Genomic DNA, 549,423 nt, shown 5'->3' with positions numbered 1-549,423 from the left:
GAAACGTGGACCCCCCTAGTGGAGCATCTTCGCCGGTTGGAAACATTTAGGCTGGCCTGCCTACGATCCATCCTGGGTTTAACCAGGCTGGATTGTGTGAGGAGCTCACAAGTCCTTGAAAGATCTGGGCAAAGTCCCATCAGTGAGCTCCTCCGGCAGGCAAGGCTGCGTTGGCTGGGTCATGTAGCCCGCATGCCCAGCCACCGCATGCCTAAACAGCTTTTGTTCGGCCGGATCCAGGGGGCTAAACGGGCGCGGCACGGGCTGGAGAAGAGATGGAGTGATGTGGTATAGGAGGACATGGAGCTGAGTGGACTTGCCTATGACTGGTACCAGCGGTGTCAAGATCGGCCTCAGTGGAGGAGGCTCGTGAAGGACGCTACTGGGCAGTTGGAGGCAGTCGCCCTCCAACAACAACGGAGGGCGGAGGAGCGACGCTCACAACAACGAGCGGAGCGCCGGGTGGCTAAAGCACAGCAAGTCGGCACAGTAGGGGGCACAGGTGGTGCATCAGCCAGTCATCTCGGTCATCTCGGTCAGTCGACCCGTGGCACCTGGGTCTGCCCAGTGACCTCCTGCCAGCGGGCGTTCGACACTTCACGTGGCCTCAGGGTGCACATGGCCTGGCACAAGCGTCGTGGTGACGTCACCGCCACTTAGTGGCGAATGGCGGTTGTTGTTGTTGTTTGTGTCACGGTGTGTGTGTCACGGTGTGTGTCACGGCGTGTCACGGTGTGTGTGTGTCACGGTGTGTGTGTGTGTCACGGCGTGTGTGTCATGGTGTGTGTGTCACGGTGTATGTGTGTCACGGTGTGTGTGTCACGGTGTGTGTGTCACGGTGTGTGTGTGTCATGGTGTGTGTGTGTCACGGTGTGTATGTGTCACGGTGTGTGTGTGTCGCAGTGTGTGTGTCACGGTGTGTGTGTGTGTGTCACGGTGTGTGTGTCACAGTGTGTGTCACGGTGTGTGTGTCACGGTGTGTGTGTGTCACTGTGTGTGTGTGTGTCACAGTGTGTGTCACAGTGTGTGTCACAGTGGGTGTGTGTGTGTGTCACGGTGTGTGTGTGTGTCACGGTGTGTGTGTTACTGTGTGTATCACGGTGTGTGTGTGTCACGGTGTGTGTGTCACGGTGTGTGTGTTATTGTGTGTTACTGTGTGTGTGTCACGGTGTGTGTGTCACGGTGTGTGTGCGTATTAGGTCGACTCGGCCTCAAATGAGTACCTGGTGCGATGTGTAAACATCGCCACTAGGGAGACAAAGGCGGCCGAGCGTGGTGCTGGCCACCCACCCGCTCGTGTGCCGTGTCGGCCTTCATAGGTGCTCGCTAACAGCACTTGCCCAAACAGTATGTTAAGAGGCCATAATGGGGGGGGGAGGGGATCTTTTCGTAGGGCTTAATGAGTTCACACGTGTGGTTTTGTAGGCGTAAAGTATAATAGCTGGGATGATGAGTAATAATTAGTCAATGAATCGATTGATTTGTTGTAATCGATTAGTCGAGTCCCTTGAAAAACTGACTCGCGAAGCCGGGGAATCGACAACCAGCGCATGGCGTGATGTTGCTGATGATGTCACTAAGCCTCACCCCATCACCTCCCGTCCAGCGGCACACTTTGGAACAAGAAGTAGGGGGAGTGGATTTCTTCTCCCCCTCCCCCCCCTACTATTATTCTGTCATCTGACTCGTCAAGGAATGGAGCCAATAATTGGTGTGGAGTAATCGATTATTGATGATAGTCTGTAAAGAGAAAACAAATACGCCCTGGTCAGCTTTTGCAGTACAGTAGTTCCTAAATAACTGCATTGTGGCCCTTTTGTAGTGGGGAACTGTCACTGCTTGCCCTCTGTGGGTCACATTTACTCAAACGCCTTGTGCTAACGACACTTCCCGAAGAGCAGAAGACTGCAATGAACTTCTACAGGAACTGCTGATGGCTTTGTTGTGTGTGTGTGCGAAACACACAAAGGCATGGCGCATTCGACGCCTTTTGCAAATTGTCGAGGCTTCGTGTGAGTGAGCGCCTGTTTAGGCCGTCTCAGCGCACGATGAGGTAGGGTCTAGCGTGGCCAAACCCATGTTCTGACCGTCTTTGTCTCCCCCCAGTGCCGATGTTTAGAAATCGCACCAGGTATTGGTGACCTAAATTTCCACGTGATAAGCCACTTCGTTGGGGGCCGTCCATAAATGACGTCACGCGATATTGGACGATTTTTTACCCCCCCCCCCCCCCATCGTCACACGGCGTCACAAAAAATCAGACCCCCCCCCCCTCAAATATGACGTCACAAAGCTCTGCCCCCCCCCCAAAACCATATTTCCCTTTTGAAATAAAACATGCTTCAAATCGCTTAAAACTATTGTCATTGTAGTGCGTATTTAATGTGGCGCTGCACTCTGATGTTGTAGGAGTGTTGTTATAACAATTAGTGTCGTTATAACAATTCTATATTTATGTAGGGGTGTCAGGGGAAGGATTCCCACCAATAGGGGGGTTAGTGGGAGGGGTGATCGAGGAGATATAAGGAGAGAACGGGCGGGAAGAGGGGGCCTTTTGCGGGAACGATATTGGGACGGCTGGGGACAGGTGTGGATGGATGAAAAGGATTAAAGGACGAGACCCCTGCAATCTTGTGTCGGCTCACCTTTACATCTGGTGGCAGCGGTGGGATTACAATGGCTACAAAGAAGAATCCCCGCGGAAAAGAGCCAAGGGAAGAGGAAGCAGGGGCCGGGGATCCTTCCCATCCCGGGCAACAAGGGGGCCTGCTATCAGAAGCAGCAGCAGGGGGCCCGGATCGCCTGGAGGACCCCATGGAGGACCGCATGGCCCGCGTGGAGAGGGCACTCCAGGAGCTACTGCAGAGGCTCCCTATGGAGGGCCCGCCAGCACCGGGACCCCCACCCCCATGCGTACTACGGGAGGAGAGGCCACGGGACCCGGAGGCCGACCAGCCAGCCGGGCAGGAGCCGCAACCAACCTCGTCACGCCAGCCGCCGCCGCTCCCGCCATAACCCCCAGGACTAAACACCCAACACGGAGAGCAGGTGGCAGGACGGCCGCGTCAGCTGGGGCCCGTCGACAAGTTCGTGGCTGAGGAAGAAGATAGGGAGGGGTTTGTCTGCTGATTCGAGGCTGCCTTCCACGCTCTCGAGTGGACAGACGAAGAGGCACTACGAGCGCTGCCATCCGTTCTGGGCGAAGAAGCACTCTCCTCTTACACCTCCCTTCCCTCGCACAGCAAGTCCACGCTACAGACGGCCTATGAGGCTTTGGGGGAGATCTATTGCCCGGCGGAAGGAGCCTTTAAACGATTCCAGGATCGCCAGCGAGGGGCTAAGGAATCCCCTTTAGCCTACAGGGGTGCGCTGCTCGTGTTGGCGAGGAGAGCTTTCCCTCGCCTGGCTGAAGAAGCGCTCGAGGACCTCGTGGTCGAGCACCTCATCGCCTACGCTTGCCGCGCCGGCGTTGTAATGCCCGTGGTGACGCCGGAGGAACGCACCTCGCTGTGGGCTGCCCGGACCATCCAAGCCCACGAGCAGGTCATGGGCCGGGCGCCACCCGTGGGCCGGGTGGCTGGCGCGGCGGGGGGGAACAGCCGAGCCGTTGCCGCGGCGCTACTGGGTCCAGCGACACCAACCGCCGAACCTGCACCATCGCCACAGGCTGCCTGGGGGGCATCTGGGAACGGACCCCTGACGTCTGAGCCGGAGCCATCGCTGCGGGAGGTGTACGCGGCGATCCGGGGACTGGCGGAGCAGAGGGACCAGGGGCGCGACCAGCCGCCGCGTCGCTGGCAGCCGCCTCTACAACATCGCGCCGAGCCCCCCCGACGGAACGCCCCGTGGGTCTGCCACCGTTGTGGTCGAGAGGGACATGTGGCGAGGGGGTGCTGCACGGAGCCGGAGGCCGCCAACGTCACCTGGAACCCGCCGGGGCCGAACGCCGACAGGATCCAGGCGAGTGACGCCGTCCCGCCCGGCCTCTCGGTCGGGCCGAGCAATTACAATTCCGACGCCGCGAACTCACCTGGAGTCTCCTCGGGGTGGGCGCCGGCGGTGTCATTTCCCGGTCCCCACTGTCCTGGTCAGGGGAAGGGGATCGCGCCAGGGATAGCGCCGGGGCCGGTGATCGCGTCGCGACCAGAAGTGGCGTCGCGACCCGGAGTGGCGTCGCGAACGGACGTGACGTTGCATCCGGAAGTGACGTCGCAGCCGAAAGTGGTGTCGCGGATCGCGTCGGGAATTGCGCCGGGGCCGTGGACCGCGCCGGGAATCGCGCCGAGGCCGGGGACCGCGTCGGGGATCGCGCCGAGGCCGGGGACCGCGCCGGGAGTCGCGCCGAGGCCGGGAGGGACGTCGCGGGCGGAGGTGACGTCGCGGGCGGAGGTGACGTCGCGGGCGGACGTGACGTCGCGGGCGGACGTGACGTCGCGGGCGGAGGTGACGTCGCGGGCGGAAGTGACGTCGCGACCGGGGGGTGGCGTCGTGGCCGGCAGTGACGTCGATGCCGGGCGTGGCGTCGCGGGCGGGCGTGACGTCGCGGGCGGGCGTGGTTTCGCGGGCGGGCGTGGTTTCGCGGGCGGGCGTGACGTCGCGGGCGGGCGTGGTTTCGCGGGCGGGCGTGGTTTCGCGGGCGGGCGTGACGTCGCGGGCGGGCGTGACGTCACCAGTTACCTGCGACGCCGGCGAGTTGCCAGGGGCAACGGCCCGTGTGCTGAGGCGGCACACAAAATTGACATTGCGCCCTGGAGCAGTTCCACGGCCCGCCTCACCACCGCTTTGCGGCAGAGCGAGACGGAACCAGGGGGACCACGCCCCCGTGACAAAGGAAAGGGAGGGGAGAAGGGAGGGGCTCACGGGAAGGCCCACCCCCCAGTCCCCACCGCCCCCTACAAGGGGGGCCCATCCTACGTCACCAAGGGGGGGCAATTTGCACCACATAGAGAGCCCAGCCCGCAACCCAGGGGGAAGCCCACACTATGTAACAAGGGCGCGTTCACCCTGCTGCGACGCACTCCAAAGGGAGGAACCCCATCTTCGGTCCATTCACATCCATCCCCCAACCACAGGATAACGAGACGCCGCCTGGTCAGTGGCCGGACTCAGCCACACAATGGAGGAAGCTGGCAAGGCGGGTGGTAGCGGCCTCGTCAGGAACCTCGGTCCTGGTCGGTGAAATCGCGGGAGTGTCGGCACGTATCTTGGTGGATACGGGGGCATCAGCCACGATCATCTCGAGCACCATGCACGAGATGCTGCCGGATAAAATCCGACCTTTAGTCCCCGTCAAGACAACGTTCATTGCAGCAAATGGAGGCAGCATGGGCTTCCTGGGCCAGGTTGAAGCCCCGATACAGATTGGGCAGCTTTCGGTAGCAGGACCCATCCTTGTCTCCGCAACGTTGCCCGTACCCTGCCTGTTGGGGACGGACTTTCTGAGGCGGATGCCAATGAAAATCGATCTGGCCAATGGGCGGGTGGAAGTCCAGGGAACGCATCTCCATTTCCTAAAGGCGGAGGGAGCCAGCCGGGGTGTACCCTACGTGCAGGCTCTGGTCAGTAAGTCTGTCTCCATTCCCCCGGCAGCCCAGATGCTAATTCCGCTGCAATATCGGTCCCCCCTCGTGACAGCCCGTCCAGACTCACCCATCCTGGTGTCTCCGGCGTCAGCTGCCATGGATTGCCATGCGCTGGTGGGAGCCGAAACTATTGTACAGAGGAACCAGCATCTGTTCATTCAGGTGCTGAACACCTCCGATAGAACAGCGACGGTGCAGGAGGGAACAGTTCTGGCCCACGTTAGTCCCTTGTCACTAGGAGCCCCAGGGACAGAGCCCGAGCTTGTAGGCAGCATCAGCCAGTCCGAGGACAGAGGGGCCGAATCGTGGATGGACCAGCTGGCGGGGCCTGAGCCGGGAATGCCGCCCGACCAGAAACAGCAGCTGCACTCGTTATTGCAGGAGTTCTCGGACGTATTCAGCCGGGGACCGTTCGACCTAGGGCGCACAAATCTGTCGCAGCACCACATCAACACGGGAGATGCCGCACCCCTGCGCCAAAACACATATAGAATGAGCCCAATGGAAAAAGGGCACATTCAACAAGCGGTGCAGGAGATGCTGCGGGCCGACATAATTTCTCCATCCTCGAGTCCCTGGGGGGCACCGGTGGTCCTAGTCAAGAAGTCAGATGGGTCACTGAGATTCTTTGTGGACTTCCGACGCCTCAATGCCGTCATGCTGGCCAACGCATATCCCCTACTACGTATCGACGACTCATTGGATGCACTGGCGGGAGCAACATTTTTCAGTACGCTGGATTTATTGTCCGGGTTCTGGCAGGTCCCACAAGACGCAGACTCCCGGCCTAAAATAGCGTTCCGGACACCACAGGGCCTGTTCGAGTTCAACTGCCTGCCTATGGGCCTCCAGACTGCGCCGGCGACGTTCCAACGCATAATGGAGTTGGCCTTAGCAGGCCTCCAATGGGAAACGTGCCTCATCTACCTGGATGACGTCATTGTCTTCAGCCGATCATTCGAGGAACACATTGACCGATAACGTCAGGTATTCCTCTGGTTCCAGAACGCGAGCTTGAAGCTCAAGCCGTCGAAGTGCCACCTTATGCAGTCGTCGGTACGCTACTTGGGCCACGTCGTCAGTGAGTCTGGAGTGGCTACAGACCCGGAAAAGACGGCCTGCGTGAGGGCCTGGGCTGTTCCCACAACGGTTCCAGAGGTACGCCGGTTTGTGGGTTTCGTTTCTTACTACCGTCGGTTTGTACCCAACTTCGCAACCATTGCCAAGCCCTTGCACGTATTGACGGCGAAGAACCAGAGGTTTTATTGGGGCCCTCTGGAGGAAGAGGCATTCCAGCAGCTGCGCTCACATCTGACAGATGCACCACCATTGGCCTTTCCGGATTTTGGCCTCCCCTTTATCTTGGACACGGACGCCAGCGATGTGGGCATCGGCAGTGTTTTGTCGCAAGTCCAGCAGGGTCGGGAGGTGGTTATCGCCTACGGTAGTCGCGTGCTTTCATCAGCGGAGCAGCGCTACTGCGTCACACGTAGGGAACTCCTGGCAGTCGTTCACTTCGTGCAGCAATTCCGACCCTACCCGTATGGTCGCAAATTTACGGTCCGCACTGACCACGCGGCCTTGCAGTATTCGCTCCGCATCGACCAGCCTTCGGGCCAGCTGGCCAGATGGATAGAGCGCCTGCAGGAGTACAGGTACCAAGTAGTGCATCGCAAAGGGACCAGACATGCCAACGCAGACGCATTGTCCCGACTGGCAGCCCAGGGCCCTTGTGCATGCACCACAGGCGGGGCACGCTGCAAGGAGGCGAGGCCGGAGGGGACGGTCATCGCTCCCGTACGCATGGCGGAGGACGCACAGGGTGAGGTCCAGCTGACCGACCACGACCTGGGGCTGACCTTGGACGATTGGCGACGGCTACAGCTGGAGGAAGCCCCACTGCGAACGCTACGCACCTCAGCAGAGGCAGGGGGGGAGGAGTACATCGTATGGGAGGACCTCCTCATGCGATGGGACCCGACAGGGCGCCGACGATGCCTGGTAGTTCCGGAGTCGCTGCGTCAACAATTGGTTATGGACGTACATGGCCACCAGCTGCTGCAACTGGCGGGGCGGAAGACACTGTACACATTACAGGGTCGGTACTTTTGGCCAGGTATGACCGCTGACGTGCATCGATGGGTCGCTACCTGCGTCGAATGTGCGCGGCGAAAGCCGCCACCCCGGGTAAGCCGGGCGCCCCTACAGCCCATCACGGTGACCAGGGTCAACGAATTGGTTGCGTTGGACATCCTGGGACCACTGCCGGTCACGCCACGGGGAAATAAATACCTGTTGGTCGGAGTCGAGTACTGCACGAGGTGGCCGATGGCGTGGGCCCTCCCGGACCAAACGGCACAGACCATCGCCGATGCCTTCGTGGGAGGCTATGTCCTTGATAAGGGGGCACCGGAGCGGTTGCTCACGGATCAGGGCAGGAATTTCTCCTCACAGCTATTGAAGGATGTCTGCTCTATCCTGGGCACTAAAAAAGTCCGAACATCTCCGTATCATCCCCAGACCGATGGGATGGTAGAGCGGCTTAACCGCACCATAGCGGCCATGCTGTCCCAAGTGGTGGACGAAAACCATTCCGACTGGGACCTCCACATTCCATCGGTCTTAGCGGCGTACAGGGTGGCCCCGCACGCGGCGACGGGGTTCTCGCCGTTTTTCCTGATGTACGGACGGGATCCCGTTCCGCCTATTGAGGTGCAGCTGACGGACATTCCCGCAAGAGCTGACGCATGGCCGAAGGCACTAAAGACCTCCCTCATTTATTTGAGAGAGGCCCGCCAAGCAGCCGAGGCCGCATCGGCCACGAGCCAAGAGAGTAATGTACGGATACGGGAGAGGACAGTGACAGCCAAGCCCTTTAAAGTCGGGGACCAGGCATGGCTACACTGTCCTCAGGTGCCGGTTGGCCTCTCACCAAAGCTGCACTGACCCTGGAAAGGGCCGGTCGAGGTCATTAAAGCACTCCGACCGCAGTGCGTCCAGGTCCAACTGGGTAAGCGACGATGGTTTGTACACCCCACCCGCCTTAAGCCATACATCTCTTCACCGTCATCTTCACCAACATCACCACCAACATCACTGCCAACATCATCATCATCCCTACCCAGGCCAAGGTCGCCGACCACCACGCGCCGACCGGCAGGGGGTTCGGTGCCCTGTGTTCCCTTGTCACCTACAGCACCCCATGTGAGGCCTGACGGAGCGGCGGCACGAGCGGGGGCCGGAGAGACAGCGGCGCCAGGCAAGGCGACACCGGCACCACCGAACCAGGCACCGCGACGAGAGGGCCTTCGAAGGAGGGGGCCGCCACGGTCATCTGCTGCCTGTGGATGTCCGGGCTGTTATGGGACGCTGGCTGGAGACCCGGGCAGGCCGCGCAATTGATTTTGTTGTGTTATATTGCATTGTATGGTTGTGGGGGGGTTAAGGGCTGTCGTCACTGTCAGTGGTGGGAGGCATGGGGAGACTTAAATGGTCCATGGGGGAGGCAGAACCGAGGACGGTTATTTTTTCTCCGGGGGGGGGGGGGGGGGGTGATGTAGGGGTGTCAGGGGAAGGATTCCCAACAATAGGGGGGTTAGTGGGAGGGGTGATCGAGGAGATATAAGGAGAGAACGGGCGGGAAGAGGGGGCCTTTTGCGGGAACGATATTGGGACGGCTGAGGACAGGTGTGGATGGAAGAAAAGGATTAAAGGACGAGACCCCTGCAATCTTGTGTCGGCTCACCTTTACATTTATTTAAAGTTGCGCGTTTTTATGTGACGTCACATTTCTCACCCCCCCCCCCCCCCTCGTCACACATCGTCACAAATGTCTGAACCCCCCCCCCTCCCCCCTAGGTGCGTGACGTCATTAATGGACGGCCCCTTGAGGTGTTGTTATTTGCGGCCAGGTCGCTTCTGAAAGAGCTCTATAGCCTTACCAGGTAAAAACAAAAAGAGTATGTGGATAGTCTGATGCGCTCATTCACACCTAGTTTCCACGAGCCACATGACCCGAGTTTGAACTCGAGTTGCCTTCCGAGGGCCACAGCGTTTCTGTGATATTTTTTTTGTCATCTCGACGTGGATAGAAATTGGGCCCAGGTGCCCGAATTTTCACGGCGGCTGGCGATCAACATTCCCTTTCATCCGCATTCGGGAGGAGAGGAAACACGGCCCAATCATAAGACGTTGTACAGGTTGGTGGCAACATTTACTTTCACATTTGACTTTTTTTTTAAATCAGAATACAACCCGACCACTTGATTCTCGCATGTACACGACATTTCTGAGAAAGTCTCGCACGGAGAGATCTTCCCAATCGACGTGGGTAACTCAGATAACTCGGAAAATCACGGAAACGCCAATTTTTTATTTGCTGAGGTTGCCCTTCAACGAGAGTTTTGGGAAACAGCCCGCAGGGTCGGCGTGAGAGTTAGCCAGCCGTTCCGTGGACACGAGATGTGAGTTGACGAATAATTGATTATACTCTTTGGTTCTTTCGCTAAAGTCACGTAGGTATAAAATGTTAAATCACGACGTTTCGGGCGCAACACAAGCGTCCGTCATCAGGTGTGTTGTGCCTGAAACGTAATTTATTTTATTTTATACCAACCCAAGAGTATGGATTCCTGCAGTCACGAAAGCTTCAAATCAATGATTGATTGTGAGCGCACGCGATTTCAAAATAGTGACGTCGGCACACTCGGGCCGAACCACTACGACGAGCGACTGGTGGCGATAACGATGTTGATTCTCGTCTTCTCTCGCACCGCGGAAGAGGAAGACGTTTATTTCCCGAGTATTTCCCACTGAGCAAAAAAAAACTCTCTTTTAGCAATGTTATCTGTCGATGATGTATGTACAATGTTGAACTTCTTTCGCACCGTACGTAGCCAACTGCGCTAATCGGAGGTGCGGGGGATGGACAATAAACTAAACGCGGAAGGATTTTTTTTAAAGAAATGGGTGTTCAACTATGATGATGGGAAGGAGGTTGATGAGCCAGTTGAGACCAAGACGACCACTTTCACGTGACGCTTCTTGTTGAGTGCCTCCGTGCCTGTGTGCTCTTGTGTGCTGATCATCGCCACCACAACGAATGTTACTCAAGAGTCCACCGGCTGATCGCGTGGCTGCTGCTGCTGCCTTCCCGCTTGTCCGTGGTTCCACCTCGAGTCTCTCACTCGTTCTCTCTCTCTCGGCATCTTGCGACCCCCCACTACCACTTTGTAGCATATTATTACGTGCCAGGGTCTCTATGAGATGATAGGACAATAGTCTGAGTCAATAATTGGCAATAAGTAACGGCAAAGCGGTTATAAGTGACTCAGAATTGTGCGCATTTGCGTATACAGGACACGACTTCCCTGAAGGCATTCAGCTTCAGCGAGCGCGTTGCCGATCACACGACGCGGTTCGAATTCGACCTTCCATCGATGGCTGCGCCATCGCCGCACACGCGTCGAATAAAAAGCAAGGGACAAGTCCTTACTTACTAACAACCCATATCATGTTTCATTGCTGGAGGGGTTGCCCCCCCCTACCTGAAAATCCTGGCTCCGCCATTGTATGTATGTTGAAACTTCTTTCGCACCGTATGCAGCCAACCGTATTATTGCAGTAATGTCCCGGTTTATGTCAGGGATGCGTTCCGGAAAGGTGCGACGATGAATATCGAAACGACGTGGATCAAAGCGATGTACAGGGTATAGGTGATGGACGTGAAGGCTGAGAGGTGTCAGGTAACGAGAAAGCGAGGACGATGCTGCTGTCAGCGACATAAGTGTGGGGTTGAGGCGACGCAAAATCCGGCAGTGGTATTAATAATAAAGTGACGACGTATTTGCGAAATTACGTAAAAGGGGGAAACGTAAATCGTGATATTCCTGTATTGTCGGCTTTGATTCCGCAGCGTGATATACAACGTGCAATGTGCAACGACGCAATCATGTGTCACTCACGATGCAGTCAATCACCCGAGATAGAATCGCACCCCATTCATTGATTGCACACAAACACACGTAGCGCGTGTAGGCTTTCAGATGTGGTTTTAATAAGGTAGGTGGAGTCGTATTCATTTTTCATCAAGGAGCGTGAACTCCGATCATCCTCACAGTGGTTTTTGGCAAGCCATCGAACAAAGACAGTTACCGCATTGCGTGCTTTCAGATGCGCTTTTGTGGCCTTCTGGAACGCTCTTCTTTCTGATATTAGGAAGCCACTATTATATCTAGATTCAAAACTCGTTTCTTTAGAACACATTTTTTGTGTTTAGTTTGTTGTCCTTCCCCCACACCTCTGATTAGCACGGTTGGCTACTTACGGTGTGAAAGAAGTTCATACATTCGTAAGAGCATGCTCTTAAGGAATATATGCAAATGGTTGCAGAGATGTGAATTGATAAGTGTTTTTAAAGAGTTTGTGCGAATTAATTTGGGTGAACAGAACTGTCTCTCTGTGCCATATCCTTAAGAGACGTCAGCGATGATGCAATCATTCCTGCTATTTAACTCTGTCCATGATATTTAGCCATGACATTTGCATCAGATACTCCCACTTGCATTCAATTGTTCAGATTTCTCGTGCAAGTTCATTCGCTTTCATCCCCGGCTACTTCTTGCACGATACAGTACCTAGAATTTTCCCCAAGAAAACCAATTAACAGTATTTTGTTTTCTCATGACATATCCAAAAAAATAATCTAAATTGCCTTTCTCAGAACTGTGTGTATGCATTAACTTCACGTTGTGAATGCGGCTGTGGGTGGTTTTTGAGAGATTGGGCACGGTAGATTCGTATCGGGCTTTTTTACTTTTTTAAAGTTCGAGTGTTTTTTTTTTATTCTGGGCCCCTTATCCCTGACGGTGGTTTAATAGTGGCTTCATGCACCCTACCACAGGCCCAGCCACCGAGGTTTCATTTCTGGCTTAGTCTAAATCGCACACTCATATGTTCATCTGGTATTCTACTCAAGCTTTCTTCATGCCCTATTGACATACATTGTTGGTCTTCTTCTTCCGCATAGCGTTTGTAAAAAGCAGCAGGCTAAGATTGTATCTGTATGTGTGTGCGCCAGTGTGCCTATTTGTGTCTGTGGAAATATGGGCCAGTGCGGGCCTGTGTGTGTCAGGTGGGGAGTGGGAAGTGGGAGTGTAGCGGTTTGCGTGCTGCACTACTAACCCGGCGACTCTCGCTCACGGCCAACATCAGTGACAATTATCTGAACCACTCCTCCCTTAGGTCGACTCAGCCTCAAATTAGTACCTGGTGTCGTGTGTAAACACCGCCACTAGGGAGACAAAGGCGGCCAGACATGGTGCTGGCCACCCACCCCCTCGTGTGCCCTTCCGGCCTTTATAGTTGCTCGCAAACAAACTTGCCCCAACTGCCTATTAAGGCTATACGGGCGATCTTTGTCTTTTATTGCGAGCCATTCCACGGCAGCATTCGCGGCGGAGTCGGCCGCTTGTTCCACACAAACACCCACGCGGTTGTATGGGGGCGGTCATCGGTGATGGGCCGATGGTTCCCACTGAACCGCATTTGTAGCCGGGCGTAGACCTTGATCGTTTAGTTTGTGGAGGAAATATCCCCCACGCCTTCTTGCACGTGTGGTGGTTGGGAGAACGGTCCCCACTATCGTGGGGGCACAGAGAGAGATCAAGGTATACATTGGTCGGTGAATTAGCTCAAATATACAAATCTCGTGCACTGTAGGTTTCACATTAAAAGCAGAAGTTTCAAATAAAGATTAAGGGGCCACACCAATGTTCCATACATACCATCGCCACGTGGTAGCGTCTTCACCGCTTGCAGCAGAATTTGTCGGCTCGATTCTTGAAGGCCCCCTCGGTTATTACTGCGGTGTGGTAACAATTAAATACGGGCTGTCTGCTCCACAGTGGACGTTAAAGATCCCCTTATATAATTCTAATTGAGTATCCTATTGCATGCTGGTGGCGTCACGGTTCAAATTTGTCACGTTATAAAAAAAAGACATCCACAAATCACTCGATTTGCATGCAAAGTATTCTGTACATCGCAATCGTTTTTGAAATAAATTCAAGTTATTTCTTTAGAACGAAATGTTGCGTTTCGTGTATTGTCCTTCAGCACGCATCTCCGATTAGCACAGTTGGCTAGATACGATGCGAAAGGGGTTCAACATACAAACGTACAATCATCGTCCTCTACTGCTAAATCTTGGCATCACCCTCCTGAAAAAAAGTCACGAGACCCAGTGAGGTTTGTGTAATAAATCATTTACAAAAAAATCCTGTCTCACATCAACTAAGAGTTTTAAAAAAAATCTGCATCGTATCTGCACAGTGCACATCTTCACGTATGAAGAATGAAAGACAAGCCACGGTTGTGCGATTGTGACCTTGCAAACCAGAATATGGACCATATCGTTAACCCAGAAACTCATAAAGATAGAGACCCATAGAGATAAATAAAGGGGCCGTCCATAAATGAGGTCACGCACCTAGGAGGGGGGGGGGGTCAGACATTTATGACGATGTGTGACGAGGGGGGGGGGGTGAGAAATGTGACGTCACGTCAAAATGCGCAACTTTAAATAAATATAGACAACACGTTCTACTGAATTAAATAGACTTCTTGATAAATGTTTTCTCCGACAACATCAGAGTGCAGCGGCACATTAAATACGCACTACAATGACAATAGTTTAAAGCGATTTGAAGCATGTTTTATTTGGGGGGGGGCAGAGCTTTGTAACGTCATATAGGGGTCTGACTTTTTGTGACGTCGTGTGACGAGGGGGGGGGTCAAAAAACGTCCAAAATCGCGTGACGTCATGTATGTGCAATTTTGGCAATGCAACCCAAACTATGGACCATAAAAGTAAACAACTGTGGTGTCCGCTCCTTCGACGAAGGAGGAACAGCAAAACTACACATACTTATCGATTTAAAGCGTTCGTGACTGCAGGGATTCATCTTCTTGGTTCTTTCGGTAAAGTCACGTAGAAGGGAAATAATAAAAATTGTTTTATTAAAATAAAAATTCTCACGACTTCCTCCTGAAGCCGTCTCGTGGTGGCCAGCAGACCTGGCATCTAGCTCCCGAACACATTGCTCAAGAAAAGAATTGCAACTCTCGCCTGTGCAAAATTCCCATTTTGATTCCTCGGCTTTCCTACTGTGCCCCACCTCTTGCACGTTTCGTGTTGGGCACAGATGTAATATTTTGTGCCGTGCAAATACAAAACTCATGATATTAACATCTGAACGTATACCTCCTAAACATCCGATATCAACACACAGATGAGACAGGGGTATTACTTTATAAACTACAAATATGCAAATTAGCGAACATAATCTCTCCCCCCCCCATGGATTTGTCAGGCACCGCTGCAGCCCTGTGGTGGGGTGCATAATGCATAATCTATGTTTTGTTATTGTATTTTTCCCTCGAGCAGAATAGAATGCGAATTCAACCCCGATGAAGCTTGGAGCGCTGAATGGAGTTCAAAATAACTCGCAAACACCTTGTGAAAGACCCAACGCAGAATATCCCTGGGTTTGATCATCCACGAAGCTCACGATCCACCCTAAACTGCATCCGCCCAAACCATGGCAGATGCGAATTCCTGATGCACAAATGGAAAGTTAAAAACTCTCCAGTGTGCGACTGGACAGATCGTACAACACACGACGCAATGCTCGATCCACAAACACGGAGACATTGCAGCGATACAACTCCGCTGCTCCTGATGCGGTTATCTGGCTTGACCACCTGAATGTGAAATTGTAGTTGTTGCTCTGCACCTACATCGGCCATACAAAAGAAGAAGGCTTTACGTGTAAGTGCAATTCTTGATACAGCTGTCGTGGCTGTGACGGTTCCACCTGAAGACGGAAGCTTGTGTTGCCTCCGAAACGTCGTGATTTTTTATTTTTATTTTATTTTACTTTTATTAATTTTAATTTTTTACCTACGTGACTTTACCGAAAAAACCTAAGAATAAGTGCAATTCTGTACGTCCAGGAACTGCTAATGTGGAGGGGGTCTCTAGCCACGACGAGAGGTCTTCAGGAGAGTTTGTGTAGTTTTGCTATTCCTCTACTTGAAGGAGGGCAGACTATAGTGGTTTACGATCTGGTACATCGTTTGGGTTGCATTCACACAATCGAACTGCAGTGGTCTGTTTTTAATTTTACATTCACGAAATAGATTGGCCTGTTGGTGTTCTGATGCGGTTCAGAATCAGAATCGAGGAAGAATGTCAAAGCGAGGAGGTGAGGTGATTTTGGATCTCGAATGCGGTGTTTATTTTTGATACGGGTGAGATTCTAGGATAGTGACAGCATATCTATGTGCTTTGAAGGGTCGTTGCCCGAAACGTCACCTGATTAATTATTTTGAACGAATAATCGAATACAGCTTATCATCAATACCAAAAGTCTCCTGGTTTCTTCCAGCCAGAACGTTCCCTTCTTTACTGATTGTGAATAATGAACATTACTCAAGGCAGAATCAGATTTATTTATCCTGGAGAAATCCGACGAGCTATGAAGCTCTTTTTCACAGATGTCAAGTGCTGTGACCAACATTAAGTTCTGTACATAGCATAAATTTGAAAAACACCTCAGGGTAAAAAGCACCATCAGTTTGAAGCGTAAACTAAAAAAAACGGCTAAACTATTTTTTTTATTTAATCAGGTAAGGCCCACTGATTTATATAGCTCTTTAGCAGAAGCGACCTGGCCACAAATATATAGGAGCCAAATACTCTAAACGCGTGAAGTTGATTCTAAATGTGGTGGGAAAACCCGGAAAAAATCCACCCGTCCACGGGAAGAGAGACACGCAAACTCCAAATATACAGGCATCAGGGTCGGGATCGAACCCACGATCTCCTGTATACCAGGCGAGGGAGTTAACATCTTGTCACCACGGGCACTCACGTTTATGTGCTGTGAAGCGTCTTTGTCTGAAACGTCGCCGATTGTACGTTTTTAACCATAGCAGCAGACGATACATCGCCTTCCCATCTCTTTCCACATGAAAAAAGTGTTTTGTACACTTCCCAGGGACCAACCGCGAGGCCTTGTGAGAGTGCATAATGTCATCAGTATTTATTCAGTGAACTGATTTCGGTATTCATTGTCTCACCAGGAGATTTGGGCACGCTTGTATTGGGGTCAACACAAGCAAACTGGAGTGTGTTTTGCCAAACAGTGTATCATCAGTACTCGCCCTTGCTGGAACAATTGACTCAACATAAGCAAAACTCTGAACCGGGTTTCGATATTCCATGAATCAGCAGTGAGCCTTGATCGAACCAATGCTATCCATACAAAAAAAACGGTTAGATCGCGTAACTCTAAATGTGTCGTTAAACCTGCCACCACCCGACACAGCCAATTAGTAAGTTTGTCACGTAAACAAAACGTGCAAATTAGTTACTACTTCAGTATATTGGAGAGTAAACCCACAGACATTTACAATTCGAGCTCGACGTTTCGCTGGCGATTACAACAACAACCAGCTTCACCAAGTGATTAACAAGAATCGTGAAGAAGTCCTCCTGTTTCGGTCTTAAATAGAGCAAAGGTGATGCCACCACTGCGAAGAACAGATGGGGAGATGTCAATGTCCATTTATATTTTATGCGATCTAACCCATAAAGACCTCTATTATGGTTAAACCAATGCTGAACTGCTAGATATTTCATTTTGGGTTAGAAATATATAAAAACATATTTATGATGGATATTGGTCGCAAAAGGCAAGCGTGTTAAACTAAACCAATGCTGAACTGCTAGATATTTCATTTTGGGTTAGAAATATATCAAAACATATTTATGATGGATATTGGTCGCAAAAGGCAAGCGTGTTAAACTAAACCAATGCTTAACACGTAGGCTTTCATGGCCAATATTGTCTATAATAGGTTTTTTTGGGTTAGATCGTGATAAACCAGTTCAGTATTGGTTTATCCATAACAGAGGTGTTCATGGGTTAGATCGATCTTACCCATAAAAACCTCTTAACCCATAAAAACCTCTTATGGATACACCGATGCTGGATTAAATCGATCTAGCCCATAGAAACCTATATTTTGGATAAATCGATGTTGTTAGATCGATCTAACCCATAAAAACCTCTTATGGACAAACCGATGGTGGTTTAGATCGATCTAACCCATAAAAACCTATGGATAAACCAATGTGGGTTAGATCGATCTCAACCATTAAAACCTCTTATGGATAAACCGATGCTGGGTTAGATTGATCTACCGAGAATTAGTTTATCCACAAGAGGTTTTTATGGATTAGAATCTAAACCATGAAATCTAAACCATAAAAAAACCCTCTATTGTGGATTTAATCTAAACCACAACAACCTCTTGTGGATAAACGCATGCTGGGTTAGATCGATCTACACCATAAAAACCTCCATTATGGATAAACTCGATGCTGGGTTAGATCGATCAAAAACCTCTATTATGGATAAACCCGATGCTGGGGTTAGATCGATCTACACCATAAAAACCTCTATAATGGATAAACTCGATGCTGGGATTAGATCGATCTACACCATAAAAACCTCTTTTATGGATACACCGATGCTGGGGTTAGATCGATCTACACCATAAAAACCTCTATTATGGATAAACTCGATGCTGGGATTAGATCGATCTACACCATAAAAACCTCTTTTATGGATACACCGATGCTGGGGTTAGATCGATCTACACCGTAAAAACCTCTATAATGGATAAACCGATGCTGGGTTAGATCGATCTACACCATAAAAACCTCTATTATGGATAAACCGATGCTGGGTTAGATCGATCTACACCATAAAAACCTCTATTATGGATAAACCGATGCTGGGTTAGATCGATCTACACCGTAAAAACCTCTTTTATGGATACACCGATGCTGGGGTTAGATCGATCTACACCGTAAAAACCTCTATTATGGATAAACCGATGCTGGGTTAGATCGATCTACACCATAAAAACCTCTATTATGGATAAACCGATGCTGGGGTTAGATCGATCTACACCATAAAAACCTCTATTATGGATAAACCGATGCTGGGTTAGATCGATCTACACCGTAAAAACCTCTATTACGGATAAACCGATGCTGGGTTAGATCGATCTACACCGTAAAAACCTCTATTACGGATAAACCGATGCTGGGTTAGATCGATCTACACCATAAAAACCTCTATTACGGATAAACCGATGCTGGGTTAGATCGATCTCCACCATAAAAACCTCCATTATTATGGACATAACCCCGATGCTGAACTGCCAGATATTTGACAGTCCCCGTGACGAGGCCACGTGCTCCTCGCGCGGCCAATGAGCGCGCGCCGGCACCAGGCGGCACGGAGGTGAAGGGTGCGGCGGCGCGCGCTGTGGCCTCTGGACCCCCCCCACCGACCCCCTCCATCGGGGCGATGTCGGCAGCCGACCCGAGGCCGCGGCCTCGCGAGGTCATGAGCCGCGTGCGACGCGCGGGACACGCCGCGCCGCCGCTCTTCGCGCTCATCAACAGCATCGGGTTCTTGGTGAGACGCTCCCGCGGCTCGAGAGGGGGTTGGTGGGGTGGAAAATGTGGTGGTGACGTGGCGGTGACGTCACGCGTGCCGGATGCGAGGGTTGCCATGCGCGATGTCGTCACGGCAACGATGCGTTGTGACGTCATGCGCGGCAAGTGTGAAGTGTGACGTCACGGCGATCTCGATATATCACGCCAACGATATGAAATCCGCGATATTGTACGTTTTGTTAAATATTGCATCGTGAGTATAATTACCAATCAATGTCATTTCTTGCGATGAAATTACAAAAAAAAAATAAGCTGGACAGAATGAGACTGGTGCTAGTTTGAGTAGCGATACCCCGAATTGGTATCTTGTAACGGTGTTAAAATAATGACACATTCGTCAATAACCCTGTTCGTGGCTTTAAAATAAAAACAATGTTTGATAGGTGACGTATCGGCAAATAGCCCTACTTCATAGTACATTACAAACCCTATTCTGTTCATGCCGAAGAGATTGACCCATTCACCGAATTCCTCCGTTCTTGCAGGATCTGTTTGGCGTGAGTCTGGTGGTGCCGTTGCTGCATCACCACCTCACCACGCAGCTGGGGGCCAGCCACCTCGTGGCAGGGCTGTTGGGTACAGCGTCACGTGCCACGCCGCGTCATCACTGCGCCCGCACCTCGCCATCCATCACACTGCACTGCACTTAAACGCACTGCACCCCAGAGGTCGCAACCGGGTACCCGATACCCGTACCCTACCCGATACCCGGCTACCCGTACCCGGCCGGGTACAGGTAGCCGTTTGCGACCCTGGTGCGGCCGGGTACGGGTACGGGTAGGCCGTGAGTCACTGGTGAGTAACCGTTTGTCACTCATTTTGGGTAGGGTACGGGTACGGGCAGGGAACGGGTACCCGTTTGCGACCCTGGTGCGGCCGGGTACGGGTAAGGAATCAAAACCCGTTTGCGAACTCTGCTGCACCCCCAACTCACACTGCATCACGCTAGAGCAGTGTTCTTCACTAATTTTCAGGAGGGGCACTTTCGTCGAAGCCATCATCAGTGTGTGAGGGCCGCCACACGTTTGAAACCATTGGGGTATGACAACACGATGATGATATGTTGTGTATTGTCGGGGGCCGCACGTCAGCGGCCGCACTAAAGGCCTTGCAATGAAGAACACTGCACTAGTTACAGCACACATCTGCACAGTTCCCCACACTACACTCCATCACAGTGTAACACGCTGCACTACGCTGTACTACACTGCACTGGGGGCACTTGAGTCGACTCAGCCAATGATCCCTCTATGGACTGGCCTTGTCATGACAATGTGGAATTGACACCACTGGCTCAGGATGACTCTCAGCACTGCCGCATTGCTCGTTCGAACAGGGGGCACTTGGTTCTTTCCACGCTGAATTGTATGTTCTGCTCCGTTTCCCTTCAATGGTCTACACTGCACTCTGCAGCACTCTGCTATTCATAAATGGGTTACACTGCGGCTACATTGCACCTCCGATTAGCACGGTTGGCTACGTATGGTGTGAAAGAAGTTAAACATACATACGTACATATATAGAGATCGCAACTCCCCAGCCTGCAGCAGCCTACTTGCAGCGTAGCGCAGAGCCACGTTATCTCATTCTGAAGCCCTCTCGTCCTGGTTAGCAGACCTCGACATTGGCACTTAGAATTCAAATATGAGTACCGTACAAAATAATTGTGGGATGCTGCCACTAGTCTTGCGATCCAGAGGTCGCCAGTCCAAACAACGGTGCAAGCTTTTCTTACTCTCATCCCCAACACCTGTGTGCAGTTTAACACGTACTAGGCTTTCACGACCAATATTATCCATAATAAATGTGTTTTTGGGTTATATCGCGTAAATATAAATGTGTCGTTAAACCCGCAACCACCAAACACAGCCAATGAGTAAGGTTTGTCACGTAAACAAAACTTTTACTGTTGTGGGTTTACTCTCCAACACACGGTTGGGCCGTAGTAACTAATTGGCAGGTTTTGTTTTCATGACGAACTTTACTAACTGACTGTGTCGGGTGGTGACAGGTTTAACGACGTATTTTATATTCACTCAATCTAACCGGAGAAACCTCTGTTGCACCCTGCAGTGTAAACGGTTCACCACGGCGAGTCGACCGGCAGTTCTCGTGTGGCGGGGTAAAGTGTGGGTTCTCCCACCTCCTCCAAGGATGTCTGGCCAGCGTGGAAGAGTAGGCCAAATTACTAACTACGACGGGAGCTCCAGAGCACCCTTCTTTTAGTGGTGCTCCTTCCGCCAGCAAAGGTGCGAGCAAGTACATTGCATGGCTGCCCCTTTGCCGATGCAAAAAAACTGACAGCTCGTCGTGTGTACATGTCGCACGTGGTGCATTTTCAGGGTCCGTGTACGGATTCCTCCAGCTCTTCTCCAGCCCTATTGTGGTGAGCAATGTCTTTACTTTGCAGGCTCGTGTGTTTTGTATGTGTGTCTGTGACTGCAATCCCAATTGTGCTGGCACCCTACTAACAACTTTGGGATTGATTTCTGGCCCCGACGAACATCAGTTGGCATGAGTGGGTATGGTGCTAGCCACATCACCCTGTCATGTGCGGTGTTGGCCTGAATATGTGTTTACTAATATCACTTAACCCCGGGCCTCTGTATGACTCAGCGGGGAGGGTGTTCATTGAGTGATCTGTGTGCGTGTGTGTATATATGTATGTAATATTATATGTTGAACTCTTTTCGCACCGTACTTAGCCAACCGTGATAATCGGAGGTGCGGGGGAAGGACAACAATCTAAATACAAAGAGCAGTTCTCAAGAAATGCGTTTTCAGTCGATGTCTTTGTGTGGAGAGTGGTGGAGCAGCGGTTATCACTATGCACTTGGAACCCAGCAAGCCGAGTTAAATTCTCACTCACGGGAAAACTAGTGAAAATTATCTTAACCAGCCATGGGCCTCCTCTAGCTCAACTCAGCCTCAAAGGAATACCTGGCACAATGTGTAAACCTCGCCACTGGGGAGACAAAGGCGGCCGGGCATGGTCATTGCCGATCACCCGCGCGTGTGCCATTTTGTCCTCAATATGTGCTCGCTAACAGCACTTGACCTAGCGGTCTGTTTCAGGATACACGGGGGCGGGGGGGGGGTGAGGGATCTTTGTCTCTGTGCGTGGAACTGTGTGCAGGGCAGATGGAGCGACGTGTCCGGCTGCCGTCGCCGCTGCCTGGTGCTGTGCCTCTTGTCCTCCGCCGCGGGATACTTCATACAAGGCCTGGCAACCAGCCCGGTGGGGATGTCCGTCGCGAGGGCGGTGTTAGGTCAGTGATGCCCTTGCCATTATCCCCGCCCGCCACGGTTACAGCTTCCTGTGATGACCAACCGACAGGTGCGTGCAGTACCTCGCCTGACGAGGCTGGTTGTTGTGATTACCGCCGAAACGTCGTACTGCGTTGTAAATGTTGTGGGTTCATTCTACAACACACAGCCGGTGTGCTGAACTAGTCACTAATTGGCACGTTTTGTTTACGTGATAAATCTTACCAATTGGCTTGTTCGGGTGGTAGCAGGTTTAACGACACATTTATATTTACACGACCTAGCCCAAAGAAAACCCTCCATAATGGATATCGGTTGCGAAAGCCTACAACTGGTGAAAGTGCCTTGTTTATTTGCTCTGTTGGTTTTTACCTAGGAAAGCCTCACCTCTAACCGAAATTCTGAGTTCTGGTAGTGCATGTGCCAGTCAGGGAATGGAGAAACGGAACCCAAGGCTCAGGGGAGACGAGGCTATGTAGGAAGAAGCTGCTGCAGGGAGCAGCATCTGGGTTTCAAGGGGGGCGGCGGAGAGAGCGGAGGGATTCAGGGTGGGGGTGGCCCAGAGGTCGCAAACGGGTTTTGATTCCTTACCCGTACCCGTACCCGGCCGCACCAGGGTCGCAAACGGGTACCCGTACCCGTACCCGGCCGGGTACGGGTAGCCGGGTATCGGGTAGGGTACGGGTATCGGGTACCCGGTTGCGACCTCTGGGGTGGCCACAAAGAAGTCGCGTGCGATTTATGTGAGGCTTGAGCTGGTTTGGGTAGAGCTGTGCGGTGGGAGGAGAGAGGCCATCGAAGCGACGACTGCTGGAGCGGCTGTGGGTTGTAATGGGCACAACACGACCAGCAGTAGCTAGCGAGACCACGCTTAGGCATTGGATCTTTGTTAAAGATTAATTGAAAATCCTCGAAGCGTTGGTCGGTAAATGTATTTTGTGCTCAGGTCCATTGAGCTAAGAAGAGCGTTTTTAAAAGGTCAAAATCTGGTAAAATAAAGTACCTCAGTCATTTCGATTTAAAGCTTTCGTGACTGCAGGGATTCATCTTCTTGGTTCTTTCGGTAAAGTCACGTCGAAGGGAAATAATATAATAATAAAAATTAAACATAATAAAATACAATTCTCACGACGTTTCGGCCACAACGCAAGCAGCGTCTTTCCGACAGACCTGTTCTTCACCTGAGGACGGCTGCTTGCGTTGTGGCCGAAACGTCGTGAGAATTGTATTTTATGATTATTTCCCATCTACGTGACTTTACCGAAAGAACCAAGAAGATACCTAAGTCATATTTAGGATTCTTAAGGGTTTAGTGAAAAATACCCAACGACTCGAAAAAACAAGTTAAGGCAACCCCATTGATATTTGTTCATCGCAGCAGGATGAACGTGCCCAGCAAATCCGTGCATTCAAATTCCCATGCTGGACTTTCACCTCGCTATGTTGGGCTAAGACACATAGGCGTGTCTGAACCGTGCACCATTTCCTGTTGCCACTGTGTTGATCAAAAGACAAACATCCCCCGTATAGCCTTAGCAGATTGTTGGAGGAAGTTGCTGTTAGCGAGCGCCTATGAAGGTCAGCACGACACACAACGGGGTGGGTGGCCAGCACCACACGCCGTTGTCTCCTTAGTGGTGATGTTTACACACTGCACCAGACAGTCATTTAAGGCTGAGTTGACCGAGGGGAGGCCCAGGACCGGTTCAGATAATCATCACTGGTGTTGGCCGGGAGCGGGAATAGAACTCGGGTAGCTTGGTTTGTTGCGCAGCGTAGCGCTAACAGTTGCAATTCCGCTCCCCACACTGTGTTGATCTCACACGCACACACACACGCAGGTCTGTCTAAGCACACGCAGTCTCTGAGCCGGGGGCTACTGTCTGTGACGGCGCCGGGCGAGCGAAGACCTGTGCTGCTCGGGAGGTTCAACGCCGTGAGCGGCCTGGGCTTCGTCGTGGGCCCGGCGTGCGCGGGGCTCATCGCCGAGCGGCCAGGGGGGTTCGCCCTCCTCTCCTTCCTGTGTGCGGCGCTGTTTCTCATCAACGCAGGTAACGCATCGCGGCGTCTGCTGCGGGCGCGTCTCCACCACTGCCTTTGGGTAAAATAATATTGACCGTTGTTGGATTTGTGCCCATTGCACGTTCATATTCGATTGCGGCCGAGTAACTTTAATTTCCCACGTTTGTTCAGGCATCGTCTGCCTCTTCCTACCCGACCCCGACCCGGAGACTGGGAAAGGGGTGCAGACCTCGGCTCAAGCCGCCAAACACCTAGCGGAAACCGCGATGCCGCACGACGCTCCGGCTCGTCGGGACGACGATCAGGTGCATGGCACCGAGACGCCTTTCCCTGACGACGACGACGAGGAGGAGAACCCGTCGCAGCAGGCGTCCCGCGGGCGGTGCTTGCACGCCGTGCGCTTCCTCATGTCGTGCGCGTACCTGCTGCACCACGGTGCTTTCACGTCGTGGCTTCGCACGCACCACGACGCGCCTCCCCGTCTCGTGGGGGCGATCGTGTCGCTCTCGGCGGCCGCCGGCGCCGCTACCTCGTCGCTCGCCCGCGTCTACGACGCCGGCCCCTCCCCGGAGGCGACGCTGCGGGTCACGTGCGCGGCGGCGGCCACCGCCATGCTGGCGTTGGCCACCGGGGCGGCCGGGCTGCCGGGAGCCGCCGCCTGCGCCGTGGTCCTCTCTGCGTCGAGCGCCGTGGGCCGCGTCGTCCTCACGGAGGGCCAGCTGCGCGTCGCCGGCGTGGGCGGCGCAGGGGCCACCCTCGGGCTGGGCCAGGCCGTGACGTCGGCCGCCAGGGTGCTGGCGCCCGCGCTGGGGGGGGGCGGCGCAGCACTGCGGGGGGGCGGCCGCCCCCACGGCGCTGGGGGCCGCGTGCGCCCTGGTCGCGATGGCGGCCACGCCGAGCAGAGCGCCGGCACGCAAGGCGAAACGCAGCTAGCGGCGGGGGTGCTGCTGTGCTAGCAGGCGTAAAGAAACGGCGCTCTTCCAGGAGCCTGTGCGCAATTGTTCATCTGAGATAATACGTTTTTGCCAACGAGACATTTTATTGCACTAAAGAAGTCACGTTTGTTGTTATTAATTAACGTACTGATGATATAATCGAGATAATTGTTTTGCACAGACAGCGTCGGTTTAATGCCAAGTTGAATAGGTGTGGCGAGGAGCATGTTAGCCAGAAGCGTTGAAAGATGAATCTACCGAATATGAAACGTGCCCAGATCAGATCGTGCTGTCCAGGTCGCGACTATGTACGATACACAAACGACAAATGGTCATAAAGTCCAAGACCTGATCTAGAGTGAAAGTGCCTAGTTGAGATTGCGGCGCTGTTTATGAGTGTGGCAAAGGCAAGTCATGGAGGTTGGAAGTAATCAGCAACCAAACATAGCAAGGAGTAAAACTACTACTGAATTCCATACTCTTAGGTTTTTCCGGTAAAGTCACGTAGGGAAAAATAAATAATACAAATAAATAATAAAAACAATAGAAATAATTACTTTATTTCTATTATTATTTATAGTATTAGATTTTTAATTATTTTATTTCTATTATTATTTCTATTATTTTTATTATTTATTTTTACCTATGTGACTTTACCGAAAAAACCTAAGAGTATGAATCCTTGCAGTCACGAAAAAGCTTCAAATCTACTGAATTCCATTTTATTGGATCATGCATAATGAACAATGGTGGAAGCAGTAGATTCCAAGAAGGCTGTGGATAACAAGATCAGCTTTGGCACTGCTGATCGTCAATTAATTAATTATTATACGTGCCAATATCACCCTCAAAAAAGTAGGCATGAGGGCACATTACAACAGATCGAAAACGATACAGGGGGCATGGGGCAACAGGAATGAGAAAAGAAACCCGTCACGACCTCAGTGGCTAACACCGACTGAGCAAAATAAATTGCAACCGCGCACAAATAGTATATGAAAAGTAGTAAATATAAATAATAAGTAAAGAAAGCGTTTCCCTCCCCCACCCCCCCCCCCTTCAATTTTTGATTTTATTGGAAGGCAAGTCGGAACTGTTTTATCTCTTGTGCAAACATGGTTTAACAAGTATTCCCGATCGCACTTTACCGATGTGAGACCTGGTTCCTTGATAAAAACAGAAAAAAATATTAATACGTGTGAATTTTTGCGTTTTATCATTACGCTTGTTTATCCAGAAAGCCTCGCACCGAGTCTCATGACTCGTTTCCAGGAGGGTCCTGCCAGGTTTTCGCAGGAGATGGCGATGTATTGCTGGAGGGGCGTTTGCTGCAAAATTTGTTGAATGAAAGCAACCTTTTTGTGCCGGTGCAAACAGGACGCCCAGATAGTTTCTTAAACATAATAAATCATGAGGAAGTTAAGAATATGTATGGCTTGCAACTAGATGACATGGAGAAACAACACGGAAATATTGCCCATGCTATGTAAAATGTAAGGGTAATGAAGTCGAGGTCAGAGTAAAGAAGATTACTGAGGGGTTGATAACATAGAAAGGGGAATGCCTACACCTTGAGAACTGGAAAACAACTGCCAGACGAATCACTGAATGCCGATAACAACCTCCAGACAATGAACGAACTCGCAGGAACGAGGAATCTCCACCACTGGATCGTGGCCACCAGCTGAGAGGAGTGTTGCTTTTTTGCTCAGATCAGCAGAAAGACACTTGGACTTTTATCAAAACAGCATTGTACACGTGTTGCTGTTTCAACAGAACCACAAAAAAGAGTTGCTTATCTGGCCACAGAATCCAAGCTGGTAAACGGTGTGTTTGTGGCTCCTTTCGGAAACAGCCGAGCCCTGAAAATAAAGCGAAGGGTTTGTGGGCATGCGGTCAGGTCCTAGTTTGAGCCCTTCAGATGGCCTGTGTTGTAGGACTGGGCCATATCGTTTGTAAAAAAAGCAAGTTAAGTGCAATTTGTAATGCACGCGATATTCCATGGACATAAATGACCGTTGTTCTGAGGCAGGTGTCGCTCCATATCCAGGCGAGAGAGGTGGGGGCCTTTTAAGTGTCTCTTAAAAGTCGGAGTGGATTGAACGCTGCTGCTGCTGCTGCAAACGTGCAGTGAGGACGATGGCCACGTTCCAGACGGCAGGGAATCGCAACGGAGAAACGACGCCCAGCAGTGACCATGTTCCTGGTCCTTGGTGTAGAGGAGGGGGTTGTGAGTCACTCTGCTGCGGAAAGTTCTACCCCGAGCCGTAGTGCAAGTTGACCACAAGTAGAGTTAAACTATAAACTAAAACTTTTATTTTACCAGGTAAGGCCCACTGAGCTATATAGCTCTTTTTCAGATGCGACCTGGCCACAAATGTCAGCTCAACGAAGTGGCTTATGCGAAAATCAATAGCCAAATACTCGACTTTCCGATGGCATGTAAGTGTAGTGACATCGCGGATGTCACCGTGCAATGCCCGGCTACGAGAGGCACGGCGTGCGATGTATCGACATCGCGGGCACCACGTACACGTGGGGGCCTAGAGGGGCTCGGTGAGCACTGACTGGCAGTGCTGGATGGCACCACGCTCTGCGTGCAGTGCCGACCCCTACAGGATGGGGTGTCAAGGGAATTGGGTTACTATAGGCCATGGCACTCTGGTTGACCCTCGAGGACACGTGCCCGGTAAAGTCTACATAGGGGCCCCAGGTGGGGTCTAGGCGTGGTCACGTGTTAGGGCCGAGATCCTGCTCGACGGTTCGAGAAGGTGGTCGTGGATAAGCGCGGAGCCAGCCACGCCACAGAGGATATAAGGGGACGTTCATAAATGACGTCACGCACCTAGGGGGGAGGGGGGGGTCAGACATTTGTGACGATGTGTGACGAGGGGGGGGGGGGGGAGAAATGTGACGTCACATCAAAATGCGCAACTTTAAATAAATATAGACAACACGTTCTACTTAATTAAATGGACTATTGAATACATGTTTTCTCCTACAGAGTACAGCGCCACATTAAATACGCACTACAATGACAATAGTTTAAATTGATTTGAGGCATGTTTTATTTTGGGGGGGGGGGGGCAGAGCTTTGTGACGTCATATTTAAGGGGGTGGTCTGACTTTTTGTGACGCCGTGTGATGACGGGGGGGGGGGGGTAAAAAATCGTCCAAAATCGCGTGACGTCATTTACGGACGGTCCCATATACGATGTTCTCGTTTGCCACGTTCGTAGCCGTTCACCCTTCAAGGCCATCGAGTGCCAGTGTCTTTATTTTCAGCTGCCATGGCGGAGGCGCGTATCCAGGAAGGCTTCCTGGATATAATTCTTGGGCGTGGGGGTTCCGTTATGTCTTGATGGAGCGACAGAGCGAAATTTTCCATGATCTTGTATTTCCGAATCGTCACGTCCTCACGCCAGCACAGGAAGCCACGGGAGTGGAGTGGACTTCAGCCAAATACTCTAAGCGCATGTTTCTAAATGTGGAGTGAATAAAAAACCGGAGGACCCGGAGAAAAATCCACGAGATCACGGGGCGAACATGCATACACCAAATATACAGCAGCAGGCGTCAGGGTCGGGATTGAACCCACGACCTCCTGTATACCCGGTGAGTCAGTTAACATCTCCTAGCCAGCGAGTCACGGCGATGGTGAGAAACGCAGCGAACTTCGCCGAGGCAGCATTGAAGCTACCGCTCGACCTTGGGGGCCGTCCATAAATGACGCCACGCACCTGGGGGGCGGGGGGGGGTCAGACATTTGTGACGATGTGTGACGAGGGGGGGGGGGTTTGAGAAATGTGACGTCACATCAAAATGCGCAACTTTAAAACACATTCCTGCGGAGGGAGCTGGTAGGAACGTTGGGTTGCTCGGTCAATGGCCAGGGTCAACGGCGGCGTGGTGTATTCCGCAAATATGGCCGACTGTGAGGGCGGGCACAAGCCGGCGTGAGTAGGTTCAACGTTGAGTTCTATAAGGGCACCACGGGGTGACCAGCCCCTCCCACCCAGCCCCACCCATCCCACCCCCCACCTCCCCACCCAGCCCCTCCCCACCCTCCCCTCCCATTTTTGGATGCACGACGGACGGACGGACACAATAGTCCCCTGTGGGCTGGTGTAACCAGGAGGTTCCTACCAGTATAAATATAGACAACACGTTCTACTGAATTAAATCGACTTTTTAATAAATGTTTTCTCCTACAACATCAGAGTGCAGCGCCACATTAAATACGCACTACAATGGCAATAGTTTCAAGCGATTTGAAGCATGTTTTATTTTTGGGGAGGGGGGGGGGCAGAGTTTTGTGACGTCATATTTGAGGGGGGGGGGGGTCGGACTTTTTGTGACGCCGTGTGACGAGGGGGGGGGGGTAAAACATCGTCTAAAATCGCGTGACGTCATATATGGACGGCCCCCAAGACCCTGGCTGGCATCCGTGCCAGGCTCATCACTGGTGGCCGAGGTTTTGGACAAACTACGTGAACCCTATCCACCTCTGAAGTGAAACTCCCGACGTACTTTCTGCAACTACTTGAACGAGACAGACCACCTGTCAACCCATACGGTTTACCCGTATTCTTGTACAGGGAAATTGAGTTTTTAGGTCCATACGATTAACAGCCGTTTCAATACGGGCAACGTTTTTCGTCTATTTGTGTTTCTCCCTTGTGATCGGACTTTGTAGGATGAACGCTGAGATTTATAAGGGCACGGGGTGACCACTAAGATCTGAATTGGTCTGTAATCGGGTAGGGCACTGGGAGGGTTAATTTTAGTTGAGAAAACAACGTCAGGTGCCTGAATGTTGGGGCTCGTGAGATTGACGATGGAGAGCTACTGAACATTGCGATGTTTGCTGGAAGAAGAAGAGGGTGGAGCAGATTAACCCCTCTGCTCTTTTCTAGAAGAGGAAGGCGGTAGTGCAAATTATCCCCTGTGCCACCTTCTGGAAGGTGAAACCGGTAGTGCAAATTATCCCCTGTGCCAACTTCTGGAAGGTGAAACCGGTAGTGCAAATTATCCCCTGTGCCACCTTCTGGAAGGGGAAGCCGGTAGTGCAAATTATCCCCTGTGCCACCTTCTGGAAGGTGAAACCGGTAGTGCAAACTATCTCCTGTGACAACTTCTGGAAGGGGAAGCCGGTAGTGCAAATTAACCCGTGCCAACTTCTGGAAGGGGAAGCCGGTAGTGCAAATTAACCCCTGTGCCACCTTCTGGAAGGTGCAGCCGGTAGTGCAAATTAACCCCTGTGACAACTTCTGGAAGGGGAAGCCGGTAGTGCAAATTAACCCCTGTGACAACTTCTGGAAGGTGAAACCGGTAGTGCAAATTATCTCCTGTGCCACCTTCTGGAAGGTGAAACCGGTAGTGCAAATTATCTCCTGTGACAACTTCTGGAAGGTGCAGCCGGTAGTGCAAATTATCCCCTGTGCCACCTTCTGGAAGGTGAAACCGGTAGTGCAAACTATCTCCTGTGACAACTTCTGGAAGGGGAAGCCGGTAGTGCAAATTAACCCCTGTGCCACCTTCTGGAAGGGGAAGCCGGTAGTGCAAATTAACCCCTGTGCCACCTTCTGGAAGGGGAAGCCGGTAGTGCAAATTATCCCCTGTGACAACTTCTGGAAAATTTGAATATAACAGAGCACCTGAACACCGTGCTATCTACCGGAAGACAGGAAGGCGGGTTAGGGGCCGTCTATAAATGACGTCACGTGATTTGGACGTTTTTTGACCCGCCCCCTCGTCGCATGGCGTCACAAAAAGTCAGACCCCCCCTCAAATATGACGTCACAAAGCTCTGCCCCCCCCCCAAAACCACATTTCCATTTCGAAAATAAAACATGCTTCAAATCGCTTTAAACTCTTGTCATTGTAGTGCGTATTTAATGTGGCGCTGCACTCTGATGTTGTAGGAGTGTTGTTAAAACAATTAGTGTGGGTTCTTTCGGTAAAGTCACGTAGAAGGAAAATAATAAAATAAAATAAATATAAAAAAAATTATTTGTATTATTTCCCTTCTACGTGACTTTACCGAAAGAACCAAGAATATTTCGATTTAAAGCTTTCGTGACTGCAGGGATTCATCTTCTTGGTTCTTTCGGTAAAGTCACGTAGAAGGGAAGTAATAAAATAATAAAAATAAAACATAATAAAACAATTCTCACGACGTTTCGGCCACAACGCAAGCAGCCGTCCTCAGGCGAAGAATGAGAACATTATCAAGCTAGGAGCTTATATAGGTGTAGCGAGGAGGAGCGCCTTAACAAAAGAATGTGCATATGAAGAGGAATTTAGCATACCAATGGGCAATGCATAGGAGGTGGGCGGAGGGGTTTCAAAGTCCCATTATGCCCATGCATTATGCAGGATCAACAGCACCACGGGGGGGGCGCAAGGAACAGCGTTAATAAAGGAAAGGAATGTTAGTGATATGTAGCTGCATTTGCCAAACAACCACGTAGAAAACCAAAGTGAAAACTACATAAAAAACTAAAATATAAACTGATACTTACTATACTCTACAATAAGCTGAGTTACTAACAACAAATAATAAATTACAATTCTACGTCGTAAGAAGTATATAATATACTTCCATCTAAACTTTATTCTCTTAGCATATACAGTACTATATACTGCCATAGATAAACCCAACATTAAATTATATACTGTATTTCTGTAAACCACCCTATACTTTATACATTTTAATATAACACTATGTATTATTCAACTCACCCTAATGTGTATCGAAATGGTTTATTACGTCCTTCCAATGATTGCTAAGCCTGAATCCATCTTCTCGGTTAAAATTGTCTCTGTGTTTGTATATGTGGATCGCCTCATGAACGAATCTCTCATGATAGCCAGATGGCTTGCAGAGAACCTCCGTCTTGGAGAAGTCAATGTCATGTGAGCCCACTGAGTTGTAACAGTGTTACAACACTGTTACAACTCAGTGGGCTCAGTGTTACAACACTGTTACAACTCAGTGGGCTCACATGACATTGACTTCTCCAAGACGGAGGTTCTCTGCAAGCCATCTGGCTATCATGAGAGATTCGTTCATGAGGCGATCCACATATACAAACACAGAGACAATTTTAACCGAGAAGATGGATTCAGGCTTAGCAATCATTGGAAGGACGTAATAAACCATTTCGATACACATTAGGGTGAGTTGAATAATACATAGTGTTATATTAAAATGTATAAAGTATAGGGTGGTTTACAGCAATACAGTATATAATTTAATGTTGGGTTTATCTATGGCAGTATATAGTACTGTATATGCTAAGAGAATAAAGTTTAGATGGAAGTATATTATATACTTCTTACGACGTAGAATTGTAATTTATTATTTGTTGTTAGAAACTTAGCTTATTGTAGAGTATAGTAAGTATCAGTTTATATTTTTGTTTTTTATGTAGTTTTCACTTTGGTTTTCTACGTGGTTGTTTGGCAAATGCAGCTACATATCACTAACATTCCTTTCCTTTATTAACGCTGTTCCTTGCGCCCCCCCGTGGTGCTGTTGATCCTGCATAATGCATGGGCATAATGGGACTTTGAAACCCCTCCGCCCACCTCCTATGCATTGCCCATTGGTATGCTAAATTCCTCTTCATATGCACATTCTTTTGTTAAGGCGCTCCTCCTCGCTACACCTATATAAGCTCCTAGCTTGATAATGTTCTCATTCTTCGCCTGAGGACGGCTGCTTGCGTTGTGGCCGAAACGTCGTGAGAATTGTTTTATTATGTTTTATTTTTATTATTTTATTACTTCCCTTCTACGTGACTTTACCGAAAGAACCAAGAAGATGAACCAAGAATATGAATCCCTGCAGTCACGAAAGCTTTAAATAAAAATTCTATATTTATTTAAAGTTACGCTTTATGATGTGACGTCACATTCCTCAAACCCCACCCTCCCATCGTCACACATTGTCACAAATGTCTGACCCCCCCCCCCGCTAGGTGCGTGACGTCATTTTTCGACGGCCCCTGAAAGCGCCCGAACGCCACGCCGTCTTCTGGAAGAGGAAGAGGGACGGGTTCTCTTCTGGAAGAGGAAGAGAGGGCGGGGCTTCTTCTGGAAGAGGAAGATGGTTGGGTTCTCTTCTGGAAGAGGAAGAGGGGCGGGGCGTCTTCTAGAAGAAGAAGAGGGGTGGGTTTACTTCTGGAAGAGGAAGAGGGGCGTGGCCTCTTCTGGAAGAGGAGGAGGGGGCGGGGCCTTCTTTGTGCATCCGGGGTGAAGGAAGCGCGTGGTCGTCATGGCGGCGAGCGACGATATTCGCTTCGATGGCATCCTCCTGGCCATGGCGCAGCAGCACGATGGCGGCGTGCAGCAGGTGAGGAGGAGGTGGAGGAAGAGGAGGTGGTGGTGGGGAGACCACGAGGAGGATAGACGAGAGATGAGGAGGTTGTCGAGTGAGAGGAGGCGGCGGCCACGCGTCCTGGAGCCGCGTAGTGAATTTCCCAGTGTAGATGCGCTCCGTCGAGAATGCATTTTCACCGCCCTACACCTCGTCGGTTTCACCTTTTTTGTTCCACTTGTGTTGTTAAGCCGCCGTGTTTACGATCCAGGCGACGAGTCATGCGTCCGTGCTTCTGTATTACACGGCGCGACGCATCCTGGGACGTTCGACCACAAAAAATCGGCAACTACTTCTCGATTATTCCGTGGCTACGTTTGCGATCCGTAGTGGGGATTTCATATGCTTGCTCTCAAGTCTGTTATCGATATTAACGTATTGACTTTGTAACAGTAATGGTGATATATACAACATCGAATTATACCATACAGTATAACAATGACTTGACTAAATATTCAAATTATTGGTTCTTTCGGTAAAGTCACGTAGAAGGGAAATAATAAAAATATAAAACATTGTATTATTTCCCTTCTACGTGACTTTACTGAAAGAACCAAGAATATGAATCCCTGCAGTCACGAAAGCTTTAAATCAAAAATTAAATATTCACAGTTATATTGATGGGAGCATTGCCCCACTCTAGTGGCCTCAACAGGAGTTGCAGCTCGCCAAACAAACCCCCCCTGTATTATTATAGATTACATTATTAACTTAAAACACATTCCTGCGGAGGGAGCTGGTAGGAACGTTGGGTTGCTCGGTCAATGGTCAGGGTCAACGGCGGCGTGGTGTATTCCGCAAATATGCCCGACTGTGAGGGCGGGCACAAGCCGGCGTGAGTAGGTCAAACGTTGAGTTTTATAAGGGCACCAGGGGGTGACCAGCCCCTCCCAGCCCAACCCCTCCCAGCCCAACCCCTCCCAGCCCCACCCCTCCCAGCCCCACCCCTCCCAGCCCCACCCCTCCCAGCCCCACCCCTCCCACCCCCACCCAGCCCCACCCCCCACTCAGCCCCTCCCCACCCTCCCCACCCAGCCCCTCCCCACCCCGCCCCTCCCCACCCCGTCCCTCCCCACCCTCCCCTCTCAACCCAGCCCCACCCCTCCCATTTTTGGATGCACGACGGACGGACACAATAATCCTCTGTGGGCTGGTGTAATCAGGAGGTTCCTACCAGTAAAAACATTTACATCAGTAACAATAAAACTGTTCGCTGGTTGTGAGCTGTGGGGCGCAGATAATGCAAAGGATGATGACGGGGAGCGGGAGAGAGACGTTGGGAAAATCACATTAATTAAAGTGAATCGGTAAACGGGGTATCCTGTCTACCCCGAAGATAAGTGTTACCCATTGAAGGCTTTACTGACAATGGTTTGCACACGTCCAATTTCTGGGACCGCTGCGTTCATCTGTGATCACGTTTGGTGGCTAGGAGATGTTAACTCCCTCGCCTGGTATACTCCGTGGGTTCGACCCCGACTCCTGACGCCTGCTGCTGTATATTTGGAGTCTGCATGTCTCTCGCTCTCTCTCATCATCGCAGTGGCTAGGAGATGTTAACTCCCTCGCCTGGTATACAGGAGGTCGTGGGTTCGACCTCGACGCCTGCTGCTGTGTATTTGGAGTTTGCGTGTCTCTCTCTCCCCGTGGTCGCGTGGATTTTTTTCAGTGTTCTCCGGTTCTTTCCCTCCACGTTTAGAAACACGCGTTTAGAGTATTTGGCTGCGATAAATGTCCACGTGATAACGCCACTTCGTTGAGCTATCATTTGTGACAGCCCCGTAGGTCAATGGGCCTTACCTGGTAAGTTAAAAAAAGTTAAGTTGTAGTAGTAATCAGTATATAATGAGCGTGTGTTTTGTCAATGCCTTCTCTGTTCTACTGTTGTTGCAGATGTTGGACACCATTTTTAGTTTTTTGAGACGAAAAACTGACTTCTTTGTCGGCGGAGAGAAACCGGCTGCTGAGAAGGTGAGGCAAAGTAACAATTATCCAGTGTCGTCCACGCGTTTTTCTCCTTTGGGGGGCAGCATGACAAATGTACGAGCAGCCTGTGTGTTACATTCATAATATAGGTTTCATTTTGGGTTAGATCGTGTAAATATAAATGTGTCGTTAAAACCGCCACCACCCGACAGCCAATTAGTGAGGTTTTTCACGTAAACAGAACATAACAATTCGTTACTTGGTGGCATTGTTGAGCGCTGTGTGTGATCGCCGCTACTCGTAGTCTGTAGTCACAGCCCGGTGTCAACAGGGGGCGGAAGAGGCCGATTCAGCTGAGTTGGGCCAAGGTAACCCCCAGGGAGGATCGTGACCAGAGGTGCAGACCCCCAAGAGGGGGCTGGGGTAAGACGTTACACTCCAAGCTCCTCTAGAAGGTTCCAGAAGAGAGGAGTGGCTAGGGGCGGGGTGAGCCGGGACTGGGTATAAAAGCCGGACCCCTGAACGGGACCGGCAGTTGTCGTCCACTTGAAGATTGAAGAGCTACCCTGAAGACCTAGGAGCCGGAGCTGGACCTTGCCTGGGTCGGGTCAGTGTAGCCTCCCTAGGCCCCAATAGCCAGAGGACTCTATAGTGGCTAGCCCCCAGTGTATAGGGCATGCCAGTGAGGAGGACGTACCTCCCTGGGGTAGCAGGTGGAAGGGGCCGTAACCCCTTCCTGTTCTGTATTGTTTATTGTTAAATCAACGTGTTGCCTCCAGAGAGAAGTCTCCCTCCAATTTGTATCCACTACACTAGCACAGCACACCGTGTGTTGGAGAGCAAATCCACAACATGGTAAATGTACACTCGTAACGAATTGGCATGTTCCATTTACGCGACGCATCTTACGTATTGGCTGTGTCGGGTGGTGGCGGTTTTAATGACACATTTATATTTACACGGTCTATCCTAAAAAGCCTTTATTTTATATGATATTGGTCGCGAAAGCCAACGTGTTAATGTAGTAATGTTGATCGCTACAGGAGCGAGCTATATTCAGAAGAGCGACGAGAGAAATAATCTGATGAAATGTATTTCCTATTGTAATCTATTACACCCTAAGTAGTGCTGTTTGTTGCTGGTCGCTGAGTGTCACGGTGCTTTTGGCACCTGTGCTGAGCGACTGATAATAAAGGAACAGATGCACACGTCACGTGTGGCTTACAGCACTGACGCCACCACTGCAGTCCCTTACTCTCACAGGCTGCACATATCACTGAATAAATTATGTGGTGACTAAGACGGCTCGCTTAATTACTTCACTTTTCCTGCGATAATTATTTCACGATTTCACTTCAAAGCTGTGCCGGGCTGTTTTTAATGATGGGTTTGTGGTGACGTTGCGGGTGTGATTAAATGTTCCCACTCGGCCCTGGATTTATCGAATTGAGTTCACAAAAGATAAATTGGTGACTCAACACAATTACAAGAGATTAATTGTAAGAAAATGTGTGGTGGAGTTGAGTCAATTAAAGAGGTTGATTGAATCTTCTTCGTGTGACTGGTGTTGCAGAGAAACAACTGTCATTTTGCATTGTTGGGGTGTGTTGATCTAGATGATTGCGTCAGGAATAGCTGGGCATTGCTGTGATGCTGCGTCTTTCGTATTTTTGAATGGCTCATACAGCCATTTACCTCCTGTTCAATAGATTAATGGAGCATGTTCAACTCTAGTGGCCTCAACATTGGAGTTGCAGTGGAGCTCAACACGAGAGATTCATAACATTTTGAGGACAAGCTGAATTGGCTTTGTTCAGTGTAAAATCTGGCATTTATCTCCTGAACATGTTACCATACGCAATATTACATGATACGGTCGCACTTATTACACACAAAGTGCTCGCCACAAATGAACCACAATACTTTGCTGATCTCGTCAAGGAGCGTGAACAATCACGCAAACTCCGGTCATCCTCGCAGTGGCTTTTGGCTAGCCATCGAACAAAGATGGTCACCGCATCGCGTGCTTTCAGATGTGCTTCTGCGGCCCATTGGAACGCTCTTCCAATTTGAGGAATCCACTGGAGTTATGCATTCTTAAATCTAGATTGAAAAGTAATTTCTTAAGAGCTGCTTTTTGTGTTTAGTTTGTTGTCCTTCCCCACACCTCCGATTAGTATGGTTGGTTACGTACGGTGCGAAAGAAGTTCAACACACATGCAAATCTGGTGTCTGCCCTGTTTTTAATATCCACTGTCCTCCCCGTGATCGTGGTGGTGGATGGGGTGTCACAGCTCCTGCTCGAGTGTTTCCGGCGTCATGAGAAGGCGGCGCTGGCCGGGGAGCGTGAACGCGCGCGGGAACGCGAGGAACGGCAGCGCCGCGACACAGAGGAGCGCACGCGGCGGCGGCAGCAGCAGGAGCAGCAGGACGATGCCCAGGCTAAGGAGCCCCGCATACAGGAGGTGACGGACGAGGAGGCGCAGAGAATCCAGCGTGAGATTGACCAGGTGAGAGCCAGGTCGGATGCACGTGAACACAACCACCGTTCCCCACAAAGTGGATGGTGATGCTACAACAGCATTTGTGCCACGACAAGTGTACTTTGAGGCCCCGTGAAGTGTCGAAGGCTAACCGGCAGTAGCTTATGGCACAGACCCAGGTGTTGGAGGTCAATCGAAATGACTGGCAGATGTGCCACCAGTGCTCCTGACTGCCACCTTGCTGCGCTTTAGTCGCCCGATGCTCATTGTTGTGAGTGTTTATCCGCCATCCTATTGTTGCTGGAGGGCGAATGTCTCCAGCCTTGCAATAGCATCCTTCACGAGCCTCCTTCAGAGAGGCTGGTCTTGACACGGCATTACCAGTCATCGGCAAGTCCTCCAAGCTCAACATCCTCCTGTATCACATCAGCTCATCTCTTTCGCCCATGCCACTCCCGTTTAGCCCCCTCTATCCCGTCAACTAAAAGTGGATTTGGTATGGGACGACTGCATGACCCAGCCAACACAACTTCACCTGCCCAGAGGATCTCTAAGATGGGACTGGAGAAAGTCACATGAGCTGATCATGTGTTTCTTTTATCATTAAAAACAAACCATCTGATTTGTAAAAATGATAAATATATTTTCACAGGCTGTTTATGTCTTTGTTTTACTGTAATTACATGACCTTAAAAAAAAACCTTTCAAACTGTGGCTCTCAATTCTTCTCCACAGCAAGCTTATTGATTAAATTTTATTTCTTTATTGCTTTGAACCTCGACTCCTAATCTGTTATCAGCCGATTCCTGGTGGCATTTGTATGACGTGACAGCCCAACACTTAGCTAACCTTTCACCCAATTATATTATTGATTTTTAAAAAAAGGTGTTCTCCGTCTCGGAGAGCAGTGTTGAATGTGTTGCATTTGGCTGTCTTTCAACGCGCTCTATACTTATAGTTGAGAGCCTGTTTGTTGCGCTGCTGTTGACAAGGACAGATGGCAGTTGGGAAATCCTCCAGGAGGTCCTGGCATCGTGGTGTTTTTTTTAAATCCTTTATATTAAGTTCGCGTGCTTGCTTGCTTGCTTGTGTGCTTGCTTGCTTGCTTAGGACCGTGCACATCTTTCGGTCGTTTTTTAACCCACTTCCCGTGATCCAATCGAGCTGACATTTTCCACACAGACTCGTTGTGCCAGACAATTATTGTTCGTGAAAAAAAATTCCCAAAATTTTACACTTTTTAGGCAAAAACATTTTATTTTACATATATCAAATATAACGCATTCATGGCTTTGGCTGAACGTCAGAGTGTAAGAGCCCAGAGCGTAACCCCTCCACAGGCCGTGGCGGAGTAGCGCAGTTGGTAGCGCCCTCGCTTCCCATGCCAAAGGTCGCGGGATCGATCCCCGCGTCCTCCACAGGCGAATATATTTTTAAATCCTTTATATTAAGTTCGCTTGCTTGCTTGATTGCGTGCTTGCTTTCTTGCTTACGACCGTGCAAATCTTTCGGTCGTTTTTCAACCCACTTCCCGTGATCCAATCGAGCTGACATGTTCCACACAGACTCGTTGTGCGTGACAATTAATTTTAGTGAAATTTTTTTTCCAAAATTTTACACTGTTTAGGGAATTTTTTGTAAAATATTTAATTACCAATTGCTTAATGCTGGCAGACAATCATCTGACCCATAGGTGGCAGCCATCTCAAGCCAGAGGACGAGAGGACTCTAGCCGCCACGCATATAAAGGATTTAGAGTGAAAAACTTTGTTTTTACGGGTTAATTTTTTTACTTTCATTAACATTAGGTTAGGTCACAGTTGGTCATTGGCCTGCCTCGTGCCCAACGTTATGTGCTGAGTGCTGGGAAATCAGGAGCAGTCATTGTTCTTTTTCCAGAGTAGTGGAAACTCGGTGTTTCTGTGACGGGGGTCCAGTCTCTCCACGATTTAATAAATCGACCGTGAATGATGGTTGTTGTGCTGTTGGAAAGGGGCAGAGTGCCGAGTCCCATTTGAACTAATTTAAATTGCCATGGTAGAAATTAAAAGGAAGTTATTTTGAGATGACTGGATGCTATGTATTATATCCTGTTATCGTTTTTGCCCTTTCTCATCGGCATATATAAGATTTAAGCATCATACTAAAAGACAGCCATGTAGGCTGCTTGCTTGGGAACATGTATTTCTGTGCTCTATGCTCATAATCCCTGAAACGCTGCCATAGTTCTGGAATCTTTTCACCAGCAACACGTACCTTCATAGCCCTTTTTTCACTGGCACGCCCCAAACTAGTGCGGGGGCCTTACGGTATGGCTGGTTTTTCATTGGCTGTTTGCCATGCCATGATCAAACCATGACAATGTTTAAAAGTTAAAAAAGCATAAAAATTGGACAGCTAATTTTAGATGCATGAAAAAAGGACAAAATGCGTATTACAAAGGCAATCGGGAAAGGTGGCATGTTTCGCCAAAATAATTCACACCGACATTGGAGGATGTTTTCTGAAACTGGATTGACAGAAACAAAAGGCATGAATATAAATGGACAAAATATTTCAAGCTCTTGAGTTTCTTACTCGTATAAATATTCAATGGCAATAGAACACTGCAAATTCTAGTACCCATGGTAAATGAGCCAAAGCAATAGTCACGTACAATAAACCAGTTCTTTTGACAGGTGTAAATCTGTCGGAAGAACACAAATGAAAAGCGCAACACGATATGCATACCTCGGACCAGTTTGAATGTTAACACCGATCAAAATGATGACACTATGAGGCAGGTAATAGCAGCACCTCGGTTTGGCATAGTTGCCTACGTACAGTGCGAAAGAAGTTGAACATGCACAGGTGAGAGTGCTTTCGGGAAGCAGAACCCGATGATGAAAAGTCATTGTTTCGGAAGATGATTTGCTACAGCATATAGATCAAAATTAAAGTTAGCATTGACACTTCTTTTTTTTTTTACCAAAAACTGATAAATGCACAAAGAAGTATGGAAATGTGAATGCCTGGCATTACACGGAGAGATGGAAAACGGAACGCACATGGATTAGAGAAAATGCACAAGTTAGACGGATTGTGAAGACAAGTGGACTCGTCGTCTTAAGAAGGGATGATGGCTGGTGGTCAAAACTGGTGATGGAGTGGCACCCAAAGAAGGGAGCATGGGAATGGCATTTAATTAATAACCTTTGCAATGTGGAAACCCTGAGAAACCTTGGCATTAAGAGCCACAAATAGCACAACTCTGGAATAAATAACCGATTGCGATATGTAAACACATCTAGCAAATTGCCAGGGCCTTGAAGGGTTAATAGATACTTAACAATTCGATGACACTGGTGCTGAATGCTCAGAAAAGCTCTCATTATTACAGCATTGAGCCTAAGGTGCCCTCGAGTTAAGTAGCATTCAAGAAATCGTTTAGTTCATGAGAATTCCCCTTGCAGATATCGCTTTGAATCCCTTTTGAAATTATGTAACTATAGATGTTGTATTATTATATCAAATGAATTTCTTCAAGAATATAATTATTGGTATCAAGTCAATAAACGTGGTTTATTTCCTTTATACTCACACGTTTGTTGCATTTGTATCCATTGTGTTTCCTCCTGGAGATCTTTAAACAATTGGAATATTTCTCGCATGGGGCAGTTGCTTTAACCTGTTTTTTAATGAGTTTTGAAGCTTCCGCTTTGAAATAAACACTGCGATATTAAACCGTGTTTTAGTATCTTCAACTATTACAATTTGAGTTTGGTCTGTACATTGCTTTGATTCGCGTCGTGTCGATATTCATCATCGCACTTTCGGGAACGCATCGCTGACATAAAACAGAGCATTACTGCAATAATACCTCCGATTAACACGGTTGGTTATGTACAGTGCGAAAGAAGTCCAACATACGTGCGTAATGTGCACTGATGCCTACTTTGTTGAGGGTGATATTGGCACATAAAATAAAGATTTATTGATTTATCGGCTCTTGCATTGACGATGCCACAGCAGAAGGGTTCACAAGCTGCGCTGGAAAGGGAACTGAAGGCTTCACTCTGTATGAATGGACTTAAAAACACACATTCAGAAGCTGGATCCGCCGTGGTGCAAAAGGATTTGCCTACCTCGCCAATAAAGCGCACAGTCTTGATGCTTCATACATTGTATTGATACACTTCGCGAAAATGGCACTTCAGGTGTCTGTGGAGAATGATACCATCCAAAATGTCAGCTTATGACCGTTTCCCTCTCTCCGCATGTCTCAATCATGACCGAATTTATCTGCTGCCCTTAACGCTCTTCGGCCAGCGCCGCCTTCTCATGAGGCCGGAAACACTCGAGCAGGAGCTTTGTCATCCCAGCCACCACCACGATCACAGGGAGACTGTGGAAATTAAGAACAGGGGGGACACCAGTTCTGTATGCATGTTGAACTCCTTTCACGCAGTCCGTAGCCAACCGGGCTAATCGGAAGTGTGGGGAATGACAAATTAAACACAGAAAAAAGTTATAAATAAAAAATCAAAATCTTCTTCCCCCACCAATATATTTCAGATTATGGGTCAAAATGGCACTTGGTGTTGTAATGTATGGTTTTGAGGCAGCCATTTGCTATTCCTAATACTAAATTAATTTCAGCCTTTTCCTCAAATGTTTATATTTTGACCATAGCTGGTAAATTCCCCCCCCCCCCCCCCACCAATAGATTTATATTTCTCCACATTAGTTTTTTTGGAACCCCGGATTTAAAATCCAGGTTTTCCGGAGGAAAGGAGATTCACGCGCCCTGACATTTCCCCCCGTGTATGTGCGCGCGTCGCAGAAAAAGGAGCAGCAAAAGAATGGCGAGGAGAGTGCGGAAAAACCCAGCGACAAAGAAGAGGCTCCAGCAAAGGTGGCGATAACAAAGGGTGTTTGTTTACACGTTGCTCGGCGGTGCCGTGTTGAGGTCGCATGTCGCTTTTGACAAATAGGCTTTTTAGCGACATCGATCGACGTATGGATGACACGTGTAAATGTACCAATGGTTTACTCGTAAATATATACACACACACCGTGTGCAACGGATAACAAATATTAGTCTGTACACCTATGGCGGGGGGCGATTATATCCATAGGACAACCCTGGAAGGAAGATAATAGGCCGAGTTAAAAGTGATGAAAAATAAAACGTGTTTCTGGCATGTGTACGCAGGCGGGGGTGGAGAGCAGTGGCGTAGTTGTAAGGGCACTGCGCTTGCAACCCCGTCACCAGAGTTCGATTTCCGCTCACGACCAATAACAGCGGGGAATATTTCAACATTTTATGAGTCTAATGCTGGTGTGTAAACATCAGCATTGGGGAAGCAGGCTGCCGGGAACAATGTTAGCCACACACTCCGTCGTGTGTCCGTGTCGGCATTAATTAGATGCTCGCTAAAGTCCACTTGCCCCAACAGTTTGTTAAAGGCCATACGTGGGGACATCTTTGTCTTTTGCAGGTGGAGCCAGCTCCCGATAAGGAGGATGAGGAAGAGGATGAGAAGGACAAGGGCAAGCTGAAGCCCAACGTTGGCAACGGCGCCGACCTGCCCAACTACCGCTGGACTCAGACTTTGTCGGAAGTCGATGTACGTGCGGTGGCGGCGGCGGCACGTGAAACGGGAAAGCGGCTAATTGGCTATAAAACTAAATCTCCTGTTCAGGTACACGGGATGGCATTACATAACTAAAATCGGTTGCTCCGTTGCAGATTATTTTGCCACTGAAGGCGAACTTCCGGGCGAAAGGTCGTGACGTGGTGGTGGAGATCGCACGGCGCCATCTGCGCGTGGGGCTCAAGGGGCAGCCGCCCATCGTGGACGGCGAGCTGCAGGCCGACGTGAAAGTGGAGGAGAGTAGCTGGCTCCTGGAGGACGGCAGCACCGTCACCGTGCACCTGGAGAAGGTGCGTGTTGCCCCCCCCCACCCCACCCGGGCCGTGAGAATCGCGAGCTGCACGGCGATCGCTTCCACGGGGCGCTACGGAAGAGGTCGCAACCGGGTACCCGATACCCGTACCCTACCCGATACCCGGCTACCCGTACCCGGCCGGGTACAGGTAGCCGTTTGCGACCCTGGTGCGGCCGGGTACGGGTAGGCCGTGAGTCACTGGTGAGTAACTTTGTCACTCATTTCGGGTAGGGTATGGGTACGGGTACAGGTACCCATTTGCGACCCTGGTACGGCCGGGTACGGGTAAGGAATCAAAACACGTTTGCGATCTCTGCGCTACGGTGGCGAGATGTTAACTCCCTTGCCTGGTATGCAAGAGGTCGTGGGTTCCATCTCGACCCTGGCGCCTGATGTATATTTGGAGTTTGTGTGTTCTCTCCCCATGGTTGCGTGGATTTTTCTCCGGGTCCTCCGGTTTTTCCCTCCACGTTTAGAAACGTGCGTTTATGGAGTATTTTGCTGCTATAAATATACACGTGATAAGATACTTTTTTTTAACTCTTAGGTTATTTCGGTAAGTCACGTTGAAAGAAAAATAAATAATACTTGTCTTTACCGAAAGAACCAAAGAGTTATTCCTGCAGTCACGAAAGCTCCAAAACTACTTTGTTTAACTATCATTTATGGCGAGGTCGCTTCTGAAAAACAGCTTATATAGCTTAGTGGGCCTTGCCTGGTGGTAAAATAAAATATTTATTTTTCCCACCCAGGTTCAGTCCTTGACCTTGAATATCAGCAGCATCTGGTGGCGATTGGGTATGAAATTCAAATTAAAAATTTAGAATTTAAGGGCAGTTTAGGATGTTTGCATCGTTGGATCACTTACATGGATTCTTGAACGTGTCTTCATGATGACAAACGTCACGTCGCCCAATACCACCTGACGCCACTATTGACGGGGGAAAGCATGGAAGTGACAAAATAGGAGACGTAATTTCAGATGAATCCGTAACACAAATAACATCTGAAACTCTTTAGCGAGGCAAGGCGGGGTCGGCAACCAAAATAATAAGAGCAGCCATTTTTTTCAAACTTTGGTAAAACTGAATATTTCAATGCATGAGACGCAGATTGCCGATCCCCATTTTTCATGTTCATCTAAAAATGTGGAATATCCCTCGTACATGGCGTGTTTGCCGATGTACAACATGCAGCGTGAATATCACTGGCTGTGGGGCACGTGGTGTTGGCTACAGCCATCTCTCCTACCTTCCAATTCTTCCTGGGTACTCTGCAGCAGCACTTGCTCTGACATTTTATATGCAGCTCTGTTTGCACCTCCGTACTGTGCGGGGGGGGGGAGCTGTCTCTTTGCTTATGTCGCGCAATGTTTTCTTGTGTTAATCCTCTCTTCCCCCCCTGCGTTGTTGCAGATCAACAAAATGGAATGGTGGAGCCGCTTAGTTGTCTCGGACCCCGAAATCAACACGCGTAAAGTTAACCCTGAGAACTCAAAGGTGCGGTATTGATCATGTGCACGTGCACTGTTGTGTATCAAAACCGTGCGCATCATCTAGTGTTACAATCCTGGTGACACATTGATTTCTACTCGTGGCTGCGTTGCCCCTTTGCTACCTGGTGCCCGAATTAAAACAATGGCAGGAGCTCAACTGCGCTTTGTCAAGAAGAGATTGCTGTACAAACAGGACTTAGGAGGGATGACATTGAATATTTCTTTGGGGCTGGGGACATGGCCAAGCAGTAATCTCTGGCTACACCGCTTGTTGCAGAGGTTCCGTCGTTCTGGGTCGGCGCCGCCCTGGTAAATACTGCCGGTTAATTGAACATAACACGCCATCTGCTTCACGGTCGAATATCCCGTGACGTCGTTCGAAAAAGAGTGGGCCGCTGTGTGCTGGCGACACGATCCAAATTTGATTCATGACTTGCAAGTTGTTTCATTGGGAAAAGCCACGTGGTTACAGCGTCCCTTACTGGCGGACTAATGCAAGTATGGTGCCGTGTTGTTAGCATTGTGTCGCACAAGGACGGGTTTCCCCTGGGATGAAATATGGCGTAAGGCGCTGTAGTTGCTCAGACATTTGTACAAGCTCTCTATGCTTAGAAATCCGCATTGTTTGTGTGCAGCTCTCCGATTTGGATGGAGAAACGCGCAGCATGGTGGAGAAAATGATGTATGACCAGCGCCAAAAGGCCATGGGCCTCCCCACTTCTGAAGATCAGAAGAAACAAGACATCTTAAAGAAGTGAGTGACGGGGGCGCAGTTTCTCACTCGTGGGAGTCACATGTCCGTCAGCTCTGACCAGTACCTCTCAGAGCCTGGGTTTGATTCTGGGAAGTTATCTGTAGTTAAACCACAGAGTTTTTTTTTTATAATTTCACATTTTTGAAGCTTTCGTGACTGCAAGGATTCATACTCTTACGTTTTTTCGGTAAAGTCACGTAGGTAAAAAAATAAAAATAAATAATACAAATAATAGAAATAAAAATAAAAAATCACGACGTTTTGGATGCAACACAAGTCTCCGTCATCAGGTGGGACCATCACAGATAAATTTACTGTATCAAGTGAGGCAAAAATTCCAAGAGACAAGCTCTTACTTGATACAGTAAATTTAGCTGTGACGGTCCCACCTGATGACGAAGACTTGTGTTGACTCTGAAATGTTGTGATTTTTTATTTTATTTCTATTATTTACTTTTTTACCTACGTGACTTTACCGAAAAATCCTAAGAGTATTCATATTTTTGTCCAGGAAAGCATGACTGAATCTCGGGAGTTCCCTGCATTGGCCAATTCTTTGAGTCATTTGTGTATGGGACAAAGCCGCAATGCCCATAGAAGACCCACTCATGAGCCAATCTAATACAACAACATATTAGATTGGCAACCTCCTTGCTGGAATTCAATCTACTGGCCACCTTGCAAAGTTGATAGTTAAAGCCCAATCACCAACGACGTCACAAAACTACCAATCACATCGTTTAACTCATGTCCTCGTGAGATTTGAGGGTTAAAAATGAATATAATATCGCACATGCTTGGCATGCGGCAACCACGTACTTTGGTGTTGGGAGGAAGGAACTCAGAATTTGTTCTGTGGTATCATCTTCAACGATTGTCCACCAACATAAGGAGGCCACTTTTGAGAAGTTACATAAGAATGCTCCATTGTGGTATGACACTAGTCGAATGCCACAAATCATCAATGATTGGTGATGGCATAGAAAAACTTCACGCGAATGTGAATATATATCGAATAAAAACACATGACGACACAGTACGCGTACAAATGTTTGTCCCATATAAAATGTCTGTGCAATTGTGTCCGCACCTCCTATTAGTGCGGTCGGCTTAAGTACGGTGTGCGAAATAAAGTTAAACATGCGTACGTTTTTTGTTTTTTTATTGCAGATTCATGGATCAACACCCCGAGATGGATTTTTCAAAAGCAAAGTTCAGCTGAGCTTCGAAGCACTCGGGAGTCACAGGGAGGTCGTGAATGCAGCGAGATTCTGCTTCTAAACATTTCTTTGTGGAGCCCACACAACCACCCCCCCTCAATCTTCACCAAGTTTAGATTTCTGGTTTGGACTGCGTGTTGAGCCACTTAATTCTCTCAGGCTTGCGCCACCAAGCTCTGCTTGCGGGGCCATCTTCACATCCACCTGTTGAAGATGGCCCACAAGCAGTGCGTGGCAAACGCCCGTGAGAAAGAAATACTCGACACGCAACCCCAGCCTGGAAAAAAAAAAATAGCTCTTGCGTTAGAAGCGGCAGCGAATATTTGTGTGCTTGTTAAATTTCACCTGCCTGTTGTTAGCCTTCTCCTTCTGAGGCTGTGCTGAATCCGTGTGTGAAGGTTTCATGCTCAACATCTGCCCTAATAAACAAGGATAGTTTTCATAATCGTGTCAATCTATTGCTGGTGCCTCATCGCTCCAGTTTGGACAAATGTATAAAACCCCAGGTTTGGGTTTTTTCATCTTTGCCTAGATTCCATACAGCTCCCTGGGGGAACCGCTCTGGCCCCTATACCGCTTGTGTAAGAGGTTGCCTTGGCATGTTTCCATCGATGAGAACAAACCTTGTTTTTCTTGTTTGTCCTTCCCCACACCTCCCGGTTAGCACGGTTGGCTACGTACGGTGTGAAAGAAGTTCAGCATACATACAATTCCCCCTTCTCAAACTGAAGCCCATCAGAATTGACGAGTTTTAAGTTGTCTTTATTTGTTATTCGGATGCTCCCACCAGGCAGAACCCATGTACGGTCAGGATTTGATTCGGATCCATTGTTGAAACTCAACCGCCTTGTGAGGTTAAGCCAGAACATCTGGTTGATTTCGCGCTCGAATAATCCCAGACTGGCATGTCCGGAGGAGGTACTCTTGAGAAACAGCAGTGCGGGGATGTCACGGTGAAATTTCGATTCGCACGGTTGGCTACGTACGGTGCGAAAGAAGTTCAACGTAATATACATTGGTGACGAAATGAGACGGCTCGATGTGTCGTTGGCAACGCACATGGAAAGCCACCGCGATGCTTGGTGTCGGACACGAGCAGTGTCCAGGTCGGAGCAATGGAGGGTGCAAGCGTTTTAGATGCATAGCGTTGGTTCGAGGCCAAGTCTGAAGGCAGGGGGAGACTGCTTTCTATAGTTTGTGATTGATCTGCTTGGCAGTGCCTTCAAAATACTGCACTATTTTGAACAAAGCCGATAATCCCAAACTATAGTCACAATGTCCTGGCCTTCCCATCTGTTCAAAAGAAAAGGCCGTTTGCCCAAAGTGTTAGCTGTATTTTTTGAGAAGGCAGTAGGACAAAGGTGGCCAGGTTTTTTTTATATTTGTGTTAACTTGGAGGCAAGATGATGATAATAGCGCTACACCGAGTATGCACACCGGAACATTCTGACGTTATAACACTGTGCACATGACGCATGTTAAAGCTAACAATGTAATTGAATGCACAATGTCTCGGGCTCGAATAAAGCGTAAGCTTCACAACTCTCCAAAGTTAGCGCCTCGCTACGAATGAAGTGTTGGGTGGTGCTCATTTGAGCCGGTGAAGGAACTTCCACGTTCCTTTGGCGGGGGTCTGTATGTGCCGTGGCTGGTGTGTTCACTCTTGTCAGGTGGGAATGTTCGCAGCAGCGTCCCATTGGTGCGCCGAGTTGGCGTGCGGTATTGTGAATGGAGAAAACAGCTGGCAGTCAAACGCCAAGTGTTGGTCCCGTTCATGAACTCGGGTCTTGCTGATGCTATTGGGCACAATGGAATTCTGACTCCGTTTGTTCCCCTTCGACTGAATTGCAGCTGCCATGGTAACGAACGCAACTTCAGTTGCAAGCAGCGGTTTAAGCCAGAGTTTTCAGATGAAAAACCTTAATCGCCAATTTCATTTTCGGCCATTTGGCGTTCATGCTTAGCGATATTTAAATGTGCACCCATTTCGGATTTCCTTTTAAAAGGATGCAAAGAGGACATGGACTCGGATAGCGAGCGTTTGATAGCACTGGCACTTTAGGATAAGCGGCTTAATATTCCTCGCCAGTCACTGAAGCCAACGCTTGAACGTGAGTATCCCTTGTTGGCGTTAATGGTTCCAAAGATAAACTTAAACGTTAAATGCAGGACCACGCAACACAGCCTCAAGTCGCTATGATGTGTGTCACCAAGTTTAGTCTAATTTTGTTTGGTTAAATTGTACACTAAACTTAATAAATGGCACATTTTCAACTTCACAATCAAGTTAGTGAGCTGTAAATTTAACATTTGATTATAAATGGGGAATGCTGTGGTGTAATAACGGTCGACACACTGGACATTGTGATCCAGGGTCGCCGGTTCAATCTTTCCGACGCTGCGCTTGAAACAATGGTGACAAGTTTCTAAAATTCCCACGCCACCTGTCCACCCAGCGGTGCAATTGGGGAACGCTGCAGTCGTTCGGTAGGTGGCGCGTGTTGGTGGGCGAGCGGGCGGTGGTACATTGGTAGGTGAATCCCACTTCCAAGATATCTGGCCCGCGTGTAAGAGCAGCCGTTCCGAGGGTACGGCGAATTGGGGCGACCGCCCCGGGCCCTGCAGTTTAAGGGGCGCCGCGTTTCGACGTCACAGTGTGTGTCAGATGTAATACCGGTTTAGTTGGAAGGGATCGGGGCCGGGGGAGCACAGTGGGATTCGCCTCGCAACCCCCCCCCCCCCCATGGACGGCCCTGTGAAAGAGTAGACCAAATATCTTTCCTGTACAGCTCTCAAGAGCCTCCTCCCCCCCCGCCCCTTGCAGAGGCCGTTTCTGCCAGCAGCGGTACGTTACAAAATGACGTCCCAGCGAGGTGACGAACTCGTCCCCCCCCCCCGACTCGGATGCTGGTCGAAATCGGCGTTGCCACGGCGAGAAGCGAGCGTGGAAGAGACGACTATTGCAACCTTAGTTTTAGTCCGATCGGCCGCTAACGCAGCAAGGTGGCATCACGTTTTAAGGTCCGTGATTTTGGCCAGCAAGGCCACGGAGTATGATGAGAAAAAAATACCAGTAAAAGCCCACGGAGCTATTTGCTATATTTCAGAGGCAACCTGGCCTCACATGGTGGCTCATCAAAGTGAATTATATCATCATGTGGTCAGAATCAGAATCTTTACTTATCCTGGAAAAATCCGATGGTGCTATGAAGCACATTTTCACAGATATTTTGTGGTAATTAACAGAAGCCAAAATCGAAATCAAAGTTTCTCAAATGTCGGGGGGAAAACTGGAGGAACCCAGACCACCGCGGGGAGAGAGAACACGCGAACTCCAAACATGAAACGGGCATCGCCGGGCTCCGAGATCGAACCCACGGACCTCCTGCGTTCACTTGTGACGACACTCGTTAAGGGTGGTTCGTCTTTATTTTGTAGATAGGGTTTACAATGGGAAGCGTGGGGTTTATTTTATATATTTTTTTACACAGCGAGAGGAAAAGTATGACACCCAAGCACAAAAATGCGCAAGCCATTGCCGAAAACACGATGCGATTTGCAAGGTTAGCTCCGTAGGGCGCGAAAGAAGTTCAACATTTACACACGACCCAACTTGCGCGTTGAAACGATTTTGCCTCGGCCATCGCTAGCCACCGAGGCTGTTTGGAACACATTTGGCGATTTCACGCCACCCCTAAGGTGAGATGTTCTGGAGGTCAGTGTGGGAGCCCCTTCAAGCCCACGACTTTCCACACGAGCCACCACCGCCACAATCCACCAGATGGCTCCAAGCACGCCGCCTCGACCACTTCTCGCTCCGCCAGTCACCACCAGCAACTCGCCAGCAGCTCACAACGTCCACCTGGGAGAGCTTTGCACTTTTAAATCCAAAGTTGATAACTCGCTTCTTCAGAACTGCTTTGTGCGTTTCGTGCGTTGTCCTCCCCCACCTCCGACTAGCACGGTTGAGCTACGTACGGTGCGAGAGAAGTTCAACATCCAACAGTAATCCAGTGCATCGTAGCGATGATACGCTCCCGTTGCTCGGTTACCTGGCTTGACTCACCTGAAAAATGCGAAACTGTAGTTGTTGTTCTGCCATGTACACCAGGAGCCATACGAACGAAGAAATAGTTCACGCGCCACGCCAATCCACAGCGAAATGGAGGTTTGTGTGCGTTGCAAGTTGGGCAGCGCACTCCTGCACCGGCTTCCTCCTTGCCAGAGGGCAGCACTAGAGGGGGTTAGCCTTCTGCTCCTTTACCTTGCCCTGCCCCTCCGTTGTCCTTGACCGCAGGTAGACTGTGGCCCAGACGGCCACTGTAATTCACACTGTGGAAGTTCCTCTCACCTTTCAAACAGAGGTCGCAACCGGGTACCCGATACCCGTACCCTACCCGATGGTGCGGCCGGGTACGGGTACGGGTAAGGAATCAAAACCCGTTTGCGACCTCTGCTTTCAAGGACCCTGATGTTACGGAATATTGCACGTGTGACACGGTGGAGTGTGGGGAGTTTACAGCGTAAACCTGGGCAGTTCACAGTGTTAAGTTGACTGCTCACCTTAAGTAAAAACGGCTGTCACTGCTGCTGCTGTTGTGACTGCTGCTGGAACTAGTCTCCACCGTGGGTAGTTAACACATTCCTGCGGAGGGAGCTGGTGGGAACGTTGGGTTGCTCGGTCAATGGCCAGGGTCAACGGCGGCGTGGTGTATTCCGCAAATATGGCCGACTGTGAGGGCGGGCACAAGCCGGCGTGAGTAGGTTAAACGTTGAGTTTTATAAGGGCACCACGGGATGACCAGCCACTCCCCACCCAGCCCCACCCCTCCCACCCCCCACCCAGCCCCACCCTCCCCACCCAGCCCCTCCCCACCCTCCCCACCCAGCCCCACCCCTCCCACCCCCCCACCCAGCCCCACCCTCCCCACCCAGCCCCTCCCCACATTCCCCTACCCACCGACACCCCTCCCCATACTCCCCACCCAGCCCCTCCCCACCCTCCCCTCCCCACCCAGCCCCACCCCTCCCATTTTTAAATGCACGACGGACGGACACAATAATCCCCTGTGGGCTGGTGTAACCAGGAGGTTCCTAACAGTAAAAGTGTCTGAGCTCTCCTTTTTTGTAGATAAGAGCTGTTCGCCATCACGAGGCAATGGGAGAGCAGCTCCACACTCAGCCATGACACCCACCTGCTTGCCTCGACACCTAATTAGGGGCCGTCCATAAATGACGTCACGCACCTGGGGGGGGGGGGGTCAGATATTTGTGACGATGTGTGACGAGGGCGGGGGGGTGAGAAATGTGACGTCACATCAAAATGCGCAACTTTAAATTAATATAGACAACACGTTCTACTTAATGAAATATACTTTTTAATAAATGTTTTCTCCTACAACATCAGAGTGCAGCGCCACATTAAATACGCACTACAATGACAATGGTTTAAAGCGATTTGAAGCATGTTTTATTTTGGGGGGGGGCAGAGCTTTGTGAAGTCATATTTGAGGGGGGGGGTCTGACTTTTTGTGACGCCATGTGACGAGGGGGGGCGGGTCAAAAAATCGTCCAAAATCGCGTGACGTCATTTATGGACGGCCCCTTACTCCAATTCAGAACTCTGCGCATGGGTTCCAGACAATGGGCTTTTTAATCATAAAATGATGCAAAAAATAGCCAATAGTCCTTAAATGGCCTGCTGAAGGAACGGCGTCATTCGCTCCTCCGCACGTGCAAGTTAGGCCAATCACAGCTCAGTCACACCTAATTGGCTGCCACGCACTCGCCTCGAACCAATGGGTGGCCCGGCCGCGATGCAAGTGATCAGTGTCAGCATGGTTCAAGTAGTTACAGCACCAACCGCCTCACAGACACATGTTCATGACGTGCCTCAAACACGAATTTGTTCTGTGTGGATTGTAATTAAAACAAAAAATACCTGTAAATGTGCATTGCGTCTAAGATTATTGCTTAGTTCACTCTTAATTTCCTAAAGTCAAACTCAAGCTTCCTATTGTGAATGCAGAGGAAGAGATGAACTAAAACTTTTTTTAAAAATCCTTTATATTAAGTTCGCTTGCTTGCTTGCTTGCGTGCTTGCGTGCTTGCGTGCTTGCTTGCTTACGACCGTGCAAATCTTTCGGTCGTTTTTTAACCCACTTCCCGTGATCCAATCGAGCTGACATTTTCCACACAGACTCGTTGTGCGTGACAATTAATTTTCGTGAAAATTTATTTCCACAATTTTACACTGTTTAGGGAATTTTTTAAAAATATTTAATTACCAATTGCTTAATGCTGGCAGACAATCATCTGACCCATAGGTGGCAGCCATCTCAAGCCAGAGGACGAGAGGACTAGCCGTCACGCATATAAAGGATTTATAGTGAAAAACTTTTTGTACGGGTTAATTTTTATCAGGTAAGGCCCTCTGAGCTGCAGTTCTTTTTCAGAAGCGACCTGGTCACAAATTATAGCTCAACGAAGTGGCTTATCGTGTGTAGATTTAAAGCAGACAAATACTCTAAATGCACGTTTCTAAATGTGAAGGGGAAAAACCGGACAAAAATCCACGCGACCACGGGGAGAACATGCAAACTCCAAATACACAGGGGCAGGATCGAGATCGAACCCACGACCTCCATGCACACAATGGCGGAGCCAAGATTTTCAGGTAGGGGGAGGGAACCCCTCCAGCAATGAAAAATGATAGGAGTTGTTAGTAAGTAAGGACTTGTCCCTTGATTTTTATTCGACGCGTGTGCGGCGATGGCGCAGCCATCGATGGAGGGTCGAATTCGAACCGCGTTGTGTGATCGGCATCGCGCTCGCTGAAGGTGTTTGACTTCAGGGAAGTCGTGTCCTGTATATGCAACTGCGCAGTATTCTGAGTCACTTATAACTGATTTGCCGTTACTTATTGCCAATATGGACTCAGACTATTCTCCTATCATCTCATAGAGTCGCTGGCGCGTAATAATATGCTACACAGCGGCAGTGGGGGTCGCAAAATGGCGATTTATTACTAAATATATAAAAGGCAAAGTTGTGAATATGCGTGTCTGTTCAAATATTTAGCGTACTTCCCGACATGCAACAAACTTAAAATTTGCCATGTGGGTACTTTCCAGACTGTACACCATGCAAAAATCTTTAAAAAATACACTTTTGTTTTTTTGGGGGGGGGGGGAGCTTAATAATGCATTTTTTTTGCACGGCAAGTGAGCTGTGACGTCAAATCTGTCACGTGACCCGCATATGTGGAAGTGTAACGCATTGTAGTGCAGTGGTTAGCGCGCCGCGCTACGAACCCGGCCACCCGAGTTCGATTCCCGCTCACGGCCACCGCCGGTGACGATTATTTGAACCGGTCCTGGGCCTCCCCTAGGTCGACTCAGCCTCAAACGAGTAAGTGGTGTGTGTCAACATCGCCACTGGGGAGACAAATGTGGCCGGCCGTGGTGAATCCAAGTCCCGGGCGAAGCCGGGTAGTACAGCTAGTTACTAATAAACGTCAATGATCCGATCAAAATTAGGAATTTCGATCGGATCATTGGGGGGGGGGGGGGGCACGTGCCAGCCCCCCCCCCCCTCCGCCAGTGCTTGCACACCTTGCGAGGTCGTTCGCATTTCGCCATCGTGGCGCCTCCAGCCTCTGCACTGTTGACTGTGAGATTCTCTTTGTCGCTTGGTCTGCAACAGCTGTACACACACTCAGAACAGATAGGCCTCGGGAAATATGATCGTGGATGTGCAAAAACGTTATATTTATTGCACAGCTTGAAACCTCTGGTACAGCATTCTGTCTAAAGACTAATGGGAAAATATCACGAGTTAAAAAGTTACACGAAACGATCACAGTGGGACTTCTCCTCGTCGTTTAACATTTTGCAAGCAGTGAAGCAGGCCAGGAAGAGCACCACACTTGCTTCTGTGAGCCCCTGTGAGCAAACTCCATGTCCCTTGAGTTTTTAAGAAGAAGATAACGTCACCACGGCCAAAACCGTTGATGTCACCACGATTCGGCAACAAAGACAAAGATCACCGTACAGCCTTCATAGATTTTTGGGGCAAGTGCCGTTAGCGGGCAGCCCCTAGCCAGCGCCACGCCCGGCCGCCTTTATCTCCCCAGCGGCGATGATTACGCATCACACCAGGTACTTATTTGAGGCCGAGTCAGATACTCGTCACTTGAGGTACACGTACACACGTGCACGTTCTCAGGCAAACGGATGTAAGTTCTGACATCACGTTCTGTAACAATGGCTTTGAAAAGCCTCCACGTGGCTTCCACGTGGCCAGAATTCTCAAGGCCGACCTCGCTTCCAAGGTGCTGCCGTAAATCCCCTCCGTCAGAAGTGGGGCCGTACCGGCACCCCCCCCTCCCGTACGTACGCCAAAGAACGCGCTACGCTGAACAATTGTCGTCGGCGTCGTCGACACGTTCGCATTATACCGTAGCTTGTATTTCGTCTTGTAAAAACAATGTGGTTTGACCTTTAAGAAAAATCGCGAGCATTTCTGGGGAAGCTTTCTTGCTCGGAGGTGTTTCTGAGAAGTAAGCCACCCAGCCCGCTTGACGTGTGGCGTTACAACCGCAGTCCTAGTTGGGACGTCTCATGGCGTGGCGTCAACAAGCCATGGACGCGGTGCTGCACACTGGAGGAATCCACCAATTGGAAGTGGGGTCAAATTATTCCACCTAAAACAAATTGCAACGTGTCCACTCCTTCACCGTGTCACTGGCGCATTTCAAAAGACAATTAAGGATTTCAGATTTGATTTTATCTCTCCTGGTCTTGAAGCGGGCTGCGTATCTTCGAGGACCGGATTTTTTTTCTATTTTATTATCGTAATAATTTTATTAACATTCATGACTAAACGGCGTTTGGCCAAAATCATTGACTGGTAATTTTTTTCAGTGAACGTCGGCTGGACACTGGGGAACAAAAGTTCTTAATTGATGAGTTTGGTTTCTGTCACAGCTGACTATTCATGTGTCCGGGGAGTGGCTTTCCTGTCTATCCCGTTGTCATCTTCGAAACCGACGGTTGACGTCTAATGACACCCCCCCCCCCCCCCCGTCCTTTGCGATCTTCAACGTCTCCCGCAGAGAGTCTCGTTACAGATCCACTTCCTTCATCTTCCCCTCTTGTGCGCAATCATAGCCGTCGTCACACCAGTCACTCCTCCTGCCCTGCAGCCACTCTCATCCTCATTATCGTCACGGCGCTCGAGCCGTAACTCCTTCCAATCCTTCTGCAATAACGGCAGGGGCCTCTTGACAAAACGTTCGCGAATCGCCCGTATGGTTCCATGTGTCCCTCGACTCATATGAAAACATTCGATGACCTCCCCCTACCCTCCCCCCCACCCGCCAACCCTGACCCTCCGGACGATGCGTCGGCCGGCGCAGCCCGGCCGCCACCGGCGGGTGCCGTCACGGCACCGCCGTCGCAGCCGTACGAGATCCGGAGGTCGTGCGAGCCGAGCTCGCCGCTGAACGTGGAGAAGTGCCCGCCCGGGCCGCCGCTCCGGCACGGCGCTCCATCCCCGTCGCCGCGGGCGTCGCCGTTGGCGTTGATGGCGGCGGCGGCGTCGCGGTCCCACGAGGTGAACTGCTGCAGGTACTCGGTGGCGGAGCGGCAGCGCTGCAGCATGGCGAGCGTGGGCTGGTCATACAGCTCCAGCGTGGAAGCGGAGCCCGCGGGGCCCGCGGCCAGCGCGGGGAGGCTCGGCATCGAGACGCTGCGCTGCACGACAGACGCGCGGGCGGGCGAGCGGGAACGGCGGCGTGTTAGTAGGAAACCACTGGAGTTGTGCACTTTCACATCTAGATTGAAAACTCATTTCTTTCGAACTGCTTTTTTGTGTTCAGTTTGGTGTCTTTCCCCCGCAACTCCGATTAGCACCCTTGGCTACGTACGGTGCAAAAGAAGTTCAACATACATACATACAGCATACATACAACATACTGACTTACACCACTTAACGAAAACCGCGACCACGGTGTCTGTGCCAGGCCATATGCCCTTTGAGGCCATGTGAAGTGTTGAACGCCCGCTGGCAGGAGGTCACGGGACAGACCCAAGATGCCATGGGTTGACTGACTGAGATTACTGGCCGATGCACCACCCGGCGCTCCGCTCGTTTTGAACGTTGCTCCTCTGCCCTCCGTTGTTTCTGGAGTGTGACTACCTCCAACTGCCCAGTAGCGTCCTTCATGAGCCTCCTCCAGAGAGGGCGATATTGACACCGCTAGTACCAGTCATCAGCAAGTCCACTCAGCTCCACATCCCCTTCAATCACATCACTCCATCTCATCTCGAGCTCATGCCACACCCCTTTTAGCCCCCTCTATCTGGCCAAACAAAAGCTGTTAGGGCATGCGGTGGCTGGGAATGCGGGTTACATGATCCAAGCCAACGCAGCCTTGCCTGCTGGAGGAGCTCACCGATGGGACTTTGTCCAGATCTTTTAAGGATTTGTGAGCTCACACAATCCAACCTGGTTAAATCCAGGATGGATCGTAGGCAGGCCAGCCTAAATGTTTCTAACCGGCGAAGATGCTCCATTTGGGGGTCCACGTTTCGCAAGCATAGAGAAGGGAGGGCATGACCGTTTCCGAGAAGACTCGAAGCTTCGTTTGGAGCGACAGACCAGGTAGCTTCTACACAGCATCGCACAGCCGATGAAAAGATAATGCCGCTTGACTGATTCCGAGTGAGACCTCTGCTCGACTCACCATCGACCTAGGTGCTGGAGAGACAAACGTGGCCGGGCGTGGTGCTGTGCTGGCCTTTATAGGTGCTCGCTAACAGCACTTGCCCCAAAAGTATGTGAAGGCTATATGGGGGATCTTTGTCTTTGTGCGTATTTGTAATGGTGGGGCGCGGTAGTGCAATGGGCAAGCGAACAGCACTGACAAACGAGGCGACCTGAATTCGATTCCTGCTCATGGCAAACATCGATGATGAATACCTGAACCGGTCCTGGTCCTCCCATAGGTCGACTCAGCCTTAAAGGAGTAACCTGGTGCGGTGTGTAAACATCAGTATTGGGGAGATAAAGGCTGCCCGGGGCGTGGTATTGGCCGCCCATACCCTTGTGTGCCGTGCCGGTCTTCATAGGTGCTCTCTAACAACACTTGCCTTAAATGTCTCTTAAAGGCTATACGGGGGATCTTTGTTTTTACGTGTGTCTTGTGTGCGAGTGCTAGCAGGCAGTGCTGCTCCTACCTGCAGCATCTTGCTGATGCTGTCGGACTTGAGCCTCTGGCTTTCTGTGAGCGACAATGATAAGAGGAAATCTCCCATCGGGTCCTCCTCAATCCTGCAGTGAGAATCCATGCATCCACCTGTGTAGCCACACACGATCGCAGAGGGAATGGGGAAGAGTCACTCGGGCATTAGGAAAATCCACGCAGAACTGCTCTTTGTGTTTCATTTTGTTGTCCTTCCCCTGCACCTCCGATTAGCACGGTTGGCTACGACAGTGCGAAACAAGTTCAACGTGCATACATACTTTCCCTGCCAGACCTCGATGTCTCTGCTGCTGGTCGACTGCCCCCACCCCTCCCCGCCCGCCTTGGCTGAAGCTACGTGGGGCTGTCGGCGTCGTGGATTATTTTGTTTCGATGCGTCCAGGCCGTACGCGTAGAGCGACCGCGAAAGGCCGTCGTTGTCGAGGATTGTATCTTTTTGTTGTTGTTGTGGTAAACATGCAAAGCCCAGTACAACGCGCCGATCGTTGCGGGTGGGGGGGGGAGAAGGACTTCGGGCGCTTTAGAGCCATCCGTAGGTGAGGGATGTAAGGCTCAACACAACCCAACCTGTGCGATCCGTTGGGCAGTGGAGGGAAGGCTTAGGTATATTAGGGGGGTGGGGGAAGAGGGTCGGGGAAGAGGGGCGGGGAAGAGGTAACAACATTCTAAGACGGGGGGCAGAGGAAGGGGGGATGGGTATTTTTAGACGAGTCCCCCGCTGTATGCATAGAGCGGGCGCGAAGGCCATCGGTGCCCACGTCGCCCGGTTCGCCCGCGTGACCCGGCCCCCTTAACCCGCCGCCCCCGGCCACACCGCACTGCGCCGAGATCCCGGGCTTCCCTCTCGGGCCCCTCACCGGCACAGACGGACAACGCCGGCGGCAGCGGTGACGGCGCCGCTGATCGCAGGGCTCCCTCCCTGGCGCAGGGCGGCAGCGCGAACCGCGCGCCGTGGAGCCTCGCCACCCGGTCCTGCGAGTTCTCCTCCGAGATCTGCAGCACCGGGGTGCTCAGCACGCTCGAGGAGACCTCCTCGCCTATCCGCCCGTGGCTCTCCAACCCCGTCGCCTGCAAAACGAGCGCGCGCGTTAATTCACGTGTGAGCAACGCGCAGCGGGCGGGAAGGTGTGTGCGCGTGTGCACTCGGTAATCGCGGATCCCTCTCGAACCTCTACGGACTGACAACGCAGCGGCTACTCTCGAGCAGATACCAAGTAAAGTGGGACGCGCTTGGTCTCGAGGTAGTGGATAGGGTTCGGCAAACGCTGGGCGTCTGACTCAAACTAACCTTGGGGGCAGGACTCTGTGGCTCGGTAAGGCATCGACTATATCTCTGTGTAAGGAAATACTAGGTTAGGGCTAGGTGGTGCTGAGACTAGGCTCAGGCTAGGTGGTGCTCGGGCTGGGTTAGGGCTAGTTGGTGCTAGCACTATGCTCAGGCTAGGTGGTGCTAGGGCTGGGTTAGGGCTAGGTGAGGCTAGGGCTAGGCTCAGGCTAGGTGGTGCTAGGGTTGGGTTAGGGCTAGGTGGTGCTAGGGCTGGGCAAGGGTAGAGCTAGTCTGGCTGGTGCGTGCTCTGGAGCTAGGCTAGGTTTAGGCCAGGGTTAGCCTAGGGCTAGGCTCGGGCTAGGCCAGGGTTAGGCTAGAGCTAGGCTAGGGTTAGGCTAGAGCTAGGCTAGGGTTAGGCTGGAGCTAGGCCAGGGTTAGACTAGAGCTAGGCTAGGGTTAGACTCGGGTTAGGCTGGAGCTAGGCCAGGGTTAGACTAGGGTTAGGCTCGAGCTAGGCCAGGGTTAGACTAGGGCTAGGCTGGAGCTAGGCCAGGGTTAGACTAGGGTTAGGCTGGAGCTAGGCCAGGGTTAGAATAGGGTTAGGCTAGAACTAGGCTAGGGTTAGGCTAGAGCTAGGCTAGAGCTAGGCTTGAGGTAGGCCAGGGCTAGGCTAGAACAAGGCTAGGGATAGACTAGGGCTAGGCTGGAGCTAGGCTTGAGGTTGGCCAGGGCTAGGCTAGAACGAGGCTAGGGTTAAACTAGGGCTAGGCTGGAGCTAGGCTTGAGGTAGGCCAGGGTTAGGCTGGAGCTATGTCAGGGCCAGACAAGGGCTAGGCTAGAGCTAGGCCAGGGTTAGGCTAGAGCTAGGCTTGAGGTAGGCTAGAGGTTATCTGGCTCCCGCGTGCTCGGTCTCCGTACCACCAGGCTGGGCTGCTCGGTGTTGTACAGGGAGAGGTGCTGGAGTCGAGCCATGAGGCTCTGGGGAGAGCGGCCAGGGGAGAGCAGCATGGCGTGCTCAATCTCCTCCATCTACACACAGACAACACAAAACAAAACGACAAACATCCCCCTTTTAGACTTTACAAACTGGCGGGGAAAGTGTTGTTAGCGAATGGACCTATGAAGGCTGGCATGGAGCACGAGGCGGTGTGGCCAGGATCACTCCTGGCCGCCTTTGCCTTCCCAGTGCTGACGTTTACACGCTGCACCAGGTACTCATTCAAGACCGAGTTGACTCAAGAGAGGCCCAGGATCAGCTCTGATATGACTAAAACTGATGTTAGCCAGAGTCGAGAATCCAACTCAAGTTGCCGGGGTTCATGGCACGGTGCACTTACCACTTACACCAGTGCCCCACAACCACAACAACAACTGTCGCCATTCGGCTCGGTGCACTTTTGAGGCCACGTGAGGCCACGTGAAGTGTCAAAGGCTCGTTGCTGGCAGGAGGTCACAGGACAGAACCAGGTGCCACGGGTTGACCGACTGAGATGACTGGCAGATACAACACCTGTGCTGTCCATTGCGGTAACTTCCTGCGTTATAGCCACTCAGCGCTCCGCTCATTGTTGTGGGCGTCGCTCATCTGCCCTCTATTGTTGTTGGAGGGCGACTGCCTCCCAACTGCCCAGCAGCATGACACCGCTGGTACTGATAACACTGTAACAAATGTTTTTTTTGTTCCTGGGTAGTAAGTATTATTTCCTAATTGCTTATGCCTCAAAAGTACAGAAAATGGCTATTACTCCCCACAAACTTTGCTTTTGTGACCAGGACAATGATATTTTGAAATGTAACTATCTTTCAGAACATTCCAGATAGAATCAGTGCTGAGTAAACTTGGAGTAACTTCTAGAATATTCTAGAACTTTCCAGTAATATAAATAGTAATATAAACACAGAATGAGTGGCGCCTCTTCAATGACAACTCATCCAGGAGCCTCAAATCCGTGCTGCTCCATAATGGTAACAAAGTACCCATCTCTTCCCCTGGCTCACTAAGTGCACCTCAAAGATGATTACAACAGCATCAAGACCTTGCTGGATGCCTCGAAGTATGATGAGTACGGCTGGGAGGTCATCGAGGACTTCAAAATGGAGGCATTCCTGATGGGTCTCTAAGGCGGTTTTACCAAGTTTCCCTGCTATCTTTGCCTTTGGGACAGCAGGGACACCAAGGCGTACTACCACAGGCGGGACTGGCCACAGCAGACCGAGTTCTCTGTGGGGAGGAACAATGTTAAGTGGGAGCCACTGGTGGACCCCCGGAAGGTGCTGATGCCAGCACTGCACATCAAATTGGGCCTTATGAAACAATTTGTCAGAGCTGTAGATAAGGAGTCAGCAGCCTTCAAGTACCTTCAAGACTTCTTCCCTAAGCTGCCTGAGGCAAAGGTCAAAGCCGGTGTCTTCGTCGGACCACAGATAAAGAAGATCCTGGAGTGCAATGAATTCCCCAAGAATCTCACTAGTAAAGAGAAAGTGGCTTGGAACAGCTTTGTCGCAGTGGTTCGTGGCTTCACAAGGTCGAAAACTACATGGAGCTAGTTGAGACTCTGGTGAAGAACTATGGCACAATGGGCTGTAGGATGTCCCTCAAAGTCCATATCCTGGATGCTCATCTTGATAAATTCAAGAACATGGGAGCATACTCGGAGGAGCAAGGCGAGCACTTCCACTAGGATATACTGGACTTTGAATGCCGCTACCAAGGACAGTATAATGAGAACATGATGGGAGACTAGGGGGCTGATTCGTGAAAGTGATTTACAGTATAATCGTAAATCTCGAAAAACTACTCACTTCTAAATCTTTTTTTCTGACTTTATGTGAACGAAAAAACACAAATTCGCCCGTTTTAATTAAATGGAGGCCATGGACTACGCCACGGAGCTTTTAGCGGTAAACAAGGTACCGTATTTACCGGGTAATACTTAGCACTTCCTTTACCCTACCGGGTAATTCTTCCGAGCTACCTTTACCCTACCCTTTACCTTACCCCTTGGCATGTCGACACCTTTACCCTTTACCTTTACCTTTTACCCGTTAAAAAGGGTAAAATACCTTACCTTGCCGAGGCCTAGTTTGCGCATAGTCACTTTAAGATGTTTTCTTGTTCATGTTTTAGTTTTTTGTTTGTTGCGGTTGTACCCGATTCAAGAGCCGAATGGCTCACAGGGCTATACCAAATAAATGAAACTGAAACTGATGTACCACATCGGCGCATTTCTGAAGATCATGGCGTGCCCGTATAGCCCCCCTGCCCAAATAGGAGCTGTTTCAGCATGCAGTGGTTGGGCATGCGGGCTACATGACCCAGCCGGCGCAGCTTCGCCTGACGGAGCTCACGTATGGGACTGTGTCCAGATGTCTCTAAGATTTTCTGAGCTCACAGAATCCAGTCTGGTAAAACCCAGGATGAATCGTAGGCAGGCCAGCCTGAATGTTTTGAACCGGCGCAGATGTTCTATTAATAGAGGGGTCCATGTTTCACAAGGACAGAGATGGGAGGGCATGACTGTGGCCAAGAAGACCCAGAACTGGATATGGAGAGATAGATCAGGTAACTTCCACACAGCGTGATGTAGCTGATAAAAATACAATGCTGTTCGACTGATTTGGAGTGAGACCTCTGCTGCCAAACCAGAGCTGGTCATAAGCACACTGCACAGGTACAGAAACCTCGCCACTCACTTCACAACTACTCCATAACTTATGGGGAATCGAGGGGGTGGAGTGTTTTTATGACATTAAAACACACCTGCCATAGGGGCTTATTGACGGGCGTAATGCATGGGACAATGCATCTGCAGTATGTAAGCACACAGATAACACGCGCAGACGCATAGCCATAGGTATTCAGACGCACGAGTGGGTTGGGCAATGGGATCAGCAGGTCAACCCACACCTTTTTTCGGAGGTAGTTGTTGAGCAGCGACTCGGAATGAACGGCGCTGTTGGACCCAGGGTGGGTCATGAGCAACAGAGAATCTCCCGGCACATCCTGCGAGAGCAGCAATCATCATCATCATCATCACAATCACCGTCATGGATACATGATCAACATCATCACGATCACCAGCATGGATACATCATCATCGTCATGATCACCATCATGAATACATCATCGTCATCATTATCACCATCATGGATACATCATCATAATCAAGATCATCATCATGGATACATCATTATCACTATCACCATCATGGATACATCATTGTCCTCACGATCACATCATGGATACATCTTCATCATCACGATCACCACCATGGATACATCATCATCACGATCACCAACATGGATACATCATTGTCATCACAAGCACCATCATGGACATATCATCATCATCACGATCACCATCATGGATACATCATCATCACGAAAACAATCAGGGAAAAACACTCACCATCACGATCACGAGAACCCTCGTGGAAACACTCATTGTCACCATGAGAACCATCACGGTTCTCATGATGACGATGAACAAAGTGTGGGGGTGGCAAATGAGATGACGGGGGTGGGGTGCGCACAGCTCGGGGGGACATCGGGCCCGTGGGCCCGTGGGCCCGTGGGCCCGCACCCACCTTGCCGCCGTGGAACGACTTAGGCCGGGTGCCCGCGTCGTGCCGGGAGCCCGCCTTGTCGCGGGTGGCCTCCGCGGTCGTCGGTGGCGGCACAGTCGGCCTGGCCGGCTCCACGCTGCCCACGTGGATGTCGTCGTAGCGGAGGCTGAAGCTCGTGGGCGACACGCAACGAGCGGCCGCGCCGCCAACGTTAGCGGCGTCCAGCCTTTGGTGGGGAATGACGATGGAGGGGGAGCTCGACTTGCCAGGGCCCGCGTACTCCCGCGATCCGTGCTTGAGCGAGCGCCTCTTTAAAAGAAGAGGTAGGAGAGATTTTTTTGTTTAAATCAAAATGAAGCCGGTTTTCCTTTCACTCCACCTGGAAAAGCCTCAATGAGTCATTACAATCGTTTTCTTTTTTCTCCTTTTTCGCTTGAGTTCTGCCCGGGATGCCAATGCTTCCTTTTAAAAAGTTTCTTCTTCACGTGTCGGACGAAACCACAGTTTGTTTCCCGAGAAAACTCTGCAGCCTGCCGAGAAAAACGTCAACAAGTAATGCTGCCGTGTGGTGCAATAAAACCAAGCTTCCGTGAGCCACACGGCTCGGGTTTGAGCTCGAGATGCCGTCTCCCGGTGACGCTATTGCAGGTGGTTTTGTCAACTCGAGTCGCCTGCCAATATGGGCCACACCCCCGAATTCTGTGGACCGATTTCACTTCGACGGGCAGACGTGAGCTACAACATCTGCCCTCGGGCTGTCCCTCCGTCTGGCTCGGCTAACGAGCTCTGGGTGGGTGGCGCTCGATCACAGCCTCCCCTTTCTGATAGTCAGCACTCTAATAATAATAGTTCAATTTGTAACGCGCGCAAATTTGCAGACGTAGTGGCCGTAACTCAGAGGTGCGGAGCCAAGCTCAGAGTCGCTCGAAAGCGTGGTTATAGAGGTGAGTTTTTAAGTCTCTCTTGAAGGAGGCGATTGAGGTGATGCTGCGAATGTGCAGAGGGATATCGTTCCAGACTGTTGGGGCTGCCACCGAGAAGCGGTGCATAGACACGGTGACCATCCTGGATCTTGGTATCAAGAGGAGGTCGTGAGTCGCGCTGCGCAGACATCACTCTGCCGTCACGTCTCCCACGTGAACCTATATTCAGTGTAAAAAATTTGGCTTTTTTGGTATTCCCATTTGGTGGACTGGCACCCCCCCTGACTGCAACGGCAACACAAACGCTCCTCCGATTAGCACGGTTGCCTACGTACGGTGCGAAAGAAGTTCAACATACATACATATGTACATAGATTACTCTGGGCTCTATACTCTACCAAAGTGCCTTCAAGTAGTCTTTGGATTATGTGGACTCTCATGTTGGGAGGTTGAGTAACCTACAATTGTAAATTAGCGATCACACTCACGACTACCACATTCGTTGGATGATTTGCCCGTAGCCGAAAGAAAAAGTTGAGGGGCTGCGTCTTAGATTACGGTAGCTGTGTGCGAGCAGATTTGTAAAGCTTTATTGTCACCGGATACAAGTTAGGGGGGGTGACTTACTTTACGCATAGTGTCATAACCCGGTACAAAGTATAAAAAATAAGAATAGGTTTTACCCTTTCTGGCAATAAAACAGGTTTTAAGATGCAAAAGGTATCTGTTTGGTGTTTTTTTAACACCTTAACACCTGCTTTATTGCCAGAAAGGGTAACACCTATTCTTATTTTTCACACAGCTTGATCGACGACACGTTTTTGTTGCATGTTTTTGTTGTTGTCGTCGTTGTTTACCTTCGCCATTCCGGTCGTGGACTCGTCGCCCGCGGTCGGCTGTGGCGCGCGATGCCACGCGACGCCGGGCCTGCTCGCCGGTGTACTGCTGCGCGACCCCAGCGGCCGCCGCCAGGTGTTCGTGCCCGCGCCGCGTCCCGGTTCCCGCCGCCGCTGCTGCTGCGGCTGCGGCGGCGATGACGGCGACGGCGGAGGGAACAGCGGCGTCAGGTCCTCCCAGCTGAGGCTGCGATCTCGCCTCGTGACCCCTCCAAGCGCGGCCTTGTCGTCACCTCCTCCCCCTCTTCCTCGAGGCTTCTTCCCGAGCTTGAACTGCCGAGAGGGGGCCATTGCTGCTGCCTTGGCTCGGATGAACTCCTCGCACAGCATGGTGCCCTGGACAGCCGTGACACCCGGCGGGCGAAGTTGGGTTACGTCCATTTCGTCTGAACCCGTGTCAGAACTCACGAGACCAGGGTGAGTCTCACTTCCAAGAGTGAACTGCGACATGAACCTGCCAGTAGAGGGAACGGTGATTGCTGCTGCTGCTGTGTATAATCCCAATTGAGTAATTAGCCGAATAGGTTTGTGTCGCATTTGGCACGTTTGGACCCTGACGCTGGCACACGATGGCCTACTCTTGCGAATGGCATCATGGGATCTTTAACGTCCACCCCAAAGCGGTATCATTGTGGTTATTGCATACCGCAATAATAACCAGGGCGGTTCGCTGGATTCGATCCGCGAGCCTCTACAACAAACGGGCGAGCGTGTTGCATCTCTCCAGGGCTGCGCACAGCCCTTGACGGCGGTGAAGATGACGGCGACGAGGAGGTAGGGGGAAGATGGGAGGAAAAAACGATGATAAAGGAGAACAAATTGATGAACACAAAGTGAGCGCAGCTCATCTTCTTGGTTCTTTCGGTAAAGTCACGTGACTTTACCGAAAGAACCAAGAAGATGAATCCCTGCAGTCACAAAAGCTTTAAATCGAAATTTGAGCGCAGCTCATTTGAGTGTCCAGCTGTTGTGTTGTGTGTATGTATTTATGTATGTTTAACTTCTTTCGCACCAGTACGTAGCAAACCGTGATAATCGGAGGTGAGGGGGAAGAACAAACTTAACACAAAAAAGCAGTTCTAAAGAAGTGAGTTTTCAAAGACTTTGGTCTGGCTGCAGCCCCGGCGTCTTCAACACTCTCACACGGATCGATGGCATCACAGAGCATCTCGATATCCAGGGACTCGTGGAATGCGTCAAAATCCTACAGCCGTCTCCTGCGCTGCGACAGTGGCGACGTCAAGAGAGGCAGGCCTGGCGGTTTAACGATCAGCAACCATCGGCGGGAGTTACATTTACGGCGCACGAGAATTGGGCGAAACACACGAAGAAGGCGGTAAAAATGAGAACATAAGCAAGGCACGAGGATGGTGGCAGTGGTAACACTCGTGTCTCACAGCGACAAGGGGCCTGGGTTTCATTGCCGACTCTGGTGTCTTTCGGTTCTCTCTCTGCTCTGCATGGGTTCCCTCCGGGTTCTCTGCTTTACTCCTAATAGCTCGAAGAAACAAACAATGTAACTGGTAATGGCCAGACGTCCCACTGCTGAGAATTTTAACTTGAAATTGTATTCAATTTGGATTGCACACAGCAGCGACATTGCCCCCCTGCTCCGACAAATTTGGCGGGAAAAACTTGGCTAAAAGATTATTTAGGCTCGGTGACGCCTTTCTGGGTAATCAAGCGGCATAATACCTACAAACGAGACGGACAATACAAACAAGGTTGAAAATACGAGACTGAACATGCGATCGATAATACTAATGCGCCAGACCATAAACACGAGACAGACAGTACAAATGAGATGCAGAAACGAGACGTTGCTAATGACCCCCCGAAAAAATGCTTGATCCTTGAAAAACACGACGCCAAAATCATGACGGATGATCGAATCGTGGGACGTGGGGGGGTGGAAAGACGTCCTCTAAAATGCCAGCGTTGTGTGCAGCCCTGTGGCGGGTCAGGTTGTGGACTGAGTTGTAATCACGACTGTCCACCCCCCCTCCTCCTCCTCCTCTCCCCGTGCGACGGGTTCTGTGCCTACTTAAGCCACGGCCGTGGCTGGGTGCCCTCGGGGTGATGGTGAAGTGAGATCATTCCGTTGAAGTGGAACCGTCTCACTTGGGCAGCTACGCGTGAACGGGCTCGGCCGTTCGTTTCGGCGAGAAATCATCGGTAAAATCTCAGGAGTGGGTTTTCTTTTGTTCGGCCAAAGTACGTGACCCAATGTGCACCCCAATTAAGAATGGAAGGCATTTGTTCACTTCTCTTGGTGGACGAATCGTCTCTGAAACGCTCCTGCCACGGTATTGAACGAACTGACATTTTTTGACCCGGGGCTGGGATGGCGACGGATGTTCATTGCGGTGTTGTGTGTCTGTCAAAACGGCGACCTATTCCACAAATAAGCCATACTCTCTAAAGCAGCTGACACGGATGTGCAGGGCGACGGGGGTTCCGGCAGACGAGCACCAATGCCTCAATTCCCAATTGACCAGGACACCACTCTGCTCTTGGGCATTATGATGATGATGGCAGCAGTAAGACGACCAGGAAGTAAAGTGCCACACGGTATCGAGGTCTGCTGCTGCTGTTTGCCCACGACGAGAGTGCAGAACGAGAGAGACTGAGCGAGAGAGTGAACGAGAGGTGGGGGTTAACATGAAGCAAAGTTAAAAAATGTAATTTTTTTTTTTACGAAATCATGAACGAAGCAAAGTGCCGACTACACCGAGCATCTTCTTGTTTCCACTGATCGTAAAAAAGAGAGAGAGAGAGTTGGCGTAGCTGTGCCGCTCCTCCCGCGTTGAAGGAGCGGAGGCCACAGTGGTGGTGGTGGGTTCCCGTTGAGATTACGCGAGGGCCTCACCAAAGAGGTGTGGAGAAACAGCTTGGATCGCGACGGCCACCACCACAACCACCACCACCACCACCAACGCCACTGCCGTCACGGTCAACCGCCCGCCACCTGCAGGAAGTGAACGAGAGCCGAGGTGACGATCGTGGGGGCGGCCAGACCCCGCAGTCCGAATCGCGGATTTCCCAAGCGTCGTTTGGTCGGAAAAAAAAAGTTCTAAAAAATTCCCCCTTCTCCCTCCGCCCATTGCGAAAGAAATCTCTCGAAATATAAAGTGCACGTATACAACACGAGGTGCTGAGCACAGGCCTAAAAACGTCAAGCTGCCAGCAACAAGCAGCACTCTCGTGGTTGTAAGAGATAAGGGTGAAGAGGTTTCTTGAATCGAGCAGGGTTATTACGAGGATTATTATTATGAGAGAGCTTGAGTAAAAGGAGTCTGGATGTTTGGCACACGCAGCATACACATCGCGTTTGTGAATACCGCAACGTCATTGGATGGCGACGCGTGACTCAACCTGTCAGGAATTCGCTCAACCCAAACACAGTGACACCAGTACTCGAGTATGCATTCATTCGAGTGTTTGCGAATCACCTCCCTCCACGATACGTGCCTAGCCAATCTTGCTGAACGAGACTTAAAACGTGGCCTTCTCGAGTTCTCAGCTGGTTCCAGAAACGTACAACTCGTGGTGAACTCTCAGTTAAAATATCGACATAGACTGTGTGTGCGTGTGTGTGTGCGTGTGTGTGTCTACGCGAGTGTGTGCGTGTAAACCATTGTGGGGAGCGGTGGTGGAGCGGTCAGCGCTACGCTGCGCTCCGAATCTGGTGACCCAGGTGACGATTATCTGAACCGGTCCTGGGCCTCCCCTAGGTCGACTCAGCCTCAAATGAGTACCTGGTGCGGTGTGTAATCATCAGCGCTGGGGAGACAAAGGCAGCCAGGCGTGGTGTTGGCCACCCACCCCCTCGTATGCCGTGCCGGCCTTCATAAGTGCTCGCTAACAGCACTTGCCCCAACAGTCTGTTAATCTAATTTCTATTAACGGAGCGCCTTCCCTCATTGGGCTATATACGCCCTCCCCACACATGTCATTAGGACCATTCGCCCGCCGCGTTTGAGAACATATATTGCTTCAACATCGGCCAGAATCGTCCCCTGGCCTTCCAAAATACCCGTGCGTAAAGTTTACTGACAGGGCGTGCGTGTGTGCGTGTGCGTGCGTGTGCGTGAGTGTGTGTGCGTGTGTGTGCGTGCGTGTGTGTGCGTGCGCGTGTGTGTGCGTGAGTGTGTGTGTGTTGGTGGGTGACAGCGAGTTCCTCATTTATACGTAAATAGTCTGTCACGGTCGCAAGGAAAAGGGGAACTGAACGGGCCCGACATTCATTTGGAAAAAAAACTGGGCATGGCGTCCACAGAAAGTGACAAAAATTCCACAAAGATGACACACCCACGACAACGTGTAAGAAGACGAAGAAGCGCATTGTATGCATAGTGGACTTCTTTCGCGCCGTACGTAGCCAACCGCGTTAATCGGAGGTGCGGGGGAAGGGCAACAAACTAAACACAAAAAGCAGTTCTAAAGAAATTATTTTGAAATCTAGATTTGAAACTGCATAGCTGCAGTGGCTTCCCAATATCGGAAAGGAAGAGCGTTCCAGACGGCCGCATGTTCCTTAATTTTTGACGGTAACCTCAGGGAAGAGGACTGTGCAGATTAGACAGCTGTGGACAGGTTTCTTCTCTGATTGGAACTCATCAGCAAGGTTTCGTCAGCAAGGCTCGCCGCTGCAAAGTCTGCCTCTGGAAACCCCTCCCCCCATGTATGGGGTCCCCGGTTCTGCACTGCGGGGCCTGTTGCAGTGCCGGATTATCCCAGGAGCACAAGTAGCTGCATATCTTCTTGGTTCTTTCGGTAAAGTCACGTAGAAGGGAAATTATTAAATAATAAAAACAAAACATAATAAAATAATTTATTAGCTTATTTTATTATGCTTTATTTTTTATTACTATTTTATTATTTTCCTTCTACGTGACTTTACCGAAAGAACCAAGAAGATGAATCCCTGCAGTCACGAAAGCTTTAAATCGAAATTTAAACAATTGTTATTTTACCAGGTAAAGCTCTTTTTCTTGTGTCAACTGGCCACAAATGATAGCTCAACAAAGTATCTTACCGTGTGGACATTTATAGCAGCCAAATGCTCTAAACGCGAGCTAATTATAAATGTGGATGGAAACAACTTCAAGACCCGGATAAAAATCCACGCGACCACGGGCAGAACATGCAAACTCCAAATCCAGAGCAGGCGTCAGGGTTGGGATCGAACCCACAACCTCCTGAAATACCAGGCGTGGTGGTAGTTACCATCTCGCCACCGCGGTGCCCCGTGACGTTGAGCGACCTCAGAGTGACCATGCTACCATATAACAATGGGCAGGACACGTCGCTCCAAGGAGCACATTGCGGTCAAGGATAATAACGGAGCGGCACCCAATGAATCAAACGCGTCTGAGAGAACGGTCGCTGTGGGGAGATGGAGCAATGACATCGGTTCCGTGTACAGCGCAGGCTTTTTCCATGAATGCCACCCCTTACCATTCCATGCCACCGCCGTCCGTTGTAATTGATAACAAAACAAGCATTTCTGACATTTCATCTTTGCACTGAGACTTGTTCTTCCTCTACATCAGCAGCCACGCGAAGAGGAAGGACCGACGAGAAGGGGTCAAATCGCACCAGCGCATCGAAACGTCCTGGGTCGAAGTGAGCTGTGGCCTGCTTGGAAACTAGCGGTGATGGACAGCGCTCGGGCCTGTGCGTGACCAGAGGCAGAGGGCACTGGAGTGGTTTGAGATGAGAACGTTGGGTTCAAGGAGCGGGTGGTTGCTTGGTCACAAACTGTTCTGCGTGGTGCTCGGTTCGCTGTTCACGGCAAAACACGAAGTCGCATCGGCTGCATTGGAGGCCACGCCTGGAGAACCACGTGTGATGGAATAGCAGCATCTTGAGTCTCTTTCCTGCACAGCCGTCAATTCACCCGTGCTCAAGGCGTGCCCCTTGACATCAAAATAAGAACAACAGCCATCATTTTTAGGAAAACGTCGAGCCGTTTTCAATCCGGATGAATATCTTTGTTTGTCGCGTTCTCACGTCGGGCGCGTTGTTTACTTCCCCTGCGCTCGTCACTTTGTCCCCAAGTCCCCTGTCCTCTCGTGCTGCGTGTGCTCAAAATAATCACCCAAAACACCGGGCAAGGACCAGGGGTCACTGGGTCAGAGGACTTTGTGTGTATGTGTTCGTACAGTGATGTGGGGAGCGGTTGTGCACGCGGTTAGCGCGCTGCGCTACGAAACCGCCGACCAGAGTTCGATTCCCGTTCACGGCCAGCATCAGTGACGATTATCTGAGCCGGTCCTGGGCCTCCCCTAGGTCGACTCGGTCTCAAATGAGTACCTGGTGCGGTGTGTAAAACATTGGTAAACGGGAGACAAAGGTCGAGGTGCAGGCCACCCACCCCCTCGTGTGCCGTGCCGGCCTTCATAGGTGCTACTCGCTAACAGCACTTGCCCCAACAGTCTGTTAAGGCTACACGGGGGATCTTTGTCTTTGACAGTGATGAGCAAAATGCAGGGGGGCTGTGAGGAGGAGGTGAGTGTGGCAGCAGTAGCAGGGCGCGATTATGATGCCGACCTGCCCATACCGGACGTCTGTGAAAACATGCTTCTGAGCTCATCGCATTTCTCCTGGAGTCTAAATAAAGATTCTGCTTTCAACGCCGTGTTGACAGATTTCTGTTTGGAGCGTTGTCAACTGACACCAACGCAGCAGCTATACAATAACAATCTGGCCACCCACACGGCAGCAATTAGGCATGTAATAAGGGGAAGACGTAAATCCGGACAAAGGCGGCGGCGGTGGTGGTGAAACTTTTATAGCGGAGGTTGTGGGTTGGGTGTCGACTGTGCTGCAATTTATCCCAGTAAACATGAAACCACTGGTTCTAGATTTGAAGCTTTCGTAACTGCAAGGATTCATATTCTTAGGTTTTTTGGGTAAAGTCACGTAGGTAAAAAATTAAAATTAATAAAAGTAAAATAAAAATAAAAATCATGACGTTTCGGAGGCAACACAAGCTTCCGTCTTCAGGTGGAACCGTCACAGCCCGACAGCTGTATCAAGTAAATGAGAGATTACACGAGATATATATAATGGTTGAGGGGGGGGCCAGGGACGGCTGACTTTTAATTATTATGGTAATAATGTGACTTTACCGAAAAAACCTAAGAATATGAAACCACTGGGCCAACTTTGGGCGTGTTGACTGGGAAGGTATCCGGCATGAAGCTTGCAACAGTCGCACTGCCACTAGACGCGGTTTACAGTGCCAACGTTGGGCCAACGTTGGGCGTGTTTACTGGGAAGGTATCCGGCGAGAAGCAACGTCAACAATGTGCGCTCGCAACGGCTGCGGCACTGCCATGGTGACCTCTGCACGAGCAGGACACGCGGGTTACGGGGCATTCCTGCAATCGCTGCACAACACAGAGAGGCGGTGAACCCGGAGATTTGTCTCTCGTCGTCACAGTCGCGCGCGGCATCCAGTAGCCCGCACGGAGAGGAGTGACAGCCGCATTTTGTTTTGGCGAAGTGGATCGGTCGCAGGCCCCATGGTACAGAACCCAGCGTGATTGATCGTCGTCGTGATCGACCATTATCTATCCACTGCTCGATGAAAAGGTCTCGTTACTGAGACGTGCCCGCAACCAAGGGAACGACCTCAGGTCAGATAGTGGAATGTTGTCAGGGCAGATGTATGGGTCTCTGTGTGAGTCTATGGGTCTCTTTGTGAGTCTATGGATTCGTGTGTGAGGCTACAAGTCTCTGTGATAGTCGGTGACTCTCTGCATGAGTCTATGGGTCTCTGCGTGAGTTTATGGGTCTCTGTATGAGTCTATGGGTCTCTGCGTGAGTCTATGGGTCTCGGTGCTAGTCTACGGGTCTCGGTGCTAGTCTACGGGTCTCGGTGCTAGTCTACGGGTCTCTGCGTGAGTCTATGGATTTCTGTTCTAGTCTATGTGTCTCTGTGAGTCTGCGGTGCTCTGTGTGAGTCTGTGGGTCTCTGCGTGAGTCAACGGGTCTCTGCGTGAATCTACGGGTCTCTGCGTGAGTCTACGGGTCTCTGCGTGAGTCTATGGGTCTCTGTGTGAGTCTACGGGTCTCTCTGTGAGTCTGTGGGTCTCTGCGTGAGTCAACGGGTCTCTGCGTGAGTCTACGGGTCTCTCTGTGAGTCTGTGGGTCTCTGCGTGAGTCAACGGGTCTCTGCGTGAGTCTACGGGTCTCTGCGTGAGTCTACGGGTCTCTGCGTGAGTCTACGGGTCTCTGCGTGAGCCTACGGGTCTCTGCGTGAGCCGATGAGAGGGAATGGAGTCTTCGAAGCAGGCGAAGCGCCACAGCAGTAGAGAAGTGAAAACAAAAATAACCTCGACACATTTGTCAATGACAATGTGGCCCTAAATGGGAAAAAATACACTTTGCTGAATTTGGCTCTTCTTAACATCGCAACATCCACAGTAAAGCCATCAGCCGGCTGGCATGCGAGGGGGTCAAGTGAAAGCCGCTGTGTGTGACGATGCCGAACAACACGAAAGTTAATATGCAACGAGGGGACGCCACTTACCGCGTCTTTAATTTCAATGACATTGTGTGTTTATGTTACGTAAATAAAAGCCCTCTTAATGCATAGAGTACCGCAGAGCTTGGCCAATGTACGTGCTCTGAAGGATCCGGTGCCCGAAACGTCGCCTATTATATATCTCTATATTTTTCCACTTAAGGCCACACTCAGTGTTATTGACGATTGTGTTGTTGGGTGTTTCATTTAAAGTTCGGTCTGTCGCCGACCTCGTCAACTGTGCTACCACGTATGAACATGACCTTACCGTGGTGTCAACTTTCACAGCCGCCACGCAGACATCAGCTGCCCATTGGTTTCACCATTATCAGCGATCATCGGCAGAGCGCAGTGAAACTAAACACCCTGACTCACAACTGGGTTCAAACTGCGGTAGCTTTAACATTCAGACAACTATTTTTATTTTACCTGATAAGGCCCACTGAGCTATATAAGAGATATTTTTTAGAAGCGACCTGCCCACACATGACAGCTCAAAGAAAGTGGCTTATCACGTGGGTATGTATAGCAGCCAAATACTCTAAACGCGTGTTTCTAAATGTGGAGAGAAACACAGGAGGACCCGGAGAAAAATCCACGCGACCACGGGGAGAGAGGCACGCAAATATACAGCAGCAGGCGTCAGGAGTCGGGATTGAACATACGACCTCCTGCATACCAGGCGAGGTAGTTAGCATCAAATCCCGGTCAGAATTCAGCTGAACCCATTATCACATCAAAATGAGTAACACTTTCATCAGTACCGTAATTAACTACTGCGACTCTACACAACATCTAAAATCCTGTGCTGTTGTCATATCTGGAGTATTAGGAGCACATTGTTGCCTGCCTCATAAAAATCGCCTTTTCTCATTATTATTATTAAAAGCATCTCCCAATATCGACGCAGATGTTATGAGTGTGTTAAGATCAACTACGGTGGCAAGATGTTAACTACCTCGCCTGGTATGCAGGAGGTCTTGGGCTCGATCGCGAACCTAACCCCCACTATATTTTGAGTTTGCATGTTCTCCGTGTGGATTTTTCTCCGGGTCCTCCCGGTTTTCCCCTCCAGATGTATGAAGGCGCTTTTAAAGTGTTCGGCTGCTCTAAATTTCCACGTGATAATCCACTTCGTTGAGATATCATTTGTGGCCAAGTCGCTTCTGAAAAAGAGCTACAGTGCTCAGTGGGCCTTACCTGCTATAAAATAAAATAAGTTTTTTTAGTTTTAACTCAATTCACAAACAACCGTAATACAGGGTTAAAGTACCACTGCTGTAACAATCGCGCAAACGACAACAGCACACCACTGCGATGCACACTGCACACAGCCAGGTAAGCTCACCTGTGTGTGAGCTTGCCCTGTAAGACAGTCTCACCTGTGTGTGTGTGTAAGACAGTCTCTCACCTGTGTGTGAGCTTGCCCTGTAAGACAGTCTCACCTGTGTGTGTGTGAGCTCACCTGTGTGTGAGCTTGCCCTGTAAGACAGTCTCACCTGTGTGTGAGCTTGCCCTGTAAGACAGTCTCACCTGTGTGTGTGTAAGACAGTCTCACCTGTGTGTGAGCTTGCCCTGTAAGACAGTCTCACCTGTGTGTGTGTGAGCTCACCTGTGTGTGAGCTTGCCCTGTAAGACAGTCTCACCTGTGTGTGAGCTTGCCCTGTAAGACAGTCTCACCTGTGTGTGTGTAAGACAGTCTCACCTGTGTGTGAGCTTGCCCTGTAAGACAGTCTCACCTGTGTGTGTGTGAGCTCACCTGTGTGTGAGCTTGCCCTGTAAGACAGTCTCACCTGTGGTGTGTGTAAGACAGTCTCACCTGTGTGAGCTTGCCCTGTAAGACAGTCTCACCTGTGGTGTGTGTAAGACAGTCTTACCTGTGTGTGAGCTTGCCCTGTAAGACAGTCTCACCTGTGGTGTGTGTAAGACAGTCTCACCTGTGTGTGTGTGTGTGTGGACACACGCAGTCCAGGTGATCTCGCTGTACAGAGCGATGTTGTCCCTCCCTCCGTGTTGATGAGCTCGCTGTGTCGAGGAAGGCGAACGCAGGCAGCGAGGAGGAGGAGCGGGTTGAACCCGCGATTGTGGCTGCTTCTTGTAACTCGACGATGATACTGGCACCAACGCCACCACCACCAACCACGCAGTGATCACCCCCGCAAGGGCGCGCGCGTGTGTCGCCCAGGTGTTTGTGTGTCGCGTGTTCTTCTGTGTTGTATGGGGAGCGGTGGCGCGGTCCTTAGAGCGCTACGTTACACAATCCCCCACCCCCCCCCCCGAAAGCCGAGTTCGATTCCCAGCCACAGTTAACGCCAGCGGCGAGCGATACGCATTACATAAACTCGTCCTTAGCCTCACGTCCCTCCTCCTAGGTCGACTCAGCCCTGGATTGAGTGTACCTGCCGCTGGGTGCAAGTAAACATCAGAGCTGGGGAGACAAAGGCGGCCAGGCGTGGTGTTGACCCGGCCTTAATAGCTGCTCGCTAACAGCACTTGCCCAACAGCCTGTGCAGGCTATACGGGGGGGCGGGGGGGATTTCTTGTTAATCCCCGGCTCCTAAACCTTTAACCCATAGATACGTATAGCTAGCTACCTCTCCTAGGTCTACTCGCCCTTAAACGAGTGTCTCACTGAGACTGTGTCAAGCAGCAGCAGCAGCACTTGGGAGGGACGAGTGGTGCCGTGTCCCACTTGGAGGACAGTAATCCGCCGAGTGTTTTGGCTCGCTCGCTCGCAGCATTCGCGAGCGATGTCGACGTTGTCGCGGCTTGACCCCCAATTCTATTTCCGCGTTCGGTCCCGTCTCGTTGAGCTGTGCGCGTAGCGGCCCCGAGTGGAGCGTTGCCGGCGTTGCGGGAAGAAATTGCATTGTGCCTCGTGTGCAGTGCCGTACCGGAGAATGTATGTCGGGCCCGTCCTCGGGTTACGAACCTAATTCGTTCGTAAGTCGGACGGTTCGTAAGTCGAACCGTACGTAAGTCGAACAGTCCGTAAGTCGAACAGTCCGTAAGTCGAACAGTCCGTAAGTCGAACCGTTCGTAAGTCGAACCGTTCGTAAGTCGGAACTAATTAATGCACTGTGCTGTATGTTGAACTTCTTTCGCATCGTACGTGAGCCAAGCGTGCTAATTGGATCCACGTATGACCACACGAGTTCGATTCCCGCTCACGACCAATAACGGTGGCGAATATATGTTTAAACCGGTTCTGGGCATCCCCTTAGGTCGACTCAGGCCTTCTCAAATGTGTAAACATCACCACGAGGGAGACAAAGGCGGTCGGGCGTGGCGCTGCCCACCCCACCCCCTCGTGTGCCGTGCCGGCCTTCATACATGCTCGCTAACAGCACTTGCCCCAACAGTCTGTTAAGGCTATAAGGGGGACCTTTATCTTTGTGGCTATTATGGCGCGACTCGTTCGCTACACGCGCGCTAATAGGGGCCGTCCATAAATGACGTCACGCACCTGGGAGGGGGGAGGGTCAGACATTTGTGACGATGTGTGACGAGGGGGGGGGGGGGGTGAGCAATGTGACGTCACGTAAAAATGTACAACTTTAATTAAATATAGACTTAATTAAATAAATGTTTTCACCTACAACATCAGTGCAGCGCCACATTAAATACGCACGACAATGACAATTAGTTTAAAGCGGTTTGAAGCATGTTTTTTTTTGGGGGGGGGCAGAGCTTTGTGAAGTCATATTTGAGGGGAGGGGGGTCTGACTTGTGACGCCGTGTGACGAGGGGGGGGGGGTCAAAAATCGTCCAAAATCGCGTGACGTCATTTATGGACTGCCCCTTACAGTGTAGTCCCCAAATCAATTGACCCCACACTTTCTTGTTCCCGTTTCTTATTCATTTTCGTTTTCACACCCCCACTGGTATACAAAAAAGTTAAGTTTTAGATGATTAAATGGGCGGGGGGGGGGGGGTCACAGCAATTCTGGACCACGCTGTAAAGATTCGGGTGTGCCTGTGGTGGAAGACATTGACTGGAACTCCCCCTGCGATGAGAGAAATATTCTCACGGTTGGCTACGTACAGCGCGAACATTTTTCAAAATGACAAAAATCCCCCAAAGAGCCTCAACAGACGATGGGGGGAAAGTGTTTTTAGCGAGCGCTGATGAAGGCCCTGTGTACTAATTTAAGGCTGAGTCGACCGAGGGGAGAGACCGGTTCAGACATGCGCTAACCACTGCGCCACCGCTCCCCCCCCCCACACAGCACCAAGGTCTTCCTCGTCTCTCCTTTCCTTGACTCAACACTTTTGAAACCAACAGAGGGTGATAAAGCGACCATCAATCACTCCATGTGAGTAATACATTAATGATAACCCTCCATAACACGGTACCACATTGTTAACCACGCCCAGGTTTCAATACTTTAGAATCCATTCTACTCGTGTTTTCAACCCAAACAGGTTGAATCCCCTTTGTATTGTGGTCAGATATATCGCTGTTACTAGAAATCTGGTCAAACCAGTCAGCGAGGCTATTTTTGTGCTGTGCTCAATTTAAATACCGGTCAATAACGTTCTTGGATTTCGTTGATTTTCAATGGGTATGTAAATGTGTGCTGTTCATAGCAGCTTATACTGTGTAGTTCCTTTCACACCCATACACTTAGAAGGTCGCACACATTACACACAAAGTGCTTGCCGCAAATGAACCACAATACCTGACTGATCTCGTCAAGGAACATGACGCAGCAGAAGCGGCTTTTGGCTGCTGGCCATCGCACAAAGACGGCGGTCACCGCATCGCGCGCGCTCAGATGCACTTCTGCGGCCATCTGGAACGCTCTTCCTTGCGATACTAGAAAGCCACTGGAGCTATGCACTTTTAAATCTATATTTTAAACTAATTTATTTAGAGCTCATTTTTGTGTTTAGTGTGTTGTCCTCACCCTGCACCTCCGATTAGCGCGGTTGGCTACGTACAGTGCGAAAGAAGTTCAACACGCAATACATACATCGGGCATTGCCATTGATCGCTTTGCTTCTGAAAAACAGCCCTCCAAGTCTTTGCCCAAAAAAGACTCCCGTACACATTTTCCACTGGCACATCCGAGCCGTGTCCGGGGGGTCGTGCCAGTCGAGGTCAGGAGGCGCAGCTTGTTGTTTTCCCACTGCAGAAGCCGTGCCGTGCTGCGTTGCTGACGTCACACGCCGCGATGTGTAATGTTGAAACGCGCGCGCATCACGTTGCTGGCGCTGTGTCCTCAAATTGTACTGACCGCACTGTCAGACACATTGAACGCATCATTAGCCCCTAGCCCAGGGGTCGGCAACCAAAATAACAAGAAGAGCCATTTCTTTCCAATTCGGTACAAAATTCAGTATTTCAAGAGCCGCAATGCATCTGAGTGCATACTGTACATACGTACATATCGTCAAGAAGCAGTCCGTAAAGAGCCGCATGCGGCTCCGGAGCCGTACGTTGCCGACCCCTGCCCTAGCCTTTGCCCTCCTTGGCCTCGAGATAGATATGTGCTGGATGCAAACGCACCCTACTGAGACTTCTTCGTCCACGTGACCAATGAACCAAATCACGAGCGATTAATTCACCTGGACGCGATGTCACGTCTGATGTCGTCATAGCCTTGTGTTTTGCTTTCAAGAAGAAGGTCGGCAGCTATTTGCGAGGTGTCCTTTGAGGTGTGTTTGGTTTGTGGGTCCCTGTTTGAATTCCTGTAACGGTTGCCAATATTCTCGAGACGAAGCTCTGACATCATGGACGATGCCCCTTCTGGGTAAATTCCAGGTTGCATTCGACTAGCCCAGGGGTTGGCAACAAAAATAACACTTTTTATTCACTTTATTTTTTATTATTTTATTGTTATTTTTCTATCTACGTGACTTTACCGAAAGAACCATAGAAAAAAAGAATAACACGGAGAGTATGCATTTTCGAATTCGGTAAAAAAACAAAAACCTTTCGATATTTCAAGAGACACAATACACGTGAATATGAGATGGTCCTTAATAAATGACGTCCTTAAAAAGCCGCATGTGGCTTCGGAGCCTCAAGTTGCCGACCCCTGTTTCTGACCTGTCAGTAAGGCCGGGCTGCCTGGGCTGGCCCCAGCGTGGCTGTTCCAGTTATAGCCCGCGATGTTATTCGTTGCGTGCAGCCGAGATCCGGAACAGCCTCGCATCCAGCTCGACCTGTAAAAGTGTGTGTGTGGCACATGGTGTTCTGTCACGCAGACTTATCACCCTTTGTTCATGGCTCGATCGGCTCAGAAACCAACCGGTGGAAAACTACTGGGAACCGTGACAGCCCTAAGTGGTTTACACCATTGGAACCTCATTTGCCAGAAGAAAAAATTATGATAATTGGTTTTTTACCCTTTTATCTGGCAACAAAACTGACACCTTTTGGCGTCATTTGGTCCAACACCATGTGAGACTAGGCTCTAAGGAAAGCTGTCTCGGGTGTGGACCAATCAACTTCAAGGACAGTGCATACATTATCAGAGTTATATTTTTTGTTTGCATTATGACTACAGGTATTGTGGTCTATGCAAACATGACTCCTTGTAAAAAAAGGTGTCAGTTTTGTTGCCAGATAAAAGGGTAAAAAAACAATTATCATCCCTAAGTGGGTTCAGCTCGGATGTGCCAGTGGAAAACTGGGTCCCGTGCAGTCTCAGTGTTACGTTTGCTTGAACATATTATTAGGCTCACAGAGCTATATAGCTTGTTTTAGAAGCGACCTGGCTATCACAAGTGGCCGCTCAACAAAGTGGCTCATCATCGTGTGGAAATGTATAGCAGCCAAATACTCTAAAAGCACGTTGTTTCTAAACGTGGAGGGGAAAAACCGGAGGACCCGTAGGACAATCCACGTAACCACAGGGAAAACACGCAAACTACAAACCTGCAGGCGTCAGGGTCGGGATCGGGATCGCACCCACGACCTCCTGTACACCAGGCGAGGTAGTTAACATCTCCTAGCCACCGTGATGATGATGAGAGAGACACGCAAACTCCAAAATATACAGCAGCAGGCATCGTCAGGGTAGTGATCGAACCCACGACCTCCTGTAGACTAGGCGAGGTAGTTAACATCTCATAGCCACCGTGATGATGAGAGAGAGAGAGACACGCAAACTCCAAAATATACAGCAGCAGGCATCGTCAGGGTAGTGATCGAACCCACGACCTCCTGTAGACTAGGCGAGGTAGTTAACATCTCATAGCCACCGTGATGATGATGAGAGAGACACGCAAACTCAAAATATATAGCAGACGTTAGGGTAGGGATCGAACCCACGACCTCCTGTAGACCAGGCGAGGTAGTTAACGTCTCCTAGCCACCGCGGCGCCCGTACTTGAGGGTATTTAAAATAAGTAATATTTTTGAAACTTTTTTTAAAAACAACTCGCTTTAGTGAAATGTACCGTACTAGGAATGGAAGAACTCCACGACTCCAGAAAGTGGCCCCGAAGCTTGCCATAACGTAAGGGACCGTGGTCAATTACAGCCAACGTCAGTTGAGCGTGGACAATTAGACCCAAGCCGAAACATAACATAGAAAAAAGAATGTTTTAAAATATAGATTTTTATTTTTTATGATAGAATATAATATTGGCATCAGTATATGACATAACTATACCAAGTTTGCAGTCGATACCACATTGGGAAGTGGGTTAAAATTGAGTTACAAGATTTGAGGATACAACAACAGAGTGAGTTAAATGAAAGCGTGTAAAAATAGTTCCGTTCAGAGGGAGATTAAGCGCAGCTCACTCTCTGCTGGAAAGCGGCGAGGGTGTTTCAGGGCAAGGTTCCTCGGTGCACCATGGAACGTGACATCTGCCTTCTAACTCTAGATGCACCTTCTTGGTTCTTTCGGTAAAGTCACATAGAAGGGAAATAATAAAATAATAAAAATTAAACAATAAAATACAATTCTCACGATGTTTCGGCTACAACGCAAGCAGCCGTCCTCAGGTGAAGAACAGGGCTGTCGGACGCTGTCTTTCCAACAGCCCTGTTTTTCACAGACGCTGTCTTTCCGACAGACCTGTTCTTCACCTGAGGACGGCTGCTTGCGTTGTGGCCGAAACGTCGTGAGAATTGTATTTTATTATGTTTTATTATTATTATTTAATTATTTCCCTTCTACGTGACTTTACCGAAAGAACCAAGAAGATGAATCCCTGCAGTCACGAAAGCTTTAAATCTAGATGCACTTTGTGCCAAACTCATCGGTGCTGCTGCTGCTGCTGCTTGTGTGATTTGCCCCGCGGAATCACGCGACCTGCACGAGTTCACGGCAGTGGGGAGCGGGGTCCTGAAGGGGATCCTCCGAGGCAGTGTCCAAACATTTTGCACGGATGGCAAAGATTGACCAACCCGAGTCGCCTACATTCATGCAAATAATGTAAACTCAAGAAATAAACGGAGCTACAGAAAATGTTCCCAAGGGAGCGATAAAGGAATTTGTATTGAGATGACTTTTACAAGAGGGGGTGCTATTGATGAAACCGTGCTGTGGAATGTGCTAGACTAAGACATGCACTCTGCTAGTAGCAACGCTTGCGCTCTCTTGTTTAGTTGCTCAACAAATATATGTGCAAAAAATGTTATTTATTTATTAATGACAATAATAATTTCAGGTTTACTCTCCAACACACCGGTATGCTGTTTATTGCACAAACATTGCTAGTTGGCTGGTGGTGGGTTTGCTGACACATTTATATTTACGCGATCTAGTATGGATATTGGCTCTCCATCTAAGAGTATGCATCTCGATGTTAAGTCTATGAACCTCCATGCGAGTATATGTCTGCATGTATGTTGAACTTCTCTCGCACGGTATGTAGCCAACCGTGCTAATCGGATGTACGGAGGACATATTTCAAACCATTGACCACATGGTACACAAGTGCCAATTCGGGCTGGAGCAGTGGTGCAACGGTTAGCGTGCTGCACTATGAACCTGGCTATCCGAGTTCGATTCCCGACCACAGCTAACATCAGTGATGTCAGAACCATTCCTGTCCTCTAGTATCACTTTTCCAGCCTGCAATGACCCTGCATGGAGAAATATGTTAAAACTAAATTACGGCTCACATACCATGAAGAAAAAAGCCTACCACAGATGTTCAGTAGGGTCAGGTCAAGGAGTTGCTACAACAAGCAGTACAAAAAATGAGTTGCAAAGTAGAGGAAATCACCTTAACAATAAATATATGTATTCAAAAACAACTCCTAGGTTTTTGGCCAAGGAGCAGCCGGTTGCTGAAGTGGTAAATTATGTGATGTTTTTAGGTGCTTGTCCCATTACAAACCAAGACAAGGAAGTTTCAAGATGTCCACGTTTAGTTTGTTTTACCCGCTGGGAATTCAAGAAACCAGAAAAAGTCGCATTTGCAAGAGTCGCCCTGGTCAGCAACATAACCAAAACAAATAATGTAAAAACAACGTCGTACATTCAGCAATAATGGAAATTAGAGCAGAAGCAGCCAAATGGAAAGTATGAAAATAATTCAGAAGAAATAAAAAAACGGTGCACAAACACTAATCAATATTAAATTAAATGCATTTCCAGGAACGAAAGTTGGCTCGAACAAATAACTTTTTAAAAGCCATTCACAGCAACCAGTAGGGGCCGTTGGAGGCAATTCTCGGCAAGCATTGCACTCCACTGCCTCTCGTCTGTGCACGATATCGCGTTTCATACAAATCGATACTGTTAGGGGGAAGGATCGTGTACGGTGGGGAGCGACAGCTTTAACAAAGCGAAACCCCCTCTTTATGAACTAAATCCAATTTTACTTCCTCCCGCGAGGAGCTTTCTTTGTCATTATTCGCATTGCACGATGAGGTTATCTAGAAGCCGTCGCCTCTGAGTGCAGTGGATCGGAATGAAACGGGGGTGGGGGATTGTTTGATATACGCTTGCGTGGAAACTTCCTGCTCACTGTATGTGAACTCATCTGCGCGCCAGCCACTCAATTCCCGACTCACAAATACGACGGAGGGCGGAAACATCATCACCACCACGATCACCACGGCGATACACTCCCACTACTCCCGACTCAAATATCTGGCTCAACCACCCTCATGTAAAGCAAAAAAAATTAACCCGTAAAAACAAAGTTTTTCACTATAAATCCTTTATATGCGTGGCATCGGTTTTATTTTATTATTCATTTCTTTCTTGAGTAAGAGTTTCATTTTTATCACATTGGTATTTTAAATTAAATATGAAATTTATTTTTTCCTAAAAAGTGTAAAATTATTGGAAAAAATTTCACGAAAATAAATTGTCACGCACAACGAGTCTGTGTGCAAAATGTCAGCTCGATTGGATCACGGGAAGTGGGTTAAAAAACGACCGAAAGATTTGCACGGTCGTAAGCGCGCAAGCAAGCAAGCAAGTGAACTTAATATAAAGGATTTAAAAAGATAGTTGTTTCTTCACGTGTACATGGGCCACACAGACAAGACTCGCCGGGATATTTAAATCACGAAGACCGCCCGCTAATATTACCACAGTGGCCACATTCGGTCAACATTAGCTCGCCACCGTGTTCAGGCAGATCGGGGGCGTAGAGCGGTGTGCGGGGCTTCAGCCGATTTTGTCTGTCGTGTTTGGGTGGCGCGCCATGGGCAACCAAAACACAAACCACGCTGGCACAAAGAGAGCTGTGACGGCCGCCACCGCCGCCATCCATGCCACGCACCGCGAAGGCGAGGGCTGTTTGGGCCGCGCAAAGATTTGCGAAACTCACAGAGGGGGGCCCCCGTGCTGCGGAGGTGTCTCGGGGTGGCAGTAAAGCAAGCGGGCTTTGTGAACGCAGTGTTGTCACAGTGTGCGTGTGTGGGGTTTATCGTCTTGGTTCTTTCGGTAAAGTCACGTAGAAGGGAAATAATAAAAATAAAACATAATAAAATACAATTCTCACGACGTTTCTCTGGAAACTCTGGATTCTTCCTCCCCCCTCGTGTTCTCATTTATATAAAAACAAAAAGAGACAAATACAGAACATGCCAATGCCAGGACCCTCTTGATAAGCGTTTTTTTGGGCTTAGCCTCCGAAAGAAATGTATTATTTTATACATTACGATATTGAAGTTAAAAGTGTGATTTGGTTGGCTGGGTACCCTGGTGGTCAAGAGGTAATGGACCTCGGTGGGATCTGACCTGGTTGAAGGACACGATGATATTAAGCAATTTGTACTTACATCATGGGACCTCCTTTGCCAGTACCAAAATATACCAATAGGGTTTTTCCCCTTTTTTTTTTCTGGCAATATAATTGTTGTTGTTGGAACTTTCTGACCCCGTGTCAGTTTTGTTGCCAGAAAAAAAAGGGGAAAAACCCTATTTGTACTTACATGTTTTACTTGTATTTATAGTCAGTGACTCAATCTTGATTTGAAAATTTCGTGACTGCAGGAATCCATACTCTTTGGTTCTTTCGGTAAAGTCACGTAGTTAGAAATAAATTAAAACAAATCACGACGTTCTCGATCGCAACACAAGCAATTGCTGTAGTTTTCCCACCCGATGACGATTGCTTGTGTTGCGATCGAAACGTCGTGATTTGTTTGATTTTATTTCTAACTACGTGGCTTTACCGAAAGAACCAAAGAGTCAGTGACTCGCTTAACTTTCCTGTACTTTGCACTCCTATAATTGTTGTTGTTGGAACTTTCTGACCCCGTGCCACTTCTGGGCATCTGTGAGAAAGAGCTTCATAGCTCATCGGATTCTTCCAGTCTAAGTACAGACTCCGATTGCGATATGCAATTGAGAATTCGGGACGTCGTGTTATTTTATTTTCGTCGATTCATTTGGTGAATGCCAGCCACAACTGTACACAACTGTACACGAACAAGCTCTCCACACCATGGAGATGAGGATGCTCAGATGGAGCTTCGGACTCACTCGATGGGATCGTGTCATGAACGAAGACGTTCGGAAGCGACTTGGTGTGGCCCCCATTGTGGACAAGATGCTTGAGGCAAGGCTTCGGTGGTACGGCCACGTGATGCGAAGTGAAGAGTCATCCGTGGCCAAGACTGCCACGCGTATTGAGCCAGAGGGCCGCCGTCCACGCGGACGTCCGAAGAAGCGATGGATGATGGATCGAATAAAGGAAGACATAAAGACGGTCAACGCATCCCCTGAAGATGCCCTGGACCGAGCCAAATGGAGAAGACAATGCCGAAAAGCGGACCCTGCGCCACAGCGGGAACAACGCTAGGAAGACGAATTTGGTGAAGGCCTCATCTCTCAGGCGGGTCCTGAATCGGGAATACGGCCTCTCGCATGTGAATGAGTGCTTCATGTCACTACTGCACGTGGCGAGGTGGTGAAGTCATCCGAGTGCATTGCGCCATGAACCAACCACGTGACCACAGCTTTATTACGGGCCACGGCTAACGTATGCATGTGTGTGTTGAACTCCTTTCGCACCGATTCATCTCCTTGGTTCTTTCGGTAAAGTCACGTAAATATACGCTGCCAAACCTGGTGGTGTTCATTCACACGCTGTCTTTCCGACAGACCTGTTCTTCACCTGAGGACGGCTGCTTGCGTTGCAGCCGAAACGTCGTGAGAATTATTTAATTGGTTTATTTTTATTATTTTATTATTTCCCTTCTACGTGACTTTACCGAAAGAACCAAGAAGATCATTTCGCACCGTACGTAGCCAACCCGCACCTCCGATTAGCACGGTTGGCTACGTGCGGTGCGAAAGAAGTTCGACACGTACAACCGTGCTAATGGAATGTGCGGAGTAATGACAGCAAACTGAACACAAGAAGCAGTCAGCGGTGAGTGCCATCTGAGCCGGTCCTGTGTCACCAATCCACATTGACCAGCGTCGATGAAGCACGGAGCGGCGAACAGCATCACCGACACGGCGTGCGGTACAGGCCTTCGTTGAGCAGTGGGTTGAGACATCGGTGCACGTTGCGTGTGGTCGAGTGGTAATGGGTTTGTACCCTTTTATCTGGCACCAAAACTGACACCTTTATGCAAGGGATCATGTTTGCAATAACCACCACACTTGCAGCCAAAAGGCGTCATCTGGTCCAACACCATGTGAGACTAGGCTCTAAGAAAAGCTGTCTCGGGTGTGGACCAATTTCAAGGACAGTGCATATCATTATCAGAGTTGTCTCTTTTTGTTTGCATTTTGATTTTTGACTACAAGTGTTGTGGTTATTGCAAACATGACCCCTTGTATAAAGGTGGTGTCAGTTTTGGTGCCAGATAAAAGGGTAAAAACCTATTACTATATCTTGCTATTGGCAAAGGAGGTCTCATAATATGGCGGAGTGGTTCAGTACGCGGCCTTGTAACATCGCAACAATAATGCCACGATGGCTCTTGGGTGTTGTCAAAATTTGTATTTTATTCTCAAAGCATCACCTCACAAATCAAAAAATTTAATGACACAAGAAAATACACGCTGATTGAGTCCGATACATTCTTAACATCAGGGAATCAAAACATAAAATGAAGCCTGTTACATTGAGCGATCACTAAAGTGCTGTTGTCTGTGCCTTGATTTTCGGATGGCTTCTCTGTGCGCGAATATCCATCCCATTCCATCTGTTGTTTTGTATGCTGCTGCTGCTGTACTCACGCAGCACCGCCGATCTCCCGTGCAAACAAAACAAAAACACAGCCGGGCAACAACTGCCTGAAACGGGAGCATCATCGCAGGAACAGAGCAAATCAACCCAACACTCAAATCTGCATGGAATGCCCTCTCCCAAGTTTCCCACCCGACCAATCAACGACACCTGTGGTCACTGCCGAGGGACCTGCGCGCTCATTGGCCAATTGCATGGGATGGGTTTTGGTTGCCAGGTGTGTGAAAGTTCAACTCGTTCCATTGTTACAGTTATCGCCTCTCTTTGTTGTAATATTTAAGCAACGTATTTCGGTAAACGATCATGAAACAATGTGTTTTTTTTTTTACAATCATCGCGTGATTATGTTTACGTACTAATGTTGTGCGCGATTATAATTAATCTAATAAAGGCTGCATTAGGTAACCACTTTTAACAGAACGTTAAAATATATTATAATCAATAAATTAAGTAACATTTTGTAATGGAGGGAAAAAACCCATTTCATTTTTTAAATAAATGTAAGATTTTCATGTATAGTTACGTATTCAAAACACTTAAAAAAAAGAAAATTACATACTATATTCAGATTTCGGGACGTATGTTTATATTTTGTGATTTGTAATTGAGATGAGCAAGTCGTGTGTGACAGACATCAGCTGACTGACCATATTATGATGATGAGCATTTTTAAATGTGTTGGTGCAAAAGGGGTTCCAACAGCGCACACACTCAAGGGATGGGAACGAGTAACACAGTTCATGAAGCACAATTCATCACACGCACGCACGCACACACATCATGAATCTTATTGCTTTATCAGTAAAAATCAAGATTTGTTGTAAATGCAGACCGTTTCACCCAATTACGGATACACCCACGGTGTGTGTCCTTTACCACCCACTTCACGTTCAAAGAAAATCGAACCGATTCTCTTAACAATTGAAGTTCACCGAAGGTGGAACGTTTGTACGCTCTCGTAAATTTGTTGACTGAAGCTGCAGACGGAGGAAATAAACTTACTCGACTGCGACTGGACGCTCAGAAAACCAAAACTGAACAAAGGTCAACAAAACAGTCTCGTCGATGTCAACAACAAAAACACATGGGACAGCGAGATGCTTTAATTGCCATCTTCAACAACAACGACAAAGAGCCAGGTGGCGTGGCCAATTTCGACGCGTCGGCCCAGTCAGTGGCAAACGAACGCGTTCGAAACGAGCTTATCAAAACTCGGGGTTCCATTTCAATCGGCGAGAGAGAGAGAGAGAGCGCAACTCTTGAGAGGGTCTTATTTTGGCAGAATGGAGCATATGGGGCGGTCCTCCCCATCCCGCCTCGCCTGCCCCCCCCTCGCTCACTCAGCCGCAGTTTGAGAACACATTTAATCCGGAGCACGGGAGAGACATTTGTAGGACGTACAGATGTGACATCTGCTCAGCGTCGCTCTCTCTCTCTCTCTCTGCCTGTCTGTCTGTCCGCGTGTGATGTGGCCCTGCTTACTGCCCGGTTGGCGACATCGAAATGGATCAACGGTGCCCCTATCTCTGCCGCTCCAAGCGTGCGCAGACAAAACGTCGCGAGTGACTCCAGGCACGGCATGAGAACTGCGTTCGAATGGAACTGCGGATTCAAATGACCACTGCACCCACCACCTTCGGGCAGCTTGGATGAGGAAAAACAAATTAAGAGGATGTGAAACTATATACCGTGCATTTGCTTCGTAATGCTTAAACAAAACATATTGATTCTGTACTGCCATTCATCGCAGACCTTTTGTGTGGAATGCCATAGAATCCCATATTTGTAAATTGAACTGATGGGATCACCACAAGCGAAATAAAACAACAACACTAAAGCTAAGACTTCTCGTTGAGAAAGAGTGGTATAGTCCCTGGACCAGAGGCGGCAAGATGGCTTTCTGGAGAAAACTAACAGCTGGTGCCGCGATTGACATAACGATGCACGGTGAAGAAAAATAATGGCACAAATCATCCACTTCAAACGATTCCCTCGCTGTAACTAACGGCGAATTATGTTCTGTTGCTGCTGCTGCTGCTGCAGAGATGCGCAAGCACAAATAACAAACAAAAACAACGAAACGCACATCGATAACACTGCGTGGCCGTACAAGTGAAAAATAAAAATTGGGCGACGTTTCTGGCAATGGCCGTTTTGCTTCACAGCACGTGATCATTTATACACGATGATGAAGGACCATTTCTAGAAATGTCACTTCGTATATTGCTCGGCAATGTTTCCGGCTATAACTGTAATGCTCCCCCCTCCCTTTACTTGCAGGCGTTTGTTCGGTAACTGTTTTGCAAACGACAATCTCTCGCTTGAGTGTTGCTGGGCAATATTCAAAAGTCTACAACGCAGCATGGTGAGCTTTTGCGAACATTCTTGGGGTTACGAGCGCAATATTCTACATCCGATTCGCCTAAGCGAACTGCGCAACGCCAGCTCTTGCGCGCAACAGTAACTCCACGATGAAGCACCGGCTGTGTTGCTTTCGCATGAACTTAGTGAGAATTCTGTTCGCTACAAGGAAAAACCTGGACATCACCAAGGCATCAATGCACGCCTTACGAGACCGAGCCTTTTGATGCGACCACGATGCTTTCTACCCTCCTTTTAGTCAGTGGCTGCAACAGGAGGGAACGCGTCCACCAAGATCTGCCCTGGCAGGTATCCCACCGCCTGGTGTCAATTCCACAAACTGGTGTCGGCTGTCAAGTCGCTGGCACAAATAAAGACCCCACCCCGTATCGCCTGAACAGACTGTTGGGAGCAGGTTCTGTTAGCGAGCACCTATGAAGGCCGGCACGGCACACGAGGGGGTGGGTGGCCAGCACCACGCCCGGCCGCCTTTGTCTCCCGAGTGGCGATGTTTACACACCGCACGGGGTACTCATTTGAGGCTGAGTCGACCTAGGGAAGGCCCAGAACCGGTTCAGATAATCGTCACTGGTGCTGGCCGTGAGCGAGAATCGAACGCAGGTCGCAGGGTTCGTAGCGCGGCGCGCGAACTGCTGAACTACCCGCTTCCATTACCGCTCACACACGCACACACACGCACACACACGCACGAACATTGACTCTCTCGTGCAGACAAGACAATTGAAATGGGTCCTCTGATTCCCCACGTCACCCCAACGTCATACCGTGTCAAGGGAACACCCCCAGGGACCCCACGTGCTAATTTCCGGGCAAAGTGGCGGCTGAGCTGCGCCGCAAACGTCGCCTCTGATCGAGACGCCGGCAAAAGATAATGGGAGACATTCACAGGGAAGAATTCACGGGGGTTGGTGTACGGTGACCCTGGATTGTCGCGAGATGACTGTGAAAGTCAGTCAGGGGGTACAAGCATTTAGTTTCCCAGAATGCTTGTCTCTTTCCCACCCTGTTGGCTCACGGAATGACTTCACGCTGCCCTTTGAGGGCTTTCTTTTTGTTTTGCCGACCATTCACGTGATTCACAGCAGAGCGATTTCCGCCGTCGTCTTGCAGCACAGCATCGTGAGATGCAGATGTATGTGGATGCTACACGATATATACATTGTAATGTAAATTGTAGTATCACTGAGCAATTATAGTTCACAAAACCTCGGAGTCTCTCTGACATTATATCACCTGTCGTGTGTGTAAAGTGTATGAATGTTATCCTGAATAATTTTTCTCACATTTTTGTTTCTCCCGAGCCTCAGAATGTCCTCTTAAAGTGTCAATGTGTGCACGTTACAAAAATAAGAATTAATTAATCAATGAATGCGTGGGCTTTCATGAAAAATAAATCTCAACACGTGACGAGCTCACAAAGCAGCCAGACCACTCTAGAGGCATGCACATCGCCGATTTCGGCCTTGTCTTGTTCACGAAACAATTCTTTAAAACCATCGCACAGAGCGTGCGCCCCCGAAGATGACAGACAGCACAGCGAGAAAACTAGAACTTAAATGGCCACACACACGCACGCACACACGCGCCATGGTTATGACGGGGGCGCCGATGCAGCAGACGAGTTGAACCACAGAGATCGCCCCCGCACCGGACGTATCTACAAAGCGTCGCACGTATCTACAAACGTGCGTGACCGTGCGCACGAGCGCAGCGCACGAAGCACCGCGTGGCCATCGCACGCCGCGGGAATGGAGAGGCGTCAATGTATCCCCTAAAACAGGGCGAGCGGTCCGTGAGAACCTCCACCACCACCGCGGCTGTTGGCAATCGACGTTTTAACACAAACTCATCACCCCGTCGGCGGTTTGTCTCGCGTGCGTCGAAGGAATCGCGCAAGTCGTGGAAATTGCGCGGGCGCAATTCTGGGCATCAAAACGAATGTCGTTGAAGATAAATAGGGCGGATAAAGTAAACAATATCGTTGTGCCACGTGGGATGTGCCTTACTCTGCGCCGAAAGATTTCCTCGGAGGCTGCCTTAGTCTTGGTTCCAATTTCGTGGGACAGTGCGACTGCATTTAGAAGAGTCGTAAATAAACCGAAGATTTGTTTCGTCAGCGTGGCGGACCAGAGACTCAGAACTCCCTTGGCGTGGATGTATTATTTTCGTCGTTTTTACAGCAGAAATTCCAATAAATCCGCGTTGATGTGGCGGGACTAGATCGCGGATCGTGTAAATTCACGGCACACCACAGAGGTTGGACTTGTAATCCGCGAATGGCATGTTTTCGCCGGTGCGGTGTGCGGTGGATTATGGGAAGAATTCGCTGGACTGCAGGGGAATCGTAGCGTGTGAGCAATGTCTAAATCAATCCGTGATAAATGTACGGACCCAAACGGCGCAAATCTACCATACGGGTCCATGTTAAAGATTTTATTTGTTTAAGCTTTAGATATCAAGTAAAAAAAATTCTCCAAAAAAATTCACACCAGCTGGTCTGCCCTGATGCCGAACAATTCGTTTTTCATCGCAAAACAACAAGAACATGACCTCCACGTTTAACTGCAGCTCAGCACGGACAGCGCCCCTCTGCTACGAGGTCGAAATTTGAGGTCCAAAGCACCGTTTGCGATCCGCCGTGGATCGTGGGAGCACAGTCGCGAAACCGCCAATAATCCGCAATTTATCCAGGGATTTGGTAACATCGGAGGAGAGTGGCATCTGGATGAATCCCCCACCCCCCCTTCTCCGACTAGCACTGACCAGAGTGGGGTGAAGTATGGTCAAACAACCCTCACGACTCGCACGCCATTGGGAGAGGCCTTCCTCCAGTCGTGGAAGTCTGGCTTCTTGCTCGACTAAAAAACAACTACAAACCGACCAAACATTCCATAACAAGCAAGCTCCCCCGGCCCGTGATCATGAGACTTGCCTGGCTCACTCCGAACACAAATGCGCTTGTGCTTAACAGCGAGCGAGCGAGCACGCTGCCGCCACTGTCGTCATGGCTACGGATGCATCGTCCACACCTGCAACAATGTGGAAACCGCTCGTCGGAGCCCGTGGGCAAAATCATCAGGCGGCGTGGTGTCGATCGCGCGGGCGAGTCCACGAAGCCCCAGGAACAACTCCTCGCACTTGCAAGGGTGGCATCAAAGGGATGGTGCCAGCTGACCACATGCCAAAGGTCAGACAAAACAAAGTCTATTTAACAGATACAATAAAAAACAAATCAACCAAAATGCCCACGAATTGCGTATGATTATCGGAAACAATTGAATGAGACGTGAGTAAAATTGCCCAAAGATACCTGGTAGAAATCCCCCCAACCTAACCACCCAGCGCGCAATTCGCGTGAAGCAGGCAGTGGGTCAAGCGTGGGGCGGGCGGAGGAGGAGGAGGTGGGAGGGGGGTGAGACGGAGTTCACAGGAACGTAGAACAATGAAGGTTGTACGTCGAAACGCCAACGAACTGTGAAGGAGGAAAGAAACCCGGCAAGCTATTGGCCGGCGACTGAACCCACGTGTTACTCCGACCTTGCGCCACTTTGGCGACGAGTTATGGCATTTGAGCGTTTTTTACCCTGGCAGGCCAATGCTGCGGTGATGCCCCCCCGCCTCCCCCATCAGCAACCCCCCCACCACCTCCCACTGCTCAAAATAAGTGACGGAATGGGGTGGGGGGTGAGGTGGTAGAGCTCGCGAGACGAGGCTCAGAGGTAAGGGGCGTCAATCCGGGGTGGGGTCGGGGGGGAACGGTCACCGCCGCTCGCGGCTCCGCGGGGGTCGGGGGGGGGGGGCTGTGCCGTGGGACGCGGTCCCCGGAGCGCGACCGAACCTGCACGAGAAGCGGAGCGTCCGTTCAATCGTTGCCCCTAATTATTAAAGAAGTGGGACGGCAGCCGCAGCGCCGAACGAAGCCGTGCCCCCCCCCCCCGTCGCCCTCCCCTACCCCCCGCCCGCCGGGCTTCGTGCAGCCACAGTCTCCAACGGTAGCAAGGGAAGGGGGAGAGGGGGGGGCAACTACGAGGAACTACAGCGAACTACGGCGCGATCAAAGCTTGCGAGAGCGAGTTCCGCCCGGAGAGGATCCGCCTGCTACTATATTCACGTCGATTTTTCTGTACAAAAAAAACCACGCTGAGAGCTGCTCCGCCGCATTGCGGTCGTGGTTCCTATCAAAAGGTTTAGGGGAGGGGGGCAGTTGGGGGGGGGGGAGGGGGGGGTGAGTGGGGGAGGGATCGGGAGGGGGGGGGCAGCAGCGTCCCCGCTAGCGTGGTCGCCGCGCGCTACAACGCACGCGCGCCACCTGACCCCACCACCCCCTCCAAATACGCTCCGACAACGCTTTGAGATTCCCGCCGTGGCTACGGGGCCTGGCCTCCTCCCCCTCCCCCCACTCCCGGCGTGACAGCCCACAGAGAAAAAGAAAATAAATTTTTGTTTTAAACTAATCGCAACGGTGCCCAAAAATCGTAAACATTCCTGGACATCAGCCGTGCGGTAGCGTTTTTATTGCGTGTAGTAGTAGTAGTAATAATGATGATGATCTGGGGGGAGGGGGGGGTGCATTTTGTTACTCCACTTAACTCTTTCACCGTCTGCATCCCAATCACGCTGCGGGGGTCATTCATGGAGGGGTGGGGAGTGGGGGCAGCAGAGGGCGGAGTGGGCCGTGGATCTCAGAACCGGAGCGGCGAAACGTCACAACCCTTCGCCTGATATCCCCCCACCGCCACCACCACCAAAGGTCTCTCCCCTCTCTCTCTCTCTCAAGCCCTGCAAGCAGTGGACAAAGGAGCAGCATCTCTCGCTCTCTCTCCGTGCCCGTCTGCCAGATAAGAACCTCGGAAGAGATGGACACCAACGAGTTCGAAACCGAATTTGTTCAACGGCGTTTGTGTCCGGCCATTCGTGACCGTGGTGAGGCCATTGGGTGTGACTACCCACGACAGAGGTTGGATTGAGACAGGGCGTTTGATAGAATTTAGGAAAAGATCCGACTTAACTTTTGGGAAATTATACGTTGGATAGGGAAGAACTGAATGGTGGCTGCCACAATGGCTTGTTTGCTCGGCCGGTTAGCAAGAGGGATTTACAGCTCGTACTGTCAAGAGTGCTTTGAGAAAAACATGGATTTTCATAAAAATCAAGAAACTCCCTGTGCAAAATCTCAATCATTTTGTCCATTGGTACGAATCGTTCTCATCCCCCCCGGGGGCGTAACCACGGCGAGCTGAGCCGTCGCTTAACGTGAAGCGCAGGTTGCAGCTGCCGCTGCTGAGGTCTCCAGAAGTGAAGGGCAATCGGTCGATATTAAATGCTTCCCTCCCTGGTCAAGACGCCACGATCACAACTGGGACACAACCAGTACCGAAAACACAAAACAATAAAACAAAGGATCATCTAATTACTAGGTGAAAGGGTTGAGAGTTTGGGGGGGGGGGGGAGGTTGGGGGGGGGGGGGTGTGCTCCCTGTGCAGAACCAATCAAGAGGCCTCGAGGTTTGGGTCGACGAGGCAAACCCACGGGGGGGGGGGGGGGGGGGAGACGTCTCCCCACCCGCCCTCCGGGCCGGCGCGTGCGTGGGCGGCGACGGGCGCTACTGCGAGCCGGTGCCGTTGGCGCGCAGGACGGGCAGGGGGTGCGCCTCGGTGTTGAACACCCAGCGCTCGAGCGGCAGCAGCGAGTCGTCCGAGAAGAGCAGGTAGAGGTACCTGCGGAGTCACGGCGGGCGGGCGGGCGGCGCTCCGTTAGCGCGGGAACTTCGATCCAACGTGCGCACGGACGCGACGTTGAGAGCGCGCGGGCGCGACGGGCGAGTTCTTTCGCCCGTGGGCACGCACGCACTCGCTGTCCTTCCCCCCGCACCTCCGATTAGCACGGCTGGCTACGCGCGGTGCGACAGAACTTGAACGGACATACGTACAAACACGGCACAGACCCATGTGTTATGGGTTGACCGAAACGAGCGGCCGACGGATCACCCGTGCTCCCTCCCAGCAGTGCCACCCTTCCTGTGCTTGTCACGCATGCGCATAAACATCCCACCGAATGGTTTTTAACAGACCGTTGGGGCAAGCTATGAGCGAGTATCAACAGAGGCTGGCACAGCATGGGCTGGGTCGACCTAGGGGAGGTCCAGGACCAGTTCAATGTTAACCGTTGTTATTGGCCATGAGCCGGAATCGAACTCAGGCCAGTGGGTTCATACCCGCAGCTCACAAACAACTGTACCTCCGTTTCTCGCGTATGGCACCAACAAACACACGCGTACATGCACGCACATCCACACGCACATATCAAAAACAACAACTGCCATTCGCCACTAAGTGGTGGTGACGTCACCACAGCGCTTGTGCCAGGCTATATGTCCCATGACCTCCGCTGGCAGGAGGTCATGGGACAGACTCAGGTGCCATGGGTTGACCGACTGAGATGACCGACAGATGAACCGCTGGTGCCCCCTGCTGTGCCAACTTGCTACATTTTAGCCGCCCGGCACTACGCCCGTCGTTGCGAGCGTCGCTCCTCCACACACACACACGCACGCACACGTACTTGAGCGTCTCGGCAAGGAAGAAGCTCTGCTGCACGTCGTCGTGAGCTGGCGATGAAGAGTAGACGTCTCGGATGCCCGAGAAGCCGCCCTCCACGCGGCAGTACTTTTCCAGCGCCTGCGCCAATGAGGTCACAGAGGAGGGATGCCAGCACTGCGTGAGAATCATCATCATCGGGCCATGATCTATCCACTGCTGCGTCAAGGCCTAAGTTGACCTCTCTCTCAACTACGAGAGCGAGGAGGAGCAGACACCATGCGGCGGCGGTGCGGTGCTAAAATGACGCATGACGCCGAGAGTGCATGTGCACCAAGCTAGATGCGGCCGTGCGATCGCCCCCATCCCCCACCCCCATCCGCCTCTAACCTGCACGGCCTCCCAGCCCCACGCGCGGTACTTGGGGTCCCGGGTGAACCGCCAGAGGTAGAAGTACGTCTCCACCACCTCGGGCCGCAGGATGTAGTACTTCTCACTCTGCCGCGTGGCCACGGCGTCGGCGCCGCCCTCGAAGCGGAACGTCTCCGGGCCCAGCTTCAGCGCTGTGCACGCACACGGACACACGCACGGACACACAGACACACGGACATGCACGGACACACATGCACGGACACACATGCACGGACACACACGCACGGACACACACGCACGAGCACACAGACACACGAACGCACGAACACACAGACACACGAACACGCATGCACAAACACACAGACACACGCATGCACAAACACACAGACACACGCATGGACACACAGACGCACGGACACACGGATGGTCATTGCGATGGCACCCAGAGGTCAGATAACCAAGGTGAAGGGTAACAGACAGACAATATTATAGATTGACTGTGTGGGCAGTCCTAGAAGAAGGTGTCAAACTGATTGATAAGGCGAAGGCATAGACGCAGATGGTGGTGATGAAATTGAAAGAGAGGTCACTGAAGGATGCGTCGACTGCGTAGCGAGGGATGGACCTAAAGCCAGGTGGCGGTGATGAGACCGTCAAAACAGAGCACATGATGGAAACACGTTCAGGAGCTAGATGCCAATGTCGAGGACTGCTGGACGCGGCGAGGGGGCTTCAGGAGTGAGAGTTTGTTTCGCGTTTCTATTCCTCCTCCTCCGTTGAAGGAGCACAAACTGCCGTGACTTGACGATAAACTTGGGACGTCAGCCTGCCGAGATCGCCACGGTCGCGAGATCGCCCTGCGGGAAGCCGGAAGCGAGAACGTGCGGCGGCGGACGGCATGGGCCTCGGCGAACCGACCCCCCCCCGCCCCACCCCATTGACCCGGCTGCGGACTCACCGGCGCGGTTGTACGACTCGTGGCAGGTGTGCGCGATCTCGGCGGCGAGCGCCAGGTGGCCGCCCGTGGCCTCCGCCCCCTGGGCGCCGGCCTGGGGGGACGACGCGCCGTCGGCGCCGAGGGCGAACATGCCGCCCGTGAAGCACGCCAGGTGGCCCATCTTCCTCTCCAGGTAGCCGCTGCGCCACTCGCCGAAGAAGGTGAGGCCACCCTCTGACCTCCGCAGAAGGTGAGCCTCGATCGCCTGCGGACGGAGCGAGGGATGGAACGCGCGTCAGTGACGCGGGGCCGCCGCGAGGGTCGTGGACGAGTGCGGCTGTTGAGAGCTCGCGTGAGTTCACGCGGATTTGTTGTGCGCGCGGCCCGTTTGATGGAGGTTGTTCCTTCGTGCGGAGTCAAACGTCGGACATCGTGCCCGTACAACCAGAAATAAAATTGAGCCTGGACGTGATGTAAAATTTGTTTCCAATCGTGAACAATTATATATGGAAAAAAACAGAAACAAAAGGCAATTCCATTTAATGGCCCCTTCCATAGGAATGTAGAATTTCCATCGCTGGCTCGAGGCTGCCAAGGCACCCGTCCATTTACTCTTTTAGAGCACGGAGACATTTTCTCTTCTGCAACTTTTGACGGGACATTCCTACGATGGTTGAGTAGCATTTGCCAAAAATAACAATGTAAAAACTATCTCACCAAATTGTGATTTTAAACTGTTTAGGATTTCACACTGTTGGAATATTCTATTACAAAACTCGCGTTTTCGTCAAACGTTTGTTTTCTTTTTGTTAACAGATTAAATGGATGTGGTGATCATCTATGGGCTCTGCTCGTTGCCCAGCTACTGGAGATAAACATTCCCTGGCAATGCCAGTTCACTCAGTGGGCCTCCTGTGGTGACTGGCAAATAGCAGTGACTCTGGGGAAATTAAACTGCATCCGTAAGACTTGTACTCATGTGCGTGTGCTTCTCTGAACCTCAAGGATTATGAAGACAATTAGAAATATCATAACGGTGCCTATGACTTTCTGACCTATGGGCATTAGCAATGAGGCCGAAGACTCCTACGCGTGTCTGTCTTACTCTGGCTTTCTGAACCACAGGAATAAACGGTGAATCCTGAGAAATCCCAAGTTTGCTTCATTCTGTATTCTGAGCCATGCGCATGCATGCCATCAGTTTTTTTCCAGGATGATATACACGTACACCCGCGCTACCATAGAGTGCAGTCGCTTTCACAATTGTACTCGCGTACAGTGTCTTGAAGAACAACGGCGCGATGCCCTCTCTCGAAATCAAATTAACGCCGAGCCGCTTGGGAAAGGGTTTAAAACGGTGAATCCTACGAAATCCCTTCTGGATTCTGAGCCATGGGCATTAACGCTGAAGCCTAAGAAACCCCAAGCGAGCAATCACCCGGATTCTCCAGAACCCGAAGAGTAACAGCTCCCCCCCCGCCGCTGTGATCGAGGCCCGTCACAGTCGTGACACCGACGTCACAGTCGCGGCACGCGGTCGGTGTCACGTGCCGCTGTCTGTCGCGTCGATGGCCGAGTGGGCGGGGCGAGGAGGGGCGGGGCGAGAAGGGGCGGGGCGAGGAGGGGGGCGAGTAGGGGGGCGAGTAGGGGGGCGTTCCGTACCTGCATGGCGTCGTCGTAGAGGCGCCGCGCCTGCGTGTCCGTGCGGTCCGACATGAGCCACGCCTTGATGAGGTACTCGTAAAAGCTGTCTCCGAGCCCGCCCACCGACACGTGGTCTGCACGCGGGACGCACGCGCAAAGTCCACGAGGCGAACGCTCGCGAGCGGAAAGGGGGGGGGGCTAAGGCTGGGCGTGGTTGTTGCGGTGGGGGGGATTTCAGGTGGGTTAATAATTCACTTTGTAACACGATTTTTGTTCCTGGGTAGTAAGTGTTATTTCCTAATTGCTTATGCCTCAAACGTATAGAAAATGGATTATTATTCCCCACAAACTTTGCTTCAGTGACCAGGACTTTACGTGAAGGAACGACACAAATGCACGTTTTCTCATTGAAAATAGGTACATTTCAGAATATCAATGTCCTGGTCACTGAAGCAAAGTTTGTGGGGAATAATAGCCATTTTCTGCACTTTTGAGGCATAAGCAATTAGAAAATAACACTTACTACCCAGGAACAAAATAATAATAAATTTGTTACACAGTATTATTAATGGAGTGGATTATTAACTTTGCTTGTGTCTTGGTCACAAAAGCAACGTTTGTGGGGAATAATATATATTTTCTCTACTACCCAGGAACAAAAAATATAGTTTTGTTTGTTACACAGTGTTATAATCAGCGTATGGGGAAATCACTGCTGGCAGCGGCTATTGTGGCAAGCTGAGTTGTGGGTGAGGCTTCGAAGTGAGGCCAGCCACTGGGCGGCCCCGAACCACGGTGAGATCGCTTCCACGAAGATTCCCAAGCCGTGTCCCCCCCCCCGGTGTCTATCAAGTAACACACAACATCTGGTCTGACGTAGAACAAAGACCCCCCCCCCCCCCCCCGTACAGCCTTAACAGACTTGTCGGGTCAAGCGCTGTTAGCGAGCAGCACCTAATGAAGGTCAATAGCGGCACGCAAAGGGGTGGGGGGGGGGGGGCAACGCCACGCCCGGCCGCCTTTGTCTCCCCCACAGTTCTGATGTTACTCATTCCAAGGCCGAGTCGACCTAGGGGAGGGCCCAGGGGCAGTTCAAATATTTGTCACCAATGTGATGCAAAGACAAAGAAACACACACTCGTGCACCCGCCCCCCCTCCCTGCCAACTTTTTTAAAATTTAAAATACAATGGAAAATAAATCGCATCAAATCACCTGGAGAATACGGTATTCCGTCCACTCGTAAACAACAGTTATCCGTTTATTTAATTCCCGGTGCATCTCCTGTCAGCATGTTCAGCCTCTGCTGTCTTGCTGTGGGGGTTTGGCACCGGCTGGAGAAGACGCTCTGTGCTTGCATCAAGACACCCGCAAGTGCTATCCGGGAAGTAATTGGCAAAAATAGAAGATCAGCCTGCTCTGAAGTAAAAATTAAAGCCATCGATCAAGAGCTGGGCCCTCGCCTGCGCGCTGGCGAGAGGGGGGGGGGGGGGCTCGTTGGGTGTCGAAATTTAAGTTGCGCCACGACGGCTCAGCCCGCCTGCGCACTTTCGCTGGTAATGTGGCAAGGCCCTCAACGAACCGCCGGCGTGGAGAATACCCCCTCTAGATTTGAAGCTTTCGTGACTGCAAGGATTCATATTCTTAGGTTTTTTCGGTAAAGTCACGTAGGTAAAAAAAATATTAAAATTAATAAAATAAAAAATCACGACGTTTCAGAGGCAACACAAGCTTCCGTCTTAAAAAAAAAAACCTAAGAATAATACCCCCTCTGGCTACACCCCGTCGACTGAACGCTTCTGCCGTGCGGTCACATGAGCGTACAATCGGGGATGGAATTTGGTACCAACAACAACAAAAATACATGTGCAGTAAATCCTTGTTAATTCGACACATGGGCCCTCTGGCCTTGCCGAATCTTCCAATATTTCGAATTATGTACAACGGTACTCCCCGATGCCTCCTGCCCCAATTTAATTTTTTCCCCCCCAAACTCTTCATACACCATCAACAACAACCGCCATTCGCCACTAAGTGGCGGTGACGTCACCGCGACGCTTGTGCCAGGCCAAGTGCACCTTGAGGCCACGTGAAGTGTCGAACGCCCGCTGGCAGGAGGTCACAGGGCAGACCCCAGTTGCCACTGGTCGACTGACCGAGATGACCAAGATGACTGGCTGATGCACCACCTGTGCCCCCTACTGTACCAACCATACACATTGACACACCTGCATCAATTCTATCCAAAGCTTTGGATTTGTCTCGCAGACCAAGGGATTTGTACTTCAGTCCCTTTCTATTACTTCTTGATGTAGGTGTGGACGACATTTCTGAGAGGGCTGGCTTGCACACAGAGTGCATAAACAAGGTGAAGTCCAAAGCAACAGCAGCTGTGCACTAATACTCGCCATGCGTACCGCCACTACACTCGGTCATTGTTTAGGCCATGCGTCGCTCCACGCGCATGCTGACATTGGACCATTCGGTACGGCAATTCGGCTCGTGGCGAATTGCTAATACTGTATACATGCCGAAAGCGCAGCTGTGCCCAATTATTCCTAATTACGAATGACGAAATACCGAAATAACGAGGTTTTACTGTATATAAAAAAAACTATCTCCATAATTTCAATTTGCCTCCTTTCCATTGGTGGCCTTGAAGAACCGGTGCTGAGATTATATCCCTGGCTCATTGCCAGCTTCGAAATGCTGGTCAGGGGATGAGTCAATCCCTGATGAGGATTTTAATGAATGACCTCTCAAATGTGAGACCCAACCAGCCTTACAAGAGCAAAATATGATAAGTGTGGGTGGGGTGGGGGTGTGGTTGCAGCTAAGGCAAGCAATTGACTAACAAATGCAATACTGAGTTCAAAATTTGGTAAGGGTAGAACGAAGCCCAATCATCCCTTGAATGTCGACGAAACGAGCTTCGCTTTTTTCGGGAAGTCAACGGCGATTGTCTTGACGCAAGGATTTGGTTGCAGTCGTTGGAATGTAGAATGTATACCTACTGGCGAAAGGAGACGGAGTTACTGACTAACGGAGGAGACATTCTTCGACCCAACAAACGTGTGAACATCAGTGGGCGAGCTCTGCGCGCTGAACTCACGCTGGCCCCAGTTGCCCGAGTTTGGATGTAGGTAGTTGGGATAGAGTCCATTGGGTTTGGCCATCTTATCCAGGACGTTCCTGATTTTCACCACCTGCAGACACGGCGAGAGATGGCATCACTGGCAGTCCATCAGCCCCGGCTTGAGACTCAAGGTTCCAGGAGTACGATTGTGGTGACTTATATCTATATGTATATTAACGTGTTTACCCAGGAAAGCTTCGCTGAGTTTCAATACTTTACGAACAGGAGGGTCCGCGCGATCGATAATTGAGTGCGAGCAAACGATTCGAAACAAAATCGATCTCATGAAATATGTCCAAGAATAAAGAAGGCGGCAAAGTTGGGCTGAGAAACGCAAGCGTCACGTGACAACAACTTCCCTAAATAACCGGAGACAGCTGTCAGAGAGCCACGAGGCACACAAGGTCGCGTGTTCGCCGACTGCTGGACATCTGTGAACAATAACTTCAGAGCTCATCGGATTCCTCCTCCAGTATAAACAAATATTCGGATTATCGGTCAACCACTGGGGCCGTGATGGATTGGCCTCAGGGTAGAGCATTCGCCGCTTGTCGCAGAGGTTCACGGGGTTTGAATCCAACAGCCACCCTGGTTAACATCGATTCACGTTGTGGGTATATTAACCGTGTTCACAGTGGACGTTATAGGTCTCGTCCACAAATAACTATAAAACTATGTATAATTAATTTTTTACCAGGTTAGGGCTCATTGAGCTATGTGGCTCTTTTTGAGAAGCGACCTGGCCCAAACGTAGCTCAACGAAGTGGATTGCCATCATGTGGCAATTTACATCAGCCAAATACTCTGAACGCACGTCGATTCTACACGTGGAGTGAAAAACCGAAGAGCCCGGAGAAAAATCTACATGACCACGGGGAGAGAGATACGCGAACTCCAAATATACAGACTGACGTCAGGGATCGAAGAGCCACGACCTCCAGTATACCAGGCGAGGTAGTGAACATCTCCCCACCATGGCGCCCAAAAAATTACACGCAAATCATTCAACTGGCAAAAACAGATCGCAATCATCGCCCCCCCCCCCCCCTCTGAAAAGAAAACCTGGCAGGATCCTCCTGAAAAAGGGTCACGAGACTCAGCGAAGCTTTCCTGGGCAAACGAGCGGAGTCATAGCGATTAAAATATTCGGTTAGCCAAATTCCCTCCCCCTGAAATCTGTCTGGCTGCACCAAAGCCACGGCCGCTAACTCACCTTCTCGCGGAAGATGGGATTCCCACTCAGCTGGCTCAGGTGCTCAAACTCGAGGTGTAACGTTCCAAACTCCGACAGGATGCTGCAGCCTCCCGATGCCCAGCCCCAGTTTCTTCCCACACCACTGGGATGTGCGCATGGACACACAGCAACAACAACAAAGACAAAGAACCCCCCTATAGCCTTAACAGACTGTTGGGGCAAGTGTTATGAGCGAGCACCTATGAAGGCAAATGCGGCGGCGCACGAGATGGGTGGTGTGGCCAGTGCCACGCCCAACCCCCTTTGTTTCCCCAGTGGTGGTGTTGACACACTGCCCCAGGTACTGATTTAAGGCCGTGTCAACCTAGGGAAGGCCCAGGACTGGTTCGGATATTCGTCACTGATGTTGGCCGTGAGCAGGAAACGAATTCGGGTCACCGGGTTCGCAAATGCACACACACACGCGTACGCACACACAACATGGACACACATGCACAGTACAATACCATGCAATTTGGATTAATAATAGCATTTAAATGCAGGTTCATCTCGAGATACTACACAGAAACAATGGTCATAATTAATTTATGGAGATACACATCATGTTATAGGCACAAGGTCTTGGGCCTGGACTTCTAACCCTTTCCCGTTCCGAGACCACCGCAAATTGCAGGGTGGGGTATCCCATTCACTGCTGAATCTCAGAATGCGCAAGCGGTGAGCGTTAATTTTATTTAGAGAGGCATTGCACTGTTTTTAAAGAAAGTGCACTCACCGCACTAAACTTTAGCGACATGACCGCACCCTACGATAGCTGGCGCCAAACCGTGCCACACGCCTTCCCGCATGGCCTTGTGGGAGCCTCGGTACCGATAAAGTTAGTTTATTTTTTCTTCCGGTTCCATTACGATGACGTACACGTACGTCATTAGAATGGGAAAGGGTTAACAGGGGCAGGGAGTCTACAGCACAGACGGCTGGGGGAAGGGAGTTCCAGACAATCGGGGCAGCAAAGGAGAATGAGCAATCCCCCAATCAACTTGAGGCTTCCACAGAAAGCCTTGGTTGCTAGAGCTGAGAGTTTTGTGGAGGGTAGTGGAGTGAGATGCGAGGGGAGAGGCAGGAGAGTGCGTGGAGGGTAGTAGAGTGAGATGCGAGGGGAGAGGCAGGAGAGTGCGTGGAGGGAAGTGGAGTTAGATAAGAGGAGGATCTTGAAGATGCCGAGTGCGATGTTGACTTTGACCCAGGGCTGGATTGGGTGCCGGTGGAGCAATCGGAGTATTGGGGTGAAGTGGTCCTATTCATTATTGGATGCAGGTGTAGAATAGCCTGGTGGTGGCATTTTCATGGACCATCTGAAGTTCGGAAATGTGGAATTTTGGGAGGCCATGGAGCAGAGAGAGAACTGCGTTCGTTGCGTCGAGTTGTGATGAACATGTGGATGAGGATGCTTAGCGGCAGCTGGGGGTAAGGAAATGGGGGGCGTGGGGGATGTGCAGACGTAGGTAAGAGATCCTGCAGAACAAACGCATAAACTATTTAAAAAGTATCAACTATTTTACTTACGAAGTAAAGCCCACTGAACTGTCGGCTCTTTTTCAGACGCATCCTGGCCACATGTGATGATAGCTCACATCATTGGAATGGCTGATATCATCAGCACACGTGACAATTAATAGTTGCAGCCAAATAACATAAACGTGCGTTTATAAATGTAGAAGGCAAAACCGCAGGAAACCGGAGAAAAATCCACGCGACCACCACGGGGCGAGAGAGAGAGAGAGAACACGCGAACTCCAAATATACAACAACGGGCATCGCCAGGGTCCGGGATCGAGCCCACGACCTCCTTGCGTACCAGGCGAGGGAGATAGCATCTCATATTCTTTGGTTCTTTCGGTAAAGTCACGTATTTATAAAAATAATAAAGTTAATCAAAATAATTAAAAAATAAACAAAAAAAATAAAACCACGACGTTTCGACCGCAACACAAAAATATGAATTCCTGCAGTCACGAAAGTCGAGATAGCATCTCCTCGCCGCCGCAGCACCGGGACAGCACCCCGGAGCGGGGGGGGGGCGTGACGGGGGACTCACGTCTTCAGGTTGACCATGGCCCAGGGGATGCCTGTGGGAGTGTTGAAGGCGGGCAGCAGCCTCTCCCCCAGCTCCACCGCCTTGGTTCGGAAAAACTGCGCGGGTGGGGGGGGGGGAAACAAAAAAAACGAAACCAGACCACGCCGTGCTTAGCCCGGACAGGCTTGTCGGTCGGGAGCAAGCGCCGATTCAAAACGGCATGGCACACACAGCACGTGCCGTGCCGTTACACGTAACGTCTGTCGATGCGCCGCCGGACGAAGGCCTTGCCACACGCCGTGTCGATCACCGTACTTCATCAACGCTTGTCGGCGTGGATTGGTGAAACGGGACTGGTTCAGATACCACTCACCACTGCCTGCCTGTTGCGTTCAGTTTGCAGTCCTTCCTCTGCACCTCCGATTAGAACACGGTTGTATGTATGTTTTGTTAAACCAATGTCGCACTGTAGGTAGCCAGCCGTGCTAATCGGAGGTGCGAGGGAACGCCAACAGACGAAGCACAAAGAGCAGTTCTAAAGAGTTGCTCACCTATACCCGTGCCTGATGGGGTCAGGCCCTGTATTACTCATTCCGACAGAGGTACCTGTGATGACGCAGTACAGCAAGTAGGTTACTGCGGGCCAAAAAAACGAGCGTCGCCCACTCCACGTGTGCGTGCGTCTGTGTGTGTGTGAACTTCGCCGCTCCATTTTTTATTCCACCGAGGAAAAGAAACACGCGCCCTCAAATCATTTTCCGATCGCCACCGGCTTGGTGGAACCTTATTTTACAAATAATCAAGAACGCGGAGATGGCGACACAAGGATTTACCGTCGCGCGCGGACATTATGGTAACAACGCACAGGCCGTCTTTGTTTATTTCCAGAATGGCGGGGCGGAGGGGGGGGTCACCCTAGATGTTCAGGGTGAAAAATCCATTTGACCGGGTCAATGTAATTGCCGGCTTAGCCGTACAGCCCTGTGTGTTAATTGCCACCGGCGCTCGCGACAAGCCCCTGTAAATGAGAAGCGCCTCTGCTCTCTGTCTAGACGTAACCAGTGCTCACGCTCTCGATGGAAAGCACGCGGCGGGCATCATTTCACTCTGGGAGGCTGTGGTAGCCCTTCCTTGCCGCGCGATGGCGGTGCAGACAAACACTTAACCCCGCAGAACAATCCCCACCCCCGAGAAGGTTTTGTGTTGGGTCACCGCACAACAGGCAGGGGAAGGGGAACCCCGTCGCTCCGATCGACCGTCAGGAAAGAGTGCTGTTAGCGAGCACCTATTAAGGCCAGCGAGGCACGTGGGGTCGTGGTGGTGGGGGGCGGCTTCCTGCCACTTCCTGTCTGTCCTCACCCAGCGCACCAGGTGCTCATTTAACACGGAGTCAACCTGACGCTGTGGCCCTATCGCACCAGCGGGTGCCTGGGTATTTGGAATTCGCGCGTCTCTCTCCCCGTGGTGCCGTGGATTTTTCTCCGGGTCCTCCGGTTTTTCCCTCCACGTTAAGAATCGACATGACGCGTTCAGAGTAGTTGGCTGCGCTAAAAATTCCACGCGATGATGATGAGCCCACTTCGTTGAGCTGTCATTTGCGATAGCCCAGGTCGCTTCTGAAAGCGAGCTATCGAGCTCAGTGGGCCTTAACTGCTAAACTAACAAGAGAAGATGTTTAGAGTTGAGTTTCCGCTGGCGATGAGCATCGTGGCGAGGAGTAGGGGTCGGCCTGCGTGAGTGGGAGCGCGGCGCGCATCATAATCCCTGGATCACCGGCGCCCCGTCACTCCGCTACCCACATTCCCTCGGTACGGTCGCTCGCAGTGGGCTTTCCTGGGTGGATGGAGATGGTTTAGTTTTATTTTGTACGTGTTTTGGGTGATTTGTTTACCTTTTTGAACTTTGCACTCCTATCGTGTGTTTGTAACCGTTTGTTGTTGTGACGTTCTTTCCCCGTGCCCCTACTGGACATCTGTGAAAAAAAAAAGCTTCATAGCTCATCGGATACCTCCAGTTGTGAATACATATTCTGATTCTTGATGCTCGTTTAACCGCTCGACGCGGAGGTCTGTGGTTCAAGCCCCCCCCCCCCCCCCGGTCACGCTGGCCGCCCCGGTTAATAGCGCTGTAAAAATACACGCCGTCTGCTTCGCAGCGAGCGTTAAAAACAAACAAAAAAGATCACGTCATGCAAATGAGAGCGGCGGCCCACGTGTGCTGCTGTCACGGTCCAAATTTGTAAAAAAAGACTCGCAAATCCTTCAGTTTGGAAAAAAAAACCCCAAGAGCAACATCGCCACCCCCCACGCCCCCCGCCCCCCGCCCCCCCTAATGGCGAACTTACAGCAACTTGCACGCGTGCTGCCACGTGCACTTTGTGCCGCCAAGGGACAGCTGCCGACACAGGGGGTCCCGCCGAAGGCACGAGCAGCAGCTGAGCATCGGAACGGTTGAGACGAGGGGTGACGTTAAAGGCGCACTTGAGTTACGGAGGCATTTAAGCGCCATATAAATGCAAATCCTTATCGCGCACGCTTACTGGCGCATTCGCAGCGACTGGCTGAAAAATGAACACCCGGCCTTGAGATTCCCGCGACAGATACCAGCCTCCGGGTACGCATTGTGCACATTTGAATAATGCCGTCCATTCAATTCCAAATGCCCTTTTGTTTTTTTGCCGAAAAGAAAGCTACTTCTGCCTGGCAGGTCGCTGCGTGGTGCCAGGGAACGGTCCTGGAAACGACTGCACCCAACCCTGCCGCTGCTGCTGCCGCACGTCTCCTCGCTCCGTAAAGAGACAGTTTTTTGCTGCACGTCAATCAACCGGCATTGCCGTCGAGTTGAAAATGTTTGCAGTCGCGGCTGCGCTCGACTACGCAGACCGAAAAGGCTTGTGGCGTGGTGCCCGGCAGACCCAGGTCGAAAACTGTCATCTCACTGCACTTAAAGAAGGCGACTTGCCCGCGCTACAAGCGCGCGTTCTCAGCCGTGCCAGCTCGGTGACTCTCGGCGTTCCTCCGTCATTTTTCCTCCAACCTGGCCGGACGTCCACTGTGGTGGCCACAGCTCGCTCGACTCAGCCCCTCCATCCAATCGCCTCAAGGGGTCGATAAAATTGGTACCGATCCGTGGGAAGTCAAGAGTTGGTGGTGCTATGCAGCAGCCGTCCCCCCCCCCCACCACAGGAATGTGGACTTCAAATAAAACCGACAGTTGCGGTCGGTCACGTGTTGAAAAACTCCCTGCAGTTCGATGAAATGTCACAATTCAGGGCCTCGTGATTTGACTCCACGACGTCTTGCAATTTATGCCTCGTTCAACGCCTCGTCCCCAAGGTGACGCCTGCATTATAATTACCACCGTTTGCAAGAATCGTAAATTAATCTCGCTTCCCGCGTTCGACTCGACCCGCGCGCTGCGAGCGCAGTGAATTCCCTTCTAATCGATGAACGGCTACAACGCCGGAGTTAAGATTGAATTGAGCTGCGCGTACAACGGCACGTTAACGAGCGCGGGCAGGTAGGCGTACTACATTTGCAAATGCGGGCACGGACGGGGGATGGAGAGGGAGGACGGAGAAGGAGGGAGGGAGGGAAGGTTTGGCTACGCGTATAAACGCAAGTGCCGTGGCTGCCCCGAGTCTGACGTGAATGTTACAGCTGTCACTGCTGCTCAGGACAAAAGCGAGGACTCGGGGAGGCGGAAGGGGAAAAAAACAACCCCCCAAACCCCCAATTCCTCGCGCCGCGACAGACGGAGGTGTCCCGTCAACTCCACTCGCCTTCACGTCGCCAAAGGGCCACTCGCACCCGGCTGCTTCGACAATTCATCATCGCATTCCTTTTTAATGAGAGCGTGTAAACCACTCAACGTTTCAATGCCTCTCGTGTCATAATATTGCCCCTGTATTTGTACGTCGCGTTTATGTTGCGCGCGCGGGCTGGCGGGCGGGCGGGCGGGCGCGTGTGATGCATGGAGTAAATACGTTTGTTTTAATTGTCTTCGAAGCGGCCGGTCGTACACGCGCATGCATTGCGCATTATGCATGCGCGCGGCAGCGCGTCTATGATCTATACGGCGGAATAATGGGAGCAGTTGGTTGGCCCTACTACCGCAGTAGCCACCGCCACAGCGTCAATGGAAGGTGGTATCAATCCGTGGTGTGGGCCACCTCTAGGTTGACTTAGCCCGAGGCGAAAATAATCCCTTAATTTTATACGTAGGCTTTCCCGACCAACATGAAGATTCTTAATTCGTGTATTTTTGGGTGTAGATCGTTGGGTGCATAATGACCACTCGATGTGACTGGACTCTGTTGGGCGGTGGAGGGTTTATCGTTAAAAATTGACGTTGAGCTTCATGCTTCATTTTAAAAGAACAGCTCTCACTGAGATATTAGTTGCCGTTGAACTGCACTAAAGTCCACTCATAAATCGCCTGTGATGTTTGCGGCTGGCGCTGTGGTCAACCCGTCGTGGCAACTTGCGAGTTTAGATCCTGGTGTGGGGGGTCGATGCGGCCTGTCATCTCTCTGGGGATGACAGAATCAGTAAGTGCTCTGCTGGAAATCGACAATGATCATCCCATGCATAAATTACACCCTCCCCCACCCAGCCCCCCCCGTACCGATCGCGTAAACGTAGAATTTCCACCGCTGCCTCACGTACACCAACGTTTGAGCGGTGAGACAATTTTATCCATAACAGAAGTTTTGTTTGGGTCTGATCGCGTCAATATAAATGTTGTCGTTAAACCCGCCATCACCCGGCGTAGCCAACTAGTGAGCTTTGTCAAGTAAACGACTCTTGCCAATCTAGATTTGAAGTTTTCGTGACTGCAGGGATCCATACTCTTTGGTTCTTTCGGTAAAGTGACGTGGGTAGAAAATTAAATAAATTAAATCACGACGTTTCGGGCGCAACACAAGCGTCCGTCATCAGGTGGGACAACCACAATTCGTTACTAGTTCAGCAGTCCGGTGTGCTGGGAAAGTCAACCCAAAACCATTTTAAATTCGACTACAGACATTTGTACCCCGCACTCGGAAAACAAGAAGCACCTGGCGCGAGGGAAACGCAAGGCGGGTCACGCGTGGTGGATCCTGGCCCTCACACCTCGGGGTGCTGCAGTCACCCAAATAGGATGCCCGCCAAAAGGGTCTTCTTTTGTCACGAGTCAAAAACTCGCAAGAGGCGTGCGTGTGTGCGTGTGTGCGTGTGTGGGGAGCGGTAGTGTAGCGGTTAGCGCACTGCACTACGAGCCTGGCGACCTGAGATCGATTCCCGCACACGGCCAACGCCAGTGATGATTATCTAAACCGGTCCTGGGCCTCTCTTAGGTTGACTCAGCTTAAAATGAGTGCCTGGTGCGATGTGTAAACATCGCCACTGGGGAGACAAAGAGGGCCGGGCGTGGTGCTGGCCACCCACCCCCTCGTGTGCCGTGCCGGCCTTCGTAGGTGCTTGCTAACAGCACTTGCCCCAACAGTCTGTTAATTCTATACGGGGGATCTTTGTCTTTGTTATGAACGTGCAAATAAGCGCACACATTTGCCATAAAACCAGGTCACTTACGCTCGTGAGCCAAGGACGATGCATTTTTCCCCCCCCCGCGTCACGTATTCCCCACAGCGGAACAACGAAGGGGACCTGGGCAGTATGCATGTACTGCCGAGCTTCTTTCGCACCGTACGTAGCCAACCGCGCTAACCACTGCGGGGACTTCTGCCTCGTGTACCTGTGAGGGTCTTTCTCACACACGTAGTCTGCACGCTCTCCCCGTCTGTCTCGCTGCGGAGCCGCTCGCGTGGGTCGGGTGAATGGCCCACCGTGTGCTTCTGTTCGATGAACGGATTTCTCTCCGAGCTCGGGTTCACCAAATATTGAACGCGCAACGCAGAGCTTGCAGGACGAGGGCGCTCTGCGGTCGCGCGTGAGCCGTGCTGAGAGGAGCAAACTTGACGGAGGATTTAGAAAAGGGATTTAAACTTGGAATTTAAATTAAGCTATTTGAACAATTTTTTTTTTTATTTTACCAGCTATACAGCTCTTTTTTCACGAGTGACCTGGCCGCAAATGATAGCTCAATGAAGTGGCTTTCATCGCGTGGAAATTTATAGCAGCCAAATACTCCAAAACGCACGTTGATTCTAAATGTGGACGGAAAAACCGGAGGACTCAGAGAAAAATCCACGAGACCACGGGGAGAACATGCAGACACCAAATATACAGCAGGCGTCATGGGCGGGATTGAACCCACGACCTCCTCTATACCAGGCGAGGTACTTAACTTTTCGCCACCGTGATGCCCTCGAACTCAGGTTCTCACCCAGGTTCTGAGCAGGGCTGGTTGAGTGCTCTGACACAGATGTAGACTTACTCTGCTGTAAAAAAAAAAAAATCGAACTACTCTTTAAAGGCAAATGCTACCTTGCGCACACACACAAACACTGTGTTTTTTATGTCATCTCTGTGCATTTCTTGGGACAAAATAATTGCGAGGCACGAGCGTCAGGGCCGACGATAGAAACCTCCGTTCTCGTGGCCATAAAAGCTCTCTCCGTTTGTATTCGTTCTGACAAAATATACTCGCAAAATATACAAAGCGAACAATGTCGCGTCTCAGAAATATCAGCAATATTCCGCCGAATAATTGCGACTGCGCCCATTTGCATCGTACGACGGTTGGCAAGCCTCCTCCGCAATACGTGGCACAGTCAAAACACTTCCAAAATAAACGTCGCGGAAACACTTAGCCCGCGACTGGTGGCCAGAGCCTCGCGGCGTCACGGTGGCGGATGGTCCCACAGGACGGCACCGCAGGAACACTTCGATGGGGCCACAGGGTGGTAACACTCGCACCTTGCAGCAACATGGGGCCTGAGTTCAATTCCCGACCTGGGCGCCTTTCTACGTGTGGAGTTTTAACGTTCTCTCTCTACCCCCCCTGTTCAGCATGGGTTTTCTGCCGGGCCTCTCCGGTTTCCTCCCAGAGCTTAAAAAGCAAACAACGTACAACAATGTAACGGTCATTTGTGAAACATCAAAATTCTGCAAAATGACCTGCAATTCACTCAATGGGGGATTACGCATAGCGGCAGCAACATCGTCAGCCAACGATGAAAACTCGGTAGCAAGGACTATCCTCCTGACAAAGAGACTTGAGACTCAGCGAGGCATTCCTGGGTAAACAAGCGGGAAAAAATATACATAGGCGTCTCTTTACGAGGCCTCTCTAACCGAACTACAAGATGTGCTCCTGCACTCTCGGCATCGTGAACGAGTCATCACGTCGCACTACGTAACTGCCGAGCCGTTGGTCGAAATTCCACATTCCTTTGGTGGAGGCCAGCCTCACCGTAAGGACGGCGACCGCCGATTTCCCACGAAGTGGTGCACATTTTAAGGGCCCTTGAGGGGGTGATGGGCTGGGTGAAAGCCCCCGGCGAGTGACTTGAACTCGTGACCTTCTGGCTGGCTTAGACCATCATCATTTTGCAGTGACCTATCCACTACTTCAAGGAGGCCTTCCCCCAAGCCGTCGCGCTTTCCTCATGGACGAGACGGATTGTTGGCGGGCATATTTACATGCGTAAATATTTATGTATGTACCCTCTGAGGGCTGGGAGTAAGCAGAACAAAGTGAAAAACCAAACTTGATGAGGCCATCGCACTCACTGCACCTGAGCACCTGCTTTAATCTCTCGTGCGAGCCCAGGATTTTGAACGGAGAGGAGCTCAGCAGTGTTCTCTCGGTGCGTGGTCGCGGGTGCTTTGCTGCAGAACTGGGCGACCATTGCAACTGCTCGAATGAGCGACCACCACACTGCCCCGGCCACGTGAAAAACACGCATCGCAAGGATCCTGAGGGTTCGGTGTTAATGGCCAAGGCTCAAAGCCAGACTCGGTTACCCTCATGGTCTTCATGTGTTGATGCCCGAGGATAAGACAGCCAGACCAAGACACCGTTAGAACTGTTTATAGTTCATTGTTAGTGCTCGCAGGTTGGAGAGCGAGGTTATGGCACAATTAACGTAGTTCATGTTTCATTGGCAATGCCGGGAGCCATACTACGGGAGGTCTTAAATGATGCTTCCAGTTCAATCGAGTCCCAAGACTCACAGTTGTAGGCTCACACCAAAATAAGTTTAAGATTAGGTGTGAACGCTCAAGACTTCAGACTGAGCCAATCGATAGTAGGTTCGAGGGTTAAACGCTTACGTAAAATTTGAGAAGATTGTTCACACAACAATCGGGCCCAAAGTGGGAATCGAACCCGGCTGGCTTTTGGCTCTGCTTGGAGTGCCCTAGGGTCGTGTACACCTCGTTAACAAACGGGAGCTGCCAAAACCTCTTCGATATTCGGAGATGGTGGCAGAGTGCCGGGACGCAGCGTGTGGCACCATCGGCAACCTCTCGCCACCACACCACCACCACCACCGAGAGAGAGAGACGCATTTAGAAAGAAGACGCTCCACTCAACGGCTGGAGTACACGCACGCACACACGTGTGCACACGCACACACGTGCATGCACGCAAACACGTGCGTGCACACACGTGGACGCACACGTGGATGCACACACGCACGGAAAGTACATGCACACGCACACAGTTACACAAATATCGTCTTACATGAACAAATATCCCCCGCACAGCCTTAAGAGACTGTTGGGGCAAGTGCTGTTAGCGAGCAGCACCTACGAAGGCCGGCACGGCACACGAGGGGGTGGGTGGCCAACACCACGCTCGCCCGCCTTCGTCTCCCCAGTGGCGACGTTCGAAAACCCTACCAAGTATTCGTTTGAGGCTGAGTCGACCTAGGGGAGGGCCCGGGACCGGTTCAGATATTCTTCAGTGGCCGCGAGCGGGTATGGAACTCGGGTCACTGCTCCCCGCACGCGCGCGGAGCGCACCACTTTTCCTCCGAAAGCCCCCAGCCGAGTGCGTGACTGAACGCTCGGATGAACCCGAACGGCACGCACGCACTCGCACGAGCCCTGGCAAGGACACCCACCCTGGAGGGAATGGCTGCGACGCGTCCGACGCACTCAACCGTGCACTCGCCGATGCAAACATTACAACCCGCGCCCTCCCTCCCCACTCCCCCGTCTCTCTCTAAAACACTTAAATCCAAAATACATGGATATACGCAAAACACGCCCAGACTTAATCATTTATTAAAGTCCGTCCCAATTTTGTTTTGCTCTCGTTTCGTATGCGCAATCTCTTGAGCCCGTAAAAGGGGAAACCGCAGTCCCCAACATTGTTAGTCGAAAACAAAAAAGACGAGGTGTGACTGTATATGCGTTCCGTTTGTATAAAATGTATTTCCACGAACAAAGGGATGAGAGTTTGTTGGGTATACATTTTTTACGGTTGATACCCGTCTGAAATAATTTCCAATGCTGCACTCTCTGATAAAATGGTGGACAACTGCTGACGGTAGGGTGAGGGACGCCAAACGTCTTGCAAATTGTGGTGTGGCCACAGAAATAAACTATTGTACAGGTCTACTTCTAGGTTGGCTCCGTGTGCAAAGTGTGTCCACCAGCACCACTACAAGCCCTACCAGCACCACCACTATCCCACTCAGCGCCACCACTATCCCACCCAGCACTACCACTATCCCACCCAGCACCACCACTATCCCACCCAGCACCACCACTATCCCACCCAGCACCACCACTATCCCACTCAGCACCACCACTATCCCACTCAGCACCACCACTATCCCACCCAGCACCACCACTACCCCACCCAGCACCACCACTATCCCCACCCAGCACCACCACTATCCCACCCAGCACCACCACTATCCCACCCAGCACCACCACTATCCCACTCAGCACCACCACTATCTCACTCAGCACCACCACTACCCCACCCAGCACCACCACTATCTCATCCAGCACCACCACTATCCCACCCAGCGCCACCACTATCCCACCCAGCACCACCACTACCCCACCCAGCACCACCACTATCTCATCCAGCACCACCACTATCCCACCCAGCGCCACCACTATCCCACCCAGCACCACCACTATCCCACCCAGCACCACCACTATCCCACCCAGCACCACCACTATCCCACCCAGAACCACCACTATCCCACCCAGCACCACCACTATCCCACCCAGCACCACCACTATCCCACCCAGCACCACCACTATCCCACCCAGCACCACCACTATCCCACCCAGCACCACCACTATCCCACCCAGCACCACCACTATCCCACCCAGCACTACCACTATCCCACCCAGCACCACCACTATCCCACCCAGCACCACCACTATCCCACCCAGCACCACCACTATCCCACCCAGCGCTACCACTATCCCACCCAGCGCCACCACTATCCCACCCAGCACCACCACTATCCCACCCAGCACCACCACTATCCCACCCAGCGCCACCACTATCCCACCCAGCGCCACCACTATCCCACCCAGCACCACCACTATCCCACCCAGCACCACCACTATCCCACCCAGCACGCCACTATCCCACTCAGCACCGCCACTATCCCACCCAGCACCGCCACTATCCCACCCAGCGCCACCACTACCCCACCCAGCACTACCACTATCCCACCCAGCACCACCACTATCCCACCCAGCGCCACCACTACCCCACCCAGCACCACCACTATCCCACCCAGCGCCACCACTATCCCACCCAGCGCCACCACTACCCCACCCAGCACCACCACTATCCCACCCAGCACCACCACTATCCCACCCAGCGCCACCACTATCCCACCCAGCGCCACCACTACCCCACCCAGCACCGCCACTATCCCACCCAGCACCACCACTACCCCACCCAGCACTACCACTATCCCACCCAGCGCCACCACTATCCCACCCAGAACCACCACTATCCCACCCAGCACCACCACTATCCCACCCAGCACCACCACTATCCCACCCAGAACCCCCACTATCCCACCCAGCACCACCACTATCCCACCCAGCGCCACCACTATCCCACCCAGCGCCACCACTATCCCACCCAGCACCGCAAGTGGCTCACCCAGCGGCACCATTAGACTTCTCCAAATTATCGCAGCGTGGTTTTTGTTTTATAGCTGCCTTAACAGCAGCACACATGGATTCACTGGCGCGACCGCAAGTGTTTACAGCAGCTAATCACATCACAATATGTTCGCTGTGCATGCGTGCACCTGCCTGTGGCTCGCGCGCGTTCACGCGTGCCGTTCACTGGCTCGCTCGCTCGCACGCTCCACCGACGAAGGAATACACAAATCCAAACCCGGAGCGACGCTCACGAGTTGCGGTGGCCCATTTAGCTCAATTGGGCATCATTGAGCATACACGCATTTTGCATGGCTAATGATGCCATCAACCCCTCCATGAGCACCTGCGGCCAAAAACTACCCCCCCTCCCCCCAACCCCCCTCCCTCGCCCTCCAGTTGCTCAATCCATCGATTGCTCAATTGACCGAATTGTGGATTTATTGTGGCCTTCCGAACGGGCAACGTGGCGTTGCATCAACGGCCGTCACGGCCCATGTCGCGAGCGGGTGAGCAGTTCTGGCGCGATGCCGCCGAGCAGGAATCTCTGCGCGTGCCGAAGTAAAGGAGTCGCATTGCTTGCCGTGCAGCTGGCAAAAAAAAAAAACTGTTTGCAGATCCAGAGTGCCCGCTTCTTTAATATTTTACAAGCAGTCGCGTTCCAGCTGGGCGGTGCAGTTGTTCCGAGCGCTCCGCTCGCAGTCGTCAAGAGTGAAATGTAACGCGTCCAACGTGAGTAAGGGGCAGTGTGAGTTCTAGATTTGAAGCTTTCGTGACTGCAAGGATTCATATTCTTAGGTTTTTTCGGTAAAGTCACGTAGGTAAAAAAATTAAAATTAATAAAAGTAAAATAAAAAATAAAATAAAAATCACGACGTTTCGGAGGCAACGGAAGCTTGTGTTGCCTCCGAAACGTCGTGATTTTTATTTTATTTTTATTTTACTTTCATTAATTTTAATTTTTTTACCTACGTGACTTTACCGAAAAAACCTAAGAATAGGGCAGTGTGAGCCCAAGCACCTGCCCATTTCTCCTGCCCCGCGGGCACCTTGGCCTCGGGCTTTGTCGTTCGAGGAACGTCTGAACGGCAGCGTCGCTCGCGCTCCGTACTGGGCTCTGGTTTAACAAAAAAAAAAAACGGGTGCCACGGTGGCTAGGAGATGTTAACTAACTCGCCTGGTATACAGGAGGTCGTGGGTTTGAGCCCGCTCTGACGCCTGTTGTGTATTTTGGAGTTTGCACGTTCACCCCATGGTCACCGTGGATTTTTCTCCAGAATCCTCCGGGTTTTTCGCTCCAAATTTAGAATCAAAATGCTTTTAGAGTATTTGGCTGCTATGAAACGTCCGCATGACAAACCACTTCATTGAGCTATCATTTGTGGCCAGGTTTCTTCTGAAAAAGAGCCACAAGCATTTTCATCTCATCACCTGTCAATGGCAGTTATCGTATGGAGAAACGGGCGAATGCGGGAGATGTTGCGCAGATGGAGGCACAAGTTGCGACAGAGTGGAGACGTGTCTGGTTCCATTGCCGAAAATGAAGAGATTAAAATTGATCGATAATTTGCGTGTCATCATTGATTATTCTCAGTTTGTGTAAGTTGCGCGGAAAACTTAAAAGAAACACCATCTCACCACCCCAGCAACCACCACCACCAAGAGAGAGATGTGCTTGGAAACGAGACAGCTGCTCTCACGGCTCGAGTGCACGCATGCACACACGTCGAACGCGGCGAAAACTTTAAGAAATCAAGGCGAAAATTAGAAAACAATACAAAGGCAGTGGTGAAGACATCGTGAGAATTCGGTGAATCGTTACGGGCACCTTCACGGGCTGTCCAGAGAGTCGGTTGCCGCTTGGGAGTCATCACAAGGGGACATCTGTAGAAGTGTACAATACGTGCGGCGGTGCCACGGGCACCAGCCCCGCGTGCGGTGTTGCCACGGGAACCATCTCCACGTGCGGTGGTGCCACGGGCACCAGCCCCACGTGCGGTGTTGCCACGGGAACCAGCCGCACGTGCGGTGTTGTCACGGGAACCAGCTCCACGTGCGGTGTTGCCACGGGAACCAGTTCCACGTGCGGTGTTGCCACGGGAACCAGTTCCACGTGCGGTGTTGCCACGGGAACCAGTTCCACGTGCGGTGTTGCCACGGGAACCAGCCGCGCGTGCGGTGTTGTCACGGGAACCAGCTCCACGTGCGGTGTTGCCACGGGAACCAGTTCCACGTGCGGTGTTGCCACGGGAACCAGCACCACGTGCGGTGTTGCCACGGGAACCAGCCGCACGTGCGGTGTTGTCACGGGAACCAGCTCCACGTGCGGTGTTGCCACGGGAACCAGTTCCACGTGCGGTGTTGCCACGGGAACCAGCTCCACGTGCGGTGTTGCCACGGGAACCATCTCCAATGTGGCTGTGAAGCGATGGCGCAGCTACGAATCCAGTGACCCGAGTTCGTTTCCTGCTCATGGCCATCACCAGTGACGATTATATGAATGGATCCCGGGCCTTCCCTAGGTCGACTCAGCCTCAATTGAGTACCTAGTGCGATGTGTAAAAAAATTGCCACTGGGGAGAAAAACGCGGCTGGGCGTGGTGCTGGCCACCCACCCCTGTTCCGGTCTTCATAGGTGCTCACTAGCAGCACTTGCCCCAACAATGTCAAGCCCACAAAGGGGATCTTTGTCTGTGGTGGAGCCAAGCGATCCCTTGCCCCGGCCACCAGACGGCGCTCCATCTCTTCATTTTCAAGATCGGGTTGTTTTTAGTTTTGCCCATGGAACCGTCGTCAAGCGATTTAGCCAGCCAGCCGTCACTGGGTGAGGCCGGGTGATATAAATTAACCCTTTCCGAGACGACTGCAAGTTACACGGGCGTGGGTCCCGTTCATCGCTGGTACCTCGTAATGCCGCGTAAGTGTTTCAGCGTAAATTTTAATTCGAGAGCGCATCGCGCCATTGTTTTTAAAGACATTGTACTCACAGTAAAGACATTGTACTCACAGTAAAGAACCGTAGCGACACGACCGCACTCTATCATAGCTGGCGCCAAACTGTGCCACACGCCCTCCCGCACGGCCTTTGTAGGAGTCTCGGTACCAATAAAGTAATTTTTGTTAATAAAGTAATGTGAGAATTGTATTTTATTATGTTTGAATTTTTATTATTTTATTATTTCCCTTCTACGTGACTCTACCGAAATAACCAAGAAGATAAATCCCTGCAGTCACGAAAGCTTTAAATAGAAATTACATTTTTGTTTGTTTTTATTCCGGTACGTGTCCATCTTTGCAACAGAGTTGTGGAAAAAAACGTGATGACGTACACGTACGTACGTCATCGGAAAGAGAAAGGGTTAAGAGGTCATCGTGTTCAGTGTCATTGACACCGCTAAGCGTAAACGCTTCCTCCGTTTCGCCAGCTCCCAGAGCTGTTGGAACAGTTGATCCCTAACCTCCCAAGAAGTTCTCTTTTCAGAATCAGAATATTGATTTATACCCGGAGGAATCCGATGAGCTGTGAAGCTATTTTTCTACAGATGTCCAGAAGGGTCACGGGGTCAGAACGTTACAACAACAAACAGTTCCAAAAAACACGATCCGAGTGCAAAGTATAGGTAAGGTAAGCAAATCACAAACAATATATACAACTTAATTTGGAGCTTTCGTGACTGCAGAAATTACTCTTTGGATCTTTCGGTAAAGTCACGTATAAAGATAAAATAATAAATTAAATACTACCATACGACGTTTAGATTGCAACACAAGCAATCATTTATACCTGATGACGATTGCTTGTGTTGCAATCGAAACGTCGTATGCTAGAAATTCATTTATTATTTTATCTTTATACGTGACTTTACCGAAAGAACCAAAGAGTAATATATACAACTGAAACTAAACTATTTGTATTGCATCAGTAAAAGCCCACTGAGCTATTAGCTTCTCTTTCAGAAGGGATATGGCCACAAATGATCAACTCAACGAAAGTGGCTTGACGTGGCTTCAGGTCTGGCCTCGCTCTTTCGCGTAGTCGCCGGTAACCCGTTTGAGATCACAAAGCACACCTCTGTTCCCATTGTGGCGGATGGGGTGGTTCAAGGACTGCATGCTTTTTGACGTACGAAATGTGGCTGTGAATGGCGACGGGCCGACGCCACTCAAGATTGTGACGGTCACGGGCAAAAGAGTAGACCCCTCGCGTGAAGTCGAACGATTCGTGTGAGCATCCCTGTCGAGTCGAGTGTCTTCGTTGAGCCAGGGTGAGGTCTCATGGAGACCAGGGTAGTGCCGTTTGCAAGTGTGACCCGGGACACCAAAACGACAAAAACAAAAGTGCAGCAATGATGCAAATATATAAAATAGCAAATGGAGCAGCTGTTAGGAAGTTCCAACATTGGCAATGCAGTTGCTGCTGATATTGGTGTGGTAGTGATGATGATGATGATATTGGTGTGGTAGTGATGATGATGATGATAATGATATTGGTGTGGTAGTGATGATGATGATGATGATATTGGTGTGGTAGTCATAATAATGATAGTGGTGTGGTAGTGATGATCATGATATTGGTGTGGTAGTGATGATTAAGATAATGGTGTAGTAGCAATGATTATGATATTGGTGTGGTAGTGATGATGCTGCTGATATTGGTGTGGTAGTGATAATGATGATGATATTGGTGTGGTAGTGATGATGCTGCTGATATTGGTGTGGTAGTGATGTATTATTATACTGGTGTGGTAGTCATAATAATGTTAGTGGTGTGGTAGTGATGATCATGATATTGGTGTAGTAGTGGTGATTAAGATAATGGTGTAGTAGCAATGATTATGATATTGATGTGGTCGTTATGATGATGATTATATTGGTGGTAGTGATGTTAGTATTGCTGTGGTAGTGATGATATTGGTGTGGTAGTGATAATGATGCTATTTGGTGTGGTAGTGATGATATTGATGTGGTAGTGATGCTATTTGTGTGGTAGCGATGACGATATTCATGCCATTGGTCTAGCAGTGATGAAATTGGTGCGGTAGTGATGATTATATTTGCGCGGTAGCGATGACGACACTGCGGCTGAGAATAGTGGTGATGACGATGACGACAGCCGAACTCTAAAGGCTGCTTGAGTAATGGCGATCTCACCGAGCACAAGGCTCCATCTATCTGGAGCTACAGACATGCCACAATCTTGGACTGTCTCACCAAAGAGATTCCGTATCGTGGTGATTCTCCCCCCTGCCCTCCCCCAACACTCTCCATGCAAATCTTAGGCTGTGATTCATTGGCTGAACCCACTGAGTGACTGAAGGAGTAATTGAATGAGTGACTGAAGGAGTAATTGAATGAGTGACTGGCTGTTTGACTCCCGCGCCTTGATTTATGGACGGCGCGAAAGAGCTGGCGGGTGAGTGGCCGGCACATCGACTGCTCCGGCGGTGAGCGGGTGACTGATTGAAAAGCAGCTTCTAAACCAAAAGTCAAACAGTGTCAACAACACGAGCAATCTATGCAGCCAAGAATAAGATGCAACTCCTCCCCCCCCCCTACCACCACCCGTTTAGCCTTTAACAGACTGTTGGGGTAAGTGCTGTTAGCGGGCACCTACGAAGGGCAGCACACGAGGGAGTGGTTGGCCAGCAACACGCCTGGCCGCCTTGATGTTTACTCACTGCACCCGGTATTCACTTTACGGCCGCATCCACCTGGAGGAGGCCGAGCATCGGTTCAAGATATCCGTCACTGGTGTTGGCCGTGAGCGGGAATCGAACTCGGGTCGCGGAGTTGGTCACGCCGGCGAGCGCGCTAATCTCTGCAGCGGTGCCCTCCCTCGCAGTCAGAGACCGAACGCAGAAAAATGCCCACGTGGGTTGATGCGGGATGGATTAGCAAAAAAGAATCCAACTATTTTACTCAACTTCTCATTCATCGCATTTTTTTTGTTTGGCTTAAGCGTGTCTTGATAGCCGAGTGTCGTGTCTGCATCCGCTGAGGCAGGAGGCAGATGAACAGAGTTTTGATAGTCCACACAATGCCAGCACAGCTGATAGGCTATCATTGTTAGCGCACGCTCCCCGTTGCAAAGCGGGCTTTAAAGGCGACGTTTTGTGAAGGCGGACCATTGTGCTCCGGTTATCATGAGTCGGTCAAGAACATTTTGCACAAGTAAATCATGAATGTCAAACTGTATTAAATAAATCTATAAATATCCTATTTAGCGTTTTTCCTCTCCTGTCAGTGCATGTGCAGTTAGCGAGCACCTATTCGGGTCCATGTGGGACACAAGGAGCACATTTATCCGGGTGAGAACTCCAAGGGTAAGGTGACCTAGCAGACATTGGGACCAGGTTTGCATAAAAATATGGAGTTGGGCAAGAGTGATCTCATTCGGATCATATCACACCATTACGTAATGCTTTGTTGCATTATCAAAGGTCCTAAGGCCTATAACGCAACTTAAAAAAAAAATACACTGTACTTTTAACAGCACGTAAAAAATTATTCCCCATAAAACCTGTGAAAGACTATTGGGACAAGCGCTGTTAGCGAGCACCTATAAAGGCCGGCCCGCCACACGAGGGGGTGGGTGGCCAACACAACACGCCCGGCCGCCTTTGCCTCGCTAGTGGCGATGTTTACACACCGCACCTGGTACTCATTTGAGGCCGAGTCGACCTAGCGGATGACCAGGACTGGTTCAGATAATCATCGCTGGTGTTTACCGTGAGCGGGAATCGAATTGGGGTCTCCGGGTTCATAGCGCAGCGTAGCCAACCGCCAAGTCGCCACTCCCCACAGCACGCGTACACACACGTGTGTGCACAACGTGCGCGTGCCCGCCACATAAAAGCAGCCCCCGGAATTGCCTTTGATCAAATTATTCACAAAACCACAACGGGGACCGGGCTGAGACTAACAACACTGTTACACTTGAGACCCCCCGGTTCAGCCTCCGGTGGGCGTGTGACCGGGGGATGCAGTGCCTCGGCCGTCCTGGGCTCAGCGGTGACCTCCGTGTAGGGGTCACAGTCAGAGCGCCTCCGTGAGGGCCGCGTGTTGCGTGCGTTACGCACCCCTTGTTATTGCCCACGCAAATTATTACGACTCGGCTGAACCACTCCCCCCACCCCGCACACGCACCTTGCCCGCGGCTGATTTTGAGAAGCAACCTTCAGCTGTAAAACTATCCGGGCGTATTATTTGAAAGCAGTTCCGCATCACCGCATCGCGGCGGATGTCTGCTCTGCACTTAACACGACGCTCAGCGACGACCTGCTAACAGCATATTAAACATCGCACGGACAAATTGAAAAGATTTCTATTTAAATTTTGCATGAAGGAGTTACCAGCTTTCCTTTTTTTTTGATGCTCAACAGCTCACAATTAAATTCCATGGCTTTCTTGCTCCGCTGCATTTTAAATTAATTAAAGAGCGAGGCTGACAACGCGCAGTTAAGGATGTCGCGCGGAAGAGATGCGAGCGTGAAACGAACGGGTCCTTTCACATAAACCGTGCGCCTAGTGACTGGAGGGGCTCTGCGTCTAAGCCCGCGGGTGTGGTGCCGGTGAGCGCAGAAGGTTGCCACGAATCTCCAGCGCTCATGCCCGAACGAACCGTCTCTACGTCCAACCACCTCGCTCCTCAGGTGAAAATAATCCCTTGAAAGACGGCCGACTTGACGAGAACTCCCGGAGTAAGAACAGCAACAACAAAAAACTCGCACAAATTCGACAATAACATTGCGTGGCATTTCAAGGGAAAATATACAATGGGTGACGCTGTGGGCAATGGACTTTCTTCATAACGCAGGCCCCCTGGGTAACGCGACTCTCTTTCCAGATGGTGCTGCATTGGATTTTTGGGCCAATTCAATTTTTCATGGATTTTGTCACGTGGGAGGAAACCAGTGTGCCAGGAGAAAACCCAACGAATGTTTGTGATGGGGTTAAGATAGCAGCCTACTTGCTGCACTGTCTAAAGGTACCCCCACGCCCCTTATTATTTAACATGCAGAGGTTCCACAAGCATCATCACGACTTGTATGTATGTTGTTGAACTTATTTCACCCACCGTACGTAGCCAACCGTGCCGAGGCAGCAAATCAGCACTCTTATTGCTGCATGGTCCACTGACCGGACCCAACAATTGAGAGTGGATAACAGGAAAGCATTGTCCCTGCCAGCCGGGCGATGTTTAAGCGAGCTGAACCTGGCATGAATGGCAAAGAAATATCGTTCGATGGAATGAAACCAAAACAAATATGAGACTCGGACGAAATCGGTGGTGTGGATTTCAGAAGACAAGGGAATTTGATCTAAACTAAAATGGGGCTGGGTGGCCCAACGAGGCCGTTTTGCGTGACCCAAGATGCGTTTACGGCGTTGAATGTTTTTTCTCAATTGTTCGGGGGCCCTTGTGATCTCACGCCATATTGTGACGCTGCACAAATTGTCTTTGTGTCTTGTAAATTAACATTCGTACCGGTGTGCCGACAAAACGCTCGCTTCCCGCCCTCAAGAGGCAGAGTACCGAGGATTAGAGAAAGGCATTTGTTGGCCCGTTCAACGAAATGTTTAATAAATGCGCTCGTGAAAATTCCGCAGTCATTGGACATAACGGATTACATTATTGAACACAAAAAAGGTTCAATTATTAAACGCACCGCGCTCAATAACTAAGCACATTTTATTGACTGGACCACGCTCAATTATTGAACACATTTGTTAAAGCCTACCCACAATTCTTGGCGTCCCCCGTTGCTTCCTCTGCGGGCAACCATCGTTGATTTCGTTTTGGCCACTTATCGTTCCATGCCAGTCCGATCGCGAGCCCTCCACATCAATTGAACGTCTTCTCGCTCTCGCAATCATCTCCAGACGACGGAAAGCGATAGACGACAAAATTCGCTCGAGGCAAAATTCCACATTGATCTCTACACACAATCAGGAGAAAGAGATGTTTGCAAGCGCCATTTGTTCCACCGGAACGATTGTCCAAGTATTTTATTCTCGGCTGGGTCCACCTTGCAGATGGCCGAGGTCGCCACGGTGGCGAGATGTTAACTGCCTGGACCGGTATACAAGGGGTCGTGGGTTCGATCCCAACCCTGACGCCTATATATTTGGAGTTTGCATGTTGTCCGCACGGCCGTGTGGATTTTTCTCCGGGTCCTCCGCTTTTTCCCTCCACATTTAGAATCAACATGCGTGTAAGAGTATTTGGCTGCTGTAAATTGAAAAGTCACTTCGTTGAGCTAGAATTTGTGGCCACGTCGCTTCTGAAAAAAACGAGCTATACTGTATATAGCTCGGTGGGCTTTAATTGGTAAACTAAAAAAAACTGTTTCGTTTAGATTGGGTACAGATACCAATTTCCACTGATGTTGGTCACGGTGAGGAATGTAACTTGGGCCGTTGGTTGTCACATTGTACTTCATTTATTCACTTCTGACGAGAGCGCCACTCTGCTACAGCCACGCCTCCCCCCCCCCCAAGCGTTTTGCGGTTAACCGAAATAACCCGGGGGGGGGGGGGGGGGGGGGCCTCAGGAGGGGGGCAACTTTAGCCAATCACGGGCGAAGACTTTACAATCGCACGGCGGGAGATTTGCGTCTCCACACCTTGCTTGCTATCTGAACCAATAGAACATAACGCCGCTCACGAAATAGAAAGCGCAATAACCCTAATTAGCGGTGTCACCGTGCGATAGCTTGTTATGAGCACCTATCCATGACGACGAGGGGATCAACGCGTCTCGCCGCGTCTCCGTCATTACCTCATTGACCTCCCCGCGCCCCCCGCCAGTACGTGCTGTGCTGCATTGTGGACTCGTTAAGTCCACCGCACGTCCTCCTCTGCTCGGCGTGAAGGAGTCACGAGCGATGATGACCACCCACATCAACTCCCACCACCACCCCCCCCCCCAAACTAATGATAACAAAGCTCAAAATCGGTCCACGTTTAAAACAAATCGATGGATCAATCGTTTCTGTTGTCCTTTATTTAAAACGGGCAACCTACCGAGAAGCATTGGCTCAACCCTACATGGAGGATCAGAGAAGCGCAGTTACCGAGGGGAATGTATGAACATCGCATACATATGGCCAATGGATGCAGCCATGGCGTAATTATAGGGCTGAACGATTTGGGGTAACTATCTAATTGCGATGTTTCCGACAGATGTTGCGATTGCGATTTGATTTGCGATAAAACATTTTTTTAAGTCAAGCTTCAATTCAATATACGCTGTGTAATAGATTTAAAACATGTGATGGAGCATTACCACATGATACCATCAAAATACGAACTGCTCTATATGCTCTGAAGCAAGGATGAGAACTTAAAAGATAGAATTGCTTCCAACGTGTACTTATTAAAATGCTTTAATTGAAATAGAACAATCAAACAAAGAACAATTGTTAAGTTAAATAAATAAAGTTATAATAATAAATAAAACAATTCCAATAAGAGAGTAACAGGACTTTTCAAATCGCAAAAAATCGCAGCCTTTGCGATTTGCTAATCGCATTGTTTCAAATTGCGATTTCGATTTGAAATCGATTAATCGTCCAGCCCTAAATGGTTACTATTTTTTGTATTTTACCAGGTGAGGCCCACTGAGCAATGAAGCTCTTTTCAGAAGCGACCTGGCTATCACAACCGATAGCTCAACGATGTGGCTTATCGTGTGTAAATGTATAGCAGCCGGACACTCGAAACGTGCGTGGTTTCTAAATGTGAAGGGGAAAACAGGAGGTCGTGGAGAAAAATCCACACGACCACGGGGAGAACATGATATACAGGCATCAGGGTCGGATCCAACCCACGACCTCCTGTGTACCAGGCGAAGTAGTTAACATCTCACCGCCACGGGGGCCCTTTAGCAGACTGGACAATCCAGAGCTCGCTTGTTGGATTCGATCTTGAAAAAAATTGGGCAAGTTGATTAAATCTCCCGACTTTTGTCTACCCAGAGGAATAAATGGTTACACCGCAATTAGTGAATGGGCGGGACGCGAGTTAAAATCTGGCCACTCCCACCTCTCCCAAGATGTCCGGCCAACGTGGAAGAGTAGGCCAAATGCCCACGATAGAGGGGCTCTCTAGAGGAGACCCTTCCTGCCAGCAGTGGGGCGAGCGAGCAATCGATGGGCTACACCTCCGATGAGAAACCGTGGGCTACGTACGGTGCGAAAGAAGTTCAACATACGTCCGTGTTTGCGTGCGTGGGTCGTCGTCACATTTCAGATGTGGGGCCATGATGCCGGCACACAGTGGCTGAATGTTGGGAACGGCGATGTCACGGGGTCATTCACTTTCCACTTCGCAGCTGGACAGCGTGCTTCAGTAAAGATAACCTCAGCGCAACGTTTTATTTGTAACACGTTAAAATGTACAACAGCCTTGGGCGGCAGGGTTGGCAATGGCGTGAGACATTCCCCGGAACAGCATCCGAATCAGAATATTTATTTTCTACTGCAGGAGGAATCCGATGAGCTATAAAGCTCTTTCTCACAGATGTCCAGTATGGGCACGGGGTAAGAATAGTACAACAACAAACGGTACAAAAACACGATAGGAATACAAAGTACAAGAGGTAAACAAATCACCCAGACACATACAAATACAACGAAACCATCCCCATCTTAGCAGACAAAGCCCACTGATGTATTCGCTTATTTGTCAAAAGCGACCTGGCCACAAACGTTAGCTCAACAAAGTGGCTTATCGTTTGGACATTTATAGCAGCGAAATAATTTAAATAGTCGAAACGCATAGTTGGTTCTAAACGTGGAGGGAAAAACCGGAGGGCACGGAGAAGTCAGGGCTCTATGGGAGAAGCAGTTCTGCAAGTAGGGCTTCCACCAGACTCGTGTAGCCAATGTGTTCTCCTCGCATGTGCACGGGCGGTTTTGTTGTCTGTGTATGGCGGATTCTTCCAATGTGCAAATCGCCATGAAGGTGAAAGCGGCCAAACATTCAAAACAAACTACGAGGGCGACTTAGGGGAGGCGGCTTTCGCGGGTAAGAATGAATACTAAAAAACGACAGATTAGCGATGGCACGCTCATTGTCGACGGATTAACGATCATACTGTAGGTGGATTAAATTTACATTCGCCATTGCGGTTTAATTTCACGTGCAAAGATAACGGCGTCAAGCACGTTTACCATCGACAGTGTCACATTTCGTAAGAATAATGATGTTCCAATCATGACAATGATATTACTATGATAACGAACATTGTAAGCCTGACCGTAATCCACACAAATGACAGAGAGTAGGCTCGCGATGCAAGACACCGTTATCCAATTACGTTATAACATAGAACACAATTCCCACCCCCCCCCCCTTAATATATAGACTTACGTACGATTTTTCTCCCAATGCGCAACAACATTTAACAGTCCTAATAACAAAAACAACAACAACAACAACAATTTCAATGAGCCACAGAGATAAGTGAGTTTAATTTGAAAATGTTACATAACAAACTAAACTATTTACAAACATGTTTTTCTTTTTGAACAGCGAAGGCCACTGAGCTACACGGCAGCTCGATATCAGAAGTGAGCTGGTCACCCATGATAGCTCACGAAGTGGCTTATCATCTGGAAATGTATCGCAGCAAGATACTCTAAACACGTGATGCTGATTCTAAATGCGGAGGGAAAAACCGGAGGACCCGAAAAAAAAACCACGCGACCACGGGGAGAACATGCAAACTCCAAATATACAGCAGGCGTCAGGGTCGGGATTGAACCCGCAACCTCCTGCATACGAGGCGAGGGAGTTAACATCTCGCTATCGTGGCAGCCATGCCAGTCGGCTGGGAGATGCTGCCGGATATTGTAAGTGAACGCCACTTTTCACCTCCGTCTTGCTATGGTGGACGCTTCAAACGCAGGCAAACTAAGAAAAGCGTTTGATGGGGGGGGGGGGGGGTATGAAGGGAAAAGGTCGCACTCATTACACACAAAGTGCTCGCCACAAATGAAGCACACGGTACCTCGCTGATCTCGTCAAGGCGCAATAACCATCGCACGAACTCTGGTCAACCTCGCAGCAGCGGCTTTTGGCTCGCCGTCGAACAAAGTCGGTCACCGCATCGCATACTTTCAGATGGCGCTTCTCTTGGCCGTCTGGAACGCTCTTGGAGCTATGCATTTTTAAAATCTAGATTGAAAACTCATTTCCTTAGAGCTGTTAATTGTGTTTAGCTTCTTGTCCTTCCCCCGCACCTCCAATTAGCATGGCTGGCTACGTACGGTACAAACACACATACAAAGGGAGGAAGTAGTGGGAGAGAGAGGGGGGGGAACTGCCTCTCCAGACTGCAGAATGTGGGTGGGGGGGGGGTCAGAGGTCGCGCGTGACAAGTTAGCCAGCAGCACAATATTGAGCGGCGCGCGTGCAATGTCTCGTTCTGTTTAACATTAAACCACCGAGACCGCACGCCGATAAGTAGCCACGGATAAAAAGCAATCGACGGGGAATTTGAAAAAAAAAATCTGCAACAGATCGACCAAAACTCATTAATCGGACGCGAAGGGCTGCGACCTAAAAGGGGCTCGAGGAAAATCAGAGCGCCAGATTTAGTCGCTTAAAGCCGCCCCCAAACAAAGTCATCCGCAGGGCCCCCACGGCTACGGGACGTTTTAATGCGTCCAGCTTTCCCAATAATCATTTCAAAAGTTCCGCGCATGTGCTGTTTTAACATGATTAAAGCACGCACGTCAATACCGAGTATAAATAGAGTGCCGGGCACTTTTCGGCACGAAGAGGAGAGGCCGTGAAAGCCTTTAACGCGTAGGGAATGAAGGTCATTTCGCTGCAAAAACTGCCACAACTGGCTTTTATTGCCCATAATAAGGTCACGTATGTGCACCAGCGTGTGTGAGATGAGCCTGGCAGGGGCTACAGAAGAGATGGGCTGATGCGGTACAGGAAAATGTGGAGCTGAGTGGCCTTGCTGATGACTACTGGTACCAGCGATGTCAAGATTGGCCCCGGTGGAGGAGGGCTCCTGAAGGACGCTATTGGGCTTTTGGAGGCAGTCGCTCTCGAGAAACAACAGAGAGCAGAGGAGCGACGCTCCCAACAACGAGCCGGGGTAGCTACAAAAGCAGCGAGATGGCACAGTGGTGCATCTGCAAGTCATTTCAGGTAGTTAACCCATAACACCTGGGTCTGTCCCTTGACCTCCTGGCAGCGAACCTTCGACACTTCACATATGGCCTCAAGGTGCACCTAGCCTATGCACACACGCTGTGGTGATGTCAGTGGCCACTTAAGGGCAAAGAGATTCTCTGAGGTCAACTCAATGGCATCAACGCAATTTGGCGGACAAGCCCTCACGCTGACCCCACCAAAGACTAAGATTCCCCTCATAGCATGTAACAGACTGTTGGAGCAAGTGCTGTTAACGAGCACCTACGAAGGCCAGCACGGCACACTAGGGGGTGGGTGGCCAACACCACGTCCGGCCGCCTTTGTCTCCCCAGTCGCGATGTTAATGCACCGCACCAGGTACTCATTTGAGGCCGAGTCGATCTAGGGGAGGCCCAGCACCAGTTTAGAAAATCGTCACTGGTGTCGACCGTGAGCGGGAATAGAACTCGGGTCACCGGGTTCATAGCGCAGCGCGCTAAACCGCTACACTACCACCCCCCACCATCGCTTGTGTCACATGCAGGCCTAAACATGTGCTGTATTCGCTAACAATAACATAACAATGACCTCGTGTCATCCAGGAAAAAAAAAACCTCACGGAGGTCTCAAGACTTTTACAGGAGGGTCCTACATTGGGATGTTTGGGCCAGTTCCGTGAATGGCTGTGTTTGTAATGTAGGTGGAAACTTTGGATTACCTGGGAGAAATTTCCCGACACACGTAAAGGGGGGCTGAGGAGTCAAAGCTCCACACGGGTGGATTCAAGTATCCCTTTGCTGCAATGCCATGTCCTGTCCACTTCACAGCCCGGTCACGTTGTGAGTTCGACAAATCTGCGTGACCCACCAACCCTGGCCTGCACCAGTTGCTGCATTCCAGGTGTGCAGTACCCATGCCGGGCTAACAGCACTTGCCTTCCGAGGTTTTATGGGTAAATCGGGGTCGACCTAGGTTCGATGCTGTCAGACACGCACGGAGTCTGAGCCTGGTGTGTCTAAGTCTAATCATAGCACCTGGTGTTGTTTGCGAACATCAGTACTAGAGAATCTTGAAGCTTTCGTGACTGCAGGAATCCATACTCTTTGGTTCGTTCGGTAAAGTGACGTAAGTAGAAAAACCTATCGACCTTCGTGACTTTACCGAAAAAAGCAAAGAGTATAGTACTAGGGAAGGCCCAAGGCGGCCATTTGTCGACCCCACCACCACCCACCTCATGCAGTATGCCAGCCTTCATGGGTGCTCGCTCACAGTACTTGTCGCAGGTTACCTCCAGGGCAGTCCAGGGCAGGTTACCTCCAGGGCAGGTTACCTCCAGGGCTAAGTGGGGTAATGCCTGTCTTCACCATGGCCTGGGGGGGGGGGGGCTTTCTCTAGGTCCACTCAGCAGAAATTGGAGCAAGGTGCAGCAATGTTGTCAACATTGCTGCACGGTTTAGTAGCGCAGTGTGCTAACCGCTACACTGCTGTAGCACACACACATACCAACAATTACGTTAGAGGTACCGCATTTGCGTACGAATGTTTACATGTGATTTTTGCCACACTGAAGGAGGAACCTCTATGTTTCAGCTTGCTGTTGTTTTTTTCTCTTCCCCACTAGGAAACATCGTTCACGCCTTCGGACAGCAGGAAAGCAAGGGCGAGATGGATCTGTAGATAAGGCGAGAGATACAGATGGGGATGGATACCACATACAAGGGGGCATAGGAGGGAGGCAGAGAGTCATAGATTAAGGTGGGGAGCTGCAGAGATTGGGATGGAGCGAGATCGAGAGCCGGAATTTATATTCAAGGTTAAATGTTGCTCGTGCCAGCTCCAGTGACAAGTTGTTGGCATGGCGCGACATACGCTCCCTGAAATTACATCAAGTCGTCCGCCGGGCTCTCTACAGAGCCGTGCGTGCGCTCACTTTAAACATTCATGTCCTCGGCAAAACAGATACGAATCTCAAACCGTGCGATTCGCTCCGCTCTGAGGCTTACACCTGTGCCCCTATCAGTTCCACTTTGCAAAATAGAACACACACACACACAAACACACACTGACGTGCACGTACACCTTGCACAAACATAAGGCTCGTTTGCGATACACATGGATTATGCGATTCGTGGGGAGCGTGGTGGGCGATGCGGTGGGTTCGCGATGGCCTCTTTGAAGCAACGAACCTGTGCTGGCCGTGAGAGCCTGGGCTCAAACCCACGCTCTTCCGACCCGAGCGTAAACCTGGGTTCTTGAATACAGAGGGGGTTCGACTGCTTCGTCAAAGTGTCCCCTCGCTCAAAGCGGCGCGGGCAAGCGCCTGCCTCCGTTTACAGCTCTGGGCCAGTGCTGTAAAACTCCACACTCCTGCGGCGGGCGCCAATCGCCGCATAGGACGTGCGCCGTTGACTGCCTACGCGGCGGCACTCTGCTTGCAACAAAACTGGAGCGACGAAGGGCACCGGTTGACCTCCGCCGAGCGGGATTATGAGCGTGCGACCAGGCAAAGTGTGATACAGCTATCGTGCTGTGACGGTTCCACCTGAAGACGGAAGCTTGTGTTGCCTCCGAAACGTCGTGATTTTTATTTTATTCTACTTTTATTAATTTAAATTTTTTACCTACGTGACTTTACCGAAAAAACCTAAGAATATGAATCCTTGCAGTCACGAAAGCTTCAAATCTAGAAAAAAAAAGTGTGAGCCGCGTGCCGTGACCCCCCCCCCCCTCCCCCCCCCCCCTTCGTTGCCGCAAGCGCGGTCAGTCGTCAACGACAGCGTGTTTAGGCCATCCCGAGCCTCTCTCTGGATCGACGCTGTGACACCCGGCCACCTGTCAGTGAGTGTTATGCCGAACTTTGTCGGGTGACGCGTCGCTCGTTAGCTCACCGCGACGCTGCGTGCCCGTCGCGTTAACCGGGCGATGCTTCCGTGTGGCTGCGGTTTCGCAGGGGAGCTCTGCTGTTGGCACACGGGTTTCTTGCATTGTGTGTTAATGTTGTTGTGGTTGTAATGTTCTGACCCCGTGCCCCTACCGGAAAAAAAATTCCTTTGTAGATCATTGGATTCCTAAAGTACAAATACATTCTGATTCTGGCATGCGAGTGAGAAAGAGCCCCAGTTTAAAACCAAAACGCAATAATAATCATGATGATGATGAGACTGTGAATGATAGATATGAAAACATCACTGCTCACGTACCAAGACGGGATGCACTCCGCAACCTTTGGGGGCTGCGGTGTCAAAACCAAGCGTCGCATTTTCTTTCGTGACAAACTGCGACGTTGGCCGTGCTGCGATTTCGGTGCAGTCGGCGGCAGTCCATTCCCGCATTTCATCACAAACGTGACATCGATGTAGTCAAATGTAGTCATATAAAGTCACCCCGTTAGGCTGCCACATCCAATGTAGGCTCGGGTTGTTGCGCAACACGCGCAACAGCGCTTCAAACTATATATATATTTTTTTTTTTTACCAGGTAAGGCCCCACTGAGCTATGTAGCTCTTTGTCAGAAGCGACCCTGGCAATCACAAATGACAGCTCAACGAAGTGGCTCATCACATGGAATTGTACAGCAGCCAAATACTCTAAGCGTGTGTGATGTTGATTCTAAATGTGGAGGTAAAAACCGGAGGACTCAGAGAAAAATTGCACACCACCACGGGGAGAACACGCAAATTCCAAATATACAGCTGTCAGGGTTGGGATCGAACCCACGGCCTCCTGTATACCAGGCGAGGTAGTTAACATCTCCTAGCCACTGTGGCGCCCATTCACACCCCCCGCTCCCGCCAACCCACCAACCCACCAACCCACCAACCCCTCCCTCCTATCCGATGCCTTGGTCATAACCGGTAGCGTGCACATGCTGCAAAGGAGCAATGGGGCACTGAGCTCATTCCACGTTCCTATGGTGGGGCCCAGTATTGCGTTACTTAAACACAATGATGCACAACCGACTTCCCTGCACTAAGTGCTGGTTCTTCACCAGATGTCTTAATTTCACCAACCCTGCAGGGAATATGCGTGCTGCTGCTGCTGCTGATGATGGCAATGCTGATTTATTATTGAGGACGAAACTGCTGATTACTGACGAAGTGCTGTAGCTCCACCGGGCATTGCTCAATGAGCTGACCCCACAGGGACGATGACGAAGAGGATGATGATAGCGGTGATGACGAAGGCGATGACATCATGGCAACAATGGGGCCGAGTCGACACTGGCCAAGATGAGAACTCTCGCTCTTCTGATCAGAAACGCCTCCCCCCCCCCGCTAATAAGAGTGTCGCAACGCTCCACATAGATAAGCGTGCATCTGAACAAGGGGGCTTTTTTGGGGGCAGCGGTTGTCTTCGCTGATGGCCCTGAGACAACGGTGGGAAATTCGTCATTCGCTTTTGCACGGGGACCCTTCTCTGTCCGTCGGCTTCCGAACGGCGGGTGGTAGCTGGCGCTTTCATCCCGCATGCGAATCGAGAACTCCGCCGCTCAGCTCAGCTGGACGCGTGAATGTGTTTGCATCCTTTGATGCTCCCCGAACGACCCTACGGTTCATTGAGTGACGTGAGCACGTGCGTGTCCAACTATCGAGACTGTTGATGGCAAGCGAGATAATGGTAGCACGCAAGTTACCTATGGACGCCTATCAATTTGTGTGCAACATATTTAATACTACACGCGCATGTACATGCACGGCTGCGAAATAAGAAACTCGGGATCTGCAACATGCGATTTAATTGAACATCTCATTCACTTCCCTTTCCACTGGCCACCCACACGTGCAGCGGCATCAAGGACTGCAAGCGCGCTACTTAATAACGCGGCTTGCACTTAATTCTAAGACTGGTTCACTGTTCACATCACTTCACAGCCTACAACAAGTGGTACCCTTGCAGAACGGTCTCCCACGCTCGCGCGCGCGCACGCACAACGCAGCGTGTCGCTTCCTGTGACCTTTTGTCACTCGTCCTCAAAGGCCACTGCCTGCAATGTTATCTCATTATAAAAACGTTTCGCATTACAAAGCAGTGCAAATTTTTTTTTTGCTATACTTACCCCGCAGTTTTGACCATGCAAAAAAAAAAATAAGTTGCCGTTTCTCCTAACGGCGGAAGGTCTCCGCTACCGTCAGTTGCGTCCTTTTCTCGATGCGGCGTGTGCCTACGATACGTTTCTGTTGCGTGTGTGTGGGTGCGCGCACATGGGGAGTGGTAGTGCGGTTGATTGCGCACTGCTCTACAATCCCGGTGAACCAAGATTGATTCCTGCTGATGGAAAACATCGGTGACAATTATCTGAACTGGTCCTTGTTCCCCCCCAAAGGGTCGATTCAGCCTCGAATGAGTGCCCGATGCGGTGTGTATACATCGCCACTGGGGAGACAAAGGCGGCCGGGTATGGTGTTGATCAGCCACCCCCTCGTGTGCTGTGTGTGCCTTCATAGGTGCTCGCTAACCGCACTTGCCCCAACAGTCTGTTTAAGGCTATATAAGGGATCTTTGTCCTTGTACATGTGCAGTCCTTTTGTCAATCTGCTGCTGGATGACGGCCTCCCCACGCCATGCGGCTCGTGGGGGTTACTTGACCATACTTGACCACCTTAGGCTGCTCGGGCTGGTGAAAGCGGGGAGCACAGACGCTGGAGCGTACAAGAACCGTCGACGGATGGCATCGGATACGCTGGTCCCCTGCGCTGCCCACCACGTTAGCCACGCAGCTGCCCACAGCAACGCGCTGTGCCCGCTGGGTCCACCCATCCCGAGCACTACCCAGGCTCAACATTTCCCGCTTAGCTTCTGAGATCTGTGGATAGCTCCACCGATATTGGCCGCGTAGATGCGAAGGGCCGACCACGCCAGGTTCGCACACAGGACTGGACTCCGTTGGTTGACGGACAGCCGAGTGGTGCCAATGGCAATCGATGGCTGTTTAAAATTCTCATCGGGCGAGAGCTGGTGACGAACGTGGACGGGCTAAGAGCTTGGGACACTGTACTGCGTTCAGAGCGCGGGCGATGGACCCGGGCACAACGCGCTGCGGTGGCGAGATGTTGATTACCTCGCCTGGTATGCAGGAGGTTGTGGGTTCGATCACGACTCTGAGATGATTGTATGTTTGAAGTGTGAATGTTCTCCCTGTGGTCGCGTGGATTTTTCTCTGGGTCCTCCAGTTTTGCCCTCCACATTTACAATTAACTTGCATGAAGAGCATTTGGCTGCTATAAATGTCCGCATAAGCGACTTCGTTGAGCTATGATTTGTGGCCAGGTCGCTTTTGAAAAAGAGCTATATAGCTCAGTGGGCATTACCTGATGAGATAAAAATAGTTAAAATAGTTTTTTATAGTTTTATAATAAAAAACTGGTCTCTATCTCCATCATCACGATTGCTGTCATCACTGTCACATTTACCGTCACTTGTGGGATTTTGCTGAGCAATGTCAGTAGAGATGATGAGCACCACCCAATGGACATACAAGATTCACCGTGACATACACACACACACGTTGTCTATAACTGTGTCATTATCATGGAGTTGTGTGTTCAGAGCTGCCTCTGCAATTACAATGCCGATGCCGTGATAATAAAAGAAATCCGCATTGCACTGCACATTCAGAACGTGAGTTGTCCGTTATTTATTTATTTCACAAAGCGCCAGCAAGGTGCAGGTTCGCTGCGAGAAACATTATTATTCCCCATCCTGATTTATTTTCTTTCCCGAGCGCTGACCCCGTTCCTCTCCCTTCGTGCCGGAGAGAGCGAGATGGAAACGCCTGCCGCCCGGTCTGTCGCAATTTCCACTGCACGGTCGCTAAAAGCCGGGCCAATTCATTCTCGCAGTTTTGGGGGCACTGCGAGACGGAACATTTTTTTCCCCCCCCCCCCCCCCCCCCCCGAGCGTCGCAACAACAACAACAACAACGAAAGTCGCGAACCGTTCAAAATCACGCCTTCAATTTTTTGACCGGGCCCCCATTCGCAGCAGACTGCTCAGATTTGCAATACAATTCAGATACGCTTCAACACACACATGCGCGCGCGCGCGCGTGCGTGTGTATGTATGTTGAAATTATTTCGCACCGTACGTAGCCAACCATGCTAATCGGAGATGCGCCGCTTTCCTACCGCACCACTCCTCCTCCCACCGTGTATTGCCCTGTAGACTGTCAAGTACTGGTTAGCGAGCACCTATTAAGGCTTCCACTGCATGTGTTCAGTTGAAGAAAGTATCATGGGAGCTCAGGTGATCCTTGGCACCGTCTCACCAGGTACTAATTTTCGGCTTAATCATCCCAGGTGAGGCCCAGGTCAGGGCCAACTGCCTTACAGGTCGTGTTAAAGCTGCAATTAGCACCAAAACTGGGGTTAGGGCCAAGATGAATGTTAAAGCTGACGTCAAGGTTAAGCTTGTGATTATGATTTTGGAAAGGTTAGCAATAAAGTAGGTGTTAATTCGAGAAGTAGAATGGGAGTTTTAATTAATAAGACTAAAGTTAGCATTAGGATTACGCAAAAGATCAGTGTTAGGGTTTGTGTTGTGATTTGCGATAGTTAAAATGCTAAAAGGTTTGGGCTAGTGTTAGGAATCAAGCCATTGCGATAACGCAGATAAAGGAGAGGGTTCTGACGACACTCAGGGATAGGATGAGAGTCAGGATTTAAGCTTAGAGCTGTAGGCTAAAGTTAGAGGCAAGATCTGGGCTAATGCTACAGTTAGGAGTGGAATGCAACAGAGAATTAGGGTTGAGGTTAGGATTATGAATTAAGTTATGGATAGTGTTAGAGTTAGAACAAGGGGTGGAACTTAGCATATGAATCCGATTAGTCATATGGATAGTGTTTGTTGTTAGAGTTAGCGTCAGAGCTAGTGTTAAAGCTAGGGATATTATTGTCACATGTAACGGTGAGGATTATTCTTGGAATCAGGGTTAGTGTTGGGGCTAGGGGAATGTTACAATTATGGGGAGGCGGGGGGGGGGCTAATGTTAGAGTTTGGGTTAGTATCATGGCAAATGATAACGGTGCGGTTGGAGCTGATTCCAGGTCAAGGGCCCGTGCTGAAGTGACGGTGATGCTGGAAGCCTCCGGCAGCGTGCAGCGACGGTGGTCACCAAGAATAGAAACCGCGGAACGTAACTATTAACTATTTAACTATTTTTATCGTACCACGTAAGGCCCACTGAGCTGCGATACAGCTCTGTTGTGAGAAGCGACCCGGGCCACAAATGATAGCCCAGCGAGGTGGCTTGTCACGTGGAAATTGATAGCAGACAAATACTCTAAACGTACGCTTATTCTAAATGTGGAAGAAAAAAAACGGAGGACCGGGAGAAAAATCCATTTATACAGGCGTCGGGGTTGGGATCGAACCCACAACCTCCTGTATACCATTCTAGTTTTGAAGCTTTCGTGACTGCAAGGATTCATACTCTTAGGTTTTTTCGGTAAAGTCACGTAGGTAAAAAAATTTAATTTAAATTAATAAAAGTAATAATAGAAATAAAATAAAATAATAAATCACGACGTTTCGGAGGCAACACAAGTCTCCGTCATCAGGTGGGACCGTCACAGCTAAATTTACTGTATCAAGTGAGGCAAAAAATTTCAAGATACAAGTTCTTAAATACAAGTTAAGGGGGGAGGAGGGGGGAGGAGCTTATCTGAGTGTGGTAGCCAATGAATGGAACGTATTGGGGGGGGGGGGGGGGCTATACCAGGCGAGGTAGTTAACACCTCGGTGACCTAAAACGACTCGATGCCCGGTCCGCAAACACGAAGGAGGCACCATCGCAGCCACGAGCTCCGCTACTCCTGACGCAATCATCTGGCTCATCCACGCTCGCTTAAAATTACAGTTGTTGCTCTCAATCAACGCCAGCAGCCACACACGGTCCACCCTAAACCGCATCCACTGCACAAACCATGGCAAGCAGATGCAGATGCCTGATCCACAAATGGAAAAATAAAAAAAACTCTCCAGTAGTGGTGTGCGACCATGATCACCCAGAACAGACCGCACGACGTATAACGACGCAATGCCCCGATCCACAAATGCGCAGGAGACACCGCAGCGACGGTGCACTCCGCTGCTGCTGACGCACGTGAAATTGTAGCCGTCGCTCTGCGTCTACATCGGCAGCAGCCGTACGAAAGGAAGAGAAGCGGCCACAGACACAAAGGAGAGAGGGGCAGATCTTGGCCCTCTAACGCGGGGCGTTAATGCGGCGCGCGCGCGTGTCCCCTTTCTCACTCCGCGTCACTTTGTTCGCTTCACGCGGAGAGTGTCACACGCGGAGCGTCTCAAAGATTAAACGGCAACAGCGTTCGCCTAATGAAATCACCAAGCTCCCGCAAAAACACACACAAAGATTCCCTGTATAGCCTTTACAGACTGTTGAGGCAAATGCTGTTAGTGAGCGCCTATGAAGGCCGGCATGGCACATGAAGGGGTGGGTGACCAGCACCACGCCCGGCCGCCTTTGTCTCTCTAGCGGCGATGTTTACACACCGCACCAGGTACTAATTGTCGGCTGAGTCGACCTAGGGGAGGCGCAGGACCGGTTCAGATAATAATCGTCACTGGTTTTGGTCGTGAGTGGGAACCGAAACTCGGGTCGCCGCACACACAGCACACACACAGCACACACACAGCACACACACAGCACACACACAGCACACACACAGCACACACACAGCACACACACACCACACACAAACCACACACACACCACACACACACCACACACACAGCACACACACAGCACACACACAGCACACACACAGCACACACACAGCACACACACACCACACACAAACCACACACACACCACACACAAACCACACACACACCACACACACACCACACACAGCACACACAAACCACACACACACCACACACACAGCACACACACACCACACACAGCACACACAAACCACACACACACCACACACACAGCACACACACACCACACACAGCACACACAAACCACACACACACAGCACACACACACCACACACAGCACACACAAACCACACACACACCACACACAAACCACACACACAGACACCACACACACACCACACACACACCACACACACAGCACACACACCACACACACACCACACACACAGCACACACACACCACACACAGCACACACACACCACACACACAGCACACACACACCACACACAGCACACACACACCACACACACACCACACACACAGCACACACACACCACACACAGCACACACAAACCACACACACACAGCACACACACACCACACACAGCACACACAAACCACACACACACCACACACAAACCACACACACAGACACCACACACACACCACACACACACCACACACACAGCACACACACCACACACACAGCACACACAAACCACACACACACAGCACACACACACCACACACAGCACACACAAACCACACACACACCACACACAAACCACACACACAGACACCACATACACACCACACACAAACCACACACACAAACCACACACACAAACCACACACACAAACCACACACACAAACCACACACACAAACCACACACACAAACCACACACACAAACCACACACACAAACCACACACACACCACACACACACCACACACACCACACACAAACCACACACACACCACACACATAGCACACACACACCACACACACAGCACACACAAACCACACACACACCACACACACACCACACACCCACACCACACACAAACCACACACATACCCCACCACACACATACACAAACCACACACACCACACACAAACCTTACACACACACCATACACAAACCACACACAAACCACACACACACCACACACAAACCACACACAAACCACACACACACACACTGCACACACACACCGCACACACACACCACACACGCACACACACACCACACATGCATGGACGGCAAGAGCAACGCCCCAGCAGTGCCACGGGGTAATTCAGAGAAGAACGGGGGGTGGGGGGGCACCATTTGTTCTCGTACGAGATACCAAGCACGTAATTAAATGCCCACTTGGCAGTGTCCATTAACCAATCATTTCTTTGCTCCAGAATGCGATTAAAAGAAAAGTCCAGCTAATGCACTTCGGAAAAATTGTGGGGACGCACAAAAATAGGAGAGAGCAATGCGCGGGGTTTTGGCGATGTCGGCTTGTGTGTGTAAGCGCATGCGTGGGTGTCGTGTCTCCAATGAAATGGTCCTTTTATGCAAATGTAACACACTCGCGATTGCACACAGATAGTAACATACACTAACACAATGGTAGACACGGGGGGGGGGGGGGGGCTTGTGTCCTATCCGCTAGTTCCGAGGCTCCGGTTGGATTATACTCGGATGCCTGCGCGTGAACATGTGTTCATTTTAATGAAACCAAAACCAGTTTTTATTTTACCACCAGGAAAGGCCCACTGAGCTACGTAGCTCTATTCTCAGAAGTGACCTGGCGACGAAAGATAGCTCAACGAAGTGGCTTAGCACGTGGAAATTGGTAGCAGGCAAAAACTCAAAACGCGTGTTTCTAAATGTGGAGGGAACACAAATTCACGCCACCACGGTGAGAACATGCAAACTGCAAATATGCGGAGGTCGGGATCGGTATCGAACCCACGACCTCCTGTACACCAGACGAGGTAGTTAACATCTTGCCACCATGGCGCCCCAACCATAGCACACATACTACCGGATACAAAAAATATACATCTAAATAGCTCGCAAAGATACACCACTGCATACGCAACGAGAGCCTTTACCCGTTGGCGCAATTGCTGTTAGCGAGCATCTATTAAGGTTGGAATGGTGCATAAGAGGGTGGTGTGGTGAGCACCATGTCCAGCGGTTCATTGTCTTCCCATGGTAATGTTCATGGTACAGAGTGTACCATGAATTCCCGAAAGGCTAAGGTGACCTAGGGGAGGGCCCAAGACCGGCGGTGACATCAATACAGCGCTTGTGCCAAGCTAGGTGCATGTCGAGGCTACATGAATTGTTGAAAACTTGCAGGAACGAGGTCTTGGAACAGATCCAGGTGTTATGAGTTAACTCACAGAAACAACAGGGTAGATTCACCACCTGCGCTCCCCACTGTGCCACCTAGCCGTGTTTTATCCACCCGGTGCTCCGCTTGTTGTAGGTGAGCGTCGCTCCTCTGCCCTCCGCTGTTGTTGGAGGGCAACTGCCGCCAACTGCCCAGAAACATCCTTCAAGAGACAATTCCACAGAGGCCGATCTTGACCCCGCTTGTACCAGTCATCGCTAAATCCAATCAGCTTCACATCATCTCATACCACGTCAGCTCAGTCATTGCGGTGCCTTCTAGCCCTTTCTATCCTGCTTGGGCATGCAGTGGCTAGGCATGTGGGATACATGACCCAGTAAACGTAGCCTCGCCTGCCAGAGGAGCTCACTGATGAGATTGTGCCCAGATCTTTCAAGGAGTGGTGAGCTCCTCACACAATCTAGTCCAGATAAACCCAGGGCGGATCGTAGGCAGGCCAGCATGACTATTTCAAATCAGCGCAGTGTTCCACTAGTCCAACATTTCGCAACCATAGAGAAGGGAGGGCACGATCGTGGTCATGAAAATATGAAACTTAGTATGGAGCGACAGAAAAGGTAGCTTCTACACACAGCGTTATGCAGCTGATGAAAATAAAATGTCGTTTGACTGCTTTGGAGCGAGACCTCTGCTGGAAAAACCGGGGCTGGTCATAAGCACACTGTCCAGGTGTAGAAACCCCTCCGCTGCCACCACAACTGCCACATCACTCATAAGGAGTTGGTGGGGGGCAGTGCGGGGCGAGATGCTAACTTCCTGGCCTGGTGTACAGGTGAGTGTGGGTTCGATCCCAACCCTAACGCCTGCGTATTTGGAGTTTGCATGTTTCTCCCCCGGGGATGGCATCGATGTTTTTCTCCCGGTCCTCCAGTTTTTCCCTCCACGTGTAGAATCATGCATTTAGAGTATTTGGCTGCTAGAAATGTCCACGTGATAAGCCACTTAGTTGAGCTATCATTTGTGGCCAGGTCACTTCTGAAAAAGAGCTGTAAAGCTCAGTGGGCCTTACGTGGTAAAATAAAAAGATTAAATCGACAAACTACCCAGGCGCTTCGTTTTGGTAGGTTTGATATTAAGGCACCATCTGTTCGTGGCACACAAATACAAAGATCCCCGTGTAGCCTAAACAGACTGTTGCATCAAGCGCTGTGAGCGAGTAGCACCTTTGAAGGCTGTCTCCCCAAAAGCGATGTTTACACACCACACCAGGCACTTATTTAAGGCTGAGTGGACCTTGGTTAGGTCCAGGATCGGTTGAGATAATCGTCACTGGTGTTGGTCGTGAGCGGGAATCGAACTCGCGTCGCCGGGTTTGTAGTGCATTGCGTTGCTAACCGTTGCATTACCGCTCCCCCACATACACTCAAAAAGACACGCACACACAACTAAACTCACACAACACACTCGCACCAACACTCCCAGAGACACACACACTCATACTCTCTCGTGCACACACACACGCGCACTCTCATACACAAAGAAAAAGAACCCCCGAATAGCCTTTAACAGACTGTTGAGGCAAGTGCTGTTAGCGAGCACCTATGAAGGCCGGCACGGCACACGAGGTGGGGGGTGGTCAGCACCACGCCCGGCCACCTTTGAGTACTAGGTACTCATTTTAGGCTGAGTCGACCTAATACACACACACAACCACACGTTCACAGACACATGCAGCTACACTCACACAGTACACACGCACACAAAGATCAAAGATCCCCCGTATAGCCTTAACAGACTGTAGGGGCAAGTGCTGTTAGCGAGCACCTATGAAGGCCAGAACGGTACACGAGGGGGTGGGTGGCCAGCACCACGCCCGACCGCCTTTGTCTCCCCAGTGGCGATGTTTACACACCGCACCAGGTACTCATTTAAGGCTGAGTCGACCTAGGGGAGGCCCAGGACCGGTTCAGATAATCGTCACTGGTGTTAGCCGTGAGCGGGAATCGAACCTGGGTCGCCAGGTTCATAGCGCAGCGCGCTAACCGCTACACTACCACTCCCCACACACGCACACACGCACACACACACACAGATCTGGGCTTATGTGTGGACACGCAAGCTCTTGTAAAACTCAATCTGCCTCAATTATCTTTCCCATTTGTCACGCTGACAGCGCTAATGCACCTGCGAGTGCGGCACAAGCCTCGGCGCGGGGCATCCGCGCGTCTCCAGCGGGGCCTCCCACTCACGGGGGGGGGGGGGGGGGCGCTCCCCATGGACATGGTGGTGGTGGTGGTGGGGGGGGGATGCGGAGGCGAGTATCGAACCTGCGAGGCGGATCCCCTCTTGCTGGATGGCACGGATTCAAGCGCGCAGTTCGAGACGAGACGAACGTGCTGCCAATTCAGCCATGGGTTTCACTCGCCCAGGAAAGCAGTACCGGGCCTCCAGCCTGAGTTTCAGTCGAGTTCTTGTTTGGAACTTACAATTCTTAGTCCATGAAATGAGTACAACACGGGGGGGTTATATGGGCTGTCCTATGAAACGACGGTTAGAAGGGCTGGTCTCTGCCACATTGAATGTGCAATTTACAGCACTGGCTCAGAGCAGCCAAAAGAGATAAACCCTCACCAAACGCTCATTTGAGCAGTGAGATACCTTGACCTGACATGACACTTTGACCTGACGTGTCACTTTGACCTGACGTGACACTCTGACCTGACGTGACACTCTGACCTGACGTGACACTTTGACCTGACTTGACACTCTGACCTGATGTGACACTCTGACCTGAAGTGACACTTTGACCTGACGACACACTTTGACCTGACGTGACACTCTGACCTGATGTGACACTTTGACCTGATGTGACACTTTGACCTGACGTGACACTCTGACCTGACGTGACACTCTGACCTGATGTGACACTTTGACCTGACTTGACACTGTGACCTGACGTGACACTTTGACCTGAAGTGACACTTTGACCTGACGACACACTTTGACCTGACGTGACACTCTGACCTGATGTGACACTTTGACCTGACGTGTCACTCTGACCTGACGTGACACTCTGACCTGACGTGACAGTTTGACCTGACTTGACACTGTGACCTGACGTGACACTTTGACCTGAAGTGACACTTTGACCTGACGACACACTTTGACCTGACGTGACACTCTGACCTGATGTGACACTTTGACCTGTTGTGACACTTTGACCTGACGTGACACTCTGACCTGACGTGACACTCTGACCTGACGTGACACTTTGACCTGACTTGACACTGTGACCTGACGTGACACTTTGACCTGAAGTTACACTTTGACCTGACGACACACTTTGACCTGACGTGACACTCTGACCTGATGTGACACTTTGACCTGACGTGTCACTTTGACCTGACGTGACACTCTGACCTGACGTGACACTCTGACCTGACGTGACACTTTGACCTGACTTGACACTGTGACCTGACTTGACACTGTGACCTGACATGACACTTTGACCTGAAGTGACACTTTGACCTGACGACACACTTTGACCTGACGTGACACTCTGACCTGACGTGACACTTTGACCTGATGTGACACTTTGACCTGACGTGACACACTGACCTTTTTAAAAAAAAATTGTTGGGGGTGGGGGGGGGAGAAATCCCGTGTGCCTGGAACAAACACTTGCACTCAGCACAGTCAGTCAGATTGGCAGCCTCCTTTCTGTGCTGCCTCCGGCACATGGGTATCTCGCTCACTTAGTGGAATCGATCTGGTCGCTGCGTTGGAGGGCACGGTGCTGTTGAGGAGCTGAACAATGCCCGCAACACACCACTGCTGCTCAACTATCAATGCTTGCTAATTATCCCCAGCAACGAGTGGAAACCCATTCAACAGAGGCGGGTGCGCGAGTCACATTATCACCTCTAATGGCGAACATTGTCAGCTGTAATATATATAACCGTGATCACAGCTCCCCCTAAAGCTATGCAACTAGACGAGGCATTTGCTGACGTTTCATGTGATTGGATTAGGAAACCTCACGATCCCTTGCATGCGGTTGCAAATGTGAGATTGTATTCATGGCCTCACCGCCTCTAACATTTGCTCTTGGCAGTGTTATAATTTAGACAGCGTCGGTTCTTTGTAAATAACACACAAACAAAAATCCAAACCCTCGCCCCCCCCCCCCCGCCTGACAATTAATTTCTCTCCACATTTGCTTTGTATTCATTAGTTTATTCACGGCTGACTCGAGCAACTTTTTTGATGGAAAAAAAAAACTCTCTCGCTTACATTTGATTATTTATTTGCGTGTCTGTGGAGTTTTTTTTTAGCAACGCCGAACCGACCGACGTGCGGCGTGCAAATTGGCAATTATTTTATGCGTGTCGCTGCTTGAGGCTTTCGCCACGTCGCAGCCGAAGACGGAGCACTCCCGGGGACAAATTTCAGATTCCACGCGTGAGGGGGGGGGGGGGGGCCCGCAACCCACTCAAACCCCGGCGCAGTGAGCGGAGAAACGCGCGCTCGTTACGGCGCTTAAAGTAAAACAATGACTTAGGGACCGCCACGGTTCACGAGGCCCCCCCCCCCCCCCCCGGCGTGCGAGGGGCTCGCGACTCACGCGGGCAGCGGGGGCGCGGGCGGGGAAAGACCGGCGGTGCAAGGTCACGACGGGCAATGGCTTCGAGTCGCAGTCGCGGTCAACTACAGCGGTGGGGACATTAAGCCGAACGGAAAGCCCGATGGTCGTAAGTACGACGTGCAATCGGATCCAATCAAAGTCTCCGTTAAAAATAAAAACCCCCAAATAAAACCTTTCCCCACTTTGACAAAGCTAAGTGATTTGACAAAGTCGTGTTTCTGTTGGAGTCGAAGGCCTTTTTGAACTTTGACTCTCGTTGGCAACGCGGGTGCCGTCGATGCTCGGAGATTGTGGTCACCGAATCGCATGTGGCCGCGTGCCTACCGAAGAAAAGTAACACACACGCACGCACGCGCGCACACGCACAAGTTGCCCTCGACAGTTCCCCGGGAGTTTGATCGCCACTACCGCCGGTCCGCACCGCGTCGCACGCGAACGCCATGCGGCGTTTCAAATCTGATGCCCGCTTCCACGCAGACAGGCGGCATTCTGCGGCGCGGCTCGTTACACAGTGGCCTCCTCCGATGAGCACAAATGGAACACGCGTAGACCACTGCATGCTTTGTTCTCTTCTGCCAGTGCTTTAACGCTCGTAAGTTTGGGCACGGCACATGCGAGGCCTGCCAGTCAACCCACAAGGTCTACTGAACTTATTTAAATTCCCCTTGTGTGTTTTTTCTGTTGCTGCTGCTGCTGTTGTTGTTGTTGCAAAGTAAGTATGTAACGTTTACGCGCGAGCTGCATGTTTCACAAACAATTTCGCCCGCCCTAATGCGCTGTAACCTCCTGAAATGAAAAAAGAATATGAGAAAACACCCTTTTGCAATCCAACGCATTAAGTAAATTTTTACATAGAAAAAAAGAAAATTACTAAATCCGTTTCAGCAGCCGTTATGATGATGAAAATGAAACCTGACAAATATCAAATTGTGGGTACACGATGAGTTTGTTTGCAACGGGAAAATAACAATGACTTCTTGAAATGATAAGGTATTGCACTGCATTATTATGGGTTTTGTGTGTGTGCACGTGGGGCTGGCGGGGGGGGGAGCCAAAGAATTAATCCTGGGTAGATCCGCGGAGATGCATTCGCAGCGACATCAGAGCAATCACAGCGAAATTTATACCGCAAATTAGCCGGGATATGGGACCCTTTTAGCAGGGAGAGATATCTCATTATTGAATGGTGGTTGGGTTACAGATGGGAACGCTGGGAATAAAACCCACCGCTCTCTATCAAAGACGGACACGGGGTCTTTAATGTGCACAAGGCACGCACGCACGCACGCACACACACGCACGCACGCACGCACGCACGCGCGCGGGGCAATGGGGATAACGCTTCATCATCCGCAAGCCTGAACGTCGAGCAGCACAGGTGCCCTGCCAACACCCGCTCGTGAAGTGAGGCGAGGGGGAGAGAGACACACTGCACACCGGTGAGAGAAACAACCAGCTACACTCAGAGGCATACCGATCGGCTGAACTCAACTCGGAGAGGCATCCCAATTAAAAGGCTGAGTGAAACAGGACGTTCTGAGCTCAGAGAGCGAGAGATGCCCCCACTAAACCCACGGGGAGAGAGGAAGGCCCCGCTTGCTTGAACGCGGCAGGGCTCTTCGGGATGTATAAAGTTCGGTGAAAAACCCCGCCACTCCACTCCAATTTCCTTTCTCGCATCTATCATGCCCAATGTCCTCAAACCCCCCCCCCCCTCACTGGCAGACTATTACATTTTCTCCCTCTCTCGACATTGTAGACGGATGCTGTACCCATCAGACGTTCCCCCAAGTCCCGATGTGCGCTGTGACGTCGTGGTACGAGCGGCACGTCAGTCGCATGTCCCGGCGACCCCCTGTCGACCGCTTCGTACGTCCCACAACTTTGTACGTCTCCCAGCCGGTACGTCCGCCATTCTGTATACCTCCCGGTCGAGACACCTCCCACCTGTACATCTCTCACTCTGTACGACAGTGGCCATTAATTGCACAGTTTGCCATCACCATCGTTGTCACCGTCGCTTCCCCGTACCACACGCCGCCTCCTGCCCCCACCCCACCCCACGTTCCGATGTCATTCCTCTGCCTGCTCTCCCGCAGTCCCCTCTGGCCCGTTCCTGTCACCAGATTTTTCTTTTGTTGTCCATCGCTTGTCAGCGTGGCCACGGGCCCCCGCATTTAGCACGAATGTCACCTGCAATAAAGTCTTCCGCTGCGCTGACGGCCAAACCAGAGCCACCGCGTACCGATAACCCAGTAGTGGCTTAGCAGTGGCCTGCCAATCATTGTCAATGTTAGCACGTGGGGGAGAACGACCACAAGGAATATGGACCATGCTGGGCTCGTGCCTCCGGAGTGAAAAAAATTGATAATTGCGTTATAAATAACGAAGGCATTGCCGACGTTATATTCGAAAGCCATGCGCGTAGCTGGTGCTGTGGTTCCCCCTGGGTTTCCGTTGATGTAGCCTGCAAATTAAAAACTAAATATTCCCATAAAAGGCAGGCAAATAATGTACAGATAGCGAATTAGACGGGCACTGCTTGCCCAGTGTTGGTGGTGATTGGGAGACAATGGTGGTGGTGTTTAAACTGCAGCCTCCTTTTTTGGGATTTTTCTCGAGGTCATATTCTTTGGGTCTTTCGACCACAACACAAGAAAAAAGAGGGGGAAGCTTTCTGTGGTCGAAACGTTGTCATTTTTTTTCTTTCAACTTCTCTTCGTGACTTTACTTAAAGACCCAAAGAATATGAATTCCAGCAGGCACGAAAGCTTTAAGTCCAGATTTTCACGAGGTCCTCCGGTTTTTCCCTCCACATTTACAATCCATGCTTTGATATTATTCAGATTATTTTGGTGCTGTCAATTTCCACATGTTAAGGGCACTTTGTTGAGCTGTCATTTGCGGCCACGCCGCTTCTGAAAACCAAATTAATACCTCAGTGGGCTTTTACTGATAGAATAAAAATAGAGTTGTATTTCGATATTTTTTAGTGATTTGCTTACCTTCCCTATACTGTGCACTCCTATCACGTGTTTTTGTATTCTTTATTGTTGTAATATTCTGACCCGCCCCCTGCTGGACATCTGTTAAATAGAGCTTTGTAGCTGATCGGATTCCTCCAGTCTAAATTATTGAGTAATAATAAAATTGCAAAGCCTCTTAAGAAGCACTGGCTCAACTCATGGCCCCCACGCATCGGTGTCAAACAACATTTGTACCCGCCCCCCCCCCCCGTGCACCCAGTCCAGCAGTCCTGTAGGTAGACTCGGCCTGGAAGTTATATAAGTGAATATTAAAAAAACTTTTTTAAAAACACGCTTTAATGAAATGTACCGTACTAGTATTGGCAGAACTCCACGACTCCAGCAAGTGGCCCCGAAGCTTGCCATAACGTGAGGGACCCTGGTGATTTAGAGCCAACGTCAGTTGACCGTGGACAATTAGACCCAAGCCGAAACATAACATATAAAAAATAACGTTTTAAAATATGTTTTTTATTTTATATGATAGAATATAGTATTGTCATCAGTATGACATAAGTATACCAAGTTTGCAGTCGATACCACATTGGGAAGTGGGTTAAAATTGAGTTACAATATTTGAGGATACGACAACAACAACAGACAGAGTGAGTTAAATAAAAGCGTGTAAAAAACATAAACCACGCACGCGCTTTTTTTCTTCTTGGTTCTTTCGGTAAAGTCACGTAGAATGGAAATAATAAAATAATAAAAATAAAACATAATAAAATAATTCTCACTCACGCACGCGCTGCCGACTCTTGCTGCCTTCTTTCCCTGGTCGTGTGCCCGCGCTCGTCTTAATCGGCTCTCGTTAACGGCACTTGCCCCCCGGGGCGGTCGCACCCGCGCCCCGCGTGGGACATTCCGTCACCGTCTCCTAGAGCGCCAATCGCGTTGCGCGTAATGCGTGCGGCGCACGAAGACCCCGGGGCTCGGCGAGGAGTGGAATTTTTTCGTTGCTGTTGTTGCCGGCGGCTTGCGCGACGAACGCCGTCACGGTGGAGGAGGAGGAGGAGGAGGGGACCCCGCCCCCAATTCGCCAGCTGTCCGCCGGTGCCTCCGGCTTACAGCCGGCGGCTTCAGAACGGCGATCGCGGGCAACGGGCAAAGCGACGGGAGCCCAACGCGCGGGAGACGGGCGTGAGGGGGTGCTAATTCTGCGAGGCCCGTGGACATTTCACACATCGCGGGACCTTGAATACGCAGTTCAAAAGTGCAGCCCGTCACCTTCCATCAATCCTAACCCTTTCACGCAAAGACAAATATCCCCCCCCCCCCCACCCCCGGTATGTTGAACTTCTTTTGCACCGTACTTAGCCAACCGTGATAATCGGAGGTGCGAGGGAAGGACAACGAACACAGATATCAGTTCTAATTAAATGGGTTCCCAATCTAGTTTAAAAGTGCACGGCTCCAGTAGCTTCCCAATATCGGAAGGAAGTGTCGCAGAAGCACATCTGAGAAGCACGCGATGCCTTAACAGACTGTTGGGGCAAGTGCTGTTCGCGAGCACCTATGAAGGCCGGCACGGCACACAAGGGGGTGGGTGGCCAGCACCACGCCCAGTCACCTTTGCCTCCCTAATGGCGATGTTTACACACCGCACCAGGTACTCGCTTGAGGCTGAGTTGACCTTTGGAAGGCCCAGGACCGGTTCAAATATTCGCCACTGTTTTTCATCGTGGGTGGGAATCGAACTCGGGTCGCCGGGTTCGTAGCACAGGAGAGCAAATCGCTGCACCGCCACCCCCACCGCCCACCCCAATTTCACACGAAGACAAACGCACACACGTACGCACGTGTGTACAGATGTCTGAGTCTATCCCATTTAACTCCTGTCATTCAGTCTTCATGCAAAACACCTGGATCAATCTTCACCACTCCACACATCACAGCCGAGTCTGTCCGAAAATCTCGAATCACTTCGACTTCTCTCCCTGCCACAAACAAACACCTCGCGGAAGACCCGATGCGGACGATCCATGGCGTCGATCTTCCGCGAAACCACAAACCCTTGACCGCATCCAGTGCACAAACCACGGCAGATGCGGATGCTCAAGAACACTATGTAACACAACTTTTGTTCCCGGGGAGTAAGTGTTCTTTTTTTTATTGCTTATGCCTCAAAAGGACAGAAAATCACTACTATTCCCCACAAATTTTGCTTTTGTGACCGGGACTTTATGTGAACGAAAGACACAAATGCACACGTTTTCTCACTGAAAATAGGTACATTTTTAAATATCAATGTCCTGGTCACAAAAGCAAAGTTTGTGGGGAATAATAGCCATTTTCTGTCCTTTTGAGGCATAAGCAGGAACAACATTTTTTGTTTGTTACACAATGTAATGCACACACGAGCAATTACAAACTCAGGCGGTGTGCGCCAAGTGTGGTCATGCCTAGAACAGAACCGTGGAACCTGTAATGACCCAGTGGCCGATTGACATCATGCCGATTCACCACTCCCGACACTCCCGACGCAATCACCTGGCTCAGCCACCTCGGTGAATCATCGCGACGGCCGCCGCTCTTCGTCGACAGCAGCCGGGCGGAGACGGCAGCCTGGGAACGTCATCACCACGCGTGGGACCCTCTGTGTGCGCAGCCTCCCCCAGATCGCGACATTATCGCCTCGGTTAGCGCGGCGCCGGCGTGCGCTGGGCTTGTTTGTGGATTGCATAGACCGATAACACTGGTCAACAACAAAAAAACATTTTTTTCTGGCCTCGACTTTTGCAGCTGTTTTAGACTAATTTCAGGGTGCCGATTCCAAATCTGCTCTATCACATCTCATTTTCATGCTATCGGCATACCCCATTTTAATTGATTTTACCCGAAATTAACTCTGTCACTTATGATTGCAAGTTGTTGCGAATCAGTGACTGCTTTAGTGTTAAAATATGGTGCTGTATTTTTAGGATAGTGTGTTTATAATGTAATTTTATGTAGATATCCACATTTATTTAATATTTTTCTTCTGCAGTTTTTATTGAAAATGCAATATTTGATATCTCAAAAAGATAGACAAAAACTGATGCCAGATTTGGAATCCGCACCCCAAAATTACCTTAAAACCGTTGGAATAACGTGGCACAAAATCGCTTTGTTACGCGTTTGTGCGAAGCCAGCCAACGTTGACACGCTCGGCCCGCTCGGCGCATACAGCATGCGCGTAAGCGCAAAAAACCCTCCGCATTTCAACGGCCGCGGGCGACGATGCCTCGCGCTGCCGTGGCGAGGGGACCGAGGCTAACGAGCCGATCGTCGTTAGCGGCGTTGTCGTGGAGACTGCCCTCCCAGCACATTCGGGGCACTATCTGTTAGCAGTGACAGCGCAGCAGCTCTGGAGAACAAGGCATTTGAGTCATTTGTGGAACAGAGGAATTGTAAGCGAAAGCCTCGCTACGTATACAAATCATGTCAGGAAGCTCCTGCACTTTGGAACGTTTGGCCCATAGATGTAAGTATTTTATGCGCGTGGGAGAAAACAAACCCAGAGAGCACCAGAGAAAATGCTCGCATGCTACGAGAGAACGCTCCAAACTACGTGCACACAGATGTATCAGAAACCTACTCGCTCCACTGACTCCTAACCTAATGACAAGCAAGTAGGCTCACACTCACAGCTCTGGGTCATTCCACAAACCTGGCCATAACAATAGCAACAATTTGTCCTAACATCATCACACAATATTAAAAAAAACCATTAAAAACTATTTTTTTTATTTCACCAGGCAGGGGCCACTGAACTATTTTGCTCTTTTTCAACCAAACGGCTTATCGCATAGAAATGTAACTCAGCCAAATACTCTAAATACATGTTTAACATTTTTGGGGAAAAAAAACAGAGGACTTGGAGAAAAATCCACGTGACCACGGGGAGAGAGGGAGAGAGAGACACGCAAACTCCAAATATACAGCAGCAGGCATCAGAGTCGGGTTCAAACCCACGACCTCCTGTATACCAGGCGAGGCAGTTAACATCTCGCCACCACGGCACCACATATGGCCTATGCAGTCCACTATATCTCAGGCGTATTGCTCGTTTAACAAAAACACCAGCCGTGTATTATACATGAACTTAATAAAAATATTTTTAAATTTGGAGGTAATTGTGCTGATCACTACACTAATGCAGCGGTGCAAGGAAAATGTTCGAACAAAATAGATTTTAAAACCCAAAATCGGGGGTATTTAAATGCTGTGCCTTATTACTACAGATGCCCGTGTTTGCATCAATTGTTTAATCCAATAGAAATGCACGGGATGATTAATCACCGTTTTACCACTGCAATATTGTGCAATTTTCCCTTCTGCGCACTACGTCAAAACACGACCTCAAAATGCTAAATGCACATTTACGTAGTAAAAATAAAAATTCATTAACACGTTGAATGTCTCGGAGAGCCCAATTAAACGAGAGAATTTTTGAACAAGGCAATTAAATTAGGTAAAATGAAAATTATATAAATAAATAAAATATATATGTTTTAAAACCCGGTTCTGATGGCTAGATGCGTGAAGTAACCCAAGGATAGCGTTCACAGTTTTGTCTTGCGTCCTTATCCATGGCGACGCTGTGCTCCTGACCACTATGCAATTGCAGGAAAGGCACGCTACACATGGAGCTGGGCGTTAAGCCAGATACATTTTAGATAGACGTGTACTAAATTCAGCAGGGAGAGTTCAACAAGCTACGGAATACGCTGTTCCACGGGGGTCCTGCGACGCTACAGATGTTACGAGTTAACGTTATGCCAATTGGGAACGGCCCTCAAACAATGAGTTAATTACTGTTTTGTTCTTTCGGTAAAGTCACGTAGGTATAAAATGAAAAAAATCACGACGTTTCGGGCGCAACACAAGCGTCCGTCATCAGGTGGGAAAGCATATTTATTTTATTTTCTACCTACGTGACTTTACCGAAAGAACCAAAGAGTATGGATTCCTGCCGTCACGAATGCTATCAAATCAAGAATGAGTTAATTGTGCTACCCACACACCATATGCTCCATCAGGTCGGTCCGGTAACGTTAGATCTGTTCCTGACACCTGTAGAAATGTTGCATGTGCTTTTGACAGCTGAGAGAAAGACGATGATTGTTGTTGTTGCTGAAAGGCTGTGTTTGTTTGTTGCAACCCGAGGTTGTTAAATAAAGACGTTTGTTATGAGACCATCCTCAATGCAATCTCCTTAGTCTACAATTCTTAGCGAGGAAGAGAAAATAACTATATAGACGCCGCATCCAACCCAACTCCTTACACCGTCGATGTCACCGCACCCACGTGGCACATCGCACCAATGATATCTAATGTCCAATATATAAAATGTCTAATATATAACATGTCCCAGGTATAAATTGTCTAAGATATAGAATGGCAACGGCTAAGCGCGTAATTTGGCATTCCACAAGGCCCCGTTGCCGTTTTGTCTCTAACATTATTTATTCTCTTCATTAAGTAATTCTTAGTATTTTAATTATCTTCCACTCGCAATATGAGCCACTCCTTTGCAGATAACGGTACGAAAAAAAACCCATCGTGCTAATTTAATACGACTCTCAGTCACCGCTCACTTGAAAACAATTATTCAATTTGGGTTACAAATAGCTGGCCACTTTCAACAACAAAGAAATCCCAGTCAATGAAATCACACAAATTTGGCAATACTACACTTCCTCTTACCATATAACACTATGTCATTCTCATCCAAAGTAAAACAATTATTTTGCTTGATACAGCAATCTAATTTGACTTGTCACATAATGCCTATATTAGTGGTCTGGCTTAGTTAGGCATTGAAGAATCCTGCCTTTATTTTCTGTGCCAGAGCCTCTTTAACCCCGATCCATTATTACTGCAACTGCTGCTGCACAAAATACAAAATCGTCCTGAGTTATATTCCTGCTCTCATCTGGGGTGGAGCAACCCAGTTCCTGCCCCACTGCAATGGGTAGCCTTCAACGTAAAGCAGTAGTCAGGGTGATCGATGATCGAACACTCACTGATTCACTCCAGACACTCGCTCAACAGCAGGCAGTTGCCTCCTTATCACTCTTCTATCACTACTACTAATACTACCATGGTTATCACTTTTCTACCGTCATGTTTTTGTCTTGCTTGTGTTCTTACCCGCCTCAACTAGACATCTGTGAAAGAGGGCTTTATCGCTCATCGGATTCCTCCAGTATAAATATTCAGATCCTGATTCTATCTCTACTACTACTACCACAGCTAATGCCAGAGGTGTGGACTCAAATCATGAATTTGATGACTTGCGACTCGACTTGGACTTGCATAACAATGACTTTGTCCCACCTATGAGATGTGGACTCGAGTCATGTGACTTGGACTCGAGTCAGACTCGAGTCATGAATTTGATGACTTGCGACTCGACTTGGACTTGCATAACAATGACTTTGTCCCACCTATGAGATGTGGACTCGAGTCATGTGACTTGGACTCGAGTCAGACTCGAGTCATGAATTTGATGACTTGCGACTCGACTTGGACTTGCATAACAATGACTTTGTCCCACCTCTGGCTAATGCTCCCTTGAATCTTTACTCCTTGATTTATCCACTCATGTTAAGGAGCCGGTCTACAACGTATGCACGTGTAATGAGAGCCTATGTCCGGCTCACGTGGTGATTGGCTCTGCCGGTCCTGCTCTACAGCCAATGGGGGGAGAGCCTGGGAGCATGGCCCTGGCGTGATCGAGGGATGTCAGCTAGGATGATTGGTTCTGCTGCTCTTGACCTCAGCCTATGGGAAGACAAGTCAGGGGCGTGGTCCCGGGAGTTGATGAAGGAATCTGGAACATTCAGCGCAGGCTATTAAGGATTGGCTGGAGCGTACCACGTGACCCAGGCATTAAATAAGGGAAGAGCCGAGGGACAAGTGGTCAGACAAGGAACGAAGAGTGAGAGGGGCCACGCGCTAGCGGGGCTCCGAGTGCCACGTGGCGGTGCGTCTCTTGCAATCTGTCTGCCCACTTCCCGTTGCCTGCCAGCAACGGGGAGTGCTTGTGAACTGAGGAAAGTAAATAAAAGGACCGATTCCACAAGCCGTCTCCAGAGAGTTATTACACAGAACTTCTGTCGCACCGTACATAGCCAACCGTGCTAATTGGAGGTGTGTTCAACCACTACACGGCAGGTCACAACAACACGCTCACCCAGCCATACACTCACCCAGCCATACACTCACCCAGCCATACACTCACCCAGCCATACACTCACCCAGCCATACACTCACCCAGCCATACACTCACCCAGCCACACACTCACCCAGCCATACACTCACCCACTCTCTCACCCACAACAAGACAAAGATCCCCCGCACAGCCTTTAACAGACTGTTTGGGAAAATGCTGTTAGTGAGCACCTATGAAGGCTGGAACGACACACCACACGAGGAGATGGATGGCCAGCACCATGCCCGGCCGCTTTTGTCTTCCCAGTAGCGATGTTTACAAGCCGCACCACGTACTCATTTGAGGTTGAGTCGACCTAAGGGAGACGCCCAGGACTGGTTTAAATAATTGTCACTAGTGTTGGCCGTGAGCAGGAATCAAACTCGGGTTGCCGGGTTTGTTCATCCACCCACTAACTCACCCACTCATACACTCACTGACTCACACACCCACTCACTCACCTACTCACCCACTCACTGACTCACCAACTGACTAACCCACTTACTCACATACACACCCATTCACTCACCCATACATACACCCACCCACCAACTGATCCACCCACTCACTGACTCACCCACTCACCCACACACTGACTCACTCACTGGCTAACCCACTTACTCATACACACACTCACACACACACCCACTCACTCACCCATACACCCACCCACTCATCCACCCACTTACTGAATCACCCATTCACTCACACACTCACTCACCCATCCAACCACTCACTGACTCACCAACTCACCCACACACTCACTCACCCACACACTCACCCATCCACCCACTCACTGACTCACCCACTCACCCACACACTCACTCACCCACACACTCACCCATCCACCCACTCACTGACTCACCCACTCACCCACACACTCACTCACCCACACACTCACTCACTGACTCACCCACTCACCCACACACTCACTCACCCACACACTCACTCACTGACTCACCAACTCACCCACCCACTCACTCACCCACACACTCACCCATCCACCCACTCACTGACTCACCAACTCACCCACACACTCACTCACCCACACACTCACTCACCCATCCACCCACTCACTGACTCACCCACTCACCCACACACTCACTCACCCATCCACCCACTCACTGACTCACTCACTCACCCACACACTCACTCACCCATCCACCCACTCACTGACTCATCAACTCACCCACACACTCACTCACCCACACACTCATTCACCCACACACTCACTCACCCACACACTCACTCACCCATCTACCCACTCACTGACTCACCCACTCACCCACACACTCACTCACCCACACACTCACTCACCCATCCACCCACTCACTGACTCATCAACTCACCCACACACTCACTCACCCACACACTCACTCACCCACACACTCACCCATCCACCCACTCACTGACTCACCCACTCACCCACACACTCACTCACCCACACACTCACTCACCCATCCACCCACTCACTGACTCATCAACTCACCCACACACTCACTCACCCACACACTCACTCACCCACACACTCACCCATCCACCCACTCACTGACTCACCCACTCACCCACACACTCACTCACCCACACACTCACCCATCCACCCACTCACTGACTCACTCACTCACCCACACACTCACTCACCCATCCACCCACTCACTGACTCATCAACTCACCCACACACTCACTCACCCACACACTCACTCACCCATCCACCCACTCACTGACTCACCCACTCACTCACCCACACACTCACTCACCCATCCACCCACTCACTGACTCACTCACTCACCCACACACTCACTCACCCATCCACCCACTCACTGACTCATCAACTCACCCACACACTCACTCACCCACACACTCACTCACCCACACACTCACTCACCCATCCACCCACTCACTGACTCACCCACTCACCCACACACTCACTCACCCACACACTCACTCACCCACACACTCACTCACCCATCCACCCACTCACTGACTCATCAACTCACCCACACACTCACTCACCCACACACTCACCCATCCACCCACTCACTGACTCACCCACTCACCCACACACTCACTCACCCACACACTCACTCACCTACACACTCACTCACCCATCCACCCACTCACTGACTCACTCACCCATCCACCCACTCACTGACTCATCAACTCACCCACACACTCACCCACACACCCACTCACCCACACACCCACTCACCCACACACTCACCCACACACTCACTCACCCACACACTCACTCACCCACACACTCACTCACCCACACACTCACTCACCCACACACCCACACACCCACTCACCCACACACCCACTCACCCACACACTCACTCACCCACACACTCACTCACCCACACACTCACTCACCCACACACTCACTCACCCACACACTCACTGACTCACCAACTCACCCACACACTCACTCACCCACACACTCACTCACCCACACACTCACTCACCCACACACTCACTCACCCACACACTCACTCACTGACTCACCCACTCACCCACTCACTCACCCACACACTCACTCACCCACACACTCACTCACCCACACACTCACTCACCCACACACTCACTCACCCACACACCCACTCACCCACACACCCACTCACCCACACACCCACTCACCCACACACTCACTCACACACTCACTCACCCACACACTCACCCACACACTCACCCACACACTCACTCACACACTCACCAACTCACCCACACACTCACTCACCCACACACTCACTCACCCACACACTCACTCACCCACACACTCACTCACCCACACACTCACTCACCCACACACTCACTCACTGACTCACCCACTCACCCACACACTCACTCACCTACACACTCACTCACCCACACACTCACTGACTCACCCACTCACCCACACACTCACTCACCCACACACTCACTCACCCACACACTCACTCACTGACTCACCCACTCACTCACTCACTGACTCACCCACACACTCACCCACACACTCACTCACTGACTCACCCACTCACTCACCCACACACTCACTCACCCACACACTCACTCACTGGCCACACTGCAGGCCACAACACTTCTCCATCTACTTCGTTTCTTGCTCTCCTCGACTCTGGAATGTCCTCCGATCATCTCCTTTCTCAGATTTCTTATCGCCTCGATGATATTAAAAAAACCCAACTTTTTTTCAACATGCAATTGTGCTGTTTGTTGCTGGCTTGGCATTTTTCGCCTAGAAGCCGGGGCTCAAGAACCGTGATGAAAAACACAACATTGGAGCAGAAGCACTGCGATATGTGCACTGTGCTATCAACTCGGCAACTCACGGTTGAATCACCGTTGAATGGGCCATGACCAGAAGCGGGCTGACAAAAGTGTTGCACATTATTATTTAGCATTAGGCTCAGAACTCAAGTATACATGGCATAATAACGTACAATTTTCTTGCCCAAATATTACAGCACTTGGATTTTTGTCCCCAGCTTGTCCCGTTCCCACGCTCACCCTCTGATGAGATACTGGCCAAGGAGGCGGGGTAGACCGAACTAAGCGGGCCATTTTATGACCATTTGTGGATAAAAAAAGAGCTTCATAGCTCATCGGATTCCTTCAGTCCAAATAAAGATTCCGATTCTCGATTCAAGCAGTCAATGGCTCAGCCCCGGATTATCGATGGCAGACGCATCGGGCCGAGCTCTCGCGCACTAACAAAAAGTGCGCGGACGATCCGGTTTGCAGGTGGGCCAGCCGCTCACCCACACAGCCGCTCACCCACACAGCCGCTCACCCACACAGCCGCTCACCCACACAGCCGCTCACCCACACAGCCGCTCACCCACACAGCCGCTCACCCACACAGCCGCTCACCCACACAGCCGCTCACCCACACAGGTGGGCCAGCCGCTCACCCACACGACCACGGAGGAGCGCCGTCTCCTAAGCGGTTGAGAGAGAGGCCCATTGGCGTGGGCTCCTCCATCTACACCCCGGGAGACACGAGGCTCTGCTGATGGCACAAGGTGTGAAAGGGATTGTCTCTTTAGACGCCTTGACGATGCCGACTCCCGAAAAAAGAACAACGCGCAGATGTGAAGCAAACACACACTTCGGTTGTGAAACCCCAATGAAAATATATAGCATTTGAAAATGTAATCAATAATTCTAACCACACGAGTATCTTTTAAGGACCACGTGAAGTACATAGTGAATGATCACATCGTACATTTACACTCATTTATGTGCGCATATTTATATGTATTTGCGAAAAGCAAGTAAGTGATTCGAGTGAGGCACGTGCAAACTGGCAACGCACCATCAAATTTTCATTGAGCAAATTTGGCAGAGTGAGCCGTCGCGGGGACGCAGGGGCGGTTTAGGGGATCCGGGTTAAGTGGCAGGCACGGCCAACGCTAACCAAGTCGCGAGCGGCGTTCGTGATTAATCAGCGGGCCTGCGCTCCGTACAAAGGCTTACTTAATGAAGTCTCGAGCGGCTCACAATCGCTGCCCTACGTCTTGTTTTCATTGCCCGCGACCAATTTACGGCCGCCGCAAATACAAACACGCACGCAGATTGTTGTGGCCGGCGGCGGAAGGGGGCCGTGGGAAGTCAACTCTTATTATTTTTTTAAACCCCTGGAAAACTTAATAATACAAACGGCCGCCTACATGCCATGAGGTGTGGGCGGTTGGGGCGTTGCGGGGGGGGGGGGGTGCGGGAGGGGCTTGTGTCCTATCCGGTAATTCCGAGGCTCCGGTTGGGTTATACTCGGATGCACCCCACGCCTGCGTGTGCACGTGTGTTAATTTTAAACGAACTAAAACTATTTTTCATTTTACCACCAGGTAAGGCTCCCACTGAGCTACGTAGCTCTATTTCAGAAGCGACCTGGCCACAAATGATAGCTCAACGAAGCGGCTTATCACGTGGACATTTACAGCAGCCGAATACTCCAAACGCGTGATGTTTCTCAATGCGGAGGGTAAAACCGGAGGACCCGGGGAAAAATCCATGCGAACACGGGGAGAACATGCAAACTCCACATATACAGGCGACAGGGTCGGGATTGAACCCACGACCTCCTGCATACTAGGCGATGGAGTTAACATCTCGCCACCGCGGCGCCAATAGCACTCGCCCAAGTATCCTTAAAGTCTAATTCGCAGCTCGTAATTTATTTTGAATTAAAACATAATTCGGTACAATAACAAAATATGTATTTGCGTATACGGCTGGGTGGCTGGGTATATGAGGAGGATGACTCTCTTGCAAAAAGGCATGAGAGTCACTCAATTGAAATGTAAATTTCATACTGGGGGAGAGATCGTTGTGGGCATAAGGGATGTGCATCAGTGACACGAACATGAATCGCTCACGTTTAGGCCATCAGAGATTCAATCTGCGAAGTGAAACTTGACCGCGTCGGTAGCGGTGACGAAGGTGGCTAAGATATGACTTCTTGAGAATGACCAGGTATTGTAGGGGCATTCCCCGATATGCGGAAGAGATGCGTTCCTGAACAGTTGTCTGTAAAGTAAAAATCCGTACAATGAGTCTCCTTTCCCCATTGACTTCCACGACGTAATAATTGGAGATGTTCCTATGGTAGAAAAAAAATCTGAATCAAGACGTGACAATAAATCACACTTTTTTATGCAGCACATTTAAAGGAAAATCGATGATTTTATGTTAAAATATTCTTACCAATAATACTACTCAGAATAAGTCGTGACATTAAAATAATGGAAGGCATGATAATTGGTTCTTTACCCTTCTATCTGGCAACAAAACTGACACCTTTTTACAAGGAGTCATGTTTGCATAGACCGCAATACCTGCAGTCATAATACAAACAAAAGAACATAACTCTGATAATGTGCACTGTCCTTAAAGTTGATTGATCCACACCCGAGACAGCTTTCCTTAGAGCCTAGTCTCATATGGGTTGGACCAGATGACGCCAAAAGGCGCACAACTCAAAGACAATGCACCATCAGAGTATGAGAGCTCGGGGCAAGCATCTACACTATGGGAACCTCATTTGCCAGTAAAAATATGATAATTGGTTCTTTACCCTTCTATCTGGCAACAAAACTGACACCTTTTTACAAGGAGTCATGTTTGCATAGACCGCAATACCTGCAGTCATAATACAAACAAAAGAACATAACTCTGATAATGTGCACTGTCCTTAAAGTTGATTGATCCACACCCGAGACAGCTTTCCTTAGAGCCTAGTCTCATATGGGTTGGACCAGATGACGCCAAAAGGCGCACAACTCAAAGACAATGCACCATCAGAGTATGAGAGCTCGGGGCAAGCATCTACACTATGGGAACCTCATTTGCCAGTAAAAATATGATAATTGGTTCTTTACCCTTCTATCTGGCAACAAAACTGACACCTTTTTACAAGGAGTCATGTTTGCATAGACCGCAATACCTGCAGTCATAATACAAACAAAAGAACATAACTCTGATAATGTGCACTGTCCTTACCAACTTTAAGGACAGTGCACATTATCAGAGTTATGTTCTTTTGTTTGTATTATGACTGCAGGTATTGCGGTCTATGCAAACATGACTCCTTGTAAAAAGGTGTCAGTTTTGTTGCCAGATAGAAGGGTAAAGAACCAATTATCATATTTTTACTGGCAAATGAGGTTCCCATAGTGTAGATGCTTGCCCCGAGCTCTCATACTCTGATGGTGCATTGTCTTTGAGTTGTGCGCCTTTTGGCGTCATCTGGTCCAACCCATATGAGACTAGGCTCTAAGGAAAGCTGTCTCGGGTGTGGATCAATCAACTTTAAGGACAGTGCACATTATCAGAGTTATGTTCTTTTGTTTGTATTATGACTGCAGGTATTGCGGTCTATGCAAACATGACTCCTTGTAAAAAGGTGTCAGTTTTGTTGCCAGATAGAAGGGTAAAGAACCAATTATCATATTTTTACTGGCAAATGAGGTTCCCATAGTATAATGGAAGGCACTTACAGCCAAAGTAATTTATTTACCATCTCTTTTTTGCACTTCTGCTATCACTTGCACTTAATGGCCTCTTTCCAGACATCTTGACTTACTTTTACTGGAGTAAGAACCTTGAAAAATGGTGACACAGTGCAGTACGAGGCGTGATGAACATGACAGAAGGCGCGTGGGTTACGAGTACAGCGTGAACGGCGCACCGCACAAACCACCCGGAGTGGCGTGAATTGCACATGCATAGACAAACGACAGACCACCACCTCCGATTAGCACCGTTGGCCACGTACGGTGCGAAAGAAGTTCAAGATACAAACACGCATTGTTCGCATTGTTCGAGTTCGCTCCCAAAACATGTCCAATTTAGAGATGAAAAAAAATCCGTAAATACGAATTTAACTAATCGTGTAACCAATGCTTTCCCTAATTTCTCAGTTACATTTTCGCGGAATTCCGCGTATTGAGTGGCCGTCTAATGACGGACGACAGAATCGGATTATTTATTCATGCTGGAGGAATCCGATGGGCTGTAAAGCTCTTGAGCTACAACGACAGCGGCGTATGCCTGCTACACAGCGACGTGGAGGCGGGGGGTTAGCCAATCGTCTGAGACGGAGCCAGTATGAGCGAGACACGTACAGACATCGTCTGTAGAATGTAGGAAGTGGGTATCTGACCCAACTTTGTCGTGGGCCCTTACACGAGCGCATCGATTTATTTTCAGACTCGGGGCGGTTTTCTCCGACGCACAAAAAAGTCCGCAAACAAGGAAATAAATAACACCTCTAAACAGGAGCCTCTTCAAAGGAGTCCAGAGACTGTCGAGGCTTTCCTCATGAGTCGCAGTGTCTGACAAATTGAGCTTTGGAAACTCTATTTTTCAATGGCAGGGGCCAGTTACACTTATGATGATCACTCTTGGCGTACCACAAAGTAGCGACCATTCAATTGAGGTCAGAGGAATGATGCTCTGCATCGACCCCTGACCGGGAATCGAATCATCCGCGACTTCGCGATTGCAAATCACGCACTAGATAACCAAAGCGTTGCCCCAGCCAGGAGACGATTAAATGAATGGTTTATATCGTAATGGGCTTTTTACAGCTGTGTCCGTGTTGATGGATTCTAACACAGAGTGCCACGTTGGCAGCTGGTCTGCGGGAGAAAAAATAAATCCAAGCCCCCTGCCCCCACGTGAGAAAAGCTTGCCAAATTTTTTCCGCCTGTCGGCGCGTTCACAATCCTCGATCCGCAACACCTTTTCACCGGGGGGACGCGGGAAGGACACGGACCAGAAATTAGTGGCTAATTAAATAATGGGGCGGCACTAGAGGCGACGACGCAGCCTCGCTCGCAGGATAATTGAATAGAATATGCTAAAAAAACACCACCGCCGCCCCCCTCCACCACCACACACACCCCACTCCGTCATAGGTCAACGTCTGGTAAATGGGCTGCGCTGCGGTGGTTAAAGAAAAAAAAATGAAGGGAAAAAAAAACGAAAGTGTAATTGATGCGTGTCTGCCAAGCCAAGCTGTAATGACTGTGGTAAAATTAATTAGTCATTGAGGTGACCGGGAAGGAACTGGGAGGCTTGGAGAGGTGGGCGGTGGGGCGGGAGTGGGGGGGGGGACTGTCAAGAGACATGGAGGCGGTGGCTGGGACGTCTTTGACATGCTGGGTTCCAACCCAGGTTTCAAGCACCCAGAGTTAAACCAGGTTCCCCCTCCGTGGAGGCGTGAGTGTGACAGTCCCAACCCAGTTAACAATTCGGTGCATTCAAAAATTACACTTGTGAGTTTGGTACAGAGCACGTAATAAACGCTTGATCTGATGCCAAAACATGACAATTATGATGTCGGAGCACTCATGCCAAAACAACCGAGATCCTAGGTTTTTAATACGGCAACTCGCTTGAGAATAAACCAGACTTCATGTGCCGGGAATACTTTGACCCGTATTATTTTGTTTTATTAACTCGGCATCGCTCGGCTCTGCACACATCTGTTCAAGACAACTGGCAGACGTTGAAGAAGAAAATAAAGGCACTGGTTGCTGTTGAGTGCGAGCATAACGCCCTATTGAAGGAGCCTATTGAGGCGGGCCTGCGGCACTACACGGTGTGACATTCTGCGGACTGGGAGGTGTTTTGGATGGAGACAGTATCCTTGCCGTATGACGAGACCCCCTCCCCAATGTGATAAATGCTTATGAATCAAAAAAGAAAAGAAAAAACGTACAACTTGATTTGTAAAACAACAAAAAAACAGTTGTCCTGTGGGCTTGTTACTCGGAATGAGAAACCCGCATTTGTGCGCCCTGCATTTATATATCAGTGACCACGACTTCCCTCCCTGATTGCCCCCTCCTCCTCGTGCACTAGCCCTGCCTTCATTTTGTTTTATCTTTCATCATCAATCCAGCCACTTTATCTTGTAAGACAACAATTATTGTGATTCATGACTGCGAGACAGAGAGAGAGAGAGACGGGGGTCTGGAAATAAAAGTGCATGCGTGGGGGGGGGGGATGCGTGCAAGATTAAATCCGGGAAGAGCCGCTCGCCAAAAAAAGATATAATATAACAGCAGCAGCAGCAAGAACAAAACACGGGCACGCGCGGAATGCAGCGCATTCCTCCGCGAAGCGTCATTTCTCCGAGCCAAGGAGCTAATAGAGGCGTGTTGTCTGTGGTGGTGGTGGTGGCATAGCGGTTAGTTCGCTGCGCTAAGAACCCAGAGAATCAAGTTCGAATCCCACTCACTGCCAACACGTGACGATTATCTGAACGGGTCCTGGGCATCCCCCGAGGTCGACTCAGCCTCAAATGAGTAGCTGGCAAAAAGTGGGAAATCGATATTCGGGGGGCAAAGGTGGCCGGGTGTGGGGCTGGCCACTCATCCCAGCCTGCATAGGTGCTCGCTAACAGCACTTGCTGGGGGATCATTCTATTTGGTGGGAGACACGGGTGGGGCGGGGGCAGACATCGCCACTAAACGAGTTCAAATCCCGGCCACGGCTAGCAGCATCGGCGGCGAGCGATGTCTGAACCGGATTGGTCAACGCGGTGAAGTATGGTCAAACAACCGCCATGACAGTCACGACATGGGGAGATCTTCGTCCAGCATTGGAATGGGAAGGGCTGTATGGGGTATAATTTCAATAGGGGGAGAGCATGTGGACGCTCTTGAGATCTTGTCCAAGGGAGACCCCCGGGGCAACTGTAGTTTGGAGACCAAGTGAGCAGCTGCGACATCAAGTTATCACACCGCTGCCTCCACGCGGACTGCCAAAGAGATAACGGGCTCGTGCCTAAAGCAATACATCACAATCGTGAAACTCGTTTCACATAGTACCAAGCTTCATTCGTAAACACCGCTGCCCCTTCTTTAAAAAAAATAATCAATTATGTATTAATTAACCAGGGTGATAAATGCTTAAACAAATTTTTTTATATTTCAATATCAGTCTCCATTAAGAGAATGATTACTCGGCACCTTAACGACCACGCGGCCTTCAGTTAAGGCGGAATTATAGTGCCGTCGTGAAACCTGAGCTGCACGGTATATTCCTGCGCACAGCGCAAGTAACTAAATCAACGCAAAACATTTTTTTAGATTTTGAAATTGTACACAAAAAAAATCATACCGTGACTTTCAAAAAAAGGAAGGGAAACTTCTTTTGCCGAGACGACTCTCTCGCACAGCTTCTATTGTCGAGTTCGAAGGTGAAACGCGGGGGAGTTCCCCTCCGTTGGTGGCCCCGAGCCACTGCAAGGGAACTCCAAGAAATTCGAAGCACGGAACAGAACAACTACTGCCGACTTTCCACAACGCGGTACATATTTTATCACCCCCCCCTCCGCCGCCAAGGGGACCTGATGGGTTGCGTTAACCCCTGATGTGACTCACAATCTTGTCAGAATCAGAATCTTTGTATGGTATGTTGAACTTCTTTCGCACCGTACGTAGCCAACCGTGCTAATCCGATGAGCTACGAAGCTCTTCTTTTACAGACGCCCAGCGGGGTCGGGTCACGTGACCAAGAGCCGAATGCTCTGACGTCGTCGTCATCGTCACCCGGAGCCAGACTTCTAATCGCTCAAAGAGATTATTGAGAATTATGCATGGACACAACGTCCGTGGACGTGGGGTAAGCCTTGCAACGTCAAACCACATGCGTGTTCACCACCCCACACCCCACTCCACCCTCGTCACCGTGGGCGCCGTGGTGGCGAGATGTTAACTACCTCGCCTGGAATACAGGAGGTTCGTGGGTTCAATCCCGATGCCTGGTATTTATTTGGAGTTTGCGTGCCTCTCTCCCAGTGGTCGCATGGATTTTTCTCCAGACCCTCAGATTTTCCCCTCCAAATTGAGAATCAACATCATGCGTTTAGAGCATTTGGCGAATGTAAATTTCCACACGATGAGCCACTTTGTTGCACTATCATTTGTGACAGCCAGGTCGCTTCTGAAGATAATAGCTCAGTGGGCCTTGCCTGGTAAAATAAAAAAGAGTTAAGTTTTAAAATAAAAAATTGCTTATAGTTTTTATCTGTAGAAGTGGGTCAACCCTCAAAAAGGTCAAACCCCGCGCATGCCCCCCCTCCACCCAACGCCCTCCAGAGGTCGCCTGGCATCCTGCGAGGGTCGTTCCCGGCGTTAACGTCCGCGCCGCAATAGCCGGCGACCGTCTGCTCGCGCGAGCGCCGTTAACGAACCGTCCCGGGAGGGCGATCCCGCGCGGAGCCCCTCCGCAAGCGCCCGCCATCTCTCTCTCTCTCCCTTCCTCGCTAAATTAGCGCGTGCCCTCCCGTCAGTGCCGCCGCCCGGAGGAGGACGCGAACGCACGGGGGAAAGGAGGCATCGGCATCGGAGTCAATTATTTATCCTGGAGAAATTCGATGAGCTGTGAAGCTCTTTCACTTCTCTCAAAGGTGTCCAGTAGGGGCACAGGGGTCAAAACGTGACGTCAACAAACAACACGAACAAATATCGGAGTGCAAGGTGTAGGAAAGGTAGCTCACAAAAAATAAATCCATAAAAATTCGATAAAAGTGCGTACGTTCAAATTGCATAAGCACACAAAATCCCAAGCTGGGGCAAGGCAGTAAACCAGCGGCAAAAAAACAGTCCCAGAGCACGTCAAGGAAGCTTGCGGGGCTCTGTGTGCGATCGGCGCTGTGGGCAGCCATGCAGAGCTGCCTGCAGACAACCTCACGGCGACGGAATGGAACCAAGACCGCGACGGCTGAGAGTCCGTCTCAGCGGTGATGAGGCCTGGGCTCCAGGTCAGGAGCTGGAGGCATCTCGGGGGCGGCCCACATCCTTTGTCAAGAAACCGAGACAACACCTGAGAGTAACCGCTGTCGTTGTTGTGCAGAATATAAGGAACAAAACAAGATAAGCAGGCCATGTCTCCTTGATACATCTGTCACTCCACATGATCACAAGTATTTTTTCAACAACCCATTGGTGCCACGGCATTCTGGGACTCAACGATACCTGAAACGCTGACACACTTGACTCATACGCCCTATAAATATCGCAGAACCTCGAAAATGTATGAATCGATTATAACCCAGCAAGTTTAGGCGACTCTGATGAGCGTAGGCCTGAAGATGGTCGCGTGAAAAACGGAGAAAGTTGTAATCCATAATACAGGTTTTTTTTGGGGTTAGATCACATAAATATATAAATGTGTCGTTAAACCCTCCACCACCCGACACAGCCAACTAGTAAGGGTTGTCACGTAAAGAGGACACACCAATTCGTTACTAGTACAGCACACTGCTGTGTTGGAGAGCAAAGCCACAACATTTACAATCTGAGTACGACGTTTCGCCAGTAATTACAACTAGCTTCATCATGTGACAGCCAGATTTGTGGAGAAATCCTCCTGTTTTGTTCCTGAAATAGAGGGGTAGAAAGTTAAAAACAGGTATTTACACAAGGCAGGGCACGGGGAAGGCTCGAGGCTTTTGGAGGAGCCCCCGCTGTGTCTCATTGCGGGGATGTGCGTCTCTGCCAGGATTGTGTGTCTCTGCTGTCAGTAGGGGGTTCCGATAATGGGAAAAAAACTCCCCCTCTCCCCCCCCCCCCCGCTAAATGATGCTCACGGCACAATTTCTGAAATAATAATGATAAAAAAGCAAGAAAGTTATTACTTAAAAAAAAAATCACTCCAAAAAAAAAACCCAAGGCATATGCATTATCACGCTGTGCAACTTAATAGAGCTATTGGTGCGTGAAGACATACGTCGAATGAAAAATAAACCTGGGCCCCTTGATAAATAAGATGCATTCAGCCTAATGGGCCCACTGTGTGTGGAGGTGTTTGCTAACACAGTAACGAATTCACCATCACATCTCTAATGATGCTGATATACCGACCTGCAGTGACCTACAAGTGTTGCCAAAATCCAGGAGCTGGTTATTTGCATTAATTGTGTTGTTTATTATTTTCGATATGAAATATGTTCCCTCCTAAATAACGCCAATTTTAGTTAATGTCTCCCATCGGTGTCGTTTATATCCGTGATTTATATGCACAGGGCACATGTAGCTGGGCAGTCTTGTTGCAATGTTTATATATGCGCACGTATTAGATGGTTAATTCACCTGTCGGGTGAACGCATACATACCCACAACGCACAAAGACAAAGAGACCCATTTAGTCGTACAGACTGTCTGGGCAAGTGCTATTCGTGAAGATCCTATTAAGGCTGACATCGCATACCAGGAGGTGGCCTCCAGTGCGACACGCATCCCTGGCTGCCTCCTTTGTCTCCCTAGTGTGCGTGTCTACCACACACCATGCTCATTTGAAGTCGAGTCAATCACGGTGAGTCAAGGCCCTTCGATTAGCATGGTTGGACTAGTGGCCACTGGAGGTAATGACAGGGGAGTCAGCCTGCAGTGCGAGTGGACTAGTGGCCACGGGAGGTAATGACAGGGGAGTCAGCCTGCAGTGCGAATGCACTAGTGGCCACAGGAGGTAATGACAGGGGAGTCAGCTGTGAGTGCGAAGGGACTGGTGGCTACGGGAATGATCGAGAAGGGAACGTGGTCAGGTGATGGAAGAGGACAGTGGAGTCTGCCGGTGGAGCGAGCGTCCAGAGTCAGCGAGAAGGTTTGGGAAGGGGGGCGTGGCCTCGATCGGTGTATAAGGGAGATGCGCGGGAGACTCGGGGTTGTTGTTGCGGTGGGGGTCTCCACCTATGTCAAGTGAACGTGTCTTCAATTAAGTTACATCTCAAGAGAAGTGTGTCAAGTCGTCATTACACATACATACATACATACAAGATATGAACTAACTGTTCATTGGCCACTGGTGGTGCAGCTCAAACACTCCAGGGGTCATAGTGTCGACCACATGCACGTGGCTACCGTGCGCTCACCATCGAACCATTCACCCGCTTGCATTGTGCGCTGGAGTCGCCGTCCAAATTTGGCAGCAGCAACAACAAAAAATTACACGGGACATGAACCGAATTGGAATGTTCAAAGCAATCATTGCCTCCCACTGCGAACAATTGGCAGGAACCCTCCTGAAAGGTCATGACACTCGATGAGACTTTCATGGATAAACTTGAATAATTATTCCTACTAGAAGCACAAATTTGGCTGAAGTCGGAACACTGTTGTCATATTTGGGGTGGAGCACCCAGGTTTTTCTATCTCACTACACTTGACAGAATTCAATGTGAATCAGCTGGGCGACTGATGATGCAGCACTCACTGCTGATTCACTCCGGTTGCTCGCTCACCGGCAGCCGGTCGCCTCCTTATCGCTCTTCTAATGCTATTGCCATGGTTACTGATGGGCTGCGAGGGCAAATACCTATGGAGGCGCAAACATAAATATTTAACGAAAACTTTTCTCTCTCAAACCCCCCCCCCCCCCACGAAATAATGTAGCACCGAGTGAAAAATATTGATTTAAAAGCCCTGTCGGCAAAGAAATGTACTGCATTATGCATTCAACGTATTTATCTATCGATCAATTTACTTCACCGCAATCATTTTATTTGCTGGCACGGCGATTAATCGTCGTCAAATTCACCCTCAATGCTGCTCCTCAGGCTTTGTGTACAGAATATGCCCCCCATGGTGGCCGCCTTCTCTCGTTCCCCCCCCCCACCCCCCAGCGTCCACATCAACAACTCTGAAGTCCGGAGGGTATGGCACCAATACAAGTAAGTTGTGCTGCCCAAGTGGAAATGGAGACAACTTGACTGGGCATGCCAAACTATTTACTCTCCAGGACCACACGTGTGTTCAGCAATCAGTGATTATTTGTCTCGCTTAGACCATTTGTCTCATACGCTCCGTCCCCTTCGTGCCGTTAGCATTAGAAAGTTAACATTTGCGGTTCAATTTGTGTATTTGCAAACGACTGACGCGTGCGCACGTGATTCACTGTGTGCATCTAGAGCAAGATAATCAATTTGCGGCAATTAATTGCGACACGCCTAAGTGACCCTGGAAGTCCTTGCTTGGTTCCATTCGTTGCGTGATTTTTCCATTCTCACATTCCATCTTGCATTGCTTTGTTTCAACCGGGTACGTCCAAAGGATCCCTGCCACAGCACCGTGGATGCACAGTCACCAGTGGCGATGTGACCACCCCACGCTCAACTGATCGGACGGACAGTTCGACCCGACACTTCGGCTATTCATCCCACGGCCGCAAAACGTAACAACGTTGGCGTTTTCTATGCGCAATTTGTGGGTGGCCGCTCCTTCCCGTAACATTAAGGCACACCAGTGGCGGTGGCTTACTAGCTCACTCACGCCGCCTTGCTGATGAGAGCCAGTGCAGGTGAAGCCAATTCAGTGGCCCGCTGCAGATGGGGCACCTTGCGCGTATGATCTGTGAGAGACACAGCAACCCCGCTCCGAACCACTCCCCTAACAGAGAGCACGCTTGTTGGAAGCCGCGCGGATGAGCGAGCGGTTCAATCACGCGCGCATGGCGAGTCCTCATTTGAGGCTGACCAGATTAGGCGACAAAAAAAATGCATTATCTTCACCATAGTCACCGGTGACCGGGCTGACACCGTCAAAACCCGCTGCAGTTGGGGGACATCATTATATCTCAGAGCTGACTCCGGTGGTGAGAAACCCAGAAAATCAGCGGTGCCGACTGTCGCTCCAAGGCAGGCGGTCGTCAGGCCCCACCCCCACCGAGCCCACCTGGTGACCCGGCCACCGCTCGCGAATTTAGCGACGCTCGATTCTTAGATAAGGAGATTAAGAGGTGCGGGACTCAGAGCTTGGCCTTTGAGTTGCACACACCGAGGAAGCAGGGCCAACACCAGTGACTCCATCCCACACCCAAACTCGATACGTAATTTACTGCCCCGAAAGGCCACAACCTCAGAGCGTTAATGCCCAGGGGAAGACTGTGCTGTGCCATTCATCCGCGGGGAGTCGCGCGGGGTTGGCGTGTCATGCAGCGATGCGAGAAACTCCCAACCGCAAGACAGTTTCGGAAAAAACAATAATGTCATTTACCTGATAATTGGTTCTTTACCCTTCTATCTGGCAACAAAACTGACACCTTTTTACAAGGAGTCATGTTTGAATAGACCGCAATACCTGCAGTCATAAAACAAACAAAAGAACATAACTCTGATAATGTGCACTGTCCTTGAAGTTGATTGGTCCACACCCGAGACAGCTTTCCTTAGAGCCTAGTCTCACATGGGTTGGACCAGATGACGCCAAAAGGCGCACAACTCAACGACAATGCACCATCAGAGTATGAGAGCTCGGGGCAAGCATCTACACTATGGGAACCTCATTTGCCAGTAAAAATATGATAATTGGTTCTTTACCCTTCTATCTGGCAACAAAACTGACACCTTTTTACAAGGAGTCATGTTTGAATAGACCGCAATACCTGCAGTCATAAAACAAACAAAAGAACATAACTCTGATAATGTGCACTGTCCTTGAAGTTGATTGGTCCACACCCGAGACAGCTTTCCTTAGAGCCTAGTCTCACATGGGTTGGACCAGATGACGCCAAAAGGCGCACAACTCAACGACAATGCACCATCAGAGTATGAGAGCTCGGGGCAAGCATCTACACTATGGGAACCTCATTTGCCAGTAAAAATATGATAATTGGTTCTTTACCCTTCTATCTGGCAACAAAACTGACACCTTTTTACAAGGAGTCATGTTTGAATAGACCGCAATACCTGCAGTCATAAAACAAACAAAAGAACATAACTCTGATAATGTGCACTGTCCTTGAAGTTGATTGGTCCACACCCGAGACAGCTTTCCTTAGAGCCTAGTCTCACATGGGTTGGACCAGATGACGCCAAAAGGCGCACAACTCAACGACAATGCACCATCAGAATATGAGAGCTCGGGGCAAGCATCTACACTATGGGAACCTCAGTTTTGTTGCCAGATAGAAGGGTAAAGAACCAATTATCATATTTTTACTGGCAAATGAGGTTCCCATAGTGTAGATGCTTGCCCCGAGCTCTCATACTCTGATGGTGCATTGTCGTTGAGTTGTGCGCCTTTTGGCGTCATCTGGTCCAACCCATGTGAGACTAGGCTCTAAGGAAAGCTGTCTCGGGTGTGGACCAATCAACTTCAAGGACAGTGCACATTATCAGAGTTATGTTCTTTTGTTTGTTTTATGACTGCAGGTATTGCGGTCTATTCAAACATGACTCCTTGTAAAAAGGTGTCAGTTTTGTTGCCAGATAGAAGGGTAAAGAACCAATTATCATATTTTTACTGGCAAATGAGGTTCCCATAGTGTAGATGCTTGCCCCGAGCTCTCATAGACCGCAATACCTGCAGTTACCTATTTTGTAATACAGACCCTTATGTATGAATGTGTGTTGAACATCTTTCGCACCGTACGTAGCCAACCGTGCTAATCGGAGGTGCGGGAAAGGATGTGAAGCACAAGTGCGTGACGCAACTCGTCACTTCAATATTGTTTCAGGGTGATGTGCGTCTCTGCCCCCTGTTGGGGCCTGGACTGGCAGCGTGAATGCGGCACAATTAGCAAGGAGTGCGGCCGTTTGTGTTTGCGACCCAGTGTGACACAGGCACTGGTACGAGGCCGGGTGGCGTGCGTTCCGGAAGGCTCCGCGACGATTTGCGGATGTCAGCGATACGAGAACGGGAGGCTAGCGGCACCGGAGTGTGCGTCTTGCTGGAGCGCCGCGTTGGGAGTAAAAAAAAAAAAAACAGGTATGTGAATTTACAAATTAACCAAAAAATTATCCGAAAGAATGTGTAAACATAGCAAATTGCACAACATCTGGTCAGTGAATCCAGTCATTAAGTCATCATTATGCTTGCTTAAGAACCGCATTTCGAACACTTTGGCCGACTTGAATAAAAATTAGCGCCATGCATCACGGCATTTTGAAAAGGAATCCCTCATGGATTTTTAAATGACATTTTTTTTTTTGCCTATTGACATGCGAGCGCCGTATCAAGAATGAATTAGATTTTATTTAAATAATGCGAGGGTCAAATTTATTTATTTTCTTACGCAACAATGCATCGCATCTGGAGCATTATGGGTAAACAGAGCAGGCAAAAGGAACAGTAATTACGGGTGACAAAAAATGGCTTTTTGGGTAAAAATCGACTGACCTATCACGCGAGCTCATGCTGAGCCAATTGCCATACGCGAGCCCCTTGTAGGCTGGCTTCATCTCGTACGACGACCGCATGGGGAAAATTGGGTGGCTTTCACATCAAAGCGTTTCTCAAGGTGGTGGAAAGGTGAAAATCTCGACGTAAAAGTATTTTAAACATCGTTGTAGCAGGCGGCCTTAATGGGAGGACAGATGTCTGTATCGGAGACGCTGAGTCAGCACCTCTGCACGTCTGGGGGTTGATCCCTGGGGGGCCAGGTGTCTCGTGAGACAAGACTCTGATGTCAAGTGACAGAGTTAGCACTTTTTTAAGTGCGTGTGTGAGCGAGGCATATGGCTAATGCCCGTGTCTGTGGCATGAAGTATATATATATATAAATAAAATAAGCAGTTTATCATACCAACCAGCTTTTCAAATAAAGCAAATCTGTCAAACCGATGTTATCTTTACCCAGGAAACTCTCGTGGAGAATGCATTGGACAACCGTACTTGGCATGTTTGGCCAGTTCCTTATTGAGTTGTCTGATAGATGTTTTGTGTGTGGGAAGAAACCGGGATGCCGAGGGAAGGCTCACCGATTCTGTATGGGAAAACAAACGCAACAGTCGCGCGTCGCGAATTACTTTACGTACAAATTCCCCACCAGGAATATGTCACAGGTTAGTGTTTTCTTGCGCTTAGTTGACACAGATCTAAATCTCTGCATGATCCATCAACCCCCCCCCCCCCGCCTCCCAAGTCACTGCGTGACACCGTGAACACATGGCTGTATAACAGTTCGTTATAACAACCTAGAGGCTCGGTCCGGTCCTGTGAAAAGTGGTCCATGTCAAATAAGGTACAAATATTTATGAGTTAATCAACATGTCAGCAGACTTGTGCACAGGTCAGGACCGCAGAAATGATGAAACAACCCAAGTCGAATTTCATTCCCCATCCCCGCCTCCCCCCCCCCCCCCACATGTATTTTTGGCATAATTGGAATTCCTTTGCGGTGCGAGTTTTTTGTTGTTGTTGTTTTTTGTTTGGGCTAACGATTTGACGCGCGACAAAGTGATGACTCCACTGCCGCTGTAACGCACCTGACCCAGCTCACTCAGCCGAGGTCACCGCTAACGAACGCAGCTCGGTAAGACTCGGCGGCCCCTCTGCCCGCGCTTGCTCGAGTTTGCCCGTGGCCGTGCTCATGTATTTATTTATCACGAGGCGAGGGAGCAGCTGGATTGACGGCGCGCGCGACACCGGAACACACGCGTGCGCATGCACGCACGCGCTTGCACACACTCGCGGGAACATGGGCACGAGGATGTCGCGTGCCACAGGAGAATGGACAATGCAGGGTCTCCCCTGTGACGGTCTCTGGTCACGCTGCCCGGGCTGCCCTCACGCCCTTGAGCAGCGGCTTTCCCCGTTCACCGGATCAAGGGCCACAATAAAAAGCCCAACCTGTGGGATGGCACTCATCTCCAATGCCATCTCCGAGCCTCGCCGTCGAACGAAGACGGGTCGCCGCGTCGCGCGCACTTTCGGATGCGCTACTGCGGCCCTCTGGAATGCTCTTTGCTTCCGATATTAGGAAGCCATTAGGAACTATGCACTTTCAAATCTGGATAGAAAACCAATTTTTTTACAGAACTGCTCTTTGTGTTTAGTTTGTTGTCCTCCAACCGCACCTCCAATTAGCATGGTTGGCTACGTACAGTGCGGATGAAGTTCAACATACGTACATACAGTGGGGGAAATTCTACATGCCCGTAGCTGGGCCAGTGTGTCCTAATGACAGCCGCTGTTGAATTCCCACACGTCCAACCCCCTATGTGGCATTTCAATTCACAACATTTCCCTTGGCACATGCTCCAACCACAACAACCCACATCCCGGTGGCCTAGCAAAGGGCGCAGAATGTTTCACTGCTGCACAATGAAGTGGGTTTCTGTCGAATGGCAAAGGGGGGGCGGGGGGGGGGGTTAACTCAGTCGCCTTCACACTGGGAAAACACGACGACTAGAGAAGGGCCACGGTAGCAGAGTGAGATGGGGGGGGGGGGTTAAGAAGGCAAAACATCGTTGTGGGATTCGTGATCAACGTTTGCACCCAGTGGACGTGTGCAGCGTGGGTGTGGTAAAGGCGTCAAGAGCACCTCAGTGGCGAGATGTTAACTACTTCACCTGGTATACAGGAGGTCGTGGGTTCCATTCCGACCCTGGCAGTTGCTGTATAAATGGAGTATGCACATTCTCTGCGTGGTCGCGTGGATTTTTTCTCTGGGTCCTTCAGTTTTTTTCACTCCGCATTTATAAACATGCGTTTACAGCATTTGGTTGCTATGAATTTCCAAATAATAAGCCAATTGTGGCCAGGTTGCTTCTGAAAAAGAGTTACATAGCTCAGTGGGTCTTACCTGGTAAAATAAAGGTTTACAGTTTTAGTGATGCCATGTTCCATGCCACCACATTTGCCGGCCACCATGCCCTTGGAAATTCCCCTGCCACTCCCAGGTTAATCTGCCCACCTGGAATCTGCCTCTTCCAGAGGTACATGCTCCTTCCGGGTAAGGCTGAAGGGCGCTTGTGGGTTATGAAGGACAAGCGTGGCTGTGAATTAAATCCACCCCGCTGGGGCCTTAGGGTGGTAAAACCACGGCAAACCGCTACTGCGCCACGAAAACGATCGGACATGCGTGTGCGCATAAAGACACGCGAGCACGTGGGTGCGTGTCAGGGATTGAGGTGGGGGGGGGGTGCTGGCATCTTTACACTCCAGCTAAAACCCTTGGGCCCTGTTCCCGCTACACCCCCCCCCCCCCCTCGATGTTTGCTGCCACCAAACGGTGAAACGAGGATCCCAGCTCTCCTTTCTCCTCCACGCGACTCAACTTCGATGCCGACCACCGCCGCTTGCCGCTGAGCTCTCGCAGCGCGACATTCGTTATCGTCTTCCAGCCACCGGCGCGGCTCTCTGCCAGCACCGCGACATTTGGGGCGCAAAGCAGTTGTCCCCTCGTCGACTTTTTCTAAAATATCTTTCACAGCCTCCTCGTTGCACCTCTGATTTTATCCCCTTCCCTCCCTCTTCCCGCCGCTCCAAGCTAAGCACGGCCTATCCACTCAACCCCTTTGCAGGGTGGTGAACGGAGGTCTCTTACTCTCACCCTCCCCCTGTTCCCAGCTCCACAATTTCATCTCCTCTCATTCTGATCAGACCCTCCTCTGCTCTGCAACACAAGGCCACCGCCCCAATCCTTGAGGATCTAACTACTATGACTAAACTAAACACATTTTTATTTTATCATGTAAGGCCCACGGAGCTACGGAGCTTTTTTTCGCAAGCGACCTGGCTATCACAAATGATAGCTCAACGAAGTGGCTTATCACGTGGGAACGTATAGCAGGTAAATACTCGAAACGTACATTGATTCTGAACGTGGAGGGTAAAAACCGGAGGACCCGGATAAAAATCCACGCAACCACGGGGCTGGAACATTCAAACTCGCATTATAGAGGTGTCAGACGTAGTTGGGATTTTTTTTTTAGTCTATTTGCTTTTGTTACACAATGACGGTGCAGTTTAGGAAAGTTTGCTGGATATTCCACACGGGAGATCCGTGGCGCTGCCGTGAGTACAGCAGCAGCATGGGCGTTGTTTGCAGTGGGGAGGGAGGGGGGAGGCGCAACTCCCGCCCAAATTGGGCACCTTTACACATTTATTTTTAGGAGTTTACAATAAAGATCATAAATAAATACATGCATGACATCCACTCGCGATTCCTAATGTGAGACAAAGCGAACCGCTGCAACGGCTACCCGTACCCAGCCGGGTACGGCTACCCGTTTGCGACCCTGGTGCCGCCGGGTACGGGTACGGGTAGACCGTGAGTCACTGGTGAGTAACTGTTTGTCACTCATTTCCCAACGTCTTGTCTCTTCTCACAATTCAAGTTCCTAGACTCAACCCACCCGCACCTGCAACATGGCTTCATCCCAGAGGTCGCAATCGGGTACCCGATACCCGTACGGCCGGGTACGGGTACGGGTACCCGTTTGAGACCTTGGTGCGGCCGGGTACGGGTACCCGTTTGCGACCTTGGTGCGACCGGGTACGGGTACGGGTAAGGAATCAAAACCCGTTTGCGACCTCTGACGTGACCCACCCACCGCTCGGAGGCAGCACGGCGAGCAGGTAGCCGACAAGTTTCCTCGGTGGAGTAGCGAGCAATAATATCCTCGCTTGTGTGTGGCGTTTTCTTCAGGAAGATGAGTTTCTCCCAAAACAAAAACTCAACATATGCCCCCCCTCCCCTCCTGGAGAAGTCTTGATAACCGCTGAAGCTTTATTGGGATGAGGGATTTTCTTTGTATTCATTTCCGCCAATTATTGAGTGGTGGAACAGTGGTTTGGCCACCGCACTATAAACCCGGCGACTTGCTACTTGGGTTTGATTCTATCCGAGCGACCCCTCACCCCCCATCCATCCCCCCTTCACAATCCATCACCGGCTAGCGCGGTGAAGTATGGTCAAACAACCCCCGTGACAGATGTGGCATGGGGAGGGTATTGTCCAGCAGTGGCCAAATTATTGTGAAAGTATTTTTTGTAATTTTTTGCTTATTAACTCTCAATGTTGATTTATTATGATGCTTATTCTTTGGTTCTTTCGGTAAAGTCACGTAGATAGAAAAATAAGAATAAAAATAAAGTGAATAAAAGTAAAAAAAAATATTAAAAACTAAAAACACTAATGTTGACTGTAGCCTGGTTCTTAATCGGAGTGCATGTACTGGTAGTCTATAATGTAGACTGTAGCCTGGTTATTAAACTCGGTGAGTGTACTGGCAGTCTATAATGTAGACTTATTCTTGGTTCTTTCGGTAGAAAAAAAAAATGCAAGTAAAAAATGTTTATGCTTGTTTATCCAGGAAGAACTCGCCTAGTCTCAAGACTCTTTTTCAAGAGGGTCCTGTCAAGTTTTCGCAGTTGGGGGCGATGTTGCTGCTGCTGCTGTTGCTGTGTGTAATCTCCAAATGAGTCATTTGCAGGTAATCTTGCAGCAACGGGATATTTTGGCCAATAGCAGTTACATTGTTCGGATTTGTATCTTCGCTATGGGAGGAAAACCCGGAGTGAAACCCAAGTAGAAGAGGGGGAGAGCATGCGAACCACACAGAACGTTTCCTGCCATGGCATTCGAACCCCAGGCCTTTCGTGCTGTGAGGCACAGCAAGTGGTCACCACAGCGCCACCCAAAACGCACCACTAATATCCCAGTGATGCCATCAGCCAGGGCATGGAGTGAATACGCAAGGAGTGCCGCGGTGGCGAGATGTTAACTACCTCGCCTGGTATACAGGATTATAAATTATAAATAAATTACAGTAATACCTCTCGATATATTAAGTAGAAGTATTCCCGAAGCTTCGTTCGTATATTGAAACTTCGCATAGTGAATAACTTATAACATTCGTACGATGAGGATGCGTTCCCAGCCTTCATAACTTACGATTCCATACTATAAACACTTCATAACTTGCCATTCATATTGTAAACAAAGATTATTTATTTAGAAAATAATATTATATTTAAAACTGCACAGTATTAAAATAAAAAACTGACATAATTTAAAGAAACAGAGTGCACTGTAAACTTTTCGATTTAAAGCTTTCCTGACTGCATGGATTCATATTCTTGGTTCTTTCGGTAAAGTCACGTAGAAGGGAAATAATAAAATAATAAAAACAAAACATAATAAGATAAAATTCTCACGACGTTTCGGCCACAACGCAAGCAGCCGTCCTCAGGTGAAGAACAGGGCTGTCGGAAAGACAGCGTCTGCTTGCATTGTGGCCGAAACGTCATGAGAATTTTATCTTATTATGATTTTATTATTTCCCTTCTACGTGACTTTACCGAAAGAACCAAGAATATGCACTGTAAACTGTTCACACTCACCAGTGCCATCTTCGGTGCAGTCATGAGGTTTCATTGCCCACCAAACACCACAGCTCCGTACACGGCTTAATTTCCGTGCATTTATTTATTATCTTACTTTTAATATTAGCTTTCTGTGCAAAAAAATGGTGGTAAATCCAACGTTCGTGATACCGAAACTTCGTTCGGCGAATCGACGCGCATCACACGACTGTGATTTTTCCCTTAAAAGGCCCCACGGTGTTTTTGACGGACGTGTTGAGTTTTTGGCCAATTCACAGGTGGCTGGGAAGATTTTAATTCCAGACTCTCGGCGGTTCTAGCTCACCGCTCTGACACGGACGATAGTCCCCCGAGCCATGAGCACATGCGTGTTTACACACTCCGACATGCGGTGTGACCCGGCGCGAGAGGAGGACGGATCCTGTGGTGACATGACGAAGGCTCTTTATCGTTTTCATCGGGGTCAATGCTTAAGTAAATTCCACATCGGCGCTGTGTGTGAACGTAATTTTTTTCCCTTTTCCCCTCTCCCATCAAAAGTTCTGTCAACCGTCCTCCGCAAATCCACACAGGAAACGCAACTGCACGTGAAACACAACGTAGCCTTTCCTACAACAAAGAAGGCAACCTCAAGCGATGCCACCGCATGATGAAAAAAAAACAATCAACTGCAGCAAAAATGCAGGGCAACCTGTCCCTCAGATTCCTGACAGGCCTGGGCGGGTGGCGAGATGTTAACTACCTCGCCTGGTATACAGGAGGTCGTGGAAGTTCGATCCCGACCCTGATGCCTGTTGTAAATTTGGAATTTGCATGTCTCTCTCTCCCCGTGGTTGCGTGGACTTTCTCCGGGATCCTCCGGTTTTTCCTCCACATTTAGTTGCTTTAAGTTTCGTGGAGCTATCGTTTGTGATAGCCAGGTCGCTTCTGAAAAAGAGCTATATGCCGCTCAGTGAGCCTTACCTGGTAAAATAACTATAAAAATTCGTTTATTTTCATTGGCGACTGGGTTAACATTTATCAAACCGCTACACGAGAAGGCATCTTGCCGTCGTGGAATGGTCAGCACACTGCGCTTGCAATCCAGAGGTCATTGGTTCGATCTACCTGCGTGGAAGTTGAAACAATGGTGCCAGTTTGCTAAATCCCCTTCCGTTTGTCCAACCAGAAATAGAAATAGGCACAGTTGATCGATTAGCAGATCCCGCGCGGTGGGGTGTCAAGTCTGGGTACCGCAGCCTCTTCCGAAACGTCTACCCAGCGTGGAAGAGTCGGTGAAATACCCTTGAGAGCATCGGTAGCCAAACTGGCGTCTCCCGAGCCGCGTGCGGCTCTTTAATCCACCACGGGCGGCTCTATCGAAGGGGCAGACGTAGAACACGCGATCACAGTAGCAAACAATAACGGATGTATCTCTCGTGGTGTGCCTGAAGGTGTACACATAATTTGAATGCAAATCAATGTATAACATTTTTGACATGCCTTTTTCTGGATTTTTTGTTGTTATTCTGTCTCTCACCGTTCAAATACACCTACAATTAAATGATAGACTGATCATTTCTTTGTCAGTGGGCAAACGTACAAAATCAGCAGGGGATCAAATACTTTTTTCTCTCACTGTATATATAAGTTGTGTCAATATACACACTTACATATACACGTGGCTCTTTGCAGAACTCGCTTGCTGGCACTTGGTCTGTTAAAGATTGGCTACCCCTGCTCTAGAGGGTATATAAAAAAACCCATAAAAGTTGAGTTTTCGTTCCAACTCGAATAGGAGGGAGACCCGCAGGAGACCTGTTTGCGTGGGGGGTGGGCGACCCTTAAAGTTGATTCACACCACTATGAGACCTCCTTTACCAGTGGCAAAATATAGTAGTAGGTTTTTACCCTTTAAACTGGTACAAAACTGACACCTTTATACACGGCATCATGTTTGCAATAACCACAACACAAGTAGTCAAAATGCAAACAAAAAGAAACAACTCTGATAATGATAATAACAGTGCATATCATTATCAGAGTTGTTTATTTTTGTTTGCATTTTGACTGCTTGTGTTGTGGTTATTGCAAACATGATGCCTTGTATAAAGGTGTCAGTTTTGTACCAGTTTAAAGGGTAAAAACCTACTACCTGATTCACACCGCCAAGTAGCCGTGAGCTTGGGTGGTGCCAACGGGAGGTGAGGGGGGAGTGCAGGGCCCCCCACAGGCGCTGCCCCCCCCCCCCCCCATGTTTGCGTCTTGTAGGCCACTAGCGCAGAAAGCGCATTCCCAAGAGGAGCGACTTTGACATGCTCAGCCCCTGTCAACGATGACAGCGTAGGGCGAGGGAACAAAAAAGATACCCACTAATGTGAAGAGTTGTGTTTCGATTTAAAGCTTTCGTGACTGCAGGGATTCATCGTCTTGGCTCCTTCGGTAAAGCCACGTAGAAGGGAAATAATAAAATAATAAAAATAAAACATAATAAAATACAATTCTCACGAACGTTTCGGCCACAACGCAAGCAGCCGTCCTCAGGTGCAGAACAGGTCTGTCGGAAAGACAGCGTCTGAATGGCCATTCAGACGCTGTCTTGACATCATATATTTATTTCCCTTCTACGTGACTTTACCGAAAGAGCCAAGAGGATGAATCCCTGCAGTCACGAAAGCTTGTGTTGTGGCCGAAACGTCGTGAGAATTGTATTTGATTGTTTCATTTTATTATTTCCCTACTACGTGACTTTACCGAAGCAGCCAAGAGGATGAAGAGTTGTGTTTTTTTTTCAAAATGTCATTTTGGCTTAACCCATCTCTGAAGAATGAGGCTAGAAATATATGATGTCAGAAGAGCACTAAGCCGGCACACCCCTTGAATCCCACGATCAGATCTAGATAACTACGACTTAGCCGGTTTCCCAAATAAATCCCATTTCATTGCCTCCACCCATTGACCAATGATCGTACTCAAGAAAGTCACGTAGCTTGGTTTCACACCGATTCCAACTGGAATGGTTCGATATGATAATCACATCGGAGGACAGGCGTGGCAAATGGCTCTCGATGGGGAAGTGTTTATTGGAGGGGACGCGAAGTCAGCTTCGGTGCTGTTGCCCCAAACTTTACGCGATTCATGGATCATCGCGGCCACGCAAGAACGTTTTCTTCATCACGTGGCAACGTGCCCGCCGGACAGAGAATAATTGCGAATGCAATAAAAGACAAGGATAAGGGATGGCAGTGTAGTTGTGGAATGAAATAACCCTCGAAATGCTTGAAAAGTGAAAAAAAAATAGAAAAAAACGGCTTTGATGGACGACAACTAATACGGATAACCCACGAATCAGCACAGGGGCCCTCTGGAATGAATTACGGTTGGAGACAATTGAGAAGCAGAATGTTTTTTTAAACCACTCGGCTATCAGCATAAGGACCCTCCCTCCTCTCCAGAGTGTCTCACGGGCCAAGGTGGAGACCTGGGAGGGTCCCAGCGTCTGTGGCACTCGTGCGCGACACTGTTCAAGGGCGAACATCTCCCGACTGCCGCTCTCGGTATCCCACCGCACCACCTTGCGCCGAGATTCATTCCTGTCGACTGAAATATTCCTCCGGCTGTCACGGAATCAAAATCTATATTTATACTGGAGGAATCCGATGAGCTAAGAAGCTATTTTCTACACATATTCAATAGGGTGACGGATTCAGAACGTTACAATAGACAATGCAAAAACACGATAGGAGTGCAAAGTATAGGGATGCTAAATAAATAAACATCTGATGTCCAGGATGTACTCTTACAGGATCCCTAGCAAGGGCTTGCGATGCTTTAGCTCCATTGCTGCCCCCCCCCCCACCATACACCCCTTCTCCCACCCTGTACGAGCCCCCCCCCTCGCCCTTCCCTCTTCCCAATTACGTCTGTGACACGCTCTTGCCCGCATGCCAGTCCACGCACCCAAGTCGCTTCGTTCGATATTGGCGTGCGACTTCTAACGCGATCGGCATGTACCTCCGTTCAAAGGCGTGCGGGCTTATATCCTCGTCGCGTGCCTCTTTCAGACACGGCAAACACAAATTGCAATACGTGTGTGTTATATATATAAAGGGAGGACTCGGAGAAAGTCATCTGAAGGTCGACACATGCAGAGCCGCGAGCGTGCAGGGCTCACGCTCTCGCGACTGAATTATAAGCCGTGTTTGGCGGATATGCCAAGCTTTTATTGCCTGGGTGTATTGGGGCTGTTAAACCTCTTGGGATGTTGCTACTGTGTATGTCTATCCAGATATAGCTTCCACAACACTCTGCAAGCAAACACTGGTCAGGCGCCGAGCGGAAATCCGCAGGAGTCAATCAGCGACCTCTTGTTAAACCCAACGCGCATGGGTCGGACTGGAGAACACGCTCACCCGGGCTGCAACTTAATTCACTCTCTTGCACCCCTCCAAATATCAGCGAAAGAGAAAAGTCAACCGACAAAATGTGGGAATTGAACGGGCAGTGTTGGGTGCATGATACAAGACTCTTCTGCTAATTTATAAACAATCGAGCCACATTTTCTTACTCAAGGGTTGTGAATGTGTTACTTTTTATACAAAACCTATTTGCAGGACGGTATCTATATGTGTTTGTTTAACGTGTTATTTGTTTATCTCTCTCCCTTTTACACGCTAAATTATACACGTAAAATTGTTATGCAAATCAAAACTGCTGAAAGCAAAATGAAAGCCCATTTTTTTTTTCTCCCCAAGAATCAATTATGTACAAATGCAATTATACAGATCACATGTGTGTGGACACTATTCACATATTCATACAATTTTCAATGGTAATAAATGATACGGTAATGCGTAATAACCTATGACAAGACGCATCTGCATACACACCAACGTTTACGCACACACACACACACGAGCCCCCTATTCAGCCTCAAAGAAAGTGTTTTTCCACACATGAGATTTACTATTGGTGCAAATTCCACATTCTTGCAGCAGGGATTAGTCTATCCACCGTTGGCATTTCTATTAACCCCTGGAGTGTGATGGTGTCCGATGATGGGCTTTGTTGACCTTTGCTATTCATCTGCTTGTCTGGGTTTGCTCCCCCAACATTAACGCGATTGTGCAATCGACCACGCGATGCCACGAGACCGCATCTAGTGAATGTAAACGTGAACATCCTACAAGACAAAACAGCAGCTGCACAGCGCACACAATACTGCACTGGGAGCGGGCGCTTAAATGGTCAGGGCGGACACGTGGCGGTCGGATGTGCGGCGCTGCCCTGCAAGTGTGACCGGCACCTCGTGTGTCCGTCTGGCCACCTTTGTCTTCCCAGCATCGACGCCGACACCCGCAGAATTGCCATTGACGTTGGGCGTCACGGCTTTGGGGTTTGAAGCCAGATCGTCGGCATTGTGGCACGGCACGAAAAGCAATCCAACAACCACTCCTCCCCATGCGTAAAGAATAAGAACAATCCGCAAGCGAGTGCGTTCCTGCATGCACATAGAGACATCACACGAGCAACGATACCCTCATACATACAAAGAGATATCAATGTACATCCAGAGTATATAGGCAATGAATATGGTACCGCTGCATATGAAGGCATCTTTATACTCGTATACCATATATATGTAAAGTGTGATGTACGCACAGCCTCTATGATATTGTGGATTTTTTTCCCCTCTCTCCTGTAAACCGTGAAGCGATATCACTGCTTTCAATTCCTCGGGCCATTCATAACGGCGACCGGCTCTCGGTTACATCATTTATTACAGAACCGACGGCTGCGATTGATGAATGACAGGAAGGAAAGCGATGTCGTTAAAATAGAAACATTCTCTCCGAAAACATAAAAACACGTTTTATTCGTAATAAAATAAGAGGTCTCCGCAACTAAGCTCGCACTTTCGTAGCAATGGAGCCTGTCGGGTCAAATACACGGAGCTGTGCATGTAGCCATCTGGGAGACCCCCTGTGTCTTGTCCTGCAAGGCACAGGGGTACGTAAGCATGTACGCTGAACTTCATTCACACCAAATGTAGTAGCCAACCGTGCTAATCGGAGGTACGCGAGGGGAAGGACAGCAAACTAAACACAAAGAGTAGTTCAAAAGAAATGAGTTCTCCATCTAGATGATGATTTAAGAGTGCATGGCTTTCAGTGGCTTCCCAATATCGGAAGGAAGAGCGTTCCAGACGGCCGCAGAAGAGCACTTGAGAGCGAAGTGCCTTTGAGCAGTGAACCGTCTTTGTTCGATGGCCAAAGCAGCTTGCAAGAGGGAGCACGGGATACCCCCCCCCCCCTCGCGATGGCCCTGTTGTTTCCCTGCTGGGCGAGCAACACCGAGACCACGCTGCGTTCGCACAAAGCACCGGGTCCGGCCACCGCACGACCTACGCCGGACTGGCGACTGGGTCTCAAACGTGAAAATTACAATTTCCTGGTCTGCGACATGGACGTGAGCCGCGGGAAGAAAGACAAAGTCACAAATGAAGAGATACGGGAGACAAAACACGCGTGCTTTTTCTTGCGAAAGGAGAGGCCTATTGAAGTGACTTCTATTGAAGTGGTTCTGTGCTGTTATCTTCCGAGGGCTCCTTCCCCCCCCCGGGGACGGGGCTGTGACGTGCTGTGATGCCACTAACTGTCGAAGCTCAAGAGAGACCATTAGATTCAACTTGTCACAAAAAAAATAACTTGGGATACGGTTGATGGGAACAGCAAACTGCAGGATATATTGAGAGGCAATGTGCAAAATATCTGGAAATTCTTAGGCAATATTTAAGAATTTATTTATTTTAAAACAACATCTTTAAATACTTTTGATCGGGTCAGAATTAGAGTCAGGATTTATACCACGAAACTGACTTTATCTAAACGATTTGAGTTCCTCACAACTGTAAGCCCCAGCATTCATAGTTATGTTGGCTCTAACGGCCCTTACGAGCTCCCTAGAAAATATACCCTGCCACAGCCTGTGTCGTTAAGCCGAAGCGGCAATCGCAACAATTTGCTTGAGAATATCAGCGGTACGTTTTATACGCGCGTGAATTTTCAAAAACGACGGGAATTTCCCCACTTACTGCACCGCAGGTCATAATGCTGTCGAATACACAGGGTGAACGGTTCAGCCTGGGCCTCCTCGCGTAGGCCTCAGCAAGGTAAGGTAATTGTACCCTTTTTAACGGGTAAAAGGGTAAAGGTAAAGGGTAAAGGTGTCGACATGCCAAGGGGTAGGGTAAAGGGTAGGGTAAAGGTTGGCTCGTTGCTTTTTACCTTTTACCTTACCTGCTAAAGGGTAAAAGGTAGGGTAGAGTGATTGTATTGTGGTAAGGTAAAAGGTAGGGTAAAGGTAGGCTCGTTTTTTTTACACTTTTACCTTACCTTACCGAGGCCTATCTTCGCGTACGCAGCTTGCGGATGCTTTTCTGGACCCGTACCTGGCACGACTCGACTCACTGATGAGGCCCACAACGGCCGAGTCCTGTTAAGTGTCCCCATACCCACAATGCATTTCTCGGGAATCCATCAGCCACAGCGTTCAGCCGCATTCTGTCAGCGGGTTAACAGGATTTTTGGCATTTTAGTGAAGAGCTCTGTTATTTTTTAACAAACTAAGTTAGTTGTTCATGCTAAGAGGCTACCCCATGTCTGGATGGACTTCCCGCTCGCTCTTCAATTTCCAGGTGGTTGCAGGTTCGATCTCGACCCTAATGCCTCTGGTATATTTGGAGTTCGCATGTTCTCCCCGTGGTCACATGGATTTTTCTTTCGGTGCTCCGGGTTTTCCCTCCACATTTATAATCAACGTGCGTTCAGAGTATTTGGATGTTATAGATTTCCACGTGATGAGGCCACTTAGTTGAGCTATCATTTGCGGCCATGTCGCTTCTGAAAAAACGCTACGATATATCTCAGTGAGCCTTACCTGGTCAAATAAAAATTATAATTTTAGTTTAGTTCTGGGCACTCATCCTAAGCAGGACCCTCCTACGAATAGCTTGAAGAGTGTGAAAAAAAATGTGTAATCATTGATCATAGCCCAAGCCCAAGCCAAACGTGGCAGCACTCATCTCCACAGAACTGCTGCTCGTTTTATCAAAATTGTGATGGGGCTGCGTTAGACCCCCCCCCCCCCCCCCCAGCTGGGATTTGAACAAAAAAACGAAACTTTCCAAGCGGTCGAGCGGCGCGATCTCACGCAGCAGCAGCACCGCTCACTTAAAACGCGAGACCGCTGGTGAGCGGGCCGACTCCGTCGAGCTAAGCGTACCGGCGTGGCTTGGTCTCGGCCGGGCGAGGGTCTGGGATTCGAACCCAGGCTCTCCGCAGTGCCGACTCGGCGCGCCCACCCACCGGCATCGGCCGCTCGGCCAACGACGGCCGTAGCTCCCAATGTATTTTTTCCTCCACTCTCGGCTATATATACTTTATTTTTTTCCCATGAGCAAGTGTCTATGGGAGGCATAGTTTTGGGATTTGCTGCGATTACCGACTCCTTATGGTGGGGGGCGAGGTGAGGCGGGGGCAGCCCAGAGCTTGCCGTTGTGAACCCGGCCTGATACGGAGGCCGCAATGGAGCTCAGCCTGTGCAGCAGGGATTTATTAACCGACAGCCGGAGAGGGCAGCTGCCTCGGGGCAAAAGAAGCCGCTCGCGTTATTGGCTTCCGAGCTCTACGAGTTTACATTTTAATATCCGCTCGCGCCAGCATGCGCTTCCCCAAACGCACACGAACATGCACGGATTACGCACGCGCTTCGAGTTGATATTATTAAGCATTAATGGGACTACTGGGAGAGTTACAATTATTTTCTCTCTCGTTTTCGCTCACAGATTTAAAATTCATCAAAGCGGCATTAATTTGTGAAAATTAATTGTGGCCAGGCCTGGATTAACCATTTAGAAACACTCCGTTCTCTCCGCTCCATCACAGCGTCTCCCACCCGGCCCACCCACCCACCCCGCCAGCCTCCCCCCCCACCCCCCTTGAATGAAGAGCTAATTTCTAAATGAAGACATCAGCAGCAGCGTTCCAGCTTCCCGTGCGGGACCTCTCCCATTGTAGTGTGTCTGTGTCGGGCGCATCATCCTGGCGTGTGTTGCAGTGAGGGTGCCCCGTTCCTTCGCTCGTCAACCACGAGGGCCAGCTGCTGACCCGGTGCGAGGCCACTCACGAACGCGGACGAAGTGGCCATCAAATGCCCCCGTGCTGCGCAGACCCTGCACGCCTTCCTTGTCTAGCCGTTTGACACCGAAGAAGTCATCATGGACACATTTTTCACCGAGGCCACCACAACTCATCAACACTTCCTCGTGTCAGATGCTATAGCTTCCAAGGACCAACCCTTACCAGCTCATCACTGCCATCATGTGACCTTACGGTTTTTCCTCTGGTCACCGATCTCTCAGTGCCGCTCTATTGCCTGTCTCAGTAAGCTATCCTTCCATCCTGTGCACGTGGCCTTCCCACGGCATCTTCCTCATCCCGATGGCATCCACTGCAATGCTTTACCGAGACATTATATTCCTTCCTCTCCTCCCGGTGCTGATACCAACTACAACATACCACGCACTGATTTTAGGCCCGATCAGGAGGTCAAGGCCACGTCAACTTCGTCAAGACACACATTTTTAGAAGTGAATGACGTGACTTACGACCAGGAGGCAAACTTGGATATCAATGGATTCACAGTGGACACTATGAAATATTCCCATCCCAGTCTCCCACTTTGATGCCGAGTACACGGGGGGGGGGGGGGGGGGGAAATAATATCTGGAGTTTTCGTGTCTCTCTTCCGGTGGTCAAGTGCATTTTTTCTCTGGGTCCTCCAGTTTTTCTCTCCACATTTAGAAACACGTGTTTCGAGCAGTGGTTCTTCTTAACCTGGGATGCGTGCACCCCTTGGGGGTGCGAGATGCCCTTTTCTGGGGGTGTGAATAATGGCCAGATTTTTTTAGAAGGTAAATCATCGAAATGCAAATTAAGCGTCGGCACAGAAGTACAATTACTTCATTTCATGAAACCTACATATTTATTAACATTGTATTTTTTATGATTGAGAAGCGAAGAGTTGCAAGGCTCCAGCAAAGGTTAAGAACCAGTGGTTTAGAGGATTTTGCTGCTCTAAATTTCCACGCGATAAGCCACTTCACTCAGCTATCATTTGTGATAGCCAGGTCACTTCTAAAAAAAGAGCTGTACATCTCAGTGGGCCTTGCCTGGTGGTAAAATGAAAAACCATTGATAGTTTTTAGTTTTATACAAGCGGGTAGTCTGCTGATGGGTGGCTGCAATTACACCCGTCCCTGTTGTAACGCAGCATTAGCGTTGCAGAAGACTAAACAGCGGCGCTCAAATAACCTGAAGCCGGTTTTGCGAGCCGCCGCGCCCGCCTACAATCAGACGTCCTGGGAGGAGCGGTTGGTGGATGACACAAATAAAAAACCGGTGTAATGAAATCTACATACTTCGCTCTGATATGTTTAGTTACACTGGGAGTGCAACGCAAATGCAATTATTGTTTATTGATTGTTGTTATAGGTGGAGCCAACATGTGCTTTAGATGCCCCAACTTCAGGGCAATGAGAGATGGTACTCAGTGGGAGGAAGCAGGGCAAGTAGATTGGAGTGTTCTCCACTCGGATAAGTGAGTTTTCTCCAGCGCTCCTGATTTCTTCCCAAGCGATGATATAAACAAGGCTATAATTGACCAAAACACTCCGACAAAAGCATACGCAGTTGAGGCTTTCCTGGGAAAACGAATAATTAAAGATGCACATTGATTAACGTATATTGAATACAAAAAAGTGAGGCAAAACCAAATGGCAATTCTCCCTCCATATCCGTTCATTGCTGCCACCTCGCAGGAACAAGAACAACCACGGCAAGAAGGGGAATATCTCACAGTACCGGAGGAGGACAGAATTACACGCGAGTGCTTTGCCCTTGAGTGGTGCATCGTCATCACTATCATTATTATTATACAGCCGACAAAAAACCGCGGCTCTAAATCCGCCGGCAAGACGAACACACTTCAGAGGAGAATGATCCCTGGGAAAACCGGAACAAGTGGGCAACCCCCCCCCCCATGAGGCCTTGCCCGGGCGCTCATCACACCGTGCCTGACGAGGCTGCACAACCCCTGCTGCACTCTCCCCCCCGCTGACGATCGGGCGCTCCGAGCTGCGGGTAATTAAACGTTAAACGAGACGACGCCGCTTGCCGAGAGACAACTAGGCGCCAGCTACTCGGAACATATTTGTATTTGACTTTGAGCACTTATTTGCACCGGGGTTTTTTTCATGTTCATAATTTCTTTGACCCATTATTTTATTTTGAAAAGAAAAAAAAAACCCACCACCACAATCCGAGGTGAGAAGTGCACCGCTCTTTAGTATCCAGCGGAGACGATGCTCCTTCGTCCGTCAGGCCATGGAAGCGAAGCAATTGCGGTCAGCGCTCCTGAAGTCAAATTTGCCATCGCTGAAAACCTTCGCAGACCCTGCAAACGTTGCACACAGTCTGTCCGCCAGAGCTAAACTCCAGTCCGCACCAACTCATTTTCACGGTGAATGTGCGACTCGTTCGATCAGTGGTTCTCAACAAGGGGGTAAGCAAATGCCTGGGGGGGGTATGTGGCAACTTCCCAGGGGGTACACGCGAGGGGATTTCTAAATGTGTGAAATGATATTGTACATGAGAGTCATTGGTGAACAATGAGGTATGAATCCGCCAAAATAAAATAACTACGATAAAATTTGAATCCGCGTGGTAAACAAGAACGATATAAAATACCTTTATAAACTCGCTGATTGTAAACAATGTGGTTACCAAAAGTAACCAGCGAACACGAACAAATTACGTGATGCATGAAGAGCGTCCGTTGAACTTATTTGTATTTGCTTGCAGTTAACTAACCAAGCTAGGATACCTCACAAATTGGACAATTGATTAAAATATTGATGTTCATTATTCATAGATTTATTTCTCAGAACCATGCTGGGTCAGGCAAGGTGGGTTACAACTCGGTTGAAACTAAATTCAACAAGTGGGATACATATTCTTGGTTCTTTCGGTAAAGTCACGTAGAAGGGAAATAATAAAGAAGAATAATTAGTATTATTTTATTATTTCCCTTCTACGTGAAAAATAAGAATGTAGTAATATTTTATTCTTTCGCTTCTACGTGACTTTGCCGAAAGAACCAATAATATGTATCCCACTTGTTGAATTTAGTTTCAACCGAGTTGTAACCCACCTTGCCTGACCCAGCATGGTTCTGAAAGAAAAAAAATATGAATCCCTGCAGTCACGAAAACTTTAAATCGAAATTTAAGTGGGATACAGTAACCAAGACAGGTTGAGAACCACTGCATTAGATGCTAATGCACTAATTTCAAATGATTATCACTTCTTTCAAGGTCTTTTACCACATAAGGAATTTGGAACAACTGAAGTGATATCTGGTCTGGGCCCATCATGGACTAACGTTTGCCCACGCTTGGTCTCAGCATGACCAGCATCTCGCTTGAGGTCTTTCGCTCGGTCTACAACCTCCGTCGCTCCGATGCTTGGCTCGGTGACCTGGCCCTCCCCCATCCTGCACACGCACCCCATCCACCACAACCTCTTCCTAGATAACACCATCACTGCTCTCCTGCCATGGTCTCTTCTGAACTTTCACGTTGATTACCCTACCCACGCTGAAATTCCACGCATCCTCAGAAAACATCGATATTTCCAAAGCCCGCATCTTCTTTTACCAATCACGTGGTTAAGATTCAGTTCTTTGGCCCATGTTTTAAGGTATATATATATCTCACCCCTTGCCTCAAACATCCATCTCTTAAACACTACAGTTCATCCCTCTACTCTTCTAAAAACACAGAGGCACAAGGACGCAAGAGCCAATCCGCCTCTGTGATGAGAAGAAAACATTCACGCAGAAATGACCGTGACGGGAATCCAACTCCGTCGTCGCCGGCTCAGTGGTGTGGCAATAAATGAGAATCACCGAACGGAGCTCTGGCAGTGCTGAGCTGTGACAAGATCATTAAAGGTTCAAACGACGTGGCCACGGGGCAAACACTTTGTTAGCACGGCCGCAGACGGATGTAAGCGGTAGGCGCGCGCAGAACAGCACGGCGGCGTCTGTTTAACGCGCGGCCACAGACTTGTCACTGCGATCACTTCAGTCGCACCCGCTCGACTCAAACTCAAGCCGACAGGATTCGCGAGGCTTCGAGCCGTGTTTTTTTTCACGCGTGCAACTTTTCGTTGTACGACGGCGGGATGAATTCCAAAGCCGGAGAGAAACGCGGAGGTTAAGAAGAAGGAGGGGGAAAAAAACCCAACAAGATTAAACTGCAAAAATCAATTAAAATATAAACAAATAAGATACCATGCTGCGTGAAACGTTCATCAGCTCAACAGGATTAGCATCACTCGGTTTTTTCCAGCGACATTACATGCGAGAGCTTTGGGGAATGTAACCGGCGGTGTACGCGCTAACATCCATTCCTTACACATGTTCGAGCAGTGCCGTGTATATTAATAGACCGGTAACATTCGTTATGTATGCCAGACGACAGCGTATTTATTGGCAAGAGAAATCACAAGTGAAAGCCAGCGAGAGAAACCCCCCACTGAAGCAAGAGCTCTAAGTCGACAGAGACCCCCATGGAGTCTCAAGAGATCCCACGGAACCCACCGAGAGAGAAACCGCCTAGAGAGAGACATGACTGAGCCCGCAATAAAGAGCGAGGCCCTATTGAACTCAGAAAGATGGGGACACCTGACGACTTAACACAAAGAGAGACGAGCGAGACTGTACTGAACCCAGGGAGACGTGCCGCTTTCCCACCACGCACACGCGCGCAGCACAAGAGCGTGCTGCGCGCGTGTGCTGTCCCCCCCCCCCCCGCTCCTCCACACACCGCCCTGCCTGCTGCCGTGTGGCAGGCTCCAGACGCTCGGCCGAAAACCTCGGAGAAGAGCGGCAGCGGCGCCGTCGAGGGGCAGCCGGAGAGCGCGAGCGCTCATCGCCGAGCTCATTCGGCTGTCCGGCCCCAAGTCACAAACGTCACGGATTGACTTCGAAAACCGATACCGCAATATGACCTATCGTTACAGCACATCGCGCCCTCCCAGATGCACTTCTGCGGCCGTCTGGAACGCTCTTCCTTGCGATATTAGGAAGCCACTGGAGCCATGCACTTTTAAATTGTGTAGATTGAAAACGAATTTCTTTATAACTGCTATTTGTGTTGAGTTTGTTGTCCTCCCCCCCCCACCGCACGCACCTAGGATTAGCGCGGTTGGCTACGTATGGCGCGAAAGAATTTCAACATACATACGTACAGAACTAATGTAGTTCATCTCTGCAATCACGAGTCCTCCTCTCGTATGTGTGGAGATTTTCACAGCGGGGAAAAAAGAGGGAATATCCCTGGAGACGTGGGCTCATTTCCCCTCCAACTGGGATTGGAACTCGAAATCTTCCAATTTGCAAGACACGTGGGTTCCCTACAAACAGCACCACCCAACCAAATATTCTACAAAAAGCTGGTCAATCATACTTGTGTAATGACCGAAAATGACCTCAAGCCAATGTACAGCCTAACGGCAATTCAAAGATAAAGCCAGCTCTCCGATTGGCGGAAAGAGGCCTCCACAGGGATTGGTCGCGATGGATAGCTTTTGAAGCGATTGGAGGAAAAGGGTTTGAACGAGAATAGGCGGGAAACAGGAGCGGAACCCAGAGGCGACGGGTGGGATCCGTTAAGACGGGGAAGGACAGGGATTGGCTGAGGGAAATAGAGTGAGGGAACATTCGAGAAAGGGCACTGGAATGATATAAAAGGGCAGAGCACAAGGGGAGGGGAGGGGGGGACGTTCGAGGGAAAGTCGAGCTTCAAGTCCAAGCACGAAGCCCGGACTTGGTTAATAAAGTGGCTCCTAGTACTTCGTTGTCCAAGTCATTACACAGACTTCTTCATGCCTCAGCTCACTGCCATAGAAATGGTTCCATAACCGCGTGATCCACCAAACCCTAGTCTTCAGGAGGCTGGACTTGCAGTCGTGGATCATGGTCATCGCATGCCTGACCCAATGCCCCGAGCAGGATTTGTTTTCAACCACAGTTGCTGAGCAAAGCAGCCAACAACAAATGGCTAAAAAATGTCGTAGATAAGAGATAACGAATGTGTTGAATTAAGGAGTCAGCCTCATTAACCTCTTTCTTTTCCTACTCTTAAAGCTCCACCTCTTTTCTATTTCCCATTCTCTTCCTCTTCCCTCCCCTCGCCCCTCCACTCATTACCGTCCCTCCCCTACCCTTTGGTGATCCCCAAGAGCGCCTTGAGTGAAGGCAGTGTAGTGGATGAGAGACAAAACAGCGAGTGGTCTGGTACAGGACGGGTCCTCAACACGGGCGGAGGGATCAATGAGTGAAGTTCACGGAGACAGTAACCACGGTAGCATTGATAGGATGAGCGACGAGGGGAAACGATGGACCGCCGGCGAGCGAGTGACTGGAGTGAATTGGTGAGCGCGCTGGATTATGATGTTCAGCAACAAGAGACTCACAGACTCGGCCGCGGGTATTTCCTGCGCGGGTGTCTGGCGACATCTCTTCATCTGCCGGCTTGGGGGGTCGCGGGGTTTGACTGACAACGCTGCTCTACGTGAGCGGCGATTACACACCACGGGTCTCTGGGACTGGGGGCTAAGAGCTGAGCGACGGGCAAATATAAAGCATCATCAAAGCGAAAGATGGAAATAGAGCGGGCGAGTTAATTACTGTGTGTACTCATTTCAGCCCGTTTAATCCGGAGTGCGTGGCAGCTAATTTAATGCTCAAATTGAAAGTAAGATAGATGCGTGCATTCACTTTGCTGTTAATTGCTCAAGGGGAGAAAACGAGATGGAGGGAGAAGGGAGGGAGAGAGGAGGAGCGATGTACCGCAAGTGTGTTCGCCAATTAGTTGAACACTTTCAATTGCAGCCTCTTTTTTTGTCCACGTGCATTTTTTTTAGTTATATTGCATTAACTGCTTTATCCATTCTTAAATACTTGTTTGGACAATTAAAGACAGAAAGACATTTCCCGGCCAAATCAGTTGCCTCTAAGATTCAAGATGTGCACTCTGCTGCAACGCGGTGAGATTAGCGTTTTTATTCCACGGTTTTATATCTCTGCGAGACGCGAAAATCCGAGGGCCGTTTAGGATCATCACGCCGTACCGCTTCGTCACGACTCGTGGATTCAAGACCAAGCACGTCGCTTCTTTTCAGAGCGCTGACAGCTACCATCAATATATTCACACTCGTGAACCTATTCTGTCAGCGTGATGTTTCTTGCATCCGATTCTCAACACGGGCATCGACTGATGTCTTCACCGACATCTTTAACACCTCGCTGAGACAGGCTGTTGTACCTACGTGCCTCAAAGCTACCACCATCATCCCGGTCCCGAAGAAGTCATCACCCTCCTGGAACAATGACTACCGCCCGGTCGCACTCACTCCAATCCTTATGAAGTGCTTCGAGCGGCTAGTCCTACAACACATCAAGTCTGTCCTTCCCCCCGCCCTGGACCCTTTCCAGTTTGCGTATCGGTCTAACCGCTCGACCGATGACGCCATCTCCGCTACCCTCCACTCAGCTCTCACCCATCTGGAGACTAAAGACTCCTACGTCAGAATGCTGTTCATCGACTTTAGCTCAGCATTCAACACAATCATCCCCCAGCAGCTCATCCACAAACTAGACCACCTGGGGCTCAACACCTCCCTGTGCAACTGGCTGTTGGACTTCCTGACAGGGAGACCACAGGCAGTTCGAGTTGGCAGCAACACCTCCAGCACCATCACACTGAACACAGGGGTCCCCCAAGGATGTGTGCTGAGCCCCCTCCTCTTCACTTTGCTGACCCACGACTGCACACCATCATTCAGCTCCAACCTCTTCATTAAGTTTGTGGATGACACAACTGTGGTGGGTGCCATCAAAAACGGGGATGAGACAAACTACAGGAGTGAGGTGAGCAGGCTGGCCACGTGGTGCAAGGACAACAATCTCCACCTGAATGTTGAGAAGATGAAGGAGATTGTTGTGGACTTCAGGAGAGTGCACACCCAGCATACTCCGCTAACCATCAACGGTGCTGCAGTGGAGAGGGTGAGATGCACCAAGTTTCTGGGTGTGCACATCTCTGAAGACCTGTCGTGGAGTCACAACACTGCATCACTGGCCAAAAAAGCCCAACAGCGCCTGTACTTTCTCCGCAAACTGAGAAGAGCAGGAGCCCCGCCCCCCATCATGCACACCTTCTACAGAGGCACCGTTGAGAGCATCTTGACGAGCTGCATCACCGTGTGGTACGGCACCTGCACCGTGTCCTGCCGCAAGACTCTGCAGCGCATAGTGACAGCAGCTGAGAGGATCATTGGTGTCTCTCTCCCCCCTCTTCTGGACATTTATAACACCCGCATCACCAGCAAAGCAATCAAGATTGCAGGTGATCCCACCCACCCATCTCACAGCCTCTTCAGCCTGCTGCCGTCAGGGAGGAGATTGCGGAGTCTTCGGGCCAAGACCAGCAGGCTCAAAGACAGTTTCTTTCACCAGGCTGTCAGGAGACTCAACTCCCTCCCTGCTCTACCATCACTCCCCCCCTCTGCCCACACTCCCCCCTTTGCCCCCTGACCCCAAGCCCCACATTCACTCGTACATCCTGATCTCTGGACTGCACATTGCACTACATCGCACTACCACACCGGTTTAAATATTTATTTCTTTAAATACTTTATTTAAATAATATTTTACATTTTATAATTCTTGACTGTTGTTTATTTTAAGTCTATTACATTTTTGATTATTTATCTTGTGTTGATCGCCGATTGTTTATTGTTTATTTATGTCTGTTAATTGTGATTCATTTTTCAATTGCTTGGTTGCACCGTGGGACCAAGAGAGAGGACTGCAATTTCATCTGTGTTGTATGTTATGCATGTAACACACTTGACAATAAAGTGACTTTTGACTTTTTGACTTTTTTGACTGCACTCTCGAGAATTACGAGTAGACAAGATGCACAGACCTTTATTATACCACCACTGGATCGGACAGGGAATCTTTATTTGGACTGGAGGAATCCGATGAGCGACAAAGCTCCTTCTCACAGGTGTCCAGTATGAGCGGATAAAAGCGTGCCCACACCGGCTCGGTCAACGGGATTGTTTGACCATACTTTACCGCACCTCCGATTGCCACGGATGGCTATGTACGTTGCGAAAGAAGTTCAGACATACATACCACGCTCACACAGTGGGACTTGGTGAAGGGAATAGTCTCGGGACCAGTTGTCGATAATGCTCGGCACGGCTGAGAACCGAACTCCGGTCGGTGGGTTCACAGCGCGGCGTGCTAACCACTGCGCCACCGCTCAACCGCTGGGGCATTACAGACACGGTTGTCCCAACAGCGGCTTGATACCGATGGGTATTGAGGCGAGATTAGCATGGAATTGGTATCGCCTAAGATGCATTGTCCAGTTATTGCCAGGCAGGAAGGTATTCATTCCCCAGTGTGCTATAAATGTCCACGCAATAAGCCGCTTTGTTGAGCTGTCATTTGTGGTAGCCAGGTCACTTCTGAAAAGAACTACAGAGCTCAGTGAGCAACTCGGGATGTCCTCTCGCTCTTTTAAGCAATGCAGGTGATGCTCCTATTTACCGTCTGAAGAGCGGTTTAATTACTTGATGAATGGAACCCGGATTGGAATCTGGAATCTCACACTTATAAGGTAGCTAGAGTTTGGCTTGGTTGTACAGCCATAGTCGCTTTTTTAGCTTTTCACACACTGCTTGCCTGCAACCCACCGGCGTGCATAACAAAAGGCGGCGTAATCCTAGCTCGCTCATCTACTTACGCCATCTACATCACAAGGCCTCGGCTGCAGCTTCAGGTGTAGCCGCAGTGGTTGTTTTGGTACTCAACCCCCACGACCCATCCTGGCTCCTCCCCCCTCCCCTTAACCAGTATAAAGGGTCGTGTCTCTTGGAGGTCTCTTCACTTGATGCAGTGATTTTGTTGTGACGGTCCCACCTGAAGACGGAGGCTTGTGTTGCCTCCGAAACGTCGTGATTTAATTAACTTGTTTGCTTTTTTAACCTACGTGACTTTACCTAAAAAAACAAAGAGTATGTATCCTTGCAGTCACGAAAGCTTCAAATCTAGAATTGTTTAATCAAGTCAGCCGCACCTCCACAAACACGACCGTCGGATGAAAATTGCATTTTGCAGTAGGCAACGCGATAGTCGTGCGATCAGTCAGTGCGATCGCTCCCAAAGCCAGATCACGTGGAAGCCACGGTTGGATTCCTGGTCATGTGGGCACAGAACTCGACGTGATTGCATCGTCAACTGTGAAGCTGAAGTGAAGCGTGCATTGAAGACCCTCTTACATCGTTCACAAGAGCAAACAGTGTTGTGCTGCTGTTATACTCCTAGATTGTAAATAATAAAGGATTAAATTGCATAACAACATTTTGTTTTTTACCCCATACAAAACTTGTAATGAGTGATTCTCACTGGGTGCTCATCTCAACAATGGACCACAACTTAAAATTATAATTCATTTTGTAAGGCAAATTCTAACCCACAATTACCTTTGCAGAAACGTGGTACACATTTTAATAATGCCACAGCTGACTACGCGGCAAGCATAGAAACCCCCTTGATGTTGCCTTTGTTCAGATAACAGTGTCTCGATATATCCTGTCCGATGTACCATCACTGTCGGCAATAGCCAGGTATTTTATACACTGGGGAATGAATACCTTCCTGCCTGGCAATAACTGGACAATGCATCTTAGGCGATACCAGTTCCATGCTAATCTCGCCTCAATACCCATCGGTATTAAGCCGCTGTTGGGACAACCGTGTCTGTAATGCCCCAGCGGTTGAGCGGTGGCGCAGTGGTTAGCACGCCACGCTGTGAACCCAGCTAAACGCATGTTTAAACATATGGAGGGAAACACGGGAGCACCTGGAGAAAAATCCACGCGACCATGGCGAGAACGTGCTAACTCCGAATATACAGCAGGCGTCAGAGCCGGGATCGAACCCACGACCTCCTGTATACCAGGCAAGGTAGATAACATCTCTAGATTTGAAGCTTTCGTGACTGCAAGGATTCATACTCTTACTTTTTTCGGTAAAGTCACGTAGGTAAAAAATACGTAGGTATTTTTTATTAATTTTAATTTCATTTTTTACCTACGTGACTTTACCGAAAAAACTAAAAGTAAGATAACATCTCGCCATCGTGGCGCCCACAGACAACGATACACAGACATCGATGTCCAGTTTAGCCTCATGGCCTGCAGGAGCACGTGCTCTTAGCGAGCACCTTTAGAGGCCAGCGCCACATCAGACCGCCTTTGTCCTCCAAGCTCTGCCGTAAGACTATGTCCAAGTTGACCTAAGTGAGACCTAGGACTGGTTTAGTTACCACTGATGTTATCTGCGAGCAGGAATCAAAGCCAGTTTGATAGAGCAGTACGCGAACCACACCGCCACCACTCCCCCCTTACCACAAACACAACAAACGCGCACCGACGCGATCGCTAAACAAGCGAGCAATTCAAAAGCGGACGCATTGAGAAGCTCCGTGACAGATTCTTCAAACATATCCCCCTTGAAAAAGTGAGCTCTCAGGAACTCCCCGAAAGCTCGGCAAATATCCACGCATCCCTCCCACGCACAGGAACTCACGGGGCGCAGTGGCAACGGAAAGCCTGGGCCTTGACAGCCCACAACGCCTGAATAGTTTAACAGCAGCCGGTATCCCATGCAGCCGAGGAAGTGGAATTCTTTAGAGCACGTCTTCATTTCACCTGTCACCCAAACACTATAAATTATTAGGATGAATGTGATTAAGCGTCCATTCGAATCCAAGTGTCAAAGTTCTGAGGCGAACTGTGTGTGAAAAGGACCCACTAAAGGGCCCACATCTTATAGCGAGGGGATTCTTGCCTATAAATATCTGGCAGTTCATCAGCGTTGGTTCAAGCAGGGACTGACTCTTTCTTTTGAGACACACTGCGTGTGTCGAAATGGGTCAAGCGTTTGCTTGTGGTGAAACAATGCCGCTGAAATGATGCTCTTACAGAAAGTTTTGTAGTTGACGGTGTAAAAAAAAAAGTGTCTTTTTTGACGTGGAGAGACAGATGAATGGACGTATTCGTGGTTAAACCAGTGCAGTATAGCACACCGGCCCTCATAAAACAGTCTATCATCACAATTTGAACCGACTTTCATCTTCCGACTGCTTCGACATGACGAGAACTTATTTTGACGCACCACTACCCCGCAACATTTTCTGACCGGGGTTGTGTACGGTGGGAAAAGAAATAACTAATGCGAGAAATGTGCTATTTTGATACCGCTAACCACCGATGTACCGCCAATAAGTTGATATAAAGGAGCGATGTAGTACGTTTAATAACGGGTGAATAGTCAGGCTTGCCAGCTATCAATGACCACACACAGACTCCTCGAGAGTGTGTGACTTCACAAGGCACCCAGGAATTGAACCCAGGCATCCGTCTCTGCTGACTGGCCACCTGGCCAAAAAAATGGGAGAGCAATGGGAGAGACCCCATGACCTAGGGTGCATTTGTCGAAAGCCTAAGGGGGTTCGAGACAGCATGGATTTGAATCCGGATAGCCACCGATGATGTGACGGCGCGCTGGTGCCGTGCAGTCGAGCTCAATGGGGCCAACGCAGTCACAGTTCTCGCACAAAAGGATGCGCGAGCATGAATGAAGCATTGGAAATTGATTAAAGCCGGGCGCAGCGCTGAGGATTGCAATGTAAAATCACGAGCAGAGGGTCGAAGTGCACAGTACGGCTCGGCTGATAGCTAGTCTAGCTATAACTACAAACACAGATATACATGTACATTAATCTAAAATCATCTAAAAAAGAATCACGCTTCCCATCTCTAGGAAACGAAAATTCGTCGCGTCTCACTCGGAAAAGGGGAGTTACATTTGTCTTAACCTATTAACACATTTCACTCGGATAATCTATGGAGACGGATCGTAACACGGGAGTCCGGCGTGTCAGGGGTATCAGTTGATACGAGCACAAAAAACATTCTCTGTTTACCACGTGGGCTTTCACGACTAATATTATCCATAATTATTTTTTTGGGTTAAATCGCGTACGTGTAAATGTGTCGTTCAACCCGTCATCACCCGACACAGTCAATTAGTAAGGTCTGTCACACCTGATTGGCTAACAAGTGACAACATCACATTTCCCCCCTCTATTTAAGACCGAAACAGGAGGAGGATTTCTCCACAATACTGGCTGTCGCCTGATGATGCTGGTTGTAATTACTGGTAAAAGTCGTACTCGAAAATGTTGCAGTGCGTTTACTCTCCCACACACCAGTGTGCTGAACTAGTAACGAATTGGAATGTATTGTTTACGTGACAAACCTCACTAATTGGCTGTGTCGGATGGTGGCGGTGTTTAACGACACATTCATATTTACTCGATCTTACCCAAAAACATCTATTATGGATACGTACAGGGAGTTTCAACCGGTTTAATGGCTAAATAACGGGACTCGATGGTGGTGCCGTGTGGTCGAGCGGGGCTGAGAGTCGTACGCCCGAGACGACATCTCCATCGCGGGGCTTGTGGGTTGCAACGCGAGGGGATGTCGCATACATACTGGATGTGTATAGCCATTTACACTTATTTATTTCATGCTAAGGTTAAGTAACCCCTTTTAAAAAATGTAATACAACCGGGGCAAATAAAGCACCATAAATACTGCATAGATATGGAGCGCCTATTTATAAAATATGATGTTGCGCATAAGCAACTGAAAATTTATTCGTTTTAAAATGTATCTGTATGCTAAGTAAATACTATTTATAGACAAAGACAAAGATCCCCCATTTCCCGTGTAGCCTTAACATACTTTTTGGGAAAATGTTGTGAGCGAGCACCTATGAAGGCCGGGATGGGTGGCCAGCACCACACCCGACCACCTATGTCTCCCCGGTAGCAATGTTTTCACACCGCACCAGGTACTCATTTGAGGCTGAGTCGACCTAAGGGAGGCCCAGGACCGATTCAGATAATCGTCACTGCTGTTGGTGGGGAATCGAACTCAGGTTGCCGGGTTCCTAGCGCAGTGCGCGGTGCGCTACGAACACACAGGGACGTCACGAAGCCCAGGCTGTTTACCGTCCGCATTGGTGGTAAAGGTATGTTCATAAACACATGAATCGTTGGAGTATGAACATGTATCTACGGATGTAAGCGCAGCAGGGTGGTTGCAGTGGTAACACTTGCACCGCCCAGTGTTAGCACTGCGTCTTGTTTGTGTGGAGTCTGTACGTTTGATCCCCTGTTCTGCATCGGTATTCCTCCAGTTTCTCTGGTCACTCCCACAGTTAAAAAACACACGAAGTAAACTGGTGTTGGCCAAACATACCACTGCCGAAAGATTGCCTGCAGATTGCTCAGTTGAGATTAAGCACTGCAGCAACATCGCTGCCTAACTGTGAAAACTTGGCAGGACCCTCCTTTCCTGGACGAACAAACGTAATAACACAGTTGTTTGCCAGTGCAGGCTGGCATCGTAATGCATGTGAGCCTCACCCAACTTAGCGTCACTAACTTGTAACCTGATGTCGTTTGAGTTCGAGACAATAGTGCTGACTGGCCCCAGTGCCAGATTATCCGAGGAGCAAAAGTAGCAAATGCTACGGGACCCGCACTTTTAAGGGACCCGCACTAAATGCTTTCAAGCTATCAATTCCGGTTCAGTGATTCTGCACTTGCTCTCTTACTATAGTACTATACTACCTTCAACTTTTATGAACGCCTGGGTGTTTAAGGTTAGCGATTTGTCGTATTATCTGGCTGTATAGCAAATGAAAAAATACAATTACTTTCATATGAACACACAGAAATGTGTTAACGAAAAAAAACAACCACTCAGCCTTGTGCATTACGCAAAAACCATCAACAGTTCCTAAAGAAACTGCATCATCTTCATTGGGACTCATCAGCATTAGGATCCACCTGCAAGGCACCTAATGATTAGTGCGCCTCTCATGAGTACACGATTTGTCCCAATTCTATTCAAGAGTCAATTATTTATTGCTGTCCTGGTGAATTGAAAATCTCTAGTTGATGTCAGGTTGTAATCACATTATAACATATGAATGGAAAATAATTGATTCTCACATGTACGATACAGCCACGCCTACACCTATCGCTGTGCGACAATTGCTTTAATAGGTTCGCACTATCAGTAGTTGCCAAAAGCCAAAGGGGGATCATGTGCTTTGTTATTCTGTTCTGTATGTGGGTGTGCAATTATAGCCTACATTTACTGATGTACTACCCATGGCAGATGCAGATACCTGACGTACAAATGAAAATTGTAAACCTCTTCGGTGTGCGACTGTGGTCATCCAGATCAGACCGTACAACGTAAAACGACACAATGCCCGATCCACAAACACGAAGGAGACATCGCAGCGATGATGATACACTCCGCTGCTCCTGACGCGGTTATCTGGCTTGACCACCTGAATGTGAAATTGTAGCTGTTGCTATGCATCTACATCAGCAATACGAAAGTAAAGAGACTGATGTCCTTTGTTTAACCGTTATTAATGTTGTGTCTTTTGCTTAATCAACTCGCTTTCACGTCGATATGTAAGGGCAAGTTGCAATTTAATTGCGGGTCATTTTTCACATTCAAATTGCGGTCGGGAGTTTGACTCGGGGCTCCCCATCCTCCTGTGATCAACAAAAGCGAGGACTGTCCCACTTTGTGGGAAATCAACGGGGGAAATAACAAGGCCCCTCCCCCCCGCCCGCTCCCTCTGCCATGGGAATGGGACATTCCTATTACCATAGGCCCGAGGCCTCCCCACAGGTAGGAGCACCAAGACATTGACCGGGCCTCGTCAAATTTGGCTTCATGTCGGCGATGACAGCTTTTAAAAAATCGAGATCACACTCGCAATAAAGTTCGACTTGCAATGCGCGTGTGGCGTTCGCTCGCTCGCTCTCGAAGGGAGCGAACAACCCAGTGGAGCGAGGAGGAATCACTGATGAGCGTGGGAGGTGGCGGCCACTCGGTGACCGGACCAACCAAATGCCCCCTCGGAGCCCTTCCCAAGTTCTGCGGTCCTCCACAAATAAAGGTGTTATCGACCAATCAATGAGTGTTTGACCGCTTGCCGGTGTGTGTGTGCCTGCTTTGGCGGAGACTGCTGGGGGCAAGTGGTGTTAGCGAGCACCTATAAAGTCTGGCACGGCACACGAGTCAGTGGTGTGGCCAGCACTACGAGTGGTGATGTTAACACACTCATCTGAGGCTGAGTCGATCTAGGGGAGGCCCAAGACCCGTTCGGATAATCGGTGTCAACCGTCAGCGGGAATCGAACGCGGGTCGCCGGGTTTGTAGCGCAGCCAGGCTGAACCGCCGCACTAACCGCTCACCACTGAGGATCTTTCTCCTTGTGCGACAGAAAAATCAGCCGGCGGTCGTTGTGGTAATTCACTGTGTAACAATTATTTTTTGTTCCTGGGTAGTAAGTGTCATTTTCCAATTGCTTATGCCTCAAAAGTACAAAAGCTATTATTGTTCACAAGCTTTGCTTTTGTGACCAGAACAGTGATATTTTGAAATGTACCTATTTTCAGTGAGAAAACGTGGTGTGCATTTGTGTCATTCCTTCACGTAAAGTCCTGTTCACAAAAGCAAAGAATATGGGGAATAATAGCCATTTTCTATACTTTTGAGGAATAAGCAATTAGGAACGAACACTTACTACTCAGGAACAACAATCGTGTTGAAGAGTGAATTACACTGGTCAACAAAAAAAACCTTTTTTTCTGGCCTGGACTTTTGCAGCTGTTTTAGACTAATTTCAGGGTGCCGATTCCAAATCTGATCTTAGATTTGGTCTATCACATCATTTTTATGCTATTGGCATACCACATTTTCATGGATTTTACCCGAAATTAATTCTGTCACTTATGATTGCAAAGTTGTTGCGAGTCAGTGACTGCTTTAGTGTTAAAATATGGTGCTGTATTTTTAGGATAGTGTGTTTATAATATAATTTTATGTAGATATCCACATTTAATATTTTCTTCTGCAGTTTTTATTGAAAATGCAATATTTGATATCTCAAAAACCTGATGTGATAGACAAAAACTGATTCCAGATTTTGAATCAGCACCCCAAAATTGCTTTAAACCCGTTGGAATACCTTATGCCAAAAAAGTGTGTTGACCAGTGTTATCAGACGCCGAGGCTCCTGGCGGGGTGGCAAGTGTGCGCCGATCGCGAGGTCACCGGGGTCGACCAACTGAGGACGCCGCGGGGGACGAGCACGGGAGGGGAGTGGAGCGGAGGTGAGGATGGTGGTGCGCTCGTCATCACAGGGAGCCCCCACACATGCGACTTGGGCCACTGCGAAGCATTTGGTAACCCGGCTGGTGTACATATTTGATGAAAGACCTAAATAATGAATACTTGTATAGCAGAAATAAAGACACGTATATGTATAAATAAAACATATGTAAATGGATGGGGGGGGGGGAGAAAAATACATGAATAAACGGATGAGTAAATAGAGACTTCAACAGATAAGTGATAAATGTTTCAATGGGGAGATAAATAATTAACGCTTTGGGCGAGTCATCAAATACGCAGGTAAATAATGCAACACATCCTCGCAAACTTGAGATTACGAATGAAAATATATTCAAATTGTAAATGCTACCTCGATTATCGCGAAGAAGGACATTAACGCGTGTGAATAAACACCGTCATGGGAAAGTTGTCGCGCGATAGCCGAGCGGTGGATCGATATCACGGCATGGGGGACAATGGCCTGGCCGACCGCACGGTGGCTACTGAACCGTTATTGCAAAAGTTTGATTCCTGCTATAGCTGCCCCGCACAATCTGCACGAGATTTACTTACCCAATTGTGTTATCTATGGTTAACAATCTTGATTTGAAGCTTTCGTGACTGCGGGAATGAATACACTCTTGGTGCTTTCGGTAAAGTCACGTAGATAGAAAAATAGCTAATCGATCACGACGTTTCGATCGCAACACAAGCCATCGTCTTCTGGTGGAACAATACAGCAGGCGGACTGCTGAGGTGGGAGGAAATGTAGCGAGAGAGCTGTTGCAACCAGAGGTTATAGACGTTTGTGGTGGGTACAACCCAAGGGTAAGTGGGCCGGGCTAGGGATGGAATTTGCAAGTAAATGTAAGGCTAGCAAATGTAAGGTTAGTAAACGTCATCTAATGAAATTTACAGAGGGAACAAGGTGATAGAGAGAAAAAAAGATATCAAACTTGGCAAACTTTGAAATGTAATGCAACTCAGAGAGTCGGCCAACACAACAGTTAACACTACACCTGGTTGGTTGATCAACGCCCTTCCAAAGATTGCAAAATTTTGCGTCCATCTTCTCGGTTGAAGTCCTGTCTGAGTTATGTGGAAATCCTCCCCGTAGAGGTGGTTCAATCTCGATTTGAAGCTTTGGAAGGACGTTGATCAACCAGGTGTAGTGTTAACTGTTGTTTTGGCCGACTCTCTGAGTTGCATTACATTTCTAGTGAGAGATATCCCTTCATTCATTGCGATTAGCTTCACATTTTAGCCACGCCGTTTGAGACCCATTCAGGGTGGTGAAAAAGGCAGCCATGTCTGCAAGGACGATGTCACAACGCTAGGTTGCACTTTGGAAATCCAGCAGCTCATGGCTTTTGGCAGTGTCAAAGGGGTTGTGTGGTGTGGACTTGAGAGTCATGGGGACAGCATTTGAGTGCTTTGTTGTTTTGTTTCGTATTGTTTACAAATGCCTACCGTTGGTGGATATGACAGCTACGTAACTTTCACGGGAAAGCCAATAACATGACGAGGTTTTCCTTAATCAGAACGCCATATTTTCAGGTCACTCACAACAGCCCCACCTAGTGGCAATGTCACGAGCCGTCACTGCATAGATGGCAACCCAAGTTTTGGACCCGATGACCTCTCGAGTTGTGGATTGGCAAACGTGGCCGTCCGTACCTCACGTGTTTGTTCACGTGAAAATTGAGCTCCGTTGCGCGATTCGGATCACCGCGCTTAATTCACAAAGCACTCTATCGGCAATTGCCTCAATATCTGAAGGGTAAAACTGTGCAGCTTCAGGAACCCTCTCGCGCGCGAGGAGTTTGAGGCCCTCAAGCCGCGGCCATGCTTCTCTTTTGGCCACGATTTTGGCAAAACGTTTTCGGAGCGTGGGGATTTTTTCAGTCCTTGGCCCTCAAGATTTGGAACGCTCTGCCCCGAACGACTGCGCCCGACCGCTGAGATTCACCCTTTAAGAAATAAACTAAAAACGCACTTATTTCCTACGATACATTCGATGAAAAATTTCGGTTTAAAGCTTTCGTGACTGCAGGGATTCATCTTCTTGGTTCTTTCAGTAAAGTCACGTAGAATAAAAATAATAAAATAATAAAAATAAAACAATAAAATTCTCACGACGTTTTGGCCACAACGCAAGCAGCCGTCCTCAGGTGAAGAACAGACCTGTTCCTCAGGTGAAGAATAGACCTGTTCTTCACCTGAGGACGGCTGCTTGCATTGTGGCCGAAACGTCGTGAGAATTATTTAATTATGTTTTATTTGTATTATTTTATTATTTCCCTTCTACGTGACTTTAACATTCGATGAACTAGAGATGTTTTAAAATACGCAACGCTCTTACGGCGCTCTGAAGCCCGTTGTTGGGTTTTCCGTGCCGTATAAAAAACGGAAATGAATAAAATGTAAACCACAGCAAGAATTTTATTTTAAATGTTGCCCCCATAGCTGCCCGTTGTTTCTGTTCTCGAGTTAGCTGTTTATTTTGAACTTTATGTACTTTTTTTTAAACTCTCCGCTTGCATGTCTCCATGCGGTTTAGAGGCTTCCCTTGCAGAGGCAGGAGCACCGTCCCCCCCCGTTGGGCTCTTACCTGGCGGAACACGGCTCCGTCGTGATCCTCAAGCACAGACAGTCATGCGTTGCTGTCAGTTCCGTTCATCAAGCTTGCACTCATATGCACGTACGTACGAAAAGTACGTTGAACTCCTTTCGCACCGTTCGTGGCCAACCGCACTAATTGGAGGTGCGCTCGTCCTATGACGATAGCGAGTCACTCAGTAGGACAACCACAACCGTGAATTACTCCTCACTTCGCGATATTCTTTTGAGCCACCATGGAGTGGATGATTAGTTGAGTCCAATGATCCTTGGGGGAGTTGCGTGCTCTCACCACAGTGCCAATGGCCAGTCGGAAATGACCAAAAACTGATATATATATAAAAACACCATCCTAATTTATAAGGCTTTGAGATTCCCAGGTCTGTTTTTGCAAAAATGAAATAATTCAGCTCATCGGCCGCTTGCCTGATTAAATATAGACGGCTGAATTGAATTGAGATCTAAATAAATTTTTAAACAACTGAACAGAGTCTCGCAATAATGTACAGAATTCTCCACTGCTTAGGCAACAAAGTAAAAACGAGTTTAAAATGTAATGCATTTTTTGCATTATACATCCAGGGACAGTGTGAATTGAACTGTCAGTATTCAGGACAAACACACACACACAATTTGACGCTTGCGAACATTTCTTCGCAAATTCACCAACAAATACTGAAACATGATGCGCTTATTTCGCCTGTCATGCGTGTAAGTATAATTCCAGAATTGAACCATCTTCTTCTTTCGTACAAATTAATAACAACAGATTAAAGATGCGATTTTAGATTTGTTATCCACACAATTGTCTGTTCAGAAGCAGAGTGGATCTCGTCCATTCCCTGGCTTTAAGAGAGTGACGCCGGCATCAGTAGCAGAGTGTTTACGATGCGGTCGATGGTTTGGGATTGGTGTCCGCACTCGCAGGCCGCCGAACCTTTGATGCGCCATTCGTGCATCGAGTGGCTGCATCGGCTTGATTCGGTTGATGGTCGGCCATCGGCGGTGGTGGAAGGTTGAAACCGGGAGGTGTGACGGGAGGGTGAATTCTCATACTCTTAGTTCTTTCGGTAAAGTCACGTAGGTAAAAAAATGAAATTAATAAAAATAAAACAATAAAAATCACGACGTTTCGCAGGCAACACAAGTCTCCGTCATCAGGTGGGACCGTCACAGCCAGATTTGCTGCATCAAGTGAGGCAAGGATTCAAGATGTAATCCCTTAAATACAAGTTGAGGGGGGAGGAGAGGGGGGAGCTCATCAGAATGTGGTAGCCAATGAATGAAACGTATCGGGAGGGAGGGGGGCGGGGCTAAAAGAAGGCACGAAGTGAACCGTAACCCTCAACCACTTGGCGACAGAGCCACTCAAATGAAGTTGTACGCGTGTACGTTGAACTTATTTCGCACCGTATGTAGCCAACCGTGCTAATCAGACGTGCACGGGAAGGACAACAAACTAAACACAAAAGGCAGCTCTGAAAAAATGAGTTTCCAATCTAGATTTCAAAAATGCACAGCTCCAACAGCGTTCCAGACGGCCAGAGAAGCGGCACCTGAAAGCGCGTGATGCGGCGACCGCCTTTGTTTGATGGCGAGCCAAAAGCCGCTGATGCGAGGATGACCAGAGTTCGTGCGATGGTTCACGGGCAAATACGCCGATCGATTTGGTTTTACAGGAAAAAAAAACGGAGGAAGCGAACACGACGCTTTGGCCGGAGATCACATCCTGCGTCATCAGGTGTCAACAGAAACTCAGCTCCCGTGATTCGTGAACGTTGCTCGCGAAGCCCCCCCCCCCCGTATAACAAAATGTAAACGGCCAAGAAGACAAGTGCGGACGCGTCAACAAGACCACGCAATGCGTTAACGAGCACCTCTGCCCCTCGCCTCAACGTGCTTAATAAATGTACGAGCAGATTAACGCTCGACAGCGCAAACAGAGCACTGCACACATGCAGAAGTACTCTCATACACGATTAAAGCTCCTCCCCGTGTTAATTCTGATGGGATTTAGAGAGTGACAGTTTTTATAGTGTGCTAAATGAATGGCTTCAGATGACTAAATGTGCTTCTGTTTCTCACTCTCACACTACGTAGTAATAATAATAATGTAGGGCCCTTCTAAATTAATTGCTGGATGAAGGCCTCCACATGCCACGTCAGTCACGGGGGTTTGATTGACCATACTTCGCCAGCGCGAGTTCGTTTTTCCTCATCGGCCGAAGAGTAGAACGTGGTATCTGGTGCACTCGGCATCGCCCTATAACCACAACGGACGAAGTGAAACGCCGCTGCTCTGCCACATTGGACTGCGATCCCACCGGGCTGCGTAAGCGGACAGCATAACACATTGTCATTATAATAAATGGGCTAACAACACGTCGTTACAATTGTATGATAGTTATGTAATAATACTTACTTATCTATCCAGGAAAGCCATACTAAGTCGTATGCCTCTTTTTCAGGAAGGTTCCCGCTGCTATATGGTTTTTTATTTTTAGATGTTTTCAGCCAATTAATGATTTGGTCACGTGGGAGGAAAACAGAGCACCTGGAGAGAACTCGCACGTGCGAGGGGGCAACGCTCTATTCCTGTACAGATGGAAACAGATGGCGATCGATCCATTTGCTGGCGAGCTAGGGCATAGCACATCCTCGACGCCCACGAAAACGGAGTTTCACAATATTTTTACGGTGATCCACCAACCCTCGCTGCCTCCACAGTGCTGGATTACAGGCCACGTGCATAGCCACAACTGCCTGACATCAAAAGTACGGGGAATATTGTGCCCTGTGTGTGTATACATATACGCATAAACTAAATATAGCGTGGCGGTTATCGTGCTGCGCTACGAACCTGGCAACCCGAGTTCGATTTCCACTCATGACCAACACCCAGTGACGATTATCTGATCTGGTGCTGGGCCTCCCCTCGATTGACTCAGGCTCTCAATTGAGTACCTGGCATGATATGTAGAAACATTGCCACGAGGGAGACAAAGGTGGCCGGGCGCGGTGCTGACAACCCACCCCCTCGTGTACCGTGCCGGACTTTATAGGTGCTCGCTAACACCACTTGGATATAAGGTAAAACAATTTATTTGTTATATATAAAGATCCTCCGTATAGCCTTTTACAAACTGTTGGGGCAAGTGCTGTTAGCGAGTACAAATGAAGGCCAGCATGACACACGAGGGGGTGGGTGGCCAACACCACACCGACCGCCTTTGTCTCCCCAGTGTTGATGCTTAAACACCACACCAGACACTCATTTAAGGCCGAGTCAACCTAGAGGAAGGCCCAGGCCCGATTCAGATAATCGTCACTGGAGTTGGCCGTGAGCAGGAATCGACTTCTGGAAGTCGGGTTCATAGCGCAGTGCGCTAACCGCTACACCACCGCTCCCCACAATACACGCGCACACACACACACACACACCGTTGTACTACACATAGCAATACCATCCTTTGTGAGCATAATGTCCACGAGAGCATCGAGGCCACGTACTCGAGTAAATCACAACGAGAGTACGATTAGCATTCCACTTCAAAACACGCACAAGCAACCTGGCTTACTGCAGCCCGAGCAGGCGAGCGGCCAACCCCTGCCAGGGCGGTCGGCCGCCAACGACGGTGGAACGCGACGCGTTGGAGCCGCGTGGCCGCTCTCGATGCTCCCCGAGCAGAAACGCATGACAGAAAGTTAAAGGGGGGAGGGGGGGGAGGTTACGGTGGGGGTGCTCACATTCTGTCTCCCTCTCTTTGGCGGTGCGTTCTGTGTGCACGCACGCGAACACACACAACAGCTTCCAACACATGTCGGGGCAGGCGTGAGAGAGAGAGAGATAGATGCATTTGCATATAAATTATACAGGGGGAAACTCGTTATATTAATGAGGCAATGACAAGGCAATCAAGAAATACATTTGTTGTTAAACTGTGCTGTCTGAAGGTTTAATTTTTCCACACCACCCCCACCTCCCCATCAACTTTTAATGAAACGGTAATGTTGTTATAATGTAATGTAATAGTTAACACCATTTAATAAAACAATGAGGGCTCTTAACTCGCGCTCGCTCGCTGCCCATATACAACGGCGGTGCGCGGTTTTTGGCGCTGGCGTCTTCTCGCCGAGTGGCGACGCTTTGTCGAAGGGCGAAGCTCTCCGGCTTGACGAGCGTTTAGTGGCGTTTGCTGCTGAGCCTCGGTTGAACTCCTACTCGTGGTCCTCCAACAACCTTGTTCTCGTATGATAATTGTTTTTTTACCCTTCTATCTGGCAACAAAACTGACACCTTTTTTACAAGGAGTCATGTTTGCATAGACCACAATACCTGCAGTCATAATGCAAACAAAAAACATAACTCTGATAATGTATGCACTGTCCTTGAAGTTGATTGGTCCACACCCGAGACAGCTTTCCTTAGAGCCTAGTCTCACATGGGTTGGACCAGATGACGCCAAAAGGCGTCGGTTTTGTTGCCAGATAAAAGGGTAAAAAAACAATTATCATATTTTTTACTGGCAAATGAGGTTCCAGTGGTGTAAACCTTGTTCTCCTTCGTAAGGCTGCTGATGTTGATGAGCAACGTACCGTAAAAAAAAAAATTGACACTGAGGCGGTTGAGCCGGACGTAGCCGACCGCAATAATCGGCGGAAACTGAGCGAACGTAAATATGCAAGTGAGCTTAGAAAAAAAAACATCATCGCTGCGATGACGCCTCCTTCTTCGCTTTCGTGAATCGGGCATCGAGCCGTTACACGTTCCGCGGTTTTGTCACGTGAACCATCGCCCATCAAGGTCCTGTGAGAATGCATCGATTTGAATGTTCTCGTGGTCACGATACCGTGCGTCTTATCGGCGTGCTTGGGGAAGACCGTTGATTTAACGTGTCGGTAAAACTGCGGCTACGTTTGGGGCAACCGAGCAAAACGGGATTGTGAAAAAGTAAGATTCAGAAACAAAGATGGTAGTGCGAATGCGACGGTAAAGATGAGACAAATCACAACCCCAAATTTGTGACAATTCATCACATTCATAATTTTGTACGAAGGCTCTAATGACCCATGTTACGACTCATAATGAGTGTAAATAGTGCGGGGATAGTATTCAGTTAAACTTCATTATACATTTGTAAAAACAAGTCCGCTTGATTTTCAACAATTCATTCAGTTTGTTGAAAAAAGAAAGTTGATTCGCATATTTTCCGATGACGTGACAGCTTGATTTGATTGGCTCGGCCGGGTGGTCGGGAGTTAAAGTTAAGAAACTGACATCATACCTACGTGACGATCTAACCCAAAGTAAACTAATCATGAACCATTAAATTTCGATTTAAAGCTTTTGTGACTGCAGGGATTCATCTTCTTGGTTCTTTCGGTAAAGTCACGTAGAAGGGAAGTAATAAAATAATACAAATAAAACATAATAAAATAATCATGAACCAATTCATCGGATTGCCGTCGAGGAGAATTGTCGCAAGTCGAATGACCGGGCCCCCCCCCTAGATAAGGAAGCTAGCATGGAGCGGTCGTCAAACGTTGGCATTTCGACACAACGGTGGCGGCTAACAATCGCCGACAGCAGAGGTCAAAATCCCCATTAGACTCGTCGCGTTGTTCACGCGAGGAATTGACAAAGCATTCCCTCTGTTCTGAGGCAGATGTTGAAGATCCCGTGAAGTTACTTTGAACGGCAGGCTACTAATAGTCAAGGGTCATCAACCAGATCTGTTAATTTAAAGATGACACACATCCAGATTGTTTAACCACACTCATGCTCATTTCTACGTAACTGCAGGCACGACAAGTAGCAATATTACGAGTGATGCCCTCTACATACCCAGGAATGGCTAATTTTTGTAAATAACAACCACCACCACACGTCTAAGGAGACAAACACTGCAATATATAAAAAAATGAGTTTTGTGTTTAGTTTGTTGTCCTTTGAACGCACCTCCGAATAGCACGGTTGGCTACGTATGGTACAAAAGAAGTTCAACATGCGTGCACGCATCAGAGCAGACGTGTTCAGAAACCCACTTGCTGTTCTCTCCATTTTCAGGATTGGCACACCTCGACCAAGCGGTTTAGGAGTTTCAATGAAAAATGTTCATCTCCGTGCACGATCCACCAACCCTGCCTCCGAAACCAGGGGATGGACTCTAATTGTACACTATTTTATCATGCAGCGCCTTCAAACTCAGGGCGCTCGACATTGTTTGAAAAATGGTGACACACGCAATGGAATGATTTAGACGGCAGGGGCAAGTGCTAGAAAGGTATTGAGGAATGAGTGACGGCGAGAGAGGGGTAACTGAGGGGATCACGAAAGGGTTGGGGAGGGACGATAAGGAGTGGAGGGGTGAGGGGAAGGAGGGGAGGGAAGAGGTGAGGATTCACGGCTGCGAACCACCGCGCTGGGCAGGAATGAATCTCAACGGGCCTGTCGCCCCGCTCGCCTACAGGATGCCGCCGCTTTGAATGCGACACACACAGCGCAAGATATGCCTTAAAACACGACAGCATCAGTGAGCTGTGAACAGCGTCTGACTGTAACAAGATGGTGCTTATAGGGACGCCAGTACATATTACAGAAACACACATCCGTGAATAGATAACAAGGAACAATATTTTGCGTCGTTGTGGAGAATGTGAGTGGCAAAAACAAATATACACTGACAAATACATTCACACCCTGCTCATATTTGTTTCCCGACATGAAAAAGACAAAGTATTTTTTTTACACATCCAATCAGCCACAAGGCCTTCTGGGAGTTCACTTCTTCAGAAGCATTGCTTCAATTCGAGCAACCTCCAGAGCGGTTTCGACATTCAGCGTCTCACCGGCAATCCGGCTGCCAGCTAAGCTCTATTACAGAACACAGATCCCTTAATAGAGCCGGGATAAGATCGTTTGAAGAGTTTGCTCCGTTGAGCTGCGAGCGGCTCGTTCGGGAGGCATTGCGAGCTTTTCCGCGCGTCACCGAGGGAGACATCAGCGTTCATAACGCCCCCGCCGAGATAGCGCGCGCTTAACCCACAATGCCCGTCGTGGGGAAGTGCCATCAGGAGGAGCGGTGGCGGTGGGCGCACCCAGATTGATGGCGCTGGCGCCAGCCCCAAACCCCGTAATGGGAATTCCTTGTGTAATGGGCTTCAGCGGCGACTGTTGACTTTACAATGAGGTGGTTAGCATATTGCTGGGAGCTGCCAGGTCACCGCCCACCGCTGCCATCGGAATCGTATCAAGGAAGACCGCCTCCCTGCACCTAAAGACCGTGCCACGGTCATAATCTCTTTTTGTTGGTGGCCCGTCCTTGTACTGGACATCGGGTGAAAAATTAGCTCCATGTCTCATCAGATTCCTCCAGTCTAAATCAAGATTCTGATTCTGATTGCGGTGGACGGAATCAATTGGCGGAGGTTCGGTATTCCCATGGTGTGGGGCCGGCCTGTGTGTAAGATCACCACCGCTGCATTTCCACCAAAGTGGCTACTCGAGAGATGGATGGGGAGAGCAATGAGAGGGATTTCATCCAGCGGTCGAAAGATGATGGCTGCAGATAACGATGACTTGAGGCAAATGATACAAACGCGGACATCATCAAAGATGGAAGATCAGAATTTGTTTCTGTTTGCGGCGCCCAGTAACTCAAATGTTTACGCAGAAACGAAATACCTCGGCCATGGAATGACGCCCCCAATCATCCTCACGTTCAAAAAGTGCGATAAAACTGACTTGAGGAATTACAGCCCCGTACGGCGCGGACGTAAATTGTTCACGAAAATCATTGGGAAAAGAAATAGAGTGGCGGACAGAGCGGCCAACCAACACCGCGGCGAGTAAGGCCCAGCTTCAGGGAAAGTTTCCTCACCATCGACCATACACACAACACATGACGATCAATCAGATTCTGCAATGGAAGAATAAATATCAAATGCTATTAAGCCTGGCCTTTGTGGACTACGAAAATGCATTTGACTCTGTGGAAATTGATGCGAGTCTTCCCAAGCGCTCGCAAACAAAGGCCTAAATAATAAATAGAAATAATAAAACTCCCATTTACGAAAAAATGGAAACAGCTCCGGATAATTTGAAGTGTTTACCCACAAAAGCCTCGCCGAGCCCAAAGACATATGTACGCGTATATTTTTGGAAGCAGTCCACGTTTCTACGTTTCGAAAATTTCCTTGAGTAATTTTTTTCATTTTCGAAGGAAACCAGATTTCCACTGCTACCATTGCCATGACCGATTCGATCGTTGGGGGTGCCTTTCAGATTCCAAAGAAACGTTATTTACACATTTACACCATTCGGGCTGCCCCGTTAGCACCCCACTTGCTGTGCTGCCTCCCGAAGCGCCACCTAATTTCCCTGCAGGAGGCGCGTTCGACACGCGAGGACTTCGCCTCAAGCCAGCCTCCAAATGGCCGAATTACTTGGCGAGAATCATCAACAATTTCCCGTTGGTGCCAGACCACACAAAGACAACACTACACATTCCCTCAATAAAACCGCCGCTCGCTAACCAAGGCTATCCTGGCGGTTTTCACCAGTATACAAGGTGGTTGGTGTGCCTTTGCATGTCTCTCTACCTGTGGTCGTGTGGATTTTTCTCCGGGTCCTCCGGTTTTTTTCCCTCCACGTTTAGAAACATCCGTTTAGAGTATTTGGCTACTATACATTTCCCACGCGATAAGCCACTGCGTTGAGCTAAAAAAGAGCTACATAGCTCAGTGGGCCTTACCTGGTAAAATAAATCGTTTAAATAGTGAACAAAAAAGTTTAAATAGTAAAAAAAAATTGAAGCACACTCCACCCCCCCCCCCCGTCATAGGAATGTGGAATTTCCATTCCCTGTTAAGGGTCATCAATGGGGACGAGCGAAGAGGCAGTGCTTGACTCAGGCCCCCAACGAGGTTTTAGTCCGCGATGCCGCTAATGGCTCAACGCAGAAGGAACGCAGCACATATATTAATGCAGGGCTTGTGTGTGTGTGTGTACGTATATTGAACCTCTTTCGCACGGCACGTAGTCAACCGTGCTAATCGGAGGTGCGGGGGAAAAACAACAAAAGGCAGTTTTCAAGAAATGGGTTTTCAATCCAGATGGTGTAAAAGGATGCTTGGGTTACATGGAATGATATTGCCCCAACGCTCCATTTCAATAAATTCTATTTCACAGACTCGATCCCTAATTGGCAGTCAATGTGAACATCTGACAGCCTATTCCTACACACGACCGCAGTTATTCCAAGTTAATTTCATTACAATAGATTTTTTTTTTACACAATAAATAACCTTTTCTACATTGCATTACTGTTATTAATGTAAAGACATGTTACTCGGGTTTGGTAAACAAGCTACGCTAGGCTTTGGCATTGTTTGTCGTGTTTTAGGGGTGTAAGTTTTTGCAAATTGCTGCAACTGTTAAACTTGGGATAAAATTGCGTTCACTGTCCAATTGGCTCTCCCTTACAAAAGACAGCGTATTAGATATAGCGCGGCTGCTGATGATTCTGATGATAATATTACCACTGCTGCTGCTGCTGATTCTGATTACAATAATACCAATGCTGCTGCTGATTCTGATGATTATATCAATGCTGCTGATTCTGATAATTATATCAATGTTGCTGCCGATTCTGATGATGATTATACCAATGCTGCTGATTCGGATGATTATATCAATGCTGCTGCCGATTCTGATGATGATTATATCAATGCTGCTGATGATTCTGATTACAATACTACTGCTGCTGTTGATTCTGATGATAATAACATCAATACTACTGCTGATTCTGATGATGATAATACCAATGCTGTTGCTGCTGATTCTGATGATAATAATACCAATGCTGATTATGATGACGACCTCTGATGCTGCTGTTTGTTTGAGACGTCAATCACGACGAAGCTCTGAGCTTTTTCCCGACGAAGCTCTGAGCAGTTTGAGTGAATCATCGACATATGTTGATGCTGAATTCAGTCGTGAAAAGTCTCAAGTCACCAGTAAGAAAGAGCTTCGGCCGTTTAGAATTGAATCAATACACTTTGCCACGCACGGAAAATGTATTTGCAAACGTGAGAATCTTGGCGGGTGACGGACGGGTTAAGGACAAAAAGTTTGGCATGAAACTACCACTACGAAGCCGAACCCACGGGCAAATATGGATCAAATACATTATATTTCCCATGCACGCGCATGTATGTGTATGTGTGGGGAGTGGTAGTGTAGCGGCTAGTGTCGCGGTTAGCGCGCTGCACTACGAACCCAGCGTCACGAGTTTGATTCCCGCTCATGGCCAACACCAGTCACGAATATCTGAACCGGTCCTGGGCCTCCCCTAGGTCGACTCAGCTTTAAATGAGTACCTTGTGCGGTCTGTAAAAACATTGCCACTGGGGAGACAAAGGTGGTTAGGCGTATTGCTGTCCACCCAGCCCTTTGTGTACCGTGCCGGCCTTCACGGGTGCTCGCTAACAGCACTTGCCTCAACAATATGTCAAGGCTATACGGAGGATCTTTGTATTTGTCGTGATGCCACTGCCACTTAGTGACAAATGGCAGCTGTTGTTGTTGTTGTTGGGACCGCTCCGTGGCTGCACGTGCCACGGCCCCGTGGTTTTCGGGGGTAGTTGCGCGGCGAGTGGCCGCTCACACTCACGGCAAAAGTCGATAGGAATAGTGGGGGGTGGGGGGTGGAAGGGAGGGGGGTGGAGGGAGGGGGGTGAGAAACGCGAGAGGTAATGAGTGGGCGTCGCGGCACGGGTGGTGAAATATGGATGGCCCCGGTTTTCCTGGCTCCCGTCGGGAATTAATTCTCCATCTCAGATGCACTCATTAATCACTTCCCATCGTCCCCTCGCTGCAAGCAATACATTATTTTATTTTTTTAAGGTGCGCTTTTGCGCTTAGTCAGTTACGTAAAAAAGAGAAATGGCGGGAGGAAAAATAACGTTCACAATAATAATGATAGCAATATAGTCGCAGAGAAAAATAATAATATTGAACGAGACGCATAGTGGGAAGCTCACGGGGCATCAATGGCCACGTCAGAGCACCGACCCAAAAACCGCTTAGAACCTGTGTTCAAATCCTGGGGCCAGTCAATCCCACTCAATGGAAGTGAGAGTCGGTCCCTATCCTGCGTCAGAGGTCGCAAACAGGTTTTGATTCCTTACCTGTACCCGTACCCGGCCGCACCAGGGTCGCAAATGGGTACCGTACCCGTTCCCTACCCGTACCCTACCCAAAATGAGTGACAAACGGTTACTAACCAGTGACTCACGGCCTACCCGTACCCATACCCGGCCGCACCAGGGTCGCCGGGTACGGGTAGCCGGGTATCGGGTAGGGTACGGGTATCGGGTACCCGGTTGCGACCTCTGTCCTGCGTCAGGTTTGCATCTGCCGGCCACCAATGAATGACCGAGCACAGAAACACAGTACAATATCGTGCGTAATTTTGGGCGGAGGCAGCTCTTGAGGCTAGATTGACAGGTGGACGGGCAGTGAATCAATAAGTGGCTGCTTCGAGGTCTTCTTCGTGAACCCCCCCGAGTGTCTGGAGAAAAACCTGAGGCACCGCGGTGGAGAGATGTTCACTGCCTCGCCTGGTATACAGGTTCGATCCTCACCCTGACGCTTGCTGTATATTTGGAGTTTGCATGTTCTCCCCGTGGTCGAGTGGATTTTTCTCCGGGTCCTCCGGTTTTATCCCTCCACATTTAGAAACAAGTGTTTAACAGCATTTGGCTGCCATACATTTACACACGATAAGCCACTTCCGTTGAGCTATCATTTGTGGCCAAGGTCGCTTCTGAAAAGAAGAGCTGTATAGATCAGTGAGGTCTCACCATGGTAAAATAAAAGGAATTTAGTAGTCGCTTTCAACGCGGAGGGGAACACTCACACGCTGCACCGTCAAGCCAGAGACGAGACTGCTCCAGCGCAATTCGAGACATCTGGAACACCGCCGCCAGCCACCGGTCATCGGAAATGCGCCGAGCGTCTCTCAAACCCCCTGGTCTGCATAAGACCAACCCCCACTCAAGACTCGCCTTGCCATGCAATGTAACATTTTCAGCGAAATGCGGTCTCTTTAATTTAAATTTATTTCGTAAATTTTTACTTACTACTTAACTTTCTCATGCGATTCGTTGCGCACTGCCGCACTTTATTTTGCACGCGGTTGCAATTTACTCTGCTCAGTCGGTGTCAGCCGCTGAGGGCGTGATTGGGTTTCTTTTCTCATTCCTGTTGCTGTTATGTCCCTTGTACCATCACCGTTCTGCTGTAATGTGCACTGATGCCCACTTCATTGAGGGCGATATTACCTGCTTTCTGTACTATCTCAGAACTCCTCACTAAAGCAGACTCCCATCCTGCAGAATGTGGTAAGTGTGCACTCATTGGTGGTATAATTCATGACAATTGAATGACAATGAGTAACAAGAACAATTGAATGCGGTTCTCTTGGTCTTCCAACACTCATCACTGTTGGAAGTCCTGCGTCAAATAATGGAAATTCCATGTTCCCATGGAAGGGTTCAGTATCTCGAAAGGACAACTACTGTTGTCTTACCGTGACATAGCACTCAATTTCATTTAAACTCAAGGAGCGGGGGGGGGGGGAGGACGATGCACTGAGTCGATTCCCGACTGGGAATTAAACTTTAAATATTTTGATTCGAAAGCCTCAAGGAATACCAAGCCTCACGGCCAATTTAGTTAATGAGATATTTTTGAACGCGGGGTGAAACTGCAACACCCGGAGACGGTTTACTCTGCGCAGGAGATACCGCTCAAAACATCCACAGACAGCTGTGAGCAGCCTGCTTGCTGTCCTACCCTCGCTCGAAATCACCTCACAGCCGTGTAGACTGGAATTTTCACAGCAACCGATTATCTCTTTCTAGATTTGAAGCTTTCGTGACTGCAAGGATTCATATTCTTAGGTTTTTTCGGTAAAGTCACGTAGGTAAAAAATTTAAATTAATAAAAGTAAAATAAAAATAAAATAAAAATCACGACGTTTCGGAGGCAACACAAGCTTCCGTCTTCAGGTGGAACCGTCACAGCACGACTGCTGCATCTACGTGACTTTACCGAAAAAACCTAAGAATAAGATTATCTCTTTGTCAATGCACAAACTCGGCTTAACTCTGTCGCAGGCAAAACAATACATGGTCGAGGCAAGCATTGTCATATCTACCACTGCAGCAACAACAACAACAATAAAAAACCCCAACGCATTTGTTAACAGAATATAACCTTAAACACGCGAGAACCCAGCGAAATTCTCTTGCTCTTACGCAAAGGGGGAGAGCTGCGGCGTTTCGCTATCGCGTGAGAGCACTTTGCTTCGCCGTGTGCGGGCCCGCAAGATTGACCAACCGCCGCCGCCTACTCGTGAGAACGACGACGCTGCGGGGTTCCTGGGTGCCGTCCGCCACGACCGCCACAGTCCACCGCCACCGTGACAACGCACGGGAGAGGGCCGCAATCCGCTCAATCATTACGCGTGGGGCAAATTACCACGGCGGCCGTCTCGCCGATCGAAGCGAGCTGACGGGCTTTCTAGCACACGTGCTGACCACTCGCTGGCTGGCTGGCTGGCTGCCCCCCGGCCACCGGCGGTGAACGAGTGAATAATTTACGGGAGTAAAACAAATTGGAGGCTTGGTGGGGGGTGGGGTGGGGGGGTGGGAGGGCTTCTGGCTGTGTCCGGGCACCAAGCCAACACCACCGAAATCCTGGCTTGCCAAACCGACTTGGCGCAGTCTCTTGACAATGAAATGAAAGAAAAAAACACGTGGATAAAAAAACACCTGTCTTCAAAATAGAACCTCACGGATGATTGGTGGTGTCTATTACGTCTATAATTAATACCCGGTTCTTCACATACCCGAGAAAGCCTCGCTGTATGTGAAGCCTCTTCCGGCCAGCGAACTCTGGCCCAGCTGGTATTGTGCGGATGGAATGTAAATGCCATTTGTGTAAGCCGTCGACACGGACGCTGCCTGCGGAGAGGTCATAACCTACTCGCAGCACTGCTTCCTCGAAATACCGCCATGCTGCCCTGGCAGGTGACTGTCCTAAAAACCAATCCCCCATGTCTAGATGATCCACCTACTCCACCTCCAAGCCAGTGCATGAAGGGTGCTCACCAGTCACCACCACACTGAATATAATCGCACTGCTGCGTCTGCTGCTTTGCTGCCTTTCGCACCCTCATTCGTTCCCTTCTCCGAAGTCACAATGACGATGAAAAAAACGAAATATTTGCACCCAATCCGCGTGCCCCTTTCTATTGTAACGTTGTTCCCCCTCCAACAAAACAAGGTGGGACAAAGGACAGATGGGGGAAAAACACCACATCGTACGCGTAATCAATCTGTGCGATCGGTCCGGGCATCGCCCGAGAAGCCAAAGAAATTTAATGAAAAGCCACAAACGCCTGTCGAGAAAACACGACGCTGCCAACTGGTGCACCGCGCGATCCGCAGTCTCACGTTGAATGTGCGAGCAATCGCTCCGCACCGCGCATTCTGAAATCAACGGAGCAAGCGTCGTTATTCGTAAACATTATTATGAATAACTATTAATAGTAAATATAAATTAATTCATAGCATTATTAATCACAATCAATTAACCCTTTCCCATTCTAATGGCGTACACGTTATTATTGATTTATTATACATTGGTACGCATTAAATTATTCATTATTGATAATCATTGTGAGCAATTAATATTCATAATAAAATAATTTGATATGAATAGCAAATACCAATTAGATTTGAAGCTTTCGTGACTGCAGGAATTACTCTTTGGTTCTTTCGGTAAAGTCACGTAACTTTACCTAAATAACCGAACAGTACATACTAACTAATTAATAAGAATGTTAAAAAATATTCAAACTATATTAATAATTCATATTGCTATATTAATAATTATTTTTATTACTACACTTGTGTACCCGACACAAACCTCACTGAGTCTCAAGACCAGTTTCTGGGGAGGGTCTTGCCAGGCTTTGAGAGTCAGGCGCCACGCTGCTACACGTAATCCCCACCGAGCAACCCGTAGGGTCATTTTTCAGCATCGCTGTGAACATCGGCAAACATGCACCTTGCCAACTTGAAAAACACGCGCTTGTTCACAGCAAAATAACTCAACGCATTCGTCACGTTCATTGCCTCAAACGAAAGAACAAATATATAATCGGCGACGTTTCCGGCAGTGGATCTCGCTCATTGAAAACAGCACTTGCTGACGGTGTGTATGTTGGTGTGTATATATTGGGAGTGGTGGCGCAGGGGTTAGTGCTGCGCTACAAACTCGGCCCGCTCACGGCGAACATCGGCGATGAATATCTGAACCGGTTCAGGTGCGGTGTGTTTACATCGGGGAGACAAAGGTGGCCGGGCATGGTGCTGGCCAACCACCCCCTCGTGTTGGCCTTCATAGGTGCTCAATAACAGTACTCGCAAAAACATTCCGTGTTAAGGCTATACGGGTGATCTTTGTACGTGTATCCTGCCTCTGTGAACTCGGTTTAAGCCGAGGACCTAATGCACATTGTTACCAGTAGAAGAAATTCCGAATCTCAAACCTGTGCCTGACCCTTTCCCGACATTAACTCGGGTCGAAATTATAGCCTCGCACTTTGTGGTGATCATCTCATCATTGTTGAGACTGGAATGCTCAATGTGCCAACCTCAACAGCCACTTGCTCATTATGATGATGCTCACGGCACACCGGACACAGCAGGCATTGTGTGCGTGTGCGCGTGCGAGCGAATTCAAATGTTGAACAATGTTCCTCGGCTCAGAGTTTAGAGGATAAAAGGAACCGATGTGGTTACCGTACAATGGGAAAAGGGGAGGTTCACTCAATTTAAGGGGGGGGGGGGGCGGTGGAGGGGGTCCTAAAAAAAATCGCAATCTCTCCTAACCACTTTTCTCTCCCGTGTGTGAGAAAATTAAAATGTTGAACATAAAAAAATGGGCTCAGCGTTTGGATTATAAAGACACCAGTGGGCAAAAAGGGGGGGGGGGTCACTCAATTTTAAGAGATGGTAGGAGGAAAGGGGGGGGGGCAAAGAGCACCCCAACCCCCCCCCCCCCCATATCCCTAAACCACTTTTCTCAAAAGTCTCGCGTGCGTGTGTGCGCAACATTAAATTTGAATGCCAAATTTCCGGCCCGTTCAAAATGAAAAGATTAATAATTGAGAAGACGTGACATTCAATGGTGGGGCGGGGGGGGGGGGATAGGGACAGTTGTTTAATAACCTCGCTCACACACAGAGCCACCACACGGGGCCCTGCCGAGCCAATCGTCCCAGTTGAATTCCCGCTGCAGCTGCACCTCCCCACCTCCCCACCGCCGCCCGCATGTGACTCTTGCGATTTTATTATTTGCTTTTTTTCTTCCTGCCGCGACGGTGCTGCCGTGATTGGGAGCGCTCGACTCACGGGGGGGGGGGGGGGGGGGGCGTTCGGAGTTTATATCCCGGTCCTCGGGTTGGCGGTTCACTATCTATATTCTTAGGTTTTTTTCGGTAAAGTCACGTAGGTAAAAATTTTTAATTAATAAAAGTAAAATAAAAATAAAATAAAAATCACGACGTTTCGGAGGCAACACAAGCTTCCGTCGCCGTCGATAATAACGAGGACCACTTTGCGGCAAGTGAAGAGTTAATTGTATTTGATCCGTGTTTAGTTTTGGGTGAGGCCAAGCTGTAGTTAAACACCAAAGCTAGTGTCATTAAACTACTATGTGGGATCCAATCCTAAAAAAAAATGGTCACTGCATTGGCTATGGAAACCTACGTTTTAAGTAACTGTCCTATACATATGTCCCGATCATCCAAAAAATTTCTGGCCCAAGCCAATGCCTCCATGAGGCTAGATGACGAAAGACCCACCCCCCCACTTGATGATCAACGGTGCACAACAAAGGCACTTTGGCCATTAAACTTCATCTGTCACCATCTAATCTCAAGTCTCTTCCTTCCGCCTTCAGCTGGATTTTTTTTTTTACTTCTCGTTTGAGCACCGCTGACTGACGGGCATGCATCCCGCGCATCGCCCACGGGGTTACGGCGCAAGCCACGCCGGGGCAGCCGGGGGGGGGGGGATGGGTCCTCCCATCCGCGACGGGGAGCGAGCGGCGTGCCAGGGTGAGGGGCCAGGGGGTCGCCGGCTCACGCGGACAGCAGATGGCCGCTGCGCAAACACGGACACGAGGATTTTGTGGGGATAGCGGCGACGCGTGCCATCGCGGCGGCGTTCCTCCCCTGGGAGACGGCGGCGTCTCTGTGAATGTCACGGAGTCGGCTTCCCGCTACGGCGGCAGCGGCGCGCAGGGCGGACGCGCCCCATCTGCGAGCGAATGCGTGCCGGCGCATTCTGCTTATTTTCGCACGGCTCGTGCAGATGCAGAGCAGCGACTGCAATTTCACATTCAGGTGGTCAAGCCAGACGACCGCGTCAGCAGGAGCGGCGGAGTGTATCGCCCGTGACGTCTCCGTGGTATTTGTGGATAGGGCATTGCGTCGTTGTGCGTTGTACGGTCTGTTCTGGATGACCACAGTCGCACGCTGGAGAGTTTTTAATCTTCCATTTGTACATCAGGTATCCTCATCTGTCACGGTTTGTGCGGATGCCTTTTAAGGTGGACCATCAGTTTCGTGGAATATCAAACACATGGATCCGTGTCTGATCAATGCCAATGCATTGTTTCCCAGCCACAGATCTCATCAGTGGCGAGTGAGATCAGGGCTGGTCCAGAGACTCGTCTAGGTTTTACAAAGCCTGAAACGAGGAGCTGGTGTGGTGTGTGCAGGGTCGCCACTAGGGAGACAAAGACGGCTGAGCGTGGTTCTGACCACCCACCTCCTCGTGTGCCTTTTTATTCATCCAGGCAAAACACTGAAAAATAGGTAATGCATATATGGACATCGCAGCGATTTATGTAAATGAGCCGGAATTATTTGTCAACTCCACCACCGCCCCTCCTGTGAAGGTTTCCCGGCTTCGCTGGGATGTTGGGAATGTGGGCTGAGATGTTGGGAATGTGGGCTGAGATGTGGCATAGTAGAATTCGTGGACTCATTTCTCTCTTGTTGTGAAAACTTGTTTTCGTTGTTGTAGTGCTTTATTTGTTTTGGTGCCATTCACTTAATTTGTTTATTCAGATTAGATTTTGCTTGGTAGGTAGTAGAGTTGTTAATTTGCTTGGTAGCGGCCGCACATGGGTTTTTGGTCCTCATATATAATTAATGTACAGCCTTATGGGATGCTATGAGCATGAATGATGCGAAAAAAAATAAAAGTTTTTTTATAGGTTCTGTTGAAGGCTACATTGGAGATATTTGTCTTTGTAAACGAGGATTAGTAAGTGTGTGTAATGTTCATTGGCTTAGCAATCCGCATGCCGTGCTAACATCCGGGGGAAATCTGGGTTCGATTCCTTGCTATTCACATCAGTGGCGAAAGTTGTCTAAACCTGCTTCACAGTCGAAGTGAACTCTGCCACGTCACGAGGTGTCTATACATCGGCAACGGGAAGGGAAAGGCAAGCTGGACATGGTGCTGGTGACGCCAGCTCAATAAGCGTGATGTTAGCCCTTAGCAAGTGCCTGCTAATGGCAATCGCCTCGATGGTCTATGAGACTGCCCAGTCGAAGCGCAAGTGTTCGTATTTCTCCATCGCTAATGTGCAACATGCATTGCTCAGCAGAGAGATACGAGTTTGAATAGTTTCACGTCTTGGCTCTGCCGGGAGACACGGAGAGACAGCGATTGGAGAACAAATTAAGCCGCAGGGAGGGAAAGGAGTCACAAAGAGACCGACAGAGCTGCAGAGACACAAACGGAGAGATGCAGAGACAAATGGAAACATGGACAAAGAGAGAGACAGAGGGACAAACGGGGATACAAGTCAGTTTTTCTATAACGCCGTGTGTTTTCATGACGCAAATTGGATATAACGCGATGAACGTACGAGGGATTTTTTTGTTTATAACGTAGATGCGAATTGGATATAATGCGATCGCGTGAACAGAACTACGTCATGGGAGTAGTTTTAAGTGGTTTACACGGCTGTCTTGGCGTAGCATCACACAAGGCAGTGGGATACTGCTGGATGCTTCTTGATGCTACCCACATGCCTGAAGTCTTTGTTCAGCCTGCGTATGCATCTCTCGTGTTATCGCGGGCTCTGCTTTACCCTACAATTCTATATTATTCATTATAACGTGATTTTTCCATAACGCGGTGTTCTTCAGGAGCGCAGTGACAGAGTTATAGGGGAACAGACTGTACACAAAAAACAATGAAGCCTTTATCAGTTTTAAATTCTGGCCAATTTAGCCGATTAAACAAAAATACGTTTTTCTCCATATTCGCACGGTAAAATTTACTCCTAAGGGGATGAAACTCTTAGCGTGTTTCCTACAGCACAATCATTAAAGTAGGCATGACAGTGAATTTGACAAATGCTGTGCAATGTTTATTGCTTTGCTTCATCACTGATATGTTGTGCGCATTTTTAATGCAAGCGCAAAAGTTAATTACAATAATGCATGCAGATGTTCGAGTACCGCTTGCAGACACTACAGGTTCGACGGTTACTATCATGACTAAACATTTTTTTCTTCCATCGAATCACCGTCGTTGAATCGTAACAATTGATCAACTTGGAGGGCGGTGAGTTTTATTATTCCTCTCCTGCTCACAGCCATGGACTTGAGTCCACTGTGGCCACACATAGTCCACAATCCCAGACCAGATATTTCGCTTGTCAGTTCCACCAGAGTTGCCATCACTTTGGCAGTTTCGATATCTTCACGTGACAAACGGTGAATTCCGCGGTGCCCATTTGAAATGAGCAGATCGGCAAGCCCTTTTTTTCCATACAACTCAATCGGTAAGACTTAAAGTTACGCGACCTTAGGCGGTACACCAGCTTCTGCTCAGATCCACACACTTCAAGACTGACAGCTCGCCGCGAATGCATCCCCCAATCCTGCTGCAGATGCAGCAGGACAAACTTGCCTCAGGCCACAAACGCTGCCCGTTTTGCAGCCTGGTGTTTCGCAGACGGAAGGGCCCCTAAAACCCAAAACGCTTTGCATGTCCCGAAGCGTGTCAGCGGAGCAAAAAAGGCGCTCCGGCTGTCGTCTGTTTTTTGCCAAGACGCGACGGATATCCCACGTGACCCCGGTCGCCAAGTGTGGGCACAGCAAGCGCAGCCCCAAACCAGGGGGGGGGGGGGGTGGGGTGAGTGGGGGGAAGGGGGTGGAGAGCGCGGCGCACCAGTGCCTCGCTATGTACGTATGTTGAACTTAACGAAGTAACAGTGGCGAGAATCGTGACGCGAAACCACAGGTAGTGTGACGAGGTACTCGTTACCGACCCCGCACCAGAGCTGCCGGGGGTTCGACTCTGACCCAGGAAACGGTGGTCAGCCCTAAGTCACCGCAGAACAGGGCTCCCCCCAGCAGACAGATGCGGTCACCTTCATCAATGGAAAACGAAAAACAGTCCGCATTGTGACTGCTACAGTCACCAGAGCCAGACCTTTGGATCACATGGTCCAATATTTACGTCACCAACGATTCACAGACGATAGATCATATGTATATATGCTGAACTTCTTTCATACTGTACATAGCCAGCCGTGCTAATGGCAGGTGCGGGGGGAAGGACAAAACACCGTACACAAAGAGCAGTTATAAAGATATTACTTTTCAATCGAGATTTATATTTGCTTCACTGCAGTACTTTAATTTGGTTTTGTTCTCGCCATTTTTGTGCGAACGAGACCGCCATCCCGGTCTCCCGAGTTCTCACTTCTCGCCCGGTTCGACAAAACCAACTTCAAAGCTGAAAGAACTAAAACTCCGTTTCCAGACGGGGATAAAAAAAAGGTTCGAGCGAGTGACGGCTCGTTCGGCAGCACGGAGTCTGTTTGGCACTCATGTTCGTGTGCGGTATTTTGGCTTTATGGACAACGATCGCACTACAACTGGGTGGCTCAGTGGGTGCAATGCGTTGAGACATTTAGATTATTTTGCTGCTATAAATGTCCAAATGTTGAGCTATCATTTGTGGCCAGGTCGCTTTTTAAAAATAAGTGAATACCTCAGTGGGCTTTGTCTGATATGATGGGGATTGTTTAGTTTTATTTTGTATGTGTCTGGGTGATTTATTTACATTTCTTGAATTTTGCACTCCTATCGTGTTTTTGTATCGTTTGTTGTTGTAACGTTCTTATCCGCCATCTGTGAAAAAGAGCTTCATAGCTCATCGGATTCCTGCTGCCGTATCAAATTCAGAATCTCATTCTGATTCTGTGTAAAAGGCACGGAGCCCCAAACGTGGCTAAGGGTCCTGCGTTCGAATCCTGGCAGCCACCCGGAATGACACAAGGTGAAGATACACATCACGGATACCAGATCACAGATGGGTTCGAAGCGTCCCAGGGGGCGCTACCGATATGACACGGTCGTGGCATTGAGCCGGCACTGCTGACACCATGGGTTCGAATCCAAGTCCCGCTTACTTACTCTTTGGTTCTTTCGGTAAAGTCGCGTAGGTGATTTTTTTTTTTTAATCACGACGTTTCGATTGCAACACAAGCAATCGTCATCAGGTGTGACAACCACAGCAAGAACATTTTTACTGAAGTGGGAGAGATGCCGGAGTTAAGGAGATTATATTTAAATCGCTATTTGACAAGTGCTGCGAGAGTCTGATGGTCTCAGCCCGGTCCCCGAGGACGGACCAATGACACCTTCTTTGCATTGGGTGACTGCCGTGAGGTAAAGGCCCATGTGCGTAACACCTAAAGGAGCACACCGCGATGCAAGCTCCAGAGACCTAATAAAGACACGGAGGAGTTGAAGTGCATTCTGTGGTGACATCTTTCCGGGCCGATCCCCGTCCTTGACGTCAGGATCGGCGTGCCGGAAGGGATGTGCCATGACTGACAGTGCAAGCGGCGACGACAAGAACAGACAAACACAGACTGATCAACACGTAGACTTTCGTGACCAATATGATACAGGTTTCAGGTTGTAAATGTTGTGGCTTTGCTCTCCAACACACCGGTGTGCTGTACTATTAACAAATTGGCATGCTCTGTTTACGTAACAAACCTTACTAATTGGCTGCGTCGTGTGGTGGCGGGTTTAACGGCACATTTATATACTTACGCGATCTAACCCTAAACACCTGTATTATGAAACATAGACTGACAACACCAACGAATGAGACTGTCGACCAACACCACGACATTGTCCACCTCACGATCTTCAAGACCTCCCCCACTGCCTCGCTCCTTCATTCCTCAACCCGCCCTTGCTTCCTTCTTGCTCCCCCTTCAAGCGCGCGCCCGCAACCAACGGCTTCTGGCAAGGCCCCATCGTTAACCTTTGCTGCGAGTGAGGTCACTCCTCCTCCTCCTCTGCCACCACTGTGATCTGGGGAATTCCCCTCTCGCTGACCGTCCGTGCTGTCAATTCCCTGGCCCCTGCTTAAGAGTGCAGCCTCAACATCTTCTTCCTCTGTTCCTCTGCTAATGACTGTCTTTTCTTTAAGCAACAAACACAACATCTTGGCATTTACACAAACACGGCCTCCCTGCGTATGTATGTTGAGCTTCTTTTGCACCGTACGTAGCCAACTGTGCTAATCGGAGGTGCGCGGAAAGGACAACCCTCCCTCCAGACAGGCAGCCAGCCAGTAAAACTTGGCACTGCCCGCGCATGCGTGCAGGGGTGGAGGGTGTGCGCAGCGATGTCACCTTCGTGCACGCGCACTTGGCCACATGCCACCCAAGAATCCAGCCAGGAATCCAGGCAGGAATCCAGGCAGGAAACTTTATTTCCCAACACGGTACGACTTGTTGATATTGCCATGGATTTGAGACGCAGCCAGAGGCGGTGGCGGCGAGGTGTGGTGGGATCCGACGATGCAGCGCTGGCCACCGTGACCCCCCTTGTCCTCGATGATAATTGAAACGTAATTTATTTGCTAATGATTGAATTGGGGTCGAAATAGGGAGCATTTGCTGAGTCTCGAGTAGTTTGCAACCAAATTCGTACCTTTGTTTGCAATTACTGGAAAGCACACGTTGGCCCGATGCTCATTTCTGTCTTTTAACTTTTAAATTACTTAAAGTAATTACTTTAACGCTCCGAGACAAAACTGCTGCCTTTGTTTTCGCGATCGTTATCGATTTGTGTGCATTGCTATTTTCCCTTGCAGAAGAGACGGTTGGCTTGCGACCAGCACGAGCCGTTCGTCTACAAATATCCCCGTCGGGTGGCACAGCGGTGCAGTGGCACCCCGCTAGTGCCTCACTGCAAGAGGGATTCCCACCCCCCCTCCTCGCAGGGAGCCCTTCCTGCGCGGAGTTTGGCCGCTGGGATTACAAGCAGCCAGCCACGGCGCAGAGTAGCCACCGGCACGCTTGCTCTCGAGAAGGACCGTCACCCGAAACGTCAGCTTTGTACCGGCTGTTTGCTCATCGGCGGGCCGAGGGCGGTGAAGTGAGTTACGTCAGCGGTGGCCTGGCCGCAGGCTGCCTCCGCATACAAAGAGCCGCGTCCGCTTCCTGACGTGCCGGCCATGCTCGTTGTGATATTGTGTTTGATGGCGTAGATGTCGGTGCGAGATTCGCGCATAAACACATCCGGAAAGGTCACGTGCGATCGAGTAAGATGGATGGGTAAGGGCTGCGGGTAAGAAGATTACTAAACTTTTAGTTTTTTCAAAGCTGCTCATATCGCGGCGTTGAATTAAAACTCGACGCTGATTATAAATTCAGCTGCTGCATTCCAAAAAAGGCAAATCTACTTAACTATTTTTTTAAGTTTTCACAGATGCCCCAATTAAAAAGTTTTTTTTTCGCAAAAAAACCCCATATCCTTACATTTAACTCGTTGTTAAGTGCATCAGATGTCTATGTATTATACTGGTCCCCACCATACCAATGTGGAATTTCCAACATTGGGTTAGTGTTGTAGACAGGCACCATGTGATGCTCAATAAAGCAAAGGGGCACTTTGACTTGCTCGGCATGCGGTATGCTTGTATGACGTGATGGTGACGCAGTTCATAAAATAGCGCTACGAACCTGGGTTTAATTCACGACCGTGGATACAATCAGTGCCACGCGGCATCTGTCGGAATCTAAGGCCTCTTTCATGTCAACAACTCAGCCTGGAAATGAGTACCTGCTGCAGTGGGTAAACGCCAGGGTTGGAGAGACAAGGCATTGGGAGGGGGGACACACCACATCCTCTCTGCTGTGTCGTGCGAGCCTTAACCAGCGGTCACTACAGCACTTGCCCCTAACATCCCTTGCCCCTAATATCCCTTCAGGACAAATGGGGCATTCACCATATCCAGAGCCGGCCCAGCCACTAAGCGACCCTTGCAATTGCAAAGGGCCCCGTGGCCAGCAGAGGGCCCCCTAGAGTCAGTGCTAGCGAGTGGGTGAAAAAAATCATACATCAAAGGGGCCTCCAACCAAATTTTGCTTAGGGCCCCCAAAGGTCTAGGGCCGGTTCTGACCATATCGCTTTTGTGTGCCACCCTGCCTTAGACTGTCGACCTATATAAACACGTGGGTCTGTCACATGACCTTCCACTTTGAGAGTCTTCATCATGCCACAAGGGTTCAGTTGTGCATTTTGCCTGGCGCAGCAGGAACCGTGGTGACATCAGCTCGACTTAGAGGTGAATGGCAAGGCCGCTGTTGTCGTGCCTGTGCGTGTATAGAATGTTACATTGCGTGCATATGCCGAACATCGAGGCTCGATTTGGTGCCCTGTACAACACCGGCGGTAACAGTGATTTGAAGATGCCATACGACTCGTAATGCGGTTGGTGTTCGCGGTGGTGGTGGTGGTGGTGTTGGTGATCATAAAACACGCCAATTGCGAGGACGCTGAGAATGATGGTTTGAAGTCTGCTGACGCTGCTGAAAATGATGATGATGATGACAATTCTGTTGATGATCACGACAATGAGATGAGGGTAAGGATGACGTCAGCGATGCTGCTGCTCACGCTGCTGGTGATTGTGAATGATGGATGTTAGAAATGTTGTTTTTGCTGCTCCTAAAAATAATGATGGCAATGCGGTTGCTTCTGCTAATGATGACGCTGATGATCATGCTGTTGCCAATGAATGATTATCCTGATGTCGTCTCTGCTGCTGCTGCAGACGATGACGACGATCATGCTGTTGCCGATTGATTGTCCCGACGCTGTTCCTGCTGGTGCCGCTGCTGCCGCTGACGACGACGGTCAAGTTTAAGGACAGTCGTCCGGGGAGGGGAGATGACCGTGTGTAGCATACCTCCAGGCCAGACAGGTAGTAGGCGGAGATGAGTCCCCCGACAAAGCGGATGTTCACCTCGAAGACCGACACCTCCGTGTTCTGTGACCACAGAGACACCACGAAAGCACGGCTCAAGACAGGCACAACAAAACAAAAACATCCCCAGCTCAGCAAATCACCACGGCCGTCTCATCACCTCATCATCGTCGTCGTTGTTATTATTATCATGACGACGCACGTTTACCCGCGGAAACCTCACGAAGCCTCGAGACTCTTTAATGAAAGGAGAGTCCTGCCACGTTTTCGTTGGAAGGGGGCAATTTGGCAACGTGTAATCCCAATTGGGTAATTTTCACGGCCAATACCATTTGCGTGGTGTTTTTAAAATTTTCAGCTATGGGAAGAAACCAGAGAACACTGAGAAAAACCCACGCAGAAGAGAGGGGGGGGGGGTATGTACAATCTCTGCAAAGAAAGGCACCGGAGTTGGGAATCGAACCCAACTGCTCTTGCTGCGAGGCATGAGTGCCACCACAGTGCCACGCGTAAAACCCGGGGTGCCCTTAGGGAGGCATCAGACAAGAGCAACGTGCCGGGTGCTCACCCTGGACGCTGCTCGTCACCGTTAAGACAATCGCGATTCAACAGCACTCGGTGAGATCCATCGTCCCGTGACCACGGCCACGGCATTGTTGCTGATGTACGCGGTTTCGAATCGGGAAGGCCGCCCTGGTTAATTCCGCAGGTGTATTAACCGTGAAAAAATATATCCGCACCCGCCGCCTCGCAGCATCTGTTAAAGATGCTGCGACGTCGTTCGACGAGTAGGCCATTGTATGCTGGCGTTGTGGACCAAATTTGAAAGATTACTCAATTGGGAAACAATGACTAAATAATAATAATAATTATCACATCTCATTAAAAGGGTGAAATGATTTGCATAGACGGCAGCCATTTATTCACAATTTTAGATGTGGGTCATTAACGTTTGGGAATGTGTGCCACATACGTATCAATGTCTACATGTAAAAAGTACACATGACAAACGCATTTATACTTTGCCAGAATGTAAATCGTTTGTAGAGCGAAGTGCAGCGGAGTTATGTGAACCGGTCCGGGTGCTGGCCTGGCCATTCATCGACTCGCAGTCGCCATTCCCAATCTCAGCCAGTCCATTTTTTTGAACTCAACAATTTTTTTTTCATCAAATAAGGCCCACTTGGATTTAAAAGTGTATAACTCCAGTGGCTTCCTAATATCGGAAGCAGGAGCGTTCCAGACGGCCGCAGATTCGCATGTGAAAGCGCGTGATGCAATTTAGTTTGTGGGAGTGCTGGCTTTAGGCCATTTAGCAGCAGGGGATTTGTAACCCATTGTGTGCAGTTCCCCTATCTCGGTGGCAGTGGCGTAGGTGGGGGGGGGGGTGATGAAGATGACCTCAAAATCCGTGACAGGTGTTCGTGGTGGCCAGGCTATATTCCAGGGGTGGCAGTGGCTAGTCGTGAGGTCGTATTCACGGATGCGGCGATGTACAGTCAACCCAGCCGTGCATATATCCAAAAGTTACGAACGCAAACAAAGTTTTCGACATGCATGTTCGGATCAATATGTGGATACCAAGCACTTGATCTGCCTGGGGTTTTTTGTTGTTGTTGTTTAAAACGGTAGAGGTTTCGCATACTACTCAAGCCTCCTTTCTGCCACTTATTGTGGTTTACCGCAGTAAAAAATTAATGAAGCGTTATCTTTCCCGTGGTGCATTTGCATACAGAGTGTTAATAAATGATGCCGAGCAGGAGATGGACGGGTGAGGGGCTGGCTCTGTGAGAGCAAGATGTAGCTACAGCTACACCACATAAATGTATGTATGTAGTTGAAATTCGTTTGCACCGTACGGAACCAACCGTTATAATCGGCGGTGTGGGGGGGGAAGGACAACAAACTAAAAACAAAAAAGCAGTTTAAAAAAAATCTGTTTTCAATTTAGATAAAAAACAGAACACTGCAAAATCAATACCAAGGGCTCGTCTGTGAAAACTTACGTGGGTCGGTGCTCATCTCAATTATTGGTTATGAGCCGTTTGTGGGAATTCCACATTCCTATGGCGGGGAGGGGTGGGTGGGTGACTGTTCTCAATTTTTGTAATTGTTTAAATAGTTTTCATTGCGACTCATCGCAATCCCGGTACCAAGCCCTGGTCCACAGCAGAGGGTGTGTGGTGGGGGAGAACAGGAACTCGTAGAGCAAAATCCTCCCGAGATCGGTGCGCCAGAGGCTTAACGAAGTGGTTGGGTTTCGATTTAAAGCTTTCGTGACTGCAGGGATTCATCTTGTTGGTTCTTTCGGTAAAGTCACATAGAATGGAAATAATAAAATAATAAAATAAAACATAATAAAATAATTAGTCGCGGCATCTCTTCAGAAAGGTGAGAGAAGGATTTTAAGATCCTTCAACAAACTCCGGGAAAAGAAGGCTCAGCTAATCGATGAAGTGGTTGGGGTAAGGGGGATTTGGGCTCACTGCCCCCTCCCAAGCGGGGACCGTGACAGCTTCCACGGGGAGGCAGGGGGAAGGACGAGAGGAAAGATTTCTCGCGTAATTGTTGGGGAAGTCACGTGGTGTGCGTACTGCATCATCGGGTTTGCGGCATGACCGTATTGCGTGAACGTCATTGTCTCTGAACATGTCTGCTGTCGTTATTCTTTGAATCTAGAACAATGATGGAGATAAAGAGGAGCAGGGAAAGGGGTAAACAAAAGCGGGGGGGGGGGGGAGCGGGGGGATTAGGAACCACGGATGTACCGTGGGCTGCGTTGATGCCCGAGCAGGTTCTGAACCCACGGTATTCTGCATTATAACCCACGTTGCCATCCAAACTTAATCTTTGCACCGTACGTACAAAAAGACACACAGATTTCCAATTCAGCCCTAGACTTGAGGCACGGAGCTGTTATCAGGGCAAAACAAAAAAACCCCACCGTGCAATGGAACTGGTATCGACCAAAACATCCTGAACTGCAGAAAACACAATCGGGGTGACACACAGCAGCAGCAGCATCACCCCTGACTGAGAAAATCTTGACAGGACCATCCTGAAAAAGAGTCTTGAGACTCGGTGAGCATACCTGTCAACCCATCACATTTACCCAAATTATTGTACGGGGAAATTGGGTCTTCAGGTCCAATTTTTTTGGTCTATTTGTTTGTGTTTCTCCATTGTGATGGTACTTTGTAGGATGAACGGTGAGATTTATAAGGACACGGGGTGACCAATAAGGCCTGAATTGGTCTGTAAATAAGGTAGGGCACTGATAAGGGGTTGACAGGTATGGCTGATGGTTTTCTCCGGTCATGGAAGCATCAATAAAAAAAATTGTGGCATGTACCATCCTAAGGCCGCCATGGCATGCGCGTATAGGGTGGGGGGGGGGGAATCGTATGATGCCAGACCACCTTTGCCTCCCCAGTAACCGATCAGGGCCACGCCACCGCACCGTGAGCTCGTGGTTAGGGTGCACAGCACCAGGAGAGGGCCACGGGCTCGGGTGGAGGAAACGTCACCGATGGCGAGGATGTGCCAGCAGGGGCTGAGGGGGCACCAGGCTCAGTGGTGAAGTGCGTGGCCACTGCCCCCCCGCTGCCTGTGTTATGAACAATAAGCGTGCGTGTCACTGTTTGTCTTTGTCACTGTTCGTGTGTGTCGCTGTGCTGTGTCGCTGTGCTGTGTCGCTGTGCTGTAGCGCTACGCTGCGCTACGGACCCGGCGACCCGAGTTCGATTCCCGCTCACGGCTACCAACACCGGTGATGATTATCTGAACCGGTCCAGGGCCTCCCCTAGGTCGACTCAGCCTCAAATCAGTACCTGGTGCGGTGTGTAAACATCGCTACTGGGGAGACAAAGGCGGCCGGGCGTACTGCTCGCCACCCTTCCCCTTCATGTACCATTCTGGCCTCCATAGGTGCTCACCAACAGCACTTGCCCCTATAGTCTGTTAAAGGCTATATAGAGGATCTTTGTCTTTGTATATGCTTATATATATAGCACCAACCCGCTCGCATGTATCTGCTTGCACACTGTGTTTATACATGCAGAATTCTCTATTAATAGGCACCGTCCCACTTTGCTGTACAGCGCTGGGACGCACAGAGGCACTGCCTCAAGCCTGGGCACGTTCGGCTCGGCACGGCGGGGGGCGCGGGGAAACTGGGCCAGCGTATGGCGCTGCTCACGCACTACTCACTCCACAACACCACACCACCCTACTCACTACACCGCACCACTCACTACTCACTACACAACACTGCACCACCCCACACACTCCACTACACCGCACCACTCACTCCACACCACCGCACCACCCCACTCACTACACACTGCACCACCCCACTCACTACACCGCACCACTCACTCCACAACACCGCACCACCCCACTCACTACACACTGCACCACCCCACACACTACACACTGCACCACCCCACTCACTACACCGCACTACTCACTACACACCACTGCACCACCCCACACACTACACACTGCACTACTCACTTCACAACACCGCACCACCCCACACACTACACCGCACTACTACGCTACTCGCTACATCACACGGCACCACACTACGCGTTCAGTAATTCCCGAAATATTGCCATGTGCTGAAACACCACGTTCCACTCGTGTGAGCACCGTCACAATCTGATCGCACGGAGGCCATGATATGAAGTGCTCCTGCACTCTGCGTAAGGGGAGGCTGCCTGCGTTTTTTTATACTGTGTAGATTTTCACAACCAATGTTATTCTCATTGTGCTGGAGAATGGCAACGGAAGACAACAACAGAATCACTTACACACCTTACATCTCTCCGATCCTCGTAGGCGTAACGCCTGTATATTCGGAGTTTGCATGTTCTCTCTGTGGTAGCGTGGATTTTTCTCCGGGTTCTCCGGTTTCTCCCTCCATATTTAGAAACGTGCGTTTCCAGCATTTGGCTGCTATACATTTCCCACGTGATAAGCCACTTCGTTGAGCTAGCATCAGTTGTGGTCAGGTCATTTCCGTAAAAAAAAGAGCTAGATAGCTCAGTGGGGCCTTACCTGGTAAAATAAAAAAAAAAAGTTGGAAATAAAAATTATCTTCACAAATAAAATCTCACGTTCACTTCACATGCAAAGCTGGCTTAATCGCGGATCCAAGTTAAAATGTCTCCCTGCTCAATTGAGTAATGGGACAACGCTCGTCTGCACTGGTGTGCCCCAGCCTGTAGAGGACAATCTACAGTGTCATTAAATCATTTATAACAAATTACAGCTCTTTGTCAGTCCACTGAAGGACGAAGTCCTCTCCCCATGGCGTGTCTGCTGTCACAGGGGTTGTTTGTGACCAGACCACACTCCACGCCGGTTCGTGCGGGTTGAAGAATGATCGGGGGGAGGAGGAGAGCTGGTTCAGATATTAGCCGCGAATCAAACTCGGGTGGCGCAGCGGTGAACACAGCGGCCACGGAGGGTCTCGATGGGGCCCATTCTATGGCAGGATCTCGGCAGCGTCTCTGTAACGGCTGGTATGAGTCCACCCCCACCCCCACCCTCCTCCATGTAAATTCCGTGCAACGTTTTTGAATTTCACACAAACCCCGTGCGGAAAACATGCCGAGCAACGCACCGCACTCGTTCGCCTCGGCTCGTGTTTGACTGGATTTGAGTTTTCTGCCGTGCGCTGCACAGACATTGAAAAGGCTCCAGAGAACTCATCAATAGCGTGCGCATGCGAAGGCATGTATGTCTGGCTTTGTCTGCATGTATTCATGTCTTTGCAGAGGAGCAACGCTCACAATAACGAGCAGAGCGCCGGGCGGCTAAAACACAGCAGGCTGTCACAGTAGGGGCAGTCATCTCAGTCAGTCGACCCATGGAACCTGGGTCTGTCCCGTGACCTCCTACCAGCGGGCGTTCGACACGTCACGTGGCCTTAAAGTGCGCATAGCCTGGCACAAGCGCCGTGGAGACGTCACCACCACTTAGTGGCGAATGGCGGTTGTTGTTTTTGTACGTCTTTGTGCCAAACTCTTTGTAAAACAATTACATGATGTTTTGTGTGTGTGTGTGTGCATTGATTGGTGACTGGGCCAAGGACCATCGAACTCGCTCCACGCAACGACGTGGTTCAGTCAGGGGCGAGAGAGGCGTTACGTATTTATTGTTGAAACATCGGCAGGAATTACTCTTTGGTTCTGTCGGTAAAGTCACGTAGAAAATAAAATAAAATAATAATATAATAACGACGTTTCGGTTGCAACACAAGCAACCATCATCAGGTAAGAATGAATGATAAAACACAGACACGGAAACAACATAGTCAGACACACATGCAGAGAGAGAGACACACACAAAGACACCGAGCGAGACACACACCAAGATAAAACACAGACATGGAAACAACATAGGCAGACACACATGCGTCTCTCTCTACATGTGTGTCTGCATATGTTGTTTCCGTGTCTGTGTTTTATCATTCATTCTTACCTGATGATGGCTGCTTGTGTTGCAACCGAAACGTCGTATTATATTATTATTTGATTTGATTTTCTACGTGACTTTACCGAAAAGCCCAAAGAGTAATTCCTGCAGTCACGAAAGCTTCGAATCTAATTGATATTAATTTTAGCAATTTGTATTTATGTGGTTTATTTGTTTTTACTATATTTCTTTAGCGACTTCCTCACCTTTCCTTTACTTTTGCATTGTTGTCATGTTCTGACCCCGTACCCCAACTGGACATCTGTGAAAAAAAGAGCTTCATAGCCCATCGGATTCCTCCAGTTGTGAATAAAGTTCCCACTTACGATCCTGTAATTCCGCAACAAATTGCGGCTGGTGCGTTGGTGACGTATCTGGCCTTCGAATGGGAAGTTGGGTTCGAACCGATGCGCCTTCAACTCGCGGGCAGTGACCGCTCGCTCGTTGGTGCCTGGATATGGATTTTTAAAGTTAATAAGTTGATAAAAGGGAAAGAAAAAAAACATTTTGCAAGCTGCAGCCTTTGCAACCGGCCAGGAAAAAAACTAAATTTCATAAGAGCGGGTCAAATCGATGCAATTTTGTAGTGACAACAAAAGCAATTTCAATTTTCAAAAGCATCATTCAAGACACGCAAAGATAGAGACAATAACACAGTTATTTATATATTGGCCTTTTCTATTTTCAAGGATATTATTGAATTCCCCCCCGCTCACTGTACATTTTATTTGTTGGCTGGATTTCCGTCTATTTTTCACACGAGGGTTATAATTACAACACTTAAGAACAACCTCACTTAATAATGCATGTGAATGTACACTTCAACTTACTATCCGATTAATCCAGCCACTCGAGCCGTCGCCAATTTGCATTCTTGTTAAGTTTACATTTCAATTTGCGTTTTAAAAAACGTGCCGTTTCTACCCATTAACTTATCTGCGCATTAAATGTTTACGTACACATGCAATGCTCCCGTGCATTCACACGCAACTATTCAGGGATATGCCCTCGAACCGTCATTCATTTCCTTACACCATGTCTCAGGCACTCTCTACCAATGTGCACATCAGGGTTAATAACACTGGTCAACAACAAAAAAACACATTTTTTTCTGGCCTGGACTTTTGCAGCTGTTTTAGACTAATTTCAGGGTGCTGATTCCAAATCTGATCTCAGATTTGCTCTATCACATCTCATTTTTATGCTATCGGCATACGCCATTTTCATTGATTTTACCCGAAATTAACTCTGTCACTTATGATTGCGAGTTGTTGCGAGTCAGTGACTGCTTTAGTGTTAAAATATGGTGCTGTATTTTTAGGATAGTGTGTTTATAATATCATTTTATGTAGATATCCACATTTATTTAATATTTTTCTTCTGCAGTTTTTATTGAAAATGCAATATTTGATATCTCAAAACCTGATGTGATAGACAAAAACTGATTCCAGATTTGGAATCAGCACCCCAACATTACCTTGAAACCGTTGGAATACCTTATGCCAGAAAAAGTGTGTTGACCAGTGTAATCACAGTCTCACCTGCTCAAATGAGCAACGGTGGACTACATCACATTCATCGGGCATACGCAGGGATAGTGAGCGGTTGAAATTACGATCGTGACTCTGGAAAAGCCGAACCCGATAAGGAACAAGTAATATTTAAAAATAGTAAAAAAAAACACGCTTTAATGAAATGCACCGTACTGGTAATGGCAGAACTCCACGACTCGAGGAAGTGACCCCGAAGCTTGCCATAACGTAAGGGGCCATGGTGATTTACAGTCAACGTAGTTGAGTGTGGACAATTAGACCCAAGCCAAAACATAACATATAAAAAATATGGTTTTAAAATATATATTTCATATTTAATTATATAATATAGTATTGTCATCAGTATGTCATAAGTATACCAAGTTTGCAGTCGATACTACATTGGGAAGTGGGTTAAAATTGAGTTACAAGATTTGAGGATACGACAACAACAAAGTGAGTTAAATAAAAGCGTGTAATAAAAAAAAGTGGCCAAAAGATCAAAAAAGGAAACTTCAACTTGACGCATTCAAGTTAAGAGGGGGCGCGGGGGGGGGGGGGGGCAGGACGCAGGGGGGGGGGGGGTTCAGTGAAACGAAGATAAAAGCTCCAGATTCGACTGGGTGGAGAGACTTGGAGCCAAAGACCTGTCTCGTCAAGGAGCGTAAACCAACGCGCAAAGTCCTCGCAGCAGTGGCTTTTGGCCAACCATCGAACAAAGACGGTCCACCGCATTGCAGTGGCAATCTACAGTTGTCATTATAGCACGCCTGAAGATCATCTGAAAATTAGTTTTCCTGAATGACGAATATTCAGCCTCGCGTTGGCTGGCCCGGGACGCAGTGGTAATGTTTTACACGTTAACAGAGTCAGTTCATGCAAAACTGCATCGCAGAACGCTAGAGAGCTCTTACCGTGGCGCCCTATTGCAGGGAACCACACAGCCAGGCCGGAATGCAGTCATAATCGGAGCGCACCATTGCCCAACCAAGCTCTGTGGTCCTATATTGTTATGGCGAGGGCCTAACGGTGTTGCGATATTAACTACCGCGCCTGGTATCAGTGGCGGCTCCTGCAAAATCTCTCAGGGGGGGCAAATGTCTGGATGATTGATAAGGATAAGGTCCACCCATCCAATGGATAAATTAACAGCTTAAGCATGTAAAGGCAACTTCACTTCTTTAATATTAATGAAAAATAAAGTGACTCTTACAAAACATCTTGTTTGTTTCTATACTCACTATAAAAAAAAAACCACTCAAGTTTATTTTATTAAAGATTCCACTAGGTGGCGACAAATTATATTGTTGGATGAAACGTGCTTACGTATGATGACGTAAGCACGTTAGGGCGAGCCCTCCCGGAAGCCATAGAGAATGCATTGCAGCGCCCCCGTTCGAAAAAAAACATCTTTGAATGTAAGTCTATGGGACCACTCGGGGCGATTCTCAGCTGGAGGGAAATCGCCTAAAAAGAGGCGGTACTCCACAGAACGTAGCATGACGCTGATTGGACTATATCCAGAGGCACAGTGACGGCTAGCGTGACTCTGTGGTTGAATGACATTGGTGGTGCGTCGCCCAATCGCCCTAATGAAGAAACCGCCCCTGCCTGGTATACAGGTTCGTGGGTTCAATCCTGACCCTGACACCCGTATATTTGGAGTTTGCGGTGTCTCTCTCCCTGTGGCCACGTGGATTTTCCTCCGGGTCCTCCGGTTTTTCCCTCCACATTTAGAAACGTGCATTTAGAGTATTTGACTGCTTTACATTTCCACATAATGATGTCACATTGTTGAGCTGTCATTACTGGCCAGGTGGCTTCTGAAAAAGAGCTCTATAGTTCAGTGGGCCGTACCTGCTGAAGTACATTTAAAAAAAATTAATTCGTTTATGTTTGGGCAATCCATTAAAATATAGGTGTCTACAACATAAGAGATACTTATCTTCAGGGGTTGCATCTACAACAATCATCTTCCTCTAGCGGCGTATCACTCACCTGGTGCCAAGGTCACCACCATCACACACAGAGCCCCAACATAATCATACCAAACCAAACCACAGCGGCTTTCAAAGCATGCACTGTATAGTGCGCTGCACCTTGGGCGGCGCAACGCGGCCGAGGATTTGAGAGCATTTGGAGGCTTTAACTGCACCAACTCCACAGAGGGAAGAGACAAAGGGGAAGGGAAATGTTCGCAGCTTTGCGGCGTCTCCTCGCCGCACCGGATTAGCGAGGAACACTGGGAGGACGAGGCGATTGTTTTTACCAGTTGTGCAGGCCTGCTGGCAAACGTGCAAATGCACTTGCGCGCAGCAACGGAACATTAATTCGGCAATAACGCCACGCCGAATGCAATTTACTTAAAGGAAGAGGATATTTCCAAATACGAGCGTTACTGCTACTCGCCATTACTCCATGATTGCATTTGGTTGGGAAGCGGTGTGTGATCTTGTGGTGATGCCGGGTGAGCACGTGGTAGTGCTGGGTGGGATCGTGGTGGTGCTGGGTGGGATAGTGGTGGTGCTGGGTGGGATAGTGGTGGTGCTGGGTGGGATAGTGGTGGTGCTGGGTGGGATAGTGGTGGTGCTGGGTGGGATAGTGGTGGTGCTGGGTGGGATAGTGGTGGTGCTGGGTGGGATAGTGGTGGTGCTGGGTGGGATCGTGGTGGTGCTGGGTGGGATAGTGGTGGTGCTGGGTGGGATAGTGGTGGTGCTGAGTGGGATAGTGGTGGTGCTGGGTGGGATAGTGGTGGTGCTGGGTGGGATAGTGGTAGTGCTGGGTGGGATAGTGGTAGTGCTGGTTAGGATAGTGGTAGTGATGGGTGGGATAGTGGTGCTGCTGGGTGGGATAGTGGTGGTGCTGGGTGGGATAGTGGTGGTGCTGGGTGGGATAGTGGTGGTGCTGGGTGGGATAGTGGTAGTGCTGGGTGGGATAGTGGTGGTGCTGGGTGGGATAGTGGTAGTGCTGGGTGGGATAGTGGTGGTGCTGGGTGGGATAGTGGTGGTGCTGGGTGGGATAGTGGTGGTGCTGGGTGGGATAGTGGTAGTGCTGGGTGGGATAATGGTGGTGCTGGGTGGGATAGTGGTAGTGCTGGGTGGGATAGTGGTGGTGCTGGGTGAGATAGTGGTAGTGCTGGGTGGGATAGTGGTGGTGCTGGGTGGGATAGTTGTAGTGCTGGGTGGGATAGTGGTGGTGCTGGGTGGGATAGTGGTGGTGATGGTTAGGATAGTGGTAGTGCTGGGTGGGATAGTGGTAGTGCTGGGTGGGATAGTGGTAGTGCTGGGTGGGATAGTGGTGGTGCTGGGTGGGATAGTGGTAGTGCTGGGTGGGATAGTGGTAGTGCTGGGTGGGATAGTGGTGGTGCTGGGTGGGATAGTGGTAGTGCTGGGTGGGATAGTGGTGGTGCTGGGTGGGATAGTGGAAGTGCTGGGTGGGATAGGGGTAGTGCTGGGTGGGATAGTGGTGGTGCTGGGTGGGATAGTGGTGGTGCTGGGTGGGATAGTGGTAGTGCTGGGTGGGATAGTGGTGGTGCTGGGTGGGATAGTGGTAGTGATGGGTGGGATAGTGGTAGTGCTGCATGGGATAGTGGTGGTGCTGGGTGGGATAGTGGTGGTGCTGGGTGGGATAGTGGTAGTGATGGGTGGGATAGTGGTAGTGCTGCATGGGATAGTGGTAGTGCTGGGTGGGATAGTGGTGGTGCTGGGTGGGATAGTGGTGGTGCTGGGTGGGATACTGGTAGTGCTGGGTGGGATAGTGGTAGTGCTGCGTGGGATAGTGGTGGTGCTGGGTGGGATAGTGGTGGTGCTGGGTGGGATAGTGGTAGTGCTGTGTGGGCTAGTGGTGGTGCTGGGTGGGATAGTGGTGGTGCTGGGTGGGATAGTGTTTTTGCAGGACCACCGCACACAGATGCTACGTTTTTTCCCAAACGTAAACAATTCGAAACTGCAGCATCTGACAAGCCACACAGGGCCACCCTGCGGACACCAACATTGGCCTGCGGACCACAACTTGGGTCCCAACCGCTCTGCATGTAGCGCTGGAGCTCTCACGACACTGGAGCGCGCTGGCGCGCACGTAACGTGGAGGACGTTCCCGCCGCGTGGCCCCATAGCCTCCGGTAAGGCAGCTGTCCGCGAAAACAATCTTTGTGGGTACTGAATGCACCTGCCTCCTGTTCATATATTTATTGGATCCAACAGCCCCCCCCCCTCCTGCTCTTTGAACAAGCTACGAATGGGCACACCGTTGCGATATAGCGTGGTGATGTTAAATTATTTATTTAAAGAAATAAACAAAAAAACCCCTGCAAGGCTTTTGATTTAAAGATATTGAACGAGCAGGTCGATAGTAAATAAATGTATAAACACGCGGCTGGAGGTGGGGGTCGATGAAGTAGAGAGAGCTATCACTTGTCATCAGATGCATCCGTTAATGTTTTGTGCTTCGCTTATTATACGACGTTTTCTTTTTTCGTTGTCACCAAACGTGTGTAACTTGAAACGTCACTCCAACAGACGACGCCTTCGTGGAATTCTTACAAACGAGTGAGACATCTGGGGATCTCGTCGCACGCCTTAATTAAATCCACGGGGGCAAAGATCTTAAATATAAATCTGCTCATTTACATGAGGAATTGTCGTTGTAAAAAAAAACAACCGCGGTAAATTAATTCATTACTCCACCTGTCATTAAATCGTGTAATTGATTTAACCTGATGCAGACGCAGAGCGACAACCACAATTTCACATTCAGGTGGTCAAGTCAGATGACCACTTCGCCCGGGAGGGTCCCTCAATGTTTAGTCGGAGGATTCCTCGTCCTGAGTCCGATCTGGCACGTCGCTGCTTGGCCCTGAAGAGGGCCCTTGGCGTGGCCTGTGGTGTTGTTGCTACTCTGGAGACGGGGAGATCGATGACCGAAGTTGACGGCATTCGTCGTGATTTTTCACTTAACAGGGTGGGGGTCGCGTGAAGGACAGTTGGCGTATGTATCGTGGAAGTCTGGAAAATCACTCAGCAAGAAAGTATGTTTTAGATGCAAACGGAAGGGGGGCCTTGCGATCAATGCGACGTGGGGTTGCAACGGGCAAGAGGGCAGGACAAAGACACGCACATTTCAGTGGCACCCAAAGTTCAGTCACTAAGTGGGAGAGCTGAGGCGAGATTGTGGAAGACTGTAAAATGAGACCTTGGAGTTTGGGGCTTTGCTGTGAAACGCTTGTGAGATCTGGAGCAATTTAAGTGATGGTCTCTCCTGTGGTTGCATCGTTGATCTTGGTCAAGATCATCTAGATCTTGAGTTATAGCTATGTCACGTAAATATATAAATGCGTCGTTAAACCCGCCACCACCCGACACAGCCAACTAGTAAGGGTTGTCACGTAAACAGAACGTGGCCAATTCGTCACTAGTACAGCACGCCGGTGTTTTGGAGAGCCAAGGCACAACATTTACAATCTGAGTACGACGTTTCACCAGTAATTACAACTAACTTCATCAGGCGACAGACAGATTTGTGGAGAAGTCCACCTACGAAAACCTACGTGTTAAACATTGCTTCCCTGCCACGGGTTAACTGAGAATAAAAAAAAAATTGCCATGAAATTCCTAGCATCCTGCAAATGCACATTTTTTCAAAGGCAAAAGATTGTCTGTTTAGTTGCTTTTTTTAAGTCTCTACAGTCTCTTAATCTTAAAAGCTTTTTTTTGTTAAAGTCCAGCTCTCTGACCTATGAAGCAACACAAACGCCTCACACCCGTCTCTTAATGTGAAAGTTGAGCTCTCTACTCTAGCAAAGTGGCTTATGTAATTCATAAAACCCATATCTGCAAACACAACACATCTCTTGACCTTCTCAGAACCTCCTGTATTATTCACATTGCCGCCTGAATACACAGTTCTCCACTCACTCTTCATTTCTTACTTCCAAACGCAAAGCAGCGGCAGCAAGCAGCAGCAAGCAGCAGCAGCAGCAAGCAACAGCAAGCAGCAAGCAGCAGCAACAACAGCAGCAGCAAGCAGCAGCAGCAGCAGGAAGCAGCAGCAGCAAGCAGCAGCAAGCAGCAGCAGCAAGCAACAGCAGCAGCAGCAAGCAGCAGCAGCAAGCAGCAGCAACAGCAGCAAGCAGCAGCAGCAAGCAGCAGCAACAGCAGCAAGCAGCAGCAGCAGCAACCCTCCCCCTAGCCGCTGCCAGGCCCCGGTGCCCAAGGCTGGCAATGCGCTCCCCGTCGTTAGTGTTGCAGTGGAAGAGAAGGCGGCCTCGTCTCCAGTGAAACACTCACAGCTCTCACCCCCGTCGTCACCCGGCACAGCCAATTAGCAAAGGGTTGTCACGTAAGCAAAAAAACGTGTCCGATTAGTTACTCCTTCGGGAGCAGCGGCATGTTGGAGAGTGAAACTCACGACATTCTTAGCTGATGAAGCTGGCTGTAATCACCAGCGAAACGTCGAACTCAAATTTGTAAATGCTGTGGGTTTTACACTCTAACACACTGGTGTGCTGAAGTAGTAACTAATCGGCACGTTTTCTTTCGGTGACAAACCTTATCAATTGGATGCGTCAGATGGTTGTGGATTTGACGACACATTCATATTTACGTGATCTAACTCAATAATAAGTCAGAATAATGATCTTTTAACTGAAGTTAGAATAAAGGATTGGGGAGTGGTTCAACCGTGGCTAATTGTTCAGTTCGACGTGTCCGCGCGCCAACGATGATTATACGCTTATCGTTTTTACTTTTCACTTTCCCTTTGCAATTTTTCATATCGTTGAGTTTTATTAATTGTAGTGGTGTGACTTGCAATGTGATGAGAAGCCGTGACCAAAAATAGATTTGGTGACAGTTTGCATAATGGCTAAACTGTAGAAAGTTCCACTGTACTTATAACAAACGAAAGGCAATCACCAGGAAAACAAAGCATGATAAAATGATCACTTCTACATTTTAAATATATATACAAAAAACCTGAGGCGGTCCCTTGTCCAGTTATCGGATGTACTAATAAAGTTAAATCTATCTGATGGGCCAAGGTTGTCTCGAACCATTTAGAATGCAAAATTAACTTAACAAAGAACCACACAAGCCAAAACTCCGAGTGGTTCGTTGACGATGTCAAACTTACGCACTTGCGCATCTGCTCTCTCCGCGCAGGTGCAACGGACGGCTTCACTCGGTGGCTGTCTGCCGAATTGGGCCCTCGATCCTGGGAGTCGATCTGCTTAAAAAGTGTGAAACCTCCCACGCCTACAACGGGGCTATTTTTCTGACGTCAGTGGTCACCTGTCCGAGACGTGCGGCTCGTTGACACGTGACGACGCGGTTTTTACTTCTACGTGACTTTACCGAAAGAACCAAGAAGATGAATCCCTGCAGTCACGAAAGCTTTAAATCGAAATTTACTGGACATTTTTGACAAAAGTAGCTCATCGTATTCCTCCAGCCTTGTTGAAGATTCTTTATGCTGACTCAAGGGGTCTACACGAGGCCTAGGATTCAAACCCAGCCTCACAACAGTGACTGCTCATTGGCTTTGACAGGGGCAAAGCTTTAACCCGAGTCCCCCGAGTGACCCAGGCGCATCTGGGCTCTTTGTACCTAAATATGTACGATTAAACAGCACACAATATGCTCTGAAGGGCATGCTGACATTTCTGGCATGAATTTATTTATTTCATTGTTACATTTGTATACATATATCTAAAGTTATGACCACGTATATCCCGCTTGATATTGGAGTCATGTATTCACAAGATGAAGAATCGTCCCTTCTGTAACAGCTGCTCAGTCACCACACACACGCACACACTCGGACATCGTCACTCCAGGGAAAGGCCCTGGAAGATGGGCCTGCATGCCCACTTCAATGAGTGTCAATGCAATAGGCCTCTGTCTAATCCAACACCAGAGGGCAACTAATGCTCCAATAAAGGGCAATTCAACTGCTTATCCCTCGCCTCATGCATTAAACACATCGATCCCATTACTCATAACTGAATAAAGCCAAATTATAATGAAACATCTAATGAATTATAAGACCGTTTTTTTCTTCTTTTTTTCGTACAGACGTCGAGAAGTGTGCACTCGCTTCGCACGTGAGAGACGTCGTCTCTCGCACGCGACTTTGCCACTTTGCCACTCACGTTCTCGGCTGTGCCCTGCTTGGCAGGCGCCTGTGATCACGGAGCCCGCCCGAGAGAGTCGCGCGCAACGTCGGTGACATTTCTCGTTTTCACGCGGCATCAACGCGAGCACAGCTCAACAAGTGGCTAAAGTTTTTTGTCAATTATTATTTATATTTGTTCTTCTTTCTTCCCCGGCGCGGTGCACGCGGCCTTTAGGAGAGGCTCGGGAAGGGGGGGGGGGGCTCGTCAAGCGCATCTCCTCCAGGTCGATGTGGGTATTTTTTAAAAGGCTGCGGATGTGACGAGCTGACAGTGTTTTCCGCGCCGTGCCAACATGTCGGCGAACGACGTGAGAAAAACCGAGCAAATGCTTCGCGTCTTAAATATGTAGCGTGTATTCATTGATCATTCATGCCCGGGCCAATTATTGCTCTGCGCCAGTTTTACCAAAGTCCCAGTACAGGTGTCTCTTATTGATACGACGTAATTCGCGATAATGTGTCGTGGTACTCTGTGCGTACGACGGACTGCTCTCTTCTAAAGGAATACGAGATTTCCATCACTGACTCAGGGCTTCCACAAAACAAAGTTGACTATGCTGTGGTTTTTAACCATACATACACACACACTTACAACAACAGCAGTCGTTACCACGAAAAACGAATTGGTAGTGCCCATTATGGTGCTTGCACCAAGATCGGTCCCCTTTGAGGTCACACGAAGCTTCAAAAGTTCACCGGCAGGAGGCATGGATGAACAAGATTGATGCACCACCTGCGCCCCCGGAGAATTTTACACTGTTGCTGCGTTTTAGCTGCCCTGCACTCTGCTCATTGTTGTGAGCGTCGCTCCTCTGCCCTCCGCTACTGTTGGGGGTCGACTGCCTCCAACTGACCAGTAACGTCCTTTATGAGCCTCCTTCACGGAGGCCGATGTTGTCACCGCTGGTTCCAGTCAATGGCAAGTCCAATCAGCTCCAAATCCGCCCGGACTAAATCGGGCCATTTCTTCTCTAGCCTGTACTGTGTACGTTTAACCCCATTCATCCAACCAAACAGAAGCTCTTTGAACGTGCAGTGGCAGGTCATGCGGGCTACATTACCCCAGCCAATGCATCCTTGCTTGCTGAAAAGAGCCCAATATAAGTAACAAAATACCTGCATGGGTCCTTTGTACCATTGAACACTCCACCCTTCAACTCTCCGTGAGTAATGAGATGGTTGCAATTAAGGTACCAGAATTCCCGTATCCGTGAAGAGGTCTCACCTCAATAAAGGTGAGCTGCATTGTATTTTCATCAACTTCATAATGATGCGTGGAAGCTGCCCGACCCGGTCGCTTTCATACAAACCACCGGGTCTTTTCGATGACAGTTACGCCCTCCCCCTGATCTATTCCTGTGAAACAAGGAACCCTGTGTGCCAACACCTGTGCCAGCTTCAAACATTCAGGCTGGCCTGCCCACGACACATCCTGGGTGTAAGCAGGTAGAATAGTGCGAGGAGCTCAAAGATCCTGGAAGAATCTGGACAGAGTCCCACAAGCACAAACACGCATACACATACATATGTACAAAGACAAAGATTCTCCGTGTAGCCTTAACACACTTTTGGGGCAAGTGCTGTGAGCCAGCAGCTATGAAGGCTGGTATGGCACACAAAGGCATGGGTGGCGAACATTATGCCCGGCCGCCTTTGTCTCCCAGTGGCGATGTTTTTAACCTGCACCAGGTATTCATTTGAGGCCGAGTCGACCTAGGGGAGGCCCAGAACCAGATCAAATAATTGTCACTGGTGTTGGCCGTGAGCAGGAGTCAAACCCGGAAGGCCAGGCTTGTAGCGCAGCGCACAAACCGCTACACTACTGCTCCCCACATGAGCAAACAAAGACATACACACAAACAGTGAAACCAACACACACAGGCTTGCAAGAACGTTACTTCTTACGTAATATGTCCACCATTCGGCTTAACAAAAGTTACCTTCACCATTCTGCACTTATTCTTTCGCATGGCAATGAATGTGACATTTGCAGCATTATAAGAGTGTGGATATCGAGGTTATGAAGCCAATCAATAGCCTCTGTGGAGGCTTGGTGGATGCCAGTGATATCGCCCAGGAATTGGCGGCGCGGGTAGTGTTGGCTCATGCGGCCGTCTGGAACGCTCTTCTTTCAGATAATAGGAAGCCACTGGAGCCTATGCACTTTTACATCTAAATTGAAAACTCATTTAGGCAGAACTGCTTTTCGTGCTTAGTTTGTTGTCCTTCCCCTGCACCTCCGATTAGCGCGGTTAGCTGCGTATGTTAGCTGCGTATGTTAGCTGCGTACGTTAGCTGCGTACGGTGCGAAATAAGTTCAATGTATACATACATACAGGGGAGCCGCGCTTTGCGGTCGGATAGACCGGCGCCAATGCCGCTGTTCCATGGGCACGTGCATTTTCCACGAGGCTCACTCGCCTCCATTGCGAAGTGTGGTTCCGTAATAACATGATAAAACTAAATTTATAAAAATGTGTATATTTCACCGAAAGGTCTCAATGTTCGATCGAGATCTCGGGAGGCGTGGAGATAGAGCTCAAAGTCCCTCAAATGCGAGCCTGGACAGATCAGGGCCTGGACAGGGGAGAGCCTAGACAAATCAGGGCCTGGACAGGGGAGAACCTAGATAGGTCAGGGCCTGGATAGGTGAGAACCAGGACAGACAAGAACCTGGACAAGTGAGAGCCTGAACAAGTGAGAGCCTGAACAAGTGAGAGCCGTGACAGGTGAGAGCCTGAACAAGTGAGAGCCTGAACAAGTGAGAGCCGTGACAGGTGAGAGTCTGGATAGGTGAGAGCTTTGAGCTGCTGCTTGAAGGCAGATGGTGCTTGGATGCCGCTGTGCAGCAGTGGGAGAGAGTTTCTGGATGACTGCCGGTGCAGCTACGGAGAAACGCCACTCGGCCAGGCACGTGCTCCGTATGACGCGGCATAGGGAGTCCTTTGTACTGCAGTGGATTGAAAAATGGCTGCAAGCTAAAGTGGATTTCATTTAATATTATTTTCCCATAGATGATTCTAGGGGCTGGGGATCACTACCCATGACCTCCACTGCCATCATACACTTGCTGGTGGGATGACCTGCAGCTGTTCTGATGGGAACATAGGACCACAGAAGTCAGGGCAGGTGGCAGAGGTGCCTGGGTCCAGCCACTTGGGAGGCAGGCAAGAGACACTCGCTGATGGGGAAAATTCGTTGGTGCTTGTAAGGATACAGTACAGCAAATGTTTCTGACATGCGGAGAATCAGGGCTTTCCTGCACACTTCAGGCATATTGCCGATTGCAACAAATACTGACAAAGGAGTTGGGCCAGATGTCACGAGTGCATCGTGAGCCTCACCGATGTTAAAGTCAAACCAGAGGCCAGCGTTCATGAAGTAGATGATGCAATTTCAATTGCAAATAAAGCACAGGCACAAAGAGTGCTTAAGCACGCGCACAATGTGTGTGCGCACTTTACTTCACATGGACTTAACGTGCACACAGCTTGGCACAGGCGCTGTGGTCACGTCACAGCCACTGAGTGGCGAATGGCGGTTGTTGTTGTTGTTGTTGTTGTTTACTGCGGCGGTAACAGAGGTTAGTGCACTGCGCTATCAACCTGCAGAGTTCGATTCATGCTCACCGTCAATATGTCAATGGGTCCTGAGCCTTCCCATGGTCAACTTAGATGAGTTCACAATGCGGGGTGTAAAACGTCGCCACTCGGGAGACAGAGGTGGTTGGGAACGGTGCTGGACACACCATCGCCTCGTACACCATGCCGGCCTTCGTTGGGGCTCGTGAGAAGCACTTGACTCAACAGCCTGAAAAGCCTATACGGGGGACCTTTGCCTTCACGTGTATACATCTGTTAGAGCGTGTGTGTGTGTGTGTGTGTCTCCGTGATATGTCTGAGTGTTTAAGTGCATGCGCACACGTATGTGTGTGCATGGGTCCATGCTAAGTTAGTTCTGAAATATGCAATTTTCAACTCATTTATTAAGCTGTTTGCTTGGGCATAAAATCTGATTTAAGACTGTATCATTGTTACCTTGCAGTGAGGTTTTGTTCTGTTTTGATTTACGGCTTGCATTACAGTTTCTCAAGAAAAATAAGCACACTGCAAAGTAATTTTAACCCAATCCATTTAAAACATTTTTTTTAACTCACCAAATAAATTACCAAAAGCGCAAACCTCACAGCGTGGCGGAAGGTGTGCCAACGAGGAAACGACCGCTTCATCATATCTCTCTCACGCCAATGCTTCGTTATTAGTTTCCAAGAGCAGCGAAAAACTCACGCGATCTATGGCTCACACGCGCCGATTCAAAAACGAGGTGGTCAGGTGACTTGGAGGACTGCGTCGCAGAACTGACCCAAAAACACTGCTAAGGTCATCAGTGTGCCGTACTTGGCCCTTCCCCTCTTCAACCATTATATATACGGAGTGGTAGCTCTTGTAATCTCTCATTTACTTGATACAGCTGTCGTGGCTGTGACGGTTCCACCTGAAGACGGAAGCTTGCGTTGCCTCCGAAACGTCGTGATTTTTTATTTTTATTTTATTTTACTTTTATTAATTTAAATTTAAATTTTTTACCTACGTGACTTTACCGAAAAAACCTAAGAATATAAGGTCATCACTTTGCTTTCGGGATTGAGCCGCAAAACGTGCTTGAACTCAGGTTCTGTCACGTCGTGGTGAGCGATGGTCTCGGCATGGTCAGCGGTCACTCCTGCGATTCTCGTGCTATGGGGGAGGGGGGGGCAGATCTGGTGAATCGCGTGAATATGAATGTGTCGTTAAGCCCGCCACCACCCGACACAGCCAATGAGTAAGGTTTGTCGCGTAAAACAAAATGTGCCAATTAGTTGCAAGTTCAGCACACCAGTGAGTTGGAGAGTAAACCCACAACACACAAGCGGCGTGCTGAGCTCGTAACTAATTGGCACGTTTTAGTTTACGTAACAAACCTTACTAATTGGCTGTGTAGGGTGGTGGCGGGTTTAACAACACATTTATATTCATGCAATCTAACCCAAAATAAACCTTAATGATGGATAATATTAGTCGTGAAAGCCTACTCCTACGTGTTAAACAGATCTGGTTGACCAAGCAGATTTAATCTTGTGCGACACCTAACCCTGCTGGGTCAAGAGGTATCCAGGAAATGGCGGTACAGCGAGTGGGTTCATAACCTGCCTTGGCAGACCTGTGCTGTTGTTGTTGTAGGCAGCAGTTTTCCTTGTCCGACAACTCTGGTTTCTTCCCACCAGGCAGAACACTCTCTAGAAAGGAAAGAGTTAACATTTTCCAATTCCAGAAACCCCAAGAAAAGTCTTGAGACTCAACGATGCTCTACTGGATAGATTACGGAACGTTTGCCGCGTTGCTTTTCACTCACTGCGGCATATTCTAGCCGCGGGGCCAAAAACAAGACTTTATTTTCTTCGTAACCAGCAGCCTGAACTGAACGTTCCTTTGGACGTGACCGTTGCATCTGCCTAGTATGATAGCATGTCCCATGCATTTGTATGCGAGGTGGGGGGTTGGGAGATGTGATGTCAGTGCGGTGCATGAACCCGACCCAACACTGTCGGATGCGGTTCGGTCATCAAGCAGATGGGCGCGGTGACGTCACCGCCCCATGGACACGTGGACGTATGCCAGTAATCTAGCCAGGCTGCCATGAATCCAGCCAGCAAAACTTTTTTCTAATCCACAAGGATATGATACGAAGTACAAAGCTTGCAGTAAGTGCTGCACACCTCTGGGTGAGAGGCCTATGAAGTGATAAAGAAGTGCCACGGTGGTGAGATGTTAACTACCTCGCCTGGTATACAGGAGATCACGGGTTCGATCCAAACCCTGACACATGTATATTTGGAGTCTGCGCGTCTCTCTCCCCGTGGTTGCATGGATTTTTCTCCGGGCCCTCTGGGTTTTCCCTCCACATTTAGAATCAGTATTGGCTGCTGTACATTTCCACATCATGAGAGGCCACTACGTTTGCGCTACCATTGGCTGCCAGGTCGCTTCTGAAAAGGAACTACATAGCTCAGTGTGCCTTACCTGGTGAAATAAAAATAGTGAAATAGTTTTAATGGACTCCAGAAGTAGGTGATTGTTGTCATTTCCGAACAAGACGGGTTACGCTTGCCTCCCACCCCAGCAGTGTTCAGTCGAGCTGGGGGGGGGGGGGCAGTTCTACGTGTGACCACGAAGTTCGTGAATAACAGCAATCCCCTCGAACTTGCTATTCGCGATTTTGTTCTATCCACGAATCGCATTTGCAACTCTACACGAGAGAGAAAGAAAGTGATGAGATGAATTGATGACAGAGAAAGTGATGAGAGGGAGAGAGTGATGAGAAAGAGAGTGATGAGATGAAGTGATGAGACGAAGTGGTAAGAGAGAAAGTGATGAGAGAGAAAGTGATGAGAGAGAAAGTGATGAGAGATAAAGTGTTGAGAGAGAAAGTGATGAGAGAGAAAGTGATGATAGAGAAAGTGATGACAGAGAAAGTGATGAGAGAGAAAGTGATGAGAGATAAAGTGATGAGAAAGTGATGACATGAAGTGATAAGAGAGAAAGTGAAAAGAGTTAAAGTGATGACAGATAAAGTGATGAGATAAAGAGATGTGTTATTACGATACTTTTCATGTATTCAACAGCTTACTTACATAATAATTTAAGTAAAATTGATTAAAGAGATGAATTACCTTCATAGGCCAATATCAATATCTGCAAAATTTGCTGTTCGCGAGCATCATCTCCTGAACGCAATCCCTTGCGAATACTCCGAGGGATTATCACAACTGTATTACGAGGGAGGGGGGGGGGGGCACGCGCACTGTAAGTGCGCTTGGCCCCCCTAACTATTCCAGGCTTTTAAAAAAAAAACCCCAGGGCACTGCCACTCCATGCAATGCCCCATTTCAAGTGGAACGCGTTCCGTGAATATTGATTTGGCCATGCATTAGTCACTCTGCCAGTCGATGCATTACTCATGCCATATGGGCTGCATCTGCATTAATAACTTATACACAAGTGCAATTGGCTCCACGACAGCACTCCCCGCATTGCTCGTTTCCAGCACAATATAATGAAAGGGATATTCGCTGCCTCGTGTGTGTGTGTGAGCGAATGCACGCGCGCGCACACAGCACGTACGTGAAATACAGTGGGAGTATCACCATAATGTGGATTGCTCACTTAAGCTGGCACATCACCCTGTCTCAAAGCACAAGAGTTATCATTTTCTCTCCTGCCAGATATGAATCTGTAAAAAACTGCAAACAGAACCATCTATTCACCGTAAAGTCTTAACACAAGACAATATAAAATAACTATCTTTAAAACGTGTACTGTGTTTTAATATATATTAGAACGATTGTCATTGTTTTTTTAATGTAAACGTTTAAGGTGTTTAAAATGGTTGGCAAGACCACCCCAAACACATTTGGCTTCTTCACATTACGACACACGAAACTCTGCTAAAATAAAACCAACACACCCAAAAGACCAACGTAAACACGCACACGTGTTGTGCGTGTGTGCGCGTGCGCGTACATCTCGGTCATCTCGGTCAGTCGACCCGTGGCACCTGGGTCTGCCCCGTGACCTCCTGCCAGCGGGCGTTCGACACTTCACGTGGCCTCAAGGTGCACATGGCCTGGCACAAGCGTCGTGGTGACGTCACCGCCACTTAGTGGCGAATGGCGGTTGTTGTTGTTGTGTACATCTCGCGTTCAATCGCACAGACTACGACCAAGGTGACGTTGCGAGCGCCTGTTAAGGCTGGCACGACGTGCAAGCGGGGGGGGGGGGGACAGAATTAAGTTTCATTGATTAGGTATAGCCCTGTGAGCCATGCGGCTCTTGAGTCGGGTGCAACCGCAACAAACTAAATATGAACAGAGAACATCCCAAAACGATGACGAGTAACAGAAACATCCTGGAATAAATCAGCAATATCCCCCCCCCCCCCCCCCGCCAAAAAAGTATTAAAACGCTGTGTGAAAAAATCACAATGTGGTGCAAGCCAACAACAACAACAACCATAAGACAATTTAGATTAACCATATGTTTTCAAATCACTAAAATAAAGCAATAAAAACAATGTAACAACAGTAATCATAGCAACTGTGATTTAAATTTAACAATAAACGATATACAGAACACGTATGAGCAAACTTGCAGCCATAGCTGGCAGCATGACACTCCCAGTGTATGATGTACGCTTGGCCCCCCTAACAGAGCTGGCATCGGCGGTGAAGCGCTTCACGCCACCGCACCGCGACGCGGGTGAACGCCCGGTTGGATTTCCTGGCCCGTGCGCATCCATGCACAGGATCAGAATGTTTATTCGGACTGGAGGAGGAATCCAGAAATCAGAATATCTATTTACACTGGAGGAATGGGATGAGCGATTTAAAGCAATTGCTTCACAGGTGTTCAAGTCGGGGGTGGGTCAGAACTTCCTAGCAACAAACAATACGAAAACACGACTGGAGTGCAAAGGGAAAGCAAATCGTAAAAACAATAAAAAAAAGTAAAAATAAACTATTGTATTTTACCAGGTAGAGCCCACGAAGCTATGAGCGCTTCTCTTTTCAGAAGGCACCTGGCCACGACTGACGGCTTAACGAAGTGGCTTATCCAATGAGCTGTGAAGCTCTTTTTCGCAGATGTCAAGGAAAGGGGCGAGGGGCGGTGGTCAGCAAGTTGCAGCGATGCAATATCAATACTTGGGATCGTTCACAGCCATTTGTTAATCCACCGCTCGATGAAAGGCCGACCCCATGCCACGCCAGTCGGTGGGGGCTGTTTGACCCCACGCCTTACCATGCTGGCCTTTCGGGGGTGGGTGAATGGGCGCGATATAAATGCGAAAGAGAATAGAATGGGACCTCTGGCATCATTCGTCATTCCTTTTTGTGCTTAGTTTGTCCTTTCCCCGCAACTCCGATTAGCACGGTTGGTTACATACAGTGCGAGAGAAGTTCAAAATGCGTACCTGTCAAGGCCGATACGGGCACAGGGGAAGTTGCTGGAGACAGCACAACGGACATCGTGGTCTCCCGAGTGATTATGCTGACACGGTGAACCAATGACACAATTTTTAGGCCGAGTTGACCGGGGAAAAGTTCAAAGCGGCTTCAGATATAAAATAGCCAGAGGTCATGATGTGCACTGCGGGCAAGATTCGTGTACAAACCACTTGCAGCATCACTCTTCTACCTACTCTAAAAGCACAGACGCACGCCAACGTAGATATCATTCATTCATGAGGCAAGCGCGCGTCTTCAGTGTTTCACAAACCACGATGCTGCAGTGCGGCTCCACACTCGCGCCGGCAGATTGAGATATCCTCGCTTCTGGTGCAAAAGTTTACTGGTTTGGCCATGTTTGTTTGTTGTAGTACAGAGTTAGACTGATAGCCTTAATCTAAGTTGTCTTGTGGTTGTTGTTGTTGTTTGACTTGGGATTTTTGCACACACCACCCACTTTTGGAGCTAAGTTGATGCAGGTGTGACGCACAGCAAAGTCGCGTGGTCCCCATCGCTGGTCACGCGGTCATGTCGCAGGCCTCGCTCGTGGAGCTCATTGGTTGCACGGTACCCGGCTGGCCGCACGGTGAAACACCGTGGGCCTCTTTGCAGGGTTCGTTGGCCACATGGTAACATCGTGGGCCTCTCGCAGGGCTCGCTGGCCACACTGTCGCGTCGTGGGTCCCTCTCGCTGGCCACACGGTAACACCGTGGGCCTCTCGCAGGGCTCGCTGGCTCTTATCAGAAGGTAATCACGTGGGTCCCTCTCGCTGGCCACATGGTGACACCGTGGGCCTCTCGCAGGGCTCGCTGGCTTCTATCAGAAGGTAACCACGTGGGTTCCTCTCGTTGCTTGCTTGGTTAATTCACTCCAATGTGCACTCTCTCCCGGCAAGTCTTCTTTCTTTCTTCTCTTTAATGTTTTATTTTCCCTTTTCTCGCCCTCTCTCTCTCTTGCTCTCTCTTTCCTCTGCATCCCTTTCCTGCCTTTGATCACAACTGGGCTCTCCGCTACATCCAGAGTAATTCGTTTTTGATAGAAACACGGTACAGTATGGCTGAAACTATGCACTCCCAGAAGGCCAGGGGTTTGGCTGATGGGTTATGTAAACACATGCTTGCCCAAAGTGGCCTACTCTTTAACAATGACGTAACGGGATTTTATTTTGTTTACCGTCCACTGTGAAGCGGTTAATACATACATCGCAGTATTAACCAGGGCGCCCGCGGTTTCGAACCGCGAACCTCTGCAACAAGTGGCGGTGGCGCGCTTCCGCGAAGGCCGTGCCCACCGCACCATTTGGTGGGAGCATTTTAGTGTTTTACGCAAAGCGATTAGCCAGTTGTTTTTTCACTAACGCCCCTACAATCTGTAAGTGATGCATTTGTGGCAGCAAGTGTTTTGGAGGCGAAGGTCGGCGCTGGATCTCGCGTGTGTTTTTGGAGACTCCCAAACGCACAGGGACCGTGTGTTGGCCAGGAGATGGCAGCACAGCAAAAAAGTCGATTTCCGAGTTCAACTTGTGCCAGATCTTTGTGAGGCCAGCTCCCCTCATACGTGTGGGGAAGGGGGGGGGGTGTCTCCAGGCACTCCAGTTTCCCCTCTCATTTCGAATAACGCCTGAAGTTGAATTAGCCAGACGAGGTCTTGAGGCAGGACCCTCCTGAAATTGTGTTTTGATTCTCAGAAAAAATATATATCCTGCAAAAGTAAATACGTTGTAATATACAGGGTTATTTATTTCATTTATTTTAACACTTATTAAGTTAATATTGTATCGATTATCATTATTAACATGTATTTATCTGCTTACTGTGGGATCACCTCACATCCGTCGTTTACACAACTCGAACAAGGACCCTGAATGCATTGAAATGAGACAACATCCTTGATGAATATTCGAAAATTACACCCACTGTAATTTGAAAAAAAATCTAAAGAAAAGTCATGCATGAATGCGAATGGAAGTCAGTTTGAACATTTGTTGAAATAAATTAAATATCCCTTGTGTGCCCTGACTTTTGTTAATGTTAACTCCCTCGCCTGGTATGCAGGAGGTCGTGGGTTCGAACCCAACCCTGACGCCTGCTGTATATTTGGAGTTTGCGTGCGTCTCTTCCCGTGGTCGCGTGGATTTTTCTCCGGGTCCTTCGGGTTTCCCCTTCACATTTTATAAGAAAGTGTCAGAGTATTTGGTTGCTATAAATGTCCACATGATGAGCCACTTCGTTGAGCCATCATTTGTGACCAGGTCACTTGGAAAAATGGGCTTTACAGCTCAGTGGGACGTGCATGGTAAAAACAAAATCACTTATTTACTGAGGTAAAGCCACACTCAGCCTGAAGATTATTTTTCAGGAGAGTCCTGCATTAGGATGATTGGCCAACTCTTAATCACACTGGATGTTTTAGCTATGGAAGAAAACTGGAAAACCCATAAGAAACCCTTATAGAGAACAGGGGGAGAAAACACAAACACCACGCGGAAAGGCGCCCAGGTCAGGAATCGAACCAAGACCCCTTCTTGCTGCGAGACAACACGTGGCACCACTGCACCACACTGCCACCCTTGTATTGGCCACAGACTTGAACCCACAGCGATGTTACTGGGGCGTGATTGATCGCTTGATAGGAATGGGGGGAACAACCAGATCCCAGTGCATACGGTTGGGGGGGGGGGTGGAAGTGGCACACTCCACAGGCGTGTTTACGCACTTGATTGGCCTTGCTGCCATTACCAGATCCTACAGCCGCACGCACGGAGGCAGCCTTGTAACCTCAAACATTATTCACACGTTATAATGAGCACATTCCACGCGACTCGCTCGCTATCGGACGGCTTCAAACGGAAACAAATGCATAATGCATTTCGGGACGGCCCAACGAGCCGCACGCGTCACGGCGGCTCCCCCAAGCACTTCAAGGCGGGGGGGGGGGGGGGGAGAGTCTCAAGACGTCGCGCGTCTTCGCAGACACAGCTCTCGGCGGCGGCAGGCGGCGTCATCGCGATGGGAACGTTGCGATGGCGGTTGTACAAAACGGCGGGACCTTAAACGTTGCCCTCGCCAACTTTGCCCACGGTCCTTCTCTCTTGCACCGGGCACGACTTGTTGAACTCGGTGAATACAAAGGTGGCGACCCGACCCGGCGGCAGTGCATTCGACGCTTGTTGCAGAGGGGGGCTTTTTTTTTGCTTCGAATCTAGCAGACATCCCCGATTATCACCGCAGGTGCACTCAGCGTAAAAATACTCAGCGCCGTCTGCTTCCCAGTGCTTGTTAACGATCCCCTCGTGTACTTGAAAATGAGTAGGCCAATGTCCCACCTGATGACGGACGCTTGTGTTGCGCCCGAAACGTCGTGATTTATTTTATTTTATACCTACGTGACTTTACCGAGAGAACCAAAGAGTATAGGCCAATTACCTTCAAAGTGACACTGTGTCTGTCTTAGCAAGCTGATTTTTTTTGTTTTAACTCAGGCTGCCTTCACTTGTGGAAATGACCTGTGGTGGAAATTCCACATTCCACTGGTGGGGGCCAATCTCTCGACGACACGAGCAACGATTCAAAATCTGCCGCGGCAGTGCCACGTGTATGTACGCGTGCTGTTGAAACATTAACCGCCGCCGAACCCAGCCAAAAGCCAAGTGGACCGTCCATCCGATTTGAATTTTCGATATTCTGATTAACCGCCAAGTGCTCGTGAACCCTGCCGCTGCCTCGCTGTATAGCCAGGCGAACAACCCAGGGAGAATTCGCTACCTCTACGAATGACGCGACCAGTGGTGTGATGCTCATCATCACCCTCGTGATGTATACTAAACGAAAAAAACTAAAATATTTTTTGTTTTTATTTTCCCAGGCAAGGCCCACTGAGTTATACAGCTCTTTTTTTTCAGAAGTGACCTGGCCACAAATGATAGCTCCACGGAGTTGCTTATCAAGTAGAACATTTATAAGCAGCCAAATACTCTAAATGCGTGATGTTGATTCTTAATGTGGAGACAAAAAAAAACGGAGAACCTGGATAAAAAAATCCACACAACCACGTGGAGAACTTGCCAACTCCGATACAACCCAACCATTACCACCACCATGGGTTCATCATCCAGATGTCTTTGCGTATCGACTACCACTGCATACAACGCAAGTCACATCATACTCTACACAGCCCAGGGGACACAGTGTCCTCTGCTCAGCCATCTGGTGCCACTCACCCACATCACGCCGGGTGACTGCCCATCGAGGCACTGACCAGGCACTAAGCATGCCTAGCTTCGCGGGTGCGATCAGATATTAAAGAAGGTGGTCTGAACACATTAGTGCTTTCCAATTAAAAATACTCACGCAGCACGCAAAATAAAACTCAAGTAAACAACAAAAACTCTTCAGAATTAAATGAATAAGAAATATGGTTTATGTGTGTGTTTCTATTAGAGCTATAGCATATGTAGCAATTTAGGTGCCAATCCAATTTAAAATGAGAAAAGTGACACAAGGGAGTTTTATAGCAGCATGCACAGTGAAACAAAACAATAAAACAGCCGACATTCCCCGCCACTAATTGGAGGTGACAGCGGGTGACGTATCCGCAGCACTGGTGCCACCCCAAGTGCGCTCTGAGGCCATGCGAAGTGGCAGAGGCTCACTGGAAGGGGGTCACAGGGCAGACCCGCGTGTTACGGGCTGCCAGTGTAAAGGTGAGCAGGTACAATCGCACACTCTCATCCGTCTTTGGCAGTTGCTCGTTATTGTTGAGCATCGCATCTCCGCATCCGCTTGTTGCCAAGGGGCAGCTGTCACCGGGCTCCCCAGTAGCATCTCTGCCACTGCTACTGTGCGCGTGTGTGTGGGGGTGAGGTAGTGTAGTGATTAGCGCGCTGCTGCCGTGTGAACCCGGCGACCCCTTCACGGTCCTGATCCTCCCCTAGGTCGACTCAGCCTCAAGTGAGTACGCGGTGTGGTGTGTTAACATCGTCACTGGGGAGACAAAGGCGACCAGGTGTGGTGCTGGCCACCCAACCCATCGTGGGACGTGTCGGCCTTCATGGAGCTGCTACTCGCAAACCGCACTTGCCCCAACAGTTTGTTAAGGCTACACGGGGAATCGTTGTCTTTTGTGGGGGCACCCCTTTCCGCACAGAGGCTTACCCCTGACACCACCGGTACCACTTGGCAGAAAGGTCACTCAACTCTAAATTCTTTGTGTGCCGCATCAACCCATGCATTCTCCAGTCCAGTGGTTTCAAATTGTGGTCCACAAAGGCCACGGGGAGAGGTCCGCAGAACTGTGTTCCAGATACTACCGTGCTTGTTGAACGTCTTCCGCAACGTATGCAGCCAACAGTGCTACCATGCAGCATAGTTTTAATTTTGAACATTATGTGTTTAGGGCACGGTGGTCAGTGAATATGTTGGAATATTAAACGGTGTTTTATGGGGCCCAGAAAGGTTGGGAACCACTGCTTCTACCCTATGCCTTGCCCATTTGTCCCTACCGTCCAACCAAACACAGGTTTGCTTGGCCACGTAGCGGATGGCGCAAGTGGGCTACATGGCCCTGCTTACAACGCTTCGCCTGGCAGAAGTTGCCACCTCATGAGAATGTCTTTGCATCGTTCCAAAATATGTCAGCATTTTACCGCGGTCCACCGAGAACGTTTAAAGTCGGTGAAAATATTGTAGCAAGGGCTCTCGCAGGCATAGAGAGGGTATCCTGAAATTGGTAGAAAAGGGTTAAACACTGCTCATGATCACACGAACAACAGGCTCGCCTACACACACACACGTGCGCACGCACATAACACACTGATACGGACACACACGCATGTGCGAGTGCACACACGGAAACGCATGCCACCCCAGGGCAGCTACAAGAATCAGCAGGCCTGGCGCAAAGTCCATTTTTAGTGCTCCGCATTGAAGGTCCAAAATAACTGTTGGGGGCAACTTAACAGGGCTTTCTGATTCAGTGAAAATTACTCACCAGGGTGGCCGGCGACACCTGTGGCTCCCCACATTCAGTGTTCCCGGGAGCCTCGGCTTAATTATCCCAATCAGGGCCACTTTTTCACCACACTCCCAGGTGCAGCGGCTTCACCCACGCAGCGACCAGAGCAGGCCCGCGATGACGCTGCGCAATTGCCAAGCATTTTGGCCCGAGTAGGAATGGCGTCAGTTAACGCATTGCCTGTGAGCCACTGTCAATATAACTGTGGGTATATATGCTGCATAGGGGGGCACCACGTGAAAAGTTAAATACCTCGCCTGGTACACAGGAGGGCGTGGGTTCGATCACGACCCTGCAAGGGTGGCACAGTCGGGTTTTTTACAATCGGGTTTAATTGTCTTTTTATATTAAATCCGATCATCTGAGATTGGGAGAAATCCGGTTTAATTGGTTCTAATTGCAGAACCGCACTTCTCAACGATGGGCTTCATCCATTCCAAGCGAAGGAACTCACTGGCGGTGCCCACGATTGTGGAGGAGAAGCTCCTCGTGTTCATCAACACCAACCTGCCCGCCGCATTCTACGACTACCCCGTGCCCGACGGCCCCGAGTACAATAGCAGCACCGACAAGGAAGCAGCCTAAGCCTTGGATCAGAGTTTCGTATTCATTAAACCAGGTTTTAATTCCCCGAAATCGGGTTTAATTGTATTAAAGAAAAAAACCCGATGCCTGCCGCTGGAAAAATCGGGTTTTTTCCACCCATGCGACCCTGATGCCTGTTGTATATTGGGAGTTTGCGGTGTCTCTCTCCCCGTGGTTGAGTGGACTTTTTTCTGCTCCTCCGGTTTTTCCCTTCCACGTTTCGAAACATGTATTTAGAGTATTTGGCTCCAATAAATTCCCACATGATGAGCCACTTCATTGAGTGGCCAGGTTGCTTCTGGAAACGAGCTACATAGCTCAGTGGGCCTTACCTGGTAAAATGAAAATAAAAAGTTTAGTTTTAGTTTAGGCAGAAAGCCGTTGTGTTTTACGATTCAGAATAGATTTTTGGGTCGGCGCATGTAACGATCTGGCCAAGTTTCTGTCATAGGACTATTTCCCGCCACCCCACAGCCAAACAAATTGAATGGCCACAAGCACAAGCGTTTAATGGTGCGCTAATTGTTACTGTTGCAGCCCACTGGTGAGGTTTAAGAATAATTCTCACAACAGAATTTCGCAATTACATTATAACGTTTCGCTTTTGAAACTGCGCCGACCATCTTCAGGAAAATCCAGGAAGTCAGGTTACAAGCCAGAAAGTTGTATGTATGCATCGTACGCAGTCAACTGTACTAATCGGAGAATGACATCCAGGATCTCAATTTGCTGAATATGCTTGGCGCAGTTTCAAGTGAAACGTCGCCTCTCATTGCAAAATTTGGTTGTGAGAAATATTATTTAACTTTACCAGTGAGCTGACCATTAGCATGTTCAATGCCTATACACCACGTGACAACCTGCCCCGAGTCCAAATAATGGACAAATATCCTGCACTAAGCTTGGTGGAAATTTGGGGCTAGTCCTGTTAGTGAGCACCTATTCAGTTTGGCTTAACACATGTAGTGGTGTGTCACATCACTACACCTGATGCTCAATTGAGGCTGAGCCAACCGACCTGATGGTAACATCCAGTTCAGACATTAATTGACATTGGTGATGATGTATGCGGTAGGAATCAAATCCAGATTATGTCGTATTGTATTATCGTGACGAAAAAACCCCAAAACAACACAACTCAAAGATAAAAAAAATCCTAAATTTAGTCTTGCACGTACACAGGACCAAGTGTTAAGGGAGCACCTTGTCATGTCCGTGAAAGAACACGAGGCCAGCGCCAGGTTTAGTCCACAAGAGACGGTGAAACCTGTCCCCAGTACCCCATGCCAGGTACGAATTTGAGGGCGAGCTGACCTGACCTAGCGGAGAACCAGGAGAGCTTCAGACACCATGCACTACTGATGATTTGGGGCCAATTTGCTAGGATTGCAGCAAAGTGTCCTAACCACTACAACTCTGTTCCCAACATAGACGCACATCCACAATTAGTCTCACATGTGTCTAGGGGCACACGTGCTGTTAGTCGGCACCTATTCATGCCGGCATGACATACAGTGAGGGAAAAAAGTATTTGATCCCCTGCTGATTTTGTACGTTTGCCCACTGACAAAGAAATTATCAAGTCTATAATTTTAATGGTAGGTTTATTTGAACAATGAGAGACAGAACAACAACAAACAAATCCAGAAAAACGCATGTCAAAAATTTTATAAATTGATTTGCATTTTAATGAGGGAAATAAGTATTTGACCCCTCTGCAAAACATGACTTAGTACTTGGTGGCAAAACCCTTGTTGGCAATCACAGAGGTCAGACGTTTCTTGTAGTTGGCTACCAGGTTTGCACACATCTCAGGAGGGATTTTGCACCACTCCTCTTTGCAGAACTTCTCCAAGTCATTAAGGTTTCGAGGCTGACGTTTGGCAACTCGAACCTTCAGCTCTCTCCACAGATTTTCTATGGGATTAAGGTCTGGAGACTGGCTAGGCCACTCCAGGACATTAATGTGCTTCTTCTTGAGCCGCTCCTTCGCTGCCTTGGCCGTGTGTTTTGGGTCATTGTCATGCTGGAATACACATCCACGACCCATTTTCCATGCCCTGGCTGAGGGAAGGAGGTTCTCACCCAAGATTTGATGGTACATGGCCCCGTCCATCGTCCCTTTGATGCTGTGAAGTTGTCCTGTGCCCTTAGCAGAAAAACACCCCCAAAGCATAATGTTTCCACCTCCATGTTTGACGGTGGGGATGGTGTTCTTGGGGTCATAGGCAGCATTCTTCCTCCTCCAAACACGGCGAGTTGAGTTGATGCCAAAGAGCTCCATTTTGGTCTCATCTGACCACAACACTTTCACCCAGTTGTTCTCTGAATCATTAAGATGTTCATTGGCAAACTTCAGACGGGCATGTATATGTGCTTTCTTGAGCAGGGCGACCTTGCGGGTGCTGCAGGATTTCAGTCCTTCACGGCGTAGTGTGTTACCAACTGTTTTCTTGGTGACTATGGTCCCAGCTTTCTTGAGATCATTGACAAGATCCTCCCGTGTAGTTCTGGGCTGATTCCTCACCGTTCTCATGATCATTGCAACCCTACGAGGTGAGATCTTGCATGGAGCCCCAGGCCGAGGGAGATTGACAGTTCTTTTGTGTTTCTTCCATTTGCGAATAAACGCACCAACTGTTGTCACCTTCTCACCAAGCTGATTGGCGATGGTCTTGTAGCCCATTCCAGCCTTGTGTAGGTCTACAATCTTGTGCCTGACATCCTTGGAGAGCTCTTTGGTCTTGGCCATGGTGGAGAGTTTGGAATCTGATTGATTGCTTCTGTGAACAGGTGTCTTTTATACAGGTAACAAGCTGAGATTAGGAGCATTCCCTTTAAGAGTGTGCTCCTAATCTCAGCTCGTTACCTGTATAAAAGACACCAGGGAGCCAGAAATCTTTCTGATTGAGAGGGGGTCAAATACTTATTTCCCTCATTAAAATGCAAATCAATTTATAACATTTTTGACATGCGTTTTTCTGGATTTTGTTGTTGTTATTCTGTCTCTCACTGTTCAAATAAACCTACCATTAAAATTATAGACTGATCATTTCTTCGTCAGTGGGCAAACGTACAAAATCAGCAGGGGATCAAATACTTTTTTCCCTCACTGTATGAGGTGGTGGGTGGCCACCAGTATCATGCCTGGCCACCTTTGTCTCCTTCATGGCGACATTTACCCATCGCTCCAGTTGCTCATTTGAGGCCCGCGTCAACCATTCTGCGTAGAATTTGTACATTCTCCCCCTGCTGTGCAGAGTGCGAGCGAGTGTGAGTGTGTGCGAGCGTGCTCACTCTCACTAGCACTCTGCAGAGCCGGGGGGGGGGGAGAAAATAAGCAAACTCCACGCAGAATGACACCCGGGTCGGGAATTGAACCCAGGGACTCCTTGCTGCGAGGCACAAGCGTCACCACCGCGTCACCCTTTGGACCAGGCACTCGCTCAGAGCTGAATCAGCTCGAGGGAAGCTCAGGACAGGCTCGGACGCCTCATGCCACCGACATTAGCGCCTGGCTATTGGGATCAGAGTGTAGTGTCAGAGCCATTGAGCCAAAACTGGCGCACACACAACAACAACAACCGCCATTCGCCACTAAGTGGCGGTGACATCACCACGACGCTTGTGCCAGGCCATGTGCACCTTGAGGCCACGTGAAGTTTCGAACTCCCGCTGGCAGGAGGTCAAACACACACACACACTCTCTCACACACAGACAATAACACACACACACACACGCGCACACGCACTGCGTGCATTAATACGCGTTTCAGCGTCAGTTTGGAACGTTCTTCCTTATGATATTAGGAAGCCACTGGGAGCTATGCACTTTTAAATCATCTCGATTGAAAACTAATTTCTGCAGACCTGCTTTTTGTGTTTAGTTTGTTGTCCTTCCCCCCCAAACCTCCGATTAGAACGGTTGGCTTCGTACGGTTCTAAAGAAGTTCAACATGCCTACAAACATACAGACTGCTCACCCGACACTCGACTCTTTTGTAGCATCACCCGACGTCCTGCAATCAACAACTGTAGAACCTCAATGCGGAGGAGGCCATTCTCGCCCATCGCAGGCTCCATTATGGAGCAGGAGACACGCAGAGAGGACCTCCCTGTGGGCATGGGAAATAACGCGCCACCGACTGCTGCTCTGATCACATCCGGGTGGCGCTGTGCTCACGCAAGGGGCTTAGAAAAAACGATGGGAGAGGTGGCCGGATGGTTCTGGGCGGGAGAGGTGGGGGGGTTAGAAGGGCTGAGCCGGCACCGCCGAACACCTGGGTTCGAATCCAGGCAGCGGCCGCCACCTGTGATTAAAACACCACGTGTCATGAGTTGATGGCTTCAGCCCGGCCACCAAAGACTGCACAACAACCAATTTTGATCTTCATTTGAATCTTGATTTGAAGCTTTCGTGACTGCAGGAATCCATACTCTTTGGTTCTTTCGGTAAAGTCACGTCGGTATAAAATAAAATAAATCACGACGTTTTGATCGTAACACAAGCGGTCGTCCTCAGGTGGAAAAATATATAATCCAGCAGTGGAACTGCTGAATTAGCGAGAGAGCAGTTACACCAAGGTTATATAAGTGGCGATTGGTCAAGCAAGCGGGGTCTGAGCTGGAAAGGAAATCCATCCGCGGACGTAAGCTTGTCCAATTTTGGTTCTGCGTTATATTCGGTGAAATCCCAGCAAATTGGAATTCAAATGTCGGTCTTGACAGCATACGTGACAAACCTTACTCTCGTACGCAGAGCGAACAGGAAGTGCTGTCCACGACTATCTGTGGCCCAGAGCAGTGGCGGCTCCTGCAAAATCTCTCAGGAGGGGCAAATGTCTGGATGATTGATTAGGATAAGGTCCATCCATGCAATGGATAAATTAACAGCTTAAGCATGTAAAGGCAACTTCACTTCTTTAATATTAATGCAAAATAAAGTGACTCTTACAATACATCTTGTTTGTTTCTATACTCACTATTAATACAATCCACTCAAGTTTCTTTTATTAAAGATTCCACTAGGTGGCGACAAATTATATTGTTGGATGAAACGTGCTTACGTATGATGACGTAAGCACGTTAGTGCGAGCCCTCCCGGAAGCCATAGAGAATGCATTGCCGCGCCCCCCGTTCGAAAAAAAACATCTTTGAATGTAAGTCTATGGGGCCACTCGGGGCAATTCTCAGACGGAGTGAAATCGCCCAAAAAGAGGCGGTACTCCACAGAACGTGACATGACGCTGATTGGACTATATCCAGAGGCACAGTGACGGCTAGCGTGACTCTGTGGTTGAATGACATTGGTGGTGCGTCGCCCAATCGCCCTAATGAAGAAACCGCCCCTGGCCCAGAGGTCACTTGAGGGAATCTCAGCACTAGCTCCGTGCTATCTGCTTCAGTGGGCCGTTCTCTAATGCTCTGTGAGAGCTACAAAACAATTCTTCGCGACGCGACGCCAGAGCAAAATCGAGAAAAAAAATGTAACGAAAATGTAATGCTAAATTAGAAACACATGAAATCACGTGGAAACGTCACGGTAATCATCACCACATTCGTCATTCACGTGGCAATCACTGCTGAGATGATGCTTTGACTGTGACTTTGGGAAAGGTGGAATAGATGGTGATCACGTGTTTGAGGTTGGAGTGTTGACAGCATTGTGTACGAAAGTGCAAGAAGGTGCTGGCCAACTTTTTGGAATGACATCGGGGTGGGATGTCTAAAATATTATAATTGTCACTCATTAACACACCAAGTTCTTGCCACAAATGAACCACAACACCTTGCTGATCTTGTCAAGGAGCATAAACCATCGTGCAAACTCCGGTCATGCTGACAGTGGCTATGGGCCAGCCATCGAACAAAGATGGTCACTGCATCACACGCCTATCAGATGCGCTTCTGCAGCCGTCTGGAACGCTCTTCCTTGTGATATTAGGAAGCCACACAGCTATGCACTTTTAAATCTAGATTGAAAACTAATTTCTTTAGAACTGCTTTTTGTGTTTAGTTTGCTGTCCTCCCCCCGCAACTCTGATTAGTATTGGTTTGGTATGTACGGTGCGAAATACGTCCTACATACATACATTGACAAGTATTGGGAGAACATGCCAACCAAATTACTTTCGGATAGAAATAATGTTTCCAACTTGGCCGGGCGGTGGTGGCTACGCTACAGAGATGGCCTGTAAATGTGTGGAAGCAGCGGCGAGGGTTAGTGGATCACGCACAGATGACGTTGAGAAATCATAACGCTGGCTCGCAAGGAGAACGCAGTACAGAAAACAATGTGCTCTCCACCTGTTCCCTTTGTATGGAATAGAGTGCTATCAGGTTTACACACCATGTCGCAAGGCGCGCGGGGTGGGGGACGGGGAACTAAACATCATCGAGGAACACCCCGAAGGGAGTCCGCTCTTCACGCTGTCCACAATGGAACTGACCCCGAGAAGACGTCCCAGAGGCGCTTCAAGGGCAACGGGGCTCGCGGACTCTCGCTCAACCGCGAACAATTGTCACCCGGGAGTCCGGCAGATTTTGTTTTAACGAGCCCGACCCGCTGACGAGACCGGGTCGAAACCGATCCAGCGTTTGGCTCGCTTAAACAAGTGGCGCTTGATAATAATTATGGTTCTTGGAAACCAAGAGGCAGTTGAGTCAAAGCACTTTTTTAAAAAATGTAGACAGGAAGGAATTATGCTTATATTTGCTTTGACTTATCATGGTTATGATGAACATGAGTGCTTCCCCACCCTTGTTTTAAAAGGCAGACACTTTGATCTTGACTTGGTTAATTTCTCTGCACATCCTGTAATTCTGTTTTTAATCCGGATTAATGTGCGGACATACTCATGGGTATACACTCACTGCTTTATCTTGTACCAGTGACTGCTAAGTGAGGATTTTCCCATTTTCGATGGCTTTTCACGGCAAAATCCTCTGGAGGACAATTCCTTGGTTTGCTGGTGATCGGGATTGTATAACATTTTCATGAATGTTTAGCATGAATTCTGCTTTAAAACATTAGGTTTGAGTTTGTCCTACGAGTGAAACCAATCACAACCTCTGGCCATCATTTTGTGGTAGCCAAAATATAAACGATAGGTTTTTTTCGGAGCGTTCCAGTTATCAGCATAGATCGAAAATGAACTCGAAACTTACAACAATAACGTTTCTTTTTGTTTTAAATATAATAGTTTACTAGACTTTCAAGAACAATTACAGCGTGCACTCAAGTCACGACTGTCTATATGTATGGCAAACATAACACCGTCTGCAACCTAATGGATGCAAAACAACATAATCACTCTGGCGGATGTGCTCTCTCAAAATAAGCACAATACGGCAACCTTGGCTTTAATACTTGCGGAGAGTATGCCACCATAATTAGGATTCTAATTCAGGTAGAAATTATTTGTCCGGATTGACCGGGCGGTGGTGCCTACGCTGCAGGTGGCCTGTAATCCAGTACTGTAGAGGCAGCAGCGAAGGTGGGTGGGGATCACGCACGGATGTTATGAAAACCCCTTCCAGTGGGCGTTGATAAGGAGTCATACCCTGGCTCCCAACGAGAATGCAGTTCAGAAAAATGTGGACTCCACCTGCTCCCGTTGCATGGAATAGTGTGGATTTCTCCGGGTGCTCCGGTTTCTTTCCACATGAAAACACCTTCATATATAGAGGACTGCAGAGCTTGAGGAGGGAGATTCGGTGGCGGCTCACTGCATGGCTACTGTCTTGTCTGTGGTTCCTTCTCGCGCTTCTGAGTCGTGCGATATCTTTGTACGTATGCGTGTAAATGTACGTATGCGTGTACAGGGAGTGGGAATGTAGCAGTGACCTGTGCTCGATTCCTGCTCACGACCAACGCCAGTGACGATCATCTGAACCGGTCCTGGGCCTCCCCTAAGGTCAACTCAGCCTCAAATGAGTAGCTGAAGTGGTGTGTAAACATTACCACTCGGGAGACAAAAGCGGCCGGGCGTGGTGCTGGCCACCCACCCACTCCTGTGCTGTACCGGCCTTCATCGTTGCTCGCTCACAACACTTGCCCCAACAATATGTTAAGGCTATAAGGGGGATCTTTGTTTTTTTTGTCTTGAATGTATGTTGAACTTTTTTGGTACCGTACATAGCCAACCGTGCGAACACTGCGCGGCAGTGGCAGGTGACAGGTTGCAGTTTTTTTTATCACCATGGTGCCGGACGCACTCGGACAAATCGACTTCTTCATCAATGCTGGGATGGCGATGGTGCTCTCAGCAACCCTCTACTGAACAGCAACGTTGCATTTGTAAGCGCTACACCCTGAGTACATTCAACTGTGTGTGAACCTGCGGCGTGTACCACTTAATTATTTACGTATTTATTTATTCATTTATGTGTTCGACTCGGTGTGAAATTCATTGTTGTAAATGCGTGCTGTGTACGTTGTAGATTTTTTAAATGCGTGGTGTCATTACGTGTTTGCTCTTTGTGTGTCAATTGACACCCTGGGCACCGTCACCACTGACTTGTTCCACCTCAAAGGATTGTCCAGGTGAAATATTTTGAGAAGTCACCTCAACGCAATGTTTGTGCATGTGGCCAAACCGTTACTCCATCGATAAGCCACGTATTCTGAAACCATAGATAATTCATCCTGATTTGAAGGTTTCGTGACTGCAGGGATCCATACTCTTTGGTTCTTTCCGTAAAGTCACGTGGGTAGAAATAAAATAAAATAAAACTACTATGTGACTTTACCGAAAGAACCAAAGAGCATAGATAATTACCTTCACGACGAGACTTGCGTCTATATTGTTCGGATGATTGTGACAGAAGTTTCCCAAATATTTGGAGCTGCCCTTTGATTTTTCTGTAGGCCTCTGCAGCTGCCTTGTCTGCACATTTTCTCGCTACGATAAAAGTGTCAAAATATCCATGAATTAGGACCTCCAGAAAATAAAAAAACATACCACTGTCTTCAGACTCGGTGAATTAACTCTGTCCGTGCCGGCATGGAATTTTCTCCAGATACTACGCTTTTCCCCTCCACGTTAAGAATCAACGTGCGTTTGGAGTATTTGGCTGATATACATTTCCCACATGATGATAAGCCACTTCGTTCAGTTATCATTTGTGATAGCCAGTTCGCTTCTGAAAGAGATATACATAGCTCAGTGGGGTCTTACATGGCAAAATAAAAAATAAAAAGTCTCGCGTTATTTTAGTGCCCGGAGGTTTTAAAGCAGATTTAAAATTCTACTCACTCGGCCATGACACCCCAAGTGGCATAACTGGAATACAATTTTGCACAAAAAAAAGTCCAGCACTTATTTATCTCACGCAGCCAACGCGTCTGGCATTTGAAAGGATTTTCTGTAATTGATCAACAATGTTCGTGTCAGATACTCAATCGCAAACATCATTAAAAATAAGGAGGCTATATATATATTTTGCTTGACGTGCGCATTCAAAGGCAAAGTTTTCTTTCACATAACTTCTGCAAAATACCGTGGAACACTTTGCTGTGAGAAAATAAAGTTGTGCTTAAGGACAGTGCTATGTCAACCACGTCACTTCTGCCGTGGACGTTTCACAGGGCTCCTCTGGGAGAATCATCGCTTCACAACACAAAACGACCCGGAGAGAGTCAATTCAATAAGCGAGGCTGCCTTCATTTCAGCACGTGACCAGATGTGATTAACTGACAAGAGGACCACAATGCACTTCTTCAGGAACTGCTGATGGGTTTTTATTTTTGCACAATGCCATAGGCGGCTCAATGGCTTGTGTACACCGTGTCTGTGTTGCATTTTGAAACTGATGTTACTTTTCTCAGCCTGCTCTATTATTCCATTTTGATGGGTCATATACCTGTCATTGTAGAGATAAGAAAACAGACTTCTGTCCAAACTAAACGATAAACTATTTTTTATTTTACGAGGTAAGGCCCACTGAGCTATATATAACTAATGTTCAGAAGCGACCTGGCCACAAATGATAGCCCAACGAAGTGGCTTATCATCATGTGGACATTTAATTGACCAATCTAGCAATCTACTTATTCCTTCATTTGTGGCCCATAATCCTCCGAGACAGTCCACAATGCGTTTTTTGTGCAATTACACTGATCTGACCATCAAGTATTTCTTTTGTGGATTTCTCCCGCCTGCAACATGAGCCGACCCATCAGTGGTTCGCTTGAAAGGCATTGACCGCTGTTAAAGGCTGAGAAAGGCTGACGGACGAAACACGTTCATGTTTAATTTGGCTTGAGAGGTGGACTTTCGCCGGTTTATTTATAGAAAGCTGCAAGGGGCACAGACACACGCTTGGGGAAGCGGTAACTGTCCCTGGTCACGAATTGTTCCTGTCTGTTATAGGTTTGATTGCAGAAGCACAACGACCAGATATTTGCTAATGTTGTCATTAATTACTGTTGCCACGCGATGTGCAATCCTGCCGACAGGCCCAATTTAACGTGTGTTTAACTTCGCTTTTGCGAAACCACTGCTGTGCAAGCTCGTGAAAATATAACGACTGGAGATAAATCACATTAGAAAATGACACAAGTTGCTCCAAATCCAATTCCGTATCTTCGCTTTTCATTTTAATTACATGGCAGCATTTGATAGTGTGAAAGATTTACACTATGATATCTCTTTTACCAGTGGCAAAATATAATGGTAGGTTTTTACCCTTTTAACTGGTACAAAACTGACACCTATATTCAGTTTTGTACCAGTTAAAAGGGTAAAAACCTACCATTATATTTTGCCACTGGTAAAAGAGATCTAATAGTGTAAATGTTTACCCCAAACTCTCAATACTCTGATATTGCACTGTTTTTGAGTTGTACGCCTTCTGGTGTCATCTGGCCCTACACCAATGGGGACAAGGCTCTAAAGAAAGCCGTCTCGGGTGTGGGCCAATCAACTTCAAGGACAGTGCATATTATTATCCTTATCAGAGTTGCTTCTTTTTGTTTGCTTTATTGACTACTTGTGTTGTGGTCATTGCAAACATGATGCCTTGAATAAAGGTGTCAGTTTTGTACCAGTTAAAAGGGTAAAAACCTACCATTAGTGTGAAAGATGTACTATGAAGCCACAATCCTATACCCTACACGCGTAAACTACGGAACTCCTCTTATCCGCGCGAATACCTGGTATTAACGTTGGGAATCCGATTACCTGCGGTTATTCATTATTTTTTTACTCCGCTTATCCACAAGAAAATGCGTAAACATGGATAATAGGATGAATTTGCCACTCAACTCCTCTTTTCCGCTAAAAAAAACCTATCACGGATAAGGGGACGAAGATGCAACACTGCAGTTCTACAGTGACGTGGTGTGCCGTGAACCACGTCCACAGCGCAGGGAAGTGGTGCGGTGCATGTGGCACAGGATGGTGCAGGATGGTGCAGGGTGGTGCAGCGTAGCACAGGCTGATAGCACGCGGAATATTGCACAAGGCTGGCCCAGGGTGGCATAGGGTGGTACAGGATGGTGCAGGGTGGCAGAGGGTGGCGTGTGAATGACGTGTGCACACGGGACGCGACTCTCCTGTGAAACGCAGGGGAGTCGTACGGCACGCGCGCACGTCGTTTGCACTTGTGCTACGCGATTTTTGGCTGTGTGTGTGTGTGATGCATTGACTGTGTGAATGTGTGTGTGTGCGTGCTGTGTGTGTGTGTGTGCTGTGTGTGTGTGCTGTGTGTGTGTGCTGTGTGTGTGTACACTAGCTGTGTGAATGTGTGTGTGTGCTTACCGTGTGTGCACTGGCTGTGTGGATGTGTGTGCTGACTGTGGAGAGTGGTAGTGTCGTGGTTAGAGCACTGCGCTACGAATCCGGCGACCCATGTTCAATTCCCGCTCACAGCCAACACCAGTGACGATTATCTGAACCGGTCCTGGGCCTCCCCTAGGTTGACTCAGCCTGAAATGAGTACCTGGTGTGGTGTGTAAACATCGCCACTGGGGAGACAAAGACGGTCGGGCTTTGTGCTGGCCACCCACCCCCTCACGTACCGTTCCGGCCTTCATAGGTGCTCGCTAACAGCACTTGCCCCTACAGTCTGTTAAGGCTATACGGGGGATTTTTTATTTTTTGACCAGGGCCGTAAACGTGTCCGAATCTCTCCATATCCACATCGACAAATTTTGGCGGGGGGGGGCGGGTGGGGGGGTGTCCGGACACCCACGTGACTCACAGTGACTGCCCCCCCCCCTCACTCACCCATGCCCCCCACCCCCCCACTGTGCCTTTCCTAAAATACAATATGAGGATCTGCTGCCTTTAGGGGGTGTCCCATGATGGATGGAGTCTTAGTGCATTGACGCTGATGGCACAAGTCTCGTGTAATTGATGATCAAACTCTGTGCATTTAAAACAAAAAAAACACAGCTTTTGTTTTTTGCCACCGTTGTTTAAAAAAAATGCCATTTTCGGTTTTAGCTGTAGGACATCTGCCTGAGTGCATGGACTGCCAGACGCAGTCATTAGTTGCGAAAGTGCCCATGCCATCCATTGCTGTGAGCCAAATTCTGTAATGGGTAGTAGAAAATGCGTCAAGCGATTTTCAATGGAAATGTATATTTCCCCGAGAGAACGAATCAATCTCTCCCCGTCCGTCATCAATATCCACCCCTGAAACCAAAAAGTTTCGTTTCCGCTGGGTTTAATGGGTGCGGGGGTGCACGCTTAGAATCCAGCGGCCACCCCTCATTGATACTTTCTTTCTAGCGTATGGTAAGTAAGTGCAAATCACACATCCAAGTTTAAGTCTGTGAACCATGCGATAGCTTCAGCAGTAGCGCGACTAATACCGCTCAGTCCGCCGGAGAGCCGGCGTGGGATGCGGTTGTTCACAACGTGGTCCATTTTCTTGGTTCTTTCGGTAAAGTCACGTAGAAGGGAAGTAATAAAATAATAAAAATCTAACATAATAAAATAATTCTCACGACGTTTCGGCTACAACGCAAGCAGCCGTCTTCAGGTGAAGAATGAAACACTGCCAAGCTTGGAGCGTATATATTTAGCTGGGTTGGAGGTGGAAGAAGAGCGCCTTGACAAAATAATTTGCATATCAAGAGGAATTTAGCATATTAATGGACAATGCGTAGGAGGTGGGCGGGGGGGTTTCAAAGTCATATTATGCCCATGCATTATTCAGGATTAGCAGCATCAAAGGGAGGGGGTAGCATTAACAAAGGGAGGGAATGTTAATAGTATGTAGAAGCAACGAAACATGTCAATGGGAGAGCGGTGGAAGGAAATTTAACGTGGTCCATCGTCTGGTTCGGCTGGCCGCGGTCACACCGTGGGTCGTCTTTAATTCTCCACTTGTGGAGGAGGTGTGCGCAGCGACCTGTTGCTGTCCTGAAACGGTTTACGGAGCGCCGCAGTTTTCCTGGCAGATCAACGCCGCGCATAGCAATCGTGGGGTCGTCGATGAGGGTTTTATTTGGAATGTCCTTCGGCCTTTTTGGAAGTCGTATATTTTCGATTTCAAATGTGTTAATCGTTGATACTACGGTGTGCATAGTGACCTTAATGTTACTGTGCTCTGTCTACTTTACAGCGGACGTTATAGATCCCATGACCTCCTCTCTCTGCAAGAGAGAGAGGAGGTCATTGTGCGCTGGCATCATGGTCCAAATGTTTTCTGAGTTAGAACATTTCCACCAAATTACTCGGTGAGGCCCACTGAGCTGTACAGCTCTTTTAAAGAAGCGACGTGGCCACAATCGACAGCTCAAAGAAGTGGCTTATAATGTGGAAATGCATCGCAGCCAAATATTCTGAACGGACGTTGATTCTAAATGTGACGGGAAAAACCGTAGGACCCAGATAAAAATCCACGTGACCACGGGGAGAACATGCAAACTCCAAATACCCAGGTGTCAGGGTCGGGATCGAACACACGATTTCCTGTATGCCAGGCGAGGTAGTTAACATCTCACCTCCATGGAAATCATTGACTCCTACTGTGCAATCGCCACAGGACCCTCCTGAAAAAGGTCATGAGACTTGGAGAGGCAGTTCTGGGTAAACAAGTGTAAGCATAACGATAATTCGTCGTTAATACGCCAGCTCTTTTACACCAAGTCAAAGCTTTGCCGTCGACACAAAAGCACACCAACCGCATACTCTTTGGTTCTTTCGGTAAAGTCACGTGGGTATAAAATAAAATAAATTAAATCACGACGTTTCGGGAGCAACACAAGCGTCCGTCATCAGGTGGGACAACCACAGCAAGAAACAATTGCTGAAGTGGGCAAAAGGGTTGCTGTAACAAGAGGCTGTATATAAGAACCAAAGAGTATGGATCCCTGCAGTCACGAAAACTTCAAATCTAGAGCACACCAACCTCCTTCTACACTGGTCAAGAGTCCCAGGATAGTCGTGGTTAGCGAGCGGCGGTTTTAATGCGGGAATGTGTGTTGTCTTTGTGTGGTCTGGGGGACTGTTCTTGCTGTTGTTTTTGCTGTCTTTCCTAAGTTTGGGAATTGGTGTACTGCAATTTGAACTTGTATATATATCTTTTGTGATTTTCTTACCTTTCGAATACTTTTCACTTTTATCGTGTGTTTGTTGTAACTTTCTGACCTGCCCCAACTGGACATCTGTGAACAAGAGCTTAACAGCTCATCGGATTCTTCCAGGATAAATTAAGATTCTGATTTCTGAGCGAGCGACTAGTAAAGGCTACATGGAACAGAATGGGTGACGGGAAAAAGCATCACACACACCTGACCACAATTGTATCCCTTGTGCTAATATTCACGCCAACACTGCCCCTCTGTCAGATGATAAAACACAGTTTAAGGATGAATTTATCCAAGGGTTGGGTACAGACCAGGCATAGACACAATCTGCCAATGATAACGTTCATCATGGCCGACCTTTGAACCTTTCTTTCCCCTGAGCGGTACAACGCGGAGATCCAAGAAACCCGGCAATATCGAACGCACGGAGGACGAGATACAACAATCGTTCATTTAGTCCGTGAGACTGTGGTGTTTGTGAGCACTTGTTAAGGCAGCCTTGGTACTCTAGGGCGCGGCGTGGCAAATACCAAAACGCGACCACAACACCAGTTGAACGATATGACACCAGCTTCCCAAATTAAGGCTCAGTCAACCTATGGGAGGAGACCCGAGGCCAGATTTTAGCGACCGATTTCCACCGAGCATCCACATCGCGGTTTGGAATTCAACCTGGATTCTTGGTACTGTGGGACATGATGATACCTTAACAATCTGTTACATTTGTACGTACGCTCGCCCGCACGCACACACACACACACACAAACAGAACACACAATGCACCGGCTCTCGCTGCACTGAGCCGCCTATATTGACATGACTCAGTTTCACCCCACAATTACGCGGGGCACCGATTAAGCAAATGTACAATTCGAAACGGCGACGCACATTAGCGCGCGGAGCGAACGCCCACGGGTTGTCACGTAAAGGTGTCACACGCCTGGGGCAAGCGCGGCCTCAACGCCAATTTTCTGATCCGATTAAAATGAAACTAAAAATGCGACCAAATGTGCGGCTGCGTTGAATCTCGTCTCGGGAAATGTCAATAATGACTGCGGTGAGCTCGTTGGTTGTGATCGGACGCTTCACACGGCCAATGGCCAGAGAAGCAGAGTCAACAGACGAGTAGCACGCTACATGAATGACTCAAAGCCGCGTCAGTTTAACACGTGGCAGGCTTTCGCGACCAATAGCATCCATAATAGAGGTTGTTTGGGTTAGATCGCGTAAATATATAAATGCGTCATTAAAACCCGCCACCACCCGACACAGCCAACTAGTTAGGGGTGTCACGTAAACAGAACATGCCAATTCGTCACTATTACAGCAACACCGGTGTGTTGGAGAGCCAAACCACAACATTTACAATTCGAGTACGACGTTTCGCCAGTAATTACAACTAGCTTCATCAGGCGACAGCCAGATTTGTGGAGAAGTCCACCTGCTTCGTTCCTTATATAGAGGCGTAGATGAGGTTGCCTGGGGTGGCTCAGAGGGTTTCATAGTGGCCATGTTAGGGCACCGAGCCAGCACTGCTGATATACGGAGTTTAAAAAAACACGCTAAAACGTGTCCAAAAAAAATATATCACTCGGCCTCTGCACATTCGGCAAAAACCATCAGCGGTTGCTGAATAACTGCGTTGTGATCCATTGCTGATATATGCAGGTACGTTGAACTTCTTTCGCACCGTACGTCGCCAACCATGCTCAACGGAGGTGCGGGGGAATGACAACAATATACAGTGGCACCTCGGTATACGTCGTTAATTCGTTCCAGAAGGTAAGACTTAGACCGAAAATGACGGACACCAAACGCATTTTTCCCATAAGAAATAAAGGGAAAGGAAATAATCCGTACCAGAGTATAAGAAATTATATTTTATATGGCATATTATACATTAATGGGGTTGTATAAAATTATTTAGACACGACTTATTACTAAAATGCATACATAAGTTAAAATAAATGCATAAATAAATTAAAAGAAATGTAAATAAAAAATAACATTTAACGTCCCTTTACCTTGCTGAGAGGAGTTGGTAGCCTACGAGGATGGTGGTGAGGAAGGGGAGGAGTCGTGAACGGGGTCTACGCGGTTACGCGGTGACTCATCCCGACCCATACAAGCGCTAGCAAGCGCGTCGTATCCCAAAGCAAGACGTCGTACCCCAAGGCATTTTTTCTCTCGTCAAAACACGACGTGTCCCAAATTCGACGTATTCCAAAGCGGTCGTATACCGAGGTATGACTGTAAACACAAAAAAAGCACTTACGTGGTTTTGAATCGTGAACCAACCTGCAATGTGAGCAGCCGCTGTGATTGGGCCCGGTTGACCTCGACAGTCCCCGAGCTCAGAGCCAATATCGGATTGGTCGCTACCACCTGAGGTATCGGTTACATTTCTCCACGTGGCCAATAATATTAAATTGTGCGATAACTATTTGAGATCAATGGGTTACCAAGCAATTCACTCTTTCCCGCACCTCCGATTTGCACGGCTGGCCACGTATGTTGCAAAAGAAGTTCCACATACATACATAAATACGTACACTCTCATCCACCATATCAATGAATCGGTACGTCTAAAGCTTGGCTAACTCTGCTCGGTGCTTCACAACCGGTGTGTGTCGCGGCGAATTCCCAGATGTGCCGTTGTATTTTCGGAATCGCAGGAAAGAATCTCAACTGCACCCAAAAGTGAGGGACAGTCGAACTTTCCTCCATGCCGTTCAGTTGCCGATCCATCCCCCCGAACTCCCCCCAAACCCCCCCCACCTCCTGCCCGTCTCCCCTCCCCATTGGTCGCTGGTGCGCAGTGACGGGGCAGCAGACGGCCGTCGTCAGCTCCCACGCGCAGTTGGGCCAACTGCGATTCTTTCCTTTGTTTTGGGTTCGGCGTTCCGCTGATATCGAGCGAGCTTCAACCTGCCAGCGACGTTCAACGGGAGACGTTGAGAAGCGCCGCCTTAGGTGGTGCCATGTCCCGGTTTGTGAGCCGTGGAATGTGGGAAGCGAGTTCTGCGTTATTGGCCTGGTTACTCCATGACCCCATGCACAGAGATTGCATTAAACTAAACCATGAGCGAAAACTAAACTGTGTTTAATTTTACCAGGTAAGATCCACTGAGCTCTATAGCTCTCAGTTGTACCACGTGTTGTCTCGCAGCAGCAAGGGGCCTGGGCTCGATTCCTTTTCTTGTGCGGTGTTTGTATTTTCTCCCCCTGTTCTATATACGGGTTTGTTCAGAGCTTTCCAGTTGGTATCCATAGCTAAAACATCCAATGTAATTAGAGTTGGCCGAAAATTACTAATCCAGGACTCTCCTGAAAAAATAATCTTCAGATTAAGTGTGGCTTTCCTTAGTAAATAAGTATTATTTTTGTTACCAAGTAAGGCCCTCTGAGCTATGTAGCTCTTTTTCAGAAGCGACCTGGCCGCAAATCATCGCTCAAAAGGGTGGCTTATCATCAAGCGGAAATTTACAGCAGCCAAATACTCTAAAGGCGTGACGGTGATTCTAAATGTGGAGGGAAAAAACGGAGGACCCGGAAAAAATCCACACGACCACGGGGAGAGACGCACGCAAGCTCCAAATACACAGTTATCGTCAAGGTCGGGATCGAACCCACAACCTCCTCCATATCACGCAAGCTAGTTAACATCTCACCACCACGGGTGCTAGCGTTGAAGCTAGCTTTGCACTGAAGCTGTTCTGTTTCAACTCTGATGAGTAAACTCTGGATGACTATGACAGCGTGGCGGAACGCTCGTTGGAGAAGAAGCATGATGAGGGACGACTCATCGCTTCGGTGTGGAGGGGAGAGGGTGGGAGGGAGAGGGTGGGGGGACCTTAAACAACTGAAGTGGTCGTGCGGCGTCGTCTTCTCGGGTCGTTCGCTCACTCGACGGCGACAAGATTCAATGCAAAAGCCAACATTGCCTATTGACAATTCGGCGAACACGAGGCTGTGGCCAGGGTACGTAACCGCGAGTCGGGACTCCCCCAGCTTGCGGAGTGATCAATGGCAATTATTAATGGAACAAATACTGCAGCAAGACGCCAACTTGCATTGCATCTCAATTCGCCCTTTGTTTGCTCGGGAAAGAACACTGAAATGCCTCCATGCACAACACAATTTGGCGGTGACCGGTTCACCCAGAATGTCCCCCATGGATGGACGGCCACCATCCATAACATAGGTGCTATAGGCTGCTCTGAGGCTAGGCTGTGGGCATCAGAGAACAGCACAGTAAAATCCCACTTCTGTGGCGTGCAGTATATCAACGCTCCAAACGTCTATGCTCCCCGCCTTCAGCAACCGCAACTGGCGAGCGCGGTGAAGTATGGTCAAATAGCCCCCAGGGATCCCGCGAGGCATGGGGAGGGGACTGACAAAGTGATGTACATACGAGCAGCCCAGCTCGGTGTGCGTCTGATGTCCCAAGGGAGACACGGTGCAATGATTTACGGTGACTTTGTTGTTATCCGAGTTGATTGCGGCTCTCTGTTGGGGAGGGTCGAGCTCGGGACATTTGGCCCCGTGTCTTTGTCTGTTGAGACGTTGCGATCTCGCACGGGCGGGGAGGGGCCAACGTGGCTTGGAGAAGGCTCAAATGTGCAGGGAACGACACACGCGCAAGTGTACAGACCTGTCAGCAACCTCTTTGCTGTACTGCCTTCTGTGGACACCCCACAGGTCAGTGTCCTGGCACACACGTGACCTTGGCATCATACACCAACCCCACTTCCTTGTGCCTGGATCACAGGTGTGCCACGGACCAAAGACAAAGACCCCCCTCCCGTAACAGACTGTTGGGGCAAGTGCTGTTGGCGAGTAGCACCTATGAAGGCCGACACAGCACACGAGGGGGTGGGTGGCCAGCACCACATCCCTCGTCTCCCTTGCGGCGATGTTTGTGTAAAGGCTGAGTCGACCTAGGGAATGTCCAGGACCGGTTCAAATATTCGTCACTGGGTGTTGGCCATGAGCGGGAATCAAACACGGGTCGCCGGGTTCATAGCACAGCATGCTTACCGCTACACTCCCTGTACACACAAACATATACATGAACATGCATACATAGCGTGCTAACCGTTACACTACCGCAAATAGGCATTAATTTGAGGCCGGGTCGACCTGGCGGAGGGCCAGGAGCGGTTTCATATATTCGTCGTGAGCGGGAATCGAACTCGAGCCGCCGGCTTCGAAAGCGCAGCGCCGTGCGTCACCACTACCGCCGCCCGTGTCGCGGGTAACGGACGTTTGTCGCGAGTTCCGACGTCGTAAAGCGGCTGCAGGGGTACAGCGGACGTCGGCGCTCACGAATAACCCGGCCCCGACGTTAAACGTATCCCCTCGCGCACAAACGCGCACAGTTGCGGCGGCGGCGACAGGAACGACCCCCGGAGTCGGAGGTGAAGAGTGAAATGAAGATCAATCGTGAGCAATGGGAAAGGAGGGCCCCGGCTGAGTACATTTAGTGGCGTAGAGTCTGAAGGGGGGGGGGGGGGGTAAAGAGACAGCGAGAGAGGAGGGCTGTTAAATTTAACGCAACACAAAGTAACAAACGATAAATCAAGCTGTCGCGCATTCCACGATGCAACTAAGCTCTCGCGAAAGCCCACGTGTGTGTACGTGCGTGTTGTTGTTTTTCTAAGGATGTTATTGTTTTTTGTCAATTTTATTTTACGTTGCAATTGCAGAAATGCACAAGCGTGCGGTGACAATTTAGCAAATCTGGCAAATAACGGGTCGCGTGCATTATTCACGTGGACAAGAAAATATTGTCTGTGGGGAGTTTTTTTTTTGTATTAACAATTCTATTTTAGAGAAATCGTACATTACATCTCAAATTGTTGCTATCGTAATCAGGAAACGCAGAAATGTCGGTGGAATCATCACGGCGGGCAGTTTATCACGATTGCGCCAGGGAATGCCCCCCCCCCCCTCCCCCCCACCCCAAATAAAAATTATACCACTTCTTTTACCAATTGTCTTCATTATTTAATTCACATTTACCCGGCAAAGCAACTCGCCGAGTCTCAAGGACCATTTTCAGGAGGGACCTGCAAAGTTTTCGCAGTGGGAGGCAACGTCGCGATTGTGTGTACACCCAAAAAGGAGTCATTTACAGTCGATTTCTCAGCATTGCGTATATTTTACCCAATACCCAGTTATGTGGGACGCTTTGTCTGAGCTATTGGAGAACCTGAAGAAACCCCATTCAGAACAGGGGGAGAATATACAAACGCCACAATCAAAATCGCACAAGTCTGTAATCGAACCCAGGCGTTAATCGCTGTGAGGCACAAGTGTAGCCACTGCACCATCCTACCACAGGACGGATGCGTTTCCCTTGACTAGGCTCCACACCTCCACACGCGGTGGCACGGCTAGTGGTTCGTCACAATTTAGTCAGCCACTCTTGGCTTCACACAGAGTGCTCCTCGGACAACAATTAAATACAAACGGACAGAGAATTTTTTATCGACTATCTGGACACGTCAGTCTTCGGGATTGTTGTATCATACTTCACCACATTTTGTCAATGCAGATTGCTAAAGACGGGCCCAGAACGGGTTGCTCTATCACTCGCCGCTGATGTTAGCCGTGGCCAGGAATCGAACTCGGGGAGCCGGGTTCAAATTGCGGAGTGGGAGCCTCTGTCGCCACCGCCGCCCCCCCCCCGTCCTGACAGCAGTAGCAGCGATCATGACGGTCACAGCAAGAGACGATGCAGCTGCTGGCTCCGCCGATTCGTCTGGCTGACGAGCGTGGCGTAGCTCCAGGGGCACGAGCTAGCTCCCCTAGCACACCCCGCAAGGGCGCTGGCTGGCGCAGGTAGTGACGATAGCTACGCTTGCACGTGGAAGCCCGCAGAGCCAGCGCTGTGGAGACAGCGGCAAGGGCTGGTGGGTCTCGCACAGATGTCGCGAAACTCCTTGCTTTCCCGTGTGCATCGGTGAGGTGCCAATAGCCTGGCTCGCCAGGAGAAGGCAGCAGAGTTAGTGTGAACGCCACCTGCTCCACCTGTATGGGGTAAAGAGGGTTGCCCCCCTCGCGAGCATGGACATTCTCCACGTGGCCCGGTTTCCTCTCACGTAGAAACACTCGTTGATTGACTGATAACACCTTCATATATAGAGGATTGCAGAGCTTGGGAGGGGGAAGGTGGGACTTTGTTACGGCTCACCCGCCTGGCTGCCACCTTTCCCGCTCGTCTGCGGTTCCTCCTCGTGCATCCGAGTCGTTCCCTCTCCCTTCGACGGAGCGAGCGAGCAACGTGGAGGCGGACGCGTTGCAAGCCTAAATTATTATTGTTGTTGTTGTTAATTTACTATTGCATATCGAAAATCGCCGTGCGTTCGTCACGACGTGGGCCAGGGAGCAGCGCAGGTGAACCCCAATTGGCTTATTCAGACATTGATCGCGCGGGGGGCAGCGGCTGCTTTACTTGCCGATTGATTCGGTGGACTTTGTAATGGCCTCTCCTATCGCGCAAACCTCGCACCCGCTCGGCTCGGCCGCGGCAAACGAAGGCAGAGTCGAACCTCCAGGCGGAGGAAGTCAAAACTGAGCGAGGGCTGAAAGGACGCGAAACGCAGAGCGTCGTAAACATTGCAAGGCCTAAAAAAAAGAAAACCACTCGCGATCGGGCTAGGTCATGCCACGGGTTACAGTGCTCCACTTACGAGTTCCAATACTGAAAAATACAATCCTTCTGCGGTCAATAAGATAACAACCCGTAGGTGGGATGCAACAGTGGTTGTCCTATGACGTGAACAGCTTCTGCCATGGGAATATGGAATTTCCATCTCATTGCTCAGGGTCACCGACGGAGATGGAGCGACACGTCAGCTTTAGTTTGAGCAGTGAGGCACTTTGTTTATACTTGTAGGAACCTCCTAGTTACACCAGCCCACAGGGGATTATTGTGTCCGTCCGTCCGTCATGAATCCAAAAATGGGAGGGGTGGGGCTGGGTGGAGAGGGGAGGGTGGGGAGGGGCTGGGTGGGGAGGGGAGGGTGGGGAGGGGCTGGGTGGTGAGGGTGGAGCTGGGTGGAGGTTGGGAGGGGTGGGCCTGGGTGGGGAGGGGCTGGTCACCCCGTGGTGCCCTTATAAAACTCAACGTTTAACCTACTCACGCCGGCTTGTGCCCGCCCTCACAGTCGGGCATATTTGCGGAATACACCACGCCGCCGTCGACCCTGGCCATTGACCGAGCAACCCAACGTTCCTACCAGCTCCCTCCGCAGGAATGTGTTTCTTTTTTTTATTTACCCGGGAAAGCTTTACAGAGTATCAAGACCTTTTTTTTAGGAGGAACCTGCCACGTCATTGCAGCAGAAGGCAATGTTGCTGCTGCGTGTAATCCCAATTGAGCACTTTGCAGGCAGTTTTTCGTCATCGGGATGTTTGGACCGACACCACTTAGGTTGCGTGCTTTTGTTATTAGCTACGGGAGGAAACCGGAGAACCCAGAAGGAACCCACGCACATCATGAGAAGAACGCACAAAACGCCACACAGGAAAGCGTGAGTCAGGAATCTAACTCACGGCCTTCTTGCTGCGAGGCATGACCGTTGCCCGCTGTGCGACCCTTACAATCGTACGTTTAGAGTAATTTGGCTGCTATGAATGTCCGCGTGATGATAAGCCACACTTCCGTTGAGCTACCATTGGTGGCACCAGGTCGCTTCTGAAAAAGATCTGCCCAGTAGAACCCCTCTTAGCGACTGGTAATTGGTCCCACGTTAATTAATTTGGTCGTTAAGCGAGCATAGGAAATACACGTTAAAGGCTTAATTCTTTCTGATGGCATTGAAAGTTACCCCTTTTCACCTGTAGAAGACGCCGTGAGCTGAAGTTAGCTCGTGCGCAAGATGCCACACGGGTTATTACACATCGCGAGAGGCTTGAGGAGTCCTTCATCCTGCAGTGGGATTGATCACAGCCGATGGCGATGACAACGATGACGGCGATGAGAGCAAGCAGTTACAGAAACCTGTCTTGTGCGGAGATAGACCCTCTAAACTCGGACTCAGGTGCCCTTCCACACAGGAGAATATTCACTCAAGGATCTACCAAAAACATCCCAATCAGCCGGAGTATAACCCTGGAAAATAATGTTGTATTCGTCAGCTCCTTCCTGGGTGAAGGGTTATAATATAGAAAAAAAAAATCATTCACGGTGACCTCGGTATGAAGGTGTTCAGCATGAGACCAGTGCAATATATCTACGTGCTCGGGATTTATAGGGAATAGGAAATAGAACCGAGAGTGGGAGCTGCCCTAAGGGTTAACGAATTATTCAGTGCACGAATGAGCCCCGAGTGTGTATGCACGTTGAACTTCTTTTGCGCCGTACATAGCCAATCGGAGGTGCGGACTTGCGTTCAGTGTTTAAACAGAGTTGTGTGCTATGCACGTGAGTGATTTCATCAGCACCAGCATCATCTCATCATCATCTTTATTAGAAACTGTCTATTCCCTACCAGCCTGACAGCACATCGCAATCAACCAGAGGAAAGGTAGGCTTCATTAAATAGATGCGTTTTTCAAATGGGCCTTAAAGGCTTTATAATGCACACAATTTACTTCATTTCCAATGGGAGTGAGTTGGGAAATTTGGGCGATTTAATTCGAAACTTTAATGTACGCTGCTTCGGGTACATGGAATGATATTATAGGTCTATGCTTCATTTATCGGTTCTACCATCTCAATCAAATATCATTTTCTCGGTTGAAGCTATAATGGGCCATCGCAGTTATAAATGTTTTAAAGGCTGGCTGATGCATGCAGCTCCGGCAGATTACTCCAAGCATATTTTATTAAGATTGAATTACTGCAATTTACGGCTGTTATTGCAGTATATAGCGGCTGCATTGTCTCGCCACATTTTCTTTTTATATATAATTTAGTAATTATCTTCATTGTGTAAACGTGTTACGTGCTTTTTCGATTAACATGCCACTCCAGCCTCGCACTGAAACTGATCGCAATTTTTGTTCTTTAATTATTGTTTTGATATTGTCTCGGTATAAATATACGCCGTGTGTAGTGCATTACCCTGGAAGAGCTAAAACGGTTTTAATTTGGCCACAATCTGGCTCTCAATAAAGACTGCTTATATATACACCCAGCAACAAGCACCGCAGCTAACGGGAGCAAAAGTGTGCAGGCAGTGCAACTGCTCCGGGAACCGACGGGTCGGAGGGTGCCCAAGCGCTGGACTACGAAGAGCAGAGGGGGGAATGGGACAATGGGGCCCCCGCTTCACTTCCTACACCCAAGCTAACCAGGCTACGCCACTGCTAACCACCTGACAAGAATGAAAACCTACCTGCCTGCCTACCCACCCCGGGGACTCGTATACCCTCTCCCTGAGCCTGCGTTGGCTTCCAGTTGCCCGAACGAGTACATTGTAGAGGTCGCGCTCGTTACACGCAAAGCGCTTGCCACGAATGAACCAAAATACCTTGCGGATCTCGTCAAGAAGCATAAACCATCTCGCCAACTACAGCCATGCTCGCTGCAGCAGCAGTTTTCGGCTAACCATCGGACAAAGACGGTGGTCACCGCATCGCGTGGCGCTTTCAGATGCGCTTCTGCGGCCGTCTGGAACGCTCTTCCTTCCGATATTAGGAAACCACCGGAGTGAAGCACTTTTAAATCGTCATCTAGATTGAAACTCATTGTCCTTCACCCACACCTCTGATGAGCACGGTTGGCTACATACGGTGTGAAAGAAGTTGAACATACATTCATACATACCTACCAACCTACCGATGTCTTGCGCTGTTATCAAACATCTCTGCACTCTATCTTGTGCTACTCTCTTTGTCTACCGTAAGGGGCAAATTATCGTGAGTGCACGACCAACTCTAACCCATTGTAAATAATTCACAAAAAAACACTTTGAAGCATTCCCCTATGCCACACTCGATAAGCCATCAGAAAACATCTCAATCTCTTGATCTCTCATAAGAGCCATATGTTGCCGCATTAAACAAACTATTAGCTGTCCGTTCAAAAAATTTATACACCGATGAAGTGACATTTTCTGAAAAATGTATGTTTATTGCCTAAAGGCAAGAACACTTGATGCACTTTTTGAGGGTTTGCAGTGGGCCCTGATGTCATTAATCCGTTGAGATGTTTATGTTGCTTTAAAGCTTTCGTGACTGCAGGGATTCATCTTCTTGGTTCTTTCGGTAAAGTCACGTAGAAGGGAAATAATACAATAATACAAATAACACATAACAAAATAATTCTCACGACGTTTCGGCCACAACGCAAGCAGCCGTCCTCAGGTGAAGAACATGTCTGTGTTCTTCACCTGAGGACGGCTGCTTGCATTGTGGCCGAAACGTCGTGAGAATTATTTTGTTATGTGTTATTTGTATTATTTTATTATTTCCCTTCTACGTGACTTTACCGAAAGAACCAAGAAGATGTTTATGTTGTTTTAGAATGGCTTTCATCCTTCACATTGGGCAAACCCCATGGCAAGGAGTCAGGGTGCTGATGCCTTGCTGATGAGACTCAGTGATGGCGGTGACACTGGTCTGAGGCTGCCTCGTGAAATGGCAACAGGAAAAGGGAGACTGGCCTTAAGGCTCACGGGCTGCTCGGTTAAACATCAGTTGACAAATTCTGTAACGTGTTTACATCGGATAAGCAATTTTTTCTCTCCTCCAAAATTTGAATTAATCACCATTCATCTTCTTGGTTCTTTCGGTAAAGTCACGTAGAATGGAAATAATAAAAATAAAACAAAATAAAATAATTCTCACGACGTTTCGGCCACAACGCAAGCAGCCGTCCTCAGGTGGAGAACAGGTCTGTCGAGAAGACAGAATCTGAATGACAACCCCAGGCTTGGAGCGTCTATTTAAGCTGGGATGGAGGGGGGAAGAGCGCCTTGACAAAAGAATTTGCATATCAAGAGGAATTTAGCGAAACGTCGTGAGAATTATTTTATTATGTTTTATTTGTATTATTTCCATTCTACGTGACTTTACCGAAAGAACCAAGAAGATGAATCCCTGCAGTCAAGAAAGCTTTAAATCGAAATCACCATTCAATTGTGCCATTTTTTAAGGGTTGGCGTCGTGAGATAAAGAAAATTCTTTAAAATGACTCACGGTCCAGCAGGGCCTCGTGTTAGGGCAGGAAGATGACACCAGACTCACACCTCAATACGTACCACCGCATGGGGGAGGGGGAGGGAGGGGTGGGCTCTCTCACCCCCACACCAGATGGGGCTGTTTCACGCTCGGCAAAAGATTTGTCTCTTGAGTGTCAACCGTCCATTACATCCGTGCATGTTATTCTTTGGAGATTATTTAGATTATTTGGCAGCTGTAAATTTCTAATTTGGCTGCGATACATTTTCACGTGATAAGCCGCTTCGTCGAGCTATCTCATTTGTGGCCAGGTCACTTCTGAAAAATATATATATATATATATGTGGCAGCTCAGTGGGATTTACCTGGTACAATAAAAAAAATGTGATTTGTTTACCTTTACTATACTTTGCACTCCGATCGTGTTTTTGTATTGTTTGTTGTTGTAAATTTCTGGCCCGCCCCTACTGAACAACTGTGAAAAAGAGCTATATAACTCATCGGATTCCTCCAGTCTAAATAAATATTCAGAATCTAAGAGATGAGCTCAGCCAAACCCAAGTGTCAAACTACTAAACGTTTCATCAATCAATCGATAAAGTAGGCACCAGCGTACATTACAGCAGAACGGGAGCGGTACACGGGCCATATAGCAAGAAGAATGGAAAATGAAACCCGTCACGACCTCAGCGGCAATCATCGCCGAGGCTATGAGTTTGGCGCAATAGCGATTCTAAAAATTCTAAAACAAGGTCACTGAATAACGTCCGGGCTGTGCCCCACCTACGAAAAAATAAAACAGTTTGAAGGTAAAAAGGCTTCTTTTTGCATTTAAAATCGATGAAATTAGAATCGATTCACCTTGCTGATTAGAGTCGTTTCAAACAGAACCAAAACATAGGGCTCCCCCCCGTTGGCATCGGGACAACCTCGTGCCCCTTGCGTGTGCCACTCGTGTTAGGGTCAACGATGACCGATACCCTCAAGGGCACCACAACGCGACAAACCTGGTTTCGTCGCGACGGAATCCCACATGCACACCCGGGACAACTTTGTGGTTGCTGCTACACAGAGGCTCTGATAAGGCCATCACATGAGGGGGGGGGGGGGGTGGGGGGGGCGGGCGGGCGGGAACCACTTAACTACTCAGGCATCTCTCTTACCTTTCGCCGTCACACGTTTTAACCGAGACATTTACACCACGCACGGGCGGGCTTTGCCGAGGCCCTGGGTTTGTTGGCGAGGTGCGCGCGGGGGGGCGGTATGCCCTCCGTGCTCACCACGTTGAAGTCCAGGTGCTTGCTGACCCAGCGGGCACCGTCCATGAACTCCTCGTGCAGCCCCATGATGTAGAGGGTGTCCAGCGCGTCCACGATCGTGGCTCCCATCCGCGCGCTCCCTGCCCAGGAATGGCCACCGCAAACGTCAGATTGGGGAGGAGGTGGATCTCGCAACCCCGGGCGGGTCATGGACACGCGGGGCCGAACCACGGCGCAACTGAAATGCGGTGCAATAAAGTGTCGGGAAACACAAAGGCATGTACGGTACCTAGGTACGTCTTCTATAATGAAGCACACGTGCGAACGGGAAGATGTGTTTTTAGTACACATCGTATCAGATGTGGCTCTTCCATGAAACAGGATCGTATGAATTATGAGCACGTGGTTATGTAAAGGTGAAGGCATTCATTCGTCAATTTCCCACAACTCCGACTGGCACGGTTGGCTATGTACGGTGCGAAAGAAGTTCAACATACGTACATACATATCCTGAGTATGTCTATTGTATTCATAATCTCTATTCGGTCAGGCGAGAGGCTATTGGATGCATTCTATACTTTACAAGAACAGTGTGTCCACGGTTACAGAGAGAAACAGAATTTCATCAGTTTGTGTTCCGGGTCTTGCCTCTGCGTTACACCGCAGACGTCGCCAGCGTTCTAGCGTCACAGTGACGTTAATGCACACTCCGTAGTAAATAGTGCAGTTTAAAAATAAAGAAATAAAAACGTACGGCGAAGCATGTGCTTTGTGTCTTGGTGCCAACGGCCATTGCTGCTGACATTTGATGGAAAAATGTACAAAGCTGCTTATTTCCCCACCAACTCGGAACCATTTTGTTTCCTAAAACCAGCGGGAAACTGCTCATCTTGCGAACATACGGCAGAGCGATCGTCCGAGGGACTCGCGTTAAGTAAGCACAGAGTGTCCTTGTGCTTGGGTAGAGTCCTGTATCCCGCCACGCAGACATTACCAGGGAAGGGATCATGCACAACAACCTCTTTTGTCGCCCCTTGGTCTGCAAGTTGTCCACAATCACGAAGCTTTGACAACAAACATTCAACCAGCTTCGATTTAAAGCTTTCGTGACTGCAGGGATTCATCTTCTTGGTTCTTTCGGTAAAGTCACGTAGAAGGGAAATAATAAAATAATAATAAAACAAAACATAATAAAATACAATTCTTATGACGTTTCGGCCACAATGCAAGCAACCGTCCTCAGGTGAAGACGGCCGCTGTATTTTATTATGTTTTATTTTTTTAATTTTATTATTTCCCTTCTACGTGACTTTACCTAAAGAACCAAGAAGATTCAACCAGTTTAGACGCCACGCAGGAAAGAACACGCCAGTGTGCGTGTGTCACGGGAATCAATCCTCCGTGTATGTACTGTGTGTTGAACTTCTCTGGCACCGTACGTAGCCAAACCGTGCTAATCAGAGGTGCGGGGGAATACCAAGAAAGTAAACAAACGAAAACCAGTTCTCAAGAAATTAGTTTTCAATCTAGATTTAAAAGTGCATTGCTCCAGTGGATTCCCAATCAAAGTGAAGCGCCGTTAGTGGGCCCCTATTAAGGCCGGCAAAGCAAAAGGCGTGATTTAGAGGGCGTTGGGGGTAGGGCCAGCATCCAACTTGACACGGCCGCCTTTGTCTCCCAGCCAGCCCTCCGACCGCGAGGCCACCCGGCCATCGTCAAAAAATATTTCCCAGCGTCGCGGCGAAACGTCGGCCAAGAAAAAAAAAAGTCTCGTCGTCAATCGCTCTGCACCGGAGCGGCAAGCCCACTTGACGCGTGCGGTTTGGCCCGAGTCGCGTTGCGTTCCCCCCCACCCTCCCCACACGTTCCTCACCCCCCTTCGGATCATTAAAAGGCAGTCTGTCAGTTCCACCCTGCCAACGGAGTCGTTAATGCGGCGGCCCTGATGGTGCCTCCGATAGTGGCAGAGTGAGACGGCGCTCCGGAGTGTTTGCTGCAGTCCGCGCCAAGGGGCATGTACGTATGTACGGGCACGTAGAACTTATTTTTCACCGTACGTAGCCGACCATGCCGATCGGAGGTACGGAGGAAGGACAGCAAACTAAATGCAAAAAGCAGTTCCAAAAAGAATGAGTTTTTAAATACAGAATACATAATAAACCAAAAACATTGCCTCTCGTAAACATAAAAAAAAAATACTCTTCGGTTATTTCGGTAACGTTACGTAGAAAATTTAATTAAATAATATTTTCTTTCTACGTGACTTTACCGAAATAACTAAAGAGTAATTCCTGCAGTCACGAAAGCTTCGAATCGAATTAAAAAAATAACCCAGTCCATCTGCTTATTGACATGTTAGAGCAATGTTTAACAGCACCTCTGGACCAGCCTCAACCTTCCGGGTCTCATCAGCAGTGCGTGTACCGTCACAAGGCGTTCTCGTTTTTGCCAGATGTTGTTGGCAAGAGCACGCCACTGAAGCTGCGGGGACCGTTCATTGCGGAGCGGCGAAAGAGTAACAGCTCTTGATGTAGCACAGACACATTACCTTCTCTCTGCGTGACAAAAAAAAATAAAGACGTTAAAATATTTAGCCCGATGGATTTATTGCAATGTGAATAGGTTAATCTTCCGAGGCATTCATAGAGCGGGAAAATTACTTAAGTGGAGATGATATTTGTAATGTGGCAGCTTGAACCTAGGGGAAATTGGGATAAATTTGACGTATGAGCAGTTTAAACTCCCGCGACAGTGTTTCACTTATCAGATGCTGAACAGCTAACAAATGCACAAACAGCCAAAGGTGGATACCAATCAAAGAACAACAGATTGAATCTAATGAGCTGAGGATACCAATGTTCACTTATTAGGGAGGATGTAGGAATGTGGACAAGAAGGCATGGCGGAGGAGCAGTGAGAGGCAATGAGGCCTCATCGCTCATGGGGGTGCAACGCCGCCCAGTCTGGGCCCAGCGCAGGCCCGAGCGCAGCTCTATCGTCTATAACAGCGGCACGAATAACGTATGACTGGGACACGTAGAACAGGGGCACGTATAACGTATAACAGGGACACGTATAACTGGGGAACGTATAACGTATAACAGGGACACGTAGAACAGCGGCACGTAGAACAGCGGCACGAATCACGTATGACTGGGACATGTATAACAGCGGCACGAATCACGTAGAACAGGGGCACGAATCACGTATGACTGGGACGCGTATAACAGGGGCACGTAGAACGTATGACTGGGACATGTATAACAGCGGCACGAATCACGTAGAACAGGGGCACGAATCACGTATGACTGGGACGCGTATAACAGGGGCACGAATAACGTATGACTGGGACATGTATAACAGCGGCACGAATCACGTAGAACAGGGGCACGAATAACGTATGACTGGGACACGTATAACAGCGGCACGAATCACGTAGAACAGGGGCACGAATCACGTATGACTGGGACACGTATAACAGGGGCACTCCCCTGAGGCAGTGTTGCCGTCCGGCGTGGGACCACCGCGCGCGTCCTGCCCAGATTTCCTGGAACGAAGTTTCATGCCGCAGAGAGGCTCCCACATTCCAACAGCTTTTACGTCGAGGCAGAGACAGAACCTTTAACCCGGCGTCTTAAGGAGGGGGAAAAAAACAACAGTCACACGCGAGATCGTTACCCTCGCCCGGTGCTCGATAGCGTTGCCGGGAGTTCGCAATGGAAAGCATCGATTACATTTGAGTGTTCTCCTCGCCAGGCCCTGTCTGCGATTGCTCACGGAATAATTCGACGCCACTGAGATCATCCCCGGTGGTGTCGGGGCAGGATTTAAAATCTCTTACGCACTCAGGAACCATCGACTTTCCACTACGCAATCACCACTAATCAGCATTAGGCTTCGAGATCCCCCTCACCCCCCAACAGACCCCCAATAAAATGTTAATCCCTAACCACTAAAACACTCACAGCCACCTGAATGCGCAATCAGTAATCAACATCAAGAGCTTCATTTAACAAACAAAAAAAACTCAGTTCAGTCATTTGTATTAAGCATTAAACACCCAACTACAGGACTTGGCATGCTATTGGGCTGGCAGATAACTGGATCACGCTTCTTAACAGCGAACCTTTGATATGGATGTAAAAATTCGATAAGCTAATTATTCTGGCAAAGGAGAGCAGCCCACTCCAAGTTCATTTCCGGGTGAATAATTGCTATTTATTATGACAAACTATTCATTGCAATAGGGCGAGTTAGATTTCTTACACGTGAGAAAACAAAGGGTCTGAGCTTAATGTGTTGGCTGGGAACATTATAGGTTCTAGATTTGAAGCTTTCGTGACTGCAATGATTCATATTCTTAGGTTTTTTTCGGTAAAGTCACGTAGGTAAAAAATTAAAATTTATAAAAACAAAATACAAATAAAATAAAAATCACGACGTTTGGGAGGCAACACAAGCTTCCGTCTTTAGGTGGAACCGTCACGAAAAAACCTAAGAACATTATAGGTGCAAGTAGTAACCAGGGAAGAGGGCAAATTAGGTACATAAACAACTTGAATTGTAATCAGATGCGACTGCGAGTATCTGATTCAAAGTTGTTGAGTAAATATCACGGTGGAGAGCCAATTGGGACGATGAAGATGCGTTAGTCCATTACCCTTTAGTCATAGAAGTTGCAATTACATTTTCGCGACATTCCAAGGTGGGAAGATTTCAGATGGTGCCGTTGACACCAGGGTGGCTAGGAGATGTTAACTACTTCGCCTGGTATACAGGAAGTCGTCGGTTCGATCTCGACCCTGACACCTGCTGCGGTATATTTGGAGTTTGCGTGTCTCTCCCCGTGGTCGTGTGGATTTTTCTCCCGGTCGTCCGGTTTTTCCCCTCCATATTTAGAAACACGCGTTTTAGAGTATTTGGCTGCTTTAAATATCCACGTGATAAGCCAAATTCATTGAGCTATTATTATTTTTGGCTTCGGAAAAAGAGCTATATAATTCAGTGGGAAGTAACCTGGCAAAATATAAATAGTTTACAGTTGAAAGTTAAGACATCTTTAAAGAGGCAGCGCATCAAGTCGATCTGCAGCATCTCTCTGTCGATAGAGTACGAGTATTCTCCTCGCCAGGCACTCCAGTTTTTGCACACACACACACAGATGAAAGGATATTTTGCGAAAGAAAAAAAATCATTGAGAAAACAATTCTGAAGAAAAAAATGGTCTCGCGACTCAGAAAGACTTTTATAGGTCCCGAAAGATATTTTATTCTTTATTAATATATATAAAGGTTTAATTTACTAGCCTGGCACTGCAATGTGCCATTTACAGAAGCTCGTCTCAATGCGTTTATGGCGTATATGCACATAAAACGTCGCAGGGCACATGGGCGACCCATTTCAATACATCTTTTTTTGGGGGTGAAAAGGGGGGGGGGGGGCAGTGGGGGGGGGTGCCGAGGATGATTTACATTATCCACTCATCTCACCGTGAACAGATTCCCTCTCCGCTCGCACGCTATCTACCGCTCCCACGATTTAAAGGGGGGGCGGCCTCCAACGCAGTCGAGATCCTTCACGTTGCTTCACCGGCGAAGGGAGAAATAACGGCACGACAGAGGAGGACTGGAATCGCATTGCAGGCCACAGATATGTACAGAAACAGAGGCCGCTCTCCCGGTCTTTGAAGGGTTACGGGTTATCAACACCGCGCACCTGATAAGGATTGTGCAGACGTTCCATTAAAGCAATTACAAAGAGAAAGATCCCCTGTATAGCCTTAATAGACTGTTGGGGCAAGTGCTGTTAGCGAACACCTATCAAGGCCGGAACGGAACGCGAGGGGGTGAGTGGCCAGTACCACGCCCGACCGCCTTTGTCTCCCCAACGGCGATGCTTACACACCGCACCAGGTACTCATTTGAGGCTGACTCGACCTAGGGGAGGCCCAGGACCGGTTCAGATAATCGTCACCGGTGTTGACCGTGAGCGGGGAGTCGAACCCGTGCCTCCTAGTTCGTAGCGCGGCGCGCGCTAACCGCTACTCCGCCGCTCCCCGCACGCTCGAACTCACAACCCCCTTGGCTCCAAGAGACATGCCTACGTACACACACACACGTGTAAGCAAAGCACGTGCAGCGCTTGCGGACACAGACACCGCGAGCTTCTTAGTGCCATCGCCCACAAAAGTGGCCACCGCACATAAAGCAATCGAGATTAATAGTGCACAAATAAAATATGATCCGTTTAGTGGCCACGGCGCGACGTTGTAAACGAGGCTGTAAAACCCCGCATTAGGGGCAGCAACAATTACCGGCGTGGCATTTCAAATAACACAGCTTTTTAACACACGTGGTATATTACTGCCGAACACATTTATTGATGTTTAAATTGTTGCGCGAGTGTGGATATGCACGCGCGCTCGCGCGTGTGCGTGTGTGTGCGTGCACGCGTGGGAGAGTGCATGTTTTTGTCTGTGCGTGTGTGTGCGCGCATATTTAATATTTATAGATTTATAGGGATTGTCGGATGTGGGACCGTCGACACAACTAATATACAGTACAGTGTAGTCATTGATAGGTGCTCGCTAACACGAACCGTAACAATATATGTACGTCTGTTGAACTTCCTTTGCACCGTACGTAGCCAGGGGTGAGTGTGTGTATATATATAGTGATGCATAGTTAGGCGTGATGTTATGGTTAGCGAATACGCCGCACCAACCTCCGAGTAACCTGGGTTCAACTCCCAATCACACACATCACCCGTGAGAGTTGATACTTGAACTGAGAAGAAACTATTATTTGTTTATGATTATGCTTTTTCACCAAGGAAAGCCTCAGGGTCACGCTGAGATTTCACAGTAGGGGGGCGGTGTTACCGCCGCTGTGTGTAATCACAATTGAATTAATTTCTGGTCGTTTTTTAGCATTGCGATGTTTGATAAATACCAATTACATATTATGGGTTTTGGTTTAGATATGGAGGGGGGGGAGGGGGGGCTGTAAACCTGAGAACCCGGAGAAAACCCACGGAGAACAGGGGGAGAAACATGCAAACTCCACACAACACAATCATCCGTGCGTTTCCACTGCGCCGTACTGCCACCCGAATTCGACTCGGCAAAAATGCGGGGCATCTGGTGCCGTTGGTGCCGTTCTTACACGAGTAGTGGAAACGGTGGCTGGGTGTGCTTGGAAAAGGAGCATAAACCACCATCACGCGACACTCCGGGCATCCTTGCAGCGGCTTTTGGCTGGCCATCGAACAAAGGCGGTCACCGCATCGCGCGCTTTCAGATGTGCTTCTGCGGCCGCTCTTCCTTCGGATATTACGAGGCAACTGGAGAAATGCACTTTTAAATCAACTGGATTGAAAACGCATTTCTTTAGGACTGATTTTTGTGTTTAGTTTGTCCTTCCCCTGCAACTCCGATTAGCGCGGTTCGTCGTTACGTACGGTGCGAAAGAAGTTCAACATAAATGATCTTTTTGGCATGCATGCTCCAGGTTTGCTCTTACAGTATCCCACTATCCGGCTTCGGATCTTCTCATTGGTCACTGAGCCTCTGGGTGCCACTCTTAATGCCCGTCTGGGTCAACTGACCTTCTCTATTCCGCAGACGTGTCCCACCCACGTGTCCCCACCCATTGCAACTTCCTCGACCCAATGACATCCACAACACTTTTCTGCTACGATCTATTCCCAAATTCCAAGATGCTTTACTGTGCCATGCCCTGAATTTCTAGCGTGCATTCCAATTATCGGCAAACCTCTTTATTTCACTATTTATCACGAGGACGTGCTTAGGAAAATGCAGCATATTAGCGTGAGAAGCAATTCCAGTGTATAATCATGCTCTCTCCAACTCTGATCTGTTGGGCACATGCAGCACTGCAGATATCTCTGCTAGACAAGACTTACTTCAAGGGCATGTACACAAACAGAAGATCGTTCACCACAGTTTGCTGACAAATAGGAGCCAAGAAGTCGCTCAAGTTAAAAAAAAACGCGAGCTACAAATGCTCTGCTACGTGCATTGTCTTTGTGATGTTCGATTTTTGGCGTTCTCCGGTCTGACACATCAGTTTCAAAGACAGTGCATGTATTATCAGAGCATGCTTGCTTGCATGTTTTGCCACAAGTACGTGTGGTTAATGCAGACTTGATTCCTTTCAGAAGTCATCTATTTTGTGGCTGAAAATTTTAATACCTGTTTAATTGTCAGAAAGGCTAAAACCCATTCTTATTTTTAAATCCTTTATATTAAGTTCACTTGCTTGCTTGCTTGCTTACGACCGTGCAAATCTTTCGGTCGTTTTTTAACCCACTTCCCGTGATCCAATCGAGCTGACATTTTGCACACAGACTCGTTGTGCGTGACAATGTATTTTCGTGAAATTTTACACTTTTTATGAAAAAATGTATTATATTTAATAACCAATTGCTTAATGGTGGCAGGCATTCATCTGACCCATAGGTGGCAGCCATCTCAAGCCAGAGGACGAGAGGACTCTAGCCGCCACACATATAAAGGATTTATAGTAAAAAACTTAGTTTTTACGGGTTAATTTTTTTAATACTTTTATCCTGGCAGAAACGGTCCCTTAGATAAAGTTTCAATGTCACTCGTGCCCGATGCCTTTTTGCCAAAATCTCTCCCTGCTCAGGTGAGCGTTGTGGCCAGGGCTATAATGACGGTGGCGCTGGGCTGAAACCTCTGCTGGCACCACCCAAATGCCCCTCTTGGCCAACTCAAGTTCACTCCCCTTCGCGGTCTATCAACCAATCAAAACTCTATTTCTGTAAAGGTGTCTTCATTAAAGCAATGTGCCTGTACGTAAACTATGGTAAACCTTTAAACCGAGAAAAACTATAATAATAATGATGATCACGTTCATCTACTAAAACCATCGCTTTGACGAACGATGAAGTGGTATGAAGCTTTCGTGACTGCAGGAATCCATACTCTTTGGTTCTTTCGGTAAAGTCACGTAGAGTAGAAAAATAATAGATCACGACGTTTCGATCGCAACACAAGCAATCGTCATCAGGTGGGACAACCACATCAAGAAAAAACTGCTGGTTTGGAATAGTTTTATAATTTATTATAATAACTTTATTTATTTAACTTAACAATTGTTCTGTTTGATTGTTCTATTTCAATCAAAACATTTTAATAAATAAATGTTGGAAGCAATTCATATCTTTTAAGTTCTCATCCTTGCATTGCAATATATAGAGCAGTTCATATTGTGATGGTATCACGTGGTAATGCTCCATCACATGTTTTGAATCTATTACGCAGTGAATATTGAACTGAAGCTTGACTTAAAACATTTTTTTATTGCAATCGCAATATCAGTCAGAAACATCACAATTAGATATTTCCCCAAAATCGTTCAGCCCTAAATTCTAAGACAGCGCTAAGAAGACGGCTCCCTACTGACCACAAGCAACACCTAGTCGATTAACTCACGACTCGTTAGTGGCTCTCTCTAAACGACAAAAATTCCGCGCGATTGCCTGGCCACTCCCCCCCATCCACCTCCCGGTAAGCGATCCCCAAACAGAGGCGCGTTTCATTTAGCGATCCCGTTTAATATTTAAATATGGCACTCCGCGGGCCTCTTGCCAGTGTTTCCATCTAGCGCTGGCTGGCGCGCGAGGAATTAATTGCGATGTAAATTCATTGGCCGTTAACGGTTTTGTGGGCGGACGGAGCACAATAACGCGCCGACTTTGGCGCGATCAGTTGAGCCCAACGTGCCTCCGGGTTTTTTAGTAAAAAAAAAAATGCTTTAAATATTCAAAGAGTGACTGGCTCTGAAAGCGAATATTGCCCGCGCCATCAGCCAGCGCACAAACACAATGTCAATTGCTGTTAATGTAGTGTAACGGTTTGTTGCGGGCCCTGCACGCCCTGTAAATGCGGCACCAGCGACAAAGCTGTATTATCGCATTCCCATTTTTAATTGCGTGCCCATCGTCAGTCCATATTGTAAATTTCTCCATGCGCGCCTTATTAATTGCTTTAATCAACGAGCGCTGGTGCTGTGTTTTGAACTGGCTTTGTTTTAGGCTCCTGCGTGTTCACACGGACTCTGAAGCACTCCGCTTATGAACACACACAAGTACGAGCACTTTGTAATTATTATATTTGTTTAGGCAGATAATCTGCAATGAGTCTCAATAATCTTTTTTTCAGGAGGGTCGTGCCAAGTTTTTGAAGTGGGGGGTGCGATGTTACTGCTGCTTGCTACGTGTAATCCCCAATTGTGTAGTCTGCATGCATTCTTTCTGCACTGGGATGTTAGACTAATACCCAGTTTCATTGTGTAATGTTTGTAACCTGTGGTAGGAATGCCGGAGAACCCGGAGGAAACCAATGCACGTGGAAAAGCGCCTTGGTAGGGAGTTGAACCCGGCCATTCTTGCTGCGAAACACAAGCTGGTCGCCACTGTTTCAGCCCTGACCTCCATCCGCACTAGGAGGGTGGCTGAAATAAACTCAGGGTTGGACAAACTCGCCCGAGAGACTGGACCCTGGAAAATGACGACGCACTTTCCACAATCGTTTCTCATTCCGGCACAGTCTATGAAACAGTGGATTGCCGTACATCAGCCATCTGATACGTACAACCGATTTCATATGACAAATGCGTGTAAAGATTCATTGTATGAAACGCAATACGTATTTTTTTTTAAACAGTGATTGGTAACAAGGCTGAGTCTATTAAACTGTCAACCTTTAAAATAAACTCTGTTTAATCACGGATTCGAGTATAGGATTTCAACGGTGGCCGGCTCATTGCTCTGACAGAGCCATGATGAGCCCCATGAGCAAACTGAAATGGTATTGGATTGTGGGAGCAAAATGTTTACGAGAGGCACTGCAATGCAGGCTGGGAGAAAGCGCACCCAGGCAGCGCTGTCACTGCACACGTTTCATCGCTGTTGCTATTATCAAAAATGCACACATGCTGAGGGGATGAAAGTAAACTTGAGTGAGACCTCCACTCGTCAGAAAAGCCATTAATCTGCCTCTCTTTGCGCTCGCGGATAAAGATCTCAAATGCACTTTGTTGTTTTCTTTTCTATTTTTTTATTATTATTTCCTAACAAGGCAAAGGGATCGTCTCCTGATGCTAATGAGCAGATTAACGCAGTGCCAGTTGAGATTCCGCATCCTCACCCTAATGGGGCTGTGTTTTGAGCAAATTGCCTGACAGCTCAACTTTTGGGAAGGTGTTTGACTAGCATTCAAGATGAAAAAAAGACATTGTATTTTTTCACATATTCACCAATAAACACCTCGCCAAGTCTCCGGGCTCGTTTTTTTTTTGAACGGGGAGCCTGCACTCGGTACGCTGAACCAATTCCAGAGCGAGTGATTGTTGCGTCACGCACAAGGAAGCGGCGACATTGCCCCGGAGAAAACCTACGCTGAAGGAGGAAGGGGAAAGGCACGCATGGGCCATCAGCAACCGGGCTTCTGCTGGCTCAGAAACCACTCCGGCAGGCCTTGGGTCTGCGTCCTCAACGCCCCCCACGATCCCCCAATGCTCGAAGGGCTCGGCACTTGTTCCTCTCGCTAACACACCCCCCCTGCCCCCTCCTCCTCTCCCTACCGACCAAGTAAGTCGAGGTTAGAAAGCAATCTTAACTAAGAAGCCAGTTTCGTTGAACGTACGGCATAGCTTCGGTGAGTCCGGTGGTTCCCGACCCCTCTGCACCCGTCGACCACCCGTCAAACACTCAGGCCACCCAGAAAAGTAAACCCCTCGAAATCGTGCAATCTGGCACGAGTTCCGCGCACCGCTTTCCCATGGGCATTGCGGACCCCCCCACCAACGGTCCCGCGGACGAAAGGGCGGACTCGTACGAATCACAACAAATCGACCGCACTGGTAACGCCACACACGCACTGCCAGGAAGGCGACCCAGGCGAGTGACGTGACGGCGAGAGCAGCCGCAGAGGTCGCAAACGGGTTTTGATTCCTTACCCGTACCCGGCCGCACCAGGGTACCCGGCCAGGTACGGGTAGCCGGGTATCGGGTACAGGTAGCCGGGTGTCGGGTAGAGTAGGGGTATCAGGTACCCGATTGCGCCCTCTGAGCAGCCGCCTTTCTGCGCTGACCCACCCCGAGGCCTGGCTGCGGTGGGGTCGGCGCGGCTCCGAGCGCCCGCGTGCGTCTGGGTTGAGACGCGAACCCCCAGGAGCCAGGGTCTGGGACTCCCATGGGCTCGTGAGCCAGGCCGGGCCAAACCGTGCGAACACGAACTCCACACCTAGGCCCTCGCCAACTCCAAAGCAGGCGCGGTGGTGCACACCTCCACCAAACACACAGACCTGCGCAACCTATTTTTGCTCTGCTGCTGCCTCCCACTGGGGCAAATTGATGCCGTAAAAAATAAAAGTTAGGGGTTTCAAGGTACCACGAGTAAGGTACTCTGCATATGTTTTTCCACACGAATGAACAACTGCTGGGCGAGGTTGCCCTCAAAGGTCGTTGGGGTTATTTGACCATACTTCACTGAAAAAGTTCATCATGGTAGGCAGAGGCAGGGAGCATGGAAGTACTGTACAGTCTAATAAAGGCTTTTGCTGCACTGTCTGCCCTCTGCTGCTCACAGCATACCACCAAAGCAGCCTATAGCACCTGTGTATGTGTGGCAGTCGCCTATCCAAAAACAATCCGGAATCTGGCAACTGACAAGATTAGGCACACATCGGGAAGATTTCGTCATATATTATTATCGCAGGTGCCATTCATTATCGTTAACTATGCAAAATGTGTTTTCTTTATACTGTATTTCATCTTCCTCTTTCGTACGGCTGATGTAGATGCAAAGCAACAACTGCGATTTCCCATTCAGGTGGTCAAGCCAGACGACCGCATCGGCATGAGCGGCGGAGTGTATCATCGTCATCGCCGTGACGCCTCCATCGTACTTGTGGATCTGGGGATTGCGTCGTTGTGCGTTGTACGGTCTGTTCTGGATAACCACAGTCGCACGCTACTGGAGAGTTTTGAATTTTCTATCTGTGCATCAGGTATCCGCATCTGCTGCTATGGTTTGTGCAGTGGATGCGGTGTAGCGTGGACCACGAGCTTCGTGGAATATCAAACTCGGGGATCTTCTAGGTTGGGTCTTTCTCACAATAAGGAGTTTTGTCTGTGGGTTCTTTTGAATTCCATTCAGATTTTTTGTTTATTTCATCAACCATTGTCAATGCACGCATGGATGGTATATGTAATCATTGTCTTTTATAAACCAGGTGCAAGCCCCATTGAGATTCATCATCTCGGAGCAAGACGACCTGGTTGAGGAATGACACACTCATTCATTTTGCAGTTGCCAGTAAATGTTTTGCAATTCAGCATTACGGCTACGACAGTTCGGGTAATGGGGCCTTCTTCAGAGCACCAAGTTAAACTAAGCCAACTCACAATCCTGTCACGAATGCAAGACTATAAAACACACACACGGGCAAAACCAGATCCCCCATTTAAACATAGAGAACAGCCAATATCCCAATAGCAAGTAAACACGATAGCAAAGCATGGCAGAGTAGTGTAGCCAGCATCCCACATGGCCGCCTTTATCTCTCCCACGCTGGTAACAATGCGCTGTGCCAGGTACTCAGTTTTAAGTCTCAGTTAACCTACAGGAGACCCAGAAGTAGGGTTCTGTTGCCGGCTGTGACCTACATTGAGTGCCACGACCAATCAGCGCAGACGATGTTAACGTCCCAGATGCAGACACACGGATACTTACACGAAAGACAAAGATAAAGACACAAATCTCCCATATAGCCTTGACCGACTGTTGGGGCAAGTGCTGTTAGCGAGCACCTACGAAGGCCGGCACGGCACACGAGGGGAGTTGATGGCCAGCACCACGCCTGCCTGGCTTTGTTTTACACACGACACCAGGTACTCATTTGAGGCTGAGTCGACCTAGGGGAGGCCCAGGACCGGTTCAGATAATTGTTACTGGTTTTATCTGTGAACGGGAATCTAACTCGGGTTGCCGGGTTCGTAATGCAGTGCGCTAACCGCTACACTACTGCTCTCCACACATATACATATACACACACACATATACATATTCCGGGGACAGAAAGTGTAAAAGCCAAGGCTGAAAACAGTCCAGGTAATGAGGGCCCCACTAGAGGCATTTCAATTTAGATCCGAAATTAGTGTTGCGCAATGTTCGTGCACTCTGATAAATGATTGCGCTTTGTTAAACCACCAGCACTCTTTGTAAATTATCGCGAGCCCTGGGCAAAGGAAATTAAAATTTCATCACCCACCCCCCCTCCCAGCACAACGTCCACATTACAACTTTTATAAAGAAATAGAATTTATATCACGAAAACCCAGCAAATTAAATCACTTCGGCTGTGTGCTCCGTATTTATACGGTGCGCAAATGTATAAGTCCCAGGAAATACAGGCAGCCTAAAATCGTGAATAATTAAAGTTAGCGCCGAGTATGAGGTCTGTCAGAGGAAGAACTCCTATCAGCGGGCTAAAGTCCATCACCCTCATAAATATTGCAAGCTTTCCTGCCAAATCGAATTCATGTACCTCAAACATATATATCACCTCGAAAGAGAATATCAAAAACAGCGAGGACAATTGTTTAAGTGTGGAGAATTTTGAATTAGCTTTGTCCGGGCAGCCGCGTGATCAACCAGGCCGGATGGAGCTTCGGTCAGATCGCTCGCCTCGAAGCCGAGATAGATCCACAGTTGTAATCTCATTTGGATAATGTCTCGACACACATCATCCCACTGGGGTTGGTGAAATGTGTACAAGTTTGCGGGAAGCCAACAGCGATTTTTACGTCGATAAAATAAAACCCGCGGAACCTGAACGAGTCAACATCATCAGCTGTCAAGGCCAGCGCATGAAAATTAAACTACCCGTGAGACTGAAAGGAGCCAAATACCAAGGCACACTTTCAGATCATTACGGTTCACTGTTAAACAACGAAGACTGCAATAGCTCAAGAGACTTAGACACCACGCCGTGTATTCGTGACGTTCGCAAATCCCTGCAAACGCAGCCAAACTACGGCGCCTCTCTATGGGTGAATTATGGCAGCAAGCGCGAGTGATGTCTGAAGCCGTCGCAGCAGGCCTGCCACGTATTCTCTTCAAGCGTAATCTTTTTCGCCCCCTCCCAACCCACATCTCCAACGCCCAGCACACTTCTGCATCGCCGCTCGTGCGTCGGCGGCTTGTTGACACTGGCCCGTGAGGCGGGCGCCGCGTAAATGCGACCATAACGACGATCACAGTGGCGGAGACGACGACGACGACGATGATGACGACGGTTTGTCTGGGTGTTTATACCCCGGCGGGGCGGGCGATAGCCGACGCGTGACAATCAAAACGTCGGCGAGCACCCGTGATTACGCCGCTCCCTCCACCAACGCGCGCTTAAACGCGGCTTCATTGTGACAAATTGAAGCAATTTTGGAGCGAGGGCGCTGCTGGAAGGCGGTGCAAGCAAATTGATTTTCCAATTGTGGACGCGTGTTGAGATAACTAAGGCAAATGGCTATTTAAGCGCCAAGACGGCGTTACCCTGGGCGCAGGAAGCACCCAACTGATACCGCCGTTGCTGCCTCCGAGAATACCCAAGCACCTGGATGAGGGCTTTCAACAGAAGACGCGAGTCGACGATAAATACGGCGGATAAAAAAAGAACACCACTTGAGGCCGCGTAATTATATTCATCTCACAGTATTAAGCTCAAACGGTGTGCTACCACAGAGTGTGCGCGCGCGCGCATGCGGGGAAGCGGTGGTGCAGCAGTTAGCGCGCTTCGATACGAACCTGGCGACCCGAAGTTCGATTCCAGCTCGTGGCCAACTGAAGCGACGATTATCTGAACCAATCCAGGGCCTCCCTTAGGACGACTCAGCCTGAAATGAGTACCTGGTGCTGTTGGCCACACATCAACTCGTGTGCCGTGCAGGTCTTCATCGGTGCTCGCTAACAGCACTTGCCCCAACAATCTGTTAAGGCTATAGGGGGATCTTTGTCTCTGTTGTGCAGGAGCAGTGGTTTCCATGATTTTCTCAGCCATTGCTGAGATCAGTAGCAAGTATTCTATCACCTGTCCTGGGCCTCCGCTCTGTGTAAACATCACCAGCGGGAAGACAGGGAATTGGTGCTGACCATGCAATCTGACCTTAATAGGTGCTCACCAACAGCATCAGAGCCCCATGGCTTATGCAACAAATTATCACTCTTGTATTGCGTAGCGACGCAATGTCAAACAAGCAACACCCACTCAGGTCGACGCAGCCCAAAATGTGTGCGAGCATCGGCGGTGGCGAGCGTAGGCGGCGAGGCATGCAAAGTACTGGCCTCAACGCACCCCCCCCCCCCCCCCGTGCCCCCCAGGACAACGCAGCCTAAAGGAGTCTCTGGCGCAGCCAAGTTCCAATGTTCAGTGCCCCAGTCAGAGACAAAGGTGGCTTGTGAATTCAATGCGCTGGCTCCGCTATAACCGCCCGCGCGCCGCGTTGGTCACGGATGAATGCTCGGCCAGCAGCACTCGGCTCAAGAGCCTAAGTGCTCAGCCCAAGAGGAGATAACCTCTGCCGTACCCCGTACCTGGTACAGAGGGTGTGATCAACTGTCGCCACTGAAGAGACAAAGGCTGCCGGGTGTCCGTGATGCTTCGTCACCTTGCCCACGTGTGGGCCATGCCAGCGTTGGTAGGCAATTGCTACAACATTCTACGTAGGTTTGGATCTTAATTTGTGTGTGTGTGTGTGGGAGCGTGCGTCTATGGAGGAGGCTCGTGAAGGACGCCACCTGGCAGTTGGAGGCAGTCACTCTCCAGCAACAGCGGGGGGCAGAGGAGCGACGCTCACAACAACGAGCAGAATGCCGGCGGCTAAAATGCAGCAAGTTGGTGCAGTAGGGGGTACAGGTGGTGCATCTACCAGTTGTCTCAGTTAGTCAACCCATGGCACCTGTGTCTGTCCCGTGACCTTCTGCCAGCAGCGAGCTTTCGATACTTCACGTGGCCTCAAAGTGCACCTAGCCTGGCACAGGCGCCGTTGAGACGTCACCGCCACTTAGTGACGAATGGCGGCTGCTGTTGCGCGCTATTAAGTGTGTGCGCCTTATCTAACCTTCTTTAGATTTCACGTGGCGGCTATCTGCCGCAGATTACATTACAAATGTGGCAAGTGTCCGATGCTATCTGCTGTTGGTGCACCCGGCGTGTCTGCCTCGCTGTTGCAATCCATACATCTCTCATCTGTGCAGGCTACACGGAAACATCTACCCAACTGCATTCTCGTATCTCCGTGTATTTACACACCTCCAGATCTATTTACAAATAAAAAAAACACAGAGAAGTGGAGGATTAGCCTGAGACTGCACGGCGAGACATTGCTGCTTTGTGCTTCAGAAGCACAATTCCTTTTTTATCCCCGACTCGCGTCAAACTTGCTCGGCGTTTCTAGGTCCAACCTTGTCCTTTGGCGGGGCTGACGCATCTCGAGCAATGATTTTCTATCCGTGCCCGCGGAGAGGGCTTACACACGTCCACGTCCGCCGGCTTCTTTCACACGTGCAGAGCGGACACTTCATTCTGCATTGTTTGGGTATTTCTAGCGTGATGGCATTTGAATACTATAGGTATTGTTGTTGCAGTGTTATGTGTACGCGTGTGCGAGCATAAAGATTTGTATTGACTTTCTAAAAGGCGACCCTTTCGCAGTCGGCTATTTCCTCCGAGCGTCAACTCGACGCGCCCGCCAGCCCCTTGCATCGACTCGACGAGCGACATGAGCCCGTGCGCGCGTCCGGCCGCAGGAATCCGCCGCGCGCATCTTCTGCCCCTCCGCGTCTCCCAACCGATTTGGTCGCTCGCATGCGCCGTGCCGACCACGAGTCCCGGGCCTCCCGAGTCCCCCGCTTGCCCATTCCGTCCCACCTCTTCCAAACACAGAACGCCCATCCGCCGCCCCCACGCGCCCCCCCCCCCCCCCGGCGCGCAACCCCAACGCCAATTCATCTCGTGATGTCCGACCGTACCGCGACGCTCCCTCCCCGCTGGCCTCGCGCACGCATCCGTCTGCGTTACAGGGCAGAGCCGATGTGTCTGCCCAGTGTATTACTCCCATCCATCCATCCGGCGTAACACCTCTATAAATCTAGCGCGTGTCCATTCCACACGGTGCGTCCATTTATCCGGCTATCTCTCCCTCCAGCCAGGGAATCAACTTGATGGACTCTTTGCCTTATGGTAGTGTGACCCCCGTGTTGGTGTGCACATGTGTGTGTGTGTATATGTGCTCGCGAACAACACTTGCCCTCAAAAAATATATTGAGGCAATCCTGGGGGTGGGGGATATTTGTGCGCATGTGCGCAGCGACGTCGCCGCATGCACGCTGCGCTACGGTAGCGGCGGCTGGGGTTCACGACCACAGCTACGCACGTCGGTGGCAAGTGGAATCTGAGGTTGTGATCGCCACGATCACAAGATGTGCCCCCCCCACCCCCCATGATCTAGAAGGCCGGGTGGGGATCCGCTAGGTTTGTGTGGCCATGCGTAGCAGCAGCGAGCGGTGTCGCTCGCTGCTGCTACGGACCTGGCGATCCGAGTTTGAGTCCTGCTCGTGGCCAACACCAGTGACGATAATCTGACCTGGTCCTTTGCCTCCCCTAGGTCGACTCAGCCTCAAATAAATACCTGTTGCAGTGTGTAAACATCGCCAATCGGGAGACAAAGGCGGTCGGGCGTGGTGCTGGCCACCCACCCCGTCGTGTGCCGTGCCGGCTTTCATAGGTGCTGCTTACTAACAGCACTTGCCCCAAAAGTCTGTTAAGGCTATTCGGGGGATCTTTATCTATGTGTGCGTGTGCGTTCATGTGTCAGGTGTGCATTCGCGCGTGTGTGTGTGCTTGAGTGTTTGCGCATGTGCGTGTTATCTGTTTGAATGTGACCACACTTTTAAGAGGACTACCTCGGCCTGGATAGTTTGCATATGTCCTGGGTTGTATAGGTCAAGGATGTTTGCTTATGAGATTGTGCTGGCCGCATCAATTGTACTGCACGCAGCTCCAGGTGAAGCTCTTTCACGAGCGACTCTGGAAGGAAGGCCTGCTTAGCATAGACGACCGACCCGCTGTGCGAATAGCGATGGCAATGTTAAGTGAAAATGACTATAGGTGGAATTATGCACTGCATAATCTATGAAATGCCAATTCCTCAATCGATGGCACTCATTGACCAGCCGAAAGCCAACTCTGTTTCAGGAGGGTCCAGCAAGGTTGCGGGTTTCGCAGCAGCGGGCAGTGTTTGCCGCGCGTTTTCCCTGGCCGAGAGATATTTGGGTAATGTTCCCCTACTATTTGGGACCCACGACGCCAGGGAGAAAAACGTCAGCTGTTTTTTTCTTATTCCTCATTCTTTCGAATGTAGGTACGTGTGTCTCTTTCACACCGTACATGGCCAGCTGTGCTCATTGGAGGTCTCGATAACATGTCAGGGTCGCTAATGCGCAGATTTATGTTTATGTTTATGGTGGACGCACCTGCAGCATGAACCAGGGTTACCGTGGTGAACACACCCGCAATGAAGTTCAACACGTAGGCTTTCGCGACCAATGTCATCCATAATGTAGGTATTTTGGGTTAGGACTCAGATTGTAAATGTTGTGGCATTGCTCTCCAACACACCGGTGTGCTGTGCTAGTGACGAATTGGCCACGTTCTGTTTACGTGACAAACCGTACTAATTGGCTGTGTCGGGTGGTGGTGGGTTTAACGACACATTTATACACTTACGTGATCTAACCCAAAAAAAACTATATTATGGAGGACTGTGGAACTCTCTGCCGAAGGCTGTCAGGGAGTCCGGTTCATTCGGGATCTTCCGCCCAACAATATTTCTCTTTTCCTGTTTTAACTCAACCACTTCTTACCCAACCCTGATCCCCCATTGCCATTGCTGAATAGCACCTGGAGGTTTTATGGAAGGCGCTATGTGTGAGCTGTAATTCCTTTTCTTATTACCACGCTAAACTGTGCTCACTTTAGGAATGTCACGCGCGGTTCTCTCTCGAGCGCTTTCTTTCTTTCTGCGTGCCTGTGCGTTGATTAAGTCATCAGGGCTGGGTTGGATGGATTTATGTAAAGTATGGGTCCTTCAGGGCGTTAAGCTGGACCTGCAGTCAATAGCTCTGCAATTAGAAATGCTGATCAATCCGCGAGCCCGCTTCTCCTCGTAAGCACGGGGTTTTTCCCTGGACACCCTGATCTTCTCCCCTCGCAGAAGACATCTCACCAGTCACAACTGACTAACGCTTTTCCCATTAGCACCGTCGTCCGCAGGTCCTGAGACTCGACTGCATGTCAAACCTTGATTGGTAATAATCGTCACCAATCAAGGTTTGTTTGCCCTCCGCAAACGGAGAGCCATTAAATGATTCATATAATATTGGAATGTCCGTAAATGGAAGAAAAAAAATAAAACGATTTATACGTCAACTATACTATTATTTTCTGTATTTTGCAGTCAATTTAGCAATTATCTGTCTTCACAAAAGTGACATTCTGCCAAACGCAAACATTACAAAAGTAACAAATTATTAGCAATACAAATAACATTAATAATATAAAGACCTCCACTGCCGGACAAAGGCAGGCCCATACCCTGTCCATCTTAGGGGTTGTTTGAACAGAACAGACTTCACTACGGTGGTCGGTGAAGATCAATGCATGGGTGGGTGGGTGGGGGGCGCAGGCCTGGTTCAGATACCACTCGCCAATGACGTTAGCCGTATCCAGGAGTATAACCGAGGTCTGAAGGCTATTAGCCACATAACCTCTGTGCAACTATTCCCCAAACACGTTTGTTACTTTACAGCTGAATGTTCAGGGGATGGCATCACAGCAAGCAGGTTACTGGCCTACTACTCGTACGCGATTTGTTCACGTTATTTTTGCGTGTGGCTGTGTTTTCTTTGAGCATGCGGGTGTCTTGCCACGAGCGAGATGCTCCACAATAAGGACATCGGCTCAGATTCTCAACCGCAGCCCCCTCCCCCCCCCCCCTCATAGGAAGATTTTTGAACAAATACTCATTGTGGGTTCCACTCAATCTGTCATCGTCTCCGGGAGGTGAATAAAAATGAGCACCGGCTTTATTGGCAAGCGAGCAGTGGGGGATCATCCTGGGTAGTGCCATGTCCCCCGCCACAGGAACGTGGAGTCGTTCCACGACTGGCTCGGGACCACCAATGGAGAGAGGCGTGAAGAAACACGTGATTATTATAATCATTATTATTGTCAAAGTCGACATCGATTGAACGCGAATGTCATGAAGTCAACTCGCGCATGGGCACTGGGGGCTGCGGGATTCCCATTGGGGGTCGACTCGTCATCGGCGTCAGTATTTAAAAATTTTAAAACGAAACTACTTTTTGTTGAGCCAGGTAAGGCCTCACTGAGCTCTAAAGCTCTTTTTCAGAAGCGACCTGACCACAAATGATTGCTCAACGAAGTGGCTTATCACGTGGAAATTTGCCACAGCCAAATACTCAAAACCAGATGTTTCTAAACGTGGAGGGAAAAACTGGAAGACCCGGAGGAAAAAATACACGCGACCATGGGGAATTCATTTAAACTCCAAATGTACAGGCGCTAGGGTCAAGATTGAACCCACGATCTCCTGCGCACCAGGCGAGGGAGTTAATATCTCGGCACCGCCCGGTATGCCACGCGCCAGCCAGCCCCGGCCACTTTGCACCTCCAATTGTTGCGGTTGCCTACGTACGGTGCGAAAGAAGTTCAACATACGTATGTACTTTGCGATGACGACCAACGTCGACTGCGCGCGTGCGCGTGCGTGCACTTGCGTTCGCGCGGCCCAAAGCAGTGGAGCGAGCGTGCCGTCGCTCGTCTGGCACGCAGACCGCTCCCGCCCGAGGCAAGGTGACAGGCTGGAGGAGGGGGAATCGCTTTAATTGGGTATTGACCGCTGATTCATCAGCCCCCGCCGTTAGTGGTTGGAGTCACGGCGTCGATGGCTGGACTCGTGGCCGGGCCTACTCCTCACCGCCACCGCCGTTGCCGCACGGGGAATTGAAATGAGGCACTGGGACCGGACCAGCGGGCTCGCGATTTAATCCCTGGCTTCGATGAGCCGCGTGGGGAGAGGTGAGAGGAGGGGGGAAATTTCCGCAGAGCGAGCACAGCCAATATCTGTGCACTCAAGCGATGTTGTTTGTCTCCATTAAACGCATTTATACCGAGGTGGTCAAGGGGCTTGCGGGGGGCGGCAGTGGTGGGGGCGATGCTTATTGCCGAGCTGGGAGAGACACTGTGCCGGCACCACTGAGAACCTGGGTTCCACTCCAGGTTTCTGCCGCCGGTGATTCAACCAGTCTGTCAAATGGAATTTGAGTTGACACGAGTCCCAGCCCTGTCACCAAATGAGGGCACAAAAAGCCTCGCGCGCCACTGCGTTCACAATATCAACGTCGAGCGGCTGCTGGGTGGCAACCATACGAACGGTGAGTGAAAACCTGCTGACGAGGGAATGATCGGGCCCACGAAAACTGAAAAGCCATCGGCAGGTTGATTACCCAGCAACGGGGAGCATTCTCGCACGTAAGCCGAAGAGACCTCTGGCCCAGGCCCGACGCTGGCCACGAGCCAACTTAATTACTCGATCGCAGAGCGTCTCGACACAAGCCACGGGCACCCGGGTGCGCGAGGGAGCGCCGAAAAGCCAATAACGTCTCAAATATTCTTTTTTTTTTTGGTCCAGAAAGGTGACGCTCATTTCGAATAATTCAATAAACATTCAAGTTTGCACCCTTTTTGTTGTTGCGACCACGGGCATTTCCGTGAGGTTGGGGCAAAAATTGATATAAACAAAATAAACTCTCCTTGAAACGCCTTGGACAGAAAGGGACGGCCGAGATTTGAACAACTATTTTGTGAAAGCTTTACGATATCACTTTTTCTTTACTTTCTTTCCCTCCCCCCCACCTAACTTTCCACATTATATCTCTTCTTTTATCACAACAAACAGTGGCTCTTTGGCAAGAGCAGAACGTTCAAAGCTCAAATCATGGTAATCCCTGGCTAGGATTCAATTTCACCCACCATTCCGCTGGGGGTGCTAGAGTAAGTACACAGTGCTTACTCTCTTTTCCACAAAGTACAACATTTCCTTCGTGGAAAGTCAGCAGTTAGTCTTGCTGTGGGAGAGGCTGACCCCTTGCCATGAGAATGTGGCATTTCCAGTGCTGAAGCAGGCCCACCAGATGCAGATGAACACTGCTTATTTCTCGCTGGAGAAGTACGTAAAGAAAACAAACAAACATCTGGTTGACAATTTGACATCGGTCGCTGGCTTTGGTGCAGAGGTCGCAAACGGGTTTTGATTATTTACCCAGGGGCGGTTTCTTCATTAGGGCGATTGGGCGACGCACCACCAATGTCATTCAACCACAGAGTCACGCTAGCCGTCACTGTGCCTCTGGATATAGTCCAATCAGCGTCATGTCACGTTCTGTGGAGTACCGCCTCTTTTTGGGCGATTTCACTCCGGCTGAGAATCGCCCCGAGTGGCCCCATAGACTTACATTCAAAGATGTTTTTTTTCGAACGGGGGGCGCTGCAATGCATTCTCTATGGCTTCCGGGAGGGCTCGCACTAACGTGCTTACGTCATCATACGTAAGCACGTTTCATCCAACAATATTATTTATCGCCACCTAGTGGAATCTTTAATAAAAGAAACTTGAGTGGATTGTATTAATAGTGAGTATAGAAACAAACAAGATGTATTGTAAGAGTCACTTTATTTTTCATTAATATTAAAGAAGTGAAGTTTCCTTTACATGCTTAAGCTGTTAATTTATCCTTTGCATGGGTGGACCTTATCCTTATAAATCATCCAGACATTTGCCCCCCCTGAGAGATTTTGCAGGAGCCGCCACTGTATTTACCCGTACCCGAAACCGGCCGCACCAGGGTCGCAAATGGGTACCTGTACCCGTACCCGGCCGTACCCGTACCACCCGGCCGGGTACGGGTAGGGTACGGGTATCGGGTACCCGATTGCGACCTCTGGGATGAAGCCATGTTGCAGGCGCGGGTGGGTTGATTCTAGGAACTTGAATTGTGAAAAGAGACAAGACGTTGGGAAGTGAGTGACAAACGGTTACTCACCAGTGACTCACGGCCTACCCGTACCCGTACCCGGCCGCACCAGGGTCGCAAACGGGTACCCGTACACGTACCCGTACCCGGCCGGGTACGGGTAGCCGGGTATCGGGTATCCCGGTTGCGACCTCTGGTTTGAGGTCTCGACTGCAACCGTGTGCGGGGAATTTACCAGCGTGCTGCAATTAAAGACACACGTTGAAAGACCCCTTGGCACGCTATTCGGTCAGTCGGATGTCAGATGTCACATGCAATATCGGATGTGGATCATTGTTGGGGGGAGGGGGCATATTCATGGAGTTTAATTGTACGTATGTTGAACTTATTTCGTACCGTATGTAGCTAACCGTTCTAAATACACCCAAAAGTATGATTACTTATTCATTTACAATTATAAACAAAACATGTCGAAGCACAACAAACGTGGCCTGTTGGTTGCTTGCGTGTGTGTGGCCAGTTCCTTGTGTGTGTGTGTGTGTGACCAGTTGCTGATGTGTGTGTGTGTGGCCAGTTGCTTGTGTGTGTGTGGCCAGTTGCTTCTGTGTGTGTGTGGCCAGTTGTGTGTGTGTGTGGCCAGTTGTGTGTGTGTGTGTGGCCAGTTGTGTGTGTGTGTGGCCAGTTGTGTGTGTGTGGCCAGTTGTGTGTGTGTGTGGGCAGTTGCTGATGTGTGTGTGTGTGGCCAGTTGTGTGTGCGTGTGTGTGTGTGGCCAGTTGTTTGTGTGTGTGTGTGACCAGTTGCTTGTGTATGTGTGTGTGTGACCAGTTGTGTGTGTGTGTGTGGCCAGTTGTTTGTGTGTGTGTGGCCAGTTGTGTGTGTGTGTGTGACTAGTTGCTTGTGTGTGTGACCAGTTGCTTGTGAGTGCCACCCATTGCTCGTTTGAGTGGAGGAGACACTGACTTTGAGGTACAACCTGAACAACGCAGTGCCTACCCTCCTCCCCACAAAGAATCAAAATCAGAATATCTATTTACACTGAAGGAATCTGATAAGCGATAAAGCTCTTTTTTCCCACATGTCCAGTAGGGAGCGGGTAAGAACGTGACGACAACACCGCCGCACACTTTGGTGCAGCAACATTTCCAATCCGTTCTGAAACCCGGCGGGCAGCAGGACCACGAGTCGCGACGCCCTTCCGTCACGTTTTCCGTGTCACGGTGCGTCACATTATTGCGTCACACCGCTGTGTCACGTTGTTGTGTCAAGTTGTTGTGTCCCGTTCTGGTGGCATGCTGTGTCACATCGGTGCGTCACGTCGTTTTTCACGTTGCTGCATCACTCACATCGTTGTCCCACGTCGTTGTGTCACGTTGTTGTGTCACGATGTTGTGTCACCTCCTCGCGTCACGCCGTCGCGTCACGTCGTGGCATTGGGGGGGGGGGGGCGCATCCGTCCGCCTGCGAAGCGCACTGCATTAACGTGCGCACGCACGGATCAATTATCATCGTCGAGACGAATCAATTAACACACCCGACCTCTCAACACAAACGCGATTGCACGCGGCGCGCCGCGCCATCCCCAGCCGGGCCGCAGCCTGGCAGCCCGGGTTCAATTTGGACTCCGCAAACGATTTTGGAACGCGGCCAAATTGACAATTCCACGTCTGGTCAACCCGCTCGCACCGCCCGCGGGGGGGCGGGGGGGTGAGCCGCGAAACGAACGACCACTTATCTGCTGCGTTCGTTGCAAGGGGCCCGGGTGTGTCGGGCGTAGCGTGGGAGGAGGGCGGCTTGCAGAGAGACCGGGCCCTGCAGTGCCCACCCCGTGGCTCGCTGACCAGGGGGAAGCGAGATCTAAAGCCGCAAGCGCTAATGCTCTTTTATTATCGGGGCTCTGCGATGCATTCGTCCGCTATCGTGCTGTGACATAGCCGAACACGGTGGCGTTGTGAGCATGGTATCGACGAGGCTCGATAATTGCAACTCGCGACTCTACAGGACGTCTGGAAAAGAAAAAAAGATTACCAAGCTGCAGCGCCAACAACATTCTTTGGCACGTGTCGTGATGGGTACTGAAAGATCTGACCTTGTCCGGCCAGTGCTCGCCAAGCTGCTGACATCATAAGGTCGCACCTATTACACAAAGTGCTTGCCAAAAGTGAACCACAATACCCTTCTGATCTCGTCTAGGAGCATAAACCATCACGCGAACTCGGGTCATCTGCGCGGCAGCAGCGGCTTTTGGCTGGCCATCAAACAAAGCCGGTCACCGCATCGCTCACGTTCAAATGCGCCACTGCGGCCGTCTGGAACGTTCTTCCTTCCGATATTAGGAAGCCACTGGAGCTGTGCACTGTTACGTCTGGATTGAAAACTAATTTCTTTCTAATTGCTTTTAGAGTTTAATTTGTTTTCCAATTAGCATGGTTGCCTATGTAGGGTGCGAAAGAAGTTCAACATACATACACTGCCACTGTGAAGGGAATGTGTCCTTGGAGATCTATCAGAAGGAAGTGATGGCAAGGCGCTTGGTACCGATTGGCATTGCGCATGTGACCTTTTACGAGTAGCGCCCCACACCCACAGTTGCAAGGCTACGAATTCAAACCTTGGCCATACGTTTGTATGTGTTGAAGTTCTTTCTCACCTTACGTAGCCACTTGTGCTAATTGGAGGTGCCGCCGGGATGGGGGGGGGGGGTAGGAAAACACTAAACACTAAAAACACAGCTCGAAAGAAAGAAAATTCAATCTAGATTTGAAAGTGCATAGGTCGGATGGCTTCCAAACAATGCAAAGGCGTTCGGAAATTAACTCAGCCCATCGTGCCGCCAAGGTGGATAAAACACAGAAAATACATTCCGTCTTGTGGGCAGTCAACAGGAGGGAGGAGGGGGGAGGGGGGGTGCTCTGGATATAAACACCGAGGTAGGTCCCCCGGACACAGGAATGTGGAGACATCCACAGCAAGCTCGGGGACACCACCGGAGGAGACCGGAGCGCCACCCATTGTCCGCACGAGCGGTGGAGACACTTTTCGACTTTGAAGCGTCACCTCGCCGTGCCTACTCCCCCGCACCGCAGCACCCAGCACCACGTGGTTCGACCAAGGGCCCCTGGAGAGCAGGCGTCACACGAGCCTCACAGTTGCTGTCGCCCGTTCATTGCCACCGCTCCCCTCTCCTGTAAGGAAATACCAACGGAGCGTGCATGCGTGTGTGTGTGTATATGTGTGTGTGTGTGTGCGCGCATGTGTGCGCGCGTGTGTGCGCGCGTGTGTGCGCGCGTGTGTGCACGTTTGTGTGTGTGTGCATGTGTGTGTGCATGTGTGTGTGCATGTGTGTGTGTGTGCATGCGTGTGTACGTGCGTGTGTGTGTTCGTGTGCGTGAGTGGCGCCTCTTTCGCGCGACTCACATTGCACGCCGGATGGCGACTGCCGTGCCGGGACTGCTGACCACACGAGATTTCTTTGTTTGTTTAGCTTGCATTGAAATAGATACACAACCACCACGAGTAAGTAACCTTCAAGCAATCCGCTTTGCTCTCATTGGCCGGAAGTACGACAATTAACCCTCATCCTAGCTTAGGATCGATCTCCTGTGGCTCAGTACGATAATATGGCCATCATACGCCCAAGAGGTGAAAATGAAACCCAGGGTTTTAACCCAACAACTCGCAGGTGCTTTGCTTATAAACCCCCAGGAGACGCAACGGTGAGAGAGGCATCCGAATGTTCTGCAGGTGCATTCACGATAAAACACACGCAGTGTGTGCAGGGCCGGATTAAGGCACGTGGGGCTTTAGGAGCTGCAGCCCAGGGGCCTTCGCCAGCTGGAGGACCTCCAGAGATTAAGTGAAACGTGTTTTTCACTTGTGAATGCTGAATTTTATTTGTTGTTAGCCATGTAAAAATAAAAAGTCACGTAGAAATAAAATAAATTAAATGACAGAGTGCGACGTTTCGTTGCAACACAAGCAACCGTCATCAGGAAGAACTAAATTTGAGAGAGACACAAAACACAGACACGGAGACACACAGACAGACACACACGCAGAGTCGAGACAGCACAGACACACAGAGAGAGAGAGAGACGCACAACATTACTGAGGGCCTCACAGTACCTGTACCCCAGGGGCCTACAACATCTTAATCCGGCCCTGAGTGTGTATCACCTGTATGTATGTGTGTGTTCAACTTCTTTCGCATGGTACGTAGCCATCTGTGCTAATCGGAGGTGCGATGCAAGACAAAAAGTAGCCGGGATGTCACTTCCTGCGAAGTCACATTTCCACACCAATTATCAGAAAATTCCATAACTGAAACCTAATTAGCGATTTAATTATTTCTTTACTCTGAAAATTGGGAAATTATCCCTGCTATGTTCTTTATTGAACCGGAGAGGTGCTCATGGAGTTATTTTACTGCCATAGCAAGGGACAGATGGGTGCACAAAGGCAGCTTCAAATTGACATTTTTAAAATATGTTCTAAACACCATCGGTTGGGCAGCTCTCAAGTCTCGGCAATTTCGCTGCGATGAATGTAGGTTGAACTTCTTTCGCACCGTACGTAGCCCAACCGCGTTAATCGGAGGTGCGGCACTGGAGGTACGCAATGACCTGCGCTTGAGAATGGATCGATACCAACGGGAGTTTTAAACGCTCGGGCTGTCTGGTGCACGCTTGAGACGGAGACACTTTGTCTCCCCACTAACATCCACTTCACAGTACACGGAACACTTTGCTAATTCCCGCGCGCGGTGGTTGAGATGTCTCCCTCGCCTGATATGCAAGGAGGTTCGGGGGTTCGATCCCGACCCGTAGGCATGAATATTCGGAGTCTGCGTGCTCTCGTTGTGGTTGCGTGGATTTTTTTTATCTCTGGGTCCTCCGGTTTTTCCCTCCACATTCAGAAGCAAGCGTTGAGACTGTTTAGATTATTTTGCCACTATAAATGTTCAAAGGATAAGCCACTTTGTTGAGCTATCATATGTGGCCAGGCCGCTTTTGAAACAGAAGTTAATACCTCAGTGGGCTTTGTCTGGTGGTAAAAGTTTTTAAAATAGTTAATCAATGGGGATGGTTTAGTTTTATTTCTGTGTGTTTGGGTGATGTTTACCTTTCTCGTACTTCGCACTCCTATCATCATATTTTTGTACTCTTTGTTATTGTAACCTTCTTACCCCGTGCCCCTACTGGACATCTGTGAAAAAGAGCTTCATAGCTCATCGGATTCCTCCACTATATATAAATATTCTGATTCTTTTGGGTTTTTTCGGTAAAGTCACGTAGGTCAAAAAATTAAATAAATTAAAATTAAAACAACTAAATTAAATCACGACGTTTCGGAAGCAACACAAGCCTCCGTCTTCAGGTGGAACCGCCACAGCAAAATTGCTGTAGTGAATGTGTTTCTTTCGAAACGTCGTGATTTTATTTAGTTGTTTTCATTTTTAATTTATTTTATTTTTTACCTACGTGACTTTACCGAAAAAAAAAAAGTATGGATCCTTGCAGTCACAAAAACTTCAAATCTAGAATATTCTGATTCTTAGAGGGAATCAAACTGTTACTTCCGTGCAAACTGGCTTGGGGGCGACTTCGAGCAAGCCACTAGACTAATTCCAGTGAACGCATACGCATTACATACGCACCTCATGGTGTACACACGCACAAGCATTCATAAACATCCATTTAAATCAATGCCGTCCGTCCTCGGTTATTTTTCTTTTTTAATTTGCACCACCAGCAAGGTTTTCGTTGACTTAACGTGGCCCGTTAATCATACCGCAAGCTCTTCACAACATTGCTCACCAAAAATACACCGCTAACACGAACACACAAAACAAAGATATTGATCCCCCGTATAGCATTTAACATGCTGTTGGGGCAAGTGCTGTTAGCAAGTAGCACCTATGAAGGCCGGAACGACACACTAAGGGGCAGGTGACCAGCACCACGCCCGGCCGCTTTTGTCTCCCGAGTGGCGATGTTTACACCGGGTACTCATTTGAGGCTGAGTCGACCTAGGGGAAGCCCAGGACAGATTCAGATAATCGTTACCGGTGTTGGCAGGGAGTGGGTTTCGAACTCGAGTCGTTTGGTTCGGTTTGTAGCGCAGCGCCAAAAATGCTACACCACCACTGCCACACAACAAAACAACAGCCGCCATTCGCCACTAAGTGGTCGTGATGTCAGCATGGCGCCTGTGCCAGGCCAGGTGCACTTTGAGGCCACATGAAGCGTCGAAGACTCGCTGACAGGTCACGGGGCAGACCCAGGTGCCATGGGTTGACTCACTGAGATGACTGGCCGATGCACACACACACACACACGTGCACAATAACACAATAACATATAGATAATGAGTGGAGATACATGCACGTGCACACACGCACACACCGAGGGTGTTAATATATTTTTCTCGCGTCATTGATAATCGCATGCAAATAAACAAAAACATTACAAAAACGCGTTTGCATTTGCCGCATACGTCTGAATGTATAATGATAATAAATAAAGCTGAAAAGTTCGGGCGTAGAGTAACATTTGAAAGAAAAACAAGGTCACGTGCAACAAAAGTTCGCTAAACAGTTCGAGACACCTCTCGGAGGGACACAGGTGCACGGTTGGCTACGTACGGTGCGAAAGAAGTTTCAACAGACATAGAGCAAAGCATTGAGGAGACTTGGCCATGAAGAAGGCTGTCTCTGGTGTGGGCCAATCAGTTTCATAGACGATGCCATATCTTATCGGAGCATGATTGTTTGCATGCTTTGCCCCAAATACGTGTGGTTAATCCAGACTTGATGCCTTGCTGTTAGAACATCTTAACACCTCCTGTTATATTGGCAGAAAGGGTAAACCCTCAACTTATTTTCCATAATTTTGGATACTGGGAAAAAACGGTGCCATGGATTTAGAGAGCGGAGTGCGTGTGGTGAAAACGGATCGGAAACTAAACGGAGGAAGGGGAGGAGTTTGATTGGTCTTCAAAAAGTTGAACTTCACAATGGAAAGCAAAGTGACTGGTCACCTTAAGAAGGTAGCGTTTAAATTGTGGGTATACAACGCCCGCTTTTAACATATGGAACCAGCAATATTGCCATCACCAAAGAACGCACGTTCGAAAAAAAACATCTTTGAATGTAAGTCTATGGGGCCACACGGGGCGATTCTCAGCCAGAGTGAAATCGCCCAAAAAGAGGCGGTACTCCACAGAACGTGACATGACGCTGATTGGACTATATCCAGAGGCACAGTGACGGCTAGAGTGACTCTGTGGTTGAATGACATTGGTGGTGCGTCGCCCAATCGCCCTAATGAAGAAACCGCCGCTGTTGACATTACCAAAGAACGCACGGCTATAAATGTCCGAATGATGAGCTGCTTTGTTGGGCTATCATTTGTGGTCAGGTCACTTCTGAAAAAACAAGTTAATACCTGGCAAGGGTGGGGATTTATTTGTATGTGTTTGGGTGATTCGTTTGCCTTGTACGTTTGCTTGGTAACCAATTGAGTCTTATGTCCGTGGCATTAAGCTATCCTAGGTAAGTAAAAAGTAAAGTATTGTACTCTTAGGTTTTTTCGGTAAAGTCACGTCGGTGACTGTAGTTACCTACGTGACTTTACCGAAAAAACCTAAGAGTATGAATCCTTGCAGTCACGAAAGCTTCAAATCTAGAATTAAAGTATTGTATTTATTGTAAATTTGTTGACTTGCTACCCAAACTGGACATCTCTTAAAAGGGGGTTCATAGCTCATTGGATTACTCAAGTATAAATAAATATTCTAATTCTGATTGGAATAACATTGACAGAAAGGAAGATACATACAAAACTCTGCTTGTATGTCTGTCTGTGTGTCCCCATGTCTGTGTTTTGTCTCTCTCTCTAAAATTTAGCAATCTTTGGAAGAACGTAATCAACCAAGTATGGTGTTGACTGTTATGTTAGCCGACTCTCTGTGTTGTATTGCATTGCATTTCTAAGTTCACTGGGTTTGTTTTCTACCTGATGACGATTGCTTGTGTTGCAATCGAAACGTCGTATTCTATTTAATTTATTTTCTTTCTACGTGATTTTAAATAGTTAATCAAGTCCTTCATTGAAACACAACTTTCTAATAACCCTTCATTAATAACAATTAATTATTACACAATCATCTGCGCTGGCAGTGGTTACACAAACACACGGAACACAAATTCAGCACATTTGTCGATACCATAATTGAACACATTGGGTGGGGCTGGGTGGGGGGTGGGAGGGGTGGTGCTGGGAGGGGAGGGGCTGGTCACCCCGTGGTGCCCTTATACAACTCAACGTTTAACCTACTCACGCCGGCTCGTGCCCGCCCTCACAGTCGGGCATATTTGCGGAATACACCACGCCGCCGTTGACCCTGGCCATTGACCCAGCAACCCAAAGTTCCTACCAGCTCCCTCCGCAGGACAATGTGTTACCTCGGATGCCAGGTGCCTGACCCCACGAGGCACCGTAATGAGCTCACTACATCAAAGCTCCTCGTGAAATTGAAGCAAAAGGAAAGTCTGTCCCTGTTCACACGCGATATTTTGTTTAATCACCATTTTTAGCATCTGAAGAGAAAATGTATCCTTCCGTACTCGCCCAGATCGATGGCGTTCAGGTCTCGGCTCTTAAATTGCCAACATTTTCCTCATGGCGTTCCGTTGATGCTCATGGTGTTTTAAATTATATAATCTATAATAATATATATAATAATAGATAATAGCAGCTTCGTTGTGTACTGCAACAGTGTTCCGGATAGTAGCAGGACCACTGATTGTTTTTTTAAGTTTTAATGCTATTTTAATAGTATATATATACAGTGTGTTGTTTGTATCTCAATTGTGATTCATAAATATGGCATTGTTAGTTGCAATGTCAGTGTCAGAAACGCTTCGTCTCTGTGCTCTCCAGTCGCCTGGGTGAAAAGTGAACTCACTTGTTGTGCCCAATCCTGGCCAGCAGGCTCGAGAACTTAACACACGAAGTCTCTCACTAACGTTCGCTACGCCTGCTCCGAGTCCGGTTTGGCTGAAACCGTGGATGTCAATGGTGATGCACCATCCAGAACGTCAGGATGTCCCAATGTATGATGTGAGGGACACAAATAACACTGGTCAACACACTTTTTCTGGCATGAGGTATTCCAACGGTTTTAAGGTAATTTTGGGGTGCTGATTCCAAATCTGGCATCAGTTTTTGTCTATCGCATCAGGTTGTTGAGATATCAAATATTGCATTTTCAATAAAAACTGCAGAAGAAACATATTAAATAAATGTGGATATCTACATAAAATTATATTATAAACACACTATCCTAAAAATACAGCACCATATTTTAACACTAAAGCAGTCACTGACTCGCAACAACTTGCAATCATAAGTGACAGAGTTAATTTCGGGTAAAATCAATGAAAATGGGGTATGCCGATTGCATAAAAATTATGTGATAGAGCAAATCTGAGATCAGCACCCTGAAATTAGTCTAAAACAGCTGCAAAAGTCAAGGCCAGAAAAAAATGTTTTGTTTTGTTGACCAGTGGTAATATTTGATAATATTGAAAAAAATTACAGTTAAAATGTTGGATAGCGTTAAAGCAGCACACACGTACTGAGTGATACGTGTACGAGCTGAGCTGGAAACAGAGTGAAATAGAAGAGTGATCATTATTTATATCTACTTGGTCCTGTTAGATTTTCTCAACACGTAATTATCGCACCAATGTCACACCGGCATTGCAGACGGAAGGAGAGTATTGACTTAAAGCTTTCGTGACTGCAGGAATTCATATTGTTGGGTCTTTCGGTAAAGTTACGTAGATAGGTTCAGTTTCTTTTTGTTATTTATTTGAAGCTATCTACGTTACTTTTCCGAAAGACCCAATAATATATAAACGAAGGATAGTATGATAATTAATTAATTCAGCATCACATCACATTGATTCCAGAAAGCCACCATCACAAAATAGTTTCAATCCGAGTTCAATTAAAGGCTCGCAGTTAAGCAATATTTAAATGCAAATGCTTCTCCATATTAAATATGTAGAAAGATTCACAATTCAGCTGTTCAGACAAATGAGCGGCCGCTCGTTGGTGAGCTGCCGATTAAACCATTACACCTGAATTGGTGATTTATGAGAAGAAAATTTAATGAATTTCCTAAAAATGTCGTGCAGACATTTGGTGATTGGTCTGAGAGCACCTTGACTGGCGATCAAACTGACAGCAACTTGACTGATGATCAGACTGAGACCACCTTGACTGGCGATCAAACTGACAGCAACTTGACTGATGATCAGACTGAGACCACCTTGACTGTGATCAGACTCAGACCACCTTGACTTGTGATCAGACTGAGACCACCTTGACTGTGATCAGACTCAGACCACCTTGACTGATGATCGGACTGAGAGCACCTTGACTGGTGATCGGACTGAGATCACCTTGACTGTGATCAGACTGAGACCATCTTGACTGGTGATCAGACTGAGACCACCTTGACTGGTGATCAGACTGAGACCACCTTGACTGGTGATCAGACTGAGATCACCTTGACTGTTGATCAGACTGAGATCACCTTGACTGTGATCAGACTGAGACAACCTTGACTGTGATCAGACCGAGACCACCTTGACTGGTGATCAGACTGAGATCACCTTGACTGTTGATCAGACTGAGATCACCTTGACTGTGATCAGACTGAGACCACCTTGACTGTGATCAGACTGAGACCACCTTGACTGGTGATCAGACTGAGAGAACCTTGACTGATGATCGAACTGAGACCACCTTGACTGGTGATCAGACTGAGATCACCTTGACTGGTGATCAGACTGAGATCACCTTGACTGGTGATCAGACTGAGACCACCTTGACTGTGATCAGACTGAGACCACCTTGACTGGTGATCAGACTGAGACCATCTTGACTGTGATCAGACTGAGACCACCTTGACTGGTGATCAGACTGAGAGAACCTTGACTGATGATCGGACTGAGACCACCTTGACTGTGATCAGACTGAGACCACCTTGACTGGTGATCAGACTGAGACCACCTTGACTGTGATCAGACTGAGACCACCTTGACTGTGATCAGACTGAGACCACCTTGACTGTGATCAGACTGAGATCACCTTGACTGTGATCAGACTGAGTCCACCTTGACTGGTGATCAGACTGAGACCACCTTGACTGTGATCAGACTGAGACCACCTTGACTGGTGATCAGACTGAGATCACCTTGACTGTGATCAGACTGAGACCACCTTGACTGTGATCAGACTGAGATCACCTTGACTGTGATCAGACTGAGATCACCTTGACTGTGATCAGACTGAGATCACCTTGACTGTGATCAGACTGAGATCACCTTGATTGTGATCAGACTGAGACCACATTGACTGTGATCAGACTGAGATCACCTTGACTGTGATCAGACTGAGATCACCTTGACTGTGATCAGACTGAGACCACCTTGACTGTGATCAAACTGAGACCACCTTGACTGTGATCAGACTGAGATCACCTTGACTGTGATCAGACTGAGACCACCTTGACTGTGATCAAACTGAGACCACCTTGACTGTGATCAGACTGAGATCACCTTGACTGGTGATCAGACTGAGACCACATTGACTGTGATCACACTGAGAGAACCTTGACTGGTGATCAGACTGAGAGAACTTTGACTGGTGATCAGACTGAGAGAACCTTGACTGGTGATCAGACTGAGACCACCTTGACTGGTGATCAGACTGAGACCACCTTGACTGGTGATCGGTCTGAGAGAACTTTGACTGGTGATCAGACTGAGAGAACCTTGACTGGTGATCAGACTGAGAGAACCTTGACTGGTGATCAGACTGAGACCACCTTGACTGGTGATCAGACTGAGACCACCTTGACTGTGATCAGACTGAGACCACCTTGACTGCTGATCAGACTGAGACCACCTTGACTGTTGATCAGACAGACCACCTTGACTGTGATCAGACTGAGATCACCTTGACTGGTGATCAGACTGAGATCACCTTGACTGGTGATCAGACTGACATCACCTTGACTGTGATCAGACTGAGATCACCTTGACTGGTGATCAGACTGAGATCACCTTGACTGTGATCAGACTGAGATCACCTTGACTGGTGATCAAACTGAGACCACCTTGACTGTGATCAGACTGAGACCACCTTGACTGTGATCAGACTGAGATCACCTTGACTGTGATCAGATTGAGACCACCTTGACTGTGATCAGACTGAGACCACCTTGACTGGTGATCACACTGAGATCACCTTGACTGGTGATCAGACTGAGATCACCTTGACTGGTGATCAGACTGAGATCACCTTGACTGTGATCAGACTAAGACCACCTTGACTGGTGATCGGTCTGAGATCACCTTGACTGGTGATCGGTCTGAGATCACCTTGACTGGTGATCAGACTGAGATCACCTTGTCGTACATGAGGAAGATACACCAAGAGCACAAGTGAACGAAACCCAGATTTTAAGCCGAGACCTCTGCAGTTCTACGCTCATTGGCGCTGACACCACCATTATAAACGCTTGAGCTATCCGGTCACCTCCATATATATTAATAGGGATTTTTATTGTCACTGATATCTAGAAAAAATGAGTTCACCCAAGCGGAATCCTTTACACCACCGTGCACTGTACGGTGTGTGCATGTGTTCGCGGGTGTGTTGAACTGCGCACGCGTGAAACGTTTATCTTGCACGGCCTTGGGACAAGGTTAACGCCATTAGTACGAGTGTTTGGGTGTCTGCGGTGAATTCCACCTCTGAAATGTGACGCTCTCATACGAAACATAAAAAAAAAATGCCTGCGCACGTGAGGATTTTGTTTCGGCACTAAAGCAACGGCCACTTCGTTGTCCACCCACACAGCCGGCTAACCGCAGCCACCTTCACGCCTATCGTACGCACGCGTGTACGTCGGTCAACTCATTCTTTCGCGCCGCACGTAGTCAACCGTGGTTCATCGGAGGTGCGGGGGGGAAGGTCACCGACATTTAGTGATGTAAGATTTACGAGTTTGCACGTACCGCAAACTTGGAAGGAACAGACCCCCAGATTGTCGCACTCGGCATGACGCTTCCTTTCACACGAGAGCCGTTGTTCATCGATGTGACCCCCACATCCTGTAGTTACTTCGTAAGGGGGTTTTGCTCGTTTCTTTTGGCTATGGGCAGACACCAGAAAAACCCCGAGGAAGAATCCCACACGGAACAGAGGGTTGAGAAGAGAACGCACAAACTGGAATCGAACCCAGGCACCTTCTTGCTGCGAGAGGCGCGAGTGATACCATGGTGGTGCCGTCAGCCTGCTTCATCAACCGGAACCAATGGCGCCTAAACATATCACGTGTAATGACTCTTCCTTCTCGATTGCTTTTCTATGCTAAACTGGACTCATTGATCAGGCATTCTGAACCCAAATGCGTTTGATCATTACCTACCGCCCCCGTCTAGTCTTGTTTATATTATCGATTTGAATTCACATTTTTCCACTGGAGGATGCTCATCTGACACCACATTTAATTGGACGGTTTATTTGTGACATCTGACACAGCTGTTTTGCAAACGCAGCGCTGTTTATGCTGTAGCTGCATTTGCATCGCAGCACTCCTTTGAAAACGAGGATTGCGGTCGCAATGCTCATGCCTGGTTTTCCCGGGGTATGGCGGTCCAGTGAGTGGCCCGTCTGTAGTGTCCTCTGCTCCTCCGTCTGAATTCTGTCCACGTTACAAATTCTACAGAGTTTTGATCCGCAATTTCTTGAATAATGCATGAAAGTAACGTTATAATAAAAACAAATATATACGGAAAAAAACATTAAATGTGCTCTCCCCAAGTAATAAAGATTTCTGTTTGTTTGCATACACTTAAGCAGTTTATGTAGAACTATAGTGGGGATTGAACCCACGACGTTCTGCATACCAGGCGAGGTAGTTCGCCACCGTGGAACCTCTCGGAGGCAGCCAATATTGGGCAACCAAATCACGTTTTGTAGATTTCACTTTCACCGCATTATATCTTGTCATCAAGAACACCACACACTCGTGTGCATATGAAACACGCACTGGTTAGTTTCATACGGCGTAGCTGATGCAAATTGTATCTCACAATCGCTGAGGAGCCACAGACAAACTGGAAGGTTGCCAGCCGGTGAGACGGCGCCAACAGTTGCTCTGCAGTTCTCTATGCATTAAGATGCTTTCAGTCAATTAGAGAGTGCTTCTACACATGACAGGAAGCCAGAGCGCACAGAGAAAAACAATGCATGTGACGGGGGAGGGGGGGTGCAACGCTCTGTCCTGTACAGAAAGGGCGGGGATGTTCATCCTCGCTTTGCTGTACTGCATTCTGCCGCCAGGTTACAGCCGTCACCTCAATGCCCACTGAGAAGGAAGTTTGTGCGAGCGTCACCAACCCTCTCTCTGCCTCCATGGTGCCGGGTCACGGGCATGCCGAGCAACACAAAAAGCCGTTCTTAAAAAGGAGTTTCCAATCCGGATTAAAAAGTGCATAGCTCCAGTGGCTTCCGAATATCGGAAGGAAGAGCATTCCGGACGGCCGCACGAGTGCATCTGAAAGCGCGCGCTGCAGTGACCATCTTTGTTGGATGGCTAAGCCAAAAAAACCAAGTGATTGATGTCAGTCAGGACACCGCGAGGAAGTGTCACAACTGCATCATCAACGTGCGTCTTAACTCGGTCATCACGGGTGACGTAATTGGGCACGGCTCAGTTTCTGCAGTGGAAAAACAACCAGGCGTCTCACGAGAGCTGCACTGGGCAGGCTCACCACAACTCGGTTGTGCAGTGGAAAAAAAATATAGGTGTTGCTGTCGTTGGGTGCTGTGGTGTCATTTTCCCACGGAAGTTCCCCGATGTGGATGTAAGGAGTCCCAGAAGGATTTTCCCCTGGGTCCTCCGTTTTTTCCCCCTCCACATTTAGAATCAACGTGCGTTTAGAGAATTGGCTGCTATAAATGTCCACGTAATAAGCCCCTTCATTAGGCTACCATTTGTGGCAAGGTCGCTTCTGAAAAAGAGCTATATAGCTCAGTGGGCCTTACCTGGTAAAATAAAAAGTAGTTAATATTTCTGCGCTTCATGATACATTACGGTGATTACGTCCAGCAGAAAACGCAAAAAGCGAGACGTTTACAGGCAACATTTTCCCGTGGCAACGACACAAAATAACCCGAGCACATTTGAAAGACATCCGCCCGCCCGAATGCCCCAACACAGCGACGTCATTGCCCTGCCAATCCAAGTGGGAGGTGGCTTTCGTGCCATCGAACGGAGAGCAAAACGGTCCATGCCTCCAAACTCCGAAGAGCCTCCCTGCTTAGGGCGAGATTCTGGGCTCCGAGACTTGGACCGGGAGGGGGGATTCAACTGCCCATGGTGGTCTTCGGTCTTCTCTCCCTAGGACAAGCACTGCTGACTTCCCACAGAGTGGTTCCCGTTTTACGAACATCCAGAGGGGGCCCGATAGCCCGAGTACATTTTATAACAGGTCTTAAAACTGGCACCTCTCCAATGGCTGGTCAACAGATCTGCTGCCACCTGTCCAAACGAAATGCCTCCAGCCAATTAGCAATCGGCCACAATCCGCGTTTTGCCGACATCCATCGCTCACTGCTCTAATTATCCCGCATTGATTGATTCGTTTGTCTGCTCATTCACTCGCAATCTCGGAGATCCTACTTACCCAACTCTGAACTCACACGTTTCTCCGTCTTAACCACTGATGCTCAGAAATGCCCATGCTCGTTTCGATCTCACTCGCCTTCTCACACTCTCACTCGTGCACGAACTCGCACATCCACTCACTCGCTCACTCCCCAACTAATTCCATTTCTCAACCACCCAGTACTCACTCACTCACACCTTACTAGACTGTTGGGACAAGTGCTCTTAGCGAGCACCGATGAAGACCGGTGGGGCACACGAGGCGCCCGACCGCCTTCAGTCTGCTGAGTGGCGATGTTAACTCACCGCACCAGGTACTCATTGAGGCTGAGTCGACTTACGCGAGGCCCTAGGACCGGTTCAGATAATCATCACTGGGGTTGGCCATGAGCGGGAATCAAACTCGGGTCGCCGGGTTCGAAAGCGCAGCGCGCCAAGCACTCTGCACACTCCACCAGACACTCGCTCACACAACCACTGACCAACACACCCACGCGCTCTCACCCACACTCGCTCGCTCTCCCTCCCGTCGCGCACACCTCTGCCGCCTCCTCCACCACCACCACCACCACCACCCGCCGTGGCTGCTGACCCCCCTCACCCCCTGCCTGCCCGCTCACTCCCTCCAATCGCGCCCGGCGTCCCCGTCTCGTTAACGAGCTCCCCCGTCACTTTCCATCAGTCGGCCGACGGGAAATCCATGGGGTGGCGCGGCCCATGCGAGCGATCGCGGCAGTGGCGGCGGCGCACTGCCAGGGCCCCCGCCTCCCCCTCCCCTCCCCCTCCCCATCAAGGCCCCCCCCCCTCCTCTCGCAGAGGCCGGCCGGAGATTTGTTTTGTTTTGTTCTCCTCCTCTGAATCCCGCGACCCCTGTCTCCCTAAATCTTTGTCTCCTACAACAAGTGGACAATGGCCGGCACACTGTCACTGTGGGCGAGCGCATGGACGCACGGTTTGCAGGCTCCAACCCCCCCCCCCCCCCCACCTATATTTCAGTGCGTATGGTTGTGCGTGTGCGTGTGTGTCTGTGTGTGCACGTTTGTCAAGCGAGTACCTGCCGCGATGCATAAATATCGCCACTCGGGAGACAAAGGCGGCCAGGCGTGGTGCTGGCAAACCCACCCCCTCGTGTGCCGTGCCGACCTTCATAGGTGTTCGCAAACAGCACTTGCCCCAACACTCTGTTAAGGCTATTTGGGGGATCTTTGTCTGTGCGTGACACGTGTTTGTGCGTGACGTGCGCGTGTGGAGCAAGTGGCAATGTGGCTCACGCGTGGCATTGTGAACCACCCCCCCCCCCCCGACGACCTGGATTTTGTTCCTGATCATGAAAATCATTAGTGACAAGCCTTAAATGAGAATGCCGTCAAGCGCGGTGCATGAATATCAACAATTGGGAGACAGAGACGGCTGTGCATAATTCGAGCCGCACCGCTTTAAAACGAGTGCTCACCAACAGCCCTTGGCCCTCTGTGTTGAGGGTATTTTAGAGGTTGGCCTGTTCCTCCCCGTGGTCGCAAAACATTTTCTCTGGGTCCCCCCGGTATTTTTGGCTTCGATAAATGTCCACAAGATGATGAGCCACTTCGTTGCGCTATCTTTTGTAGACGGGTCACTCCTGAAAAAGAGTTACGTAGAGCTCAGTGGACCTTACCTGACAAAATAAAATAAAGTTTAGATTCGTTTAGCATTTTTGCGTGCGCTGTATGACGCGGCCGTGTATGTGCACGCGTGTCAATGTGCACGATTGTGAATGCGCACGCGTGTCAATGCGCACGCGTGTCAATGCGCACAATTGTGAATGCACACGCGTGTCAATGCGCACGCGTGTCAATGTGCATGCGTGTCAATGCGCACGATTGTGAATGCACACGCGTGTCAATGTGCACGCGTGTCAATGCGCACGCGTGTCAATGTGCACGCGTGTCAATGTGCACGCGCGTCAATGTGCACGCGCGTCAATGTGCACGCGTGTCAATGCGCACGATTGTGAATGCACACGCGTGTCAATGTGCATGCGTGTCAATGCGCACGATTGTGAATGCACACGCGTGTCAATGTGCACGCGTGTCAATGCGCACGCGTGTGAATGCGCACGCGTGTCAATGCGCACGCGTGTCAATGCGCACGCGTGTCAATGCGCACGCGTGTCAGTTCTTTTGAGCTGGTGGTCTGGACAAGGCCGATGGGGCATTTGTGCATGCAATGCTGCACACACCTTTGCATATCGTTACATGTGCCGTGTTGCTGTGAGTTGCGCAACCGCTAAGCTGGAAAAGTGGCAAACATCAGGCGCAAAATAAAATTGAAGTTGAAAAATGTTCCGCACCTTTTTTTTTTTACTCAGAATGAAAAGCGCAATATGTCTAGCTTCAGGTTTTAATGTGCAGTAATAAAACCTTAACGTTCAGCTTTGATTTAAAGTGATTCGACATGAAGAAGAGGAAGAAAATGAATCCAAAATGTGTAGATTGACGGCGTACAAAATGCAATGAAGGAAAGGTACTTCAAATTGGATTCTTAACGCTTTGGCATTTTTGGGAAATTAATCTAAAACCAGTTGAGTGAATATCAGCGTGCGGCCGGCACAGCTGTCTACCAAAAAAACTGAAAGAATTTAAAGTTGAATACGTTCAATGCCTCACTTTAAAATGCACACCGTCGCATTTGAAGAGTTACTTTTGATTTCGTTCGCCCCAGGTTTGACCCTTTGACTTGCCTTTTCCTCAAGGTACGACACACTCAATTTTGACTTGAAACTTTCGTGATTGCAGGAATTAATATTCCTCGGTTCTTTCGGTTAAAGTCACGTAGATAGAAAAGTAATGATCATAAAGTGAATAAAAATAATAAAATAAAAAACCACGACGTTTCGATCGCAACACAGGTGGTCGTCATCAGGGAAAGGGTGATGACGACCGCTTGTGTTGCGATCGAAACGTCGTGGTTTTTATTAATATTTTTTTATTTACATTTTATTATAAAATGTTTTATTCACCTCATTATTATTTCTCTATGTACGTGACTTTACCAAAATAACCTAAGAATATGTATGACGCACTTTTAAGAATATTGCACTGCTGCCAGGAGAAGGTGGTCAATCTTAGAGCTCACAGAACCTTGAATAATACTGGTAGGAACCTCCTGGTTACACCAGCCCACAGGGGATTATTGTGTCCGTCGTGCAGGGAGGGGCTGGGTGGGGAGGGGCTGGGTGGGGAAGGGAGGGTGGGGTGTGGTGGGGCTGGGTGGGGAGGGTGGGGCTGGGTAAGCAGGGGAGGGGCTGGGTGGGGAGGGGAGGGTGGGGAGGGGCTGGGTGGGGAGGGTGGGGCTGGGTAAGGCTGGGTGGGGAGGGGCTGGGTGGGGAGGGGCTGGGTGGGGAGTGGGAGGGGTGGGGCTGGGTGGGAAGGGGCTGGTCACCCCGTGGTGCCCTTATAAAACTCAACGTTTAACCTACTCACGCCGGCTTGTGCCCGCCCTCACAGTCGGGCATATTTGCGGAATACACCACGCCGCCGTTGACCCTGGCCATTGACCGAGCAACCCAACGTTCCTACCAGCTCCCTCCGCAGGAATGTGTTGCTTGGCTTTGAGCAGCAGGCCTGGACATATCTCTCTCTCGCTCGTGTTGACCCCAGCAACCTTCATTCACCTGAGTTCAAGCTCCGGGAGCTCTGTGTCTCGTGACTACAATGATCAGAATCATCAGTATCTTTATTTAGAACTAGAGGAGAAATCCGATGAGCTAGGAAGCTCTTTTTCACAGATGTCCCGTTTGGGGGGCGGGTAAACAAAGTTACAAAACATATTCTTGGTGTCTTTCGGTAAAGTCACGTAGATAGGTTCAAAGAAAATAACAAAAAACGACGATGTTTCCATCGCAACACAAGCGGTCATCATCCAGAAAAGGTAGTTTTTTTTATATTTTCTTTGAACCTATCTACGTGGCTTTATCGAAAGACCCAAAGAATATGAATTCCTGCAGTCACGAAAGCTTTAAGTAAATATTTTACAATACATACTTTAATTACCTTGGGAAAGCGTCATGCCATGTACAAAGACACAATTGGTTACCAAGCATAAGGCTCACTGTGTCTCAAAACTTTTTTTCAAGAGGATCCCTGCATTGGGATGTTTGACCAGTTCCAACTGTGTGTTTGTTCGGCTTTGTATGTGAGCAACTCTGAATATCTGAAAAGAATATTCACACGGGAGGGGCAATACTCAACTCACCCTGAAATCTCCAGGCCACCTGCAACCCCATGCCTGCAACACCTGGCAAGCCCCGCGGTTACCCATGAGAGTACGAGCCAACCTTCAAGTACGTCTTCTTTCGTACGGCTGATGTAGACGCAGAACAACAGCTACAATTTCACATTCAGGTGGTCAGGCCAGACAACCGCATCAGGAGCAGCGGAGTGTATCATTGCTGCGATGTCTCCTCCGTGTTTGTAGACCTGGGCATTGCGTCGTTTTATGTTGTATTGGTCTGTTCTGCATGACCACAGTCGCACACTGCAGGGTTTTAAATTTTCCATAAGTACCAAGCAACCCTGTGAAGCTTCCTAGCCCTCTTTGAGTAAGGTCCAGCTTTTGGGTCATTTGTCCAATTTCCTACTGCTGTATTTTCACGCACAATAATACATGGGTGTGCCTGGAAAAACTGCACACACATGACCTCCTCGGGGGCTAATGTCCATGTCAATACATTGCACCTTCATCTGTGACCTCCCTGGTTCAAGCCTTGGATACAAATGCCTCTCCCTGGGTCCACAATTGCCCGTGTCATTGCACACAGCAGTCCGCTGGCGTTCCCAGTGTTGTGTGTTTTGAGTGCTGGGTCTGGGTTTTGGCCTCAAAACTGACGCTGGCTTCTTAGGCAAAAACCTCGGGTCCCTGTGCCCCTTAGTGTTACAGAGCGCCTGTGTTATGACACCAAGCCGATCACCTTTGAGTATGTGTGAGCAAACCATGGCTTCTTTCTTCGGGTGAAAATGTTCTCATGCGGAGTGCATCTGATGGGTCTCAGTGGAACCCAACAATCTGGTGAGCGCGATTGAAATATGGATTCTCAAACAATATTCAAATCCTGCAAATTCTACCGCAACGTTGCTTTTTGTGTTTCGTTTGTTGTCCTTTCCCTTCCGGGCACCTCCGATTCGCACGGTTGGCTACGTACGGTGTGAAAGAAGTTCAACATACAAACACACATACATGTGACACACACTGCGTGCATTTGATCTTAATGCACCTGCAGAACATGCAGATGGTCTACGACTGTTACGTTTCTGTGGAGGTGTATAAGCAAAGCACCTGTGAGTTATTTTGTCACCTCTTGGGCTCATGGTGGTTTTTAGTTTGCTAGAGTTTAGCCAGGGCATTACAAGCAGTGTAAAAACAACAACGTTAAGATGATTCACTGTGGCTGGAACTAAGTTCTGAATATTGCAAGTTAAGACTTCAGTCAGCAATGGCCTTTTAATGTTAAGAGGTAGGATTTTGTTAAGTGGTGCGGTAATGAGGGGGGGTTTAAGTTGAGCATTAGTGGTTGAGTGTTGAGCGAGGACTATTACGGACACTATCGAGCGCTAAGCTGCAGGCATGGTGAGCCACTCTGCGCGTCTCCAGACTTAGCGCCAGGAGACCGGGTTTCAACCGCGCATGGGGAAAATCCATGGCTCGCTCACCAGTCAATCGCGGAGGTGGTTTTTTGTTTGTTTGTTTGTCGAGCGACGGTCTCCGCGGCGGATGGGAATGAGCGGATGTGGCCAGAGGCCCCAAGCAATGTGCCGTCTTCCCAAGTTTCAGCTCAAACAGTGCAATGACGGAAAAGCGGGCACACTTTATTTTCGCCGTCTGTCAACTGCAGCTACCTTTGGGGTTTCACGGAAACTGGTGGCGAAAGCCGCGCTGTCCAGATCGCATCACACTTTGTGCGAGACTGCCACTAGTACGCCACTGGGAGCTATGCACTTTAAAATTATCTAGATTGAAAATTCATTTCTTATAGAATGGCTTTTTGTGGTTAGTTTGTTGTCCTTCAAGAAGCCTCTTTGGTTGGGTCACGTGATGTCAAAGAGAGTGCGAGAGGGAGTCTCGAGACTGAGCAGAGCGAAGATGAGGAGGAGACATGGGGGGCTCCTGCTATCAGCAGAATCAGAATATGTATTTGTCCTGGAGGAATCTGATTGGCTATGAAGCTCTTTTTCACAGATGCCCAGTAGGGGTGGGACAAAACGTTACAACAACTAACAAGAATTTGTATTATTTTATATTTATATTATTTTATTATTTCCCTTCTACGTGACTTTACCGAAAGAACCAAGAATATGAATCCCTGCAGTCACGTAAGCTTTAAATCAAAACAACTAACAACACAAAACCACGATACGAGTGCAAAGTATAAGAAAGTTAAACAAGTCGCTTAAAAAAAATGCAAATGAAACCAAACTATGTTTTATCTCACCAGGTAAAGTCCACTGCACTATTTAGCTTCTTCAGAATTGACCTGGCCACAAATGATAGCTCAATGAAGTGGCTTGTCACATGAAAATTGATCGCGACCAAATAATCTCAAAGTGATAGCAGCAGTAGCAGAGCTGGGGAGAGAGAATTCAGTGACAAGACCAGCAGCTGTCCTTGACTCGCTAAATGAAGCGTTCCCTGGGACAGTGATCATCCCTTGTCAGTGGTGCTGAGATAATGGTTGATATTTCACTTAGCTATGGAAAGGAGCCAAGCTTGACATTGTAAAATCAATCTTGGTTATTAGCAAGCGCCACCCATTTGAAAGTTTTAAAGTAGAAAAGACAGTATCTTCAGAAGCCAGTACAGCAAGGAGATGTTTGGCTTATCTGTGCAGAATTAAAATATTGTACTCTCTCTTTTTTTTGTAGGTTTTCTCCAGGAACTCCGGTTTACTTCCACAGGCAAAAAATACTCAAAAAGGACCGTTTCCACACATCGCACAATGGAGCCTCTTTATAGGATTGGGCATCAGTTTGAAGCTTTCCCAAAGCAAACTATTATTATTGTTAGTACAAGAGACATTCAGTCCCAGGGCTGAAGCTCAATATCTAAGAAAAAGTTTGCTCACTTATCCAACAAAGTCACGGGTCTCCCAAGAGATACCAAGCCCCAGGACTCCAACCCTGGCCCTTCAAAGTTCTGGCTTAATGGCCTGTCATCCGTAGCAGGCACTCAAGTCACTGACGTGAAATTCGTACTCCAAACACGACCGGCAAGAAAACCGTTCGAGCGGAAGCGCGGTTTAACAAAGCGGGCTGCACCTCCGAGGTGCTTCTCTCTGCGTGAGCGATGGCACGGTCGGTTAAAAAATAATGCTGAGATGCGGCTTGCCGAAAGTGATCAACAACGCACACCCAATTCAAACCGCCGATCTTCAAAACGAACAAACATACAGATCAGCTCGCAATTTTTTTTTTGTTGCAGAAAATACAACACCATTCAGGCCACAAACATAGTTTGGAATTGGAACTCTAGCCTGCACATAAAAAATAAAAAGATTTCTTGTCATTTTCATAATGTACATTAAAAAGGCGCTAAATTAACTGTAAAACAATTGCGTTCGCACGCGCGCGACAGCAGCGCGGCCGTCGTCAGGAGTGCAAATTAGTTTCCTTCGTGTGGGCACTTGCGTCTCGAGCGTTCGCAATCGCGCCTCGGAGTTCCGCTAACGGGAGGGGCTAATGGCGCCATTATGAAACGCGGGGCCCAACGACTCAAACGACGGGCGTCCTGCAAAGTTCACCAACCTCTCGGCGACGACCGAGTGTGCGCTCAGATTGCGAGACAGATTCTGTCCGCCGAGCGGAACGCGCGTGGTTCCCGACAGGAGGCCGGCTAAAGTATGGACGATTTTATATTTCACCAGGTAGGGCCCACTGAGCTATATAGTTCGTTTTCAGAAGCGACGTAGCTGCAAACGACAGCTCAACGAAGTGGCTTATCGAGTGTAAATTTATAGGAGCCTAATGCTCGAAGCGGACGATGACTCTAAATGTGAAGGGAAACACCGGAGGACCCGGAGAAAAAAATCCATGGACCAAAATATACCAGTATCAGGGTCGGGGATCGAAACCACGACCTCCTGTATACCAGGCGTGGGAGATAACATCTCCTAGCCATCGTGACACCCTGGGATCGGGGGGCATCTGGAACGCCACCTCCTAAACAGTGGCAGTGGGGAGTTGCGTGCACCTCTCATCCGAGTACCAGAGGAGGATGCTGGTCATGCCATATTCCTTGCTCCATTTTCAGTTCGTAGCCAGACCACGGTTATGATTTATAATATATATTTTTTAAATCACACCCATGTTGCAAGATCACTAAACTAGTCATTATAATTGGCTCGTCGTTAAACGCTTGCGCACGTTTGCAGTTACAATTTGTTTGGCCAGTGTTGGGTGGTGAGGGGGGATTACAACATAAATTTGGCCAAACTATAATGTGGCTGGCCTCACCCCAAAATCTATTATGAATCATACATCGCCTTACCTCTCTGGACCCTGGAATCTCCTTGCCGCTCATCAACAGCTTGGTTCTCCCCTCTCTCTACTCCTCTTATTTACTTCCCCATCGAACCAAAACACAGCCCTTACCTGTACCTCAATTTTTTTTTCTGACACCTCTTGCTCCCACATATCTGCATGGTCTTGTTTCTCCATTCGTGTGCATTTATGTCACCGTTAGACTTATATATAAAGCTTACTTGCAGCATGACGGAACTTTTTTCCGATGCCTCTTGCCGTCACATTATATTTGAAGCTTTGCTTTATTTGCCAGTGTGTTTCGTTTTATGGCCTTGTTCATTAATGCCAATTATTTTGCCAAGAAAGCCTTGTTTAGTCTCAATTTTTTTTCTTATATGCCCTGCATTTGGATGTTTCACTAATTCCATTATCGTATTATGGCATTTGGAAGGAAACCAGAGTACCCCACGCACTTTCCAAGTCCCACGACTACGACACGTGGCAGAACCCTGGTGACCACTCGACCCTGCATGACCTGGACGTACGTATGTTGTACTTCTTTCACACCGTACGTCGCCAACCGTACTAATCGGAGGTGTGGGGAAGGACAAACTAAACCAAAAAAATCAGTTCCAAAATAAATTCGTTTAAAATCTGGATTTAAAAGTGCATAGCTCCCGGTGGCTCCCCTCAAATCAGACGGAAGAGCGTTGCAGACGGCCGCAGAAGCCTATCTGAGAGTGTGCCATGCGGTGACCGTCTTTGTGCGATGGCACTCCAAAAGCTGCTGCGAGGATGACCGGAATTTGCATGCTGTTCTATGCTCCTCGATGAGATCATCAGGGTGTTGTGGTTCATTTTCGGGATCTAATAAAAAAAAATTGGGCACAGGCGAGACTCCTTCATCCTTAACAGAGCCCTCACCTGAAAATGTCAGGGCGACTGGCAGTGTGGAAATTCTCTATAAAGCAAACCCTGTGTTAAAATACCATCATTTTACCTCGCCTAAACTCCTCAGAGAAAATCATTGTGTTTCCATAAAATAACCACCCCCTCCACCGATAATGCATTCCTTAGCCGCCACAGTAAAAGTGACGTGCCACAATCTACAAGAATTATTATTATCATTATCTAAACATCGCCTTCATATTGGCCCAGGCTTGGGGTGGCTCGTGCAATGATGTTCAGTTTGCTCTCAGCAGCCAAAGACCTTTCGAATATTTACATCAAAGGAATAAATTCACGTAAAAGCGTCGACAGCTGCGATGGAATTTATCCGCAGCTCACAGAGACGCGGCCGCTCGCCCAAGCGAGTCGCGTTGGGGGCATCGAGTGCCGTGGTGAATGGGTGGCGGTTTGTGGATTTGGGTTAACGCGCGTTTATATTTAATAATGCGTGGACATGACGGGCACTGCATGTGTGAAAGCCTCCAGCCTTATCGAGGCACCGCGCAATGCCTGCGTGTCGATAAATCTGTTTGTTTTTCCGGCCTGCACTCAGTTTTCTGATGCGATTGGATTTCACCGTCATTCACGGACTTCCGTGACTGTCCCACACACATCTGCGGCACCGAGTGACGCCGCAAATAGTCAGGGCCGGGTGTTGCCGTGGTCAGAATGCCCAACTTGCAATCGGGACAGCTGAGGGGTGTCTGGGAAAATATTGATAAACGCACATCTACAAGTTTAAATATAAATATTATGCGTAAAAGCCATGCAGGTTTCACTGATATAATATAGTTTTTGTTGGGTTAGATCGTGAATGTGTCGTTAAACCCACCACCCACTCGACACAGCCAATTAGTAAGGTTTGTCACGTAAACAGAACATGCAAAGTTGTTACTCATACAGCACACCGGTGTGTTGGAGAGCAAATCAACAACATTTACAATATGAGTACTAACCCAAAACACCTATTTTATGGATGATATTGGTCGCGAAAGCCTACGTGTTAAACTTCATTGACAAACATGGGCAATCATTTTTCTGCAGGTTCTATTGTATAATCTCCCCAAAGATCGCCACACAATGAACCTAATTACTTACACACTCCATCCACTTAATCTGCCGACTGTCAACTAAACTCTCTTTTCAGGACAATTCACTTCATTGGAGGTTGTCAAGATTTGTTTGAGGATTCCCCCGCATCTGTCAGTGGCTGTCAAGAGTGGACTGAGACTTTCATCTTTCCCGGAGCAATTAAAGAAGGACCACTGTGTGGGAAGTCCAAGAGTGGCCATCCTAGGGAGGGACTGGCCTCGTCATAGAAGGGGGAATTGACACCACCGTCTCTGAGCGGCCACCCACACATTTTGTATTTGTTTTTATAAGGGGTAACGACTTTGGAATTGCAATACCAACCAATGTTTTATTTTACCAGGCAAGGTCCACTTAGCTATGCAGCTCTTTTTCAGAAGCAACCTGGCCACAAATGAAAGCCAAACCAAGTGGCTTATCACGTGGAAATTTATAGCAGCCAAATACTCGAAAGGAATGTTTCTAAATGTGTAGGGAAAACCCAGAGAACAATCCACGTGACCACGATGAGAACATGCAAACTCCAAATAAACAGCAGACGCCAGGGTCGGGATGGAACCCATGACCTCCTGCACACCAGACGAGGGAGTTAACATCTCGCCACGTGGCATCCCTTCAGTGAGGTGGAGCCTGCCTGAAGAAATGCCACTTGGGTGACCTTTAAAACTTTCAAGGGTTACCCGCGTCACCATCATTAGTGATCATAAGTTGCGTGAATACCTCTTACCCCACGATCACAACTGAGAAATAAATAAAATAACTTTGTTCAAGCAGCTTACATTACTTTGTCCAGGTCCTTGATTCCCAGTGAAAGATTGCTTAGACACCGTGACCTTAACCTGGTTTGGACTTTATCAAGGCTCATCAGCATGGTTTGGCTTTAATGTGTTGCCATTGGGAGCCCTATTGTCATAAGGAGGAGAAATCAATCGACATGAAAAGGGCATAAAAATAAAAAAAGCCGTGAATTTACATTTTAATTACACAGAGCTAATCACTCTTGACAGGAAATGAATGAGCCCCTTCTATCGTTGGGCAAAGGGTTTCCGATTGAAGAAACGGCTCCGAGTGAAGTGGGTACGTGATGGTGTCATATTCCAGGGCAATTCCCCAAGCATCTCTCTGCTTGAATGAGCAATGGAACAGCACTCATTGGCAATGATGCTCTTGGGCCAATGGTGAGAGTTCCACTCTCTCATGGTTGTGGCCAGTTACTCCACACAAAAGCCTTCAGTGACTTTCTTTTGCCAAGTGTTATTCATTGTTACGACCCCGGAGTGTAAAATGTGCTGCGTTTGACTCCCCGAACCGGATGGCGAACTCACCACCCTCTGACTTTGCCTCTCGCGCAAGCCGGCCAGAAAAAAATAAAAATGACAAAACGATCATTCTGAAAGGAACAAAAAAGAAAACGTGCCGATAGAGACAAGCGGTAAAGACTGCACGCAACAACGATCACAACACCCCTGCTGCTGCAAGGACAGCAGCAGGGGTGTTGTGATCGTTGCAGCAGCCAACGCGCCGAACGACAGACAGATGGCCCTCTTTCATCCCCGCAAATGCCCGCATCACACTAAGTTTCGCGTTAAAGTGGACGGACGGCAAAAAAAGAACTGTGCCGTACAAGTAATGAATCTGCGCGCAAAAACTGTTGGGCGTTGCTGGGTGGGCTGAGGAGTGTGAGCTGGTGGGGGGGGGGGATGAGGCAAAAAAAATAATATTTACCGCCTCCCCAAGCATGCTCGGTGGGTCGGCGATAAATTTTGAAAAGGAAACCACCCTTTGGAGCCATAAATGTCGGAAAAAAACCACAAACAGTTTGCTCCGGTAGTGTGTCATCCATAAAGCAGGCGCAGCGGACTTATTAACGGGCGGGCGGGAGAGGGAGGGAGGGGTGGGCAGGCGGGATAGGGAGGGAGGCTAAGAGGGAGCGGGGAAGGGGAGGGAAGAGAGGGAGGGAGGGAAAGGCTGCTCCAGATCTCTGCGAGAGACGAGGCAGGGATTTACAGCGCACGGCCGTGCCACCGGGAGACTCGTTGCTGGGGCTCGCGGGGTCAGGCGAAGGCATGGCCCCAGCACGTAGGAGCCGAGGCCGTGCAGAGTGGAGGGTGCTGATCAGGTGCTGGGCAGTATCACCGTGGTATGGGGGTCATCCCATTACCGTCACTGGTTTCTTTCCCGCAGCGTCGACAGTAACTGGTTACTTACTGGTGGCACCAATCGTAAATCGAGGAGTATGATGATGATGATAATAATAACGAAACGAGTCGAAAAGTGAAAGTGTCTCCATGCTCAAAGGTTGCAATTGGCCCCTTTGTCAGCGGTGCAGATGCTACGTTCCCTTTGCTGGAGCCAGTTGCAACCACGATTTCCTACAAAGTGGTATTCAATTTATTGACCCCCAAAAGAATGATGAGCTGGATTGATACTCGACCGAGATGTGACCTTCCGATTGCGCCTGGGTGTTCCTGCCTGCCGTGATGGCACCCGGCTGGATTTAGAAGGGAGGAAGCTGGCTCATACTCAGGGCAAAGACAGACACAATCCGGCAATTATTAACTCCCAACGGCTAATTTCTCCAAGGTCATGGACTTCTTCCAAATCGGGATCCGCCTACAAACAGCGCAGGCATGCTCCGCATTGTGAACTAGCAGCCGTGGTCATGCGTGTCTGTGAACCAGGGGCTTTTCGAGGCCAGGGTTGATGGATCAGACAGAGTTGTGAAACTCCCATGGGTGTTGCGGTGGAGTGATGTTAACTACCTCGCCTGGTATGCAGGAGGTCGTGGGTTCGATCCCGACGACGCCTGCATATTTGGAGTTTGCGTATTCTCCCCATGGTTGTGTGAATTTTTTTTTCCGGGTCCTCCGATTTTCCCCCCTCCATATTTAGAAACGTGCTTTTAGAATATTTGGCTGCAAACAAATGTCCGCACGAAGAGCCACTTGTTCGAGATATCATTTGTGGCCGGGTCGCTTCTGAAAAAAGGATCTACGCAGGAGCTCAGTGGGGCTTACTTGGCGAAATAAAATAGTTTGAAATATATTAAAACACTGAGCTTTGGTTAGGTGGCAGGGAAATGGCAGCACAGCGAGTGGATTGAATCCATCCTTGCAGAGAGTATCGGGTGTCACCACCTCGTGGGAGCTGATTTTCTCTTGGCACCCATCTCCTTCTGCGCAGTGTCACTCATTAGGAATGGAAGTGGCCAAAACATCCCCCAAATGCAGCAGAGACCTCGTGAAAAGGTCTTGGGGACTCTTATGGATAAGCAAAAAAGCGGCATTAATATTAGTCACAAGATATCCTTTCAGGGCTCCACGTTACACAATCACTGGGCGGTGATCTCATCCGCTGCGCAGAGGGGCACGCGTTTGTCTATTCCGTGCATGTCTGGGAAATGTGTTCATTATGTTTGGTGCATTTATTAATGAGTCAGTTGAAAGCAAACTCACGACACATTAACTTGATATAACGGACGACACAAAGCACAGAAACAGGTCCACATTGTTTAAACATAATGACAATATCCATTCATGTTGGCTCTCTCAAATACAGATAGTCCCCGAGTTACGATGGCCCGACTTATGATATTTCGATGGCAATAGCGATACGACAAAATTGTTAAATATTTTAGCGATTTCATTTTAGGGTTACCACGATTTGATACGTTTAATGCATGTTCAAGTTTTTTTTTTATATAGCAGATAGGATTGTTTCCTGAAAAAACTTTCTATTAAATTGCATTTCATATAGGTAGGCTAAGAATTTAGCTTGTTTTTTTACTTTACATGTTACTGTGCAAGACAGTATTGTAATTAATAAATACATACAGTATAAAGTTTATACAGCACGGTACTGTAAATTGCTCTGTTTTGCTAAATTATCACCATTCTTTAAGACTCCTGGGTAGGCTAGGCCATCTTCGACTGACGATATGTTTTACTTACAATGGGGTCGTCGTAACGCATCTCCATCATGAGTAGAGGACTACCTGTATACAACTTGCATGTAGAACACAGCGTGTATGCCTCTAAACCTGTCGTGTTAACACAATTGACACTTGTCCACAAAGCACTGTGTTCTTGCGGCTGTGAACAATGAATGTAGAAACCTCACTATTCGTTACATCCGTGCGGTGATGGTGTTTCAGAATCAGAATATTTATTTGCACTAGAGAAATCCGATGAATTATGAAGCTCTTTTCACAGATATCCAGTAGCGGCAGGTCAGAACGTTACAACAACAAACGATTAAAAATAAGATAAAAGTGCAAAGTATAGGAAAGGTAAACAAATCACTGAATAAAACAAACAAAACTAAACAATCTTACAAAGTAACGCCCACTGAGCTATGTAGCTTCTTTTTCAGAAGCGGCCTGGCCACAATTGATAGCCGAACGAAGTTGACTAATCATACGGAAATTCACAGCAGCATAGTAGCTTCAGTGCAAATATGTACGTATGCTGAACTTCTTTCGCACCGTACGTAGCCAACCGCGCTAATCGGAGGTGCGATTAAGCACGGTTACCGGGGGGAAGAATGACAATCTCAAGTCCACGTGGACGCTCGCCACCGTCTGCGTGCTGCACGTAGGAGACTGTGCCCCCCAGCGACACCGTGACCCCTTCACAGCCTCAAGAATTCCACGCCCAGTCGGAACCTGCGCTGGATTCGGAGTTGGCAAGGGCCTGGGGCCAGTGAGCCCGTGACCCCACGGTTCGGCCCGGCCTGGCCGACGATCACTGCGGGAGTCCCAGACCCTGGGTTCTGGGACTCGCATCTCAACCCGGATGACCCCTGGAGCCTGGGGTCACGGTCGTGCGTCGCCCGTGTGCCCCCGCCCCCCGTGAGGTCTCGTGACAACCAAACGGCACTGGCCGCGATGACCCCTTTCACGATGGGCGCTCGTCTTTCCGTGAGATGCATTCCCTTCTCGGTGCTGGCGAGAGCTCGGGCATTCAAGTTCGGGGTCTCGGCAATCGCTGCCGTACATGTGTTTGTAAGCACGCTGAACTTCTTTCGCACCGTACGTAGCCAAACCATGTTAATCAGAGGTGCGGCGGGGGTGGGGGGGGGGGGACACAACAAACGAAACGCAAAAGCAGTTCTCCAGAAATGAGTTTTCAATTTGGCTCAGTGCTCTGGGCACGAGCCAAAGAATTAACATTACCTCCACCTGAATCATCTGTCGGTGCGTTCTCAGGAACATTTTCGCAACAGTCAGTCATTACGGAGCTTGAGCAATACAATAAAACAGCTGTTTGGATGCAATTTCCAATTCTCCGCTCCGTTTCATACCGAAGCGGAGCGCGTATGTTCACCACTGGCACCGACGGTGGTTTATTGATATCTCCCTTTTGCCTCCAAGAAGAAAATTGCACGGGTCAATGTTTGCAGGGGGGGGCATTTATAAAGACTTTGCCGTTCCATTTGTCAAGTCTGCTCAGCTCGTAGGCAAACCCTTTGCAGGGTAAGTAGGGGTGTTGTTTTTGTTGTTTTAGATGGACAGAGAGATGACCTTTATTTATGAGCGGGATAGAAGAGCCCCATTGAGATCAGGAGCCACATTTTCAAGGGAAATCTGGGTGAAGGTGTCACAGAGCAGGCAACAAAGGCCAACGTGTAAACAAAACGGTGAAGGGGCGTGGGGGAGGGCTTCATTTGAAATGGAAAAAAACCGAATTAAGTAAAAAGGATAAATATTAAATGAACTCGCACTCATGAGTACACGTCTTGAATTAAAATACGGCATTAATGATTGCATAGCAGTGACTTAACGGCGCACTAAGAGTTTAAAACAGCACACACAGGAACGCGTGTAACGAGCGGCACGGTGGCTCTGATTGGCGAGTTGCCTCCGTCTGACCTAAGACAACAGGACCACAATGCACCTCTTCACGAACTGTTGATGGTGTTTTGCATAATGCATGGAGAGGCTGTGCCGCTTTGTGCACACGTGTCCGTGTGTGCTTGTTTGTAATGTACCGTTTTTCCGGCCAGGACTATTATTCTGTTAGGATGATGATGATGATGGGATTTTCTCGTCGTTCACAGATTTGATTGGTGAACCGAAACCTGAATGAGATGGAATTGATGCTAAATGTGCCGTGCAAACATTACCATTCCACGCGTGAGGGGGGGGAATTGCACGCCGAGGAAGATTTTCTACATTTCTTTTTTGCGCTCACTTTTTTTTTTTTAACGTGGGCAAATACATTTGAAAGCACAAAGATTTGCCTCGGGGCTTAGCAAGTGAGCTGACTGGGGGCAGCTAAACGTCTGAAAAGAAATTCAGAGCAGTGCAATTTCCCCTCTTACTGCGCGCGCAGGAGGCAAGCTGGGCGGCTCGTGAAACCCGCAGTGATGGACACAGCGAAGTGTGTAAAGATTCGAATGCAGGGCCGAATGGAACGCCGAGTCTAAGCTCCCTAATACATTTTAACTGTGCGCAGCGCACAAGGTTGGTGAACTGGAGTGAAAGTGGGATGTGCTATGGGCTGACCAAGTGGTCAAATAAAAACGTGACATTTACACCCGGGAAGAAGCAACTTAACGTTCATTGATGATGAAGATTTGTAAACTGCACCTCTGATTAGCACGGTTGGCTACATATATAGGTAGAATGTGGAAATTCATATTAAAATCTAGGAAGCAATTAATACTTGTAGATAGAATGGTAAAGCCACGTAAGAATGTTAACTACTTGTTGAGCAGTAAACACAGCATTTCGCGAATAACCATTTAAAATGTGGATGTTTCTGTTACTTGGAGTCGTATTTAATCATCGTTTCATTTGCCTTCCCAATTCACGTTAAAGTGTGTTTATTTACGTTGACATTTGATTGACAAGCCATGTTTGGGATGTGTATTGATGTCAATAATGGTAACGAAATACCTTTGATCTGTTCGCCTGCATTATTGCAAGATACTTGTTCGTTTAAACTGGAGCGTGTCTCTTTTACTTTTTTATTTTACCAGGTAAGGAACACTGAGCGATGTGGCTCTTTTTCAGAAGGGACCCGGACACAAATGATAGCTCAACGAAGTGGCTGATCTCATGTGGAAATTGTATAGCAGCCAAATACTCTAAACACATGTTTGTAAATATGGAGGGAAAAAACCGGAGGACCTGGAGAAACATCCGCTCGACCACGGGGAGAACCTGCAAACTCCAAACATAAAACAGGTGTCAGGGTTGGGATCGAACCCACGACCGCCTGTATACCAGGCGAGGTAGTGAACATCTCCTAGCCACCGTTTTTTGTCAAGTGTCAAACCAATCATCCTTTTGTTTTGGGCAATTTCCTTTTTAGTTTTTTTGACCGTATTTTCCCCAGCTCCCCTTTGCTAAAAACGGATACGTATCTCAGCGGCTCTCACACGCTAGATGACAAGCCTCGGTCGTGTATCCAGAAAATAATTTTCTCCCGTCTTGCGTGCGTAACTTTTTGTACAAGTGTAGTGACATGGAATGGGTCACTACGTAGCCTAGCGCTGGTTGCTGGCAGAGAAGGGGATCTGCAGTTGCAGCAGCCCTGTCTGACAGCAGGTCATGTGACAAGCCAGAGAGAGGGATGCAGGGGAAAGGTTACAGAGGGGGCACGTGAGGGAAGCCCGGGAACCCGCTAGGAGGTTCTAGAAGGGGGGCGTGGCCGGGGCGGGGCGTGGCCACGCCGGGAGGATAAAAGGGGACCCCGAGCGGGAGCTCGGGGCTGTCGCCTGGAGTGGGATCCCCTCGTCGTGCTGCTGGAGTCTTCGTCGCCGTCTTCATCTTCTCGGCATCGTCAGTCAGGCGGTCTGCCAGCTGTCCTGACTGGGAGCTGTAGTCACTTTGTGTGGACTGTGAAGGCTGTTAATAGAGTGCCTCCTACTCTTAGTGTCTCTGAGTCAGTCACTACATAAGTTCTGCCGCACGAAGTGCATTAACATTGACGCCTTCCATGATTTACTCACTCAATATCCACATTCCAATTAAGCTGTGGGGCAGCCTCATTACCAGGCAGCTCCATGTAAAAGAGAATGAACTTAAACAACAAAAGCTTCACACTCCGTGTACACACGTCACAGCTCACTCGTTCCCTAAGAACGCTTTCAAAGCAACGACTCCTGCATGCTGGGAGAGGAGTGGTCGCGAACCGGCTTAGAGTCCGTCACGCGCCAGCAAACCGCAAACGCTGTTACGCAGTGCAGGCCACGGCGACATGGGGGTGGGGGGGACGGGAATGGGGGGGGGCTACTTAATAATCACAAGAGTAATAAAGTTGCTTTCATCGCGCCTATTGAACCCGTTCGGTGAGCGGCTAATTATGACACAGAGGCTGCGGTGGGCGGGGTAATTCGCTTCTGGCATGTTAACAAGAAATAACACTTTGACGAGAAAAGCGTTGCACTGTGGTTCTATCTTGCCAAGCCCCCTCCGCCCACCCCCCCCAAACTCGTACAAAAATGTGTTTTTCTTCTCTGCCGCGTGCTGCGGCGTTACACGGAAGTGAAATGAAACGTCGGCACGAGGCCCCACCGAGCGTGATCGACCAATGAGCGAGAGCACGCACGCAGAGCTGACACGTTTAAATCATCTAGATTGAAAACGTATTTCTTGAACTGCTTTTTGTGTTGAATTTGTCGTCTGTCACGCGCGCGCACCTCCGATTAGCCATGGTTGGCTACGTACGGTGCGAAAGAGGTTCAACGTGCCATACGGTTAAATATCCGCTGCTGCGGATGTTACAGCGGTACCCCCGATTTACGTCTCTTCCCCCCCCTTTAACATCGTTTTGCAAACACACCGTCGCTTCATTAACACCGTGACCCGATTCGCGTCGCCTCAACCCCACACACTCACGTCGCTGACAGCGTCTTCCATCCTTTCACGTGATCTGTCACCTGCCAGCCTTCGCCTCCACCACTCATGGATTTACGTCCTTTCGATATTCGTCATTGCAACTTTCAGCAAGAACGCATCCCTGCTGTATTACCAAAGTGCACCTTAGCAGCAATGTGCACTTTTCCTACCCGACAAGCATCAACATCATCATCATTAATATTCTGCAAAACAAATATTCTGTTTTCGATTTAAAGCTTTCGTGACTGCAGGGATTCATCTTCTTGGTTCTTTCGGTAAAGTCACGTAGAAGAGAAATAATACAATAATAAAAATAAAACAAAATAAAATAATACTCACGACGTTTCGGCCACAACGCAAGCAGCCGTCCTCAGGTGAAGAATGTTTTATTTTTATTATTTTATTATTTCCCTTCTACGTGACTTTACCGAAAGAACCAAGAAGATGAAATATTCTGTTTCTGAGTCTGCATCTCGCCAGTGGCAGAGTGCTCGACTCATGATCTGAACTATATATACACGATCCAATAAATACAAACCTTTAGTATAGTCAATTTGTGGCTGTCCTCTGGGGGAGACTGGTCCCTGCCACAGCAATGTGGAATTTCAATAACGAAGATGATTTCCACGCAACGTCTGCTCGAGCAGGAAGCCACCGTGGGCTTGTTTCGCGAGCGACAGCTCTTGACCGCTTTTCGGATTTTGAGCGTTCCGTTTCCCCCCCCCGCGCCCTCCCGTAGTAGCGAGTGCGGCCTTCGGGGTTCGGGGGGAGGGGGCGAGCACTCGGGCGATGCGCGGGTGGATCCAACAGAACGCACGTGGCCGCTAGGTGTTGCGAGAAGGGATCGCAAAGTGGGCGCGCTTTCTGTACCGCGACTTCGTGGTGGCGGTGGTGGCAACGAGGAGCAGCACGACTGTGTTCGGGATGATGCAATCTTCCCATGTAAGTGATCGTGCCCCGTTGTCGTTTTGAAGGTACTGCAATCACCAAAGCATAGTTTTCGCGAGACAACTTGCTGACACCCATGCGGCGTTAATATCGCATGTTCCCCCGCCCCCCCCCACCCCTAACCCCCGCCGCCCCCTCCCCCTCCCAAATTTACTTACAGGAAATGACTGCTGGAACGGCGTAGCGAACTTTTAACTGTATACATTACAATTTAATTGTTGATTTCGCTTACAAACATTCTTGGCTACACGATCGCTTTTTTGTTTTAGTTTTAATTTTTATTCCACAGATCCAATTATACATGCTATTAAAAATTCTACGCTATCATAAACAAATTAAAATGTTCATTTCACTAAAATTGGAGAGGGGAAAATTGGGTAGTCTTTGTACATCCATTGTTTTTTTTTCCCCCATCGCTCCTCCAATTATATTCCTTTTTCGTTACATTTTGATGGTATTCTTTTCATGTGCTTCCAACCAAATTGCCTAGAATGTGCCCGATATCATCAAGGCTCAGAAGTTAATCAGGGTTGAGGCAGGGTGCTTTGCTATCGTCCGCTGTACCTCTACGCTCCCCCGCGTCTACGCTGCCCCCGCCTTCGCCAACTCGCACCGACCACGAACGGTGTGCTTGAAGCCCCCATCCAGAAGTGGATACACCAAGGGCTGCACCTGTACACATGCGGCACGCGCGTTCTGTCCGTGTCGGCGCTTCACAGATGTGCCGACGCACGACAGTAAAATGACGAACTTTGAGGTTAACGCTGCACTGTTGCTGTCATCGGTGCAGTCAAATGCACTGAACAGACGTTGAGTCTCAAGATTTGTTCACAAGAGGGAAGGGGCGGGATGTTTGCACAGCTCCTGCTTTTGTTGTCCTTCCCCCGCACATCCGACTAGCGTGGTTGGCTGTGTACGGTGCAAAAGAAGTTCAACGCACCGTACGTACGTAAACGTGGGGACATTCGGCCGAGCGACCCGATTTAAATTTGTACCCGAAACTTGCGATCGCTTCTGTGCGTGATGCACTGAAGAACGTTTAAAAAATAGAAAGAGACATGTTTCCGAGTAACCAAACGCTCAATCGTCAAGAAGTCATCATTTAGTTGAACATTAAAGTATAAAACAAACCCCTCAAAACAGTAAAATCAATAAAGCTGCCGACAATGGAAAAATGTCTAATGCGTGACATTTCGTCAAACAGAGCATCGCCCGTTTAAGAGCAGCAGCAGCAGAATAGCTGTACCCTATTATTTAAATTTATATATCGCCTATTTTTTTTCATTAAAATAGGAAACGCATTTCTTGAGAACTGCTTGTTACGTTTAGTGTCGCTGTCATTCCCCCCACAACCTCCGATGAGCACGGTCGACTACGAACGGTGCGAAGGAAGTTCAACGTGCAGGACATCATGGGCTGACTTGCAGGAATGATATCCCATTGCTACGATTCTATCCTGGATGACGTCTGCAGGCATAAACAATTCTTCTACGGGCAAGTCCCATGCAAAATACAAAATCTCCATTCACTTTAATGAGATTCCTACGGGAATTCTGCCGTAGAAAGATCCCTGTAACAGAATGGGAACACTGCGAATCTAGCCGAGCTCAGCTTCAACTCGGTCTAGCGACGTACATACAAAGAGATGACGTTAGTAATTGTTGCACATCAACTTTCCGGTATATCGCAAGTGCGTCTGTGTACCACTGCTGTTCGCGTCGAAGCAAAACGCACGAGAAACTCGAGACTGTGGGCCTCCGCTGAGCCTAACTTCATTTAACTCCCCCAAATTTGTTTGTAACAAACAGATTTGCATATATTTGGGAGGAAATACAAAAACAAATCATCGCAGCAAAATGAATATATATATGTATTTATGTATTGAAATGAGGCTGGAATAAATAATCTGGCAGTGCCGGTTTGGCAATTCTGAAAATAATGCGTTCTAATATATGCTCTGGCCAAAAGGTGTTTGTCGGTGGTATTACAAAGCATAAATTCAGGAGGTGATGTTATTAGCGTGGTACGAATGCTGCCTGCACTATTTAAGCAAACAAATGCACGAGCAGCATTAGCTCCAGCGGTGTTTAGCGCGCGCGATGCAAACCTACAATCGATGGGTATCTCTCGCATTGGATACCCGCATCACTCAAACCTCCGCTAATTTGTCAAAAAAATCAAACGTGCGTTAATTTATTTTAAAAAGTCATTACGGCACGATGATGCGACCGCCGCTAGGACACGTCCGCGTCGACTGCTTTGGAAAGAGCTGAAGTGAGGCTAGGAGTAGGACACGTCGCCAGGAGGGGTAAGGCCCGGTGGTCGACACCGATGGTGGGACTGGTAGCCAAAGGAGATTACAAGCCTGATCCTGACACCAGAGTACGCGGATGATGTGTGCATGTGCCAGGAGATGCGTACACGTGGCAGGAGATGTGTGCACGTGGCAGGAAATGTGTGCACGTGCCAGGAGATGTGAGTTTTACCTGGTATGATAACAAAAATATAGAGTTGTATTTGTATACTTTTAAGTGATTTGTTTATCTTTGCAATACTTTGTACTCCTTTTGTGTTTTTTAATTGTCTCTTGTTGTAACGTGCGGAGCTGCCCCAACTGGAAACCTGTGAAAAATAGCTTCATATCTCCTCGGATTCCTCCAGGAGATGTGTGCAGGGGCCAGATCCGGATCGATTGGAGTATCGGAGTGACTGCGAGAGATGGTGTCACCTTGCGGAGGCCTTCATCCAGCAGTGGATTGACCACGGTGGTTTACGATAATGATGATGATGACGGACCATTATATTTTCTATGGTAATTGCACTCACGAGAGTGAATGCATTCGAGTAAGCCGCTCATTTCTTTTTGCGCTGCGCTCATTATTTACACAACGCTGGTTTAAGACAAGCCTGCAACTCCCCTTCTGGGAATTGGACATATGGCATGGCAAGTGGCATCTCCCAATTAATTTACACTTTGTACGTACACACACGCGCGTGTCTGTGGGTCCGTCCGGTCCACGTCAGCTTCTCTGCAGTTTCGTCAAGAGCGTTCTTTTTGTTGTTCGGATGTAAAAGTAGCTGACGATGGGAGCTCTTTCCCCAGTGTCAAGATATTAAGTACGAATAAAGAATGGATTTAGTATGTGGCCATTTGCGGACCACCCTTTACATCGGCTCCTGTGTATTTATATAATCAAGACGGCGTTCATTCAGGCTGCAAGTTATTGCAAGAGAAACCTGTCGTGAAGACAGAAAAATCAAGGTAGAGATAGAAAATGTACAAAGCAATACAATCTATAAAAAAAAATGTGTTTTCCTACAAAGCAGCAAAGAACTTTATCCCGACCATTACACGTACACTTATCCGATACTCACACGGACCATGACGATAGCATTAAGGCCCAATACTAACACTGTGGGCCTAATAAAAACAACCCAACACTCGCGCGAACCATGCCAGAGTATCCCCCTGGGTAAACGAGTGTCACGTGACACTCATCTCCAATGGTGGCTTGGAGCCAGTGGATTGAAATTACACATTCCCATGGCTAAGGCCCGTCTCTCCAGGACTTCTCACCAAGTGGTTACCGATCACATCAAGCCTGGTTACAGTAGGAGGTATGGACGGAGTCAACCTCTGAATGGGATCACAACTCACAACCTTCCGATTGAGAGTCACAGAGTCACCTAACCAGACATCAGCTGCTGGAACTATCCCTCGCACCGTTTAACCAGCAAAGGTTTGCCGAGTCTCAAGATTCTTCTTCACGAAGGTCCTGCCAACTAGCCCTTGCAGTAGAACAGCTTACTTCTTCAATGGGCCTTACCGGCTGAAGATTGTTTTTTTTATAAAGTTTTGCAGTAAGGGGGCAACGTTGCTGTGTGTAATCCCAGCCGAGTAGTCTGTAACCGTTGGGACGTTTGGCAAACACCGGTTTAGCTATGGGAGAAAACTGAAGAACCTGAAGGAAACCCATCACAAAGAAAGCCGCGTGCGTCGGGAATTGACGCCAGGCAATTTTTTTCTGTGAACTCACTTTTGTTTTATTTTACAAGGCAAGGCTATATCGCTCTTTTCAGAAGCGACCTGGCTCAACAAAGTGGCTTATCATCACGTAACCCCCCCAAAAAATCTCTACTATGGACATAAATAGCAGCTAAATACTCTAAACGCGTGTTTCAAAATGTGGAGGGAAAAACCGGAGGATCCGGAGAAAAATCTACGCGACCACGGGGAGAGAGACACGCAATCTCCAGGGGGTCAGGGTCGAGATCGAGCATTGGACCTCCTGCATACCAGGCGAGGTAGCTAACACCTCGCCACTGCGACGCCACCCTACGAGGAGCGAGTGTCCACCACTGCACTGCGACCCCCCGCACCTGTGATTGGCACGGTTCGTGAACGTACGGTGCAAAAGAAGTTCAACAAACGTACACCCCGCTGAATGCTGATGCTGGCGTCGTTCAGTAGCCGTGTCATCGCTGCTGCGATTTCATGCCCCCTCACCTCCCCCCCCCGCCCCCCTCCCCCCACCCCCACATCCTCCCACCCCCCACATCCTCCCATCCAAGTCGAGTAAGTCACCCCAGGGGACTATAAAGCATTCCGTTTACGGTTTTCGATCAATTAGCCCACTGCAAGCCTTGTGGCCAAAAGTCCCACACACCAATCACCCCTCTGGTAACAACAGCAATTTGTCCTCTCGACCGTCCTTCTGCGGGCTGCGGAGGCACACAAATGCGAGCGCGAGACAAGAGATGGGAACAGAGAGAGGGAGAGGGGGCCATTGAATGTGGTGCAAAAGTGAAATAAAAACTAAATAACAAATTTCTAAAACAAAAAAGTCCGCTGCGTTCATATGTACGGATTTGTCGTCCTAAATCTTTCATTTGTTCGTTTAGTTCGGACGTGGTGGGTTTTTTTTGGGCTGTAGTTGCTACGATTGAATTGTCCATTTAAACAAATCTAAAGATCCTTTCAATACTACTCCAGGCAAGCCTCGCTGAGTCTCAGAGTCTTATCATTAAGGTCTTGCATCTTGGAGAAGAATGTTTGGGCTTGAATTTGAATATTTAAGTATTAATATTGTGTGTGAAAGTACACCGGAATAGCCAGAGAAAATCCATGCATTGAAGGCAATTCTTTTTTTACCGCACAGAGGAGATGTAAAATGAAGCAATGTTTGCCTGTCGTAGAGTTGGGAGAAGGCTGAACACAGTACACGTTTCATTCGCATCATTCACGTGCACAGGGTTTCCATCCGTCGGATCATTCCTTCGGGTGAAATGCGTTTGTCTTGTGTGACACCATTGCCCAAAAGAGAACCTATAAAAAAACACAACGCTTAAGATTCAGTTGACTCTTTCCTGGACTATATATATATTTTAAAAAACGAGGACTATGTCGACGACTTCATTCCGTTATTTATTGGATTACATTTAATTAATAAATCACTAAAAGTTTTGTTCGTTCAAGCTTTGTGGTCAACCTCTTTTGTTTGCATCATCGTCACCATCATCTTCTTTACTTATACGCCGTTCCTGCAACACACCCCTTTGCGCACGCGAAAATAAAAAAAAAACAGCGCTCCTCTTAAAGCCTCGGTGAATTTGTTGAGAAGTCACCGTCAGATGCACGATGAGGGAAGGGCAATGCTTCCTCTACGACAGACTCGCTCTAAAACCGCCTACAACAGAAAGCTAACCCGAGCTCCCGCAAGGGGACGCTCTGAGTCGCGAGGCAACCGAGGCCTGCAACGGGATTTAACTTCAAACAACAGCTTTCGTTGCGTGAACGCCCCGGCTCGGCGGGCATGGGGGGGGGGTAGCGTTTAGGTACAAGGCAACAGCCAGCCAGCCAGCAGCAGTAGTAGCAGCAGCTCCCGTGCAAAAGACACCGAGGGACAGCTGATGAGAGCCACAGGGAAATGTGCCGGAAGAACACAGCGGCGCTGCCTTGGCTTGACTCTGAGCTCCCCCAAAAAGCCATTCTAAAAACGAAACGACTTAAACTGTTTGTATTTTACACAGGCAAGGCCTACTGAGCTGTGTAGGTCTTTTGTTAGACGCCGACCTGGCCACAAACGATCGCCCAACGAAGTGGCTCATCACGTGGACATTTAAAAGCATCCCAAATTACGATCAACCACGTGACGTCGTTTCTAAAAGTGGAAGGAAAAACCGGAGGACCCGGAGAAAATTCCACGTGACCACAGAGAGAGAGAGAGAGACACGCAAACTGCAAATATGCAACAGGCGTCAAGGGTCGGAATCGAACCCGTGACCTCCTGCACACCAGGCGAGGGAGTTAACATCTCACAACCGCCACGCCAATTCCATTTCCAGGCCCAGACAACTCCTCCTGCCCCCAGTTCCCTTAAGGTATTTATCACTTCTGAGCTGCAATTTTGAGTCTGCATGGCGAAAGGTAGAAGCAAAAAGGCCATCCCCGGGTTTTCAGAGCGCACGGGTCATCTACGGCCAATGTATCGAGCCATCACGGCATAAGGAGCCGATCCATCATTCAATTAAGGCCACGTTTCGATAGCGGATTCCACTTTCGGCGGGGACAACGTGGCGGGTGTGCGGAGCCGGGCCCTCGCGGCGTAAACCGAGGTTTATGAATCAATTCCCATTTCAAAAGGAGCCGCTGAAGTCAAAGTAGGATTTAGTAGTTGGGAATTCAACACCAATCAGAAGCTGTCTGTCTTACTGATGGTCTGGCCCTGCCTGCCTGTCTTACCGCTTTATCTCATCACTGCTCCCGTCTCCTTCCTCTGCAAACTCCGAGTCCTGCCGTGGTCAGTGTGCTTCCGAAGTTGCTCAAAGTGTTGCCACCCACCTAGCCGAGCAAATTGTTTTCTTGCTCGACCCATGACATGAACGAAAATGAGCGGATCATGTCTCCTTCATGCGCCTGTCTCTCCACGGTGAAAGAAAAAAAAACTTACGACACAACCCAACGGTCGCACGGCCTTCTGGGAATGCATGATGTCAGCAGCGCAACAGTCGATTCAACGAAGCGCTGCACCTAGCCTGACGCAGAATTACACGGTACACAGCGGTGATTCGATCCGGCCCGTCTCTGCCGATGAGACGCTGTTTGTTGAAACCGGTGCAGTGTTTGCTTGTATTGAATCAGCGCTGCTGCAACGATGCACTCCAACAGTGCTGCGGGGGCCCGTTGGGTTGGGTAAGCAATGGAGTTTAACGCGTGGGAGGCTTTCACGACCAATATCATCCACAATATAGGTTTTTTGGTTTAGATCGCGTAAATATATAAATTTATAAAGCATTTACTTTTACGTGAAGAGCCAGATCTAGGGAGATGTATAGTCTGCTTATCTATTTTGTCTTCTGTATTCTCCACAATATGACGTAACGTTGTTATTTTGCGCCGCACAAAAGGGCATTTGCCTCCTCTTTATAAATGGAGCCACGGTGGAAGCGAGGAAATTAAAATGCCAGATTCTAGCTACGAGCGATGAATCGGCACGAATTTAAGTACCTCTGCAATTTGTGCTTACGTAAATTTCGATTTAAAGCTTCTTTCGTGACTGCAGGGATTCATCTTCTTGGTTCTTTCGGCAAAGTCACGTAGAAGGGAAATAATAAAATAATAAAAATAAAACATAATAAAATAATTCTCACGACGTTTCGGCCAGGTCTGTCGGGGAGACAGCTGTTCTTTCGGTAAAGTCACGTAGAAGGGAAATAATAAAATAATAAAAATTAAACATAATAGCTGTCTCCCCGACAGACCTGGCCGAAACGTCGTGAGAATGATTTTATTATGTTTAATTTTTATTATTTAATTATTTCCCTTCTACGTGACTTTGCCGTGAGAACCAAGAAGTTGTGCTTACGTACTACTTTATTATATTTATTTTTATTGATCATGACTTGCTCACCTCTTCTCTATTTTGCACTCCGAATAATTTTTTTGGGATCGTGTTGCTGTTGTAGCTTGCTGCTACTGGACATCTGTGAAAAAGAACTTCTCAGCTCATTGGATTATATAAACATTCTGATCTTTGTCGAGGAGCATTAACCAGCAACGTGAACTCCGCTCATCCTCGCAGCAGCAGCGGCTTTTGGGCGAGCCATCGAAAAAAGACGGTGGTCACCGCATCGCGTGGCGCTTTCAGATGCGCTTCTGCGGCCGTCTGGAACACTCGGATATTAGGAAGCCACTGGAATTACGCACCTTTAAATCTAGATTGTAAACTCCTTTTTTAGAACTGCTTGTCGTGTTCAGTTTGTTGTATTTCCACCGCACCTCCGATTAGCGCCGTTGACTACGTACAGTGTGAAAGAAGTTCAATATACATACGGGGGGGGGGGGGGGGGGAGTTAACCAGGACCAGCTGCTCGCAAGTTCAACACAATGCTCCAATCCCCTACAAAGTCACGCGCATCGTCCCCCCGACACTCCCCACCCTCCCACAGGAGGTGCACTGAACACTGGCACAGACGCGGCGGGTTCGCCGTGATCACGGGCTTAGTCCGCGAGTCGAGTCCGTGAGACGAGTCCGTGAGACGAGACCGTGAGACGAGTCCGTTGATGCTCGCGTGAGCTCAACCCGTACGAGGAACACGGGCGGTTCTGGCGAGCGCGTCGGGGATAACATTTGTTAAAGTTTAACAAAAAAAGACATTTTAATTAAAGCACGGCAATGGCACTCAGGAGTAATTAAATCTGCCCGATATTTATTCTCTGGACAATATTAATCATTTCCTGCACAGTTGCAGACAATTGAATTAGTTGCTGCCGACTAAGTTCAAAGTTGTGAAAAGCGCACGCGCTTAGTGTGGTTGCAGAGTGGGGCCCGCCCCACCACCCCCCCACTACCCCCCCCACTACCCCCCCCCCCCACCGCCGCCACCCCCCCCCACCGCCGCCACCCCCCCCCACCGCCGCCACCCCCCCCCACCGCCGCCACCCCCCCCCACCGCCGCCACCACCCCCCCCCCACCACCGCCACCCCCCCCACCACCGCCACCACCCCCCCCCCCACCACCGCCCCCCACCACCGCCACCAGCCCCCCCCCACCGCCACCCCACCACCGCCACCCCCCCCCCCCCACCACCACCCCCCCACCACCACCACCACCCCCCACCACCACCACCACCCCCCACCACCACCACCACCCCCCACCACAACCCCCCCCACCACAACCCCCCCCACCACCACCCCCCCCCCCCCACCACCCTCAACCTACCATCCTCCACGAAACCCCCTCCAACCCACGCAATTCTCTGTGTCGATTTTTTTCAGTTTCACTTGTATCGTTATTTTTTTTACCATAATGCTGCGCACGTACGTTTCCGCCTCGTCCGCTCTCAAATTATCCATTCTATTTATCATAAAAGCAAATTACCATGTGAGCGTGTAAAGCGGCGTAAATTTAAATGTAATTCACGTGCAATCCAATTCGCGTAACCGAGCGCGAGCGTCAACTCGAGTCGATTAATATCGGCACACCCCCCCCCCCCACGCCGCCTCTCGCTTGTCCGGCTCCTCGATTCAAACACGCGCCCCATCGCTGATCGACGGTGCGCCGACATCGCCGGAGCCAAGCGGGGAAAACTGGAGAAACGAGTGCCACGAATCGGGCGTTGCTCCCCGGAATTCGGCAAACGGCTCGAGAGAGAAAGACACACACACTGACGCCTCGTTTTGGCCCAGTTGTTTATGTAATTGTGCATTTCGTCACGGCCGTACGTTAGAAGAGAAAAATAAATAGAGTGGGGGAGGACAAAACACAAGTTTAAATTCACACCGAGACATCGCACCTCTGGGGCCAGCCTCAATTTCAACTCGAATTGCTTTGTCCCAAGATGCAGACAACTTTGCCTGCAAAGTTCTGTAGACACCTGGCCACTTTGGATAGCGCTTTCGTTTTTTATTTACCGCATGGCCATGCTACTACTACTACTACTACCGTTGCACACACGTTTGTACCCGTCGAAAAAGAACCGACGAACCATTGTTTGGATGAAGGTGACGTTCCAATTTTATTTTTTGTCCACGTACGGCTGTTGGCGACGAAGAGCAACAACTGCGATGTTACGCCGAGGTGGTTTGAGTCAGATGACTGCGTCAGTAGAAGCGGAGCGGCGCATTCGGTGTGACGATGCCTCCTCCTCCTTCGTATTTGTGAATCGGCCGTTGAGTCGTCACACGTACGCAGAGTCGTTACATCCCATGAAGATGAACAGTATTTTGAATAGACCTGTGCCATATTCTCTTAAATAAAAAATGTGTAAAAGATACGAATAAAAAAAACCATGGAAGATATTTACCATCATAGCTCAATTCGTTTTAATCGCCAAGGTTTCTGTTACCATGAACTTTGCTCACCACTCACACTCACCCACTCGCTGACTCACCCACTCGCTGACTCACCCACTCGCTGACTCACCCACTCGCTGACTCACCCACTCGCTGACTCACCCACTCGCTGACTCACCCACTCGCTGACTCACCCACTCGCTGACTCACCCACTCGCTGACTCACCCACTCGCTGACTCACTCACTTACTTACCCACTCAACCACCCACTCACTCACTGACTCACTCACCCACCCAACTCACCGACTCACCCACCAAATCACTGACTCACCCATCCACCCATTCGCGCCACTCATTCACCCACTCACCCACCCACTAGCTGACCCACTCAACCACCCACTAAGCCACTCACTCACCGATCCACCCATTCGAGCCAAGCAGGTCACAACTATTTGCCTCATCCCTCGCACTGCTCCACGTTGTTGTAATTCCCTCCCATTGCATCCCCCCCCCCCACCAATATCTCATAACCTTGCTCGATTCAATAAATGTCATCATCCTTCCGCTTCTCGGTGACACATTCCATCGTGTTGTTTGTTGCTTCTTACCCGGCCCGGCCTCGAGACTTTAAATAAAACATTTCCAACCGGGCCAAGTTTAAGAGTTTTTTTTTTTTTTACGAAACTTAGTTTGATTTTAAGCCCTTGACATATTTACAAGTTTCCTAATCTGCACATGAATGCAGGTGTCCTGGCCGTCAGAGAGACGAGGGCTGCTGGACTCCGGATGTGGGGAGCCCGCCCGCTGGGGGAACGGCGCTCCGCTAATAAAGCACTCGAGCGAGACATGCAGGATTCACCGCCTCCAGCACGACCCCCCCCCCCACCACCCCCCCAAACCCTCGCCGCCACCGCCTCCAAAGCCCCCCCCCCTCCCGCGTGACCAATTCCAGACAAAAGAGCCACAAATTTGTGCTGTTAAAGGAGTTCTAAGGGTGCATGGCACTTGTGGCTGCAACCTAGGCTACCTGGAAGATTCATTGTTATGATTAAACAATGGACTAGGCTACCTGTAAGATTCATTGTTATGATTAAACAATGGACTAGGCTACCTGGCAGACTCATTGTTATGATTAAACAATGGACTAGGCGACCTGGAAGATTCATTGTTATGATCAAACAATGGACTAGGCTACTTGGCAAACTCATGGTTATGATTAAACAATACTGGGAGGCTACCTGTAATTCTCATTGTTATGATAAAACAATGGCCTAGGCTACCTCACAGCCTCATGGTTATGATTGAATGGACTAACTGGCAGACTTATTGATAAGTAAAAACATGGACTTAGCTACCTGGCAGACTCATTATTATGATTAAACAATGGACTAGGCTACCTGGCAGACTCATTATTATGATTAAACAATGGACTAGGCTACCTGGCAGACTCATTGTTATGATAAAAAAATTAACCCGTAAAAACAAAGTTTTTCACTCTAAATCCTTTATATGCGTGCGGCTAGAGTCCTCTCGTCCTCTGGCTTGAGATGGCTGCCACCTATGGGTCAGATGACTGTCTGCCAGCATTAAGCAATTGATAATTAAATATTTAAAATTGTTTCCCTAAACAGTGTAAAATTTTGGGAAAAAAATTTCACGAAAATTAATTGTCACGCACAACGAGTCTGTGTGGAAAATGTCAGCTCGATTGGATCACGGGAAGTGGGTTAAAAAACGACCGAAAGATTTGCACGGTCGTAAGCAAGCAAGCAAGCACGCAAGCAAGCAAGCGAACTTAATATAAAGGATTTAACAATGGCCTAGGCTACCTGTCAGACGGACAACTCATTGCAATGATGAAACAAAAGTCCAATTATAATCCCTTGTCAGCCTCCTCGACCCTCTAGGGTCGTAGATCGAGCACCATTCTATTGGAAGCGAACACCGGATGGTGCATGTATATCAGACAGGTCCCTGCCATGGGAATGTACAATTTCCATTTCTGGGTAAGGGTCGCGAAAAGAGATGTGCATTTCCCCATTGCTCCTCTGAGCAGGGAGATCCTCTAAGAATTGACTGTGACCTGCCTTTGGTAGTTTGACTCTTTGTAACTCGTTGTTTATTTCCCAGCACTGGGCCAAGGCTAATCCGTTACACAGTTAAAGCCGTTCAGGAAGAAAAAAAATCCACCCATATTAACAAACTATAATGTGCCAGCCACCATCACAAACAGAGGCTCAGATGGACAAATCAACAGCACACCCAGCTGCTACGTCCCACAAATGGCATTTTAACTTTTCACGCATGCCTTACGCATTCATCAAATGCTGCCCACTTACATTTCAGTTTTATGTTAACAAAAACAACTCTTAAAGAATGGCGAGCAACGCGGCATTCCGTGCATCTATTTTGTTGCTTATTTATTTATCATGCAAGAGCATTTCGCTAGGACTTTATCAGCGGCTTCAGACGCACGCTGGCCAGACAAACGCACACAAGCCTCATGTAAAATTCAACAAAGGGAGCCCGCAACCCAACCCTTTCCCGCCCCACCCGCACACCCTTTTTTCCATGTAAATAAAACATTAAATGGAATGAAAAATTCACCGACGCCGACACGCCGGGTGAAAACATGGGGGGGGGGGGGGGTGGCAGGTGCCTCAGGGTCAGCGCTCGGTGGCCACCCTGCGCCCCCCCCCCCCGCTCTGGGTCACCTTGTGCCCCCCCCCGGGTTGCCCTGTGCCCCCCAACCCTGGGTTGTCCTCCCCCCCCCCCCACTCACAATCACCTCCTCCCCCCCCCGCAGGTTAAGTGCAGCGTCTGAGCACCGCCAAGGTCATGGGTTCAAGTCATCGTGGCCACAGAAGCCTAAGGGCGTCTGGGTTCAAGCCCAGGTGCTGGGTGTGGGTGCATCTCTAGAGACTGATGCCTGGGTAGGGACATCGAACAAGGGAACCTCTGAGAGACTGGGTTCAAGACCTGGTGCTGGGTGTAGGTGCATCTCTAGAGACTGATGTCTGGGTAGGGACATCGAACAAGGGAACCTCTGAGAGTCTGGGTTCAAGACCTGGTGCTGGGTGTAGGTGCATCTCTAGAGACTGATGTCTGGGTAGGGACATCGAACAAGGGAACCTCTGAGAGTCTGGGTTCAAGACCTGGTGCTGGGTGTAGGTGCATCTCTAGAGACTGATGCCTGGGTAGGGACATCGAACAAGGGAACCTCTGAGAGACTGGGTTCAAGACCTGGTCCTGGGTATAGGTGCATCTCTAGAGACTGATGCCTGGGTAGGGACATCGAACAAGGGAACCTCTGAGAGACTGGGTTCAAGCCCAGGTGCTGGGTGTAGGTGCATCTCTAGAGACTGATGTCTGGGTAGGGACATCGAACAAGGGAACCTCTGAGAGTCTGGGTTCAAGACCTGGTGCTGGATATGTCTGTCTTCAGACTGATGGATAGGCAAGGACATACAACCACAAAACCTCAGCCTCTGGGTTCAATCCCTGGTGCTGGGTGTGGGTGTCTACAAACCGATGCCTGGGGTAAGGCCATAGAACCGGGGAATATCGGAGGGTCTGAGTTCAAGCCCAGGTGCCGTGTGTGTGTGTAGTTCAGAGATTATTGAGCTGGGCTATGACCTCGGTCGAGTTAATTTTATTCCAGGTCATGGATCATTGTAGCGGTGTATGTTGCCTGAACCATCCTTGGGTTCTGCTACGTTGACTCATCCTTTACGAAATACTTAATGGAGTAGACGACATCAATGGGGGACAACGTTGGCTGACCAGCGTGCTTGGCCACTCTGCTGACCAGCGTGCTTGGCCACTCTGCTGCCCCTTTGTCTATCACGCTCGCTCTGGGGAGGTGCTCAGAACTTTCCCCGTAAGGCCAAACCGTGACCTTCCATACGTAACAAATTACTTGGCGATTACTGCCTTCGCAGTGGTGCACAGGCACGACACATTACATTCAACACATTTGTCAAAAAACGCTTCCTTTTAACGTAGTGTTAATTGATGAAAGTGAAGAGTTTTTGTTATTTGTCTATGCGTGTCTGGTTATGTGTGTGCGGGGAGCGGTAGTGTAGCCGTTAGTGCACTGCGTTACGAACCTGGCGACCCGATTTCGATTCCCGCTAATGGCCACCACCAGTGACGATTATCTCAACCATTCCTGGGCCTCCCCTAGGTCAACTTAGCCTCAAATTAGTACCTGGTGTAATGTGTAAACATCGCCACTCGGGAGACAAAGGGGGCCGGGCGTGGTGCTGACCACCCACCGCCTTCGTGTGTGTTGTGCCAGTCTTAATAGGTGCTCGCTAACAGCACTTGTCCCAAAAAAATGTAATATGTTCAGAATATATGGCGGATCTTTATCTTTGTTTGTGTGTGTGCACGTGCATCTCTCTCTCTCTTTCACGAGAATGAAGCTTTGGTCAGTTCATTAAATCACCGAATCTCCGAGGTCATGAGTTCAAGCAGCAAGCCCCGGCACTGGCTTCCTCTCCATTTCGATAACGAGACTGATGACCGTTGTGGGAAATTAACCACAGCGCCTGATGTCCGAGGTTCAAGCCCCCGGTTGACCATGCACGCACGCTAATGACCGATGCATTTAAAAACCGGCTGTGCACACCTCGAGAAAGTACGGGGTGCTTAAAAAAATGTTAACACTTACATGGGACCATCGTTTTATAATGGAAAATAACGGATAATATACACTAACATGATGAAAAAAATGATGTTAATTGCTTCAAACAGTCAAAGAGCCTCCACTTGTTCGCCATTATTGTCAACACGTGCCTGGAATCTTCTCCAGGTGGTCTCCGGAGGCACATTTCTTGAGGTATTGTTGCAAATTCCCTGAAGTGTTAAAATTGTTTTGAAGCACCCTGTATTCTCAGGAAGCTGGCGGTGTCGATGGTGGCATGTGCCAGTCACCCACATTGACCCATAAAATATGGGGTCGGCCCGGTAACATCCTACCATTCAAGAAAATGTTTACTGCAGAGTAATACCCCCCGGGATTTACATTGGGGATGTGCTGCTCCTGAACGGTGCGGCGACGAATATCGAAACGACGTCAATCAAAGCGATTTCACAGGGTAGGCGGTTGTGGAGGCGTAGGCTGAGAGGCGATGGACATTGGTGACGCGAGTGTGTGGGGTGCTTGCGAAGCGACGTGAAAAAAAAAAGGGGGAGACGTAGATCGGGGTGTTACTACATTGGACAATCCTGAAAATCCTAAAATTCTGCGACATGCGTTCGAATGTCTGTAGGTTCCAGACTTCACACGCAATTTTCTTCAAAATCATTGCATGTAGCTGCCATCAACGTGCTGGGACCACCTGGCATCTCTGTCCTCGTTTAATCCGAGCCTATTAAAAAGACTCAAGTTTAAGTGTGAATGTCATTGTACAACACAAGTGCTATTGTTATTACTTTTTTTCCCTCTGTAATTGTGGAACGCTTTGATGTTGTCTGGCGGCCGAAGAGCCCCCCCCTCTCCTCCCTCCTTGTCAAAGAGCTTCTTAGATCTACGGGCTTTTCTAAATGGGGAATACACTCCTGGGTTCGTCTGATGATTCTGTTAACCCAGGAAAACCTCAATCACAGCTTCAAAAATCATTTTCAACAGGTCCCGCCAATTGTTTTCAGAGCCGAGGGCAATGCTGCTGTGCGTGATGCCAATTGAGTAGTTTGCAGGTGATCTTTCAGCATTGGGATGTTTCGCCAATACCGCTTACATTGGGAGGTGTTTTGTTGCTGTTCAGCTAGCCCGGTGAAGTAACTGCCACTATCGTGAAATATGGTGACCGCCGTTGTGTGCACGTGATTAAATCGCACGCTCATATTCGCACAGATGCTAAATTGCGGTTGTGATAAATATTAATGCGCCAATAAATCTCTTTTAATTCGAGGTCATTTATCCGAAGGAGTCATACTTTATTGCATCTATGGAGTTCTCTCGTGGCCGTGAAATCAGGAATTAATGACATTTAAAGCAATGTGGCTGGGTTGATAATAAGTACCATCTGGTGGGAAAGTCAACACTGATCACCAGACAGAAGAGACCAGGACTCGGCCACAGAAATGTGAAATTCTTCGCCACCGGCCCAGGTGCGTCAGCGGAGAGACGCGCCGCCCAGCGCTCAATCAAGCGATCGGGGGAGACAATTTTTGGCTCTAAATTACGAGCGCGGCCGTTATGATAACGACCGTGGCTGCCTTTCAATCGGGCGGTGGAAACGCATAACGAGCGCTCACGCGGTAATGGGTGGCTGCGTCCGTGGCCCGATGACGGTGTCATGACGTCTTGCTGGCGCTGCTGGTGGCGATGAACAATGCCCGCGCGCTGTCGTTCGTGTGTGTGTGTGTGTGTCTCCCACCACTCCGGTTTGAGCCTGGTGTTAGGGTTTTCTGTAGATGCCGCGTGAGATGCTAGGCGTTAGTGCTCGGTGGTAAATCTGGTTTTCTCAGTTGGGGTCACTTGACACACCCCAGGCTCGGACTACATTGAACTCCACACCCATGCGCCGGGCACCCAGCCATATATCAACTTAGCAAGAATTTAATTATTTAATTTATAGGTGTGGGTAGGGGACCCCAAACATTGCCACCCCCCCCCCCCATCTTCCACCACGCGTATGTGTTAATCAAATTATTGTTCAGTTTCTGGGTGCCCGGACACAGAGACGGAGTTCAATCGTATCTGAGCCGGAGCATGGCGGTGACCGCCATGTGAAGAACAGGAATTACCGCGGCAGAAAGTCGCCTCCGAAATGTTGAAATGGCTTCTCACGCACTGCTCTGACTAACCCAAACAACAAAAATAATTTCACCAGGTAAGGCCCACTGAGCTATATAGCTCTTTTTCAGAAGTGACCAGGCCACAAATGACACCTCAACCAAGTGGCTCATCGTGCGGACATTTATAGCAGCCACATACTCTCAAACGAACGTTGATTCGAAATGTGGCGGGGAAAACCCCAAGGACCTAGAGAAAAATCCACGCAACCACGGGGAAAGAGAGAGAGAGACGCAAACTCTGCCCGAGCATCACAGCCCACTGTGCTTCTGGATGATCATCAGAGAATGCTTAGAAGAGGACACGACCCAAAGTCAACCGGAGCGCCAGATCAATTCACCAAATTATCAGAGTAACGTGACCCCCACGTCGTTGCAGCGTTTAAAATACGTTCAGAAGGAGAGACGTAAAAATGCCTCTTGAATCCCAGCCGCCTCCCGCAAGGCAGTGTCCTCGGTAAAGATTTCCGATTGTATTAAACCTATTCAACTATTTTTATTTTACCAGGCAAGGCCCACTGGTACAGAGGTGTGACCAGGCCATTTCAGTTAGAACACAGGAGAGTTCTAACTTGCGTGTGGAAAGTAAGTGGACAGTTAGGGGGGGGGTGGAAGGGGAAATAAATATAAAAATACGACATCCTTGATTCCTTTGGGAACGCAGTCAGAGTCGGGTTCAAATTTTCACTGCCACCACGGGATTCCACAGCGCGTTCAGGAGGAATGTTAACTACATTTTCTGTTATACAGGAGGTCGTGGGTTCGATCTCGACCCCGACGCCTGCTGTATATTTGGAGTTTGCATGTTCCCCCCGTGGTCACGTGGATTTTTCTCCAGGACCTCTGGTTTTTTCTTTCACATTTAGAATCAACACGCGTTTAGAACGTTTGGCTGCAACAAATTTCTACGTGATAAACCACTTCGTTAAGCCATCATGTGTGGCCAGGTGGCTTCTGAAAAAGATCGATATAGCTCAGTGGGCCTTACCTGGCAAAACAGAAAAAGTTTAGTTTCATTTCCACCACTGCCAAATAGCTGTGACGTAGCCGGGAAGCCGCCTCACCGCGGCGAAGAATCCCGACCGTGCGGTACCAGCGGGTAACCGAGCCGGGTCAGCGTGGCGTCCGCAATATCCGCTACAAACCTTCCGCCGTCCGGACGCGCGACGTGCGTGTCCCGCTGCGTTAACGTGACGCTCGCGCACAACAGTGGGTCTCTCCCTCCTCCCTCCCCCCACCCACCAGGCGCGTTCCTAGACGGTGCTCTGGCGGCGTGTGCCTCAATGTCACACTTTAATGTCGCTAAATTCTTCTCGTCGTTAATGAAGCTTGAAATTCATATCGGGCAGCCAGGCGACGAGGCAGCGGTGGGTGTTTCGGCTGAAAAATAACTCCTGCGTTTTTGTTTTGTTGTTGTTGTTGCATCTTTTCATTTAACGCAGCATTAGGAAACCAGGATTGGTTGCGCACGCGCCTGTCAAGCAGCATTGTGAGTCGGTGGGTATTGCAGGATGTTATCGCGTTATACCGAGACTTTCCATTCCGTCGCCTCAATGGCCAACACCACCCCCATTGCTCTGCACGGCTTTGATGCGCCAAGGAGACGATGGTGGCCTCTCCGCCAACCGCTTCAGAACAGCAACCGATCGCTGTGCCACACACCTCCCCTCCACGAGTAGAGAATTAACGACAACCCACACGGCGTGACCGCGGCCCACCTGAACCAGACAATGGAACCACCACATCGTGAACAACTGCATCCTCCGCCCGCTGTCCGACGGACTGAGCGGCATTGGTCGCAGCTACTCCCGAAGCTATCGCATGGCTCACAGACTTAAACGTGGACGTGTGATCTTTGGACGTACTTTCCATATGCTAGAGGAAGCATGGCCGACAAATGGCAGTAGTGTGGGTGAGTTGAAGATGTATCTGACCTGTCCATACTGGATATCTTTGAAGAAGAGCTTCATAGCTCATCAGATTCCTCCAGTCTAGAGAAAGATTCTGATTCTGAGATCTGTTTAATTCACTCATACGTGTGGGTTTTCTCCCGGCACTCCAGTTTCCTCCCATGCACACATATAGTAATGATTAATTAGGCTACATCTCTAATCAGAGTGATGTCAACTGCATTTATATTTACTATGTTTTCAATACTCCACGTCGTACACTATTCTCCAACGAGAAGAACACACATTTGCCATGCCCTGTCCCTGTTCGCTGATGAATGGCCACTCTCTGAAATATTGTAAAAAATCTTAAAATAATAATAAAAAATTACGAAAATATTTTCTTTCGAGATTCATAACGATGCTTGTGATGTTAAGTAAATCAGTACTTAAAGACAAAATTTTGCAAAAACATTAAGCAGGACGCTCTTAAAAAATAATCATGAGACTCCTTGATATGCCAATTTATATTATTATTTCAACAGTTGGGTGTTTAATGAGTACATCAAATATCCGGGTCATCGCAATGATCGCTGCTGTGTGGGAGTTGTTTTGCTGTTGAGAGATGGACACATGCCCTGGGAAATATGGAATTTCCACCAGTGGTTTAGGACTACAAATAACAGATTTCTTCTCAATTGTAAATTCTAGTTTTGGAATGAATGTGATGGTGGAACATTTTTGTTGTGTTTTTCTACACTTCTGATAACAGTTCCACGTGTTTTTAAATATATTTTTTGGCAATGTGTCACGTAAAAAAACCCATCTTGTAACGCAAAGGCTTCTGATTTAAAGACTTTAATATTATTTGTTCACTGCGGCTGGGTGGACCAACATTACTTCCTGCCACCAGTGCCTAAGTATACATTCCAAAAGGGGCCCAGCTAGCCGCACGTTTGATTTTCACTTAGTTGAACGTGGTACAATTGTTTATATGAATTAATTATTCCACTTGTTTACGCAAGACATGCTTCTTTGGGTCTCAAGAATATTTTCAGTAGGGTCCCTGCCCATTTTTTTTACAGTAAGCGGGGCGGGGGTCGATATTGTTGTGCGTAATCTAATCGAGTAACATGCAGGGTACACTTTCAGCATTTGGGATGTTTTTTCTAAGCACAAGTTTCATCGTGTTTATTGTTTTAGCCACGAGAGGAAACCGGAGAACTCGCAGGAAAGCCATGCACAACACCACACAGAAAGGCACCCGAGTTAAGAGTCGAACCTAGGCCCTTATTGCAGTGAAGCACGAGTGTTGCCACTCTGCCAGCAGCTGTAATGGCTACAAACGTAAGCTGACGGACTTACGATGGCGAGATGTTCACTACCTCGCCTGGAATACAGGAGGTCGTGGGTTGCATCCCGACCCTGACGCCTGCTGCTGTATATTTGGAGTTTGCGTGTCGCTCTCCCCGTGGTCGCGTGGATTTTTCTCCGGGTCCTCCAGTTTTCCCTCCACGTTCATAATCAACTTGCGTTTAGAGTATTTGTCTGCTTTAAATTTCCACACGATAAGCCACTTCGTTGAGCTATCATTTGTGGCCAGGTCACTTCTGAAAATAGCTACATCGCTCAGTGGGGCCTTACCTGGTAACAACACTCTGCAGAGCACAAAAGAGCAGCATCCAGTATTGGGGGCGATAGCCCTGTTGACGAAGTGACGCCTATTGACGTGGGTCTTGGACGTTTTCATTCGAGGCCCTTTTCCTTCGCTTTTGACGCCGCCAGGCTCTGCTGAGCTACGGGAATGGAAACGACGGTTCCCGTGACCAAAACCCTCCAGACGGTCCCCTGCTTGTTTACGCCAATGCTGATCGGGCGCCTCCTATCAGTTTCCTGATGGCCTAATTGTTTCTGTATCTCGGTGACGCATGGTTGATTGGTAAATGTGCCCAGATCAGCAGAAACATAATAACGGTGGTGGGGGGGGAAGAGACCCAAGGCTTAGCACACAAAGCCCACGCTAGTACCGTGCATTAAGCAATCCTGAGTGAGAGGTTAAAAAAATAAAACTCTTTCAATGCATGACTGTATGGATGCGAATTGATCGCCATAATGGACTACATTTATTTAACCGTCCGTCATAATCTAATACCCGTGTTTTACCGGGAAACGCAAATTGGACAAAAAAACTCAATACTGTAAATGCAAGCGGCGGGCGTGTGTGTGTGCGTGCGCGTGTGATTCTGCGCGTGTTTCTAAACATACGCGCACGTATCAGTTTGCGAGCGGTGGCGAGGCGGTTTGCACCCTGCGCTGTGACCCCGTGGCCTGGGTTCAATGCCTCGGCCGTGCATTTCAGCGGTACGTGATTTATTAACTTGTCTACCCGCCTCCCCCCCCCCCCTTGCTACCACTAAGTAAGCTCAGCCTCAAACGAGCGGCTGGAAAGATACAGTCCGCCAGCCAGCCAGCCAGCTCTTGGTCTTATCATCCCCTTTGTCTACATGCTGGGCTACACAAATTGCCCCGATGGTCTAGAGCAGTGGCTCATTACCTCGATCGTAAAATTATTTTTTAATAAATACATAGGCTTGATGAAACAGAGAAGTTGTTTCGATGTAAAGCTTTCGTGACTGCAGGGATTCATCTTCTTGGTTCTTTCGGTAAAGTCACGTAGAAGGGAAATAATAAAATAATAAAAATTAAACATAATAATTGTATTTTATTCAACGTAATAATTGTATTTTATTATGTTTTATTTTCATTATTTTATTATTTCCCTTCTACGTGACTTTACCGAAAGAACCAAGGAGAGAAATTGTTACTTGCGGGCTCGTGCTTAATTTGTTTTTTCGATGATTTACCTTCTAAAAAAATCTGCCCACGTCTCGCACCCCCAGAAAGGGCATCTGGCACCCCAGGGGGTGGGAAGGGGTGCGTGATGCACCCCAGGTTAAGAAGAACCACTGCTCTAGAGCGTTAAATGAGGGTGGGCGGGGGGGGGGGGGTCTTTGATTATCATATAAGGTGGAAGATGAGATGCCGAGAAGCAGCTGCTTGCACTGCGGTCGTGGCTGTCGAAGCCAAAACGTGGAACACGTCGAGAAACGGTTCTCAAAAGCTTTGCTCATTGGCTGGCGGCATCCCAAGCATCCCCACGGGGGCCACTCCCCCCGTAACCCCCCAGTGCTCGCTCGACATCCTCGACACCATCCTCCTGGAAAGGAAGGGCCCCTTTTGCACATCTTGCGGTGCATGGCTATATCTCCCCAAGTACACGGACCGGGTCCTCCCGTGTCCCCCCCTCCACATTTAGAATCAACATCACGTGTTCAAGAGTATTTGGCTGCTATAAACAATCCACACGACGATAAGCCCCAACTTCGTTGAGCCGTCGTCTGTGGCCTGGGTCGCTTCTTAAAGAAGAGTTTCACGGCAGCTCAGTGGGGGGGGGGGGGGGGGGGGCCTTAGCTGGTTAAACAAAAACAAAAAGGTGGGAAGAAACAGGAGCGAGCCGGGAGAAAAACCCAGGCGTGTGCGAGGGGGCAACGCTCGCAAGCCTCTCGCTGCCACGCAGCGCACCTTGAGGTGGGGATTCTAACCATTGGAACCTCATTTGCCAGTTAAAAATATGATAATTTTTTTTTTACCCTTCTATCTGGCAACAAAACCGACACCTTTTTTTACAAGGAGTCATGTTTGCATAGACCACAATACCTGCAGTCATAATGCAAACAAAAAACATAACTCTGATAATGTGCACTGTCCTTGAAGTTGATTGGTCCACACCTGTCTCGGGTGTGGATCAATCAACTTCAAGGACAGTGCACATTATCAGAGTTATGTTTTTTGTTTGCATTATAACTGCAGGTATTGTGGTCTATACAAACATGACTCCGTGGGGATTCTCGTTCGAGGAGGGTGGTTGAGCGGGAGACAGCATCACCTGCAGGGATGAAGCATGCTTGCCAACCTCACCAGCCATCCATGCCACAGTGTCATGTCAGGGAGTTCCTGCCCCCTGTGCCGTGGGTATTCTCTGGGCACTCCGCTTCATTGCTCCGGAGGCGGGGGGCAAAACACGCACTCGCGAAGGATGTAAACCAAACATCCCGAGCAAGACACTGACGAATTTCATAATGAAGGTTTTTTTTTTGTTGGGTTAGATCGTATAAAAGCATTCGCGTTAAACTGAGAAAATTGTTGTTTGCAGCCCGTAGGCTAAACAGTAACGCGGGGTAAACGGTAAATGAATAACAATTGTATAGACGACACGTATAAGGCGTGTTATTAAGTGTGACCGGTGCGCAGCGGCAGCAGCAGCAGCTTCTCTCAGGCTGTCGTTAACCGGGCTGCCAATCACGCGTCTCAGCAGGAGCTGTCGCATCCTGCGCTGCAACAGCTCCTGCTGCTGCTGCTGCTGGGGGGGGGGGGTGGACGATGAGACGTTCAAGTCTGCATTGTGTTCATTACCTCCTCCCCCCCCGCCCCACGTCCCTCCACCTTTCGAGACCACGCGACGCTACAGCGATGGCTCTGGAGTATCGCAATCCTTGTTGATCATGAATAAATCCGATGAGCCATGAAGCTCTTTGGCGCAGATGTCCAGTAGGAGCGGGGCAGAAAGTTACGACAAACAATGCCAAAAAAAAACGATTGGAGTGCAAAGCATAGGAAAGGAAAGAAAATCACTAAAATGAATACGTTAAATATATTAGACGATTGAATAGGTGGGCTAGGTGAATACATGGGAAGTGCATTCTGCTTGTATCTTTGTTGAACTTCTTTTGCACTGTACACAGTCAACCGCACTGGCCTCAAATGTCCGTGATTCTGCTTGGAGTTGTTTTAATGTCACCACCGACGTGGCCGCGATGGAGCCACGGTTCGGTTCATCACCTCCGAGTCGTCCTCAACACTGCTGCCCTCGTCAGCACAGCCTCAATCCTTAAACAAATTCCACCCCCACTCCATGTGCCCCAACCCACGTGACACCCCCTTCCACGTGCCCCCCCCCCAACCCCCACGCGCCCCCCCCCCAACGCGCCCCCCCCCCCCAACGCGCCCCCCCCCCAACGCGCCTTCCCCCCACGTGCCCCCTCTTCCACGTGCCCCCACCACGTGACCACCCCCTCCCACGTACACCCCCCCAAACCCCACCCCTCCACGCACCCCACCTCCCACGCGCACCCTCCCCCCCTTGTGTATCTCCCTCCCAAGTGCATGCCCCCCCTCCCACGCGCCCCCCCCTCCCACGTGCATTCCCTCTCACACGCCCCCTCTCCCTCGTGCCCCCCCTCCCACGTGCCCCCCCCTCCCACGTGCCCCCCTCACACGTGTCCCCCACCCACCCCACTCACGTGCCCCCCCCCCCTCCCACGTGACCACTCCCCCCAGTTGCCGCTGTTGTTCGTCGCGTCGGAATCGGAAAATCGGAAGCCGCATGCCCTTTGCCCGCACCCTCAAGCGAAGCTACTCAGCAAAAAAATTCGTCGTGTTGCAGCCCATAGGCTAACAGGCAGTTCTGGGTAAATGTTAAATGAATAACAACGTTACATATGTCATTTACACGTTTTAAATATATATTTATATACCATATATATTAATCCTGGTTGGTCGTTGACTCAGCCCATCATTCCTCCAGGGTCAACAAAATAGGTACCAATTTGTGGATCGGTCCAATAGTGGTTGTCAAATGAATAGACTTGCCCCCCTCCCCGCCGTCCAATAGGAATGCTGAATGTCCACCACGAGTTGTAGAAAGGATATTTGTACCTACCACCTCAATACTCATTCGAGCAATAACAGTGGCTATATTTCGATTTAAAGCTTTCGTGATGGCAGGGATTCATCTTCTTGGTTCTTTTGGTAAAGTCACGTAGAAGGGAAGTAATAAAATAATAAAAACAAAACATAAACAAATATAAAAGAATATAAAATAATATAATAATATACAAAAATAATAAAGTTATGTAATATTTGGTTATGTTGTATTTTTTTATTTTATTATTTCCCTTCTACGTGACTTTACCGAAAGAACCAAGAACAGTGGCTATGTACGCATGTATGTTGAACTTCTTTCGCACCGTACGTAGCCAACCGTGCTAATGGAACTACGACAGCATGACATGACATTTGTGCACCTGTACCTGTAGGTTTCAATTTCAACAGACGCACACACACGCTACACATTTGTTAAGGTATATTGTAATGCTGTTGGCGAGGACATATCTGAACCTACGCCCACGCGCATTTTAACGAATGGGAAAACGGTTAACATGCTTCCCTGTGCGAAATCTAAAAAGAGTCCTTTTGTTAGTTTTGCGCATCTTGGCATCAGGATAGAAATTTGCCTTTGCACGTCATACAAACACATGACCTGAACCAGGATGCACAAACATCGTCTTCCAATGATAAACTGGACCACGGGTGGCCCAAAAGACAGCATACATAGGCTCATCATATTTATTTTAAGACTGGCATTCTTTCAGTTAATATTGCATCGATTATGATCATTAATATGATGACACTATGATACTTTTCAGAATGGAAAGAAAATTTACTGAATTGAGACAAAGCACAATTGATGAATGTTCAAAGATGACACGTGTGTAATCTTAAAAAAAAAGGTCCAAACTTCATTTCAAAAAGTAATTTATGAAAGCATCAGTGTAAATGGAAGTCGATTTAAACAATTGTTAAAACAAAATAAATAACCCTATTTGTCATTTGTAAAAAACAAAATTTACATAATGACCCTATGTGTCCTGACTTTTAGGCCTCCCTGCATATGCAAATGATACATACGTAACTTACCGTTGTACTTACCAATCTCTTTCTCACATAGTGGCAGCAGCAGTATGTTGACCTTCTTTCGCACCGTATGTAGCAAACCGCGCTAATCGGAGGCGCGGGAAATTGCTTTGATTTCCCATAGGGTGTCCCTAAAACAACGTGTGCCAGGATTGAGGCCTCGTGTGTCGAAGTGTTGGAGAGAACTCACCAAAGATGCTGGTGGCGTGCGGAATCTTGGACAAAGGCTGCAGCTCATTCGCGCCCCAGGCGTAGGTCTTGTAGTTGTCCCACGCAAACTTCATCATCTGAAAGACAAAAGCAAAAACACCGTCTCGTTTGAACTCAAAACAGTTGTAAGGGTGGTACCCATCTTAGGCTCGGGCTTGGATTCGAATACCACCGGTGATGAGACTTTTTACCGGAACTATGAACCTCGGATGAAACCTCCGATGGAGAGCACGCCTAGCACGCTTGTCAAAGGAACAAGCGATTCATCCACGTAGCATAACACACTGCTGGGACAAGTGCTGTTGGTGAGAAGACCTCGCCCCCTTTCAGAGTGGCAAGGAACGTACCGTGGTGGTTGGGCTAGCACAGGAGTTCCGGGCAACCAAAATAATAAGAGGACCAAATTTTTTTCGAATTCGGTTGAAAAAAACAACAGCAACCTCAGTATTTCAAGAATCGCAATGCGCCGCGTGCTGAGTACGAGAAGGAGGTCCTTAAATAAATAACGTCACGAAGGCAGTCCCTAAACAACCGCACGTGGCTCCTGATCTGCAGGTTGCCAACTGCTGGGCCAGCGCCATACATGCACCCCTGGCTGGCTCGTGGATCTCCCAACCCCTCTCCATGCAGTTTGGTCGGTCATGTTAAAGTCTGGGAAGTTGTACTTGCAACCCTTTTCGCAACCACCTAGTCCCGTTCGGAGAATTAGCACGTGGGGCTCTTGAGGCCCAGTTTATAGCAGAGGGCAAGCTTCTATTTGCAATGTAGCCCCTGCGTTAGCGCGCAAGGGGAGGCTGTAACCGGGAGTTGAACCAGGCGAACCGGCGGCTCTGCGGTGAGCACAGTCGGTCATCGGGTCGGACCAATCGCTGGTTGGGTCACTTGGGTCATCGAACACATCCTTAAAATAAAGCAACACAACCCACTAAAGGAGGAAAATGGTTGGAGCCAGGCGCAAACGTCGCAACGCGTGGGAACAAGCAGAAGTGCTTCATCACGCGTGAGAGAGGCTTGAGGCCAATGTCTCTTAATGGAAATCGCTCGCGTCAATACGGCACTGCGTTCATCAGCCTGCTAGTAGTGGGAGGTGGGAGGGGAGGTGGAGGAGGGGGGGGATACAGGCACCTTTAAAGCGGGGGAGAGTGGGGGGGACATTAATGCCGACCCGCATCAATTATGACTCCGCCTTAAGTCAACAGCCGTTTGCCTCATCAGCAGGGTGAGCGTGGCTCCGGTGAGCGCGCGGCCCCCATTCAGGTTGCTTGGCGGGGCTTTAAGAGAGACAAATCCCCCGACCTTGCTGACCCCACTCGGAGTCAATAGCTGCAACTCGCCCGTCACGTCCCGTTGCAGAAGTCATCAACTCGGCTCAAGCGGCAGCCGCCGCGCATCTCAATTCTGCACCGAGGTGGCTCGCCATCGGCACCGGCCCGGTAGCGTGACTACCATGCCGGGCGCCATGGTGGTGAGACGTTGACTACCTCGCCTGGTGCACAGGATGTCGTGGTTTCGATTCCGACCCTGACGCCTGCTGCTGTTTATTTGGAGTTTGCGGTGTCTCTCTCTCCGTGGCCGCGTGGATTTTTTTCTTCCGGGTCCTCCGATTTTTACCTCCTCATTTAGAATCTTTTGGCTGCAATACATTTCCACGCGATAAGCCACTTTGTTGAGCAATCATTTGTTAGAGCCAGGCCGGCTTCTGGAAAAGAGCTATACAGCTCAGAGGGCCTTACCTGGTAAATTAATTGTATAGTTTCATTCATACGAAGGAAGCGTAATAAGCGTGGGGGCTGGGGGTGGGTTGCCCCCGTGGCCAAAGCCACGAGTTGGGGCCCTCTTGACAACCACCATGAGATTTGTTTTCAACGACAGGTGTAAATAAACAACAACACTTATATAATGACGCGACTAGGCAAGAGGAGCCGCGGTATATAATAGCCTCTAGGTGCGACCATACGAAGGGACACATCAAATATCGGTGCACCACCTGACCGATTGCCACAACTCCTTGGGCTAATCGTGGAGTGAACTATGCCACAACACTGCAGTTGGACCAGGAGTTGATCTTCACAGAGTCACAGATGTTCCGTGCAAATCGGCCGAACGAGCCGTCACCATCGAATTACCGTACTCTGCGCATGAAAGGTGGACTGAATTTATGTTTTATCGAGGTTGTGTATTTGAGTTCATGTATGGTTGAGGTTGTGTATGACTTTGGTTACGTTTTGCTGAGATTGTGACCTACTGGACATCCGTGCAAAAGAGCTTCATAGCTCATCGGATACCTCCAGAATAAATATAAATTCTGATTCTGTGTATGATTAAGGTTGTGTATGACTGAGATAATGCATGAGTAAGGTTGTACGACATTTCGATATGTGTATATTTGAGAAACGAAGTTTCGGTTTCAACAACCTTTGGATGTATTACCATAACTTTATACAGAAAGCAAAAAATCGGAAAAAGATAAGTACATCGAAATCAATAAATAAATGTGTAATTCTCCAATCTACAGTACTGTATAAATAATAATAACATTCTTTTCCTTCACTATGTTTTTTAACATCTAAGCAATTTTTTTTATTTTAATATTGTACAGTATAAAATATGACATTCTTTTCAAATTAAATTGTCTTTGTTCGGGTTGTTGTCCTTCCCCACGCCTCTGATAGGCACAGTTGACTAAATACGGTGTGAAAGAAGTTCAACATACTTGCAATATGAAAGATAAGTAATGCAGTGTCTATAGCATGAAGTGGTAAATTGCGAAGCCTGGGAACACATCCTCATCGTTCTACTCTTATAATGTATCCAATATACGACGTTTCAAGAAATGAACAAAGCTCCAGGAACGCATCTACTCAATATATCGATGCATTTACTCTACTCACACGAACTTGGCTTAATCGTCGGTGGCTGAAACCCAGACTGGTGGTGCCGTTCTCACTGCATGATACTGGAGTTACTATCACACCTCCCAGAGCCAGCCATCAACACGCCTACATTTTTTTTTTCACCCAGCCCTTGCCACCCCACTGCTGCACAGAGGACTGTTCACGGCGCTTGTTGCTTGACGGCGCTGCACCGCGCTGGTCAGCGTGGCATGGCGGAGAGGGGAAAAGCAAAAGCCGATCAAGATGTCGATCGCCAGTGACGTTAGCCGGGTTACAAACTCATCTCGACGGGTTTCAAAGTGCAGCGTGCCACCACCCCCCTCCACCTCACCCACGTGTGTATTTACCTATGCTGTATCTGTACACGTGCACGGACACTGGCAGCCGGGTGGCGCGGTGGTAACGCTCGTGGCTCAAAGAAAGTTAGCGCCTGCGTTCAATTCCCAAGTGGGGCGCCCTTCCTGTGTGGATGTTTGTTAAATTCCCCCCATGTTGGGCATGGGTTTCCTCGGCGCTCTCCAGTTTACTTCCTCCCTCCTCGAGCTAAAATAACACTCCCCCCCCCCCCCCCGACAAAAAAAACAATGAAACTAGCAATGGCCAAAACATTCCAATGTCGGAAAAAAAATCACGTGCACGTTTGAGATCACACACAGCTGCGGCATCACTCCCCCCCCCCTTTGCCCCCCCCCTCCCCCAATTACGAAAAACAGGAGGCAGGACCCTCCTGAAAAGGCGTCCTGAGTGAGGAGGCGTTCCTGGGTAAACATGTTCCATCATCATGATCATCATCATAGTAACGCTGATATTTGCACGCAGTTAAGCGTTACTCGTGCCGACACGAGGTCACACGGTGCCGGTGCTTCGTGTGGTGCTTGTGTCTCCACCACGGCACACGGGACCATGCGAGACTGCCTCTAAGCCTAGAGACACGATGCGTGCCCACACGAATCACGCACCGTGCATCACTGGGCAAGCTTAATTTGCATTGGTGGCCCGTTTACCAGTTTTATTTGTTGAAAATCCACGCGATTATCTAAATCCCACGCGTTGAGTCGCGTTCGCGGAGGCTGAGCGCCTATGCAAACACGACTTTGCCCAATCGCTAAGTACGCGACTATATACAGATGCGCCGCTCCACGTTGATGTGGGAAAATGGAGTGGCTATTCATCCGTGGCGTTTCTAATAATGTTGAAAAAGCAGACATGTTCATGCTCACTCTGTTCACCATGCGGTTAAATTGCAGTATATATGTTTAACGCGTAGGCTTTCGCGATCAATATCATCTATAACAGGTTTTTTTTTTGTTAGATCGCGTAAAAATAAATTTTGTTAAACCCGCCATCACCCGACACAGCCAATTAGTAAGGTTTGTCACTTAATTTCTTTCAGAGGGGGACCACTTTCGCCGAAAAGACATCATCAGTGTGAGGGCCATCACACACTTGAAACCACTGGGAGTTTGACAGCACAAGGGGGGTGCTTTCACGTGTTGTGTTTATGTCGGGGGCCGCACGCCAGGGACCACCAGGGACGGCCAGTGGCCCACGGGCCTTGCAATGAAGAACACTGCTCTACAGATGGGCCATCGCCCGAAACGTCGCCGATTGTATACTTTTTATATATTTTGAAGGTAGCTTTGCTGACGAATGCATTCAGTTCTTCTGGTTATTTGTGCACCACCGCCAACGCAGCAGCAGCAGTCATTCATTATTGTTGTTGTGTACGAGAGGATAAGCATCTAAGTGCAGGACAGAATGAGCAACTTAAAAGTTGGAAATAGAATGCAGAAGTAACAAGATGCGTGTGCAGGAGGATAGGGTAGGCAACTTGGAGGTAGTGATGGGTGGGACTCGTGTGTGGGGTGGAGGAGGAGGGCAGGAGACCGAGACGGCAGTGGAAAGGCACTCAGAGGTCGGGGACGAATCGGGAAAAAGAAGCCCCAAACCCAAACGGCGATGATGAGACATTAAAGACGGACCTTTGCCATTGATTGTGCCACAGCTGAGAGGCCAGGCAGAGGGAAAGAAGCGATGACAAGGTGTGGGATACGTCAACGGCATTGGCCATAACGAGTCCTCTGAAATGCTCAAATCAGGTCACCACCTCTTCGGTTTTGAGACCTACTGCTTTACCCAGTGGGAAAGCATTTTTGTTTTTAATGCAGCATTGCGTGTAAAACGGCGACCGAAATAGAGCACTTGAATTTTTTGAAGATCATGGCAACGCTTCTGACTGAAGCGTGTGTGTGTGTGTTTGTATACAGGCACAGATAATACAATCGATCCACTCACTCCTTCCCCCCCTCACCCATATTCCATGCCTTTACAAGCTCTAGGGGAGAGTGCTATGAGTGAGCATCTATTACAGGAAGGCCATCAGCATTGCGCGGCTTGAAGGGATGGTGCGGTCAAAACCACACACGCACACTCACCCAGCCACCCACCTTCATTTTTACAGATGCACCGTTAATGATCATCGGTGGCACTGCGTTACAGTATTTTTTTGGCTGAGTAGACGTAAGAGAGGCCAATGTTAGATTTTAAATTAAAATTGCATCATGGGCAGAAATAAAACGAGGAATAACGAGCAGGACTGTCCAAAGCGGTGGACGAACCAGGGCATGCATTACGTTAATCCAGGAAAATTGGGAGTGTGCATGTTCTCCCCGTGGCCGCGTGGATTTGGCTGCTATAAATGTCCACATTATGATAAGTGACATGTGGCCAGGTCGCTTCTAAAAAAAACCATAAAGCTCATTGGGCCTTATCTGGTAAAAAATGTTTTTATTTAGACTAGTAATCAAACTTTTATTGTAGCAACATGTACATGTGCACCGTATTATGTAAACTATACAGTATTGCACTTGGTTTGTACATTCACGCGCATGTGTGTGGAGGGGTAGGATCGGTAGTGCAGCGATGACCGTGCTGCACTACGAACCCGGTGACTTGAGTTCAATTCCCCGCTCACGGTCAACATCAGTGGGTGATATCTGAATCGGTGTTGATCGTATTGTAGGTCAACTTAGCTGTGAATGACCACCGACATAATGTGTTTATACACCAGTATCAATGAGACAAAGGCCGTGGTGGTGGCCACCCACCCCCTCGTGTGCCGTGTGGGCCTTCATAGGTGCTCGCGAACAGCACCTGGCCCCAACAGCCTGTTAAGGTTTTGCACACTGTGCTGTGATACTGGCGTCCTCTGTTAAACTCCTTGCCCGTGTAGTAAAAGACCGCTGGCAACTGCCGTAGTGGCTCTACAAAGCCAGAAACAATTATCTGGTGCTGGCTGTTAACGTCCCCACCGCCTGGCGAGGCAAAGGTGGCCGGGCACGTGCCTTGTGGCCTTCCTCCGCAACTCCAATTTCTTCCACCCCCGCACCTCCAATTAACACGGTTGGCTACATACAACGTGAAAACACATTCCTGCAGAGGGAGCTGGTAGGAACGTTGGGTTGCTCGGTCAATGGCCAGGGTCAACGGCGGCGTGGTGTATTCCGTAAATATGGCCGACTGTGAGGGCGGGCACAAGCCGGCGTGAGTAGGTTAAACGTTGAGTTTTCTAAGGGCACCACGGTGTGACCAGCCCTTCCCCACCCAGCCCCACCCCTCCCACCCCCCACCCAGCCCCACCATCCCCACCCAGCCCCTCCCTCCCCACCCAGCCCCTCCCTCCCCACCCAGCCCCTCTCCATCCAGCCCCTCCCCACCCTCCCTCCCCACCCAGCCCCTCCCCACCCTCCCCTCCCCACCCAGCCCCTCCCTCCCCACAGAGCCCCTCCCTGCACAACGGACGGACACAATAATCCCCTGTGGGCTGGTGGAACCAGTGGGTTCCTACCAATATAAGTTAAACATAAAGTACATACATGCGTGTAGCGATAGTTGCAAGCAGTGCTTGCCCCCCCCAACTAAGACAAAGATCCCCCGTATAGCCTTAACAGACTATTGGGGCAAGTGCTATTAGCAAGTAGCACCTATGAAGGCCGGAACAGTACACGAGGGGGTGGGTGGCCAGCACCACGCCCGGCCGCCTTTGTCTCCCGAGTGGTGATGTTTACACACCGCACAAAGTACTCATTAGAGGCTGAGTCGACCTAGGGGAGGCCCAGGGCCGGTTCAGATAATCGCCACTGGTGTTGGCCGTGAGCGGGAATCGAACTCCGGCCGCCTGGTTTATAGCTTAGCTCGCTAAAACTGTTTAGTTTTATGTGAAATCAGTTCAGTTGCCCTCCACACAGTGAGCGTACAAGCCTCAAACGGGTGAATTGCGTCTGAGGCTTCACGTGTAATGCATCCTCCACCCTGTGTGGGCACTCGAGCTGTGTGATGATGGATATGGATGCAGCCACCGTCCCTCAGTGAGTGTAGGTCTACGTGCGTGTAATTGATTAACACGCGGCCATTCCACTGTATTGTTTACAATACTCACAACTATTAAGTCTACTAACATGGCCCATTAATTGCAGGGAGCCTATAAACTACGACATTCATTAATCTCGACTTTTGATCTTTATTACTGTAAGGCCTGGGGGCCTTTCAGGACACACGCTCAAGGGCAGAGTTCAATCCCTGCTAGCGCCATTTCGTGCGACTTTATCTCAATGCTGAAAAATGTTGTGATTTTTCAGCATTGGGATGTTTGGTCAACATCAGTTACGTTGTACGCGTTTTTGTTGCTAGAGAACCCGGAGGTAATCCATGCAGGTAACAGGTGGAGGTAACAGCTGGAGAACATACAAACTCCACATGATAAGCCACTTTTCTGAGCTATCATTTGTAGCCATGTCGCTTCTGAAAAACAGCTATATAGCGCAGTGGGCCTTGCCTTGTAAAGTAAAATAAATACATTGTTTAGTTTTAGTTGAAACACGTGACTGAAGTGTGGCCACCTCTCCTCTAAATCTCTCTCCACCGCCGTCTGTAAAAAAACAGACGCTACTCGGTGCAGCTCACATCCCACTTGCTCATTCTCTCTTGTTCTCATACATCCCCTTTCATCGTCATCATCACCACTATCCCATCCCTGACTCGTTGGCCCAGTAATTCCTTCTCCCCTGCCCGACTGGTGCGCTGCTCATCTTTACACCTTGAACCTACTCCGTTCGAGTAGCGCTTTGCGGGCGAAAAGAGTTGTGTGCACACAAAAGTTGGGCCCTCTTTACGCGCGCCGGCAGATCGCAGCTCACGTGCGAAATGCGCCTTCACATTCGCTCGCTCGCTCGCTGCATCTCGCGTGGTCAATTTCAGCAAGTGCTTCACCGTGGTGTTTGAGTCAATCAATCTGTGTTTATGCGGGGCACTTTGCGTCAATTAAAGACATCTCACGCGCGCGGCGCGGCACCATAAAATTACGTCCACACGAACGCCCAACACTCAGAATGCGTACGCTACAAGCCGATTAAGTTTGACACAACTGAGCAACACACGTGCCATCGGGCAACATATCTTTACGACGAATCTGTAACGTTTATTTTTGCAACCCTTTAACGCCGCAGAATCGCGCGGCAAGCGTCTCTGTGTCGCGCAGTCACGCGATTTAGACAGGCGCAGCAGTTGCAGGAGAGGCAAAAAAAAACGGGACGTGCCACAGGACAGATGCACGGACTGCAAAAGACGCTTCCCGCTCACGGCGTGCGTGTTGCGAGCGGAGTTGTGCTGTATTCAACATCTCCCGTTTAATCCAGGGGCAGATTAAAACAAAAGCGGCAGCTTGCTTGCTGGTGGTTGGAGTGCTCGGCTACATCGCTCCGTTGTAATCCAGTCGCTCAGCCTTGTGGGTGAGCGAGCGAGCCATTGCATTAGGGTGAAGAAAATGAATACGATTTTAATAAAACCGCGCAAGCTTTAACGTTTCTGGATCCACGCTTTAGACTCGTGGCGAGCGTGGGTGGGTGTGGGGGTTGGACACGCTATGAACATTTCAATGACGGCTTTAATTCGAGCGGCTGAAAAAAAAGTGTCGTGGTTAAAACGTCTTTTTTTTTCATCCCCATTTATATTTCAAGCATGAAGCCCTGCGCACAGTTACCCAGTTGGCTGAAGACATTTTCCACCAACCATAAAAATAATATGTAAAGGATGTAATTCAAGTCCATTTTTCTTCATTACATCGTGTAACCTTTGAAAAGTGGAACTTACCTTTTTACTTCTCTCTCCCCCTTTTAAGAAATCAAACAGCTGAAGCGTTACATTTCAGATTCTACACATTCAACTCAACAAAAAAAACGTTTAAAAAAACTACACGGCTAAATTATCCACACACACACACACACGCAAGGAGTGTAGGTGTATCCTATTTATATTATTCGCAGCCAGCTCACTGGTTGCATATGGAAAGCCATGTCCAAGGCCACCGTTGTTGGCGCACAATGACAGACGTGTGGCTTCATCCCAATGAATGAGACCAGAATTTGAATGCCCCCTTATACTCGAGCCGTGGGGTAAATGGGCATCTCATCTCTTATGGCAGTTGGTTTCATTCGCCGACCACAGGCAGACTCCCCACAAACGTCACGCTCATGTCGTTGGCCCTGGAGCAGCGATAGCGGGGCGAGCCGACACCACACAGGGATCTGAACTGGTGCATTTTCTGCTTACGAGTCAGATTGCTCTGCCACAGTACCCCAAGCTGCCAAATCGAGTTACTTCACCATTTGTCACTGTTTTAGAGTGTTAAGTGAGAACGTGAATCATCTCCGTCAAACGGAAAATAGCATGGGTTTTTTTGTTTTTCCCTCAAACCAGGAAAAGACTCGTCAAGCAAGTTAATAACAGAAATATTTTTGGTGTTGGTGATGTCACAGCAACGCGTCAATTAAACACTCTCACTCGTTCTGGTTTTCAAGACTTGGCCGCATTGTCTTTTCAGACAAATGTAGGAGGCACTGATCCTGAAATAGGAGTCTCGTTCTGAGAACTCCATCGAACAAATTTTTTTCATTTCAAAATCCAATTAGAAAATTAGAAATTAAAATCCATTTCAAACATTCTTGTTAATGACATTGGAGGCTCTTAAAAACCCATTGCCACTGACTATTTTGAAATGATCATCAGTCCTGATTTCTGCTGAACAGAAAATCACAAAGCCACCCTCATGTAAGCCTTTTAATTGCAACTAATTCGGCCGAACATTCTCGTCGTATAATGGTGGTGTGAAATGTCACGGAGGCGATGTCTCATCTGCCGACGGTGAGTTACAGCACAATGCAAATAACACTTCCAGCCAGGCGCGCCACAAGCTGTATGATATAATGTCTCTCGGTGCACGGCGATAACGCTTGTTCCAAAAAAAAAAAAGTATATAATAATCCACGGCGAGATCGCTTAAGTTTGCCCGCGCAGTGCAAATAAAAAAAATCACGGGACTATTTAAATTTGCGGCGAGATGCAGGGCTAACGAGAGGCTGTGATTACACCAATTAACGCCGCACCCACCAACCCAACATTTTTTTTTTTTAAAGTGCCGTCACGCTTGATGGATTTTTAAGAAACACTTTCATTACCGCTCACACGGCAGGCATGCAAAGATGCCACACGGCAATTACACCACGGAGGATTTCTGCCGGATTTTCGTATAATCCTTACACCACTGCCGGCGGAAGAGGTTTAGCACGTCTTATTTATGCCTTTATTTATTTATTTGCGGTTACCAAAATAAAATAAATTGCGCGCGCTGGAACTTGACAAATCTATCTGCCGCCTGTCGCGCCTGCAGAGAACCCTGCTTTGGGTGTCTTTGCAGCTCAGCTGGAGTGGAAGCTAATTACTAAAGCTGGTGTGTCAGAGCCCCACTGTTTGACAAATTAACCAGCGTGCGTGCGCCCGTGCGCCCGTCCACGAAAAAAGAAACCAAATTATACGTAGAGAAAGAAATTGGGCGGGGGGTGAAAACATACTCTTGCACCTGCGGCGAGCATTATGAGATTCGCCGGAGCAGGGGTTTGAAACGACCCAGGATTGATTGAACACGCTGCACCCTAACCTTGCTGTCCCCCCCGTCCCCCCCAAATAATCCGTGAAAAAATAACTCGCGAGCCGCGTTTACACCGTACGGGACACACCTTCGGGTTTAGTTCTGAGGCTGGCACCCCCTGTTTTGGAACTGGACGGAGGGCTGTGTCCGTGCCGTTAAGGGACGCCAGCGATATTTAAATGCACGATTGGGTGCCGGCAGCGGTGGCGAGATGTTAACTACCTCGTCTGGTATACAGGAGGTCGTGGATTAGATCCCAACCATGATGCCTGCTGTATATTTGGAGTTTGCGTGTCTCTCTCCCCGTGGTCGCATCGATTTTTCTCCGGGTCCTCCGGTTTTTCCCTCCACATTTAAAAAACACGCGCTTAGAGTATTTGGCTGCGTTACATACCCACGTGACAAGCCACTTCGTTGGGCTATGATCTGTGGTAGCCAGGTCGCTTCTGAAAAAAGAGCTATCTTGCTCAGTGGGGGCCTTACCTGGTAATATAAAAATTAACCCGTAAAAACAAAGTTTTTCACTATAAATCCTTTATATGCGTGTTCAATGGGCCACAACCCAGCCCACATTGGTCTTTGAAACAGGCGGCTAGAGTCCTCTCGTCCTCTGGCTTGAGATGGCTGCCACCTATGGGTCAGATGATTGTCTGCCACCATTAAGCCATTGGTAATTAAATATAAAAAAAACATTTTCCTAAAAGGTGCAAAATTTTGGATTCTTTTCTCACGAAAATACATTGTCACGCACAACGAGCCTGTGTGCAAAATGTCAGCTCGATTGGATCACGGGAAGTGGGTTAAAAAACGACCGAAAGATTTGCACGGTCGTAAGCAAGCAAGCAAGCAAGTGAACTTAATATAAAAGATTTTAAAATAAAAAGTGTTTAGCTCGTTCTTCACGTCCGTTCACAGGCACGCTTCAAACGGCATCACGGCAGTGCTGGGGGAGGCCTCCGTTCTTGAGTAGCAGGAGGTCGACCTGGTTTTTTTGCCCAATTTGTCGGGAGGTTCAACAACACTGAGAAATTAATTTGCATGCTCGTCCGCATGGAGACGCACCAAGGCTGTAACTGATATAGACTCAGCAAGCAGCACAACAGCGTGTACATTTTTGTTGTTGTTGTTGAGATAAGTACCTGCTATTTCGTCCCGCGAAATATGTTTTCCAGTGTAATATATTTCCTCTCGTAATTTTGGACTCGGCACATGCAAATCAACCTGATAAAAAGGGAGCAAACTGCAGTGATGGAATTGCCAACACATGACACCAAGGGCCTAATCATGTCCTTTAATAGTCTATCTTGCACAGTTTCTAGCACACATTTTCCTTGGTGTCCATTGGGTAAACTACGTACATTTCAGCATTGTTTTTCAGCGACCGATTTTTCTTTTTACACCAGTGAAGGCCCATTGCGTTATATAGCTCGTTTTCAGAAGCGAACCTGGCCACAAATGATAGCTCAACGAAGTGGCTTACCACGTGGAAATGTAGAGCAGCCAAATACTCTTCACGCGTGATGTCGATTCCAAATGTGGAAAACCGGAGGACCCGGAGAAAAATCCACGTGACCGCGGGGACAGATACATGCAAACTCCAAATACACAGCACGCGTCAGGGTTGGGATCAAAATCACGACCGCCTGCGTACCAGGTGAGGTAGTTAACATCTCGCCACCGCGCACTACCCATCACAACCGTGGTTTAAGCCCAAGTGCCTCAAACCTGGCTTTGAACCCAGGGTCGTTGCAGTGCCGGCTCACTGGCACTAGTGTCACCTTGGCCTCGCCAAGACAACCCAGCCACTCTCTTGCCTCCCACACTTTACACGGCAGTCTCACACTCGTGGGCTTTGCAAGGTGTTACGCAGACCGCTCAGTGCAATTTGTGAATAGCTGTTGACACGGGTCCTCCGTTATGTATTCATGAGATAAGGGGAAATCCTAAGCACGGGCATTTATAGATCAAAACCCGTGCTAAATTAAAAGAACTGTCGTAAAAGGTCGTACAGCCAGCTAACCAAGCACGCATCTCGTTCACGTTTGCCGTGAGCGAATGCGCCTTTGGAGGGCATCGCTTGCACGCAAAACGAGGGGGGGGGGGGGGCACAACACTGAACCGTGCCAGCGCAACTTCGCCTCTCAGTTGCCTGTGAATTCATTCAGTCAGTAACCGCACGCCAGAGGTCGCAACCGGGTACCCGTACCCTACCCGATACCCGGGTACCCGTACCCTACCCGATACCCGGCTACCTGTTTGCGACCCTGGTGCGGCCGGGTACGGGTAGGCCGTGAGTCACTGGTGAGTAACCGTTTGTCACTCATTTCGGGTAGGGTACGGGTAGGGTACGGGTAGGGTACGGCTACCCGTACCTGGCCGGGTACGGGTACCCATTTGCGACCCTGGTGCGGCCGGGTACGGGTAACGGGTAAGGAATCAAAACCCGTTTGCGACCTCTGCCCCACGCCACGAACCCGCGCCCGGGTGACTCGTTTCACGGGCAGAGTGAACCTGATGTGGGGGTGGGGGGGGTCAGGCATGTTTCGTATCTTTACTCGTAAGCGACCCTTAAAAAGGAACAACTGGCACGATTATGCCAATAAATAGGGCGACAGAGAGAGAGGTTAAGTGAACGTGCCTCGACCGTCATTTCGTAATGGAGGTGCAGGGGGGGGGCATTCCTATCCACAAACACGCGATCGGAATCTGCGGCCGCGTGTGTTCCCTTCCCTGCCTCGCGCACAAAGGATGGAGCGCGCACAATGAGAACGACACGGGGAGTTTAAACTCCCCGAAGCTGCCACTGTGTGGGCGAGGTAGGGAGGCAGGGTTTCAGAGAATAGCCTCTGTGACGAGGAGGAAATTGCTTCACTTCTTGTTCAACGCAAAGCGGGCAGGTTTGATTGATGAACCAGCCCTGATTCACTCCATTCACTCCATTCACTCGCTCGCCAGTGCTGGTCAGATGACGCCTTCTTATCTCTCTTCTATCGCTGCTACTACTGCCGTGGTTGCTGTTCCCGTGAACTTCACTCATCACACTGCAGGTCACAATAACACACGCATTCACTCACCCATCCAATCAGACACTCACCTCACCCACTCACCGAATCATGCACTCGCCCACTCAATCACACACTCACCTCTCACCTCACCTCACCCACTCACCAAATCACACACTCACCTCACCCACACACAGAATCACGCACTCACCTCACCCACTCACTCACGACACTCAGCTACTCACGCACTCGCCCACCGACTCACACACACACACACACTCACCTCACCCACTCACCCAATATAACGCACTCACCTTACCCACTCACGCACTTGCCCACTTACTCGCTCACTCACATACTTACCCACCCATTCACCCACTCACTACACACACTGCAGATTACAACAACACACCCAACTCACCTACTCACCACACTGCAGTTTACAACAATATACTCGCCCAATCACACCCTCACCCAATACAAACACCCGCCATTCTCCACTAAGTGACGGTGATGTCACCACATGGCCTGTGCCAGGCTGGGTGCACTTTGAGGCCACGTGAAGTGTCGAAGGCTCACTGACAGGAGGCTACGGGATTGACCCAGCAGGTGCCATGGGTCTGCTGACTGAGATGACCGGTAGATGCACACCAGCTGTACCCCCTACTGTGCCAACTTGTTAAGTTTTAGCCGCCCGGCGCTCCGCTCGTTGTTTTGAGCGTCGATCCTCTTCCCTCCGTTGTTGCTGGAGGGCGACTGCCTCTAACTGCCCAGTAGCAGCGTCCTTCACGAGGCTCCTCTACACTCACCCACCCACTCGCTCACCCACCCGCCACACTGCAGGTCACAATCACATCCATTTCTGCTTTATTCCCCGCACTGCTCCACTTTGGAATGTTCCTGCCATCGTCTTTCGTAACCGTGCTGAATCCCAGAAACCTGTCCACTCATGATCTGCTTACACCTTACATAGTGCTGTTTGTTACTGGCAACTTGGCGTTTTTGGCCCTGTTTAGCCGGGGCTCAGCAAAATTGGCGTTTAACAAAGAAACAATTTGGGCTCCGTTTTCATTGCCCCAATCGGACGGCCGTCACCGTTGCTGAACTGATTAACATCTTTAATCACCTTCACGTGCTAAACAATGTTTGATAAAAAAAAAATTCAATTCGGGAAAACGAGCACGTCAGCAAACCTGGATGAATCGCAAGGGACCAGTGGCAGGCAATGTGAATGGATCTCACCGCAAAGGCCAAATCACAGCACACAAAAGCTGTCTCGCGACGGGGGCAAAGGCGCAGCCCTGCAAATGCTTGCGCCACTGCGGGCCGAAAGGGGCATTTCGCTCGAGCGAACTCCAGAGGGCAATGGGTCCACTCTTTCATCCGTGACCAGATGTGTTGGAATACCAACACCAGCCTTTCGTCACTAAGTGGCGGTGATGTCACCAAGGTGCCTGTGCCAGGCCAGGTGCACTTTGAGGCCACGTGAAGAGTCGAAGGCTCACTTACAAGAGGTCACGGGACAGAACCAGGTGCCATGGGTTGGCTGACTGGCAGTTGCACCAGCTGTACCCCCGACTGCGCCATCTTGCTGCATATTAGCTGCCCGGCGCTCTGCTCGTTGTTGTGAGCGTCGCTCCTCTGCCCTCAGTTGTTGTTGTTGGAGGGCGACTGCCTACAACTGCCGAGTAGCATCCTTCACGAGCCTCCTCCATAGAGGCCGATCTTGACACCGCTGGTACCAGTCTAATCGAGTAGTCTGGTAAGTAATTAAATTACTGGGACTTATAAAACACGAAAGAACGGGATTGACATTTCCTTCTAAAACGTGTATTAATCAGTCATGAAATAAATATTCTTTGGAAAATGCTGATGACGCGGGACCCGTCTCCATGTTTTACATGTCTCACAAACGATCGCCGCGGTCTCCGAGGGACCCACGGTCGCACGAGAACCCGCCGCCTTCGTTTCAGAACCTTTACTTATCGTGGAGAAATCCGTTGAGCTACGGGGGCACTTTATCACAGACATCACGACTCAAGCGAATTAGCTGCCGGGGACCTTTCACGGTGTGGGTGCCCTGATATGGAAACAAGCTGCGCTCACATCGACGTTTGCCATCGGGACAAAACGAATTCTTTTATTTGGAGAAAGGAGCGCCTTGGACGGTTGAATGATGGTTGATGAAGATGCAATGTTGCCAGGCTACAAATGTTGCATCCAGATATGTTTACGGATAAATATCTGGATGGTTTTCGGACATTGCAAAGTTGTGCAGAATTAGTGTTTGCTGCGAATTCTTGTTGACTGCTTGTTATTATAAGTATTATAATATGACGGTGGCAAGATGTTAACTACCTCGCCTGGTATACAGGAGGTTGTGGGTTCGATCCCGACCCCGACGCCTGTATATTTGGAGTTAACATGTCTATCTCCCCGTGGCCGCGTAGATATTTCTTTGGGTCTGCCAGCTTTTCCCTTAAAACGTGCGTTTAGAGTATTTGGCTGCTATACATTTCCACGTGAAAAGCCACTTCGTTGAGCTATCATTTGTGGCCAGGTCGCTTCAGAAAAAGAGCTAGAGAGACTGCGTGCGGTCTCACGGTTAACGTACCCGTGCACACGCGCTATATTGTCATCGGGACCACCGCTCACCCATGTACCCACAGACCCGCGTGGCGTCACCAATACATGCACCTCCGTTAGCCGGCACGACGTTTGATCCGACAGCAAAGTTTGCGCGGATGGCCCGGTGAACGGGAAAGCGCAGCGCTGCGCGTTGTCGACAACACAGCAGTGCCAACTACACACACACACTCACTCGAGCAGTTCGTCACACGGAGTAATTTTGTCCGTCGCGCTCGTTATCGAGCCGTATGCTGCGACCCGAGCCGCGATACGGCTCGGCGTGCAGTGTCCCTGCGGATAGGGCACCCTTCAGAGAGAGAGAGATACGAATCTCGATCACGTCTCACTTGGCAAAACATCAGGCGGCTGGGAAGTAAGCGTGCACACGCGCGTACGCCGATGTGCAAAGCGCGCATGCCGTACGCAGGAAACGCCACGCATTCATTGTGTAACACCGCGTGTGTTGCTAGAGAGAAAAACGAACGCAATAGGTGACATTTCTCTGCAATGACACTTCTTCATAGCATACGCATCTATTGGATTGGCGCGAGAGAAAACGAGCGTCACGTGTCGAATATAAAAAACAATCATGCTGTCGTTACGAGATAATGATTATCCGTGCCCTCGTTTAAATCTCTGACCCACAGAAACACATCCACAATCGCCGGGATGGTGGATTGTCACTGGCCCGCATCATCAGCTCACCCGGTAGCATTGCATCAATAAGCCACACACTGCCGATGAAACTAGGGCGGGCGGGGAGAGGGGGGGGGGGAGTTGTAACCAGTCTGGGATTTGCCACGTTTGTAAACAAATGTTAGAGGGGAAAAAGATTGTGGACGGCGAATTCTCCGGGTGGAATTAACCGTCACATAACTTCGACGCAGAAACGGAAGCCGAGCTGCCTCAAGGTCCGTGCACTCGCCAGTAAGAGCCCGTGGCGAAGGCGGCCAAGCTTTGAAATCCCGTTGCTTGCTCACCCCTCGTGTTATTTATGTCTGTAAAGAGTGCCTCCACTCTAGGCGCTCTATGACACAGCTTACACACATAGGTGGCACAGAATGGGATGACGCAGTTGACAGGGGCGTGCTACAAAGCGTTGAGGAATGAGTGACAGCGATAGAGGGGGGACTTAGGGGATCACGACAGGGCAGGGGAGGGACGGGAAGGAGTGGAGGGGCGAGGGGAGGGAAGAATAAGAGAATGGGACACAGCGGAGAGGTGAGGCTTAAAGAGAGGAACGGAAGGAGGCTAAGGAGGGTGGACTGCTTATTGCACACAGATGCATGCACCTCCAGCAAACGATTAACTTCGAGAGCTTTCAAGAGGAGAGATCACGTGCATGAAACATGACACCCATCGGGCCAACAAAACGCATGTCGCAAGGTGGTACGGGGGAATAGGCCATGCTAGCGACCTATGCGTGCAGGCGTTTGAGCGGTGTTCCTTTTTGTCTGGCTCCTTCAGTTTCCTTCCACGTGCAAACACGCTCAAGAAAGATACTGGGCAAATGTCACAACTTAGTGCGGAATTGTGACTTTGGCAAGGCATTGTCGGATAAAGAAATTACATTTTCGTTTATTTTTTGTGTCATAATTGTATCCGTGCGTGGCCTTGGAAGCAATTAAACGGGACGAGCCGAAGCAGAGTTTGAATACATAACCCTCAGGAAAACAAACACAAACTATATCGATACTCAGAGCATTCCTGAGTAAACAACGGTTACATTCGATTTATTTCACCAGGTAAGGCCCACTGAACTATGTAGCTCTCCTACAGAAGCGACCTGGCCACAACGAAGTGGCTTGTCACGTGGAAATTAATTAGCAGATAAATACTCCAGACGCGTGACATTCATTCTAAACGTGGAGGGAAAAACTGGAGGACCCGGGAAAAAATCCACCCGGCCACGGAAAGAGAGACACGCAAACGTCCAAATATACAGGTGTCAGGGTCGGAATGAAACTCACAACCTCGCCGAGGTAGTTAATATCTCGCCACAATGGCACCCCGATGACCCCCACCCCACACCTATTTAGCCAGAGGTGGAGGGGGGGGCGTCATGGTGTGAGAGTGCCAGTCAACAACAGCTGAATTACACACCGATTCAGTGCCGTTCAGCGTCAAGACATCGCAGGGCACTTAACGACCCAAGCTCCCAGATGAAAGTCCGCCCCCCCCCCCCCCCCCCCGTGAATTCTCAAGTCAAGAACTTGGCCCAATCCCTGACCTGAAAACTGAAAGCTAAAACTGGCATGAAGCTTTCACCCTGCAATTATCGAAGTGATTGCAATCATTGTGCCCTCTGATTTACAACACACCGAGGCACCGACAGGATTCAGAGTGCGTTTTTAATGCCTGAAAGCCCAAAGTTGCCACACCAAAGCACGTCTAGTTCAAAGTTTCAAAGTTCATTTATTAGGTATCGCCCTGTGAGCCATTCGGCTCTTGAATCGGGTGCAACAAAAAAAAAGAAAAACATGAACAAGAAAACATCTTAAAGTGACTATGTGCAAACAGAAAATCCAAGAAAAGACAGCAAAATATTGCAGAAAAAATCACCGTACACCAACCTTGTGCAAATATTCCAGTGGGATGCAAGTCAAACAACAATAACCACAAGACAACTTAGATTAAGGCCATCAGTCTAACTCTGTACTACAACAAACAAACATGGCCAAACCAAAAACGTTTCGAAAATCACCAAAATAAAGCCATAAAAGCAATAAAACAATGATCATAGGAACTGTGACCGAATTTTCACAATAAACGACGTAAACAACATGTACTACCAAACTCTGCAGCCATAGCTGGCATTATCCGAGCTATATGTGTATGTTGAACTTCTTTCGCACCGTACACAGCCAACCGTGCTTATTGGAGGTGCGGAGGTAGGACAGCAACATAAAGACAAAATAACTCCGGCTCGAACCGCTCGGTTGCCTCCACAGAGACGCATGAATGAGTGGCTCAGCGGTGTCTCGGCTCAGGCTCAGCTCATGGAAATCCTGAGCCTGGCAGGGACCATGCTCAGAGCTGGCTCATGTACAAGTGCGTGGCTTTGAGTCACAGCTCACTTGAACCAGAGGCAAGCCTGAACCGCACTGTGATTAAGCCCTCGGTCATCCTCGCAAGATCAGCGGCGGCAGCTTTTGGCTGCTGGCCATTGAACGGTGACGGTGATCACCGCATCGCGTGGCGCTTTCGGATGCGCTTCTGCTGCCGTCTGGAGCGCTCTCTTCCTTCCGATATAAGGAAGCCACCCGGAGCTGTGCACTTTTACATCTACTATATTGAAAACTCATTTCTTTGGAACTTTTTTGTGTTTAGTTTGTTGTCCTTCCCCCCCATCGCCTCCGATTATATAGCACGGTTGGCTACGAACGGTGTGAAAGAAGTTCAACATACGGTACATACGTACAAGCATACAAGCTTAAGACTTAACAGAGTTCAGAGTTAGGTGGCGAGGCTCAGAGAGCCAGGTTAAAAAAAATGACGCATCCGCGAGTACCCAGCCACTGCACGCAGTCATCTACATGGCAAACGCTTCTGGCATCTCCCTGCGAAAGAATTTGACACGTAAAAAACACTCACGCACCCACACACACACACAATGCATATTGCACCGTTGCGCGAGTGTGAAGTGAGTGAGAGCCCCAAGATTAAATAAAGCGGCGAGTTCAAGACGATCGTTTCTGGCCAATTAGCTTCAATGACACGTGATGGACACCGGCGGTCTGGAGATCACCCGCAATTAATAGCGTTTCACACCGCAATATACGTTCCTGAGTTTCCTGGCACCGTCAACCAAGGGCCATCTCAATAAGTGGCGCCTTAAAATCGCATGGGCGATGGGTGCGTTGCGAGCGTTGCGCGCTTTGCGAGCGTTGCAATCGTTGACTTCCTGAGTTTCCTGTCACCGGCAACCGACAGCCATCTCAATAAGTGGCTCCTTAAAATCGCCCGGGCGTTGTGCACGTTGCGAGCGTTGCACAAGTTGCGAGCGTTGTGCACGTTGCGAGCGTTGCGAGCGTCGTGCACGCAGCGGAGGGCAGGTGGGCAGACGATGCAAACCCCACAAAATAGGAAGAGAGAAGGGAGCCTTGTAACTCAAGCGACGTCGCACGGCACAGGCCGATGACAAAGCATTGAATTATTCATATTCTAGCTAAGCGACTGCATGAGTCTGAGGTGGTGGGGGGGGGGGGAAGCAGTAGTGCAGTGGTTTAGCGCACAGCGCTACAAACTTGGCGACCCGAGTTTGATTACCGCTCACAATCAATAGCAGTGGCAAATTCATGAACCAGTCCTGGGCCTCCTCTAAGTTGACTCCGCTTACAATTAGTACCTGGCATGGTATGTAAACATCAGTACGGGGAGACAAAAGCGGCCAGGCGTGGTTTTGGCCACCCATCTCTTCGTGCGCCATGCCGGGCTTCATCGATGCTCGCAGAGAGCACTTTTCCCACCAGCCTGTTGAAGGCTACACGGGGGATCTTTGTCTTGGCATCGTTCCTACATTGGGGGGCAAAAACGCCAGTGACCCGAGCTCGATTCTCGGCGATGAATTACAGGTCAGCGGATTTACTCAAAGGTGTGAGCCTTCGCTCGGTCATACCACCACCTACCTCGTTTGCGTTCTGTGCAAACCTCAGACAAAGTACTCGTCAGCAGAACTTGCTCCAACACAGTGCACATGGCGAGAGGGAGAGCCAGTGGCTTGTTATGTCTGTGTATGCCAGCATCCCTAGTACAATTCCCGCTCACGGCCAACACCAGTGACGATTTCCTGAAATGGTTATGGGCCTCCCCTAGGTTGACTCAGCCTCAAATGAGTACTTGGTGCAGTGTGTAAACATCGCCACTGGGGAGACAAAGGCGGCCGGGCGTGGCGCTGGCCACCCACCCGCTCGTGTGCCGTGCCGGCTTTCATAGCTGATGCACGCTAACAGCACTTGCCCCTACAGGTCTGTTCAAGCTATACGGGGGACCTTTGTCTTTGTGTATACAGAATCAGTAGAAAAGCGGATGAAGTCCACGTACGTCATCGGAATGGGAAAGGGTTAAGATCGGCACGGCGGCAAACACCAGTTGATGGTGGGTACCGAACACCACTCAGCCTCTCTGCGTTTCAAGCGCTGGCGCGTTCATGACCAGGCAACTCATTTGAGACTGAGCTGACCCAAGATGAGGCTCGGGTTAGGTTCAGATCAGAGGTCGCAAACGGGTTTTGATTCCTTACCCGTACCCGGCCGTACCCGTACCCTACCCGTACCCGGCCGGGTACGGGTAGGGTACGGCCGGGTACCTGATTGCGACCTTTGGGATGAAGCCATGTTGCAGGCGCGGGTGGGTTGATTTTAGGAACTTGAATTGTGAGAAGAGACAAGACGTTCGGAAATGAGTGACAAACGGTTACTCACCGGTGACTCACGGTCTACCCGTACCCGGCCGCACCAGGGTCGCAAACGGGTACCCGTACCCAGTCGGGTACGGGTAGCCGGGTATCGGGTAGGGTACGGGTATCGGGTACCCGGTTGCGACCTCTGGTTCAGATACCACTCGTCACCGATGCGTTTCCAGAGCGGGGGAATCGAACCCCAGTTTTCCGCGGATCGTGGCCCCCAGCGCGCAGACTCCTTGTCGCCTCGCGGAGCAGAGAGGCAGAGCGCCGTTAGGGAGCGTCTACAAAAGGGCTGACAACGCAAACGCGCGCGTGGAGCCCAAAGGTCTCGAGAGGAGACCGACATCTATTTTGTCGGCCTCGCAGTGCAGATACACACGGTCAGACAGCCAACAAAGGGGCATTCGGTTCAGGCGGAGCGCCCATCCCGGGACAGCCGTTCGCTCGCTCGCTCGCTCTGACGTGCGGGGCAGCTGCAGGGTGGCAACGGGCCGTCTCTCCCCTATTTCACAACAATCACGGCGAGGCTCACGCGCCATTAGTCTCCAACTTTGGCAAACATTAGAGCCAACAACAAACAACAACGAAATAAATAAAATAAAATTCTCTCTTTCTCTCTCAAGGGGGACGCTTTTGCAAGGCTCTATCGGATTTATTTTTTATTCTTCTTTTTAAAAAAAATGAACTGGCGGGCTCACAGAGGACATTGTGCACTCGAAAATGTAACCAACTTTTAAAAAACGGAGGTTGGGGGGACGGGAGAGAAATGTTCAGTTATTTTATGCCACAAGCCACCGGGGGTCAACTGTGACTCCCGCAAGGGAAAAAAATTACGCTAACCTGGACGCTTGCTACTGTTAGCCCACACGTCTTGACTCCGCACGTCAAAAAAAAAAAACCCTCCCGCGTGCAAAAAAAAGATGCGTTTCAATATTTAATAACAATAATGGGGGCTTGCATTACAATATTGTCGAGGGCAATTACCGAAGGCGGATGGGATTCTGAATTTGAATTAAGAGGCGAGCGAGAGCAGAGGATGGAGTGCTCTTAGAGAGCCGAATTTGATAACGGACAAAAATTCCAACGTGCCTGAGTGTAATGCGTAGATAAAACACAGTCGCTGTGTATTAGCCGCAATGACACGTGAATCAAAAACAGGGACATGTAAATAAAATGGAGCCAAAAGCTGCAACGTTAAAATAAAAAAACACGTGGGCAGATGCACGCTTGGATTTACACCGGGGAAAGACAGAAAAGCTGATGAACACATCAGGGAACAAAAACGCACATTCTCCACATTACTTTGACTTCGGCAGGGCACGCTGTTCCAAGACTGGCTACGGAATGGCAGGCAAAGGAGGGAACACATCAGAGGAACACACCACCGATGAGACGACGCGACCGACGAGATGAAGCTCACGTGCAGGAGTGAGATGGATTTGTGGCGACGCAGGACCGGGTGGGAATGGCTAAAGATGGTTAGAAGGTAGCCAGTAGTCACGTAACAAATCAGTCCTCTCCCCACCCCCACCTGCCCCCCTTCCCCCCGCTTCAATTAATTGTCGCAATGTGGGGGGCAAATGATTCGATTTCACATTTTTTGTCTCGTTTTTATCATCCCCATTTTTTCCGTTTCTCATCCAGTTTTTCCCCCTGCTTCATCTGTACACTTGTGTTAGCTCAATTAACCCGGGTGTAGCATCGGCAGAGCATCGGCGAATCGTTTTTCACAGGCGGTAAATAACCGACCCTTGCTCACGCGTTAATCGATGCCGTGTATCGAGAGGCGTACGGTGAATCGAACGCGTTCGGTGAAACGGAACGAATCTTTACGGAGCTCCTGTTGGGGGGGGGTGGGGTCGGCTCAGCCCCACGACCTCTCCGCCGGCTCCCGCGCTGCGTGTAGTCCACAAAGGTTGCGGCGCTCTCACGTCTCAAGCAAAGCAAGTGCGTCGCGCCCACTTCGGCCCTCTAACAATCCCGCATACCCGCACGCCTGCGCGCGCGCACGCACGCACCCGCCCAGCGCTCGTGACATTACAAAACAAGGCGTGCGTGTGCGTACGTTGAAACTTCTTTCGCATTGTTCGCAGCCAACCACGCTAATCGGAGGTGTGGGGGAAGTACAATAAGCTAAACGCAAAAAGCAGTTGTAAAGAAATGAGTTTTCCATCGAGTAGATTTACAAGTGCACAGCTCCAGCAGCTTCCTCATGTCATAAGGAAGAGCGTTGCAGACGGCCGCAGAAGCGCATCTGAAAGCGCCACGCAATGCGGTGACCACCCTCTTTATTTGATGGCCAGCAGCCAAACGCCGCTGCTGCTGCGAGGATGACCGGAGTTTGCGCGATGGTTCATGCGCCATTACAAAGAATGGTGTAGAAATATTTAAGCCTGAACAGCCAATAATTGCCATTTGTATATGAACCCACAACAATTTTACACAAAACCGTTCCGAGACAAGACTTTAAAAATAGATTTCGAGTATATATTATAATTATTATTTTTCCCACGAGCATGGCGCTTCGAGATGTAATTTTCACACAACAGGAAGCAAGAGCTGCGCCGGGGGATTGGCAAATGTTTTACGAGAAGAGTCTCAAATTCGATGAAGGCAGGTCAGCCACCTGCTTGTTGTACTGCCTCCTGTGGAGTTTTTTTTTCCCTAAACGAGGGGTGTTACACGCAACTACAATTCCTGTGTGCATCTTCCCCCAACTCAAACAACACTTGCAAAGAAATATACTGGGCTCAAACGCTGTTCAAAGAGATACACCGTGGGCGAATTGGTTCTTACGTAGATGGTCACAGCACCGCATTGTACAGTGGAAGTAACGCAGGCTCGACTCGCCATCGGTGTCATGTGCCCCATTAAACCTGCAAACATCAACAGCGTGGCAGCACGAGAATGGCCTTCAAGCTAAGATACCGGCAACACGATGCCACTCCTTTCAGGGTCAGTGAGTAAAGGAATGCGGCTCCAACGGAACAGGTTTCAGCCCACTTTGTGAGATGAAAACGGGTCGCGATCTTCAGCGAGACGGCGCGCGGTTTCAGTGGCTGTCGGGGCACTCCCGAGGCAGAGAGGTCGGCCGAGGCCGCCACCACCCCCCCCCCCCCTCGTTTGGGTCAATGAAACGAGGGGCACATTGTGGGAGACGTCAACACCGCGAAGGGAGACCAGCTGACCGTCTCCAGAAGAACGTGGCATGAGGTCAATCGTCGCCTACGGGACTGCCCAATAAATATGGGGCACTCTGCCCCACGCTCCCAACGCTTTGTTTAGCTCTTCGTGGCAGCGGGGTGCCCGTTGCAAAGAAGGCCCCCGATTCACCGCAAGGATCGTCGCAGTAACGACAGAAGGGACTGACGAGGGTGCAAAGCGTGTCGCGTCGATCGAGAAAATCTACTTGAGAAAAACGAAGCAGGAACACGTGTGAACTAAGAAAGGCAAAGCAAGAAAGCCGTAAGACTTAACGTAACACCAAACGTAAAATATTGAAAGTGCAATTCAAACCGTAGACCTGACGGATCATTATATCACCGTCTCGCACTAACAGGCTCCGAGAAACCTCTGACATTAACGATAACAAACTATTCAATCGGTGGCGTGAATTTTTTTTGACGGAGAGACGATGAATGCAGCCGGGTACGTCATCACTCCGCTGGGTGACCGAGGCATCGTGGGCCAAAGGAAGCTTTGGCGACGGGACGTAGCGGAAAGAGACATTTCGAATCGCGCCTCGGATTGCAAGGGTCTGGCGCCTTTGCATTTTGAAGTCGTGGCGAGCGGACCGGCAAGAGGTCTTGGTGAAATGTCTTCCCTCCCGTGCGCCAAAATCAAAGCGTTGTTTGTCTTAAGCGGACGGATTAAAATCAGCAGGCGCTGACGCTCCCGCGGATTTTCTTTCGGGGGGGGGGGGGGGTGGGGGGGGGGTCCGCCGCAAGACGTCGATTCGCTGTCAGGTCGACATTTGTATTCAAAACGCTCAGTCTGAGAAGGAGGCGTTTGCCACCGGAGCATCTTCTCAAAGGGGATCATTCCGCTGCATGGGTACAGAATGCAAAACGATGATGATGACGACGACGATAATATATAGCGTACGCACACACGGACAGACGTGCGCGCATGCATCCGTCAAAAAGGGTACACCATTCACGTGGCTGCGCGTGTTGCTGTCTCACCGCGTGAGTCCTGCACCACCAGAGGAGGCAGCTGTTGTAACAAGATACTGGCGGATTAGACAGACATGCAGCAACAGCACACACGCGCAAAAAACCAGGAAGAAAGAAAAAATATATTCTATATTCAGTAACCCCCCCCCCCCCCCAGGGATATATTTTCGAATGGACAATTACGCTGGGATCCAGAGAATTAAAAGCTCACCAGAGCTCCTACCAGACAAGCGCTTTCTCATGCTCAACTCCTGGATGATGGCGATGTGAAATAATAATAATAATAATAAATATATGAATCTATATTAAACCGAATCTCTCTTTTCAATACCGCAACTCCCAAAGCATCTTGTCACACCTGGGTGTGTGTTTTTTTTTATTTGAGGACATGGATTAACCCCCTCCTACTGTTGCAAACACGCAGGCTTGAGTGTTTTATATTTCAGCTGCAGCTGGGCCGTTTTGCGTGGCACAACGAGAACGGTCCGCCAGCGGACAGAGGGCCGACGCTGTACGCCGGGTCACGTCTCAAACAGCTGGAACATCTGTGAGCAAAAGGCCTTCGCAGCTCATCGGATGCCTCCGGCCTAAGCAAAGATGCTGAGGAGCGCTTTACGCCGCGCACCTCACCCCCACGGCGTGCGAAAGGTTGGCACCCCCCCTCCTCCCACCACCCCAGTGGCAGCGCGTCCCTGCGGGCACCTGGCCTGCGAACGGGCGCTAGTCTGCCAGTAGGGGGCGATGATTGCCGCTTGTGTCGTGTGCGGAATACCAATTAAATGGGGAAAAGGGGTTGCAAGGTTCTGTGTCGTTCACAAACGAATGCTCGGCGCAAAGACAAAGAGGTCAACGGCGTCTCCGCGTTCGCTCGCTCTATTCCAAAAGTTGCTCGTCTCCACTGGTGAACCTGAACCAGTGAATGAAATTTCGTATTCTTATCGTTGGAGGGAACAAACTATGTATATATATATGTGTGCGTTTTGGGACCATCACTGTTTTAATTCCCCATGCACCAAGTGGTGCAACATCACAAGGTGTTGCTCATTTTAACGACTCCAGAGAAATTATGGCAATTGGTGATGGTCATGATGCGGATGCCGATACTGATGATTTTGGTGATGACAATGATGTTGATGACAATGACGATGGCGATGATGACAGAGGTAAGTAAATCCAGGGTGGGGTTTGAACTGGTGACTTTGACTCACAGCCCTGCTGTTTAATTTAACCAACTGAGCTATAAACAATTCATTCATACAGCACTCTTCAAATTGCATGATGTGAGTGCTATAAACATATAATTATTATAGGTATTTAGCACATTTTTTTTAGATAACCCGCATCAAGTTTTACAAAAATAGAATTTAATATTGAACACATTTACAATTTAATACATGATTAGATATGATGGTGCAAATTTAGATAGTATTTTTGATAGAAGTGCAGAGTTAACTTGGTTTAAATTTACATATCTATGGAATTAATATAGAAAGGAATTAATTTGACAGTGAACTGACATTGCCCAGCATATGGTCTATAGACGTGATATTGTTATGCAGGCCCATATTCCACTGTGGATTATATGTGCGTGTCATGTCAGGTCAAAGTGTCTCCCCGTTCAAACAAGCTATGAGGTGGCATTCATCTCCACTGTTAGCCCTGTACCAGAAGTGGAAATTCCACATTCCTATGGTGATGGCCAGCCTATCCATAGCCTACTCAGGTCAGCATTACTAATATTTCCCTCCCCTCATTTCATCAACCCAAGGAAACTATTTTTTTTTATTCATTTTTGTGTTTAGTTTGTTGTTCTTCCCCACACCCCCAATTAGCACGATTGGCTACGTATGGTGCGAAAAGAAAGGCTGAGTTGACTTTGAAGCTCAGGAAATTCCTGCAGGAATTAAATTCAATTGCTACGATTATATCCTGGATGACGTCTGCAGGCATAGCAGTTCTTCTACGGGTGATTCCCATGCAAAAAAAAACTCCATTCATTTTAATGAGATTCCAATAGGAACTCTGCCATGGAAAGATCCCTGTAATAGAATGAGAATACTGCGAATCTAGCCTAGCTAAGTAGCTAAGCTTCAACTCGGCCTATGCTTAGCCAAGCACTGCCGATCCTAGCCGGCCAGAAGTGGCGATTCAGGCCATTTCCAGGCGGCCTAAAGTGCCGTTAATAAAATGCGCCCCCCCCCCCCTTCCATGCCTGATGTGTGAAAACGGTCCGATTCCACTCCGATTGCGTATCGCAGTAATTGGCTGTGTTGGGTGGTGAAGGGTTTAACGACGCATTTAAATTTACGCAATGTAACCCAACAAAAACCCCTATATTATGGATGATTTTGGTCGCGAAAGCCTACTATGTGTTAAACAGTACAGACATGGTTTTGCGGCCGTACGTCTCATCGGCGATTTTGGCAGAGAGGCCCCAGGGAATGGCCCCCACAAACACCACCCCCCTTTTTGGGTGCAATTATCAGAAATGATTACATCTAATCAGAATAATCATTGGTTCACTACAGCTCAAAGACTCAGTCCTACAAGGGTGTGCGGTGAAGTCAGGAGATGTCCACGTGCTCGGCATTTGAAGGCCTCAAGACCGGAATCGGTGATCTCGCCAACAATGCGTTCAGGGATGCAGTTCCGTACCCGGACAGCAGAATGAAGGGAGCTTCAGTCCCTTCTTACCCCGAACGCCAACACCCTGCTCCACCCAGCTCGACCGCCACCGAGATCGCACAAGCCCACAGGGAATGACGATCCCATTCTAAGGATGGGATCGCCATTGCAGGGATAGGAACCACGAAAAAAAAACGCTCACAAACTCTAGCTGACCTCCTTTAATTGGGATGCTAACCCGCACCCTTCCTTCCTTTCCGACCGCGAGTCCACCAATCCAAGCTGTACGCCGCAAAGAACAGATACTTTACGAGTGTGCCCCGTACCCCTTGATGCATTCGTATAACGGTACCGCAGTGAACTTTGTCTTCGCGTTCAAATGGAAGCGATCTGCGGAGGTAGCCGTGTGAAGTGGATTCCGTAATGCCTGGCACGGAGTGCAAAGAGGCTGCTCCACAGCACGGGCAGTGCCGATGGATGTTGGCCGAATGCACGCCAGTGTCAGGCATGCATATGCAGCGGATGAGCCGCAGAGTGATTTTAATTCGCGGTAATTAATGCGAATAGTAACACTGATTAACTTTTAAAAGGGGTGATAAATCAATAGGCGGTTACAGCAATCGAAGGGGGGCTCCGGCAGAGTGTTTATAGCCACTCTGACGGCGCTTGCAACTGAGACGGAAACGGTTACCACCAGCATTCCTAGTGCGGCATTTCGGCAAGCAAACAAACAGGCCAAAAAAAACCTAACTCTTGCTTAAAAAACACTTTCTTTATTATGTTTTATTTGTATTATATTATTACTTCCCTACTACGTGACTTTACCGAAAGAACCAAGAAGATGAATCCCTGCAGTCACGAAAGCTTTGAATCGAAATTTAAAAAACACTGTCAGACCACGCACGGAATAACCATGCCTTGTCGCTTGCAATCCACTCAGTGTTTGACGAGCATTACCAAGTTCCCAAAGCACACTTTGGGGATTTGTACATTTTATCATTATCTATTTATTTTTAATCAATTCCCCCCAATAGGTTATCTGGCTCGGCTATATCCATAATTATCTGCTTCACTTCTCGTAGCAAAATATTGAACTCTTTGGACGTCTGAGAATTGATAAATCCACGTTCATCAGTCACTAAACTGCCATTGTCTATTCACCACGAGGAGAGTAATGAGGGCATCACGGTTCGGTACCAAAGGTGAGATCAGAGGTTAAGATTGCCGGTTTACATAGCCCCGTGGAAGCATCACGTCAACACACGCATTTACAAAAAAATATATATGAATTAAGTTACGAGTCGAGGAAAGTCTTACCGAGTCTCAAGACTCAACTAAGGAGGGGTTCCCACCCCGGGTTGTTTGGTCGCGGATTCATTTTTGAGTGTTCACCCATAGGGGAAAAAAGTGGAATACCCAGAGACAACCCAAACATATAGTGGCTGTAGCGCTCAAAAACCCATACAGACAGATCAAAATCCTATTTGCCGTTCTGTATGTAAGTACGTTGAACTTCTTTCGTACCGGACGTAGCCAACCGTGCTAATCGGAGGCGCGGGGGAAGGACAACAAACTCAACACAGAAAATACGTTCTAAAGGAATGCACTTTCAATATTCTGCTGGTGACCTCGTAGCTATTCAGCAGTGGCGGTCTCGCAACATTTGATGGAACCTTCATCAGCCGCGCTTCCTAAACGCCAGTTTATCCGTGTGCAGCACCTCCACCATCATCACCACGAGACCTGCCTCCCCCCCCCCAAATGAAAACAACAACGATGGTTTCAATTTGTATCTCAAACAATCACGCTCACCCAGAGTGATCCGCTCATTACGGGCTTAACCCAATGCCTATTTCAACAGGGGGACTATGCAATATACAACCTTTCTCGCCACTCACTTTTACTGAAATAGCTACGAAATGTTTTTAATACGTTGACAATACCATATAGTCGGCTATAATGATACATAATGTTATTTTAGTTACACCGTGTATTCGGTTTAGAGGAAGACGTTCCCACACTGACAGTATTAATAAATAAACACGAACGGTGCAATAGTCACAATTACGTTATCATGCGTCTGGCTTTCATGTGAATGTCGATTAGCAAACGAGCCTGGTGGTGCTTTGTAACAAACACCTGCAGCAGCGCCACGACATTTCATGCTTTGTATTTTTCGGAAATCAATTTTTGTTCATTTGTAACAATCTTTTTTAAATCTTTTATATTAAGTTCACTTGCTTGCTTGCGCGCTTACGACCGTGCCAATTTTTCGGTCGTTTTTTAACCCACTTCCCGTGATCCAATCGAGCTGACATTTTGCACACAGACTCGTTGTGCGTGACAATTTATTTTCGTGAAAATGTTTTCCAAAATTTTCCACTTTTTAGGGAATTTTTTTTTTCATATTTAATTTAAAATACTAATGTGATAAAAATGAAACTCTTACTCAAGAAAAACAGAAATGAATAATAAAATAAAACCGATGCCACGCATATAAAGGATTTATAGTGAAAAACTTTGTTTTTACGGGTTAATTTTTTTGTGTGTGCCATTTACGGTTAAATTTTGGATTTTTTTTCCCATTTTACCAAAATTTCCCTTCCCATTGTTGATATCTGGTTTGATTCTGGGCCCCCTTGTGGCCGACTGGGCCACTATGCATCGCATAACGTTACCGTATAGCCCCCCCCCCCTCCATAATTGTGCTCCCTGCCTATTACTTTCAAGCAAATCCAGTTGCATGAGGGATGAGCTTTCACTGCATCCAATTAGCCAACTCCCGTTCGGGGTCACAGAACGTGGCGAAGAGAGTTGTTTGGGGGCAGCCGCCTTGTGCCCCCCACCATCCCTGCCACTTCACTTCCCCCCCCAACACTACCCATGAGCCTCGCTGTGTTTGATTTATTTTTGTTTGTTACCCATGAGCCTCGCTGTTTTCTCTGCATCTCGGAGCAAGCTGCAGTCAGTTTCAGCCGTAGCTGAAGATCATAAAAAAATAGAATGTTTATATTTTATCCACTTAAGCGTCTCCGCACAAGCAACAAACTATTCTGTATTACTTTGAAGCTCCTATAGTTATATTCCTTGGGTCTTTCGGTAAAGTCACGTAGATAGGTTCAAAGAAAAGAACATCAGGACAAAGGTTTGTGTTGCCATCGAAACGTCGTAGTTTTTTGTTATTGTTTTGTTATTTTCTTTGAACCTATATAAGTGACTTTACCGAAAGACGAAAAGAATATGAATTCCTGCAGTCACGAAAGCTTTTAGTAAAGGCTCCTATAGTTGCATGAGGGATGAGTTTCTGATTTTACTTTCACAGATATTGGATTTGTATTCCCAGTTGGGAGATTGTCATGTTTTAAATGTATCAGATGTTAATCGCGATATTTGTTCGTGCACAACATTTGGTTTATTTAATTTTTTTTACATATTCATATTATAATTTTCAAGTTTTTACTGAAAGTTCTACCAGTAAAAATATATTTTAATGTAAAATAAGCATTCTTGTATTTTAATGATGAAAGTAAAAGTGATGCCACGTGTCATGAACATGACGCCACTTGACTGCACTTTTGATGGGGGGAAGAAAAAGAAACACTTCATTCATGCCCTGGAAATTATATCCCTTCCTGAGATATCACACGTTCAGATCAATCTTAAATGAAAAAAAATATTCAGGTCATCAAAATGTTCTCAATATACACCTCATTTTCTTTTAATCAATGGGAAAAAAATGTATCAGGCACACATCCTCAATATGTATGTATGTGGAACGCCTTTCTCACCATGCGTAGCCAACCATGCTAATCGGAGGTGGTGCATGTATATGCTTGCATACACTGTAGTGTACCATCGCACGCTGTACGCTTCACATGCAAGCATGAGCGCGGCGTTTGCTGGGCGGTGGTGGCTATGCACGTGGCCTGCAATGCAGCCACAGCATAGGTGAGGGTTGGTGAAACTCCCTTCCCGTTGGTGTCGAGGAGGTGCCCGTACCCTGGCTCACCATGAGAAGGCGGCACAATGAGCGGACTGATCGCCATCCATTTCCATCTGTATGGGGGATGGAGGGTGGATTTTTCTCTGAGTGCTCCGGTTTCTTCCCACGTTTAATTGGCTGAAAACATCTCAAAATAGAAACCCAATGCAGCGGCAGGACCCCTCCTGAAAAAGAGTCGTACGACTCAGTGTGGCTCTCTCCTCGAGAAATATGTACATTGTTATTATTATCAACGCTTTCCCATTCCGATGATGTACGTACATGTACGTCGTCATTTTTTCCTTCCGATTCTGTACCGGTGACATGCGTGTACGTCTGATGACATACACGTACGTCATCGGAACGGAATCAGTATAAAAACTAAAATAAAATCACTTTATTGGTATGCCTTCAGGTGGCAAGGCTCCCACAAGGCCATGCGGGAGGGCGTGTGGCGCAGTTTGGCCCCAGCTTTCGTAGAGTGCGGTCGTGTTGCTACAGTACTCCGCGGTGAGCACAGCGTCTTTCTTTTTGTATTTTTAAACAACGGCACTATTACGCATCTCCTAAATAAAATTAACGCTGGGCCGTTCGCGCGTTCCGAGATGCAGCGGCGAACGGGGGGGGGGCAATCCCCGCGCCCGGGCAACTTGCAGTCATCTTGCAACGGCGAAAGGGGATTAATGTGTGTTCATAATGGCCACCCCGGCCCACGCAAGCCCCCGGCGCTCACACCTTCCCCCGAGTAAAACAAAAAAATATCTCGGCGGAGACGGCAGGGGGGGGGCGGTCTGCCAGAGCACCCCACAACAAAGTGGGACTGATCGATTTCAATTAGTTTGTTCTAATTAGGCTCCTCGGAAATTCATTTTAATTTAATTAGTTCCACACTGTTAGCTCAGAGTGGAGAAGATTAGAAAGATTTGGCGCCGTGTGTTTTTTTTTCTCCCGTGTGCCGCGGCGACACACAGATGCGAATGCGGAAAATGTTTCCCCGTTCTTTCATTTTCACGACGTGACCTTTTTTCCCCCGCAAGCGCATGGCCAAAATTACATATATATATTTGTTTTGCGTAGGTGGCTTCGCTGTTCAGGCCGTGGCGGGAGGCGGTGTTGTGGGTCTCGTAACGGCTGGTACTGGAGGAGTCATCGAGCCAGCACAGCTGAGATTCTGGACTTAAATCTGGGTTTTCAGCCACCCTGTGTGTGATTTAACCAGGCTGCGGGTGATCGTCCTGACCACTGTGGTGTCCCCCGTAATTTGTATGGGTCTTCTCTGGGAAACTCCCATTTTCAATTCCCTATATATATGCACACACGTGTAGTGGTTTCCCATCGCTTTGTGCGGGAAATGCACACAATGCGAAACTGCAGGAGAGACAATTGCCTGCCTAGTAGCGTACACAGTACATATACTTAGTACGCATAAAGTACACACAGTGTGCACACAGTACACACACAGAGTACACACAGTGTACATAGTACACAGTGTACACACAGTGTACATAGTACACAGTGTACACACAGTACACAAAGTTGTCCCACATCCGACCAGAGAGCCACATGTGCAGTGAATTCGCACCGCTGATAGCAACGTTTGGGTAGAAATGAGTTAACCACACACTGTTTACGAAATTGCACAAACCGAACCCACACAGAGGAAGGGGAGGCTGTGTACAAAAGAGGTATTGGCCAATATCCCAAGCAGGACCTTTTGAAGTCTTAAGACTGACTGGCCTTTGTGAGTGTATATAAAAAAAATGATTCTATTATTATAACATATTGTACAGTCCGGTGGCACAGATGATAAGAGTTCATGACTCACATGAGTTTAAATTATGGTCAGTCCTCGATGCAGACCATCATCCCTGAGGTCAATAAAATAGGCAACACTTTGTAGGAAGTCAACATTATTATTCCTGTGAATGATCGTGCCCTATGGATGACAGCTATTAATTTGCCAGACCACTGACTGAGATGATCACCACTCCGCTTGCTCGTACAAATTACGCTCATCCATAAATGCAGTCAGACAGGGATGATGCTGCTGCTGCTGCTGTTGCTGTTGCTTTATGTAACGTAAGGATGTTGAACTTTGACTCAAAACTTTCGTGACTGCAGGAATTCATATTCTTGGTTCTCTCGATAAAAGTCACGTAGATAGAAAATATAAATTGTAAATTTATTTTATTTTAAATTTTATTGTATTATTTTTATTTTCTATCTACGCGACTTCACCGAAAGAACCAAGAAAATGATGTTGAACTTCTTTCGCACCGCACGCAGCCAACCAACCGTGATAATCGGAGGTGAAACGGTCGGCACAATGGCCTTGGCAAGTCCTGAGGTTGGGGATTCGATCCCAACCTCCTGTCGCGGCAGTTGAAACAGTGAGTGGAAGACAATTTCTAAATCCGCAGGCCCGACAGCAAACGTGGGTAAAACCTGCGTCAGTCGATGGGCAGGTCACACGTGGTGGCGCAAAGTGTAGTTACAGTAACTCCAACATCTCGCAACGATGCCGGGCTCGCGTGTCAAACGTAGGCCAAGTACCCACCAGAGGGCCCATCTCTTGAACTCCCGCGAGCAAAAAATTGCAGGGCTGCACCTTTGACGTAGATAAACACATCCTCTAAAACATCCCATAGCACAACGAGATAGGTGCTGGCGTGGGCGGGAGAGACTTCCACTGCTTTCGTAAAGAGGGGGTTAAAAACCTGGTAGGTAGGGGATCCTCACGGTGGAGCAAAGAGGCGGGCGGCTCTCACGGTGGGAACTCTGATGAGCGGTGGCAATGGCATTTAATTGACAAGAAACCGGTGTGCACAGTCGAGGCGGCGATGTCATCAAAGCCTTGCATTTAGCAGGAGACAAGCGCTGTCAAATTCGCGACAAGCCGACAACAGACTTCTCTCTTCAACGCCCCGGCAGAAAATGAGAATTCTCACGACTGTGTACCACAAAATATTATTTTTTTAGACGAAAAAAAATATATAACGAGACTTAAGAAAAGCAACAAAAGAGAGCGCCGGAACGAAAAACCCATCGATGGAAGTGATTAATATTAACTACGGTGAGAACTTATTGGCATGGCTCAGTGGTTTGGCATGACACGTTCTCTCAGACAATAAAACCATCGTTTAGAAATCAATTAGCATATAATGTATTGAGACATAAGGCAATTTGAATTTATAGTTTTTAAACGCTCCTCCATTCTGTCTGTTGCCACAATCACGACAAGCTGACACACCGTATGTAGCGCGGTGTGTCAACACCGTACATAGCACCGTGTGTCAACACCGCACGTAGCGTGGTGCTCACACACAGTACGTAGCGCGGTGTGTCAACACCGTACGTAGGGTGGTGTGTCAACACAGCGTGCGTAGCGTGGTGCTCACATACCGTACGTAGCTCGGATGAATACGTACGGTGCGAAAGAATTTCGATTTAAAGCTTTCGTGACTGCAGGGATTAATCTTCTTGGTTCTTTCGGTAAATTCACGTAGAATGAGAATAATAAAATAATAAAAATAAAACATAATAAAATAATTCTCACGACGTTGTGGCCGAAACGTCGTGAGAATTATTTTATTATGTTTTATTTTTATTATTTTATTATTTTCCTTCTACGTGACTTTACCGAAAGAACCAAGAAGGTGCGAAAGAAGTTCAACGTACACACTGCACAGGAATGGGTGGGTCGGGGGCACAGCACATATGTTGGGGATAAGAGGTGAATGAAAAGCATGTGGAGATGAGCAGTGCAGTGCATTTGACATCCGACACACTGCCTAGGAAGGCAGTCAATCATAATAATTCTATCCTTGCGTATGATTACGGCGGCAGCAATGTGTTCAGGAGCCAAATGCCAACGTCGAGGTCCGTTAGCCACGACGACGAGATGGCTTCAGGAGGAGAGAGCTGGATTTTAGTCAGGCTACGCTATCAGTCATGCTACAATTTTAGTCGTCAAGGTTTGGATTTTTTAGTCAAGGTTTGGATTTTAGTCATAAGCTATTCGATGCATGCATCGCGAGCGTACGAGTGAATTTTAATAACGCAAACGAAGCCATTCCACAGGTCAGCGATCAGACATCGAGACATTTTCACTTTGACACACGGAGACATTTTTGCATGTTTGTTGAACTTCTTTCGCACCGTACATAGCCAAACGTGCTCATCGGAGGTGCGGGGGATGGCAAACAAATTATTAAAAGGCATTTAATTTGATTTTTTACCTAAGTGACTTTACCGAAAAAACCAAAGAGTAGGAATCCTTGCAGTCACGAAAGCTTCAAATCTAGAATATTAAAAAGGTAGTTCTAAAGAAATGAGTTTTTAACCTAGATTTAAAAGTGCATAGCTCCAGTGGCTTCCTAATATCGGAAGAAAGAGCTTTCCAGACGGCCACAGGAGTGCATCTGAAAGCGCCGAGCGATACGGTGACCGCATCTTTGTTCGATGGCCAGCCAGAAGCCGCCGCCGCCGCTGCTGCGTGAACGACCGGAGATCGCGCGATGGTGGTTTATGTTCCTTGACGAGATCAGCGAGGTGCCGTAGCTCATTTTGTGGCGAGCACGAGCCTGTGCAACCGACGCTGAAGGTACCGAGACCCCACAAAGCCTGCTCGCGCACGGACAACCCGTGGCCATTGCAGGCGACCGCAACCTGGAAACGAACCCGAGTGGCTTTCTGCCGAGCGCCTCCGACGCGGCCATCGTGAGCGCGCCGAACCAACCGAGCCTCTCACCGCGACGGACACGGGCTCATCGTTGCCGACCACGAGGCCGTAAAGAAGGGGGAGCCACGACTCCGCTGCTGCCGGAGGCGGAGTGGCCCGGTCCCACTCGTGGCCGTGGTTGAACCGCGCCGAGCGCACGGCCTTCCCAGGCGCGCACCTCCGATTGGCGCACGCTTGGCCAACGCGCCACGCGGTGCGAAAGAAGTTGCACGTACGTACAACAGCCGAGCGTGCACTCGTTTCACCTCCGCACGCCGTCCGTCCGTCACAGCCCCGAGCAGCAGCGCAGCCCCAACAATGCCATTAATCATGAGTTGATTGCATATCGCCCGCACACCGCCCGCCCCCCATGCTTCCCCAGCAAAAAAATAAATAAACAACAAAAAATAACAATAACCGTTAGCGGCAGTAATAACAAGGGCAGTAATAATAAAATAACGCGGCGCGCTATCTGATCTGCCTGCGCGTGCGCCGGGGCTCAGTTTCCAATCTCGGGTCGTTTAAATCAGGCGCTGCCGATGAGGTCGCGGGGTCGTGCGGGTTCCCTGGGACCTCGCCTGCGTCCCATCGTTTACCACAATTGATCCAATTAAACGCCCGGCGCTGCTCCCGAAGCCGCGTGAAACCTGGCCGCGCTCCTCCCAGCGCTCAGGCCAGCCGCTGATTTTGCGAAGGGACGTCCCAATTTACGTGCGACCGCCCCCCCTGGCCGCCACCCCCCTGGCCTAAGGGTGGACGGGACAACCGCCTGCGGGAACCTGGGATAGGCGACGGTGGCGCAGGATGGACCAAGCGCTTTGTACAACCGCTGGTGGACGATTTGGGACGCCCCTTCAACACCACCAGGTGATACGTAGTAGGGGGCACGCCCCCCCCCCCCCCCACCGCTGGATTACATGTGACAACAGCGGCTGCTGCTGCCCAATGGAGAGCCGCCCACATTGCGGAGGGTTTGCCCCCCTTACGCTTGCGGGGGTTAGGTTGACTGCCAAAGGTTGACTCGACGAGTTGATGCGGTGATCGAGCGGTGATCGAGCGGTCAATTGACTTTCGCATGTGAACTGTGATGGCGAACGCCATCACAGTTCACTCGGCAGAAACTTCTGCAGAAAAGTTTTTGATACATGGTCCATGTTTCACCTCTATCATCCCACCCCACCCCCCTCCACCACCAACATGAAGGATTTCTAATTTTCACCGTTTAATTCAGGAATAGAGACCCTGATGCCTGCTGTATATTTGGAGTTTGCCTGTTCTCCCCGTGGTTGCGTGAATTTTTCTCCAGATCCTCCGGTTTTTCTCCTCCACATTTGTAAACATTCGTTTGAGAGTATTTGGCTGCTATACATGTCCACATGATTAGCCACTTCGTTCAGCTTTCATTCGTGATTGCCAGGTCGCTTCTTCAAAGAGCTGCATACCTCAGTGCGCCTTAACTGGTAAAATAAAAATAGTATATATTTTTTAGTTTAGTTTTAGATCTTTTTTTATCATGCTTCTCTTGCAAATGAGACTATCCTTATGGCCTGCACCCTCACCAGAAAATATATTATCCATCTTGTTTGTCATATTTCTCATTTGCTCCATCCTCTTAGTGGTTTTGCTTTGCTACGTCGGCCCAAATATAACAGGTTGGTATATTGTTCGAAAGGAATCCGCATCAATATGAAATAAAAACCCGAAAACCATCCATTCTCGTGCACGTGAGCGCCGCATGTTTCGTGAACCTGAACGATACGAGTGTGGACCTCTCCCCCACTCAACTCAGGACTGTGTGAACAGGAGATGAGCACCAATGCCTCAACATTTCATTTTGAGCAGGAAATCGCTTAAGACTCTTCTTGATGTCCCGCGGATGAGGACTACTATGGCCCATCGGGACCAAAAGGTCATCACGAGCCAACACCGTTGATTGTGCTCCACACATTCGCTTCCTTCCCTTCACCAGATCCTGTTACTGTTCATTACACAGTCCACACTTGGACCTTCGAGGACCACTCATAGAATCATGCGTTTAGATTATTTGAGCTATCATTTGTGGCCAGGTCACTTTTGAAAAAACAGGCTAATAGCTTTACATGGTAAAATTAAAATAGTTTAGATTAATTTGTATATATTTTTTGGTAATTTTATTACTTTTCTCTATACTTTGCATTCCTGTCCTGTTTTTGTGACTGTTTGTTATAATATTTTGACCCATCCCTACTGGACATCTGTGAAAAGAGCTTTATAGCTCATCAGATTCCTCCAGTATTTGTCAAGATTCTGATTCACTTTTTTCGGCACCATGGTGGTGAGATGTTAACTACCGCGCCTGGTATATAGGAGGTCGTGGGTTTGATCCCAACCCTGATGCCTGCTGTGTATTTGGAATTTGCATGTTCTCTCTCCACGTGGTTGTGTGGATTTTTCTACAGGTCCTCCGGTCTATTTTCCCTCCACATTTGGAATCAATATGCCTTTTCTAGAGTATTTGGCTGCTATAAATTCCCAAGCGGCAAGCCACTTCTCGTCAAGCTATCATTTGATTCCGACCTCCGTCTGCATTTAGGACTTGCCCCCGGTGCAACTCCAATGCCCCCCTCCACCGTGCATAAACGGGCCTCAACCCACCAAAACCCCCTCTGGATTTAGGTCAGCAATGCTTCCCCTTGCCGTGTTACATTTTGAGCTCTCAACTCGTTTACCCCATAATCCTGCAATGAAATTGAAATTCCGAGCATCCTTCCCGCGTGCGCCATCCACTCGAACGCAGGAAGCGGCCTTCAGCGGCGCTGTTTGAAAGTTCGACTCTGGTGGCCCTTTCTATCACAACCCAGACCCAAACAGTTGGCGTTATCTCAAATGAAGCAGGGAACGGGGAGAGTTTCCACCACTTTCCCGGCACTTTTCAGCAGCGGCGGTGGCACTCTGCCGGTCACTGAGATTGGCGCGTGAAGCTCACGGCTTTGATTCCTCACGCGGAATCCGGTGTCTCGCTGCTCAGAGCCAATACTACAGATAACTGGATGTATACTCTTAGGTTTTTTCGGTAAAGTCACGTAGGTAAAAAATTTAATTAAAATTAATAATAGTAATAATGGAAATAAAATAATAAATCACGACGTTTCGGAGGCAACACGAGTCTCTGTCATCAGGTGGGACCGTCACAGCTAAAAATACTGACGGTCCCTCCTAATGACGGAGACTTGTGTTGCCTCCGAAACGTCGTGATTTATTATTTTATTTCCATTATTACTTTCATTAACTTTAAATTGTATTTTTTATCTACGTGACTTTACCAAAACAACCTAAGAGTATGAATCCTTGCAGTCACGAAAGCTTCAAATCTAGAACTGTACGTATGTTGAACTTCTTCCGCACCGTACGTCGCCAACCGTGCTAATTAGAGGTGCGGGGGGAGGACGGTTTAGTTAAAATTAACTAAGGGGACAGTGTGGGTGGTGGCGGTACGAAATAAATACTACTGCCGGATATTTTTCGTGCTACCATTCGTGAGCGCAAACTGAACGCCATCGAATTTGCTTTTGTCGACAACCCGGCTTGGTCACGGCCGGCTGACACCCAGATTGAAATCCAGGAAGCGGAACGTGCACCTCCAAAGTGCCTGGACACAACCAGCACGGAGAGCCGACAGACTCACGTGTCGGCAAACCTGCCGCTCCGTCGCCGCATGTTGCCGACCCCTGCATTTGCACCTTCGACCACGAGCACGGTTGGCTACGTACGGTGCGGAAGAAGTTCCACATGCAGTACACACAGCGCAAACGAAGCCTTCTCCGTCTCATGAGACGCACTACCCCTCTCCCTGTTTGGGGGTTGCGTCTTATAACACTGGTCAAAAAAAAAAAATTCTGGCCTGGACTTTTGCAGCTGTTTTAGGCTAATTTCAGGGTGCCGATTCCAAATCTGATCTCAGATTTGCTCTGTCACATCTCATTTTTATGCTATCGGCATACCCCATTTACATTGATTTTACCCGAAATTAACTCTGTCACTTATGATTGCAAGTTGTTGCGAGTCAGTGACTGCTTTAGTGTTAAAATATGGTGCTGTATTTTTAGGATAGTGTGTTTATAATATAATTTTATGTAGATATCCACATTTTGTTTAATATTTTTCTTCTGCAGTTTTAATTGAAAATGCAATATTTGATATCTCAAAAACCTGATGTGATAGACAAAAACTGATGCCAGATCTGGAATCAGCACCCCAACATTACCGTACAACCGTTGGAATACCTTATGCCAGAAAAAGGGTGTTGACCAGTGTAATCCGGTAGCTGTGTGGGGGGAGCGGTGGCGCAGTGGTTAACGAACGCATCGAGCTACGAAGCCGGCGGCCCGAGTTCAGTTCCCACTCACGGCCAACATCAGTGGCTCCGATGCTCCCCCCCCACCTCCCTAGGTCGACTCAGACTTAAACGAGTACCTGCTGCGGCGTGTAAACAGCGACCTTCGGCTCCGCCAAACCTCCGGCTTCCGGAGGGTTGCTTCCTGACGCTGTTAATTAAGGACCACCACCGTCTCGCGTTCACGCTGCATTGCGGCACTTGAAATATGTAACATTTTATTTGCGGTTTGGGGAAAAAAAAATGTCTCCACTTGTTATTTTGGTTGCAGACTCTCGCTGTAGAGTGAACGCAGCCGTTCTCAGCCGGGGGTACGCAGACCCCTGGGGGAAACTTGGCAGTCTCCCAGGGGGGGTACGTGAGATGATTCATCAATGTGTGAAATGATATCATACGTGAGAATCTGCCGGGATAAAATAACTACGATGACAATGTAAATCCACGTGGTATCCTAAACTCGTTGATCGTAAACCACGCGGGTTTCCAAAAGTCACCAGCGAGCGTAAACGCTTGAAGTCGCACGTTTAATTTCGCTTTAATGTCGCCCGCAAGTTAACTCGCTAAGTGAGGACACCTCACGCGAAATGGACGACCGGTGAAAATATTGACGTTCATTTTTCATTCGTTACGTTTTTTTCTCAGTAGCGTGTTGGGTCGTGCAAAGGGGATAGCGCTACTCTGTTGGAAAAAAAAAATTCGACAAGCCGAGAAAGGTGGTTGAGATTCACTGGAATAAAAACAGCCGCTTCTCTCGAAGCGCGGTGTTGAACACTCATTGTATATTTATATATTTTCCCCGCTGAGATTTAGTATCTTGCAGGTGTACGCACAGTTGATAAGACGACCTTTTGTCGAGCGGGGATCCGCCTGATATTGAGGCACAATCGTGCAAGCTACTCACACACTCGCCCAAACAACAGAGGCACAGACAAGCTCACACACTTAGCAACGCATGCACACACACACACATCACCACTTCAACAAATACACTGAGACATGAATCACCCCCCTACCCCCCCGCCCCGGAGCCCTGCTAAGGATGTCGGGATAGGCACTGCTAGCGAGGGTAATATACACTCGTACATACATTTGCTGTGGTGGCGAGATGTTTACTACCTCGCCTGTAACAAGAGCTCGTGGGTTCGATCCCAACACTGATGCCCGTATATTTATTCTCTCTGTGGTTGCAAAGATTTTTCTCCGGGTCTTCCGGGATTTCCCTCCACATTTAGAGAGCATTAGACTCCCCAATGGTGATGTTTTCACACCGCACCAGGTCATAATTTGAGGCTGAGTCGACCTAGGGAAGGCCCAGGACCGGTTCAGATAATCGTCACCGGTGTTGGCCGTGGGCGGGAATCGAACTCGGGCGTGTTCGTAGCGCAGCGTAGCGCTAACCACTACACTACCGCTCCCCACCACCCTGAATGCATGCACGGAATGACGTACATGTGCGTGCTATCACAGCATTGTATACTGAAACGGGGTTTTCCAACTGCACACTTACCCCTTCTGTGCTGCAGTTGTTTTTTGTTATTTCCATTCAACAAATTGCGTTGTCACGTGTCGGCAGGAGTGGCCGCGGTGACACCGTGGCAAGCGGCACCGCTCTCAGAACTCGGCGACCTCTGAACTCGACGGCTTGCGCAACTTCTGTTGCGATTACATTCACTCTTCGTTTACCCAGGGCGAGCCCTCTCGCCTAGTCTCAAGACTCTTTGTTGTTTTCCTGGGAGGTTCCTACCACGTTTTTTTTTAAATCATCGGGGGCGATGTTGTTGCTTTGTGTTATTCCCAATGAAGAATATGTGCAGTCAATTTCCACAATTGAGATATTTGACCAATACCAGTTATGGCATATGGTTTTTTTTGTCGAAGCAATGGGATCTCAGCTCATTAATAAGTGAAGGTCTCTTTCCGTTTTGTTATGGAGAAATTAAAGGGAAGGAGTCTTCTCCTCTCCAAGCGAGCGTTGGTTCATCTCCGCTGACAGCTCTCAGCCAGTGGTGTCAATTGCACATTCATATGAATGGGAGCCAATCGATCTATTCGGATCACCGTGTACTCTTTTTGACAGCCGGGCAAACATTAGCACTGTTGATTCCTTCAAAGCATGCAAACAATCTTGGAGGTCAGACCAAAGCCCCCGAAATCTTACGAATGTCAGAAGACTTCGCGGGCTAGGCAACTAGTGTTTTCACACATTGCATATTTATATTAATACTACTTCTGTTGCTGCTCGCTTGCCTGTATGCAAATGGCAGACAGCCTGGCACCTCGGTAGGTCCTGGGGGGCAGACAGTCGCTGCACACACACACGCGTGCCGTGCCACGTGACACACACACGCGTGCCGTGCCACGTGACACACACACGCGTGCCGTGCCACGTGACACACACACGCGTGCCGTGCCACGTGACACACACACGCGTGCCGTGCCACGTGACACACACGCGTGCCGTGCCACGTGACACACACGCGTGCCGTGCCACGTGACACACACACGCGGGCCGTGCCACGTGACACACACACGCGGGCCGTGCCACGTGACACACACACGCGGGCCGTGCCACGCTGGCTGCACAATCAGAACGTTCCCTTGCTCCAATGTGTCGGCGCCAACGCGGCAGTCCATGGGTGGCCACGGTCAGAAGGGGCCCGTAGTAAATGCACCTCCATTCAGCCTGCACCTCCGATTGGCACGGTTGGCGATGTACGGTGCAAAACATGTTCAGCATGCATACAGTGAGGGAAAAAAGTATTTGGAATCTGATTGATTGATTGCTTCTGTGAACAGGTGTCTTTTATACAGTTAACAACCTGAGATTATGAGCACTCCCTTTAAGAGTGTGCTCCTAATCTCAGCTCGTTACCTGTATAAAAGACACCTGGGAGCCAGTAATCTTTCTGATTGAGAGGGGGTCAAATACTTATTTCCCTCATTAAAATGCAAATCAATTTATAACATTTTTGCCATGCGTTTTTCTAGATTTTTGTTGTTATTCTGTCTCTCACTGTTCAAATAAACCTGCCATTAAAATTATAGACTGATCATTTCTTTGTCAGTGGGCAAACGTACAAAATCAGCAGGGGATCAAATACTTTTTTCCATCACTGCACATACAAGGGGCGACTTTCTGTTCTCTCCAGCTCATTCCACGACCCTCTCTAAACTTCTCCCTTGTAGCTATGACCGTTTCTCTTCCTTTTTCACAATCTCTCTCCAAGGCTACCCCCCCCCCCACTCATTTCCCCATCCATCCAATCCACTCGCCGTCACTTGCTCTCGCATTTCAATTCTGCTTTTGTTTAATTCATGGGCATCACGGGCTCGCCCATTACTTCCTCTCATCTATTTCATTCACCTCGTCGCTGCGTTTCGTACGTTACCATTGTTGACTCTCCGTAAAGCACCTTGGTCGAGGCACGATATAAATTACAATAAAATAAGATACAGAGTGCAGATTTCGATTGAAAGCTTTCGTGACTGCAAGGATTCATCTTCTTGGTTCTTTCGGTAAAGTCACGTAGCATGGAAATAATAAAATAATAAAAATAAAACATAATAAAATACAATTCTCACGATGTTTCGGCCACAACGCAAGCAGCCGTCCTCAGGTGGAGAACAGGTCTGTCGAGACAGACCTGTTCTCCACCTGAGAACAGGTCTGTCGAGACAGACCTGTTCTCCACCTGAGGACGGCTCCATTCTACGTGACTTTACCGAAAGAACCAAGAAGAAGAGTGCAGATTGTTCATCTCAAACGTGTTCCCGAGACACGCTCCCCACTCCCCCAGCCCCCCACCCCATCTCGCTTTCACAGCGACGTTCAGCATCTAAGCTAAAAACTATGAAAACGAATCTGTTTGTATTTTTTGCAGGTATGGGCCACTGAGCTATGTAGCTCTTTTTCAGAAGTGACCTGGCCACAAATAATAGCTCAACAAAGTGGCTTATCATGTGGGAATCTTTCGCAGCCAAATATTCTAAAATGTATGTTTATAAATGTGGAGGGCAAAACCGGCGGACCTGGATAAACACTCAGGCGACCACGGGGAGAAAACTTGCAAACTCCAAGTATATAGGTGTCAGGGTCGGGATCTAAACCATGACCTCCTGTATACCAGGCAAGGTAGTGAACATCTCTCCACCGTGGCACCCTCATAGCGGGAGGGAGCAGGTTTCAATACTTGCTCAATGGTGGGAAATGTGAGCTGAATCTGCAAGCGGAGGTTTACAATGTAGCAGCCGTGCAAGCCAATTGAGAGAGAGAGAGAAAGGCAATGGAGCCATCAAACACTTCGGTCAATCGAGTTGTTAATTACTGCGGTCAACATCCACCCAAGTCAAAGGAATCGGTGTCTCCCTCCGCTACTCAATCAGGTGGAGGAGGGCATTTGCACGGCTCTGTCAGTGGCACCCAGCGGCTGGTGGAAATTCGACATTGCCATGGTGTTAAGGGGCATCTCTCCGGAAAAAATGTACCGATATCTTTCGACAGCGGTGCTTATTTCATCCACGCAAAGGGATGATGATGATGGACTGAGTGGCTCAGCAGAGGGTTTTCAATGAAACTGTTTGAGTTGAACATTCTGACACTGTGCCACCTGGCTAGTGTGTGGGCACTTGAATGTTTCATACTTTAAAAAAAAAATTCCGTAGTAAAAAAAAAAAGAGATCACCTTTGAGTGCTGTACACCTTTAATGCATGAAGTTGAAAATATCTTAATATATCGAGGGCTGCAGAGCGTGGCCAATTAAACTAACAACTAAACAAAATTTCCACGAGTTAAGCCAACGTAGTGGCTTATCACGTGGAAATTTATAGCAGCCAAATATTCTCAACGCACGTCGATTCTAAATGTGGAGGGAAAACCAGGAGGACCCAGAGAAAAGTTCACGCAAACCACGGGGAGAACATGCAAATTCCAAATATGCAGCAGGCATCAGGGCCGGGATCGAACCCACGACCTCCTGCATACCAGGCGAGGTAGTTAACATCTCGCCACCGTGGCGCCCCCAATTGTTGGCGCTGGCTCAGCATCTAGCTCGTCCGTGGTTCCTCAACGGTTATGAAACGCAGCTTGCATGAACAACAAAAACACTAATACACAACCAATAATTTTATGATAATTACAGTATTTAACGTTGTTGCGATGAATGTTTTCGCCGTTTTAGCACAGCAGTGGTATGTGTAAAATGAGACGTGCGTGTGCACATGTCATGAGGTGAGAGTGAAATATAACGATTCAAAATAACCTCCCTGCAGAATTCCAAAGGCGATGTCGGAAGAAAAAAAAAGGAAAATTTGACAATGGTTGTGTTGAAATTTAAATAAAAAGTCCCGCAGTTTGTGACAGTGGTTTGGCAGCTCCACCTCGTTTGTCAGCGACGAGATGTTAACTACCTCACCTGGTATGCAGGAGGTCGTGGGTTCGATCCCGACCCTGAAGCCTGTATATTCAGAGTTTGCATGTTCTCCCCGTGGTCGTGTGGATTTTTCTCCAAGTCCTCTGGTTTTTCCCTCACATTTTAAAACATGAGTATTCAGAGTATTTTGCTGCTATAAAGTGCCACGTGATAAGCCACTTCGTTGAGTTAATTATTTGTGATAGCCAGATCGATTCTTGAAAATAGCTACATCGCTCAGTGGGCCTTACCTAGTAAAATAAAAAAAAGTTTAGTTTATCGTTTTTAAAATTTATTTCACATTAACCCTTTCCCAAGTAGAGTGCCTATCCCCACACCTGCTGGAGAAACATTACAAATGAGATATATGCATAACCGTGCACTGAAAAGCGCTTGTGTTTCTGAAATAGAACCTTCGTTTCGGTTACAGAGAGAGAGAGAGAGAACGGCTCCAAAGGCACGAGGAGGAACCAGGGACGTCAGCCGCCACGCGGTGAGCCGGTGCCAACCGTTGCCCAAGCTCTGCGGTCCTCTATATATGAACAAAAAACTGAAGTAAAATAACTTCGTCGGTACCGAGGCTCCCACAAGGCCATGCGGGAGGGCGTGTGGCACAGTTTGGTGCCAGCTATCGTACAGTTGCGGTCGTGTCGCTACGGTTGTCTGCTCCGAGTAACAATGCCTTTAAAAACAGCGGCGCTACTACGCCTCTCGAATTAAAATTAAAGGCGAGCCGCTTCAGTGGTGAACGGGACCCACCCTGCAATTGCAGTCGTCAAATAATGAGTGTTTTATCACTTCAAGAGTGTTCATCAAAAAAACCCTGTTTGTTATTTTCCAAGTAACTTCATGTATTTTCTTGATTGCGATTACACTCACTTCTGTCAAGTTCTAGATTTGAAATTTTCGTGACTGCAAGGATTCACATTCTTGGGTTTTTTCGGTAATTTTTTTTTCAAATGATTTTACTTTTATTAATTTTAATTATTTTTTTTACCTACGTGACTTTACCGAAAAAAACCCAAGAATATTCTGTCAAGTTCACAAACACGATGGAGATTTAACCTGAAGGCATAGACAGCACAATGATACGATTCAAAATTCATCCTGAGCACATGTGAAGGGTATTTATCGTCCGCTTAGTTACGTTGTTGCTACTGTGATTGCGCATCATCTGGATGCGCTATCTGCTGCCGACATCGGACCAAGTCACCTTCATCTCAAACTTTCATTCTCGCTCAACACCCTTTTCGCAGAAAGTGAGAGGCAACCTTAACGGTAATTAACCGGTACGCGCCAATTAACCGGTTCATCACATTGCAGACTTAAAAACCGTGGCGATGATATAGATGGGGACCACGGTGCCTGTCTGCTTTGTAATCGGATTACAGCAAATGCGTTCCTTGTAATGAGTTACTTCACGAGCTCCCCTTGCACAGCGGCGCCGGTGCTTAGAGATTTAATTTCCAAAGCGCTGAATTCCAGTGCAACCTCTCGCGTCGCCAAAGTCGTCCCCCGATGGCATTCGAGCCGCCCCTAACGGCATTACAAAACAATCGCACACCCGCACCCGCAGACACACTTTGTGTTTCCGCAAGAGACCTCGGCTTTCCATATCAAAAAAACAAACCTCATCACCCCCGCTCCCTGCTCCCCCCCCCCCCACGTCACGTTCCGTAGGTGCGAATCTTCCACCTTTTTTGTTTTGTCGGGTTTTACCCAAACACAACGTTTCTCAAGAGATAAAGAAGGTCACGGTGTCTTTGGCCCTGGATGTCTACGATATTCCCCCGTACCCTCTTCCCGTGAGTGCAAAAAAAACTGAAATCGTTTCGGGGGAAGAAATGTATTTTGTTCTTTTCTTCATCGTCATCGTCGTCATCTCTTGAGAAATCTGCCGCATGTTTAATTTGCGCTTACGGACGAAACGTTGCCGAGATGTGGGCGCCGTCGTTATAGCGATGCTGGAATATTAAACAATTACAACAAAACATTTCTGTAATGAGCCAGTGCGTACTGTGCAGGTGCATCCTCACACACACACACACGTGCACGATTCACGTCAAGGAACATAAACCATCATCACGCAAACGCCGGTCATCCTCGCAGCGGCTGCTTTTGGCTGGCCACTGCATTGCGCGCTTTCAGGTGCGCTTCTGCGGCCGTCTGGAATGCTCTTCCTTCCGATATTACTAAGCTACTGCAGCTACTGCAGCTACGCACTTATAAATCTAGATTGAAAAAGACACATTTTTCGAATTTATTTTTGTGTTTAGTTTGTTGTCGATCCCACGGCACATCCGCTTAGCATGGTTGGCTTTGTACGGTGCAGAAGAAGTTCAACATACATACAATTCGAGAATACCTGTACCGGTTGCCATATCTGTATATAAATTACCCATTCGCTTCATTATAAGTGTGGCATGATTTAACTCATTTACACTGGCACTGGTGGATGAACAGAGCCGTGGTTGGTGGGGGGGGGGGATTTAAGGAACTTGTGACAATATTTGGACTTTTGCACCAGGAAATGGAATCAAACCAGCGACCTCTGGATAGCAAGTCCAGTGTGCTTACCTAAACTAAACTATACATTTATTTTTATTTTACCACCAAGGAAGGCCCACTGAGCTATATTGCTCTTTTTCATGAAGCAACCTGGCCACAAATGATAGCTAAATGAAGTGGCTTGCCACGCGGAAATGTATAGCAGCCAAATACTCTAAATGCGTGATGTTGATTCTAAATATAGAGAGAAAAACCGGAGAACCTGGAGAAAAATCCACGCAACCGTGGTGAGAACGTGCAAACTCCAAATATACAGGCATTACGGTCAGGATCGAACCCACGACCTCCTGCGTACCAGGAGAAGGTTAACATCTCACCGCCTTGACCTTTACACCACAGTGGCAGCATCCCTTACCTACCCTATCAACCTACCCCAAATACACACTTACCTGCCCGCTTACCTCCCGACCTACTCACCCACCTGCCTACCCTTCAACCAACCCCGACAACAACAACAAGCGCCGTTCACCACTAAGTGGTGGTGACGTCACGATGCCGCTTGTGCGATGTAAGGTGCACTTTGAGGCCACGTAAAGTGCCGATGGCTCGCTGCTGGCAGCAGGTCACAGGGCAGACCCAGGTGCCATGGGTTGAGTGACTGAGATGACTGGCAGATGCAACAACTTTGCTCACTGTGCCAAATTTCTGCTTTCTAGCCGCCCGACGTACAAACATATCTTCCCATATCACAACCGGTACACTAAACTACCCATTGCAAATGAATCACTCAAGACTGAGTGCAACTTGATCACATTATATTTTTATTCCTTGCTCCCTAAGCTTAAAAAAAGTCAACATCACGCAATCACCAATGGTGATTATAATCAAACATTCAATGTTCCTTTCTCAGCAACCGTTCCTGTTGTTGCTGCTGCATTAATGAGCAAAGCGATCATCTGTGACGGAGAAAACAATAAGGTATTTTTTTTTGCCAAAATTTTCCGCGTAAATCGCATGCAAGCGGCAGCGGCTCGCGAGGCTATCGGCGGCACAAGTCGTTCTCAAAGGTTCCTGAGACCCTCTTTTAAAAAAAAAAAAACCCCGGATAAAAGCCGGCACTTAGCGCCGCCCCCTTCCCAGTGGCATTGCGAGCACGGTGGGATATTCACCGTCAAAACTGCCAATTAACATCAATCAGACTCCATACAAATATTAGCCACCCTGCCGTATTGACTTTTAGTGAACGATGCAATGTATAAATTGCGTACAAAACAGCACAGAGAAACAAATATTCAGACTGCAGGGCCCAGGCGCTGGTGGCAGTGAGCAACGATTAAGGCCGCTGGTGCTGAGCTGCTGTGGCCGGACATGAACGCGAGACCGCACCATGCCTCCTCTGTCCCAATGTTCACGAACCGCACCGAGCAACACCATTTAAGGCTAAGTCGACCTAAGGGAGGTTTCAGGCCGTGGTTGAGACAGCGTTTGCGCCTGGACGTTGTTGCACGATCGTAGCAGGGTGCACCGAAGACAACTCTGTGCACCCACAGACACACACACACTAGATTCGAAAACACCAACACATAGACCACTCGCTGCAGCTGCATTACTTGTAGAGGAGGACGCACAAGCTGCTTCAGCAGCGGCGACTCCGCGTGTGTCTCCTTGAAACAGTAACCGTGTCTAGGCGAGGTCCTGTTAAGTCAGCAACGCGTGCTATTAAAATCCAAAACTTTAGCCAGGAATTGATTCGCGCAGCTAAATGCACTCCATTGATTGAGCCTTACATTGCTCAGACCATTAAATATAGGTGGTGTGCCCTGGGTGGTTATCGTGTGCGTGTCTGGGTGTGTCTGTGTGCGTAACGGGGAGAGCGGTGGTGTAGCGGTCAGCGCGCTGCACCATGAACCCGGCGACCTAAGTTTGATTCCCGCTCATGGCCAGCACCAGTGACGATAATATGAGCGGGTCCTGGGCCTCCCCGAGGTCGACTCAGCCTCAAATGCGTACCTGGTGCGGTGTGTAAACATCGCCACTGGGGAGACAAACGGTGCCGGGTGTTGTGCTGGCCACCCAGCTCCACCCACCACCTCGTGTGCCGTGCCGGCCCTTCATAGGTGCTCGCAAACAGCACTTGCCCCACCAGTCTGTTTCAAAGGCTCTAGACGGCGGGCATCTTTCGCCTTTTGTGCCGGCATCAGGCAAGTTTTGTAATTCTGCGTCCAAGCAGCCCCCCGCGCTCTCCGGCACGGCCTCGACGTGCCGCGAGTCGGCACCCCCCCCCCCCCCGTGCACAGCCACGCAGCAAACTCCACGGCCATTTGTAGTGGGCACCCTCGAGCGCGGCTCGGTCACCGACAAAAAGTTTTTTTTTTTTAACTCAGCCCGGCGCCCGGCTCAAACGGCCCGGTGTCTGTCCGTTCAGTTTGCACGACGACGCGTTTTGACGGCATCGTTGCCGGCGTCGCAGCAGTCGACGGCGTCGGTGTCGCCGGCACCGCCGGCGTCGCCTGCGTGCATCGTCGGCGTCGTCAACATCGTCGTCGTCATCGTCGTCATCATCGTCAGCGTCGTCAGCATCGTCGTCAGCATCGTCATCATCGTCACCGTCGTCAGCATCGTCAGCATCGTCGTCAGCATCCTCATCATCATCATCGTCAGCATCATTGTCAGCGTCGTCAACATCATCGTCAGCATCGTCATCAGCGTCATCATCATTGTCAGCATCGTCGTTAGCGTCATCATCATCATCATCGTCAGCATCGTCAGCATCGTCGTCAGCATCATCGTCAGCATCATCGTCAGCATCGTCGTCAGCGTCATCATCATCGTCAGCATCATTGTCAGCATCGTCGTCAGCGTCATCATAATCATCGTCATCATCGTCAGCGTCATTGTCAGCGTTGTCAGCTTCATCGTCGTCATCATCGTCGTCAGCGTCGTCGTCAGCATCATCGTAATCATCAGCATCGTCGTCAGCGTCGTCGTCAGCAGTCGTCAACTTCATCGTCGTCATCGTCGTCAGCGTCGTCATCGTAATCGCCGCTCTGGGAGTCACGTGCGGATGGGAGAGACGGCAGAGCCGGCCGTCCGGTGGCCGTGAGAGACGACACCACAAAGACCTTGGAGGCTGCTTCGTGTCATCCGTTTTTGCCGACCTTGTGCAATCTTTTGTCAATTCAGCCCCTCGTCCAATGCTCTTCATCTCGTTGGCTTTGTTGTTCAACGTTGCCATTATAAGCAGTGTGCGAAAAGTAACCCTTGAAGCGCCGTTTCGCTCTCAGTGTGTTATCGGATTCCTCTCGCTGAACAAATCGGCATCTACAATCGCATTACCATTCTCTTTTCTTTTTAACGAACACTGAGCTCTCTTTTAAACAAATACACTAATGTGGAAACGACTCTAAAAACAATCAAAAGGCGGAATGATAGTGTCAGCAAACTTGGGTCAGCGGGAGAGATGATGCCACGGATCGCTCTATGGAGCACACTCAATTAACGCCGCTATTCCCAAGCTTTAGAAGGATTTATCAGGTTCATTGTACCTTATTCTTTCGTCAATTTAAAGGAAGCAATCTAAAAAAAAAACCAATCGGATTGCATTACCATCCTCTTGATTGTATCATGCACGTAAACATGTTAGGTTATTTCGAAAAGAACATGCAGGAATAAGATTTCTTTTTAGAATTCCGCCTCTGAGCGTTCCTTACGGGGAAGGAGGCTGCGTTTAACAGCTGCGATAAAATAAATAAAATAAGCTGACAGCACTTCTGAAGTCATTTCTTAGGACAGGCCTTGCCTGGCTAAAACAGGTCAGCCTCTCTTTAAGCTCGCCACTGATCGATCGAGTTCACCGTGAATTTGGCTATCAAACACGCGGGCCTCGCGCGTGCTGTAGAAGGCCAGGGAAGTCCGCGGAAGGAATTCGGAGGAAAACCAAACGGTGCGAGGATTTCGTTTGTGTGCAGTCAATAGAGCGCAACGACGGTTTGGATTTGTTAAAGCATCCAATTTCAACGGTATCTCAGCTATTGCTGCTGCTGCTGCTGCTGTTCACCACACAGCAGCTAGAATCTCACGTGCAATGTAGCGGGCCCAACTGGCAAACAACGGGACCGTCCCGTTGCAACGAGTTAATGAACGTCGCAAACTTCAAAAACACATCGCAACCACACTGCACACCACAGTAACCTGGTTTGATTGGACACCCGAAACCCAGACTCTAGACTGGGATGCTCAGCAGCAGCAGCAGTCGGGGGCTTGCTTCTAGAGCTCTGCACCGGTGTTTTGACAGGGCCATTACGAACCACGTGAACGGTCTACAAAAGAAGCCCGGGGAAAACGCAAAAAAAAAACTTTTTCGTCCGAAAGGGCATTACGATTTGACACCGAGTGGCAACAAAAAAATATATAAATGTCGTAATGTCAAACAATTTAGCAATTGCTGCTGCTCACTATGCCGGACAGAATCGGCCAGGGTGGCTGTGCTAAGAGCATGCAGGGCCAGATTCAGGCACGGGGCTTCAGGGGCTCCAGAGATTAAGTGAAAAGTTATTTCACTTGTGAATGCTGAATTTGATTTGTTGTTAGCCTTGTAAAAATACAATTTTATTTTTCATTAACTTTGTTTTCCTTTCGAAAATATTACTGGGGGACCTCACAGTACATGTAGCCCAGGAGGCCTACACAATCTTAATCCGGCCCTGAGAGCACGCTCCAGCAAACGTCACAACAAGCGAAGTTATGACTAGAACTGCCATTGCCATTTTCCAGCGTCAGTTCTAGTTCTTTATTTGGCCCGGGCTATGCCCTCTTGGGGCTGCCACTTAGATGGGAGAGACGTGGGGTAGGTGCTATTGGGGGTGGGTTGAGAGGTGGGGGGTTGGGGGGGCAAGTGACAAACGCAAACAGCGGATTATTTTTTGGGGAGAACACGTTACACTACCCGCGAAAATCTTTAATATGTAAAATTAATGATCAGCGAATAATAATTTATTCTGAGATATTCCTGTAAATGGAATAAAGAAATGCACACGTAAAATGGAACATCATCATCACATCGTCGCATTACAATCGATAAAACAATTGTATTAAAAACTGAAAGACCAAACTTAATTATATTGTCAAATCTACATTTTTATATTAATACAAAACAGATAAGAGCACTTTACACCTGTAAAATGTACATAGACTATTCATTTTAAAATGTAATCCATTACTACCCATGTAATATCATTGCAAGGAAATTCCTATCATGTGAATACTTTATATTACTTAAACTTGAGAATAGGTTTTGCACTTTTTTCTGGAAACAAAACAGGTGTTAAGATGTTAAAACACCAAACTGAACCCTTCTACGGGGAATCATGTCTGCATTAGCCACAATACTTGTGGTCAAAATGCAAACAAAAAACGTACTCTGGTAATATATGCATTGTCTTTGTAACTGATTGGTCCACACCAGACATCTTTCTTTGGAGCCTCGTCTCAAACGGTGTTAGACCAGAGGACGCTTGGTCGTACGCCTTTTAGCGTCCTCTGGTCTAACACCTTTTGAGACGAAGCTCCAGGTCTGAGCTTGAAGACGAACTTTGTCATGCCGAAGAAGGGCTCTCACCTGGTTGAAATAAGGGGACGAAAAAAGCAATGCGGGAAATGCTGTTGGCAAAAACGTTTACGGGGAAATGAAACGCCTCGATCGCGGAACGATTACCCTCGATCATTATTGCATTCCGACTCACTTGAGCAATTAGCCTGCCATCACAACACAGCAACACAGGTGCCATGGGGAATTTTAGAGGCTTCGGGGCAATTACCGAAGGCGGATCGGCAGGGAAAAGATGAAATGAAGAAGGCATTGAGAACAGGATGACACGCTTTTGTAAAGCCAGCGTTTTATCATGGCGCGTGTTGGAAGAAGAGTGTTTAATCGGTGCATACTGCCCCGTGACGCGGTGATAAAAACACACGGAAAGTGACAACGGACATGGAGCAAACAAAAATATTGAAAAGTGGACAATGAAGCAAAGAGAAAGAGAGAGGCGCGCATGCTTCGGAATCACACCGAGAGACGGGGAAGAGAAACACGCGGTCCATGGGGAGGAGGAGGAGGGGGGGGGGGGGAACGAACCGGAAAATGAAAGACGTCGAAAATTGACATCAAGTTGAAAGACGTCAAAAAGTTGACTCTTCTCCAGGACGCACGTGGGCATTGGGCAGAGGATTGCATCATCGGGAGGGTCGGTGGCCACCGACCGAGGCTGGCGAGGCTGATAGACGATGGCTGCAGATATATTTGAAGTGGTCAGCCCACGAGACGGTGCACGGTGTGACAATGTCACCCAACTCCGCACACAAAGACAAAGATCCTCCGTGTAGCCTTAACAGACTGCAGGGGCCAGTGCTGTTAGCGAGCACCTATCAAGGCCGGAATGGTACACGAGGGGGTGGGTGACCAGCACCACGCCTGGCCGCCTTTGTCTCCCCAGTGGCGATGTTTACACACCGTACCAGGTACTCATTTGAAGCCGAGTCGATCTAGGGGAAGCCCAGGACCGGTTTAGATAATCGTCAATGGCATTGGCGGTGAATGGGAATTGAACCCGGGTCGCCGGATTCCGTAGTGCAGCGGGCTAACCGCTACACGACTGCTCCCCACGCACATAAATACGAGCGCACACACACACGGTAGCTCATTCCTTAAAGGGACGGATGCCCTCATGTTCACAATGATTGCATGTGAAGAGATTTCAAGTTTATTTATGAAACCTCGATGAGGCACTTCCAATTTTAAGCGACAACAAAAAAAACCGACAGCCCATCTTTGAAAATCGCGTACAAATTTCACGCACATTGTCCAGGAGGAAGAAAACAACTAAAACGGAAAAAAAGTTCCCCCGTTTATTTCTCAATCTGCTTGTCCTGGTGAGGGTCGCTGTGGCAGCATTGTTGAGTAGTGGCAGTGCACACCTCCCTGTCCCTGGCGACAGACTCCAAGCACTACTATACACTATACACTACTAGACTATACACTACACTATACACACTACTATACATGACTACACTACTATATACTACACTACACTACTATACACTACTATACTTTCACTACTATACACTACTAGACTATACACTACTATACACACTATACACTACTATACACTACTATACACTACTATACACTACTATACACAGACTCTAGCTCTTCCTGGGCAATCCCCACGTGTTCCCAGGCCAGCCGAGCGACATCGTCCCACCAGCAGCAGCGTGGTCCTGGGCCAGCCCCGGGGTCTTCGCCCAGCGGGACGTTGCTGCTGCTGCTGCTGCTGCCCGGTAGAGTTCCATGGAGAGTCTACCAGGGGGGGGCATCCTTACCAGACGCGCGCAAACCACCTCAACTGGCTCCTCTCGATCTGGAAATCGCAGCGGCTCAAACTCTTGAGGCTATCCCCGGATTACGGAAAAAACAAGTATTCACGTGAAATTTGGGCGAGTCTCAGAATTAGAGTGGCTGTAATGATTCGGATGTCTGCAATTGATGAATGTTTCTATTCAGAATATACATTCAACAAAAAAAACGCTTTAAAATTTTTTTTTTTTAACAGCGATGTGGAAATTGTTTAAACGCCTGCTTTGTTGCAGGGCTCGTTGTCAAATCTGCAGTTTAACCGAACAGCCACCTCGGATTTCAACTCATTATTGCGATGCGCGCATGCACACCCTCTGTCAAACACCCTCGCATTTTATCATTTCTCCCAGAGCAATCTTCGGGCTTTCATTTTAATTTATGTGCTTTACGAGTTCATGTTACGCTCTCGTATTCGACAGCGGAAATAACGAGCTGACAAGCTCCGAATCTAAAGTAATTCCATTTTTAAATACTTCGCGCACAACGCACAGGTGCACTGTACATTTCAAAGGTCCTCCCAGAGCATCTCTCTCGGCTCAGATAAGCCGCGGTGGAGAGATGTTAACTACCTCGCCTGGTATACAGGAGGTCGTGGGATTGATCCTGACCCTAACACCTGTATATTTGGAGCTAACATGTTCTCCCCCTGTGGTTGCGTGGATTTTTCTCCGTGTTCTCCGGTCATTCCCACCCACAGTTAGAAACGTGTGTTCAAAATATTTGGCTGCTATACATTTCCACATGATAAGCCACTTACTTCATTGGGCTATCATTTGTGGCCTGGTCACCTCTGAAAAGGAGCTACATCGCTCGGCGAGCCCTACCTGGTGAAATAAAAATAGTTGAGTTCAAATAGATTTTAGTTTAAGCAAAGCAGAGGCGCTTATCCCTACTAGCAGGATCAGAGCCAGTGTCAGCTTGATGATCGCTGTTAGACCTTCTCCGAAGCAGTGTTCATTTCATAAACTCTCTTGTCATTTTGTTCATTCGGGATACGGCTCGCCGAATCTCAAGACGGGAGACTCGCGCGTTGGGATGTGCGGACGACTCGCTGCCTAACGACGTGTGTGCTGTGCACGGGAGGATACACGGGAGTGGCCCTAGAGAGTACCACAGGTTTCGCAAATCCACTTGCCGTACTGCTATGCAGCTGGCCCGCCTTTGAAGCCCAGTGGGTTTGGGAGTTTCAAAACTTGGCTTCAAGCTGCTGCCGAGTTTTTCCAGGTGGATTTTAATTCGCAAACACTTTATTGCCGGTCAACCGTCAGAGTCACAGCGCCACGTATTCTGTCATTCGCGCACGGACGTATGTACGTACGTGCATATGTTGAACGTCTTTCATACCGCACGAATCCAACTGTGCTAATCGGACGTGCAGGGGAAGGACAACAAACTAAACACGGACACCACTTATCTTCGTATAAACTGGTCACGCATCTTCAAATTAACGCTTGTGTCCCAAATACTGGTGGAAGTGTAGCAGAAAAGTAATAATTTTTTCACGGAATGTGCAGAAGCCAGACTTGCCACCAGGCAGTATTTTGAAGTGTTGATGCTGGCATGCCACGCCATACAGTGCGCGTATAAATATGTAATGCCCCGTTGCACGTAAGAAAGACATCTCGTCTGGGCAGCCTTTAAAATTTTTACTTGAAAGACACAAGAGTGGAAGTAAAGTTTAGAACTGCATGCTCATTAAGCCATCGGGGATAAAATATATACGTGAATATGTTTACGTTGAGGATATCTAAAATGTGCCGCCAACAAATGTCAGTTCGGTGCGTGAGCTTCACAGCATAATCCACAGCGAAGTGTGGCCTGACAATAGCAGCAGCGCGCGAGCGTTAATATTTAATGCTGCTGGCACAGGCAACGGCCCGAGCATCGTGTCAAACACGGCGCACGGGCCGAGACAGCGCTGCCTCAATCCGAGGGGCTCTCAGCTCAATTAGCAATGCCGTTCCACCGCACTTTACCACTGCTACCGCCACCAATGCCATCACGAGGACAAGGCAATGTTCAAAGCGAGGCTCGCTATTGGTGCCGTTAACATCCAGCGGCCGCGGGAGTCGGACCGGGCGGGCGGCCGTACATTGCGGGCGGGCCGGCGTTTGCGCATCGCAAGCGAGTTAATGCTGCCGTTGATAATTCCGCTGTGGCCGTGCGGCGTTTGGTGGGGTGCGGAGTTCACAATGGCCGTGTCAATTTCAGAGTCGACGACGCGAGGGCACCGGACTCTCTGACACGTGCAGCGGTCGGGCAAACCTGCGGTTCCAGCAGCCGGCACGCGGCTCTTTAAGGGCTGCTCCGTGACGTTATTTATTAAGGACCCAACGCCGTCTCGTATTCACCACATGCATTGCGGCGGCTCTTGAAATATTGAGTTTTTTTTTTTTACGGAATTCAGAAAAAAAACTCATTCTTTGTTATTTTGGTTGCTGACCCCTGGACATGAAGGGGTCACGTCAGGCTGTGGCGTGTGCGGCGAGTTCACTCATCTCAGCACACTGAATAAAATCGCAATATCGTGTACGTATTGGGGATGTGGAAACAGCCTTTGGGTTAATCAGATTTATTCAAAAATCAGGCCCTCGATATGGAATTTCAGATGATGTTAATAATAATTAGAAAAAATAAATCTGAATCATCTGAAAATGTGATGGAACAGGAAGGGACATCACGCTTGATGGGTCGAAAGTGCCACCAAATTGACAACAGCTTTGCTCAAACGACTAAAATATTAAAATAATATGAACAGTTAAACCAAATATATTATTGTATGAATATTTAACAATGTTAAACAATATAAAAATGATCAAATCATATGAAATTGAGCCTAAAAATGCGATAAGAATATTTTTTTAAATCTTAAACTCATCCCTCGCGAAAATATTTAGCGGACCTATGCAACGGAGGTGGCTTTGCATTTACTTGAGCCGAGAAGCAGCCCTAGCAAGCGAGGTTTTTGGTTGGGTGGTAAAGTGGTAGCACTTGGACACCATGGTGGTTAGATGTTATCTCCCTCGCCTGTTATGTAGGAGGGCGTGGATTTGATCCCGATCAGGACGTCCGTATATTTGGAGGTTGCATATTCTCCCCATGCTTGTGTGGATTTTGCTCCAGGCCCTCTGGTTTTTCCATCCACATTTAGAACCGACATGCTTTTAGAGTATTTGGCTGCTATAAATGTCCACGTGATACGCCATTTATTTGAGCTATCATTTGTGGCAAGGTCGCTTCTGAAATAAGAGCTATGTAGCTCAGTGGAATTTAATTGTTAAATGAAAAATAGGTAATAGGACTCGTGCCTCACAGCCAGACGCGCCTGGGTTCGATTCCGCACTCGGTCACCTTTTCTGCGTGGAGTTCTATATTTTCTCTCCTCCGAATGAGCCTCCATCTGGGTTCTGCAATTTCCTCCCGTAACTAAGGCACATAGATTAATGCCACTGGTATTGGCCAAACGCAGCGACAAATGCACCGATAATTTACTCGACTGGGACGACACGGAGCAGCATGTATGCAAGTTGAATTTATTGCGCGCCGTACGTAGACAATTGTGCTAATCGTAGGTGCGGCGGATGGGACAACATCATTTCTAACTGCCAAAAAAAAAAAAACTCGGCAGGACCCTCCTGGAAAAGTCATGGCTGGGCAAACAAGCGTAACAATAATATCAGGTTGTGACCGTGGAACACGGCTGCAGGATCTAGTGAGCGGCCAGAGGAGATGAGCATCGCCCCACGTTGGCTCATGGGGGACAACCCCTGACCTGCTTGTCTGAAGCACGTGTGGGTGCAGGCAAAGCGGTCCCCTTTAACACGTTGGCTTAGGCGACCAATATTATCCATAATAGAGGTCTTTGGGTTAGATCGCGTGAATATACATGTGTCGTTAAAGCCGCCACCACCCCTATCCCACTATTCGATGGATGGCGGTGTGATACAAAACAAACAAACTATTTTTTATTTAACCAGGTAAGGCCCCACTGAGCTACGATGTAGCTCTTTTTCAGAAGCGACCTGGCTATGACAAATGATGAGACAAACGAAGTGGCTTATCGTCATGTGGAAACATATCGCAGCCAAGTACTCTAAATGCATGTCGATTATAAATGTGGAGGGAAGAACTGGAGGACCCGGAGAAAAGTCAACGCAAACTCCAAATATGCAGCAGGCGTCAGTCAGGGTGGGGATTGAACCCACGACCTCCTGTATACGAGGCGAGGTAGGTAACATCTCGCCAACGTGGCATCCCTGCCTAGCCAAGAAACAGCTTCGGACGTGGATAGATAGCAGCTACCCTCTTCCTCGATCCCGTGTCCCTTACAGACCGCAACGTGCTGCCACCCGCGATTAAGTTAAAAAGAGCCAACATTATGTCCCCCCCACTTCTCCCCCCGCTGAAATTAGCATTCAGACTATCGGTGGGCTCAGTTCCCGTTTATCGCCTTGAGCCAGTGGTGGAAATTCCCCCTTCCCGTGGCGCGGCGGGCGCATGTCAGTCCGCAGGATAACCACCATCGTCTTCTCCCCCCCTCCCGCCTCAATGGAGCGGTACTCCTCGTTCTACCGACCACGGAGAGAGCAGTACGACGGGCTGAGTAGGCCTCGGCAAGGTAAGGTAATTTACCCTTTTCACCGGGTAAAAGGGTAAAGGTAAAGGGTAAAGGTGTCGACATGCCAAGGGGTAAGGGTAAAGGGTAGGATAAAAGGTAGACTCGTTGCTTTTTACCTTTTACCTTACCTGCTAAAGGGTAAAAGGTAGGGTAGAGTGATTGTATTGTGGTAAGGTAAAAGGTAGGGTAAAGGTAGGCTCGTTGTTTTTACACTTTTACCTTACCTTGCCGAGGCCTAGGGCTGCGTCACCCCCCCTCCCCCCCCCATCCGATTGCGAAGTCGTTCGCTCCACCGCTGAGAAACACCCTGGATGGTTAGTAATGAGTTTCCACGCACCCGCTCATCGGCTTCACACAACTGGGACCATACAATAAGTAAATAAATCCGTAAGTAAGTAACAGCACCGTGTTCGCAAGTCGATTGACGGAAATACAACTTTGGGTCACGATTCAGATGTTAAATTAATTGGCATTGACAAAATTAGTTACACGAGTGCAACACTCAGAACAACAAAGAGAGGTTTCCCCGTGAGATTGTTCTCATTATGCGAGCAATTAAAAAGAAAAACAGACAGACCTACCGCGTACACTTCAAAAGTCTGATCACTGTTTTTCATAACATCCCGTTCTATGACACATTTCTGATTGTAAACAAGAACATAAACGGCCTGTCATTTAGCAGAACAGCCTGTTGGGGGTAAGGGGGGGGGGGGGTCAGCGGTGTTTGCGAGCACCTATTAAGACCGGCCTGGCCTGGCACACTAGGAGTAGTTTGTTTAGCGCTGTGCTGCTGTTTTGACCTCGGGAGAGGCCCAGGAGAAATTCAGACCCCTACTTCCAATTGCCATCCAAGATTAGGAATTAAAAGACTGGGGGTTGTGACGCAATGCAGAAAATCCAGCTGCAAAACCCCAGTATCTATCAATGCACATCCCCACACGCACAATCCCACATCGACAGTTCCCGTATATTTTAAAACCTTCAGAATTTCCTGTTTGTTGCTCCCAACGGGAAGCAGTCGTCACAAATCACACGTGGCTGGCCGGCTGGCCGGGGGGAGGGGGGGGGTTGGGAGGCAGGCAAGAGGGGTGCGGGCGGGGGGGGGTAGATTTCGCCGGCAATATAGAAGAAAGGGGTTGGACTTTGGGGGCCCCAAACACTCGTGGCCAAGGTTTTGCTTGCTGAGAGGGCACCGGGCTATAGAACTCCGAGCAGATGGAAAGCGTCTCTCTTCCGGTGGCGTCTGGCGGACCCCCGAGTTTCAGTTTTTTTTTTGCCACGACCGCAATGCTCTTCTGAACAACGCAGGCAATGTGATGATGTAAACGCTCGCCCGTGAAATACAAACAGCCCGGCGGCCCATCTCCATTTCCATGGCCACTGTCGCGCACAGACGCGCCTTCCTCTGCTCCTCTCCCCCCCTCTCTCTCTCACCTCACGCTCTCTCACTCTCTCTCCCCCCCCTTGCGCTAGCATCGCACAAGGTGTTGTGTTCAATTCAAGGCTGAGTTGACCTAGGGGAGGCCCAGACTAGCTTCACAGACACCCAGTTGTCAACCGGTGAGAACGACGCATAATTTGGCCACAAATCAAATCTGGGCCCCGTGATGTTGCTGTGCGAATTTCTAATCATACCACTGTTACTCACACTTACAACGAAGACAACCATCTTCCTTATAAACTCTACATATAGGGACTGTAATAGGTCAATATTGGGATAGATCAAGAATTGTATCGTTTAGGGATTGTTGGGGCCAGAAGCAGTCACTCCCAGCCCTTGTCTGAATCGCAGTTCTCATGGTCACGATCCAAGTAACCACACCGGGTACTCGCTAAATTTAAGGCTGAGTTAACCTAGCTGCTGCAATGCGCATTGCGGTTAAAAATGAAATGCGAGTGACTGGGATTGTCTCACATTGTGTGTGACACACAACAGCAAAGATCCCCCGTATAGCCTTTGACCAACTGCTGGGGCAAGTGCTGTTATCGAGCACCCTCTCAGGTCGGCACGGCACACGAGGGGGTGGGGTGGCCAGCATCACGCCTGCCCGCTGTTGTCTCCCCAGCACTGATGTGAACACACCACAACAGGCACTTATTTCAGGCCTAGTCGACTGAGGAGAGGGCCAGAACCGGTAAAGATATTCACCACTGTTATTGGCCGTGAGCGGGAATTGAATTCGGGTATCTGGGGGTTTCGTAGCGCAGCGCACGCTAACCGCTACGCTGCCGCTCCCCACTATAAGAAACACACGCATCTTCTTGGTTCTTTCGGTAAAGTCACGTAGAAGGGAAATAATAAAATAATAAAAATATTGCGTTGTGGCCGAAACGTCGTGAGAATTATTTTATTATGTTTTATTTTTATTATTTTATAATTTCCCTTCTACGTGACTTTACCGAAAAAACCAAGAAGATGAATCCCTGCAGTCACGAAAGCTTTAAATCGAAACACACGCATGCTCGCAAACACTCGCACATCAGCCGTGTCCTATCCACCGCTGGATGAAGGCCTCCCCAAGGCCATCGACTATCTTTCACGGGCTTGCGAGGCAACAATCCGTCAAGCTCCTCTGCACGAGCCGATTTCACTGCTCCGCCTCCGAGCTTGGACCGTCGCAGGTGGGCGTCTTCCCTTGCCCCAGCCATCTCGCGACGCATCCTTGCGCAGACCAATGTGACGAAGAGTTATTTGGCTGAAATACTATAACATGCAATACGATAAGAACAACATCATTAGTTGTGTGTGTATATAGTGATGTGATCTGGACAAAGTCCCATCGGTGAGTTCCTCCGGCAGGCAAGGCTGCGTTTGGCTGGGTCATGTAGCCCACATGCCCAGCCACCGCATGCCTAAACAGCTTTTGTTCGGCCGGATAGAGGGGGCTAAACGGGCACCGGACGGGCTAGAGAATAAATGGAGTGATGTGGTGCAAGAGGATGTGGAGCCGAGTGGACTTGCTGATGACTGGTACCAGCGGTGTCAAGATTGGCCACTGTGGAGGAGGCTCGTGAATGACGCTACTGGGCAGTGGAGGCAGTCGCCCTCCAGCAACAACGGAGGGCAGAGGAGCGACGCTCACAACTACGATCTGAGCGCCGGGCGGCTAAAACACAGCAAGTCGGCACAGTAGGTGGCACAGGTGGTCCATCAGCCAGTCATCTCAGTCAATCCTTGGCACCTACTGGCAACGGGCATTCGACATTTCACGTGGCCTTAACGTGCAAATAGCCTGGCACAAGCGCCGTGGTGACGTCACCGCCACTTAGTAGAGAATGGCGGTTGTTGTTGTTAAATAGTGATGTTGTTCATGCAAATTGTGTTTCACAATCGTTGAGGAACCACGGACAAGCTGAAAGGTAGCAGCAAAACGGTGAGCCGGCGTCAACAACTGGGGGCGCTACGGTGGCGAGATGTTAATTACCTCGCCTGGTACGCAGGAGGTCATGGGTTCGATCCCGACCCTGACGCCTGCTGGATATTTGGAGTTTGCATGTTTTCCGCCTGGTTGTGTGATTTTTCTCCAGGTCCTCCTCCACATTTAGAATGAAAGTCATGCTTTTAGAGTATTTGGCTGCTATAAATTTCCACACGCTAAGCCACTTCGTTGAGCTATCATTTGTGGCCAGGTAGCTTCTGAAAAAGAGAAATATAGTTCAGTGGGCCTTCCTTACCTGGAAAAATTGTTTATAGTTTAGTTGAGACCCACTTACTTTTGTCTAACAGTTAATACGATATCTAGAGTTTTTAATCAAAGTATATTACCTACTGTGACATTGGGGGGGAAAAAAAACGAGGACACCGACAAAGGAAAACGTTTAACAAAAGGCAGAAAACTGCACAAAAGCAGCACGGAGAAGTTACACGCTGCTCGAAATTACACTGGCAGAAAGAAAAGCACATGGTCGAGAGAAATGGTTTAACAATTGGAAAATGATTATCCAAGCGTTCTGATGCGGGACAAAGCCGACGAGATTGTGCCCGTGCATTTCGGTTGCCAGGATATTCCCAGCACAAACAGGTAATAAAGTTTAAGTTGATACATTGACACAGACATGTCAAATAGTGCCACTGGGATGTTTTTTTTGTACTCACTTCTCAGAATATTGGAACACTTTTGTTAATCACAGCCCCCCATCTCTGCCTCCCCCCCCCCACCGCTTACTCCCCCCTCCGCCCCACCAATAAAATTTACCAGGAATCGGACACAGCACACACCAGAGGTCGCAAACGGGTTTTGATTCCTTACCCGTACCCGGCCGCACCAGGATCGCAAACGGGTACCCGTACCCGGCCGTACCCTACCCGTACCCGGCCGGGTACGGGTAGGGTACGGGTATCGGGTACCTGATTGCGACCTCTGGGATGAAGCCATGTTGCAGGCGCGGGTGGGTTGATTCTAGGACGTTGGGAAATGAGTGACAAACAGTTACTCACCAGTGACTCACGGTCTACCCGTACCCGTACCCGGCCGCACCAGCGTCGCAAACGGCTACCCGTACCCGGCCGGGTACGGGTAGCCGGGTATCGGGTACCCGGTTGCGGCCTCTGGCACACACCGGCTCTGGCCGAGTCCTGAGTGCCAAAAGCTTGCCGCTTCGAGGTGGCACCAACCAACAGGGCTGATGGTAATTCCGCAACAGTAGCGAATTGCACAGCGCGCAGCTACATATTAGCGGTGATGATACCAGAAATGGGCTTGATTCAACACCGCTCCGCGAGGCACATTTATTAGGCGCAGCACCGCATTAAAGCCGGGCGGCTCATTAAAGTGTGAACAAAAAGCAAACAAAAGCTGACTTGGCCGAGGCGGGAGAGCGTCTCATTAAAGCAATTACCGTGAAAGCAACGGCGGCGCCTCATTTAAACATTTGTCGAGCGTCAGTTGACAATTCATCGGCGACGAGGGAGCTTGGGTGCGATTTAATTCCCCGTCGGGTTCTGTGGTTCGAAGCATTCAATCACGGGGGTTGAAATCGTTTTCTTGGGGCGGGCGGGGGGGGGGGGGCCCATAAAATGAAAATATATATTTGCAGAAGGTTAATGGTAATTGTCCTATGGGCAGACTGGTCCCCGCCAGAAAAATTAGGAATTTCCACCACTGGCTCGAGACTGCCATCAGAGACGAGTATGGCTCCATTCTACTTGCTATCATGTGTGCCGACTCTATTTGTCTCAGTCTGGTGACCAAAACATTCCACAAAAAAAACGTTTTTCTTGGTTCTGCTCGATTTAATCCTCGCCTGGCTACGAGGATGAAATCCGTGAACATACATCAGGTGACCGAGATGTGCAGCAAGCGCTCTCTTACTATGGGAGCATCAAGGACCTGTGGCCACGGCGAGAGAACCCCCGTTGGAATCGAGGCCCACTGAAGTGGTCAACAGGGCCTCGCAGGCTTGCTAGGCGCCGCAACCTCCGACGTCGCAAAGGCAGAGAGAGCGTGCGGGCGCATCGGAGCGGTCATCGGTGACGCGCTCTCGTTCTCGCCCCACACACGGTGGCGAGATGTTAACCACCTCGCCTGGTGTGCAGGAGGTTGTGGGTTCAATCCCGACCCTTGACGCTTGTACATATGGAGTTTGCGTGTTCTATTTGTGGTCGTGTGGATGTTTCTCCGGTTACTGCGGTTTTTCTCTCCACATTAGAAACATGCGTTCAGGGTATTTGGCTGCTATTTAGTTTGCACGTGACAAGCCGCTTCGTTGAGCTATCATTCGAAGCCAGTTTGCTTTTGAAAAAGATCTATATAGCTCAGTGGGCCTCCTTAGCTGGTAAAAAGTAAAACACCTCAACATCGCAGGACCTGCCCCTGCGCCCAACGTCTCTCTCACCCGCCACCTCAAGCTACCGCTCAGACCCTCGCCCGTGTTGCCTTCATCGCATCCCGACTAGACGACCGCAATGTTCTCCCTCCCAAATACCAAAGTACATCATCGACACACTCCCGGCGATTCGTGGAAATGATCACTGCCAGGCTCCTCACCTGTGGCGGTAAACGAGAACACGTCAACCCCAATACTCAGATCCCTCCGCTGACTGCCAGTCCAACGGTGGATCAATTTCAAGATCCCACTCGCCACTGTCAGGATTCTCCACGGACTTGCCCCTGCCTACATCTCCCTTCTCATCTCACTGCCCTCCACACGCTTTCCGCTCCAACGACCTTGGATTTCTGTCAACACCCCCAGTCAACAGTTGCTCAGTAGGAGGTCACTCATTCTCCTTTTTTTCCCCCCAACCGCAGCCTTCGCCTGACTTGCCTCTCTCTCTCCGCAAAATAGATTTTCCCACTGTTTCTCTGCAGCCTATTGAGAAGCGATCACATTTGGATACTGTATACATCCAAATTGTATTGCGCAGTATTCGTTTCAGTGGGGGGGGGGAAGAGAGAGATCAGCGCTGGAGTCCACGTACCTTTGTTTACCCTTCAAGGGCAGGCGATTTCGAAATGAGAAATTTGCTCGACGTTCGGGCCTTCAAAATGGTGATGTCAAAAGGCTAAAGAGGTCTTTTCTCACATGACATTTTACAGCAGATGAAAGCACAATTTGCCAACACCCCCCCTGCCGCACCACGGACGGGACTCGAACCGTCGACTGCGAAACAGCCTAAGGCTGGCGAGCGGTGACTCTCGGGACGCAGCCTCTCCCCGGCTCTCGCACGGGGGCAATGCCACGTCGGTCAGCCTCTGTTTGCAGTGGCGGCGAGCCGGCTGGGCCAAATCACCGTATTCGCACGGCGCGGAGTGCGTCAAACAAAAAGGGACGAACAATCATGATTTTCCCACAATGCAGCATTCTTTTTCTTGACCTCCCCCCACCACCCCCCCCCCCCAGACTGATGAGCGGCTGAGTAACCTCCGTCCTACCGGGAATTGAACTTGTGACCTTCCAAATGCGATGGGGACGTAGGTATAATGTCATGTTAATGTAGATACAGTAAAATGTTATCTCGGTAACAGGCATGGTATGTTTTTTTTTTCTTCTGCTTGTGAGCAAACCACTCAACTTTCTCAGTGGGTAATCTAACCTCTAAAACGGTTTGCGAGGATTCCACACGTGCGTGCGGCAGCTGGTGACTGCGGTTGGAGAAGTGTCAGATCAATGACGTGAAGACGAAAAAAATCAATTACCAGCAGCCAGAAAGACTTGGATCAAGCAAATTCATATTTTTTACTTCTCATAGCTTTTTTTTATATTCGTGTGAAAATGCCAACATCTCAATACTTTATATATTTAAAAAAACATTGGGCAGTACTCATCTCTCCGTGGCTCTAATCTGGTGGTAAAACTTTCACTTGACGAGGCCTTTAAAAAATTGGAACTTGTTTTTTTTTACCACCCGACACAGCCAAATATGAATGCTCGTCACGTAAGCAAAACATGCTTATTCGTTACGAGTGCAGCACGCCGGTATGTTGGAGAGTAAACCTACAATTGTAAATGTTGTGAGTTTACTCTCCAACACACCGGGGTGCTGTACTCGTAACGAATTGCCGTGTTTTGTTAACGTGACAAATCTTACTAATTGGCCGTGTCGGGTGGTGGCGGGCTTCACGACACATTTATATTTACGCGATGTAACCCATAAAAACACACCTCTTACATAAAATATTGGTCGCGAAAGCTTAGGTGTTAAATTGGACGGATGATCACGAAGATGATGGTCAGTCAAATCCCTGACTGGGCTTTTACCGTGTGACTTCCCTGACTGCGAGTTGAGAGATCTTTTCCTGCACCACCCATGCTTATGTAGTCAATGTTAAAACCATCACCATCATCAATGCCATCATGAGCAGCAGCTGCAAGGAATAGCAGCAGCAGCAACAACAGCAGCACCATCTTGGCGACTTGGGAAGAGATGTTGACATTCGGGACTGGATATAAATCTTGATAATTCAGGCCAGTGTTGTTATTGTGTACCGACTTCGTTAGTCTCGGTCTGGTGACCAAGAATTCCACGAAAATAAGTGTATTTGTTTTTTTCTGCCAGATGTAATCCTCGCCTTGCTCGCCTTGCTGCGAGGATTAAATCTGTGAGAGACTCCTGTCGAAGAGACCCACCGAAGCGGTTGCAAGGGCTCTGAATGCAGGGTTTGGGTGGCACCGCAGCTCCGGTCGTGCATGGCTACGAGGTGGCCAGAAGACGGCAGTACAGCAAGCGGGTTGTCAACCTGTGCGCGGTCATTTGAGAATCGCCCCTCCTCCTCTGACGTGTGTGTGAATTTTCTCAGGATACTTCAACAGGATTAGGGAATTGCAGTGCAGCGATACAACACCCTCCTAAAAGTCTTTTGAGGGTCAGTGAAACTTTTCTGCAAAAAGGATATTATTATTATTATCATGTTCTGTGACTGTTACCGAACATGATGGCTGGAGGCCCTGCAGCGTTTCGGAATCTATTTTTATACTATTCACTATTTTCATTTTACTGGGTAAGGCCTCAGAAGCGACCTGGCAACAAATGGTAGCTCAACGAAGTGGTTTATCACGTGGACATTTATGGCAGCCAAATACTCTAAACGCACATTTCTAAATGTGGAGGGAAAAATCAGATGACCTGGAGAAAAATGCACACGACCATGGGGAGAGAGAGACACACAATACCAGATATACAGCAGGAATCAGGGTCGGGATCGAACCCACGACCTCCTGTATACTAGGCGAGATAGTTAACATCTTGCCACTGTGGCGCTAAAGGCTATGCCGTGTTTGGGAATCTGCTGGAGGATCTGCGTAGCTGTGTGCATCAATCGCCGCTCAAGCCCACTTAAAGTTCAGGTGCGTGCTGCTGACAGATTTCAGGCACGGTGTACTCAGCATTTCCCCACTCGCTTCTCCGAACCATTCGAAACATGCGCGCCACACGCTCAATTTCCGCAACCTACGCACACGTGCGCAAACGAAAAAAAGCACACGCGATAAATAAAGCGACGGCGATGTGAATGAGCAAAGAGGGAGGGGGGGGGGGATCGGCAAATTGCAAGCATCAGCCGGATTTGCACAGTTCACCTTCAGAGTTCATGAGAACCGTAATGTAATGGCAAAATCATCTTAAGTAAATATTTTATGAAGCCAATATAACAACGTGTCCATTCAGAGTAATACTCTCACAACGCACAGATAGAAAATTAAGGGCAATCAAAACAATGTCCTGCGAATGAGATTCTGCAAAAGGTCACAATGACCTATCGTCGTAATGATTTTCAAGCCACCATGTTCCAGTAATAAATACGCGTGTTATATAGCGGCAGGTCCACACCACGCGAGGCTGGACTACGTTGAAAAGTAAATCAATTGTACGTTTAAACATATAGTTCAGTGCATACGTTCACATCACGCGCTCAAATGTAATCAACATTTGTTTTTTCAACGTAAAAGCCACTGGGTTTTTCCTTTGCCTGACTGAGCAAAGGGGTGGGTGGGGGGGAGATCCAACAACATTCTGAGGTCCACTGGCAGTGCCGAGCCAGTGGCATGAATGCCACATTTTGCCACGGTGGCGGAGAGTCTTTCCAGAGCACAGGCACCGTTGACCGTTGACGATGTGACGACACTCCGTTTTTAATCGACTGCGGAGAAACGAAGGGTCCCAGTGGTTCTTATTCTTGACCTGGGGTGAACGCTACACCCCCCGTGTGGGTGCCAAACATGGCCAGATTTGTTTTAGAAGGTAAATAATCAAAAACACTAATTAAGCACGGGCACACAAGATTGAGAACCAAAGGGGTGAAAGGCTGCGGTGAAGGTTAAGAACCACTGCCCTAGTCGATCCCCTTAGTCTAGTCGATCGCCTGAGTCTCGAATCACAACCCTAGTCGATGCCCTTAGTGGCTGACTCAAGCCCTCTGCGGTCCTTTGCATACAATCACGGTGCTATTTTTCGATTTGAAGCTTTCGTGACTGCAGGGATTCATCTTCTTGGTTCTTTCGGTAAAGTCACGTAGAATGGAAGTAATAAAATAATAAAAATAAAACATAATAAAATAATCCTCACGACGTTTCGGCCAAAACGCAAGCAGCCGTCCTCAGGTGGAGAACAGGTCTGTCGAGAAGACAGAGTCTCTGTTTGCATTGTGGCCTAAACGTCGTGAGAATTATGAAATTTTTATTATTTTATTATTTCCATTCTACGTGACTTTACTGAAAGAACCAAGAAGATGAATCACGGTGCTATCAGGCAATTCAGTTTGGCGAGCAACACCGAAGCACCCCGAGGGAAGACCCACGCGTGCGAGGGGACAACACGCTATCCCCCGTAAAGACGGGACGTTACCGCCTTCTCCCCGGGCGAAGGCGGGGTGTGCGGGGGGCCTCCTCCTCGACCCCCACGGGCAGGGAGCTTCGCGACGCGTGGCACACCGACGCTCGCCAAAGTACAAGGCCGCGAGCACCGCCTCCGCCACTTGTCGAAACAGGTGCACGGGCACCGTAACGCGGATTGCCAGCGGACACGCGGCTTCGTTGTAACGCCGGACGCTCGGTCAACCCCTTGCACAATAGTCCACTTCTTCTTCTTGGTTCTTTCGGTAAAGTCACGTAGAATGAAAATAATAAAAGTAAAACATAATAAAATAATTCTCACGACGTTTCGACCACAACGCAAGCAGCCGTCCTCAGGTGAAGAATATGTCTGTCTTCTCGGACGGCTGCTTGCGTTGTGGCCGAAACGTCGTGAGAATTATGAGAATTATTTTATGTTTTATTATGTTTTTTTTTGTTTTACGTGACTTTACCGAAAGAACCAAGAAGATGAATCCCTGCAGTCACGAAAGCTTTAAATCGAAAAGTCCACTTCTTGTTTTCCACTCGCACTTGTAAGATTAATGAACCAAACTTGCAACGGTCGTCCTGGGTCACGGTGAGCCCACGTTTTTGAATATTCGTCCCAAGCTGGACTTACGTGACAAAGAGCTTCGTAGCTGCATAGCTCTTTGTCGAGGCATGCGGTGGAAAATAGGCATTTATATTCCACCACTCCACCATGCCACCTGTGAAGGTTCTCCTAAATCCGGAGAAATGTTGAGATTGTGGTCTGGGGTATGGAGAGCGAACGGATTTATTTTCACTGTGATGATCATTTTCTTGTTAAGTGTATTTTTTTCCCTCGTTATCGTTTTTCTTATTTGCTAAGTGTGGGGGGTTTGTTTTTGTATCTCTGCATAAGAGACTGGCTAATTGATGTTGCTGTGTTGTGGGATGAATGACACTCTCTAAAATGAAATAATTTGTATTATTCCTCTCGTCTCAATAAAAAATTAAATCCGATTCTGAAAAAAAAGTTGATTTCAATTAAAAAAATCCCTAGGAGCTGAAGCTTGCACTCACACACACTGCACACAATAAATAGTCACTGAATCAGCGTGTTAACAATTAATCACCGTTAACGACTCTGTTCCAATTGCAGTCGCGTTGACTTTTACCTCCTTCCAGGGGCTTCTTACGAGAGACTAACGCGTAGACTTCGGTATTATTTGGAGTTAGCGTGTTCTCTCTCTCTCCCCATGGTCACGTGTATTCTTCTCCGGCTCCTCCGGTTTTCCCCTTCACAATTAGAATCAACATCAAGCATTTAGAGTGCATGGCTGTTACTATATATTTCCACGTGATAAGCCACTTCGTTGAGCTGTCATTTGTGGCCAGGTCGCTTGTGAAAAAGAGCTATATAGCTCAGTGGGCCTTACCTGACAAAATAAAAAAAGGTTCAATTTTAGTTTAGATAGTAGTGGAAATTCCAAGTTCCTATAACCGAGACCAGTGAATCCACAGGATGACGACCGCAGTGATGACCTCCGACCTTTGCCTCCCCAGCGCTAACGACAAAACACACCACCCCACCTTCTTGGTTCTTTCGGTAAAGTCACGTATAGGGGTCGGCACGGTTTGAACCGACTCAAACTGGTTTCAAATTGAGCAATCCAAACCAAACCAGCGACGACTGAACCAAACCAAACCAAAACCAAACCAAACTAAGCTAAACCAAACCTCTTAAGTTGGCTTGAACCAAACTAGTTTGAGCCGGTTCCACCCTGTCCGAGCCAAACCGAGTCGGTTTTCGTAGCCCCAAACCAAACCGAACCAGTTCAAACAGAGCCAAACCAAACCGATTTGGTTCGGTTCAAACCGCGGTTTGGTGGTTTGAGCCAAACCGTGCCGACCCCTAGTCACGTAGAAGGGAAATAATAAAATAATAAAAATAAAACATAATAAAATACAATTCTCACGACGTTTCGGCCACAACGCAAGAAGCCGTCCTCAGGTGAAGAACAGGTCTGTCAGAAAGACAGCGTCTGAATGAACACCACCAAGCTTGGCAGCGTATATTTAAGCTGGGTTAGAGGAGGAAGGGCGCCTTGACAAAGGAATTTGCATATCAACAGAGGAATTTAGCATATTTACGGAAAATGCAGATATGGGATTAGTCACTACTTGTGGAATGCGTTAGATCACTGTAGGGTGTGTCATTGTTGACGGGCCTCATGCCGAATTTCCCATGTCAATAACCAATCCATGGTTAGGAGTCGAACTGGGATCACCAGTGCACTGTAGCCAACTGGAGGTTACTGCGGATCAAGGGTTCAAAACTCGACCCGGCCCATGATTATCCCCCTCCTGGAATCAACAGAAATTCGGCACCGCTTTTGCCGGAAGTCAACAGAATATTGTCCTCAAAATATACTGGCGCATGTCACGGGAATGTGGAATTTCACATGCTGGCTTTGGGGCGGCCGCCAACAGAGATCGGAGCTGGCTGCATTGCTCCCTTGAGAGGATGGAGGCACTTTTGACTTCTGACTTTATACAAGCACGTGTTGAGTAAACACGTCGCTCCACCTATATATAAACTACATTGTGTAAAAGCATTCCATTTCCCCAGCGGAGAGATCCCAAATGGATATGTTAAAGTTTTTTTGGCGTGCCAAGAACGTTTTTAATTATTCATAAATTGCTAGCATTTCCAGGGCATGCTGCATCTGTGTCGTAGCCAATGCTTCATTAAAATATGTATATATACATTAATGTACCCGTAGCCTTCCATCTGTCTGAGAGCTTCCTATCACCAGCTTGCTTGTGCTCATTACTGTGAGAGCAAGTTCCGTTAGCAAGTGCTTAATACGACTACGAAGGTGGTTGGGGGTGACCACCATGCACCCACCCACCCACTTTTGTCTCCCCGGTGCTGATGCTCACGCAACTGCAAAAAGTATTCAATTAACGGGCGGAGGCAACATCCGCGGAGCATCCAGCGCAGCTTCACACGCCGCCACCCGTCCTGCAGATACGCAATGCCGTGGAATCAAACCCAGGTCGCCTGGGTCACAATTCAATTGGTGAACCACTTACAACGCCAATCTCCCGCCCCCCCCCCCAAGATTACCATGTATGGGCCACACGCGCGCGCTCACAACGCCAGAGCCCCCCCCCCACCCCTCCGTTCGGAATTTCCAAACCAAGGGGTAAGTTGTTGCTCGCGAAGCGGCTATCACGCAAGCACAATGTGCATTCCACGTCAAAGCGACCTCCTGCTGCTCAGATTGAGCATTGACGGGGGGGGGGGGGGGGCATTGGTGATCACCTCCTCTCGAACAACCCCAGAGCCAAGCAGTGTAAATTCCATAATCCTGTGCTGGGAGCAAGTCTATTCACAGTGAACAATCACCGTTCGCTTCACCACAAAGCGATAAAAATTTGTTGACCACCATAGGGGCGATGGGCTGAGTCAACCATCCCCCAAGCACGATTTGAAACCCGCAACCTTTCCGATTGCGAGACAGCTCTCTTCGCAGTCGAGCCACCCGGCGTTTAGACGCAGAGGCTTTTATAAACGCGAACAGACCCTGAATTCGCTTGATCGGGAAAGCGAAAAGGGTTCCACTTCACGCAATTTGCCATCGCTGAAGCTGTGCAGTGAAGGGTGAGGGTCCGGCTTGCTGAGTAGGTGCCCACTGAGAGAAGCCCTTGCTTAAATCACCAACTACTCGATGTATGTATGTATGTTGAACTTCTTTCGCACCGTACGAAGCCAACCATGCTAATCGGAGGTGTGGGAGGACCATAAATAAAACATGAAAGGCAGTTCGGGAAAAAAACTTTTCGATCTATATTTAAAAGTGCATAGCTCCAGTGGCTTCATACTATCAAAAGGAAGAGCGCGTTCCAGATGGCCGCAGAAGCGCATCTGAAAGCACACGATGCAAGGATGACCGAGGTTCACGTCATGATGGTTTATGCTCCTTGACGAGTATTGTGCACGGGTGTGTGCGCGAGGCTGAACCCCCACGATAGGGACTGGCTTTTCCAAAGCCTTGGCAGCTTCCCGTGCCGCCACGGCATCGCTCCTCCATTCGTTGGCCGCGATGCCGTGACCCAACCGGGAAAGTGTGACGAGTCGTGGAAGACGTCCGTCTCCCCATCCACCAGGAGGTTCTCAGCAACGTCCCTCACCACCAGCACCACCGCCGCTTGAAGTCGCACGGCAATCCCTTTTGGACCCACACGCTTAACCGTCAATAACTCAACTTCAGCCCCGATGATGATGCTGCTGCTGATGCTCGCAAAGCCGAATGGAGTTCGCAAGCAAGCTCCTCGCGAAATATCCGAAAACGCAGAGGATCCCTGGCCCCAGATCTTCCGCGGAGCTTCTGGGCCACAAGCCCTAAACCACATCCACCGCACAAAGACGTGGCCGGAAACTCTCCGGCCAGTGCACAGCGACCGTGCTCACCTGGAACAGAACCGCGGACTGCGCGACGACCCGATGCTCAATTCACAAATGAGGAAACGGAGGCGGGCGTGCGTGCGGCGATGGAGCACCACTCCGCTACCCCTGAGGGCAGCAATCAGCTGCCCTCAGCCACCTCAGTGTAAAATAACAGCTGTTGCTCTGCAGCAGTGGCTCTCAAAGCCTTGTTTGGTCCATGGACCACTTCAGCCGAAGGCGAACGTTTCTGCGGACCACCCGAGTTCTCCCCAACCCTGGTTCCAAAATGCATTCCACTTCTCTCTATAAATACTACTCATACAAAATAATGCATATTACTGGAACATTATTTTTTACGCAGTTTTAAGGGTTTTTTTTTTTAGGGGGGAGCATTGAGATTTTAGGATTAGGTTTCGTATAATCAGGGTAGTTTACGCCCCAACTGCATTTTTGTTATAAAATATCATGAGTAAAATATTAATATACATTGTTATTATTGTCCGGATCAACCCGCGTTTGCATCACAGCCCCCACAGACAACCTGGAGGAACTGTCATGGACCGCTAACTGGTGGTGTGGGGACCACACTCTGAGCACGACTGATGTAAATGCCACGCTGGCGAGATGTAAACTACCTCGCCTGTGATCACGTGGATTTTTCTCCAGGTCCTCCGGTTTTTTCCTCCACATTTAGAATCAACATGCGTTCAGAGTATTTGGCTGCTGTCAATTTCCACGTGATAAGCCACTTCGTTGAGCTATCATTTGTGATGGCCAGGCCGCTTGTGAAAAATATCTCCAAAGCTCAGTGGGGGCCTTAACTAGTAAAATAAAAAAAATAGTTTTCGTGTTTTAGGTAAACATCAGTAAGAAGAAGAATACAAAAAGAACGACACATTACAAGCACACACAATGCTCTGACCAGATTACAAGTCAGGCATCTGTAATCTAGCATTATTTGCTCAATGTTAGAGTACAATAAGGAAACACACAACTATGGTTGATTTTGTGTCTGTGTGCAGCACCATGAGCTGCCAAGTCGTTTTCAATGTGTCATTTAGATTCTCGTCACTAGGCATGGACCTACCAGTAGATAACTTCAAATTGCTCTAAATTGTGCAATTACTCCAAAAACGAAAAACACAACGGGGAACGATAATGTTGATGATGATGATGATGGTCAGCAGCTTTGGTTCTTGGAGCGAAGCGGCAACAACCGTAGCAGCCACTGAATACGGATCACGCGAAAAACTGAAGCCAAGTCTCGTTTCTTCTCAGCTTTAGTTACTGTCATCACGTTCCAAAGGTATCAATTGAAATAATGAAACGAATCGAGCTCCTTACAACATTTTTTTTTTATACGCGATGACATTGCATTACATTTGAAGCCTCGAGTAATCAGTAATGACCGACTCATTACTTCTGTATTAAGACGCATTATTTGGTGATACTGCATTGCCAGAGTGTGGTGCACAAAGCACCGATAACCAACGGATGTGTCATGAAGAAGAGGCATTGTCCGAAAAGTCGCCTATTATATGTTTCTTTTTCAGGTCACACACACACACACCTGAGCCGTATTGACGCACGTGTTGAGTTTGTTGATACTTATGTAAAAGTCACCCTCCCCCATCACGGAATACACACACAGACTCAATAAGACCGCCGAATAATAATAATAATTTACATTTGCGAAGTGGTGCATTTCCCACCAATGAGCCACCGTGGATGGAAAGCCAGGATATAAACAGAGCCTGCACAGGGTAAACTGCAAGAACTAGGCTAGGGGAAAAGGCCAGTTTAGAGAGGTGAGTTTTCAAGACAGGAATTAAATATATCTGACGACTCTGGTTTTATTATGAGCAAAGGGCAAAGCGTTGTTCCAAAGTTTTGGGAGTTGCACAGTGGCAACATCGCGATCACCCCTGCAGGAACGTTATTGAGCCATCATTTATTGCCAGGTCGCTTCTGAAGAAGAAGGTAATAGCTCAGTGGGCTTTACCTGATAAAATAAGAAGAAAAATCTTTCTACGTGATATTACCGAAAGAACCAAAGATTGTTTTTCTTGTGATTTGTTTACTTTTCCAATACTCCTATTGTGTTTTTGTATTGTTTGTTGTTGTAACCTTCTGACCCCGTGCCCCCTACTGGAGATCTGTATATTCCATTTGTTGTCCTTCCCACGCACCTCCGAAGAGCCGGGTTGGCTACGTGCGGTGCAAAAGAAGTTCAGCAAACACACATCTGTCAAAAAGTAGAACTCGTCGGATTCCGCTAGCGTGAATAAGGATTCCGAATCTGTAATATTGCGGGGCCAACCCATTGAGCACCGGTCGAGGGAGAGGAAACAGAGTGAATTTTTCGCCACGTGGCCACGACACGGATCTGGTGCCAGAGACCCTGGGGTTTGACGCCTGTTATCTGGATGAAAACGGAAGGATGTATACACATGGTGTGCATGCATCATGTTCATGCATCATTTATATTGATTACCTATGAATAACCAAACCGGTCATGGATATCCATTGTAATGTATATCCATATATTAACCCCCCCCCGCCCCGCCCCCCATGGCCTTCACACCTGATCGGCTCACAAGTGACGGCATCACATTTATCCCCACCTCTAGTTAAGCCCGAAACAGGAGGAGGATTTTTCCGCATATCTATGGCCGTCGCCTGATGATGCTGGTTGTAATTACCCGCGAAACGTCACAGTACTCGAACTGTAGATGTTGTAGTAGGTTTATTCTCCAACACACAGGCGGTGTGCTGAACTAGTAACGAATTGGCACGTTTTCTTTACGTGACAAAACTTACTGATTGGCTGTGCCGGGCAGTGGCGGGTTTAACGACGCGTTTATATTTATGCAATCTCACTCAACAACTTCTATTGCGGATACCATACGTGCATGCATGTGCATCGGGCACATGCATACACGACGAGTCCAGGGCGCTGCTCATGGGGAACCAGCACTGCTCAAATTACACCCTCCCCAAAGGGCCGGGTTAACTGTTGGGATTTGTAAAAAAAAAAAATACATTCTTCACATTTTTTTTTTAAAGCGGAGAGATAAATACGGGAAGAAGGCACACGGGTCCCGCTTATTTATTTTGCCGCTTATGTGGTCTATGGACGACGCTAATGATTATTTTGTGCAAAGTACATGCGGCAAGCTTTGCTGGGCAAACAGAGAAGCGATATTAGTATTCTTAGCAGGACTTGCCCCGAGCCTTTCCTGGCTAAAGAAATTAATTTAAAATGGTAAACAAATTGCGAGCTTTTGATGTGCGAATTAAAGCAATCCACACAACAATCTATTTATAGCAATAATCAAGGCGAGAGTGCCCAACAGGAAACAATCAGCCGAATAGCGTGCAGCAAATCTGCGCACACACACACCCCAGGTTCCACAACGGTAATGTTTTGCATGCAGCGTTTGACGTGCATTGTTTGCCTTCCAATCGTTTTCCTCTTAATGACACCTGGTGCTTAACAAAATCAACTTGAACTTGACCACTGGGTTGTTTTTTTTCGAAACCAAAGACCCCGATGGAGGGGCTGGCGGGTCGGTGGCCAGCACCACACCTAGCCGCCTTTGTCTCCCCAGTGGCTGAGTCGACCTAGGGGAGGCCCTGAACCGGTTCAGACGACCGTCACTGGTGTTGGCCGTGAGCGGGAATCGAACTCGGCTCACCGGGTTTACAGCATAGCGCTAATCGCCACACCACCGCTCTCCACGACTCTGGGCAACCAGGCACAAGCGCGTACCCAGGGGATTGAACAACAATGCATTGTGGGTGACACGCACCGAACGCCACTTCTCGCGTCAACACCGGCATCACGACGCCGTCCATCACACGTTAGAAGGAGTTCTCGCCAGAGCCCGCATCGAACACCCATGGGTGACCGCATTGCGAGGGATAACATCTCCGCACATGGTCAGCAAATCGTGGCATTGTTTAATGGTTCGAAGCGTTTCGTGGCGACAATGATACTGCGTTCACTTTACAATCCAGTCCTGTGCACCGCGTTACACATCACTAAGGCAAAGACATCACCAAAGGACCGTTGAGGCAAGTGTCTTAGCGGGCGTTTATTGAGGCCACCACAGCACATGACGGGGGTTTGGGGGTGGAGGTGGTGTGGTCAGTACCGTGCGGTGGCCAGCCAACCTTAGCCTCCCGTGGTGCCGCTGCTCACAGCACACCGGGCATCTCTGTGCATGGGGAGTGAACCAGGGGAAAGAGGCTCAGAGGGCCAGGTACCAAGTGCCACCCGTGTGCCACGGTGGAGAACTGAACTCGGTCGCTGGAATTCGAGCGTAGGCCCATCAATAACGCGCACATACACGCGCAAAGACAAAGATCCCCCTCCCTCAGTTGAACGCTTTCGCGACCAATATTATTCATAATGAAGGTTATTGGGTTAGATCACGTTATTCATAAATGTGTCGTAACCCTCCTCCACCCGACACGGCCAATCAGTAAAAAATTGTGTCACGTTGACAAAAGACAAATAGTTCACTGCTTTAGCCCACCGGTGTGTTGAAGAGTTAATCCACATCATTTACCATTTTTGAGTACGAAGTTTCGCTGGTAATTACATCCAGCATCATAGGGCAATTTTCCAGAATAGTGACAAATTGCCCGATGATGTTGGATTTAATTACCAGCGAAACGTCGTGCTACTCAAAAATGGCAAATGTTGTGCATTCACTCTTCAACACACCGGTGGGCTAAAGCAGTGAACGATTTGTCTTTTGTCTACGTGACACATTTTTTACCGATTGGCCGTGTCGGGTGGTGGAGAGTTACGACACATTTATAAAGATCCCCCTCCCTGTATAGCCGTAACAGACTGTTGGGGCAAGTGCTGCGAGCGAGTGGCACCTATGAAGGCCGGCACGGAACACGTGGGCAACACCACGCCCGGCAGCCTTTGTCTCCCCAGTGGCGATATTTATACATCGCACCACGTACTCATTTGAGGCCGAGTTGACCTAGGCGAGGACCAGCACCAGTTGAGATAAGGGTCACTGGTGTTGGCCGTGAATCGAACTCGGGTCGCCGGGTTCGTAGCCCAGCGAAGCCTCTATACGTATGCACACGCGTGCACAAAAACCACTCTCTCTCTTTTACACCTCGAAACGCACATAAAGACACCCGCATTAATAATACATCTTAATGTATGCTAATCGTAAGCATGTGATATGTATAATGTATTTGCCGTACAAATGATGAGGCTCATTGACTTTCATCACCACCGCAGGAGAGCCCCGGCATTAGGTGTTTCAATCAAAGGCAATAAATAGAAAATAATTGCCGCAGGGATGCATCGACTTAAAAAACAAGTGACAAGGCTGGGGGAGTAAATAAAGAAATAACTGTGGTTATTTATACAATTTTTTTCGTATTTTTTTTTTATCACGATCCGCACGAGGTAGCGAAGGCTGCCGCTGTCGATGGGAGCGTCGAGCGAGCGAAGTGGGGGTGGGGGGACCGTGCGAGCCGACCTTTTAAGCTCGCGTCTCTTGACGCAAATCACGTCGGTACGCGCGCGACATCGCGCACACACACACAGAGGCACGCACGGCACACGAGTCTCACCCATCAAAACTTGTACATCCACATTGTCATTCCAATCATGGGCAACGTCACTCGCAAGCCGAGGCCAGGCACGCACGCGCACCACGCACTCGCACGCACCAAACACACGCGCACACACGCACGTACGCACGTACGCACGTACGCACACACGCACGCGCACACATACATGCACTCACGCACACACGCACGCACGCACAACACGCGCGTGCAGGCCATGAGCAATGATGGCTCTCAGCGTTCCCATTTCCCTCGCTCCGCGAGACGCTTCGGCCGTGGCCGAAAAAATCTGCAACGAATCCCCCCGCCCCCCCACACACTCAACCCTCCCTGCCTCCCAGCGGCCACCCCACAAAATAGAAAAAACTGAACCTGCCATGTGAATGTGGAATTTACCGGGTGAAGGCCGCCAAACAGAGATGAGCACTGCCGGAATTTCTCGTCGGAACGCAAAAAAAGAAAACCTGCAAGATGCTCGGGGACTTTCACGTTTGTTTACATTAACACACCACTCCCCCAAATTGTGCCTCGTAATTTGCTTCTCATTTGACACCATTTACTTAACCGTTGGAGCCATTAAGTCCCAAATTAAAGACCTCAGGAGGAAGCACCCCATCGCTTTCGAAGTGACGTCGCTCTAATTAACGCTGTGGCACCAACCGGGCGCGCTTTTTTCGAGCCGGGCCATCTCCCTACACACCCCCCCCCCTCTCACCACCCCCCCCCCCCTTGTTTGGTCACCAGTGCGGGCAGCGGGCACTCGTCGGCCAGATTCCTGAGCCCTCGACGTTTTACAACGCGCGGGATTGCCCTTGTGCACGAGTCGGCTTGGGAGTAATGACAACGTGAAGCGTGGTTTGTTGTTGTATTTAAAAAAGAAAATATATGTACGCGCAAAGATGAAGATCCCCCGTACAGCCTTGACAGACTGTTGGGGCAAGTGCTGTTAGCAAGGTCGGCACGGCACACGAGGGGGTGGGTGGCAGGTTGCCAGCACCTACGCCCGACCAGTGGCGATGTTTACACGCTGCACCGCGTACTCATTTGAGGCTGTGTCGACCTAGGCGAGGCCCAGGACAGGTTCAGATAATCGTCACCGGTGTTGGCCGTGAGCGGGAATCGAACTCGGGTCGCCGGGTTTCGTAGCGCTAACCGCTACACTCCCACTCCAACCTTTTTTCTTCACACAAACAACAAAAGATCATAATTTATTTAAAACGAGACAGCTGGGTCGAGATGCACGTGACCCTCTTCCCCATGCTCTCGCAACTCAAGTTCTCCCCGCCGTTTACGCTGTTCACATTCGTTTTGAAGCTGCGTTGGGTGGTGGACGGTGGCGTCGGAAAATTAGCGCGGCAGAACCCGTGCGCGGAGGTGCACGGCTCGCGATGACAAATGCGCGCTCGAGAAATGCGACTTCAAATCCAGGTCAGGGGTCCGCTGAACCCATCACCCTCCGTGATCAATCAAATGAGCAAACGTATTATTCGGCGATGACGTCACCGCCGCCGCCGCTGCTGCTGCTGCGTTGACAAGTGGTGCACAAGGGCAGGCAAACAACAACAACAAACAACTCGACACATTCGTTAACATAAATGAAGAGTATATATTTATGACAGGGCAACGTTTCGGGCAACGGCCCTACGTCAAATATTGTCTCGCGTTACGGAGAGACTTTCCTCTCTGCGATGGGATGATGCGATCTTCACCCACTGGCTCAAGCGAACCAATTGCCCCCCCCACCCCCCCAAACTCTTCACAGCAGTGAGAGTGGTGGCATAGCGCCTACGCAGCGCGGTGCTGGGAAGCGTGACTTCCCGGAACATAGCGCGGGACCACTTACATGCTTGCTGGATCAAGCACGGGTCGGGGATGCGGATGCATTTGTAATTGGAGCTCCGTTTTCATTACCTGAACTTGTGCACGAAATTGTTGCGATAACAGCCACCGTTCACCAAGTGGCGGTGACGTCGCCACGTCGCTTGTGCCATTCTAGGTGCCACCTTGTTGCGAAACTCACGAAATCACCTAAGCGACACTCTCTCATCATCCACGCTGCCTCCTCGTCAATTTGTAACCATCACTTACCACCGCAGACGTTGCTACGGACAACTCGCACATTGCCGATCCATCGTCGACACGTTTCTCTGTTAGCGCCTCTACGAAGGTCAAAGCCCTCAGCAGCTAAGAGTCTTGATTCCGATTTCAACGATGTGATCTCCACTCTTATCCAGCTCATCTCGCCTGCTCCTCATCAACGATGGAGACCGACTTGTCCCCCGCCTCCCCCTCCTAACCCTCTTCGCCTCCTCTTCCTCACCTCACCTCTTCCTCACCTCTCCTCTCCCTCACCTCTTCCTCACCTCCTCTTCCTCCACCTCCTCTTCCTCCCTCTCCAATTCCCCCTCCTCTTCCTCCTCCTCCAACCCCCTCCCCTCCTCCTCGTCCCCCTTCTCGTGTCTTCCCTCCCCCTCCCCCTCCTCCTCCAGCTCATCCTTGGATCTCCCTCCTGCTGAACTCCAGCCCGCGCGCATCCTGATCTCACGTACCGAGGAGTGTGGCCCCGACGACTCTCAGCCTCAAATCTTCACTGGAGATCTCTCTGTTGGAAACGGCTTTGCCTTGTAGGCCTGGGGCCTCTGCCGTACAACTCTGATGAAAGATGCGTATAATAATGTGGAAGTAGGAGCACAGTGGTCACAGCACTGTGCTCTGATCTATTAGCAGATTATACGTAACTACGATTTCTCGTGGAAAACTCGATTTTTTGTGTAACAATGTCGCCTTTTTTCTCTCTCTCTCTCTTTCAAAGCACCACACGGTAAAATGTCTGTTTTCAAAGCAGTCCCTCACAATGCACTTTCATTTGGCAACAGATGCGTAGACCGATATGACAGACAGCGTCATGGTGCTGGTGCTGCCATCCTCTTTAATAAAAAAAAAGTGACGGGATTCCTGCCCCAAGGAGCAATGAGGCGGAGGGAGCGCTCGTCTTTATTGGCAGTGCCGAGCCGCTGAGCGGAAATTCCACAGTCCCATGGTTGGGCCGAATTCAGGTGGCCGACCACCAAATAAAGTGGTGCCTCCGGTGGCTCGGAGATGTTAACTCCCTCGCCTGGTACGCAGGAGGTCATGGGTTCAATCCCGACCCTGACGCCTGCTGCTGTATATTTGGAGTTTGCGTGTCTCTCTTTCTCTCTCTCCCCGTGGCCGCGTGGATTTTTCTCCGGGTCCTCCGGGTTTTCCCTCCACATTTAGAAACAACGTGCGCGTGAAGAGTATTTGGCTGCTGCAAATTTACATGCGATGATTAGTCACTTTGTCGGGCTATCAGTTCAACGCCACACGGACGACGGTCCAAGCTGAACCCCGACCAGGGCTTGACCTCGCACCGTTCTGACCACAAGTTAGACGGGGTGTTTCAAAGTTTCAAAAGGCAACAGAGTTGGTTCTGACCCACACGGCATATGTCACACGCAACACAAGCGGGAGCTTCCGAGCAAATGCTCGTGAAGAATGCCATACCATCTAAGCGGCCGGATGGGGCAAAGAAGTTTGGTAATCCGGAAAAAAAGGCGGCAGCAATACCTAGTAGACTCGAAGGTGCAGTGAGAGGGGCGGCTGTGTGGGACTCGGGGTGGGCATTTGACCGAGGCGGGAAAGTGGAGAGACACCCAGGGACCGCTAAACCAAGGGGAAGCCCTAAACCAGGGTGGTGGCGGCTTTACAGCGAGGGAGTGGTCCTCGGAAGTTGGGCGTTGTCCGCACGACAGCTGTGAGATTTGGTGAACGTGACCTGGGAACGGCTAGGCGACGGGGCAAAGTGCAGCGGGGTCGACGGCAACAGCGGGCAGCGAGACGACCTCCACTCCATCACGAGCCCTTCCCGTACTTTGGTGTTTTCTTGTCGTCGTCACGCCTTGGGGGAGGAGATGCAACGCAACGACGATAACGACGGAGAATAAGCAACGAGCATCGTTACCGCGTAAATGTGACTGAAACTGGGTGGGGGGGGGGTGGGAGGGGGGCAGCGGAGGTAGACACGGCGGCCCCCCCCCCCCACCACCACCACAGCCCGGAGCTTGCCTCATCTCGATGCACACTAATGGAATTGCCTTGCAGTGCATAGGATGGGGGGGGGGGGGGGCAGGGCAATACCCGTGGGCTCACAGCCCGTTCGGGGGGGGGGGGGAGCGGGGTGTGAGGGGGGGCTGGGGAAACGGCCGAAGGGACGGAGCGGGCGAGAGACACCGCTGCCCCCCCTCGACTGCTAATCCGCCCTGTGATGCCGGCCGCGATACAGCCCCCCGTGGGGAGTGCGAGCAGAGGAGGTGCTGGCGTGGCTGGGGCGGGGCGGGCGGACGGGCGCCTACCACGTTGCTCTTACAACAATCGGAGATGGAGGGAGGAGCGGGTGGTTGGGGGAAGAAAAGGGAAAGTCAACATAACGCAAATTAGTGCTTTACATGAAATAATTAGGTCCCCATGGTTGGCCGGTCATGGGGATAATATTAACAACATTGTTTGGATAATGCAAATGTCTATTAACGTGTGTGTGTGCGCGCGCGTGGTTTTTTTTGTTGCTTTTCTTTATTCCCCATCAGTGTGTTTCAATGAGGTTTTCGCTCGGTTTAATTAATTTACTCGTGGTGAACATGCAAACTAAAAAAATGCTCTGGTAGTGTATGATGCATAGACTTTGAAACTGATTGGTCCACACCAGAGGCAGCTTTCTTTAGAGCCTCGTCTCAAAGAGCGTTAGAGACCAGAGGACACCAAAGGTTGTCAGAAAGGGTAAAAACCGATTCTTATACCAAATGTATACCTTTTGCAAGGAATCAAGCCTCCTGTTCCCCCGAACGCGGCCGGGGCAACGCAAACAGCCGAGCGACGTTGGGCCCCGGCGCTCCGGCTTTTTGTAACGTAGCCGGAGCATGGAGCGCTCTCTCATCAAGGAGCATAGCAAACAACAAAACCCTCGTCACGGGAACTCCGGTCATCCTCACGGCGGCGGCTTCTGGCTGGCCATCGAACAACGACGGTCGCCGCATCGCGCGCGCGCTTTCGGATGCGCTTCTGCGGCCGTCTGGAACGCTCTTCCTTCCGATGTTAGGAAGCCACTGGGAGCTATATATTCTGAAATAATCGAGCATGAAGACTCATTGAGTTTAAACTGCTTTTTGGCTTTGGTTTGTTGCCTTTCCCCCGCGCCTCCGATTAGCGCGGTTGTTTACGTGCGGTGTGAAAAAAATTCACCGTACGTACATTTGTCCCGTGCGTGGAAAACGACGGTGCCAGGACAGCGCTGGCAGGGATTTTAGAACCGACGATTCGGAGACCCCCCGAACGTGCCTCCGCTGCATCCGTAGAACCGTTACGCTTGCAAAAAATACGAAAGTGGACGGACGGGACGACATTGGGGCGCTTTCCGTAGAGCCGAACTCGACGGTGAGAAGCAACACACGGATTTGCCGAGAGGAATCGTGCGTTTAATCACCGCGTAGCATCTGCCTCGACAGACGGTTCAGAAACACGGTCATGAACATAAAATTAAGTGGGGGGGGGGGGGGAGAAACAAAAACTGAGAAGCGGACGCAAGGCATCGCGGAGAGATCCACGCTTGAAATTACGGCCCCGAAGGACAGGACGAGGAGCACGCGAGATAATGGAGGGCACACATTCACACAACGAGGAAACATTAAGTGGGCTTGGGCACAGCCCAAGAATGTATGATGGCTGCGGGTCAAGGAGAATGGCAGCGGGCAGCCGAGGAATTGAACGCGGTGAACAGGACGCCCACCGGTGAGACAGAGCGATAAATTCAACTCGCGTACCCACTCCTCGCGTTCAGTAGTTCCTCAACCAGGGCCGTCCATAGTGGTGGGGGGGGGGGGGTTGCGGGGCCCGGGGCAACTCACCCCCCCCTCACCCCACGACACCTTCGAAGTAAACGGGAAGCGATACATCTGACACCGTTTAATTAAACCGGTGGGGTCCCCCCAGAGCGCGGGGCCCGGGGCCCGGGGCAGTCACCCCCGATTCGCCATTACCCCGAGTGGACGGCTTTGGTCCCCAACCTTTTTCGGGATGACCGAGACCACTGGGGTCCTCCCACTCTCAACCCCCGCAGGGTGGGAAGGGGGAGGGGTCATCCAGGTCCTTCAGTTCCCTCCCAAAGCCAAACACATGAAGACAAAGATCCCCTGTGTAGCCTTAACAGACTGTCGGGGCAAGTGCTGTCAGCGAGTAGCACCTATGAAGGCCGACACGGCACACGAAGGGGTGGGTGGGCAGCACCACACCTGGCTTTGTCTCCCCAGTTGTGGTGATGTTTACGCACTGCACCAGGTACTCATTTGAGGCTGAGTCGACCTAAGGGAGGCCCATGACTGTTTCAGATAATCGTCACCGGTATTGGCCGTGAGCGGGAATCGAACCCGGATCGCCGGGTTCATGGTGCAGCGCGCAAACCGCTAAACTACCGCTCCCCACGCACACACACACGCGCATACACGCATGCACGCACACGCAAGCACACGCACGCACATACGCACACACCAAGTGGCTGGTATTGGCCAAACATCCCAATGCTAAAAAATTGCCTGCAAATTACTCAGTTGGGATTAACATCGTCGTCCCACTACTGAGACAACTTGGCAGGACCCTTCTAAAGAAAACTATTTACACTTAGGGAGGGTTTTGCTAGGTAAACAAGTGTAATTGTTATAATCATAAGAATGTTTAATTTCGTGCTTTACGCGTTGCTCGTCTACATCAATGACCATCTCTTTATCACACTCCCAAACCTGTCACCACCAATCATTACCAGCCCGCCATAGCATGCCCCCATCCCCACCCTACTCCTTCCCCTGCCTCCTCACTCGGATGCCTTACATATCCAAATATAGTGCCCTCTTCTTGGTTCTTTCGGTAAAGTCACGTAGAAGGGAAATAATAAAATAATAAAAATAAAATAATAAAATAATTCTCACGACGTTTCGGCCACAACGCAAGCAGCCGTCCTCAGGTGAAGACCAGGTCTGTCGTCATTCAGATGCTGTCTTTCCGACAGACCTGTTCTTCACCTGAGGATGGCTGCTTGCGTTGTGGCCGAAACGTCGTGAGAATTATTTTATTATGTAAAACATTTTTTATTTTATTATTTCCCTTCTACGTAACTTTACCGAAAGAACCAAGAAGATGAATCCCTGCAGTCACGAAAGCTTTACATCGAAAAATACAGTGCCCTGTTTACGGTCAACGAGGCACCACTATTAAAACCACTCGGAACGCACAGACACAGCCAGAGAAAGAGCCCGTGGTGTACAGCAGCACCATTCGAACGCCGTAGATGAAAGCAAGCTACAAATCCAGCGGCTGGTGTCGTGAAATACTGCGAGTAATTTGACCAAACAACCCTTTGAAATGACGGACGAATGGCAACGTTTCATTCGGCGTGGTGAACGCGCCAGCTGCCCCGGGTCGAACACAACGGCCGCTGCGAGCGAGCGTTTTTTTTTTGTTCCGACGACATCAATCGCCGGGCGCTGCGACGATGGCGTGGATGGCCAAACGCGGAGCCACGAGATCGAACATAGCGCCACGTGGTCCCACCGTGGGCGGCACCAAGGGAGCAGGGAGAGCGGTGGGGAGGGGAGCGGGCAGCATGGAGCAGTGAGCAGAGAGAGGAGCGGGAAGAGCAGGCTGCCGCTGCTGCGCCCCGCTCGCTCACTTCGCACGCGACGGATATCGCTGGGGGTCTGTAGTGGGGGGGGGGGGCTCGGCACTCGGGTGCCACAGGTTTGGGAGATAACTCGGTATCGGCAGAGACGGGTATGGGAGGATGGAGGGGCATTTGCCTGCATATTTATTTGGAGAGGTATAATCTCCACGACGATGCCGAATTATCACGTTGCCCTGTGAATTTGCAACGTTCCCTCCATGCAATGTGTTCTACCTGCCACCACCGCCGGTGCTCTTGGGCTGTGGTTGTCCTTGTAACGCAGCTGTCTAGCACGGTTGGTCACGTACGGTGCAAAATAAGTTCAAAGTAGCTACATACAATGGGCCCTTAACCAGCTGAACTAAGGTGCGAGTCTGAGTGAAATACATGATCGAGTTTTACGTCCAACTCTGACTAAGAGAGGTTCCTTGCCTATAAATAGCTTGCGGTTCACCAATATTGGTTTACTAAGCAAGTCCGACTGCTGATGAGGCACTGAACATCAAAACCAGAAGGCCGTTGACCATTGGGGCGTGTCAAATATACATTGCTATTTCTTTTTGAGGACAGACAGGATGCATTAATATCAGCTGCAATATTTCATCCCAGTTTGAACATTTGCTAAAATAAATAATGAAACAACCCTATGTGCTTTGTTAAAATAAATATTATAACCCTGTACATCCTGATGTTTGGAGTACCCTATATATGTCCGAAAATGAAAATACCAAGAATAAAGTTGAATAGTTTTATTGTTATTCGAGATACTGACAATAAAGTTTGTGAATATTGCTCAGTAATTTCTGTTTCAGGAGAAATCCCATTTTCTGAAATAATGACAAATCCGCTCGTTCATCCGACTTAACACCATTCCATTTTGATGTCAGGGGTTTGTTATGAAGTAAAGTCTGCACTCGCAAACCAAGGGTACCTTGAAGAACTTAAACATCGTATTGTTGGTGCTGCTGTGTCATCCATCCATCCCAACAGCAGCGTTGGAAAATGTATTTTTCTTCTCAAAGAGTTTGAACGCAGAATTAAATTGATGACAGTGAATCATGGACGATGCGTAGAAGTGTATTAATAATTCGAGAATATCTAATCAATAACGACCATTACATGTATTCATATTCAATTCACGTCAGTATCTCGAATAACAATAACACTATATTATATTCTTGGTTCTTTCCGTAAAGTCACGTAGAAGGGAAATAATAAATAATATAAATATAAAACAATAAAATTCTCAAGACGTTTCGACTGCAACACAAGCAATCATCATCAGGTGTGAAATCCACAGCAAGAATTTTTTTTTATTGTTTTATATTAATATTATTTTATTATTTCCCTTCTATGTGACTTTACCGAAAGAACCAAGAATATGAATCCCTGCAGTCACGAAAGCTTTAAATCAAAACAATAACACGATTAAACGCTCTTTTTGGTATATACATTTTCGGACACCCTGTACATGTATGTCGTTGTGCCTCCATATTCACTCGAGTGAGGACCAATGTTGCCATCCCCCCCACATCCCCCAACCCACCTTTGTTAGGCAAATGAGGAAAGGGCACGGGCCGACACCCGCAAGATTTCACTCGGGAGGCCCCATGCGCTCAGGTGGCTGGGTTAAGCTCAGAGGTCACTGAGCCTCCGCTGAGCTCATTTACATGGCTGGAACGTTCTGTTGAAGCCGCCCCAAATGGCTTATGCACAATAACCCGTTCCTGCTCATTTTCCTTGCTTCCGCCCCCCCCCCCCCCCATTGCGCTGGGACAAACATCCCCTCCACATTAAGCGAGCGAGCACCCTCCCTGCCTCGTTTCCGCTCTCCTCTCTCGAGACCCCCACCTCTTCTGCCTGGCCCATCCTTCCCTCCATCTCCCAAGGTACCCACCCGTAATTCCGGTACCCACTAACCTCCCTCCCCATACCCCATCCCTATTCACCCAATCATCACTTTTAGCTACCCAAATTGTACCACCTACAACCCTTGTAAAGCACCTTGGATAAAGGCGCTTGTAAGATAAAAAAAAAAGGCCGGTGCATTGTTAGGCGCCGATATAGCCATGTGGTTGCCGCTCGTTGCAAAAGTTCCCGGTTCGAATCCAGCAGGCTGCCGTGGTTATTATTATTGGAACACAACGTGCTGCCTGCTTCACGATGGACGTTTGAGATCCCCAATGGGCAAGAGTTTACATTCGGAAAAAATTAAGAGTGTCATTGTTTTTGCCCACATTTGCCGATTTTTTTTTGTATCAAATTACACACAAATTGCTCTGTTGGGATTACACGCAGCAGCAGCAGCATCGCCCCCAACCCCCCTACTGTGAAACTACTGCAGACTGTCTGTGAATCATTAAAAAAAACCGACGTGATTTCCATTTTCTGTGCAGTCATTTAGTGGCCGAGCCGAATCCGAAAATTGGATGCACGTGACAGATGCACGCAAATGCTTTAATTACAGATGGTCGAAACCAAGATTCAAATCAGGCTCTCTGCGGTACTATTACGAGCGCCCAGAGCCACAGAGTGACTTCAAACTCAAACAGTGGCGCTCAAGCAGCGAGTCATGGCCCCCAAGGGTGTACGGTGCGCAGCACTTAATGTATTATTACAATTCTATCACAGTCACGTGTCTCCGTCTCTCTCCTTGCGTCTCACAATTGCACTCATTGGCGTCTCCCTCCTTGCGTCTTCCTTACTCCTTGTGTCTCTCTCCATTGAACTGCTTCTGTCTGTCTCTCTCCGCTTGTGTATCTCTCCCCTTGTGTATCTCTCCTTGTCTCTCTACTCATGGTCTCTCTCTCTCTCCCGATTACACTCCGCGTGTGTCCCTCTCCTCGTGGCTCTCCAAATGTGAGTGTTTTTTTGTGTGTGCATATGTACAACAATTTGGTTGTGCGAACGTGGGCTCGTGCCGTGCCTGCACACACACGTGTGTGTGTGGAAGGGGGAGAAGCGGCACAGCGGTTAGCCTGCTGCGCTACGAACCCGGCGACCCGAGTTCAATTCCCGCTCGCGGCCAACATGAGTGACGAATATCTGAATCGGTCCTGGGCCTCCCCTAGGTCGACTCGATTTCAAACGAGTACCTGGTGCGGTGTGTAAACATCGCCACTGGGGAGACAAAGGCGGCCGTGCGTGGTGCTGGCCACCCACCCCCTCGCCGCCTGCCGTGCGGTCCTTCATAGCGGTGGCTACTCGCTAACAGCACTTGGCCCCAACAGTCTGTTGCAGGCTGTGCGGAGGGATCTTTGTGTGCACGTGGATGCTTGTACGTTTTTTGCTTGCGTGCGTGCCGTGCTTCCGCGTCCTCAGAGGTAGCCTCTGCCAATACCTGCCGAGGACCTGACGAGGTCGCTAAAACATTTTGGGTCCCCCGAATTAGGGATTACAGCGGCATGAAAAGTCTGGCAAACATCAAAGCGAGAGTTCTGTGTATTTGTGGTCTATTATTCTTTCCTGAGTTTAAATCACTTCACCGTTCAATACCCGTCTGCGTACACGAAGACAAATGAGTCAGGACTGACACAATCCTCAACTTTTTGAGAAGCTGTTAATTGCGCAGCGTGAAGAGTCACGATCAGTCGCTCACATGGCCGTGATTAAATGTAAAAATAAACACCGGCGGAGTTTGACGACGTGAACTGTGACAGTGCTGATGCTTCACACATCATCCTAACAAACACAACAACAACAACAAGCAACACCCCCCCCCTCCCCCCAGAAGCAAATACAAAATAAAGAACCCCACGCGTCGTCGCTGTCAATGAGGGACTTATCACGACTCTCGCAAAAAAATGACGCTTTACATTCGGCAAGTCACCCACCCCAGCAGCCAGTGGCGCACAAAATAAAAAAATAAAAAGACATCGTTCAGGCTGCGTGCACGCCCTGTGTGAGCGAGCAACGTGCAGTAGTGCGCTCGCTTAATCGGGGTCAAGCCCCCCCCCCCCATCACCTCCCAGTTGGTCAAACCACAACGCCCCGTGACCTTCTTGCCAAGCGAGGGTTTCCACACACGCGACACGTGGCGGCACCCAGGCGTGGCACGAGAGCCGCGGTGTGATGTCACCGGCACTTAGGTGGTGAATTTCGGTTGTTGTTGTTGTCGTCGTCTAAGAAGAGTGCGTGTAGCCGTGTGCTCGTGGACATGGCGAGCGGTCACGAATCCCACCACCACTGCCACCACCGTTATGTGTATGTGCTGTGCAACATTGCAGCTCGGGTTAAACTTAGAAACTGATCAATAGTGTACTAAAAAACTAGACTCATGTTATCAACCTGGAACACCAGCACAAAAAACAAACCCATTTTTCGGGTAGGGGGTGAAATTACGACATCGCACTCACCGAGTTAAACTTCCTAAATTCTGTTCCTCTTCTCTCCCGTATTAATTTTGTCGCGCCGCAAGAACGACCGCAGATTTCATCAACGCCTTAGCGGGAGGCGGTCCAGGGCCGAACCCGAGATGAGACCGCGCCAACGCAGGGCGTGAGAGCGGAACGCGACGGTGGACGGGTTCCCCGGCGTCCATGGCCACACGCACAGAGCCCGCTGGGTGCCATCGGCATGGAATTGACGGTCGCCGTGCTTCCGCGTCCTCGCAATTAGCCTCTGCCAATACCTGCCGAGGACGTGAGGAGGTCGCAAAGCATTTTGGGTCCCTCGAATTAGGGAGGACAGCGGCATGAAGAGTTTGGCTTACGTCGAAGCGAGAGCCACGTGTTTCTATGGTCTATTATTCTTCCTCCCGTTTAATTCACTTCACCGTTCAATATCCGTCTGCGCACACAAAGATAAATGCGTTCAGATATTCGTCACTGGTGTCGGCCGTGAGCGGGAATCGAACCCGGGTCGCCAGATTCGTAACGCAGCGTAGTGCTAACCGCTACACAAAAACACACACATCGGTGAAATACTGGACATCTGTGAAAAGAAGCTTTAAGGGTCATCGGATTTTCCACAAGTAATAAATAATTATTCTGATTGTGAAATATTTGGATTTTGGGATGGTCCAGCCACGTGTTTACAGTCAGGGTGCGACGCTGCTGCTTGCTGTGGTGTGTCATCCACATTCAGCAAATTTACAGGTATTTATTTAAACATCGGGATGCGTGCCAAAATACCAATAACATTTAACGGTGTTTTTGTTTATTAACTATGGGAGGAAAGCGGAGAACCCGGAGGAGGAAACCCTTGCAGATCACGGAGAGAGAATAAACCAACTCCACATGCAGAGAGGCGTCCTTGTCCGTGGTAAAATAAAAAACAAAGTTTAGCGTTATTCTTTATATATATTTTTTAGTGATTTCATTACCTTTCCTATAATTTGCACTCCTATCGTGCTTTTTTCTAAGTTTTGTTGTGTGTAACTCTCTGACACCGCCCCGACTGTGAATCTGTAAGAAAAAATGCGCTTCATAGCTCATCGGATTCCCCCAATCTAAATATTATACTGAAGGAGTCCAGGATAATTTTATAGTGGAAGGCACCACAATGGCGAGATGTTAACTACCTCGCCAGGTATGCAGGAGGTCGTGGGTTCGATCCTGACCTTGACGCCTGCATATTTGGAGTTTGCATGTCGTGTGGATTTTTCTCCGGGTCCTCTGGTTTTTTCCTCCGCATTTAGGAAGTGACGTGCTTTCAGAGTATTTGGCTGCTATAAATGTCTCCATGATAAACCACGTGATAAACCACTTCGTTGAGATATCATTTGTGACCAGGTCGCTTCTGAAAAAGAGCTACAGAGCTCAGTGAGCCTTACCTGGTAAAATAAAAAGTAAAGTGTTTAGTCTGCAGAAGGGTTATTATCCACAATATTAGTCTACACTGTCTACGTTCACATGGTAAGGCTACTTAGAATGCTCATGTAAATAAAACATAACCAATTGCTTTTGTAGCAACCAGTATTTGACATCGGATGTCAATACCTTTAATTGTAAGTCTTGACAGCAGGTGATCTAGTCACCTGGTGTCAAGACCTGCATATTGATGTACAGTGAGGGACTCCCTTTAAGAGTGCGCTCCTAATCTCAGCTCGTTACCTGAATAAAAGACACCTGGGAGCCAGAAATCTTTCTGATTGAGAGGGGGTCAAATACTTATTTCCCTCATTAAAATTCAAATCAATTTATAACATTTTTGGAATGCGTTTTCTGGATTTTTTGTTGTTATTCTGTCTCTCACCGTTCAAATAAACCTACCATTGAAATTATAGTCTGATCATTTCTTTGTCAGGGGATCAAATACTTTTTTCCCTCACTGTGTCAGTTGACTCCAGCATGTCACATCCGAATCCTGTAGCTCAGCTGGGCATTGCAGAATTCACCAGGGCAACACACACTTCCCCACTTTGCTCCCACTCGCTGTCGACTTTGCCGGCTCGTTTGAAACCGATGTTGACCCGCTGCCGACTCGCCCCAACTCACCTGGTTCCACGGCGAGACGCAACTGCCCGCGGAGGGATCTCACTGCACAGATGGAAAGCGAACATTGCGCCACAGATATGTCGTTCTTTTTTTGTGTGTACAATTGCCATCGGAGATTTTATGCGTCGCGCGGTAAAGTGTTTTTTGACCAAGGTTTTACAGAGATTAACAATTCACGTGTTTTTTCTTTTTGCACACGTTGTGACCACACGCTCCAAAATAAACCTGACATCACCATGAATGCGAATGCACCTCAGAGTAAACAAACATTCCCAAGATGGGCATAGCGCGGTTTTAAATCCGCTTCGGTTTCGCATAGTGTTTAGTAACAATCGCTACAGAGTAAATACTGACCGCAGCACAGCAGCAGCATCATCCGATCTTTTTAACAGGTCAGTGTCTCTCCCAGCCCCAGCTATCATTTGGCGATTCTCGTTTATCTGAAAGGCCCCGGGGGAGCCGGTGGTGAAAATTCCACGTGGCTAAAGCAGGGGTCAGTCTGTCCACACAGTCTTTGAACTCGCGATATAAACCTGATTAGGAGTGCAGGGAGGGCTTGACCCTAGCAACACCCGAGCCTGATCCTTTAACGAGTCACATTTTAATGAACCAGCTCACATTTTTTCTCTCGTATCAAGCCAGTGACGGCAAACAGATATTTCTATTTGCCTCCCTGGCACAACCGCTCAGACGCACAGCACACGTACCAGGCAGAGCCAGGTCTGCGCAAGGATTTACCCACAGCCTTTACCCGCACAGCTGAGACTATGATAAAAAATTAACCCGTAAAAACAAAGTTCTCTCATCCTCTGGCTTGAGATGGCTGCCACCTATGGGTCAGATGATTGCCTGCCACCATTAAGCAATTGGTAATGAAATATAATTTATTTTTTCCTAAAAAGTGTAACATTTTAGAAAAAAATATTTTCACGAAAATAAATTGTCACGCACAACGAATCTGTGTGCAAAATGTCAGCTCGATTGGATCACGGGAAGTGGGTTAAAAAACGACCGAAAGATTTGCACGGGCGCAAGCAAGTGAACTTAATACAAAGGATTTAAAAAAACGAAAGATATGAAAAAACATCACTTTCTGAACCACCATTCTGCCACCTGCACCTCACCCAGATTCCAGCCCAGTGAAGGTGTGCCAGTTCCCGTGTTCGGTCACACGACCGCCAGGGGTAGGCTTGTGAGGTGGGTGGAGGAGATGGAGTGGCATCCCGAGACGGTGGGAGATCGTGGCGGAGGCATGAGACGGGACAATGAGGCCACGGGGTGAGCGAGAAAGCCGACTGAGTCCAGGATGGCTCTGGTGGCACAAGCTTCGCTTCTGACGATGGCATCTTGGGATTCTTTGAGGGTGAGAGGCCGGCAGGACTGGAAGCTTCATTGCGAGCTGTCTCAGAAACCACGCGGTAAAATTCTCGGGCCAATTTTCTCAGTCCCTCCGAGCACTTCGTAAAACAAATCATAACTACCCCAAGCACGGTAGTAAATGGCGAGCCTTTAAAACTACGAGAGAAACAAAACTCGCGAGGCCGTGCGAGCAAAACAGTGTAGATAGTCTGAAAACGCTGTCATTTCAAAAAAATATACGACTGTGAGTGGAGTTCAAACACTAATTTTTTTTAAGAAAATTAGTCTGAGATACCATCAGGCAATGAGAAGATTAGAGAAAGTAAAAAAAAGATAATTCCAAGCAGGGGACCAACTCAGCCTGTCATCCCCCTTTTCAGGTCAATAGCAGAAAGGCTGCCACGATTTGCAGGAAGCCAAAAACGGCGGCGGCATCCTGCGGAGACGCTTCAAGCCGCCCTTGGGCACGGAGAAGCGTTGAGCGATGCCAGCCAAGATGAGAGCCCCCCCCCCAACCCCCTCCTTCCCATCGCTCGTCTGAGCAAGGGAGACAACCCTGACTTGTTAAGACTTGAAAGCGGCTTATTTTAGGTTTAGTGGCAATTCACACTCTTTTCTATCGTGGGCTCCTTTCTTTTTTCGCCGTCGTCGCACAAAGGCTGTGCGAGGTGACCGGGTTTGAGGGCAGTGCACGTGCTCCGAATGCGCGCGGAGTTTTTAATCTTGCGCGCTAACGCTCGCCCCTTCCTCCCGTCTCGCCGCGGCTGGAGCCAGCCCCTCGGAGCAGTGCTGGCTCATGACTCTGATCCCGAGTCCCAACACCGCCCTGGGCTACAGCGGTCACCTTGAATTTATCCCCCCTCCACCCCCTCCGAGTCTGGGAGGGATACGAGTTTCAACACCGACTTAAACGCCGCACACGTGGTTAGCGCGCCCCTCCCCGTTAAAACGGCGTCTCTTCGCATTCGCAAGCATGCTTTTTTAAACGATTCAGGATGACTGCTGCTTTCAAAAATGTTTTAAGTTGAAGATGCGAAGGATCAACAAACACGGACAAACACACGGAAATCCAATGATTCCCTCGTTCAACTCTCATATCGCTTCGGGGTGATTTACGCTTTTCAAGTGCTCGCTAAGGGGCTGGCAAGACGCACGAGGAAGAGTGGTCATGGGCCAAGCAATGCACCTGGGCGATCTTCGTCTCCACTCAACCGTTGCTCTCGCAATGCAGAGATGATGAATCAATGCCCGAGTCAACCTGCAAAGTGCCGCCTCAGCCAGCTTCGTCCACCCACTTGTTAGAGACGCTGTGCGTAGGCCAGGAATTGATACCGCCGTGTTGCCAGATCGAATGCGTCACCAAATGCCGTTCCCAAGCACGACAACAAACAACAACAACAACAACGACAGCCGCCATACGCCACTAAGTGGCGGTGACTTCGCCACTACGCCTGTGTGCCAGGCCAGGTGCACACACTCGCATGCACGCGCATTGCACACAGAAACGATCTGTTTGAAGGTGGTTATGTGAGACGGAGAGATTAACATTTGCTGAAGAATATGACACTGGCACTACAGTGGCGAGATGTTAACTACTTTGCTTGGTACACAGGAGGTCGTGAGTTCGATCCCAACCCGTGATGCCTGCAGTATATTTGGAGTTTGCAAGTTCTCTCTCCCCGTGGCCGCGTGGATTTTTCTCCGGGTGCTCCGGTTTCCCCACCCCCTCCACATTTAGAATCGACGTGACGCTTTGAGAAAATTTGGCTGCTCTAAATTGCCACGTGATGAGCCACTTCGTTGAGCTCTCATTTGTGGCCAGGTCACTTCTGCAAAAGAGCTACGTAGCTCAGTGGACCTTACCTGGTAAAATACAAAAATTGTTTAGTTTATAGTTTACTATAGTACGATTCCCATTTACTCCTCACCGAGGCCCAAGACTCTGTTTTCAGGAGGGTGCTTGTCAAGTTTGCACGGTGTGGTAAGTCTGAACACTTGTAATTGTCCACTCTCATGCAGCAATGTTGCTGTGGGCATTACCATTTTTTATATATATGCAGGTGATTTAACTGCATTGGGATGTTTGACCAATACCAGTTAAAGTGTGTTTTAGCTTGTCTGTACACCGATGGGCTGGTTGCTAAAACAAACCGGTGTACTCAAGTGCTCCTTTGTTACACCACGCAGGAGAAACCCTACACTCTCGCTCTCCCCGAGGTTTACCACGTGATCACAGGAGCATCTGTTTGTTGAGGCTACACTTACATTGTTTAAATTAGTTCTTACAAACACTTTGAGACTGTCGTTCTAATTCCCAATACCGGGCGCCTCTGTGGTCGAACGAGCAACAGGGGGCCTTACACTAATCTCAGATGGTGGCCCTACTAAGCGAGCCCTGGAAATTCCACATTCCCTATGGCAGGGGCCTTTAATTCCGGAGAAACCATCACCGTTCACTTCCCACGATTGACGGTGAATGGTTTTATGAATTCAGGATCATTTTCTTTCGCTCACAGTGATGATTGTGATGAACAATGATGGATGCTCGAGTCTAGTTCTACATTTAATTATATTTCACGCTTTTCCTAAAACCGACTTTTCAGAGGCAGCTGTCAGCGTATACTCTCATGATCTGAATCTTGTCCATTTTCTGACACAGTAGACGTGTTTACCGTAATTATATTAACGTTCCTCTTCTGCAGAGCGTCTGTACCTCAACACGACTGGGACGGTGTAACATTGGCTTATCTTAGATCAAACCGGTTTTCTTCCCCAAAACGAACAAAGAGTCTCATCCGCAGCAGGAAGCACAACTCTCGAGCCCTCTGCCAATTTCAGGTGTCTCTCGCCTCCCTTCACCAAGAGGGCACATTCTTTAGAATAGATTTTTGTGTTTAGTTTATTGTCTCCCCACCCTCCGCACCTCCGATACGGTGCGAAAGAAGTTCAAAAAAACAAAGATCCCCGTATAGCCTCGACAGACTGTTGGGGCAAGTTCTGTTAGCGAGCACTGATGAAGGCCTGCACTGTGGGCACACGAGGGGGTGGGTGGCCAACACCACGCCTGGCCGCCTTTGTCTCCCTAGTGGCGATGATGACACACTGCACCAGGTACTCACTTGAGTCGACCTAGGGGAAGCCCAGGACCGGTTCACATAATCGTCACCGGTGTTGGCCATGAGCGGGAATCGAACCCGGGTCGCCAGGTTCACAGCGCAGCGCGCGAACTGCTACACTGCGGCTCCCCACGCACACGCACACATATACGTACGTACGACGGCAGGGTAGGAACATGCCAACAGCTGCCCATTAAAAACCAGATTTCATTTTGTGGCGGCAGCCGTCATCACGATTCTTGCCATCTGATGAAACCGCCCAGATGGTCACCGCCAGCACCAGCACCAACAGATCGGCCGCACTCGATAATTAATAATTGAGCAATGCTTTTGTATCTGCGTAATTCTTCTAGCGCTGGGCCACCACAAGAGTGCTATGATTCACAGACACAGTCTGCACTAGTTGTATAGAGGTTGGGTGGGGTGGTTTGGGGGGGGGGGGAAGTGTAATCCCAATCGAGTTACTCTGCGGTACAATTTTTCCAAAATTTGCCTAATTTGGACCATGACGCCAGCACGCAGTGCCCCGCCTACACGTTGCGAAAGACGCCGCAGGAACTTTGACGTCAACCGTCAAGAAGGCGGCGCTCATTTTACGGTTAGTAACGCCTGCGGCAAAAACCGCAGGGCGGCCCGCCAGATTCAAACCGTGAACCTCGTTGCAGCGAGCGGCGATCGCTCGGCTGCATCACCGCCCAACGATGCGCCCGATTACGCCACTGGGCAGCGTTGGCGAAGACGTCCCGGCCGTGTGATTGAGCTCAGTGGAGACGAGAGAGCGGTGAGCGGATGGGGGAGCCGCGGTTCGTAAACGGCGTGGCCGAAGGACATGGTGGATCCGGAGCGCACTGGGTGCGCGTGCGACGCTCGCAGCCATCGGGGGGTTTCGCCCCCCCCCCCCACCACTACCAAATGGGCCAAAAGAGCGCGGCATGAAAACGTGGCTGCACCGCTAAGTCCAAGGCACTCCACTCTGCCGGAGAGGAGGCGAGGCCCCGCAAATATTAAAACCGCTTGTGAACAAAAAAGAGAAATTGGACGTCTGCGTACCCGGCTGCAAGAAGATTTAAGCACCGAAGGGTTTTGGTTAGCGGGCTCTCCCCCCCCCCCCCCCCGCAGAGGCATAAACCATCACGCCTTTGTCTCCCCAGTGATGATGTTTACACACTGCACCAGGTACTCATTTGAGGTTGCGTCGACCTAGGGGAGGACCAGGACCAGTTCATATAATCGTCACCGGTGTTGGCCGTGAGCGGGAATCGAACTCGGGTTGGTGGGTTCGGAGCTCAACGCGCCGACGGCTACACTACCGGATTTTGGCAGGCCGTCGAACAATGATGGTCACTACTGCATCGCACGCTTTCAGATGCACTTCTGCGGCCGTCTGGAAAGCTTTTCCTTCCGATTGTAGGAAGCTGAAGCCACTGGAGCTCTTCACTCTTAAATCTGTATTGAAAACGAATTCATTTCGAGCTGCTTTTATGTTTAGTTTGTTGTCCTTCCCCCACACATCTGATCAGCACGGTTGGCTACGTACGGTGCGAAAGAAGTTCAACATACATGCATACATGCATGCGTACATACGCCGGCAGCCAGGAGTGAGGTGTGGAGGCCTGTAGTCCCCACGGCAAGGGCAAAAGATAATTTAGTTTTTCCCAGACAAGCCGAGCACTGGACATGGTTCAGAAGATGAATGTCCCACGAGCTGCTTGCAGGGAAAACTCACGAACCGGATATGAACTCACGTCGTCCCGATCACGAGTCTCTCTTTGAACACAGCACCGCAATGCTGCCCAGCAGGCAAATGTTACTTGCATTGTGTGCCACAGTGGCAATGGTGAGTGTTGTTTCTGTTAATGCAGCTCCGATTGTCGAGGAGGGTCGCGTGATTTTGCAGTGGAGGGCGAGTGAGGTCAGGCGATTCCTAAATGTTAGTTTTTGTTGCACAGTTTCCATCAAAATGGTCTGGCTGAGTCAGTTTGTTATCTTTCAAATAAAAGGGGGGTAATGATGTTTCATGATTTAATCACGCGCCTGCTCCTGTTGGGCCAGCATCCGGCAGGGCGATGTGGACAAAGCAGCATTTTTTTTTTAAACGCCCAGACATCGCTCAAGTTGACAGGCAGCGGGAAATAAATCGGGCAATTACTTGACGAGGAAGCTGCAATGTGTGAATACAACACATTCTAACGTGTGGCAAGTGGCACACGCTCATACAGCAACTCACACAGCAACTCACACGGGGCAGGAAGAGTGCAGTGAAAAACAAGTGGGCTGCTCACAGAGCTGGCAAATCTAACAGTGGGTCCCTGGCCTATAAAAACCTGCCATATCCCCCATGATCGTGTTGAATTCTTTCTCCGGGTCCTTCGGTTTTTCCCTCCACATTTAGAAACGCGCATTGAGATTATGTAGATTATTTCGCCGTTAGAAATGTCCAAATGATAGGACGCTGTTGATGTATCGTTTGTGGTCGGGTCGCTTATGAAAAATATGCTAATACCTCAGTGGGCCTTGCTTGGTAGGATGTAGATGGTTTCGTTGTATTTCGTATGTGTTTGGCTTGATTTGTTTGCCTTTCTTGTACTTTGCGCTCCTATCGTGTTTTTGTAACTGTTTGTTGATGTAACGTTCTTGCCCCGTGCCACTACTGGACATCTGTGAAAAACAGAGCTTCATGGCTCATCCGATACTTTCAGTATAAATAAATATTCTCATTATGAATGTCAAAACCGGTCCCGGAGTATTGCTCGTGTCAAATCAACGCTGCTGAAACGATGCACTCCCACAAGGTCGTGTGCCCGATCTGATGTGTAAAATATAAAAAAAATGCATTTAATGTCAAAGGAAGAAGACACATTGTAGGACGATTGATTGCGTTCACTGAGAAACGCGACTGTTTACCTCTTTCTACGCGATGGTTTTCTCCGGACAACCCCCGATTTACCAAACCCAGATGCAAGGGCACTCACAAAAAATTAACCCGTAAAAACAAAGTTTTTCACTATAAATCCTTTATATGCGTCCTCTCGTCCTCTGGCTTGAGATGGCTGCCACCTATGGGTCAGATGATTGCCTGCCACCATTAAGCAATTGGTAATTAAATATAAAAAAATGTTGCAAAAATTTTGGAAATCTTTTTTCACGAAAATAAATTGTCACGCACAACGAGTCTGTGTGCAAAATGTCAGCTCGATTGGATCACGGGAAGTGGGTTAAAAAACGACCGAAAGATTTGCACGGTCGTAAGCGCGCAAGCAAGCAAGCAAGTGAACTTAATATAAAGGATTTAAAAATGGCATTGCCCACACGTGCCAAGCAGCACCCAGGGAATGTGGAACTCCCACCACCAGGGGACATGGATCCCCTGCCTCACGCCCATGGCAGCATTGAGCACGATTGTCTACGTACGGCGCAAAAAGAAGTTCAACATACGTACACACAATGGTCGTGCACACAATGTACCTGCACACAATATACACACAATGGTCGTGCACACAATATACACACAATGGTCGTGCACACAATATACGTGCACACAATGGGCCCCTAAACCAGCCGAACTAAAGTGCGAATGCTCTCCATCAGAGTTTTGCATTCAACCAGGATTCGTGTCTAAGACCAGTTCCTTGCCTGCACATCTCTCGCACGTCCACTCACGCTGGCGTGAGAAAGTTTAAAAGCAACATCAACGCCGGTTCAAAGTTTGCTTGCACTACTTTGAGTGACAAAAACCCGTCACAGTGGAAAGTGTCCAAGCCTATTTGACCTGAAAGGGGCTCATTTTTGGTTGCAAACGTGGCTCTGCATTTCTCCAGGATGTACAACAAACCGCGTTCTTCTGAGCTGACTCACACTCCCCCCCCCAACACCCCCAAGTGGATTTTCTTCAAGACATTTTTAGTTTGTTCACCTAAACAGTGTATTTACCTTTTGTTTTGTTTGTAAAGCGCACCTGTACAATCGCACGGGACGCTGCGCGTGCGTGCGTGCGTGTGTATGTGTGTGGTGTGTGTCTATGTGTCTGTCTGTGTGTGTGTCTGTGTGTGTCTGTGTGTGTTTGTGTGTGTGTGTCTTTTTGTGTGTGTGTCTGTGTGTGTCTGTGTGTGTGTGTGTGTCTGTGTGTCTGTGTGTGTCTGTGTGTGTGTCTGTTTGTGTGTGTGTGTGTTTGTGTGTGTGTGTCGTTTTGTGTGTGTGTGTGTGTGTTTGTGTGTGGTGTGTGTCTATGTGTCTGTCTGTGTGTGTGTCTGTGTGTGTGTGTGTTTGTGTGTGTGTGTCTGTGTGTGTGTGTGTGGAGCGGTAGTGTAGTGGTTAGCGCGCTTCGCTATAAACCCGGTGACACGGGTTCGATTCCCGTTCACGGCCAACACCGGTGACGATTATCTTAACTGGTCACGGGCCTCCCATAGGTCGACTCAGCCTTAAATGAGTACCTGGTGCGGTGTGTAAACATCGCCACTAGGGAGACAAAGGCGGTCGGGCGTGGTGCTGGCCACCCACCCCCTCGTGTGCCGTTCCGGCCTACATAGGCGCTCGCTAACAGCACTTGCCCCTACAGCATGTTTAGGCTATAAGGGGGATCTTTGTCTTTTTTTGTGTGTGCGTACCTGTGCGTGTTCGGTAATGGGAAACCGGCTGGCTCTTAATGGCCCCCAACCGTTTTAGTCTTTTTCCCACCAAATATTTGACGAAATTGCCTAAATCTGTGGACAAAAGTGATTTGTTGAAGACAAACTTGCACGAGGTTTAAAGGTAGTGTTGCCCTAACTTACCAGGGCCCCAACAGCTTCTAATTATTATGACAACGATAACTTCTACCGCTTCGTGCCACGGCCACCCAATTACGGGGGCACTATTCACAGCGCTGATATGAATTAATGGATTCACCTTGCGCTCAATTTGTTTCTTGGCAGGAAGAGATCTGAGCAAATCGGCTCTCACCACAACTTTGTCATCAAAGTCACGGGGAAAAGATAAAAGGTTTGAATATTATAAGAAAAAAACACACAAGACGTTTAACGTTACCTACGTATTCAATTATTTGATAATAATCAATTGTAACTTTGAAGCAAATTAACCTTCACAGCCTAATGTCATTATCATTAAAAATCCCATTGATTACATTTCCCAACTTTAAAGAAAGAAAAAATCATTATGCGGTTCTGTGGGGTTTTTCCTTAGTTCCAATCTCATCAACGCCGATGTCAAATCCAACTAAATGTAAAATTAAAGGGTGTACTTTTTCACCAAATCTAAAACAAAATTCGATCTTTCCTTTGACAGTCCATCAAGATCAATAATACCCGCGGGCAATTACGTGACATGACAGATGTATACAACTTAATTGTGCGTGTGTATGTGATCATATCTACTTTGGCGGCTAGCGTGCTGCGCTGCGAAACTGGCGAATTGAGTTCGATTCACGCTCACCGTCAAAACCAGTGACGATTATCCGAATAGATCGTGGGCCTTGCCCGAGGTCGACTCAGCCTCAAATGAGTACCTGGTGCGGTGTGTGAACATCGCCACTGGGCAGACGAAGGTCGGTCGGGCGTGGTGCTGGCCACCCACCCCGTCGCGTGGCGTGCCGGCCTCGCTAACAGCACTTGCCCCAACAGCCTGTCAAGGCCGGCGTTGGTTCAACGTTGGCCCGGTATTTGCCCGACGTTAGTCCAACGTTGGCCCGGCATTGGCCCGGCGTTGGTCCGGCGTTGGCCCGGCGTTGTGTATATTTACATAATATTTTAATACAACAAACCACTCCACGATATTATTACTCCCAGCCGCCTAATTTGGTGCTGGCCACCCAACCCCCTCGTGTGCCACACAGTGCCGGCGGTCATAGATGCTGCTCGCTAACAGCACTTTCCACAACGGTCTGTTAAAGCTACACGTGGCGGGGGGAATTTTCGTCTTTTCTTGTCTTCACATCGACATTAGCGCTGCGACCATCACCTTCAATGTGCAAGCCTCTCATCATTGCATTGTCACGATCTCCGGGAGGTGTCAGAAAGAGCACGTCCCCCACCCTGTCCCCCCCCCCCATGCCCCCCCCTACCCCCCTGCCCCCCCGCAAACAAGCATTCAACTTCACTCATCTTTCAAGTTCCCAAAAATAGCAGCGGAACCCTCACGGTCCTGCGGCAAGGCCCAGTCTATCCACAGGGCAAACGCCGGTAGCTTCCCCTAAAAAAGAACTGAAATGCTCGTTTTTATAGATACCAACATGACGATAAGCCGTATCAACTCCTGACCAGGACTTTGAGCTCATAACCTTGCAATTGTGAGTCCAGATCCGCGGAGCAACGCACAGAATGAATGCAAAAGAGCAATTCACGTCCATTAAGAGGCAATAAATGAGGAAGTTGTATTTACAAATAACTGATATCGCTTGCTCTTTCGTTCCTTGGTGCTGACCTCGTTTTTAAAAGTCCTGCAAGTCACCTTTGCCACGTGACCAATATTTGGCAGACGCTGTAAAAGCTTGTCTCGGACTTAGATATATTGAATGAGTTGCGTTTATATTTGCGTGTTGTAACAACACCGTACACCTTATTGCATTTGTACCATAACTCAGTCGTAGTTTTGTACTTTATTGATTGAATAACATTGTGAGATTGATTATATAAGGAAGCGATGTTCAGCTTTCACCACTCAATTACATAATTAGGAGTCTGCATTCTAATTGCCCTGGGGCAAATTGAAAACTAATTTCTTTAGCAAGTGCTTTTTGTGTGTCAGTTTGTTGTCCCCCCCCCAGCACGGCCGATTAGCCACGGCGAGCCTACATACAGTGCGAAATAAGTTCAGCGTACATATACACATACCCACAAAGACAACCACATGGCGTGAGCATTAACAAATTCGGCACACGTCCGGTGTAAAGGTTTGAGAGGACAACACAACATGATTTAATGTCCTCTGGCAGTGGGAATTCCAGATTTCCTTTTTGTTTGAGTTGCCCTGCATCTGGGTTAATAAACCAGGGTGTCGGGAGAACCCACGCACCCGTGAGCCAACGTCGGACAACACAACATTTGACTCTGCAGAGCGTGACAGCGATTGAGTGGCTCCGAGGCGTCGCATTCAAGGGGGCCATTCCCAGGCATGAAGAGAGAATCTGCCGTCCGCTTGAATCACCGCGATGCGTGTTGCTTCACGGCGCATTCCTACACCACTGCCAACGATAATCATCGTCGTCAATCACGATCCATGGGCAGATAGAGCACCCGCAGGTGTCCCCCCACTGCGAATTTCGTCATTTGTTTCCACTCTCCTCGCTGTCTTGTGCCAATACGCTCAGGTAGTAGTGGCACAATTTTTCTGGCACCAACCTCTTACGTCGTCCTCAAGCCACACGATAGCGTCCCAGAGTTATAAACTCGTCAAATGAAAGAGCCAAGCCGCCGATGAATGCTCCGATATTTTTTTTGCACAGCACAGACACTGGCCCAATCAGTTCCACAAAGGCCGCCCCGTGTCCTGATCAAAGAGGCCGTCATGATTAATTTAAAGCGTGCGTGTGCCGGCTTGTGTGGTCTTGGAGAGATCAGAGAGTTTTAACGTAACGTCAGCCTCACGGTTAATGCGGCGTGCGGAGGACATCATCAAATGCGCGCACGCCTCCTTTAATTTGACACGTGTACACATGCAAAAAAGGTCGCGCTGCTATTTCACAGAGAAACAGAGTAGTGGGCCATTGTGTGACGAGTGATGGCCCAACGAGGATAATTACCCCATGCTTGCACAAGCGGCTGCTTTTGCTTTGCTCTTTTCTCGAGTTTTTGTTTAACACCAATTATATTTTGACACCACGCTACCGACGCCGCTCCGCCATGCGACCGCAAATGCCGTTTAAAACTCGCGCATCGTTGCAGGCCTTGGAACATGACATCACAGAGCGGCGCCACAGTGGCGAGATGTTAATTCCCTCGCCTGATATACAGGAGGTCGTGGATTACATCACGACCTTGACACCTGTGTATTTGGAGTTTGCATGTTCTCCCTGCGGTCGTGTGGATTTTTCTTCGTGTCCTCCAGTTTTTCCCTCCACATTTAGAAACGTGCACATTCGAGTATTTGGCTGCTATAAATTTCGACACGATAAGCCACTTCGTTGAGCTATCATTTGTTGCCAGGTCGCTTCCGAAAAAGAGCTTCATAGCTCAGTGGGGCCTTACCTGGTAAAATAAGTAGTACTAATCAGATACCTGCATTTCCAATAAATATGCTAAATTCCTCTTTATATGCAAATTATTTTGTCAAGGCGCCCTTCCCCCCTTCCAACCCAGCTTAAATATACGCTCCAAGCGTGGTGGTGTTTCATTCAGACGTTGTCTCCCCGACAGACCTGGTCTTCACCTGAGGACGGCTGCTTGCGTTGTGGCCGAAACGTCGTGATAATTATTTTATTATGTTTAATTTTTATGATTTTATTACTTCCCTTCTACGTGACTTTACCGAAAGAACCAAGAAGATGAATCCCTGCAGTCACGAAAGCTCTAAATCGAAAAATAAATTAAAACGTTTAAATTGTTTGTTTTACAGCAACATTTGAAGTCACTTCAACAGCATTATTTCCAAAACGGTGTTGTTCATTGGGTGACAATGCAAATCTGTCCATCGTCGAAGTCGGCACATGCCAAACAAAGTGAAACAACACGTGACACAATGGTTGTTTTACTTTCAGTCACTGGTGACGAGGCTGAGACCGGAGAAATGGGTTGAAGCGAGGGTTGCTGAAACCCGGATTTGGACACGGGGTGTCTTGGCAATGCCGGATCGGCGCCATGTCAAAGGAATTACGAACCAGCTCCGCAAACCAGTCATGCGTTTTGTTATTTTAGGCTTTGCGCAGTTCTCCCATATGCGCTGTCAAAAGCCATATCAAAATGCCTCCCTGCTCAAATAAGCGTGGGTCGGTTGTGTTAATCTGCGTGCAAGTCCAGGGCCAGTAATGGAACGTCCTCATCTTTCCGTGGCCAGGGTCAATTTAGCGCAACCATTGTTGGATTATAACACAGCAACGGTGCCCACTTATTTGCCCACGGGGTGAAAGTGAGCCGAGTCGACACCGGAGCAGGATTTTAAACGTGCAGTCTTCCCATTTTTTGTTGGACATTGGAATTACTAAACGGGCACGTGGTGCCTAAACACGTTAATTGCGGATTTAAATGTGGAATTCTGGATGTCTAACAGGAACAAATTGTAAATACTCGCCGAGCTGAGGGAATGCAAGTCTTGGGCCAAAATGATGTCAGGCAATATTTATCCACCGTGAATTATAGAGGCTGTTTTCTCAACATCAATCGCCAAACACTTGACACAAAAACGGGTCTCCTTTGTATGCAACGTGACCCAGTAAACATGGAACGTTGGGCCAACGCTGACAAACGACATGCCAAACGATGGCCCAATGTTCGGAATCGGAATTTTTTTCATTCATCCTGGGGAAATCCGATGATCCGTGAAGCTCTTTTCCACAGATGTTCATTCGGGGCACGGGGGTCAGCGATTTACAAACGATGCAAGAGACGATACGAGGGCAAAGATAGAGAAAAGGTTAGCAAGTCGGAGGAATACATCGATATATATTAAGCACAGCAGTACACGTTTCACAAGCACAAAAGTTCCTGCCGATTTGGGAACCATAAAAATTCAAGCTTTGGCAAGTCAACAAAACAACAACAAAACAGTGCCAGAGGACACCGCGGCGACACGCAGTGCCTCAAAAACGATGCACCTTAAAGCTGAACTATTGATAAAGGGGGCAAGGTTCAAGGTTGCATGTTTACTGGGTGTACACCGATAATCATTTAACAATCTTGAAGGCGTCCCAAATGATTCTTAGCCATCACTGTTCCCTCGCCTATCTAGACAACTCCACGCGCATCTTGGCAGGTGAAACCACAGGGTGCTGGCATTTGGGGACTGTGGTTTAAACTTAACGTCCACCGGGGTCGTGGTATATGGTGGTCAACCGCGGTGGTGAGATGTTCACGACGTCGCCTGATATAGAGGAGGTCGTGGGTTCGATCCCGACCCTGACGCCTGTATACGTGGAGTGTCTCACTCCCCATGGTTGTGTGGATTTTTCTCCGGGTCCTACGGGTTTTTCCCTCCACATTTAGAATCAACATGCGTTTAGCATATTTGGCTATTATAAATGTCCACGTGTAGATAAGCCACATCGTTGAGCTTTCATTTGTAGCCGGGGTAAGGGGGGCCCCTGCGAGCGGGTCCCCCACAAAGTGCATGATAAAGGGTTCATTAAGCGGGCAAGTAAACTCAACTATGTTTTATTTTACTGAGTAAGGCCCCACGGAGCTAAATAGTAGATATTTTTAGAAGCGCGCTGGCTATCGCAAATGGTAGCTCAACAAAGTGGAAATGTACAGCAGCCAAAATACTCTAAACCCACGTTGATTCGAAAATCAAAGGACCCCCGGAGAAAAATCCACGCCACCACAGGGGGAGAACGTGCAATTCCTGAGGCATGCGGTAGCATCCTCGGTGGCCATGTGTGGTTCTCGCAGAGACCTTCGCTGAACTTGGAGGACAGTCATCAACAATATGCGACACTGTATGGTGCGCCACGGCTGCCATGAAGAGAGTCGCCCCCCCGACGCTATTTGCCAGCATTGATTAAATAATTGTAAATCGCCCTGCAGTGAAGAAAGCCCACCAGGGTGAAAGCGTTCACGTCGAAGTAAAAAAAAAATGCGTCACAAGGGTCATCCCACGGGAAATGTTTGGCCTACATCAAACGCTACATAATCGGCAGCTGCGTGATACAGCAGAAGATAAAAAAGTGGCATAACGGTAGCTGCATCAGCTGCATTTGGTTGGAATCGTTGGACGAATGGAGAGCCAACATCGTGCCAACGCGGAGCCAACGCCAGTCCAACGTTGGACCCAAGCCGGTCCAACGTCGCGCCAACGTTGGTCAAACGTTGGACCAACGTTGGACCAACGCCGGGCCAACACCGGTCCAACACCGGTCCAACACCGGTCCAACACCGGGCCAACACCAGGCCAACACCAGTCCAACGTTGTATCAACGCCGGTATAACATTGGACTAACGCCGGGCCAACGTCAGACCGGCATTGGACCAACAACGTTCTACGTTTACAGGAAGACCCGCCGTTCTAACATTCCGTAGGACGCTTCTCCCCACCTCATGACCATGGCTCGCAACAGTAAAGCGGAGTATAATTGGTGATGAAGTGTACGTTTCAATGCACGTATTGTATATTTGCAATGCTTTAATTCCGAGATTAAGGGTACCCCCCAACAGCAACGAAGTCATATTTGAACTTTGCCAGAAATCCATTGCACGGTCCATTCTTTCGCAAGCAAATGGGAGGGACACCACACACGGCCGTGGAGAGAGATAAACCCGCGGTGCAAACAGAGTGAGCAAATAAAATCATGCGATAGGGTGACATTACTGCAACTCCCGGAAAAAAAATGTGCATGGAGGAGGAACGGGGGAGAATGAAAAAAAAACACAAAGTATTTGCAAAGGTTGTAGCCGAGCCAAACAAAGTAAATAATGCTAAATTGAGCCCACATCAGCAGTCCACTGCACGCACAGTGCAGACAGCTCCCATGACTTAGGTCCTAAGTACATGGTGCTTCAACGTTTACCGCCATCAATTAAACCCGGCCATAATGTGGGCACCGCCCCCATCCCCCCCCCGCATTGGCACGCGTGACACGCGCCTCGCAATTTAACGAGTTTCCTTTTACTGCGGGAGAGAGATATATGTGTGTGCCCAGTCAGGTGCCCAACACCCAGGGGATTTGGAAAGGCAGTGCTTGTCAAAAGCCAAGGGCAACCATTGTCACCTTTGAGACACCAAAAAAAGTCCCCCTGGCACCGGAGGGGGCCATTAAAGCCACCCGCTGGACAACAACTCCCAGGGTGCACCACGTGGGCATTGTTAAGCGTCACGTGACTTGCACGGTACAAAGTACGGGCAGTAACAGAATGTTTGTGGGGTCTTCCCCTGCGCATATGTGCATGGGGGGTTGGGGGGGGGTGTACTCCTCTACACTGGTGGAACCCCCCCCCCCCCCAAAAAGCAACTGGTGGAAATTCCACATTATTGTGGCGGGTGAAAAGTAATTAAAAGGGGCGCGACGCACGTGCGGGTTGACGGACAACAATCGTTTGAAAAACGCCGACGCGTCTACCCCCTCCCCCACCGTCCAGAGACAGAAACATAAATTCATTAAGCAAAGGCAAAATACGTGGCGAAATTACTAACGGCGGAACAAAATCAGCCGAGTCACGTGTCACGCGCGCAACAGATGAAAATAAAATGTGGAAGGCAAGTTTGAATGAGCCACGAAACGTTATTGCGGATCATAAAAAGCTGTAATGCGCAGCAGGTGTCGTCGTGAAGGCGACGACGATGGCGTGGGGGCAAGGGGCACGAGGTCAAGCAAAGCGGCGTGCGGCAAGCACGCGCACACTGCAGGGCAAGCCGAGAGAGAGAGAGAGAAAGAACCTCGTGCCTCACAACACACGCCTCAATCCTTACTCGCTAGCCTCACACTTCACGCCTCACTCACACCTGAGGCTCCCGTCCATAAATGGCGTCACGCGATTTTGGACGATTTTTGACTCCCCCCCCCCCCCCCATCGTCACACGGCGTCACAAAAAGTCAGACCCCCCCCCCCCCCTCAAATATGACGTCACAAATCTCTGCCCCCCCCCCGAAAATAAAACATCCTTCAAATCGCTTTAAACTATTGTCATTTGTAGTGCGTATTTAATGTGGCGCTACACTCTGATGTTGTAGGAGAAAACATTTATTAAAAAGTCTATTTAATTAAGTAGAACGTGTTGTCTATTATTATTTAAAATTGCGCATTTTATGTGACGTCACATTTCTCAAACCCCCCCTCTCGTCACACATCGTCACAAATGTCTGACCCCCCCCCCCAGGTGCGTGACGTCATTTATGGACGGCCCCTTACACTTCACTCGCACCTGACTCACACCTCACTCACTCCTCACACCTCACGCACACTTCACACCCAGCAGCGAGTCACCATCGCCGTGACATGCGTCCCCCTCTTACCCTGCGTGTAGGCGCAGTTGCATGAAGCTCGGACGGCTTTAAACAAACCGTAAACTTTTCGATTTAAAGCTTTCGTGACTGCAGGGATTCATCTTCTTGGTTCTTTCGGTAAAGTCACGTAGAAGGGAAATAATAATAAAATAAAATAAATAAAACATTAAAATCATATACTATTTTATTATGTTTTATTTTCATTATTTTATTATTTCCCTTCTACGTGACTTTACCGAAAGAACCAAGAAGATAAACCGTAAATTATTCGACTATAAACAATTTTTTTCATTTCACCAGGCAAGGCCGACTCAGCTGCATAGCTCTTTTTCAAAGGAGGGACCTGGCCACAAATGATAAGCCCAACGAAGTGGCTTATCAAGGTGGAAATGTATCGCTGCCAAACGCAGTAAAAACGCACGCCGATGAACACGTGGAGGGAAGAAAGGGAGGACCTGGGGAAAAATCCACACGGTCACGGGCAGAGAGACGAGCAAACTCCAAATACAGAGCAGGCGTCGGGAGCGAAACCACGACCTCCCGTCTACCAGGCGAGGGAGTCATCATCTCGGCCACGGCGTGCAGGGCGTTGACGCACGCAAACCTCAGCCGATTCCAAGTGCGGCTCTGCAGGATGGGGCAGCATGCTGTCACGTGTTTGCCGTCCACTACTGCGCAGTTACCACTCCTGCCCACCACGTAGCCCCCCCCCGCAGGCTATAACACCTGTTATGCAAGCACGGTGGTGGTCACCCATTAAGCACTATTCTAACTCAAGCCTGCAAGCATCTTCAGGAGTTGAATTGGGTAATCTTGCCAAGTATGTGCTTGTATATATATTGTTTTCCTTGCAATCAGCTTACTCTGTCAGAAAGTGTTGTGATTGTTAAATGCCATAATGTTCAATGTCATGCTCAATTTGTACGAAGAGCCAAGGGAAGGATAGGATGTAGAGAACACGATCATTAATGAAACCTGGGGAGACGAGACGCAAGCGGATGATGCAAGTTTTCTGTTTACAAAACAATTGGCACTTCCAATTTATTCCAACTGTGCTACCAACATTGTTTGACGGGATAGGGCATCCATTCAGAAATATTATAGAGCACCGTGCCCTGGACTGTTCCAGAAGAATATGCTTCATTTCGATTTAAAGCTTTCGTGACTGCAGGGATTCATCTTCTTTGTTCTTTCGGTAAAGTCACGTAGAATGGAAATAATAAAATAATAAAAATAAAACATAATAAAATAATTCTCACGACGTTTCGGCCACAATGCAAGCAGCCGTCCTCAGGTGAAGAACAGGTCTGTCGAGAAGACAGAGTCTGAATGAATATGCTTCTTCTTTCATATGGCTGATGATGCAGATGCAGAGCAACGACTGCAATTTCACATTCAGGTGGTCAAGCCAGACAACCACTTCAGGAGCGGTGGAGTGTATTATCGTCGCGATGTCTCCGACGAATCTGTGAATCGGGGCATTGCGTCGTCATACGTTGTACGTATTCTTAGGTTTTTTCGGTAAAGTCACGTAGGTAAAAATCTAAATTAATAAAAGTAAAATTAAAATAAAATATTTTACTTTTATTAATTTTGATTTTTTACCTACGTGACTTTACCGAAAAAACCTAAGAATATGAATACTTGCAGTCACGAAAGCTTCAAATCTAGAATACGTTGTACGGTCTGTCCTGGATGACCACAGTCGCACTGCAAAGTTGTTCATTTTCCATTTGTGGATCAGGTATCCCCACTTGCTACCACGGTTTGTGCAGTGGATGCCGTTTAGGGTGGACCATGAGCAGCTTCGTGGAAGATCAAAACCAGGGATTTTTCCGCGTTGGATGTGTCACGACAAGGTGTTTGTTTGCAAGTCCTTTTGAACTCTATTCAGCTTTCCAAGCTCCATTGGAATTGAATTCGAATTCATCTTCTTGGTTCTTTCGGTGAAGTCACGTAGAATGGAAATAATAAAATAATACAAATAAAACATTATAAAATAATTCTCACGTTTCGGCCACAACGCAAGCAGTCGTCCTCAGGTGGAGAACAGGTCTGTCGAGGAGACAGTCTGTGGCCGAAACGTCGTGAGAATTATTTTATTATGTTTTATTTTTATTATTTTATTACTTCCCTTCTACGTGACTTTACCGAAAGAACCAAGAAGATGAATCCCTGCAGTCACGAAAGCTTTAAATCGAAATTGAATTCGAATTGTTTCGGGTTAAGCGCGTGGGTCCAAAAGGGGCTCGCGTCACTTCAAGCGATGACGAGGGTCGTTATTGAGGTCCTGATGAATGGGAAGGCGACTGTTGTCCCCGATTCACAAGACTCACTGGAGGATTGCAGCGTCGTGGCAGATGGGTGGGGGAGGGAGATTTGTGACCGCACGGGGGCAGCCCGGGTGTTGGGGTTGACGACTTGAGGGTTCCAGTGATGCACCTCATCGCAGTCTTCAGTTGGACGTGGACAAGTCGAGTGGTGACTGCTTCTGGTCCACACTGGTGCACAGTACTTGGCTACAGAGTATACACAAGAGCCATCGTTGATGTCTTTAGCAGTGGGGACCGATGCGCCCCAGCTAGTGCTTAGAAGTTTCTGGACCAGGTTAACTTTTGATTTTGGTGTCTGTGGCTGCATTTTTCAGGTTAGCGTACGTTACAGGCAAGGCCGTAATTACAATATATATTGGGGACACATACACACACACACACCCCCCCCCAATATTCAAATATGGTCAAAATGTCCCCCCCCCCCCATTATATTGCTATGAAATAGATTTGGTCCCCCCCAATGTTGACTCCATGGCTACGGCCTTGGTTACAGGTGCACTCCGAGACATGCTGGAGTGGGGAGGGGTCGTGTCGCACAGTGATGACGCAGAAGGTTCTGAGTGTTGCTTGGCGCTCCCATGATCAAGATGAAATGCAGGAACTGATGTTTTGTGGGGATATGACTTGAGCTTCTATTTCCACAAATATACTCCCATTGGTTGGTTAGGTCTTGATTCAGAGTGGATGCCATGTCGTTGACAGTGGCTCATTGCGTTGCCAGGGCAAGGTCATCTGTATATGCAAATTTTAGTGATCCAATATTATTATTAGAACAATATTCAAAGTGGTCTCATTACAGGCAACATTTCCCATAAACCCTACTACATGAGAGGCAAAATACTCGACAGGGTGTTTTAAAAAGATGGACCAGATTTCAAAGCAGTGCTGCTTTGAAATTGGATCCATCTCTTTGAAACACCCTGCACTTTAAATTCTCAGGGACGTGGATATTAGCCAAAATGCCAAAGCAAATTTAACATGATGTTTTGGGGCAGTAATTTGGTGTCCAATCGGAGACCATCAAACTCGCTCCACCTGAAAACCCGGTTTAACCACAGGTCACAAGATATTGCTTCGTACTTGCTCGGTGGTCTGACCTATAAAATAAACACCCAACCAACCTCCCCAGACGATGCCAGCTGTGAGTTTAGATACCATTCCAGCTTCCGGCGGTTTCAAAGTACCGAACCTGGGCACTGCGGACTTCAGGGTGAATAAAATAAACAAAAACCGCGACGGACCGCGGTGGTTCCGCACAGGCATCGTGCACATTCATGCACAGGCATCGGTAGTGAATGACAAACTAAACACGGGAGCACTCAGTGTCATTCAGCAGTAATGTGCATAATTGCCAGGGGCTGTGAGGTCAAGAGAAGTATTTTGTGCAGGCTCGGTTTACTGATGGACATAATACACCAATTTTAAAGAGTACAGAGGTGTACTTCAATGTTAAGAGGCAGCTATATCAGCCGGCAGAAATGTCTGTTGCTGCTCGTCCCATAAAACTGGACTTTCATTGGTTCGCCAGAGGAGGAAATGTGCATGCAGACCAAGGTAGGTATTCAATGGCAAAACGTGTGCTTTTGTCATTCCACTGCTGGATGAGGGCCTTCCCACACCGCGTGGGTGGTGGGAGGGGGTAATTTAATTAACGTCGCCACGCTGCTCAGTGCGGGTTGTCGAAAAAGCGTTGACCTTAGCCGTGGGAACACACATACAAGAGAGTACAGTACAACAAGTCATTCATGTTATGAGACCTCCTTTGCCAGTAGCAAGATATAGTAATATGTTTTTACCCTTTTATCTGGCACCAAAACTGACACCTTTTTTCAAGGGATCATGTTTGCAATAACCACAAACAATTGCAAGTCAAAATGCAAACATGACCCCTTGTATAAAGGTGTCAGTTTTGGTGCCAGATAAAAGGGTAAAAACCTATTACTATTACTAAGTCATTCATGCTCACCTCCACCTAGTTCTAATCCCGTGAAGGGATGGGGGCCGATCGCGGCGACCTTTCATCGGCGATGATGGCAACACAGGGCGAGAAGACTACGAGGAGGCAACTGTTGCAGACGATGACGTTGCGCTGGCTGGGAACGTGCACGGTGGAAGGGGGGGGGGGTCCTGGAGTAGCCACGCAGAGACTGGTTTAAGGTCGAAATGGTTTTAAACTCAAAACTCAACGATCTTCGTCATCAATCCATCATTATTATCGTAACTTTAAAACCATGAACACAAATTATTAACTATATATATCTTTTTTATTTTACCAGGTAAGGCCCACTGAGCTGTGTAGATCTGTTTTATAAGCAACCTGGCCATCACAAATGATAGCTCAGCGAAATGGCTTACCACGTGGGAATGTATAGCAGCCAAATAGTCTAAACGCACGTTGATTCTAAATGTGCAGGGGAAAACCCAGAGGACCTGGAGAAAAATCCACGCGACCACAGGGAGAGAGAGACACACAAACTCCAAATATACAGCAGCAGGCGTCAGGGTTGGGATCGAACCCACGACCTCCTGAATACCAGACGAGGTTGTTAACATCTCGCCACCATGGCACCCCAAACCAAGGTTAGAATTTGTGAGGCCAGGATGAGGCATCGCTTGCAAAGAGTGAGCTGGGTCGCCAAAACGACAAAAATAAAAAAAACAATTGGGTGGGTCGGATACTGCAAGGATGTCAGGGTGTCAGGTGTGTCTCAGAGAAGAGGAGCGATGGACATCAACTTCGCTGGCCGTGAAAACCTTTAAATCTCGATTACCGTATCCTGCATTTAACAAGTAATTAACCATCCTTCTTCGGGGTGTAAGAATGCATTGATTCATGGATTAAACTCGATACTTTGTCTCACAACAACACATTCATCAAACCACGTTGGTAACAATCCACTGTGACATTCACATCGGTCCTCCGCCCGGTTGAATGCCTCCTCCTTCGCAAGCGCCATCGGATGAATTGAAAGAAAAACAAATTTTGCCGTCAGCTGCAGTTACTTCCTCTCACTTAATCAGCGTTTGCAGGGAGCGCTTCTGGGTAAACTCACTGGCGCTTTGATGGACACGGATAATAGGAGTAGTTTTCTGCTCGACTTCTCTCATCCACAAATACATGCGGATAACAGGAAGGAAGATTGGAAGGTGCGCAGAGCTGTGGTGTAGCGCAGCGTTCCGAGTCGAACCTTCGGGCACAACTCCAGTGTCATGGTGGCAATGCCACCCCCAAATCGTCTTCTTCAGCCTCCTCGCTACGTTAGTACTTTTCATCATCATCATCATCAGCTCTTCAACCATCTGCATCACGTTCATCACTGTCAAACATCGCCTTATCCATTGCTGGATTAAGGCCTCCCTCACGTAATTTCTCATTAATCCCGGAAAGCTGCAATCTCCCTCCTGAAAGTGAACATAAACTAAAACTTTCTATATATTTTTTTTACCAGGTAAGGACCAATGAGCTACACAGCTCTTTTTGAGTAGCAAGCTGCCCACACATAATCCACGCTACCACGGGGGGAGAGAGAACATGCAAGCGCCGAATATACAACAGGCGTCAAGGGTCTGGGCATGGAACGGACAACCTCCTGCATACCAGGCGAGGGAGTTAACATGTCATGGCCCCAGCACCCTGGCAGTCATTCTCTCGGACGCAATCTCTTCTTGTCCACGTGGTCACATCGAGCACAAAAACGACTTTGCCAGTGCTCAGTCAGGGGCTGCACAGCAATGGCAAGATAACGATTGTTATCATCATAGTCATCATGATCAGCATCTTCGTCATCAACCCACCACCATCATCATAAACTATACAACCATCAACTAAAACTGTAAACTTATTTTTTTTTACCAGGTAAGGCCCATTGAGCTATGTAGCTCTTTTTCGGAGGTGACCTGGACACAAATGATAGCTCAATTGAAGTGGCTTATCACGTGACAATGTATAGCAGCCAAATACTCTAAAATGTTTGTTTCTAAACGTGGAGGGAAAAAGCGGAGGATCCCGAGAAAAATCCACCAGACTACAGACAGAACATGCAAACTCCAAATATACAGCAGGCGTCAGCGTCGAACCCACGACCTCCTGTATAACAGGCAAAGTAATGAACATCTCTCCACCATGGCGCCCATCGTTATCACACGGTTTTTTTTACTGCACTACGGCGACAATGGTCAAAACGATTAACATAATTAGTGGCTACGGCAACCACTTCTTTGTGACACCGCTGGCCCATGGATGATGAACGTAGTTAATGTGTGAATAATTGACCATCGGATAACAGGGAAGTGCCAGGTCCACAAATGTCAGGAAAGTCACGGAACAAAAGCCTTAGCCTTGGGTAGGTGGGGGGAGGGGTGAGAAGTTTAAACGCAATTAATTTGTGACCTCTATATTCACCAGAAGTGCTGCAATGCGTTTTCAACCGCGTCATCACCCCCCAAACTCGTGAAAAAGCATTGACTTGTGAGATAGCCAAAGCGTTAGGGACGTGATTGAGGACTTAACATCAATTTTTTTTCCCACGGTGTTTGTCCACACCACTGGAACGTATAACTGCGCGTAATGGAGATAAGCGATGGGCCCAGCGATGACTGTGCGGCAGCAAATTTATTTTTTACTTTTTCTCCCTCTGTCATTGAAGGGAACTGCCGCTGGCCTTGGGGCAGCAGCAGCAGCAGCAGCACTGTTGTCGTCACACGGAACAACTAAACGACGACACGAAAGCGACTCCGCGCACGCAATGGGAATGGGGGGGGAGGGAAGAGGCGCCACCGTTGGATCGGCGCGCAAATACCGACGGAGATGAGAGACACCGCAGACGCCGGGATGAGGAGGGGGGGGGCATAAAAACCGAGAGTCAATGTCCACTCGTCCTCGTTCAGTGTCTCGCACGTCTGCTCATCACACGCCTCGTTTCCCTTTTAATCTCTGCCGCGCGCTCTTTGCTGCGCACGACCCGGAGCCCCTCGAACGTGTCCTCGAGGCTCGCGTGCGGCTGTCTCCTCAGGGCAGAATCCCGATCACAAAAGTCGGCCCCCGACTTAACGGTGCACGACCGCATCTAAGTGGGCGACGCTCGTGCGCGAACGTCGCTTTGATTCCTCTCTCTCTCTCCCCCTACCTCCTTCTCTCGTTATTTCTCTCACTCACACTCTTGTCTCGCGCTCTTTGTGTCTTGCCGGAATTTGCTCAACAGCTGACGCGCATGAAGCCGCATGTCACCAAGAAACAACTGCGGTTCTTACGGCAACTTATCCCGCATCTGCACATCTACTCGACTCCAATCGCATGCGGTGCTTTTTCGGCAATATTTTGCTGTCTTTTTTTATTGATTTTCTGCTTGCACTCGGGCACATATTCACTTCAAGATGTTTTTTGTTCATGTTTTTGTTTTTTGTTTGTTGCGGTTGCACCCGATTCAAGAGCCGAATGGCTCACAGGGCTATACCTAATAAATGCAACTTTAACTTCCTGAATCAAGTCAATAAAATGCCTTGTTCATTTTGTAAACAATAAAAATTAAAACCTCATTATACTTACCATTGTTTCTGTCATCAACAGTATAATCATTACCATCAAACCGTTATCGAGCCACTGCTGGATGAACGCCTCCCCACCGCGTAGCCAGTCCCATCATGGTGCTGCAATGGCACAATCCGTCGTGTCCCACCACTGCATGAGTTGATGCCATTGTCCCAACTCCTGCTGGGCATAAACCCTCCTCTGGCTTTGTCATCCCCTTCTAGCAATGCACCCAACACAAACCCCACTTTATTTCGCAAATGCCTGCCTCAACGGTGATGCGGAGGGCCACTGCGGGCATTCGCTTGGGGTTCGGTCTAGCAGCGGAGCGCACACGCCACGGAGCCAGTGGGCACAGAGTCCAATAAGTTCTAAAGAATGACACGCGCCTTGGAATAATATTTGCAGGAGAACTGCCAAGGCAATGTGCTGCGGTGGCGAGACGGTATGCAGGAGGCCGTGGGTTCGATCCAGACCCCGATGCCTGCTCTATATTTGTAGTTTGCGTGTCTCTCTCCCCGTGGCCGTGTGGTTTTTTTCTGCAGGTCCTCCTGCATTTAGAGTATATGGCTGCTATACATTTCCACATAATAAGCCACTTCATTGAGCTATCATTTGTGGCCAGGTTGCTTCAGAAAAAAAGAGCGATATAGCTTAGCAGGCCTTACCTTGTAAAATAACAATATTATTTTATTATTTTCAATTTGCAATATGTGCTGGGACCTACCAAGGGCATGCAATTCAAGGCTGCCATTATCGACTCCTCAATTAATATGTTAATCTGTCAATGACTGCTTCATTTTGATTGGAGTAAAATATTAAGTGGACAGATTGCACGAGATTGAACAACAGCCACACAAAGGTGAGCTGCTCAAACAGCAGAAAGCAAGACTCCTATCATGCCTTGCATGCATTTCATGTGACCACCGCATTTTATGTACAATGCTCATCAGCCTTGTCTAAGCCACCCGCTGGACATGTTCAGCTCCATCGAATTGGTGGTCTACTCAAGGCTGGGAGCATTACCTCCCTGCTGTTTGTCAGTAGCACATCCCTATGTACCATTAATATTATCCAGTTCCAGCTCGGACTCACTTGTAAAAAAAAAATCAAAGTGCTTTCCGGACCAAGACGCAAGGTACCACGCATTTCAAATCACCAGCATTGAGCGATTTGAAACAACTTCAACGTTCCCGTGGCAAGGACTAGTCTCTCCACAGGATGAGCATTGTTGACTTCTCACCGAGTGGCACTCGGTGTTTTTTTTTTAAAACCCAAGTAGGATGACAGCTGAGTCAACAGTGGAAGAGGACATGATCCCCCCTAACCATCCGTTTACAAGTCCGGAGCATTCTTACCTTTAAAACAACACAGATGGAAGTGTTTGACTCAAGCCTGGACCCAAATCACCTGACCGTAAAATTAAGACCACTCCGCCAAGATGAACCGGCACAATAATTAGCGTTTCTGAATTAATTCCTCATTTAGTTCAATTAATTCCCATGCACATTAATTCATGCACCCATCGATCCATTGAGCCAGCTATTTTCCTGGAATCCATTCACCCGTTTATTTCATTTTTTCCCTCTCCCTCCCTCTTTTCACAAAGGACTAGGATTTTTAAACGCTCAGCAAATGCTACCCACAGAAAGTGAAGGTCAGAAGCAAAACCAGCGTTGAATGTTAAAAAGCCGACGTTTAAAAAAATCTGCACGATACACCCAGAGAAAAAAGTTGCCGTAAAAGGTTAAGAAATGCTTGCCCTCTTGTCAACGACAGTGACCAAAAAATCTTTCATTGTAGTTCCCGTAAGTTAACATGGAGAGAGAGAGGGGGGAGGGGGGCAAAGGGACATCAAACGCAGCTCCATTCCAATTAACAGAACGGGCCTGCCCATAGTTTGCAACTTGCCTAGACAGCTGGGGGGCAATACAATTAAACTGCAGGTTCATCGGGTTAGGTTATTTCTCTCACTCCAAGAGCAGTCACAGCGTTGACTATCATGCACAAGAGCGGGGGGGGGGGGGGGGATATGTAATTGTAATCACAACCCGAGGATTGTAACCCAAGCGTCAAAACGAATAATGGAAATACGTCTCTCCCAGAGTCATAGCCAGGCTGCGAAACTGGCACACAATTTCCTGCTCTCATGAATAATGTCAGGGAGGCACCTCGCCGTCCACATGGTGGCACAACTGTGCGCCGCGGTTAATGAATGCCCTGCATAAATTACAGGGTGGCTACGATGGGGGGGAAATGACACCGGGATTCATCACGGGCAAACACGCGGGGCTTGCTACCTGGCCACCAATCGTTGCACAATGTTGGCGCGTGTATATACACTCGGATAGCCGATGCTGTCCCCCCCGTCTGAAGCCTCCGCTCATATCAGGCAGGGCGAATTTTGATGCCGGATGCAATGCATGAATTGTGAACCAAACACGTCCGAATCGATTACCGCACGGCTCGCGCGCAAGCTCACGTGACCGTCTTGCAAGCTTACAATGGAGCCAGTAGATGGCAGTACAGCAAGTGGGTCACAAAACATATCCGTTTTGCAAATATTTATAGGATCGTATTAATTTGACACGTAGGCTTTCGCGAGCAAATATTATTCAAAATGAAGGTTTTGGGGTTAGATCGCTCAAGTGTAAATGTGTCGTAACTATTCTGGCAAATCGCACGATGATGCTGGATGTAATTACCAGCGAAACGTCGTACTACTCAAATTGTAAACGTTGTGGATTTACTCTTCAACACAGCGGTGGGCTGAAGTAGTAACTAATTGGCGCTTTGTTTACGTGACAAATCCCTTACTAATTGGCTGTGTCGGGTGGTGGAGGGCTACGACACATTTACACTTACGCGATCGAACCCAAAAACCTTTATTATGGATCGCATGAATTATTTATCCATCCATCGACGAGGAGTTTTATTCATTCAATTACTACCCGTTGCAATGCAATGATTTCATAATGGCAAACTATGTCAATGCTGGACTCTCTTGAGGAGCAGCCTTTCGACTCCGATCGCCCCAATCCTGGATCATTAAAAAAATATATGCAAACCTGTCAACCCCTTATACGTGCCCATCTTATTACAGACGAATTCAGACCCGACTGGTCACCCCGTGCCCCCTTATACATCTCAACGTTCATCCTACCAAGTCCCATCACGAGGGAGAAACACAAACAAATAGACACAAAAACATGTTGCCCGCATTGAAACGGCTGTGCGCCGCCGTATGGATCTGAAAACGCAATTTCCCTGAACAAGAATACGGCTAAACCGTACGGGTTGACAGCTATGTATATGGATTCAGCATGTGTATCACATACATAACTAATGAGGTGCGTTTAATCCCGAGCATGAAATAACATTTCAAATATTGACCAAAGGGCCGTTCGAGTCAATGATTCCCGGTAACAATTATTTAAACAAGGCAAACTTCAACCCCCGCCAGCAATAATTGTCCAATGGAGACCCTACACCCCCGCCATAGGCACGTGGAATGCCCAAAAGTGACTGCAGGGCTGCCAAACACAGTGCCTCGCAATGGAGGGGGGGGGGCGTCCCCCATCCCACCCCACCGTGCTTGCTCGAGACAAATTTGACGTTTGACTCCTGTGTGTCTTCCCGGGGAAGCGACGGAGTGAACGTTTCGCTAACGTTGTTTGTACATCTTCTTGGTTCTTTCGGTAAAGTCACGTAGAATGGAAATAATACAATAATAAAAATAAAACATAATAAAATAAAATAATAGGTTTTCTTTTTATTATTTTATTATTTCCATTCTACGTGACTTTACCGAAAGAACCAAGAAGATGAATCCCTGCAGTCACGAAAGCTTCAAATCGTTGTTTGTACACTTGCTGGCCACGGAACGAAGTTAAGGAAGGGGGGGGGGAACAGTGACAAATGGCAGAGAAAGAGTTACTCAATCGCAAGGCAGCCACGTGGAGCGAGACGGGTTGGGGGGCTGGGAGAGACCCCGACGGAAGCTCATAAACGTGGCGGTGCGGAGATAGGGTGGGAAGCGTGGGGGGTGACGCGGTGAGTGACAACGGTGGGCTGAGAGACCTTCGCCGGACGGGGGCTGGACGTGGGGGGCGTCTATGGACCAGTGGTCCCTGGGATACAATTGTCCAGGAGGTTCACGACAAAGCAGCGCGAGGTTTGGCGCCTGCCTGTGGCTCTTCCCTCGCGAGGCGGTGAGCTGTGTTGGGGTGGCGGGGAGGTGGTGGTGGGGGGGGGCACAGACTTCAACGTGGATGCTACGGCGGCACAGCTGGTGCAGAACTGATAGTTTCATAACTTTTGCAGCCATCATTCGTGCTTGGCGTTGCACGCTTTCAATTGACGCTGCAGCCACAGTCTATCGGTTTATTCCACTCGCCCCCCCATTCATCTTTCAAAGGGGGTATTTTTATTACGCAATTCATTTTTTTTCTTTCTCGGGATCCCTTTATCTAAACGGATATTCCCATTCCCCATCACCCTTTGTCTTCTTCCCCACGTAGCCACCCGAGGCCCTCTCTCTGCGTTATTCTTTGAAGGCCACGTTCAATAAACGCCCACTTTGAATGAAACGCGCACGCAATAGTTCAACTAAATGTGTTGCATTGACACCCATACAAATGTCAAGCCAGTCAGAGTGACAGTATCATCATCATCACCGGCAGCAAGCACCTAGCCAATGGTTTAACAACAACAAAAACTCCACCTTCCTATGGCAGGTGGCAAGTACCGTATCTAATTTTTAAATCCTGTATATTAAGTTCGCTTGCTTGCTTACGACCGTGTAAATCTTGCAGTCGTTTTTTAACCCACTTCCCGTGATCCAATCGAGCTGACATTTTCCACACAGACTCGTTGTGCGTGACAATTAATGTTTGTGAAAAAAATTTCCCAAAATTTTACACTTTTTAGGACAAAAAAATTATATTTAATTACCAATTGCTTAATGGTGGCAGGCAATCATCTGACCCATAGGTGTCAGCCATCTCAAGCCAGAGGACGAGAGGACTCTAGTCGCCACGCATATAAAGGATTTATAGTGAAAAACTTTGTTTTTACGGGTTATACTTGTTATCGATCCTAGAAGGATGACGGTCACAGTTGTCCTCGACTGGGACGTTTAGTCGCAAGCTAAGTGAGGTTCAATCTGACTACAAACACCACCAGGGCAGAACCAGTACAGTAGAGTATGAATAAAAAAAAACACCGCAACACATTTACATACACAGCAGGACTGCCTGTTCCAGCAAGAGACTGGCTGCGACTGACTTTCCACGTAGGAATGTGGAGATTCAAGTCCCAACCGACTCCGGGTCGAGGAGTTAACCGGGAGATTTAACGACGCACGAACACTAGCATTGCGTGTGTATAATATTGGCTTCTCAACACGTGTTCGTGAATCTAAATGTGTTGACTGTTGGAGTCTTAGACCACCAACTCAAACGCGTTGTGAAAATGCGGTGATCCCAAAAGGCAGCGGAGAAACTAAGTTGACAATTGTAGGCCTATTCTTGGTTCTTTCGGTAAAGTCACGTAGAAGGGAAATAATAAAATAATAAAAATATAAAACAATAAAAATTCTCACATTTCGACTGCAACACAAGCAATCATCATCATGTGTGAAATCCACACTTTTTCAAATTTTCTTTCCGTGGATTTCACACCTGATGATGATTGCTTGTGTTGCAGTCGAAACGTCGTGAGAATTTTTATTGTGTTTTATTTTTATTATTTTATTATTTCCCTTCTACGTGACTTTACCGAAAGAACAAAGAATATGAATCCCTGCAGTCACGAAAGCTCTAAATCAAAATTGTAGGCCTGTTTCATGCCCATTCGCATGCATCAGGACAGTCGTCATCAATGTCCAACTAAAAGCTAATTAAACGAAACAATTTTTGTTTATCTTACCAGGTAAGAACCGCTGCGCTATATCGCTCTTTTTGCAGAAGCTACCTGGCCACAACCCAATGAAGTGTGGGGGATGACCCTGGAACACATCTGCAATGTAGTTTTTTCCAGTACACGAAGAAATAAAAAAACAATACCAGGTAAGGGGCCCCACTGAGCTATATTGTAGCTCTTTTTCAGAAGTAATCTGGCCACAATGATAGCTCAATGAAGTGGCTTATCGCGTGGACATTTGTGGCAGCCAAACGCTCTAAACGCACGTCGATTCTAAATGTGGAGGGAAAAACCAGAGGACCTGGAGAAACATGGACGCGAGCACGGGGAGAGAGACACGCAAACTCCAAATCCTGTATAGCAGGCAAGGTATGTTCTCTGCTATCATATTCCTCGAGCAGCCCCGTACATGATGACCCATTAGGAACTGCCTAAAGGCAACAATGATTGAAATGTGTAATTGACACTCGGACCCAATACGAAATAAACCTTTGTGAAGGCCGGAAATGAAATGAATCAAACAACATACAAAGATGTACACTGCATGTACAGTGTGGCTCAGATGTCTTGTGACCCCCATGGGGGGGGGTGTCACGGGACATCTGGACCACCCTGTACAGAAACCCCTCAGCCTTGTTCAGACCACCAGCCCCAAAATAACCGAACGCGTGGCCATATTTAGTATTTTGAGCTAGCGGCCTTGGTCGACTCCCCCCACGCCCCCCCGAGTCAACCCAACTAAAGTTTCGATTTAAAGCTTTCGTGACTGCAGGGATTCATCTTCTTGGTTCTTTCGGTAAAGTCACGTAGAAGGGAAGTAATAAAATAATAAAAAATAAAAATAAAACATAATAATGTTTTATTTTTATTATTTTATTACTTCCCTTCTACGTGACTTTACCGAAAGAACCAAGAAGACCAACTAAAGTTGGCCGACGTTTTGGGCGGGAGCCCCGTTTCATCGCGGTGGTTTCAATCGACGGGCTAGCCCAAGAGGGGCTCGGCAAACCAGAATAAGGAGGAATTTTTATTAATTTCAAGAGCCGCAACGCAAACGTGTGAATAGAAAACTGTGGTCTTTAAATGAATAACGTCTGGAGCGGTCACTTAAAAAGAGCCGAATGCGGCTTTAAAAGCCGCAAGTTTGCCGACCCACCTGGGCTCACGTGAACTCCCGACTTCAGAAATTACGGCCAAGTGGAAACAATACAGCAAGAAACCCCAACATGTAATATTAGCCCGCCATAACATTTATTTTGCAATGCTGTAAACTATTGTTTTTCATTTCGCGAGCGATGTGGACTCGGCCGCCCAACTCCTGCCGATAAACTGGAGCAATTTGGGAAAGAAAAGTGGAAATTACACTGTTCAACAAGTGGAGTTGTCCGTAAACTTGAATTCTGGGAGAAATCAAAAAAATAATGGAGGTCAACTCAAGCGATTGAGTCAGTTTGAATTGGCTATTCATGGAAACAAGATTTAGATGAATCAAAGCAGCCTTTCCAATCGGGTGTAACGACGGCAATCTGGATGTGTGCACGCTTGTGATAATGACAGCAGTGATGGGCCACTCAATGTTTCAACTCCGGCTAACATCGCTTGCGTTGAAAGGTTGATTTTGGATGACAGGCAGTCAATGAAAAGTTTCGGAACAGTTTGTTCAATACTCACACACGTTTGAATCCACATATAATGAGAAAAAAGTGGAGCCGTTGGGTACCAAATATGTTTAAAAAAAAAAGAAACTTGGGAGCAAACAGCACTTGGATTTGGTGTGCCTTATATCATCCGTATTGCTGTGTGCAGGCAATGTGTTTTGTATCAATGCAGCTGTTCCACCCATTTGTAAACATCGTCATGATTCACACAGTTGTAACGAGATTGCAGCTTCACTCTATGGGTCGTCTCACACTTGTCTCTTTTTGTTTATGCCCCAAGAGGACAAAGCAACGAAGAACAGCATTGCCAGTCTTCTCGTTATCCTTGCCGCTCATGGGTTGCCTCCCTTCACTCTCCTACTCTTGACTTCCAGGTTAAACCAAAACACAAGAGCTCGCGTGTGCCTACGCGAACGTTTCACGTGACATTTGCACCGTTATACGACTGTTTAACGCCTCGTTTGTTAGTTGTGCAACATTCCTCAAGGACCTTGTATTCGTTCTCTGACATATTGATGTTTTGTCGTTGTCTTTGTTGTGGATGTGCACTCACTCAACGGTGCTCTCCCCGTGTAGCATAGTCAGGAGACTGGCTAAATGGGATCATCTGTGTACCGAATAAAATAACCTTAAATAAACTTCAGTTACGCAAAGGAAACACCATCTTTGATCATGATACGTCTGTCATCGAATGGGCGCCAGGGTGGCGAGATGTTAACTGCCTCGCCTGGTGTACAGGAGGTCGTGGGTTCGATTCCGAACCTCACGTCTGCTGTATATATGAAGTTTGTGTCTCTCTCTCTGCTCGTGGTCGCATGGGCTTATTTCTGGGTTCTCCCGTTTTTCCCTCCACATTCAGAATCAACGTGCGTTGAGATTATTTGGCTGCCACAAATGTCCACGCGATAAGCCACTTCATTGAGCTATCATTGTGGCCAGATTACTTCTGAAAAAAGAGCTACAATATAGCTCAGTGGGGCCTTACCTGGTATTGTTTTTTTCTTTCTTCATGTACTGGAAAAAAACTACATTGGAGATGTGAACCAGGGTCATCCCCCATTTACTACACCGTTTTTTTCTACAGAGATAACATCTCATTTACAGGGCGAGTGGGAAAGTGCCGGACGCTAGGGGCACTTTAAGAAATTGCAGAGGGTGTATCTCAGTCGTATCCCCTACGAGTCGTCTACAGTGACCGGAAATCTCACACGAAGGGTTACACTCAACTGTGAGACATCTCAACGGGTGCTTGACGCCATGACGGCGAACACAACTGAGACGGATTTGGGGGAAATGGCCAAATGAAATGTCGACTTGAACCACCCTCACAATGACACAACTATGACAACAAGACGGTTCTAACTCATGGCTAACTTTGATAAGCCACCATGCCGTCTGATATCAGAATATTGGAAACGTGGCGCCGTTTCATCGCAAACGTGTAAAAGAAATCCGCGTACCTTCACATGCAAAAAAGCCAATCCAGTTGTGCGTGTTGTTAAGCATCTACACACGCTCGCCGTACAAATTGGCGGCGTCAATAAAAACGGTCGTGGACAAAACAAAGAGCTTCACAAACAAATTCTATTTTAAGGTATGTACACAGACACCGCTTCCCCGCCACATTTAGCCTAACAAACCACAAGGGTGCGTGTAATTAATGGGCTGTGATAGCTATGGACGTTGCCTGTAATCCAGCACCGCGGAGGCGGCGAGGGTTGGCGGATCACCGCACAAAATGTGGGAAAACTCCCTGTGCCATGAGCGTCGTGGAGGTGCCATACCCTGGCTCGCCCAGGAGAGGGCGGTACAGCAAGTGGACTCAATCGCCATCTGTTGCCACCTGTGCGGGTGGGGGGGTGTTGGCCCCTCGCGTGCGTGTGGTTTTCACTGTGCGCTCTGGTTTCTTACCAAGCGGTATTATTAATTGGCTCTAAAAATCTTAAAATAAAAAAAACCCAACGCAGCAGGCAGGAACTTGAAAACAAAAAAAAGGTCTGACAACTCCGTGTGGTACGCTTTGGTTTTTTCGGTAAAGTCACGAAGGTAAAAAAAAATTCAAATGAAAACAACTAAATTAAATCACGACGTTTCGGGCGCAACACAAGCGTCCGTCTTCAGGTGGGGACAACGCAGCGAAAGCACAACCGCTTAAGCGCTTAATTTATTTTAGTTTTCAACCTACTGTGACTTTACCGAAAAAAACAAAAAGTATGGATCCTTGCAGTCACGAAAACTTAAAATCTAGAACTCCGTGTGGCTCTCCTGGATAAATAAGTAAATCATTATCATGATTCTGACGAATTATTATGGAGGCCGACATGGCACGCCAGTGTCCGGCACTAAACACAAATACGACAACGCGAAACAAATGTCAGGATAACGCCGCGTTAGTAGAGGCCGTTGAAAACATTTATTTCATCTCCCTGTGTATTGTGGCCTTAGCGACCTGGGGTAGGGGGCCAGTGTAGGGAGAGGGGGAGGGGTGGCGCAGATCAGTTGTTTCCATTCAGGGAACGCCATACCAAAGGGTTGAGAACCACGGCTCTGGTGGTGCATGCAGGGTTCACGTGAACCAATTACACACAAGATACCGCCGCGGTGGCGAGACGTTAACTACCTGGCCTGGTATACAGGAGGTCGTGGGTTCGAACTCGACCGTGACACCTTTTGTATATTTGGAGTTGCGTGTTCTCTCTCGCCGCGGTCACGTGGATTTTTCTACAGGTCCCCCGGTTTTTCCCTCCACATTCAGAATCAACGTGCGTTTATAGAGTATTTGGCTGCTATAAATGTCCACGTGGTAAGCCACTTTGTTGAGCTATAATTTATGGCCAGGTTGCTTCTAAAAAAAGCTATATAGCAGCTCAGTGGGCCCTTACCTGGTCAAATTTAAATAGTTTCTAGTTTCACAGTTGTTATAGTTGTACATGCATACATGTTAACAAGGCTTAAGCGCAACAACTCTACGCGTGTTAGACGGGTGTTTATCATACATTTTAAAATCGGCATGCGGTTACTCGCCCCCGAGTTGGCGAGCAACTTACAACAAGGACTGCCCACCATCCGTGGAAGTGGGTGGTGCCAGTCCTTCTGAACAGCGCCACGCACGCTCAACCGTCTTTGCCTCTCCGTTGGTGGTGGTCACGTGCTGCTCTGGCTGTGGCATTCGCGATTGCAGCATGGTGATCGCACAAAATCCCAGACCGGAGGTCGGGACTTGAGTTGGCGGTGAGGTGCGTCGTAGAGGTATTTGGTTGATGATGGCAAGGTGGTGGTGGTGGTTGCCGCTGGCAAGAAAACATGTAAATCCCCTTGCAAGTTTGCACGTCTCTGTGGATATTTGGTGGCAGAATGTTCGAGAGAACAGGGAGCCAAGGTATTGGTCCCGGCTTCATCATTCTGGTTATGATGCGCATTGCATTATTTAACCCTTTCCCATATGCCTCCAATGAAGTTAGCTCAGCTGTTCGAGCTTTGTGCCCCATGCAGCAAAAGCTATGTTATCTGCACATATCAACTTACAAGATGATATTCACTAGATCAGCACGGATTGGCTACGTACGGTCACAAAAGAAGTCCAACATAAATGCGTAAATAGTGACGGTGCTAGCAATGAGCCTTGAGGGTGCCCATTTTTCATAATTCTATTGCAGTTGTGTTTACCAGCGAGGTGTACCATATTGGTATGGTCGCGGAGCATCATCTCGATTAGGTGAACAGTAGAGCAGCATCGAATGATTTTGGCCATCCTCGGCAGCAGGCCATGAGGCCAAAACGATGTCAGAGGGAGCAGAGATGTCGATCGTTGCTGTTGGTCTGGGAGCGACGGCCAGTTCCAAACCCGTCTTGTTCACGAACCACTGTGCCACCACTTCACAAAGACCCACGTCGTCATCGCCTTAACACAGACTATTGGGGGCAAGTGCAAATTCTCTTGTCAAGGCGCTCTTCCCCCCTCCATCCCAGCTTAAATAGTCGCTCCAAGCCTGGGGTGTGTCATTCAGACTGTCTTCTCGACAGACCTGTTCTCCACCTGAGGACGGCTGCTTGCGTTTTGGCCGAAACGTCGAGAGAATTATTTTATTATGTTTTATTTTTATTATTTTATTATTTCCATTCTACGTGACTTTACCGAAAGAACCAAGAAGATGAATCCCTGCAGTCACGAAAGCTTTAAATCGAAATTTAAGTGCCGTGTAGCCAGCACCCAATGCGGCGCACGAGGGGTTTTGGGGTGGCCAGCACCACGTCCGTCCACCTGCGTCTTCCCAATGCTTATTTAAGGCCGAGTCGACCTTGGAGCGGCACAGGACTGGTTCAAATATTCGCCACTGTTATTGATCGTGAGCGGGAATCGTACTCGGGTCACCCGGTTCGCGGAGCAGCACGCTCACCAATACACGTTCCAGGGGCGGCCTTGGACGTGATTCCAGCAACTGGCGCCTTAGGGCGAACCACGCAAATCGGTGTTCCCACCCCAAAACCTCAAGGGCACTTGCTAGGCTGAGGTTTTTGGTAATGTGGGAAACATTTTTTTTCCATTTAATTTTTTTTTTAAGCGTATTTTTATTTAAACAGAGATGTAATTATACGGTTAGTCTGTCTGTCCCGTCTGTCTGTTCAACCAATAAATGATCAGAAATTAATTATAATTCATATTCCCTCTGTACGTGCACGGGAATTTAATTAACGACATCTTCGTTATTTTATTTGTATCTATTCCCTCGAATTTGGCGCCCCCCCCCACACTTAACTTCGCCCATGTCGACAGGCCACCCCTAACACGTTTCGCTCCTCCACCAATCCACTCACACGCCCACACCAATGACATTGACAATAATGCTTCGTTCATTATTACTAGTTGAGCCAGTGCTATAAACCAACGCTGGGAATTCGTACACGTGCATGCAATCACACACACCTACAGAGATCGTGCTATTTGCTGTTGTATTTGTTCAACAATTCCAACACATGGCCACAAATTAATGGGTTGTGCAGCACCGGGCTTCGTGTGAAAACAACTGCTGCCTTTCCAGCACGGGCATCCTGCTTTAAAAAAAAGTTTTTGTTGTTGTTGTTGTTGTTGCAAACTCAACTGCACTCATTTCCGATTTTAAAAATGCTGGACCACAGACTCTGCCTTACACGTCCCAGAAGCCCCCTGCGTATGCAGCCAAGCACTCGAGCAGTGGTTCTTCCTAACCTGGGGTGCACGCACGCGCGCGGCGCGTGCGAGATGCCCTTTCTGGGGGTGCGAGACATGGACAGATTTTTTATTTTCGAAAGTAAATAATCGAAAACACAAATTAAGCACGGGCACATGAGCACAACTACTTTGTTTTTATCAAACGCATGGATTTATTAACATAAAAAAATAGGATCGAGAACCAAAGCGGTACAAGTCTGCCATAAGGGTTAAGAACCACAGCGCTCGACCCTTCGATGCACGGGGGTGACCAAAACACAAAAAAATTAACCCGTGAAAACAAAGTTTTTCACTATAAATCCTTTATATGCGTGGCATCGGTTTTATTTTATTATTCATTTCTGTTTTTCTTGAGTAAGAGTTTAATTTTTATCACATTGGTATTTTAAATTAAATATGACATTTTTTTTCCTAAAAAGTGGAAAATTTGGGGGAAAAAATTTCACGAAAATAAATTGTCACGCACAACGAGTCTGTGTGCAAAATGTCAGCTCGATTGGATCACGGGAAGTGGGTTAAAAAACGACCGAAAGATGTGCACGGTCGTAAGCAAGCAAGCGAACTTAATATAAAGGATTTAAAAAAGAATAACCACACACTCCTTCCCTGCATCCCCCCTTCCAGCTAACGTCAAAGCACATCTTGTATTGCTGTGCCATCATGCCTGTGTTGAGCATCGTCTCCGCGCAACACGTTAAAACTGGCAAGTGACAGATACCTTGTAGAGCCAAAGCACGCGCGCGCACAAATCTCGCGGTCTTACATCCGTCTTCGGTTGTTACAGCACTGTACTATTATTTGTGAAACCCAGTCCTTTTTTTATTGTATTCCATGGAAATATCGTGAAGTCAAGGCGACGCATGTTGCGTGTCACTCTACTAAAACCCGGGCGGCTTTCTAAAATTGGCTCGCAGCCCCCCCCTAGGTAGTTTGATGTTCTAAAAATGTATTAATTCTCCCTGGCTAAGAAAATGCTGCAGCAATTTATGAGTCACTAGAGGCTACACCGGGTACCATCCCCCCCCCCCACCGATGGCTTGTTTTGCCGCTCGCAATGTGCTAATTACCACAATAACCTCGTAGGCCAAATCGCAGCATGGTTCCACCAGCCGCTGAACTTGTGAGAGGGAGGCGGCAGGGGGGGGGTAAGGCCGCAAGCCTCAACTGTGAATGCACAAGTTGTGATTTTCATCAATTGTCAATAGCAGCAGCGGTAGCGATGGAATATTAGTTTTGCTTTAAACGATTTGCCTTCTGGTCATGGTAAACACTTTACGTATTACTGGCTGGGCAGGTTTTGACAGTGCAACTGCATTGTTTGCCGGCAGTCAATTTTTTTTTGGTCGAGGTTCCCAGACCTTCGGGGAGGCTAATTACGATTAACATTACGACGGCCCTTTTGGTGCAGTTTCGAGGTAGGTAAGTCAATAACTGGTTACCACGTGACTGGCGATTCCTAAGAAGGAGTCAAAATCCACTGCATGGCTGCTCGTGGCAGACGGTTTTGCCACCACAATGGCAACATCAGAGAGGGCCTTCATAAGCCACGCGCGGTGCACGATTGGTACAGCACGAGTTGATTGTATTTTTGCCCACCTCGTTAGAATATTTATATTTCAGACTCCAGCAGATGGACCTTAATTAGCAGCGGTACCAATTGAGTTACGGATTTTGCAGTGCAGCCAAAAACATATCCGCACACATTGCCCAACAGATCAAACACCGTACAGCGCTTCACTCAAATCCGCCTGACTAATTAGCTAATCAAGCCGTGCTATCATGTAGGCCATCATGTAATTGGCCATGTACATTAATTTCTAATTTGCCATCCATTCTGATTAATTCCAAAGTCTGTAATGGCTGAACAGCCTTGCATGGAGATAGCTAAAATAATCATAATCATCGTGATAATTATTTATTTAAATAACGTGGCTTTGTATCTGGGGTTTTTTTTCCCCCCAAGGTGATACGTTTTCAAGAGTGCATTCTTTTCATTTGGTCGTGACTTTCCGTTGCTCATCCCCGAGGAATGATTACAGCGAGGGAATCACTGCAGCCGTTACGGGAATTGGGACGCTTGGTTTATCAGGGCCAATATAATAATTTATACTTTTTTTTTTAAATACCTTGCAGAGGGGGCTAAAGAAAAATGCGGCATTTGGCATGACGATAACGTCACCTTGATTAGGCGATTATTTATAGACACGTATTTTTTAATCTCCCAACTTTTGAGCGATGGCGACAATAAAATCGGAAATTATCAGACTGTCGCGATTTAGTGTTAGAATGAAAGAACTGCGTTGCTGTGGAAGAGGCGCGCTTCGACTGCGGAGGCATTGACTCGAAAGAAAATCCCCCTGGAGTCGTTGGATAAAGACGTCAAAGTAGAATATGTAATCACAGACAGGGAGCGAAATTCTCAAATGCACAAGAATGAAGGGGGGGGGGGTTAAGCAGTGTGTTGGGGGGGGGGCCCACAAAATAAATAGCAGCAAGACATACGGTAAATAATGAGTAGATAAAACAAGCAAAGTGTCTGTTCAGAATTACAACTTGATTTAAAAAAAAACATTCGTCTGATAGCGGTTCAGCCAAACCACGGGCACTGTCTTAACCCATTCACGTCTCGATCATTGCTTTTCAGAAAGTTTAGTCACATGTATACCCCCTTCCTCAATTAGCAAATGGGTTTTTTTTATATTGGCAACAATACAATGGAAAGTTTACTGTTAAAGTCCTGTGCAAATAAACTCTCCTTATCCGAAATGGGAGGGCTCTAGGGGCGGATCCCATTATCTGTTTGTCCACAGAAATTACTCCTTTCATCTTGCACTTCTTGGCAGACTATCCTATGACCGTGTTCTAACTTCTGGTTTACCACTCTTATCAATGAAAAGGGTCTGGATCTATAGAGTTTTTTTTCGTTGATACAATTTGGGCACGCGGATAATTACAATGATCTGAGAGTGGACATGGATTACTGGCGAAACGTCGAACTCAGATTGTAAATTGTACTAGTAATGAATTTGATTGTACTGTTTACGTGACAAACCTTACTAAATTAGTTGTGTCGGGTAGTGGCGGGTTTAACGACACATTCATATATTGACACAATCTAACCCAAAAAGAACCCTGAATTATGGCTGATATTGGTCGCGAAAGCCGACGAGTTCAACTGACATGGAAAAAATGTTTCACTGTGCAGATGGTTTGAAGTGCTGTTGCGAGGGTGATAAGAATACTCTGGCCTCTGTCATGAGAAAGTGGAGTTTACACTCGTTCTGGGCTGCTATTGATGATTATGACCACACCACTGCTCATGGGAAGACGAAGACATTTTATTTCATTACACGGCAGATGTGCAAACAAGTATTATTTGACATCGGTGCCGCATAATGGCCGACACTTACATGTTGATGTCACACCTCTCGTGTCAAACTTCGGTATTTTTAAACCTTTGGTGCTATGAGACAGAGGTGTGGTTTGCGCCACTAAATATCCTTGCACGGATAACACTTACATGCAGTTGTCTGTTTATCAACTAAAGCACGAATGGGTCTGAACGCTTTCCACTCCAGCAAAAACCGAGGCGCTCTGCTAAATTCCCTCCGCTCAGTGGAAGGTCATCCGTTCTGTTCTGAACCATGCAGTCTGGAACTCCCTTCCCCCAGCTGCCCGTGCTGTTGACGCCCTGCGCCTGTTCACGCCCAGGCTTAAGAACTTCCTCCAGGGACTCTACTTACGGACATTCAAGTTCCGAACTCTCAGAGATAGGAACAAACCTGTCCATATGTCCAGTTGCCTGTTCGGACCGAGAGTCGTAAGTTCAGCCGGCGCGCAATAGATGATGGTCATGGCGTCTACATCTGCAGAACATGAAGAACCAGTGGCATTTGCATCTACAGGAGAGTGTACAACTTTTAAAGCCATTACACTCATGTTTAGTGTACACGCCGTACAACATATTTGGAATCGACAGGAGTAAAGTTGGACTTATGAACGTATCGACTTACGAACAGACCTCTGGAACCTAACTCGTTCGTAAGCAGAGACGAGTCCCTGTATTTTCTTCTGCCAACGACCGACTCTGCCACTCTCTGTAAAACACTGGATGCCCACTGTTGCTGTGCATGCCGTCGAGGGATGGGTCGCATTTTAATTTTATCTAAATCCGAATCATGTTGAAAAATCAAAAGGTGACACTAATATCCAAATACAGTGCACGTACTTTGAGCGCTCGCTTGCAAAGCAGCGCAATGTCCACGGGATATTGCCTGGTTATGTAAATAGTAATAAAACAATGTTTTATATATAAAAAAAAGATAGAAATCCTGCTCTCGCATAATTTAAACAATGCAGAAATTATTATTTTCTTAACAAATAATATATACAGAGCAAAGTACACCATGTAGGTTTTAAAAAAAATATTCCAGTATTACTTGGCGTGCATAGCAGTTTTCCAAGTACCAAGCTTTGTAATTCATTCAGCGCACATAGATATATGAAGCGCACCAACTCACCCCCCAATGCTGAAGGATGGATCCTTTGACATCAACAATGCATTGTTTCAAAAAATATAAACACAGCACCCCATACATATTTACATATTTCTACGGGAGGAAACGCTACAGTGGCTGTATTTAGTGTTGTGGTTTATAACAGGGCTGGACAGCACTTGTGGTGACATCCACATTTGGCAAGAAAAGATTGTGGAAGCATATTTAACACTTCCGATTTAAAGCTTTCGTGACTGCAGGGATTCATCTTCTTGGTTCTTTCGGTAAAGTCACGTAGAAGACGGCTGCTTGCGTTGTAGCCGAAACGTCGTGAGAATTATTTTATTTCATTATGTTTTATTTTTATTATTTTATTACTTCCCTTCTACGTGACTTTACCGAAAGAACCAAGAAGATATTTAACACTGCCCACATTTAACACACAGGCACAAAGATCCCCCTTGTAGATGCAACAGTGTAGACGACCACTGGCTCATGAGATAGTGCTGAGGAGGCCCAGCTAGCTTCGTCAGCCGCACCATCGTTCCAGGCATTCGTGTTTAGGCTGAGTCGACCTATGACTGTCACCACAGCCTGGAATCAATGCGAGGTCAACCAGGATTGTAGTGCAGTGGCTCCACACCAGGTACTGTGTTCATTTTAGGCCGAGTCTGCCTAGGGCAGGGGTCGGCAACCAAAACAACAAGAAGAGCCATTTCTTTCCAATTCGGTACAAAATTCAGTATTTCAAGAGCCGCAATGCATCTATGTACATACGTACACATCGTCAAGAAGCAGCCCGTAAAGAGCCGCATGCGGCTCCGGAGCCGTAGGTTGCCGACCCCTGGCCTAGGGACTTGCCGACGTTATGTTTTGGATATCATTTGCCATGGTGTACACCTCTGTTTATGGCAGGGCAGAACGCACGGGCACGCGCGCGCGCACAGACGGACACAGCGCAAGCGCGCGCACACACACACGCGTGCGTTAACATCGAACCCACTGAAGCAATAAATAATTCATCTGCGCTTTGATTAGCAAATTGAGGCGACTCCCGTTCCCCCGTGGAAGCATCAGCTGTCACCGCTGCCAAACGTGAACTCAACAGAAAGCCATCAATTCCTCAATTAACCCTATTGAACATACCTGGTGTGGCCTTCTCGGGCAGAGTTGCGGCGAGCCGTTCGTTAGAGCGCTGGCACGTGGCAAAGTTTGCGTCGAGAGCGGACAAAAAAAACGCATCAAGGGCTCTCTCAAACATTCATTTCATTTAGAGAGCGGTCACCGCGGCGGCCAATGTCAACGACGCCGCCATCCACACCTCCGCTCGCGTTCCTTTCTGCGAGACTGCACAACTGTTGAAAGGTTTACATCTCACCCCCTAAGACGTGTTCTTGCAACGTCTCCCTCTGATGGTGCCCACCTGGCTTCAACGGCCGATGGTTGCCTTGCACAACTGGCCCTTCCCTTCATCCTTGCACACGTGTCCTTTCCCATCACAACTTCCTCTTCCCAAACACATTGTGGCACGGTCCCATTCGCGCTAACTTTCCGTAAAAAAAAAAAAGCTAAATATGTTTTTAACCCGATTCTGCCATGTAACGTCAGGCACCCTTCCAGTCACATGTATGCAATGGCCACTTGCGTAATTCTGTGTCGCTTTGGTGAAGTGGTAAAATGGGAAACGCATTAGCAAATGGCATTTTGCAAGTGGCTTTTGTGCAAAATAAAATCGGTGGAGGCAACACGAGAGCATCGTTGCTACTGGCGTTTTCAACCACGCGAGCAAAAATAACTTGCCCAGATGGGAGTGAGAGTTGACGGGGATAGAAGGTGTGTGGGGACCAACGAGACAGGACATCCTTAGTGTTCACAGCTCTTTCAGCGAAGACGCCGTGGTAATGCAAATGCGAAACCCTGCAATTACCGCAAGTACACCCAACAAGGACGGCACGTGCAGCCCCGCACGCGCCCGCTCGCACACCGCAATCAGAGTGAGTCTACCCTCCTCGAGAGAGAGCATGGGGAGACAGCGACCCATCTCCGTCGGTGGCCCCACTCCCATCGGATGACCACCGTTGACTTCCACAGAGTGGAACCCCAACTCCTTTTTGCGAACCCCGGAGGGATGATGGGCCGAGGTGGCCGTCGAGCATGATTTAAACACGCAATAATTTATTAGAGAGTCAAGCCCTCTGACCACTGTCAAACAAATAACAAGTGACAAGATCCCCCGTATAGCCTCAACAGACTTTTGGGGAGTGCTGCTAGCGAGCACCCATGAAGGCCGGCATGGTACACGTGGGTGGGTGGCCAGCACCATGCCTGGCCGCCTTTGTCTCCCTAGTGGCGATATTTACACACTGCACCAGGTGTTCATTTGAGGCTAAGTCGACCTAGGGGAGGCCCAGGACTGGTTAAGAGAAATCGTCACCGGTGTTGGCTGTGAGTGGAAATCCAACTCAGACCACCGTGCCACCATACACACGCACACAATATATAATCTTCATACGAACCAAAGTCATTCCGAGTTTAGTCTTAAACACTGTGTGGGCGAGTGCTGCTAGCGTTTGCCTATTTAGGGCCAATACAGCACCCACATATGAGGATGGTGTGGGTTAGTATCATAGTATCAACCATTTCCTCACCCCTTGGTCTCAAACCCAGTGCTGAGTGAATACATTTCACCACATCCATGGCAAGATGAAATTTCCACCACTGCCATTCCCCGTTGCTCATTTTACAACACGGTGGCACTGTCTAGTTAAACACATTTTTAATGGCAGTCGAATGGTTTTTGAATAGTGTTAAAATATATGTAGGTCACGCAAACTTTTGAATGTAATCTCATTGTACCGTTCTGAAAACTCCCATCTTCATACTGACCGCATTACATAACTAATGGCACGGCACGTGCTTTATTACATAAGCGAGGTCGGAGGGCATCACAGCTCTCGCGAGCAATGTGGCGGCCATGAAACCAGTGGTGGAAATTACACATTTCCATGACGGGGCCCAACAATTTTCAAAAGCAATGACGGTCAAATGGCTGACAGTGGATCGTAATCTAATAAGCAATGAACCCTTTGTCGACCCACGACTGGATGAAGGCATCCCAATGCCGTCACGGGGTTGTTTGATCATTATGGTCATATATTCTTAGGGTTTTTCGGTAAAGTCACGTAGGTAAAACATCAAAATTAATGAAAATAAAATAAAATAAAAACAAAAATCACGACGTTTCGGAGGCAACACAAGTCTCCGTCATCAGGTGGGACCGTCACAGCCGAATTAGCTGCATCAAGTGATTTGTTTTTATTTTATTTTATTTTCATTAATTTTGATGTTTTACCTACGTGACTTTACCGAAAAAACCTAAGAATATGATGCCTTGCAGTCACGAAAGCTTCTAATCTAGAATACATTATGGTCATACTTCACCGCAAGTCGGTGTGAGATGTCAAGGAGAGTCGACACAAGGCTACAGGGGGTTCGTCTTTTACTCCTTCCTTCAGTCCACACTCGTCCCCAGCCTTCTCGATCTCATTCCTGCCAAGATCTCCCCTCTTTCCGCCCGTTCTCTCTCTTATATCTCCTCGCTTGCTCCTCCCCCTTCCCCCGTCACCGTCCCCCCCCCTCCTTTTGGTGGGAATCCTTCCCCTGACATCCCTTACAGATGTATCACTCGCCACTGCTGCCAAGCCGTGGACAGGAATCAAACTCAGGACGCCGAGTTCAGCGTGCGGTGCGGTACACTCAGCACCACGGCTTCACCGCTCTGGCTCCTATAATGGGCAACCAATTCTGTAATTGCGCATCAACTTTGCGTTTTAACTTTAATACAGGCAACGGTAGACAAATTGACCACCAAACGCTTGGTCTGCCCACCTAATTAGTAATTAGCCGAGCATGTAACGGCATTAGGGCTACCGTTATTTAATTACGAGTGCTCCTTAACGTCCGATAGTGGCACCGCTGTTTCATTAACCCACACGTGCATGACACCCGGGTCATATAATTACAATTCATGCAGTGCTGCATTTACATTTTATTTAAATCAAATATTTGAAAGAAAATGCTCAAATAGTCCACATGCTCAAACAAGCATTGGTAAGAGATTATCTGCACGGATGGCCCCCTAACCCAATGGTCAACATTAATATGGCAAGGCCAAGACTCTGCTCAATGGACACACAAAAAAACACCTGCTGACTTTTGTAAAGCCAAAGGTGGAAATTAGCCATTGCTATGGCCGAGACCTGTAGTACGTCACGTGATTATCAACCAACTATGTCTTCTATTTTTATCAAACACTGCAGCCCATCCATAATAGAGGTTTTTGGGTTAGATCGCGTAAATATATAAATGTGTCGTTCAAACCCGCCACCACCCGACACAGCCAACTAGTAAAAGGGTTGTCACGTAAACAGAACACGTGACAACATGACAACTCTTACTAGTTGGCTCTATTATGGATGATATTGGTCGCGAAAGCCTACGTGTTAAACTGCAGGACAACTGCACTGTGTTCAATTGTTAACCCTAGGGAGATGTACGATGGATGATCAAGACGATGCAGATGATGGTGGTGGTGGTGGCGCTGCTGGCGATTGCTAATGACGACGATGAGCGAGGACGAACCAAGGTTAAAGCTGACCAAGAATTGAACTTGTCCCCCTCAATTACTGGGGGAGCCCAGCCGCTCCATGAAACCGAGCCACAATCTCAGCCACACAGAGTACAGGGTATAACACCTGCACCGGGACTCTCCTCAACGTTAGTGAATGACCAAGTTACATTGTTACAGAAGATGCATAACCACGCTCATATGAAGGTGTAATAAAGGCTGTACGCGAGTGAGAAAATTCAACTTGTATCACACGGAGCCACCCTATTGTCACAGTCGGTGTCAAACTCATCCCCCAAAAGGGGCTGAGAGGGGAAGCATGCAATCACATGTGTGGTCTCCAAAAAATCACCACCTCTAACACATTCCGTCAACACAATGAACATCACAGCCATCACCACAGCACCATCATCATCTTCACTTAGCATCAACATCATAACCAACACCACCGCAATCAACAGCTCCGCCGTTGCCACCACCACCACATCAAACCCAACACCACCACATCAAACCCAACACCACCACCACCAGCAGCTCAGCATAAAGACGTTCTCGTATCGTCTCAACACAGCCATCAAACACTGCCCCCCCCGCCTCCCCAGATCCGTTACTAACCCAGCATCACCGCCAACATCAATTCAACTTCAACAAAACCTTCTACGCTCCCAGCACGAGGTAGCAACCACCAGACACGGTCACCACCGCCATTAACACACCACCACCACCATTAACACATCACCATTAACACATCACCATTAACACATCACCATTAACACACCACCACCACCACCACCAACACACCACCACCATTAACACACCACCACCACCGTCTCACCTCCCGTATCTTGTCCCTTTTCTCCCGCACATCTTCTCCCGACGGTTCTCCACCCGTGGCTCCCATCGGCTCGGCCCAGGGGAAGCTGGGCAGGCGCTCGCGTTTCTCTCTCTGCTCCTTCTCAAGTTCGGCCACGATCTTGGCCTTCTCCGTCCGTATGAGGGCGCGCAGTTCTGTGTTGTCGGACGGAGCCCCGTTAAGGTGGTCACCAACAGCTACACCACCTATACCACCTATACCACCTCTACCACCTATACCATCTCGAACAGCTACACCACCTATACCACCTCCACCGCGCATACCATCTCGAACGGCTACATCACCTATACCATCTCCATCACCTGCACCACCGCTGTTAACCCCAACATCGCCACCTCCTCCATTTGTCGGATCTGGAGCACTTTCACCTGCAATTCCACTCTGTGTAGCAAGAGCTCCTCCAGCTCCAACCGAGGCTCCAGCTCCAACCGAGGCTCCACCTCCTCCAAGGGGTGGACGAACCCCTCCAACAACATTTCCGTCTGCAGCTCCACCACTTTCATCTGTCCCTCGATCGTCTACGCCTCTCTCGACAACCGTATCTCTATCGTGCGCGGGCAGGTCAACTCTACCTTCTCCATCGAGAACACCACCACCACCTCCGCCGACTACTCTCTCAGCGCCTCCAACTTCGTCATCACGGCGAACCAAACCTCCACCATCACCATCTAAAGTACCACCACCACCACTTACAGCTACATCACCGACACCTCCACCACGTGCACCACTAATGACACCACCACCACTTACACCATCTATACCGCCGCCACCACCTACACCACCACCACTTGCACCACCATCACCTGGGTGCGGCGTTAGGGCAGAGCGCGCCTCCTGCAGAGCATGCTCATGGTCGCGCTCAGACTTATGCAGCGACGAGTCCTCACGCTTCTGCTGCTGCTGCTGCTGCCGCTGCTGCCGATGTCCTCCTCCTGCACGTGGCACCAGCGCGTCCTGCAAACCCTGCGCCTGCAGCCTCCGCAGAGCCCGGCCCGAGTCGGGCAGGAAGAAGATTGCCCCGAAGCAGAGGGTCACAAAGGCGCTGAGTACGAGCAGCAGCGCGAACTTCTCCGACAGCTTGAGGTGGTGGAGCTGCTGCTGCTGCTGTTGCTGCTGCTGGTGGTGGTGGTGGGACGGCGATCCCGAAGCGGCGGACGAGGAAGACGAGGATGCGCCCCTCCTGCCTCCCGAGGCTGAGATCTGACCCACGTTGAAGAGCGGCAGTAGAGGGGTGGACATGTTTCACGATAGTTGGGACTCTCTCTCTCTCACTCTGCTTTGTTGACTTGACCGTGGGGTTGATGGAGGTGTTCGCCTCGTATCCTTTCTTTGAGATCAGTGCGACCTCCTCCTCCTCCTTGCTCGGCGCAGAAATGATCTCCGGTGATCAACGACACTCCGAATCAGCCGGCGTGTTTAAGTTGTGGAATCTTAGTCGCGCTTGCCGTCTCTTTAACTTCGGAACTAAATGCACTTTTTCGCTTGCTATTTTAATCGTAATTCTTCCAAGGCAAGTCTTCCAACTATCGGGACAAATCCAAAAGGGACTAATGCCGAGCAAAAGATGCAGACGGAATCTCGAGTGGGCACAGCTTCTCTCGTATTCCTCTTACTTAAAAAGACTTCGAGTTTATGATTGACTTATTTTGGTCTGCGGTTAAACTCTGTTCAGTTACGACTGGTCGAGAGGGCATCAACCGGGCAAATGGAACAGCCGTGATGCGTCTTGGTACAACCACAACGTACGTTGCACGTAATCGTAACTACTTCAATATTCATACGGAACAGCAAGAAGTCTGTTTCGCTTGAACTAAGTGCATTTCTTTGCTTTAAGCGGCTAGTTTTTCTCCTCTCCCCTCAATCGCCCACCCCCCTCTCTCCCCTCCTCAGGCTGTTATTAGTACAAATGGGTCTCACTCGCTCTATTTACCCGTCCATTTGTTCGGTGCACATTACAGGATTATTACTGTTAATCAAACTGACAAACCACGAGACACACACACACGCACAGACAAGCGCGCGTGTGTGGTGTGCCAGCCAGTCTTTACGAATGTACAAAATGAATGGAATCTACGCGAGCGGGAGAGGGATGAGAGCAGGAGACCGACTGCGACTGGTTAACTCTTCAATAGCGATAGCCAGGGCAGGATGGTGCAGCCTTGAGAGAGCTGTGATGAGGAATGAGGCTGGGCAGCGTTTGACGAGCGCACGAGGACACGCGCGCGCACGAGCGCCGATCTCTCCTCCCACTCCCCCCCCTCTCCTCCTCCCCCCTCGCTCTCTCTCTCTCTCTCCTCCCACTCTCCCCCTCGCTCTCTCTCTCTCTCTCCTCCCACTCCCCCCTCGCTCTCTCTCTCTCTCCTCCCACTCTCCCCCTCGCTCTCTCTCCTCTCACTCCCCCCCTCGCTCTCTCTCTCCTCCCACTCTCCCCCTCGCTCTCTCTCCTCCCACTCCCCCCTCGCTCTCTCTCTCTCCTCCCACTCCCCCCTCGCTCTCTCTCTCTCCTCCCACTCTCCCCCTCGCTCTCTCTCCTCTCACTCCCCCCCTCGCTCTCTCTCTCCTCCCACTCTCCCCCTTGCTCTCTCTCTCTCTCCTCCCACTCCCCCCTCGCTCTCTCTCTCTCTCTCTCCTCCCACTCCCCCTCTCCTCCCACTCTCCCCCTCGCTCTCTCCCCCCCTCGCTCTCTCTCTCAACCTCCAGGCGGGCGCGCGCCTCTTCCCCCCCCGCCCCATTGCCGCCTTCAGCACGCGCACAGGGGGCGGGGTTGAGGGAGAGCGAGGGGAGGGGGAGTGGCTACCTCCTCGGTATAAATTATGTTAATGTGATTCTAATTGTATCGTCGCGCGCGCGTGACGCTCTCCCCCCCCCCCCCGATTAATATTAATCATGGGCTGCCCCCTCCCCCCTTTCGCGTCCCCACCCCCCGCGCTCTCGCGCTGCTGTTGGCGATGCGAGGAGTCGCGGTGACGTCACCCGGTGGCAGGCCCTACAATGCGTGAAATATTATTTATTTATTTAATGTCTCCTCCTCTGTTCTCCGGGGCTATTGTTGTTGCTTGTGAGCTGGGTTTGGGGTTCGCCTTGGTGACGTGACATCACTACCCCCTGCAGAAACAAGTCACTCAGTGCAGTGCATCGAACACGTGCGCGCGCGTGTCTGTTAGTCCTTGGGGGGCCGTCCATAAATGACGTCACGCGATTTTGGACGATTTTTGACCCCCCCCCCTCGTCACACGGCGTCACAAAAAATCAGGCCCCCCCCTCAAATATGACGTCACAAAGCTCTGCCCCCCCCCCAAAATAAAACATGCTTCTAATCGCTTTAAACTATTGTCATTGGAGTGCGTATTTAATGTGGCACTGCACTCTGATGTTGTAGGAGAAAACATTTATTAAAAAGTCTATTTAACTAAGTACAATGTGTTGTCTGTATTTATTTAAAGTTGCGCATTTTGATGTGACGTCACATTTCTCTAACACCCCCCCCCCCTCGTCACACAGTCACAACTGTCTTACCCCCCCCCCTAGGTGCGTGACGTCATTTATGGACGGACCCCAAGGTGGCAAAGTTTTAATGATGCCATTTTATGTGTTACGCCAACAGAAGTAAAACAATAAACGATCACTTTTACAAATAAGCAGCTGTTTAATTTTTCTCGCAGGAAACCTGTTTTTGCACCCATCGCAACCACGCCCATTTGCCCGGACGTTCTGGATTTGGTTACCCTTGTTAACACCATCTAAGTACACACAGAGCTTGATAACAATAATGTAACCTTCAACATATACCCATCACTAACTATATATATGGGATTACATATATAATTTACTAAGTATATGCGAATGTCAATGTTTATAATTCCTTACCTCACAATGGTTTATTATCCTGTGTTTTCATTGTGTATTTAAACCAATAAAGACCAGTTTTTGTGACCTAACTGGCTTTGGTCTAGGAAGTTTTTCAGTAATAATGCCCATTTCATCATTCGCCTGTTATAGGGCATGGGTATAAAAGTCATGATAACTTCAACGAAGCTGCCACTCCGCAAAGGTTATCATATCAAAATATGTCTCACACACATGGATGATTACATAAATCATTAGTAGACTTTGCCACATCAGTAGGTACCAATAAGTGATTGATTAGGTCTGGGCTCATTGATGATGTGTGTGGGTCCTGCGAGTGCCGAGGAGCGGTGGTGCAGCGGTTAGCGCACCGCGCGATGAACCCGGCCACCCGAGTTCGACTCCGGCTCACGGCCACCGCCAGTGACGATTACTTTGAACCGGTCCTCGGCCTCATCCCCTGGGTCGACTCAGCCTCAAAATGAGTACCTGGTGCGGTGTGTAAAGATTGCCACTGGGGAGACAAAGGCGGCCGGGCGTAGCGCTTGGCCACCGACCCCCTCGTGTGCCGTGCCAACCTTAAGTGCTGCTCGCTAACAGCACTTGCCCCAACAGTCGGTTACAGGCTATACGGGGGATCTTTGTCTTTGGTCCGGTGGGCAGAGGATGAGTCGGCCCTGCTTTGTCAATGCATTACAAATTATCACACGATGCTGCCGTGGTGCAACACAATTAACAACTATCCGCCTTAAAAGGGCGGGAAAAATAAATATATAACAAACGACGTTTCGAGCAATGGCCCTTCTTTATATATCCAAACGTCACCTGTTTTCAATATTTGTTTTCTGATGGGATAATACTTTACCATACAATTTTGTACTACAATTGACGAAGCATACGCGAATACTACTGCAAAAAATGTACTGCTCTTAATGCTAATATTTGCACACGCACACGCGTACTGTTGGTATACATATTTATGTACACAGCTATGCACAATGTTAACGCACTTATTTACAAAAACAACTCAACACATGGAGCAATAACACTGCCCTAAACAGATGGTGGGAGGAGAGGGGGGCAATTTAATTGGCGACGTTTCGGGAAATATCCCTTCTTCAGGGCATTTCCCAAACACATTGCCTGTGCTCCACTTCAATACAAATGAATAATTCGAATTATGTTAATAATTATCACTTGAGGGCAGCGTTATCGCTTTCATGTGCTGAGTTTTTCGTTCTACGTGCAAGCGCGCCACTGCCAACAGAGTATAATTAGACGTGTAATATCGTACGCAAATACGCGTAAGAAAACGCAACGTGCAGGTGGCTGTTATATTTCTTGCATGCAAATTCACGCGCGCGTTATACAGTACCTAGTATGTACGGACACAGAGCGCAAATGTGGAACTATATGGCAGGCAATCTACACATCAACACACCGAGCGCAATTACACATAGAGCAGTCGCAATTAGCGCCCTGGGAAACGGACACGTTTTAAATTGGCAAATGAACCGCGTCTAATTGATATCAACACAAAGACAAAGATGCCCCCCTTCCCCCCCCCCCCCGTATAGCCTTCACATACTGTAGGGGCAAGTGTTGTTCATAATCAACGATTTTTGGGTTTAGATCGCGTTATTTATAAATGTGTCGTAACCCTCCACCACCCGACACGGTCAATCAGTAAAAAAAGTGTCACGTTGACAAAAGACAAATAGTTCACTGCTTTAGCCCACCGGTGTGTTGAAGCGTGAAACCACAACATTTACAATTTGAGTACGACGTTTCGCTGGTAATTGCATCCAGCATCATCGGGCAATTCGCCAGAATTGCATCCAGCATCATCGGGCAATTCGCCAGAATTGCCCGATGATGCTGGATGCAATTACCAGCGAAACGTCGTACTCAAATTGTAAATGTTGTGGTTTCACGCTTCAACACACCGGTGGGCTAAAGCAGTGAACTATTTGTCTTTTGTCAACGTGACACTTTTTTTACTGATTGGCCGTGTCGGGTGGTGGAGGGTTACGACACATTTATAAATAACGCGATCTAAACCCAAAAATCGTTGATTATGAACAATATTGGTCGCGAAAGCCTACGTGTTAAAGGGGCAAGTGTTGTTGGCGAGCACCTATGAAGCCAACCGTGTTAGTCGCGAAAGTGCGGGGGAAGGGCAACAAACTAAACACAAAAAAGCGTTTCTAAAGAAATACATTTTCAATCGAGATGATTTAAAAGAGCATAGCTCCAGTGGCTTCCAAATATCGGAAGAGCATTCCAGACGGCCGCAGAAAAGCACGATGCAGTGTCCGTCTTTGTTCGATGGTTAGCCAAAAGCCGCTGGTTACAATGTACACGTGCTGCACATTCCAACGTGACATACACTCACACACGAAGCTGTATGCACTTATGGATCAAGGTATTACAATGTTTGGCCAGAGCTCTTCGTTTGCGTGTGCTCGTTCCATGTAAAGGAAACATTCTCGACACGCGGACACAACTGATTGCATACACGGGCGATGGATAACACAGATTATGCTGCTGTGAACAACATACCAGCTATGTATATCCTACTTTCTGTACTGCCACGTTCTGGCACTGACTACGTATCTCAATTTCATTCACAGAGCCGATTCAAATTAAGATTGAGATATCAGTGCGCGTGTGGCTGGTGCTGACCACCCACCCACTTGTGTGTCGTGAGGGCCTTCACAGGTGCTCGCTAACAGCACTTGTCCCAATAGTCCGTTAAAGGCTCCACGGGAGCTCTTTGTCTTTGTGTGTACACGTGTTCTGTTTGTGCGCACGTGTTCCGCTTGATCCAGACAGCGTGAATTGCTTTGCGTGTCACGTGCGACTTGTTTAACAATCATCGGTCGCGTGCAGCGTGGGACGAGTTAATTTGTGTTTGAATTGGGATGAGTAAAATTGGTAAACGCGGATAGAGGGAGCGTGGTCGTGGTGGCGGCGGGGGTGTGTCCGCGACGACTGGAATTTCGGGAAATTCTGTGACTCAATAATTGCCCCCCAAGCGAGATGTATCTTCCTTAATTTGGAGCTTTCGTGACTGCAGGAATTACTCTTTGGTTCTTTCGGTAAAGTCACGTATAAAGAGAAAATAATAATTCTAGATTTGAAGCTTTCGTGACTGCAAGGATTCATATTCTTAGGTTTTTTCGGTAAAGTCACGTAGGTAAAAAATTAAAATTAAAATTAATAAAAGTAAAATAAAAATAAAGACGGAAGCTTGTGTTGCCTCCGAAACGTCGTGATTTTTTATTTTTATTTTTATTTTATTAATTTTTATTTTTATTTTTTACCTACGTGACTTTACCGAAAAAACCTAAGAATAGAAAATAATAAATGAAATACTAGCATACGACGTTTCGATTGCAACACAAGCAATCACCATCAGGTATAAATGAAATAGAAACACAAATCTAGTATACTTAGAAATGTAATGTAATACAACAGAGAGTCGGATAACATAACAGTCAACACCCTACCTGGTTGATTACGTTCTTCCTGAGGATGCTAAATTTGAGAGAGAAATAAAACACAGAACCAGAGACATATAGACAGACATATAAGTAGAGACAGATATCACAGAGATACATAGAGAGAGAGAGAGACGTGCATAGGCACACAGAGAAACCACGCCTCTGTGTCGATGCCTTACATAGATATATCTGCCTCAGTGGCTCTCACCTGGCGAGCGCTTACAGGACACAATGGAGCAAGCTCTCTCCTCTCCATTGACTCTGATGAGTCAGTGGTGGAAACTTCACATTCCGATGGTGGTGGTGTGGGGGGGGCAGTACTGTCTCGGCAAAGCGCTGTATGCCCACGATTGATTTCCCAACAGTTCATAACCCTGCCGCGATAGAGAAACGCGTGCGCAGTGCAGTGCCGCATGGGCCATTTATGACTCGCAAATGTCACTCACTGGCTCCCGTAAACTTCGCTCCGCGATTCCTGCAGCCACGTTGGGGACCCGCGTCTGCAGGATGCTGGCCGTTTGGTCTCGGCCACACTCTGTTCGACCATCCCACTTGCAGGTCACAAGAACAACCGCCCTCTTCAAATCCCGTGATGGTGGTGATGCTTGCGTCACCCAAGGTGCGCAACCCTCTCACGGAAGGCATCTATAATTTCAACTTGAGCCTGATGGATTTCGGGATCTAGGTTGCATCGTATGCCATCGCCAAGGCGCTCATTGCACACAACGTTATTTTGCCACAAATGAACTACAATACCTTGCTGAGCTCGCCAATGAGCATAAACCACCACTCAATCTCTGGTCATCCTCGCAGGAGCAGCAGCGGCTTTTAGCTAGCCGTTGAACAACGGTCAACTGCATCGCGCGCTTTCAGATGCGCTTCTGCGGACGTCTGAAACGCTCTTCCTCCCGATGTTAGGAGGCCACTGGAGCTATGCACTTTTACATCTCGATCGAAAACAATTTTATTTTTGTCTTTAGATTGTTGTCCTGTTCCCACACCTCCGATTAGTATGGATGGATCCGTACGATGTGAAAGAAGTTCAACATACCTTGAGGCCACGTGAAGTGCCGACGGCTCGTTTCTGTCAGCAGATCACGGGACAGACCCGGGTGCCATGGGTGGACTGACTGAGGTGACTGGCAGGAACTACACCTGTGCTCCCCACTGTACCAACAACAACACACTCGCGAACCAACTCACTTACCCATCCACCCACTCACTCCCCCACTTACTCATTCACACACTCACCACGCTGCAGGTCAAGATCCATCTTTCTGCATCATCGCTTGCACAGTATCTATTTTGGAATTCTCTCCAACTCGTCTCTCTTCACAAGTTCGTGCAACCTTGTTCAATTCACGACACGGATTAACTCGTATCTATTCATAATATCGATTTTTATTTTGGGTTAGATCGCGGAAATATAAATGTGTCGTTAAACCCGACGCCACCCGACGCGGCCAATTAGTAAGAATTGTCACGTAAACAAAACATGCCAATTCGATACTAGTTCAGGAACACCGGTGTGTTGGAGAGTAAATACAAAAATGTACAATTCGAGTACGACGTTTCGCCGGTAATTGCAACCAGCCTCTTCAGGCGACAGCCATAATTGTGGAGAAATCCTGTTTCGGTCTTAAATAGAGGGGGACAAATGTGATGTCATCACTTGTGATCACTCGTGATCACTTGTGACTATCACAACCTTTATAGTGCTGTTTGTTTCTGACCACTTGGCCTTTTTTGGGGCCGTGATTCACACAAAGACAAATATCCCCCGAATAGCCTTAACAGACTGTTGGGGTAAGTGCTGTTAGCGAGTAGCACCCATGAAGGCCGGCACAGCACACGAGGGGGTGGGTGGCCAGCACAACGCCCGGCCGCCCTTGTCTCCCCTAGTAGCGATGTTTACACACCGCACCAGGTACTCATTTGAGGCTGAGTCGAACTAGGGGAGGCCCAGGACCGGTTCTGATGATATAATCGTCACCGGGTGTTGACCGTGAGCGGGAATCAAAACGCCGATTTCGCAGCGCGGCGCGCTAACCGCTACACCACCGCTCCCCATCGTGATTCACACACAAAAGACAAAGATCCCCCATATAGCCTTAACAGACTGTAGGGGCAAGTGCTGTTAGCGAGCACACACAACTACACCAGCAGCAACAACAACAACAACAAAAACCCACAGCGGACAAGCTCCTCACTTTCAACAACATCGCGAAACGACTTCGCTGCGCAAAGTTAGTGCGCGTTATCGAGTTTGCCAGCTTCGCGTCTGTCCACGGTTCGTCCGGCAGAATATATGCGCAAGAGCGCCGCAAGCGTCAAACGAGACGGGCTACCCGCAGGAGTGTGCGGGAAAGCCTCGCCTAGCCGAGCGTGGTGTGCTCTGCAACTGCACTTCTGGCGTGAACAGCATTGGGGGACCCCCCCCCCCCATGAAATATTCACCAACTCAAAAGGCAGTCGCTTAAAGTGAGGAACCCCTTAATTTTAGATTTGAATCTTTCGTGACTGCAAGGATTCATACTCGCAGGTTTTTCGGTAAAGTCACGTAGGTAAAAAATAAAATTAAAAGTTAATGAAAATAATAATGGAAATAAAATCAAATAATAAATCACGACGTTTCGGAGGCAACACAAGTCTCCGTCATCAGGTGGGACCGTCACAGCTTGATGCAGTAATTTTAGCTGTGACGGTCCCACCTGATGACGGAGACTTGTGTTGCCTCCGAAACGTCGTGATTTATTATTTGATTTTATTTCCATTATTACTTTTATTAACTTTTAATTTTATTTTTTACCTACGTGACTTCACCAAAACAACCTGAGAGTATGATGAACCCCTTATCTAACGTAGGGATGTTAGTCGCCTTTGTTTTCCCGTACACATCTGTCAGTTCGCCAGGAGTGGTTTCGAGCGAGCCTGACTCTGCTGACGAGCCACTGAACGTCAAAGGTGGTCCAGAGTCTGAATGTTGTGAACTAATGCTGCTGTAATTGTTATACACTCACAGGAGGTGGTGTGGCTGATGATGTCATTTTTTTTTCATGTGGACTTCAATGAGACTTTCCTGATAGGAAAAAAAAACCTAATACATTATTTTCAATTGATTTTGTTACGTAATGCTACAGTACTTGTGCATTAATAACGTTGCATCTCTTTGAAAAGTGAATTCTGACCATTTATCGACAGCGAGAGGAAATGATTTATCTCTCAAAATGTAGCCGATGACTCACGGATGTATCGTAACGGCCCATTATCTTTCCACTGCTGGATGAAGGTTGCATCGTACTACTGCATTGCAATCGCCCATTGTCGCGTTCTTGCATGTGAAGTATTGGAAAATGACGGCAGGAAACTCCTTGACGGGAACACACTTCTTTTATTAAATCTTGACTTGTAAAAATACAACGCGTGGCCTCTCTTCTTCACAATGCGGTCACCATACAACGGTACAACTCGTGACCTCTTCTTCTTGACCCTACGCTTCTCTTGACTCTCTGGATTCTGTGCTGCTGGCTCTCTGTGCCTCGTGTAGACTCCGCGCCTCGGCTACACTCTTCTCCCGCCTCGTGTAGACTCTGCGCCTCTGCTACACTTTCCACTCGCCTCGTGTAGACTTTGCATCTCTCTCTCTGGCTACACCGTATGCATACTCGGCTCGTGTAGACCTTCCTCTCTCTCTGGCTACACCGTATGCATACTCGGCTCGTGTAGACCGTTCTCTCTCTCTGGCTACACACTATACATTACTCAGCTCGTGTAGACCGTTCTCTCTCTCGCTGGCTACACACTATACATTACTCAGCTCGTGTAGACCGTTCTCTCTCGCTGGCTACACACTATACATTACTCAGCTCGTGTAGACCGTTCTCTCTCGCTGGCTACACACTATACATTACTCAGCTCGTGTAGACCGTTCTCTCTCGCTGGCTACACCCTATACCTTACTCTCCTCTACTCTCCATTACTCTCCTCTACTCTCCCTTACTCTCCTCTCCGGGCTCTATCTCTACACCTTCGTCTTCATTCTTAGATGGTTCCACTTCTGCCCCCTGCTCCTCTGTGCATCACCTTATATACCTCTTCTTCCCGGGAGACGGAGCGGATGCGGACCTCAACGTCGGCACCGCTCCTCAGTTACCCAATCCCCACGCGCTATCCCTACGATCCGGTTCCGCTCAGCGCGTGTTTCCACTCCCCGACCAATCACACCGCGCTGCTACCCGATCACTCCCTCTGGGCGCGTCACCGGCACACAGCCAATCAGCAGCACTACCCCCACCCGCGCACTGACGCCTGCTCCTCCCCGTCAGCGCGCGTCACCACACACACACCCGTACATACGCGCTGGCACACGACATATACACCCAGCGCGTATCACCACTACACATGTGTACGATCGTTCTAGCGGCAGCGATTCCCTCCCGTTTGGTTCCCAATCCGTCACTAGCCTTGTCCATCGCCCACCGTATCCTTCAACTAAAACTAAACTGTTTTTAATTTCGCCAGGCAAGGGACCAAGGGGCTAGGGGAGCTCTTTTTCACAAGCAGACCTGGCCACAAGTGAAAGCTCAACGAAGTGGCTCATCACGCGGACATTTATGCCTGCCAAAAACTCTAGGCGCGCGTTGATTCTAAATGTGTGTGGGGGGGGGACAACGGAGGACCCGGAGAGAAATCGACGCGAATACGTGGAGAGCACGCAAACTCCACATAAACAGGCGTCAGGTCGGGATTGAACCCACGGCCTTCGTGCATACGAGGCGACGGAGTTCACATCTTGCCACCGTGGCAGCCTCATAGCCCACTCGTCATGTGACCAAGATCCCCTTTGCTGTTCTCAAGTCGACACACGGTGTTTTAAATTTCGATTTAAAGCTTTCGTGACTGCAGGGATCCATCTTCTTGGTTCTTTCGGTAAAGTCACGTAGAAGGGAAATAATAAAATAATAAAAATAAAACATAATAAAATAATTCTCACGACGTTTCGGCCACAACGCAAGCAGCCGTCCTCAGGTGAAGAACAGGTTTGTCGGAAAGACAGCGTCTGAATAAACACCACCAGGCTTGGCAGCGTATATTTAAGCTGGGTTGGAGGGGGAAGAGCGCCTTGACAAAGGAATTTGCATATCAAGAGGAATTTAGCATATTTATGGGAAATGCAGATATGGGATTAGTCACTACTTGTGGAATGCGTAGGAGGTGGGGGGGAGGGTTCAAAGTCATATTATGCCCGTGCATTATGCAGGATTAGCAACATCAAAGTGAGGGAGTAGGGTTGGCAGTAATAAAGGGAAAGGAATTTTAATAGTATGGAGCTGTAACAGCTAAACCACGGTGTCTTCATATTTGTTCTCGAGTCCACGTGTTCCTTTTGACTCGGAGTATGTATGTGATGACAAGTGAGGGAAAAAAGTATTTGATCTCCTGCTGATTTTGTACGTTTGCCCACTGACAAATATATGATCAGTCTATAGTTTTAATTGTAAGTTTATTTGAACAGTGAGAGACAGAATAACAACAACAAAATCCAGAAAAACGCATGTCAAATTTTTTATAAATTGATTTGCATTTTAATGAGGGAAATAAGTATTTGACCCCTCTGCAAAATATGACTTAGTACTTGGTGGCAAAACCCTTGTTGGCAATCACAGAGGTCAGACGTTTCTGTATGCACGTTGAACTTCTTTCATATCGTACGTAGGATTTTGCGAGCAATATTATCCACAATACAGGCTTGTTGTTGTTGTTGTTTTTAAGATCGCGTAAATATAAACGCGTCGTTAAACCCGACAGAGCAAATTAGTAAGGTTTGTCACGTCAACCAAACGTGCCAATTAGTTACTAGTGATATTTTTTTACCCGTTTATATATTGCTACTGGTAAAGGAGGTCTCATAATATAAATGCTTACCCCGAGCTCTCAATACTCTGATGGTGCGTTGTCTTTGAGTTGTGCGCCTTTTGGCGTCATCTGGTCCAACACCATATGAGACTGGGCTCTAAGAAAATCTGTCTCGGGTGTGGACCAATCAATTTCAAGGACAGTGCATATCATTATCAGAGTTGTCTTTTTGTTTGCATTTTGACCGAAAGTGTTGTGGTTGATGCAAATATGATCCCTTGTATAAAGGTGTCAGTTTTATTGCCAGATAAAATGGTAATCACCTATTACTATATCTTGCTACTGGCAAAGGAGGTCTCACAATGTAATTAGTTACTAGTTCAGCACACAGGTTGTAGTCACTGGTTGCAATGACTTCAGCACACTGCTTGTAATCACCAGCGAAACGTCGTACTCAAATTGTAAATGTTGTGGGTGTACTCTCTAAAACACCGGCGTGCTGAAGTAGTAACTAATTAGCACGTTTTGTTTGCGTGACACCTCTCATTAATTGTCCGTGTCGGGCGAAACAAAATAAGCTTGAAACTTTACTTATTATTTCCTTATGTACCACGGAAAGATACATTGAACACGGTAACCTAATATTAGGAGGGCCCTGCATTGTGTTTTTATTTTAAGATGTTGTCTGCCAATTGATGACGAGCTTTGTTTAACACATTCCTGCGGAGGGAGCTGGTAGGAACGTTGGGTTGCTCGGTCAATGGCCAGTGTCAACGGCGGCGTGGTGTATTCCGCAAATATGCCCGACTGTGAGGGCGGGCACAAGCCGGCGTGAGTAGGTTAAACGTTTAAGGTCACCACGGGGTGACCAGCCCCTCCCAAGCCCCACCCCACCTAGCCCCACCCTCCCCACCCAGCCCCTTCCCACCCTCCCCACCCACCCAGCCCCTCCCCACCCTCCCCACCCAGCCCTTCCCCACCCTTCCCTCTCCACCCAGCCCCACCCCTCCCATTTTTGGATGCACGACGGACGGACAGAATAATCCCCTGTGGGCTGGTGTATCCAGGAGGTTCCTACCAGTTTCATTCCACGTCGGGGAGAGAGGGGGGGTGGTGGGACCGGAGGACCCGGACAAGAGCCACACCTTGCGCAAGGTGGCAACTCTATATCCCTGTACAGATGGAAACAGATGGCGATGAGTCCACTTGCTGTACTGCATTTTCCTGGCGAGCCAGGGTATGGCTCATTGACGCCCACCGGAAGGGAGTTTCACGACATTTGTGTGTGGGTCATCCACCAACCCTCACCGCCTCCGTTGTGCTGGATTACAGTGGAGAGCAAACTTGAAACTTGGTGCTTAACAGAATTGCAGTCTTGAAAAAAACAATTTAAAGTCCAAGTTCATTTATTAGGCATAGCCCTGTGAGCCATTCGGCTCTTGAATCGGGTGCAACCGCAACAAATAAACAAAACATGAACAAGAAAATATCTTAAAGTGACTATCTGACTAAGTGCAAACTGAAAATCTAGGAAAAAAACAGCAAAAATTCCAGAAAAAAAGCACCGTACACCAACGCTGTGTGCAAAAATCCCAGTGGGATGCAAGCCAAACAACAAGAACCCGTCGTTGGAATGTCCCTCGTGTGAATACGGTGTTGTGTCTCGCGATAGTGTTGTGCATCTCTCCAACGTGTCTGTTGCGTTGTTTGGCATGCTGTCCGACGTTTTACCCCACGAGCTTCTTCAGTGAAATCCCAAACAACACGGAGTACAACTCCAAACATATTGGAGAGCTATCTATATCCCTCGTTTACCCGTTAGGCAGAGAATTTACCACGCTGTTAAGTTGTAATTAACATGTTTAAAGCTGTGTAATGAGCGGCACGTATTAGCAACATATATTAGCAATGTTATGCGTACACGCTGTATTTTTACTGTAAAATCTATTCACGTTATGGATTCTATATAAATATGTTCTCTGGATGAATACTGTGTGTGTTGTAAGTAAACCAGCAATTAATAATGCAAACAAGATATTGGCTTTGCTGCTTGAAAATGCCTTAATTAGGCCTTCACGGGGCGAGGGAATTCTAGCCACGTTTATGAATATAGAAAAAGGGGGATTCGAAGCCTGTGGTGTAATGATTAGCAGCACACTGGATTTGCAATCTATGGATGGCAGGTTTTATTCCATCTCCTGGCGTGGCAGTCGAAACAATGGGGGTGGGTTTCTGAAATCAAAGCCCACGGCCTCTGTCCATCCAGCAGTGCAAATGAGTTCACCGGTTAGTTCATTAATCGACAGGCAGGTCCTGTGTGGTGGGGATAAAGCGTAGGTGCGTCCATTTAATTCCAACAAAATCCGGTCATTTAGGAAAAGTAGACCGAATCCAGTTTGATCAAACGAAGGCCCTTTCCGCAAATTAGCAATTGCAGGGCTGCAGGCCTTTGTGGTTTCACCTTTCATTTCCAATATGAAAGATTTTTTTTTAGATTAACCAGGTGCAGCACAGACGTCATTCAATCATCGTTCTCTCCACGCCACCGGTGGGAGACCGAAGTGGATTCTATTGTGTTCGGCACACCTGGCTTAGTACAGCGCGCGCCTGCATCGTCCTATTCGTATTGGCTTGGGGGCCGTCCATAAATGACGTCACGCACCTGGGGGGAGGGGGTGTCAGACATTTTTGACGATGTGTGACGATGTGCGACGAGGGGGGGGGGGGTGAGAAATGTGACGTCACATCAAAAAGCGCAACTTTAAATAAATATAGAATTGTTATAACAACGCGAATTGTTATAACAACACTCCTACAACATCAGAGTCCAGAGCCACATTAAATACGCACTAAAATGACAATAGTTTAAAGCGATTTGAAGCATGTTTTATTTTCAAAATGGAAATATTGTTTGGGGGGGGCAGAGCTTTGTGACGTCATATTTGAGGGGGGTTCTGACTTTTTGTGACCCCGTGTGACGAGGGGGGTAAAAAAATCGTCCAAAATCGCGTGACGTCATTTATGGTCGCCCCCAAATTCCACTTAAATGGCACCGGGCCAGCGGACGGCAACTCCACATTGCGGGTGGCGGAGACCGGTCTACGCATTTGACAACCGGTGTATGTTGAACTTCTTTTGCACCGCACATAGCCTGACCGTGCTAATTGGAGGTGCGTTGACTTATTTTTATGAACCTCAGAGGAATGGATTGCGCCAAGTAAAGCACCGGCTGAGATTAGGGGCCTTATTCGTGAACAATTTGCTCTGCCACCTATGCAGATTTACATAATTGTCCAGAATTGTCCAGAATTTGCACAAAATGTATAAATTTCCCGAAACATTTTTATTGTGCCGATTCGCAGTGCGAAATGGGTGAGGCCACAATCCACAAAAAAAATCCTCGCAGCCCCAATGATCATAGTCTAGAATCCCGCAGGAGCAGCGTAGAGGAGGGTACCACGCTCGCCCAGCAACAGGGTCGGTTGACCAATCAGGCTTCAACACAAAGACAAAGATTCCCCCCTGTATAGCCTTAACAGACTGTAGGGGCAAGTGCTGTTAGCGAGCACCTATGAAGAAGGCCCGCACGGCACACGAGGCGGTGGGTGGCTAGCTCCACGCCCGAACGCCTTTGTCTCCCCAGTGGAGATGTGCGACTCATTTGAGGCTGAGTCGACCGTGGGGGGACGCTCAGGACCGGTTCAGATAATCGTCACTGGTGTCGACCGTGATCCACTATCGAACCCGAGTGGCCTGGTTTACGGCGCAGCACGCTAACTGCTACGCCACCGCTCCCCAGTAATACAGAAAAGACAAAGATCCCCCGTATAGCCTGAACAGACTGTAAGGGGCAAGTTCTGTTAGCGAGCACCTATAAAGGCCGGCACACGAGGGGGTGGGTGGCCAACACCACGCCCGGCCGCCTTTGTCTCCCCAGTGACGATGTTTACACACCGCACCAGGTATTCATTTGAGGCTAATTCGACCTAGGGGAGGCCCACGACCGGTTCAGATAACCGTCACTGGTGTTGGCCGTGAGCGGGAATCGAACTCGGGTCGCCGGGTTCGTAGCACAGCGCGCTAACCGCTACACCACCGATCACCTCCGCCACCATCACCTCTCCTCCATCCTCTCCATTAGCACCAGCACCACCTTGTCCTTCCCCTGCACCTCGAGTGAGCACGGTCGGCTACGTACGGCGCGAAAGAAGTTCAACATACACACACATACATGGAGCGGGCTCAGCTAAAGAGGGGAGTTGTGACACGCCTCGAAACCCACGCGGATTAGCGCAAAGCGGGAAGCTCTCTGCAATATTGTCGATGTCGTGGTGTCTTTATTCTGTTGTTGCCGTGCTCACGGAACCCAGTTGTAAGATAGCCGAGCAGCTGGCTCAGACGGGATCATCGTCATCATCAGCCGTGCAACAAATCAAATAAAACTCGATTTTAGAAAGAAAAAAAAGACGTTTTTAACGCTCAGCGCTCAACTTCAGCCGTGGCTACTTGTGGCCATTTTTCAGTTGTGGCGTCAACGCCACGGCTGCGAGATGTTAGCTACCTCGCCTGGTATACAGGAGGTCGTGAGTTCGATCCCGACCATGACGCCTGTATATCTGGAGTTTGCGTGTCTCTCTGCCCGCGGTCGCATCGATGATTTTCCGGGTCCTCCGATTTTCCCACTACATTTAGAATCAACGTGCTTTTGCAGAACTCAGCTGCTGTCAATTCCCACGTGATGATAAGCCGCTTCGTTGAGCTGTCATTTGTGACCAGGTCACTTCTGAAAATAGCTACATAGCTCAGTGGGGCCTTACCTGGTCAACTAAAAAACTAATTGTTGAATGAACTTTTCTTGATTCTGTACGAAAATGGCCACAATTATTTCCCAAAGCGCGGTCAAGTGACGGCCAATTTCGACTGGATCTGCTCGTGTTGCTGCGAACAATTTGACAGCAGCCTGCTTCCCTCGTCTTACTCGCCTTCCAATTGCTATCTTATTACTTTAATCATGCATAGCAATGTGATCAAAGCTAAGAACTGTTCATGTATTAATCACTTTACACGTTACCTAACATGTCATGCGAATCAGAAGCTAGGGCATTTTTACGAACAATATGGAACGAACGCTGAAAGGTGCGCATAGGACGCGTGGATCGGTTAAACGCGTGGGATAGGTGAATTCCAATGACAGAGAGGACAACGAACACGTTTAATACCAAACATACGCAAGTTAAAGACATCGTATTGACCGTTCATGAAACCTAAGTGGATGTGGGTGGCAGGAATTGTCGTAAATGACGGAGTGACAAGCAAAGTTGGAGGGCATGTCCCAGAGGAGTACGGGGCACTGAAATCACCTCGTGGTGCAAGAACCAGATGATTGCACTGTGCGGCCTATCGAGAGTTGTTGGCGGCTTGTAGACGACTTCATCCAGCAGTGGATGAATCACGGCTGATTGTTGATGACGGTTACGGCAGGCCGCTGAGCTCTGTGGAGGTGCATGCGGACGACGTTTGGAAATGTCATGGGGGGTGGGGTTGTGTAAACAATCTGGAAGTGCAGAATAAAACGTGCTAAAAATTTAAAGGTACTGTCGATGTAATCAGTAAGAGGAGGAGGTAGAGATGGGTGGGACTCGTGTGTGGGGTGCAGGAGGATAGGGTGGGCAACTTGGGGGTAGAGATGGGTGGGACTCATGTGTAGGGCGGAGGAGGATAGGGTAGGCGACTTGGAGGTAGTGATGGGTGGGACTCGTGTGTAGGGTGGAGGAGGATAGGGTGGGCAACTTGGGGGTAGAGATGGGTGGGACTCGTGTGTAGGGTGGAGGAGGTTAGGGTAGGCGACTTGGCGGTAGTGATGGGTGGGACTCGTGTGTAGGGTGCAGGAGGATAGGGTGGGCAACTTGGAGGTAGAGATGGGTGGGACTCGTGTGTAGGGTGGAGGAGGATAGGGTAGGCGACTTGGCGGTAGTGATGGGTGGGACTCGTGTGTAGGGTGCAGGAGGATAGGGTGGGCAACTTGGAGGTAGAGATGGGGGGTGGAGGACGAGACGGGCAGTGGAGCGACACCCAGAGGCCGACGTCCAAGGGGAAGAGAAGACCGACAGCCACGTGGCGGTGGCGACAAGACTGTGGGAGCAGCTCTGATGCGTCGCTTCGCTGTCGCTCCAGAAGGAAGGAAGCGACGGGCAGTCGTGGCGACGTCGGTGGCAGTAGCCGCGATGACCTCTTGACCCTGACGACCGCGACCATTTCAGTAGCCGGCTCGTGGCGTTGCGTTCAAATTCAAGTTCATTTATTAGGTGTAGCCCTGTGAGCCATTCGGCTCTTGAATCGGGTGCAACCGCAACAAATAAAAAACAAAAACATGAACAAAAAAACATCTTAAAGTGAATATGTGACTGAGTGCAAACAGAAAATCCAGAAAAAGACAGCAAAATATTGCAGAAAAAACACCGTACACCAACGCTGTGTGCAAAAATCCCAGTGGGATGCAAGTCAAACAACCAACAACAACAACCACAAGACAACTTGGATTTTTTTTCAATACACTTTTAAGATCAGCACACTAAATCAAAACACAGGTGCAGATCGGTGGCCGAGGGCCGCGTGCCTGAGACCGGACCCTTCCGCGTCCCCCACGCGGTGGGCCCTGAACCACATCAAGCCAACAGGTTCGCCCGAGCCAGAGCCACCACCCGCCGAGATAATTCCTTCCCCCCACCCACCCACCCACGCCCACCACCCCCCTCGTTACGTGAGAAGGCGTTTTGATTAATCACCGTGCAACGTGCTCAGAGGGGGTTGGTCTTGGAGCCTTGACCTCGAGCGCAGGGAAAAGGGCTTTGTTTTCCAGCTGACGCTGACCCACTAAACGCGTTGCTTTAACGGGTTAATTAAAGCGAGTCACCTTTCTCCCATCGATACCCCCCCCCCCCGCCGCTGCTGACTGAATAAACGCGTTTACTTTAAAGGGCAAGTTATCGTCTTGCCAAACGCACTGCCTGCAACGGCAACGGGGACAGGAGCTTGTCTGCGGACTGTCGGATACCGGAAATCTACCGCTTAGCACGCGTCGTCCGATGAATCGTTGGCAAATTCGCGTGATGTTTGCGAACGCAAATTCGCGTTCGCAAACACGCAGCAGTCACCGCGTCGAAGCGCGCTTTTCGGGTGCGCTTCCGCGGCCGTCTGGAACGCTCTTCCTTCCAATACGAGGACGCCACTGGGATCTGTGCACTTTCCAAATGGTCTAAGATTGACAAACTCATTCCTTTGGAGCTGCTTCTTGTGCTGCGTTTGTTCTCTTACCGCCCACTGCGCACCTGTGATGAGCGCGGTTGGCTACGTACGGTGCGAAAGAAATTCAACAAACACACACGTAAACAATTTCCACACAGCAGCCACATAGCGACTGTGAAAAAGAGCTTCATAGCTCGTCGGATTCCTCGAGTATAAGAAACATATTCTGATTCTGATCTGATTCTGTGTATTGATGTGTTGCGGTGATTTTGGATTAGCGTTGCCACCTTGACCCGGTTTTGCCGGGACATTTACGGGGAATTGGAATCTTTGGGAGTCTGTGTTCGAGTGCCAGGTAATGATTTGTGACCGAGATCTAGTGCCGGTGTTGTGTTGAGCTTCAACACAGTGGACTGCCATCATAGAGGTTTTTTTGTTGGGTTAGATCGCTTA

At 49.0% G+C, this 549,423-nt stretch overlaps 4 protein-coding genes across 8 annotated transcripts; 2 read left to right on the top strand and 2 right to left on the bottom strand.

Annotated features, from left to right (window-relative positions):
- Positions 1-18,904: 18,904 nt before the first annotated feature.
- Positions 18,905-26,596, top strand: SLC67A2 (solute carrier family 67 member 2). Of its 2 annotated transcripts, none has more exons than XM_078616202.1 (6): positions 18,905-19,138; positions 19,665-19,755; positions 21,522-21,565; positions 22,321-22,516; positions 24,288-24,497; positions 24,640-26,596. In XM_078616202.1, exons 1-6 carry the CDS (start codon positions 19,028-19,030, stop codon positions 25,422-25,424), a joined length of 1,437 nt encoding a protein of 478 aa, XP_078472328.1. In that variant the 5' UTR covers positions 18,905-19,027; the 3' UTR covers positions 25,425-26,596. The 2 variants fall into 2 exon arrangements, with proteins under 2 accessions (XP_078472328.1, XP_078472329.1); XM_078616203.1 differs by having other exon boundaries at positions 18,917-19,138; positions 22,316-22,448.
- A 6,998-nt stretch (positions 26,597-33,594) lies between these two features.
- NUDC (nuclear distribution C, dynein complex regulator) lies at positions 33,595-49,146 on the top strand. The gene is made up of 9 exons (XM_078616258.1): positions 33,595-33,762; positions 35,680-35,757; positions 38,007-38,222; positions 43,018-43,089; positions 43,676-43,804; positions 43,927-44,121; positions 45,542-45,625; positions 46,257-46,375; positions 47,546-49,146. Exons 1-9 carry the CDS (start codon positions 33,685-33,687, stop codon positions 47,595-47,597), a joined length of 1,023 nt encoding a protein of 340 aa, XP_078472384.1. The 5' UTR covers positions 33,595-33,684; the 3' UTR covers positions 47,598-49,146.
- Positions 49,147-55,340: 6,194 nt separating this feature from the next.
- On the bottom strand, positions 55,341-77,883 carry LOC144734105 (uncharacterized). 4 transcript variants are annotated; one of them, XM_078616164.1, is made up of 9 exons: positions 76,986-77,883; positions 69,382-69,480; positions 66,474-66,848; positions 64,715-65,002; positions 64,036-64,131; positions 61,047-61,157; positions 59,719-59,929; positions 58,836-58,954; positions 55,341-57,350 (listed from the first exon to the last, which is right to left on the bottom strand). In XM_078616164.1, exons 3-9 carry the CDS (start codon positions 66,840-66,842, stop codon positions 56,928-56,930), a joined length of 1,617 nt encoding a protein of 538 aa, XP_078472290.1. In that variant the 5' UTR covers positions 66,843-66,848; positions 69,382-69,480; positions 76,986-77,883; the 3' UTR covers positions 55,341-56,927. The 4 variants fall into 4 exon arrangements, with proteins under 4 accessions (XP_078472290.1, XP_078472292.1, XP_078472291.1 ...); XM_078616166.1 differs by lacking the exon at positions 76,986-77,883 and adding an exon at positions 76,397-76,798; XM_078616165.1 differs by lacking the exon at positions 69,382-69,480.
- An 18,647-nt stretch (positions 77,884-96,530) lies between these two features.
- On the bottom strand, positions 96,531-530,757 carry LOC144734129 (mannosyl-oligosaccharide 1,2-alpha-mannosidase IA-like). Its single transcript, XM_078616197.1, has 13 exons — positions 529,321-530,757; positions 528,479-528,651; positions 384,096-384,192; positions 297,893-298,011; positions 238,096-238,176; positions 106,980-107,074; positions 104,900-105,023; positions 103,663-103,756; positions 100,570-100,685; positions 98,929-99,172; positions 97,989-98,161; positions 97,624-97,739; positions 96,531-96,779 (listed from the first exon to the last, which is right to left on the bottom strand). The coding sequence occupies exons 1-13, from the start codon at positions 529,754-529,756 to the stop codon at positions 96,665-96,667; spliced, it is 1,983 nt and encodes a 660-aa protein (XP_078472323.1). The 5' UTR covers positions 529,757-530,757; the 3' UTR covers positions 96,531-96,664.
- Between the last annotated feature and the right edge of the window lie 18,666 nt (positions 530,758-549,423).

The sequence above is a fragment of the Lampetra planeri genome, chromosome 50, assembly GCF_965212315.1.
Source record: "Lampetra planeri chromosome 50, kcLamPlan1.2.h2, whole genome shotgun sequence".
NCBI classification, from domain to species: domain Eukaryota; kingdom Metazoa; phylum Chordata; class Hyperoartia; order Petromyzontiformes; family Petromyzontidae; genus Lampetra; species Lampetra planeri.
Note: the sequence above shows the minus strand (reverse complement) of the source record. Positions and strands in the feature narration are given on the sequence as shown.

Coding starts and splice junctions, on each gene's coding strand:
- LOC144734129 (XM_078616197.1), bottom strand. CDS start 529,756: ATGTCCACCCCTCTACTGCCGCTCTTCAACGTGGGTCAGATCTCAGCC. Junction 298,012..384,095: donor GCACGCCACCAGCATCTTTG/GTGAGTTCTCTC, acceptor ATTCCTGGGCAG/GGAGCGCGCGGATGGGAGCC. Junction 103,757..104,899: donor ATCCCATCTTCCGCGAGAAG/GTGAGTTAGCGG, acceptor CCGTGTCTGCAG/GTGGTGAAAATCAGGAACGT.
- LOC144734105 (XM_078616164.1), bottom strand. CDS start 66,842: ATGCTGTGCGAGGAGTTCATCCGAGCCAAGGCAGCAGCAATGGCCCCC. Junction 61,158..64,035: donor ACAACTACCTCCGAAAAAAG/GTGTGGGTTGAC, acceptor GTCTGTGTGTAG/ATGGAGGAGATTGAGCACGC. Junction 57,351..58,835: donor GCATCAGCAAGATGCTGCAG/GTAGGAGCAGCA, acceptor TCTGTCGTGCAG/CGCAGCGTCTCGATGCCGAG.
- SLC67A2 (XM_078616202.1), top strand. CDS start 19,028: ATGTCGGCAGCCGACCCGAGGCCGCGGCCTCGCGAGGTCATGAGCCGC. Junction 19,756..21,521: donor CCTCGTGGCAGGGCTGTTGG/GTACAGCGTCAC, acceptor GTGCATTTTCAG/GGTCCGTGTACGGATTCCTC. Junction 22,517..24,287: donor CTGTGATGACCAACCGACAG/GTGCGTGCAGTA, acceptor ACACACACGCAG/GTCTGTCTAAGCACACGCAG.
- NUDC (XM_078616258.1), top strand. CDS start 33,685: ATGGCGGCGAGCGACGATATTCGCTTCGATGGCATCCTCCTGGCCATG. Junction 33,763..35,679: donor ACGATGGCGGCGTGCAGCAG/GTGAGGAGGAGG, acceptor CTGTTGTTGCAG/ATGTTGGACACCATTTTTAG. Junction 44,122..45,541: donor TCACCGTGCACCTGGAGAAG/GTGCGTGTTGCC, acceptor GCGTTGTTGCAG/ATCAACAAAATGGAATGGTG.